We start from the raw sequence: 563,721 nt of genomic DNA on the forward strand, positions 1-563,721 counted from the left end.
TATTTACCAGAGCACTGAGACACTTCTTAGTATTTAGTCCTAATGTACATAGTGCAGAGCCTATCCCTCCGAGTCATTTTTTTCCTCTTTCATTTCCCCAAGGTCTTCATAGATTCACAGAATGGTTTGGGTTGGAGGGGACATCAAAAATCCACTAATTCCATGCCATTAGCAGTGACACCTTCCACTGGACCAGGGTGCTCCAAGCCCTGTCCAGCCTGGCCCTGAACCCTCCCAGGGATAGGGCAGCCACAGCTTCTCTTCAGTCTTGCTATCCCTCTGCACTTTGCACAATCCCATACATGTCCTTTCTCCTGCATTCTTTTTCACATAGCCTGTTTTCCTTGTCTTTTTCTGTTTCGTATAACTCCTCAAGGCTTTTGCCTTTGAAAATCCCAGTGGTGTCTTTAAATTTCCCTTATTGGTGTTATGCCAACCTTCCACACAACGCTCACATACTTGGCCTCCTCGAGCTCCTCCGTGCGCTGAATTGCGTCCGTCTCATATTTGGTTCTCCACTGGGCCACTTCACTGTTGGCCTTGGACAGGGCTCGCTGCAGCTCCCCCTTGGCCTCCTGCTCCTCCTCATATTGTTCCCGGAGCAAGTCACAGTCATGGCGAGCAGACTGCAGGGCGTGGGCCAGGGCACTCTTGGCCTGGTGGTAAAAATATGGCAATAAGGAGTAGGTGTTTCCAAGGAAATTTCTCTTACTGCAACTTATACACTGATATACATCCCAAAGACATGGTGGTTAACTGTACTGATTAAAACATAGGAGTCCTGCACTGGAAGGTCTAGACTGCATGACCTAAAGGGCTGATTTGAACTTCTAATTGGATCACCTTTTGAAGTCTTGAACACTTCACAAAAACCAATATTGTGTCAAATATTTATTTCATATGTAATATGAATATCCTCACCTTTATCTCTTCTTCTAGCTGCCGCTTTAGTTCTTCAATCTGCTGGGTGAAAGCCTGTTTCCCTCTAGACAGCTGAGAAATTAAAGCATCTTTTTCCTCCACCTGGCGTCCATATTCACCTGAAAAAGTTGTCATTTGAGAAAACATTTTAATAGCCTAGAGAGCAATTTATGGGGTTCTCCCTTTTCCAAATTACAGATGGAAGAGCTGTACCAGATTCTGTCTGCAGACGAGCTCTTTGAGCACTAAGATCGCTAATCATGCGCTGATTCTGCTCCTCCTTTGTTTTGTATTCACTCAGCTGGTCTTCCAGAGTGCGGCACATCTTCTCCAGATTTGCCTAGATTTCAATTGCACATAAGAAAATGAATAAATACCTTGGTCCTGCCTTCTTTTAGCGGGAAGATACATCCAGAAGATGAAGTTGATCTATCTTGGGACTGTACATACACCCACACTTCTACACATAAGATTTGGAGAAATAATTTATAATATACCCTGATAAAAATTAAATAATATAAGATTTTTAAAAACCCCACATTTTTATCAAATTCCCAATAAAAATTATTGTGTACCTTGGCTTTGGAGACAGACTCTATGTTACTGGCCAAGTCATCAATCTCCATTTTCATCTCACTCTTCTCCTTCTCCAGCTTCTGCTTCACGCGTTGCAGGTTGTCGATCTGCTCCCCCAGCTCAGCTGTGCTGTCCGCGTGCTTCTTGCGCAGGGCGGCAGCCGTGGCTTCGTGCTGCAGCGTGGCCTCTTCCAGGTCACGCCGCATCTTCTGGAATTCTGCCTCACGCTTCTTGTTCATCTCAACCTGAGCTGCTGTGGCCCCTCCTGCCTCTTCCAGGCGCTCACTGATCTCCTCCAGCTCCCTGGACAGGTCAGCCCGATGCTTCTCTGCTTTAGCACGAGAGGTTCGCTCGGCCTCAATTTCCTCCTCCAGCTCCTCAATGCGGGCCTGCACAACACCAGGGACCCTTCACACCCGTGCCCTCCTCATGCCTGAGCTGAACCTGAACAGGGGAGGGGAGGGAACAGAGACTTGCCTGCAGCTCCTTGATCTTCTTCTGAAGCTGCATGCCTAGAAGTTGCTCATCCTCGATCTTGCTCTGGATCTGGCTGATTTCAAAGTCTTTCCTTTGGGCAAGGTGAACCATGTTAGAGTTCAAAGAAAAAAGACAAGTGCTGCAGCCCAGCACTCAGGTGGCCCAGAGCCACACTTACTTCTTCAGCTTCTCATCCAGCTGCTGCTTATCATTCTCCAAATCCATGATGCTGTCCTGGGCCAGCTTCAGGTCTCCTTCCAGTTTCCTCTTAGCTCTCTCCAGGTCCATGCGCAGTTTCTTCTCTTGCTCCAGGGACCCTTCCAGCTAAACACAAAAAGACCATCAGGGCTCTGCCAGCCAGGCCAGGCTCCATACCTGTCCTGTTCCTGCTCCATGTCTGTGTGCTTACATCATCCACTTGCTGTTCCAGCTTGATCTTGGCTTTGGTCAGAGTGTTGACTTTGTCCTCCTCTGCCTGCAGGTCATCCAGGGTCTGCTGATGGGCCTCTTGGAGGGCTTTCTTCTCTTTTGTCAGTTTCACAATGGTCTCATCCAGGCCTGCCATCTCCTCAGTCAGGTTTTTCACCTTTGAGAAGAAAGGAGCAAGCACAGACAGAAAACGGTGCTTAAAACTTTCTAACAAGACAGGTCTTTTCCAGAGTGCGAGTGACAGGTTCTACCCATACCTTGTTTTCGGTGGCATGTTTTTCCTTCTCCACCTTGGCCAGTGTTAGCTCAAGGTCATCAATATCTTTCTTCAACTCTGAACATTCATCCTCCAGTTTCCTCTTCTTAGCCGTCAATTCAGCATTGATTTCTTCTTCATCCTCAGCCCTTTCAGTCACTTCTTTAACTTTGGCTTCCAGCTGTATTTTGGTTTTGATGAGCTGGTCGCACCTTTCCTCAGCATCGGCCAAAGCATCAGCTTCCTGATGGGGATATGCCATTTTTAGGGATATGCTTTTTGAGGGATTATTGAGATACTTAACCTTCATAGTGCAGGGTCTTGGATAGCAGTTTCGCAGTTTAAAATCTGATTAATGTTCCAATAGAATGACATATAATATAGAATTGATTTTGTATTGTTGGTTTTGAAACAGCCAGATTTAAAAGCTAAAACCACGTAAAATCCTCTTCAATCTACCTGACAACATGAGTATTTATGTATTTGTGTAGGGTATAGAATCCAATATTATCTCATAATATCAAAATTGGGTCAAAGTGCATAATCATATCTCAGCATACACCATAGAAAAGTGTCAGTCAAGTAATATTTTGACTACAGATACCTCACAGTCCTTACAGAAGCTAGTTATGCCTTTGAGAGCACCACTGGAAGAATTACAATTGACCTGAACTAAATCAAATTTTTATATAGTTTGAAAATGTACCTGTATATTTCAACCGGATAGTCACAGTAAAATTATGATAAAGCCCACTGGTGGTACTCACAGCCTGCACTTGGAGCTGCAGGTCATTTTTCTCCTGCACCAGTTTCACCATTTTCTCCTCCAGCTCCTTCCGCTTTGCCTCAGACTTTGCAAGCTCTTCCTTGGTTTTCTCAAACTCTTGTTTCATGTTGGCCATTTCCTTCTCAGACTCTGCACTCTTCAGCAAGGGCTTGATCTTGAAGAACAGCTTCATCCATGGCCAGTGTTTGACATTCATGAATGCACGGATGTTGTACTGGATGCAGAAGATGGACTCCCTGAAAGATAAGTCGAATTAATATTCAATATTTACACCATGATAACAAAATAGGCCAAGTACAGTGAACCTGATTATAAGAAAAATCTACCTCCTCTCCACCATTTTCTGGTACTCCACTCTCATCAGGAAGCCCCTGCACCTGGCCTGGGTGCGGGTGATGAGCTGTGCCAGTTTCTCATCCCTCATCTCTTCCAAGAGGCCCACCAGCCCAGCTTTGAAGAACACCTTAGGTAAGAACATGAAAACAGGTGCAGTGTCTCTACTTGTTTAACATAACCTGATACCTTGTCCTCCATGACAAACACTATGGAAGTTAAGAGCAAAACCACAAAGAATATTTGTAGTGGCAGACATTCTTTTATAACTCCAAAGTTCTGGTTACTTGCAGTTGAGGAACTATAATTGTCAGACATTTTCCTTTTATTTTTGTTCATTCTTGATTCTTTTATTCTACAATTTAGTCGTAAATTAGGAACTTGATTAACCCTTAATTAAATCATCTTATGGAGATGAATTTCAGTTCATTCATTTGTGAGTTATCAAGAAGCTGGTTGATTTATTTTACACTACTTCTTATACCCTATTGGATCATTTCATGTACTGGCTGGAGTATCTGAGTGTCAGTATCAAGCCATGCAAACCAAAACCATGTAGCACTTGAAGCAAACAGATCTTGTACCTTAGTGTGACCAAATTTGTATTGAGTGTGGTCTATATCAATTGATCCAAGAAGTTTCTCACAAGCCTTCTTGCTGTCAATGAACTGTCCTTCTGGAATAGCACTGGCATTTAATACTTTGTATCTGAGGAAGAAAATGGAAGGACTCCTTTGAACTCCAGAATGTTAAGGGTCTTTTCCAACCTAAGTGATTCTATGAATATGAAGAGGTCTGTTGTTAAGACCAACTAGCAGGTACATGGCAAGAAAGTCTTAAGAACTGTTGAGAACAAACAGCACTTGTTAAACTGAAACTTTAGAGAAGGTTTTAGGCACAGGAGGGGAAGGTTAGATTTCAAAAGCTATTTAAGGTGGACAAGGTGATCCAGTGAGAGGATAAAGTCTGACCTCTGTTTAAAATCTGCATACAGGACTCTGTTGGGAAATCCTTTCCTGCAAATCCTGATCCCTTCCAGCACGCCATTACAGCGCAGCTGATGCAGCACCAGCTCGTGCTCCATGGCCCCTGGCAATGCAGAGCACAAATACATGCATTGTTCTGTAACACAGTGGGGAAGAGCTGCACAACACTGAAAACCTTCAATATATATGTAAGTCTCTTACCAGGTGTTTTAGTTTCATTTGGGATGATGCACCGTACAAAATGGGGGTGGGTGCTCCTCAGGTTAGTCATCAGCTTGTTTAAATTCTCCTGGGAGAGTCATTAAGAAAAGCTGATATTAGCAAATGTAATTTCTTCTGTAAGCATCAAGTCCTCTGAAATGAGATACTATACAGAAATTAGCAGAACCCTGAACCCAAGCTCTCTGCCCCAGTTTTTCTGACTTTCCACAGATCTTTGCTATAATTAACTTAGTGTATAAAGTTCTTCTGAACAATGTGAAGGGAAGACTGTACTCTTAAACACACAATTTTAATACATTTCACTGACTCTAGTGGAATGCTTTCATTTGAAAGGATATCCATCTTCCATTGGATGTACCCAGACAGATAAAGTAGTGCTCATATGAGGCAGTGTGAAGCATTCTGCAGTAGGCATTTAGGCTGGGTCATATGGAGCATACTACATAGAACATTTGTGGTTTTCCCTACTGAAAGCAAAAGGGACAAAACCAACAAGCTGAGTTTTAAATGTCTAGATTATACATTTATCTTGTAGGGTAAAGTGAGATGAATCCCAGCCTTAAGCAAATGGAAAAGCTGTGCATTCAGTGAAATTAAGTATGAGTAGATTAATTGGATTTATTCCTAGCAGAATGTGGCCCAAGAACTTCAAAATCTTTTAACAGAACCAGGCCAAAAAAAGACTAGACATAGTAATTGGTGGGGTTAGGTCTTGTCTTAGGAAGAAATAGTGAATTCTCTACTGTACCCGGAAAAGAGCTGAGACAGTCTGGAAAGAAGAACCCTTCTTCTTGGCACCTTTCTTTCCACCACCAGCACTCGCCTCAGCTAAATTGAAAATAAATAAAACAGATTTTAGATTTTTTTTTAACTTCTTTGTTTCCTTTTTGTAAGCTGTACATCAGTGAAAACATGGCATTCAAAGAACCAACCTGCATCTGCTCCACCATAGTTGGCAAAGAGTAAAGCCAGGGTCTTCACAGATGATTTCTGGTACAGCCCAATGACAGTTTCATTCAGAGGGTCCTTGTTCTTCTCCAGCCAGCCAGTGATGTTGTAGTCCACTGTTCCAGCGTAGTGCACCAGGGAGAAGTGGGCCTCAACCTTCCCTTTAGTAGGTTTCGGCTTCTGGAAGTTGCTGGACTTGCCCAGGTGCTGGTCATAGAGCTTGTTCTTGAAAGAGGTGTCAGTTGCCTTGGGGAACATGCACTCCTCTTCCAGGATGGAGAAGATGCCCATGGGCTGGGAGAAATCACAAGGGAGACTGATTGTAATTTATCTTTCAGGGCATTAATGACCTTCACCTAGGCACAGTATTGGAACATAGACTGAGGTGCACGTCAGAAAATATTATTCTTTAATTCCATTTGCTTCTAGCAAGTGGGACCGATCACATTGATACTTACATTTTTTAACACAAAATTACTCATAAAAGAAATAGAAATTAATTTTGTTTATGTTGACAATGTGCTTTGTAAAATCAGAGCACTACTTTCTTATTCAGTGGACCTCAGGGCACACACAGTTGTATCAGGCAAGTTGAACACGAGCCAACAGTACACCACTGCAGCAAAGCCACCAACTCATGCTTGGCTACACTGTGCTGCTAACAGCTCAAGGGAGTTGATCCTTTGTCTCTACTCAGCTCTGAGAAGAAACATCTGGAGTGCTATTTGAGCTCTTGACTTCCCAGCACAAGAGAAACATGAACACGGACAATCCCTTTGGAAAATGAGACCAAATAATTACAGAGATTGCATGCATGTAACTGATTTGAATAGGAAGCTCATACCTTCTCAATGAGCTCAATGCAGGCAGCCAGGTCCATCCCAAAATCAATGAATGTCCATTCAATGCCCTCCTTCTTGTATTCCTCCTGCTCCAGCACGAACATGTGGTGGTTGAAGAACTGTTGCAGTTTCTCATTGGTGAAGTTGATGCACAGCTGCTCAAAGCTGTTAAACTGGAAATAAAATAAGAAAGATGTGCATTTGAAGATGCAGCAATAATTGCAAGGCCTCATCTTATAAAATTAAGTCAGTTAACTTGACTTCCCACGCATTTCTTCAGTCTGTTTTATAACATTATGAAAAAAAGATCAAAATCATTGGCCACAAGGAAATTTTTTCCATTGATAAAATTTAGAGATTAATTATATGTCCTGTTTAAAATGAGACCAAATTAGAGGGAGAATAAACCCAAGCTTAGGACTATCATGATTATGTATTTTTATACTGTCTTGTCCCTGATCATATAAACAATGTACTTTTTTTATTGGGCCATTTTTTACCTTTGATTTTGCACATCTTGAAATAGCACAAGTCCCTTGAAAGGTCATTTTTTTACTTAAAAAACACAAATAGCAATAATCATATGATGATATTATGTTTTCTTTAAAAATGTGTCATCATAGCATTCAGTTGTCACTTCCAAAAAGCTCTTACCAAATCTTACTTACATCAAAGATCTCAAAGCCAGCAATGTCCAGGACACCAATGAAGTACTGCCTGGGCTGCTTCGTGTCCAGCTGCTCGTTGATCCGAACAACCATCCACAGGAACATTCTCTCATAGAGTGCCTTTGCCAGGGCACCTACAGCATTGTGCACCTACAGGAAAAAAGAAAATGCCTGGAGTTACAATACGGGGCAGAGGAGAATCAAAACGATATTCATTCTACACATGGTTACAGGTTATAACATGTTTCTTACCTGCTGTGCTGTTTGGCCCTTGGTCACGTATTCATTCCCCACCTTGACTCGGGGGTAGCAGAGGGCCTTGAGCATGTCAGCTGAGTTCAAACCCATCAGGTAGGCAGCCTTGTCAGCAACTGAAAAGCCAGAGGAAAAAGGAAGAATTTTATGTTCAATAGGCATTGAACCTTGGAGCATTCCCTAAAGGCTGAAGGGTTCAGATTTCTGTTCTTTGAAAACTTTCAATAGACTCTTGTAGAGGGAATCTTTGTAACATCACACTTGCCATTACGCATATTGAGCTTTTGTGAAAGAATTTCTGGTGGAAATTCTTCACTGCAGCGTGCAGAAAGTAATGAAGTTTTCAAAAATCTCCTGGCACAAAACTGAAAACTGAAGCTTGCCAGTATGAATGTGTGCAGTACACACACAGCCCGGAAGCTGCAGTGACAACAGTCAGGTACTGATCTGCATTCAGGTGATCAAAACCCCAAAATAGAGTGGAACACAGAGTCAATGTCTCTGTTCTCCTTCAGATCCACAGCCTACAGCCTTTTCTGAACTTTTGTTTCTGATGTTCAATAAAATTTATTGGGCTTCATCCTATTACCAGTGGTGCTCCCCACCTGAATTGTCCTTTAACAAGAGAAAGCATTGCTCACAAAACTGAAGGCAGGGGTCGTAGGTTCTGTGCCAGCAAAGGAAAAGAATGAAATAACACCTCTCACAGATGACTTCCCTGAGCACCTGATAGGTGAAGGTGCATGGGATCATGGCTCCCTGTCATGTTAGAAGTGATTCACTGGGCTGTTTCATAATTGCAAGCCATATTCAGGCAGAGGTATGACTAAAGGAGCACCCATAACTCCTGGATTCTTGAAAGAGTATGAATATCACTTTAAAGTATTAATTGTTCATAACATAAGTTACATAAATCCTGAGATCAGGGAACTCGATGTACTGAGGACAAGAAAGATTTTTTTTCCTGGATAATTGTTTTCCTTGGGATCTAAAGTCCAACAGTGAACAACTTTTGCTGTCTTCCACATATGCAGTGGCTTACAGAGGGTTAATTATCGAGTTTGATAATACCTTCTGTGCCTTCAGGCTCTGCTTGCTCCTCTCTTGGTTTCTGCTTGAACTTAAGGTTCCCGTAGTGCATGACAGCCCCAGTCAGCTTGTAGATGGCTGTCTTTTCATCAGCAGTGAAGCCCAGGATGTCAATGGCACTCTGATAATACAATAGAGCAAAGTGAAATATTTGCAAGTTATCTGATGTATGACCTCTGCCTGTTGACCTTCTCTGTACATTACTTACATCTGTTGCCATCAACTCCTCCTTGTCATCAATGCTGGGAACTGTGATCTCGCCTTGACTCACAAAAGGGTAGTCAAATGGGTTGGTGGTGATGAGGAGCATTTCTGAAAACAAACGTGTTCATGGGTTAAATTTAATTAATTTTAATATTAAGTAATATGGTTGAACGTTACTCAGAGATTCTCCTCTCAAAAGCTCAGTGATGTCTCCTACCAATTAGCTCTGGCTTCTTGTTGGACATGATCTGATAAAAGATGTGGTAGCTCCTTTCCGCCTTCAGCTGGAAAGTGACTCTGGACTTCTCCAGAAGATCTGATCAGGGAGGTAGAAAGAGTTAGAACTTGTGGGAATGTACATGGAGATGGGAATTTGGGAAGAGATGGGAGCAGTCCAGGAGAATCTCTTACAAGTTTCGATGTCAGCAGAAGCCAGTTTGCCTGTGGCACCAAAGTGGATTCTGATGAATTTGCCCTGTTAAGCAGAAGCAGCAGCAGGTCAGCCTGGATGTGTTGTGCTGACGTGTCCTTTGCATGAAGAACTGCTCAGGCATCCTGTGTGTTGCCATGAGGGGGAGAGATTTTATACAAAGCAAGAACTCACAAAGCGTGAGGAGTTGTCATTCCTCACGGTCTTGGCGTTTCCAAAGGCCTCAAGCAGTGGGTTGGCACTGATGATTTGATCCTCAAGCGTTCCCTACAGGAACATAATTATTCAGTGACTGAGTTGAGTTGACAGGGCAATGACAGGCCATTCAGCCTGTTCTTCCTGACTCACCTGCATTTTGCCTGATGACTTCTCTTCCTTCTTCTTCTCTCCACTGGCTGCAATTGTTGCAAAGTACTGGATGACACGCTTTGTGTTGACAGTCTTCCCGGCCCCGGATTCTCCGCTGCCAAAGCCAAGGGAGAAGCAGAGGGTGCGTGGTCAGGCAGGAGGTCCCCTGGCCCCGGGCAGCCCTGCAGGGACCCGTGCAGGGGGTGTACGTACGTGATCAGGATGGACTGGTTCTCCCGATCTGTGAAAGCAGAACAATGAAAGATGTGTGAGCAGCTGACCTGGGTAATGCTAAGCTGAATGAGAAGTAAAACTGCAAATGTGAGTTGGGGATTCTTCAGAAAGTCCAAGACTACCCAATTGCCTTCTATGCCCTAGCAGTATTATGCATAAGCCCAAATGAATGTATCCAACAGTCAGAGGCACCCAGACCTGAGACTAGCTGTGTATCACTTGGTCTTCATATAGTTTTCCACAAGAAGTGAAACCAAAGTACCTTCCCAAGTTCAAAATACAAAAAAACACCCAACTTTTTCTTTCTTATCAGTGAAAAAAATTAGAAAACTAAGTCAAATACTATTTCTGCAGTAGGAGAGTGTAGAATTTTGTACAAATAATTCACTATGGTAAGTCCATGAATGCTTGAAAGTCAGTTTCACTTGAAATTGTTTGCTATATAAATCGAGCAAGTTCACAGTCATGCTCTCTGGTGGCTCCATCTGGCTTGTCACATGCCCCAGTGAGATCAGCAGGGCCTTTTTGGTTAGATTGCTGTGAGGGAGGTCAAACACTCACCAGTCAGCATGAACTGATAGGCGTTGTCAGAGATGGAGAAGATGTGTGGAGGGGCCTCCTGGCGCTTCTTGCCTCGGTAGGCCAACACCACCTCGGGGTTGTACACCGGCAGCCACTTGTAGGGGTTGACAGTGACGCAGAAGAGACCCGAGTAGGTCTGTGGGGAAGGGACACAGCACGTTGGCTTCCCCTGAGCCTGGCCCAGCAGCTCCCCAGGCTGCCCAAAGGAAGCTGCTGCTGCCACTTACGTAGATCATCCAGGCTGCGTAACGCTCTTTGAGGTTGTACAGCACAGCGGGTTCGTGCAGGTGGGTCATCATGGCCATGTCCTCGATTTTGTCATACTTGGGAGGGTTCATGGAGAAGATTTGATCTTCCTTCACTGTCAGGGTCTGCCAAGAAAACAGGAAGATCCACATGTATCATTGAAAAGCTCAAAATGGGGATCAAATGTTGTCCTTCAGCCTTGTTTCTGACTCACCTCTCCCCCTTCAGTCTTGACAGTGACTTTGCCTGATTCCCTGCTCGTGACTGTCCCTTTCACAAAGGATTCTTTGGGATGAACCACGAAGACAGATGACTTGGCATCAAAAGGTTTGTTCTGGGCTGCAATTCTCTCCTTTTCCGATTTTCGGAGGTAAGGAGCTGCCTCCCCAAAAACAGCCATCTCAGCATCTCCAGAGGCCATGTCTGCACTTTACTGATGATATGTCAGCTGATGACTCTGAGGAGAAAAACATATGGTGCTGATTATTTATTTGGTAAGATTTGGGAATATTTTATCCTCTGCCTTGGCCTCTCTTCATACTCAGGGTATTTTAACATGAGATAACTAGAAACCTAATTTTATGTCAAAATAAGAGGCTTCCATGGATGTAGTCTAGGTCTTCAAATGTTCATTGATGACCTTTTCAGAACTGTGGATTTGGTGGTTTAAGAACACTGTGCCTGTAAGGCAAGAGTGAATTTGTTGAACAAGTTTCACTAAGACATCAGTATTAGGAAAGGAAATAGAAGAAATTGTTAAAAGGATGAACAGTGAAATAAAACTACTGAAAAGCTGTAGCATAAGTGACCTACAGACTTGGAAAACAATCAATCTGTGGGACATTTATCTATTTAATGGTAATGAAAAGGTAGTAAGTAATTAATAAATTTTGCTAATGAAGTTCTCCACTGGGGAAAAAAAATAAAAGAAGGGCAGGCTTTGTGACCTTTTAATATTCTGCCATAACTACTTTGCTCTATGCATTTGACACCCTTCACTACAATACCTAAATAATTTCAGCCCCAAAGTTCTGACTTAGGTGAAATAAAATTCAGTCACTGAAACTGGAATTTTCAAGGCTATAACAAGGCTCAAATAACTACTTACTGAAAAAATCTAGGAACGCACGAGTTCTCAAAAGTCTTTTTTAAAAAGTGTTTCTTCAAGTGTTTTATTAAACATCTAAGTTACCTAAATTTTGCCAACTGCACTTGAAAATCTTCTAGCTACTTTAGTAAAATTTATCACCTCTTTATTCTTTCGGTAATAAATATATTATTTGTCTGGAGTAAGCAAATGTATATCCAAGAAAGCTGAGAATCCTGGCACTCTACAAAGATGGTTAGAAGGTCTGTATGTTCAGATGATTTGATAGTTAATATATTCTTAAGCAGAATACAGGATTTTGCTTTTTTTTTTTCTTGCTGTGCTTACCTAGTCCCATTCTCCTCCTGCCACAGCAAAGATGGGAAGGCAGGACACTTTGATTTATGTAAGGTCAGTTAAGCAGAATTGAAGAATGCCCCCATGGGGATTTTCTGCTCTGTCATCAGTGCTCAGAGGCTTCAAACACAGCATTGGGCACCCTCACCACTTTCTACTGCAATCCCACCAGGTTTGCACATAGGGTGAACCTTCCTGACACCCCACCCCAAAGAATCTGTCTCTCCGCTAAGAATTAGTAAAGCAGCTTCTTACCTCTCGTGACACCAGATGTGTGGCTTGTGGGCTGGCAGCTGGTCGGTACTGTAAAACAGAAATGGCAGTTCCCAAATTGCTGCTGCACAGAAATCAAGAGTGAAAACAGGCAGGTGCCTTGAAAACAGGTTGATAATGGAGTCCCCTCCTGGACAGGAGCACCGGAGGCAGCAGGAATGTGGTGGCATATTAGGCTGCCATCCCCTTCCTGCCAGCCTGCAGACCCCATCCTCTTACCTTGGAGCTTTCTGTGGAGCCAGGGCAGACGTGTTGCAGGGACATTTTATACGATCTCGCCTGCAGATGCTACAGATGCCTACTCTTTCTTCGGTCAAAAATATTTTGGCAAACCCTCTTTGGTAAAGCATTGTCTGGCAAACTGAACTAAGGGCATAATTGTCATTTGACATGACTAGATATAATTAGAAAATTTTGATGTCTTAGTGGCTATATGAATTCATCTCCTATAAACAATCTCCCAAGGGTGTTAAGGAGAGAATCTGGACTAGTCAAAGCACTTAAAGAACTTGGATTCAGGACTTATGGATTTTATTGCTGGCTTTCCCACCGACTCACTGCACGACCTGGGATGGATTGCTTGGTATGTCTGTGCTGTAGCTATCCCAGTAGTACAACAGATAAAGCAGGATGTTAAAAGATAAATTAGCATTACTAAAACCTTCTGGTAGTTTTGTTGGTTTAACCCTGAAAGCAGAAGTGCAGATGCCTAAGAGGTGAGGAGGGTGACAGGCACAGCAGGGTGGTCAGCCAAACACTGCAGCAGGGAGAGGCTGGATTCTACCTGGGCTTTTAAGTTGATGGCTCTGGCAGATGTGAGGCAGCTTTAGGGGTATCAGGAAGAGTGTGCACATTTGCAATCACTTCAGATTGCAAATAAGTGGGAGATTCTCTAAGGACTGTTCATCACTAACTGTGATGGGTTATACCTGCTGAGACTCCTGATCTGCAGGTTAGTGCTGGTAAGCACGATGCTCCCTGCTTTTGCAGGCAACTTAACTTATCCTTAAACAATGCCTGTAACCCTAGGAAGAATAACTGATTTGAAATGCCTTCCAACTGAAACAAGCACACCTACTTACAAATGTAAGTACACCTACTTTTCAGTAATACCCATACAAATAATTGGATGTATGCACTAACACATCATGTCAGCATGCAGTCCCAGATGCTCTCTACCTGATACATCCTCAGTCCAGCACTTTCATTTCATTGCAAATACCTTGCGCACTTAGTCCAAAACACCACGGGTGTACCAGAGCACTGGGGGTGGCAGACATGCCTGGGCAATGCTAATGGAGAGAGAGGAAGGGGATTTACTGATGGTGCTGGAGAGAGACTGATCATGTTTTAGGAATAGAGAACAGTCATGTGAGCTGATTAAAATCCTGTCAGATTTAGGCTGAGGTACTTAACACCTTCTTTGCCTCAGTCATCAACATAAAGAATGGTTATCCTCAGGGCAGCCAACCCCTTAAGCTGTTAGTCAGGGAAGGGGAGCAGAATGGGACTCCCTGCAATCCAGGAGGAATTAGTCAGTGACCTGCTGATTTTAGACATTTAAAAGACACTCAAATTTGTGAGGCCAGACAGGATTCACCTGAGGCCACTGAGGGAACTGTGGGAAGCATTTGCCCAGCCAGTCTCCATCATTTATCTTTGGTTCTGGCTAACCAGGACTTTCCTACAACTAGGTGTGAGAGACTGGAAAGATTGATGTCCTGAGACATGATGGGATGCATGTGTGTGGAGGAAAGGCAGGTCAGGCCCTGCCCTGGTGAGGCAGTGCACTTCCCCACACCCCACCCCACCCAGAGCCATGATTCTATGATTCTATAGCTGAGAGTGCTGGGCTAGATCACCTGCCTTTGGGGACCTTGCCTTTCCAGTGGCCAACAACAAAGCCATTCTACTCAGAGAGCTCTTCTGGGGTTTTGCTGTTGTGCTGAGCAGGATGTGAACCCAGCTGGGCAAGAGGCAGGAGTGAGGCATGCAGCCAGGTAGCCAAGGGAAGGTCTGGTTTGAATGGGAAGCAGTCAGTGAGTTGAGGTGTCTCCAGGTATTGACACTCACCAGTGATTTGGGGATTGAATTTAGTGTCAGTAGGTTCCTGTAGTCCAGTGGTAGAACATAAAACCTTTTTGGAAAATGGTCCAAATCTCAGAAGAGGGTTGTGAAGTAGAACACAGCAATGAAAGAGATTCTTTAATCCAGAAGGCTTTTGAATATCTCCAAGGATGGAGATTTCACAATAGCTCTGGGAAACTTGTGCCAGGGCTCAGTCACCCTTACAGGAAAGAAGTATTCCCAGATTTTCACAGGGTGAAAATCTGTGTCAGATTGTGCCCATTGCCTCTTGTCACTGGGCACCACTAAAAAAGGCCTGGTTCCATCCTTTTTGCATCTCCAGGTATTTATATCCATGGGAACAATGCACCTGATCATTCTCTTCTCCAGGCTGAACAGTCTCTGCTCTTTCAGCCTTCCCTTATGAGAGACATGCTCCAGTCTCTCGTTCATCTTAGTGGCCCTTTTCTGGACCCTCTCCAGTAGCTCTGTATCTCTCTTACACTGGTGACAGCACTGGACATCACTCCATGTGTGCCCTCAGTGCTGAATTAAGGGCAAGGATCACCTCCCTCTACCTGCTGCAACACTCCTGCTAATGAAGACACCCTTAGGCTTCTTCGCAGACAGGACACATTGTTGCCTCACTTTCAGCTTGCTGGTTCTGTTCCCCCAGAACCCCCAGGTCCTTTTTTTGCAAAGCTGCTTTTCACCTGGTCAGCACCCACCATATACAGGTGCCTGGGCTTGTTCCTCTCCAGGTTCTGGGCTTTGCGCTTGCTTTGTGTTATCAGGTCCTTGGATTCACCTCAGGGTTTTACCTCACCACTACTCAGCTGCACACTGTCCTTAACACAGAAAACACTGAATGTTAAATGGGCCTCAGCAATTGTGGAATCACAGAGACCCAAATCTTACCACCATGTTTATCTGCATTGCTAATTAAGTTATAAAAATAAGATAAAATGTTAAAACGTCAACTACTTTCACTTGAAAGCTCTAAATTCATACCCATTTCCTTTTTTCCTCTTTTGCATTAATGAAATAAGACATAGAAAATAAGAACTTTTCTTTCAGTGTTTTGAGTTGTTGTTTTTAAATATCTTTTTGAAGCAAATCAGGGCGAAAGCAATGGCAGCTGTAGGAGCATGCGTTGTGAATAGAGAATATATGAACTCTCAGTCAGTGTCTGCAGGGGAAAGACGCAACATTTGTGGAGGCTGGAAGAGGAGACAGGACCAAAAAAAAAAAGGTTGGGTAAATAACCCAGCATTCCGTGTTGTAGTGTATGACATAAAGCTCATGAAAAGTGAAGTGTTTGGTCGGCTGTCATGAGCATCCCTGGAAAGCAGTCTAAGCTACTGAGCATCTGCTTTGGATTTGGTTTAATTTATACAGCTCTTCTCTTTCACCAAGGTATCATTTTTATGACACTGGTATAGTGGTTTCTTACAAAGAAGTAGTCTCTAATGTGAAATAGATGATTCAGATTTCACTGTAGTTTCACTCTCTAGATCCCAAATAATTACTTTAGGGGAAATTTTGCCATGTTTCCTTAATCCAGGTACAGCAAGGAGAAATCTCTCCAGGAAGGAATCCGTTGAAAGAAGTGCAAGCACCTCAAAAAAAAAAAAAAAAAAAAAAAAAAAAAAAGCAATGTTTCCTGGGAACCATTAATATTCCGTCAATTCTATTTCCATCTCTGCAGGGTGAACTCCACTGGGACCAGAAGCAAACCACGGCAGAGATAAATGGGAAGAGGCAGGCTGGAAGCCATCTCTGGATACAGACTGTGCTGCACAGCAATGCAGTGTCGTCAAGGTGCACATTCCCCACGGAGGAGAAAGGATTCAGTCGTGCTGAAAATAGATCCTTCTTGAGACAGTGATCAGACAGCTGCTCCCTCTTTGCCAGGGCCTAAGATGTGTATTTTGTTCTCCCCATCCCAGCAGTTAACTGAGAGATAAGGAGTGAGAAGGCACTTTTTAGCCAGGCAGCAGCCAGGCTGGGGAGGGCAAGGGGAAGTTCCTGCAGGTGCTGTGTGTTGGCCACTGGGAATCTCCCCCTCCTGCCTGTTCAGACTCATCAAGCTCATCAACTGGAAACACAGGAATGGCCTGTATGGGTGGAGGTTTTGCAGTAGAAAAAGGAATGTTTCTTCGGAGTTTTTACCCCTGGGAGCTACTCTCAGGCTGTATGTTCTGTCATTCCCTGGGACAGACAGCCCTCCAAGGTGTCCCCTCTGGCTGGGGACATGTCCAGGTGTCCCCTCTGGCTGGGGACATGTCCAGGTGTCCCCTCTGGCTGGGGAAGTGTCCAGGTGGCCATTCCTGCACAGCTGAAGTCGTGGCCATCAGTGAAATCTTTGATTTCACTTCATTCAATTAACAGTTAATTCCATGCCACTTGCCAAAGCATATCCCTCCAGAACACCAAACCCATAATACTGCTTCTCATGAGCATCAGATGAAATGTCCTCAGCAGCAGCAGCAGGCTTTGGTTGCTTTCAGTCCTTGAAGAGCAGCATGACCCACAGGCAGAATCAGAGATCTGTGGGGCAGCAAAATGCATCTCATCACATCAGGAAGGAGCTCCACCAGGTGAGGAGCAGCAGGGCAGGCAGAGTACAGGAAATTCTTCTCATTACCACAGGCTGGATGTATTCTCAGTGGTAACTGTGTGCTGGTAAGCATTTCTCCAGGTCCATCACAGGAATTTAGGGGTGTGGCTCAAACTTTTTTTTTTTCATTTTGAGTTGCCAGGCACGATTTTTCAGAAATACGTGTATGATACAGCACCAACATCACCTCCGTGGGTTATTTCTGGCAATAATATCACATTGAAGGAAATAAGATCGCATTGATGTCCCTGCCTGTGTCAGGGAGATTGGATTAGGTGAAATTTAAAGGTCTCTTCAACCCGAACCCTTCTGTGATCTGTGTGACTCTGAATGGCTGTTCTGGGTGAGTCCAAAGGAACAGGCAAACTCTCACACCCAGGACATTTGTCATCATCCCACTTTCCCCAGACACACAGCCTCTGCATGACATTCCACCCAAGTGGTGAAGCCTTCTAGAGAACAAACCACCTCAAGATGGGGAAAAATGTCATGTGAATGGAGCAAAAATCAAGTCACTTACACATGGGAAGCTGTACTGAAAACGACAATGTGTTCTGTGTGTCCCTGCTAGTAAGAGGAGACAGAAGCACAAGCACATTCCTACTATCTCTGTATGAAGCCTAAGAGGCCTTTGGCCTTCTCAGGTCTCAGTGACCTATTTGTACCCCCACATGGAGCCTTGAATGGTCATGGGAGAGAGCAGATATCCTCCTCAACAGGGATCCCCTTCCACACAATTCCTGCTAGTGAGCTCTGGGAGGCTGGAGAGAGCTCAGGGATGCTCAGCTTCTGCTCTAGAAGGAAACCTCCTGCTGTGGGTTGAGGACCTGGAGACCAGGCTCAGGAGCCTACATAGACAGCAGTGTCTCCTTGTGCCTGGGGACAGGTCACTGCAGCTCCTCCTCAGGTAACTGGGGTCCCTGATGCCCTGAAAGGAACTGAGATGTGCTCAGGGCCGTGGGGGGCACCAGGAATGAGCAGATCTATATGGATGTGCTGCTCCTCTGAGCACACATTCCAGCTAAGGTGAAAGGAAGTCAGTCCTGCACGTGGTGGGTCACTACTGGTGATTACTCTGCCCTGCTTCAACCAAACCAGCTTGCTGGGTGACTGATACCCAGACCCTGATAAATTGTGGTGGATATTCCATACTGTACAATCTACATACATCTCTTCATTGTTTACATGCACATTTGATGTGTTATCAACTGCCTCCTAACACGATGTCACACAGGGAACAGGCTTGGTGACAAGCAGCTCTGCTTGGGCAGGCTTCTCAAGTTGGGTTCCTCTCAATGACAGCGGGTGGGACTCAAGAGTGGCACAGCCCAGCTCACAGAGCCCTGGGGAGACAGGTAAAGCAGCAAAGTTTCCTTTGGGGCTGAGCATCAGAGTTGTGCTGTTAATCAGACTCCTCATGTTCCCAGCAAACACCAGCGGAAGAGCTGGCCTAGGAGGTGACATTCAGGATGTCCTTTCTGTCACCCACCACAGCAGCTGAGGAGCTCCTGTTACAGAGCAGGGGAGTGGGGTGGGCAGGCTAAGACGCCTCCGGGTAAGACAAAGTCAAAAGAAGGCAAGTGGCAAAAGGGGGAGGGAAGGAGAACTAGGATTAGGTGCATAATATTAGCACAAGCAGCAACTGTATCCTAAAAAAGACAGCAATGAGGTGGTATCTTCCTTGGTTGGCACTCATTTGGGACAGATGCACAAATCCTACTTCTGGGCAGGTTTCAGTGCTGTAAATGGAAATTAACTGGTATGGAATTTCTGTAAATCTGCTCACTTTAAAAATTACATTTTTCAAGACTAAGACAACCCAGTGGATTACCACAGAATTTTCTGACACTCACTGTAATGAAGTTACACGATTCACAGCAGAATTTTCTAGTGACATTTCTGAACTAACCTGTTTTTGCAGAAAAGTTCCTTTTGCATCCTTAGGAAATTTATCAACTGTTTCATTATTTTATCTTGGAAGACAGATTCCCTTGTGGGTCAGGTTAAACATCTCTAATTTCTCTCTGCATTCATCTCATGTGCCAAGAGAAGAATACAAGTCCCTGCTGCTCCTGAAGGGCAAATCTGTTGTGCAAAGCAGAACAGCTCCAGGTTTTTTTCCTTGGATGATCCTACATAAAACATATGCCACAGGGTGGGCTCAAGAAAGAGTGACAAGCCCTGTGGGGTGGGCCACAGCAGCAGCTGAGATCTTGGACCACTCTGCACTACCCCATCTGCTTTCCCTCTGCCAGAGAGAAAAGCAGCTCCTGAGGCTGCTGGACCCCAGCCCGAGATACCTGCCCTGCCTGGGGAGCTGAGGTCTGGCCATGCTGGGGGCTTCCAGGCTCCACCTGTGAGAAGCCCCTGAATTCTTCAGCCCTCTGGGAAGGTCTGGATTTTCACTCTGCCCTCCCAGTTCAGCTTGTGTTCCCAGGTTTGGGAAATACCCCCTGAGGATTTGTTCTCTGCAGTGCAGAGAGCTCTGCTCAGCACCGTGCCTGGGCATGAGTGACGAGCCTTGGCCCTTCTCAGCAGTAATGAAACAGCAGAATAAATGCAGCAAATGATTTCTTCGAAACTAAAATTAGGCTTTAAAAAGAATTTCAGAGGTGGGGTATGAGTTAGTCGTTTGCAGATTATCATTGCAGTGTTTCCCAGGAGTTCCCCTCAGATTTCTCCTGACCTTTCATCCCCAGACCTGTTCCAAGTTGCCATTTCTTCCACCCCCACATTCTCTACTGTCTTATCACTTATTTCTTTTCCTTGCCCACATCCATCTTGCTTTCCTCTTCCCAGACCCTTTCTGAACTCCCCAGCACTGTTTCAACCCCACCTCAGTTCTGTGGTTACTCTTCCACACTCTCTCTTGCCAATTTTGTTCTGCAACAAGAGTCGCAGTGTATCAAGTTCAGCTGCTCACACCTAATGCTTTGGGGCCCAGCTCGATTTGATCTGAACATGTTCAACAGGCTGCTCCTGCTCCACTTGGCTAGGACAGGGGACAAGACTTTCTGCAATGCTGCTGTTCCTGGAGCAAGCCCTGCCTCTGCTTTCTTCACCAGGGAAGGGATTCATAAACGGTGGCCTCTTGCTGATCTGCAAAGCAAAAGACGGTCTTCTGGGTCCACAGGCATTGCATCAATTCGTTGGTTTTCAAGAGAGGGGTTGCCCCATCCACCCCAAGGAGCCCTGACTGACTGCTGGAAGTACCCGGGCAGCTGCTGTGTTGCCCATGGGACGGCACATCCCAGGAGGGAATGGCCACTGCCACAGGGCTGGGCCCCATTCTGATGTTTAACCTTTCCGCTGGCAATGGAGCTGTGCTGCAGAGAGTCTCCCTGGGGTAAGAATAGCAGCTGCTGCCTTGGGACACAGCACACGTGTCCAGCTCTCCACGGCAGCATGTTGCCCTGCGACATAGAAGGCAGCCTACCCGCCCAGGAATGTCTTCAGGCGCTATTCGTGGAAGCAAATCATCCCCACAAACAGGCACGACCCCGCACAGGAGTCTTAGGAGAGCGGGGCTATTTTGGGCCTTTGACATTGAGGGTGAAAGGAGACACGTGACGGGCCGATCCTCCTGGTAGGGGCCTCCTCCAGAGCTCCGGTCAGCCTTGTCCCCTCCTCCAGCAATGGCTCTTGTGAAGGCTGAGGGGCAGTTTGGTGTGGCCTTGGAGCTCAGGAGGTGAGGGCAGAAGGAGCTGTGAGTTTGCTGGGGTGGGCAGGGCCAGCCCTGAGTGCCATCAGCAGTGCCCGGCTGTGCTCAGGGCAGGGTGTCCCTGAGGGTGTGCACTTGTCCTTGAGCCCAGGGCATGGGGCCGCCTCCTATATTCTGAACCACACCCATGAGAGTGAGAGGAGATGCCAGAGAGTATTGAAAGGCTCCAAACAACTTCCTGAAAACGTGCATTGAAGCACAAATCCTGTGCATCCAGGAGGGCATTTACTTCTTTCCACCTGAAGCTCTCCATTTCTGAGCAGTTCTTCAGCACCAGGAATGTTTGAGAGGCCCATTTTCCTCTTCCCAGCCATCACAAATTCCCTCCCCAACTTATTCCCATCCTTTTAACATTCTCTTTCTGCTGTGTATTTCTCTCATTGCACTTTTTAATGTTTCATTTATCTCTTTTTAATTTACCTTGCTTTGTGAAAAGTTGCCGGTTAAACTGTCAGGGGAAAAATCACCACTTTCCCAGGAGAGTTTTCTGGCTGGATCAGCCAGCTGAGTTGGTCTCCCTTGTGACTCCATACTCAGCTGGACTGATGCACAGTAGCAGTGTTAGCAGGCAGGAACGAGTGGTCAGGGGACTGAGGGGGTATTGGGTAGCTTATAAAGACTCAAACCCTCAATTTTGACTATACTTAGTAACAAAATGAGACTCTCATTTAAAGATTCACACCTGGAACATCTGAACTTGCAGGTATTTATTTTATTGACACTAGTGCAGCAACAGAAAATGCTTGTGTTCATAAACAAAGGGAAAATTACTTCCACAGCTGGAGAAAAACTTTGTGGAAGTTCTAGTCATCCCAGAGGAAGCTCATTTTTCAGTTTCTGACACCACCTAGAAAGGAGAGGCTTTGATTAGTCTACACATGCCAAGATGAGTCTTTGGATCCCTAAAATCATCCATCTCAGTGCACCATCCAGCTAGGATGTGCAAGTGCAGCAGGAGCCAATGCGGGATGTCTGGAACCATTAAAACCACTGTGTGAATTGAATATATGCAGGGGAACACCAGGATGGCCACTATCCCCAGCTGAGGCATGGAGAAAAGATTAATTCCATTATTTCACTGGCAAAACATGCACTGCTAAGCTTATTCCATCTTAAGAGGGGCCTAAGCCTTGCATTACAGACCTGGAGCAGGCACAGTCTGTCACCAGGCTGTGTTTTACAGTCTCTGAACTTATCTTCCTTCCCCCCTTACAATGAGGCCTCAGTCTCGTGGGAAGAAAGCTTTCAAGTCTTTACCAACATCCTGTTACCTGCTTTCAGAAAATTCCATTTCTTCTTTAACAAACAGAAAACAACCCAAGGCAGCATGTGATAAAAACATCCCCCCCCCCAAAAAAAAAAAAATCTTCAAAGGAGAGACTTGGAATTCTCTCCCACTGAGTATTTTCTAACAACTCCCAGGTGCAAGGGAGTATCAGGCATCTCAAAGCAGGATCTAAACCTTCAGGATATTGCAGAGAGTGGCTCACATTCTGTTCAACCAGCCTTCACCTGGGGATATCCACTAGAAGATACCTGAAATCTTACCTCTGTCTGGGCTTCCAATTCAATTAAGATTGAGCATTCCCTCTCTAAGGTTATCTCATGTCTAGAGACTTTGCTCAGGAACCTGGACTCAGCCATCCTAGTGCATCTCCCGGGGTGTTGGCAAGATGGCCTGGCAAGCCCTGAGCCAAAGCCTTTTACTGGTGCTCAGCTTTAGATGAGGGTAGGAGGGCTCTGCAGAGGACCTGGACAGGCTGGATGGATGGGCCAGATCAAACAAGGTGAGGTTCAACGAGACCAAGTGTCAGTGTTGGTCACAACGACCACCTGCAGGGGGGAGCTACAGGCTGGGGACAGGGTGGCTGGACAGCAGCCAGGCAGAAAGGGACCTGCAGGGGCTGGTGGACAGCTGACGGAACGTGAGCCAGCAGTGTGGCCATGTGGCCAAGAAGGCCAAAGGCAGCTGGCCTGGATCAGGAATGGTGTGGCAGGACCAGGGCAGTGATTCCTCCCCTGTACTCAGCACTGGTGAGGGTGCACCTCGAGTGCAGTGTCCAGTTCTGGAGCCCTTAGTTTAGGAAAGACATTGAAGGGTTGGAGAGTGTCCAGAGAAGGGCAACAAGGCTGGTGAAGGGTCTGGAAGAAAAGTCATGTGAGGAGGGGCTGAGGGAGCTGGGCTTGTTTATCCTGGAGAAGAGGAGGCTCAGGGGAGACCTCATCACTCCCTACAACTCCCTGACAGGAGGGTGCAGCCAGCTGGGGTCGGGCTCTTCTCCCAGGGAACAGGGGCAGGACAGGAGGACACAGACTTAAACTGCGCCAGGGGAGGTTTAGGTCGGACATCAGGAATCTCTTCACAGAAAGAGTGATTGGGCATTGGAATGGGCTGCCCAGGGAGGTGGTGGAGTCACTGTGCCTGGAAGGGACCTTCAAAGGTCGTCTAGTCCAAAACCTCTGCCATGGGCAGGGACATCTTTCAGTAGACAAAGTCGCTCAGAGTCCCATCCAACCAGAGCCTCAACATTTCCAATGATGAGGATCCACAGCTTCGCTGGGCAACCTGTGCCAGTGTCTCACCACTTTCAATATATTTCTTCCCTATGGTCATCATAAGGAAGGTCATCATTCCTTTCTTCCAGTATATAATATTTCTTCCTTATGGTCCTCAAAAACATACCCTGTTTCAGTTTAAAACCACCACTCCTTACCCTGTCACTAAAAGTCCTCGCAAGGAGTCTTGCACTGTCTTTCTTACAAGACCCATTTAAGGGGGCCAGAATAAAATCTGCTCAGAGCCTTCTCTTCAAGACTCAGCTTGTCTTTAAAAGCCCCTTCCTTCCAGAGCTGTCCTTTCCATATGATGCCTGTACCACTGGCAAGGCACAAATCTGCTGCTAGACTCATTGGAGCAAAGAGCACACCTGCAGTAAAGCCTTACCTTTGTAGCAAGGCATCCTTGGGCCTTAGCTCTGAGTTTATTTACTTGCCTCTCAGCAGTATCTGCCCTCTCCATGGCCTCACCTATCCCATGCAGCGCAGTTCTCAGTTTGGAGAGATCAGTATTGGCTTGTTCACCCTGAAATTTCACAGCAAAAATTTAAAACTGGTATCTGGTAACATGCTGGGGCACAGAGCCAAACTTGAAACTGACAGTTCTATGAACTGATAAATAAGTATTTGCTTCGGTTTAGTGACTCACAGCTTCCTCAGCTTGTCTTCTGTAGGATTTGATTTTCTTCTGCAGTTCATCCACCAGACTTTGTAAACTAATTATGGTCCTCTTTTGTTCTTCACACTATGGAAAGAGAACGTGCAATTTTATGTCCTTGGGAGACAAAGCATCAGAATTGCTTTCTATTTTATACACACCTGAACAGTGAGCGCTTTCAAGTGCCGTTCAGATTTGTAGATACCTCTCAGAGCCTCTGAGGATTGTTTACGTTCTTCTTCCAGTTCAGCTTCTAATTCTTGGATCTGGTGAATTAATCAACAATTGGCTTAAGCCCTCACACCAGACTTGGAGAAGATGTTTCTGACACCCACGTTCAGTGCTGGTACCCACCTTGGCATCCAGCTTCTGGATCTGCTTCTTCCCTCCCTTCAGTGCCAGCTGTTTAGCCTCATCCAGACGGTGCTGCAGGTCCTTCACTGTCTGTTTCAGGCTCTTCTTTGTCCTCTCCAGGTGGGCACTGGTTTCCTGCTCCTTCTTCAGCTCTTCTGCCATCCTGGCTGCCTTGGAAAGGAGATGACACAAGAAACTGGAAGAATGTGAAAGAACAGCACACACTGTGCACCAGTGGAGGATTAACTCCTGTGTCCTGCTGACCATCCCTTCCACCCCACTCCCTGTTTTTGGGATTTTTTTCCATGACATGATAATGGCCAAAAACATGTCAGGAAATAGTAGTGAAAAGGATGGGAAAAGTCTGCTTTACTGCACACAGAGCTGGAGTGACAGAAAGGGGCAGAATGCTCTGTGCTACTGCACGGTCCCACTGTGACCTTACCAACAGCTGGTGCCAGGGGGAAAACAGCCACAGCAATGGCAGAGCCTGGCAACAGGACATGGAACAGCTGAAAGCCTTCTGTGTCAACACATCTGGGCTGTGCTGAGTGCTGTGCTTTAGGCCTTGCCCTGCTACTGCCACAACCTCCTGGAGGGTAGTGCCACAAAGGCACAAAATAGTTTAAAATCATCTATGTTATTTAAGACAAACTAAGATTTATTTTGCTCTCAAATGTTGGATTCCTATGCAATATAATTAAGCACTTTGGTGAAATACTGAGTGACATTATAATTAATGTAGAATTCAACAAATTGCTTTGGCAGCAAAATATCTGGAAAGGTCTGAATTGAAAAATGTGACCACCAGAAAATTTATATAAATATATATGTATATGTTTGTATAATTAATTGTAATGTTTTCCTTCTCTTTTATTCAAACAGAATAGAAATCACTAAAACACACCAACACCTCAACATGAGGAAGAGCTTCTTTCCATGTAGAGTGGCAGAGAATGCAACAATTGCCTAGGGAGGGCATGGAATTTCCCTCTGGAGGTACTCCTAACCCGTCTGGACGTGTTCTTGTGTCACCTGCTGCAGGTGATCCTTTCTGGACAGAGGGGTTGGAGTAGATAATCTCCAGAGGTCTCTTCCAATCCCTAATGATTTTGAGATTCTATTTAATTATTATTTTTCCTTTTAATGAGCAAGTTCAAAAGTTCTGTTCCTATTTTAATTCCACATGATGTATCTAGGATTTTGGTTTGATCCTGTGTATCAAAAATCATGAGCAGATTGAGTTCCACAACATACAAGTCCTATTATCTGGCTGAGCTTCACAGGTCTTCCATGGGAGGATTTAGCAACAATTTTGAATGGAAATTTACAATTCTCATTTAAATCGTTGTTAAATAGGATTTTGCAAAGATATCTATTCAGATACCTTAACCACTTGGCTGGTTTCAATACTGCAGGATTTCTTTGTGGATTAAGTTTTCATGCAGCACTGAAGAAAGTTATTTTGGTTTCGACTGACTAAAGGTAGGTTTAGTTCTTTATGATGGCAACAGCCCCATCTGCCAGCAGGACACGTTCCCTGTTGCTCTAATCCTCCTCTGACATGAAGCCTTTTCAATCAGGCTCACAGACTTGTTCCTTGTCCAACATGTGACAAGAGTACATTTACATTAACTCCCAGCAGCATTGCCGCTGGAAGCCTTGAAAATTCAAAGCAAAAACCACAGTAACATCCTCACATCTGTCATTGCCTTTTTAGCTCTTTCTTCAGCACTTTTTGCTCCATTAGTAACATCCTCTATCTCTGTTTGAAGTTGTGCCATATCAGTTTCAAGCTTCTTCTTGGTATTAAAAAGACTGGTGTTCTATGAAGGAGAAAGAGAGAGGCTTTGAGTCTTTCACACGTAGAGACCATCAATTACTATTCGTTCTTTCTGCATCAATCTCTGCACCCCAAAATAGATCAGTCTTAGCAAAGCAAACTACCTGGGTATGGAGGAGCTGCACACGTTCAGTGGCATCCAGAAGCTCCTGCTCAGCCAGTTTTCTCGATCTCTCCGCCTGCTCCAGGGCTGCCCGGAGCTCCTCAACTTCAGCCTGCAGCAGGTTTGCCCTGCGCTCCACCATGGCCACCTGCTCCTTCAGGTCATCCTGTGTCCTGAGAGCATCATCCAAGTGCAGCTGAGTGTCCTGTATTTGAAGAGCCAGTGTTGTCCTCATGAATTTCTCGAATACTGTGCTTAGAAAAGAAATCAACCAGAAGGTAAAGCAAGACCTTGAGAGCTCCCTGGATGCTGTGCAGGTGTTTCTGTGCCTCTGCTGCCTGGTGGTTGGCGTGGCTCAGCTGGATCTCCATTTCATTCAGGTCTCCCTCCATCTTCTTCTTCAGCCTCAGGGCTTCATTCCTGCTCCTGATCTCAGCATCCAAAACACCCTGCATTGTCTCCACAATCTTTTCGTGGTTCTTTCCTAGCTGGTTGATCTCCTCATCCTTGTCAGCAATCTTTCTGCTGATTTCTGACTTCATCTGAGTCAGTTCTTGGTTGACACCAAGGATTTTGACTTCTTCGTGCTCAAGAGCTGCCTTAAAACGAAAAGGGGAAAAACGAAGATGTAGGTAACATTTCAAAGAACGTGATTATTGAGGTGGTAGTCAGTGACTTCGCAGAACTTCCTAAATTTTGTGGCAATCAACCTTGCACACAACTATTGCCAGAAAAGGGAACAGAAAGCTGCTCAGCATGCTCTTTACTATTTACAGTAATATTTACACTAACTCACCTCTGCCTCCTCCAGAGCTAATCGCAGACCATTTTTTTCTATTTCAGCTTGCTTTTTGGCTTTCTCGAGGTCTCTGATCATTTTGCCATTTGCAGTAATTTGCTGTGTGAGATCAGCTGCCTCCTCTGTGAGAGAAGAATGGCATTAACCAGATGAGCTGAACTCTCTGCTTGGTTGCTGCATTCAGCACCCCTTTTGCACACATAAATATGTATACACAAATGTACATGTGTACACAATGGTACACATGTCTGTAAGTATGTACAGATAAAACCAGCCACAACCAACTGATGCAGGCCAGGTGGAGTATCAGGTGTGCAAGATGTAGTTTCACAGCCCACCTTACGGAGAGCCTGGAAGAGCCCTGCATGTGTTGCATCTATGGATAGGCCATCAGGATCTAAAGGTACAGGTCCTGTCAGTGCATCTGTAAAACTCACTTTCATGAGCTGCTCAGTCTCCCATGGTCACTACCTTCACCTGGGAATGATACCTCAATGTCTGCAGCAGATGAGAGAGCCGGGACATTTGCTTTACTGACAACTTTTGGTAAGCTGCTGATATTGTGTTAAGATGGAGAGGACAGGAAAGACAGAGTGCTGTCACTTGGTGCCCTCCTGCAGACACGAGTGTGCTCGTGGAGCACACCTTGCTGTGGTTGGTCTGTGAAAGCTAATGGGAAACCAGAGACAAACACCTACGCTGGAGAGCAGAGTTCTCCCGTTTCATTGTTTCAAGCTGGTCTAAGGTTTCCTCGTAGGCATTTTTCACTTTGAAAAGCTCTGTGTTCAGCGAGCCTGTTTCTTTAGAGAGAGCTTCCCGCTCCAGCTGGCTCTCCTCATACTTCCCCTTCCATTCGGCCATGACCTGGAAGACATCACAGAATGCTTTGGGTTGGAAGGGACATCAAAGATCACCTGGTTCCAAATCCTCTGCCATGGGCAGGGACACCTTCCACTATCCCAGGCTGCTCCAAGCCCTGTCCAGCCTGGCCTTGGGACACTTCCAGGGATGAGGCAGCCACAGCTTTTCTGGGCAGCCTGTGCCAGGGTCTCCCCACCCTCACAGGGAAGAATTTCATCCTAATATCCAATCTAAACCTACTCTCTGTCAGTGTGAAGCCATTCCCGACCCCCCCTCCCCCGTCCTGTCACTCCAGACCCCTGTAAACAACTTCTCTCCATCTTTCTTGTAGGTTTTCTGTCCCTTTATGCACTGGAAGGCCACAAGTATATCACCCCGAAGTTTCTCTTCTCTAGGCTGAACAATCCCAATTCTCTCAGCCTTTCCTCGTAGGAGAGGCTATTATGTTTCATTTCCTGCGGGTACTAGAAATGTTATTTTACCTGTGACTACATTTTGTACTAGATAAATAATGCAGTCTCTGAAACCAGGACAAATTCCTGCAGCCATGCCCTAGTGGCTCTAGTTAGATTCACCTTGACTTCAGGATTGACTGATGTACAGAGTGTTAGTTTGGCTCTCTGGAAGGCTACACTTGAAAGATACTGTGCTCATTTATGACCTTATCAAAATTCTGCTGTTTCCTGTCAAGGGCAGCTGCTGATGTGTTTGCTCTTTCTATGTCCAGCATCAGATCCTCCACTTCCCCCTGCAGCTTAAACTTCATCTTCTCCAAGGAGGCACACTTGGAATTCAGCACGTCTGCCTGCTGCCCTGCTTCCTGGAGACGCTGAGAGAGCTTTTTCCTTAAGGCACATAAATAAAACAAGCATATGATTTTAAAAAATCATTGCATTATGTGTCTCATTCTAATTAAGACTATATGCACATGCAAAAAAAATCATTTAGGTCAGGCTACTGAAAGTGGGCCTATGTTCTGCCCAATACACATCTGGACAGCTCATCTCTTTGTACTTGGCCTCCTCGAGCTCCTCCGTGCGCTGAATCGCGTCCGTCTCGTATTTGGTTCTCCACTGGGCCACTTCACTGTTGGCCTTGGACAGGGCTCGCTGCAGCTCCCCCTTGGCCTCCTGCTCCCCCTCATATTGTTCCCGGAGCAAGTCACAGTCGTGGCGAGCGGACTGCAGGGCGTGGGCCAGGGCGTTCTTGGCCTAAAAATTACCCACAATATCATGTATTTCTGTTAGCTGGGACCAGCAGGAGACCTCATGACCTTCTGAAATGTCTGGAATATGAGGACTGCAGCGTGGGCAGAAGACAAAGGGCCGGGGCTTTGTTAGTGTTCAGGAAGCTGCTTTTACCTGTCACCAATTCTACCACTAGAAAAGACCAAAAGTGGTGGATTCACCTTGGAATATGCTGTAACTTGTCTTCCCTGTGGCTACAGAAGCTAAAGAAATCACATAGACCACGGCTTTAAAATTTAAAAACATTAAAATTCACCATGTTAAATCAACTTTCAGCATGCCAGAGTTATCCTTTGTGAAGAACTTACTGTACACAGTGCTTACTGTACACATCCTTCCCCAGACTAATTTTACTGCGTTAGAATATAGGCAATACTTATAAACGCCCAAAAGTGTTTTTCAAATGAACTGAAACCCTGATACGTTTTGAAGCCTTATCAGGTGCTCAGTAGTTCACACTACCTTGATCTCTTCCTCCAGGTGCCTCTTGAGTTCTTCTATTTGCTGTGTAAGTGCCTGCTTGCTTCTGGACAGCTGCAACCTTACAGTTTCTTTTTCTTTGAGTTGACTGCTTAGTTCACCTATGACAAGAGAGGGCAAGTTCTTAATTCCGTCCATATTAAGCATCCTGAAAACAGTCATACAATAATAATAATAAATAAGTGTAATCACACAGCATTGTTTATCTTATCAGTTCCTCCCATCATTTACATACATCTAACATTGCACAATATATTTCAATCCTTCAAAATGTTTTATTGTTGTTCTTTCTTTATCTAAATTCACCTGATTCCCTAATTATAATTATATCCCTTATTACAGTTCTGATCCACTGGATGCTATTTTTTTCCTGAAGAAAAATGCTTTTGAAAATTCGCCTAATTGTTTCTTTTAAAACCCAATTTTCATTTTGAAGCAGTAGGATTTTATGCTGTCACACTGGCTGAACTGACACAAAATGCTGTAGCAGTTTCCCATTAATTGGTCTTGTGATACAAGAGATAAACCCTAAATTTCATTTCATAAGATTTACTGTAACTGGAAAACATTTATTCCATATATACCCTCTGTCCTGGGGGCTGACATACACCTCTCCCCTTTCTTGGAGAAGTGCCTACAGTTTATGCCTTCATCTCTAGAATTCTCAGTACTTCTTGTAGCCCTCCAATTTTGTCTTTTTCAGATTCTTCCTGAGCCACTTTACATTTTTTCTCAAATTTTCAGTTTCGTTCTCAGATTCCCCTTGAGCACTTTGCTCAGTGACCTTGCAACAAACCATTTTACATTTTTTCTCAAATTTTCAGTTTCATTCTAAGATTCCCCTTGAGCATGATGTTCAGTGACCTTACAACAAACTGGTCAGAGAATGGTACACATGAGAGAATCTGTTTGGTACTGAAGGGAAAAAATATCCTCTCAGCACATCTTTGTGCCTTCCTTACCAGACTCTGTCTGGAGCTGGGCTTTTTGCATCACCATCTCATTCACATTCCTCTGGTGCTCCTCAAGTTTGGCTTTCATCTCACTCATCTCATCTTGCAGCATGCGGTACCTTTTTTCCAGAATAGCCTGAAAGAGAACAAGAGAGCAGAATCTGTGTAGGCGTGTTTGTAAAGTTCCCATCAGGCAGAAATATTGGCAATTTGAGTATTCAAGTTATAAAGAAACACCTTGGACTTGGTAACAGTCTCTGTACGGCCAGCCAAGTTGCCAATCTCCATCTTCATCTCACTTTTCTCCTTCTCCAGCTTCTGCTTCACGCGTTGCAGGTTGTCGATCTGCTCCCCCAGCTCAGCTGTGCTGTCCGCGTGCTTCTTGCGCAGGGCGGCAGCCGTGGCTTCGTGCTGCAGCGTGGCCTCTTCCAGGTCACGCCGCATCTTCTGGAATTCTGCCTCACGCTTCTTGGTGAGGTCCCTTTGGGCAGCGGTGGCTCCTCCAGCCTCTGCAAGGCTTCCACGGATTTCCTCAAGCTCCCGAGCCAGCTCAGCACAACGCTTCTCCGCTTTCGCCCGCGTCGCTTTCTCGCTCGTGGTCTCCTCTTCCAGCTCTGCAGCACGGGCCTGTATAACGAGGGAATAGCACATCGGGAATTAAATAGGGAACAGGTCATTCAGTGCTTAACTTACCGCATATTTGTCACAGTAGAACACCAAGAACCTTGTTATGGAGACTGTAAGCCAAACAAAACTTCCTTTGAATGTCACTGTTTTGGCATTGTAGGTAAAGACTTACTGATAGGAAAGGACCTGTGGATCAACTCATTCTAGCTTTAGATCACACCTCTCTGTTGTTCTATTGGTTTTGCATGGCCAGGTTTTGGTAGTGGTGGGGATACATGGGTGGCTTCTGTGAGAAGCTGCTGGAAGCTTCCCCTGTGTCTGACAGAGCCAATGCCAAACTGTGGACAAGCATTACTCGTGGTACTACAGTTCAGAACAAACAAACAATAATGTGGAGGTAGGTATATAAAGTCTCTTGCCTGCAATTCTCTCATCTTCTTCTGCAAATGAATACCTGAATTTCGCTGTTCCACAATTTTATTTTGCATCTGGTTAAAGTCAAAGTCTTTCCTGTGAAGGAGATGTCCTTTTTATTAAAAGAAACTATGCCCAGTTAAAGCCAAATAATACATTTTTCACCAATTTCTTTCTCATACTTCCTTAATTTTTCATCCAAATGTTGTTTATCATTGTCCAGATCTACTATGGTCTCCTGTGCAAGTTTCAAGTCTCCCTCAAGCTTTCTCTTTGCCCGTTGAAGGTCCACACACGCTTTTCTTTCAAGTTCCAAAGATCCTTCAACCTACAACACAAACATATATAAATGTGACCGATGGAACAACTAAAAAACCTGCTCTTTCTCCTTGTGTTGAACGTGCTCACATGGTTCACTTGCTGCTCCAGCTTGATCCTGGCCTTGGTGAGGGTATTAACTTTGTCCTCCTCTATTTGCAGGTCATCCACTGCCTGTTGCTGGGCTTCTTGCAGGGCCTTCTTCTCCTTGACTAACTTTGCAACAGTCTCATTCAAACCTGTCACTACTTCAGTCAGATTTTTGACCTATTGCAAGGCAAAATACTTAAAGGTCACTAATAATTAATGGCCCTCACATAGGCAATGAACAGAGACAATGAACTTGCTGTTAGACTCCCAAAGAGGCTTTGACCATTGCATGGTCACAATTTACAATCTCTCTGTTTATATATCAGATCTTCACAAGTCACAAAGCAATGCTGAACTTTAATTTTAATGTATTTTTGCATGCTTATATGTTGGTTTTCCTGCACAACAGAGATGTCCAGATTCAATACCAGGCCTATAGATCTCCTTGCACAGCAGCACGTAAGCATTCAAGTTTACTGAACCTTTACAGCCTGTACATAGACAGAGCAACTGCTATTAAACATTCCAGAAATAAAAAGCACCTTATTTTCAGTGGCATGCTTTTCCTTTTCAGCCTTGACCAATGTTAACTCCAGGTCATCCATATCTTTCTTCAGCTCAGAGTATTCATCCTCCAGTTTCCTCTTTCTGGCTGCCAAATCAGCATTCATCTCCTCATCATCTTCCAGCTTTTCCATCACCTCCTTTATTCTTGTTTCCAGCTGGAATTTTAGTTTGATCAGCTGGTCACATCTTTCTTCAGCATCGGCCAAACTTTCATTTTCCTTTTTACAGAGAACAGAAATGTGTTTCATTATCACACATTGGCACTGACACTTGCAGAAATCACCTGCTTATTAAGTGGCTGGTGCATGAAATAACATAATTTCCTTTCAGCCCTTTCCTGAACACTCAGACAAAACTGATGTAATCTGAAGAGCCAAAAATTATTTAAATTACTTACAGTTTGTACTTGCAGCTGTAGGTCCTTTTTCTCTTGCACCAGAGCCACCATTTTTTCTTCCAGTTGGCTTCTCCTGGCTTCTGATTTAGCCAGTTCTTCTTTTGTTCTCTCAAACTCTTCCTTCATCATGGCCAGCTCTTTCTCAGTTCCCACACTTTTTAAGAGGGGTTTTAACTTGAAGTACAGCTTCATCCAGGGCCACTGCTTGACTTTCATGAATGCACGGATGTTGTACTGGATGCAGAGGATGGACTCCCTGAAACCAAAGTGATCCATCAGTACTGTGAATACAGCCCATCTTTGAGCAAACAGACCTGGCAGAGGACACGTACCTGTGGTCGAACATTTTTTTCAGCTCAAGTCTCCGGAGGTATCCCCTGCACAAAGCCTGGATCCGTGTGATCAGCTGCCCTAGACAATCATCTCTCATCTCTTCCAGGACACCCAGCAAACCTGCCTTGAAGAACACCTGCAGCCAAAGAACAGACATCACTCGTTGCTGGGTTTACATTTCAATGCAATGAATGTTTGGCAAAATTTAACATTTACCTTTGTGTGTCCAAATTTGTACTGAGTGTGATCTATCTCAATGGAAGACAGCAACTTTTCACACGCCTTCCTGCTATCAATAAACTTTCCTTCTGGAATGACACTGGCATTCAGAAGGTGGTATCTGACAAAATAAAGAAAAAAGCTTACCCATCAGTACCATTTTAGTGCACAGGATGCCACAAGAACAGCTGTCAGTTTGAAGATACAAAGGAAGGCAGAGTCTGGCTCACACCTCCAGCCTCAAATAGCAAAGCAGTAAGAAAAGCAGCAAATAGCAGCAGGTCAGTTCAGAAGGTTCTGAGGAAGTCACTGAGACTGAAGGCATGGACCTGAGAGACTCTGCTTGTGCCACAGTCATTATCACTACTCTAGGGGTCCAGCTCATTGTGTTAGCTGTATGAATTTACAAAATGGATAGATCTTAAGAGTAGATGAACTGCTTTTCTGAACCATATCCAGCTTCTCACATTCCTCCTGAACCATGTAACCCAGAATTAGACTTTGTGTCCAGCAATGGACTTCCTAATCCTACACTGAGAGATTATTCTATACTTATTTTCAGCATCGACACACAATTCTGCCCTCCCACATCAATGGCTGGGCCAATGCCTTCAGCTGGTACCCAAAACACCATTTCAGCCCTTCTCAGTGTCCTCCTCTCCATCACACCCTGCACAGAGTTGTAAGGGGGGAGTGATTGCTTTGTGCTTAGAGATCTGACCCTACATTTGCCTTTGTTCTAACACAATGAGCAGATGACCCCAGCTGGGCTGCCCTGAATTTACCAACCCTTTATAAATGTGTTATTTGCAGCAGTTCCCATAATGAGTTTTTTTGGTTGTAGGGTTTTATCTATAAATTAATCCGCTAATGCTGTAGAAATGTTAGCATGTAGAAGTATTAACCCACTACAAAATGTGAGGGCCATGTGGAACCAACTTGGATTTCCTGTTGGAGTCCCTTTTGTCACTGCAGCTCTTTTTGCCAGTCAAACTTAGCATTTCATCAAGAAGTAGTATTGAATTTAACACAATTTCATCGTTGTAAAACCATTCTAGTTAGAATTATTTAAACCACACTCTTCAAACCTCTACTAGATAGCGGTTAAATACAGGATGTGCACAGACCACCCTCTCTGTTTTTGCTGAAACATGCTTGTGCCCAATTTGATAATTAAAGCAAAGAATATTCAAACATTCAGATGAAGAGGAATGAATTAAAAATAGGTTTTGGCATACAGTATTGAGGAAGGCATCTGGGTGGGCACTGCCCACACAGAGCATGCTATTAGATATGTCTTTTGATTTCCATGCATGTTAAATATTAAAATAGTCATTTCCTAACAACTGTGTCATGGACTGGTTTAGCAAGGCTCTTCTTTCAAATGAATTGGGCTCAATGCAAACACAAGAATGTTATTTACTGACCTTTGTTTGAAATCCCCATAAGGTATCTTGTTAGGAAATCCTTTCCTGCAGATCCTAATGCCTTCCAGAACACCATTACATCGCAGCTGGTGCAGAACCAGCTTGTGATCCATCAGGCCTGTGACAAAGCAGCATGGGGACACACTGATTGCTCTGGCATTGCTCTTTCTGCCCCGTTCTATTCTATGTTTTATGAATTACCTGGGGTCTTTGTTTCATTGGGAATGATGCAACGCACAAAGTGAGGATGAGTAGTTCGTAAGTTAGACATCAACTTATTTAGATTTTCCTGTAAAACAGAGATCATTTCTAATCTCTATATTATCTCAGTTCTCAAAGTGATTTGACTCTGCTGAAAAGCAAAAATTCAGAACTTTCTCCTTACTCTTCTAGTGAATATTCTACACTTCTGTGTAAGTAACAGCAAAGTAAATGGCTACTACTGAAGAATTTCCTCATGTCTTAAAATGAAAATGTGACTGTGGAGCCAGGTGTGACAGTCTCTGCCAGAGAACTTACCCGAAAGAGAACAGAGACAGTTTGGAAGGAAGAGCCCTTCTTCTTGGTTCCTTTCTTCTTCCCACCACCTTCAGCTGGAAAATGAGATGACAGTCCAGCTGAGGAACTGCTGCAGATCCCTTTGGCAGTGTTATAATTGTGCTTCTAACACACAGCACACAACCACTGACTCACACTGATCCATGTCAGGTGAGAGGTACAGTAGGAAATCCCAAACTGGAAACATAATCCTCTGAGCTTACCTTCATCTACAGAAGCAAAATTGGCATAAAGATGGCATAAAATTTTCATGGATGATTTCTGGAACAGCCCAATGACAGTTTCATTCAGAGGGTCCTTGTTCTTCTCCAGCCAGCCAGTGATGTTGTAGTCCACTGTTCCAGCGTAGTGCACCAGGGAGAAGTGGGCCTCAACCTTGCTTTTACCAGGCTTGGGCTTCTGGAAGCTGCTGGACTTGCCCAGGTGCTGGTCATAGAGCTTGTTCTTGAAAGAGGTGTCAGTTGCCTTGGGGAACATGCACTCCTCTTCCAGGATGGAGAAGATGCCCATGGGCTGAATAGAAAAATGGTGTTTTCAAATAGGATGAATTCAAGCTATAATAATACAGAGTGAAAGGCATACTAGAATTGAAACGCTGGAGGTATTTTATAGAGAATTAGCCTGGGAGGAGCAGGTAAGCGAGATTTTTTGTGAACAGCTGGCAAGATACCTAGAAGAACTCATAAGATTTTAATATACAGTTTTGAACTAGACAGTGTGTGGAAAATAAAAGAAGTCAGGCAAAAACTGGGCAGTAACTTCTTAGAATACAGTAGTGACTTCTTACTCAGAAGGAACAAAAAGCAACCAGACATGAGGCTTTCTGGGATTTGATTTTAACTGAGAGAAAACCAGAGGGAGGGAGGGAGGGAGGATGGACGGAAGGATGGATGGAAGGAAGGAGGGAAGTAAGGAGGGAAGGAGAAAAGGAGGGAAGGAGAAATACAATCAGTGTCTTTTTAGAAGACAGGATACATTCCCAGTCAGTGGATAATTAATTAATCACAAGGGTAATATTTAAAGAAACAGAGGAGGTGAAGAGACCTGAAAGCTTCCCAGAGAGATTGTATTGAAGGCACTCAGTGCAAACACTCTCAAGAACTCTTTACAGATCCAATTTGTGTGATTGCACAAGATGCTTAAGAAACTCACCTTTTCTATGAGCTCAATGCAGGCAGCCAGGTCCATGCCAAAGTCAATGAACTCCCATTCAATGCCCTCCTTCTTGTACTCCTCCTGCTCCAGCACGAACATGTGGTGGTTGAAGAACTGTTGCAGTTTCTCATTGGTGAAGTTGATGCACAGCTGCTCAAAGCTGTTAAACTAATGTTTGAGTAAGTGTGTTAATAGTGTTAAACTGCCTCTGATCTTTTTTTTTTTTTTCACAGAGATGTCATGGCAAGGTTAAACAGACTGTCCCAATACGGTTTTGATAACAGTGTAAAGAATACACCACGGGTGTCCAGGTTTACAGAAAAGTTGTGCAATGCAGGGTTGCTACAGCCTGCATTGGCCATGGTTTGGGTGGCCCTAATGTCTCTAAATACAGATTCTGTGGGGAGACAGACAGCAGCTCCATGGCCATGCTTCTGCCCTGTCTTGTGTCTTACACAGTGGGTGATGGATCCACAAAGGCAGAAGCAGCTTCAGACAAATTTGCCCTGTTCTTGAAGGGTGAGAAGTAGGAAAAGTCAGAGAAGACAAACAAAATGAAAAAAAGCATTTGGAGACAGGCAGGAGTCTGAGAGTACTGCAAACCTCAAAGATCTCGAAGCCAGCAATGTCCAAGACGCCAATGAAGTGCTGTCTTGGCAGCTTCGTGTCCAGCTGTTGGTTGATGCGAACAACCATCCACAGGAAGAGTTTCTCATAGACAGACTTGGCAATGGCATTCACTGCCTGGTGCACCTGCAGGGAGATGGTCACACACCTGTGTCAGGGCTCTGCTGGGCACCCCCGGGACAAAACACCCCTCACCATGCCCACACAGAGTGCACTAACCGGCCTTAATGGCCCCGACCATCCTCAGCTGTGACCTGCACCCATTCCTTTTCCTTACGGAGAGGAAGGTCCCTGCTGCTCCTCGACACTCACCTGATCCACTGTTTGGCCCTTCAGGACATATTCATTCCCCACTTTCACCCGGGGATAGCACAAAGCTTTCAGCAAGTCTGCTGAGTTCAGCCCCATCAGATATGCTGCTTTGTCAGCCTCTGGAAAACAAAATAATGGCTTGAAATACTTTCTTCTTAGCTCGGACACACACAGAGCATTGGAACCAGCCAGAGCTCACTCTGCAAACCTGCAACTTGCTTGGCTTTACAACATCCACAAATCTTGACTAATACTCTCATTTACTTTTCTGAACAGCTTTGTAGGACTGACAGAGTCCTCATGACAGAGTGGCTACAACAGCCCCAACAGATGTGGTGAAACCCATGAGTGCACTGTTGATGGGGCTACACAGAGTTTTTCCCATCAAGCCGCTTCTCCACACTGTCACCCAGGCACAACCAGTGTGTATGTGTAACCAGAAACTGGAGAACACTACAGTAACGTGCCCCAGGCACAGGGTCCTCCAGCAGAGTCATCAGGAATAAATTGGAATGCAGAAAGTGCCTCTACTTGAGGTGGTAAGTAGAAAATCAAACCTCCTTTTTTATGTTTATCAAGGAACAACTGCATCTCTCCTGGAATACTCCCTCCATTTCTAGAGAAAAACAGCACGGAAACAGTTGGAAATAGTTCTCTCTTAGCCTCGAAGGTATTACCTTCTGTGCCATCAGGCTCTGCCTGCTCCTCACGTGGTTTCTGCTTGAACTTCATGTTCCCATAGTGCAGGATTGCCCCCATCAACTTGTAAATCCCCATTTTCTCATCGGGGCTGAAGCCCAAAGTGTCAATGGCCACCTGCACACCAGACAGATCAGCTGGTTTTAACCGTGGTGAGAGTAAAAGTGAGACAGTCTCTCCTTGCTAACTCTACTCACATCTGTGGCAACAAGCTCCTCCTGGTCATTGATACTGGCCACAGAGATCTGCCCTTGGCTGATGAAGGGATAGTCACAGGGGTTGGCTGTGACAAGGAGCATCTCTGAAAGGCAAACACAGGAGTGAGAGCCAGAGCCTGGCAGGGAAGGTGGAACAATGGCTCAGCAAGGTTTCACAAGCTCTCCTTCCTTTTGCATCCCAAACTCTTGGTTTTCTATTAAGAGACCAGAAAGACAGAGTAAAGCCTTTCATCTGCCTTCTCCTGGCTGGGCAGTCCTTCTGGTTTACTGTGTTGTGAACTGAGAGCTGAGCACTCAGCACTGGCAGACACAGAACACAGGCCATCCACAGAAACAGCTTTTAAGAAAGAGGCTGTTAGATAAGGCTCGTTTGTGCTTATCCTCATACATGACACACACAGAGTGGGAGGACGGGAGCAGGAGTTCCACCTTGGGAAATGTTCTGTGGAGAGTTGGGAAGGATGGGCAGAGTGGACCAAGGATGAGTGCAGTAGCTGGGTGTGTGGCAAAAGGGACAGATGTGGGGAATGGGTAGGGAGTGGCAGTGGGAAGGGGAAAAAGGTCAGAGGGGCTGCACTGGAAACAGGAAATAACCTTTGCCCATGTGATGAAAAGCTCAGATAAATGGTTCGTAGTTCAGGGTACCTGCCCATCCTGCACCCAGAATTGCTTACCTTTCTACTGAAGATTATTCACAGGATCTGGCCCATCTAAATTGAAATTTTCACACCACAGAGAATAGCAAGGTGTGAGGCAGAGTACATTGGCCACCCCTGCACCTCACCTGCACACAGTTTGTGTTAGAACTTACCCAGGGAGGATGAATGGGGATGAAGTAAAGCCCCAGTGTGACCCTGTTATGCAGAGACACAAGTGCAGCTTGGGGAACCCGGGCAGGGCCGAGGCTGCAATGCTGAGGAGATAAATCCCTGAGGAGATAAATGATCCCTGCTCTGCACAGACTGAGGCACTGCCAAAGGGACACCCGGGGGCATGTGACACAGGGCATTGTGCCTGGTACCACGGGACCCTCTGCCACTGAGCTGGCACACGGAGGGAAACGTTTCCCACAGTGACTTTACTCAATGTCACCAGGTGGTGGCTGTCCTTACCAAGCAGTTCAGGCTTCTTATTGGAGAGGATCTGGTAGAAGATGTGGTAGCTTCTCTCAGCTTTCAGCTGGAAAGTGACTCTTGACTTTTCCAGCAAGTCTGTAACATGTATGCACATTTTAGACATTTTTTCAGGTTCTTTGTGTTCTAGCAAGGCTTTGACTCCACCCCTCAGTTACTCACAGGTCTCAATGTCACCAGAGGCCAGTTTCCCAGAGGTTCCAAAATGGATACGAATGAATTTACCCTGGCAAGCAGACAAAAGCTGGTGGTCAGTGCAGCAATCTCAGAGTGTTTCTATCTCTTCAGTCTTAGTGGCAGCATCACCAAATCAGTCTGATTAGCTTTGATATATAAAGATAGATAAAGGGGAACAATTTGCTGAAGCAATGTGAGCATGAGCAGCTGCTAACACATCAGCATTTCATAAAGAAACAAGCAATTGGTCAGCAAGAACATTTTTCCCAGCCAAGGGGCTTACAGTCACAGCTAACAAACAGGCAAAGAGCCTTAGAAATACAGGAGGGCAGAGGGACAGACTCACAAAGCGTGAGGAATTGTCATTTCTCACAGTCTTGGCATTCCCAAAGGCCTCCAGCAGTGGGTTGGCGCTGAGGATTTGATCCTTGAGCGTACCCTGCAGGAATATTTGAATAATTATTGAAAAACACTATGAGCTGTGTGGTAGGAAGAAGTGACTCTGTGGCATGATAACATGTGCAGCCATGTGCACTTCATTTCAGCTTTTCAGTGCTACTGCAGCACCTTCCCAACTCCAGCACCAAGAACCAGCACTGGGGGTAAACAACAAATAACTCATTTTCCTCTTATTCAGACTTTCTCCCACAGTCAGAGCTCTCAGGCCTCAGCCACAGGGAAAGATTGATCCATGCCAAGAAACTGGAGCCTCTGATTCTTCCTGGGCACCAATCCTGCAGACCTGGTTTCAGTCCAGGTAAAGCTACACCTTGGCAGTGTCATCTCTGGTGGCTTGTATTTGTTGCGGTCCTAACCGCCCATCATCCCCTGGTCCTACCGGCTTTCAAGGAAAGGCTGAAGCTAATAAAAGGTGTTTTGAGGTAAGTGTGTGTCACCAGTGCTGTCCAGAGCCACAAGGGGAAAACCAAGCCCTTCCTCCCCACACCTTCACTGGGGACTCCTTCTTGGGGGCCGGGTCCCCGCTGGCGGCGATTGTCGCGTAGTACTGGATGACGCGCTTGGTGTTCACCGTCTTCCCGGCACCGGATTCCCCGCTGGAGAAAGAAGGCTCAGAGTGAAGGATGATCTCCCCATGTCTTGTTGGAGACAAAGTCCAAAGTGGATGCACTTACGTGATCAGGATGGATTGGTTTTCACGATCTGTCAAAGGGAAAAATTACCGGCAGTCAGAGAAGCCGTGGGGAAAGTGCTGGTTCTCAGGTAATTGGGGCCTGATGTCCGGCAGGGGGAATGGAACCAAACCTCTGCGGGCAAAACTGAAAAGGTGCATGGTCTACTCTCCACCTCTCCTTCCCTCCCTACACTCCACTTTTTGTCTTCTCTCCCCCTCCTTTGCTCATCCTCTGATTGTTTTTGCTCCTGTCTTTTCCATTCTTTACCTTTAATACTATTAAATATGAGACAGGACTTTATTCAAATTAAAACCACATGTTTTGGTGACAATATTTCTTCCAGCTCTGTTCTGGATCTACCTGCTGTCCCTTGAAGCCACATGCAGGTGTGCTGCCCAGGGACTTCCCAGATATTGTGTCCTGTCCAAGTGCAACTGCCCTTTGCAGAGGTCCCTGTTAGAGTTCTCTAACAGAGACTCTTAGCTGCTTAGCTTAGTACTTAGGCCAGAAATATAAATAATGTGCAGCACAACAAGCACAGTGCTTCAAAAATAACAAAAATATTTCAGAAGCTGGGGAAAACTGTCTGGAGCTGATTTTGCATCAGTTAGGCCTGATAATAAAAAACCAAGCAGATGATCTGCAATATTACACAGACCAGGCACTCTGCAAGAGATGGGAAAGGTGCCTAAGCCATGGCAGTATGGAATGGCACTTGGCAGAAGCAGAGGTTCTGCACACATTCTTTTACTCCAAGTCTGGTCAAAAATAGAAAAGCTCACCAGTCAGCATGAACTGATAGGCGTTGTCAGAGATGGAGAAGATGTGTGGAGGGGCCTCCTGGCGCTTCTTGCCTCGGTAGGCCAACACCACCTCGGGGTTGTACACCGGCAGCCACTTGTAGGGGTTGACAGTGACGCAGAAGAGCCCCGAGTAGGTCTGCACGAAGATAATAGAGGTGTCAGTGAAGTCCAGCTCCTGCAGCTGTGTTTTCACCCTTGCCACAAGGAACTTACATAGATCATCCAGGAGCTGTAGCGGTCCTTGAGGTTGTAGAGGACGGCAGGTTCGTGCAGGTGGGTCAGCATGGCCACATCCTCAACTCTGTCAAACTTGGGTGGGTTCATGGCATACACATCATCAGGTTTGACAGCAACTGTCTATAATTCAGAAAGAAAGGACGAACCTTGGTTCAGCAGCTCTTGACAGTCTTTCCACAACCACAGAGAAGTAATAACATCTCTAAGGCTACTCTAATTCCTATTTTTCTTTCTGTTTAACTGTGCTGAGCAAGATAGGGCTATTTCAGGACAAATGCTGCAGCCAGCCAGGAACTCTACAACACTGGTACAATGACAGGACATAAATTTACTGGAATTGTAATGACCACACAGACATGATTTGTGCTGGACCATCCAACACATTATCACTGCTTCTGAACTTTAGGTCTCTGCTGCTCATGGCTGTAAGAGCCTGGGGCATATCTGCTGGCCAGCCAACCTCCCAGCCTCCAGGGTTCCCACGACAGTGCCAGAGAGCCGGGACACAAACAGCACAAGTCTCATCAACAGCAAATCCATCCTTGGGACAGACTTGTTCCATTCCTGCCTGTGGCCATTCCCAATTAAAGAAAGGCTCTGTCTCTCCCAAACAGCACTGTCGTGATGTTGGTCGTGGCTGTGCTTTGAACTGCTGCAGTTACTCTTACTAAAGGAATCAGGACACGAGCTGCTAAGACATTTCAGCGTTTTGGAAGATTAACACCTTGGATGCTCCTTTGGGGAACTGCAGCCAGTGACACTGACAACTTCACATTAAAGGTGCCTTGCAAAGTATCTGTCTGCTCAGCTACCAGCAAAGGAAGGAATTTGTGAGTGGATATGACAGCATTAGCTGAGAAACTGTTAAAAACTAAGTTAAGACTGGCAAGGCTACAATCCAACCTGGTTTAGAGCATTGCCTGATTTTTAGAGCCCAAAACAAGAAAAATTATATAATACATACCTTTATCCCACCATCCAGAGCTAAACTTTCCTGTGGAGGCTGTGCTGGTCCCAGTCAGAGGACAGGGGAGGGCAGGGCAGATTTCTTGCCTGAGCTAGCCTGGTGCTTTCTCAGTTCATCCCCAGTAGATACCCTGGGTCCCTAAGCGGGGCTGGGAGAAGGGCCAGAAGCAATGCACTTACTCTGCCATCCTCTGTCTCAACAGTTATCTTCCCATCCTGTGCAGCCTTAATCCTCCCCCTGGTGTACTCCACCTCGGGGTCAGCCACAAAGCAGTAGGTCTTGGCATCAAATGGCTGGTTCTGGGCTTCTATTCTCTCCTTCTCGGATTTGCGCAGGTACGGCGCAGCCTCACCAAAAATCTCCATGCCAGCGTCTCTGCTCATGGCTCTGAAAGACAGACCCTGCTGGGCTGGTCCCCTGTGTGGTGCCTAGGGCAGAGTGGAGCTGAATATTCACCCCCAGCTGGCTGCTCCAAGCTCATCCCTCCCAGCTCTCAGGTGTGTGTGGCGAGATCTTGAGGGAGTTGTTTGCTTTTCCAAGCTGGAAGGTACAAAGGCAGTGAAGAAGAGCTACCACCCTTCATGGCCCCAAGGGAAGGAGATCCATGTCCAGAGGAGGAGGAGGGCTCCCCAGGAAGCTGGTCAGATCTGGAGGATTTATGTAGTCCTTGGAAAAGGGAAGCCTTGAAGATTATTTTTCTTCTGGTTTTTAATTTAAAAAAAAAAAAAAAAAAAAAAAAAAAAAAAAAAAAAAAAAAAACCACTCTCTATTAACATGGAACCCACTCTAGTCCTCTGGTGAGCAGCCACAGTGGGCAGGAGTGGACGTGTGGTTTGTTAAAGGAGCTCATGGAGGGGCAAAAACAGGGACCTGCCCACAGTGAGCACAGGAGAAAAGCCAGCTCATGCCAGCCTGGGCAAGTTGTTAGTTTTCATGCTTCACATCCTCACCTTAACAATCAATCAACAGAAAGCAGGAAGGAACCGGCTGACATCTCGTATCTCTGAAAGAGAAAGAGTCAAAGGTCAGACTTCAACCAAACTGCAGCCTCTCCAAAGGCCCAACACCTCTCATTGCAAGTAACTGTGCCTTTTGAAGGCCAGCAAAGTTCACCAGGGACCACTCCTTCCCTGCCCAAGGAACGGCCCAGTGGGGAATCTACAGCAGAATTCCCACCACAGTGCTACAACCTTGTGAGGTCCAAGCATGGGGAACAAGACCAGTGGTAGGAGCCCTCTGTCCCTCTGCAGGTCAGTCACAGCATGGCCATGAGCATGGCCAGGCCATCAGGAGCCACCAGCAAGGGCTTTCTCCCTGACAGCTTTTATAGGCTCAGCTTAGTTCCCCTGGTTCAGCCCCTTCCCTATATTTGGAAGGAAGGGATCGACACACCCGCCTGCTCACCAATTCATGTTCATTTTTTGCCATATACAGTGTGTAAAGAAAGGACCCACTCTTCTCTCCCAATTTTAGTCACTCTGGGATCTCTGGACTTTTCTTTGGTGGAAGTTTTCTTTACTGGGAACATGCTCTCCTGCCAGCTACGACCGCGGCCAGCACTTCACTCTCACCAGCATGTCAAACAAATGATAGCACAGAAGGGACCTGCCTCACTGCTCCTGCTCACAGATTGCCTGGGCAGAACAGCACGGTGGTGAAGGAACCCAAACCAGCTCTGCATGGGGTGGAGAGCAAGGCCACGAGAAGGAAAAAGGGGATGAGGATTCATGTAGGATCAGTTTTGGAAATTATTGTGGCTTACACCACTGCATGGGTCAGGGAGGACAGGATGGGAGGCAATGACAAATATGATGTGACAAACACGGCAAATTAGAGACTAATCAGAAAGAACAACACCCAAATCTGGCCAGGGGTGGACAGTTCATGAATGTCAAATCATGAGCACACTACACAAGTTTTGCTTCCAATACATCTTTGGCTGCCCATGACGTTCACTGCCCTTGGTGCCAAAAGGAGCTGCAGAAGCCCCATTACACCATGCTACGGAGGTTCTCAGACATGTGTGACTGCAGTTCCCACATGAGAAGGATACTGGGAAAATGGGCTAGTTTGGTTGGTACAGAGCAGCCAGGCAATGACTGGCAGGGCAGCACTTGGCAGAACAGTGGGAGCCTTCACACACAGCTGGTGCAGGAGAGGAAGGGTCTCCTCCATCCTGAGCCATTCTGGCTGTTCTGGTCATGTGCCACTGTTCAGCAACCCCTGTTTGCTCTCTGCACTCAGGGACACTCACCCAAGGCTGCAGAACCAGCCTTCCCTCAAGCAGAACGAAGACAAGACTTGTGTGAAGCCAGAAGCCCCTCCATCCTCTGCAAAGAGTTCCTGCCAAATCCCACAGCACCACTCTGAGCTGGAGCACCCTGGGACACCTGCAGCTGCTGCTACAGCACAGGGGGTGTCACCCTGCCTTTCGGACAGTGGCTGACCCTGTTTGTGTTGGCCCGATGAGAGCTGAGCCTGTGGGCTTGCAGCAGAGTCACTGTCACTAGTGTTTTGAAAAACATGTTTCATGTTGCCCTTAATTTCATTTAAGGTCACTAAAAATGGACACCACAGCCACATATCTCATGAACCATGAATTCCTAGAATCCCCCTAAGCCCGGAGGATGAGGGAAAAGCTTATTTTAGCATCCCTTGTGATCGGCCCTTTGAACTCAGCACACTGGATGTGCTGAGAGCAAAAAGCTGAGGCACACCAGACCAATGAGCAGTCTGGGGCTTTGTCCTGACACCAAATTGCCACTGTAATTCAGAAAGGACATTTCCTGCTCCCAGGCATGCTCAAGGCAGGAGGGGCTGGACCTCACCCACACAATCACTGCAGTTGGAAGAGACCTCGGAGATCAATCCACTTTTGACTGATGCCCACCTTGTCACCCAGCCCAGAGCACTGGGTGCCACATCTTGTGTCTTTCCTTGGACACCTCCAGGGAAGGGGACTCCACCACCTCTCTGAGCAGTCTGTTCCATTGTTTGACCACCCTTTAGTGAAGAATTTCCTCTTGATGTCCAACCTGAGCCTCCCCCGGCCCAGCCTGAGGCCGTTCCCTCTCCTCCTGTCCCTGTTCCCTGGGAGCAGAGCCCGACCCCCCCCAGCTGCCCCCTCCTGCCAGGGAGATGTGCAGAGCCAGAAGGTCCCCCCTGAGTCTCCTTTTCTCCAGGCTGAGCCCCTTTCCCAGCTCCCTCAGCTGCTCCTGGAGCTCCACACCATTCCCCAGCTCCTTCCCCTTCTCTGGACACACTCCAGCCCCTCAATGTCTTTCTTGTCAGGAGGGGCCCAGAACAGGACAGAGCACTCAAGGTGCCTCAGCAGTGCCCAGCACAGGGCAGGTCACTCTCCTGGTCCTGCTGGCCACACCATGGCTGGTCCAAACCCAGACTCAAATCTGGTTCCTAAAGTCCCCACACCCAGCTGTGGAAGCAGATCAAGGAGAACCCTCAGGCACCAAGAGCCACTGTCCCAGTTTTCTCTTGCTGGTTCAGGTGCCCAGGTGGGAGCAGAGTGCGGGAAAACAAGTGGCACTGAGCAATGGCCCGTGGCAGCTGCAGGTACATCTGTTGCTCTGTGCTGCCAACATCATTGCAGAGCTGTCCTGAGGTGAAGGTCACGAGGGTGCTGTCACCACGAGCCACATTGCCTTGCAAGGCTCTCTCATCCCATCCTGGTGCTGCCAGGGAGCTTTCATTGCTGCCCTTCATTCAGAAAAGGGCACACTCATAGCTCAATATACCCCCACAAATTAAAGGTGGATTTACTGGTTGGTGTCTATCTATTTTTGCACAAAGAACTTCGGGAGAACAAGGAGGTTTTGTAAGCTACAGCTGAGTAAGTTCCCTGGCACGCTGAAGGAACCTGCTTTATTAAACTAGTAATACACAGCTTAAAACATGGAATGAGCTGGCTCTTGCACAGAGACAGGTGCAATCATTCCTCCCAGGTCTCCCCACCACAAATCTTCACGCTCCCAGCAACATGTACAACTGATGTAGAGCTGCTAGAAGTCAGGGCTTAGACACTACCACCAGCAAAACATCCTTTAAAAACCATCCGTTTCCAATTGAACCAAACCAAACTTTAAAATTCTCTTCTAGGACACAAATAGCTTTTTTTGCCTTTCCTTTTAGGCCACCAAACCTAAGAGCAGTCCAGTAAAACTGAAGGGCTTGTCAGTTCACGTCTAAAGTAAGGACTGTGGCCATTCCCCTTGCAGCACAGACCAGCACATCTGGTTCACTGAGTACAGACTCACTGCCCCGAGGCCGGGGAGCTCCTGAACAGTCACAGCACACACTGTGCTGGAGGCACAGCTCCTGGAAGCTCCAGGTGAGTACACTGCTTCAGCAGCAGGGGCTGGAAAGCCTTGGTTGCAACCAGCAACCTCAGTGGGTTGGAAGAGCTTGCTCCCAGCTGTTTTGACTCCTCAGCAGTCTGTGCATCACTTGTTCTACCTGACTGAAAACACACAGTGATTTGCAGAGAAGTGGTCAAGAGCCCAACTCAATGCTCAGCCTCCAGCTCCATCCTGCAGTTCACTGAAGACCACGAGAGCCTTCATTCACCCCAGATCCTGGCTGTGGGCTGATGACAGCACATCTTCGCAATGCTGGGTCGGTGCTGCGACCATGCAAGTCTGATCAAGTGAGAAAAGGCTCAGAAAATGTAGATTTCTTCAAAGGCACTGGAGAAGGGGAGAAAGAGCAACAGCATCTCCAACCACACATGACCTTGACCCAAGACTTGCTGTCTTCCTCAGGCTGTGAGCAAGGATGAAGTGGCTCTGGGTGACTGCAGCAGGAGCTCCCGAGTCCTTCTTATTTGAGTCTGTCCATGATCTGGACTGAAAATGCAACACGGGGCTTTTGCAGCTGTTTAAGGTCACAGTCTCTGCACCTCCTCAGGCCCTGATCCTGCCCATGCTGGTGCTGAGAACATTCTTAAAACAGCCAAGCTTCACTCATGTGGCTTTATCCATTAGTTAAGCTCCTCCATGGGCTGTGCAGGCAGCACAGGAGCAATGTGTTCCCTTCCTTGGGTGGACAAATGGAGCCAATCCTCATTCCTCAGACACCTTGTCACTGGTCCTCAGCCTGGGATGGCAGCACCTCTTCAGCTGGAGTTATGGATGTCAGCCCCTCAGAGGAGATGCTGCTTTCCACTGGGATTTTCCAGGACAAATAGACCAGGGATGGGTGCTGTGGGCACACAGAGCAGAGCTCTGCAGGTTGTCCTCAGCCAGGACTGTGCTCTGTCCTTCTCCTGTCTGTGGGGGTCCCAGGGGTCCCTGCTGGCCTTGGGGAACACAGGCTCACCTTGCCCAGCACCAGACTCCAACAAATCTGGCTCCCAAATGAAATCTGTCATCTGGTAAAGCTTCCAGAGGACACCCACATGGGCAGCCTGGCTCTGCTCAGCCCCACATCAGCACCCAGCACGGCCCCAAGAGAGAAGCCCTGTCACAAACCTTCCCTGCCAGAGCTGAGCTCCCTCCTTGTGAGCTGGGCACTGCAATTGGGGATACAGGGAATTTGGGTACGATGAGTACAGAGGGAGTTTGCTTGATTTTTAATACTGGACTGGAAAAATACTGAATATCTGCTGACAGTGTCTCCCTTCCCCTCCCTGACCAGCTCTGCCTCCTCCCAGTGAGCGCTGAGCACAACCCCTGGGCCTCCTAAACACGCAGGGAACAAATCTGTGCTCCCTGCTGTCACTGAACAAGGCAGGGAAATCCTAACAGTTGCCTAAACAACATTTTTGGGTTTTTAATAAACAAACAAAACTCCAAATAAAGAAAAAAAAAAAGCCAAACAATAACAAAACCCCACAACCAACCACAACAACAAAAATAAAACTCCTTATTTCCAAAGAAAGTCTCCCTCCTGGAAAAGCCCAGGGAAAAGTGATGGGCATGGTCAAATTGGGAGGCTGAAAAAAGCAGGACATCAGTTGCTCCCACTGCCATGAGGCAAGGGACGTGTCACTCCATCTGAAATCCCTCTGGGCCTTTGCCACACTGCCCCCAGTCTGCCAGAAGCTTCCTGGCTCAGCTGGTTCTGCCTTTCAGGGCACAGAAAAACAAGGTAAAGGACACGACACTGCTGCCAAAACATTCGGGAGAAGACAGGAATGCTGTATTTGTCTCTGTAGTACGAGCCAGCTGCAAAAGAGCTTTAGAGAAATCAGTCTAACAGGTGACTCTTCCCAGGCTGCAGCTCACGTGCTGATTTTGCAAAGCCTCGGGACAGAGGTTTGCCTTGTCCAAATTCTGCTTTAACTTGGCTCAGCTCTAACACCAATTCTTTCTTCTGAGCAGGCGCTTCTAAATAATTTATTTTTACTTACCATTGCTTCATACAATCATGATATTCCAGACTGTCTTCTGTGCAAAAAAAGGTATTTGGCCCTAACACATTGCTGCAGTGTTTAAAACACAGGCCTGATGTGACAGCAGAGACCTTGAGAAGGGCAGACAAAGGTTGCTGTGCAGAGCACAGCCACAGGATGGTAAGAGATGGGGCAGAGATGGGCCCTGAGGACTCCACAAACACAAACAAATCACAAGGGGTCAAATAAATACAGGCCTGAAAGTGAAACCCATGGAAGAGAGCAAGTATCCAATATATGAAAAAATGCATAAGAAATGTCATTACTCTGAAACAGGTAAAGTTTATTGTTTTTCACAATTTTGGAAAGACAGAAATTTTCCACAGGCTTTGCACCTTCCCTTGGACGGGAACATTCTCTTCCAACCCCCACACTCAGGAAAACACCAGTGCAACCTGCAGGAACACCAGCCTAAGATTCTCTGGAACTCACAAGAAGAACTGTTCTGATTTGTCCTCTGTGGGCCATTCTCTGAGATTCAGCTTAAAAAACCACATTCACCTCCTGATGTGCATGACTAGAAATAAATACTGCTTTCTAAAAAGCAAAGCGGAGCAAGAATATGAAGTTTAACCAGTATATAAGAATATATATTGCCTATACAAATCAATCTTTATTTTCAAATGCTGCACTGCATAAAATGTATCTGATTGCCAGCCCTGTGATTGAACACAGCCCCCCTCCACCCTCCCCACCTCCCTGCTCAGCACAAGCAAAGCAACTACACACACCATCATTTGTACCAGAAGAAAAAAAAAACCTATTTGCAACCCAATTCTTTTTTCCTTATAAGTGAACAGTGTTCACTGGAAAAATCACCAGAAAAATACATTTCATTTCTGCATTCAGATGAAATGATCAGGCTCCCTACAGGGCTGGTCCCATGTGTGGAAGCTGCTGGTGCTTTCAGTGCTCTTCACCTTCTTAACCTGGATAAAGAAGCACCCTTAAGGCTCCCCTGCTTCTCATAGTGCAGCTGCCTCTCCCAGAAGGCAAAACAGTGCAGAGAAACCAGAGGGCAGAGCTCCTCTGAGAACGCCATGGCCCCATGGTTTTCCTTCAAGTAATTCTCCTGCAGTGGCTGTTGTCCTTGCTGATGTCTTGCCAGATCAGCAGGATTTTTTTACCAGCAATATTTTACCAGCAACACACACGTCCTTCCCAAGTGAAAAGTGCTTTCCATTCTTTGCTCCCAACAATGTTTCAGAGAAGTCCCAAATTTCATTCTGTACCCAAGATCTTGTTGGAAATGACATCCATGGGGAAGGCTCTGTAGAGATTTTTGGTAATGGTAATTTGCAGAAACATGGATGCCTTTCCTATTAGGAAGAAAGGAGACCCGCTTGACAGGATGTTACACTTGTGTGCTTCTGCTTTAACTCCAATGTCCAAACACAGCCAAACCCACAGGCGACATTCACAGCAATCTTTGAAGAACTTCTGTTTTAGGATCTGTGTTTTCTCATGTGTGCAGCAATAGAAGCTGAAATCTCGGCGCTCCTCTTATTCTGGCCATAGTAGTCCACAAAGTCACCGTCAGGGCCGAGGAGGTACATGATTATTGTGTGATCCACCTGCAAGAGGGCACAGCGTGGCTTGGGAAGAGAGACCAAGGAACCACAGAACACCAGCTCAGAAGGGAAATGCAGGATCGGGACCAGCGGTGGGATACAGGGAAATGCGGGATGGGGATCGGGATCAGCAGTGGGATACAGGGAAATGCACGATCGGGACTAGCAGTGGGATACAGGGAAATGCAGGATCGGGACCAGCAGTGGGATACAGGGAAATGCGGGATGGGGATCGGGATCAGCAGGGGGATACAGGGAAATGCGGGATCGGGACTAGCAGTGGGATACAGGGACATGCGGGACAGTGGCGCCCCCTGCCGGCGCACTGAGGCAGCCTCACCCATGCGCATCCCGGATATTCCAATTGGATTTCTATCAAAATTAACTCCACTGCAAATTTATTTAAATAACGCTGCAAGTGCTGTCTGCACCTAACTGTGGCAACATCTTTCTCAGCAAAGACACAGAGTTCTGGCGCTGGAAGCCATGATTGCTCAGGACCGAAATACAGCCGTGCTCTGAGTTCAGCTACATTTGAAATGAGAAATCACAGCGACTTTGGAGCACACAGGAAAAGAGCCAGTCAAATATGTCACAGATCAGAAAGAAATTCGTCTATTTCCAGGCTGGCTAGTTCCTGTGCTACTGTCTGCATTTCCAGGATTGTTTAGAACACACTTTGGTAAGGTTCTGAGATTGTAGGAGGGCATTGTGGTTCTGACAGCTTAACATACCACTGCACATGGAACTTCAGTAAAGATCCAACAGCTGGTTTTAAAATGTACATGCTGCTCTTAGCCACAGTCTTTCAGTAGGCAAAAGCTCCTTTAACTTACTATGTAATCGTTGTCCTCATCCTTGGGCCCTTCGCTGTAGTACACACGGTATGCTTTAGCCACTTGGTCAATCTGTGCCTTGCTACCAGTCAATCCCACCAGCTTTGGAGAAAATTCTAGACAGAAAGAAGACATTTACACATTTTAGTGAAAAGAATCCTTTCAAGAGGCTCTTTTTCAGTGCTCTGTACTGCGTGCTGTGAGATACGGAGGAGGAAAGCAGGAATACCTTTAACATATCTGGCAATGGCTTCTTGGTTGTCCCTCTCAGGATCAATGGTGATGAAGAGTGGGGTCAGGTTAGGCAAAGATGGAATTCGATCTGTGACATTAACAATTGTTATTTATTTCAGAAAACCAGGTATCATCTCTCATCTTCCTTCAAACAAGCTCACAGCCATGTAACATCAATCCAAGCCCACCCCAAGTGACTAAAAAAGACCATTTGGGGCAGCTTTATTTGTGTAATTTGAAGGAAGCAAATGCCGTGAGATGCAACGCTCTGTGTCTGTGCTGAGAGCTTCCAGACCCCCAGCCCGAGGCCCTGCCCTGCTCAGGAGGGAGGACAGACTGGCTCTGCTGCAGAAGATGCTCTGGTGTGATGCATGTGTTGGAGCACTGGCTGACACAAGGAAAGCACACCAGGATGGTGAAGCGGGAGGAAACATGAGAACACAGTCCAGGCTCTTTCCTTCATGTTCCAGCCAAAGCCTTCACTTTGGTCTGATTTCCCCCATGCTGGGTTACTATTACCCTGCTCAGTAATTCTTCAGGGCCTGCAGGCTAAGAAAACACAGCTAACACAGAGCCTTCCTCCTCCCTCCATTCCACAGCACACCTGCTCTGCTTCAGGAGAGAATCTCACAGAGATCAATAAAACAGAGGGAAAAAAATCCTCACATACCTCACAGTCACTTCTTGGCAAAAATACAATGCAACATATTTCCTGTAACCTGCCACCATCTTTTTATTCCCAAGTCCCCTACTGTGGGAAGATCAGTGCTGTCACATCAGACCCTAGTGACACCAGGGATTGATCTTTGTACCCCTTAGCAATTAATTCGATTACTGAATACTAGCCAGCAGCATTTTAAGAAAAATATTACCAGTTATCACCAGCTGTGGTATTTCATCAGAGTAAACCTGACCTACCCAAAAAATCCCTGTTTACGGACCCCTACGCCAACTGAATTCCCATACCAATTTCGTCTACCACTGCAATCATTTTCTCCAGTTCATCAGGACAGATGTCAGGGCAGTGAGTGAAGCCAAAGTAGATCAGCACCCACTGGCCAATGTAGTCCTTGTTGGTCCTGGGCTGTCCCTCATGGCTCACGAGCGAGAAGGGCCCTCCCAGCAGCGGCTTCCCGATGCCTCGGTTTCGTTCCTTCTCCAGTTCTACAAAACACAAGTGGGAATCAAACACCCCCGTGCCGCAATGCTTCCCAGGCAAGCCTTGGGAGCAGCCACTGCTCAGGGTCATGTCAAGATCCACCAACGCCTGCCATGCAGAAACCCAACGTGCACGTGCCTTCCAGAAAGCGTTCCTTTTGAACAAATTCAAATATACCACTAAATTCCTTTGAAACATGCCATTAGCTTTCATCGTTATCCAACCGCATTTTTGTTTTAAAAGGGGGAAATAAAGGCAGGTATCTGGCCTGCCGTGAAACAGCGAAACCAGCATCTGTTGAAAGCTGAACATACCCTAAAAGCTGGAGTATCTCTGTTTTCAACAGGAAATTCGTGACCAGGAAATGTGCGGGCAGTTCCTGCAGGAGAGGGCAAAGCTCACGGGCTGCACGGCAGGAACCCATGGAGCCCACAGCACCCATCTCCGTGTCTGCGCTGCACAGGCTGGCACAGCCTGCGGCCAAACACAACCGTTCCAACCTAGGAACTTTAAAAAGCTGACCCCTGAATCGCTTTTAATTTTTGAAATTTTTCTGCGGCGCTTCCGTAAACGCAGGCGCCAAGTGTCCCTGCGGCAAAGCTGCGCCACGGCGACGATGCCCGAACCAGTCCCGTACATCTGAATGCAAACCCCGCATCACGTAACCACGAGAAACGCTTGGTCGCAACACGGAACGCGCCGCGCCCGGCGCTCCTCCCGCAGCCCGCACTCACCGTCCTCCTTGCGCCGCTTCATCACCTTCATGCCGGCCAGCAGCCCCCCGCCCAGCACCACGGTGGCCGCCAGCGACCGCCACGACAGGAGCTGCGGGGACAAGGGGGTCGGTGACCGCTGAGGGCAGGAGCGGCCCGGCCCGCCGCCCTGCCGCCCTCCTTCCCTCACTCACCCGCCTCTGGGCGCCCGCCCGCGGCCCGCGGCCCGGCGGCAGCTGCGACAGCGGGCGGCTGCGGGGAGCGGGCAGCAGCGCCCAGCGCCTCACGGCCGGGCCCGGCGGCGCCCATAGCCCCGCGCCCGCCCGCAGCCGCCACAGCGCCGCCGCCGCCGCCGCCGCCATGTTCCCGCCGCCCGGCCCGCCCCTTCCGCCCCGCCCGAGGCCGCCATGCAGGCGGCGCCGCGCCTCGCCTTCGGGGTGGTCGCTGACATCCAGTTCGCGGACGCGGAGGACGGCTACGACTTCGGCGGCTGCCGGCGGCGCTACTACCGGGACAGCCTGCGCTTGCTGCGGGAGGCGGTGCGGGCGTGGGCCGGCGAGAGCCCGCCGATAGACTTCGTGCTGCAGCTGGGCGATAGCATCGACGGGCAGAACGCTCGGCGCGGCGAGGCCGAGAGCGCCTTGCAGCGGGTGCTGGAGGTCCTGGGGCAGCTCCCGGTGCCGCTGCACCACGCGTGGGGCAACCACGAGCTTTACAACTTCAGCCGGGCCCGGCTGGTGCACACCGGGCTGTACAGCCGGCCCGCGGGGGGCTCGGACGGGCCCCCGGACAGGGAGTGCCACGCTTATCACTGCAGCCCGGCCCCGCGGCTCCGCCTCGTCGTGCTCGACACCTACGACGTGAGCACCCTGGGCACGGACCCCGGCAGCCCCCGCTACCAGGAGTCCCTGCGCTTGCTGCGGGAGAAGAACTCCAACGACGACCTCAACAGCCCTGAAGGTACCTCCGGTTTGGCCGGGGCACGGGCGGCCGAACCTTCGCTGTCCGGAGCTGCCGGTGCTGATGCAAGGGGCTCCAGTGGATAGTCCAGTGCTGCTCGCCTCCGCCGCCTCCCTGCCGTCAGTGCGGCTCCAGGCGGGCACAGGAGATGCTCCCCGTACACCCGGTGCTGCCGCGGTGCCTCTGGGCTGGGGCTGTGCGGTGCTCTGTGCCCCGCAGTGTCGGAACAGCACGCAGTTGTGCCCACCCCATCCCATGCCCGAGGGGGCACGCAGCAGTGGGAGCCCTGTTTGTGTAGCGTGACCAAAACTGCCGAAAACACTAACAAATAATCTTCTTCTTTGTGCAACGGGGCTGGAGTTTTGATCCAAGAAATGCAAAAAATCCCCCAAAAACCCGAATGTTCTGAGAGTAAACCAACCATCAGCAGATTTCTGTAAGGCAAATAGAGGGGCCACGGAGCGTGTATGAATTTGTGTCTAAACTTCTTCTTCATTGCAGGGCTCAGAGAACCCCATTTTGTAGCATTTAATGGAGGATTCAGCCAAGCCCAGCTGGACTGGTTCGATGAAGTCCTCAAGTTCTCTGATGAAAACCAAGAAAAAGTTATAGTTACGGGTAGGTGGATATGGAGGGAGATAAACAGACAATCAGAATGGATTGTGTTGGAAGGGCCCTTAAAGCTAATCTAATTCCAGCCCCTGTATTTGACGGGGGGTATATGCTCCCATGGAAATACGGGGGAAAAAAAAAATAAGCTAGCTCGTGTCTGTTAGCTGTGGACAACATGTAGTTGATCTGGTGAGGTACAGATGCAGAACAGCAACCATGCCTCCCTCTGGGGGTGAGCTTTCTGCACTCACCTGGACGGCTGAACTCCCCAGCAATGAGGCAGCTTTGTTACACTCTTAACTCTCTATTTCTTTCCCTCTGCACTGCAGCTCACGTGCCCATCCATCCGTGCGCTTCCAACGGGGTTTGCCTGGCCTGGAATTACGAGGCTGCGCTGTCAGTCATACACTCGCACCGGTGCGTGGTCTGTGTCCTCGCGGGGCACCTGCACGACGGCGCCTACTGCCTAGACTCCCACGGAGTTCATCACCTCACCCTGGAGGGCGTCATCGAGACCCCACCGGAGAGCAACGCCTTTGGAACTGTTTATGTCTACGAGGATAAACTGGTCCTAAAGGGAAGGGGCAGGATTCCCGACAGAGTGATGCATTTCTGAAATACCGCGGAAATACAGATTGCTCTTCTTCGGGAAGGACTCGGCTTCAGGAAGGAGACTCAGCTGTTTGCTTTTAGAAAGCTGTGCATGGCTGATTCTTAGTGTTTTAGCTCAGGCGTTTTTGCTCTTGGATACAGAGTTTTAGAAATTATGTTTCTGTCAGAAAGCACCTTATTTCTTTTTGGAGAATAGAGAAGGACAGTAATTAATATATTCAAATGCAGAATGTTCGTTTCAAACACCCAATCCAGACTGGATTGCTACTGTGAAAAGATGCAAACCATGTAATGAATATTGTTCAGAAAAAGCTCCACTGCTGTTCTCTCAGTGAGCTTTAAAGCATGCAGAGTTGTACCTGCCCGGCCACATATCTCTTTATTTATTTTCTGTGAACATGACAGTAAGGTCTCATGTGTGGCAGAATATATCCAGCCTGTAGCCTAATTCAGTTGTCCAACAGTGCTTTAAAAGTCTAAAGTAATCCTCAGAAAAAGCTGAGCCTAAGGAGAATGGAGACCATCTGTGCTGCACCATGGAACGCTGCAGGTACCTTGGCTCTGTGTGCACAGCTGGGATCAGCTGCAGCAGTGCTGAGAGCGTGAGCTCTGACACCCATCTAAATAAAGGTGTTGTGTGTTACACCTGCAGCTGTCCTGGCTCTGTCCCAGCCAGCTCCTGAGTCCAGTGTATCCACCTGTGCTTCCTTCTCCAGGATGAATAGTAGGACACGCTTGCTGCTGCAGGGCTGCTGCATGGGTCCTGCTTTCTAAGAAAAATGAGGTGAGCAGCAGAGTTGTGACAGAGCCCACATCTGCTGCTGACAAGCTTGAATATGCATCTCCCAGAAAATAAAAAGATACAGAGGCTTTCACTGAGTTTTCTTTAAAAAAAATAGTGTTTATTACTCAGTAGAACAGTGACTTTCACTTAAAGACAATAGCAAAAATAATTTTGTATTTTTGATATATTCTACATATGATTTTAGCACAGGACAGAAACACTGACTGGTCAATTTTCCAGTAAGTCTGAAATGGATTATCCAGGCACATTTTTGAAAGTTCTATGGCTGTAAATAGTCATTTATTAAAATAGTACTTGTTTTACTTGTCCCTTATGTTATAGAACAGTAGATTTCCCAAACTACGAGGTGATTGGAGAGTGATCCAGGGATGCAATGGTATCTTGAATATACCATCAGAACAGACATTAGATCAATGGTGCTTGGAAAATGTAAGAAGCAGCAAGGTGAACAGCTTCCATAGAAAAATTCTCCACTCAGATTTGAGAGTGTTCCTCAACATTTCACCAAATCTCAGTTGGCACTGCTGGAAGCAGCCAGGTACTATTGAGTGCTATCAAGCTGACATTCACCTTTTGTTAAGCACCAAAAACACAGGCAAGTAAGGTCAGCACAGTTCCTGTAGACTTTCTCCCACCCAATTAAATCACTGTTTTGCAGTGTGTTGGCCAAGACTCTCGCATGTCTTTGTTCACATAAATGTAGAGCCACGAAACAAAGGGGAAGAGAGCAACAACAACTGCGGCAACCAAGCGAACTCCTCCCAGGGGACTCCTATAACAGAACAAATCCAACAGAGATACTTCAAATCACTGAGTCTTTAAGGTTGAAAAAGACCTCCACGATCATAAAGTCCAACTTTGGACTGCAAACCACCACGCCCACTAGACCCTATGGTGCAGTGCCACATCCAGTCATTTTTTTTTTAACACTTCCAGGAATGGTGACTCCAGCACCTCCCTGGGCAGCCTGTGTCAATGTCTGACCACTCTTTCAGTGAAGGAATTTTCCCTAGGATCGTATCTCAACCTCCCCTGGCACAGCTTGAGGCTGTTTCCTCTGGTCCTGTCCCTTGCTCTCTGGGAGCAGAACCTGACCCTCACCTGGCTGCACTCTCCTGTCAGGGAGTTGGAGAGAGTGAAAAGGTCCCCCTGAGCCTCCTTTTCCTCAGACTGAGCCACTCCAGCTCCCTTGGTGACTCCTGGTGCTCCAGACCCTTCCCCAGCTCTGTTCCCTTCCCTGGACACTCTCCAGCCCCTCAAAGTCACTTTTGAAGTGAGGTATCCAAACCTGACCCCAGGACTGGAGGTCCATCAGCAGTGCCAGCACAGGGGACAGGCACAGTCCTCATCCTGCTGACCACACCACGGCTGGGACAGGCCAGGATGTCCTTGGCCTTCCTGGCCACTGCTACAGCTACCACATAACATTCACCTCTGCCTGCAGCTGGAGAGACAGCAGAGAGCTTTTGGCCACTTTAATGGGGTTCCTGTGGATGCACCACCAGAGCCTTTTATTGCAGAGGCACAAAGAATTTTCTGACAATTCAGGCTACAGAAACTAGTTGGAATTTAAAAAAAAAAAAAAAAAAAAACACCCTCAGCACAGGGAAAATGCCCCTATTATGGCAGGGGGCCAGAAAAAGTGCTTCATGTAGCCTTACATTCCCCCCTGCCCCAACTTTTATCTGTGCAAGATCCTCCAGGCTGTAGCACCAGCTGGGCATCTGGAAGGTTCAGAGGGTGGCATGAAACAGGAAAACAAGCTGCCAAAATCAACTGTGTGTTTTCAAGGAGCTAGTCACTAAATGTGAACATTGGAATGGATTATTTAAAGAAAAGAGAAAATAAAACTTACTTTGCTGAACTGCGACAAAGACTCATCCATATTGTAATAATCACCAGACCAAACAACTCTCTAAAAAGCCAAACAAAAAACAGATCTGAAAATAATACAAACAATACAAATTTTGCCTCCAAAATAGTAGTGGTGGCTCCTTTGGAGAAGTTCAATGTATTTTACTAGGATTATAATTATAAAGGTATTTACAAATCAGGGAAGCAACGACTGTTCACTTCCCTGTGTCCAAGGAATCACTGGTTTGGAGCATGATGGTCCCTCCTCTTTGGCCTGATTCCTCTGGACCAACAGCATTTACTACAACAGCCCAGTAAATAAAGTTTTGGAAGGTGACAACAGGAGATGGTCTGGTGAGCTGGATTTGGTTGGGGGCCAATAAAACCCACTGTTTACCTGCCTTCCTCTTCATGAAAAATGTTTCCTTGAGCATAAGCAAACAAAGAGCAAGCCAAGGCAATGGTCCCAATAACACAGCCAGCAGAGTGAAGGTCACAGAGGCTCCTCCAAACACCATTGTCTGGGGAAAAAAATAGACTGTCAGCCACTATCATGAAGCATGGATAAACCCATCTGGTTCTTCTACAGACCTGAATGGCAAATAACCCTTGGTGAATTTACATAAACCTGCAGTTCTACAAAAGCTGTGCTATTATACTCTTTATTTTCCACAGATCTTGGCACAAGGAAGACCCTAACATGAAGGCTCTCTTGACCAGCCAAATGCCACCTATTACACAGTAAACCTCCCCTGAAATATTCAAAACCACAAGAAACCAACCCTCATGAATTCTGAACTCAGAAATACTGCCACTTTATATGCTTGAGGTATCCAGAATGCCAGGAGACTGCAATGGTGTCATCTATGACAATACCGTGCACTCCTGAAGGTTTTCTTTTTTGAGTGTGATTTTAGTTTATTCAGCGTAAGTATTCACCCAGAACAGATACAGTCACTTTCTGTATATAAAATGGCCTTAAATTATTTCCACTGAATTAAAATACAAAAATCTTAACTATGTTCTGAAGACCTGAAACAAACCAGATCTGAATGATCCTCTGAACTGCCATTAGCTCCCACAGTCAACACCCTTGGCAACACAGCCTCTGAATGTTCCTATTGCTGCCCGTTGCTCTGTGGGGCAGCTGCAATACATGGCACTGAACAAGACCTTTAGCACTTGCATGGGACTGTGCAAAGCTCAGATGCCCTTGCACGAGGTAGAGAAACAAAAACACAGACTTACAACAACGAAACAAAGTGAATTAAAGTGCTAAGGTCAACACAGAGCCAGGTTCAGAGCATGCTCCCAGGCTTCTGCTCCGGAAGGCTTTGAGCTGGAATCGGGGTGCAAAGGCGAGCCCATCCCAGCAGCTGGGCTTTCTGCTGGGCTCCTCTCCTCACCTGCAGCATGTCCAGCCACCAACATTAAAGCAATGATCAGTTTCTGTAGAAATAAGTCCTGCAGCTTTTTGCACCCAGAAGGTAGTAGGATGTGTTTCCACATAGCCTGATTTTAATCTGTGGTTCAACTAAAAAAAATAAAACCGCAAAACAACCACCTTTTGACGGCAAAATCTGAGATTGTTTTGCACACCAGTATCATACCTGTTATTGAAGGGTTGATGCTGACAAGCAGTGTCAGGGCAGCTGGCACTAAGTAGACAACCTGTTAATGACATATAGATCTACTCGGTAGCAAAACTTAGCAAGGTCAGGAAGCGGAAGTTCCCAGTCACAGAAACACTTCTCCCTTTGCAGCAGTTTGTCAGAGGCACAGAGCAGACCCCAGTCCCTCACCCACCGGCATGCCCTGGCACTGCTGGTGCTCATCTTCAGCATCACCACCCAGAATCCCGGGCCAGCAGCCTACTGCCAGCCCTTGTTCCTCTGCTCCTGGGTTACAGAATATTGGCTGCCTCACCAACCACCGCAGAGCCCCTTCCCTGAATCCTGATCCTCCAGGGAAAGCACTGACGGGACAGGGTCCTGCCCGGCCCTGGCCTCCCCAAACCCTCCACCGGCGCTGGGGCGTTTTGTCCCCCTTTGGTGCCGCTGTCAGGGGGGCTCCCGCAGCCCAGGGCACAGCCCCTGCCCAGCCAGCAGCTCCTGTCGCACTGTCCCCGTCCGCCCGCAGCTCCTGTCGCACACACACACTGTCCCCGTCCGCCCGCAGCTCCCAGCGCAGCCCCGGGGCCACGGGCTGCCCAGTGCCCGAGGCAGGACGGGCACAGCAGCGGGGCTCGCTCCCCGCTTCCCGTGGGGACCCAGCGGAGCGGCAGAAGGGGCTCCCGCGCGGGACTCAAGGCGAGCACAGGGCCACGGGCACTGCGGGCCGCCGGGCAGGAGCAGCTCGGGGTGCCCTGCACGGGCAAGGGATGCTCTGCAGCGGCAAGGGTAGATCTGGGGTGAAATAAGGCAGATCCTGGAAGCACGGTCGGGTTCCAGCCGTCGCTGCGGTAGAGACGTCGTTTTCCCGGCGCCTGCCCGCTCTTCAGCTGGAAGCCGGGACGTTTCCTCCGGCGGCCCCGGATCGGACGGGCGTAAGCGGAGCGGGGCCGGGGCGGCCGGGACCTCCGGGGCAGGAGGAGCCGAAAGGGAAGGGAAGGGAAGGGCGGCCCGTACTCACCGTCCACAGCCCCGCGTCGGGGTCGTTCACCTGCAGCGGGAGGCGCGCACTGAGACCCCGCAGCCGCCGGCCCGGCCGGGGCCGCGCTCGGCGGGAGGGGAGCGGAGGGGACGGGAGCGGAGCCCCGGCCTCACCTGCACGGCCGCCGCCAGCCCGAAGAAGGCGGCCATGAGGAGATTGCAGAGCCGCCAGAGCCGCGCCGCCATGGCCGGGCGGGAGGCGGGACAGAGGGACGGGACAGAGGGACGGGACGCGGGCGGGCCCCGGTCCCGATCCCGATCCCGATCCCGATCCCGATCCTGGTCCCGGTCCCCATCTCGGTCGCGGGGCCGCCCGGGACGGGACGGTCAGCACGGCGATATTGCGAGGGAGGTGAGGCCCTGGCACAGGGTGTCCAGAGAAGCTGTGGCTGCCCCTGGATCCCTGGAAGTGTCCAAGGCCAGGTTGGACGGGGCTTGGAGCACCCTGGGACACCTTGGGAGGTGTCCCTGCCCAAGGCAGGGGGCTAAATGAGATGAGTTTTAAGGTCGTTTCCAACCCAAACCATCCCCTGATTTTTGTAATGGTTCAGGATTAGTTTTGTGTTTAAGAGATTCAGTCATTTTCTGTAGACTGGAGAACCAAAAAGGATATTGCTCAGAAGAACAGCATTGAAAAAAATCATCGTTCATTGATCATTTATGACGATAAGTCCTAATAAGTGAGGAATTGAACGTGGGTCCTTTAGAAATGTGATGTTTACCAAAACTGAGCCCCTGTAAGATAATGTCTCCCACCAATTTCAGTGTCAGCATCATACAGTTCCCTCAGCACCCAAGAGAATCAGGTCTTGTTGAATTGTTATGTGAAAGACATGTAAATGTGTCCACATTTGTGGAAAGGATTATTTCTCAGCTTATTTTTAACTGAGTCTTTCCTTGAGCAGGTGACAAGAGATGAAATTACTGCAAATAAAGCCAGAGAGTTGTCTTTGTGAGAGTCCCTACCCCTCACCTCAAAAGAAGCAGAGCTCTAGTAATGAATCACCTTCATGCCTTGTTTCCAGGTCAAGGATAGGTTCTTGAATGCATTTTCTAACAGAGGGGAAGTAATTTTGGGCTAGCAAATGGAAATGCCAAGGATTAAAAAGCAACAGCAGTGATAAAAAGTGTAAGAAGAATGTAAGAGACAGCATGTCTTTCATTAGCATAATAATTATTAGCATAATATGATAGGAAAATAAAAGCAGCCAAGCTTTTCAGGCACACCAGTTCTTCTTTGTGTGGGAAACAAAATTATGAGTCACTGCCCGTTTTTTCCAACCACACTAGCTGATCTTCAAAACGAAAATTAATCTGCGATGAAGTCTTCTGCGCTTTAATTTGTCTGATCACAAGTTATTTTGCAAATCTGCACAGCCCACCTAGTTTCTGTCACAGCTGGGCTGCTCCTTGGGCAGCACAGTCAGGAGGGGAGAGAGAGCAGATGGGAGAAACTGAAAGAGACTGCGAAGGAAGCAAAGAAACAGCTGGACAAACACATCCAGGGCCCTGCCTGGCGTGGGTTAGGACTCTGCTGAGGGGAAGGGAGGGCTGGGCTGGCAGAAAGCAGCTTCTAATGGGGACTTGGGAGGCATGGTATGGAAGGTTTGGCAATCCTGTGAGTGACCAAAGTTCAGTGACGCGAGAGCAAGGGAAGGCAAAAGGCCCCTCTGTCCCTCCTGAGCATGGGGTCAGAAGGAGGGATTAGTTTACCAGCTGTGGCGTTCTTTGCTGCTTTAATTCACAGAATCACAGATTATTCTGAGTTGGAAGGCACCCATGAGGATCATAGAGTCCAACACTTGAGTGGATGGCCTGTACAGGGATCAAACCGACAACCTTCATGTTAGCATCATGCTCTGGCCAACTGAGCTAAATGGAATTCAAAAGCAATCAGGCTGTAACATGCCTTAGAAATAAAAAGGTCTTTCAGTGCTGGGTGTGCTTATTGCAAAGAAAAAGTCGAGGCTGTTCACTTTAAAGCTTTACCAACCATCCTGAGCACTTCCTCCAACCACCGGCTGCAGGGACACAGAAGACTTTGTCGGCAGAAGGCAATACTGACTTCTCCCATGAGAGGGAGGCCAAGAACCTTTAGTATCCTTGAGTAGAACTTTAGCTACTTGTTCCTCGATATTAAGCAAAACATCTTCCCTCCTTATGGCTCTCTGGATCTGCTACTCACCCCATAGCAGTCTGCTGTTATCTTCACTGTGGCAGCTCTGCCTGTAAAGAACAGAGGAAGCAGGGATGGGCTCTGCAGCCAGGCTGTGATATTGAGAGCCAGGACATTTCTAAAGGGCCTCTGCCAGAGATGTTACTGCAACACAGCCACAGTCACCCATCACAGTGACCCATTTCATAATGAGCCTTATCCTTGTGTTATGAATGGTCATAGGTTGGTTTAGATTGGATCAAAAGTGATTAAAAGGCTCTGGGTGGGCAGGCGAAGGGTTCGGGGCCTTTGGTGTGTTCCTGGCCTCAGAACCCTGACTGCAATTCCAATAGGGACATCTGGAGATAAGGTTGCACAGCTGATATTGCCAAAAGGGCTCTGGGTTTAGTTGCCTTGACTGGTGGGTCGGGTGCCAGGAGCAGGGAGGGATAGTGCCCACCTTCCTGAGAATGGGAGCAGCCCTGTATTCCCTGATTGACCAACTTCAGAGGACACATTTCTGACGCAAAGGCAAACCCACCCCTGGGATTGTTTTTGCTCAAGGACCTGGGTGCACGAGGTGAGTAATGCAGAGGGACAGGGGGACATAATACGTACCTCAAGGGAATTTGATTTTTTTTGGTGAGAACAGTCTGTAATGTTGAATTTTATATGTAATATGTATGTTATATGTAATATTGGTTGTTGAATGACAATGCCACTGTATGTCATAGCTGTCATGGACAATGAGTGTGCACTGCTCCAGATACACCAGTTATGAACTAATTGAACTCAACAGACATCTTGGTGGGGGATGGCCAGTGACTACTGAAATAAAAGCTGTGCTCATGTAGAGTTATATGAAAATATATGCATATAACGTAGTTGGAAAGTATAAGATCCAGGCATGATGTAAATGGTACAGAATAAGGGGTGGATGATGTCCTGGCTGCAGAGAGAAGGGCATATCAGGAAAAAATACTGATAAACCACTCTCATGTCCTGGTGTGGCACAATGTTTTAGGAATAAAGTGATAACGAACAGATGTCACAGATGTTGACTTCAGGAAAGTTTAGCATTGGCTGTCCTGAACCCTTCTTAATAATATATAAGGGCATGGTGAGTGCAAAAAAAAAAACAAACTGGTGAGATCATTGTACCTCAAGTGCTAATTACCAGTGTTTGTCAAAATGGAAGGACATATTCGGAGGATTTTTGCAGGGGTCTGTTCTGATGCCAGATCTTTTTAATTACTTCAGTTAACAGCCTGGATGATTAACATCCATGACTGCCTTATTAAACCTGCTAATTACTCCAGGCTGTTGAGGACAGCAAAGACAACAGGATTCTGCACTAGATGGAGAAATGGCCTGCAATCTACAGGGCAATATTCAACAAGTACAACTTCTAGCATTACTTTTATGAGCAGTGAGCAACACAGGTTCAGGTGAGGGAACTCGGTGGATGCAGTTTTCCAAAAAAACCCAAACCAAACCAAAAAACAAGCAAACGAAACCAAATACAAACAAAAAAACCCCATAAAACCAAACAAAAAAACCCCCACATCAACAAAATGAAACAAAACAAATAAAAAAACCAAAACAAAAACCTAACCAAAAAACACTCCCCCCCAAAAAAAATTGTCCACAGTGTAATGGAGAGCAAACTGAACACCAGCAATGGAAGAGGCAAATGCTATCCTGGAGCATGTGAGCTGTAGCCTCCAAGGCAAGCTGGGACAGTATGCCTAGCTAGGGATGCTGTGCTTCAAAAAATGCAGATGGACAGAGAAAACATCAAAGGAGGTCAGTGAGGATGCTGGGAGGCATAGAAAACAGTAAGAAATGCTGAAGGAAATGAATTGATGTAATATGTAGAAGAGAAAGCTGAGGCAAGGGTAAGAAGTGAAACATTGCAGTTCATCATTGCACATCATCAAGTGCCCAAGGGGTCATTTTGAAGAAGGCTTTGGCCATAGTGAACAGGGCAGGATATAAAGGATTTGAAATAATAATAATAAAAAAGAAACCCTGAAGTTAGGCTTTTGGATGACGTTAGGATGTGTGCCACAACAGATTGCTAGGGAATGGCACAATCCCCATCACTGGAGGTCTTTAAGGAAAGGTTTCACAAACATGTCAGAACAGATCCTCCCAGATTTGCAGTGAGGGAAAAGTATGACTTTAGCTAACTGTAAGCAAACCACATGTAGGTTGCACACAGCAGAAGTGGAAGTCAGCTTGTGCCAGTGTTTGCCAGTAGGCACTGGGCTTCTGCATCAAAGCCAAGGTGCCAACCCTGGACCTGCCCTCGGGGGTTATTGCAGAAGAGAAGGCTGAAGCAAAACAGGGAGGAGAAAGGAAAGATGTGGAACTAGGGAAGGGAATGTTCTTTGTGTGAGGACTCAAACTGCATCCTCTGCCCCTGCCTCCCCCAAAATAGTTTAACTCAACATTTAAGACCAGTTTGCTTGTAAGAGCAAGTGGTTTAATTGCCGTCAGGTGGCTTTGGAGCAATTTGAAAAATACGGAAGAAGCCGTGTGTGTATGTACATATGTATGTATGTATATTCATTCATTCACTCATTCATCTGGCAGCTGTTGTTAGCCAAAGCTCTTACTTTGGTTCCCACCTAAGCCACATTACAGCTGTGTTGCTGCTGTGTACAGCTGTGTCCTGGGGCTGTGAGCCAGACCCTGACCTGGGAACTCGAACATCAGCCCTGCCCATTGCAGAAGACTTGTCTGAAGCCCAGACTGAGCCCGGTCACTGCGGTGGGACTGCTCTGCTCACCTGGCTCAGGTCTGGCCTCTGCCTGTGGGGGCCACTGCCCCTCCACCATGTTATGCTGCACTTCTCTCACAGATCAGCCATCCCTGGTGCTCCCCCGTGTTGTGTAGGTGAAGGTATAGGATTGGGATTCTGCTGGTGCTAGGCAATGAGGTGTCCCATACAGGAGCATGGGAGGAGAGGATAAGGACACACCTTCACCTGGTGTGTCCCTGGGCTTTGCTACAGGCTCTTCCAGGAGCTGGCACTGCTGGTTGCCACCCATGTTGCTCACACTACCCACACCCAGGAAGGGTTGTTCCCTGTTGAAGCTCTGGGTACAAGTGACTCTCATTCCTAGCCAAAGTGGTGGAGGGGCCAGGCTGGGAGCAGCTTTGGAAAAGTGAGCAATGTCCCTAGAGAGGGTAGAGGCCAAGATGGGACAGTGAAGAGCAGCAGCCTAAGTTCAAACGCAGCAAAGAGGTTACTGGGATTTTGGCTTGTGTGAGAGGGGTTATGGTGCTCCCCGATGTCATGCGGCAGGCTGGAGAGGGCCCACAGCTCTGGGGCAACAATTTCACTGCTCTAATTCACACTCTGTGCTGCACTTATGACTAGGAGTGTGGGTTTGCTGGAGTTAAGAGGAATGGTCAGAAACCACGAACAGCAGTGGCCAAGAGAAGAAAGAAAAAAGAGGGGGAGACTGATGGTGGCAGGAACAGGCTGATGCCCTGGGTGTCCGGGAAAACACGGCAAGGACTTGTGCCCCGTGGTCTCCAGGGAGTCGGGAGAAGTTTGCAAGGGGCTGCCTGTGTGGGAGAAGCCCTAACCCTAAGGCGAAGATGAGAAATGCGATAAAGCTGCTGGGGCCGACTGCCGGCCCCCGAGGGGCTGTCAGACAGGACAGCAGATGTCCGGGCGCCGCCGGCTGAGGGGCCCGCGGGGCCGAGCGCGGAGCGGGGTCCCCTGACGGGCCGCGGGCGATGCCCCCCGGCCGCAGGCAGCGGGAGCGGAGCCGCAGGACCGCCCGGGGATGCCCCGTTCCCCCCGCGGGAGGCAGCGCCGCCTCCGCCCCGCCGCAGCGGTGCCGCAGGCGCGGGGCCCCGGCGGGGAGGGGTTTCGCGGCCCCAGCCGGGGGCGGACGGGCGGCGGGGCCGTGTGTCCTGCCCTGCCGGGGAGGGCCCTGCGCAGCGCCGCCGCCGCTGCTCCCGCTCCGCGCACAATGGCGACTCCCAGCCCCAGCGGCGGCTCCGGGGGGAGCGGGAGCGGGCCCGGCCCGGGCGCCGCCGGCAGCAGCAGCAGCATGCAGGGTAAGCACCGCCGGCCCGGGCAGCGCCGGGCCTGGCCGGGCCGGAGCCGCCGCAGGGTCTCGCCCTGCCCGGGCCGTGGGGACCCCTGGGCGCTGCCGGCTGGCGGTCCCCGCGCTGGGCCGCGGCTGCGGAGCGGCGCTGCCCGCGGGAAGCCCCGGCTCGGCCCGGCCCCGCTCCGGGCCTGCCCCGCCGGCGGCCTGGCCGCGCCCGGCGCGCTCGGCGGGAGGAAGCGCGGCCCTGGCCCTGCCCGCCGGGGCGCACGGCCTGCCCGGAGCTCGGCGCCGGCCGCCGGGACAAAGGCCGGGCTGGACGCGGCTCCGGCCTCTCCCGGCGGGGAGCGGTTCACCGGGTGAGCGGAGCAGGCCGCGGCTGCTGCAGCATCCCTGGGGGGGCCGGCGGAGCGAAGCGCGCCGGGGGCGGCCCGTGCCCGCAGCGGCCCCGCGGGGCGGCCGGGCCGGGGCTGCGGCACCGCGGCTCTGCCCGGCCCGCCGCGCTCTGCCCCGGCCCGCCGCCTCCGGTGCGGGCTTTTCTCCAGACGAACATTGAAGTCAAATCAGTTCGGCACGAACTTGCGGTTCAGTTTCGTTCCGTTCCGATGGAAATTTACAGTGCTGCAGCGGGTCGTGTTGGTTCCCACCGGCACTTGTTGATGGTTGAGCAGCCTTGCAATAAACGGTGGATGTTTGTTTTTCAGAAAGGCCTCTGCAAACCCTGTCAGTTTCTCCTTGAAAGTTACACTACCGAAAGATACTCTCTGCTTGGAAAACATTTGAGGCCTTATTAGGCTGAGGGGGCACAGTGCTGGTTTGTTTGTTTTAATTAAATACAGGGACGGTAATATTGAAGAGGCAATTGACCCTGTTTTGGGACCAGGAAAAAAGAAAGGTTACTCTGTGACAGAAGTGCAGGTACTGTTTTGAAATAATGTTTGTCACAGTTACTTAGTATATTCTGTATTCCTGATCCTGGAGTTCCAGTCCTCCTGATAGGGACTGTGCTGAGACTGTGGGGACTTGTTTGGGCAGAGAACTGATGGTTAAACTGGAGAGTTTGTTATATTTGGAGTAAAAAGGTGAATTTTGGCTCCTTGTAGCTTCCCCTGCGTGGAGGATTGGGTGCCTTTTGGGCCTTGTCAAGGTAGTATTATTTGTCTTTCAAAAACCAGAATTCCAGACCTTGTGAATTAAACACATGGGTTAAAAACTTGACCATGATATGCCAAAGCAGTTGTGATTTAATAAGAACAAGCCTTGTTGCTGTAGTGCAGTTACAACCCTCAGTGTTGCCCTCTGTATTTCCACCTGACCCGTTTTTCATATTTGAGTCGTTCCTCTGAATCGCCTGTATCTTCCAGGGCTGAGAGTGAGTTTTGCACCGTGCTGCCTGTGATGCCCTGTGAGCCTGTGGTGATGTAGCATCTGCATGCCCTCTCCAGTGGAGGAAGGGCAGTTGCTTCTGCTGTAGCTGGTTTAAAGTGGTTGTTTAAATATGGATTCGGGACCATGGGCCACTGTGATGATGCCCAAGTGCTGGTGGTTTTTCCAAAGGTAACAGGTGAGTGTTTAGGTGTCCCAGGAGGAGTTGTGTGTGGAATTCTGGCTGAGCTCTGGAGCAGCAAGCTGCTGTGACTGTGATGGTTCCTGGAACCTGCAGGAAACTCTGTCCCAGGAGGGACAGAGTGCTGCCACACCACCTGGGTGGGATGGGAATGGGGTGGATGTGGCTGCAGGTGGTGTGCAGGCTGCTGGGGCAGCTCTGGCTGCTCTCCAAGATGCACAGTGGCCTTGCCCACACAACATGTGTTCCTGCTGATGCCAAGGCAGGCTGAGCTGAATAAAGGAAAACCCACAGAAGTGCCGAGTGTTCTGCAGTTGGGACACCCGGCTCGTGCTTGTGTTGGGGCTGGGCAAGCGCTGGAGCAAGGGAGGCGCAGGAATGCATTGCTGGATGGGGAGAAGAGTAGGTAGGGCTGCATCAGTGTTGATTTAATTGGCTTAAACAGCATGACAAGGTGGAGCAGGAAAGTCATTAAGCTAGAAACAAGTAATTATATTAAAAAAAAAAAAGTTTTGCTCAGTTAATTTTCAGCCAGAAATGCTCTGACCTGGCTTGTGCAACTGTTGCTGCGAGGGAGGTTGGGAGTGGGAGAGGGTAGAATTCCCGTGCCTGAGGTCTGTGGCAGTCCACCCCTGGACAGCAGTCTGTTGCTTTTGGGGACCCTGGCCAGAGGCCAGTGTGCTTGGGCAGGCTGTCCTGAGGTGAGAGTTCCTCGCAGGGGGTTTCTGTTCTGGTGTCAAGGCTGGCAGTTTTATAAGGACTGTCAGGGCATTCATCAGCGCCTGCGGGTAGGGAAGGGTGGTGGGGATGCTGGTACAGGGGTGAAGTCTTCAGAGAAATTGAGGCCCATCACATTGATGTCCAGGGCAAGGGCAGCAGATCCAGAAGGTCTCTGCAGGCCACCCAGTTTTGGTTTTAATTCTGTATCCTACGCCATTTTTGATGCACACAGGCTAAAGTCCTCCAGGTGACAATACAGAAGTGAAGGGACACTGCCCTGACTTGTGCTGGGCTCACTGTGCAGCCATGGCCCTCAAGCCTGGTGATCAAGCAAGGCGTTGCTTTCGGCTTTGTTATTATTCACCCTTATTCTGCATGCCCTAGCTTCACTCCCATGTCTTCTCTTGGCTACCTGGATCAGCTGCCCATGCCAAAGGACCTGGAGCTTCCTTCCTGCCCAAAGAATCTCCTGGCCAATGCAGTTCATGGTGCTGTACTCAAGGCACAGCTTGGAGACAGAGGAGAGCTGGAATTCTGAGTATTAAAACAGATCCTATTCCATGTTTTTTTAAATGTCTGTTGTGTGCACACTGAAGTCTGTCTGGATGCTGATGGCTGCTGGTGTGAGGAGCTGTTGTTATTCTTACTCATGTGTAATGTTAAAGTTCAGGAACAGTCCTGAATATTTAGTGTCCTGGATGTTTTGTGGAGGAAACAGATTCTGTGGGTAGTAGGATACCTTTGTCAGTGATTTAAGGAAAAACCAGTACCCAAACTGTAATTGGAGCAATTTTGTGTTTCTCTCATTGCCAAAATTAGTAATAGTCATTACTGCTAACATTACTTAGAAAATGATAATTTGAAGAATGGTGGTCTGAAATGTAGAAATGTGGTTTATTCCAAGGCATGGGGGGAATTTTGATTCTAATTACAACCTGTGGAGTCACTCATCCTAACTACAATGCCAGAGAGGAACTGGAACCACTTATAACTGATGGTTATGGAATCAGCTCGGCTGCACTGGGCACTCAGGAAGACTGGAGGCAGCTGGGACTTCTCCAAATGCTCACTGCCTGGTGTGTTCTGGTGTCTTTAAAAAGCAAAGCAGAGGTACTGTGTATGTCTTCTCAGAGTGTACATCATGGCTCAGATGTGTTGGGTGGGAATTCCTGACTGGTTCAACCAGAATTTGGGATTCTCAGTTCCCTTCACGTGTGTGGTCCTGTTTGCTCCCTCATTGATGTCTTTTCCCTCTTCACCCGACTCCAGCCATTTTAGTAAAAAAAAGAGGAGGTCTGTCTCTGGTGAGCGAATCCTTTGTGGGTATGAGGCAAGGAGCCTGGGCAGGGAGGTTGTTAGGAGGTGTCTGAGTGCATGAGGAGATGAACCGGAGTCCCTCTCTTACCCTTGGGAGCCATTCATGACATCAGTGGCTTACTGAAGTTGGGTGATCAGTTCCTATTTACAAAGAAACTCTGTGCTGTACCTCTCTCTTTCTGGTAGAAAAGAGCTGCTGGGAGGCTTTTTGAGAGGTCAGGAGTTGTTCATGTTTGGCTGGTGACAGAATTGGTGAGAACTGTGATGGACTTTGTCAGTCACTGTGGCCAGGTGAATTTGGTGTGGGTGTGTATTGTACACTGCACACAGCCCTGGCAGGAGCAGAATATTGCTTGAAACCATTCGTGTGGGTTGCTGCAACGGGACTGATCCTCAGTACGGGAATTCTGTAAGGGATGCCATGGTTGTTGTGTCCTCCTCTGTTGCTTGCTGCCTTGGTGAGTGCATGGAGTGACTGGAGCTGCTCTTCTCCCCACTCTTGCCCTCAGTGGAATTATCAAACCTGTGATGTTAGCAGACAGCCCTGATGCAGGCCGACTCTGGCAGATTGACAGGTGTGTGTCCACTTGGACTTATTTGCATTTGTTAAGAACGATAAAAGTTGTGTGGTGAGCAAATCAGTGTATTTTAGTAATCAGTGTATTTTAGTTCATTTGTGCCCCCAGCTTAATCTTGTGTGCGCCTTAGCGCCGTGTCTGCTTTGGTTTTGAGTCTTGGTGTAAGCTTGTTGAGTATGTAGGGTTGTATTGGTACGTGGGCATATGGTTTTGCATTTTGGCTTTCTATTTTGTTTTACTTTTAGTCAGCTGATGTTTTTGCTATGTCTATTTTCCTGGTAAAGGGGCAGCCCAAAAGTACTGTTTAGTCTCCACAGATGCTAGGAGGCCTTTTCAGTTGTTTCATGCTGATTTGAGGAAGCCAGGAGGTGTGGAAGTCACACTGTTGCCCATCAAAATGAAAGTTATCCTGAAAGAGAAAGATGAGCTTTGTGAGGAAGCAGAAGAGGCCAAAATGTGTACTTTCCAAACCTGATGTTGAGGAGTCCCTGAAATTAAATTTGTGTGTATGCAGGGAAGCATTACTTACAGGAATCTTGTGTAACCGCATCAAGCTCTGCATGTGTCAAACACACGTAAAAAGCTTTTTAGCATCATGCAGCTTTGAAGCTGGATGCCTTCTGTTGGATTTGGGCTTGATAAGATTTTATGTGAAAAAAAAAAAAAGTGGAGGTCTGCTTCTCAGTGGAGGAAGCAGGCTACCTGTTGTAGATGCTGGAAAGATGTGTGAAGGGAAGAAGCTGTGCAGGGCGTTTGTGTAGTGCTCTGCCCTGTGGGTAGGTACTGGCAGCAAATATCCATCTCCAGGCTCCACTGAAGTGATGTTTATAAAGAAGGTATAAAAATCTCTGAATGGATGTGGTGCTTCTGGCATCCTCTCAAAGGCTGAAGTGCACTTATATGGACCAGTCTTGGAAAGGTGCTGGTGGTGTTCCCTGCTCTCAGGTACCTCATTTAAAGTGGGCTTCATCGAGTTTAAGTGCCTCCTTTGATGTGCATGTGTGTTTTGCTCTTCTGCCTTGTACTGAGACAGCAGCATCCACTTATGAATATGGGCATTGCTCTGCTGCAGCAGCAGGGTGAGGAAAAACCTGCCTGATACTGGCAGTTGAACCTTTTCACTGTGGTTCAAGAAGTATCACCTTGGGATGTAGGCTTTTTCATGGATATTTTGGTCAGGATGGATTGTTTTTATTATTGTACAGTGTTGTCTGCTGGCTTTGGAGAGATGAACAAATGTTTTGGGCATTCCTTTGTTGGTCCTGGTCGTTTAGGGTTGCTGGGCTGTAACATCTCTTCTGCAATGAGAAACTGAATCCTTCTGCTGACACTTGTTCAAAAGAATCTGTGTCTTTAGGTCTATTTGCCTGGGAGTTACTGCATTTTTAAACTGTTTTTATATCAGTTTGGTTGATTTCTGGTTTTTGGTTCTCCCTGTGCAGTTCTGCTGCTGCTCCCGTGGCCAATGCATTCAGTAATGTGAATCTTCCACCGTGATATTCCAGGCTGCTGGTGTTCCCTGCAAAGGGCTTTTGTCTGTCTTCTGGGTACTCAGGTTTCTTTTCATGTTGTGGATTTGTTTGATTGCAGAAGGGATGTGTGAGCAATGGGTAACTGACAGTGCAGTGCTTGTTGAGCACGGAAAAATGTCTTTCAAAACGGTGTGTTGCTACGGCTGGTTTATTTAATGTGCAGTAGTTACTCATGGTAAATCCCTGGAGAGAGACACTTTACCTGTGTTTCTTCAGTTCAGCTCATCGATAACTTGAATACTAGGCTGAGAATGGAACAGCTATTGCATGTTCATTGTCCCTCTGGTTTGGAGGATGTCTGGAACATGAGTGTGAGGCTCACCCCTCGCAGCTGGCCCTGACTTGGCTGTCAAAATATTGAAATACTTGATTATCAAAATCAATGAGAAGGAAAGTGCTCAGAGTTATCCTGAAGGTGCTGAGAGGTTAAGCCATTGTTCATAAAGTGTGAAATGCAGGGAGGGTGGGTTTCATCTCATTCTCCTGGGACAGGATTGCAGGAGGGATTCGTGCACCCTTGGAGCTTTGGTTTTTACTCGTGGTTATGTTAGTGTCTGAACAAGACAAAACAATTTTTGCTGTGACTCTGCATCCTGTCCTCTACCCCCACCCACCTCTTTGTACTGCTGCTGAGTTGTTGGACAAGTAATCTCTGTTACAGGTCTCTTGCTGAGGTTTGCTGGGTGGATTTGTGTAAACTGTGTATGAGATGCTTGGAAAACTGCCACTGCAGGTGACACCTCATGTGGCAGCCTCTCAAAGAGCTGCTTTTGTGCTACCCGTATTGACTGCAAGAGCTGGTATGGATGTACCTTGACATACAGGTACCTTTAACATACACAGCCCATCTGTTTGTTCACCTTGTAGGCATTTCCCATGTTGGACCATGTTTGTCCCCTTGCCTCATGAGTGGTCTCAGCTCAGGATCTGTCTTCCCTCTTTGGAACTGTGTCTGAGTGGATTGGCTTTTTTCCTGAGAGCCTGAAGCTGAAGGGAAGGGTAGACTGCAGGGAGATTTGCAGTAGGAGAGACTTGAACTAATTCCTGTGATTTAATACAGTAAACTCAGAGCACCCAGAGGACAGCAGGGATGTGTTTTAAACCAAATGATGTAAAAGAAGACTGATAAACCTTGGCAGCCAAATGCATTTGGAAATAATGATAAGGAGGGAAGTGAGAGTTGGAAACTTGCTCTGCCTCAGCAGTTGAGCTGCCACAGCCTCAGCAGTGAAGCTTTGTCAGCCTGAACATTTGCATTTTGGAGCTGGTGTTTTGGACAGGTGGTGGTCTTGACTTTGATTCTGAACTTCTCATTCCTCTTTTGTTTTATGTTACATTAGTCTGGTTCTTATGTTCATCTGCAATCTTACTGGGTTTGCTTTTGTTTGAGGGGAAGCTTTAGGTCTTGAAGCTCCCCATTATGTGCATTTCCTTCTCTGCTTAGGTGGCTGTTTCTTCAATATTAATCCTGCAGTTCGTGCAGGTGTAACACGTCTGTCTCCTCGTGGTTAGGTAGAAAGGTGCAAACGTGATTTTATCAGTTGTCGTAGGTTTGTTTAAGCACGGTCGCAGCGGAGCTCTCTGCAGCCCTGCCTGGTGCCTGCTCCATGCCTGCACAGATCCTTTGCGGGGCATCTGAGGTATCATTGGCCTGGATTTGCATCAGGAGTATCATGTGATGCTGCAGAGCATCTTCCAAAATGTGTGACCTTGACACCTCAGGCTGTACCCTGGGTGGTGAGATCTCTGCTATTGCTGTTAGTGAGGAAACACAACACGATGTTGCCAAGTGTCGCTGCCCATCTCCTCCTGTTTCTCCTCTCAGGTGAGCTGAACTTCGTGCAGTGGATGGTGCAGTGACAGTGTTTAGTGGGTACGGCCCATTAGCTTCCCTATGAGCATCAAGGGAGATGGGAGTATGTGTATTGCACAAATTGTGTATTTATTAGCTGCTAAATTGATTTCCTCTTCTGCAACTCAAAACCTTGATGTTTGCCCTTTACTGGAGGCAGGGCGAGCCCTCCAGGAAGCAGACAGCTCTGCTGGTCCTGGAGCAAACAAAGAGTCCAAGCGCCAGGAATTAGTCTGTGTTTTGAATAATTTATCTGATCTTTCTGAGGTGCTCCAGGAGATGCCCTGTGGCGTAAGGAGGACAGCTGTTGGGAGCAGACAGCTGAGCTGAATGGGAGTTGATCCTTCATCCGTTTTTGTCTAGGCTTATTTTTTTTTTCCTGTGGACCAAAACAGTTGTGTGGTTTGCTTTGGACCTAATTCTCTGGAAGTGGTTATCTGAAGTGAATTAGCTATCTCTTTGCTTTTGGACCAGAAAGCAAAGTGTTTGGACTTTGAAGAGGTTTGTGGATGGAGATAAAACAGTTTCCTTTCAAAACATATGGCTGTGTTGTTTGACCTGGGAGGGGTTGTGGACTAAGATGAAAGCATTGCGTTTGGATATCTCTTCTGGGGAGCAGTGGGACCATGTCCGAGTTTTCCTGTAAAGACCAGTTCCTCTCCTGAACACTGTCAGTTCAGGACTTGGTCTCATGCCAAACTTTGGAAATCTCATCCTACCTTTGCTTTCCTCTAGTCCCACCCAGAAACCTGCATGGGCAGAAAGCAGGAAGCAGGAGGATGCTCAGGCTTTGTTCAATGCTGGCCTTCAAGGTCCTTTTCTGCCTTGGGGTAGGTGGCTGTAACAGTGTGTGTGTGGAAATGGGATATTTGCATGTCAGCTTTTAGAGCTGCTTTGCTTTGTGATTTGGGGAGGAGGTCAGATTTCTGGTGTGATACAGGCCGGCTGTTGTCACTCGAAAGTGTGACATTAAGGTGTGAGTTGAGTTAATATGCAAGTTTACACAAAGGAGTTGTGAATGAGCTCGGACTTCTGTTGGAAGAAGAAAGGGTTGGATGCAAAGGTTTAGATAATGTGCTGCTATAGGCAGCAACTTGGCAGCTGAGTTCTCTCTGCACTCGAGCTGCATGTTATGGAATATCTGAACAAGCCTGCCAGCGTTCTCCTGGAAGTGCAAAATCTATTTGAAAATATGTTTTTAATTAATTGATTTCTTTTTGAGAAGAATTGGAGTAATAGCCTGGAGCTTATCTGCCCAGCCGGTTATGCCAGAGTCATACATATCCAGGTGGGCTTCTTATGGGTTAAGCTTCGCCACTGTATCAGTGCTAGATGTCCATGGGGCTAAAATATAACATTTACTCTCTGGCCTATTTCTGCGATTTCATCCCTGCTGATCCTGCTGATGAGGACTTCAGCTGACAAATGGGAGAAGGATCTTCTGAGCAGGTGTGGAAGTGGCAAAGATTGAGACAGGAGTGGTGGGAGCTGGTGTCCCAGGCCCACGTGTGTCTGTCTGGAGGGTTGTGTGGGAGGCCTGAGCTGGCTTCCCCATCAGGGCCATGATTTGGAATCCTCTGTGAGTTGAAGAAATTCCCAGTCTGATTTGTCAGTGTGGCTGCTTTTTTCCTGCCCTACAAAAATACGGGAAATGAAGAATGTGAACGCACAGTTTATTTCAATGAAGCCCTGCAGTGTTTCTAGGTCTGGTAATTTGCTTTGATATAGACAGGCCTTAGTCAGGGCTGACTTGAATGTGAGCCTGGAACTGACCTGGCAGCAGGAACCCTGAACCCAGACCAGGGCACTGTGCTGCTCTCACGGTACCTGGGACACAGTCCAGGGGCCACTTGTCCACAGTGTTGTTTCCACGTAGTAAATAGCAGCTTTCTGGGAAGTTTTGTGTAGGGTTCCCTTCTCAGAGCTGAGTGATACTCTGACTGCTGAACAGTGTTCTCAGGATAATCCTGTGCTGGCACGTCCTGACTCCTTGAGACCCAAACCAAACACAGATAATGCTCTGTGGCAACGTTCTTCAACAGGCCGATGTCCTTGCTGTTGAACAGTGCAGAAATGGAGGGTGTAATGAGACTGGGCTCATCATCTTCCTGTCCCTTTAGACATGATGCTCGAGAGTTGAGGGTTTAGCAGCCAACACAGGTCGCTCCACGGCAGCTGAGCTGGTGAAGGGGAGGTTTGGGTCATTTTCATCCAAGCTGTCGGGAGCTGCTGCTGCTTTACTGCCCAGCAGGAGCATTGACTTGTGCCAGGAGGAAAGTGACTTGCTCTTCCAACCTTGATCATTCAATCCCAAGTATGGCAGTTGTTTGAGATGGCTGTGGGTTTGATTATGATCTGGTGCATGTTAGGACTCAAAAAATGCAAAAACCTTTGGAAATTTCTTTGAAAAGAGAAGTAAAGTAATGACATATAGCAACACAGTGAAAGAATTGTGTCTGCTCTGCGAGGACACACATTCTGCTGGGACCAGCCAGAGCCCAGCTAATGCCCTTACCCCTGCTAAGGAAATTGGAAGCTGGGTGCCCAGGGATTCCTATGACAAGTTTAATATTTTGTCTCCACTAGTTACCCCTTTCCGCCTCATGCATAAGTGTAGAGCTCCTCTTTAAAAACAGTTAGGACTCTTGGCTTTCAGTGGACTATTTCAGTCATTAGCTGCTATATTCTTTCTGTTGCCACACCTTGGTGGTTTCATGGCACCTGTGTAGCTGTTGATTTGGCATCTTCAGCATGCCTGTTGCTGCTCCCTCTGTAATGCCTGTGTCTCAGAGGTGTTTTAGGGTGTGATGGTATTCCTGCCCTGGTGTGCCTTGGGCTAGGCAAGGAACCAGCCTCCTCTCTGCTTTCCAGTGTGTCGGTGCTGTGTTCCCACTGATGGGATGTTATTTGCAGTATCTTTGGAGTTCACGTTGTCTCTGGAGTTTGCTGATGGTCTTGTGTGGAGCAGAAAACATAGGCAGCAAGGCCAGGTTGATAGACCTCAGCTTCCCCCTTCTCAGATGCCTTCGAGGGCAGCAGCACCAGGAGCAGACCTGAGCTGTACTGGTGCCACGAGCAGAGATGACTCTGGCATCACTGATAAAAGATCATGCAGCTCCCACTTCCTCAGCAAAAACTGGGGAGCCCTGCTGTAGTGGAGAAGTGGCAGCATCATAAACCAAAACACTGTGGGTCAGTTTGCTCATGGGCCAGGCAGGCAGCAGTGCTGGCTCTGGCCACAGGCCACACACGGGTGGCTGCAAAGGTGGAAAACTTCTTTGTGGTGCTGGGACACCTTGTGAGAGCCAGGAGGGCTTTTGTGTGGGATAGTCCATTTGTGTGCAGGTCTGGTGCACACATCCCTTTTCCTGGAAGCTTGGAGGGAGAAGGAGTTAATGGGGACAAGGGCAAGGGAAGAAGATAGCTGGGTCTCAGTTGGGGCTACTGGCTGATATTTTTGCAGCAGTCTTCTGTTACCCAGCGTGAGACCGCGGGGATTAGCTGGGCAGACTCTCAGGCTCCTTCCGGACTCGCCTGCCCTCTGCACACCAGTGGAGCATTTTTACACAGACTTTCAAAATCCAGTGCACTTGGGGAATTTTTATTGAGGGATTTTATGGTGCTTATTTCTTCAGCAGCGAAATTTTGTGTTTGCCCCTAGTTGTTTACCCTAGTAAAGGGGTAAACAGCAAGGTTGCTGCTTCCTGAGAGTGCAGCGGTGCTAAATTCCTCATGGACATTGCTGTAGTGCCTGCATCCCAGAGCCTGCTGGATCACACCTGCCTCTTCCAAGTGTTGGTGGGTCAGGTCCTTGTCACTGCTCAAAGAGTGGGAGCTTTGCCATGACCTGCCCCTTATATCAAGCAATGGATCTGTACCCAGGTCTGTAGTGTGGTTAGCTGGTGTGATCTCTGTGCAACTGGGAAGAAGTTCTTTGCTTGAGAGGAAATTATTCTCTGTGAGGGTGATGAGGCCCTAGCACGGGCTTGCCCAGAGAAGCTGTGGCTGCCCTTGGATCCCTGGAAGTGTCCAAGGCTAGGCTGGATGGAACTTGGAGCAGCCTGTGATAGTGGGAGGTGTCCCTGCCCATGGCAGGGGGTAGAATGAGATGGTCTTCAAAGTCTCTTCTCACCCAAACTGTTTGGGATTCTGTGAGTCTGGCTTGGCTGCTGGCAAGGTGAAGAGGGGGCTGCAGGCAGTGCTGCTTGCCCAGGTTGCTGTTGTACAGGAGAACTGTCATTAGCAGCATCTGTGGGGGAATTTCACAAAAAAACCCACTCTAAGTATCTTCCCCTACTCCGGACAGGTGTCTTTGATGAAAGTGTGGAATGCTGTCCTCAGCCAGGTCTGGTCTTTTGCTGTGGTGGCAGTGCTACAGAGTTGGGCTTCCATAGCCTGGGCACGAGCAGCTGGACCATCTGTTTTAAAATATTTAATATGGGCAGATTTACTCCAGACCTTCAGCTTTCTGGGAACAAAACAATCCCTTCAGTCTTAAAGTTTGTTACTTTTATACAGTACCCTGGTCTGCTCTTTTCCTGCCAGATGCCAGTGTTTGTCCCCTGGATCCGGATGATGGGACTGCTCTGTATTTAAAGCAGTGCAGCCTAAAGTTTGATTGAAAAAATCCATTTTATTTATGATTTTAGAGTAAATGTTGAAAGATAAAAGGAGATTCTTAATGTTGGTGCTCTTCTTTGAGCAAATGAATGAGAAATGATCTCCTACTTTAGGCTTTCAGTAAAACTTCTGTCCAAGAGCACAAAGAGAGAAAGCTATACCTCTTTCTAGCATTATCCTTGCTTTTTTATCAGTATTGGTACTGAGAATTTGCTTTTTCTTGCAACTAATCAGATACACCATTGCTACTCCTGAGACAGCCACTGTTTCTCACAGTGCTGGTGCAGCAAAAACTCTGCCCAGCCCTGTTCGCTGTGTTGGCTACCTGGAAGTGCAGGAAACCAGGGGAACTGCTTTGCTGGTGGCAGGGGACTGCAGAGCACAGCTGCTGGTAGCATGGGGCCAGGCTGCCGCCCAAGGGCTTCCAGAGAGCAGGTGACAAAAATCCCTGCAGCATCACTGTGGCTTTCTGACCTTGGCAGTTTTGGAGTGAAAATGTGTGCTTCCAGCTCTGGAAGCCTGGCCTTGGACACTTCAGGGATGGGGCAGCCACAGCTGCTCTGGGCAGCCTGTGCCAGGGTCTCACCACCCTCCTGGCTAAACATTTCTTGCTCATGTCCAGGCTGACCCTGCACTCTTAGTTTAAAACCTGTGCAGGTAAAGGTGAGACTCCTTGTCAGGAAGTTCAGCCTAATATAAGGTAATGGGAGAGGGAGCAGCTGGAGCCTTGTCCAGCCTGAGGGGTGGGTCTGGGGGGAGCTTTTGATGAGCTGTGAGGGTTGGATCTGGGATTTTCCTGTGAGCCATGGCTGGAGCAGCTGCCTGTGCTGCAGGGTGGGCACCCTGTGTCAGCCCAGAGACCTGCTGAGAGCTGCCCATGCCTTGTTTCCCCTTTAGATTTTAGCCAGGCAGATGAAGAAGTGAGCTGTTAGGAAGGCACTCAAGAAGACTCTTTTGACAGAACAAACCCCATTTGTTCCTGGAAAAAGTGGTTTACAGCAAAGAGAAATTTTGATGTTGAGTATTTTCCATTAAAAATACTGTTAACTGCTAAATAGGGACAGTGTGTTTGCTTTAATTACCCCCAGAGTATATTTTAATTGTAGTTTTCTCTTTAAACCACTTGTTAAAGTGCTGGAAGTGTATTTACTGACTTTGTGCTGTTCCATGCAAATGTCACATGTATTTTGGAGGAAGGGATGACAATAGCATGAATGCATTTATCCATTTAGCTTTCTCTTTCATAGACAATTTCTGTAGGTTGTGTTTACCAGCTGTTGATGAGAATGAGGGGAGCTATTGGATGTTAATTTATTTTTTTCAAGTACTCAGTAATCGTTGATGATGAAACTGGTGGCACTTACAGAGGGCAGGAGGGGTCTGGCCTGGACCTGGCACAGGCTGGCACATACCTGTTGTCCTCTCCCATTAAGTGATGCTTTTTTGCTGTGCCTCCACTTCTTTTCCTCCAGAAGAACACCTGTAATTTGAAGGTGGGGGTTCTTTTGTGCTGAGAAGGAAAAGGCAGTTGCTGTTCTCAGTACTGGAAGATCAAAGGCTTTACTGGAGAGGGAATGCTTTGCAGATCCTCTGCTTGTTGTAAATGAAAGGAATGTAACACAGGTGTCTGAATTTCTCATGTAAGCCATTGAGAAGTGGCAGGATTTAATTCCCAGTGCTCTACAGCCTTTTCATGGGAAAAGAGCAACGAGCCTCAGTTCAGGATGGCAGCTTTGCCTTAGTGAATAATTCCGCAAAACTGTGTGCTGTCAGGTGAGGCACGAGCTGTGTTGGTGTTCTGCTAACCTAGATTTGGGAGACCCTGACAGTAAGCAGTCAGGATATTAATAAATAGTGAAACGAGGGGGGAAATGTGCAATGGAACTGATTTCCTGCTGGCCTAAAGAGAGCAGCTTTTAGTTTGCAGCTTCTGCTGTGCGCCGGGATGCAGCTCTGCAGAGCAGCAGCATGCAGTGCTGAACTAACCGTGGCTGAAGTCCCTGTCCTGTGGCATTCCTTGCCCAGGCTGCAGCCCACGCCATTCTCCATTTCCATGTGTTGGGCTCCTGCCTGTGCCCAGCTCTGCCTTGTCTGTGGGAAGGGCTGTTCCATGGAGTAGTTCCTTCCCATTTACGTTTTGCTGACAAGTTCCTATAAAGAAAATAAAAGGGTCAGGGTCTCTTCTCTTTTTTTCTGTTTCTACCAGGATTGCAAACCTCAAAACTGTTTGAAATTTATTTCCCAGACTTCGATGTGAAGATCCCTTCCCAGTGTTATTTCATTACGGCAAGACCTCAGTCCTATGGACAGAGCCTGTTAATAGTGCTGCAAGATAAATACAAAGTAATATCTTTTTTTCAATTATAAAAGCTGTAGCAATAAAAAGGCAGCAGGAGTTCCTGTGCTGTGGAAATAAAGGGTTTGTGTGGCCTTTGGGGGAGCAGAACCCTTTGAGCTGGGTGGTGGAAGGAGACCAGGGCTCTCCACAGAAGTTTCACCTCCTGACTGTGATCCATGTGCTGGAGCCAAGCTCTGCAGAGGCTTGGGTTTGTCCTGGCTGGAAACACTGGGGTTTTACTCATCTGGAACCACACAGAAAAGGAAAACCGCAAAACCCTCAGCTTCCTGCTCTGCAGGTAACGTGATTGCAGCTCCTCATTTCTCTGCTTTCACTTTCTGCGGTGTTTGCTTGCATTAGGAATGGCTGTATTAAGGTCTTTATTTAAAATATTATTTGTTTTTCTAGATCTGTTCTCTCTTCACTGACAGGATGCAAAGCCTTTGTCCAGGGGTGGTTTTTTTGTTTTTGGCTTTGGTTTTTTTTGTTGGTTTTTTTTGTTTGTTTTTTTTGTAAGAAAAACATCAGCCCAAAAGCTGATGTTCATGGAGCTGTGGTGTGATTAACAAAGCCTCTGAGCGTTCACTAAGTTATTTCGGTGTTGAGAAATAACTGGCCTTTGGGTGTTTCTGCTGGATTTCAGTGTGAGGAAAGGTTTGTACAGAGTGAACCAAAGTTCATTGAAATAAGCTTTTTTAGATTTTTTTTTTTTTCCTTGCTATGTGAATTTTCCTTCATTTTTCCCTCCCTACTTCCTTGGAAATCAGAGTAATTCAGGTGCTGGGAGATGAGCTGTGACCTGGCAGCAGGGCACTCCTGGGCATAGCAGAGGTGTGCCTGGCACACCCTGGTGCTGGGTTGTGCACATCCCTTGTGGCATCGAGGGTCTGCTCTCCTGCAGACAGGGAGTGGATCCAGTGGGAACACCCAGACGTGCTGTGTGGTCGTGGGAGGACTGTGCCGCTGCTGTGCTGGACAGAGTGATGGAAATTCAGCAAGCTCAGGCTGTGTCTCAAAGGCAAGTGTCAGGGCAGGTCCTGAGTGACAAGGGGGGAAAGTGGGTGGTGACAGAGCACCGGGCACAGGTGACAGGTTGTGTCTCTGCTGACAGCCTGCACATAGCTGAGCTGCTCTGTTGGGTTTGTGTTGTTCAACTTGACTTCGAGTCTGCAGGCTTCAATCAGGTGTTGGGTTGAGTTGGGTGAGCTCTTGCCGGCCTGGCACGATGGGCTCTGGTGCTCACAGGGCAATGGGAGGATGGGATCTGACCGTAGAAGTGAAACCCAGCAACAGTCGTGAAATACAGAGATACCATGGCTGACTGAGGCGGGCCTTGAGCTGGAAGTGCTTGGAGGATGAAAGAGTATCCGAAGGAAGGATGTTGTGGCTTTGGTTATCGCTCTTTTCATTGATATCTCAGTGCTGTGGTGGAGGGCAGGGTGATGTGCTAGATGGACTACTGCAGCTGTTCTTATGCTTTTTGTCTTTAGATCTAGCCCTTACCCCTGGAGTTAGAACATCTTTTTCTGAAATCCAGATTGGAGAAGTACAAAAATAGATCAGATTGATCTATCTACAGATACCAGTTCTAAAGCTTAGCACAAAATTGCCTTGGATTTAGTGTCTAAAAGTTCTCCGAGTGCTTTCAAAGACAACTAAAAGCTTTATATGCCCTGTAGACTAGTGATTTAATTTCTTGCTTAAGCAACTCTACACACCTCCATTATAATTCAGCAGAATTAAGCAAAAATGCCCATTGGGACCTTGTTTTCCACGGTGTTCTTAAGATCCAGATCAAAATCTTTCCCAGTGTAACAGTGCAGAAAGAACCTTGCAACTGAGACCAGGTTTTCAGAAGGGCTCAGTTCCTCTCTAAGGCTGTGAAGGCACTGATCAGATGTTTGGGAGAACAGCACATGTGGGCACTCACAAGCAAGAGACCAGTTCATGTGAAGCAGATCCAGACTTGAAAAATTGTCTTGGTGTATTTTTCATTATGCATAGATGTCAGGCTGGTAGTATTTGGGAAAAAAAATACCCCTATATATTACAAAGTTTTGGATCCAGGCGTGAAGACCTGCTGTGCTTGCATTGTGCAAGGGATTATCTCTTGTGGAAGTAGTGGTCAAGGGGAAAAGCAGCCCAGTGCTGGGGTCAGAGCATTATCCCTCCCCAGGAGAGTCTGAAGCCTGTTAAAAGCCCACTCCAGGATGACTCTCCTCACTGTAGTACAGGTTGTTTCCAACATTTTCTTTGTGCACGTTAGTGCAGCATGAACATTTTCACATACACATTCAAGGTTTATTCTTTCTAGTTATTTTAACTAGTCAGTGACAGGCGACATGTAACTATTCTTATTCCCTTGCCTCTGGAGGATTTCTTAGTCTGTGATTCTGTGACTGGAGGATTCAGTCTGGTGCCTGGGTCCAGGGTGGTTGTTGGAGCCAGTGGGATGCAGGCTGTGATTGGCCTTTGTTGCCGCTTTGCTGGCCTAAGGTATCTAGAGGGATGATGGAAACATGCTTGTTGCTTTATCCAAAGAAACTAAATCCTTTCCATTGACCTTGAGCAAAGGCCTCAAGGGCAGATTTCTTTTTTTCCTTGCTTTTAATCTGAGTATAAGCTCCTAAAATTAAAAAAAGTAATAAAATGAACCAAGCCCCCTCCTCAGTCCTCATTCTTGTGGTATATTTTATAACTGTTGCTGTACTGTTTCAGATTGAAAAAGTACCTGGCACGGCCCTTTGCATTATTTACTCCTGTTGTTCAACAGGAGAGGCTCCAGGTGCTGCACAATAAATTTCCCAGGGCAGTGTCACCCTTGGTTTCTGACGCCTGCTCCGTGACAGGCTCAGCTCTGCAGGGTTATGCCGTGGCTGCCTCAGGCACAGGTTGCAGGAATATTTTGGGTGAAGCAAAGTGCTGCTGTGAGAGCAGACACAGACTCCTGGTCTGGCAGCACCTCCTGTGTGGGCAGTTGAACCCTCCAGGTTCTGTGCAGCAGTGTTTCACCAGGCTTGGCACTGGACTGTGACTGTGAGCCGTGTGTTCAGTCCTGCTCTCCAGCTGGGAATTGCCTGAACCCCAGTGTAGGCTGGAAGCTGCTGTCTGACCCGAGTGCTGCCCTCTCCTCTGGGCAGGGAGCTTTAACCCTGTTTATACAACTGGGGTTTCCATGCAGGGTAACATCAGGGATAATATTAAAGGTTTTTGGGTTTTGGAGAGTCTAGAAACTTCATCCTCAGGTTTTGCTTCTGGGAGTTTCCAGTCTAAGGGAGCTAATCTTAATCCGATTGCAATTTCTTGCCCTCTAAGCTTAACCTACTTTACCAGGTGTTGTGGTGGAGGTATTTATAGATGCTGGAAGTGCTGTTGGATGTAGCCTGTATCCTGCATTGCCAGTCACTGAGGTGGGTGTGTGCTGGTGCAGCTGTGAGCAGCCTCCCAGCCCCAAATCATGCAGATGTCTCATTAAAATATTGTCTAGTATGATTGTTTTGCCATGGCGTGTGTTCATGAAGGCAGTGGCCAGGAATCCTCCCAGAGTCCTGGCTGCTCTAGGCTTGGATGTTTGTACTCCCTGGGTGGAAGCACACTTGGGGCTGTGGGTGAATTATGGCTAAATCCTCTTTCTAATGAGGTGACTCCTAAAAACGAGCGTACTTAGTTTACTCCTGCTGTGCAGAATCATCGTTTCAGATTTGAATGCTGACTCTCAGATTCAATATGAAATTGAAGGTTTCTTTGAAGGACTAAAAATATATTTGTGCCCTTTAAAGTGAATTTCCATAGTTGCAGCTCTTAAAACTCGTAAGTCAAACCCCAGGCCTCTTCTTTCATCCAGACTCCTCAAATAGAACTGCATGATATGCTGAAGTTCTTCAGGTTTTGTTTCAAAATCCGACTAGTTTTTTCTTGAAAAACAGTTTATCTTGAGTGTAAGACTGGAAACCTGCTTTAGTCTTAAATTAGTTGTGCTGGTGTTGGAGTGGACCCATGAGCAGGACTGGAAAGGAAGGAAATATAAGTGCAAGATGGTAGGTTGGAGGGGTCTGTGGGAAGGCAGAGCTGTGCTAGCAGCAGCAGGAATTACCAACTGGAAATCCTGGGAGCATTCAGGATGTCAGCAACTACGGGGCTGCAGCTCTGAACGCAGGTAAATGTTCTTTGCTGTCTCTACATCAAAGCAGGCATTTTGTTAGCAGACAAGATACAGCAGTTTGGTTATTTAAAGCTGTTGGAAGAGCAGAGATCTGTGGTGTTTTTGGGTTTTTTTTCCTGTCTCACGTTAGAGTTTGCACTAGCTTTGCTTGAAATTACCTTGGAAGAAACCAGAACTGATAGTTTTCTATTAAGAAAACGACCTCAAGCATTCAGCTGTTTCCAAATGAAAGTAAATAATCCATTTTTCCCCATTTCCTCTGTCGTTTTGTTGATGTGTTTTAATATTACAAGGGAGAGGTAGAAAGATTTCACAGTTCATTACGGATCCATTGACTTTCCTTCCTGCTGTTTGCTGTCACACTTTGTGTATCTGTGGTTGTATCTCTTCTTTTTTCATGGTTTCAGTAAGGAAACAGAGTGCAGATTTGATTCCTGGTGTATCATCAATCCACAAACAGAGTGACTTCAGCATCTGACCAGAGAGACTATTTACCTGTGCACTGTGACTCACCTGAACCTGTGCTCAGGCTGTAGCAGCAAGAGGTTGATCCTGCAGAGTTGAGTTGAGGCAGGGTGGTCTGTAATGAACCTGTGCCTGGCAAAACTCCTGCATCTAAAGGGGCTCTTGTGCTCCAGTTAGAATGATGTGTCTGCAAGGAGCAGAGATGTGGAGTCAAAGGTCTCGTTTAGGATGAAACTCAAGGTTTGGAGTCCACAGCTGAAGCTGTGGAAGGCTGCTGGGGAGCACAGTTTGCTTTGGCTCTCCTCAGACTTCGTTTCATTTGAATCTGTTGTTTCACTTACATTTCCATGTGATCTGTGCTGGATGGAAATTCCTGGCATTTCTCAGGATGTTCGTTTTTCCCGGTCACATTGCTTGTTCATCAGCTGAGCAGAAACAAACCATCCTGTTTGCTTCCCAGGGGCAGCCTAAGCTTCTGTGTTGGTTGGATTTGTAGAAAATCCAGCTTCAGGTGGTGGATTGATTTAATTGAAAAAATCCTTAGAAACCTACTGAGCTTGAAATCAATAGACCAATATTTAACTGTGTTATGAAGTGTTCTGTGCCTGAGTAAGGAGCAAAACTTGGTGTACAAAGTTTACAAATAGAATAGGATGAGGCTGTGAGGAGATTTTCTGATGAGGGTTTGTAGTTAATTGTGTCAATTTTATTCTTGGGCCACTTCAAGTCCCATGTTTGGGACTTTCAAGTCCCAAGGAGGTGCTGTGGGTGCCTTGCTTTGGCAACTGCCTTGGAATGAATGACCTTGGTATGAGAGCCAACTCTGTGTCACCATCCCTGCGTCCTAACACAAGCTGTGATTTGCTAATGTTGGAAAATGTAAAATCCTTTTCTTACAAAATGTTTTTTTTTTTTCTGTTTATTTCCAAATGCTCTCAATATTTTGTGCTGACAAAAAGTTTACTTTGTGTTCGTTGTCTCCCAGGTAAACGCAAAGCGCTGAAGTTAAATTTTGCAAATCCACCTTTCAAGTCCACAGCAAGATTTACTCTAAATACTTCTGGAGTTCCTTTCCAAAATCCACACATGTGAGTATAAAGCCAATGGCACAACTAGTGGAATGACTTTGAAATGAATTAGCCAACACCCAGTGTTAGTTAAATGCAATTTGATTAGTCTAGTTGTTTGTAGGTTGTTTGTTTAAATCTCTCAGTTTGAGTCACTGTAAAAGATTTTTTTTTCCAGAATTAAAGAAAAAGGTTAAATTGGGATCTTCTTGGTTTACACTGGAGCTAATGCCTTCCAGAATTGATTGAATTGAATATTGTAGCTGAGAATGCTAGATACACCTATAATTAATGTCTAGATCGAGTCACTGTTGTTTTCCTATCTCTTTAATCAGTCTGTTACTTTTTGTTAGAGTTTTTTTTTTTTCTGTGTTACTTGTGAAAACCATAACTGATCGAATTGTTTTCAGCACTAAAACAGACAAAGGTTGAGGATTATCATTCTTAGCAACAGGGAGGTGTTAGGGGAGTTATGCAGAAATTAGGTCTCAGTGAGTTTTCTAGCCAGTTTAACCCCAGGATATCCCTGTCCAAAGTCAGAGAGAAAGTGTGGCACAGAGCTGTTCCTGACTCTAGTAAATACCAGGATACATCAGCACCAAAAAGATCAGCTTTGTATCCTCAGATCCACCAATCTAGCTGGACAGTGCTGCTCTGCAGCCAGTCCCTGTGGCAGATGCAGCAAGCATGCAAAAGACATCCCACATTTTTCTTCTCTGAGGTCTCAGGAGTTTTCTCAGTGTCAAGTCTCAGAAGCTGCACCTGCAGCTCCCTGCTGCCTGGGCTCTCTGGAGTGTCCCTGTCACAGACTGCTCCTGCTTGGCTCTGCATGTCACTGCCTCTCTCCTGGAGCTCAGTGCCTTCTGCTTCCAAAGGACATGCCTGCTGGGCTCTGTTCGTGGGAGCTTCTTTATGCTGGGGATTTTCAAACTAGCTTTTATCAAATTAGGAACATGTTTCTGAGGAGTTATTGATGGTAATTACAATATAGAGAAATCTCATAGAGTACTTTAGATGATTCTTAGAATCTTGAGTGACCTGTCCAGCAAGTCCTCCTCTTTCCTTCTCACTTCTTTCTGAAATAGTGTATTACTACTGGTTATAGAGCTCACATTTAGATGTTTACTTTTTGTGTCTCATCGCATCATCAAACTCTTATGAAGATTTTCTGCAGAACCCCTTCTGGGGCTCTTTCATCCCTCTGACCTTCTGAGTCCATTAAATAAAGGACTTAGTCTCAGCCAGTGAGTCCCCACCATCAGCCATCTATAGGGATTTGACTTTTCTGTGTTTATCTGTGCAGATTTCTGTCTCGGATTCACTGGAAGTCACAGTGGCTCCTGTCTAGCACAGAAGAGCTTTTGTTGTTAGTCTGTGACATTTTAAGTTTCATGTTTGTGCAAGTGATTGTCAACGCTGTCCAAGACAGGTGCTGCTCTTTCTCTGTGGGAGTTGCAGTTGTTGGCAGGGGTTGGATCCTGGGCTGGTTAATGGTGTCACTAGCTCTGAGGGCTTGCAGGTGTTTTGGGTTGGATGTGATAGCAGTTCAAGGGCTAGAATTTATGGTGATGTGTCTGCTAAAGCTTTCTTGGGAGGCTGCAAGCTGTCATGTCCATTTCTGTTTGAAAGGGGTGCTGTTAGCTTGGTTGCTTTCTCTGTGGTGAGGCTGGCTGAGCTTGGATGCAGCAAACTGTCCTCTTGTCCTTTATGTGTCCGTAGCAGAGGCAGTTCCTCAAAAGCAGTGTTGACATCTTCTGATTGCACGCTTCTGTCAAGTGTTTGTCTCGCAGCTGGTGTGTCTCCATCTCCTTCCTGCCTTCTTCCCTGAGATGCTGGAATGACTTTTTCCTCAGTAGGCTTAGAAACCTTTCTCTAGCCTTTGGATTTGAACTGGATATTTCAGACCTCCTCGCCCAGACGTGTTCCTGACGCGGAGTGTGTTTCTGTTCACCGAGCCACTTCGCAGCCTGGTGGAGCTGAACAGCCTGGCTTGTCCTCCCGAAATGAGCTCCACACTGCTGGGGATTGTCCTGGACAGGCCCTCTTGGTCCAGATGGGTGGGTCTGAAGATACAGGGAGGTTAATTTTTCACATGAAATTTGGGATTCTGTGGTTTGGATTCCACCCATCCAGGGTGTCCTGTTGCTTCTGCCTGAGATGGTGTGCTGAGCAGCAGAAAGTGAGGCATGGGTTTGGAAGGAAGGTCCATTCAGGTTCTGCAGCTGGGTGTGATGAAGGAAGCGTGTCTTGTTTGGTTCAGCTGGAACTGCTGCCACCAAATCTTCTCAAGAAGTGCAAAGAGATTTTCATCTAGGCATGATATGTTTCCTGCCTGTCTGTGTGTAGGGCATCCAGCACAGTTGTAAACATAATTTTACATGGGACCTGTACAGGGTAGCGCAGAATAGAGCCTGAATTATAGACAGTAGTTGGGGAATATAATTCATGCTTGAAAGGATGCAGTCTAGAGAAGAGGTAAGAGTTTTACTGGTGGCTGATGCCTGGTCAGTCAGTGAGGCTGTGTGTGTACTGTGCAGGCTGGGGAGCAGTCGAGGCTGTGGAGACCTGCCAGGTTAGCCCATGTCTCTTGTGAGTTCAGTCTGACTTTGTCACTTAGACCAGATTAACAGCTGCTAACTTTGTTTTCCCTGCAGCAGACATTGCAGAGGCTGGAGGACACAAGCCATGGTTAGGGTGAGCTCTTCAAATTCTAACCCATTATACCAACTGGAAAGCATCCCACCTTTTACCTCATCTGTCCCGTGTCCAAGTAGGATTTAGGTCACAAACAAAATTAGATTACTCCGTTATCTATGTGGAAGCTTTACAGAGCTGCTTGCAGCTGGTTGCCTTTGCTAAAAGGAGATTCAGATCACACTAACAGGAGTGATGTGATGAGGTGTGACTGTGGTTGTGCATGGTAGGATTTCTGGCTGGGCTGTGCTGCCCATTGCTCTTGAAACCATGATGGAAATGATTTAGCTGTAGATGAGATTTTTTGTTTTCTGGAAACCAACAAGCTTTGTGTTCTTGTGCAGTGATACCTGGATGTAGACTTAGAGGATTTAGACCGACCTCCTAGGAAATGGGCAAGCACAGAGAATGTTGTTTGGCATCTGGTTGACAGCATGCTGCTTCTTGAGTGTCCTGTCTGCTGGCTGGGAAGTCTCTTGACTCTCAGAGTTGCCACCTTTGAGAACCTGGTCACCAAAGCATTGCAGTGTCACCTGGAAAGGTGACAAAATGAACTAATCTCTCTTAGTGTACAAACTTGATGTTTGAAGTGTCTGGTAATTTTTTCGGGAGCATTTTTTTGCAAATTGATGAATTTTACCTTGTATTTAACCTTCTTCTTTCCAAGACTTTACAAGTTCATTTGGCCAGTGATCTCTGCATGACAGAGATTTTGTGGTCTGAAACACACTCAGGTATCTCTGGCGGTGAGTAGGTCACTGCTTCAGAGAAGGTGCTGCCAGAGTCAGTGTGAGATTTTCACTGAGTGTGCTGCTTTAAGATCTGTTTTTTTCTCTTTTTTTAAACTTTCTAAGTTTTGGTATTTCTTAAGTGCAAATCCTCTCTGCGAAGGAGCTTTTTGCTGTCTGCAGCTTCCAAATTAAATTTCTCTAGCTTCCACATCCCTTGGAGCTTCACTGCTCTAGTAGGACTGTTCTCTTCTTTCTGTAAGGGCTTGATATCCCAGCACCCCGCTTCTGACTTTTGGCTTTCTGTGTCTGGAACCAAAATTTGGACCTTGGGTATCTCCATTCAGCTAATCCACATGAATTTTTCAAGGGTGCTAAGCATCTGACTTCTGTCCCCTGCAGGGACCTGGGCTCCTTAGAGCTTCTGGAAAGTAGTGAGCCACCCTTGGGTGTGTGAATCAAATCCAGCGTGGTGTTATGTAATGACCTGACTCCCGTGGGTTCCACGTGCTTCACAGTGTTGAGTGATTGAGCTGTGCAATTATAAATTGTTGCACAAATCTCTGCATTCCCCATCCTGTGGATGGGAAGCTGAGACATGCTGTCTTTTGGAAGAGGCAGAGGTTAGGCCAGAAGCTTGTGATAGAGAGTTCAACAGGGATCTCTGATCTGTGATCCACAGGTCACTCTGTGTTACCTGTCCCCTCTGCACACGGTTGGGAGCTGCTGTCCTGGTCCTTGTGCACACAGCCATGGTCAGAGCTGCTCATTTTGGGGCAGAATTTGGACCTTGCAGCCTTGACCCTCTCGGTGTGATGCATGACAGGACCCCCACCCAGGGCTTGGGGTAAACCTGTCCCCTCCATGGTGGGAACAGCAGTGATGGGTGGGAAGATGGTGATGGTGGCAAGGCACCTTCCAAAGCTCTGAGACCTGGCCTGTCCTGCCCAGACAGGGACAGCAGCTGGGTACAGGGGTGGCACAGGAGCAGTGGTGGCAGAGGCGTTGGGCTGCCAAAGGTGGGAGAGCCTGGAGGCTTCTGTGCCTGTCCCTGTGAGCCCTCACGGCAGCACAGCCATCCTTGGCCACTGAGCTGGGACACAGATGTCTCACACACCGAGGCGTGAATGTCCTGCATTTCCTAATTCAAGGTGGGATGGCTGATGCTTCAGCTGCCTCCTCAGGGCTGTTTTCCATGGCATGTTGGGGAAAAGAAGGTGGGATGGGGTAGTGACAGAGCTGTGTTACCTGTAAAGGTATTTTTAGTTGTGTTGTCCTCACTTTTCTGGGGACACTAAGGTGGTGTCTGGGGTCAGTCACTCAAGAATAGTGGTTTTGAGTTGACTACCAGATTTTTTGTACTGAGCTGAGTGGTGTGGGGCAGGGGTGAAGCATTCTGGGTCAGTGGGAATGAGAAAGGTAGAGCAATGAGCTGGAAATGTTCATTTTCATACTGAACTTGACTCCATTCCACATGAAATCTTCATCAGTGTGGCCTGCTGGAACACAGTGTCTGGACAGCTGGGGATGTCTCCCTTGGGTAGGGACATCTCCCTCTTGAGTTCAAGGTCAGTGCTTTGATAATACCTTGTGTAGTCTGCTGAGGAAGATGATTTAGGGAAGTCTGTCATCCTGGCCATGAAGAATTGGAATTTCCCCCATTCTGCTTGCTGTACACGAGATGAGGGATGGTGCTGCCTTTCTTTGAAAGCATTTCAGGGCTTCAAGCTACGGAAGATTTGGTGTGGTGTAAGAATTTTGGGTTTATGTAATTCCTTTGATTGTGTCCTGATGGTTTTGAGGTAGCGCTGGGTCTGGCAGGAGCAGAACTGTCCCATCAGTGTGCAACAGACCCTGGGAACTCCTGAACTGCAGCCCTCTTCACTCATCCAGGAGACACGTCTGCTCCTGGCACAGCTGCAGAACTCACACCAAGATGTAACTGCTGCAGTGCTTGTTCCAAAGCAGGGAAAGTAACTCCAGGAGTTAGTATCAGCTCTTGCCTTCATGCTGTTGTGTTACCAGAAGCGAATTTTTCTCCCCTTCTTTCCTTCCCTTTATTTTGAGGTGCTGCATCCACCCACAAGGACAGCTGTGTACATGCTCTAGGAAAACTGGTTGTAAGTCTTGGTGTGTGGAGACTTTCAAAGCTTTCAGGACACCAAAATACCTCAGTCTTCTCTGAAGGGCTCATGAGAAAGTAGGAGACCAGATCTACATTCGTGCTGGATTTTTCCATAAGTAGCATCTGGATCTGTTGTATTCTCAGAGTATTGTAAGACTGGTGTGTTTGTCCCTTTGCCATTTTATCTGGAAAATTCTGTAAGCTATTCTAAAACTCACATTTCATACTTTGTAGAGAAGGTGAGATGCCATCTCCAAGCATTCAATTAGGTCTGATCAAAACCCATCAGATGGAACTGATCGCCATTAAAATTTTTCCAGGGAGCAGGAGATGCTTTTGCTCATCTTCATGAACCACCTGAGAGCATGAGATGCCCTCTTGGCTTTCTGTAGTTCCTTTCTTCTAGCCCCATGAATCTGCTTTCTGAGCTTTTTTTGTTTTGTTTTGTTTTTTTGATCCAAGGTCAATGAGGCCATAGTTGTCCAGTCCTCACATCCTGTATGTCTTAGGGGCTGGTGTCCTGGCACATGGGTGGAGTCCTCAGGCTGAAGAGACCCCAGTATTCCCATGTTTCCCCCTCTTCTTTGGGCAAGGGCAGTATCTGCAATATCTACACTGGCTTCCTGTGCAGAACATGCTGGTGTTTGGAGAGGAAGATGGGATGAAGCGGAATGTTACGTGTAACATCTCTGAATACTGTGTATAAATATATTTGTGTGTATACACACGTTTGGTCTCTACCCATTTTTTGGATAAATATCTTGTTCAATAATTATTTGCAAGTAGCAAAGTAGAACATGGCTTATGCATAGAGCTGAGCTTGGTGCCTGTGTGTCTCTGCTGTGTTGAGCAGCTGGTGGAGCTGGGCTCTGACCCTGAGTCAGTGTCACTGTTAATCTGAGAGGATCAGGCATGGACCACCACAGTTTGTATCTGATTGGACTCCAGCCCTCTGACTCCAGATGGAAAACCACATTCCTGCAGGAAGCCCCGTTAAACCAGCTCTTGGAATAAACTCTGCTTATTGCTACTCTGTGTTCTTGGGATCCCACGTTTCGTTAGAGCAGGACAGGCACATCCTTTATCTCTTCAGGCTTTAATCACCACCTCGTAGTAAAATGTCTTTTGTTTTCCCCTGGCTACGGAAGAGTGAGTCAACTCTTCTGCTTTGTGGGTTCAAACTCAAGGAATCAGTCATTGCTTTTATCTTCTGTACACATCGAGGAATGGAGAATAAAGAGAGAAGAGTCTTCAGATTCAGAAACTGCATCAACTCCACGGTTCTTTGTCGACAACTCATTCTTTGCACAAAAATGTGACTTCCAGCGTGTGCCGTGGAGGACGTTGGGTCTGAATGGACAGGATGCACCCAGGAAAATCAGCTGTTGAACAGAGTGGACATGGAAAGGATTTTGTAGTGGACAGGATGGATGTGATGGAGGTGGGGGTTGGCCTGTGGGACTGTAATGGTTTTGCTGTTCTGCTTGTTTGGGGAACAGGCTTCTGAAAGGGACTTAAATTATCTGGGTTGCCTGTGTATTGTGTCTGTGAGAACTACAGACATCCTTGATATCTGGTGGATGCTCTTGCCTCATACCACAAACACCTTTCAGTTTTGGGACACTTCAGTGAAGAGAGAGCAAATCATAAAATCACAGCATAAACTGAGTTGGAAAGGACCCACAAGGATCATTGAGTCTCCTGGGCCTGTACCCTGCAAAGAATCTCACCCTCTGCCTGGGAGTGTTGTCCAAACGTTCCTTGAGCTCTGGCAGCCTTGGGGCTGTCGCCATTCCCTGGGTAGCCTGTTCAGTGCCCCATCACCCTCTGGGAGAAGAAATTTTTCCTGATATCTAGCCTAAATCTAAATGGCCAAGCCATTTCTCCAGTGGATTATGACAACACTGAACGCTCTTCTTTGTTGGGCCCGTTTTAATTCCTTCCTTCCTCAGATAAGCTTGGAATAAATCCATGTGAGCAAATGGTCCTTCATGCCTGGTGTAAGCGGTGCCTTTGCAGAGACAAGTGTGGATCAGTTGGAAGTGATGGTTTCTGATATCTCCTGCTCCAAGCAGTGTGAAGGTGGTTGTCCTCCCTGAGGATCACAGGGGCTTTGGTAGAAGGCAGCTTGTGTTGTTCTTTTCTCTCTGATCTTCTAGGTGGGTATTTCACACCAGTGAAATAGGGGAAAGGTGGTTGTCTAGGAACATTGGTTTAGCTCCTTACAGCAGCTTTAGTTTTCTGTGAGCATCCTTGCAGAGCTTACAGCAAACCAGCTCTTGGCTCTGAAGGGTCAGTGAGAGCACCGTGCCCCAGCAGCCACCACGGAGGAGCCCAGCATGGAAAATCTCACCACACTGCTGGAGCCTGGGAATCTTCACACGGTCTGCACAAATCTTTTGTCTTAGAGAAGGGACATTTTACATAAAAGTCAAATTTGGTCTACTTCGTCTTGTTACAAGCTCTTTTGGTCACTTCTACATTGAAGTAGGTGCATCTCCGAATCAGCAGTCTCTGTCTTGCAGTCAGGTGCTTTCTTTGTCTCCCATCTGTCCTTGTCTGCCACAGAAAGAAATACATGACCAGGTGCATTCTTGGCAGTGAATTTCAGGTTATTTCAGGCTATGATGCAGCCCAAAGTTTGTGGGATGTTGTTTGGTTGTATTTTTTTTTTAAATCCCAAAGCAGAGCCCCTGGTTCCTTTGCTGTCCATGTGTCCCTGACTGCTCTGAGATAACAGGTCCTCATGTAGAGAAAGATTTCTAGAACTGAACAGCTTGAGGGACTCTGAGGTCCAGAATACAAATTTTGTTCCTAGAGAAGTCCCATAATGCAGAGTGGTGATTAGCTCTTGTAGGTTGTAGGGCTCTGGAGGGAATAAATAAGGATGTAGTTGTTCAATTCCTTCAGACTTATTTGGGAGAGGGGATCTGATGAATGGCAAGCCCACCTGGGAGAGACCACCAGTCCTAGATTGGTGGATTCAGGATGGAAGCTCGATTTTTAATTTTTTTAAGGGAAAAAGGGTTGTTAGTAAGATCTGCTTTAGCACAAGAAAAGCAGAGCAGGGATGGTCAATGTGCCTCGAGGGAAGTAGCATGTCACTAACATACCGGTATTTGGCTAATAAGTTAATAATGCATGCTTCTAATTGTAGTCGTAATACAAGTTGGAAATAAGAATTCTCATTGCTGTAAGTAAACAAATTGCTTATGACTTAATATGTTAAAATGAGTTCAAATCATCGGGTGCTGCTTTGCCCCCAAGGAGGGGAGGTTGCTTTGGTGGAAACTGGAAGAAAAAAGGTCTGGCTGTGATTTGTGCCCCTGAGTGCTCAGTGGGCAGCGTGACTTAGCTGAGTATTGTGTTGTACGTTATTGTGTCATGTGATAACAGCACCATGTTTTCCTGTCATTTCCACAACTTTTCCTGGCTGAAGTGACACACAAGCAACCCTGGGTAGTAATCACATTGTCCCGTTCAGTTTCAAAAGGAGAGAAGCGGACCTCATCCAGAAACTTTCCAGCAGGCTACAGTAAGCTTTCCTGTCTGTTAGCCATTGTCAACTCTTCTCCATCCCGCAAAAATGGCATCTCTTAAAGTAATGAAATTGTCTCAGAAATAGTGTCATTCCATCGGGTGATTGCTGTGAAATAATGATTTTGCAAATTTTTTACGGTCTGTATTGAGGTTATTTTGTTGATTCTTATGGCTGTGCTCGTGTCTCTGTTTTCTGTTCTCTCTCAGGGAGCTGCCGGTGACTCAGGAGAGGAAATAAAAAGAATCAGCATTCTCAGAAGGGTTTAAATAATTAGCTCAGGGTTTTCCAGTATTATCCTGAAGTTCTCTTCAGTTTAAGCTTTGAAATCCCAGCAATGGTGGGTTCTGTGAATGTGCTGCAGTCTGCCTCATGGCCGAGTCAGAATGAGTTTGAGATCAATGTGCTCAGTTAAATTCAGCTCAGTGTTGACCATGATGGCTGGAGAGGTTTCCTCCACATCAGGGTATAGGGTTAATTAAAATCCATTGCAACTCAGTATTTTACCAGGAGAGTTTAATACAAAATATTGACATTTTAAAAGCCTCAGCCAAGCCCCATTGAAACCAGGGAGACTCTTAGCAGCCTTGAGCATGTTCTGGGCTGAGACATGGGGGCTGTGGAGGGGCTGTGTCATCTTCCCCTTTTTGTTCTTATCTTTATTTTAATGTTTTGGAGGTGCATAAAGAGCCAGAGCAGTGCTAGGGAGAATTTCAGCCTCTTGGTCACAAGGAAAGGGAGCAAATGTGCTTTGCTTTAGTCTGGGTAGGCCACATTTTCTGTATCTCTTCTTCATGTCTAGGATTCTGTTCCTAAATATAATGAAGCGTCAGGACAGCTTACATGGATCAGAGCAAACCCAAATTAGTTCTGTCCCTCTTGCAAGCATGCTGTTTGCTTATGAAAGACAAAAATTCCTTCTTTTGAGGATCCAAAAACTTTGTGACAGCACCAACATTTCCATTCCTCTAGGCAAAAAACCAGGACATTTCTTCTGGTGACTTTTTCCAGTGAAATTCAAACTAGGGTTGATACGGTATTAGCATTGCCCTGCAGGGTCTGAAAACGGTTTTAGAAATGACACAGACTTTGGGATAGAAGAAACAAAGTTCTCTAAAACCTCTCCAGGCTGTCTGAGAGTCTTGGTAGGAACGTGTCAGCCACAGTCCGCGTTTGTACTCTGAAGTTGCACAGTGTCATTTGAGCCCTGCAGTTTGCCTGGAAGCTTTTTTGTTTGGATTTACACTTTAGCTTTGGCTGATGGACCACAAATCAGTTCTTAGAATGTCAGCCTTTTTTCCAAACCTGTGGAGAAGTAGAATATATTCTCATTAACCCCAGTGAAAATAGGAGCTGTAATGAGAGACTTCTGAGCAGAATCCAGCACCAGGCAGGCTTGGGAAGCACAGCTGGTTCGCTTGGATCTTTTTGCTTCTGCAGGTTTTATTCATGTCAGCTGTACCATGGAATATGTCAACTTTTGGGCTTCTTTGAGTCCTGCAGAGCTTTCAGCAAAGTGAAACAGAGATAGGCAGCTACCTACAGCATCTTTTTTGGCTTTGCTTCATGTCTGTTGACTTTCAATTTTGCTTAAAAAAACCCACCACCTTTTCTCTGCTTCTTTCAACAATCCTTCTTTTTCATGCCAAGGAAACGCTTGCTTTTAAAAGTTGTTGGCCTCCCTGCAGCTGGTTGTTTACAGCAGGGCTCAGGGAACTTTCACAGCCTGTCTGGGAGCTTCCCAAGGTCTCCGTGGGTCCCCACAGGAGATTTTGGGGGTCCTCTGGCCATCACAGACTTTTCCATGCGTGTCCAGCTGTGCAGCTTGTGGCGAGCAGCCTCGTGGCCGTGCCGGGCCCGGCGGTGCCTGGCGCCAGCGCCCGCCCGCCTCCTGCCAAGCTGGACACAGCTCTGACAAAAGGACAACTGTTTGGAGGAGTTGTTGTCTTGCTTGGTGCTCCTAATCCCTGGAATAACTGCTGTGACAAGCATAGTAACCATCTGCAGTGAGACCGACACATTGGTGCCTTTCAAGTGCAAGGATGGCAGCCACCTCCTCAGCCCCTTTTTTCTTTGCTTTTCAAAAGTTTTTTCTTTGCTTTTTCAAAAGCGAGATGGGGAGTTGGAAGCTCAGGCCCTGGTTGAGTTGTCAGGAGCTGTAGTCACTCTAAGGTGCTTTTGGAAATGCTACTTTTAACTGTTTGAAGAGTGTCTAGCTCGCTTCAGCTATTTATATTATATTTTTAAATTGTGTATGATTTAAAGCCCCACAAGTCCATCTTACACATCCTGGGCATTTGGAGAATATATGTCCAATTTTGCCCAGCATTCCCAGCCTTAGAGAAGGTTGGATTGCACACCTTAAAAAGAAAATGGTAAGAGAAGGCACAGATCTGCTGGCTTCTGTGCAAACTCTGAGGTGCACTTATCTCAGGGGCTGGGCACTAACTACTTTTTACCTTCACTAGACCCTGGGCTGTGTGATTTTCCTGCTGTTCTCTGAAGCAGTCTCCTGTAGTATTCAGGGCACCAGGATGTAGTGCAGGGTTTAGGCAGGCTTTTTTGCTTTTGGAGGCATGTCCACCCTATGAACTTCTGTCCTCATACATCTACAGCAGTGCACAGATAGATATCCTGCACTGGTGATGTGAAAGATTTACATCAATAAATTCCCAATTTAGACCAATGCAGAGAGTCTGTGTTCTAGATTTGCATTTTTGAGCTGCTTTCTTAGCATGGGAATCCCTTGGAATTTTGATTTACACTGAAAAAATCCTGATACAAAGCATAGGTTTTTTTTGACATTAAAAGCAATTATTGCATTCCAGTTATGATTCTTGAGGTGGGCCATACTGCTTAAAGGAAAACTGCCCTGCTTGCATATGGCAAATCAGCCAAATGAGCAAAACCTCTTTGGAAGTATCTGTCACTCTGTCAAACTGGCAATTTGGTTATTTGACCATTTCCCCGGGTATTTGAGAAGAGCTGAGCAGGAGCCGTGGTTGCGAGACGAGGCAGATGGCATCATAAATACATAATGGAAATGAAGCCAAGCTCCGAGATGGGAGGGTTTGGGGGTGGGTGGTGATGGTCTGTCTCCATCCAAACCCCTGGAGAGCTGCAGAGCCCTCGGTGCAGCCCTGGGGAGGAGGGGGTGTTCCGCAGCTCCCACCTTGTTCCCGACAGCTCGAGGCACCGTCCTGCAGCTGCGGAACAATGGACCAGATCCGCTTTCACACCACAGCTGGGGACACACAGGCTGCCTGTGTGTGACAGGGGAATAATGAATTCCAATTCGTTTTCGCTTCTGCTGTAGGGTCAGGAAAGCAAAGTTTCCTCGTCTGAAAAACGCAGGGAAGAGAGGAGAAGGGTTTTATTGCTTGTTTGAATAAATTACCTCAATGTTTAAACTTTTTAACTCCGTGAGAATTTTGATATGAAATGGTTTTTTTCAAACAAGAGCTTAAAAAGTAGCTCAGTCAGTGAAAACTCAACATTTCACCTCTCTGCTGTTTTTCTTCTGCTTTTCTCAAGAGGATTTAGCTCTCAAAGATCATGCTCCTTCGTGCCCACCAGCTGGCAGGAGGTGAGGCAGGAAATGCCTGTTTGTCTGTGCTTCCTTGGCATGGTGCTTCTCACCTCCCTTCCTCCCTCAAAACAAGAACTATTTTTGTGGCACTGACAAAACAGGATGGTGGAGCAGTTAGACAGAAACCAGTCCAGGAGCTCCCAACAGAAGCTGTCTGTGAGACGCTTGGCACATGTGGAGGTCATGTTTCTTTTCACTTTTTTTTTTTTCCATTTCTTTTTTCCTATGTTCTTTTCTTTTTTGTCATTTTGCTGCCTTTGTTTTTTTCATTCCTGGCTTTTTAGTACGCAGTTTCCATGGAGAACCCCACTGAAAGCAGGGTTTGTTATGCACAGAGGCTCTGAGATGGCATCCATCCCACCTGTGGTGTGTTGTAGCACTACCAGGTGGTTTCCCAAATCATCCCTAAGTGCAGTGTAGGGTCACTGTAGGGAACAGCAGATGGAAATCTTGAGCTGGGCAGGTTAGAGAGCAGGAAACACCATGGCAGACACAGCCCAGCAGTGGGGAGAGGAGCTGCTCCCAAACTCTTTCATCAAACAGGTCAAGGGTTCAGGACAAGCAGCTGCTCCAAGTGTGGCAGCACTAACCCAGAGTGCAGCAGAGGAAGCCATTTGAACTGTAGCTGCTCCAGTCAATTGGCCTTTTGCCCTCAAAACCTGGGATCCCAATAAAACCCAGTCATGGTTGGGTCCCCAGCTGGGTGGTGTTTGCAGCTGCTGGTGACCAACATGGGATTTATCAGCGTGGAATCAGCTGTGACCTGTTTATTCCTCGGCTGATAAACTCAGTAAGCTCCATGTGTTTGGTCAAATCCTCCATGTGTGTTCTGCTCCTTGGGCCAGAGCCTGGGCAGGCAAGTGGGGGCTGGATCAAATATCCAGTGAGTTTGATAGATCTGTCCTGTACACAGGGTGGTCACAAGTACTTGTGTGCTTTAAAATCCATGTGAGATCAGCGTGCCCTGCAGTGGGAACTGTCTGCATTGCTCTTAATGCATCTTTGAAAGTGGAAAACGTGGGCTTTTGGCTTACTTTATGACTCAAGAAGTGTGAATCAGCTAACTAACTAATGAAAAACTGAAATTTTGCATGGTATTTTAAGATGAAAAGTGTTGCAAATACTTGTGCATTTCCTGCTAATTCGATGGTAGCATTGCTGCATGTGAATGAGCCATTGGGGGCACCTTTGAACTTTCTTGTTCACAAATTTTGGACATTCATCTACTCCTTACCTGGGCAAATCGGGGTGGCTTCAGTAGGGGCAGGGTTTGCCTGAGGAAGTTAATTTAGGTGCTTGGTGAAGACACACCTGAACAGGCAGATTTTGTTTTCATATGTCAGAACGAACTTGTCTTGGTTTTTATAAATTATTTTGGATAAATTAAATGATTATCTAAATGTATTGAGTTTTGGGGGTTTGGGGTTATTTCCTTTTTTAATTGCGGTTTTCCATTAAGGGCAAACTTTTCCTAAAGTCTCACTGGTTCAGCCAGAAGAGCTTTGCCTGTATTGATAGAATCCCAGCTGGAAGGGAGGCAGGTGCTGGGATGTGGTGGTGTAGAGCAGCAGGAGCTTTGGGGAGATGGGGCTGGGAGTGCTCTTCAGGCTCTTGGTGCTGCATGTTACCAGATCCTGCTCACAGCCTGATGTTATTTTGTGCAAAGTAGAAAGAACTGTGTAAATGAGCGCTTAGAATGACTCTATGAGACATATTGAATTTTATGCTGCAGCTGGAGAAACTTATCCTTAATCGAAGCTGTGGGCAAGTGTATGTCATTTTTGATTTAACATTTTCCCTCACCCCTCCACCCCCCACCCCAACCAAAATCCTTCGTGGAGTCAGATTGTTACTGTAGCTTTGTGAACCCCTCTCTTCTAATGTTTAATCAAGTGCTGAAAAGAGACATTTAAAGACTATTTAAAATGTGGAAAAATTGCTTCCCAATATTTTTGACAGAGAGAGACTGAGAACACACAGCATTGAATCATCAGGAAAATTGAAGATTTCCCCTGAGCAACATTGGGATTTTACAGCAGAGGACTTGAAAGACCTTGGAGAAATTGGACGAGGCGCTTATGGTTCTGTCAACAAAATGGTCCACAAACCAAGTGGGCAAATTATGGCAGTTAAAGTAGGTGATGCCCATCCTTACATTTGTACTTCAGTCCGTTGGGATGCAGTGTGATGGAGAATTAAGGTTCTTCCATCTAGCACCCATTTACTGCTCTGTTCTATTTATTTCTGGTGTAAAGGCTGCTGTTTGCTGAAAATACAGTGTATAATGGGCATGTTTTCAGGTGATTTGTGAAGTTCTCCTAATTGCTGTGCCCTTTTCAAAACGTCCATCAGGAACCTGCTGTTCTGAGGGGATCACACATCTCTGGAGACTGATGATGGGGCACGGGCCTTTCACCTCTGGGTCACTGGTTCAGGTACAGCCTAGGCTGGTGGTAGGCACAGCTTGACATCTCATAGCTTCTTGGTGTCTTTTTCGAAATAAGGTAATGGCTTAAAATTAGCTGTTGATGTCAGCATGTGCCATGGTGTGGCCTCGCCAGGAGGAGCTGGAATGGAGTGGATGTCTTCTAGGGAATGTTGTGCTCTTGCTGATGTGTGATGGAGTGTCTGCTTTGTGCTTACCACGTCAGACTGTCCTGGAGGTGGTGAGTGTAGCAGGTTTCTTGACTGTCCATTTTCTACTTTATGCTACCCAAAACCTCACCTTAGAACCAGGAACAGCCTCCTCTCCCAGCTGGGCAATAATTACCTGTCTTGCCACAGCAGTGCTGCTCCCTGGGCATCTTGGAGGAGCTGCTTGTCCACGGACGTGGGCAGCAGCTGTTCTCTGTCTCTCTGGTCCTTTCCTTTGCTCACTGCAGGTTGCTAATGACATCTGCCGTTTAACTCTGTTGATGATACCAACTCTAAGTGCTCTCATGGCTCCCAGGAAAAAGCAGAAGTGAGCTATGCAGGAGTCTGTGTTGCTGTCTTTTCCAACTTTCTGTCTTCAGAATATTCCCTGATCCAGTCTGGAAACACTTGCCCCTGCTGGTCTCACATACCAGGCAGACATATCTCAGCCCTAGCTCCAGCTGCTCTGAATATAATTCCTACCTGTCTCTAGTGTGTCAGGTTACTGGAGTAACCCTCATCCTTTGATCTTCTCCAGTAAATACTGACTTCCTCACAGTGGTGGGATCACTGGTCAGGTCTCTTGAGTGTTTTTGATCACCATACAGTGCTGTTTCAAGCTGGATTTGAATCCCCAAAAGTCTCCAGTGGAGCTGGAGGTTGCCTGTAGCTAAAGGCTGGGTTCTTTCAGTTGCCTTTGGTGGAACTCACTGGTGTAGTTTGCAGGTGACAGGTTGAAAAGCACTGGTGTAGTGAAATGATTCCTGGACACCTGAATCTTCTCAGACTCAGGGTGTGTGACCTGGGTACCTGTAGTTTTGCTAAGGGTGTGAAGGGGACACACCCCCAGAGCTGAGTGGCTGTTTCCTGTAGCTCTGCAGTGGCTACAGCCGTGCGGAGAACAGCACGTTGTTGGTTTAGCTCATGTCGGGGAGAAGATGTGTCAGCTGGCACAGGGGGTCTCTGGTCCCACACTATTTGCACAAGGGCTTTTCAGCACCCTAGGTGAGCTTTGTCACTGTTGAGGGCCTGTGCTGCAGGTACAGCCATGTGGGAGGCAGGAGGCACCAGTCCTGTGTCCTTGAAGCACACGGTTGGAGATGGCATGGTGCAGCATGTTGAGCTGGCTTTCCAAGGGATGAGGTGTGTTCTGAGCCTTGGGGGCTCACTTTGAAACAAGTAAATCCCATTTGTTTACAGTGACTAAACTGTGAAATGTGGAAGTTGTGGGCTGGGCTGGTGCCACCTTCTTTTCTCAGACCCCATTTCTTTTGGGTAAGCATGGCTGGGCCTGCTGGGGAAGAAAAGTTGGAGGGTTTGGGCAACAGCATCATTTCTAAAACAGTAGTGGTAAGCGACTGTTCTGTTTGTCCCAGTGAGGAGGAAAGGCAAAATTGAGCAAAGGAAGAGCTGTGGGTGGAACAGTCAGTGAGGCCTCCAAGGCAGCAGCAGCATTCCTCAGACTGGATGGTGCAGTTCTTTGAGATGAGGTGTCAGGATGGGACTAAGCTTGGGTTAGTTCATCCCACACTCAGATTTTCCTTCCTCAGGCTCCTGATGCTTTTGGGGCAGCCATGGTTGTGCATTAATCTTCTGCTCCTCCGCTATCTTAATCTGTCCATGTTGGGAACTGTTCCCCTCCTGCTCTCTTCCTCTCAAGCTTTGTGGTTTCTTCACCGTGGAACTGTTGCCTTCAGCCATGTGTTCTCCTTCAGCTTAAAGCTCTTCTGTAAGAGGAATTTGAGAAGGGAAATTGTGTCAGTTTAGTGAGGTCTTGGCTATGATCTCCATGGCACCTGCTGCTCTGTGGTGTGGCACTGTGCTGGGGGCAGGTGACAGGATCCCCTCACAGCTGGATTGTGGAGCCAGTGCCTGGTTATTTGGGTGCTTCCCCAAGAGCAGCAGCAGTGCAGCAGGCCAAGCATCCTTGGAAGGACATTCAGCACAAAGAAACAGCTTTATGGAAGCTGCAAGCCAAAAGCTGGCTGTTGTGTACTGCTCACTAGATGCAGAGAAGATTGGTACAGGGGCCTGTCCCGACTGCTCCTCCATCCTCCACCACTCCCCAAACCTCCACTACCATTGCTGCAAATTCCCAGCGCGGTCAGGAAATTCCTACCCCACTTCTGGAAGGGCTTGCAGGTGCCATGACCGGGCTTGTCACCCCATTCTACCACAAGGAGATTCAAATCCTCCTTGTTCTGCAGGTGTGCAACTTGTAACATTGCTCATTTCCCCTTGCTGGAGTCTTCCTCTGGCTGAAGGCAGCTCCTGCTGTGCCAGGCCAGCTGGGCACCTCTGCTCACTCATCCTACTCCCCTCAAAGAGCATATCTTCAAATCCTATTGCCAGCTTCTTTCTCTTGCTTTTTGTAGCCTTTTTTTCCTGTCTTTGCCCTTCAAGGAGCAGTTCCTTGAAGCTTCCCAAGGTTTCCCCTGCTTGGTGTGTGTGGCATCAGTGCCACAGGGCACACGGGCTCCTGTGCCCCCAGGGCTCCCCCAGCACAGCCCTTTTTGCTGCACATTCAGTTTTTCTTACCACCAAAGGAAAATAATTCCTGAGGGCTGAAATATCACCAAAATAACTGGAGATCTGCAGATGGAGACGCTGTTTCCTTTCATTTTTCCCTTTAACTCATTTTGGTCTATCAGCCCATGGGTCCTGGCAGATGCAGTCTTGGCACCTTTAATGAGTCTCCTGGCATGGGCAGGGCTGCCAGGCCCTGGGTGAGTCAGGCTTTTCATCTCTGCTCCAGTCAGTAGAAAAGGAGGAAAATGAGCCTGAAATGAGCCTCGTTCTGTGCCTGGCTAAAACCACTGCAGCAAAGTTTCAGCTGGTGATGCATGGCCGGGTTGATGAGCTCTTGTCCTCAGTCCTGCTCCTCCCTCTCCTTTAGCCTTGGTCATTTTATCTGTGGATACTCCTTGTCAACGACAAAGAATACTCCTTGCAATGACAAAAGGACATTCTGAACCTCTTTGGGAATAGGCTGAAGGCTGGAGTGGGCTGCAGAAGCAGCGACCTGGTCCTCCTGTTGCTGCCACCTGCAGTTGTTCATGCACCCCATATGCTTTCTGCCATAGAGAGCTGCTTCCTAGAGCTATCAGGAGGAGGGGGAGAGGATAAAGATGGATCAAACTCAAGAGGATTTGCCTTTCTCATTCTTGCCCCTAGAAAATGTTGCATTATGTTTTCCTAATTCTCCAAATTTTTATTTACGAATAAAACCCAATCCTTTCATTCTTTAGGTCGCTTCCTTTCCGATCTTCCTGGAGATGCACTTTTTTACTCTGGGTCAACTGCCTTCACAGTCTTCCTGTCACTGAAAATACCCTTTTCATTTTCTGAAGTATTTTTTTGGCACAGGAGGTCAAGACTTTTCCAGGTGTGAAAGAGAACAGCCCAGTTTTGTCCTGTGCCAGATCTGGCTGTACAAACCAATAAATGCAAGGCCAGTTTGTGTGCTGAATCCTCACCTTGTCACGTTTCTCTTCCTGGCTCATTTTCCTGGGAGAAATCTCTTTTCCTGGCTGGTATGTGTCTGCTGCACCAGCTCTTTGTGATCTTGCCTGGTCAGGCTTCCAGTTCTACCCCCACTGTCCTTTGATTTTGCTTCTGGTTTCTTGTTTTTGTGTTAGTCTGGTTTTTCCCAGTCTGTGGCAGTCCGTAAGTGACTTGTGACCATTGTCCTGGGCTTCCCACTGTGCAGAGAGCCCTGGTTCCTCCTCAGGATCTGCTCCACTGCTGTCCTGGTTTTGTCTGAGAGGTTCCACAGTATGTGCAGTTCTCCAGCCCTTCTTGTATTTGCCCTCCAGCATCACCACGTGGTGTTGTCCCAGCTGCTCCAGGGACTGTGCCTCTTGTTCTGTGAGGGTACCACGAATTACAGGCACGTAGAGAAGCCCCATTTATTTGGATGAAATGTTTTTGTGGGAAACTTGCCCAGCTGCTGGGGGTGTGTAATTTCTGTCCTGAGGTTTCCTTCTGGCCCTGGTGGTAGTTCACACAGAAAGGATGGTTTAAAAGATCCCTGGAATATGAATAATAAAAAAAATAGCCCAAACTGGAATGAAAAATGGGGAGCATTCTTCCAGTTGGAGCAGGATGCTCTGCTTTGCACTGAAATACTGTACATGGTGTGGGTTTTATTAGCCAGGGTACTTCACAGTGCCTCTGGAAGGCTGAGAAAGCTGCTTGTTTGAAAAGTTCATAAAATAAATAAGAACATATTTTAAATAGTCAACCTCTGATGTGTTGGGTGGCTCCTGTGCTGGTCAGGAGCCTAAACACAGCAGTGTTGTCCTGAGCATCTGGTGTTCCTGGCAGTGATGTCTGAGCCTCAGGCTCAGGCAGATCTTCACCTGCTTCTCAGCTCTTCTGCCCTGCAGCAGGGAACACCTTGGACATCTGGGGTTCATCAGCAGCAGCTTCTCCCAGTTTTGTTTTAACCAGTTCAGCTGGCTGAGAAATACATCACCAGGAGACGAGTGGAGTGGTTTGGTTGACCTTCAAGCTTCTTATCACGGCCCCATGGAAGCATCTTGCACTTCTTTTTCACTGAATTATTTTTCTGTCAGGAATGGTTACAGTTGGGTAGAGTAATCCGGCTGAGGGAGAGGGAGGTTTTGTCCACAGCGTTCAGTTGTCCCTCACCTCAAAAGAAAGTGATTTTTCAGCTGTAGGCCAGAATTTTCTGTGTCTTCCAATATCCTCAGCCTGGCTGACTTGGTCCCACTGCAGTATTGCCTAGTCCAGCCTCCAGTTACAGCCTCCTCAGCCATTGTGCTGGTTTCCTGTTTTCTCTTTAGTTTAACAATATTTTTGACGTGCTCCACTTGTTCTCTAAACTTGTCCTAAGGAAATCAGAAGCATTTTCAAGATCAGTTGGGTAGTTGGAGGTGTCAAACCCAGGGGCCCATAAGAGATCCCTGTTCTTCCTGGGGAAGCCAGTAAGCCGTGGAGCTGTTTCTTCTTCTGAGCACTGTGTCTCCTGTACATCATTTTTATAGCCAGTGCTTGTTCCCTCACCCACAGCTTCAAACCAGAAGTTCCTGTCTGACTTCCTCAGGTTTCTCCATGGCAGGCTCACAGCTGAAGGAGGTTGCTAAGTATCACATGCCCCTGAGAGCAGAAATTTAATATTTATTTATACCTCCATCCTTTCCTGGATGCCTGATAGCCCATAAGGGTCCATCAGAATAATACATCAGTATATTTAGCTCCATCCAGGGGTAAATTTCTCTGTCCTTCCCATGTCCATGTGACTTCCGAAGAGAAGTCTTGGGATTTTATTGCCAAACCATCATTGTAGTTCTTCACACCGTTGAGTGACACCTTCAGAATTTTTTGTTTAAGCCATTTGTTTAGATCTGCTGGCTGAGAGAAGGGAAACCAGAAGGGAAACCTGGGGAAACCAGTGTTCCCAGTCCTGCTGGTAGGGTAGCTGGGGAGGGAGTGGATGAGTAAGAGCATAAAAGGAACATGAGATAGAGTTAGATCCTCATCACAGGAGGTGGGAAACTAGTTGTGATCTACTTCAGTCAGCAGTGAATGTGTTTTAGATGGGGAGATAGGTATTCCCATCCCCAGCAGAGACTGGGCAAACCCTCTTTTTGCTACCTAAATCCCTCCCATCCCAGGGAAAGGCTGCTTCTCCATGGCACTGCTGTGCTGAGCTTTCTGCTGAGGACACAGGTGAGCCCCGTGCCCAGGACGGTTCTGGATTGTCTCACAGCTCAAGGAGTTCAGTTTCAGTTTGGTGTTTACAGCTTTTTTTTTTTTTTTCTTTTTCTTTTCCTTTTTTTTTTTTTTTTTAAATTTTTTTTTCAACCAGTCACTTCTCACTGCACCTGAATCTTTCTGTGTGCACATTGGGCTGGATAATGTCTCTTCTGTTTTGGGTCGAGTTTCTGGAATCTGCCTGGTTTTAGGGTTCAGTGAGGCACAATCCACAGCACAGACTTTTGCTGTTGATGCTACTCTGAGCATGGCTTCAGAGCTCTTCTTCCTGGTGTTGGAAGGCTTTGTCCTAACCTGTGTTTGAATAAAAAGGCCTGGAGATTTTTCTTCTGGAGGATTTGATAGTTTAAATTGGAGGCCAACAAGGAATTGTTAAAAAGGAGACTCCATAAACTTCTACTACAAATCCCCCTTTCTCCACCTGTGGCTAATTTGGCCATGGGGTCACTTATCAGTGACTGCCTGCAGGAAGGTGACTGGGCTGAGATCTGTAAGGCTTGAAGTGAAGTCAGCCCCTGTCCATCCCTGTCTGAAATGCAGCTAATGCCTTCAAGCAGCTGCCTCACCTTGTGTCTTCCTTCCCTGCCATGTCCCATGTTCCTGGGGAGTGTGTCTGTGGGAGCTGCTGCAGTGCTTTGCACTGTGCCTTGGGTTTAGGTAGCAGGCTGTATCGTGGCTCATGTGCTGTTTGCCTGGTGACTGCTGTTGGCTTTCCTCACCTTCCCCGTTCTGCTGCTGAACTGGGAGTGCTGGGCTGCAGCAGGTTCCCTGGCACCCTGCAGCTGAGCACGGCCACCTGGTGCAGCCTGGGCTGACCCTGTCTGTGTGCTGCACTGCTTGCTGCTCCTCAGAGTTCTCCCTTTCTCTTGACTTGGCCTGTCTCCAGCACTGTTGTGTGAGACCTCCCAATCTTGTATCGTGGCATTCCTTTCGCTGCCTGAAGCAGTATTTGTTGTAGTGTCCACGCTGGCTGCTGAAGCTGTCCTCTGCCCTGTAGCTGACCCACTGTCTGTGCTCTGGGTCCTCTGCCAGCCCTTTCTTCCTGGGCAGCTTGCGTTTGAGGAGAGGAGTGTTTGGGTTCAGTGTTGCTCTGGAGTGCCATTAAAATCACCTCCACCGTACAGCGTCTATTCCACACGGCTTCCAGTGTTGGAGAAGTAACAGCAGAGGAGGAATGTCAGAGGTGTGAGGAGATGCTTTCAGGAGAAGCTGTGGACTTCGAGGAGAATGCTGTGGGGTTGGCTGTGACAGGATTGTGCAGGTGCGAGGGGAATGCAGAGCAGGGCTGGGACAAGGTCATCATTCTCAGATGACCAGTAAAAGAGGCTTTTTAGAGACAGACGTGGAGTGGGCACAGAAGGAGAATACAAGATAGAACATGGAGAAAAGCTCCTTTTGGTCCCTCACCAGAGGTGACCTTTTCAGTGTGGGCCATTTCTCAGTGAGAGGCTGAACTGTTGGTCACAGGTCTCACCATGGTGGCTTTGGCACCCATCACCTTCTGTGGGGGTCGGAGCAGTGGCATTTCCATTTCACACAGTGCTGCTGCTGTGTCACTTGGGGAGAGACATTCACTCTGCTTGGCTTCTGCCTCTCGGCGGGATTTTAGAGCTTTGTACAGTGAGGGCACAAGAGCAGGAAATAGCCAGTGGCTGTCTGAACTTGGGTGACACAGACCTGAACCAGTGACCTGGAGGTGAAGTGTTTTAGTTCCGTTCCTGGCCCGTTGAGCTTCTTCTTGCTCTGATGGTGACACAGAACCCCCCCTGCTCAGCACATCACAGGTATTACAGACTGTGGGTGCTGGGCAAGTCTCCTGACAGATCCCCAAGAACTCTAGAATTCACAGGGTGGGAAAAGGGCAAAATAAACATTATTTACTGCTCTAGGCCAAACTAGAGGTACTAGAACATTAAGAACAAATGGTTAAATACCAAAAAACCAGGATACACTACAGGTAAGGAAAACTACAGCGTTGATACTGTCCTTGTTTTGTATGAGTCGTCACAAAATGAGTCCTAAAGTACATAATGGTGCACTTTTCACATGTGGTGCTATATAAACGGCCAGCCTTGAAAGTACCTTCACTCACCTGGCCTGTGCTGGCTGATTGTGTGGTCCTGATGCCACCAGCAGTTGCCCACAGGGCCACAGTATTCATGAAATGGGTGCTAGTGTACTGCAGATTTTTTCCACAGGCTTGAGTAATTTTTCTTTCTTGGATACCCATGTAGTTTTTGTCCCTGAGGACGGTCCTGGCTGCCTCTGTTGCTTTGGACTTCTTGCCAGATATTTTTTCTTGGGTTTTTTTAATGGTTTTTCAACGTGAGTCACAGCGTCAGGATCACGATTTCTTCACTTGTGATTCAGAGAATGTATTAATTAGTGCAAGACGTTAAATATATCTGTAAAATCGCATGAAGAACTGGATGGTCGTCTCCATCCTTCATTGCCCAGTTCCATGTTTGAAAATGTGCAGTTTTCTGTTTTCAAAAGTTTATTGTTCTTTCAAGCCCAAATGAAACTTTTCATAATACATAGTGTATATATGAAGTGTAGTGTGTGTACACATGTATATCTCTGTGTACACATGGGGTATGTATCTATGTAAAGTATCTTTTATACAGTGTTGATGTTCCCTCAGCCAGTACTGGATAAAGGATTGTTTTGTGAGAAGAGCTCAAAGGACTGCTGCCCATCATTAGCGTTACCAGAGAAATGTGTCCCCTGGGTTATGTGGCAGTCCCTTCTCCCCAGCCATGGTGGAGGCTGTGGAAGGAACCTTTTTGGCTTCTGTGCTTAGAAATTTTAAACATAATGTTCCTTGGTTAAATTTCAAACCAGTCTTCAAGCCCTGTCTGACATGGTTGAGAACTGTGTGGGAATTTGTTTTGAAATGAAAGCCTGGATCTGGTGTTTTGCTGTAGTTTTCAATGAAATTTCAGCTCTTTAATTTCTTCCTGACATTTCCTCTGAAAATGTTGATAGTTACGCGAGGACTGAGGGTTTTATAGTCTGATTAAACAGCTTTAGAAGTGTTCAGTGACATTTAAGAGCATTGCTTGATTCTCTGGAGTGTTTTTGAGCACGTTTGGGGGACTGCCTGCTCTGCTTGGGTTTGGGGTCCTGGTCACTTGTCTCCACCAGCAGGGCTGAGGATGCAGTAATGGCATGGAAGTGATGAAGTCTCTGCCACTCTTCCTCTTTCAGAGAATTCGGTCGACAGTGGATGAAAAGGAACAGAAGCAGCTTCTGATGGACCTTGATGTAGTGATGAGAAGCAGTGACTGCCCGTATATTGTTCAGTTTTATGGCGCACTCTTCAGAGAGGTGGGCACCCCAAACTTGCTTCACTTGTAGCAGAGTTTGGGTTTTACCTTGTTTTTTCTCTTTGTAATTTCAAACTCATGCTAAGGAGGAGAAAATTGGTTCTTGTTAGGGTTTTTGGTTCTCTGGTTTTACTCAAGGGTGTTTAGCCAGGAGACCCAGGTGTCTGGACACTTCTGAGCAAGCAGTTGGTGCCTTTGCAGCAGGAGTTTTGGAGAAGATCAGTGTTGAAACCTGACTCTTGCTTCTCCTTCCTCCTGTAGTTCTTCTGCAGGCTTGGATTATCCCTGCTCCTGTAATTGCTCTGTTGTTGAAACTGCCACAGTGTAAGGGGACAGACATAGAGCCCCTGCCTGTTTTCCACTACTTCAGCACAAATTCAGTACCTCTACTCAAGGGAAGAAGGGCTAGAGACCTCAGGGCTGCTGGTGGTTTTTGGGATTATCAGGCATAGCAGCCTGTGCAGAGTCTTGTGGGGTTTCACTGGAAAACTTTTAGAGAGAGGTCAGTGTTGTTGGTAAAACCCAAAACTGTGTCTGAATATTCAATTCCTGCTTCTAGAGAGTCTGCCTCTGTAATTTTGCCAAGTCACTCCTCTGGCTTTAAGTCTCATTCTCTAAAATAAGCATAATAATACTTCCTTTTCCCATGCTCTGATCTTTTTGAACACAGAGCCATTTTTGGCCAACTGGCATTGTCCATGTTCACACAGTACAAGCTCTGACCATGTCTGGAGCCCCAGCTTGGCTGGAATTTTCCAGCTTTGCTGAGATTAAGGTGACAAGGCTGTCAGCTGGTGTGAGGAAAGGTCTGTGGACAAAACAGTGTCTTGCCAGATGCTGATGAGCAAGATGCTCAAAGCTGTGCAAGCCTCTCACGTCCTTTCGGCTCTGGGTGCATCCCAGGATGTAAATGTAAATACATAAGCAATATAAAAACTTACATTAATCAACACCGAGATGTCAGCTTGGCTGCACTCTTTGTCATGTTCAAAAATCTCATCATCCTGCAGCCAGGCAGGGCTCCCAGGGCTCCTTGCATGCTCTGTCCGGGAAAGGTTTCATTGGATCTGTCTGATCCCCCAGTCTTCATGTCAGATCTGTTCTCAGATAACTGTGAAATATCCAGGTCACTGCTGCACCATCCCCTGGGGTGTAAGAACTCATGGGACATTGCTGAAGACCCAAACTCTCAGGAATTCTGCAGCAAACTATATAAAACAAAGCTCTTTGTTCCAGCATTTCAAGGTGAAAAGTAAGGAAATCCTTCTGGGATTACCCGCTCTGAGCTGGGATTCAGGTTCTCTGGATGGAGTGGCTGATGAGAAATCTTCTTTGCCTGCTCCTAAAAGGTGAAAGGCTTCCACGTGAGCCTCTTTACAGGAGTTTAACACACTGAATAGGCAGTCAGAGAGTTGGCAGGATCCGAGCAGCTCCAGGAGAAGCAGCAGGGCAGCTGGCACCAAGGGAAGGCAGGCAGCCTTCCACAACAGGGACTGTTTGATGTGGAGAGGCAGAGCTAAGCTCTGAGATCCTGACAGTTTGGGAATACTAAACCAAATTGGACAAAATTATGCAAGGTCTTACTTTGTAGCCAGGCAAGTGTCCCAGCTTGCAGTCAGGGAAGTAGCTGTGAACACAAGTTCCTGTGGCAGCCTCTGAATACCAGCAGTTTGATTTAAAAAGGCAGAAAATACTACACAAAAACTGCTGTAGTTGTATTTTCTCTTGCTTGTTCTGCATTTTGTGATAGGGAGAGCCTTCTTTGGGTCCTGCTTGACCTGGTTGAAGAGGATCTGGCTGCTCATGTGTTTCCTCTCAAGGCTGCACTTGATAGATGAGGGAGGAAAAAAAAAGTTGTTTGACAGGGGTTCTGCAAACATTTCCCTTGAGTCTCTCCTTGTGAGAAAAGAGGAGCTGTGGGCTGAGCCCACAGGGCTGCACTGGTACCCCCAAGACTTTGGCCCCAAGCACAGCTGTTTCAAGAGGTTTTTTGGTCTGAGGAAAAAAAGTGGTCTTCTTTTCTTGCCTGTCTGCTAAAAGCTTTACAGCTGCTCTGGTTTGAAACAGGACCTGTAAAGCTGGGAATGTTTGGGTAGTTACCATGACCACACGAGTGGCTCTTCAAAGTACCTGTTCTGATAGTGTTTCTTTTAAAGAGGGGAAGAGGAAAGAAGCCTTGTCTGACTTGGAATCTCAGGAGTGACTCCTGCACACTACAAGTCTAAACCAACACAGCCAAGTTTAAACCAACAAGTTCAATACTTGTTAAGATAATTCAATGAAAAATTCATTGCAAGTTGCAGAACATGCCTAGGAAGCTGGGGAACTTCTGCTGGCAGGGGAGAAGAACTGGGATGGATGTGTTGGTAGCACAGTGCTGGGCTGGTGTGAATTGCTGACACAGCCTTGCTCAGTTGTTTGATCTCTTTGCTGTTGGTGCACCTCTCACTGTTTTCATGGAAATCCTTGACTGTGCTGCCGTTCCTCAGCACATCTGTCCCTGTTGTCAGTCCCTGGTCTGTAGGCAAAGTGTCCTGTGTGCCATGTAAATATATAGTGGTGGTGGTGACATTTGTGAGTCTCTCTCACTGGTGCGGCTGCAACTTGCATAAAGAGCTGACTGCCCCTGCAGAGAGCAGATGTGATAAACCTTCAGCATTTGCATCATGGAGTGGTGGGTGTTGGCAGGGACCTCTGAGGTCACCTCTTCCAAGCCCCATGATCATGTGGGGCCACTTGACCAGGATTGTGTCCAAACAGCTTTTGAATCTCTCCAGGGATAGACTCTCCTGGGGCAACCTGTGCTAGGGATTAGTCCCCCTCACAGAAAGTGCTTCTTCATGTTCAGAGGGAACCTCCTGAGTATCAGGTTTGTGCCCTGCTCGTGTTGCCCAGCACCACTGAGAGAGCCTGGCTCCATCCCCTGTGCAGCTTCCCCTCAGGCTGATGAGATTCCCCTGAAGCATCTCCAGGCTGAACAGTCCTGGCTTTATCAGCCTTTCTCATGGGGGAGAAGATGCTCCTGTTCCTCTGTCATGTTAGTTGCCTTTTGCTGGAGTCTCTCTTGTAGTGCCCAGCACTGATCACAGCACTCCAGGTGCGGCCTCACCATTGCTGGATGGAGGGGAAGGATCACCTCGCTCCACCTGCTGGTGATGCTTTGCCTCATGCTGGGATCCTTCAGCAAAGATGCATTGTTGGCTCATGTTCAGCCTAATGTCCACCTGGACCCACAGGTCCTTTCCTGGTGAGCTGAGCGGCATCTTTGTGATCTTCTCCCCTGTCAATGGGAATTCTCTGCATTGAGAAGCTGATGTGTCTCCATTGATTTGTGCCTGTCCTCGACAGGGATATTTTGGATTTAATGCACAGGGTGTTCCTGGACATTTTTTTTGGAATGTCTACAAGATGTGCATTAGCATCTGGTAATCTAATACCCAGTAAAGACTAAAATACATTCTTTGGAAGAATACCTCTAACAAGAAAGAAAATTAAAGCTCTTGTCATTTTATCATCGGAAATCAACCTGACCTAAGAGGCAGAATTTGAAGGGAAACTTCCATTAGGGTGGTTCTGTCCTCACGGTTCACAGTGGTGTAGGACTTGCCCATGTACATCAGCAGTTCTTGGTATTTGGTCAGGAAGACAGCTGAGTCCTCATTGCCCAGCCAGAAAAAATTCCTTTTTCTTCCCATTAAAATTGACCAGTTTGCCCACAAGTCCCAGGAGGAGTAAGCCTGTAGAGTTTTGGATCTTGCCACCAGCCTTAAGGATGCTGCATAGTAGTAGGAAAGGCCTGTCATCGTTTTCCATTGATGTTGCTGACATGAATTCATGTAGGCCAGGCAGGTTTTTATATTACCAGATCAATAAATGCCCCCATTCAAGAGTTCTGTATGGCATCTACTTCAGGAGACAAGTAAACCAGGTCTTCCCTTGAGTGCTTTTGATCATAAAAGGGGTTTTTTTATGCTTAAAAATCTCCATTGGATAGAAATTTATTGTACTTATTTGGGGTTTCAGTACCATACCCATCCCAGCCTGTGATGCAGAGTACACGTGAAGCATTTATGATGATAATGGCTCTGCCCAAGTGTTGTTCACTTGGTTTGTTTTTCTCTCCAAACACCAGCTGTTGTAACCTGGGCAATGGAAGCCGCTCACAATACTGGTGCAGTTGGACATAAATACAAGGCTGCAGGTGGTCAGTGGTATTCAGGCTCTCTAGAACCAGTCCAGTCCCCCACAGTCTCAGTACAACAGCCCAGGAATATAGCCCTGTCCCAATTTTTTTATAAATCTGATCAAAACAGAAGCAGTTTTTGAATGATGCTGTGGCCAGTAGAACCACTCCATGAGAGAGAGGCTGCTCTCACTACAGACAGCTCTTAAAGCTTTGGTGGCCTTCCAGTCTCACTTGATTTACGCACATCACTGGCTCTGGAGCCACGTTGCTTGCCCTGAGCTACTCTCCATCGTATGGAAGTGCTTCATCTGCACTTTGCCTTTATTGCTAGCATGAAAAAAAAACAACAAATTCTGCATTGCCCAATTTCATTTCTGTAGTTTAAATCTGAACAGTTCCTTAGCCAACTTCCTTCCCAGCCGACCTGCAGTCTGTTGCAGCCCAGGCTCACGTTTTTCCAGGTCTCCTGAAGCTGGTCATGCCCTCATCCTGCTGTGCTGCTCTGGCCTCTTGTGATGTCCCTGCTTTTCTACCTGTCACAGCACTTATTCTGTCTTCTGCTTTTTTTGGGTGAAATGAGAGCTTTCTGGGATGTGGATGACATCAGCTCCTGCTCTGCCTTGAGCTGATGTGAAAGGCCTGATGCCAAATGAGCAGCGTAAGCTGGAGCTGCTGGTGGCTGTATACCAAAGTCTTCTTCCCCAGGCAGACAGCCCTTCCTAGGAAAGCAGCTCCCCTCTTCTGGGTGTTGCACTGTGCCTGCAGCCTTCTGGAGAGCAAAACAGTGTGTGAGGCTTGGATTCTTCTGAGTTCTAGCATCTAAACTGTAATGTCAGGTGTGAGCTGGGCAGGTAAATGCCTCTGCTGTGAAAGGGAGCAAGTCTTTCATTGCTAAAACTAATCAAGCTGAATTCCATCCTTTCTATCAAATGCATGTTGCTGTTAATGTATTTCACAGGATTCAACAGATCTCTGTATGCTCTCTGGATTTGTATTTCTTATTTTTATCTCAACAGTAACACACATTCTTTCTCTTTCCAGGGTGACTGTTGGATCTGTATGGAGCTCATGTCTACCTCGTTTGATAAGTTTTACAAATATGTATATAGTGTATTAGATGATGTTATTCCAGAAGAAATCTTAGGCAAAATCACTTTAGCTGTGAGTATTTTGTTAAACCTTTTTGTTGAAGATAATTGAAAAGTTCAGATCCTTGTTCAGATCACACTCCATGTGAAAAGCTCTTTGGTTTCTGGAGCGGAATTGCTGCTGCTGTTTGCACCACACTGGGCATGGTTCTTCAGGGTGCTCATGACTTCTCTGCAGTATGTTTCATGGTGTAAAAGGAGGTCCTGGGGTCAGTAATCAGCTCATGAACAGACTCCAGGACCAGCTTCCTGCTCAGTCTGCTTGAATGTGAGCATCAGCAGCACAGGCAGCAGCCCAGACCAGAGGAGCTTCTGACAGTCTTGTGCAAAGGCTCCCAAAAGCACTGGAGAACCTGGCTGATGTTTTCTTGATATAACCTGGAAGTTCTGACCTAATGAAAAGTCAGGTCATCGAAACAGTTGTGACCTGCTGAAAAAAACACAGTGTAGGGCTTGAAATAAGTTATTGCTCAGGATAATTAACACCAGAGATTGTTCTGGCTCCACCCCTTGCTCCCCTCTCCCAGAGTGGGATCTTTGCAGGTCACAGGGGATGTGTGTTCACTTCAGCCCATACCCTCTCTTACATCACCTTCTGTTTGCAGAAAAGGTTCAGAGAAAAATGCTTTTATTATGTGGTGTATTATGGCATTGATATCTCCAGGTTATTAAATGCTTTTTACCCCTGTTCTTGGAGTTCCAAACATTTAATAATCACAGGACTCGTATGACATCTGCTTATTTTTCATCTATTTTTCTTTCCTAGACTGTGAAAGCACTAAACCACTTAAAAGAAAACTTGAAAATCATTCACAGAGGTGAGTTCTTCGTGTCTTTTTTTAAGTTCATGTCTCTTCTTCTTGTCTGGTAAAATAATTGCAAGAATTGTTAGTGACCTTTGGGTCACTCCAAGTGGAAGCACAGCACCCGTACCTCCATGAGTCTGAGTGCAGGTTTTGAAAAAGTGCCTGTTCCGTTGCCCCTTCAGCCTGTGCTTTTTCCATGCAAGTGTGATTTCAGGGTGGTTGGGCATCTGCCTCTGCCTTTGGGCACGTGGCATCTCCGGGGCTGGCTCCATCCCCTCGTGCTCCCCGGCAGGATCCAGCGCCAAGGGTGACGGCGACGGCGCGGCACTGCCGGCCTCGATCCTCTGCAGCTGCTCCGCTTGAAATCGAAACCTCCAGCCGTGACTTACTGGTTTGAATTTCTTTCCCCCTGCAGACATCAAACCTTCCAATATTCTTCTGGACAGAAATGGAAATATTAAACTCTGTGACTTTGGCATTAGCGGACAGCTCGTGGACTCCATTGCCAAAACGCGGGATGCAGGGTGCCGGCCGTACATGGCGGTGAGTGGGATGAGCCCTGGCCTCTGTGGGATCTCACCCTCCCTGGTCCCAGCCTGTTTCCTGGGGGATGAACACCCCTTCCCTGAATGAAACTGAGCTCTGAATTGAGCACTGCTGTGGTTATCCAGGCTGTGGCAAAGTGGCCAGATTCCTGGGTTTTTGCTGGGTTCCTCTGCTGCTGCCAGGGCTGTGGTGCTGGCGTGGAGAGGAGCTCTGTGCCTTCCAGCAGCTCCAAAACACCATTTCCCAGAGGAGCAGGGCTGTCAGAGTGTGGGTTTGTCTTGGTCTGCAAGAAATCCATTTGCTCTGGTAAGATTATGTCACAGGAGTTATTGCAGAGCAGAATTACAGTGATTTTTGCAAACCACTTTAATTCCAAAGTGTGCCAGAACTTCATTCCAGGAGAATGTGATTCTGGAGAGCAGCAGTGGCAGAGCAGCTGTGTGGAAATTGCTGGGGCTGAGTCGTGGCTCCTGGGAGTCTGTCCTGCTTGTTTGCTGCCCTCCCCCTCCCAGAGAGAAAAGCTGTAGTGGTGATTTTGGAAGCTGTCTGAGTGTTTTAAACACTTTATTGCTTCAAGGTGCTTTGTAAATGCATCTCTGTTCTCACATGAGCCAAGGGTACCCTGTGCAGGGAGCTGTCTGCCTGCTGCTGTTCATATAACTTCAATTTTAGTGCCTGTCTTTAATTTTTGTTACATATTTATGGCTCCGTATGCTGAAAAATACTGTTTTCTGAACTTTTTTATCTACCACCAAGTAGAAAAAAGGAAGGTCTCTCTCTTTTACATTTTGGTTCCCATTTGGCCCAGGCCATGGCTCTCAGATGGCTTTTCTCTGACAGTGGTATCCAAGGCAAAACCTGTCTTTGAGCCATGGGTAGGTGATTACCTCTGCTCAGGCTGTTGGTGTGGTTGTGCCATGACAGTTCCTGAGATGTCTGTAAGTAGCTGCAGTGCTCCCTTGCCCCTGGGGTGTGGGTGGGTTAGTGCTTCCACAGCCCTTTGGTTTTCCTTTTTCCTGTCTGTCTGTCCGTGTGCACTCTGTGATTCGTGGACTTTTAAGTGAGCAGAAGTGTTGCAGTTCATTTTGTGTTTTTCAGAGCCTTGGCAGGGCACAGGGTCTGTGGGGCAGCCAGCAACTGGCAAGTGATGTGGGAGATGATTGGCATCTTCCCTGCAGCCTCAGTGACTCCTTCCCAAGTACATGAGCATTTCCATGTACCAGGGAGCCTGGGAATGGGGAGATGTCCCCATTGTGCAGGCACATCATCTGTCAGCTGTTTCTCCAAGCCAGCCGAGGCTGTTGTCTGAAGGGACGCTGTGATCGAACTGGGATAGTACCTGGGAAGGAGTCAGGCTGCCACATTCCTCTCAAAAGGCAAATAGTATTTTTTTTTAGTTTAAAATAGGCCAGGAATAGTAGCTTTGTTCAGCCAGGGAGGCTCTGCTTAGGGCTGCTGGATGCTTCTCCCTCATGACAGTGTCTTGTTTTGCAAGGCCACCAACCCCATGGCACTTGCCCCCTGAGGAACCTGATCCCCATGTAGCTGTTGGTAACAGTGGCACTGGATGTCAGCCAGGCTGGCTGTGAGTGCTCTGAGGAGGCAGCAGGAGCCATGTCCAGCTGCCAAGCAAGTGCTGTGTGCTTGAACCAAAATTGTTGGAGCTGTCACAGCGAGCGGCGCCTCAGCCTTGGAGCTGCGGTGCTCAGAGGTTGTTTTGCTTTTGGCTTTCAGTCCCCTGCAATTGTTCCAGTAAGCAAAGGCCTGTAAGTGTTGGTACCTTGTGTTCTCTGAAGGAGAGAAAGGCAGGACTGAGTTCCCAGGCAGCTGCAGTCTCCTGGAGCAGCCTGGGCTGTTCTGAGCCCTCCTCGCCCGTGTCCTGTGCTGGTGCCAGCGCTGGGGTTTGCTCCAGGTGAGCTTCCACAGCCTTCACCCAGCAGTGGGTGCTCCTGGCCAGCCCTGCATCTCCCAGTGCTGCTCCCTGTGGTCCCTGCCTTGCCTCTGCCTGTGTGGATGCTGCTGGGAGTGGACTCTGTGTGCCACGCTGGAGCTGGTGGCCTTTGTGACATTTCTGTTTTCTGAATGCCCCAGTGAACCCAGTGCCTGTGTCAGAGAGGAAGGGTGAGGCTGGAAGTGCTTGGTTTAGGGAGGGGCAGATCCAGTCAGTGTGAGGATGGATGTCCTGCCCTGCCCTGCTTCTTTTAGACCTCCAGGAGTCACCTCCATCCTTGGTCACTCAAGTCCTTTTCCAAGGTCAGCTTGGAGCCTCTGGCTGCAAACTGTGGCTTCTCACTTTTCCCTGGTGAAGGTGGACAGTGGCTGCTGGCACTGCTGTCAGGGCCAGCTGCATGTCTTGTGTCCAGGTGGTTCAGGCAGAGATCAGGCTGTGCATGGCTGTGTTTGTATAGCTGGGGTTTGGAAGAGAGGGAGATCTGTGCTCATTTTTTAGTCAAGATGCTGGTGCTCAGGTGGACACTGAACAGGAGAAGCCCCATGGCAGCCTGGACCCTTCTCTGATGCATCCACGCCCTGTCCCTTCATCCCATCAGCACATCCAGAGATGGGTCTCCACCTCAGCCATTTCCTTTCCTGCTTGCCCTTGGCATCAGAAGGACACCTGGCCTGAGCCAGCCTTTGTCTGCAGCCCTTGCTCCAGGTCCTCAGAGTGTGACATGGTGACTCTTCCTTCCTTGGTGTTAATTGCTCCCATGTGATCTACATGGAAAATTCTCAGCATTCTTCCTGCTCTGTATTTAGATGGGATTTATTTTGGTCCATCCTGCTTTCCCTTTAACTGTGCCGCCGTGGTCTAGGGGCAGATCCCCGTGTCTCTGTTGGGTCACAGGAGCAGGGTGCCCCTCATGGGCACCGGCCAGGCCAGCATCCCCATCATTGGATGTGTTCAGGGCTGGGCCACCTGCTGCTGCACTTCTCAGCTGCATCTGCCATGAAGTTGTATTAAAGTGTAGCTTACAAAGCAACCAGGCCTTTCAGAGTGTTTCCTGTACCCCATAATTTAGAATTTATTGCTATGCAGGTATCTTTACTATTGTTGTAGTCAAAACTGAATGAGAGCCTGTTTCTTTTGACATGTTAATTGTTATATTTTTAACTAAAGAAGGCAGGCTGAGGTTTCTCATAAAGATGACATGCAAGGCATAAAGATGATTTTTGCTGGCTCAGCTCTCTGGGTAACTTTCTCTTAGGTGTGAATCACCCATGTCTGACTCAATATTGCTTTCTATGAAAGACATTTTGGATCTCTTAAAGCCTTGTAACATCATAGTTGCCTTTCAAGGGATTACTGAAACCTTGTTTAGAGAGCTTTCCTTAAAGCACATTGTTTTTAATAATTTCTTAGTAGCTGGCTGGTGAGAACAGTCCTGGTAGATGCTGCTAAGCCTCAGTCCCCAGAGTGGTGGGTGAGATGTTGATTCCAGTTCTTAAGATCCCTTGGGCACAACTTGGCTGTGAAAACAGAGGAAAGTGAGACTTTGTGTTAAAGAGATCCCAAAGTTGAACAAAACAAAATAAATAAGACAGTCATAATTATTCAAGGTGTTTGTGCAAAAGGAAAAAAAACCCCAAAGAGTTGGACTGTGATAAGTTGCCATTTCTGATCACCTTTTACACTACACCTCCGTAAAATCAATGTTTTAAGTGATTCCTTGAGATCTTTTTCTCTGCTGGGCTTGGATGGCTGCCCTGGCCACAGGTTTACCTCTGGAGCTGTGCCAGGCTCAGGGTTTTTTTCTAGGTTTGCAGATGCTTCTTGCTGCTCCCTGGCATGGCACAGAGCTTTGACTGGTCCTTGTTCCATTTCAGCCGGAAAGGATAGATCCCAGCGCGTCCAGGCAAGGCTACGACGTGCGCTCGGATGTCTGGAGCTTGGGGATCACATTGGTAAGTGGGGGGCTCTGCAGCCTGGTGCTCTGTGCTCTGTGCTCTGTGAGGTGGCACACGTGGGCAGCACAGCCCAGCTCCTTGCTGTGTTGTGGTGGATCCTGGCTCAGGAACAACCTGGATATTTTCCACGTGAATGGCTCTCCGGAGCCCCTGCAGCTGTGTTTTGCAGAGAGCAAGATGTGAGCGGGGAGGAGGTGTTGGATTGTGAATGAGTTTTGTGTTCAGAGCCTGAGATGAGGGTGCTGAGTGTGGTGGTGCAGAGCAGAGCACCCAGCCTGTGTGAACAAGCCTCTGACAGCCCTGGCAGCTGCTGTGCTTTGGCTGCACAGACTTTGGTTAATCCTGGATTCTGGGATTCTGATTCTTCACTGCCTTAGCCACACAGCACTGCTAGCTGCACACATTGGCACAGTGAGAAGCTCTTTCTTTCTCCAGGTTGTGAAGCAGAAGAGAAAGCAGATGCAATTAAGTATGAACCAGTAGCTGTTGTTTTCACCACTGATGTTTTAAAAAAACTCATTTTCATTATCCTGAGAGGAGCAGGGAGTTGGATTCAAGGATTCTTATGGGTCCTCTCCAGCTTGAGATGTCATGTGATTGTGTTTTTCTCATTATCTATTTTCTCTAGTGGTTGTTAGGGTGCTTGGGAAGGGACTGGAAGATTTTACTCTCCTACACTGGTTTGTTTTATAGTCAGTGGAGGAGCAGACATGGCCTGGTCGGGGTAAATCTGGCCATGCCCCTCACACAGGCAGTTGAATTTACTGCTGGTAAGGTTTTACAACCTTCCCTCTGTTCAGAATCATACAGGGAATAGGATGAAGAATCTCATCTCAGTCTTCCTTCTGGGGGGGTTCAAGGTTGCTGCAGACATTTTTTCCCCTGACTGAACTTCCCTGATGAAAACATGCCTGGTTCTGTTGCTGTCTCCCTGCAGTACGAGCTGGCCACGGGCCGATTCCCCTACCCCAAGTGGAACAGTGTGTTTGACCAGTTGACACAAGTAGTGAAAGGAGACCCACCACAGCTGAGTAACTCAGAGGAAAGGGAGTTTTCCCCAAGTTTCATCAACTTCGTCAACTTGTGGTGAGTGTGTGCTGCTGAAAGCACTTGGGGTTGGCTCGTTTTGCTGGCTGATATTTGGCAAAGGTCGTGTGTCCAGCACTTCCTGCCTTCTGTTCACATTCCTGCACCAGCATCAGGGCGAGGACCTCTCACATCTTAGTGGTTTGGAGGTGATGGGGGTTTTGTGTGGGTTGGGACTGAAGGGCAGACCTGGGAAACTGCTCTTCAGGAAAGGAATTAGGAGAAAGCCTCTGAGAGGCTGTGCTAGAGAGAGGAGACATGGTAAAGAGGGAAGTTTCCACAGCAGGAAGTTTGTGTCAGGCACAGCCCCAGCCCCTGCACAGCTGGGATGGCTGCAAGGGAGGGAGGGAAGTTACTCCTGTGCTCACTCACTGTGCAAGGATGGGTTTTCCAGAAAACCAAAGGAAGTGAGTCCCACTGCGACAGCATTGTGTCCTGTCAGAGTTTGTATTTGATGCCTGTAACATTTTCCCACATTCTCCTAATTATCTTTATGCTTTCTTTAGCCTTACGAAGGACGAGTCCAAAAGGCCAAAGTACAAAGAGCTTCTGGTGAGTTCTCAGTGCTGCATCTTCCAGTGCCTCCAACACACAGGTCACACGGGGCTGGGCTCAGGCAGAAGGGAGATCTGAAGGAGCAGAGCCCTGGCAGCAGGGCCTGCCTGTGGTGAGGGTGCTAAAGAAGAGAGGGCAGCAATGCTTTTGGCTTGGATCAGTCACATGTGGCAACTGTGCACCTTCAAGGAGCTCTGGGCACCTGGAATGCACCTCTTAAGAGGCCGTGGTTCCATGATCAGTCCTGGGGTTTCACATCACCTGATGTCCTGGCCCAGAACCTCCCTGATGTTATGTCCCAGCTGCTCTGATCTGGGTCTGGCCAGTGCTGCCTGCTGGGGGAAGAGCAGAGGGTCAGGTTCAGGAGAGCAGAGTTTGGGTTTGACCTCTGCAAAGCCACTCCCTGTCACTCCTGTCACCCTCCCCACTGTGACAGTGCTGATGTTGAAACCTCTCCTGAAAGTATTTCAGTAAATGTCAGTGCTACAGAGGAGCTGCTGAGCCTGCACCCTCACTCCCTCCTGCCTGTCATCTCCTGACACTCTGGACTCCTGTTCTGCCTCAGTAACCTCCCACCTTAGCCATGGATTCCCAGCGTGGAAAAGCCATGGACCAGGCTGTGTCCTGGTGTCCTACAGCCACCCCAAAGCGTGCTCTTGCACCAGGCAAATTCACCTGCTCAGTTTTTATCTGAGGGGCACGTGCCAGGAGGGTGACCAGAATAACTTCGTTGTTTTTTTATCTGCTTCCAGAAACATCCCTTCATCCTGATGTATGAGGAACGCACAGTGGATGTTGCATGCTATGTTTGTAAAATCCTGGATCAAATGCCAGCAACTCCCAGCTCTCCAATGTACGTGGATTGATACTGCTGCTACATCAAACTCTAGAAAAAGGGCTGAGAGAAAACAAGCTGTAAAGAATTTTCATCACATATTGCAGTGTTTTTAATGCTCGCCCAGACACCATGTGCAATAATATTGGTGTTATTTCCATCCTGTCTGTATACTGTTGTCACATATAAAGTGCATCCCTGTAATACCTGATCACACAGTGTTAGTGTTGGTCACAGAGAGACCTCATCTTGCTCTTTTGTGGACATATTCATGAAATGTGGAAATAAGTACATTTATTTGTTGACTGTGATTGGATAGCACCTAAAATTCATTTCTAGACTCAAAACTTGGAGACTCCTCAGCAGCTACTGGAACGATCTTTCTCTCAAACTCTTCCAATTGTTGTTTCAAGTAATAATAAAAAGCAAACAAACAAAAGTTAGGCGTTGTCTGTCTGAACATTAAGAGACTTTGCCTGGAGGGAGAAGAACTTGCTTAACCAACGAGATGCTTTGCCTTCTGGAGCTGGAGAGGCAAAGGAGAATTTTATTCTTCACAAAGTGCAATAGATTTACTGCTATGAAATTCTGTTGCTTTACAGTCGCAGTGTACTTTCTGGGGACAGTGTGCTAAGCTGAACTTCCTGTTAAAGAGAGATCATGTTAAATATAGTGAATATGTCTTTACCAAAAATATGTTGCGTTGAAAGAGGCTAACATTAAACTATTGAGATGGGACATAATGTATTCTTCCTCCTTTTACCAAGCCAGCCACTCTTCACTCTTAACTAGGTGTCCTGTAAATTGTTACCTGGTAAGATAAGACCTTTGACCTGAAGAATTATTAAACTACTTGATTGAATTTAACCTGCTTGTTGACCTGGTTTATAGTGCACAGTGCTCACCACCCACTGGCTTTGCTTTGCCTTCACCCGCTGCCATCCACAGAGGCTGCAGCTGCTTGAATGGGCCACCAGCTGATGCCTGTGAGTCCTGGCCAGTGTTTCTCATGTTCCTGCTGTCCCCAGCCCTGCTGCTTGTGCCTGTGGCCCGGCCCAGCCCTCCCAGCCCCATGTCCCTGAGCTCCTGAGTCCCAGTCCAAACCTGAGCTCATCTTTCTGGCCACTGCAGGCAGGATGGAGGGGTGGCCCTGGCTGCCACACCCTCTGAGCTTACTGGAGACAATTCACCACCACCTGCAGCCTGAACCTCCTCTGTGACCTCCACAGCTCCTGGTGCTGCACCCAGAGCAAACCTCTGTGAGACTGTTGGGTGCAGAAGGAGATGAGGTGGAGATGAAGGAGCATCTAACTCCTCTCAGCTGGCCCAGCAAGGCCAGGCGAAGCTGTCGTCTTCTGGTCCATTCCGAAGTGAAACAGCACGTCAGGCTTTTCTCTTTGTTTAACTGACATTTTTCAAAGATTAATTTTTCCCAAAAACTTTGTTTCCCCCAAATATTGCAGTTTTCAGGTGTTTAGCAGCACACCAGGGATAAAACGGAGGCTGCAGGGTCTCTGCTTTCCATTTTGAGCTGATGTAGGTGCCTGGTAGGACTTCATCATTGTTCGAGCAACCTCCCATCAGAGCCCCGTGGGAATGAAAACACCGTGGTGCTGGCAGGACCCCAAGGAAGGGCTCCCCACCTGTGCAGACCAACCCGAAGCAGAGCACTGAAGACAACCAGCACCTCCCAGCTGGGAAGGAGAGCCGAGGCCGTGCCCTGGCACACAGCTGCTGTCTGTTGGCCGTGGAGGTGACATGGTCTGGTGCTCCTGCTGGCACCGAGCCCGTGGGATCCCTTGGTCCTGCCCTTCCTCAGTTGTGTTCCTCTTGGGCTGCTCCTCAGGCAAGGCAGTCGCCAAAGTCTTCCCAAAACAGACAAGGCAGAGGTTTCTGCAGTAACTGCTCCTTCCCGGCGTCTCTGGTGCATCCTGCACAAAGACCAGTCAGACCCACGCGTGTCTAAAGCAGTCATGTGTCCCCACACCCCCCTGAGCCTTTCTCTGGCAAATCCCCGTGGAGCTGTGATTCTCTCTCCAGCCGTCAGCCCCTGGAATGGGATTGCAGGTGCTCTGGGGCTCCAGGGGTGCTGGCTGTGGGGGCTGAAGAGACCCAGACCCAGGAAGGGCAGCCACAGGTGGGGCTTTGCCCCTCCCTTGAGGTGTGAAAGTCTGACTCCCTTCTCCCGGTGTCAGGGAATCCAAAAGCCTTTCAGAGGGCCAGCACTGAGGTGGAACTTCCCAAAACACACGGGACTGCCTTGGAATGGCTGGCTCTGGGCTCTGGTGCCGTCCCATCTCCAGCCCAAGACCAGTTTGCTGGGAATGGAAATGCAAAGCTTTGAGCTGCCAGTGGCAGGAGTGAGGTGCTGCTGCCTGGGTGGCTGTACAGGACAGGTTTAGCCTATTCAACATAGATTATTTTAAATTATTAAGGGTGCACCATTTATTGCAATGTATCTATTAAAAAAAAAAAAAGGAAAAAAAAGGTGTATAGTGTTCAGAAGCTGTGAAAATAGTGTAAGAACTGTACATTGTGAATTCTGGTTATTATTATTTTTTTCTTGTACCATAGGAAAAAAAATGTGTAAAAATATCAAAAAGCTGATGTGCAGGGATGTTGCCTTATTGTCTGTAAAATGAAGCTCAGGAACGTAACTGCTTCAAAGAGCTTCCGAATATTTTATCCGGTATCCTGGTTTGACTTCCTCCTCTATTTAAGCTATTATACATGGATCAGAGTGTTTATGTAATAGTTCTATTCTTTTGCCTGCAGGTCGGTTGTAATAAAACTAAGATGCGACTGTGACCTTGTTATTTTCCTTTTGTAAGGTCAGACACGAACGGGAAGGTTCACTGTGGAATACCTGCCTTCCAGGCCTGTCCTCCAGGTGGAAGAAACCTTCAAGGGAGGAAAGAAAGCAACCTTCAAATCTGCTCGTGCCAAATGAAAGAGGTGTAGGGAGCTCTGGATGTGTTTTCTCTCTCTGGAAGACTGCTGGGGTGTGTTTGGGCACCTCTCAGGCGAGCACTGTTTGCAGCACAGGAAGGTTCTGGTGGACCAGGACCAAGTCTGTGCTTCGTGGCCCAGACTGGCACCTCACACCAGTTCCTCACGCCTTTGTGCCCCACTGGCATGGCCGAGGTCCTTCTTAGATCTTCAACAAGCATCACACAGCATCCAGAAAATCCCACTCTGCTCTGTTGTGGTTAGGATGTGTCTGGGGAGGTCCAAGACCAACTCTGAGGTCTGGATGAGCTCAAACCCACCCGTGCCTGGACCCGAGCAGGCGGAATGCAGATGTGCATCATCACCTGTTCTGTCAGGAGCACTTTGAGTGGCGTGGGCAGTATTTCCATTAATATTCTGGCATGGCTTCCCCTGGCCTTCATCCCAGCCCTGTCTCTCCTTTGGGGGCCAGGTGAGTATGAATGAAGGGCTCAGACCTGTTTTGCTGGGGGTTCCCCCTGTGCTGCCACTGCTGGGGCACCTCCAGGGCTGGGGACAGCTCTGGGCCCCTCAGGACAAGAGGACATTGAGGGGCTGGAGCATGTCCAGGGAAGGGAATGGAGCTGGGGAAGGAGCTGGAGCAGCTGAGGGAGCTGAGAAAGGGGCTCAGTCTGGAGAAATGGAGGCTCAGGGGGGACCTTGTGGCTCTGCACAACTCCCTGACAGGAGGGGACAGCCGGGGGGAATTTGGGATCTTATCCCAGGGGAACAGGGACAGGAGAAGAGGGAACGGCCTCAGGCTGGGCCAGGGGAGGGTCAGGTTGGACAGCAGCAGGAATTTCCCTGTGGAAAGGGTGCTCAGCCCTGGGAAATGTCCAGGTTTGGAGTGCCCATCCCTGGAGGTGTCCAGGGAATTCCTGGATGTGGCACTGAGTGCTCTGGGCTGGGGACAAGGTGGGGATCAGGGTGGACTCAATGGTCTGGGAGGGCTTTTCCAATCTCAGTGATTCCATGGTTCTGTTAGGCGCTGCTTTTTAAAACAACTCCATTTTCCCTTCGACTCCTGATACAAATCCCACGTGGCCATTGCTTTGAGCGTGGTAAGAGACCCAGGGAAAGATGGAGCGACTGCTCTGAGGAACAAGAAAAGGAAACAGCTCCTGCATTTTGCCTTCATGTTTACAGCTGTGCAAGTGCTTGGAGAACGAGATGAAGCACGAACTCCCTCTCCTGGAGACATACAGCACTTTCTGTTGGAAATAGAGCAGCGGGGAAGCGTGGGCTGCTCCGGGGAGAGCCACAAAGCCTTTGCCTTGGCATAAATCCCACGCCTCCCATCAGGAGAACGTGGTCAGCCCAAAGAGCAAACCCCTGCTCAGCTGAGCAGAGGAGCTGGGCGCAGGGATCTCACCCTGCAGGTGTAGCTGTGCCGGCAGCCCCAAAAGCACACACGGGCTTGACAAGACTGGAAGGGTTTGGTGTAGGAACGCAGCTACTCACACTGAGATTCGCTGGCTTGCAGGACACTTGCTGAGAAGGATCCAAGGTCCCCCAGGGAGCGGTCCCAGCCTGCTGTGCCTGTGGGCAGTGGGAGGTTTGGCTGCGGCAGAGCTCTGCCTGTATCCAGCACCCTGTGGCCCCCAGCCCAGCGCTGACAAAATCCCAAGGGGCTCGGGCAGGGGGTCAGCTCTGCCTTTCGAGGGGCACCCAAGGTCTGCAGGAAAACAAAGCAAAGGCAGAGCCAACAGAAGAAAAAGACAGGAGACTCTGGTGGGTGTGTTCAGGAATCTTCCAGGAGAAACTGCTGCGGTGGATGAAATTCATCTGGCCTTGAAGGACTGCAGCTGTCCCAGGGCACGGAGCTGGTACCAGGGATAGCTGTGGCTGTCCCCGTGGTGAAGTCAAACAGCAAACCATGAGCAGACAGAGTGGCAAGACAAGGGTTTTAATAATGAAGGTGTTGCTGGTAACATAGGTAAGGAAATGTGCTTGCTTACAGATTTGAAGCTGACAGCATTCCTTTAAATAAGGAAATACATTTGCTGCGAGGAGAAAGTTACCTGGAAAGCTCTGTACAAGGCCGCAGTGGAGCAGCTAACACTACTCTGCTTCAAGTGCTCTGAATATTCTCCACGGACTGGCTTAAAAAAAAAAAAAAAAAACCAAAAAAAAAACCCACCAAAAAAACTCTCACTTAGAAAAAGAAATTCTTTAAAAAAAAAAAAAAAAAAAAGAAGAATGCAACCTGTGATTGTCTATCCTAGCAGTGCCCTGTGACATTTGTACAATAGAAAAGTGGTGCTTTAAATAGTGACTTGAAAGCTACTGCCACGTGCTTTATACAGCATGCAACAACGGCAGGGACTGGGGACACCGCCCGGGCTGCAGAGCTGCCTCCCACAGCTCCAGCATCCCTGGGGAAGAGCCACGGGAGCCACAGCCAGGCTGGACCTCCTCCCAGCAGCTTCATCTCCGTGTGCTGTCCTTCCAGTAACACAAATATTAAATACACTCAGTCTGTAAATAGTTTAACAATCTTTGTCAGCAACAATATTTACTTTGGCAAAAACCAGAGTTGCGATGAACAGACGTCGTGTCCATCGCACAGTCTGCAGCAAGTTCTTTGGTGGAAGCCAAGAAGTGAAGCAGAGGCTCCTTCTTGCTAGAGCCTGAGGAAGAATATTGCACAGAGACTCATAGGAGAAATGCTGGTGATTCCAAACGGGAGCATCACTGCGGGAGAGCTTCCTTCTCTGCGGGCTTTGGGAGAACGGGCTCCTCCAGGCTCGGTGATTCACAGCTGTTCTCCGGTCGCCTTGCTCGGGGCTGAGGGGGCAGTGACGCTGGATCAACTCGGGGAGGAGGGGAAGACGGCTGGGGATCGAGGAGGGAGGGGCAGAAGGATGGAGGGGAGGGTGGCAGAGGAGCAGGCACTCACACAAAGCCTCAGGCACACGGGGGCTCGCTCAGCTCTGCCCCACGAGCGGTCACTGAGTGTCCCTGCCCGGCTCCCCCTGCTCCCGGGTCATGCAAGGGGTGGAGATCACCCTGGCCTGGCTGTGCAGAGAACAGCCCCTCCAAAGCCTGGCTGGTCCTTTCATTCCACGTGCTCCTACCCTGGCCAAAATACATCACACACCTCTCTGTGCACACCGGGGACACGGCTGCTCCGCTGGGATGCCACATCCCCGCCATTCCTGCGCCTGCATCCTGAACATCTGCCTCCAATGTCCACGGCTCTCTGCTGCAAGGTCACAGGCTGCAGCCTGATTCAGCTCAGAGTGCAGCCAGGACAACTCCTGGGCTTCCAGCCCCGCGGGACGTGCCAAGGTGCCACCGTGAACACGGTGATCTCCATCTCTCATCCACCTGGAGCAGAGCTCTGCAGGGATGGGGCAATGCAGCTTTGGGCAGGAGGGAAGCAAGAGCCTGGCTGTCCAGAGAAGGGTGCTTGGCACCTGGCTGGGCACAGCCCCCTGCTCGTCACCCTGGCATGGGCACGGCCAAGGTGAGCCCAACAGGTCTGCCTGAAGGACTGGATGAGGAGAGGAGAGGAGAGGAGAGGAGAGGAGAGGAGAGGAGAGGAGAGGAGAGGAGAGGAGAGGAGAGGAGAGGAGAGGAGAGGAGAGGAGAGGAGAGGAGAGGAGAGGAGAGGAGAGGAGAGGAGAGGAGAGGAGAGGAGAGGAGAGGAGAGGAGAGGAGAGGAGAGGAGAGGAGGCAACAGTGGGTTTCCCTCTCCATGATTTCCTGTTGCCACCCAGGTGAGGTCACCTCACCACACAGTCTTGTCATGAGCTGCTCCAGTTCTCACGAGAGTGACTGCTAAAACTGTGTGTGTGGGGGAAAGATTAAAGAAAGAAAACGGAAGTTCTTGTCAACCAAAGGAAGTGTTGTTTCAGGCACTGGTGTCCCTCTGTGGGGTTGCGTCAATGGGGGAAAACCAAAGTACCGGAGCTGTGCTGTCAATTTTCAGTGACTGGAAATCCGAACAAGTTTATACGCTGGGAAAATGACTCCAGTTTCCCCTGGACGAGGCACGTTAGCCCCGCATGTTCTCTGGCACGACAGGAACACCGTGCTGCCTGCTGCAGGCTCACGGCATTCTGCCCCAGCACGTCCCTTCACCACTGCTGCAGGTGCAGGTCCATGCTGGTGTTCAGGTTGAGGTCGGCAACATCCAGGAAATCGATGTTGAAGATGCTGGGGCCCGCGGGGGTGAGCGAGCTGAAGCCGGAGGCCGAGCTGGGGGGGGGTGAGGTCCAGCCACTCCATCGTTTCCCACGGAGACTCAGTGAAACTCATTTGTAAACCGGAGCCCTCGGCAGGGGAAGGGGAGAGCTGCGTCTCCATGGGCGACAGGGGAGTCTGTAAAATCTCCTGGGAGTTGAGCAGTTCATCCGCGGCTTTCCCGGAGAACCCCTCCATCATCCCGTCGTAGTGGGGCTCCTCTCCCCCCATCTTCAGCAGGGCCATGTCGCCGACCCTGCCCAGGGGGCTGTGGGCATTGAGCAGCACCTCCAGGTGGGCGTCGCTGCCGCCCGGGCAGTGCTCGAAGGACACGGGCTCGAACGGGGCGGAGGCCTTGGGGACAGAGGCACCGGAGCTGCCCGTGGACACCATTATCTGAGGTACTTTCTGCAGGCAGGAGCGGTCCTCCTTGGCGTTGGCTGGAATTTCTGCAAACAAACGAGAGGGATTTGAGGTGCCCTGGCAGTGCCCACCACTGCTGGGCACAGAGGTGCCACCAGAGCCCTCCAGCTGACCCCTCGGGCATCCCCATGGAGAGCTGCTCCCCACTCAATCCCATCGGCGCTGCTTGCCCACCCTCCCTGCGGGAAGCCTCGCACATTCCTGCTTTGGGACCTCGATCCCCTGGGTTTGGACACGGCCCCGAGGGCACAGGCACTGGCAGCCGTCCCCAGGGGGCTGGGGAAGGGCACAGGCAGCCCTTTGCACAGGGGAGGGCACCAGGAGTGCTCTGTGTGGGAGATGGCACTGGCAGCCCTGGGGGTGGGGGGCACACTGGGGGCTCTGTGCGGGGAGGGGGCTGGCAGTGCTGTGCACAGCGCTCCCACCCTGCTGTCCCTTCTCTCTGCACTGGTGACAGCCGAGCCCAGACCACCCTATGGGGCTGGCACACGCAGGAGCAGGCTCTGGGAGGGCCAATATGATTTTGGGCTCAATCTCGGTGGCTGCTGGCACACGGAGGGGAAGGGGAAAGCTGAACTCGGCTCCGGCAGCTCTGCTGGGGTGCACAGAATGCACTGAGCCCCACAGAAGCCCCAGAGGGGAAGAGCGAAGCAGAGCGTACCTCCACTCTCAATCAGCACATCCAGGAGCTCGTCCATCTGCTGACTTCGTGTCATCTGCTGCAGCAAACGACAAAGAGGAGAGTAGAGGGCATTAGGAGGACAGTTCCTCCAGCCACAAGCCAGGCAGATGGTTCTAGACCCCAAAAAAGGTGGCTCTAGAGCCCACAAATGGCTTCCTCCCACACAGAAGGGAGGCCATACCAACACGGGTCTGGCAGCAGCGATCAGGGCACTGCAGGGATGTGGCACAATCACGGTGGATCCAGGGAGCAAAGCACCCTTCCCTGCTGCCAACCCTCTGCTCAGTGGCCACCACAGCCTGCCCTGTCCCTGGGCCCTCGGGACACGCCAACATTTTGGCCCCAGCACCTCACACTGGGATGTACCTGCCTGCCCCCCCTGCTCCCTGCACTGCCCAGGCTCCCTGTCTCCCTGACTGGAACCTGAAGATCTCCTGCCACACTGGCATAAACCCATTTTCACCCTGCCAACAGCATGACTGCACTTTCCTGAAGGCACCACCAGTCCCAGCACAGAGGCTGCCCCCAGCCTCTGATGGGAAGGAAGGAAAGTGTTCCTGGGCCATGGCCAGTCCTCCCTGCAGGAACAGCGCTCCAGGGTACGGCTCAGGGGGGGCAGACGGCACAGAGCAGGATGAGGTTTCCTGGTGACCTGGGGATGCTCAAACATCTGTCTCGCACAGCACTGAGCACCCTAAGAGAGCACACTGGCACCCCAGGGCACTTGGGGGGTGTCAGGGGTGCACAGGGGACACTATCCTGCCCAGCAGAGTGTCCAACTCCTTTGTGGCAGTAAGTCACCCTTCAGAAGAGCCCATTCCTCAAGGAAACAGGCCTGTCCTACCCAGAGACCCCAGAACGGGCTGGAACTCCTGCAGCTGAGTCCCACTGACTGCAAAAAGCCATCATGGGCAGCCCTGGCCCTGTAGAGAACAAAAACCATGCAGTTACCTGCTTCACTGCATCCTCATAGGGTGGAGGCTGCTTTACCTCTGACAGGGCTGGGCTTGACTTACAAAAACTTGGGGATGAAATAGAAAACTTTTGGCCTGACTGCGCAGCCATCTGCATGGGGAAATACAGGGAAATGGAGTCAATGCACGGCGGGAGGCCCGGCTCTCTCATCCCTGCTGAGCTCCCTATGGTGCCAGGGAAAAGGACAATTTTGTGGGGCAAAATGCCTGGCTTCGAGCAGGATAGAGGCAGGTAAAGCAGCTGCCTGCTCCTAGCTCTGAGACTCAGGGCCAGGCTGGCCTCTCGTCACGGCCAGAGCACAGAGAGAGTGTCACAGGACAGCCTGGTGCTCACTCAGCTGTGGACATGCAGGACAAAGGGAAGACAGGGATGCTGCTGGTGGTCAGCTGTGCTTGGCCACTTCCCCAGCCACCCCCAGGCCCTCCCCATCACCACCTGACTGGGGGCATCTCACACAGCTCAGGCCAGGGAAGGTCACTCAAAAGAGACAAATCTCTGCCTGTGCCAAACACCTGCATATCTCTGCCAACTCTTTGCCAGGCTCCCCTTCCAGGATGGATGGCATTTGAAGCACAGTGCCTGCCAGCTGCTGTCCCCATCACCTCCAGCCCCTTGTGTGTCCTGCCCCACTGCCTGGCCATGGCCTTGTCCCACAAAAACCAGCACCGGGGCATTGTCCCTCCAGGTGGGCTGGATCCAGGAGAGGATCCAGGGCAGCAGCGAGGTCACTCTGCCTGGCCATGCACATCCTGGCCACCTTTCTGTGGAGAGTAGCTGGAAGGAACAGTAGCAGTTCATGGGAAACAGCACTGCAGTGCTGGGCATAAAGGAAGAGTTCCTGCTGAAAAAGGACTTTTGCCCCTGGGAGTCTCTTGCAGGGAGCAGAGGAATGTCCAGGATGGGAGGTGCTGGAGTTGGGATGAGCTGCAGGACACAACGGGACCATCCCGTCTGTGCACCCCCTGCCCTTGGGCAGTGAGGGAGCAGCTGGAGATGCCCCTGTGGTGTCGCTGCTCCCTCTCCCTCCTGAGCCTCACTGAGCACTGCCCTGCTGCCCCTCCTGGATGTCACCTCACAGCACCGTGTCCTGCTGCCCCCACAGCAGTGCCCAGTTCACCTCCACAGCCCCAGTGCCAGGGTCATCCCCTGCATCCCCTGCTCTGGTCCCCACTGCCCAGCTCACCCAAACCAGGGCGCCCTCCTCACCCCTGCAGCAGCCCCACTGCCTGCCTCATCCCAACCCCACTGCCCCCCACGCCCACTCCAGTGCCAGCTCTGTCTCTGCCCCTCCTCACCCTGAACTGCTGCCCTTTCCCACCTCACTGGCAGTTTGCCAGCTATCCATGGCACCTACATCCTCTGGACACAGCCCTGAGCCCCACTTTGTGCCACTGTGCAGGGCTGCATCCCAATGTCTGCTCGGGGTGGGTTGGGAGAGGCTCTGCTCTGCCGTGGGCAGACTGCACACCCAGCCTGCCCCCGCTGTAGCCCTGTGTGCACACCCTGCACCCCTGTGCAGGGCACAGGCCACTGAAAGGAGCTGCTGCCGCCTGGGGAGCCCTGGGAGGGCACTGGATGAACTGGGGATGTGATCAGCAAACCCCTGTGTCTCCCTCCCCAAGTGCTCGTGCCTGCCCAGGGGCTGAGTGAGGAGTGGTGGCTGCTGAGGACAGCTCTCTGCCGGCCTGGTGGGGAGGCACAAGCTCTCTCTGACTGCAGACCTCAACTGCCAGCCCTGCTCCAGCTTCCTGAGAGAAAACCATCCCCGGGGCAACTGCTCTCCTCCAACTCAGTGGTGAAAATCCCTCGCACACAAAGGCTTGGCAAGATGCTGGGAAGCCCTGCAGCAGGGTCTCCCAGGGGTGTAGGAACCGTGCCAGGGCTCTCCCAGGAGCTGAGGGATCCACACTGGTGCCTCCCTGCTGAGCACAGAGCTGTGCCAGGGCTCCATGGGGCACGGGCAGATGTGCCAGGACTCCCCCAAGGGCAGAGCAAGCTGTGCCAGGACTCCCCCTGAGGGAAGAGGCAGCTGGGTTTGGGCTCTTTTAGGGTAGAAGCAGCTGTGCCAGTGCTCCCCCAGGGAAGAGGGAGCTTGCCAGGACTCCTCGAGGGGCAGAGAGGGCTGTGCCAGGGCTCCCCAGGGCAGAGGGAACTGTGCCAGGGCTCCCCAGGGCAGAGGATGCTCTGCCAGGACTCTCCCAGGACACAGGCAGCTTTGCCAGTGCTCACCTAGGGGTAGAGAGAGCTGTGCTGGCATCCCCTGGGGACGAGGGGAGCTGTGCCAGGGCTTCCTCAGGGCAGCAGGAGCCGCGCCAGGGCTCCATGGGGCAGGAGAGCTCTGCTGTGGCCCCTCCAGAACAACTGGCTGCGCTGGGAGGGCTCCCCAGAAGAAACCCTGCAAAGGACCCTGCAGCGCTATCAGCCTCCAACCCACTGTCCATCTGGGACACTCTCTGCCCTCGCAGGCAGCCCCACACGCTGCCAGCAGCCCCGGGCCGAGAGGAAAGGCTCCCCGGTGCGGGTGTGACCCGCGGGGTGCGGCGGGCACTCACCGGCGCCGTGCGGAGGCAGCTGCTGCCCGGCGGGGACCCGCTGCGGCCCTCGGGGGACACCGGCAGCAGGTAGTGGCTGTTGGGGGACGGTGGCAGGCTGATGTGCTGGGGGCTCTTGGCAGCCCCCAGGGGAGAGTGCTGGGGGGAGCACTGCGGGCTCAGGAATGTCGAGGAGGTGACGGTGCTCTGCCCTGCGGGCTCCAAGCAGTGGCTATTTACAATGTGGGGCACCTGCGGCGCCCCACAGTTACTCAGCTTGTCCGAGCTGCCGGCCTGGCCTTTCAGGGCCATTTGCTTGGATGCAAATGGACAGCTGGACACGGCGTTCTCTTGCTTGATGGGCACACCAAAGAAATGCTGAGCAGGCTGCTGCTTCTCCTCAAGGCCGTTGCTTCTCTTTCGCTTCTGGAGCTGCATCCGCAGCTCTTCCACCTGCCTCTGCTCCTGCTGCAGCTTCCACGTCAGTTCGTTGATGACCTTCTGCTTCTCCACCAGCATCTTGTCTTTCTCTGTGTCTATTCCTTCCAGCTCCAGCTGGATGCTGCCTCCATTCATGCTGCTCATGAGGCTTTCCTCAGCGCTGCCGTGGACGGGCGACGGCTGGAGGCCGAACTGTGGAGAGGACATGGGCCCGTCGTTGAAGGTGTCGGGCAAAGAGCCGCTCACAGAGAGGTCAGAGGAGGCGGGCGAGATGGGCGGGGTGGAGCTGGTGCTGCCAAAGTGGTAGAAGCCGTTTGATAACATGCTGGTGGAGGACTGGGACTGATAAGTGGACAGGGTGCTCGTCGGAGTGACAGGGAAGGTGACGGTGGTGATCTCGCTGAAGTTCGGCACGGCGCTGCTGCTGCACTCCTGGAAGGGCCGCAGCCGCTCCATCAGCGCCGTTTTGGTGCCCGACACGGGCAGGCCTCGTATTCGGAGCTGCTGCCTCAGCTCTGACACCTGCAAGGAGACACTCATCATCAGGCTCAGAGGCAGACAAGCCCTTTAGAAACCCAGTGCTTCAACAGGGAGTCTCAGGTCACAAGCTCTGACCTCCCAGGTGCTCCCTGTCTCACCTGCGGTCACCACAGTCAGCGTGCACAGGCCTGACCACTGTACATCCTGCGGAATCTCAACCTTTCCTAATAGGAAAACCTTCCTCCAAGAACTGTGACTCCTCTCCTTGAACAAGCAGTAGTCCTTGGGTCAGGGAAGCAGCTCAGGATTCCCTTCCTAGCAGTAGATTTCTCCATGAGCAGAGGACTTTAACACAGACCAGGAGCCTGCTGACGGCTCGGAGACTGTGACACCTTGGAGCCACATGCTCTGTGCTCAGGCACATGATTCAGTCACCTGAGCTAGGGCAAACTCACGCTGCTTCTACATCTGGGCTGCTCCCAGGTCTCTGCTCCCAGAAGGATTTGGCCTTCCCCATGACTGAGGGGCCATTAGCAAAGTAAAAAAATGAATAGCTGGTATGAGGGATTCTCCCCTATGCCCTTTCTTGCCTACATGAGAGGTGCTCAAACAGTGCATGTAGCAGGAAGTACCTGCTCGGGCAGAGCTGAGCTGGCCTGGCTGAGGAGCTGAGTCACTAAGGGGGGGGCCATGCTGCCCTACCGGCCTCTGGCTGGTCTGTCGGAGCATCCACGATGTCCACCATAAAACCACGAAGGGATGGAGCCAGGAGCTGCAGGAGCAGCAGCTCAGATCATCTTTCAGCCTGACCTGCAGCCAGCTCAGGCTACCCCTCTGATTTTCTGATACACAGGCTAGAGCAGTGCACCCCTCACCACCTACAGAGCAGCAAGGCCTCATGCCCAGAACCTCCCCAGTGACCAAGCCCTGCCCCTGGGTGCTGTGCTGTACTCCTGCGTGGCTCAGAGCACGGGAATTCAGGTGTGCTGATCTGCAGCACAGCCCCTCCCAGCCTGTGGCACTCCCCTGACACTCAGAGGCAGCACAGCACACTCAAGCTGTGACATTCTGCTCCTGCAGTGACAAAGTTTGCACTCACTTTGAGATCATCCAGGTTGGATGGCAGAGGGCCTGGCTTGATAGATGAGACACAAGTCTGGCCTGAAAAGGTGGTTTTCACTGGAGAAAGAGGGGTGTTGTTGCCAGAAGTTGATGAAGAATTTGAACTTTTGACCATTTGCTCATTAGATTGCCTGAAATAACAAAAGAGATTTGGGGTAACTTGTCTGCTCCTCCAGGGTCTTTGTGCCCAGCATCCATCCCATCCCTCTGCTCCCTCGGCTCTGCTGTCTCTTATATGAGACTTCAGGATGGCCAAGGAAAACCAGGCCGGGCTGTAGGAGATTGCTGCTGTCCCACCAGCAGGTCACAGGTGCCCCAGCCAGTATGCAAAGCCAGAATGGTTTGGAAGGAGCCTGTGCTGTTCCCAAGCTTTTCTGTTTCAGTGGCGTGCCTCTATCCCCTTGCTCTGGCACAAATGGATACAGAGGGGAGAGTCTAGACAGAGACAGGACTAAGTCCTGCTGCTGGCACAGTGCCACTCACTTTAGCTGTCCTTGGTGCATCCCAGGGTAGTTGAAGTGCTGCTGCTGCTGTTGCTGCTGCTGCTGCTGCTGGCTGAGGATCTGGAGCTGCAGGAAGAGCTGCTGCTGCTGGAGCAGTCTGGCATATGCAGAATCCATGGGTGGAGGGGACTTCTCTGCTTTCTGGTCTGGGGGGATGTACTGGTGGTACTTGAGCTTCTTCACTTTGGGCTTGGTGTCTTTGGGCTTTTTGTGACGGTTCTTGCTGTCACTGGATGATTTGGACTGTTGGGCCAAGAAGGAAAGGAATTAGGTGTGAGAAGAGCTCTTGTCACCCCCCATGGGATCTCAGAGACCTGGGACAGAACAAAGGCAGCTCCTGCTGGTACCCTGACACTCCAAGAGCTGCTGAGCCTGGATGCGGGGGACTCCCTTGGCACTGTGTCCCTTCTCAGCTGTGCTGGAGAGCACATGAGACAGACAACGACCCTCCCTGCCTGCGAGGTACTCCAGTGTCGCCTTGTATCTCCTCCTGCTCCCAGCCCCAGGGGATAATTTCAGTGCAGGACTCAAGCAATAGCCTCTGGCAAGGTGTATTGCTGTATCTTGTACCATTATGCAATGAATTAAATTAGTTTTTGACACAAGCTTGTCTGCCTGAATTACTCAAAGCCTTTAAGGCCAGACACCCAGAGCTCCCACGTATTTGGGATGCAGCCCAGGGGCACTTCAGGCTTGGATGCCCTGGGCTGGGTCCTGTCCTGGGCAGCCTAGAGGCACCGGCATTACCTTCACAGCAGAGGGCACGGGCAGCGTGGGGCTCTCCTGCCCCGCCGGCTGCTTGGGGCTGTCGCACTGGCTGCCCTGCCCCGGGGCAGTGTCCGGAGCGTGGCCATCGGCACTGGGGGGACGATCCTGCAAGGGAGAGGTGACAGGGGCTGTGGGGCCGGACCCAGGGGCTGTCCAGCCTGGATAGGGGCTCCTGGTACCCTGTTTCCTCACCCCGTGTTGTTCTCAATCCCCCCAGATACCTCAGTCTATCCCAGCCACATCTTCAGGCTATCCCAGTACTTTCCTAGTACTCAGCCTCCAGAGTCCTCCTTGGTTTTCCAGCCCTCCCAGTTTCACCTGAGCCCCGTACCCTTGCTCACTGGTGGCCTCTTAGTGTCCCCCAGAGCAGGCCAGTCTTCCAAGCTGACCCGTGGATGGCCATAATCCCTTTGGTCCTCCCCCACCCCAGTTCCCCCAGTCCCCCCAGTTCCCCCAGTCCCCCCAGTCTCCCCCAGTCCCCCAGTCCCCCCAGTCTCCCCCAGTCCCCCAGTCTCCTCCAGTCCCCCCAGTCCCCCCCCAGTCCCCCCAGTCCCCCCAGTTCCCCCAGTCCCCCCAGTTCCCCCAGTCCCCCAGTCTCCCCCAGTCCCCCCCCAGTCCCTCGCTGCCCCCGGCCCGGCGCTCCCCGCGGCTGCAGTACCCGCGCCGGCCGGCAGTGGGCGCGCCGGCCCCGCGCAGCGCGGTCACCCCGCGGGTCACAGAATTACAGAATAACACAATCACAGAAATATACAGGATCACACAGAATCCCACTGAATCCCAGAAGATCACAGAATCACACAGAATTAACGAGGTTGGAAAAGACCTTGGAGATCGTCGAGTCCAACCTGTGACCCAACACCACCTTGTCAACCAAACCACGGCACTGAGTGCCACATCCAGGCTTTCGTTAAACACCTCCAGGGATGGTGACTCCACCGCCTCCCTGGGCAGCCCATTCCAATGCCCAACCACCTCTTCAGGGAACAATTTCTTCCTAATGTCCAGCCTAAACCTCCCCTGGCGCAGTTTAAGTCTGTGTCCTCCTGTCCTGCCCCTGTTCCCTGGGAGAAGAGCCCGACCCCAGCTGGCTGCACCCTCCTGTCAGGGAGTTGTAGGGAGTGATGAGGTCTCCCCTGAGCCTCCTCTTCTCCAGGATAAACAAGCCCCTCAGCCCCGCCTCACACGACTTGTGCTCCAGACCCTTCACCAGCCTTGTTGCCCTTCTCTGGACACGCCGCAGCATCTCCACATCCGTCCTAAACTGAAGGGGCCAGAACTGGACACAGCACTCGAGATGCGGCACCACCAGTGCCGAGCACATGGGACTGTCCTCGGCAGCGTGTTCCTCGTGTGCTCCCTCCCCTGCGCCATCCCCATCCCCACGAGTCTCCCTTGTCCCCCCGCATCTCCCCCGGCTCCAGGACGGCTCTCCCTACCTGTGGAGCCCCGGCTGGGGCGGCGGGGGGCGGCTCCGGGGCCTTGGAGCCGGGGGGCGGCTCGGCGGGGCCCGGGGAGCCGCGGCTGCGGGGCCGCTCCGGGGACAGCCCGTCGTTGCTGCTGTCCTCCTCGAAGGCGAAGGCGTCGGTCTGCCGGGGAAAGCCGCCCTGGGTGCCTGCGGGGGCAGAGGGGCGATGGTCAGAGCCTGCGGGGAGGGACGGGGTGAGCTTTGTGGGCGCCCAGCGCCCCGGCCCCGGCCGGGGGCACTCGGGGTGCCCGGGGGGCTCGGCCACCTCCGGGGCTGGGGGGCGAGCAGGGGGACCCAGCCATGGACAGGGGCGATTGGGACAGGGACAGAGGAGCGGTCTGAGGAGCCGAGACCATGGCCCGCGTTCCTTGGGACAGGGAGAGAAGGGTTGGAGGAGCCTGGCCCACCAGCACAGCGGGGCAGGTGCAGACAGGTGGGACTGGGCTCTGCCATCCTGCCCCTCCACTGGGCTGGGAGGGGAGAGGGGCACGAGTTGCCCTCGGTCAGCTGAGCACCCCAGCTGAACACCCACACCACGCACGGGACTCTGCCCTCAGCAGAAGGACTGAGGTTGAAATCATGAAATCAGCTCAGAGTGTGATCCACCACCGCACAGCACAAGAACCAACAAGAGTGGATGTGGCTGCAGGTGCACAGAGGCTCCCACATCCTGTCTCTGTCCACAGGTTTCACCCACCGACACGGTTCAAACCACTGCTACTGCCTGCCTGACAGCCCCAGGCTGCTCTGCCTGCACAGCTCCTGCACTGTTATCTGCTAGTCAGATGGGCAAGGGCTCTTGACCCCGAGGTTTGATGATAAATAAAGTGCTGAGAAAAAAAGGTCTCATGTGAGCCTCGGGAGAGCTCCAGGTGGGGGCAGAGGAAGGAGCAGCGTGGCCACACTTGTAATCTCCTCGTGCTCATGTCTGGCATTTGTCAGGCAGCTTGGCACGCTGATAGTGAGGTGACAAATGGGGAAATAGGAAGGGACTGGGGACAAGCTTCCACCTGTCCCTGCTGCTGGTCTAGCAATGTGCACCTTCTCAACGACACGCACCTCCTGCTCTGACCCCTGCCCCTATCTGAGAGATAAGGGTTATCTCCACTCCCTGTGGCTGCTGGTGCCAGGGTGGGTGAGGACAGAGCCCTGGCTCCCTGCCTGAGCTGCTGCCCAGACATGGGCTGGGGAAATGAGATCGGCCGTGTTCAACTTGCTCTCTCCATATGACCCTGGAAAGAGGGTCTGTGTCCTCTCCATCAGAGGCAGCACCAAACAGGCGTTCCCTGAGGAACTGCAGCACTGCATGGGCCACCTCGGCTGCATGGGAGCTGCTTCCCACACCTGCAGGCCAGCGTGGATGTCCTCTCTTGGGAAAAATGACTCCAAGCAAGGTGGACTGGATCTGCAGGGCTCCTGCTGCGCTGGCAGGGCAGCGTGTGTTGGGAAGTGGTGCCAAAGCTGGGAGCACAAGGGACCTTCAGGACACAGTGACAACCCAGAGCACGACAGGAATGTGCTGCATCCTGCTGCTTGATACCACAGGCTTGTGCCGATGGGGAATGCTTCCCTTATCTGTCCCGCTCTCACCCAGCCCGGCCTGGGCGTATTGTTTCTCGATCCTGTGTCCCTGCTGTAATCTCAGGCAGGATGGTGTTTGCTCCGGGCTGTTTCTAATGCACTGGGTATTGTCCTCTTGAGCGAATTGGACAAAGTGATGACAAGGACCCGGTAAAAAAAGTTCCTTGTATCACTGCTCAGCTATGCAGGGCACTGGCGGCCTCCTGTCACTGGGACGTTTGGGCTTTCGGCTGGGGTCTGGCACTTTGTGCTCACCCTGCCGGAGGTGATTAGAGGAACACGTCAGCTGAACTTTCCACTGTATAAACAGTTGAGATTCCAAGGTTAAAGTAAAATGATTTTAAACCCTGTCATCTTTCTGGTATTGCAAAAACAAAAGGCTTAACATTTAGAAGTGCCAGTACTCATCCCTGCTCTGTGTTCAGACCTTTGCCCTGAACTGTGAGTACCACAAGGTGCCTCTGACTCCAAAAATGAGCTGGAGGATCCTTCAACTTGAGGCTCCCTTCTGCAGAAACCTGAGGGCTGGGATGGTGTTGCTGGGGCAGCTGCACCACCTTCTTCTCATGGCACCCTATGGTACCAAGCAACTTCATGCTGGACCCTAATGTGCTGCATGTTTCACCCTAAACGGGATAAAACTGGCTCACAAGGACACGTTTTTCCCCAGCAATGTTGTGATAGAAGAGCATTGTGAAAGGGAGAAATTTAAAACTGAACAAATCATTTTTAAGCCAGGCTTTTTGTTTTCACCAGTTTGGTCCTGTAAATCTCTGTTTACCGTGAGCTCCGGACAAGGCAGCTGGAGAGACGCTCTATTCAAGATTCAAGCTCATTTCCCCAGTCTCCAAACCTCAGCTCCAGGGGATAAAGTCATGCTCACACCACCTCAAATGTTTATAAAGGGGGGGATTTTTTGAAACTTTTTTTTTTCCACTGTTCTCTCCTTTAGTAAGTGGCCAGGGAGATTTCACTTGAACTCTCCTTAAAAATTCCTCTTCAGGCAGAGTCCTGGAACATTTCACCTTCAAAGAGGAGAGCTGCGACACGCTGGGAATGGAGCAGCTCCAAGGCCAGGCTGGAGAAGCTGCTGTACATACACAGCCTGCATTTCACAGCCCCCAAATCAAGAGCAGGAATAGTTATGGGGCAGGACAGAGCAGTATCCAAGCCTGGAATATTTCATGGCATTTAAGATGGTTTCTGAGATGAAATGAAAATCAAAGTGCTTCCTGTTTCAACTCTCATTTCTGGCATCTCTCCTGTCACTCCAAGACAAGTGACAGACACTTTCTTTCCCAAAGCCCTGCCATTGTCCCCAGCTTGCTCTGAGCTCCAGAACAGACCCTTCAAACGGGATTATGCCAATGGAAATGATCCCGTTAACTGAGGAACTGTGAACAACAGAACAAGCAGCTTCCAGGGGTAGAGCAGCTCTCAGTGCCTCGTGGGAGACCTGAGCACCAGTCTGGACATGTGGAGACAGCCCCAGACTTCAAAAATACGGGTTGCTGCCCTGTCACTGCAGGACCCTGCTGGCCTTCCTGCTCCTTTCTCTGCTTTTGGATCTCCCTGTCCTGGCACTGGGCCCTGGTGAAATTTGAGCCACCTTTCTGCTCTGTGTTGGCTCCCACACCAGCTTCCCTGCAGCAGCGTGGGGGAAGTAACTGTGGATGATTCTTCCTCTCTCCTCTGGTGGGAGGAGGTGGTGGAGGAAAACCAAGCTTAGGCATAAGGCAAGTGCTGGGTCCTGGTTGGTGATGGTGTCCCCTGTTTGGGGGTGCAGGCTCCTGCTCAAATTCTTCAGCAATTAACACCCCAAGGATGTTCCACACCCCAGGGATGCAGCATCCTGCTCTGCTGGGCCCTGCATGCCACTAGCAGTGGTAAAAAATAAAAAAGAGAAGCCACAGCCTTACTGAACTGGGGCCACTCCACCCCCGTTTACTGGGATGGGAGAGCTTGGCAGGGCACAGGTGGGAGAAACTGGGCCGCTCTCACAACCAACACCTGTGCCCTCAGGTTCTCTCCCGTGCTGAAGGAAGGAGTGTCCTCTCTCCAACAGTGTCACTTCTGTGCTCAAAGCCTTGGGGAGGGAAGGGGTTCTTTCTGGGGGAATGCGGCTGAGCAAGGGTGTATGTTTCAGTGTCACTGCTCTAAGAGGAGAGCTCTGTGCTCACAGCTCGTGCTGGTTACTGTGAAAATAACGAAATTTAAGCAATAAACGCAGCTCTTACATCCAGGTCAGTCACTTCCTGCAGTCACTGTGGTACCTCCTGGTCCCCTGGGCAGCCCCTGCCCCACTCCATGCTCACACACAACACCCACATTCACTGTCACTACCTTTAATGGCCTCTTTCACAGCCGAGTCCACGGGAATAATATTCTTCTCCACCAGCTCCAAAGGACCGGGCCTGAGCGCGATCTTCTCGTTGAGGTCATCTGCCAGTCGGGCTCTTTTCAGCTTCATTTGAGTAGACTGAATGGACCCCTCTGCAGCCGAGTCTACAAGGCCAAACAGAAGCATCAGGACTGGGGGTTCCTGTGGGCACAGCACCCACTGAGGATGTGGTGCCCTTCAGCGGCCTCTGGCCAACACCTGAGCGTGGCTCAGCACAGCAGGATCTGCTCTGCTAGACTGGGTGGGGCTGCCGGGGTTTGGGACACGGGGCTGAGCCTCAGGATCAGCCTCTCCATGCCCAAACAAGAGCCTCTCTCTGCCATCCTGGGCTTGCAAACCCAGCCTACAGCTGGAGCACCCTCTGCAAGGCCCAGGAGTGATCTGTGATGGAAACTTCATGAGCAAGCTGCCACTAACAAAGACTGAAAGGGTCTCCAGCTCCTGCCTGCCAGGAGCACACTGGCCCCTCGTGGCAGATGGATCCCTGCTTCTGGGAAACAGCTGGAGAACAGAACCACTGGCAGTGCTTGACAGCTGGAGTGAGTGGCTTACACTGGAATTAAAAATGCTGAGTCTTGGGCTGTGGATTTTTGGAGGTGGACATGACTACAGTGCTCCAGGCCTTCAGGGAAAAACAAGCTGGTGAGGAGCAGAGCAAAGGCAGGTGGATCTGGATGCTACAGCCCTATCAAAGCCAGCTGAGAAGACCCCAGTTTTTAAAGGGTGACAAAAGAACAGCAACTTAAAGAGAAAGATTTCCTGAACAAAGCTATCTGGTTCCTCTCTTGGACCAGGCATGAGTAGTGAGGGAGTGGGATTCTAAACCAGAGGACCATTTCTAAACCCTTGAGGGTCTAAAGTAAGAACAGCTGTGTGTAGGTTGTTTTATCTTCAAAGCCTGGACACTCTCTGGAAGAGATACTGTAGGGAGCACGAGCTAAAGGGGTTGATACCATGGAAATTCTCTACAGGAGGTCAGGAGAGCTGGTCTAGGGCCATTCCTGGCCTCAGATTCTACAGACCAGTGAACAAAAATGAGCACCTTGAGGTGAACTGTAACAGAAGGGGTGCCTGTAAAGCACTTGGATGATGCAAACTGCGTCACCTGGCCAGTTCCAACCACCTCTAGGCCCAGTTGTGAACCAAATGGATTTTCAGTCCAATCCACAACATGGACATGCCAAGACACAGCTCTGAAAAGCAGAGCAGGATGGACAGAGGTGAGAGCAGAGGCTGCAGGTAAGGGGGATGTGGGGCAGCAAATGCATCTTGCTGAGTGCACAGCCAGGCGCTCTCTGCTCTCTGCAGTCTCTCTCCCCTGGCTGGCTCTGTCCCTGTCCATGCCCAGGGACTGCAGCTGCCTCCATGTCTGGTGACAGCCCCCAGCTGCAGTCCACATTGCTTCTCTTATTTAACCTAAGGGAAGGACACTCTCCAAATCTCAAACAAGCAATGGCGCTAGCTCATTTTAGGGATGGAAACCCAAGGGAAAAGCAAGGCAGCAACACTGACCCAGCATGGGATCCAGGCTCATCCCTCCTGCCTGCCAGAGGAAGAAAGAAATCCAGATTGCATCCATGCTGAGAGCAGAGGGCAACACTCACAGCTGCCAGAGAGTGATCTGCTTCTTCCAGGCAAGTGACAGGACTCAAGGAGGGAGGGAGGCTGTACATCCTCTCTGTCTCTAAGGATCTTGTTATCTCTGGAGATAACGAGGCACACTGTGGTGTTCTGCTGTCTGTGATGGGATACAGCTCTGGCAGCTCTCTGGCTGAGAGGGAACACCAGGATGGGAGAGGAGAGAGCTGCTGTGGCTCACAGACTGATAGCAGGGCTTTTCATACAGCTCTGCTTGAATCATTGACTGCACGGGCTGTCACACAGAATATCCAGACTTATAGCAGCACAAAAGATGTCCAGCTTTGGGAAGGTGTTACAATAACCTGCTATAGGAATTTCAGTGTCCTGGACAAGCTGCCTGGGTTTACTCTTCATGATCAGACACTGGCATGATCTCTGCCCCCCATGAGCAGCTGGAACAAAGTAATGGCAGTGGGATTCCTGAAGGAACACAAGAAGGGCAGGAGAAACACGAGTCCCAGGGCAGGAGACACAAGGAGCAGGAGGGAGAAGCTCGGGCAGTCTTACCTTGCAGAATGTGCATATTGACCAGGTCTGACCGCTCAGGCCTGCTTCTGATCTTGTGCTTGAGATAATCTTCAGTCTGCAGAACACAAATGCAAAGTTACCTGGCTGGAGCAGCAATAAGGCACTGAGAGCACCTGCCCCTGTGCCATCCCACGACTCCTTTGGGTTTATTACAAGCTGGGTTGAGTGAGCTCCTAAATGACATTTTTCATCACTGAAACGCTGGCTTGTTCTTGGGCAGAAGGTCTTGAGAAAGGGAACAAGGAGCACGTAGCTGCTGACTGATCACTGCACCCACTGCTGTGCCCTTTGCCATCACTACTGGGCTTCTGATGCCTGAAATGCTATGAGAACTCACAGGAAGGGTGAGACCTGCTCCCTGGGCGTGGTGGGTCTGCACACCACGTCACCTCTGAGAGATGCTCCAGAACCTCCTGGTGGCAGCGGCTTCGGTGGGAAGCTCAGCACTCCAGGGTGAGATATCAGGCAGAACAAGTCATGAAGCCACTCAGACTCTCTACCCAGGTCAGCCACGAGGCTGAACCTTCCTGCAGCCTTGCAGCCCCTGTGCTCTGGGGTTCCTCACCCAAGCTATGATATGGGGTTGGGAAAATCTGCTTTGTAGTCACTGCAGCTGGGCTTGTGATGGGCACAGTCCTGGAGCCGTGTGCCAACTCCCTCATGGCTTTAGGAACAGAGAGGCACACAGAGGTACAGGAACACCATCCATAAGGGCCAAGAAAGTCAGCCTTGAGGGCAGATGACCTCAAGAATACGAATATAGGCTTATCCCCTGGTGAAGAAAAGCTAGAGCTCAACTTAGACGAGCCCTTAGCAAAGCTGAGCTGCAAGAAGAAATAGTAGAAAAATTGTACAGAGTTCAAAGCGGTTAAAATCTTAAGGATAAATATAAAAGAATAACACAAGCAGCTGGAGCAAAATTGGAAATCCACAGTACAAACTGTACAGGATCATGAGAAAAAAGATCTTATAAGGACTTCTGTAGCCAGGATCAGGCAATGGAAAGTGCTGTCTGTGTTCCATAAACAGGAGAAATAGTTGTGCACACTGCTGAGATGGCTACGGGATTTAATGCCTTTTAAAAACCATCCTCACTAAAAAGATAAATGGCTCTTTATCAAACAGGTGCCTCAGCCAAGAACCTTCAGCAACAAAAGAGAAGAAACCCCAGTTGTCAGGTTGGACAACAGGTTAAAGGGTACTCAGAGGAGTTAAATGTTCCCAAACAATTTTAAGACACACTTAAAATTGGAGTAATAGCAACTATCTGTGATTCTCCAGGAAACTGGGCAAAGGAGAGTAATTGCTAGCTTTAAAAGAGATGGGAAGAAGAAACCAGGAAATTATAAAGCAGACAGCAAGATACCGTACCAAGTAATCAAACAATCTATACAAATGAATTTTGAAGATAGCAAGGAGGTGAGCAACAGCCAGGACGGATTTATCAAGAACAAATCACATCACACCAGCTGAAATTCCTTCTATGGAGAAATGACAGTTTTCTGTTACAGGAATAAACAATGAGTATCATGCAGCTTGACTCAAAGCATGTTTTGACATTATCTCCCATGGCTTTCTCACATGCAAGCCAGAGAAATTTGGTCTGGATAAGACTAATATAAAAAAAAGGAGCATGGCTGTGGATCACCAGAGGAATTGGAAATGGATCAGAGTCTAAACAGAAGAATAAATCAAATCCTGTTACAAAGCAATTTTTCCTGCTAGTCAATAGATTAATTAATGCCTTGAATGATAGAAGACATACTCCTTAATTCTGAATCATTCAAGGCTAACTGATTACAGTGCACCAGGATTTGGCACAACTGATGATCTGAAATACATGTGCTACAGTTTTTTCAAGAAGGACATTTGGGAAGGGCTGTGTTCAGGTCACAATTAGCCACAGCTAAGCCAGCTGATTAAGCACTGCAGTGGATGAAAACTTAATGCACCAGAGATGCTCCTGCAGTGGTCACTGGACAGGGCCTTAGGCAGAAGTTAGTTACTCCACGCACTGGAAAAGTATAAAAGGCTCTGGAGAATCCAGTGATCAGCAGCTGACCCACAACCCCAAGGAAGACACAGCACAGGGTATCAGCTCGGCCCTGTTCTGTTCCCGCATCTGAAAGGGTCCCTGGAAGGGGCTGGGCAACAGCTGCAGACACCACCACTGAGTCAGAGATGAGATCAGTGAGGGAGGCTGAGGTGGGGGAGGCTGGTCAGTCCAGAGGTGAGATGGATATTGGGACACAGGATGCAAAACAGCTTTTAAAAGTGCTGCAGGAAAAAAAACGAGACCCAGTTCTGAATATACACAACAGCAGTGTGCTCAAACTTCAGCAGCACAGCCTGGGCTGGGGATCAGGGGCCAAGAGCTCAGAGCACAGTTCAGAGAGCAGAGAAGGTCACTGGCAGTGGGTGTCTGTCAGTGCTCACACATTAGTCCGGACCTGCCCAGCGGGGTGTTCTGCTCTGGGGCAGAGGCAGGACAGCCACCCCACAGCCCCTGTGTGCTGGGGTGCTGGGTGAGTGCCCCAGCCCTGCTGAGCCAGACAGCCCCAGGAAAGCCAGCCTGCTCTCTGTCCTCCACCCCAGCAATCTTTTATAGGACATCAACTTCAAAGGCTGCTGCGCTGGCCTGCTGCCAGCCTCTAACAGAGCCAGTGACATGTTTAAACAAATAATAGACATTTTATTTACTAAAGTCTTTACGACGCCTTACCCTTCCCCCATATTTTCCCCAGCTGATTTCCACTAACACAGTCCCGTGCTTGGACCATGTGTAGGTTTGCCTGGTTCCTGTGCCAGGTCAGAGCAAGCTGGTGTCTGCACCTGAGTGAATTTGAACTCACGTAATGCATTTCCAACTAATCCTCAGATCAGGTCCTGACTCGGGCTCAGCTCCAGCTGCTGTCCCACAGCTGTATTTCTGCTGTGACTTCAGTTCCTTTGGACCCTGGCTGTTAACAAGCTGCATTTGTGTCTCCGGGGCGCAAATGATGAAGAATTCAGATGTGAGCTTTCCTAACATCAGCTGAAGCAGAGGAGCTTTCTCAACACATGAACAGTTATCTGCTTTCTGTTTGCACAGCATCAGCTTGGGGGAATATCAGCTAAACAACAAATGCCTTTGAGTAACTGTGGGGAAACAGCTGCTGATCTTCCCCATCCCAGGGCTAAGCAGGGCAGCTTTGCAAGGGAATAATGTTTGTTATGGGCTGTGCTCAGTGTCTTCATTCGCGCTTTCTAAACATGCCCGTGGTTTGGGATAGACGGGACCATCCTTCCCTTTCCCCCAGGCAACCAGCCAGTGAAAGCTTTTGAAGAGAAAGACAAAGAGACACAAATGTATACTCTAACTGTAAAATATATGACACTTCAAGGATACTTTGGATTGCTTGAAATTTTTTAAGCATACTAATCTTTCAGAGTCATAGTGTATTTCTTATGCTCGCCATTTATTACCACAGGAGACTTGGGGCAAGCGATTTGGAGTGTGTTTAAGTTCAGAACAGCACTTCCCTGTATTTCACAATCATTCTTCCTTGCAAAGGTCCTTTCCCATGTGACTGCAAGCACGTTTTGCAGATTAATGGAACAAATTCTTGTGTTCAAGCAAAACCTGCATGATTAATTGCTTCCCTTTCTGGGATCATTCCTCCCGCCTGACCAAGGCTGGATTGTTGGCGACTGGAAAACCAAAGTGATTTCCCAAAAAGCGACCAGATCATGGAGTTTCAATGTGTCCTGGAAATGGCTACTGCCCTTGGCAGTGTTTGGGGAGCCTGGCCCATTTCCCCCTCGGATGTTGTGTCCTAATGGCCAAGTTGCACTGCAGGGATAAAGCCAGAGCTGCTGCCTGGTGACAAGAGTGAGTTTCCCGGGGACTGGCTGCAGGTGGCACCTGCATTCCCCCTGCACACCTGCTGACTGTGTTCCCTCAGGAGCGCAGAGCAGCCAGCACAGGAGGAGCAGGCTGTGGATGTGACCCAGCCTCTTCCACTGGCGGGACATTTACTGCAAGGACCGACAAAGCCACGCTGAACCCTGCCCTGCCCGTGGCCTTTTGTAAAACCCCACAGCTCAGGGCACAGATGCCCCTTTTGCCCTTTTTTTAAAAACCTCCCCTGCTCAGAGAAGGGTGCTCCAGAGCATTTGTGAGCCTGGAAGCATTTCTGGGAGCAGAGCGGATGCCCTGCCCCTCATCCTTGGCCACCAGGCCAGCGTGGAGGGTGCCAGAGGAGGGGACAGTGGTGGAAGGTGCTTTCAAACCCCGTGACTCATGCAAAGCAAGCCCATGTGTTCCCTCACTGGGACGGCTGCAGGAGTTACCTTGGCTCGCTCCAGACTTTTTCGCTGTTCATGGAATGCAGATGGGCTTTTCAGTGCTGCAACAGGAAAGAAAGAGGAGCAGTCAGCACAGGAGCGGAAGCAAGCAGCTACCAGGATATTCAGCAACAGCATTTTAATGAGTGCTATAAAAATAGCAACACAAACTAGCTGCTCTCTTTATTGTGCTGACTAAAAATAACTCAGGAAAGCTCTGGGAAATCCCATGCTCTCAGCCAGTCCAGGGCAAGAGAGCAGGGGGGATGGAGAGCATGGGGAGAGCAGGAGGCACGTGGGCAAGGAAGGGTGCAGGCTTTAAGACACAGTGCTCTGTGGGACATGTCAGAGAGAGCAGATAAATCTTTCCCCTGTCATGTTCCCTGCAGATCTCCAGAAGACAGATCTGGATAGAGCAAACACCTGTGAGGGACCTCACCTGAAAGTAAAACCTGTACGTGATTAAGGCTTGAGGTCAGCAGGAAAATTAATACCTGCCTCAGCTCTTGGGTGCAGCCTGCAGCGAGGGCATTGCCGGGTGGTCCTCTATCCCCCTTCTGTCACTGACCATGGCTGGACATTTGTCCTGTCCCCTGCTCAGAAGCAGCTGTGTCACATGGGACCTCCCTGGGCAGGCAGGGAGCAGACCATGTCCTCAGCATCTCCTGACTCCAAGGAGGATTAACCCAGTGGCGCTCCCTAAAAAAGGCCGATAATCCCTGGCTCTTGGACCAGTGAACACCAGTCCCACGGAGCAGCCTGTGCTGGAGCCAGGGAGAACCTTGCACATTTCCTTGTTTAATCTGGTGCAGTACAAATCGAGGCAGAATTTGCACGGTGAAGGGGTTAATACTTCTCACATCCTCCAAGAATTCTTTTCTGTCTGTGTAAGCAGACAAAACTAACTGTTCCCATTGGGACAAGGAAGGGGAAGGTGTCCTGACCCACAAAAACAGTCTGCTGCAACTCTTTGTCTGGCAGCAGAAATTCTCCTTCCATCCTCTGAATGGGATCCAATAAAGACAGAAACTATTTTCAGGCAGGCCTTGTTATCCTCCATCAGTCTAGGGGAGGATGAAAAGAAGGCTGGGGAGAAACAGGAAAGCTTTGGGGGCCCTCTGGATTGACTTTTGGTAGCCAACACCCAGGCAACCCCTGGAAGATCCAGTGAATCACAGAGAAACACAGAGGGCACATTCCTGCTCCTGCCATTTGGAAAGCAGACAGACAGACAAGCTGGTGTTGCTGTGCCATGCTCCAGTGAGCAGCCACCAGCACTGGTGACAGCTGGTTTAATCAGAAGCAAAATTAAATAGTGCACATGAGAAAATGAAGTTAGCAAGAGAGACGACTTTCCCAGCCCTGCTCGTGTGAGGGACTGATGGTGGCAGCGTGCTACAGGCACTGACCAAGGGCTGTGCTGTTCAAGAGGGAAGTGCTGCAGAGTTTAGTAAGTTACCAAGATTTCTGGAGCAATTATGTGGGTGCTGCAGCTTGTATCAGCCTGCAGAACAAACAAAGACATTGCTAGTTCAGAGAACTTGTCAGGGGATGGCATTTCAGCATGAAATGGGTGAGGGCCTGGGGGCACCGGGGCCCAGGTGCCGCGTGTGGTGCTGATCACCTTGGGACAGTTGTTCTAAGGCTTCAGTGAGGATGAGGCGGTGGCTGTGCACAGCAGGAGGGCCTTCAAGCACAGGTATTTCTGCAGTCCATCTCAGCCAGGGGGACTCACCGGCTGGTCCTCAGAACCAACATGGCATGGGAAGACACGGTTAACAAAGCCTTGCTTTTCGCAAGGAATGTCTGCGCATGCCCAAGCCATGGGGAAGCTGGCTGGGGCTCCCATGTATTAAACGCTAACATCTGACACTTCCTCCTGATGTCAAATCCAGCAGTTAAATTCTGCCTGTTTGTTTTTATAATGGCATAAGTGCCTTTTCTTCTATTACTTTCAGTGAGTGAACCGTGCTCAAGTTTCCCAAAATGGTCTTCTTGGACAGAAACCAGACTGCAAAATGTCAGCCTAGAAGTTGGGAGTGCAAAGAAGCTGTAAGTAACAGGGAAATACCCTTCAGTTGCCATCAAATATATTCTGGCTGAATACTTTGCAATGTGTAAGGTCTGAGAAGTCGGGTGCCACGTGCACAGCCTCACAGAGCAGCCCCAGGTGTACAAACCTCTCAGGGGGCACTGCTGCCCCACGTTCTTGCATTGCTCTAACAAGTACCACAGTATTTTGTCTAAAGCTTCAGCTCCTGGAGTCTTGTGATCAAAGTCCCTGCCCTTTTGTGGCAGGCAGCATCAAATCTGAACGCTTAAAGAAATAAAGAGGCAAAAAAATGGGAAGAGTAGGCATTTATCAGTCTTAAAACAATTGATCATTTTGGCAGTCATGATTTTTGTCATCCTGCTCGTTTTTTTCCTAATGCTTGGTGCTGACAGGAATGTCCTGAGAAGGCTTTTGTTGTTCAGCACAATCCTCCAGGAGGGGCAGGGGAGGGACAGGGTGCAGCAAGCAGTGCTAGAGCCATGCTCTTAGAGAAGTGGTGTTCTGCTGCTTAGGCAAGAGCTCCATCACCGTCTTCAAGGGCAACCAGAAGAGACAGAAGTGACACAGCCTCTGGAAAATTGTGATCTGAGCAGTGAAGCCAAGGGGTCCTTGATGAGACAAAGGATAATCCTCTACCTGGGTCCCAGGTAACCACAGATTTGCACATGGAGCCTGAGCTAGGTCAGGGTGGAGTATTCCACTGAGCAGGGCTGGGCTCCCAACATCCTTTCTCCAGTGGTGCTACAGCTTTCATGATGCACCTGCAGGTGCAGAAGGGGACGGTTTTCATTCACTGACTTTTTGGGCTCTAGCACCTGACTTTGTGGTGCAGAACGACTTCACGATAATGCTGTCCTGGAGTTTGTCCTTCGGGCTGGAATGCCAGGTGAGCAGGGGTGGATGGGGTCAGAGGGGGAACACATTTGTCACTCTGCAGCCCCTGTGGGGGTTCACTGGCCGCAGGTGTGCACTGACAGCTCTGCCCTGTGCGGTCCCGCCTGGGCACATATCTGGGTGTGTCTCAATCCTCCGGGGATTGCCTGGAGCTCCCCAGAGCTGCCTTCCTCCCCAGCCTCCTGGAATGAGCCCTCTCATCCTCTTCCTTGTCCTGTCACAGAGGCTCCTGGCTTTTACAGGAGGACAGGAGATTCTCTGCCCTTGCCTACATCAACAGCTTTGTGGTGAATCCTCTGCTTGAGCTGGAAATGCTTGTCCTGCTGCAGTGGGATGGGGAGCTCTGCAGCTGAAATTTTGGATGGTGTAAGGTAAGCTTCTCTCCTGCCTTCAGTTTGAGCAGGGGCATTACAGTCTGTGTGATAAATGCACTGCACAGCACCAGGGGTCATCGTATTTCCGCAGGGCTGGAAGCAAAGTCCCCCTGGTAGCACTTTGCTCTGAGCTGTGGGGGGCTGAGCAGGCAGCTGGTGCCACACAGTGCCCCAGCAGTGCCCAGGATGAACACAGCCCTCTGAGAGAGGATGGAAAAGGCAGAAGAAGATACTCACGTGGCATGATGCCTTGGTCTGCCAGCTGCTCACGGGTCCTTCTCTGCTGGAGCCGTAGCTGTAAAACTGTGAGAGAGACAGTGTCAGGGAAAGGGGCAGGATTGTCCTGAGGTGCTAACACAGGGACAGAGTGTGTAGGGTCTGTGTGTGTGGCACAGAGGTCTGGCACTGATCCCTGCTGCTGCTGCTGGACCAGCTTGGTGAACGATTTAGCTCATCCCATCACCCAGGTAACCTGTACTTTGAGTTAGTGTCATATTCCACACCTTCGGTTTTGGAAATTTCACTTCAAGAGGACACCCGTATCACAAGGTAAAACACAAAACACAATGCCAAGCTTTCCTGCTGGAAGCTCAGTACAGCTTGCCATGAACACATGAATATTTCAACCCCACCTCAGTCACAGCATAACCACACGTGTTCCTGCCCACCAGCACAGCCCCGGGCTGCTTCTCCTCAGCTGCCCAGAAAGAGCTGGGGCTGGAAGGAAAAGAAAGGCAAGAACAGCATTTATGTCCTTGGGAGCAACCTGCTGAGCTCTGCCAACAGCTCATGTCAGCAACACAGCTTTCCTGGGATGTGGGATGGAGCTGAAAAATAATCCCTTCCAGAGCAGTCCCCGAAGCAGGGGGCTCCCTGAGATGCCATTGCTTGTGACTTTTCCACGTCCTCTGTGCAAACCATGTTTCACATTCAGAGCAAATGTTTAGTGAAGGTTTTGTATGGGACAATGATCTCCTGCCAAATTCCAGCACTTCTTTGGACACCAAAGACAGATTCCTGCTGTGAGGGAAAAATGTAGCCTTCAGTATGCGGTGAATCTGTGTGTGTGTGCTGCTCTTCTTAACCCAGGGTGAAGCTGATGGCTGAAGTCACTGGCAAACCTTGCTGCCAGGGGAGTTTGCAGCCCTCCTCTGCCCCATGGCACCACCCTCAGAAAGTGCTGCTTCTGCCCATGGACACGGATTTAGACCCTCACACTCTGGGTACCTGCATTGCATCCAGTTATCTGCACCCCCTTTGCAGAAGTCATCCCCCTCAGGGACCCTCCAAACCAAATGAGACAGCCCACGCTCTGGGAATGCCCGTGTTTCCTCCTGGGCTATGCAGGCAGGATAAAGGTAACCAGCTTCTGGCTGGGATCTCACACAGGGGGAGCTGTACCCCAGTGTCCCTGTGTAGAACCTTCTTTGTGACTGCTCACAATCCTGAAGAACTGTGCAGATCTTGGACCTTTCCCTGAGGAAGGGTTGGATCTTTATGGAATAGGTGAGCTAAGGGAGGCCCGAAACTGTCCAAGAATAAAAACAATCTGTTGCTCACCCCAAAATGGTTCTCTACTGTCCTGGTCCAGTATCCCAGGCATTAGAGCATCCTGCCTTCGACTCAAGCAATTTACAATATCACATTATTAACAGGAATCAGAGACAGCAAAGCCTTCTCGAGTCACTCACACCACCCTGCCAAGGACACAGCAATGCCCCACCAGGCTGTAAAATATCCTGGATGAGGATCCTCCATCACTTCCCTTCACAGCTCCCACGTGTGCCAAACTATTTGCGCCATTTCACTCCAGCTTCCGACACAGCCAGACCAAGTGATGTACCACATCCAGGCGGGCGAGGGGGATTCTAACAGTCTGTGCATTCAGGGCCCACATTCCCTGCTGCTCCTGCTCATTTCACAGCCCTTCCTAGCAAAGAAACAATTCACCAGCCCCCTGGAGCAGCCAGCTGTCAGCCAGGCTGGTGAGGAGAAACAGGAGAGGACACAAATCCCCTTGGAGCATAGCACAGAAAAGACATGTTCAAATCTTCTCTCCAGCCTGGGAACAGGCAGATCCAACCATCTGCTTCAGCCTGTGAGGACACTTTGAGTCTGGTGCTCGGCAGACAATCAGGATGGGATGGGACTTTTATCACCTGCTTCAGAGGTCCCAGCAGGGCAGGATCAGGGCTGGCACTCTGGCAGGTTCAGTCATGTTGTTCACAGCCCTCTCAGGACCGTGTCTTTTCCTTGCAGCTGCACCAGGAGCAGGAGTCAGTTCTCAAAGCAGCACGTGGGCAGGGCAGTGGGGCTCCTTCCCAGCCGAGCAGCAAACTGGCACCAAACTCCAGCGTGGAGTGATTCTGAGCTGGGTGACAACCAGCCTGTCCTTGGTGCTGACACAGAAGAGTCTCACAGGACTTTTCTGGAGCTGCTGTTTTGCAAAAACACATTGGCCAAACTTTGTCTTGAGCCCCTCCGTGGATCTCAGCCCATCTGCTCTGCCCACAGCCTTACAGACATTTCTCCGTAACATCACATCTCTAGGCCCATGTTATCCTCTGACAGCATGACCTCTGTGGGAGCTGTGTGAGCAGAGATGGAGCTCAGAGATGAGGCTGGAAATGGCACTGCTCAGCCAGGACAGTCCTGGTCAGTCCTTTCCCAGGTGGGCACTGCTTTATCTCTGCCCGTGATGTCACTTCAGAGCTGGGAGCATTTTACTTCTAACAGACAGATGTGGTACAAATGTGTGTGTTACCTGGGAGGCTGCACTGCAAAACCTCTGCATGGGTGAGAACTACATTTCTAACCCCAAGTCCAGGTCTTCAGGTACCTTGGAACAGATACTAGGCTAGCAGAGCTGGCTAGCAAGGAGCCCATTCCACCAAGTGAACACAACCAGCTGTGAAATCCCTCTGAATCCATCATAACGTGCAACCCCAACCTCACCACGGTGCTGAGAACAGGCTCTCCCCTTGGAGGCAGCCCTTCAGCACCCTCATGGGCAGCCCAGACACGTCCCCTGAAGCACAGTGAGGTACATTTCGGTCTGTGCTACAACACGTGCTTGACTGACAAAGAAACATCTGACTGCCCATTAAAACACTGAGGGGTAAGACGCCGGAGAAACGAAACCAAGCACAAACTGATCTACATCAAGTCAGTGTTTTACAAAAGCTTCACAAAACAGTCTCATCAGTTACAGCAAGGCCACGGTTTGAACACACACACACTGACTGTGACCTGCATGAGTTCATGATCTGAGAGGAAACCCAGGCGCATGCTTTATCTTTGGACACCAGGAAAATCAAAATAAAGGTTCTGCCAAAACGCCTGGCCAAACACCCTACCAAGACCTATTCTCTTCTGCCTTTATTGACCTGCTGATTTTGGTCCAAATCACTCTCGCCACCGGAGGCAGACAGAATAAATTCCTCTCCCATCTCAGTTTCATTCAAGCCCTGTGTGTAAGCATGAATACTTTCCTCCACGGAGTCAGGCAAGTCTTCTCTGCAAACCCACACCCATGTGTCCACAATTAGGTCTTGGTACCCCATGCCAAGCCATGCAGAGCCTTGTTTATAGTGTTAAACTTTCACTTCTCACCAATTATCTGAATTACCACTGAAGTTAGGCAGATGTTGGCTTTCTAAGCTCTTTACGTATAGCTGCAAAAACAACCAGGTCAGGGCTAAGGCTGGACTTGCATATGTCAGCTTTGTTTGCTTTGTCTGATGCCAATGCTTCTCCACTGCTGGAGAGCAATTGGTTTGTACTCAGAGCAAGAGATCGCACAAATGATCATCTCTGGGAAGAGTTAAATGTGTTTCTGGAACAGCACTTAGTTGTCTTGTTGATTTAGTGCAACCCCATTGATAGCTGGATTGTATGGAACAGCATGGCAGACTTGAAGAATCATCATTCCTGCAAAATTGGTCAGGATGACCTCAGATCAGAATATTTATCTTTGGCCAAACAGACAAAATAAAGAGGCACACAGAGCCTTGAGGAAGGGAAGCAGGACCCTGCAGGACTGCAGCGTGGTGGTGACTTTCTCTCTCTCCTCTGGAGAGGTTCCTGGTGCCTGGCACTGGGATAGCCACTGTCCCTCCTCGTGGCACAGCTGTGCTAGTCCTTCACTGGGACCACTGGAGAGACAGAACAGGAGAGACCACTGTGGCACTCAAGGGATGACTGAGAAGAGCCACTGTCACCACCACAGCAGCCTCTCCTGGATAAACACACTTTTGCTTGCTACTGATGCTGTCAGATGGAAGTGAGGGACCAGAGAGCCGGCCCTGGAGCCACACCAGTGCCACCATCGTCCAGCTGCCACCTCCTTGCTCCACTTTCTGCCTGGTGCATAGCACAGAGATTAAAGGGATTCAGGGAGGAGGAAACAACAAGCAATGTATCTCCAGCTCCCCTTAAACACACTCACATAGCTCCTTCAGCTGCTCAGCGTGCGCAGGCCAGGGAGAGACAGCGAAAGTTTAGTTATTAAGATTTACTTCAGCCCTCTTTAATATTGGCCTGGAATCCTTCAAAAGGGATTCAGACTCATCATGAGTCACGGAGCACAGCTAATCCTTCCCAAACCTGGGGAGCAAACAGAGCCTCACACCTGCCGGCTCGAGAGCGTTCCCAAAGCGATGGTGCACGGCTCAGGGCGGCTCTTTGGGGTTTGGTATTTTGGGGGCTGATCCCTCCTGCCTCTCCGCAAGCTACACAGCTCTGGAACTGCTGCTGTCCCGTGTCACAGCCCCTGAGCCATGCAGGATGGTGTGGGGCACAGCCATGGGCTGTTTGAGACTTTCAACCCTCCTCCAAGCGAACGGAGGATGGTAAATGAGAGCTCTGCACCTCCTGCCATCCTTGTGGGGCTTTACAGCTGACACAGCCTGCACACGGAGCAGGGATGCCACAGGAAACTGCGCCATGGAGGCTTTGCAAATAAAAGAGATTCCATTAAATGTCAGCTTTTTCTTCTCTATTCCCCATGTCATTAAAAAATCCAGCACAAAAAAAGCTGAAAGCAGCTTTATTGACTTATTTGGGTTTCTCAGAATCCTCATCTCCTCCTGCCTCGCACACTGTGACAAACGAGGGTAGTGCTGTGGCCACGTCCCACGTTAGCAGAGGTCACAGCCAGGGGGACAGCCAGGTGCATCTGGGATGTTGGTGAGGCCAGTTCCAACAAAACCAACAGGCAGAGAACTCGTGTCAGATGGGAAGCCTGCCTTTCACCAGGCCATTGCAAGGGATAGCAGTTGTGGGAATAAATCATGAACCGAAGAATGCCCCACAAATTGACTGTCCTAGAAATGCTGAAAGGCACGAGAATTTACGGACGCCAAGACCCACAAAGTTTACTTTTCCTGGAGAATCATTTGAAAAATATGTTTAGAGAGCCCACTGTTGGTTCCATAATAAAGCCAGCTTACAAATAAACCAGAAATGAGCCTTAAAAACAATCCTGGTTCATTTGAAAAGAATGCAGGGACAATGCTCAGTCCGTCCTCCACTCCTCAGGGAGGTGGCAGTGTTGCTTTGTACATGCTGGAGGAATTGTTACAGACTGAGATTTTTTTCATATGAACAGCAGTGTACCAATATACCAACAAAATTTAAGGAATGACTTAATCTAATGAAATGCAAGATCAGAGCGATATGGAAACCACACCAAAGACCTGGACCCAGGCTTTGTATAATTCAGCCAGACTAGGACACTTGTGTTTGCACACACACTCTGGGGTTTTCAACCAATTGCCAACTTTGTATTTGCTGAGAAAACAAAGTTTAAGTTGACCACCCAGCTATCTAAGAGATCCTGATAACACCACTCATGTCTCCCATCGGTACCATAAATCTCCCATTTCACTATCTACAGTGAGTAAGGAGGCAAAAACACACACGGCGTGGGTGACATGCCAGACCGGGTGCATGTTCCAACGTGACTGCCCCGTCTGGATTTAAAGCATCCCGTACAGCACATGAAGCTGATTTATCTGCACATCCTCACAGGTAATATTTCCAAGGAGAACTTCACCTCTGGGAAGGTCAGAGAAAGCACCTTGAGAACATTTTTTTATCGGCATTACTGTTAGAATTAGCAGTGTGTTACGATCATAAAAAAAAAAAGACAAAAAAACCCCCACTACAAGTCAGGATACCCACTCCCAAAGAGAGAATACTTACTATAGACGCAGCCAGTGACTAAAGGCATGAACATCCAGCAGAGGGGCTGATCTAGAAGCGACCGTCCCATAGTTCACCTTCACTCACCTTCACTCAGTGAACGTCCTCGGAGAAGCCCCTGCCTGGTGCTTCCCCTGACTTACGAGCTGGAGGCATGTTTGACTCGCAAACCCTCCGCGAGCGGCAATCAATTGTGTGCCTCCCGTTTTATTTCTCTGATGATGTCACTTTAAATACTTTTCGTGTTCCATTTGTTATTTTTACTTCTAAAAATGACGCATTTCTTCAAATTCATTTTTCTCCAATTAGTCACAGCTCTAATGGAACAAGCTCGGCTGCCTGCCTGTCAGTGAGTGTCAGGCCCGTCCTCTCTCCGTGGTTATCCCAACACAGACCCGCGAGGGCACCTGGAATACACGGACGGCATTACGCACCTTGTTTATCCCAGATGCCCTTTTGGCTCGCTGCCCAAATCCTTCGCAGCAGGGCCAAGAGCAGGAGGCCCGGGAACTGCAGTTTTACCGAAATAAACCACAGACATAAATCACAGGCAGTGAAAAACCAGGAGGAGAGGGGGAAAAAAATAAATAAAAGAAAGAAAAAAAAAAAAAAAGGCAAGAGAGAGGAAGGAAGATGCGTCTCTCCACTTGTGGAACAGCCCGTGTGAGAGCAAAGCCGTGACAGCTCTACAAACTCTCGGGTCTTTTTGCTCCCATGCTGCTTCCGAACATTTAATGCGAAACAGTCTGTGCCTACGGCTTGACAGAGAGAGAAGCTTTAAAGAGAAATCTCAAGGTTTTCCCTACCTGATCTGAACTTGCTCCGAATCAGCAAGGAGTGCTCAGACCCCAGGAGTGTCATGGTGACTCGGGGACCAGATCCAGACGCCCCTCACTTAAACCATTAACTTCCTCCACAGGGAAAAGCCGACCAAACGGCGCCTGGTGCTCGGGATTCATCCAGCTCTCCTGGACTCTCTGGGCGCTTTTACAGCCGGCCGGCAAGGAGCAGCAAGTGGCTTTGTAAGATTTGGTCCCATCCAGCAGTGACCCTGCACAGACACCGACTGCTCCCCCTGGGCTGTGTTGAACTTATTAACGTGGAGCCAGCGGGAGCCTCCTCCCGCCCGGAGTTTACTACCAGCAGCCGGGTGTCCTGGCTGATGTCATCGTCTAGGGGGGAGCAGCGACTATCGGAAAGGGTCTTAGCAAAGACAGAAGTTTGATATCTGATCCTAATTACTACCGGCCGTACGCAGCCAATCCGGGCTCTCCCCGTCTCCGCCGGCTTTGGGAGCCGCTGGAAATATCAACAGAGCCGCGGCTTAACTCTTTGCGGCGTGGTGGGACACGGGGCCCGCATCCCGGCAGGGCTGCGGCTTCTGCTCCCAAAGGCGAGGGAAGGGCCGACGTGTGGATTTGGCCCAGGGGGATTCCTACTCCAACATAAGAAATGTGAGGATTGAATTGGAACCTTCAGAAAAAAAAAAAACAAAACTGAAACATGTAAATCCACGCAGGCTGGGGTGGGGACATGGGGACATTTGGGAAGGTCGTTCCAGCTGAGCTCTGCTTTGGATGCCATTCCCCATCAGGGGGGCACAGGACGTGGCTGCTGCTGCTGCCCTGTGAGCAGGGGGTGCTCAAGTGTGTCACCTGGGTGTGCCCAGAGCTTTACCCTCACCTTCCCCAGTGTGTGGGGGGATACCCCTGTATCCAAGGTGTTATCCACCTGAGATGCTCCCATGTGCTGCAGGCACCTGGAATGTGTCCTGCCACGGGATTTGTGAGGCTGGGTTAAACCCTGGCTCAAAGTTTCCTGTGCCATCCCAAGCACCCCATCCCAGCGATCCCAAGGAGGCCCAGGACACTGGTGTAACGGAGGATCCCTCCCCTCCTACCAAAGACGCTCTCAGAGAAGAGAAGCTGATTGCAAACACGCAAAATAAAGAGAAACAGACCCTCTGAGGGTCCCCTTCCCCGAGCCCACGTCTGGGTCACCCGAGTGGATGATCTGCTGGCACCTTTTACTGTGTAATGTAAGTGGTACAAGCCAAGCTAAATCAAGGACAGATCTCAGCTTCCCTGACACCTGGATCTCACCTAAGGAAGCTGCCTGAATTCCCTCTAGGTCATTAAAATACTTCAGGACTAGTTTGAAGTTTTGTTGGGATTGTTTTTTGGTTTTTTTTTTTTTTGTTTTTTTTTTTTTTTTGTTTTTGTTTTTGTTTTTGTTTTGGTTGTTTTTTTTTTTTTTGTGTGTTTGGTTTTTTTTTAATCCCGTGGTTTCTGAGAAGTGCTCCTGAACAGTTTGGGCTGGGGACAGGAATTTCAGGGCTTCTACACTCATGGCCCCAGAGGTTCTCATTCATCAGTGCCCCGATACAGCAGAGAACCCCTGGGGTCTCTCACCATCATGTAGTCCATGTGATAGAGCCACAGAAGCACAGAATCATTTGGAGTTGGAAAAGCCCTCTGAGATCATCCAGTCCGGCCCCCAACCCAGCACTTCAAGCCCACCACTGCCCATGTCTCTAAGCAGCTAATCTAGACATTTATTGAACATTTCCAGGGATGGCCATTCCACCACTCCCCTGGGTGGCCTGTTCCAGTGCCTGAACACTCTTGCAGTGAAGAAATTTCTCCTAAATTCTGGTGCAACTTCAGACAATTTCTTCTTGGCCTATTGCTTGTTACCTGACAGCTGAGGTTAATGGGGCTGTCCTGAGCTGAGCTCCCTGCTTACCATGGGCTGGATATGATTTCCTGCTCATGCTACATCAGATAAAGTGGATTTTCCTTAATGACTGGCAAGGGAGAGATGATTTAAATAAATTAATCTCCAAGCACTAAGCTGATAAACAGAGTTCTATTGTATTGTCTAGCAAGGTGGCCAGAGTCTTGTTCCTTTACTAATTTTTCCTGATGTTTAATGCACTGTACTTGAAATGTCCTCTCTAATGAAGTTAACATCACAATCAGAACAACAAGCAAACTCCACCACCATGCAGAACCATGCCATGAACAGCTCAAGGACAAGGCAGGACTCACTGACACCCTGTGACTCAGGCTGCAGGGTTTTGTACTTTTTTTGCTCTGCAAACTCCTGTTTGGTTTACTGCTCCTGCTGGCCAAAGCTCCACTCAGGTAGCCCTGCTCCCATTGGAGTTTCCAGTTCCTTCCTTCCTTCCTTCCTTCCTTCCTTCCTTCCTTCCTTCCTTCCTTCCTTCCTTCCTTCCTTCCTTCCTTCCTTCCTTCCTTCCTTCCTTCCTTCCTTCCTTCCTTCCTTCCTTCCTTCCTTCCTTCCTTCCTTCCTTCCTTCCTTCCTTCCTTCCTTCCTTCCTTCCTTCCTTCCTTCCTTCCTTCCTTCCTTCCTTCCTTCCTTCCTTCCTTCCTTCCTTCCTTCCTTCCTTCCTTCCTTCCTTCCTTCCTTCCTTCCTTCCTCCCTCCCTCCCTCCCTCCCTCCCTCCCTCCCTCCCTCCCTCCCTCTTCCAGGGGATACCAGTGGGGGATGGAGACACATCTTTCTTAGGAGGTGACACAACCTTTAACAAGCTCTAATTCGTTGACTCATCTCAGCAAATTGCTCAACTGCTAAACTCCCAGTGCAGAGCTGATGTTTCCCTGGGATGGCCATTACGTGAGAGTCAGCCCTGACTACGTGTACTCTCGGTGTCCTCAGGAAACAGAGGAAAGTTGTCTCTCATAAACCTCAAGGCGAGGACGGGACTGATCTCACCACAGATACGGAGCCTTTTGCCTGGCTGCCGCCTGCTTTTAGGTGGCCCAGAAATATGTATCCCCCAACAGGGTCCTCCGGAGTTTCCAGAGCTGTCATTGCCCGGCCCTCGTGCCTTGGCTGTGTCTGCACTACGGTCACTGTTGAGCTCTGAAAAGGGCCTCACCACCAGCTGCATCACCACCTTTCTCTGCAAGGTGACACAGGTCCCTGCAGAGACCACAACTGCTTCCCAGTCCCCTGTTCCCAGCCCTGCTATAAGCACCTCTGTTGTAAACTGGGTCGAATTGACTGCAGTGGGTGAAAGAGTGAGCCTTAAATGCCAGAATAAATTAGTCATGGCAGGGAATTCCTTTGAACTGAGAAGTCACACCCCAGAGCCATGAGGATATCAGCTCTGTGCTGCTCACCAGATCCCAGGAAGCCATCCCTTCTAATCTTCCAACACACCCGATTGTTTATGGGACCGATTTATTTTAAAGCAGATTGTTTGTTTGTATGTAGATTTGCAACTATGGGAAAAAGAACCAAATTGAGCTGAAGTTCCAGTGAAACCCTCTGGGGACTTGGAGGGGTCAGTGTGTGACAGTGTCTGTGCCAAAGAAGGGGGGTTTCCCCAAACCTGGTGTTCTGCCAGTCGTGTCTGCTCAGATTGCCCTCTCCTGTGGGAATGGTTTGTCTTTGACTTCTTTTCTCTAGCACCTGGCAGCTCCATGTGGAAAAGACCCTTCCTGCCATGGCCTTGTTTCTTGGATGTTCACAGCATGCTCTGGAAAGACAGATCTGATGGTAGGAACTGCCAGCCCCGACTCCCCCATCCCGTGTGTAGAGTAGTGATAATTTGCTGCAGCTGTGGTGTCCAAGCTCCCATGGGGAGGGACAGCTGTACTGGCACACAGCTCTGGGCTGAATGTCCCCAGACTGGCATAACTCTGAATCCTGAAGGAGTGGGAAGGCTGGAAAAAAAGAGTTGCCTTTAGAAATGCGTTGCTTAGGAGGAGTGCATTCTTCCCAAGACAGAGTATAGAGCAGTGGCCAAGGGCAGGTATCACAGGGAAACCAGTAGCCAAGGCTCACAAGGAACTCTGGACATCCTTTGACGATGCCTGCTGCCAGGATGTCATCACTGTGATAGAGAATGGAAGACAAAATCTTTCCCTGAGAAAGAATTTCCCCTGAACCGCCTGTTAGTGGATCTGAATTCAGGGCAGATATGAACCTCCTGCTCTGAGACTGCACCAGCACAGCTCCAGCCACACTGCTCATCATGGCCTTTAGGAACCTGAAGAGAAATTATCTTCTCTTTGCGTGCCTGAGACCTACCTGGGGGTGAATTGCACAGAAAAGAGCTCCTGTGGCTTTCACATGGCAAACAGTCAGGATGTTCCTCTCCAGGACCTGGGACAAACAGAGGCTGAGCTGGAGCTAGTGAGGCAGCAGTCTCTGCCACAGTGAAGCAGAGGTGGTCTCTGGGGACTGGCTCAGAAAGATCCTGGCTGTGTCCTAGCTCAGGACATGCCCAGAGCATGGGATTTTCTTTGGCCAGGGAGCTGGAAGCAGGGATGGTCCAATCCTTCACTTCTGATAGCACCTGGTGAGCACCATTGCAGCAGCATTCCACTGTCCTGAATTTGCCACTGTCTGCCACACTTTCAAGTGGTCTGTCCCCTCCCTATCTCCTCACAGAGCTGGAGGGCTGGAATTTATGGCAGAGATGTCATGAGCTCTTCCCATTCCTGCAGCCTTGCTTGAATTGGAGTTGTGAACTATTTATCACAGTGCTGCAAGCATCCAAGCAAGGTTCCTCAATTTATGAAGGTCCAGAAAATATTATGCAATTGACAACATGAACACAAAAAATACTTCTGCACTTTGCTAAAGCTACTATTAAGCTGCCTGATGTTTTCATCATAATATTTATTTCTTTGTAAATACACGAAATTCTCCAATCCCGACTCAAAACAGAAAGATCAGAGAATGAAAATAGGGAGATGACATAGCTGTTTAAAGATTATGTAAAATGTTTTTTTGCTAGCATAAATATTTGATTGTAAAACTCTGGCTGTTGTGTTTACCGAGCAGGGATGTGCAGTGGGTGAGGAGAGCTGCCAGAGCCGGGCACTGTGCTGGAGGCTGTCCCATGTCCCATGTCCCGTGTCCCATGTCCCATGTCCCGTGTCCCATGTCCCGTGTCCCATGTCCCTGCCTGTTCCTCCCCGCGTGCTCCAGGCTGCAGGGGCCCTGGATGCACTGGCACTCATCCCTGACTGCCTGGCTCTGGGCAGATTGTCACTCCTGACACTTTTTTTGCTCTACAAACTCCTGTTTGGTTTACTGCTCCTGCTGGCCAAAGCTCCACTCAGGTAGCCCTGCTCCCTTTGGAGTTTCCAATGTCCTTCCTTCCTTCCTTCCTTCCTTCCTTCCTTCCTTCCTTCCTTCCTTCCTTCCTTCCTTCCTTCCTTCCTTCCTTCCTTCCTTCCTTCCTTCCTTCCTTCCTTCCTTCCTTCCTTCCTTCCTTCCTTCCTTCCCTCCTTCCCTCCTTCCCTCCCTCCCTCCCTCCCTCCCTCCTTCCCTCCTTCCCTCCTTCTCTCTCTCCCTCCCTCCCTTTCCTCCTCCAGGCCATACCAGAGGGGGATGGAGATACGTCTTTCTTAGGAGGTGACACAACCTATAACAAGCTCTAATTTGTTGAAGGACAGACTGGTCCTTCAGCAGCAGTGGCTGCAGCCACTCCATCACCTCCAGGAGCCTCAGGGCGGGGGGCAGAAGGGATCAGAGCAGGTGAAGGAAGAGTTAAAGGCTCAGGGTCTGAGGCTGGCTTGAGGGAGGTCGGCGGGAGGGGTGATGCTCTCCATGGGGTCGCTGGCTGGAGCACAGTGCTCAGGTCAAGTGGGCTGTGCTGGCAGCAGCTCAAGGCACTCAGGGACCTCCTGTGTCCCATGCAGAGCAGGGGGAAGGGCCAGGCCAGACGCAGCCCGTGCTGTCCGTGGGATGTGGGATGGGAGATACCAGTAGCTGCCTCTTGACTCATGACTGTGGTGGGACACCAAGGTCAGGGCTCTGGCCTCGGTGGGAGGTCCAGCACAGCAGCAGCACATGCCCTGAGCATGGCCCTGGTATGGACTCACAGGCAGTGCAGGGGCTGGTTCCCCTGTCCCTGTGGGGAGGAGAACTGGGGAAAGGCTGTGAATTCCCTGCGGGCACAACTGAGGGGGCTGTACAGTGAGTGGGACCGTGAATTTCTGTGTTTCACAGCTGGGGCAGGCAGATTTCTGTTTAAATCCACTGGAGATGACATTCTGGGGATGGTTTCCCAATGGAGCTGGTGACTCGCTTGGTGACAAGGGGCTTCTCTCACACCCACGGCTGTTCTGATGCCTCAGGCCACGAGCAGGATGGTCCCAGGTGCTGAGCTCCCCCTGAAGTGGTGCCTGGGGTAAGCCTCAAATGGTGCAGCCCAGCAGGGCAGGAGCTTCCTCTCTGCACCTCGCCACTGCCTCGTACAAGGTGCAAACCAAGCCTAGAGCTGGCTGCCTGTGTCCTTCCTCTTGTAGCCAGCCCCACTGCTCACCCCAGCAAGGGTCCAAGCACGGCTTCCCACCCCCAGGCTGTGCTGCTGGATACCAGTGAGGGCTGTCCAGTGGCTCTCCTGCCTTTACTGCCAGCCAAGTTTGCACCCTCTCCAGGCAACCCTCACCCCCAGGCTCAGAGCCTCTGCCAGAGCATGAGGAAGATGAGGCTGGGGCCAGGGTGGTGTCCCTACAAACAGGAGCTGGACCGGTGAGAGGAGCTGCATGACCAGTGCTGAGGGCAGTGAGGAACATGTGAGGCCAAGCTGGTGTGTTTTGTAGCAGTGAGGAGCCCTTGGCCGCTTTCTGGGTGGCCGGTGCAGGCAGAGGAAGGATTTTGTGCCTGGTCTGGCTGCCCCAAGCACTGGTGACTCGGTGGCTGGCTGGAAATGAGGGGGAGAAGGAGTGACAGTGCCAGTATCACTCCCAGGCCCCCAGATAACCCATTTTGCTGGCCTGTGTCCCCCCTCACCCTTCACCCCGTGGGTGTTTCCAGAGCTCCTGGCAGCTCAGGTGCCAGAGGGGCTGCACGAGTCCCTTTGGTCCATGGAGCAGCTGGATGCCCAGGAAATGCAGACACTGCCAGGCTGTGGAGCCAAGGGGGACGACTCTGCAGCACCCCGAGAGCTGAGGAGGCTCCACAGGGCCTGCCCAGGGGTGACCTGGCTGCTGTTCCCTCCTCAGCGGGACTTTGGGCAAGTCACGTCTCCTTCGGGTTTCCTTATCTCTAACTGGCCGTAATGAGGCTAACCCCTCTGTAAAGCTCTTGGAAATCTCCCACCGAGCAGGGCCAGATAAGGGCTGTGCTGCTCTAAGCCCTGCAGCAGCTCCAGAGCTCGAGGCTTCCCCTCAGAGCAGCCTGCACCGCCCCATCTCTGCTGATGTTCCCATCTGCATCCCTCCCTCCTGCCCACGGAGCCACCCGGGCACTGCCCCTTGGTTGGAGGCTCAGCCCTGAACGAGGAGGGCGTTTTGGGGAGGGGTGTGACCAGCACCAGCCAGGGATCCAAAGCAAAGCTGGGCCCGGGTTAGTGGCGAGCAGAGCTAAAGCCCCAGATATACATCGGATGGGCTGGGAGCATTATGTATTCCTGGAATGCCTTCTGGTCTTTATTAAAATGAAACCACAGCCAGCCCAAGAGAGCTCATCGCCCAGGCACCGGGCCAAGTATAAGTTACTTCTACAAATATTTATTTAACCATATCAATGACAAACTCTTTTGTATAAATGTTTTTATTTAATCATAATTTACCAATTATTTTAAATCAATTGTTTGCCTGGTTTCTAAACACTAATCAAGAGGCTTGCATTAGCATTACTCAGGCGGATTAGATGCATTATTTCGCTGAATCTTATGCCATTGCTTGCCTGCCTTGGCCATGGAAGAGGGTGCAGATGGATCCCAAATTTCATTCAAACTGTCAGATTCCTGGAGGACTGTGCATGCAGCACTGCCAGCCCTCCCCACCCAGGTGACCTCTGGACTCAGCTGAGTGCCTCAGGCACAGAGATGCACAGACACTGATCCCACCTGGTGCTCTCAGGACAGCCTTCCTTGTCTCCCTATTCTTGTGGAGATGCTGGCCCCATCACTGATGCTTTGAGTGCCCTTGCCCCGTTTAACCCTTATACCTGAGCCCAGAACTTTCACCGCTGTTCCTCAGTGTCCCTTCAGCCCAGCTCTGGCAGGAATACATGAGCACAGCCGTGGTGCTTTGGGGCAGAACAGGGGCAGCTCCCTCTCACACATGGACCTGCTCCAGCCCAGTTCTCTCCCCTCTGCTCCTGACTTTAGACAATGCTGAAAACCAGAGAATCTGCACTTCTGCGGGGCTCTGCCTGCTCAGGAGGACGGTGAGCTGTGCTGAGGGCACCCAGCAGAGCGCACAGCACACAGCAGCCTTGGGGAACATCTCATCCTGCACAGCCACGCAGACCTGGGGCAGGAACAGGAATCTGCTTGTTGCCATCTGCAAGCGCTGTTTATTTATAAGATTTCAGGCTGCTACTGTCCTGCACCTTGGCTCGCTGCTCGGCAGCGCCTGCTGCAAGCTCCGCTCACGCACGGGTCTGTTCAGCATCTGCCTTTCCAGCCCGGGAGCTGCCAGCTTCCCCAGGACCCAGTTCCCCCCCACAGCTCTCCACAGGGCACTGGCCTTTTGCTGCCAAAATCCCTCTCACAAGGTTGTTTTTTCTTTTATTTTCTTTTTTTTCTTTTTTCTTTTTTTTTTTTTTCTGTCTTCTTCCACCAGTCGCTGTCTGCTCGGAAATGGGAAAGCTGGTGCTTTATCCCACTGCCAGCAGCCTCCCCAAGCCTCCCCTCGGTCTGTGCTACTCCAGGAGGAGAGAAAGCAGAGACTTTGACATTCTCCCTGATGGGGAGGGGCACGGAGGTGCCAAGCTTTGCAAAAACACAGACTTGGAAGTGAATAACCCCAGCACGGACTTGGTCGCAGCGCTGCAGCAGAGACCCGAAATCACCAGCAAATTTCTTCCAAGATAATTAAACCCCAAACAAACAAGAAGAGGAATTGGGCCAACTTGGATAGAACTACGGGACTTACCTACTATTTTAAAGATGACAAAAATAGAAATCAGTGCTGTATATAACCCTGTAATGTTTATGTTTGGGGTTTTTTTTCCCTGACGGATGAGAAATAGAGGTGCTGCTAGAGCCTGAGCAGTGCAAACACGGGCTGCGTGTGCCTGTGGCCGGAGCTCTGCGACCAGAAAACGCCACAGCACTGGGGACAGCGCTGGGGACAACACTGGGACTGCCTGCTGCTGGCTTGGGAACACACAGGGAAGTTCTTTAGACAGATCTCTGAAATGCTGTGTAAACTCAGACCTGCCACTCTAATGCAGACAAAGGGAAAACTCCTGGAAATAAAATCATCCTGCACACTGCTCTAAAAAGCCTTTCAGTTCTGAGGGAAAATGAGCCAAATGCGCCTTTTTAATGATCTCTAATTTCTTACAAACTTCTTTTTAGAAATTAACTAGGGTTTTTTTCCCTTTTTCTTTTCCTTGAAAGTACTAAGGGATTTTTCAGAGCCTCACATCTCTGGCTGAGAAGGAAGAGACTCCCTGAGGCGGCCACACCTGACCCATGCTGGCTGTGGGATGAAGTTCCTCCCTGTGTAGGTGGGAGTGACAGTGGTGGAACAACAGGGGATGCCTTTAGCCCCTGCTCTGCTGTAATCTCTGTGAGAGCTGCGTTCATCTGCTGACTGGGCTGCCTAAAAATTACATGTGGAGTTCAGCTGCCATCTCATGTCACAGACTGCAAGGTGTGACATTTTTTTCCTGACCAAGATCACGGACAAGATAATGTGAAGATCACTGAGGCCCTCGGTCCACTGCAACATCTGAGTCTGTTCAGTGTGAAGACCACAGGACCAGGTGGTCCAAAGGGATAAAAGAGTTTGAAGCCACAGTAAGAAAAAGAAACTGCCTGGCTATGAACTACAGGACAAAAAAATGCTGGACGAATCCAAATACGGGACAGGCAAAATCCAGTGAAAACCATCTCTGTTGTGAAACAGCAAATACTTGATCAGGACAGGGACAACTGTAGGAAAGTAGATGTGCTCTGTAGGACATTTATTCCGATTTATTGTCTCTGAGGGGTGGGCCCCACGCCGTGCAGCTTCAGACCCCTAATCCCAAACTGGTCATCCAGACACATCTGGAAATGTTAAATATAGTGGGAAGCAAGGAAGGATTCCTGGATTCTGTGTTCATTTTAGGCTGAGTATTTACGTAAGATACTTTTCTTATCTTCCTGGACTATTTATAGTTTTGTTTGTATGTTTGGGACACAGACTATCCTACTATGCTTCAATAAATCTGAAATATCTTTGCTGACAAAAAGAAATGTCATCTGCTGTTCATGGAAAGAGGGAAATCTTTGTATTGAGCTACTTGTACAGTTAATATTTTAGCAAATGCTCTCTGGGTAGATGTTGACTCATACAAATTCTTAATTTTCATTTCTTTTATGGAAAAAAAAAAAGCTTAAAATTATATGTTTGAGTCGAAGGGCATCCATGCCATGAAAACTAGGAATAAACTAGACAAAATAAATGTTCCTTACCAAAGATCTCACGTTGTCACTATCACTCCCCACCACACAGATCAAGACAATGGAAAATGACTTTCAAAGGGCTGCCATCACCAGAAGGGCGCTGGTGATGTTGTGCAAAAATGAGGCTCATTCCCACACAGAATTTCAGGTGTCACCACCGAACAATCCACCTGTAATCCACCTGGGGGTCAGCCCTGACACTGGGTGACCTGGGCAAAGGGGTGACAAAGGGGCAGTGGTGAGTGAGGGGAGCACTAATAAAGAAACACTATTTTTTTTGTCAGAAGAGGAAAGGGGTTTTTTTTTAATTTTTATATGAGGTATGAGATTCTGCAAGGGACAGGGTGCTTTTATTTTGAGCTCAGCACAGGTAAATTTGTCAAGTTGCCAAGCAGGGTGATTTAAATAACTCCTTCCGAGCCTCTTTTAATAAAACCATCTCTGAACACATCCAGTTTCTCCAGACAAAATGCACAGAGGAAGCTTCACAGAGTCCTTGGATTAGCGTAAAATGAGATTTATGGATTCCCTGCGAGTGGCAGCTGGGCTGCCTCCATATCACAGTGGGGATGGCAGGCACAGCCCCAGAACTTCTCTCCTGGAGTGGTTTCAGGGCTGTTGTACAGAGCATGAGGGTGTGGGGTGAGGGAAAGCAAAGGTGTGCTCAGCCCTGACCCATCCCAGGGGCTCACAGGGGCAGCTCCAGAGCTACCCGACCCCCCTGGCACGGCAAACAGACAACCCCTGCTCCTTTAATACGCCTTAAACGTTCTGGAAACGAAAGGAGGCAGGTTAGCTTGATTTCATTTACCCCGAGATTTTATTTTAATGTAGGTTTGATAACTAAATGGAAAACAAATGTGGGATATTAAAAGGAAGGCGGCCCAGCCCAGCGGCGGGAACGGGACCGGTGCAGGAACATTTTTCTAAAGATCCCTTCTGGAATGTTATTTTGAACTCCTTGAAACGCCAAAGGTTTTTAGACATTGTGTGTTTTGTCAAGTGTCCCTCGGGAGCACTGGGTTTAAAATTAGTGAAACTCTTTCACTTTTTTTAAACCCTACCCTAAAATAGTCGATGTAAAATTTGGTGGGAATTCTGCTGAGAGCTTAAATTGGCTGAAACAGACGACCTAATGGAAATGACATTTGGGGAAAAAATGCGAAAAACCTGGTTTTCTTTCTGGCTTCCAATGACATAATCAGGACATGGCAGGACTGCCTGCTCCTCTGAGTATGGCCCTGACCCTGGGGCGCTGGTCACCAGTTTCCCTCGTACAGGAGAAGGAGGGAAGCAGCTGGAGAGAGCTAAAAGTGGGAGATGACTGCTGTGGTACGGTACTGCCCGTCCTCTGTGGTTGGATTCCTCTGTGGGCTGTTCATCACCCTCCAGAGTGCAGGACCTGGCCAGCAGGTCAGCAACACCCACATCTCTGTCCAGAGGTGTGTGGTGGAGCCATTCCCTCTGATGGGACACCTGGCCAGTGCTCGTGCTGGGGACAGGAGGAGCAGAAAGGATTTGACCCAAAAGGAAACACGTGAGGGTTCTCTGGGTGACACCTCCAGGCTCATCTTCCTGACAAACATCTTTGTGGCAGCTTCTGGATGAGCCTGTGTCACCTTGCCCTCCAAACGGTTGCTTTGGCTCAGTGTCCTGGTCCTGCTGTGCTCTGTGGGGTGTGAGGAAGGGTTGCACCGGCAGCCACAGTAAGAAAAAGAAACTGCCTGGTGATGATCTACAGGACAGGCAAAATCCAGTGAAAACCATCTCTCAGGACAGGGACGACTGTAGGAAAGTAGATGTGCTCTGTGGGACATTTATTCCAGTTTATGGTCTCTGAGGAGTGGGCCCCACGCCGTGCATCCCTGCTTGGCAAGCTGACAAAACTACCTGTGCTGAGCCCAAAATAAGAGCACCCTGTCACTTGCAGGATCCCAAACCTTATATAAAAATCAAAAAAACTTCCCTCACTTGGCCCAAAAATGATGTGTTTCTTTTTTAGTGCTCCCCTCACTCACTATTGCCCCTTTGTCACCCCTTTGCCCAGGTCACCCAGTGTCAGCTCCTCCATCAGCCCCTCCCAGCTCAGCACTGATCTGTGGTGGTTCAAAACATGTCCCAGAAACACGTCTGGGACCTTCCCCGGCCCGGTAGCTTATTTATTGGAGTCATTTTGTCACTTTGAGAGATAAAGCTGCCTTCACACACCTCAGGTTCCTCTCAGCAGAGCCGGGAGATAAGGGCTAAAGGGCCGCTGGCTCCTACTTGCCGTGAGCCTCGGAGGATTTTGGAGGACAGGGCTCTTTGGGAAGCCACCTCTGCTATCACTTTGACAGGTGTCAGCTGTGTTCTGAGCAGCCAGCCACAGCCAGAGATTAGCCAAATGTGTCTCCAGCCCAGAGTGCTCAGACTCTCCTGACGTGGCTTCGCAGCCCAGAATGGGAAAGGATTTTGAGTTGAGATAGGGGGCTTTACTCAGAAATGGCCTGACCTGAGGACCTCGCTATCAGCAGCCACCACAGAGGGGGCTCTTCCCAGGGGTGATAAGAGGGACGAGGGGCTGTTTTGCTACCACAGACCCCAGTTTAGTGTCTGGAGTGAAGGGGATGAGAGAGTCCTTTGCTTTCTGCTTTCTGCCCCCTGAGTTGTGCTGGAGACACGCCGGCATCAGGGCAGCCAGCTGGGGAAGGGGTGAATCCTTTGGAGAAGTCGAGTTGGGTGAACTCTTGCTGTGTTGCTGAGAACACACTTGATTTGGGGGGTACCCAGGTGCCTGTGGAAGTTGTATCAGCCAGTCAGACAGGCCCTGGCACTTCACAAACACAGCCAGACCAGCCAGCCGTGCCCTGGGGCCTCCAGCCTGGCCCTACACGAGCAGAGTGTGGGAGCAGGGCTGGTGGGGTTCTGAGGAGCTGGGATGGGGTGTGGGATGGGATGGATCAGTGTGTGGAGAGTAGGTTCAGCCAGCAGTGGTGCAAGGTGCCATGGAGAAGGCCAGGGCTGCTGGAGGGCAGATCAAAAAGCAGCCACGAGCAGCACGTGTCATTGCAGACGTGCCCAGCTTCTGGGGGCGGTGGGGGCACCTCAGGTTGGAGAATACTTTAGGAGAAAGAGCAGTGGCTGGCACAGATGCTCAGGGAACCTGCCTTTGTCACCAGCCAGCTTAGGGAAGTCCCTCCCCAGCAAGTCACTTCTTGGCCTGCTTCCTCTCCGGCACAGGGTTGACTGAGATGTTAAATTCCTCTGGGTGGGGGTGTCCCTCGTCACGGTCTGACTCCTAGTCTTGTTACCTCATTGTAGAAGGCATTTTTTTTCTGGAATTTGTGAACTGTTGCTTGTCCAGTCAGACTGCCTGGATCTCCCTGCAGCCTTCTGCAGACTTTTGCTTCCCAGGCATGCCCAGTGTATAGGTCAGAGTGCACAGCCAGGCACAAGAGAGGCACGTATTCCGGGCAGGACGATTGTATCCATGGCATGCATCTATTGCAGGGCCCCTTCTGGTAGCACTGAAAAATGGCATTCCTCATGGTACCCACATTTTCATGCCAAACTAAACTTTCTTGTCCTTTTTCAGAGGTATTTATAGATGGGAATCTTGACAAGAATGAGTTTCTGTTTTGAAAGGAATAGTTTTATTTATTACTAGCTCCGATTTGAGTGTGTGTTTGTGTGTGTGTGTGCTCAAAGGTGCAAGCAAGTGACAAAAACGCCGCCTAAAGAATGTGCTAAGTGAACCCCTAGGGAGAACGGTGAGGAAAAATGAGACAGTCTTTAAACTGGATGCTGAAAAACTCGACAGAAGCAAACATGCTCCCCCCTGGATGGTGCGTGGGGCCGAGGAGAAGGGCAGTGGAGCTGGCAGGGTCCCAGTCCTGGTGTGTTCTCTGAGCAAACAGAGCTGTGCTCACAGGGGAACCTTTGCTTCTAGACTGCTCCCACCTCACTGCAGCACGGCGGGCTCGGCTCCAGGGCCTTGCAGAAGGGAACTGGTTTTGTCCAGAGGAAAAGCACTAGCTGAGAGGGACTCTGTGGGGTTGCCCTCAATTAGATTCACTAAGGTCTCTGAATTGACATTTGAGCTGTGCTGGGAGCATGGGCTGGCTGGGGGGGACAGGACATTCCAGCTTGGAAAGAGTGCTGTCAGTCAGCAATGGGGACAGTCAGCAGTGGGGTCAGTCAGCAGTGGGGTTGGTCAGCAGTGGGGACCGTCAGCAGTGGGGTCGGTCAGCAGTGGGGTCGGTCAGCAGTGGGGTCGGTCAGCAGTGGGGACCGTCAGCAGTGGGGACAGTCAGCAGTGGGGTCGGTCAGCAGTGGGGACCGTCAGCAGTGGGGACAGTCAGCAGTGGGGTCGGTCAGCAGTGGGGACCGTCAGCAGTGGGGTCAGTCAGCAGTGGGGTTGGTCAGCAGTGGGGACCGTCAGCAGTGGGGTCGGTCAGCAGTGGGGTCGGTCAGCAGTGGGGTCGGTCAGCAGTGGGGACAGTCAGCAGTGGGGACAGTCAGCAGTGGGGTCGATCAGCAGTGGGGTCGGTCAGCAGCGGCGTCAGTCAGCAGTGGGGTCGGTCAGCAGTGGGGTCGGTCAGCAGCGGCGTCAGTCAGCAGTGGGGAAGTCAGCAGTGGGGACAGTCAGCAGCGGGGTCAGTCAGCAGTGGGGACAGTCAGCAGTGGGGACAGTCAGCAATGGGGACAGTCAGCAGTGGGGTCAGTCAGCAGTGGGGACAGTCAGTAATGGGATCAGTCAGCAGTGAGGTCAGACAGCAGTGGGGTCTATCAGCAGATTTAGTGGGTGTTTTCTCCCCTGCCACACCCACCAAGGGGACAACCCCCAGACGTGCTGGGGCCGGCTGCAGGCGCGCTCCTGGCCGCAGGAAACTCCGGGAACACAAGATGTCAGGCATGTCCCACCACCCCTCCCCTCCTGGCTGCCGCCTCAGTCCCACCTCCATGTCCTGGACAGCCAATCCCTTTGGCTTTCCTGTCTCCAGATCCTGGATACATCCACACAATTCTACCTCCCTGTACCTACAGCTTCCATCCCGTGTGCCAGGGCTGGAATATTCTCCAGTCTGTGCAGGCAGAGGTTGTCCAGCAGCCAGCAGTTCTGTGGCTTTGGGAAGGCAGCAGTGAGGTCTGATGAAAAGCTCTTTAAGCCACCTGAACATTACCCAAAACTCGGATTCTCAGCTTGCTGGTGAATACAGTCACTGCCTTCAGCAAGCACAGAACGGCATTCCCACTCTGGGTTGCAGTGGTGGGCAGTTCCCAGCCCTTCTTGGCTGCACACCAAATGACCAAGAAAAAAATCAGGGCTGAAGCCTGGGAGAAAAGGGAGACGTTTGGTTTTGTAGGATTGTGACAGTGTCTGCATCTTGACATGAGCTGGAGTGGAGAGGAATTCAAGGAACTCGCCCCTCCCAAGCCAATCGATTCAGAGTATTTTCATGGCAGATTGTACACGGAGCAATTAAATAAAGAATAATAGTTCAGAAATGAGAGAGATGTGGAACAATGTTTAGAAGTCCAAGGAAAAACCGTGGACATGAAATTTTAGCTAAAACCAGGACTAGTGTTAATGGTTCTCGTAGATCTTCCCATGGTCCTTGTGCAGCTGTGAAAAAGTTGGGAATGTGTTTGCAGAGCACCTGCAGGGCAGCTTCCCAACAGGGCTGTCAGCAACTCCTGGTGCCAGCAGCAGGGACAAGGTGACAATCCGTTCAGAAACCTGGAGCACACCCCTGCCCAGGCCACATGAACAGGTGTGTGGTGGCAGCCCGAAGGGGTGAATGTCATACAGCCATGGAAAGCTTTGGGCTGGAAGGGACCTCAAAGATCGTCTCATTCCAGCCCCTGTCATGGCAGGACAAACACAGGCAAGGTTTGCACGGTGCTGATCCCCTGAGCAGCGTTTGGGCTGTGGGAATGGGCAGTGGGAACCCTGTCAGCCCAGAGTGCCAAGCGAAATGACACAGTGACTCAAGTGGGGACTCACAGCCCCTCTCTCAGCCTCTCTGTGCAGCAGCTGCCTGGGACATCCCACACTGGCAGAGGCAGCCCAGACCCACCTGCTGCTGTAGCTCCTGCTAAAGGGCAGCTTTCCTCTATCCCTCCAGGCCTGGGAAGTTCAGCTGGCACGAGTTTGTACATACTGTCCCCTGTGTGCAGGCAGCCCCACGGACAGGCAGCAAGGTGGACTGGGATGAACCACAGCAGACTCAGCCCACAGTCCTGATCCCCACAGGTGAGATCCTACTGCTGCCAGGCCACCAGGAGGGAAGGGACAAGCAGCTGTCCAGTGCAGTGTCCTTCACACAGCTGCACCCATCCAGGGCTCTGTGCTTACCTGTCCTCCTCACTCTCCATTCTCCCCCAAAGCCTTGTTGACTCAAACCCATCTCAAGGCCAAGTTCTGAATTTGGAGACATCCACCAGTGAAAACCGGTGGCCAGGCTCTCCATCCTGCTCTAGGAAGATCCTGAGATGTGTTTCTTGTCCTTAGGTGTGCTGTTGTTTGGAGGTGTTTGTGCTTTCCTTGCCAGCCCCTGTCTGTCCTGCTGTTTCCCTGACAGCCACGCCACCCCGTGACCAAAACACGTCCTGAGGATGTTCCACAGCAATTCCCAGGAACTCACACGGCACTTCCTTGGAAAGCCAGCATGCCCAAGGCTGGCACTGCTCTGCTTCCTTGCCAGGCGTGGAGAGGAGCTCTGTGTCACTCCTGGTCCATCAGCACACCGCTGACCACCTGCCAGGCAGGATTTATCACCAGTTTGAGTTTATGTGAAGGTGTCTGGCTCGCTGTTCTCCCTGCAAGGACCCAAAGGGCTGTGCAGGGACCAGCTCCTGCTCCCTGGAGGTGCCTGGAGAGACAGACTGGAATGTTTCCACATGAAACACCTTCCACCCACGCCCTTTTTGCTCCCTCCAGCCCGTGAGGAGGATGAGGTGGGGCACTCTGCTCACTGCAGGTGCTGCTGCAGCCAGTGCATTGCATTCCTCCTGTATGCTGTGCACCCTGGGCCCAGAAATCTGACAGTCACGACTGTGAATGCTTTACTAAATCCATGATTTCCACCTCTGCTTGGCAGCCCAGAGGAAAGAGGTGTGGAGGCAGTTCCAGGGGACTTGGGCGGCCTGTGACAATACAGTGACATGAGTTGTCATGACAGCAGCTCCAGCACAAAGCTCACAGCAACACTTCACCCATGGGGGACATGTGCAGAAGAGATCATCACAAAGCTCATAAATAAACCAGGTCAGATTTTGGAGAGTGCTTCACCCCCTGGTGCTCAGAGCAGTTGCTCAGCACCCCCCCCCCCCGCCCCGGGGGCAGTCACACAGTAAAAAGAGGAGCTCTGCCAAGATGTGTGCTCAGCATGGCTTGGTGTCCAGCTAGCTGGGATTTCTGGGAGTGCTGAGGTTCCTGGTGAGCACGTGCACGGCTGCTCCTCGCTGAGGCGAGTGTTCCGCAAGGCAGAAACATGCAAATTGAGCCCCAAGTGAATAATCAGCTGAAAAGCCTCAGCAGAGTGTATTTTTGGGTGTCCTGTTTCGAAGCCATGCAGGCAGGCGGGGAGCAGAAACAATGGCAGATGATTTCAGCTCTCAGTCACACCATGTGAACACGAGCTAACAGCCAAGTTGAGGGATAGTGGTTTGAGCTCTTTGCTCGTGAATAAGGGTGCACTGGCAGAGCTCTGGGGGAGCAGCTTGATTCCTGGCTGTGGGGTCTCTGAGCTCCCCCTTGCCAAGTGCTTGTGTGAGGAGTCTTGCTGGGTCTCACCAGGGGAGGGGGGTTAAAAGCTCCTCAGCATGAGAGAAGCTGTCACTACCCTGCACTGATGTGTCACAAGCACATCCTTCTTTCCCTCCGCTCACATCTCGGCAGGCTCCTGCCTCTTCTCTGCTCCAGATGTGTGATAAGGAGGGTTTACTGGGTTCCCATGGGGCTTGATTCTCCCTCTATCCTTTACTGAGCCTGATGCTGAGCCCTCTGCACACCCTTTTCTCCTCACCTGGAAGTGAAGCTCAGGTTCCCTGGGACTGTGCACAGCTGGATGCCCAGCTGCAGGGGCTGCATGTGGCACAGGTACTCTGTCTGCCCTGAGAAGGACCACTGTGTGACTGTGTGGGACAGAAATGGGTTTGGGGTCACCTCTGAGAGACCATTCGTTGCTTTTGAGGCACAGAGAGCTAGAATGGAAGTATTTAGCAAAGTCTGTCCCTCTGGCTGCATGCCGCCTCTTCTCAGTACCCAGGAACTCCTGGCCTGGAAAAAAAATGGACTTCAGTGTGTGCTGGGAGACCAAAGGCTGAGCAAAACAAACACACCATTTCAGAGGAAGGGCTGATAATCAGAGCCTGTGCTTCAGCTGCCCTCAGATCCATGGCCCTGGTAATCCCCTGTGCCCAGATGAGCCAGACACGGGGCTGCTTCTGCACAGAAGGGATCACCAAGCTGGGCCTGCCCCTACACACAGCACATGCTCTTGTTCTGCAGGCAGTTGTCTCCATTGTGAAGGGGTTTGGTTGGCCTCCACTGTTTGTGATGAAGGCTGTTCCTGTATCTCACTCCTGACCTTCAGACTGCATTTCCTCATTTTCAGATTGAGTTCATGACAACCAGTTTGTACCCATTTGCTCTTCTGCCAGCAAAGATCCTCAGCTTAAAGAGTCAAGAACAGATCTTCTTAATCCCTGGAATTCACCCCAGACTTAATGTGCAGAGAGCAATGAATGTGTCTCTCTTGAAGCAGGCAAGCAGATCTGCATGCACTTTTCCAGGCATGGTCTCCCCAGAGCTCCTGCCATCAGTTTCTCCCTGTCATTCATGCAGGAGCCATCCTGAGACATCCTGGCATTGCATTTGCCCCTTTCTCTGTGGCTTCAGTGCGTTGGACTCGTCTTATGACAAACTCATGCTCTCCAGCCTTCCCTGTGGTTTGCAGCTGCTGAACTCCCAGTCTGGAGCAGAAGCCCACTTTCCCGAGGGCATGATTCATGCTGGGATGTCACAGCCAATTCCCAGCACTCCAAAAATCAGCTAAAACTAAGATGCAATCCCATCCATCTAATCAGCAGTGTGATTTCTGCCAAGGTCTCTCCTGTCGTGGCTGACACCATCACCACAGCAGCACCAGTAGTGCTCCCAGGACCGTTTTGTAAATTGTATTAATTGTTGCTGTGTTGGCTGCATGGGGCAATGTCTTGCAGGGTATTCAGAGCTCCAGGAAGAAGCTGAGGTCCAAATCCTGCTCTATGACTGTTCTCCAATGTGATGTGCTGCTGAACCCATGCAGTGCATAGCTGGGAGACTCTCACTGGTGTGTTTTATGTGGTGCTTATTCTGCTAGGAAACAACCAGAATTATTTGGTCTAGCAAATTTAGTTTCCATTCTCTGCAGGCCCCAAAACTTCCTAGGACTGGAAAAAATTGAAACCACAATGTTCTGTGACAATAATGCAGAGAACTCACCACCTGAGGAGTGAAACCCCCAGTCACTGGCTGTTAAATACACTGCAGCAGACATGAGGTTTGGCATGGACCAGAGGCTTTAGCACAGAAAGTGGCAGAGAGCTTGTGGGAAAAGCAGGCAGGGAAGGGGAGCCAGAAGGCTGCAAAAGGCCAATTGCTGCTCCTGGAGGGCTACAGGTAGAGCAGCTCAGAGTGAACTGGTTTTCTTCCTTTGCCCCCAGAAGAACTCTGTTACTTGTCTGCTTCAGGTGGATGCAAACTGCTTCTAAGGTATCCCTGAAAATCCTGAACACACCTCCTGCTCTATTTCGTCCCTTCTCCTTTCCCCTGAGTGCTTCTGGCGTGGAGGTGAGGTGCTGAGGCTCTCAGGGGTGGTGGGGCTGAGCTTGTGCTGGGGCAGGTTGGGCGGCTGGACTCCTGGCTGCCAGACACATGATGGGACATTGATGGTTCTGGCTTCTTTTCCTCTGCCGAGGTTGGGATTAATACACGGGAGTTGCCATTCGTGTTTGGACTTGGGTGTTTATTGTTCCTTATCTATTTACAGTCTCACAAGCCATGAGCTCTAACTAGCAGGTTAGAGAAAAGAGGTAAAATAGAGCACCTCTAACTCTTCCCTAGGTTATTTAAGTGCTAGTTACCCAATCACGAGGTGACACCTGTATTATTTATATTTCTGAGCCAATAATGACCACCCAAGGCCTGCAATGTGGACCTTTATCACCCAGTTACAGAAAACTGCCCAAACCCATGCAGAAGAAGGAAGAAGGTGAAGAAGAAGGACCCACACAACGCCTTAAATCCTCCATGTTGCCCCGTATATATTACTATATACTAAAACCCCAAATCCTCAGTGTCCAGAATTCCAACAGGACACGACACAGAGAGCGCTGCTGGTGGGTTCAGGTGTTCCCTGGGACTGGCAGCAGGTTCCCAACCACCTCCCTGAGAGCCTGCAGGTTCCTGTGGGGCTGGAGGGAGGCTGGGCTGCTGCTGAGCAAGGCAAGCGCAGGTAAGATCAGTGCCAGAGCCTCCCTGAGCCCAGCCCCACTGAGAGAGCTCTGCCTCGGTACCCAGCGAGCTGCAAGGACCTTGCAGGCTCTGCCAGCTGCAGTGTGTGCTGGTGCAGCCCGTGATGGGGCAGTGACCTCTCGGCGGTGCCACAGGGCTGTGAGAGGAGGTGATGGCTGTCCCTGCTGCTGGGCACCCTGCCCTTGCTGTGGCAGAAATCTCAAAGAAGAGATTTCTCAACGGCAATCCAACAACCCAGAAAACTTTCTCAAGAAACACAGAAGGAAGTGGAAGAAGCTCGAATATACTGTACAGACATCTGCAAAACGCTGCAAAGCTGAATAGCAGTTTGCCAAACTTTGGGTTGTTGTCTTTTTTTTTTTTTCTTTTTTTTTCTTTTTTTTTTTCTTTTTTTTTTTTTCCTGTAGTAAAGCTGCACGTTAAAAGGTCCTGATAAAAGTTGCTGCTATATTTTATTCGACTGTTATAGACCAAGTTTTCATTTTCCACTGCGCTCCGCGATGCCACGGCGAGCCAGAGCTCGGCCGGGGAGCGCAGCTCCGCTCGGGGAGGCTGCTCCTGCCGGAGCCAGGCTGGCATCTCCCTCTGGAGGCTGCTCCCGGAGCGATGTTCCTTCCCTGCGCTCCGCTGCCAGCAGCTCTCCGGCCCCCATCAGCCAAGGCGATCAGCGCCCGAGGGCAGGAAGCGAGCGAAGCGAGGCAGATAAAATCAGTGAGCGCGGAGACCGAGCAATGATTCAGGTGAAGGTGGAGCGCGGTGCGGAGCCAGCCGCCTGTGGGGTTTGGATGGGGACTTCGCCCTTCCTGGGAGCACATGCCATTGTGAGTACACGCACGGCCCTTGCTGGGAAGGGCCCTTTTTCAGCTCGTTCTATTGCACCAGTGCCAGATCTCGGAGGGGGTTCGGGAACCTTCCCCCTCACTGCCTCCAAACCCAGGGAAAATATCCCTGACTGCTGCAGCATGAAATCCCAGAGCTGCCTGCCGGGAATCCTCAGGAGAGTAAACGCCATGGCATGGGCACGTGTGGGGCTTGATGGGAAAAGGCAGGGGCTCCTTTTCCACTTCTGCTGCTCCCTTTACAAATAAAGAATGGAACACAGATCAGATAAATTAAAGCCTTGCTTTTGCCCCTTTGGAGAGCCCAGGAAACTTTGGCAGCTCCGTGCGTCGAGAGCACGTGCAGCTAAAGCCAGATGAACAGGAAAAACTGACCCAGCATCTTCAAAGGATTAAGGCAGCAGGAGTGAGCTATACACCATGTAAGGCTCTGACAGGGGGAAGCAGAGCTTTTTAATGAATCACTGCATGGTCTGCTCTCATATGCCTTTCCCTGTGGGATGAGGCACAGTGATAAGCATTCCCTGTCCTGCCTCGAACACTCAAACAGCGTTTCATCATTCCCCTCCCCACGCTGCAGACAAGCAGGACAGAGACACAAAAGATGAGAGAATGAAGCTCACATCCTCCTCTTGGCCTGTTTCGTCTTCCTTTCCACCAGTAAAGCTGATCCCTCCCTGCCCTTTGCAAAGGCATCTCCTTCTGGGCAGCCTTTGCAGCGTCTCATCCCTGGTCACAGAGCGGGGAGAAGTGACCCTGGCTCCCCAAGCTGGAGATCCCAGATCCTATAGGCCTGAAAGATTCAAGTGATGCTGGAAGAACTGTGTCTACAGGAAAAGGGGTTTAAAAGCAATCAGGGAATTGAATGCAGAGGAGATCTTGTCAACTTTTTGGTTCCATTAGCACTGTCAGGAACACTAAGAATATAGACATTACACGGTTTGAAAGTGTTTCCAAGAGTTCTGTGTATTATTATGTTATCTCTGATCTAAACCCCTGTTAGGGATTTCATGGTCTTAGCTTGTGTTTGAGATTCAGCACATTAATCAGCGAGATCTCTCTGAGATGTGTCAACAAATTCAACCCTCTGTTCTGCGTTAGCTGCTCCGAGTAAATGAGCACCGTGTTTAGGAGCAGCCTGAACCTGCAGGGGCTGAGTCACCGTGCAGGACCTCATGAACGAAGGAGATGTACCAGAGCACCTTTTCAGTGGAGATTGCAAAGAAACAGACCAGGGACACAATCCTTTCTGTCCACGCTGGCTGCTTCCCTCTTCACAGTGCTTCTTCTGAGATGTGGAGTTTCAGAGAAGGGCAGCTAAATGTGAAGAGTTGGTGTAAATGGAGCATTTGGATGGGTCTGTAACCGATGGAGGATGAATCCTCCATGTACCCCCTCACCTGCACACAGTTGCCCTCTGGCAAGTGGGGACCTGTGTCCTGTCTGCTGTGTCCTCTGCGTGGGAGGGAGTGGGAATCTGGCAAAAGGACAGTGGCACTTGGGAGAAGGGAGTGACAGATTTCTGCAGCCCAGTGTCACAAAGCAAATGGGGGTGTAGCCATGCAGCCAGCAGAGGGGAGGATGGAGAATCATGGAATCACAGCATCACAGAAAGGCCTGGTTTGAAAGGGACTTTAAAGATCATCCACTTCCATCTCCCATTGGATGAGGTTGTTCCAAGCCTGTCCAACCTGGCCTTGAACACTTCCAGGGATGGGGCAGCCACAGCTTCTCTGGACACCCTGTGGCAGCACCTTGCCAGCCTCACAGTGAGAACTTTCTTCCTAATACCTAACCGAAATCTACTCTCAGGCAGTGTGAAGCCATTCCCCCTCGTCCTTGTGGGGCCGTGCTGGTGTGAGCTGGGCACGAGCCAGGGGCTCATGGTGTGTGCAGTCCCTCGAACCCCTCAGGGGAACTCCCAGGGTTCTGCCCTGGAAAGACACACCACAGAGTTTCCACCTAGGCTGAAAGAAAAGGCTTCCCCCACGGCGCCTTGCAACACTGTGATCCACCCGTTTGCTTTCCCCGTATATCCCTAACTGTAGTGGTTTCTCCTTTCCCTGTTTCCCCATTGGTTGTGGCACCTCAGATGGGACACGAACCCACAATCCCCGGCTTAGGAAGACAATGCCTTGTCCATTAGGCATTCCATGCTGGAATAACCCCCTGCTGGAACATATCATACAAAAGGCCCTTCCTGTCCTTCCTCTGCTCAGCTCTCTGTGATCTGTGTGTGTGTGTGCATGGACTTGAAATGGCTGCTCTGAGCAGCTTCTGGAGGAGATGCTTGGAGAAGGTGACAGCATTTCACCATCCTGCCTCACTGCTACTGATGGTGCCAGCAGCACCAGGAGCCCCAGTGCCCCCTGAGCACACTCCTGTGTCCCACTGCAGCCCCTGCCATTGTGTAAGGGTGTGAATGTCTGCCTGAGAGCCTTGGCACACGTGCGCTGGTGGTCGTGCAGACGTGCAAGGCAGACATCCCTGCCTTTCCACACGCCATGCCCTCAGATTTCATTTCCTCCCTAATGCATCCCACGCCTGGGAGTCAGCTGGCAGTGTGGTTTGGTGCCATACCCCGATGCACATCAGAAATCCAGTCCAGAATTATTCTCCCCGTTGACCAACATTTTCTGAGACAATAGAGAGATGAAATTAATTGCAGAACTCATGTTTTTTAGAAGTAAATGGAATTAAGCAAAACGCTCTCTGCCAAAATCTGATCTAGTAAGAGTAAGAGTGAAAGGGAAAATAAAGGGAATGTTACTGGAAACGCTACTTTGCAACACTGCATTTCCCAGCAAAGATAACCTTGGGTACAAGCTCTGATCAAATCCACATTGTCCTAACGAGGTACCACTGCACTAATCAGCTGTTTGTAAGGGCTGGAACAATCCTCAGCCGCAGACCTGGCTGAAGCCCCCCTGGAGCAACACTGTCACTCAGGACCCTGTCACTGACTCACGTGCTCTGCAGGGCGCCAGCCCACTTCACCGGCTGCAGCACCAGTAAAACTTTACATTAACACATCACCTGGCTGCTGGGGATGCTCACCACAGGGTGTGCAAGCTCTGTTACCCAGAGACTGTCTGTAAGCAGCTTTTTGCCATGATAACATCATCCACAGTGCTGGTGCAGACCAGCCTGTGCACCCTCCACACAGTAACAGGATTGAATTTCTTACAAATGAGTATAATCAGTTAACAGCTCTGCTTTGGGTGTAAAGAGATCTTTGTAGTTGACTCGATGCTCTGGTTTTGTTACGTCCTCCTCTAAGGTTTTTTGACAAGGTTTTATGCTTCACCTGATCATGACTGGTGGTTCCGGGGTCTCTTGCACTTGACATTATTGAAACTCAAAGGGTGAAATGGTGCCAGTGTTTCCCTGAGAGCTTGCAGGACTGGCATTGACCCTGTGCAGAGAAAGCCAGTGAACCACAGACAGGCAGAGGCAGGATGCTCTGCCTCCCTCTCCTTTGGGATGGAGCAGCTGTCGTGGTCCCTTGTCACTGTCACAGGAAAGCCTCTCTGTTGTCACCCACCCAGCAAGGGCCTCCTGAGAGGAGGAGCTGCAGCCCAGCAGAGTGACCACACCTCAGGGACAGGGACACCCCGGGCTGGCTGCAGGCCAGGGCTCGCCCTGCACGGATCTGGAGTCCCTGATGGCTCAGGAAGGAGCTCTGCTAAGCTCAGCTCCAGGGCTTAGGCCTTTTGGAAACATGAAAGACAGCTCGAACAGCGTCCAAATTGCCTAACTCCACCTCATTTGGGAAGAAGTGAGAAGAGGGGGATATCCGAAATAACGAGTTTTCCGAATATTTATTCAAAACATGACAACAGATAAACTCCGATCACATGTTGCATTCGAATATTGGGATACTTATTCCAAATATGGCCCTGTTGCAATTGTATGATAAACATGAAAGTGAGAGTGCAGTTATTTATGTCCTGCCTTCAGCTCCTCAATAGCATGTTTAAGTTTAGGGTATTTATGCTCTTTCATCCAGCTGTCTGACTTTATCAAGTCCTGCACAACTTGTGAGAGGCAGCCATGCCAGCAGCAGAACAAGCCCCAGCAGACCTTGGTAGAATGGGCTTCCCTCGTGGAAAAGCACATTATGTCCCTCCTGCTTCTCTCCTGGCCCCCATGGAGCAGTTCTGGCACTAAACTGTCCTATTACATAGTCCCCTGGCAAGGAGGGAAAGCCTTGCTCCCTGGCTGGGGCTGGAGGAGCTTCCAATATCATTTAAATGAAACAATAACTTGATGGTAGCGAGCGAGGGTTATTTGGGGTGCTCCAAGGAGGCACATACTGTGCCCAGGAGCAATGGAAATTTAGGCAAAGGGAAGTTTTGACTAAAGAGCCAAAAAAAGATCTTGGCAGGACCTCCTGTACTCTGTGGAGCCACCTCTCGTGTGGCAGGATGGATGCCCTCCTTAACTGCTGATTTGGAACGGGATTCTCACTTACTGCTAGGGTATTGTGTTTACTTTCATGCTCTGCTCTGCTCTGGCCATGGACTGAAACTGTCAAGAGTCCCCTGAAGTGACAGGGCTGGAGCTGTACCCAGCACAGACGTTCTCCTGGGCTTTGATCAGGCTCCAACGCCTCAGAGCCAAGGCCAGGGATTCCACATCTTCCTGGGAGAACAAACCTACGGGCATCCGGGTGGGGCAGTGGGGACTGGACAAGCCATCCCCTGAGGCGGGTGCAATGCCAGGAGAGTAAACACACCCCCCATCCTGGTGTTGGATGGACGAACTCAGAAACCCACTGTTGGCTCTGACTGATCTGAACTATGGGCTCCAACACTGAGATTCTGGACTTAATCAGAGACCCCAGGGCTATTTGCAAGTAGAGGTTTCCTAAGGAAAACTTAGTAGAAGAAGAACAAATAAAGGATGAAGTCACAGGGTTGTCAAGACAAGAGATGTTCTTCCTGACCTGACAAACCATGAAAACAGCCACAGCTGCAAAATATTCCAAGGATAATCCTGCTCCTAACAACAGGACCAGAAGATGTGTGTCCTGCCTCTCCTGGGGATGGGCAACAAAGCCACTGAGTGCCACCAGTAATGGCAAACAAAATCCACCCAGAGTGACTTTGTGCACAGCCATGCACAGACACCCACATGCCCCATGTTCCTCTGAGTTCCAGCTGTCTCCCAAATCTCCCAATTTCGCTGTCCCTCACCCTTAAATTACAGACATATTGTTACATCAGCTCTTCCAAGTGCTTGTCAGGGTCCAAGCTTCCAGGGGGAAATCAAACAAATTCCTCAAGTGCCTACTCTGCACCTGAAAATTAGTGTTGGATAATGCCTCCAAGTCTTAAATTCATACTCTGAAGCTTTGTCACAGGAGATTTCTCATGCACATGGATGTGTAGCACACTCAGGATCCGTGGGATTTCCTCATTTACAGCATCCAGGTTCTCCTGCACTTTTACAGGGTCTAACCCACTGAATGTGTCTTAGCACTTGAATGATGATAACAAAGAGTGAAGAGGGAACCTCAGCATCTTCTGATGTTTCTTTGCTGTCCCTCAGGGTTTGTGTCTCTACGTTATGTCGTGGCAACCTTGTACCTTGTCTCAGATCAGGCTCTCTCTGTCTCTCCATCTCATCTGCTCTTGTTTCCCTCTGTTTTGTCTTAGAATCACTGAATGGTTTGGGTTGGAAGGGACCTTAAAGACCACCCAGTTCCCTGCCTTGGGGCGACAGCTTCCGCTATCCCAGGCTGCTCCAAGCCCTGTCCAACCTGGCCTTGGACACTTCCAGGGGCAGCCACAGCTTCTCTGGGCACCCTGTGCCAGGGCCTGCCCACCCTGCAATCCTCCTCTGAGGCCAGCTGGGTGATGGACACCAGGTGAATGAACATCAGCCTTTTATACAAGTGTACCCCAGGGTAAGAATCTACCCTCGGGAGCACTTTTTTGGTTGCTTTTGACTTCACTTTTGCATGGATCTCCCATTGGGGATCAGCAAACATAATTCCTTGATTGCAAAACTTAGCCAAAACTAGCTCAAAAATTCACTTGTCAGACTGGTCTAAGTTTAGCTGGGTTCCTTCCATTCTTGACTGATGTCATATAATTTTCCAGCACCTACAATACTTTCTACTCCACAGTGTGAAGCCATTAGTGCATTATTGAATATTAATCTCATTAAAGCTGTTTCTCTCTCATATATGTCCATTTATTCTCTGACTTTGTCATCTTTTTTTCAGAAAGACAATAGTGGATGAAGAGATGGCTTTATTATTAGTTTGTGTGTGTAATTCAGAGAACAACAAAGCGAAGAGGCACGTGCTAAGATGCAGGAACAGGGTGCTTGCTCTCCAAAACCACTGAGGGTTGGTGAGATGGTCTGAAAAGGGCAATCAGGCCTCCAGAACCTGAAAATGCCAATCCAGCCATAAAACAGATGTTTGTAGAAACACTTTTCTGGGTGGGCAAGGGGGAAGCATATTCTGGAGGGCACCGATTTTGGGAGGACAGACAGGGACAATCCCAGTTGCAGTTGTTTCTCAGAGCACCCTTTTGTACTCCTCACAAAAGAACGCATGGCACCACCCAGGAATGCTCCACGTGCAGGTGTCAGAGCCGAGCCTGCAGCCCAGAGGGTTTTCTGCATTTTCTGCATTCACCAAACTGAACCTCAACACCTTCCAGAAGCTGCCCTGGGTTGTCCTCCCTGTGACACCCCAAGCTCCTGCCCAGGCATCTCCCGAGTCACAGCGGCAGCAAAGGGACTGTGCTGGCGTCTCCGAGGCTGGGATTTAGCCCAAGCATCACAAAGTCCTGCACAATCTGTTGATCCTGAGGGTGGCATCTCATCTGGAAGGAGCCCAGCATGTTTCTCACAGCCCGGGGAGCAGCAGTGCCAGCGAGAGGAGACGGGGCTGTGTTTGTCAGCTGGGACCATTGGCACCTGCTCCTCCATCCTCTCCTCCTGCAGCTCATCTGGGAGCTCTCTCTCTCTCTCTGGAGCAGTGTTTCCTCAAGCCCTGTGCTGGGAGCAGCAGTGGACAGCCCTCTTTGGCTGAGCTAAAACCAAGGCCGGAGTCAGGGAGATAAAACCAGTTTCTCCCACTGTGCCGTGCTCAGCAGAATTAATTGAGGGGCCAATTAAGAGACAATACACAGCAACATCCACATTATAGAGCCTTTTGTGCAGGACAGAACCACACTTAAAAGCCTCTTCCAGTTCTTTTGCCACCCGTGTTTCATTTCCAATCTAGGAAAACCGAGCAGCAGGGAAGGCTGAGAACTTGCTGATTGCCTCGGATTGCTCAGTGAAGTCTCCCATTATCCACCCTCCATCCCTGCGGTCTCAAGGCATTGCTAACGTGGAGCATAAGGAGAGGGAATACTGCACACAGGGAGGCAACCAGATCGATTTTTCTGACAAGTTTTCTGCTTAGAGGCATTGCTCATGCAGGTTTTTACACTCTGGGTCAAGCAGAGTATTCCAGACTCTTTGAGCACGGTTTATCTGCAGCATTCCTGAACCCTACTGCTTTCAGGAAAATAGCTGACAAGGAGCTTGGGCAGCTTGGAGACAGAATTTGACTTTGACGTATGAGAATTTAGGCTTCAAATTCAATAAAGACGAAGCTGATTCTGGGAGCAACAGCTTGAAGAGGAGGCTGGGGTGTGGTGTCCATTGCAGGCTGCTTGTGGGCTGGAGCTGCCAAGGGGTTCCCAAGGCTGAGCAGGACAAATTCAGGTGAGAGATGGCCAAGTCTCACACGTTGCTGCAGGAAGCAGGATGTTTTGGTATGGGTGTTAGTAGGGCAGGCTGCTGACCCCTCAGCAGCCTGAGGAAGGAGATAGCAGGGCAGAAATGCCTCCTCAGAGCACCTGATGGGAACAGGGAAAGGGAGCAGCAAGAGGGCTTGTGCTCAGACAAGCTGCCAGGGGAACAGAACACATGCAGTCAAGTCATCAGTCTGTGCAGGAGGAACAGCGGGGCTTAGAGATAAGGAAGAGTTATGGATACAGTTACAAATAATGAATGGACTTCACCTAGGAAGGAAAGCAGGCAGAGAATGAAATTAGAGTTTGCAATCATATGACAGCAGATAAAGGAAGTGAGCCCTGAGGCTATTAGGAAGGCTTGTCCTGAGTCCAAGAGAGCCATCGCAGCATCCCAGGAGGCTCCTCCCTGCCTCTCTCAGTCCTGTGTGACTCACTGGTGCAGGGCAGGGCACAGCTGCCCCACTTCCCTGCCGATGGCCCATGAGGAGCCTTGGAGCATCACCCCAGAGGAGCTGGGGCTTTGTGCTGCCTCTCCAGGGCTCCGTGGGTGCTGTGGTGGCACAGCAGCCCAGCAGGGCCAGGGCTCAGCCTGCAGGGGACTGTGGTGTCACCAGCGGGGTGGAAATCACCTCACCTGGAGGGCCCCCAGTGCAGGCTGTGCTGCACTGAGGCATCAGAATTCCTGGGGCACTTTCTAGGGAAGAGAGCACCAGGGTGGGACATCAGGCAGTGAAGCCATGAAAGAGATTAAAAGAGGTAGGAGAGATTGCAGGTACTGGAGGGTGGCAAATTGGAAGAGCAGCTCTGGAGGTCTGAGATGACAAGCTAGAAGCTGACTGAAGAGAGCTGAGGTGAACCCCAACCTGAAATCCAGCATCACCCTAAGGGAATTGCTCTCCATGGGCCAGGAGGGGATGTGGCCTTTCTCGTTTTATTTGCTAGAGCAAGGAGACAAATATTTACTGGGATGTTTATTTGAGAACAAGTTGGTGGGAAGAAGAGCATGGCTGATATCAAAGGAATGCTCATTCGTGTCACAGCCTTTGGAAGCAGTGTTTATGATTAATTCATCTTCCTATGATCAGCACTATCCACAGAGTGTTTGCTATTTATTTATTCATTTATTACCCTTTTCTGTATCCATCAGAGTGATTTATAACATCTAATGAACTGAAGATCATTAGTGCGTGACTGAAGAACTGGTACAAGCTTATCTTCAGGACATTGCTCGGCAAAGCACCAAATTCTCTTCTGAATTTATTTTCCCCCATCAATACATCATCTAAGATGTGGTGTTTTCTTGAGCCTGGCCGTTCCGAAGATGTTATTTCCCTTTGGGAGGCCCTGGTTGTTCAAATGTTCAGCAGTTGACAGCTGCCTGGAACGCACTACAAAAGAATTAAAGCCAACAACATTTCTATCTTTTCATCTTTCTAGCCTTAGACTGAATCAGGCACTGGCTGCTACTTGTTGCTGCTATTCACGACATAGCTGGTGTTGCTGTGACCTTTTCTCTGTTTTGGTCTTATCTGATGTTTGCAGGACTTTGTATAATTGAGGGGTTTATGCGTAGCGATGTTTCTCCGGGTCGTTTTCTCTCTGTTCCTGGAGGAATTTGTCATCGGTGAAAGGTGCTGCAGGAGTGACATCACAGCATGAAATCCCCCAGGAAGTGATGAGGCAGTCACAGGAAGGAGCAGCTCGATGCTGCTCTGAGCAGGTGGCCTCAGCCCTGGGCAGAGGGGCCACCCAAGCCCAGCTGGGCTGTCCCAGGTCACAGGAGGCAGCAGGGGCACCCAGAGCAGCTTCTCCTGCTCCAGAGCTGTTCTCATCCAGCAGAGCCTGGGCCAGTCCAGCAAGCAGAAAGTGAATTCAGCACAAGGCTGGAGGGTGTTTTCAGTCCAAAACACCATTTCTGACAGAGTCCTGCCCTGTTCAGGCTGCACAGTGCACAGAGGACCATCCTCTGCTCTGGCAACATTGGGCCCACATCTATCATCCCTTCCCAGCTTCCAAATTCAGTGGCAATGCTGTACATCCACCCTGGTGTTCTCTCATCATGCTGGGCGTCGCTGCAGTGATGTCACCACGTGGGGTGGCAGGGATGGACATCCCAATGCTGTCATGGCAGGGATGGACATCCCAGTGCTGCCAGCTCCACGTGAGGTGGCAGGGAAGGACATCTCCACCCCTCTCAGTGACATTCTGGGAGGACTGGCACTGGCCAGACAGGATGTGGTCTGTGCCAGAGGGTGAGGGAAGCTGGTTGAAGGCAGAAAGAATGGAAAATGTTCGCTGCTGTTTCTGTTTAGCTTTAGGAACTGATCCAGCTGAGATAATAACAGAAGAGTTCACTTTGCCATGTCAAATATGCAGGTACTTTGCAGTATTAAGATTTGATGTCCTGTTCTTATAAAACTGGCCCCTGCTGACTATGGGAAGAGAAAGTTGCCCATAAACATTGTTTTATTTCTTATTTAACACAAATTCTTGGGCAAAAGGAGTCAATCAATTTTTCATAAAGTATAAAACAGAGATAAGTGCTTGGGATCATGTGTGACTCCCTGTCAAACAGAACCGATAAGTCCATGATGCAGTACAGGGAGTGCTTTGCAAGTATTGTCCAAGTGACCTTTTCATTAGTTTGCCTTAAGCAGTTAATCTCTTTTTTCCAGGATACAGACTATTTTAAGTCCCATTACATCATGCATGTATTTTAAATATTAATTTTCCTCCCATGTCATGCCTAGGAGGATTTGGTTGGTTTTTTTTTTTTTTGTTTTGCCTTGTTTTACTGCAGCCCTCCCCATCTTGCCGAGTTTTCCAGCAGAGTCGGAGTTAAGGAGCTTCCAGGCAAGAACTGAAAGTGCTTGTTTGCAGGGAGTATGTGATGCCTGAGGGGCAGGATGTGAAACCCTGTGATTTAGCAAAGGCTGCCGGGCCAGAAGCAAGGATTGGACCTCTGCAAAGGCAGCCTGTGATGGCAAGGGAAATATAGGGCCAATGAGTGGAGGCATTTACTGCCTGTGTGTGGGGGGTTCCATAAATGGGAGAAATGTAGGGCTGAGCCAGTGCACCTCAGCAGGACTCCAGCTTCTACCGAAAAATACTTGAAAATTTTTTAGAAGGAAAGAAGGGGCCTTAAAAGTGTCACAGGCATGCTGTTGTTCCTGACTTGTAAACCATTTCCAACTCCCTGTGCCACATAGAGAAAGAGCTGCCACCTGCCAAAGGAGCCCAGAGTCTTTAAACAAAGCTGTTCCCTACCCCACGCTGACCCTTGCAGTGTGAAAAACGCCTCGGCAACACCTTTGGTGTGTTCCCACATCCCTGTATTTGGAGTCACTGGTCTCATAACAACAGAGCCCCAGCACAGAGCTCAGCTTTGTGCAGGGATCACACTTTATTATAAGCCACAGTTGAAAGAACAAAAATAAATCAACTTTGTCCTTCGGGGTTGCGGCTAAAGCAGAGATCGCGGTATTTATAAGCGAGGTTGCAAAGGGTAAAAGCAGGACCGTGTTTTGTTGACATCCAGGGGTAACACTCAGCGCTGAGCCCTGTGCTCAGCAAGTGTCTCCTCTCCAAAAGGGGTTGTTTTCCCTGCAGGGGGGAGCTCCTGCCAGGCTGTCCCCGCTCTGCACAGCCACACAGTCACTGCTCTGCTGCTGGAGCAGCTCCACAGGATCCCTGCACTGCTGCCCACTCCTGAGCACCCCGTGGACCCTGGAGAAAGGACAGGGATGTCTTCCAAGTGCTGCTCTCAGGCCTGGAGGCACAGATTGTAGGTGGGAGCCCTTATTTTTGTCGTGGGCACGTTTTCTGCCTCTCTTCAAGCAAACTTGCTGCGAGAGAGAGCATCATGGAAACACCCCACCATCAGATGGATATAGTTTATGTCAGTTAAAAAATGTGTCAGGGTTTTTGAGAGCAGTCCAGGGAAGCCTTGCCTGGACTGATGACTCTTTCTCAAACTTTCTGGAGGGCTGGGACTAGTGGAGCAATCACCTGGCATGGTCCCATCCTAAAAAAGAATGACCAAGCCGTGGTGTCCCAGCCTGCTGAAGCCAAAGTGAAGAGTCAGTGGCCTGAGACCACCACTGTGATACAAGGAAAGCAAGGAGCCAGTGTGGCACATCTGGTTTAGCCCTGTCCCCTGCCCTGCCATCTGTTCTGGTTCCTCTGCCCCACCAGTGGGACTCTTCAGGACTCTTCTCTGGGTCTCAAGTATTTGAGATGGCTCTGAGGAACCTGCCAGCTGGGTCTCCTCCAGGCCTCGACCCCACCATCTCAAGGACCAGAGAAGATCAAATCTGCTCCAAAGAGGTTCTTCATCTCCCCAGAGTTTCCCTCATCTTCTCCAGGGCTGAAGAACCCTGGAGAAACCATTCACTCAATTCCCTCAGTGCATTCCCTCTCAGCAGGAGAGAAAAGGGATTGTCCCAGGTACTCACTGGAGGTGTAGGAGCTGGGGACAATTCCTCTCTGTTGGCCCCTACAAGAGTGGCAGGTGGCTGAGGCAAAGACAGACAAACAGAAGAGGAACCTCCCTGCTCCCATGTAGCCTTGATTAGCTCCTGAGACCCCGTGTCTGACTCAGGAGGAGGGCAAAAGGGGCAGGAGGCCACTCTGGAGAACTGGGCTGAGGAAAAAAACTTCCTTGCAAGGTTTGTGAGTGCTGAAACTTCCCATGTCCCCATTAGTTTTGGCCATGGCCCTGCTACACTATTGCTGCACTCCCTGCAGAGCCAGAGCAATGAATTAAAACATTTAAAGTCATTTCTGTAGTCATGAATTTCTGAGGTTTTTTGTGCAGCACTTCTGTATTCTGCACCTCCTGCTCGTCAGTAACACCCAGGTTCTTCTTTATGTTCAATTTCACAGTTCCAACAGCACTTACTCCGAGTCCACCTCTCATCCCCTCGTTGTATCTCCTGAAGGTTTGACCTATAAAACCCTGGATCATTTTCGGACAGATTTTTTATTCTCAGCTTCTGTTGCAACCTTAATAAAAATATTTCTTTTCCAGCAATGGCTTTTACACTTCTAATTATCCAAAGGGATTACCTTCCCTGCCTCCCTTCCTGTTTCTGAAGGGAGCTTCAGCCTACAGTCACAGTAAAACAGCACAGGTTTAAAAAGTAAAGTGTGGGTGTGGTGTGGGTGAGGTTGAGTGTCCAGAAGTGATGGGCTGGTGGCTACGCTCTGGATCCTGTCCAGTCCAGGGCACCAAACCTCTTCCCCAGCGATTCAGCCAACAGGGGAGAGTTTAACTGAGAGGCACTTCAAAACCCAGAAACACTTTCTGAATATGCAGGAAGTCGGATGAGTGTTATCTCAAACCAAAGAGCTAAACAGTCTTCGGGGCTGCTTGTTGAATTGTTAGCAAAATGACCTTTCTTGACGACTCCAGGGCCAGCTCGCCAGCTCTGGGGTCTGCCCAGCAAGCACCTGGCAGGACCTGAGCCCCGGCGCGTCCCGGGGCAGCAGAGAACTGCCCGGCGGCGTCTCCTGTGCACCGGGAACATACGGACACGATCTCCTGCAGACTGTTGTGGCTGCTCCAACACACCGAATGTAAATCGTGAAAGTGAAATCGCGAGGGGAGCTAATCTCCGCCTTGTATTAGACAAAATACCAGCGTGCGCGGAGATAAGCGCCGAGTGTGAAGTGTCCGGCAGGAGGAGGTTTCGCATTCCGCCTGACTCAATGGAGCCTTAAAATAGCACTTCCCAATGGAATACTTTAAACAAAGGCATCCAAGGGGTTATTAATACCACGAGACAGAAACCGGTTTCGTGTATTCCAGCACAGAAGGGCAGAAAGGGAGCGGTGCGTGCGGAGCCGGGTCCGGGCGCGTGTGCGGGCGGCCACTGCCGGGGGCAGCTCTGCCCTTCCCCGGCTCCGCCTCGGCATGGAGCGGGGATGCGGGTACCCGTGTGATCTGCCAGCCCTTCTGCAGCCCTGCAGGGCAGGAAACACGAGCTCCAGGGGCTGCTTCCAGCCGGCTCATCGGAGACGCGGCTCCCGCACCGCGTCCCGCTCTGTGCCGGCTCTGGGCGCAGCTCGGTGCGATTTAGCCGTGTCCAAAATCCCGTGTGTCCCACAGCCTGGGCGACACACGGGCTTTTGCACCTGGCTAAATCAGACAGGGGCTTGAGATGTGTTCTCGAGATTCCCCCCGCCCCGGTAAAGGTCCTCGGGGAGCGCTGCAGTGAGCAGCAGCCTGTGCGTTCGCCTCTCTCTGGGCGCCGGGCGGGAGCTCTCTGTTCTCCGTCTGCACAGGCTCCCTGCCCGCTCGTAATGCCACCTGCTCTGTGCCCTCCTCCGGCAGCAGGCTGGCATCCTCCGGGACAGCCCTCATCCCTGCAAGCCACCCCGTGCCCTCTGCCCTTCCTCAAAGGGCAGGGGAAGTTTGGCAGCCGAGACCTCTCTAATTTTTTGGCCGTCCCTTTGCTGTGTCTGACCCCATTCCCACCATTCCCTGGAGCCCCGGATTCTCCAGCTGCCATCTGCATGTCGATTTTTCTTCGTGGATTTTTTTTTTTTTTTTAATCCGGGTTCTCGGGAGAGGCAAGGGCAGAGGAGGTGCATGAGCACCACTTCCCGTGCTTGTTTTCCGTGCTGCAGGATGCTGCCCAGAGCTCTCATCGAACCTGAGAAACCTCTCAGCTTTTGGGGGCTCCACCACTGCACTCCTGCACATCACGAGTGTAGCAGTTTGACATGGGGGAGTGATTTTTTAGGAAGTTATAGCTAAACTAATTAGTGATTAGTTTTAAAATTGGTAGCTAATATAGCTACTAGAGAAATTATACACTCCAAGTTTTGTCTTTATACATTATCTATTAAAAAAAAAAAAAGCTAGTAGGGGAGGAGGAGTGTTTTAAAAGTTTCTTTTTAATTCTTCTTTTCTCCTTTTAATATGTGTTAAAAAATCTATCTTTATTCCTTTAAGTCTACTTTACTTTTCCTCTAATCCTATCCCACAATAAAAAAAGACACTCAATCCACTGCACTAAATTTAACAAACAAAACCAGGGCAAATGAAACCATTACAGTGAGCACCCTGGGACGTACATTTGCGACACAGTGAATAAAATTGCCCTGGCACGCTGATGCCCTGCTGCCACCATGGACAGTGACCCTGCAGTGGCTGCTGCAGGACTGTCCCTGTCCCCAAAGGCTCGTGGCTCTGCCAGATGTGGCACATCCTTCTCCCAGGACACCTGCATCTGCCCAGTCCCACTGAATTTTCCCAGTGGGAGCAGCCAGAAACAGAATTGAAATCTCAACAGATAAACGGGACTGTTAAAAAGATGAGAGTGATCAAAAGCTGTGTGAAATGTCCATGTTGTGCTGCCTAGGAAGGGGAAAGGAAACAGAGGGGCTGCACAAAGGAATTGAACTAAATGGGCTGTTTTACCCCCAAAAAACCCCACAAAGGGGTGAATGCAAGAAGCAGGAAGGTTTCCCATTCCTCTGGATTTCCAGTCACTGTGAGCTGACTTTGCCAGAAATAAATAAAATGAAATTTGGTCTTCTTGTTCCATTAGGGGCATTTTCAATAGCAATTTTCAGTTCCTTTTCCTGTCTTTCCCTTTTGTCAGCAGAACCACTGAGGTGAAAACATAGAGGTCAGGGAAATTGTGCAGATTTTAGAAAAAGGTTTTAGTGTGGTTTTTTTGTTTGTTTTTCATATTAATCTCTAAATCTGTGTAAAAATCTAAGACAAGTAGATATTGGAACATGATTTCCTTCAAGCCTGAAGATGAATCCTCCCCATCAGCATTCACAAGTCTTTGGGTTTATCAAACTTTGTACAATTAAACTTCACTGAAAAAAAAAGCACTGCTGAGAGAACTGGGAGAAGACTCAACAGGCAAGAAAGACAGGATAACCCACTCCATAACAATTAATAGCAATTAATACACTTCACAAGATGAAATTAATCGACCCACCCATCTGAATGAGCCCTCCTTAACCAGCTTTTACAAACTCTAGAGATCTGAATGTGATGGGAGAAAACAAACCCAACCTACAACACAGCACTGGCAGGATTGTGGGAGCATCTGGCAAAGTCTGTGATGAACCAAGAATTTATCCTGGCTGGAAGTTTCCTGCAGACTGTTTCATCTCAGTGAGATGTCCTGACAGCTGGCTGGCAGCAGAGCTTCTGCAGGCTCCTCTGATCCTGCTTCTGGTGCCCAGGGCTCTGCAGTGCTGCCTGGCCACTGATGTGCTTTGGGGGGCCCTAAGGATTTGATTCAGTTTGGTTTTAAGTACCGGTTCTTGATGCAGTATCTTGATGGAACGTCAACAAGGACTGTCAAACGTCAATCTGCTACAGGTGCCTCACAGGCAGTCACAGATACACTGGTTACTGTCACAAAAATTAGCAAAGTTTTTGAGAAGTGACTGATTTTTTCCTTGTTCTTCAGTTTTTAATGTTCGGGGTGAGGCGCTTGGCCTCATAGTTCTGGTTCAAATCTCATCCAACAATACGAACAGCAAGGATGTGCGATTATGTTTTCACATAAAAGTATTGTTATCGAGTTAAAGCACAGGGTCTGTTACTACCTCAAAAACATCAAGGAAAGACAGACTATTGTAAACAGACAAGCAGAAGATGATTTATAATGGACGTGTATCAACCCCAAACTTCCTGTCAGCTCGGCTGTGTCTCCCTGCAGCGCTGGGGCAGATTTACCACCCCGGGGCACGGCCCTGGTGTGCTGTGACCTGCCCAGCCCATGGGCACTGCGGGGACGGCCTGCAGTGCCTAATCTTCCAGAATGCACACTTTTTCCAGCTTGAATTCCTGACACCGAGCACACTCCTGGGACCCCGGCCAAGCCCAGGCAGAGCGAAATCCTAAACTGTCCATGAGACAGCATTCGCGGAGCAACAGACTGACAGAAACCCCGGCGAGGAGTTTCCAAAGCAAACATCGTGTGTGCAGTGATAGGATCTGAGAGGGAGGGTGGCTTTTTTTTTTTTTTTTCCTGGAGTCAACCTTTCTTGTTTTCCTTATGGCAAATACTAATGAACTCAATGGTAAAATATGGCATTTCCCAAACAGCAATCTCCTCCCCAAGATGCACCATCTCCGGTACGGGGCTGTCATCAAGCCTTCGCCTTTAATCACTCAACACATGTTTTCAATCCGCATGTTCATATGGTAATAACTTCACTCTATTAGTTTTCATTTGTCAGACCAAAATGCCCTTTAGGTTGGAGCACGCTGTAGGACACTGTCCAGGCAGGTTATTCTTAGCAACAGATGAATTTACAAAGAAAAGGCAGGTCTGCAGCTCAGCATTTGCTTTTATTGCCTGCGCTGCTCCCGTCACACCTGACCCTCAACCTCTCCTCCAGGCCGTCTCCACCCAGCAGCCACCATCAGCTGCCCGCTTTGCTCTGTGCTTTACATCAGTTACTAAAAAATGACAATGAGACCATCAAACCCAGTTTGTTTGGGCCTGGAAATTCCCTTTCTGCCTCTTTCCACTGCACCCGTGGGAAAAAAAAAAAAAAAAAAAGGTCATGTCTCAGCAAGATCCTGACAAATCCAACAGAACTGGACTGGTGTCATTCTTCCCTGTGAGTGTGGGGAGGCCCTGGCTGTGGCTGCCCCATCCCTGGCAGTGTCCAAGGCCAGGTTGGATGGGGCTTGGAGCATCCTGGGATGGTGGAAGGTGTCCCTGTGCATGGCAGGGGGTTAAAACGAGATGAGCTTTGAGGTGCCTTCCAACCCAACCCAGTGTGTGGTCCTGATTCCATGGTGGGTGCAAAGGATGGTCTGCAGTGCTCCATGTCACTGTTGCCTGCCCAATAAGCCCTTTGGCCATTCTCTGTGAATAAAGGCAGCAGGAGCCGGGAGCTGAGCTCTCCTCAGCCACCTCACACACCGCAGAGCAGCAGCTCTGACAGCCCAGCTAGATCCTGTCAGCTCCTACTACTGCAATGCGGGGCACTGCATTCAGTGGTGCTGTTTGTTTCCTGCACGGCAGAAAAAGCAGTTCTTGGGAGGCAACTGGAAAGCAGAGATTGCTCTGTCAAGGAACTCTGAGAAAGCAGCTGCCCTGAGAACCGTATCAACACTGAATCTCTCCTGTCTGCTCTCCTCTGGGACATTGCATTTCCAAGACGTAACTCTGTGCTCAGGTTCATGCTCCGAGCTCTGCACTCTCCCCATCAGATCCTCCATAAAAATTAATTCATGGCCTCTCCTGAGCAGGAGGTGTTCTTGAAGATGACACCCTCCCCACCCAAGGAAACAGTTTGAGGCTGCCCAATAAATTACGGGTGAGATGGTTGTTTCATAATGGCTCCTAATTGCCCTGTGATGATCATAGATATCAACCATATCTTCCAAAAGGCTATTTCAGCCTATATATGGTCAGAAGATCATTGGGCCAGCATATTTGTTTTGTTGTGCTAGAATCAGATAGCCAGGGCCCATCTCTGGCTCCAGTGGGGTGGAGAGAGAACACTGCAGAGGGTGATGCTTCTGGAATTATGGAGCCCATGAACTTGAATACGAGTTATCCAAGTTATTGTGCCTTCACGAAAGAACAAATGCTGGGAAGAAGGAGGAGAGCAAGAAAAGGCAGCAGAAATATTAGGGGTAATAAAAAAGCCAAAGAGTCATTGCACCAGACATCTCTGTTCAGTGTGCACTTGCTCCTTTGGAAGATTTTGCTCACTGCTTGGAGTAAATAGTTGAGGAATAGGATATAATTTTCAAACTATTTCTACCATTTTTTCTTGAATTTCTCCAAGACCTCTGTCAGAGGGCACTGTTGCCATGGCTGTATTTCAAAGTGGCTTCCAGATTTGAGAACAAAACCAGTGTAAAATTGAAAGGGTTGTAACAGGGTTGGATTTCAAGCCTTGCTGCTGATTTACATCAGCAGAAGTACAACTTAAAGAATGAAAGTCTATTTGTGCAGCTTATGCTAATAATTTGCCACAAGTCTCCACTGCTGAATGAAAACCCGGATCAGTCCATCATGGAAACACAGTATGTGCTGTCACAACAAACATTTCTCTTCACCAAAGGGACTCAGTGCACACACTCAAACAGAAGTCTCTGCGGAGTAAATCCATTATTATAAAGCAGAAAGTTACTTCTTGAGAATCTGGCAGGTTTTGTAAGTGGAAGGTCTGGGAAGGCCAGCCCTAACTTCTTAGTGGAATGGAAATTTGAATGTTTTGATGAGGAAAAACTAATTTGGGCTATTTTTTTTAATTTTTTTTTTTTAAATTTCTGGATTAAACTGGAGACACTGAATGTCCTGACATTGCTCATTTTGCCCTCAGCTCTGCAGCACCCTCCTTCACATTGGACCAACATAGAAAATGGACTCTGGAGAGCTCAGACGCTCCAGAAAACTCCAAGAAACCCATGCAGATGTCTCTGAGAAGGAGTAATTTCATTTCATTGCTCCAGGTGAAGACAAAATTCCACCATTCCTCTGCAACATGGGCCCTACAGTCACACACCAGCAACCTGTCCCCAGCAATTCTTATCTTTTGAGATGTAGGAAACTGCGTTTTGCACAGAACCGGAGACATGCAGTGAAACCAGAGCCTCCCTGTGCTGTAACAAATCTTGCTCTGGCAGCAGCCCCAGGAGAGGAATGAGAGGAGGAGATCGCCCCACTGTTGTCAGAGGTTTCACACAGCCAGCGGCGTCCCCAGGCCGTGTAGAAGCCCATGCACAGAACCAAGCCCCCAGCAGGAATGATTCATCTCCAAAAGGGAGTTTATTTCTGTTCCTGTTTCTGTCAAGTGGCTTTTCCACTGCAAAAGCTCCTTTCCAGCAGCTCTTGCACGTCCAGGCCTCGAGGGCCTGCTGGAGACTGTCTTTGCAGAGTTTGCTGCTCCTGCCTATAAATAACATTTCAGATGCCCAGGCCACACAGTCATGCTGCAGGAAAGGTCAGCAGGAATCGTCACTGCCCTGAGAGATCACTCCCCACCACTGCCCCACGGCTGAGGCTGGCCTGGACTGCTGCCAGTGCTCTGGGCCTTATCAGGGCTGGATCTCGCCGGGAATTTTCGGATGAAATGTTTCATTGGAAAACGCTGATTCATAGGCATCGAAATGTTTCGTGGAAATGCACCAGTTTTTGGTTGTTTGTGTTTGTTGGGGGTTTTTTTTTTCCTTTTTTTTTTTTTTCCCTGAATTGACAAGGAAACCCAGACATTATTTGGATGCACTAGTGACTGGTCGGCTGCCAGGGTATGCCATGGCTTCCAGAGTGTGTCTGCCTGCAGGACAGCTCTGTCCTCTGGGCTGCTCCAGGCACAGGAGCCCGAGCTCTGCCAAGGTCTCTGATGGCCTTGCTCTGATCGAGCTCTTGGCAGCCCTTAACCCCCAGCATGAGATGGCCTGGGGGGGTTTTGTGCTCCTGAGGAGTTACCAGGACTGTGGGCTGCCACTGCTTCTGCTTCTTGGAAAGGGGGGCAAAAGGTCTGGTCTCTTTAGGGAAATATAGATGGATTTTTCTTTTTTTAAAATAAATGACAATGATCCAAGTTTCCTGGCACAGGACGGGCAGATGACCCTCAGTTTTCCAGAGCTTCCCTGGAGTGGGACCCTGCTGAGTCCTACCTGGAGCCTTCCTCCACACCTCCTCTGTGCTCCCCTGAACCATGAGCTCAGCGTGGAGTTACTGGCACAACCCTCTGGCTCACTGCCCCACCTCGAGCCCAGCTGGGCACGGGCCATCCACCAGCAAAGGTTATCCAGGATGACTCCAGCTTCCCAAGATCCTGCTCCTTGGCAGCCCTTCCCCACGTGCTGCAGGACCCCAGCCGACCTCTGCAGTGCTGCACTGCCCTCAGCAGCAGAATCCACACTGGGATTTTGCCCCAGCAGAGACCATCTCTGGGAAGTCTTCCTTTAGGCTGCTACGATTAATTGCTGCCTGGAAGAATGTGATCATCATGCTTTAGACCACTCCCATGGCTGCTGTCCAGTGTGGTCTGGGAGATTTTCAAGGACCACAAGACCCACATCTTATCTTCTCCCAGAAGGGAGTTTCATGAACTTCTGAGATGTCCTGGATGCAGAAAACCTCGGGTCTCCAAAGGAAAAATCCAATAAGACTGAATCAATAATAAGAAATCAGAGGGATTTCTTGGCAGGAACGTGGAATGAGGCCAAGTCCAAGCAAATTTGGGCGGTAAATGAGTAGAAATTAACATGGAATTAAGAAAATATTCACTGACTTCAGCCCTACTGTGGGACAGGACACTTTGGTGTGTCTCTGACAAGGCTGATTGAGGCTTCCCCTCTGTTCTCTAAGAGAGGTGCCATGGGGACATTCCACTTTTCCGCCAAGAAATCCCTCTCTCATGCCTGCTCTGAGAGCAGGAAGAAGTCCCTTCTCCCTGAAGAGCAGTGTGAACCTTTGCCACTTGCCAGTCAAAAACGAGGAAGAGGAAACATGAAAAAAAAATTCGGACTTTCCTGAATTCTTCCAGCCAGTGCTATGCCAACAGCTGAGGATGAATGGCCCCTGTTCCCTTCCCTCCTATGCTGAAGGACCTGGAGGGAAGAAGCTCCCCTACAAGTCACTACAAATGCAGCTGCATTTCTCTGGTGATCATTTAATGCTGATGCTTTTCTTGCAGAGCAGACACAGAATTTTATTCAGGAAATAAACCTGCACAAGTCAGAGCAGCTCAGAGCAAGTGAAAAAAGTCGAAGTGTCTGGGGAAGGTGAAAGGTACAGAAAAAGGATTCTCTTATGAAAAGCAAAGCAACCAGACCTCCCAGGGCACTCTGACAGCCAGGAAAAGTGAAGCTGAACAAAGTTTTACCTGGGTGGCTTCTTTGTGGACAAAGGGAAAGGGAAAAATCTTGCAGGACTCAGCTCTTCACAGGTAGTTTGGGGACCAAAATGGGGGAAAGTGTCTAAACAGCATCTGTGATAAGGAGACACAGGAGAGATTACTGCCAAGAGAGCATTCCTGAACTGATGGGAGAGAGAAGCTTTCTAAAACAAAACAAATAAAGAAAAAAATTCAGACCTGACAAGAAGACTTCCTTTGAGCAAGGTAACGTTCATTTGTTTTGCACACATTGCAAAGGATGAACTGTGAAGGGCTGGAAAGACACAAAGAAGCAAGCTTATGTTTTTTGTTTTGTTTTGTTCTTTTGTTTTTGTTTTGTTTTGTTTGTTTTTTTTTTCCTGAGACAAAGCTTAAACTACAGATTTCTTCTTTTTTTTTTACAGAAACGAATCCAAAGTCATTACAACCCTCTCAGTCAGCTGGGTTATGTTATATATGGTTAACAAACTGACCTACATCCACAACTTGGGGAAATCTCTGTTGTCAGATCTGCGTGGGATTACACCTGGTGCTGGGAGTGCAGGCTGTGCAGGTGTGAGCTTTCCCTCTGATCCTGGGTGTGCTGTCTCCAGGATTTTCCCTGTTTTCTCTCCAGCAGGACAGGTGCTGGCAGGGGGCAGCTGCCCGAGGCTGGGTGAAGGGAACCAGAGGCGGTGGAAGGGCTCTCGGTGCTGGGAGTGTTTCTGCTCACAGACTGAAGGGAGCCCAGCCTGGCTCTGACATTGTCAGGGGTCTTGGCAGCCAGCAAGGAGCAGTGCTAGCCTCTATTTTCCACTGCCTTGATCTTTCCCAAAAAAACTATACCATAGCCAAGGCAGGGTCTGAAACATTTTTGTGTTTTTGTGAAGCTTTTGATGCTTCCCAAGATGTAACTCAGCATGAGAGGGAGGGAGAGAGAGAGAAAGAAGAAAAGCTGGGAAGGAAAAGATACCATGACCATGTTCCTGGGTCAGATGGACAAAGAGATGCCGTTCCTGATTCTCATATTTCCTTGAGTCATCAGTGATACTCATGCTCCTCTTGGAGGTGTTTTAGGTACTTGCTCCTTCTCTTCCATTGACATACAACCTGCTCTTTGCCCTGGAGCTCCTCACTTGCTTCTTCCTGGGAGGGGGAAGTGGGACCATGTGGAGTGTGGGTAGGTGAAATCCATGTCCTTCCTTCCTCAGGGGAGACCTTCTCACTCTCCACAACTCCCTGACAGGAGGGTGCAGCCAGCTCCCAGGGAACAGTGGACAGTTGCCATCCCTGGAGGGATTTAAAAGATGCTTGGATGTGATACATGGGGACATGGTTTAATGTCCCAGAGCTGTCCTCTGTCTGCCATCAGTGTGTTTGATTCCAGGATTGTGCAGAAGGTGTCTCTGAGCAGCTGCCATGTGCCCACCAGGCCAACCAACCAGAAAGGAATAAACCTTGGAATAATCAGCCAAGGTACAAGTGAACAGAATTCTGCCTTCTATGCAATAACTGGCAGACATGTATCTGTTGTAAAATTCTAGGAGGTACTGGGCAGCTTAAAACAGATTTTTAAAGACACGAGGTGTAACACAGAGATGCAACATTCCTCATGGCTTTCAAAAATGCTAACCAGAATATCTGGTTTTGAAAAAGGGAAATTGTGGAGCATCCACTTCAACTTCCATTTCCAGAAAAGTACTGGGACAACAAATGGAGCCAACAAACAAATACTGAAACAAATCAGGGAGAAGAAATAAAACCCAGCCATTATGCATGTGTCAAATCTAATCCTTCTGTGACACTTGTGGGTAGGGAATAAGCTGTACATGTCATCTATCTTGTGTTTAATGAGGCTGTTGACACCGCCTGACACGACATTGTCTAAAGATTTTTGGGAAAGCGTGGTGTGCATTGCCCAAGGTGGTGAGAAACACTTAGAAAAGCACACTCAGAGAGAAGCTGTCAGTGGGTCACTGTGTCCCTTTGTCTTCTATGTTTCCTCTACAAAGTGGAGTAGAAAACCATTTTATTTACTGGGAGGTGAAGTTGGAAGAGGGCACATGCATGCAGCAGAGCAGCGTCAGAGCGAGATAATCGTTTTAAAAAGAAGTGATGATGTGAGGACAGTTACAGAAACAAACCCAGTGAGAATGAGGCAGGGATTGCACATGCACAGCGTACAGAGCAGAATGTTCTGCAGCTGCTCCGTGACGGCAGAGCAGGACCATGAGCCAGCTCAGGACCATCAGTGGTGGTGAGGGAGTGTGAGGAGGGGGAGCAGGGGCTCTGCAGTGCAGGCTGCAAAGCACATCCCTTCACCTGCCTGCTCAGTGCAGCATGGGCCCTGCTCTGCTCTGCTCTCCTCTCCTCGAGCATTGCTGACTGCTCTCAGCCACCCCAAGGAAGGTGAGAGGCAACAGAAGAGAGCCCAGAGCGCAGAAAAGAGACACCAGGAGTCTAGAAAATGAGACAGTCAAGGGAAAGCACAAAGACTGAGGGGCATCCCAATGAAAAATTGTCTGAGGGGAATCCTGATCAGTTTTTAAATCAAAGGAAGGCTGCCATGGAAAGAAACAGAGCGTTTTGTTCTCTCTACCCAAACTGAGAAGGATTAGGAGTTACGGATGTGCACTTCAGGAAGGAGCTGGAGTGAAAATGGTTTGGGCAAGAGTTGGAATCTTCTCCAACCAAAGAAGGTTTTTAAGAACAGGGTGCACGAACTTCAGTCAGGAACAAGGGAGGGAAAGGCAATCTTGGCTTTGGGCAGCAGAGGTTTCCCCCACGTGTTCTCAGCATGCCACGTGGTTGTGTGGATTTAGAGGGGTGTGTAATGCTTAGTTCCAGGCCCATGACACACTGTGGTGGTTTTGTCCTCTGCTCTCAGGGGCATGCTTGTTTTCAGCAGCTGAACTCTGCTCCTTGACTGAGAGGAGCCTTTTCCCCCAGCTCTGCTGTGCTCCTGCTGCATCAGCCATTCCTCACCCAGCGACTGTGAAACCCAGGCAGAGGCAACCAAGAGGCACCTCAGGAACTCAGGCACATGAGGAGCCCCATTTCCAGCCCCAAATCACCATCTCTGGAGCCCTTGTGAACAGGAGAAGATGAGAGGGGTCTCTGTTTGCCAAAGGCAGCCGTGGTGCTGTGGGAGGAACTCTGCCTGTTCCTCTGGTTCTGGAAGCAGAGCTGTGATTTACACCCCTCGGGAGGCCACTGAGGAAGCAGCAAATCACCTCTTTAGCACGAGTTCAGGAGGCAATTAGACAAACCCATGTAAGAAATACCCGTTGAGGCCATTAAATCTAAAGCCTTCCTCCCGCTGAAGGAAAGCCCAGTAGCTGGGTGGGAGAATTGCTACTGTGTGATTACCCAGGTTTTCCACATTCTTTTGGTGCTGGAGATGAGGGCATGAGCTGGAGGGAGCTCCTGACCCAGCCAGGACCATCCCTGGGTTCCTCATCCAGGATGGCCACAGCTCCAGGGGGTTGTTAACAAACAATTGCAGCTGGGAATGGGACAGAACCCCGTGCCTCCCGGTCAGGCCGCATCTCAGACTTGCTGCCTCCTGGATGCTGTTCAGGAAAAGCCAGGAGCCCTGTCCTGCTCTGACTCTTCCCTAAGCAAGCCAGGGGTTTCTGCTGTGAGGGGTCAGTACAAGGTTGAGCTCCAAGCTTTTCTCTGCCAAACAGATTCTCCCCTGTGCTGGACAAACAGCAGTAAAACAAACCAGGAAAGCAAATGCCATCCCATGCACAGAACACGCTTTTATTTAGCTAGCACTAAAGTTTTCAGATGCAGATAGCTTATTGAGTTGGACAAAAGTCATGGCAATAAATGCTTCTTTCTAACTTCACCCTACAAAAATATCTCAGAATAATAGGATTGTGTTTTTCCAAAAATATTCTTTATTGATTTACTGCAGTATCACACTCCAGCCCAGCATTAGAGCTCCTTCATTAATGAAATAAGACACAAAAGTCTTGTTATATTAGCGATTTTCACAGAGTAACTCAGTAAGCTATTTTTAATATTCTCATGGAGGCATGCCAGAAGGATAATATTTTTATGTTCTATAACTGAGAAATATACTTTAAGACAGTTTTGATTGACTTCAAAATGTGCTTGAAGGCCCAGGCATGTTTTCCATCCCTACAAAGTGACCAAGGAAAGAGGAACCTTATCTGCAGCACCGAGCAAAACCCCAACAGAACGAAATCCCAGTGCCAGCAGTGTTTCCCACACACCAGCAGAGGCTGAAAATAAAATACAGCCCCTCCTCGCTCTTTGAGGGCATTGGAACGAATCATGTTCATGCCAGGAGCACTGCACTTCACCCAGGTAACCGAAGAAAACCCTCTGGCCTTTCTCTGCAGCTGCAGGGGGTGGGAATCCTGCTTCCTTTACTTTCCAGACAGCACCACTGCACCTTTTCCAGTGCAGTTGTCCCTCCAAAGTCTCTCTGCCCTTTCTGTACTTTCCTTTGGTGTTCCATCTGGGGAAGAGGGAGCACCAGAACTTGGTGAGGCACAGCAGGAGCACAGCAACCCCTCCGAGCAGCCGGTGCACCTGTGGCCGGACCGAAGTGCAACCATGACCTCAGCCTCCTTTCTGCTGTGCTGTGACTGTTGCTCTTCATCTGATACCTGCTCCAGCCAGTCCCACATTGCAAAGGGCTATTTCAGGCCCAACCACGGGCTCTTATCAACTTTCAGGCTCGTTTTCAGCGGAGTAAATCTGTGCGGAGTGAACAGGTTCACACCGCACATGTCAGGGGATGCCTGGGGCTTTTAGGGCAGGTTGACATTTAAAGGCAGCTCCAAGCCCTGGCGCAGTGCTGAGGAAGACAGCCTCCCTCAGGGGATCTTTGGGTGCACAGCACCACTGCTGGTCATCCCCTCCGAGTGCAGAGGCTGCACAATCTCCGGGGTGCAGCCCACGCTGGCACAAACCACACTGCTGGCAGATTCTGTGCCATCCCCTCTGTGCCATCCCCTCTGTGGCTTCAGTGGAAGCATACAAGGGATGGCAAAACTTCCCACCTTCTCTCTGATCTCCTTCCCTTCCTGAAAGAGCCCGTGTCTCCCTCCTTTCCTTGGAGTGCAGGGCTCACCAGGGTGGCAGAACAATTTCAAGGTGATGCCCAAGCCGTATCCCCATCCAACACCCAGCAGGAGCTGTAGGAAGCTGTCATTCTGATACCTGCTGGAGGGAACTTCTCGGTGAGACTGAAGGCACTCTTCCTTCAAAAAGAGTCTCTTGGCAGCTCTCTTCTGCTTCCAAATGGCCTCAATTGCAAACAGATGGTCATAATTCTGAAACCCCAAGAACCCCAAGGTTCTGCAGCATGCTTGAAAGCATCTTCAGGAATCCCTGGCGAGATCTGCGGTGTGACAATGATGTTTATGGACTACGTGCATCCATCAGGAAGGGACCTGTCATGTTTATATTCATGTTACGATTCCTCTTCTGCTCCTCACATCTTTGCTAGCAACCATCCTCCTCCTGAGCACTGCTCTGGTGGTTTGCAAATGCAGTCCCGAGTACAGAACGTGCAGCGCTTCCCCTGCTGGCTCCACGTCAGCCTCTCCTGTGAGCGATTTGGACACCAACACTGTGACAAATCCAGCCCCACCTTGGTCTGCATGCCTGTCACTGAGCAGCAAACCATGGCTGCTCGTAGCTGCAGGCGACAGCAGCGCTGGCAGCCCAGTGCTCCTGCTGCTGGGGCAGAGCTGCTCTGCTTGGGAGCAGCCCAGAGCCTGTTCCAGCCCTGCTCCCTGCTCCTCCAGGACTCCCCGTCCTCTCACCAACAGAGAGAGCCACTGCTCAGCGTGCACAGCCCTCCTGATGCCACCTCATAGTTAACAGTGAGTTTATTTCCCAGCCTTTCTTCTCCTCTTTCCCTCCCCTGGGCGGCTGGGAGCTGTGCTTTGGTCTCAGCAGTGCTGCTCAGGGTTTGTGTCACATTTCTGCACGGTCTCTGACATCCTGACCGGGTCAGCCATCCCTGCCCAAACCGTGTCCCACCAAGGACAATGTCTATTGTCCTGCAGCCTGGCCAGAGCAGCACTCGTGGGGCTGTGGTTTTGGGAGAAGCACCCATAAAAGGAACAAACCAAAATTCAGTGCCCCGAGCTGATTAGTGTTTAACGTTCACTGCTCACAGCAGTGTGTGCTCTACCCCTGAAGCCACCAGCCCCTGCAGCTCTGTGGGTTCTGCTGACCCCCAGGAAGTTTAACAAGTTCTTGGGAGCTCCCCAACATGCCCTGCAGCATCAGAAAGATGCAGACAGTGAACAGAGAGGAGATGGGAGAGCCTGACTTTGTGTTCAGAGGTGCTGGGGCTGCCTGGCCCGTGTGGAACTGCAGCCATGGCCATGGTGGTGGTTAGTCACGAGATGTAGCGTTTGGCAATTTTTCACACCAGGCAAGGAATCACCACCCCGTGCAGGGCTCCTGCCCTGACCACTGGTGCTTAGGACAGCAGTTTTGGTCTCAGTGGGCTTTGTTATCCATGAGCATCTTTCCAAAGTGTGTCCCCACCTGGAAAGCCCAGGAGCTCTCCAGCTGGCGAGATGGGTGAGGGGCACGCTGAGCTGAGCCCCTCCCTGGAGCTCACAGCTGGGGCAGAAGGGTCTGTGGGGCACTTAGCAATAGAGAAGGAAAATACAGGCTCTATCCCAACCCCAGGGGTCTGGAAAACCCAGTGAAGCTGTAACCACATGGATCTCTTGTGTCCCCACTTCTCAGCCTCCAGCACTGCCTGTCCCTGGCCAGTAGGACCTAATGGGAGGGGGGGAATGAGGATGAGGCAGCAGAGCTTTCCTCTATCTTCTGGGAGATGAAATGGAGGGGAAATAAGGGGTGTGCCGACCCAGGGCTGCAGCAGTAGCTCTGCAGAGATGTTGCTGCTGCTCAGCAGTGTCTGAAGGAACAGCCCTCTCCCTGCAGAATTCTCCATGGCCACGCCAGAAACAGGCCCAATTTGGCCCTAAATGCACATACAATAAAGGCACAGCTGCGAATTTCTTCTCTTGGCATTTTAAAATATATGAGCTGGTTTGAACAACCCCAGTAGGATGCAGCTTTTCTCATCCATGGAGCTCTTCTCCACACACCACCCCAGCAAACTACTGGGAAGCAGCCACAGCACCAAACATCTGTGCAGACACGTTGTGCCAGATGTCACCAGAAGGCAGTGCAGCAGTGGGTCTGGAAATGGATTCCTGGAAGTGCCACCCCATTTATCCTGCCCAGAACCAGCCCTGAGAAAGCAGGATCCAAAACAAACACGGGTACAGAGCACAAGGGCTGCCATCACAGCCTGTCTCTCCTTGGGGAGATTTTGTCCCACAAACAGAGCACAGAAGGGAGGGCAGATGGAGCTGCTGGGACTGGAATGTCAAAGGAAGGGAGGAACCAGCCCCAGCCAGCTCCACATCACCAGCAGGTCTCCCACAGGGGTCTTCCTGGCTGCTGGTTACCCCTGGGTGCAGGCTCTTCTCTCCCATTCTCTCTCCCCATGAGGTCAGTGGCTCTGGCTGCACTGTCAGCACACAAGTGTGGGCCCAGCAGTGGTATGGATCATGGGGTCCTGCACTGTCTCCTCCCAGCCCCAGAGCAGTCAGGATCCCGCCCTGACTCCTGAAACTTCTCCTCTGGGCTTTGCCAGTGAGTCAAACACCGCTGTGGAAGGGCACATGAACCACTGGCCCATCCCCTCTGCAGCAAGGTGGAGGCCAGCCCCAGTTCCCCAGGTCCTGGCTCACCATGGAAGGCAGACACAGCTCCTCGAGGAGCCTGGAAACCTGTGCAGTGCCCTCCCAGCTGCCTGACCCAGCCCCACACCCCGAACCTGACCCTGCTCCACATGGGGATCCCCAGCTCCCAGTCCACTCTCCCTCCCCACAGCAGAGGCGCTCCCCAGGCACCTCAGCCCGGGCTGCCTGTACTGATGACAATTTCCACGAAGTTAGCTGAACGAAGAGCTTGGAGGATGTCTTGAGGAGCGTTGTGGTGCCACGTGGTTGATGTGGCAGTGGTGCAGAGCACAGGCAGCCCGGGGCTGTGCCTGCGGGGTCCCCGCTCACAGACCGCGCGCACAGACACGCACGCACATCTTACGTACTTGCTCTCCTCCTCATCCCCTAATTTAAAAAGTCACTCAGAGGGAAAATGTGTTTCCTCTTTGTGAATGGGCAGATCTAACACAGATGGTGCATTAACTGGAAACATCTTGTGTTCCAGTCTGTTCGTGGATTTGCTCTGTTCCAGAACAGACGCCTCCATTTATGATCATCTCTCAATCTTTGCAGCTTGGAGATACCCGGATAAATTCTATATCATCACCTCTTCCCCTCCTCCTAACACTGCCAAAGCAGAGGTTTCAAGGCTATCAGTGTCAGCAGTGTGGCACTGGGTGTAACCTGCTGGTGTGGAGCAAGGCTGCCTTGGCACTGGACTGCAATGGAACCTGCAGTACTTTGTGTCTTCTTTCTGTGAGCCAGCTTCCTGTGACCCCTCTGGGCTTGCTGCTCACACCTGAGAGCACTGAGGCAGCTGAGCATGAACCACGGGCCAGGGAAACTTTCCCAGATGTTTCTGCATAGAGGTGTAATTTTCTTTTATATAAGAAAGCATCTTTTGAAGGAGCAAGTGCATCCCTCCTGAAAGACTTGAAGTGCTGGAGATTGCAGAAAGTCCCCAGATAAGCTAGCCTAAGAGACAAATTACCCTGAAGAACTATTTAAGCCTCATTTCTTAGTCCAATTTTCAATTAGGCTATCTTACCTAGGGAGTTCCTGCAATAGGTGTCTTCCCCTGTTGGAATCTCTGCTTGGATACATGTGTGCTCCCTCATTGTGATGTGGTGGATATTCCCGTTACCCTCCAGAAATAACTTTTTTCCAGAATCCTCCTGATTTTTTGGTGCCAACGAGCCTAACGTGCTCCCAAGTCCTGCAGGTTAAACGCTCACAGAGACAACACGGTGTTATTCTTGCAAGAGGATGTTTTCTTTTTATCATTTCGGGGCTATCAGGTTTCATACCACAGATCACAGTTTCAGCCCCAAGTTTCACATGTCCAGATATCATTCACATGCCGTTCATCAGGCTCAATCATGAATTAAGAACTGTGTCCTGGATTGAACTTTACCCTTCACTAGCTACCTCTCAAAATCAACTGCGAAAGAGAGGGAGAGGCTGAGCACAACCTGACTGCAGGTGCTCTGAGCAAGGGCCTCAAGAATGTGCAAATCATTGAAGCAACACAGAAAAAACCACAAATATAAACAAGATGAAACAAAAGCTCAAACTGTGCACGGAGCTGTGAGCTCCCTTTCCCCAGTGCAGCGGGGAAAGGAAATCCTGTAATCACTGACACACTCTATTTAACCACAGGCATGGTTACCAGGGAAGGACAACAGGCAGAGCCTGGGCATGGAGAGCTAAGGCTGGATGGGCAGTGAGGTGAGGGGGCCCAGGCTGGGGGTTCAGTCCTGCTGGGTGCTGAGCAATGATCTGGAGCAGTGGGGCTCAGCCCCAGCCCAGGAACAAGCCCACAGCAGACAAGGGAACCTCTGTGCTGCTCATTTTGCCGTGCCCAGGCTGCAGCAGGCAGCAGGATGGGGTCACTCGCGGAAGTGTTGTAGGACCTGCTTGAAAGCACGTGGAGATGGAGCAATAAGAAGGATCATGGCAAACAATTATCCCTCTCTCTATCTGATCTTTGAAAGAGGACACTAAACTGCAGCTTAGGCTCATAATGCGATGGGGATTAGTTTTAGAAGCATCTCACAACATAACTGAGAAAGAAATGGGAGTGACTCACACGTGTCCCTCCATGTGAGCAGAGTCAAGGGATGGGGAGAGAGGACCTGACCCAGGTGATGTCCCCATCCAGTGGAGAATGTAGCCCTGCCTGGGGAGTGTGGGCAGGGCCCCACACAGCCATTGGGAGTCTGCGCTGGAAGCTGAGCTTGGGACTTGACACATGAGGGAATTCCTCCCTGGAAGGGTGGGCAGGCCCTGGCACAGATTGCCCAGAGAAGCTGTGGCTGCCCCATCCCTGGAAGAGTCCAAGGTCAGGCTGGACAGGGCTTGGAGCAGCCTGGGACAGTGGGAGGTGTCCCTGCCCATGGCAGAGGGTAGAACTGGATGAACTTTAAGGTCTCTTCCAACCCAAAGCATTCTGTGATTCCATGAAAATGAGATTTCAGGTCAGGCTACTCAGGAGGTGGCTGCAGGAAGAGAAGACCAATCTGTCCATGAGAGGAGTTCTCTGCAGGTTCTCTACCATTTCTGTCTGAGGGCATCCCGGTCTGTCAGAAACTGGGAGAAAACATTCCTGCAGTGTAGCCTCCCCTCGACAAGGCAGTTCCTTTATCCTGCAAACTGCAGCTAGCGAGGGCCAGGAGCCAAGAGCAACGCCGATCATGAGGTGTCAGGAAACGTTTGCCATGACTTCATCCTTAAAATAACCCCTGTAGACATTTTGCTCGGCAGAGGAAGGTCCTACCCAACCTCTGGGTGCACAAAGGAGCTCAGACCCCCGAGGAGGAATGATGGGTCACACAAGGAATTCCTGTGAAATGATAACTAAACTCCAGATGGCCAACAGGGAATGGAGTGGCCCAAGGGAGAGTCTTTGTCCTCTGCCACCACTGCTTTTATTGCTGAGCCAGACTGAAAGCTTGGGAGAGCTTTGGGGCATGCAGGCAAGTGGGGTTCTTCCCTCCAGCTGGTTTAAAGGAAATAATAGATCCTTGGAAACAATTGGACCTCTCGGTGTCTTAATAGGAAAGTGATGTGTGTGGTGCTTGTGCAAGCGAGACACAACTCAGAGCTCTGTTATGGAAATTTTCCTCTGTGACAAATATGTTATGAATGACTTGTCTTGAAAACACGCCAGCATGTAGGTGCTGCTATCACAACATTCGGCGACTTTAACTTACTGTGAGCGTTCCTGTGATAAATCATGGAAAACCTTGCTTGGGCTATCTTTAGTCACTGCACTGTTTCACTCTCACAAGTCACTCACGGCTCTAAAAATACAGTTTATATCACTGGATTCCTGGAATTCCTTCAGTTCTTACATTCTGATTTAAGTGGCATTAAAGCTGGGCTGCGCAGTCCGAGGCTGCAGGGTGATGTTTCACTGGGGGATCAGATATCACCTGGGTTCAATACAGGGTTTGCAATATTTGTTTGATTTGGATCCAAAGGCAATTGGAAAAATCTTCCTGTAGATACACCTCTTACCTGGCTATGTGGAACAAGGGCTAGATTTTGCCTGGGACTAGATACTAATTTAATAACCATTCCAATATAGAATTAAACTAAAACACATGCTCACCACAAGAACTGAGCTGAGGCTGTGGGGTTTTCTCCTCACAACCTGGAGCTATCTGGTGTCTTCTGGCCTCTGCGCTGTGATCTTGTGTTGGCTTCTAGGTGAGACATCTCTCTCTCTTCTTTTGGTTTCACTTACATGACTTTCATAGTAGTTATTGATTCAGAAACACCAAGAACAAGAAAGTCTTGACCTCCCACCAGCCTCTCTGGATTTGATTACCAGCTCACCAGTGATGGATAGCCTGAGCAGAATTTAATGCTTTCTAATTTTCCTTGATAGGGTCTACGAAGCACGTTACTTTTTTTTATATCCCAACTGGCAGCTCAACAAAGCCCAGCAATATAAAGCTCCATTTGTGTAATAAACTGCTGTACAATCTACTACTTATGAACACAGGCCCTGAAAATGTGCAACCTTTCTGCACATTACATTAAACACAAACCAGATGGGCACTGGAAAATCCTCCCCTTTGTTGCAGTGGGCTAAAGGGGCTGGTGGTCAGAAGGTCTGTTTCACTACACAAATAAACAGAGGAGTTTAACTACATTATTCTCCAAAATCAGCAATGGGAAACCTGTGTGGAAACATTATGAGCAGTCTATAAACCCACTACTGGAGTGTTGTAGGCACAGGGGAGCCCTTCATGTCTCCTACCTGCATCTGCCTGGGATCCAGAGCCTTCACCTGCAGCCAGAGCTGACACCCAGGCTTGGAGGCACATGGGTGAAATTCATCTCTTCTGTAAAGGTTGCCTGGGTCAGAGCTGGGCATTTAAACTCTGATAACCACTGTAGAGAAATGGAGCCCTCCAGAGCGGGCTGAGTTCATGCTGAGCAGTTTCCGAGGCAGAGAAACCTCATCAGGTCAGACGGGATGTCTCACACTTCGACAGCTCCATGAGTGAAATCCATCCCAGTCCCAGAGTCCCAGGACAGGGAACAAGGGAATTTGCTGTCTCTGGGCTGTACCAAAGGACACCTCACTCTTCACTTTGAGCATACCCACTGAGACACTTCTGGAGGAGCTGCTTTACAGAGCCCCTGCATGTCCTCTGGCCCCTTTCCTTGTGATTGCAAATGTTATCACAAAATTGTTTCTGAAATCCATCTGGCCAAACTGGCACAGGGAGAGACACACAGAGTCACACACAGAGACTGCACCCTCGCTGCCTTCCCTCTCTGCAGGGAAATCATCATCAGTCGCACTGGGAATGGTGCAAAGACAAAGAAAAGACAGTCTTGATGCAAGACAAATCAAATGTTCTGCTCCTGTTCCCATTGACGCAGGTGAAATACAGGTGTGCAGGGTGCAGCAGCCCATGGATCCACTGCCCAGCCAAGGTCATGCACAATGGGGAGCACGGGGGGTCCAGACCTCACCTCCAAACCCATCAGCACTGTGAATTTAGGAAGACCCAGAACCTCTCCTGAGACAGCAGTTCACAGCTCTGCCAGGGTAGAGCCGAGCTTAGGAGGAGACGATGTCCCTGGGCATAGAAACACTGTGGGATTGGGCACAGTCGTGGTAAGAGGGCAGCCTGGCAGTGTTCCATCCCAGGGCTGGGCCTGGGGGTACACTGGGCAGCAAGAGGTCACAATTCTTGCTTGCTGTAGAGGTAACAGTCCCCATTTTCCAGGACTTCTGCACGCAGTCCCGGGATTTTGTCAGCCCTGCCAAATGGGCTTTCTGCTCGCTCAAAGGTGATTTATTTTTACAAATTTAAATGAAATCCCCTCAGCCATTTTTGAATAATACTAGAGTTAAAAAGACTATTTTCCTATTTAAAAAATATTCTAGCTAGACTGTTTTTATTAAATCAAAGTTAAGTCAAATAAAGACGGCGGTTTGAAAGTTCAGGCTCGGGCAGGAGCTGGTCCTCACTGAGGAGCTGTGCCCTGGACAGATGGGTGTCTGTCTGATGCCCACCCTCTTTCCACGGGTGGAAAGAGCACAGAACAAAGGGAAGACCCTGCCGGGCTGAGGTGTGCACACCTGTACCCTCAAGAGGAGCAGTTGGGGGTGACCTCGCACTTTCTTCTCCTTACGCGCCCTGGAAGATTCCTAAAGACAACAGATGGAAGCTTCTTCCACTTCACCCAAGTCATTCCCAGGCATTGTGTCCTCCAGTGGGACCATCCTGGGTGGGGGGTCCCTGCTGTCCCCTCTGTGTGTGGGATGAAGGTGGGAGTGCTGAACACACCCGTGGGGCTGCCCTTCCTGAGGGTGGGCTATGAGGAGACACTGATGCCTTGTGTTTGTCCCCAAGTCACTCCCAGCTACTGACCCCACACCGAGGGATGGGGTAGGAGTTCCTCGTTGTGACATCCCAACAAATGGCACTGAGGGGGACTGGAAGGCTGTGTCCTTGGCAGGGACAAATCTGCTTTAGGGCTCTGTGGAGGGCAGCCTGTGGGATGTCGCTTTCCAGCTTCATCCCAACTCACCAGGCTGCTCCACCGGCCCTGCAGGAGCTGTCACAGCACGGAATGTGACATCAAAGGCAGGCCCAGGTGCCACATGACGTGTGTGACACTTGGCAGGCCTGCCAGCTCCCGAGATGATGTGAGATGAAGGGAGCCGGCTGTTCCCGAACGGGGCGGGCAGGAAGAGCCCAGCCCCTGTACTGTCCAAACGTGCTAAAGAAAGGGAAACGGAGCAGAGCAAAGGGCTGGAGGGGTGCCCAGGCTGTGGGGGGGCTCTTCTCACTTAGAGAGGGCAAACAGCCCAGCGTGGAGGGGCTGCCAGGGGGGAGACATGTCCTGGTGGGCCACCAACCCCGGGGCCAGGTGCCACGCAGGTGCTGGCACTGCTGCAGGGCTTAGGGCAGTCACTACCTGCACATCTGCAGGTTGTGCTGGCAGCCTGTGGCCACCTGGAGATGTTTCTTTCTTTGCCTCCCCATAACAAAAAAAGATGTGGAAAATGGAGACAAAAAAAGTGAGGATGTGAAAGCTACAGAGAAAATACGATTTTCTGTCACGTCACTGAACATTTTGTCCCTTTAAAAATCCCTGTTGTCGCTGTGTCATCTTAGGTACACTTGGATATCTGGGGCTGCGGGAAAGAGGAGTCCTCTGGTGTGACTGAGTCTGACTCTCTGCTGTTTTACTCCAGCCTGACACCAGCACATTGCCATGATGACATCATTTGGATTATTCCTGATTTATAGCGATTGAGAAAAATTGGGTCCCGTACAATAATGCAAACAATCAAAGACACAAAGCAAAAATAATGCCTTTGGGCTGCACTTTCACATTGCATGATGTTTTGAGGACTTAATGTTGAAAGCCTTAGAGTGCACAAAAGGAATTTTCTTCATTTCATATATTATACAGTTGCCTGAAAGAAATGGCAAACAGCTCCTCAGCCTCAGCATGATTTGCACAAGCTCAGTTGTGGAGTTTTTCTGTCCATCGGCTTTCTACCAACAGATCTCCACTGAAACTCAGAGCAGTATCTGCCAGCAAGAGTAGCTGCTGTGCCCATGACCTCACAAATGACTCTTGCACAGGCCTGGGCCAAATTCTGCTCTCTTTTACATGAATCTGAAGCAATTTTGGTGAAGACCAGGTTTTCTGGAGCACCCAGTACTTGGTGAGAGCAGAGCAGTCTGTTGGGGCCTTGGCAAATCCAATACCCTTCCCATTTCTCCTGCACTGATCAACTTCACATCACCCTAATTCCCCAGGAATTCCTCTGGTGTGATCAGAACACCGTTCTCTTCTGAAGACATGGAAATTCCACATTTCAGCCAAAATCACACCAAACACTTGGATCACAAAGAAAATGTCTCAAAGGTGACAACAGCATTTAGGTCTGTCCCAGAAATACTGAGATCAGGCCCCACTTCCACTGAAACTTAAAATCGTGCCATCTGACGGCGAGACGTCCCATGGCAAACACCCTCAAAAGCACCACACGTAAAAATAGCAGTGAACCAAAAATCCAGCACAAGCCAGAGATGCTGAACCAGCCTGGATCCTTTCTCCATTCTCATTTTTGTCACCACCAGGTGAAGAACTCACCGTTCTTCCTCTCGGCAAAGGGCGGGGGCTGGAGCTTGGTGCCATCCCTCACTTCACTGGCGGGTTTTTCCTTGGGGGCCTTCTCCTCTTCATTCCCGGCTGGTGCACTCTGGTGGTCCTGTTTGGTCACACCATTCATCACCGTGCCTGGAGGGACCCGTCCAGATTCTGGCTGCTCCACTTTGGATGCTCAGGGAGAGGAGCAGGTGCCAAAGTGACCTCTGGAAGAGAAGAGCAACAGGTAAGGACAAATTCCCAAATTCCTGTCTGGGGAGCAGCGAATGAAGACTGGAATTTTGTGAGGTGATCAGAGCACAGACAACTAATAATTGGCAGTCTGCATAGGAAAACCATAGGATTCCCTATTGGCTGCTTGATTCTCCTTGTCTGCTGGACACCTGACTGCCTTTTTGGAGGGGTTTCCACCCATGGGCACAGAATATTTGCAGAAAGTGTGTCTTCAACACACACAGCCCAGGGGAACCCCCACGAGAGAGCTCTTGAACTATTAGAGATCCACGAATGAGAACAGTCTTCCTCTACATGACTCTGGTTTGCTGAGAATACTGGAATAAATGATAGGAATAACTCCACACAAGCCAGAGGAGGTTGCTAATGACGTGATACAGCCAGCAAATGAAAAGAGCAAATGTCAGTCAGCTTTTACACCAGGGAGTGCACAAACACCCTGCAGAGTAAAATATGTGTGCTAAACCTATTCTCTGACATCAAACGTATGATTAGCACCCACCAGGCTTTATGAAGAATTCAAGCACGCAGGGTACAAAATTTTGAGAGTTTTTGGAGGATGGAGGAGTTGGGTTTTTTTACCACACTGTTCTACTCCAAAGGTTCATGTGGGGTTTGCGGTCAAAATACATCACAAAAACTCCTAAAAATTCTGCAAGTTGAGGTTGGGCTTCTACAGATCTTTGGGCAGGTGACAGCCCCATCTCACCAGAAGGATGGATGGGAAGGATTCAGCTTACACCAAACATGTTTGTGGGATGCAGGCAGATGGCCCAGGAGGGGCTGTGATACTGAGCACATCAGGGGAAAGCTGCAGGGACCATTTCAACAGAGCATTGTCTGAAAAATCTCCAGATGCTGAGTGAAAGTGAATGCCTCTAAGAATCAGCACCAGCTCCTAATGAGTCCCATCAGGAAAGAGCTGAGGAGAGCTAAAAAAGGTCATTTGTAGAGAACAAGAATAGAAAAGTGTAAGATTGATTCGGTGATAAAATCTGATTTAATACAAAAAAACTCACCAATTTACTGTATAAGGAAGTAGGAACAGTGCATTGCACATGATACCATCTCCTCCACACTGTGTGAGCCAGGACCCTCACACCCCTCTCCCCACCCTGCACCAGCAGGGATTTTGCCATCTGCTTTCTCATGCACCTCACTGCCAGCCCCACCTGCTCCAGCTTTTCCTGTCCCACCAGCTGCAGCTCAGCCCCTGTGTCCGTCTGTCCTGCCTGGCTCCGAGTTTCCCTGCTGGCACATTTCACACAGGGTGCCCGGGAAGGGGGTCCCAGGGGTGCCTGTGTCACTTTGTCCCTTTGCAGGGGCCACAAAGCTGTGCCCAGCTGCACCACTGGGGCGGGCTGTGTCTGTACCCAGGGCTCAGAATCACGGTGCAGCCCCAGCGCTGCCCTTGTGCTGTGTGCTCCCCGTCACCCTCCTGAGCCCAGTTATTCCTGCCAAAGCCTGGCACGCTGCCACTGCCCCTGCAAACAGCCCTGCAGGCACCCAGACAGGCCAGGCCTGCCCTGTTGCTGCATCTTTGAACAGACAATTCCCTCTGCCATGTCTGCTTCAGCATTTTAGCCCCCTTGAGCAGCTCCAGGTCTCCTTTCCAGTGGTGTGGCTGCTGTGCAATGCCCCGTCCCCAGTGTGATGATCCACCTACTGCTGGCTGTGGGGCTGCAGACCCACTTTGACACAAGCAGCGTGAGCCCCTAAACTCTTTATTTAATTCACGACTGGCGTGGAACGTTCAATAAGTGTTTACATTGCTGTTTTAAAATGAACTTTTTTTTTTTTTAAACTTCTTGAAGTTTGCTGATACGATGCATCTTTTCAGTGGGAACAGAGGGTGATGACAGGACAATCCAGCAAACTGCATCTGCTTACAAAAATGAGACTTTGTTCAACCGAACACTAAATCTTTGATAAATTAGTCAGGGCTTTGGTGACGTACATGTTGAACCAATATGACAGTTTTATATGGATTATGATTATTAATGTTTTTCAAAAATAGAGAGCCTGAGCCAGACATCCAGTGTCGAAGCTGCAGGACCACCAGCCGAGGAGAAAGTCTTTCAGGAAGGCTTCCTGCAGGCTCTGTGTACAATCCCTCTTTACACTCGGAGCATATGCAACATTTTAATTTGCAGTGAGTGTGCCGGGGTCCTCATGTCTGAGCCAGGAGGTCACGCTGTGACCCCACAGACAAAGGCTTCAGAGCACACTCAAGCACCACTGGCTCAGTGGTGGCTTTTTTTTCTTTTTTTTTCTGGAGTGAAATTTGGCCTCAAAACATTCCACATTGTTCCCTCGTTTAGGCTGAACTGATTGTATTTACAAAGCTTAGACACACTTCGAGCCTCAGAGCACATCTCCCATCAAGCACTGCTGCCAACACATCAACTGCAGGGCGAGACACAGCACAGGTCATGTTCCATCTCTCCCTGCCTGGAAATTTTAAATTTGTCAAGTTGGGCTATCATGGTATATCATGGGTGCTGTGGGGCCAGAAACAGATGCCTTGGGAAGGCTGACCTGAAAGAGAGACTGGACAGAGCTAAGAGAATAAAGTAGGTTTTTATTAAAAGGCCTCCAAGATACACCTGGGGCAGGACAAGAGCCTGACCAGGGCTATACCCAAGGTGGACCCACAATGGTCACAAAATGGCTGGCCGGTCAGAAAGTCTTATGTTTTTATAAGTTTTGGTCCATTTGCATATTGGGGTTTAATTGTCCAATTACAGCCTCAGGTTATGAAGTCCCATCCTTCTTGATTTCTCCCTCCAGCCACCCTTGTTTGTGCTTTTGGGCTGAGAGTTGTCCTTGGTGTGCAGCAGGAAAAGGATTTGTTTTGTGTCCCTGCTGTGTGCAGAGCTGAGTGACACTGAATGGGAGCTCAGAGCTGCACCCCTGGGCAGCGCAGAACCTGAAATACATGAAAGCTCAAACTTCAGGCATCATTTCCTTGCAAGACACCGGAGATCCTCTAGAGGACACACCTGGTTTGGAAGAAACACCTCCTTGCTTTCTGCCTGGGAAGCCGTGCTTCCTCTGCTCAGTGCCACTGCTGTCCCCCAAATGCACCTTAACAACCCCTAAAGGAAAGGAAAATAGGAGATGGAGCACCTACAGCAGCTGGACCCGAGGCATCTCTGGAGGACTGGGAGCCCTGGCTCCTGCAGGAGCCTGTGCAGGATTGGACACAACACCTTGAGGTGCACTTGGCTGCTGACATGGAGAAATGTCCTCAGGAACGACACTTTCATGAGGCTGGGTCTTGCTTGGGTTATGGTGATGCAGCTTTGATGGTCTGCACTGTTCTTCCTGATGGCCATCCATCTCACCCTCACCTTCCACCTTCTCACCTCTCCCCTGTGCCACTCCTGCGTGCCCTGAGGTGGGAATGAGCACAGCTTGCGCTTCCTCATATCTGATCCACCAAATCTTCCCCTGTTTTGCTGTTTGCTCTACTGGAGGCTGAAGTGGAAATAAATACATTTGGCTTCCATGCACGTGCAGCTCCTCTTAAGCAATCGTGACCCACCATAAAACTTTAAATACACAAGGAGAAAAACCAGGGGAGAGATGTTCAGAGATGCAGTTCAGCCTTATCAAATTCTTCACGTGTTTGTTGTGGTGTGTTTGTATTCCTGGGCTTCTGCTTGCAGGAATGTTGCTGATAAAACCACCTCACTAAACATGGACTTGGTGTGTTTTAGCTGGTGTTTACAGTGCTCAGGCAGTACGAGCAGCTCTGGATTCCTGGGGGCAAACACCCCGTGAACATTTGCACTGGCTCGTTGCAAATGCTGATCAAGTCCTGCTGTGCACAAGCTCTGCAGGAATCCTGCCTGGTTCCTCCTTAGAGCCGTGGCAGGTTTGGCAAGGCACAAGGCAACTGTGACCACTTGCCCCCACGCCCAGAACAAGAGGTCTTTTCTCCTCTGAGACCTCCCTGGACTCCCAGGGCACGCACCACTGCCATGATCTCACGGTTTGCCTCGCAGACCATGTCCCTGTTGGACAATTCTCCTCACTGAACTCCCTCCTGCCTCCTCAGGGATGCAGAAAACCCCATCCCATGACGGCTCTGAGGGCGATGGAGCCCGCAGGCCGTTTCCCACAGATCTGCACATTCCTCCCATGCCCTGGAGAAGTGACCTGCTCACCACTTCAGCTCCACCAGAGGAGCTGCAGGGCAGGGGGAGCGCCTGGATCCTCTGGATTTTCCTTTTCACTGGGAAAGGCCAATGAATCCACCCCCCCTTCACCAACAACTTATCCCGTGCAGCTTCTTGTGCAACCCCATCCATGGGGGCAGTGCCAAGACCCAGCAAACAGAGCTGTGTGAACCATAAAATCTCCACTTGGGCCAAACCCGCCCAGGATTTGGTCACAGTGTGACCCCCACGCTCTCTTGGCGAGGTTTGCCAGCTGTTTGCACCCCCAGGCGTTTTAGGATAGAATGTCCTTCCCAGCCTCCAAACTCTCAGTGTTGGTGTCTGCTCCAAGCTGCCCACAGGCCTTGGACAGCAGGGAAGAGCCCAGTGATAGGAAGTGGCAGTGTCTTCATCCAGGACAGCTCCTGGCCTCCAGCCTGGGCTGGGTGAGGAGGGACAGGGGCTGTTCTCAGGGGAAAAGCTCAGCTCCGGCCTCAGCCCCCTCCCATTGAGCTGCTTTGAAAAGGAGTGAATTTTCCTTCTTTTTTATTTTTTTTTCTCATAAAAAGAAGTTTTAAGTGGTGGAAAATAGCAGAGGAATAGTGATCAGGAACTTGGTTGTTACTCCAGATCCTCCCAAGGCCTACCTCTCTGCCGGCTGAAAACATCTAGGACGAAATCAGGCTGACAAACTGTGTGGCTCTGAAATAACTGATCTTCAGGAAGACTGCTCAAGAACTGATTCCCTGCTTGTGGATCCATGTCCACGGCACATCTGCTAGCACCCACAGGTCCCTCCCAGCAGAAGGACTCCCTCATGCTGCACCATGAGCATGGGCAGGCTGGTGTGAGCTCTGCAAGGTGATTTATTTTATTCTGGGTGCATTCAGAAGATAAAGTGGGGAATTCCTGCCATGTACAGCCCTACAGGTGTGGTGCATGTGATAGAGAGAGAAGACAAACAGAGAAAACTCTTGGAGAAGAGAGGGCTCTGGGGGTACCTTAGAGCCTCTTCCAGTGCCTAAAGGATCTCCAGGAGAGCTGGAGAGGGATTTGGGACAAGAGCCTGGAGTGACAGGACAAGGGGAAATGGCTTTAAGCTGAAGGAGAGTAAATTTAGATTAGGTATAGGGGCAAATACGTGAGGTGGTGTGAGGGTGGGCAGTCCCTGGCACAGGGTGCCCAGAGAAGCTGTGGCTGCCCCTGGATCGCTGGCAGTGCCCAAGGCCAGGCTGGACATTGGGGTTTGGAGCAGCCTGGGACAGTGGAAGGTGTCCTTGCCCCTGGTGTTCAACCCTGCTCAGCCCCAGCTTTGTTTCAAGTCTCTTCATTCAGAGGAACTTGGGAAAAGAGTATTTCTTTGCTCTAAACAGTATTTAACACAGCCCTGACCACCTTACTTGACAGCAAAGCCCTCCCCACATCACACACTGTAACAGAAGGGGCACATCAGTGTCACTGGCAGGAAAAATCTGAGCTCTTGAACACCGTGTAGCCCAAGAGAGCCGGGAATTTTGGAATTCTGTGCAAACGACTGAGCAGCACCGTACTCAGAGGTCTCACCAGGCTCTGCGGAGAGACAGAGTGAAGAGGGGACCCCCCCTTTTGCACCCACTGCCCTCAAATGCTGGTGCTTTCTCTTGTGGCAGCAGCTGTTCAGCACAGGCTGTGTGCTGGCACAGAGGCGGCCCCAGCTCCTGGCACCCTCCAGGGCTGGCAGGGCCCAGCATGGTGTGAGTGATGGATGGAGGTGTAAGGGATGGATGGCCACGATAATGCTGGGACACTGCCCCGTGCTCCAGACACACAGCAAAGGCTCCACAGGGAAAGGGGGGGGGGGGAAACAGTCTCATCCACAGAGGGGGAAAACGCAATGCATGTGGATTTGGGCTCTGTGGTCACCAGACAGGTTGAGCTGTTGCTGGTCACCCCAAAGGCTCTTCTGGTTGCTCTTGCAGCCCTACCAGCAGCTGCCTCTCCACATTTCTGCAGGAAAACACTGGCTTCTCTTGTAGGTCATGTTCATGTCCTTGGTTATGGCTGCAGCATTAAACTGTGTCCTAATTTTGCAGCGTTTTTGGTTATGTCTGACTTTTGTCTCCCTTATTTTGTCACGTTTTAGAAACTCAATAAACAAGATCTCTCTGAAAGAGAGAAAACATGGCAGCAATTTGAAATGGAAAACGAGCACAAACTGGACCCACACCTCTTCCTTAGGTGCTGAGGAAGGAGGAGGAACAAACTGCTCAGGGACAAACAGTGTTAATAAAGTGCTGAGGGTGGGTCTCAAACGGGAGGCAGGAGCAGCTCTGCAGCCTGGGACGGTCCTGCTGCCCAGCATGGGGGCCTCGCCAGCTTGGGTTGGCAGAGGGAGCATTCAGCGGGTGGGAAAGGCCACAGACTGACCCAGCAGGGCTTTGGGAAAGGTCCCAGAGTGCGGGCAGAGCACTGGGGCCCACGGGGTGTGTTCCTGCTGCAGCAGGGACTAACCTGAGCCAGGCTACGGAGCAGTCCTGAGCGTTGGGTGTGTGGTGACACCGTGACACCTCTCCAGCCCAGTGCCTGTGGCTCTGAACCCTGAATAAAAACAGGTCTGGTGACAGGGGTCATGTCCAAAGCTGCATTTCAGGCTGGTGGCCTAGAGCCTCTCCTCCTCTGGTTACCCCAGGAAAGGAAGAGCAGCTGCAGGTCTTTGTAGAACCCACCACCCCTTTGCTCAGAGTCCAGTGAAACTCTTCATGGCCAGACCTCTGTCTCCTGCCCTCAACTGTTGGCATGGGCAGCAGATGGACAGGGCAAAAAAGCCCAAGTGATAAGTGGGAGAGACCAAGGCAGAGGTTTGGTGTGCATCCTGTGCCATCCAGAATTTCTTCCTAATAGCCAATCTAAACCTCCTCTCTGTCAGTTTAAGGTCATTTCTCCTTGTCCTGTCACTCCAGGCCCTTGTCAATTGTCTCTCTCCCTCTCCCTTGCAGCTCCCTTCAGGCACTGAAAGGCCACAACGAGGTCACCCCAAAGTTTCTCTTCTCCAGGCTGAGCAACCCCAATTGTCTCAGTCTTTTCTCTCTGACACCAAAATAATTAAATATCCACTTGTTCTCCCCATACCCACAGGACTGTTACAAGTGAAACTCCTGGGTGAACCCAGGTGAACACCCACTTCATCCCATAAAAGAAAAAAAAAAAAGGCACGTGGTCCTGACAGTCCAGACAAGAGCAAAAGGCTCCAAGCCCAAAAAACATCTTGGTGTGGGCAAAGTGCCTCACGCAGGAGTACTCTGACATGAGAGCAGAATGCAGCAGATCCAGCTCCCACCTCCAGCCAAAAGGCTGTGAAAGAGGGCAAGCTCCTCTCTCCATCCCAAAAGCCAAGGCTGCACCAGGAAGAAGGAAAGCGTGTGGTTCCTTTAGGCAGCTCAGAGCTTGGGATGATGAACCATAGTGCAACACAGAATATCAAGAACTAAAGAACCGCTTTTTTAAAGCGTGCTCCCAGAGATACAAACAGATGAAACATTCAAGGCCCATTATCCCACGACTTAATTTTTCACTCTAGGATCATTTCTGTCATGTCATGAAATCCCTTCCATTAACTTATCAAATTCCATCTCCAAACAGCCCAGGCTCCTTGCCCCTACTTTCCGGTTTGGAAGGCTGTTCAAGAATGTTGCTCTCCTACTGGCTGGAGATTTTAATAAATCCTGCAGTCTAAATTTATCTGCAAAATCACCCAGACTCAAAGCACCAGGCCTGTGACCAAAACGGGCCATGTGTAGGTAAGTACAGGTGGGGTTATTGCAAGAGGCAAGGCTTGGCATTAACTGGGACTCCAGGTCCAGTTGCAAATCTCATGACTGGTCCTTCTTGTTTCACTGACCATGAGCCACAACTTTCTGAAACATCCAAGAAAACAGGAAAATGTGCCAGGGCTTGTGCTGGCTAACATGATGTTTGAGATCGAGAGACAGAGAAATTTTCCTACTAATGCCCAATTACTCAGTGCCAGGTTGGACAGGGCTTGGAGCAATTTGGTGTAGTGGAAGTGGGGTGGAATGAGATGGTCTTTAAGGTTCCTACCAACCCAAACCACTCTGTGATTCTATGATTCCACGGCAAAAATTCCTCCCGTGGAAAGCTACAGGAGGGTTTTCTGATACTGAGTGGCTGAGTGATAAAAATGCAAATGAAAAGAAATGTCCACGGGGAAAAACCAGTCCACACAGATCAACAATGATGACCAAAAGAGAGGTGAAATGGGCTGAGACCCTCAGTTTGGAAGGAGAAGGTTCTGGGGCAGGAAACCTCAGTCTAAGGGACTGCCTGGTCAGGAATGGTCCAAACAGCATCAATGAGAAATTATTGCACACTGCAGGAGCTAGGGAGAACCAAGGAAGTGCTTAAGCAAGAGACTTAATGAAAACAAACAAACCAAAACCAACAAAACAAACCCCAAAACAAACAAACAAACAAAAAACCCCTAAAAACAAAAGCAGATTTTTTCTATTCTTGCCTTGAGTTTCTCTCTCCCACAGTTTTCACTGTACCAGGGCCAAAAGGTCTGCAGTGTTACCCAGTTCAGCTTCTGTAGCTGCCTGGTCTTCCACACTCAGCCCCTTCCTGGTTACCCTGTGGAGGTCTCTGCTCCAGGATGAGACCAAAAGCTTGGATGGTTCCAAAAGAATACAATTTAGGGAAAAAATGCAAGGTATTGAACGTGGAGATGCTCAGCCTGGACCAAGGAAACTGAAGGTTAGAAACAGACTTCTGGTGAGAAGGGTCCCTGAGCGTCCCATGCCCTCCTCCAGCCGTGTCCCTGTGGTTGGGACCTGCTGCTCAATCGGGCTGAACTGAGTTTGTCCCCAGTGGAGCCACAAGTCCACGTGCTGCAGTGCCAGCCTCTCAATCTGGCGTGTGGCACGGTGCAGAGCAGGCAGGGAGGAGGAACACGGATCAGGGAAGGATGGAGATTGGTGGCAAGGGCTCTTGAGGCCTGGCTGAGACACAAGGTGCCCACCAAATGCTCCAGGGCTGCACTGCGGAGCTCTGTGGCCCCACTGCAGGTCCCTGCTGCCAAAGGACATTCCTCAGAGCTACTTGCTGAATAACGGAATCTAAATTTCCGCCTTCTTGTGGCAGAGTTAAAAAAAAAAAACAGTAACATTAACCAAATTATACCCTGGTCTAAACAAAGGAGGGCCAGGGCTGCCAATTTCACAATTACCCCAAATGGGTCTTAATATGACACAGATAAATACTTTCCAATTATCCAATGGAACAGGGCTGCCCTGGGGGAAATGGAGAACAATATACTACGGGGGCCACAGACCCAAGGGATTCGGAATTCACACTCCACCACTCCTGCTGCAGTCCACACACGGCGGGGGAGGGAAGCAGCAGGGGGAGAGCCCATCCTCACCCGTCCCCACGTGCTGCTGGGGGCACTGGTTTTCTGGCAATGGGACAAGAGGGTCAGTGAGGGTGTCGAATCTTCTGCTGACAAGGAAGCTGAGGGTGGGCTCAGGGCCAGGGGGTGGCTGCAGGGTGTCAGGAGTGGCCCTGCTGTCCCCCCCAGCACGGCTGCAGGGACAGGGTGATTTCTGTCCCAGTGCACACAGACCTCAGCCAGCCTCCTGGGGCCACGGCAGGTGCTGCTGCTGCTGCTGGTGCTCCAGGTGTGATGCTCATCCAGGTGTGACGCTCACCTTGCTGCCCACAGCTGCCAGGCCGTGTGAAAGCACAGCTTTGGGTCAGGGTGGGGACACACCAGGAGGGGATAGAGGTGCTCTTTGTGCCCAGGCTTCTCTGTGCTGAGCAGAGTCCGTGGATGGCTCTCAGCAAGGTGTGCTTTGCTCTGCTTTGGCCCTCACTGATGCAGCATCACTTTGCAGCATTTTGTCTTCAAGGATGCTGTAGATCAGGCTAGCTGAGCTCCAAAATCTGAACTGGTCTGTGAGGGAGCTGTGGGTTTCTGTGCTCTGCACAGCCAGGGTGCACATCATGTGATGCCTGGGAGCACAAAGCTGAGCTGCTTCCCAGGAAGTTGTGTCCCTGCCGTGGGCAGGCTGATCCCTGGGGAGGGGAGCAAAGCCCACACTGAGCTCCCTGCCCTGTGCTGCTCCAGGGGTGCTGAGGCCCTTCCCCTCCCTGCCATCCCTTTGCCCATCCCAAAGGGCTCAAGGACCTTCCTGCAGCCTCAAGCTCCAGGTTTGTCTACCCCTAAACGTCCCATCTCACCTTCCAGGGAGTCGAGGTGCCACGTGCTGTAACCATTGGTAGGATGGCAGAGGGGAGGATGTGGACACTGGTCACCTCAGAGACTCTCAGAGGGGTGATTTTCTGATTCATATCAGAGCCAGAACCAATGCTTTAGGATTGCACACAGGCTTGTTGTTTTGACAGAGTAACCAGAAGCAGATGCTGGCTGGAGCAGCCAGCGAGAAGCGTCAGGACTGCCCGTAGGTGCTCACAGCCCAGCCACACAAACAGCTGGCCTGAGGAGGGATTTCCTTCCTCCCTAAAGCGCCCTGCAGCCTGGCCCTCTCCTGTCCCCTCTTTCAGGGTCCGTTTATCCCTTTGTTCTGACCCAGTGACAGCACACCCTGCATCCTCCCTGGTGCTCTGCAGGCGTTTCCTCCCCTGCCTGTGGTGGGCTCGGTGCAGATGAATTTGGGGGAACACTGGTGCTCCACAGCCAGGGGCTCCCAGGGACAAGCTCAGAGGGGGACTCAATTGTTATTTGCTGCCAAACCACCCATTTTCTCCCCCAGGCCCCTGTCTCCTCCCTGCCTCTCACAGGTGAGCTGAGCCCAGCCCTGTCCCACGATCATTTTCGCAAACCCCACAGTCTGTCCGCAAGGGGAAGCCCTGCAAAGCAGCTCCACGTCCTCTTTTGCTGCCATCAGCTCCAGGGGTGTGCACGTGGCTCATCCCACTCCCTGTGCAGCAGAACCCCCTAAACCTGCTGAAAACCTCCACAGGAAAATCTGCCATCCCAAATCCTCAGTGCCAGTCCTGCACTAGCTTGGAGCACCCATGGCCTCTTCTGAGCACATGGACAGCTGGTGAGTTAGGGACAGGGAGGCATAACCTTCCCAAATATCCCTGTCCTCTTCCCGTACAGCCTTCCCTTCCCTGGGACAATCTGCATGTCACTGCAGGGCAAAACCAGACTGGTGCAGGTGGGCTTTTCCCGTGTCCTAATCTCACCCCAGCTCCTGTCTGCAGAGGTTTTGGCTGCTCTTCTGGGGCCCAGGGTCCTGGGAGAGGTCTGAGAAGTGCTGAGGGCAAAGCTGGGATTGGTGGGCACCGTCCGGGGAGACTCTCTTGCATTATTTAGTCCCTCCCAAGAATCACGCATGTCCTGCTCAGGGCGAGTTTCTCCCCATCCAGAAGTGGAACTAGGGTTAAATGCAGAGAACTGAAGTGTGAGCAGGGCTGAGAGGACCACATGATCCTCTGCGACATCCCAAATCCTTCTGAGCCAGAACCTGTGATGGGCCTTTGAAGTCCCCAGCCTCAGGTTCATGTTGGCATGGATTTCTGTTATCTTTGGTCGTAGGTAAGATCCACACCTGGGTCCTGACCCCAAGGAACTCAGCAACGTGCTGCAGAGCGAAGCAGAGGGTGGTGTACACCAGGAGAGGATGAAGGCAATAAATAGATGAATTCATCCCTCTGGTCACCACCTCCCACAGTCCCTGAGCTGGAGAAGAAGCCAGACCCCCTTCCCTGATGCAGGCTGAACCTCTGCCTCCAAAGATGCTGCTCTGTGTGGCTGCCGCCTGCACCTGGCCCCAGGTGTGTCAGAGCAACCTGTGCTGGAGCAGGAGCTGCTGAGCAACCTCTGTGCCACCCCAAGGTGGTTTTCAAGCAGAACTGGGGACAGATATTGAGGGATGAGCTGGGGGCTGCTCAGTGGAAACTCCATTGATTACTCTGTGTGGTACCTTCCCGACATCATGAACACCTCAGCCCCCGGGGAAAATCTGGGTTCTATCAGCTCTTATAAGCAAGTGTTTCGAAAGGTTTACAGAAAAGTAAAGTAAACAGAGCTCTGAGTAACAAAAGAGCCCCGTTTATGCATTCTTTGATTCACTGTAAAGGATGGTGTAAACTGACTTTTTAACCAAGCATTAGGCAAGATTTGGGCCCCCGCCATTATATAATAAACAGTGACATGGCTATATTAAAATATTTACTTAATGCACTGAAGTGACTTATAGTATGAGTGGCTACTCAATAGGATGGCCTAAGTGTTAAGGCGTCAGGTGCCATCGCCTGTATAAATATTCTGTGTGCACTTGTTTATAGGAAAACCCCATCTGGATTTGGCTAAAACAGCAGACACCCTGCTGACCCCAGTTTTTGCTATTGGAAAATATAACACAAGTGTTCACTCATCTAGAATAACAGCGGTGGTTAAGTGCCATCTGACAGACAGAAGGGTATTGGCTTTTCTCAATAGACAGCGGGCTGGGTGCTCTGAAGGGCTTCACAGCAGCAGCTCCCCGAGATTTACAGCATCCTGTGGACCAGCAGCAGAAGGCTCTGCCTCTCTGCTCACAGCCCTGGGCAGACAGGGGACATCAGGATGCCTGCATGTGCACAAAAAAAGGCTCAGCGCCTCCTGATTCTCCTCTGAAAGGCTCCTGTCACTGGGCTTTCCTCCTGCAGGCAGAGGTGAAGGTGCCAGACAGATGGCATTTCGGATTGCCCAACAAAAATCTACTGAGCTGGTAAAACAAGGGGTTTTTTTCCACTGGAAAGTGATTCTGGAGGAAAATTTATGACTGCCAGCAGAGCAGTGTGTGTGCCCCAGAGGCTTGGCTGGCCGAGGGCAGCGATCTGGGAGCTCTGCAGGGACAGTCCCCAGAGCTCTCCTCCCCTTGGCCGGTCTGCAGGAGGCAGCAGCTGGCTGGGGAAAGCAGCTCCCTCCCAGCAGGGCTTGGCACACTCAGGAATGCCCATCCCGGGGTTCCCTGAGGCAAGGACAGGTGTGTCCCACCTGTGCCAGGGGGAACCACTGATGCCTTAAGCTTTATCTTTCATGTATTTCAGGTTCTGTGCTGCCCAGGGGTGCAGTTCTGAGCTCACATTCAGTGTCACTCAGCACTGCACAGAGCAGGGACACAAAATAAGTCCTTGTCTTGCTGAAGACCAAGGACAACTTTCAGGCCCAAAGGCACAAAAAACGGTGGCTGAAGGGAGGAACAAGAAGGATGGGACCTCATAGCCTGGAGATGGAATTGGACAATTAAACAACCAAAACTTATAAAAGTGTGAGACCTGGTGACTGTTTGTCCATTTTGTGACCATTCTGGGTCCATTTTGTGCCCATTTTGTGCCCATTTTGTGCCCATTTTGGGTCCACCCTGAGTGTAGCCCTGGCCGGGCTCTTGTCCTGCCCAAGGTGTGACCTTCAAAGTCTTTTAATAAATCTCTACTTTATTCTCTGAGCTCTGTGTAGTCTCTGTTCCAGCTCAGCCTTCCCAAGGCATCACCACCACCAGCACAGGGCTGGATCCCTCTTCTCTCACGCTTCTCCCATTGCTCTGAACCAGTCTGGACACCAATCCTGTCCTGCTGAGAATGTCCTCTTTTCCCAGGCTGTGGTCATGAGCCCCTGCAGCAGTGGACACCCCCTGCTAGACCATGGAAGATTCTGGGGTACCCAGACAGAGCCTGGCTGTGTCCTCCTTCCCCACCACCATCCAGACAGACACTGAATGGGAACGACCACTCCATATCCTTGCTCCCTCCCTTTGTACCAGCCTTTGGCAATCCCACCCAGACCTCCTCCTGTCAGCATGGCCACAGGGATCTCAGCATTTCTGCACGTCCAGTTGTTTGAGAGCTTTTGCTTTGCCTTGCCTCTAATGCTCACGTTAGCACAAAGGGAAGGAGACACTTGAACACGGCATTTTTCTTGACAAATCCATGTCAGCTGGCTGCTCCACCTCATCGTGGCCTGCTCTAGGTGCCTGCAAGTAGCACATTTGGTTCCCTGCTCCAGTATCTCACTGTGTTATTGCCGTGGTGTGGATTGTCCCTTATATCTGGATCCTTTCGTCTCCCTGCCTGAGGACAGACAAAACCTTGTCCCAGCCCCTGTTCTCAGGGAGAGCTGCCAGGAGCTGTGAGATGGCATCAGTTCCTTAAGTGATCTAGACAAAATCAGCAGAATTTCAGCAGACCCAGCTGAGGTGAAAATAAGTGGATTTCATTTATGTAAGCACCCTCAAACTGATTCTTCTCTTATTCGATCCACATTTCTCCCCCTTTGTAGTCAGCTAATTGCATTAATCACTTCATTAAAGTTAATCACTCTCGGAGCAGTTGAAGCAGAGAAAGCACCGAATTCTTCAGCCCCACCATTCCCTCTGTTGTTGGTTTTCCTTCTGGACTGAACAGACTTTGCTTTTGTTGACCTGCCCAGCATCTCTTTTTTTTTTTTTTAACTAGGAGGAAACTGCAGCTGGGCAACCTTGCATCTGACCTGAAGAAAGCAGGGAAAAGCCCTGGCCAAGTGCAGTGGGTGCCCGAGGTGAGGGAGGGACCGTGGTGATGGGCAGGATCCCCTCACCCACCTCTCCCCATGGTGGTCCCACACTGCCCCAAGGTCTGGGTGCTGCTCCTGCGTCTCTGCTCACCCTCACTGGCTTGAAGAGGGCTGGAAGTTGTAAAAGGCTCCCAGAATCTGAGCCTGCAGCTCTTCCAGGTTTGTTTTTCCCCTCCGTGCCCACATCACTGCCTCTTCCCCCTGACTCCCAGCCTGTCACCACAAAACAACCTGGGCAGTGTGAGCACAGCCCCACCCTCACATCCTGTCCAGAGGCTTTGCAGAGCCAGCCTGTCCTTGGGGCGGCTGCACACACACACTGTGCCCTGCACTATGTTTATGAGGAGCAGTTTAGTCTTGAGCCCTTTCTGTTCAATAACACAACCCAAACAAGGCCAGCAGGGATGGGGAAAATGATGTTCCCTTTTCCCAGGAGCTTCCCTCCATCTGAGGTAGATGTGAAACTGCTCCTCAGGGGGCTCCTCACAACTCCCGACCCTCCTGCCTTCTCCCAGGACCCCCTGCTGCCCAAAGCCTTGGGGTGGGAAGTGTTCCCTGCTGGCTCCCTCACGGTGAAATGCTCTCGGGTCCTGCAGCTGGGGAGGGTTTGTGGAGGCAGGGTGTTGTCAGGCTCTCCCACTCTGTGGCTGTGTGGGTACAGCCAGGCTGTCACCCCAGGCAGGCTGTGACATCCTGGTGTCCAGAGGGCTCTCCCATCCCTTGGGGACAACAGGAATCAGGAGCATCTGCTCCCTGCTCCGACACCCACTGGAGATGGAGCACACCCAGCACTCAGACAAGATGAGTGTCAGGAGGCTGGGAAACAGAGACCTTGTGCAATATTTCGGTGCAGAACTCCAGCGTTTCCATCACTCCAGGCATCGTCACACAGGACTATCCAAGCTGGCCTTGAGGGGAAGGCTGAAGATCATGGAAGTGGTGGGAAAGGTTGAGGCTCTGGGAAGACTGACATATAAGGGAAGATTCAGCGTGACTGCCGTGGGCAGTGGAGCACAGCGAGCCCCTCATTAGTGCTGCCCTGTGCCTCCCGTGAGAGCCCTCCCTGGGAAGGGAGCACTGGAGCAACGATAGCACTGGCTGAAAAGCTAAAGAAAATATCCTAACGAGATTTTCTGCAAATATTTTCGTGGAAATAAAAAAAAAACCCAAAACCAGAAGCAGAAAACAAACATCTGCTAATAGCGCAGTTTCGGTGTTTAGAAGCAAATAAGATTTTTTTATTATTATTATTATTAGTGTTGGATCTTTTTAGCAAGCTGTCAGCTTAGCCAGGAATCAAATGTCAGGGTTAAGTTTTCCTAGAATTGCTAATATCTCAGCAAAATCAGCTCAGCTTCTTCTAAACACAGGGAGAGAACAGCTGACACCTGTCACCTGTTCACCTCTAGAAGCTGGAAGAGCAAACTGGCATTTGTCTGTGAGCCTGGGGGGACAAAGGGCCTCTTGCAGGTCACCTCAATGCCACCCACATCTGGATGAGCTGCAAGCCGAGAATCGCCAAGCACGTGGAAACCTTTGTGCTGAAGCTGCTGTGGCAAGAACTGGGGATGTGCTGCTGTTTGCTGGTCTGAGCAAAGCGCAACCTGTGCTGCCCTGTCCTGCCAGCATCACTGGGACTGTCCCAGACGTGAGCTGTGGGGACAGAGCAGGTCCTTCTCCCCTCTGCCACTGCCCTCAGAGCTGACCTTGTGGGCAGCTGGTGGCACAGGAGAGCCCTGTCTGTGCCAGGGAGCTCTGGAGATGCCAAGGGGCAGCATTTTCTCTTCCCATCCTTTCCCGAGGGGACAGCCACCCTCCTGCAGCCACACCCCAGCCCTTCATGGCTGTGCCTGTTTGACCTGACTGCTGTTTGGGAGGGCTCCTGCCTCTCCCACCTCTCCTGTCAGGGTGGTGTGGAGAGGCAGAGCCCTGACAGGTCCAGGGAAGGCCCTGAAGATGGCACAGCTGTGTGCTGGCTGACACCTCAGCCCCTCTCCTGCTGTCTGGGCAGGCAGGCTGCCAGCTCCTGGGGACAGATCTCCGCAGATGGCTCAAAAACAGGGAGGGGAAGGGAAGGGAAGGGAAGGGAAGGGAAGGGAAGGGAAGGGAAGGGAAGGGAAGGGAAGGGAAGGGAAGGGAAGGGAAGGGAAGGGAAGGGAAGGGAAGGGAAGGGAAGGGAAGGGAAGGGAAGGGAAGGGAAGGGAAGGGAAGGGAAGGGAAGGGAAGGGAAGGGAAGGGAAGGGAAGGGAAGGGAAGGGAAGGGAAGGGAAGGGAAGGGAAGGGAAGGGACACACTCTCCTGTCCCTTCCCTTGTCCCACCTATTGACACAATCCTGTGAGTCCCACTCTGTGATCAGGGCATAGGTGAGACCACCTGGAGCAGACTCTTCCAGCCTCCAGTGCATTCAGTGTGTTCCAGACCTAATTCTTCCCTTCTTCCTCTGCTCTGTGCTGAGAGTGGTGAGTGTCACACTCCCCTGCCCCAGCCCCTCTGCCATGGCAGGGCCCCTGTGCCTGCAGCAGCTCCCCCTGCATCACACAGAGTTTCTTTTGAGTCCCAGCAGCTGTGCCAGGAGCTGTCCCCGGGCTGAGCTCTTGCAGAGGCTGCAGGGTGTGCAGGGCTGCAGCACAGCATGGCCAGGCATGTTCCCAGTGCAATCTGCTGCTCAGCACAGGGCTGGAGCTGCCTTTCCTAGAAATGACAACCCCACGCACTAGTCAGGAGCCTGCTGGGTTTTTTCACTGCCTCTGTGCCTGTGCAGAGAGGTGTTCCAGAGCTGCAGGCATGGAGCAGTTGCTGCCTGCTTGTGTTTGAAGAGCATCACCCTGGCAGGGCTCCTGGCTGGCTCACAGGGGAGGCAGTGGCTCAGAAGCAGCAGCCCTTAGAAGTGACTTTGAAGCCCTTTATGAAGTGACTTCATAAAGCCGTTGCACAGACCCTGATTCCCGTGGTGCCACTGAGATTGGTCATGCAGCTGCTAAAGGACTGGTGCCTTTTGAGGAATGAGAATATGGACAAGTGGGGGTTTTGTTTCTTCTCAAACACAGAAAAAGCCAGCGAGGTACAGCCTCTCTGGTGGAAACTTGCACAGACAGGAGTGCTTCCCCCTCTCCATGTTATTCTGACTTCCTTCACAGCACTCCAGGGCACAAAACTGTCCTCTCAGGCCTGACACACTGAGGCCACCCTGGCAGGGGGGCAAAGCCAACTCGGAGGCCTCCTTGGCTGCTGCCTGGACTGTTCTGGGGGCTGGTGGGGGTCTCGGTGGACAGGGAGGGAGGGAGGCTCCAAACTTCAAGTGAAACCTCCTTCTGTGTGTGCTGGGACGCAGAGGTGCAAGGGAGATTGTGGGTGATGGCCCAGAAAAAGTGAGCTCCAGAACTTATCTGTGGCCTTCTTGTCTTTTTCTTCCTCTGATATTCTGCACTGGTGGTGAAGCACGAGATCCCAGGGCCCCTGTCTCTGCTGTGAAGCTGTCAGTTTTATTGTGAATTTTCAGCTTTTGGGGCCACTTTTATCTCGTGGGGTACAGAGATCATGTCAGTGAATAGAGAGAGCCAGCTGCTCTTAAGCTTCCTAATTCCCCTCCTGTAATTTTGGGAACAAGTCTGCAGCCAGCCAAGCAGCAGCCAACGTATTGGCTACATCCAAGGGGCCCAGCAGGAGATCTATTCCATGACAGGGAACTAAGTGTGTGCCTTGTGTGCCTTGAGCACAGAGCCAGAGCATCGGGCACGACCTGACACACTGGACATCATCCCCCAGACTGCCCATCCACAGTCACCCCCAACGCTCTGTTAGTTATTGACCTATTGCCCTTTTTCTGGGCGGTTTTTCACTCATCCTCCAGCTCTGAGGTCTCAAGTGGCCTCATGTCACCTTGTTCCCTTTCTCCCTCTTCACCAGCATCACTTGTTCTCAGACCAATCCTGCCTGTTCCCCCACCTGGATCCCCATATTGTTTGACTGTTGTCCCCAGCTGGGCTCCTGAGCCCATTTCCACCCCAGGATCCTTCTGGTGCGTTCTTCCTCCACCCTCCAGAATCTGGGTTGTTTTCCAGGACTTCCACATCCACATTCTGGTCCTCCCCCAAGCCTGTCCCCAGCAGGGCTCACAGAGAACTCCCCGGAGAGCAGAGCTGCAGCATGGCCTGTGCGGACAAATGCTTGCAAGGTTTTAGGTGCTAAACTCCAGCTAGTTCCCATTGAGTCCGTGTGAACCAGGGCTTTTCAAACACTTTTAATGTTCCCAAATTTGGGCATCTTTTTCTCTAGGATAGCAGGAGGCACATCTTGACATACACACCACCACCTCTGCCAAATGTCGTGTGCTGCTCCACAGCCTGCATCTGCTGGAGCTTCTCAAAATGAAAGTCGTAAGAATTTTTGGGGGGGAAAAAAAAAAAGGGAAAAGTCAACTGGTTTTCTCTAATCTCCTTCTCTGATGCAACTTCAGTGATTTCAGCGTGATGTTATAAACAAACCCAGGACAAGACAGATACATGGCATGAGGACTCCTGGTCCTGGGCATTCATCAAAGTTATTGACAAATGGAAAAGAGGCCCTTGAGATGAGAAGTGTTGAGTGACCTGAACCACAGAAGATTATTTCTCACTTGCTTGTCATTCACAAGAAGCCCCACTTCAATCCTGAATGTTAAATTTAAGCTGTAATTGCCCTAGACTCACATTTGGTTTACTTCAGAGGTACCAGTCATTCTGAAAAGGGTGATGCCGATGCCAAAACCCAGGACATTTTATGTAAGATGAGATCAGAGGAATTAAAGCTGTCAAAACACAGTTCTCTAAAGTGCCATTGAGAGCACACTTGGTCTGCCCAGATGAGCCCAGGGAGGCCTGCACCCAGAGCTGTACTTGCCAGCCCTTTGCCCATCCTGTGATGATCTTTCTTTCCTGGAAAGCTCTTCCATCTTCCAGCTGGAGTTTATCCTGATAGTCAGAATAACAAACACATGTGATTTTGACCAGGAACACCACCAGTGCTTGGACTGTTCTTGGCACATGAAGGTTCTTCTAAGCACTCCCTGATGCCCACTGAGATGTTCAAGCAGATCCACGTCCACCCCAGTCCCCTACTCCTTCCCATTTCTCACTTGGTTTCCTTCAATGAGCCAGAACAGGGACACCACTAACAGGAATAATTGAGAAAGGTGATCTCTGAGCTTAAACATCCACAACTGCAGCTGGTGCACTGAACTATAATATTTAAAATTCACTCTGCGAGGGTATATCACACACATCCTGTCTGAGACCTGAAATCCTCCACTTCCCTCCCAGCCTGTGAGACCAGACACAGTGCAAGGACCTACCTGGAGCTCTGTCAGAGGGCACAGGCTTGGATTTCTCATACATTTACAGCACGAAAACGTTTCAAGGGTCAAGAATTACTCAGTGACAGACACTAACTGCAGATCACAGACAGATTCAAGACAGTCACCACCTGGCCACAGTCAAATTATAGGAAGATGCAGGCAAAACTGTCCCATCTGTTCAATAATTAATTATTGACCTTTCCTGTGCCTGAAGGCCCGGAGCAATCCCTCTGCCTGCAGCACGTAAACACCCTGATGGTCTGTGTAGACTGGGAGTGCTGCACCTTTCAGTGCTGTTTAGCTCAGCCCGACATGCCATGTTTCAAAACGCTCCAGTTTCTGCCCCAATCTAAACTTGCTGGAGTACAAACTCAGCTTTTCCTGCCGCACTCAGTCTGCCCCGCGGTCCCAGGCACTGCTGAGCTCTGCCCAGCCACCCTGTTGTTCAGCTCAATTAATTCCCAGTGGCAGGGATTGCCACTTTGGAGCCACCTCGTTCACAGCTAGGACAGGAGGGTGATTTTTCAGCCAAGGACAGCACACGCAGCATTGCCAAGATCCGTATCACACAACCGAGGAAACTTAAGATATATTTTGTACTTACTGAAGTTTGTTGCTTCCCTCCTCCTTTTCTCCTGTTTTCTTTCCCACCCTTAGGTACTTTCACAGAGATCTTACATTTTCCTGCCTAAATTTCTTCTCTCCAGCCCTTCCAGTAGTCTCACCTTGCTGTGCTGTTAGCACCAGGCTGCTCCAGCTGGTTCTTGCACCATGTCCCCCAGCAGGACCTCCGAGCACTCTGGTTGGTGTTGCAGGAGTGGGGAAAGAGCAGCCTGGGGGTGGGCTCCCCCCAGCAAGCAGAGCTGGCCCCTGGGCCAGTGCAAGTGCCTGCACCAGATCACCTCCAGCCTCCTGCCCAGAGGGTCAAAACGTGCTCTTCACCCTGAGGGGAAGGCTCGGAGCTGGGCAGGAGCAGCACAGCAGCTTCCCCAGCGAACAGGGAAGAGCTGTGAAGGGGTCAGAGGGTGAAGATCACCCCCAAATCTGGTCCTACTGAGATAGAGGATTCCCTTAATCTGTTAATCCCTTCTCCAGTTCTGTGGTACCGTGGGGTCAATGCACACTCAACATGATAAAAGTACTGCAGGAACGAAACGCCAATAAATAACTTTTATATTCTTCATTTCTTCAGTTGTGACATATATAAAAGAGATAAAACGGGCCCTCTGAGAATCCAGCCTTAGCTCTTATCTTCTGTTTGAACCGTTAAGTGCCAGCTTGGTTATTACTCATGCTCTTGACATTGAAGTTTTTCCTTCAGCAGTAACTCTTGTGCTGAGGTTGCTGTGAGTAATCTCTGGGATTTAGGCAGCTGCATGCTCAGGCAGACACTCACCAACACAGCTGAGCCTTGATGCCTGCTCCCTTCTCCCTCTGCTAAGCCCCAGCAGAGCTGACTTTGACCATTCCCTCTTCCTGCACTCGGGGATGGGGAGCACAGATGGAGACCCTGTGTTCAGGGAGAGATCACCAGCCTGTCTTGCCTGCATACAAACACACTCTCCTGAGCTGAGATCACCCAGTGCAGCTCCTGGCCCTGCACAGACCCCACAACAATCCCACCCTGGGCATCCCTGGCAGTGCTGTCCAAGCTCTCCTGGAGCTCTGGGGCTGTGTCCATTCCCTGGGGAGCCTGGGCAGTGCCAGCACCCTCTGGGGGAAGAACCTTTCCCTAAAATCCACCCTAACACCCTGACACAGCTCCAGCCGTTCCCTGGGTGCTGTCACTGGCCAGGACAGGGAGGACAGCAGTTCACACACAGGATGGTTCTGCTGGCCAGGGGACAACTGCATCCATCCACAGAGCCACAGCCTGTGCCCTGACCCCACGGACCAGCAGAGCTCACCAGCCTGGCCCAGAAGCCCATGGGGACACAGGGGACACAGCTGTCCTCTCCAGCTGACTGGGGCATGGGGAGGCTCACATGGCTTTCAGGTTGGCAGCAGCAAGTTCAGCGGCAGGTTGTCCTGACAGTGGTGTCACAGGAGTCCGGCTGGTGCCATCAGTGTGGGGTTCTCACACACCAGTCAGGGTGTCACCAGGATCCGAGGTCATGCAACAAAAGTGAGATGACTTTAGCTCATTTCCCAAGACTTGACACAGAGTCCGAGTTGTTCAGGTTGCATGGGGACAACAGAACTGACTGCAAGGGTCTGGCCTGTGGCTTTAGGACAGCTCCTCTGACGTTGGCCTACAAGGGGGGGCAGCAGCATTGTATCCCCAGTGTAACTCAGTCCACAGAGATTCATCTTTGCTACATATTTCCCAGAGCAGTTTCCCAGAATAATTCTCTCTTTCAGTTTTTTAAAATGTATCTCCTTGCTAACAAGAAAAGCAGTTTATAAGACACCTGGCTACTGCTAAAAACCTTTCTGAGGATGTGGCTGTCCCTGGCCAGCCATCACAGCCTGCTCAGCCTCTCGTCACGGGAAACCTGTGGATCTGCTGCCACTGTCAGGTGCGGATCTGCTACAGCCCGTCCTGGGAAAGCGAGCCCACACTGCCTCCTGAGGGGACACCACTCAGCTGTAGTGATGCTCCAGGACGTGAAACCTGCTGGCTAGGAGCGTGTCCCAATCGCCCAGTGTCCAGCTGCAGGCCTTACCTCACCAGAGGGGAAGTCTTTGGCCAGAATTTTAGTGGACATTAGTGATGGTTTGGCTGTTTCTGCTGGAGATGTAGGCAGCCAGACCTGAGCCCGGTCAAAGAGATGATGTGCTCACCTTGGGGTGGGACCCTGCCCCAGTGCTGCTGCTCGGGGCACAGAGCACCTGGGGGCACTGACTGTGAGGTCTGAGACCTATGGACAATGATATCCATGAATTTTTGGGAATGTCCATGATATCCATGCCTGAGGTCTCTGCCTGCAGTTACCAGCTAAGGTTATGAGCACCCAGAGCCAGTCTGACCCAAAAACCAGGCCACTCCTCAGAGAGGCAATTCACCAGTGCCTCAAAGTCTGAAACCCAGCTGAGCACGCAGCTCTCTTCCAGTGTCCAACCTGATCAGAGCAAACATTAAACCAGACCAAAGATCCCTCCCTCCTCCAGACTATGCCTTGTTTCCTCTGCAAACCTTCTGTGTCTCCTGTCCCACCCAGTGCTGTTGCAATCACAAAAGGAGCTGCTGTGGAGAGGGCTTCAGTGCCCTCCAAGCTGAGACCCTTCACTGCCTGAGCATCTCTCTGTGGTGAGGAGAGGACAGCCAGAGAGGCAGGACACAGCATTCCAACAGAGCAGGAACGTTCTCAGAACCTGCTGTGGAACCATGGCAGCGAAGAGATCTGCCTGTCCTGGCAGCTGTACCTGCCTCTAGAGTAAAATCTCACTCAGGAATGCATGTGAGTTTAATACAGAGTATTAGAAATTAATATTCAGCTGCTTCCTCCCCTCCAGGGAGCGAGGCCAGGTGTTTCTTTCTGAAAAGGGTTCAGAACCAGACACGTGTTTTTCCAGCCAGAAAATTCCAGCATGAAAAATCTTACGCTAAGGAGCTGCAATCAAATTGATCTTTCATCCAGAATAGACAAAGCCTGTCTTACTCTGCTGCCTTCCCCCTCTTATCACCCCTGGCAGGAGGTGGTGGGTCCTGCTGACCTCGTGTTTCAGGGACGGAACAAACGGCTCCTCCAGCAGCTCTCTGCTGGCAGGTCTCCTCCTGGCCCTGTGCTGGGAGATCGGTCCTTGCAGACCCTGTGAGTACTGTCCACAGCAAAACGAACTGCCTTCCCTGCAGACTTTTCACCCAGCCATTGTAAATCCTGCTGGCCTGGTGCCAAGCGCTACGCTAGACACAACCATAATACAGTCATTTTTCTTCTGCACGTTGGGGAAGGAAACAGCAGAGATGCTGTTCTTTCAAATAATTTAACGAAATACAGATCCCAGCTCAAGGTAACTCTTTAACCTCTTCAGTGAGAGTCTTCGGGGCTGTGCTGTCCTGCAGCCTGTCTGACCACAGCCTCGTGCAGGGGATTTTCAGGGGCAGGAGCTCTGTGCTGGCCTCAGAAAGCAGATCCACTCACAGGGGTGCTGGTAGGGAGCAGCCTGGATAAGTGCAGTGATAGCAGCTGACCCTCCAGGGGATTTTGTGCAGTGATAGCTTAGATGAATGATTTGCTTCTGGGAAGAGTCATGCCTGGTGACTGGAGGAAATCAATAAGAGGAAATGCTGCTTCAGAAAATGTTTGTGTCTCTCAGACCTTCTGGTCTGCAGCAGCGCCCGCAGTGTCCCAGGCAGGCTCTGATTTGCTCCAGAACCTTGAATTGCTGGCCCCTCCTGCTCCTCCCCACAGATGCTGAGCCCAGGGGACACAGTGATGCCACACAACTGAGCCAGAGGAGCTCCAGACACACAGTCAGATCAGGGGGACCATGGAAACATCTCTTTCTTCCAGATAAGAAGGCAAGTCATGTTTTGCTATTTGCATTAGGAAAGAAATTCTCTAGAAGATGAGTTTAAACATTAGGCCTAAAGCCCTGGTATGATGGCCAAGCTCTGAATTTCCAGGCCATCCCTCTGCAGCATGCCAGGAGAACATTCCCAGCTACATTTCAATACACACCAGGTGTGGGGACATCCCAGGATGAGCTCAAGCACCGAGCCAAGCAGCTTTAGGCACTGGGCTGCTGTGGTGGACACACACCTTGGAGCCACCTCTTGGGCTCAAAGAGGAGCTCAGGGGATGGGTGACAGCTTCCCTGTCCCACATCTGCACTCCAGGTGGTCAGTCAGGGCGAGCTGCCCTCCTGGACAGGTCACACACCACGAGCAGGTGGCTTTGCCAGCAGCCCCTGGAACTCCTGTGCAGGGCCAAGGTGCCACCACAGACATCCAGGCAACAGGGAAGGGCTTCACACAGCCCAGAGATCCTGCCTGGGCCCTGCAGACAGAAAAGGGCTTTTCCAAGGGAAAAAACAGGACAGGAAAGACCCAGTAATCCCCCGAAAGAAACACCAGCACATTCCTCCAGGCAGGCAGTTACGTGACGGGCGGCAGAGACGCTCCCCAAGGCCGACAAGTACCATGTGTGGAAATTCCAGCTCCAGCTCTGCAGCGGGGCTGTGAGCATGGAGGAGGTGGAAGCCTCCAAGAATTTGGGGCTCTGCTCCACGGCCCTGTCTGCACGTGCTGTGCCCTCTGCCAGAGCTCAGGGGAGCACCCTGAGGGTCCCCACGGGTGCTCCTGATGCACTGATGTGCTCACTGCATGTCCTGCTCTGGTCCAGGGCACTGGGGAGATGGAACTGGGTGGAGGACGTGGTCTCTAGTTCTTTGAAAATGTGAATCCAGCATCCCAAGTGCCCTGAACGGGTTCTCAACATCGTGTGCTTCATCTCCAACAGCAGAGGGGTAAACATGACCAGGAGTTGGGGTTGGAGCACAGCTATGTCAAGAAAAGAGCCACTGCTTTGTTTTTTATTTTGGGATGATAATCTGACACCAGATTTCTCCCACTCCCTTTTCCCCCTACATGCCCTGCCAGCCACCCTGGTACTTTCTGGGGAAAAATATGGAAATCTGAAGCAACCTCCCACTCGGCTATGTTCTCTGCGGCAGCAGATGGAAAACCAGTGAAAAGACCTCAGTGTCACAGCAGCTGAGTTCAGCTTCTAGAAAAATGCCACCAGCTGTACTGCTTTCCTCAGTGCATTCACTACAGCTCTCTGTGTCTCATGACTTGCCTTCTGCAGAGGTGTCACCAGGAAATCTGTCACCACCTGATGTCAGAGAAGGCAAAGGAGAGGGGAAGGAGGTCCCTGGGGCTGGCTGCGATGGGACAGCGACAGGACTCAGTGTCATGGGCCAGGCCCAGCTGCTGGAGGAGCATTTCTCTGCTTCTGTAGAAGCATATCTGTGCTTCTGGAAGAGCATTTCTGTGCTTCTGGGAGAGGATTTCTGTGTTGCTGCTGCTGCACATCTCGTGTGGGAGTCCCGGGGTAGCGGCGCTGACGGGAAGCAGCACCCAAGGCAGGCAAGCAGACAGACAATAAAGAGGCTCCTTTTCCTTTCATGAGCTCTCATCCTCTGTGGCAGGTTTATAACAGTTGACTCCAGCGGTGCTGGGCCTGTGGAGCTGGGAAGTCGTTACCCGTCTGGGAGCTGGCAGGGAATGGGAACATTCACCTGGGACGGGGCCCAAAGCGTCACCTTTCCAGAGCCTTGAACTTTCTGGGTGAATGACTTAGTTTAGATTAAAGAAATCAACAAAACCAAGTGTAAGGCATTCTCTGCTGGTAAAATGGGTTCAGCACTGCCTGCACTGCCAAAAGGCTCCTGAGAATTTAAAGGAGAAGCAGACAGAAAGCGAATGCTTGGAAAGGCAGAAATCTCAATTACTGGCTGATGTGCTGGGGCCAGGAGGATGCACAGTCAGAGAGGAGCTTTTTTGGTTTCAAAGACACACTCGTGTTTTGATAGCTCAGTTACTTTTTTTTTTTCTTTTCCCAATAACTTCCAAGGAAAAAGAAACTGTCTGCTCAGAGATTATCTCTGCAGTGATATGTGGAAAGCAAAGCAGAGCTGTAAAATATCTCCAGTTAGGGATCACAATCTGGAAGAAGAAAACAGGAAACATGAACCCAGTGGAAACCCAAAGATAAATGATCATCCAGCTAAAGAGATTTGGAGACAGGGAGAGATTTCCTGCTAAAGAAAGGAGGGTTTGTGGAAGTTACACCTCATCCTATACATCAGGAGAAGACTTTCCATCCAGGGATGAGGCAAAGAAATTATTGCCTACCTTGGGGAAAGGGATAAATAGGATAGGGGGAGCATTTCAGCCCTGCAGACAGCGCTGTGATGCATGTGACACGGAGAGCTGTGACACGGGGAGCAGACCCGTGACAGAGCTGGCAGGGAGCGCTCGGGTCCTGTGGCAGAGTTATTTTTCTCTGCAGTGAGCTGAGGTCAGGGAGGGGACACCACTGCCCATCCCCTTCTGAGAGCTGTGCTCTGTGGTGGGTTTAACTGCTGCAGGGAGCCGTGGAGGGGCACCCACCCCTGCCGTGGCCACACCATCCCCGGCACCAGGAGCACACGGCTGTGTCTGCAGCAGTGAGCACCACAGGGAATTGCAGCTGCTGGCCAGCCTGAGAGGCAGTGATTTCTCATCCTGCCCCCCAAGACCTTCTGGACTGGCTTCTGCAGTGGCCATGGGAGCTGTCCCACCATCGGTGCCTTGGGAGACGCACCCTGGCATTTCCCAGCCCTGCCCCCTGCACCATTCCCTCTTGGTTCTGGAAGGGAGGATTTGGAGAGTGGCTGCGGGCAGTTTTTCCATCCAGTCTCACCTCTGTGGGGTCTGCCTGCACCCCAAATTACTGTGTACCCAAAGGGTTGGCACCGTTCCGTGCCCACTGACACCACAGCCAGGGGGGCAGTGGGGCAGGCTGGGGGAAACCCTCGCCCCACTGGGAGGCAGAAACCCCACCGGCCTCAAGGGACCGACGGCTTCACTTTGCACTTTTGGGTTGCACTTTGTCACGAATCCGCCCGGGAGCTTTTTCAAAACAACATCCCAGGGAGCTGCCGTGACCCAGGGGACTGGAATGTGTCCCTGGGAAAGCCCTGCCAGGCCCAGAGCACATCCCTGCTGAGGGATGGACCTGCCACCGTGTGCTGTCCTGCCTCTGAGGGAACGTGACCGCAGTCCCACGCGGGCCGGCCACAACGACTGCCCTCGTGCCCAGCGTGTTTGCTGCCCTGCTCTCCCATCTGCCTCCTGCTGAAAACGTGCCGGCCCTGGATGTGGATCACACACCCCGAGGATGGATCCAGCTGTCCCAGATTTATGACACAGGCTGCGTGGCCCGTGCCTTGCAGTGCCAAGGGTGGGGGGCTGTTGACACCTCAGACATCCCATAAATCCTCCCCAGAAGGAGCTGTCCCTCGCAGCAGCTCTGCCCCCATGGCAGTGGGTGTCTGGCTCACAGCCTCTGAGCACTCTCAGGGCAAGCAGCAGCCTCGTCTTGGGATGTCTCAGAGCCGTGACAACGAGTGGGATGACTGACTGTGCAGGGCACCAAAACTCAGCTCTGCCTGAAACGTCCCCTTCCTCAGTGTCTGGGGCTGTGCTTGGTCCCCTCCTCTCCTCCAAGCCCAGCTGCCTGCCTGCATTCCTGCCCACACCTGGAAAACCTGCGTGGTTTTATGCCTGCATCTGGCTCTGAACATGTTAAAGCCAGAGCAGGGCTGCATGAAACCCCTGGGGAGCTGCAGCTGAGGAGGGTTCCCCCATCGAGCTTCTTTTGGACGATTTAGAGCCAAGGATGCTCGTTCTCTCCATGTGTTTTGCTTTGGTATCTCGCTGGTCATTTTTTTTCTTTACTTGAGTGTGTTATTTTAACCTCATGCCGCTTAATAATGCCAGAAACATAATGAATAATAGTGCCAGGCTCTTCAGCTATTTGCTCAGTGTTTCCCTGGGGTTTAGAGCATGCCTGCCTTCCTATCCTCATTCCCTGTCAGTCTTTTCCAGGCAGGCAGAGCCTGTGTTCTGTGCCTGGGGAGGAAGGACATCCCCAGCTGCAGCACAGTGCTCACATTCACCCTACGTGGCCCCGGCAAGGCCAGAGGTGCCAGACACAGAGATGAGGCCAGAAGATGCAGTGGTGGCTCTCTCAGGTTTGCTCTGCAGTGAAAGCCAAGAAAGAAGAGGAACCTCCCATATCCCAGCCAGTCCCTTGCTGGAAAAACTCAGTTTTACAGAGGCAGGGCAACGGAAAGGCATTTTTAAAGATTTTATTCCATTATCAGTCTCGTCGAAGGGTGAGACACAGGAGACCTGAAACTCAACGCCATTCTACTTGACAGGCCAGAGCTCTCACAACCTCAACCCCATCCCTGGTGATGTTTCTCCTGCCCTGTCTGCATTCTGGCCAACCTCCAGGGGGTTCCCACCTATCCTCTCCCTTGTCTGATGCTGACCCAGGCTGCAGCTCGGCTCTTGGCAGTCTCTTCGTGGAAACTGAGCCTTGAAAAGTAACCTGGGGGTGTGCAGAGATCTCCTGGGTCAGGATTCTCAGCTGCAGCAGAGGTTCATGTCCTCACTGCTGCCCACACCCCGAGGTGGCATCTGCACGCTGAAAACAGCAGCCACTCATGCAAACACTGTCCCATGTCACAGGCTGGGCAGCTGAGACGTGGAGAGCCTCCCTTACAAATGGCTGGGAGCTGAAAATCAGCACAGGAGAGTTTGTAAAGAATTGGTCCTTGAGCTCCGCCCCGTTCATGTTTATTTTTAACAAAAGTTGGAATATTGTTCCAAAGGACTGGAAGAGGCCAACAGTGTACAAATATTTACAGAGCATAGAATAAACTGTCAGCCTCTTAACTTGACATCAGTCCCAGCCGAAATTGTGGCAAGCTGGTACGAGACTAGTCAGACAATCAAAAGCTGTTTCTGCTCTTAAAGCATGAATTCAATAGATAATTTTTATGGAGTTTGGTCTGTAAACACCCTGGCCTTCCCTAAAGGCTGAAACTTTGTTCTTGAAAGTCTCACTGACCAAAAATGATGTTTGCACAGTCAGACCCTGAAATGTGTCTGCTAATAGCCATCCTCAGATGCTGCTGCAGGAGTTTCTGGGGAGAGGAACATTTCTGTCCTGCTCTAAACCCCACACAACACGAGCTCTTTAATGCTGATCAGGGGAAAATTATTCTTGTTGGGGAAAAATATTTGCTGCTGTGCTTTTCAAAGCTGAAGAAATGTTTTGCAGTAGCAAAGCATCAGTATTTAATGCTCACAGCATTTGAGAGGTGGAGGTAATTGAGGGTTTGGTTAGCTGGGCGTTACAGAGAGTGCATTTGGATACAGAATCATGGAATCACTGAGGTTGGAAAAGCCCTCCAAGACCACGGAGTGCAACCTGTGCCCAATCCCCACCTTGTCCCCAGTCCAGAGCTCTGAGTGCCACCTCCAGCCCTTCCTTGGCCACCTCCAGGGATGGGCACTCCAAACCTCCCTGGGCAGCCCCTGTCGATGTTTAATCACCTTTTCAGCCTAAAAATTCCTGCTGATGTCCACCCTGAGCCTCCCCTGGCCCAGCCTGAGGCCGTTCCCTCTCCTCCTGTCCCTGTTTCCCGGCTGTCCCCTTCTGTCAGGGATTGTGCAGAGCCACAAGGTCCCCCTGAGTCTCCTTTTCTCCAGGCTGAGCCCCTTTCCCAGCTCCCTCAGCTGCTCCAGCCCCTTCTCCAGCTCCATTCCCTTCCCTGCACTGAAGCCAGGCAAATTTTATACTTTCAAGAAGGAAGATGACAATGTCATGGGCAGGACAATGCATTGTACCCTAGAAAACCATGACCTTAGAAGTGACTTTGGGGTCACTGCTGACAACATCAGCAAATATTGCCCGAGCAATCTCTGTCCCCATGTGGGAACGCACTCCTGCCTGCAGAGACTGGGTGACAGAGAACGGCTCTGAGAATGGTGTCAAAGTTATCTGTTTATGACATTGATAAGACTGCACTGGAAGAGCCTTCCCATTTTTAGCCTTATGAGTTTCTTTTAAGACATCGAAAAATGAAAAAAATGAAAGGGTTTTGAAACGAGCTCCAGAAAAACATCGTGTCTAAAGGGCATGCTTTAGTGAGAGATTAAAGTGGGTCAATTAATTTAACTTCTCCAAGAAAACATGATGAAGTGACTGAACACTGTTTATAAGGCCGCATTTCTACAAGCAGAATCTTTGATTTAGGGGAAAACTAAGGAGCAGGGCTTATGGCTGCTGGTGGAAGTGAGAGGATGCCAGCTGTAACAGAGGTGTCCAGCTCACAAAACCAGCACCTCAGCCCAGGGATGTGGTGGCTGCTCCTTTTCCCCAGGGAGTGTGGCTGGACCCCATTTTCCACCTGGAGAGCGGCACAGGGACATCCCCGGGCATGATCCCTGCCCCTGGCTGCCCCTGCCTTGCAGGCAGGGATTGGCGAACCTGGCCTGAAAAGCGAAGTCTTGTCATGTTGCCTGTTCCCTGGAATTGTGCTGTGATGCTGGAAAGCATCTGGAGGAGTCATAACCCTGACGCATTAGTCCCCAGCAGTGATGGCTGGGTTTGCAGGCTGTGGGAAGCACTGGCTGCTCTCAGTCCAGGTATGTGACAGCAACTTAAATTAAGACTGTGGATTCATCTTTTGCTGCAATATAAGGCAGCAACCGACTTCACTGGCAAGAGGATTTTGTCTCAGCTCACAATAAATAAGAGTTACTTCCATGCCAACAGCTGCTTACAGGTCGTACCTAAGCATGGAAACCAGCACAGATTGTCAAAAATAATAGGGATCCACCCTCACTGCTGCAGCTTGACAGCTTTTGAGCGATGTGGAAATACACAGGGTAGGAAAGCAGCTGGATTTTCCTGGCTGGGCATTCCTAGGGAATGACAGGAGCTGGCATTGCGCAGAGGAGCAAACACGGTGCCCCTGGCAGACCCAAGATGCTTCTGAGCTCTGGCTGGCCAGAAGCAGAGAGCTGGGTATGATCTTGGAGGCCCTTCCTTTGCATGTCACTGGCTGCTCGGAGTAAACGTGCTGGGTGATTTGTTATCTTGACCTCAAACAGCAGAAAGATTGCTGGCACGCCGTCAGCTCCAAGCAGGCAGGATAAATGCTTTCAAACTGCAAGGTCTCTCCCTTTGGTGGGAACTCAGGATCTGCCTCTCAGGTTTCTCTGGGGTGAGGCACAGGTGATTTTCAGGCACTGCAGCTCTCCCTGGGGGTGTGCAGCGCTCCCAGGTCCTTCACACAGATCCCTCCACGGCCCTTCCAGCAACTTATGCACAACAGCACTACATGACAGGATACAAAATGAGCTCAGTCCCTTTGCTTGGTGGCCAGAGCAGATGGTAGGAATCTTCTAGAGGCCGACACATGAGGCATTTGGACTCTGAATCCTATTTTCTTCTCACTCTCTTGAGCACCAGGGATTATAGGCTTAGGCAAGTCAGCTGGGGATAACAGAGCTGTGTCCAAGGGCACGGGGAGAAAATGGGGAGGAAAATCTCTCCAAAACCTATTCCTCAACTCCAAAGAAAACATGAAGCAGCAGCATATAGCATCAGTTAATTCTCCTGCCACTGTTTTGGAGCCTGCTGTTTACATTCATGTGCTGGCTCACAGAACACAATGTATAGCTCTTGACTCCAGCCCTGAGGACAGGACCCGAGCTCAGCTGGGCCCTGTTTACCCCGGGGAAGAGTTCCATAAAAAAAAACCAACGGTGTTTGGGCTGCCCTGTGGCTGCAGCTCCACCTGGCAGGGCACTTCCTCAGGAGTTTGGTAACAGAGGAGGTGCCCACACTGGCCCCTGTTTGAGGGCGCTGGATGGAGCAGGACCTCCTCTTCCATGGCACTGACCTTCCTCCAGGTCTTCACCTCCTGGCTGGGATGAAGCCCCAAGACAAGGGCTGAGCCAGCTCTGTGCCAGACTGCTGAGCACCCACCACTGCCTGGAGGGCAAGGACGTGCTCTCCCTCCCTGAGGGGAAGGAGGGGGTTTGTGTACAGTCCTCGCTGAAGGCTCTGTTGTCACCACGGTGGAATCACCTCCACGGGACCCAAAGCAGGTGCCAGTTATTAGAGCCTTTGAATGCAAGAAAATACCTCCCAGCCAAACCTAACTGGGCTCTCTCAAACCTCTGGGCTCACTCCAGTAGCTCCATGTCTCTCCCACACTGGGAGTCCAGAGGTGGCCTCTGTGGTGCTGAAGGAAAGGTGAACCTTGCTCTGCCTGTTAGAAACATTCCTCCTCAGGATACCTTTGCTGTAGTGTTCAACGTCCACCAGGTCTTTCAGGTCCTTTTTTTGCCAAGGTGATTTACAGTGATCAGGCCCTCAAAGATATAGTTATTAAATATTATTTTTCTCTCCCACTTGAAGAATTCAGAAATGCAAAAAAGTTTGTTGTCACATAAAAAATATTATATATATATACATATATATAAAAGGAATAGTGTCCCATGGCCCATCAGCCCATGGCAGGACACCAGGGCTGCCTGGCCCAGCACCACCCTGCTCATCGCTCCAGGGAAGGGGCACCAAGCATCACCATCCAAAACAGCCATCTCTTCACCTGGGTTTACAACTCTGATCCCCTCCTCACGAGTACCCCTGTTTACTCCAAAAGCTCTTATCTAGGCTCAATGGCACAAAGCATCCACTGTTTTGAAAACAAAGAGTGATCCTCCGCAGGATTCTAATGGGTTTGCTGTGATAAGAGAGGAAAATTTGCTCAGAAGGTGATGTCAACTGCCTGCTCAAAGCACACAAATGCAACCCTGGTGCCCTTCTCACCACTGGAAATCAGTTATTCTGAAATTGAAGCATTTTACAGAGCTGAGAGTGGCCCCTAAGCACATGTGGCATGGAATAGCAAATAGTGGGGGATCCTATTCCTGGCTTTTCACATCGGCAGGGCAACAGGTGGAAACATCTGTGAGAGCTGTGCAGTGCTCTGAGAGACAAACCTCCAGGGAATATGGAACTCCTGTCTTCCCAAAGGCTGATGGGACGTGGGTGTGCTCAGCTGTCCAGTGCCAAAGCTATTGGCTGGTTCTCAGTTATTCCAAAATCTGTCGTGCCAGGCAGGAGCACTGCCACAGGAGGCCTCAGGGGATACAGATGATAAATTTCCCCACACGCCCTGGCTGTGGCAACCATGTGGTTGTGGCCCTAGATCCTGCTGGGAGCAGTAGGAAACCTGTGCACAGGAAATCCAAGCCCAGGGGATCCCTGGAACTAAATCCAGACCTGTGTCAGTTTAATGCTGATCTCAGTGAGACTGGGATAAGGCACGGACAAATCTGTGGGGGTGAGGATCCATCCAGACTGATCCATGGAGGGACCACACTGCTGCTCCAGCAGCAGGATCACCACCCTTCCGTGGTGCTGGGCTGGGCTTTGGTGAGTTCATGCACAGAGGAGAGGCACACCTCACCTGGGACCCACAGCAGCTCCCCTGGCCCACTCCTGCCCTGCGGGGAATTTGGAGGCAGCCGTGAGCTGCACCTATTGCACCTACAGTGGTTACTGCACATGGTCCAGCTGCCCCTGAGGCAACATCCACCACACGACACCCCCGGTCTGTGCAATCACCCCAGTCCTGGGCCTTCAACACACCCAGAACCACGCCCTGATCCCAGCAGATGTTCTGAGAAAAACACACTTCAATAAAAGAAGGCTCTGCTCCCCGTCTCCTTTCCAGCCCGTGGTCCTGCAGAATCACTGTCACCATCCTACCACAGAGGGGACACTGGAGTGGGATGTGCAGGGCAGGAATGAGGGCAGATGTGCAGAGAACACAGGGGCTCCAAGCAGGGGCTGAAATTGCCTTGGGCTCACACTTATTTAACCTGGGAGAGCAGTGTCTGTATCAGGTGGATTTAGTCTGAATGAAGATCAGGATCCAGGAATTCTTAGAAGGATTAAGTTTTGGATTTGGGATGCTGTGGGCATCACAGCATGTATGTAATGGACAGTACCAGGAATGAGGATCTGAGAGCACACCCAGCAACATTCCCAGCACTGCTATGGACTCTGTCTTGATGTGAAGCTCAAGTCCTGCCCATTTTCCTTGCATGCTGTCTTTCTCTGCTTGTTTTCCTGCCGTGCAGCAATTCTGTTTGGTTTCCCTCTCCAGAATCCACATTAACTGCTGTCCCTCCTCTGCTGCCTGTGGCCATGGTGTCTCCAGAACAGACCTTCCCAATTCCCTGGCCCTGAGACCCCTTTCATGCTCCCACGTCCCTGTTCCAAGATGAAAAAAAGGCCAAGAGTTTTCTCTCAAGACGGAATCAAATATCACAAAAAGCTTCTTAAAATATCATCTCTCACTGGAAAAGGGTGAGTTTTCTAATTAGAAAAGACACATCAGGGCCTCATGGTTGTTTGAGACAGGCTGGGCTGCAGCCAAGGGCTTTCACCACGCATCAGCCCAGCTCCCAGGGAAGACCTCACGGAGCATCCTGGGTGATGTAGTCCAAGCACTCACCCGGACAGGATGAGTGACAGGAGTTCCCCAAACTGCAAAGTTCAGTGAGTCACCTCAGTGGCATCCCTGGGTCACAGTGCCTGGATTTCAGCCAGCCTTCCCTGGAATAACGTGGGGCTGTGGGTTTTCACTACAAAGCAAACATTTTTTCCAGAGGAGTGCGAAGCCTTCTCTGAGCACTGCAATAATCCCAGTGCTGCTCCTGGGGCTGCCCAGCCCTGAGGGATACCCCGCTGCCCTTGGCTCTGCATCCCTGCTCCCAGCAGCTCTCAGATGGAGGGCTGGGGGTTTGCTGGCGTGCAGCTCTGTCTCTGCTCTCCCACAGCCCCTGTTTTACACACGAGCAGCTTTGCCCCATGGAAAGCAGGCTGGGAGGGTTTCCCTTTGCCCTCCTGGCAAAATCCAGGCTCTTAAAGGTCATCATTGCTAATAATGGCTATTACCACCACAATTCCTAATTGCTGTCACCGTTCCCCATTCATAAATGCTCAGCTTTGCAGAAAACCAGGAAAAAGCTCTTACCCACAGTGCTAATTCCTTTGATGATAAAGTCCTGGGTGTGCCATATCAGCCCTTAACCTGCCTGTGCCAGGGAGCCTTTATTTAGCATCAGCATTTATCACTGCTAAATGTATAAATAATACCATTAGCCACTCCGAGCAGCGATAAAATTAGCAGCGTAAACAGAGAAAGTGAGTGACCTTAGTGGAGAACCATTGTTGATTTTGACCCAACACCTACCAGCACGATTAGTCACAGCAGAGCAGCTCAGGGAAAGGGGCCATTGGGGCTTGTTTGGAAATTAGAGACTCGGGCTGTTTATTTTATGGGACAGATCTAATTCCTGCTGCCTTTCTCCATGAGCACCGGGTCACGGCCCCACCTCCGTCCCTCCGGACGCCGCCGTTCCCCGGGGACTCATCAGGCTGGGGTGAGGAACTCCTGAAATCTGCACTGTTTGTTTTCCACAGCAGCTCCCCAGCCCTGCCTCCTGCCTGGGGTGGGCTGGGGCTGGAGGTGTCAGGCCAAAAATTGCCACGAGAAACCAGGGCTCTTCTAGTGACTTCTTCCTCTTCAAACCCTGGCGATTTTCCACACTGTGAGATGTGGGGTGTCCCTTCTCTTTTCTGTCCACTCAGAGCAGCAGGATTTCCAATCCTTCTCTGGCTAAAGTCTCAGCAGACACCTGGCTCAGGGATGAGGAGGAGAGGAACCAGCACAAGGATGAGGAGAACAGGAACCAGCACAACCCCTGGCTGCTCAGGCAGCCACTCTGTGAGAGGTGCTGGGAAGATGTGTGTGCTGAGGGGCAGAAAAACCTCTCAAACCTGCAGCAGGGACAGCGATTCCAGCTGAACAGGCTGCCCTGGGAGCTGCTGGAGGTGGAGATCCGAGCCATCAGGGTTCAGTGGATGCTACCTGTGGGTTCACACGCTGCTTGTGCATGAGCTGAGCTGCCAAAGCACAGAACAAACAGGGAACCCTCAGGACCTGGGACGCAGTAAGTGTGTTGCTTTGAAAAAGTTTCCCAGGTGTGGCTGTGAAAAGTTGAGAGGAAATCAGAAAATGACACAAATTTTGCATGTCTTAATCGTCTTTTGAAAGTGGCTCATAAAGGTGGCTGAGAGCCCCATTTCCTGAAAGGTCTCAATAGTGGGAAGGAATTGTTCCCTGTGAGGCTGGTGAGGCCCTGGCACAGGTGTCCAGAGAAGCTGTGGCTGCCTCTGGATCCCTGGCAGTGTCCAAAGCCAGGTTGGACGGGGCTTGGAGCAGCCTGGTCCAATGGAAGGTGTCCCTGCCCATGGCAGGGCTTGGAACAAGATGGGCTTTAAGGTCCTTTCCAACCCAAACCACTTTGTCATTGTATGATGAATTACAGCCCTCTGCACTGGGAATATTTTTGGATCCAAGGACCAGAATCAGAATTCAACCTTCAGGATCACACTTCTTTTCCTATCATCCACTCCCTATCATCCAACAGCATTGCCTCAACCTTACCCCTTGCCCAGTAGCCTGGCCAGCTGGGACTAAGCTGGAACTTAGTGAGCTTTGCCCTCTGAAACAAATCCTCCCTCTCTGCTTTTCTGTCTCCCTCACATAGACAGTAGCTAAAATTAATACATTTCATGTATATAAGATAAGAAACAATTTTTCACACAGGTCTGTCGTTGGACTGCGTGAAGTCTGACACCCTCTGCTCTTTGGGGTTGGTGGAGTTGGTGTGCACAGTTGTGGGTTTAAGGGAGCAGCTGGACTATTCCATCCTGGGTGCTGCTCTGGCACCACAGGGGTCCCCAGAAAAGCTGAAGCCCACGCAAAGGGTTGACTCTCCTAGGACAAGCTATAAATAGAAAATAAGAAATATTGGTTGGAGGGACTTCAGCAGGATGTCTAGCCCCAAATCCCCATTGGACTGGAAGAGACACAGCTAGTCAAATGTAGAGCTGATTTGGGAGGTTCAGAGCTGAACGAGACTGATGTCTCTCCAGAAAGATGACATGGGTATGTTGCTTGATTTACCATAATTTAATCAAGCTGATCATTAGGTTAATTTGAAGCTCTGATGTAGAATGAAATGCACTGGAACAACTCAAACATGGGAGGAGCTCCTCCTATTGCCAACTCAAAAATCAATACAAAGCAATCACCAAAAATCGTGCTCTGCAAGTACTCGCTGGGGGAAAGCCTCTGGCCTGCTCTGAGCAGGAAGACAAGCCAGATGACATCCCTCTTGGACTAACCAGCAGCGAATCTCTGAGCCCCCTCCCCAGCCATCCCTCTGGCTTGACTTCACCACCTATTTCAGTTCTTAATTTGCATTATATGGGCACTGGCGAGGTTTGATGGTTCCCTGCCTCACTGTGAGGGTTTAGATGTATCCCACAGTAGTAAATGACAAACTGATCTTGGAAACTTTGGCTGTGGTCCTACCATTGTCCTACCTTGGGAAGAGGAGCATGGTTGTTTTTGGAGGAAAACTGGATTCTGTGCAGAAATTCTCTTCCCAAGAGCAAGGTGAGTACCCAGACCTCAGGGAGAGAGGGCACAGATTTTACCCGGATCTCAAAGAACAACAGAATCTCACTAATTGTGAGACACTCAGGAGAAACAAGAAGGATAACACACCCTGACACACCTCAGGGTACCCAGAGAAATTGTTCTGCTGTTGTTTCTTCATCTCACTCCCCTGAAACCCTCCTGCCCTTCACCCTGCAAGACGCCCCTTACCCTCAGCCTGCGTGTTCTCCTTCCAGGAGAAAGTGCTTCTCTGCTCCTCTCACCATTCCTGGGCAGACCCTAACCGGACCCCTCTGTTCATCCCAGGTTTTTCTAACGGGCTGGTCTTTCTCCTGCTCCTGTGGCCGACTGCAGACAGGCACTGGGGAGGGCGTGTGCCCTAATGAAAAGCAGGTGCTGGCCAGCCCTGCTGGGCAGAGCTGTGTCAGGAAACGTGAGCGAGCTCTGACACGTGCGTGTGTCACATTTGCTTTCCTGTTGTGCTGCTGATGGGCGTGCATGACCCAAAGCAAACAGTACCTGTGCCATGCACCCCGCAGCTGCCAGGGGCTGGCCAGGGCAGCAGGGGAGGTGCCAGGGCTGCCAACAGCCCGTGGGTTTTGGCTTGCAGTGAGCGGCAGCATCCTCAGGAGGGAGAGCAAACCGCTTTCCCACCCTGCTTCCCTATTTCCCATTTGCTCCCTGCCTGAGTTCCCATCACAGCTCTGGCCCCAGCCCGCGTGCTATCCATTTCTCAAGGGCCTTCCCTGGGTTTGGATCTCCTCCTGAAGCCTTGCAAGCTGGGATGAGCATTCCTGCAATCCCACGCTGGCCATGGACTCCCACACTCAGTGCCACCCGTGGTTTCCTTTTCTTCGTTCACTGGCTGCTTGTCCCAGCCGGGTGTTCTGTGTGTCACCTCTACCATGGGACAGGCAATGGGGCTCTCTGAGGCCATTGCATTTGCTGAGCCAAGTCAGTAATGGTTTAGCAAAAGCCCCTTTGGCGTGAAAATGAGCCTGGGTGAGCTCGGGCTGACAAAAGGAGAAATTTTGCAGGGAAAGCAGAAGCAGGAAAGAGAGATGCACCCCCTGGATGGATCCTCTACAGCTGAAGTGAGCAGGAAAAATGACACAGGCACCCCTCTGCAGGAGACAAGGCTGGCATGAACACAGAGCCACTGTGCTGCAGGAGGGACCCAGCTGCGAGGTTTTGCTGGCATTTGTTACCACGGCACTGGGATGGAGGAGAGGCTCCAGTCACAGAGCAGAGAGGATTGATGAACCCAGAACACGCAGGGTGCAAGGATCAACACGAGTGAAGTCTGTCTTCTGGGCTTCTCCTTCTGAATCTGATATTGGGCGACACTTCCCACCCGTCAACCCCTTTGCTGTGGCTCAGGACGTTGCCCAGCACGCTGTCCACCACACCTACATCCCACCAGGGCTCACCCACCCAGCCAGGCTGTGGCCATGGGCTCGTGCCTGCCCAGAGACACAGCTCCGCTGTGCGTTAACAAGCCCCGCTGTGCTGATGGGGATCTTGCAGAGCTGCCAGTTGCATTCCAGCTCGTTATGTTTTAATTTATTCAATCCATAGGCTGCCTATTGTGAGGATATCAGCGTTGAGAAGCAAGATCCAAATCCAGAACATTGCAGAAGAACCAAACTGCCAAAATGCAGAGACAAAGTAAATCTGTCATGAGGCGGTCCTGACAGACCTCCCACCCCGAGAGGAGCCAGTTCCCAATTAGCGCAAAGAACTTGGGCAAAGAGGAGGAACAGATTCAAAAACAAATGGAAGGGACCAAAAATGGTCAAGAAAAGGCCAGTGGAAATACTCAGGTCAGCGCTGTGCCATGTGCCACAGGGGGTGTCCCTCCGTGCCTTGGAGCCCTCCCCTGGCACAGACCTGTCCCAAAAAAGGTCCCTGCAAGTTTTCCAATGGTTTCAGGACTGAAGGTCTGTCCAAGAGCAGCTCCTGTCCCTGCTGGGCACTCAGGATGCTGATCTCAGCCACGATGGCAGCTGGAGATGAGGGGAGTGGATGGGTACAAGGGAGGCTGTGTGGGCTGTGGGGTGTCAGGGGTGTCACAGGAGCCTGTGGGGCAATGAGAACATCCATCTCTCATGGGGAGACGGATGGGAATTCTGGGAGGATGGACAGGAAGGGCACTGACAGGAGCCAAAACCCACTCCCAAGATCACTCCATGCCCAAGAGAGTGGCCAAGGGGCTCTGAAGACATGGCCAGCAAATGGCAGGTGACGAACCAAACTGCTGCGTTGGTGCCTGCAAGGGGGCAGCAGGGCCGTGGTGTCCCATGAGGTGCCATTCCCCGTGACAAATCTGAGCTGGGGCATCGCTCTGGGTGGGGCCCTCCAGCTGCCTGTCAGTGCTGCTGGATAAGGAAGGACTCCAGGGCACCGGGGGAGGAAGAAAGGAAACAAAAACCTCTTCCAGCGGTGTAAATCACTCAGGCTCCCTGGCTATAACACCGTTCCAGCTGAGCATCTGCCTGGAGGGCCTCAGGGATGGCGGCTGTGACCTCCTGCATAGCTCAGTGCTCCTCAGGCCTGGCTCCCCGTGCCAGGCTCGCGCCCAGACAGCACAGCAAGAGTCGCTTCCCGTAACAGAGCTCCGCAGCCCCACTGGCTTCCAGCACCGCAGCCTGCACTGATCTCGTCATGATAAAATAGTTTCCGACTCACTTTGAAGCTCTCGGGCTCCAAGTTCAGGCCACGCTCGCTGGCTATCTCGGAAGGGATGCTTGGGATGCTGCAGGGGAAGGAGCTGACATCCGCATGCTGCGGCCCCTCCTGGTGAGGGTCCCTGTGAGGATGTGGCACCCCCACATCAATGCTGAGCCTGGCCCTGACTCCTGGCTCGCTGTCAGGTTGGTTTGTGCAAACAGCAAACCAGTTCTCCGGTGTCTGGGCATGTATGAGTGGCCAAAGGAGAAGGTCTGGGGGGAAAGGGGGTCACCAGCTGCTGTCAGATAAATCCATCAAACTTCCAAAACCAGCCAGACACCGAGCATCACCCCTCCCCAACATCATTCCAGTCTGGCTCATCTGAGTCTTCCTCCTGGTGGGCTCCTTTCCCTGCTCCTGCCCTCCCACTGCCTGCCCCTTTCCCTGGGCGCCCTTTGGCTTTCTGCACTCCCTGCAGTGCTCTCTGTTCCTGACTAACCTAAACAACTCCGTGGACTTTATGAATTTTTTCCCCTTGCTGCTCATCCTGGTTTCCAGAGCATTGCAGACTATGCAGATCATAACAGCTATATTTAAGGTTGCCTGACAGTTTCCATGATATGACCCATTGTTCGGTCGCTTGCAGCACTGCCAAACTTTAACCCTTTGAGCTGAACAACTCGGGATATCTTCAGCAAGTCCAGTCCTTTCGAAAAGAAAAACGAGGAGGGGAAACACTTGATTTCTTGTTGAGGCTTTGCTGGGAAGCCTCTCCTTCAGAGCTTTGCAGGACAAAGGAGAGGGGTTGCTCTTTGGGCAGGGGTCTGTGGTGTCAGGTTGATGTCTCTACTCTTGTGTGTCTCGTGACAAATCCACCCGTGTACTGAAGGGTCTCAAAAGCAGGTTTTTCTTGAGCCCCCCCCCGATGCTGAGCTGTGTCAGGGCTGTCCCCTGTGACTGCTTGGACTGCAGCCAGTGACTGCTCCTCTCCCTCAGCCCAGACCCACCCCAGTGGGGCTAGCCTGCAGCCGCAGCCCCTGGCATTCCCCCACTGCCCACATGGCAGATGTCACCTGTCCCCTGAGCCGCTGCGCCAGGGTGTCACTTTGTCCCTGGATAGCAGGGACACTGTCCCTCCTGGCTGTCGGTGCTGGGATGCTGCACTGCCTGGCTCACAGCTCTCCTCTGCTGCCAGCAAGTGGCCAAGGTGGCAGCAGGGGATGCCCTTGCCCACACCGTGTTTGGGACACTGACTCTGTAGTGACCAGTTGTGCAGCACTCTAAGGCAGATCTGCTGCTTTTACAGTCTTTTTTGGAAAAAAAAAAAATTGCATTTAGTTACTGAATTTTTTCCTCCTCACTTTTAAACATATTGAACATGTTGTTGCAGTGTCTACGTGATTGTGTGTGCAACGTCACCACAGCTTTGCCTTATCTAACCACAGGATCTCAGCGAACAAAGCAAGATTGTGCAATTAGTAAAGCTGGTTCCTATAGAAAAAACAAATAAATTGTGTCTCCATATGCCCAAAGCTCTCTCACGGAGCACACACATGTCAGACTAAGCCAAACCACACACGCATGTTCAAATGGCGTTTTTGCACTGCACCTCCATAGCATCTCCCTCATTTTTGTACAAAGTCCGTGAAGAGAGCTGACAGCGCAGAACCCAGCAGCTGGCAGCCCTGTTGTAGGTCTGCAGCAGGACACGGAGGTCTGATTTTCCGTCCTGCCTCGAGGTTTTTTGAACCCTGGCCGTGCTGTGGATGATCCAGCTACTCCAGCCACCTCTGATGAGGAAATTCTGAAAGCCCACGCAAGCTCTGCCAGTGATCCCTCTTTGCCCACTGTTTTGAAATGCTCAGAGAACACCAACACAAGCTCTGTGCAAGCGGTGCCAGGCACACGCTGTCCTACCACCCTGTCCTTGGTGCCAGCACATGTGGAGCTCCTTGATCTCTGCGGAATTTGTTGCTCACAAACCCCACACAAGCACCAAAGGCCCATCCTGGATGGGGCCCTGAGGTTTTTGCCAATGCCAGTTATGCCCTGTTCATCTCAACGTAGTTTAAAAAACCCCAAAGTCACACCCTCAGGCACTAAAACAAGGACTGAAACACTGGCTGTAACTGATGGGCCCCTGCACAAAGTGCGTGCTTGTCCCATGTGCTGCAGGAACTGTCTGGATTGCTGGGGGGAGCCTATGGCGAACAGAAATACTCAGAATTCAAGAGAGATTTCCATGCAATTCCCTGGCCAAGAAGCTGACACTACTGATATTTCCAGATTCCACTCGAGTCCCTTCCTCAGCAACGAAACACCCTTGAAGAAGACAGGCAAAAGGGGAGGAAAAGGAAGAAAGTTCTTTTGTGCCTCCAAATTTTCCCTTTAATTGGTGGAGAGCTCTCCCACATCACCCACCCACTGGTGCAGATGACATTTTTTATGGCCCCCCTCCACATGTGCCACAACGGACACCACCGTGGACTTCTGCCCCCCAGGTGTCCCTTATAATTCCTTGGAGAACACAGAACCAGCCCTGGCTCTTCCTGTCCTCTCAGGAATAATATTACACAACCCACTTCTAAAGAATAATGGGTTTTCTCGCAGTCATTCTGAAACTTGAATATTTTATAACGACTGAAATGATCACAGCAAATTCCAAGGACGGCCAAGGAGCTCAAAATGATCCGATCGTGTTTCCAGCCATGAGACCTTTGGAAAGAGCCCCAGGAAGAGGGGGAAACGCATTAATTTTATGTTTTAATATTCAACAAACAGAGCAGCCTCTGCAGAGCAGCAGCGTCCAGTTGAAAGTGTTGAGGAGTTTATTTTTCTTCAAACCTGCGATGGGGCCGAGTTTGGGACTCTCTGTTTAGCTTTTCAGCCTCTAGTTACATTGTGTAAACAGTTTATTTAACATCATTTTTGGCACTTCTTCAGTAAACCCACCATAATAATCCTACTGGCAGACCAAACAGATCACAGATTAGCAGACAAAGCTGCTGTAAAACACCAAATTACCCATCCCCTGCTTTCCTGTTTTCAGGAGATGTGAAGTCCTGTACTTAGTTGTGTTTATGCCTCATTCCGTGGCTGCACCACCGGGTCATGGAGCTGCTCCAATTAATGCTCCACCTCAGCCTCCAGCGGCACTGAAACAGGGAAGCGCCGTGGGGGAAGGATTTTTCGGCTCTTTTAGAAGCTCATAAAACGTGCTGGGGTGCTGGCTGTTGCTTAACAGGGAAGGTATGCTGGCTTGATCCAGATTGGAAAGGACTCTAGACTAATGCTAAAGTCACCTATTGCTTACATTTCATTTTAATGTGCTTGAGTTCAATAAAAGTTTATCATCTCCATTAAAACGGTGCCTATTGAAACCGATTTAATCTCGTTAGCACAGAAAACCACATGAAAGGAATCAAATCCACAGACAAGATTGAGCACAGTTACTTTCGGGGCATAAATTACATAAAAGCTGAGGGATAATCAGCCAGAGCCACAGAGCCTGTCACCTGCATTACTCACATATTTATGCCAACACACACTTTGCTGGGGAAGGTGCTGGGCACGAGCCATATCTCAGCAGGGCTGAGCTCCTGCCAAGCACAGGAGTGATCGGCTGCTTAATGTCACAGCATCAGCACGCTCCCCAAGAGCCCGTGAATCGTGCTACATTTGAACAAACAAATGTCATGTGTAGGGGTGCTGCTCAAACGTCTGCTGGCAAGGAGGCAGCTCCAAGCCTCGCTTCGGCGCCCCGCTCGGAGCAGAGAAGCTCTGCCTTCCTCCAAAAACACCAGCTCCACCACAGGAGCGGTGCCCAGGAGTGCCCTCCGTGCAGGTGTGGGGCAGGAACGGGATCTTGGGGTGGGCATGAGCGCAGGGAGATGCAGGAGTGTGTTGGAATTCTGGGAGCTGAGGGTCTCGGGCTTTCTGTGCTAAAAGGAACTGACCCTCAAGGAAGCACTGCATCTGACTTGAGGGCGTGGAACAGGCTGCCAAAATTGATAGCACTGGGGTTGTGGGTGTGTGGTTTGAATAGGATTGTGTGATGTCACAGGGTGAAAAACTTAGAATTTGGGGTTTTAGTATGTAGCAATATCTATGGGGCAATATGGAGGGTTTAAGGCACTGTCTAAGTCCTTCTTCTTCACCTACTTTTTCTTGGTTTCGGGTCTTTTTTCCTAACTGGGTGAAAAAGGTCCGCATTGTGGACCTTGCGTGTTCAGTTATTGGGTTAAAAGTATAAATAATCTAAGTGTCATCTCATTATTGGGTAATTAGCGCTTAAGAGACCTTGTAAAGAGTTAGAGACTGTCAGGAGAGGTTTAGGCTGGAGATCAGGGCAAGGTTCTTCCCCCAGAGGGTGCTGGGCACTGCCCAGGCTCCCCAGGGAACGGGCAACAGCCCCAGAGCTCCAGGAGCATTTGGACAGCACTGCCAGGGATGCTCAGGGCGGGGTTGTGGAGGGTCTGTGCAGGGCCAGGAGTGGACTGGGGATCCCTGTGTGTCCCTTCCAGCCCAGGACATTCTGTGATTGCAGACAGGCTGATGGTCTCTCCTTGCACACCTCCTTCCAACTCACAATATTGGTTCTGTGAAAGCATTTCAGGTCATTTGGATACAAGGATTGTCCTCAGAAGCATTTATGAAACAAAGCTTTTTCTCATTAACGTCCCATGGTCAAAGGGGTCTGAACAGGATTTACCCATTATTGAGAACCTCACTGAATGCAGGAAAGTTCACAGAGGGTTTGAACAAGATTTTACCCCTTTCAAGTGACTGCCTGTGTACACCACTTCAGAGGGAATGAACGAGCATGAAATTCAATTATACAGGCACTCAAACACTTGAACCAGAATTTCTTCCCTTAATCTTTATGTTGAGGACAGGGTAAGACTGTGAAGCCATTCTCAGCATGACAGCACTTTATTTCATCTGCAGTCCTGGTAAGATACACAATTCACTTAACTGAAGAGCAGGGATTTTGAGCTGTGCGCTCTGTAAGCAACGCAGCCTGGATGTGCTGCCCATCACTGTCAGACTGCCCCTTGGAGAGTCGGCTGAGAGGGAAAATAGCCCTGAGCTAGTGAGACAGGAGCCTTGTAAAGGCTCCTACAAACATCCAGGGATCCTGCAGACATCCAGGAGCACTGGGGTGGTCTGGTGAAAAGGCAGAGCCCGGAGCAGCCCACGTTCCAATGCAACACACACCTGGTTCCATAGGAAACTTTTGCTTCCACCCTGTCCTGCAAACGTCTTGGAGCTACAGAAAGTCATTGTTCGCCTGGCTGACAATTTGATTTCTTCTGGACTAGAGTTTCATTTGTACAAGAAAAAAGCAGAGCTGTGTCAGCCTGGATTTATCAGGGACACCAACTCACTGCCCCAGTTCCCAGTTCTGCAGCATTGAAGGAAGTGCCTGTGTGTCCCTGAAAACTCCAAAAAACGCGAGGTGCACTGACATGCTGGATATTGAAACAGTGTTTTATAGAATAACAGAATCATGGAATGGTTTGGGTTGGAAGAGACCTTAAAGATCATCTCATTCATCCCCCCTCCAGGAGCAGGGACACCTCCCACTGCCCCAGGCTGCTCCAAGCCCCGTCCAACCTGGCCTGGGACACTTCCAGGGATCCAGGGGCAGCCACAGCTGCTCTGCACCCTGTGCCAGGGCGTCCCCACCCTCACAGGGAACAATTCCTTCCCAATATGTCATTTACACCACTTTGTGTCAGTTTGTCCTGTCACTTCATGCTCTTGTAAACACCCTTTCAGTTTCTCAGTTTCTGGAAGGATGCAAGTGTAAAGTACTCTGCTGTGATCAGCTGGAATTTGCAAACCCCTGGAGATGACAGATGTGTTTGAAGCTGCTCAGAACGGGTTTCCTGACGTGATTTACCAGGTCACAGCACTCACGGCAGCGAAGTGCCCTCAGAACAATGTGTTATCCTCCAGGCTGCTCTCAGCAGCAATGCACAGAGCTCTAATTTGATTAAAATAATGGTCTTTTCCTTTCACATCTGCTCAGATTGCAAATCAGTGGGGCAGGTCCCAAGCTCTGTGCCAGCACAAGGTAAACGACACCGTGGCCAGGGTCCCCTTTGGCTGAACTCCTGCCAGAGCAGAGCATGTCCCACGGTCTGTGCTGGCTGGATCACATCCTGATCTCACCTGAGCCTATGAAGTCTAACTCCACACTGGTGAGTGGCACTAAGTCAGAGTAAAATGGGTGTAAGATTAGACCTGAATCCACTTTGTTAGTGTTTGAAAACAAGAGAAGTCTTGTTTTAGAAATTTTTGCACTCCGGAACAGGACGCCCCCCTTTTTAAGGGACCTAAAAGCTCATTTCATTTCACCCCTGCCATGGGCAGGGACACCTTCCATTATCCCAGGTTGCTCCAAGCCCCATCCAGCCTGGCCTTGGACACTTCCAGGGATCCAGGGGCAGCCACAGCTTCTCTGGGCACCCTGTGCCAGGGCCTGCCCACCCTCACAGGGAGGAATTTCTTCCTGATATCCCTCTAACCTTCCTCTGTAGGAAGCCAGAGCTCCTTGTCCTGTCTCTCCATCCCTTATCCCAGTCCCTCTCCGGCTCTCCTGGAAGTGGACAATTAAACCCCAATACGCAAACGGACCAAAACTTATAAAAATGTAAGACCTTGTAACCGCTCAGGCATTTTGTGACTATTCTCAGTCCACCCTGGGTGCAGCCTTGGTCAGGCTCCTGTCCTGCCCAAGGTGGATCCTGGAGGCCTTTCAATAAATACCTACTTTATTCTCTTAGCTCTGTCCAGTCTCAGGTCAGCCTTCCCAAGGCACCATTTTCAAAGATGGTAAAGCACATTTTTGCTGGTGGGGTGGCTGGGCACAGCCCCGTGGCCGTGCAGGTTAGCTGAGACCCACAGATCTGGCTAAACCCATGAGAAAATCAAGGTACCGTCAAACCTGGTTTCTGTGGGGGAGAATTAAAGCAGAAATAGAGTTTCCTGCGCAGAACTGGCTGTTCCTGTAAGCAGACAGTACAACTGACCCCAAACTGAGCCCTGCAGCCCCTCAGTGAAGGTCCAGTACGTGTAAAAGAAATATCTCCTAGGCAGAATTTTGTAAGATGTTTTCCTAAGAAGAGAGCACAAAGTATTCAGAGCTGGGTGTGCAGAGACAGAAGAATTTAGTCACTCCAGCTTTCTGACCGTGGCTTTGAAACATCAGAATTTTTTAGAAAGGGCAATAAATGTGTTTCCTCTGTTTGCATTAAACACTGTGCAGATTTCTGTCATGAGGAATGAAAACAGGAGTTGGGTCAGCAAATGATAATGAGCCTCCATGTGCCTTTCGGGGGGTCAATGCCAGATCACAGAGCCCAGGCCCGCGCCAGGAATCCGAGGGAGGTTTCCTGGAGCGGCTCAGAACACGAACAACCTCGACATGCTGGTCCCAGTGCTCCAACCTGGGAATTGTGGCTCATTTGCAAATGCCTGCAGGTCCTCTGGGCACTGGAGAGATCCGTCACGCGGCACCGATCCCCAGCTCCGAGCATTTATTTTCTTCCTTTACTGGGGGAGGTGTTTTTGCCAAAGTAGAAATCTTAATGAAAAAACAAACACCTCATCTCTCTTCCCTTGACCTCTTGGGAGGATTTTCAGGGGAAGAAAACCCAGGAGAACGCTTTAGAAGTAAACAGTTCTCAGTTATTAAAAGCAAATAAATAAACAGCCCTTGCTGCATTCCCATGCAAACAGGAACACTTTATTATAAAGATGAAAACACTATGTTTTTTTTGTGAAAGAAAAAATTCATTCCACACAACTTCCCCACAGCCCCGGAGGCTTTTGGCCTTGACTGGATGTGCCTCCCTGCTCCAGTGTTGGAAGCTGTATTGCCACCACGTCCTGTGGACACACGTGGGACTCTGGGGTCCCCAGGAGCCACCCTGGGCAGGGGATTTATGGAAATCACGGGCTGTGTGTGCACAAAAAGAGCTCCAGCTGCCTCGTGTGCCATGGGGGCGTGGTGACCTGCGCCCCTCACTGCTGCCCACTGCCTTTGCTAAAGGAGGAATGGCCTCCTGGGGACATGTCCCCAAGACATCAGATGGGACATCACTGGTCAGGCACAGCTTGTCCCCCGGTGTGGGAAGGGAAAGGGCAGTGGCTACGACTTTGGCAGCACAGACTGGTCACTTCTGAGGGACTCTGTGGTGCTGTTCTGCACCCCAAACTTTTTGGGATGCGGAATGTGGAGTGTCCCTATCGAGCTTCACGGATGTTGGGATGGGGATAGGAGCCACCTTGCTGGGAGGCCTTACCTCTGCTCCCAGGGGAGATTATGCCATTTCTTTTTTTGAGAAGACAAGTCCCAGAGAGGAGACCCTCCATCCACTAGATATTCCTGCTACTCAGCCCTGGGGGCACCTCTGGGGTGATCCTGCCCCTCAGAGCCTAGAGAGGGCTGAAGTGTCCTCCCTGGGGATATTCCAGAGCTGCCTGGCCACAATCCTGTGCCCTGAGCTCTGGGATGGCCCTGCTGGACCAGGGAGGTGACAGCAGATGGGACCCACTGAGGTCCCTTCCAGCCTGATCCATCTGGGGACTGTGATTCCGTGACCCTTCTCTCCTCCAGCTGTGGATCCCACTATCCTGGCACAGTGCCTGGCTGTCCCCTGGTCAGACTGGTGCTACTGGGGACACAAAATTCTTTTCCTAACATTTTTGCCCTGTGAGCTTGCAGGGCAGCTTAGCAAGGTGAGCTCAGCAATCTTCACACCTTGCAGAAGAACTGCTGCTCCTGACAGGAAAGCAAGGTCGTGACATGCACAGATGTGACACCGCCAGCTCCCTCTCCCCCAGACAGCTCAACCCCAGAAGTGTCCAAGGCACTTTCACTGTGGGCTGGGCCATGTGGGTGACTTGGGAACACTGACCTCTTCCTTGCTCACCCCTGGAGAGGAACACGAGATCATTGCTTGTCCTGCAGAGGAATTCCGGCCAAGCTTGTTACTCATTTTGGTGTTTAACATTCCCGTAGATTATCCAGCTCTGCCTGAGAAAAATGTGCTTGGAATCAGTGGAGTATTGTGTCTGGGGGGAGCAGTGGCTGCCCCCGGGGAGCTCTCCTCCTGCAGACCTTTCCTGCCAAGTCTCAGCTCTGATTTTATTGCTCCTGCCAGCTCCCAAAGCCTTGGAGGCCCCATCTCTGCAGGAGGCTGAGATGGGCATGTCCCCAACCTCCGTGTCCCCACAGCACCAGGGGACCATGCCACCCCACTGCAGGGGCACAGGGGATGGCCCTGTCACCCTGCCCTGCCAGTTGTGGGCATTTGGAGGGCGTTATTTGGGCTTTGGCTGGGGTTTGGCTGTAAATTTTTGTCATTCAGGAGTCAGCTCAGCGCCGAGGCCTGCCAGAGCTCCGGGCTCTGCTCCAGCCCACGGCCCCAGGCTGGGGAGGACACGCCAGGCAGCCTCTCCTGGCACAGCCAAGGCTCTGGTCCTGCTGCTACCAACAAACGTGGTGTGTGGAGTCCCTCGTGCCATGAAAGGAATTTCCAACTGCCCTTCCCTGGAAAAGTGAAGATCAGAGATACCCCAGGTGTAAAGGAAAGCTTCTCCCCCATGGCTCCTTGCAGACATTGTGCAGTCTCTCTCTGGTTTTCACAAGTCCATCACCCACCCCATGGCATCCCCTTGCCCTGTTTCCCCATTGATTACGGGTCTTGATGTCCTCTCTTCACTGTGGTCACCTGCCCCCTGCCCTGCCCCTGGGACCACCCACAAACCTGAGACCCTGTAGAACTAAGAAAAACCACGTTCCCCCTCTCTGGCTCTGGATTCACCTTCAGCACACTGGAATAAATGCTTGCTGGGAATTGATTTGGGCTGGGAACCTTCTGCCTCTCTTGCTGAGCTAGCCTGTAACATGCGTGGTTCTGTGAGCTTGAATCGCTGCCTGAGCAGCTCTCAAGCAGTTTCTCCACTGGAGAGGCTGACTGGGACCTAGAAGAGCTGTGGCTGCACCCCGAAAAGACACAATCTTACAGTGGTGTTTGCAAGGGTGGATTATTCCCTGGCAAGGTGTGGGATCAACCAGCAAGCACGGGGCTGGTGGGAGATGTCTCTTCTGGGGTTGTGTAGGAAAGACACAGCAACAGCCCCTCAGCAGCAGGAGGAGGCCCACGATGTTCCTCTGGATCTTCCCAGCCACATTCCCTGTCCTGGCCATGCCCAACATGGCCTTGACTCCTGCAAAACCTCTTGAAATCAGGCAGGATTTCAGATGGACCCTCCTCCCTTCCCTGTCAGTACCTCCTTACTGTCCAAGTCACCGTGTGCTCTGCGTGTCTCCCCCTGCTCGGGCAGGAAGATGGGAAAAAAAAAAAGCTACTGTGCTGATTTCTTATTTCCATCCTGAAATTCAGAAGCGTTACCAAAAAAATGTGGGAAATAAGGTCTGTGATTAACACAGACAGGTAATGTCGGTCAATTCTCTGCCCAAAGCCTTCGTGGCTTAGAGATTGCCAAACCCCAGGTTTGGCTGCCAGGATGTCTGCTTCCACTCGAGGATTTTGCAAGGACTTGGCTTAAATAGGTCACTAATTCCTTGAAACAGACTTTGGGAAAAGTATTTTTCTATATCCATGATGAAAAGCTCCTCAAAGCCACCATTCAGAAGTTCAAACCACTTCATTTCGGAGCAAGAGCTCCCAACTAGTTATCTCTGAGAAAATCCACTGACATTTGATCAAATTATATCACCAGAATTCTGGGTTTACATCACATCCCATGGAAAAATAACATCTGTTCATGTAATCCCACATAATATCAGAGTGCAGGCAAATGAAATTGCCCAGGCAATCAGAAAAGTTTGGGAATTAATCCACAAAGTTCGAGTGAAATATTTTGGCTTTGGAAAACACAAATCTGTTAAAATTTAAACTTGCAAGAACACAAACCTGTTATTTTTGGGTGTTATTTTGCTGGCTAAAAACCGAGAAAGGTACAAATTTGAAGATGTTGAAAGGACTCCCATGTGCACAACTGTGCAAAACCTCCCTAGGTTTTCTTCCCACAATGGCACACTGTTTAAAGGTTCAACTGGCTGCATTATGAGGGGGACTTTTTAATGATTAAAAAAGCCCCAAACTCATGTTAAGCATTTCAGATTTCCTGTACAAGCAGCGTGCAGGGCTGGTGGCCCTTCCTGAACGAGCAGGGGCTTTGGGGGTCACAGCAGGAGCCTGTGGGAGGGTTGGGCTGGGACCCCTCTCAGACTGGTTTGACATCAGCCAGGCAGGTGTTTTGGGGGCCACCACCCCCACCAGCTCTGTGCAGGGGGAGAAACCCCCTCGTGTTGGTTCCTTGGGATTTTAGCTTTTATATTTTTTATAGATTTGCAATCCTGTAATTCTTTAGAGTACAACTCTAAACTCCACACACAGCGCGAGCTGTGGCTTCCCCATTTTGGTCAGACACAACAATTCCTCTCCAGGCCTGGGGATCAGGGACACCTCACAGCCTCAGGCCCTGAGGGCTGATGTAAAAAAAGTGAGTTTGGGGCAGCAAACTTGGGGTAAACAACTTCATTACCTGAAGCTGTAACTGAAACCTTAACCCCCCATATACAGATGGCACAAACTTATCAAAGTGTGAAAACTTGTGACCTTTTGTCCATTTTGTGTGTAGCCCTCGGGCAGGACCTAAAGTCACTAGGAATGGTGACTGCATTTATCAGTGCCAGAAGAGGCTCCCTGTCTCCAAAGTGGGCAGAGAGGCTGGGCAGTGACAGGCACTGCAGCACAGCTGGGCACAGGCTGGTGAACCCCAGCTCACCCTGCCCAAGGCCGTGGCAGGAAATCTCTTGGCTCACCTGGACACAGCCAGCAGCTCCCAGACCCACAGCTATGACCATAAAGTGGAGAGTGAAGAGAAGATCTCCAGGTGGGGTTATTGCCTCCCATCCCACCTGCACAAAGTATTTATTCCCGAGGGGCTGGGATACGGACAGCAGCGTGCCTGATCCCGGGGAGAGCGCTGCACCAGCCTGGGATCCAACAGAGAGGAAAGCAGCAGCTCAGCCCAGCTCCAAGCCTGAACCTTCAGGAAACAGTCCTGTCCACAAGCTTAGCAGCAAACCCTGGCTGCCGTGTTCTCATCCTGGTCCAAATCCTCACAGCGTGGGTGGGTGGGAAGCTCCCTGAATTGCTTCCCCGCTTGCTGAAATGGGCTGAAATTCAGAGCTGATCACATTTTCCCCTGTGCCTGTCAGAGCCCAAACGGGAAGCCCAGTAACCGACACATAAAGCTACTACTGATAGCTGCACACTTGTTCCAGACAAAAGATCAGGAGATGCATGTCATAAAAAGGCAGAGATGTCTTCCAGATGTTTTTGTGTGTTGGGTCTGCACAGATGTTTTCGATGTCTGCCCATAAATGTAAGAAATGTAAAACATTTGTGTCCCACAGATGTAGAGATTAAATTATGCAAGAGATGTGATAAATCTCTGGGTAATGCGAGAAGACCATGAACTATTCACATTCATTGTTTTTAGTAAAATCAGCCCCATTTTCCAGAATGCAGCTGCGAAGGAGAATTTTATTGTTATTAAATGTGACTAAACATTACGTAGGAGGTTGAAAGGCAGCACACAGGGAGCTGTGTGGACCCATACATCGCAAACAGCCTGCAGCGTGGGACAGCTGGTGAGGCACGAGGGGACGGCTGGTGCAGCTCGGGGGCTCAGGTGGGACGCAGGGTTGAGGTGTCAGAGCCGTCTCAGCCACGCTGAGGGCACCACAGACGGCTCACAGCTCACAGGCATAGCCTCTCAACCACTTCTGCACATGGCAGAGAGCTCAGCCAGAGCGGGGTGGGATGGGCAGGAGAGCTGGGAATGACCCCAGTGCCCAGCTCTGCCAGGGCAGAAATGGCATTAATACATAGATGTCGTTTAAACAGCACTGTTTATTTCTTGTGATAGTCACAAGTCAAGCACTTCACCCTAAACCCCAGCTGACCTTTGTGCTGCCTTCAGGATGCTCAGGTCCCCACCACATTTTCATACCACGCTAAGTCCCAGGGTGGGCTCTGCCCAGGAGTTGAAGAATAGTGCAGCAAAATCCTGTGGTACCTCTCTGACCCCAATCCCACAGCCATCCTTGCCCACTGACAGCCCAGCCCACATCCCACCGGCCTCACTCACTGCCTGGAACAAGGGACACAGCCCCGGGCAGCTCAGGAGGGCTCGTGCCCCACAGGCTGCCGTGTTTGTGCAGCCCAGCTCTGCCCCTGTTACATCAGAGAAGTCTGAGCTCTGTCTGTGTTTGTCAGGCATGCTGAGAGAAGCCGTGCCCAGATTTCACAGCTTCCATGTGATGCCTTTCGCCTGGGGAATTTATTGCTCTGCTCCCTGCATGGCAGCCCCAAGGGAAAGAAAGGCCCCTATTTTGGGCTGGGTGGAAATTCAGCCATCTCTGTCCCAGCCTGGCCCGCGCTGACCCCGCGGCTGTGCCTGGCTGAAGGGCTGAGCAAATGAGCACACAGCCCTTCCCTGCCCTGCACCTCTCCCTGCCCAGTGCTCCATCACACCTGGGGGGATCTGCAATCACAGAATCACAGATTCACAGAATCACAGAATCTCAGAATCTCAGAATCACAGAATCACCAGGTTGGAAGAGACCTCCAAGATCATCGAGTCCCATCCAGCTCTGACACTTCAACTAAACCCCAGCACCCAGTGCCACATCCAGTCTGCTTTAAACACACCCAGGGACGGTGACTCCACCACCTCCCTGGGCAGACCATTCCAGCCCTTTATAATTCTTTCTGTGAAAAACTCTTTCCTAATATCCAACCTGTATTTCCCTTGGCGCAGCCTGAGGCTGTGTCCTCTCGTTCTGTCATTGCTGCCTGGAGAAAGAGACCAACCCCACCTGAGCACAGCCACCTTTCAGGGAGTTGTGGAGAGTGATCAGGTCACCCCTGAGTCTCCTTTTCTCCAGCTGAACAACGCCAGCTCCCTCAGCCGCTCAGTGATGTGCTGCAGGCTGGCAGTGTTGCCACACCAGAGGACACTGGCTGCTGCCCAGCTAAATCTGGGTCTTGGCTCTGCCTGCAGCCCTCAGCTGCTCCATGGGGGAAGTTCCCAAAGTCCCCAAGACACCACTGATGCCAGGTAGGAGCAACAGTTGCTGGGACCAGATCCCCAGATTCCCTCCAGCTCCAGCAGATCTAAAGTTGAGCACTGGTTAGCTGGGAGATGTCCATCACCATCTGCACCCCTTTTAATTTCACCAGTGGGGAGAAGAGGAGAGCTGAGCAAACCTTCCCAAACCCTCTCCCCCTCCCTGAGCAGGCTGGGAAGTGTCAGAGGCTCTGGCTCTCCTGTGCCTAGGAAGACCTCAGTGCTTCCCCATGCCACTGCACTAAATCCTTGCTTGCATCAAGTAGACATGGCATTTTCTTGGGAATCCTCTCTGCTAAGAATATCCTCTATTTACATATTCACCCATGTGGGGGCGGATGGGAAACAGGGCAGTGAACTGAATGTCCTTGGAAGACGTGTGTGTTGGTTTCCATGGAGCTGGGTGCCTGGCCCTGTCTCTGTTTGCACTGATCACATGTGGTTACAGCACTGGTGACAGCCCCGGGGCTGGGCTGCCCTGTCACCTGCCACCCCACGGGACTCGCTGCTTCTTCAGAGGGCCTGGAGCAGGTGAGGGTGTTTCTGGGTGTTCCTGGGTGTTTCTGGGTGTTCCTGGGTGTTCCTGGGTGTTCCTGGGTGTGTGAGGCTTGCCATGGTTCCCCTGGTGTCTTGTAGTCACCAACACACACATGAGAACAATAACAGAGTCACAGAATCCCAGAATCACGGAGGTTGGAAAACAGCTCCAAGGCTGTCAAGTCCAACCTGTGCCTGATCCCCACCCTGTCCCCAGCCCAGAGCACTCAGTGCCACCTCCAGGAATTCCCTGGACACCTCCAGGGATGTGCACTCCCAACCTCCCTGGACATTTCCAAGCCCTGAGCACCCTTTCCATGGGGAAATTCCTGCTGCTGTCCAACCTGAGCCTCCCCTGGCCCAGCCTGAGGCCGTTCCCTCTCCTCCTGTCCCTGTTCCCTGGGAGCAGATCCCAAATTCCCCCCGGCTGTCCCCTCCTGTCAGGGATCGTGCAGAGCCACAAGGTCCCCCCTGAGCCTCCTTTTGTCCAGGCTGAGCCCCTTTCCCAGCTCCCTCAGCCCCTCCTGGTGCTCCAGACCCTTCTCTGGATGTATTCCACAACCTCAATGTCTTCCTTGCCATGAGGGGCCCAGAACTGGGCACCAGACTCGAGGTGTGGCCTCACCAGGACAGTCCCCGTGTGCCCATCACACACATTTCCATGTGCCCAAGCCATGGCAGCACAAGTGTCCTGTGTCAGGAAATGTCATTTGCCCCAGTGGAAGGGCACCAGATGCCCGCTTGGATTTTGGACTTGATGATCTCCAAGGTCTTTTCCAGCCTGAATTCCATTGCTCTCTGCAGTCTGAGCTGGTCAGAGGCATCATGAGCAATGCCATGGCAGGGAGGTGCCAGGTGTGCTCCTGCAGAGAGACTCCTCTCACCTGAAGGCCATGGCAGGTAAAAAAGATCCTTCTGGGAATTAATTTCGCTTTCTACATCAACCCCAGAGGGAAGATCCTAAGACAAGCTCCTAATGTGTGCTCATGAGCTCCCAGCACGTGGATGGACCTTTGTTTTGGCCTCACAGATGTGTTGCTAAGGAGAGAGGATGACTCCTGTGCACCTAATGGACATTCAGGGCCCGAGGAGATCCTGTTTGTGCAGAACAAAAGGTCAGGCAGAACCTTGGCAAGATGAGGTTTTCCAGCTCCTGTGCAGAGGTCTGGAGCGTGGGCATGTGTCCACCCAGTCACAGGAATCCTGCACTGCAGAGGCTCGTTTCTCTCTGATGGGCATGGCTGTCTTTGGGATGTTTAAAGACCAGAACTGAAGGAGCAGATGGAAATTAATTCTCCTCAAGCTGAGAGTTAGGCAGGAAAGGACAGCTCAGAATAGGTGAGGATGTAAAACAGCTATGCTGTGTCAGCCCTACACCCCCAGTGCCAGCCTGTCCTCCCCATTGCTGCTCAGTTATGGATGCTGGATCTCTGCTCTGATGCTTGGCTATGCAATTCCCAGCCCTGGGATCTGGGGAGCAGGAGGCTATCACCAGGCCCTTGTGTTTAATAGTCTCAACGATTAAATCAATATAATTCCTGTGTTTCCTTCCTGAATGTAATTGCTTTTTGAGACCTGTTACAGTTTTGGCCTTACACTGTCCCACGGAAATGAGTTTTATGAAGAATTCCAAGTTGTGTGAGGAGGTGCTTCCTCTTGTCTGTTTTAAATCTGCTACCTGACAATCCCATGGCCTGCATCTTTGCTCCTGAACAGAGAGAAGCAGAAACTCATCAAGCCCAACCACTCCCAGAGGGCTCCAGGCTGTGCTACCCTGCCCCATCACCCCACTGAGATGTCTCCTGCTGAAGCCCAAAAAGCCCATGTCTGTTTTATGGTTCCTGTGGGCACGCCTGTGCTCAGTCCTATTCTGGTTTTCTGAACTCTCCTGGGGATGAGGAGACAGGGATGGATGTACCAGCCAGCTCAGGGTGTGGGGATGCTGTGGACGTACCACAGCAGAACTGCATTTTCTGGTCTGTTCCCAGTTCCTCTCCTCATCATTCCCAAAACCTGATTCCATTTCTTGCCCCCTGCTGGGCCGATGTTTTCCATGATCTCGCCCAAGAACCCCGGATTTCTTTCCCCAGCGGTAATGGCTAATTCAGAGCCCAGGGCTCAGTTAGCAGGGAGTCCAACCACTGCATGTTTTTCATTCTGTTCCAGTTTGGGCTTGGCTGGGACAGAGGATATTCCAGCTCCAGGGCAGGCTAACACCAGTTCATTACCTGTTTATGTGCAAAGCCAGCCTGGGGTCACACGAGGTGCCCACAGCACGAGCCCTCCACTTTCCCCCTTCTCCCTGGCACTTCTCTGATCCCACACAGCTTTCCTTGTGTCCCTGCCAAGGGGCTGCCTGGCTGGGCTCTGCCATGCCACGCCAGTGCCACTGACAGCAGGCCTGGGGACAGGAGCTAAGGGACACGCACTGAGAGCAAGCAGAGGAGCGTGGCAGGGAAAGGGGGGGACCCACGGGGTTTGCTGGGAACAGAATGAAAGTCCTCCACTATGGAAATAAGGGGAACCACACCGTGCCTGGCTGTTCCACACTGGCCAAAGGCAGAACCAGAGGTCCCCAAGGAGGGGCAGGAAGCTCCCACAGCAGGTGGAGCCCGTGGTGGTGTCACAGGAGCGGTGGCATTAAGGTGGGGAGATGCACAGGGGTGGGGAAGGGTGGGAGCTGACGATCCCTGGGGATGTGAGTGCCACTCCCTCACTGTGGGATGTTGTGTTTCAGGCCCACCATCTCCCCAAACGGTCCGTTATCCAGCTCAGGGTGGTGCTCAGGAGCATCTCCAGGTCAGACATCTCTGTCAGAAGCAGTCACTGATCCTGCTGACTGCTCGGCTGTGGGATTTGTGTGCACCACGGGCACAGTGTGGGACACTCCCTTCCTTCTCCCACCAGGCAGCAGTTTGCCTCTTGGGCTCTTGCACTGCAACATTCACCTTCTTCTCTCTTTCCCTACACAGATCTGAGCCAGGGGCAATTTCTGATGAGCTTCCTATTTATCCTTTGAGAAATGTTTTAATATTGGCTTTTATGCTTTTAGCAAGTTTTTCCCTAAAAATATTTTTGGCCTGTCCTTACGGGTATTACATCTCACAGACATACTTTGTACTCCATTCTATCTTCCTTCTTTGGAAATTATTTCAATTTTGATGAATCTCTCATTCTTCTTGTAACTTCTTTCACTGCTAAAGTATGGCAGATTTTTTTTTTTCTGGGTATTTTAGCACATTCTAGATTAGTTGTATATATTTATTCCGAGCCTCTAATACTTTGTCTTTAAACAGTTTTTATGCCTTCTGTAAATATTTTACCCTTTTAGCTTTTCTTTTGAATTCCTTTTCAACGACTTTTGTATTTTTATCTTTTTGTTCCCATTCTTAAAATTAGAACTTTGGGTTAGATTTTGTTTCTTTTTCTTTTTCTCTTTCTGTCCTAAAAGGACTTGGCTCTTTGGGTGAAGTTCTCTTTGGTCACGGGCCCAGCAAGGTCCAACAGAGAGCGACTGAAGTCGTAGAGAAGAAGTCAGAGAGATTCTATGGTTCAGCAAATTCATCACCATGAGAGATGCAGCCAGAAAGTCCCTGCAAAACTTCTCTGGCAAGACCTCAAAGAACACACATGAGAGGGAGAAGAAATTTATGTCTTAGAAACTCCCAGCCTTCCTTAAGGAGTAGCACCTTTTGCACACCTGGAGTAAGTGGGACAACGAGTAAGCCCAGCCCCGGCACTCAGAGAAAGGCTGCACACGCTGCCAGGGGAGCCTTGCTGGCCCACACTGAGCCCAGGACACGGCTTCCACAGCTGGCAGGGGATGTCCAGCCAGGCAGGAGGACAGCAGAGCCTGAGCCTGCTCTCCAGAGCAAACAGCATCTCCCCCATCACTGACCACGGCCACTCAACCTGGGAGGAGCAGGTCCCCAGGGGCCGCCGGCAGCACGAGAGGCAGCCTGGCAGCCCATTCCCAGAGTCTGCGACAGCAAACCTTAGAATAGATACCCTGGAGGATCCCGGGGAGACAGAACAGCCTTATCCACCCCCTCAGGCAGCTCTGCTCAGTGCAGCTCTGAGAAACATCGGGCTGCCGAGTCCCAGAGCTGCTCCGTGGGAATGAGGAGCCCGGCAGGGCTGGGCTGGACATCACACCGTTGTTATTTATTCCTCCCAGGGATTGGAGAGAAGCCCAGCCACTGCCAGGTTCTGCTCCAGCTGCCTGTCTGTCCACGTGTCCCCTGAGGATGAGGCTGGTGAGATGCCTGGACAGGTGGTTGCATTTTCTGGACAGGATAAATAGTAAATAAAAGTTCCTGGGCTGTACTTTGACCACTGCAGTGACGTGGTTTGTGTCTACACATGAAAGCTTCAACACTCAGAACACAGGGTCTCTTCTGTCCCACACACTGGGAAGTGTCCCTCACCTGTGCTTCGGCGACCCTGGCAGGGACAGGCACCTCTCTTCCTCCAGCCCAGCCACACCCTGCACACGCCAGGACACCTGGGAGCAGGGGAACCACCTCCCACCTCACCATGCGCAGGCTGCTAAAAGCCAGGATGTCCTGCTCTTCTGTTTGCTAGAAACAGTGTCACCAAGCTGGCAGCTCCCGGGAGCTTTAACCAGAACAAAGCAAAATAACTTCAGGGCTTTGCAGCTCTGAGTTATGGACACAAGCTTTTGGAAGTGGGCCTAGATCTTGTCCCCTTGGCTTAAAGGCTGGAAAGTCTCAGCTACAAGAGCCTAATCTCCCTGACACATCCCATCTGCATTTCCTACTCAGGTACCACAGGCTGGGAGAGCTGGGGGTGTCCAGCCTGGAGAAGAAAAGGCTCCAGGGAGATCTCAGAGCCCCTGCCAGGGCCTGAATGGGCTCCAGGAGAGCTGGAGAGGGACTTGGGATGAGGGACCGAAGGACAAGACGTGGGGAAATGGCTTCCCACTGCCAGAGGGCAGGGTTAGATGGGATATGGGGCAGGAATTGTTCCCTGTGAGGGTGGGCAGGCCCTGGCACAGGGTTCCCAGAGAAGCTGTGGCTGCCCTTGGGTCCCTGGAAGGGTCCAAGGCCAGGTTGGACAGAGCTTGGAACAGCCTGGGACAGTGGGTGGTGTCCCTGCCTGTGGGAATGAGAAAAGTCCCTTCCAACCCAACCCATTCTGTGATTCCATGATCCATGATCAGTATTCCACGGGGCTCCTCTGCAGCTCTGGGGTCAGGCTGTGCTCCCTGCCACCCCTGGGACACTCTCCTGCTGCTGATGTTTCCATTTTCTCGAAATTTTATGTTTTTTGTAGAAGGTTTGCCCTTTTTTTTTTTTTTTTTTTTTTAATTTGCTCAGGTATTTGCTTTTGAATATTTCTGACGCTTTTTCTCACAGCTCTTAGGGGAACAACACTGATGTTTAGTCTTGGTGCACAGGGTGAACATGAGAGTTCCAAAACACATGCAGTCAAAATCTATTTCACCCTTATTTATAATAACAATAACAATAACAACAATTAGCAATATAAAGGACTGGCAGTGCTGTCTCAGTATAAAATACAGGCAGGCACCTCTCCTCGTGTTTGCTATTTGCTGCATATTTGCAATTAGTTCTTGCCTGCAGGAGGCCAAGTGCACTGTTTATGGTTTTACTGCGGCATCCAAGTACTTTAGATGCTTATTTTTCGTAACAAAATCACTTTGTCCATAAATCAGGCCAAACTCACAGGCAGCTTTGACCCCTCGCCTCAACCTTTTTCGCTGTAGATCAGCTGTTCATAAACTGTGTGCCCGGATTCCGTGTCCAGGGCTGCACTAGGAATAAAATATTTGGGAAACGCAATTCGCATCACAGCTCTCTAAAGTAAGTCTTTGGCTTCCTGGAAATGATGACTCATGGTTGGGATGTGCAGAAATGTACCAATAACATAACCTCTCGATCCTCTGATGCCAGACAGATCCGTGCAAAGCCGGGCTCTGCGCTGCCCAGATGGCTGGCACGGCAGCCCGTATATATAGCATCACTTCGGACTCGGCCTTTCTGCAATGTGTGGGAAAGATAAAAAAGGGCAGAAGGCGACACCGGGGTCAGGCAGCTCCCAGAGCCACACTCGATCTGATCAGCCTCTTCCTCTGCCACCCGGATGGTTTAATAAGCAACGGTTTCTGGAATGAGCCCCTGCGTCCTGGCTTATTTTATAGGATCTTTCCAGCGTAGCTGTATTAGGCATGAAGAGCTTTACGAAGAAACCTTTGCAGTGTGGGTCTAGTCCCTGGCAAGGTGAAGCAGCTGCACTGTTATTGCTCACAAATGTATATAGAATTGTCACCGGAGAAGCCTCATTTATTCCCTGACACGGGCAGTTACGAGCAAACGGTGAGGTTTCCAAACGGCCCCTGGCAAGTGTCACCAGCCAGGAGGGGATCCTGCCAAGCTCTGCCAGGCACCAGACGTGTGAGGCCACCCTGCTCAAAGCCAACTCGGTGCCCTCCGCCCGGGGTCTGCACCCTGGGCACAAACTAAACCAGAGCATGCTCCATTCCTCCACAGGACGCGTGAGCTCAGCCTTCTGCCACAGTCATCCTCTTTCTGCAGGAAACCCCTGCTCTGCAAAACCAAAATCACAGTTTTCCAAGGGGAATTTTTCTGTTCTTTCCCGGCAATTCTGTTTGGGATTAACCTTGCATCTGTCTCAGGTGCTGCATTGATTCCTTGGTGTTCCAGTGAGCCAGGCTCATTGCCTGTGGTGGGCTTGAGCCACTGAGCAGATGGCAGGAGCCTCAGGGGAGCCATGTGGCCACTGAGCAGAGCCCTCTGGCCAGCGAGCCCTGGACTCTTTCAGAACCACCCCGATTTCTCAGACTGAGGCAGAACAAAGGGGAGGGATAAGAGTTTCCTTCAGACCAGCAGCCTTCTACCCAGCTCCAGCTGCCCCCTCCTCATCACCACAGGGAGAGCAACAGCCCTGTACTCCTCGAGGGAGTTTGGGATAACCCTGGCTCATGCACACTTTCTGTTTGGCTCTCTCTGGATGTCTGCAAGCCTCAGGTGATGTCCAGTGCAAGCATCTGCCCCAGGCTGTGTTACCTTAAACAACCCCAGCCCAACTGATAAAACACGGAGCACAGAGCAGTCCAGTGGGAATCACAGAATCTCTGAGGTTGGAAAAATCCTCCAAGACCATCGAGTCCAACCTTCTCCTGATCCCCACCTTGTCACCAGCCCAGAGCACTGAGTGCCACCTTGGACACCTCCAGGGATGGGAACTCCACCACCTCCCTGGGCAGCCCCCTGTAATGCCTGACCATCTTTCCAGGAAGAAATTCTTCCTGAACTGAAAGACGCTGTGAGAAGCAGAGCACCGCTAGCTAAATTTTTGGAATTCATCTAGATGCCAAATGCGGCCAGGCTTTGCACCTTGTCCCTGCAGACCTCTCTGCTCCAAACCTCAGGCACCTTGCACAGCTGGCACAGAGGCCAGGAATGCACGGGGGGATCTGCAGAGCTCACAGCCCCGGGGGCACACCCTGCCCAGCCCGAGGCCACGGCAAAGCCCTCCTGCCTGCTGTCCCTGTCCCATTGCAGGTGTTGGGCTTTGTCCCAGCTGCGGGGGCACGGGGGAGGCTGCCGTGCACGGCCCTGCCCCGCCGAGCTGCGGCCGGCACAGCCCGCGGCGTGTGCTGCAGATGGATTGCACAGCTGTGGGGATGTGGGAAGCAGCTGCTGCCTCGCGCTTGTCAGCAAGGAGAGCTGAGCAGGGATCTCCTCTGCTCCAAGGGCCCCGGAGCAGCTGCCTGCCCCAGCACCCTGCAGGGTCCTCGAGATGATGCTCCCTCTGCTCCGTTAGGGGATGCAGGGCAGTGTGAATCTGCCCAAGTTTCTGTGCCCGCAGTGCCACACAGGGATGTCACCTCCTCTCTGTGAGAAGGAGGGGAGACGAACAAACACGGACATCTGGGGTTCGGGGGGATTCCTGCAGGGTGTTTACTGGGAAGACTGAGCCCATCCAGCATCCCTGATGATCCCATGTGCTGGCAGCCACGAACACAAGCCCCGTGTCCTGGCAGGGCAATTTCTAAGCAGGACAACTCCAGCAATGGCAGGAGCTTCTCCTGGCTCCCTCCTGTCCTGCCAGCAGACCCTGCTGAGGAGGGCGAGGGTCCCTTTGCCAGCCTTCCTCCTGCCTGGCCCAGCCTGTCCCTCTCGGCAGGCAGGGAGCCAGAGCACCATCACCTCCAGCAGGCAGCTTTACTGGCTGACACTATAAATGTTCTGTGCTCTCATGGATTTGATGCTGTTTTTATGAACTTGGAGCTCAGTGTGGCTGTTTAGTTTGAGATGAGCGAGGAATGTATTAATAGTTGGGTAAAGCGCACTCCGAGCTTCTAATCTGACCGGGCTGTTTGCTTTAGGGAAAAAACACTTCACTTTTTCCATTCATTACTATTCCTTGTTCGTGGCTGCAGCACCCGCCCCCAGCACACCGGAGGCTGCTTTAACCCCTCTCCCACTGCACCCCAGCCACCCACGCTGTCACACTGAGAGGAGGGCGCTTGGCACAGCCACACAAAGGATTTTTTCCCCGCAGACGACGCTAAAACCCAGGGGCACAAATCCTAGTGCCAGGCTCAGCCAGCCCTGAGGAGTGGCGATGCCACCTGGCAAAGGTCTGGCTGTGAGCCCAGCGGCAGCAGAGTGTCACCCACAGCCCACCCAGGGACCCTGTGACAGGAGGAGCGCTGCTCCAGCCGTGTCCACCCACTGTGGCCATCCCACCACAGCCTGTCACGGCCTGGCAGCTGCCCCAGCCTCCCAGTGATGATGAGGAGCAGTCACCAAAGAGTCCCGTTGGAATCTGAGGGGACACCTCGTGTGCCGGGGGCTTGTCCTGCTCCTGCCCCACCGGCCCTGCCTGGAGCGCAGTGACTGATTTACATTCGGGTGAGGATCCCGGCGGCGTCCTGCTAAGTCTCTTATCCAACATGAACTTTCCATAAGCAAGGCTCTATTTTTAACTCTGCTAGGCCTGGCAGAGGGGGTGTCTTGCAGGGAGAGGGGGCGAGGGTGCAGGGAGAGCCCAGGGAGATCTGAGTTTGTCAGGGGACACCAGGGCCGTGCCCTGTCCCGTCTGCTGCCACCAGCTCCCCCAGCTTTGCCCTGGCAGACACTAGAAGACCTTTTGGGTTTGGATGCTGGGGTAGATGTGGGCACGGGCAGTGTGGTGCTCTCCTGCTGACCACCGCAGAGGGGACATGCCAGGGCAGGGTTTTGTGTCCAGCCCAGAGCAAGCAGGGCAGGGCCATGAGGGCTCTCACCTCCATGGCACAGGGTGCCCGTCCCCACCTGGGTGAGACATGCAATGGCTTGAACCCACCACTGATGACCCAGGGGGTGCCAGTCTGGGGTACAGAGCCCACATCAAGCCTGGATTCAGCTGCAAAGACACAGCCCTGCCAGGGGTAGAGGCCATGGGAAGGTGTCTGCATCTTCCAGCTCACGCTGTGACAAGGCCCCAGGCAGGGCCAGAGCTCAGCCGCCACCAGCACCCACCACTGCAGCTCCTCAGCCCCTCTGTTTGTTCTGGGGCTTGGAAAGAGAAGTGCAGGGGTCCGAGGAGCCAGGCAGGGCGCTGTAAATCATGACAGAGGGACACGGAGCCTCTTCCAGAGGAGAGCAGCCCACCCCAGGCAGGAAAGCAGAGCGGCCATCCCCCTGTCCCTCATCTGCCAGGGCGGGGTGGAGGCTGAGCTCTGCACAGATATCACACCTTCTCCCTGGGTAATGAAACCCCTCCAAGCTCCTCCCTGGCACAGAAACGCCCAAACCCCACCAGGAGGGGAATGGAGGGACTGCAAAGACCCTCTCTGCAGGGTAGCAGGAGTAGTGGAGCCCCTTGTCTCCTCCCCAGACCAGGCTCTCAGTGATCCTGGGGCTCGGCAGGGACCACCACCCCGTGCAGCTCATCTCCCCCAGACCCAAATCCTCTCCCCTGCTCTGTATACTCTGATCCCTGTAGCATTGGCTGATCAACAGACAGATCCCTCTGCAGCAAACTTTTATTTTCCGTTCGTGCCAGATTTTCGCACAGCCCGAGCCCACAATTAGCCTCTGCAGCCTGTTCCCAAGCACTCTGTCCCATCCAATTTTAAATTACTCCAGCAATAGAGCGCCTGCTCTGTCCCCTGGGAAACCACTCTGCTCCCATGGATCTCGCTGCCCGGAAGACAGGATTGTGCTGATATCCAGCCCACATTTTCCTCCAGTTAAATTCACTGTGGGGCTCTCAGCTGTGCTGCCGCAGGCAGTTACATCTCCTCCACTTCCCTGGTTCTCCAAGCAGTTGCCTGTTTGCAGTGACCTTTCTGGTCAGCTGGTTTTTCCCCCCACTTTAAGCTCTTGTGCCCTTCAGGCTTGTCAGCCCCTTATCATTTTGTTTGGCTTTCAGAAGAGATGGGATCTCAGCCGGGTTCTTGCAGAGGATTCCTACAAACACTTTCCAAATTCCTGTCAGGGCTTTTCTTCTCCAGCTTTTGATTAGGGAGTGCTGGTCCCTCCTTCTGAGGGGACCTAATGGCGATGTTCTCCCATCTGTAAGGAGGAGGTTTGCACCTTCCCATCCCCTGCTCCGGGCTGAGTGTTCAGCGTTTTCCCTTGCAAAAGGAGCCTTGCCTTATTGTGGAGACGGGGAGAAATGAAGAGTTAATAGTGGGTTTAGCACAACAGGAATTTGGAAGAGACACTGGTTTACAAACGTGCGCAGGTCAATTCAAACTTCCCCTACCCTAATTTACAGTGGGGATTAATGACTTATATGCTGGCAAAGCAGAGCACCAGTAAATCAGGCTGCGAGAAGGCAAGCACAAGAGCACCATCAGAAATGTCAGCACTGAGGAGTTTCTTCTGATTCTCATTAAATTGATGTCTCAAAGTCTCAACAGTTACTCGACACGGGTAAAAAGGAGGAACAGTAACTTCTGTGTTGCCTGATTACTGTATGAAAGGTAACAATGTGATGCCTTGTGTACAGTGATACCTAATAAAAGAAAGTAACAAAACCAAAACCAAAACAAACCCAAAACAAGATTACAGCAAATCAATGAAACAGCACTTTCGCATTGAAGTGCCTCTGACATTTTATTTGTGCGTGTAAAGCATGCAAACTTCAATTATTCATTTAGACGTTTTCACAACAATAATGAGCGTGGAAACCCAGCCAGTTGTGTGTGCTCTCCACGGCAGCATCCAAGGGAGAATGCTCAACCCAAAACTCAGGCCCTACGATGAGACCAAGGGCCCTCTGAGCACCCAGCTGTCCTCCTGGGCCACATGGTCCCAAAGCACAGACCTTTCCTTGCCTCAGACATTTCATGGGAGGGAAAAATACACCTTGAAGGGAGAAGAATTAAGGTGACACTGAAAATCTCAGACTCATTTCCCCATATATTTAACTAGAAAAAAAAAAATTTAACTTTTCTTGGTTGGATCCCTCGACTCCCCTCATTTTCCTTGTGAACACGCAACCATGTCTTGGGAAAGGTGAGGAAGCCAAACACCCTTCCTCAGCACCCACTCTGATGTGCTGGGGGTGTTTGGGATCCTGAGGGCAGGGCAGGTGTGGAGGGTTTGGCAGGTGCCAGAGCAGGTGCGGGGCCAGAAGCGAGGTGCTGGCTGAGGTGTCAGCAGCTCCCTGCTCCCCTGGAATGATGGATATTGCCCTGATAAGCACTTTGCCAGCGCCCTGCCTGTCAGGAGGCAGAGAGCCTGGCTCTCGCTGCGTTTCTACTGGCACATTTCACCTCTAATTTGGGAAAAAAATCTGGCATCCCACCCGTGCAGGGCTGCCAAAGGGCTGCTCCAGATAATCTCTGCAAATAGAACGATGAGAAGTCTCCACTGCGCTGATGTCATGGGCAAAATTCCTGCCAGATTCAGTGAGACCCTGCTCTGCCTGCGGCCATCCCAGCACCAAGGGGACGAGCCTGGGCCGTGGGCCTGCAAGGGTGGGTGGGGACAGTGGTGGCAGCTCTGTTCCCGCGGTGCCTGGGCTGTGCCCGGGTGTGTGCGGCAGCGGCTGCTGGTGCTGGGTGGAATTTCACCTCAGCTGAACCTTCCAGCTCTCTGAGATCATGGCCACGCTGACAAACAGCCTGTGGTGAACGACACTGGTGCCACCACCCTGCTTTCCGTCCTCCCCGTGCCTCACAGTGACACCAGAGACAGACAACAACGTGTCCCCGCAGTGCTCGTGCCAAGATGTCCCCAAGCTGCGGGCACAGGGAGCTGGTGGGGGACCCCAGGAGCAGCTGGTGCCATCCCTCCAAGCACAAAGGGATGTCCCTTGGGCACGTGGTCACTCTCCAGCCAGCCAAGCAGGGCCTGCACAGTCAGAAGGAAAAGAACCAGGGCCATTCTCAGGTCTGGCAGCAGCAGCCAGAGCTCCCTGCCTGTTTGGAACACTTGGGGAGGGAGGAATAATCTCATAACCCTGCAGGAGTTCAGTGCCCACAGCTGCAGCAGACATCAAACAACCTCTTTAACAGCCCTGTCCTGCTCCACCTGAGCCTTGGCCCCAGCCTCAACCTTTTCCCAAACTCCCTGACTTGTCTCCCGTGGTGGAGCAGCTCTGAGCCCTGTCAGCCCATCCTGTGGGAGCTGGCCTTGCCCTGAGGAACACGCCCTGAAACTGTTCTGAAGCCTTTTCTTCATTCTCACAGGAAGTTCTGATTCCCAGGAAGGGATTGATGACCAAAACCTCGAGCTGCTGTGCTGCCCTTGGCCAGCGAGCCTGGTGGGTGAGGCTGGCCAGGGGGACAGCCCTTGGAGGAGGACGGGGATGGGGACAGGGAAGTCCAAGCAGTTGATCTGCCAGGAGATGCACTGTGAGGGGCCAAACTTCAGCTCCAGCCCATTCACACTTTGATCAGAAATTGGCAAGATTTAATGGAAAAACAATTATTTCTCTCAGAGCATGTTTTCTTTACATACAGAGGGTTTGTTTGGGTTTTTTTTTTCCTTGATTTCCTTCAGCTCCCTCCTAAGAAATGAGGTAAGAGCCACGGTCCTGTCTGTCCAGCCTGTTTGTGTGGGACACAATCCAGAGCAGGGCCCGTCTCTCTCTGGGGCTGGTTCACAGGGCTCAGCATGGCTCTGGCTGCGCTCACACAGCGTCAGCAGGAGCAGAATTCCCTCGGGCAGCTCCTGGATTCAACACGGCCAGCGCAGGAATAAACTCTACAGGTGCCTCCAGAACTGACAAACACAATTTCACCAGAAAGACACTGCCAGTGCACAAAGTGATACTGAACCCAGGAATCGCTGGCTGGGGGATAAAAGCCTTACTCCAAAAGGGATGGACATGCTGCCTCTGATCCCACACTAAAGAGAGGCGGCAGTGCAAGGAATCAGTGCCTGTGGTGCACAGAGTGGGGAACCCTTGGCAGAACGGCACAGAATCACGGTGAACCCCAGGGATTTCCAGGCCTTTCTCTGAGCTGGGGTGGCACACAGCAGGACAGGGGGCTCCTCGTTGTGCTAACGAGAAAATTACCCCCAGACCTGCTCTGCTACTTCCAACGAGAAGACAACTCCGAGCAAAAGGGGTTTTTGGCAGACACGGAAATGCTGGAGGATGGCTGGTGTGTGGTCTCTGCTTCTGTAACCCCAGGGGCTCCCCAGTAAAGACTTCTCAGATAAAACCGAGTCGTTCTGCATGGGGTGGTTGGCTGCTGGGAGGTTCCTGTGCCCCCAGGGCAGTGGAGATGTCCCCTTTGTGGGTGTGGGAAGGACATACACCTCCTGCAGCAATGCCACAAGCACCGAGCTCCTCGTTTCCTCTCTGCACTCCCTGGGGGTGGGCTCAGGCCCCTCCAGGCTCTGCCCTTGGCTGGTCTGTGCTGAGGGGGAGAACAGCAGTTGCTGTTTCTTTTCCTGAACCCGTCCTGCCTTGCAGGGACCAGGAGCTGGACTGTGTCACTCTGCTTTCCCGTGGGCTGTTCTCAGTCTCTCAGTCTCTCAGCAATGCCTGGGCAGCACCAGACCCCGAGGATTGTGTCACATCTCAGTGTCCACCCAGCTGCGAGGGCTGGGCTGGGCCAGGATGCTCCTTGCAGGAAGGTGAACCCGAGAGGAAAAGACTGGCAGATGCCAGGAGGAGTCTCCAGTGCATCCTGGCATAGAGAGATACTTCCAAATGAGCCAAGACTCCTTGGGAAACCTTCCTTGGAAGAATCTGGGGCTGCTTCCTGGGACCTCAGCTTCCTCTAGGAGGTGTGAAGATTCTGGGACGCACCTGGGAGGAGTCTCAGGTGGATTCCAGAGGGGAAAAAAAAATGTAACTCCAAAGGAGAAAAAAAACATGTTGGAAACCTTCCCTGGAAGATGTGGGCCTGTGGTTATCAGCGAAAAGAGAGATGAAAAGACCTGCTCCTTGAAGGCGCAGCTGGGGCAGAGAGCATCCCAGGATGGGGCTGGGTGGGCACTGAGCTGTCGGTGGGAGCGGCTGGAGCAGGGATGAATTTCCCAGGCTGACTGTAGGGGTCATCAGCCCTCAGCTTTTCCGTGCAGGGCTTGTCAGCTCCCGCAGTGCAGCCCTCTGGAAGCAGCTGTCCCCACGGGCCACCAAGGACCCCGGCAGGCGGCGGATAAACAAACCCAGCGCTCTGCTGAAGGACACAAACCCAATTCCAAGCCTTCCAGGCTGGAAGGATTTCCCCCCAGAGCTGCGTGGTGCAGGCTGGGGCAGGAGGCCGGGCTGGGAGGAAACCACACAGGACTTCTGCTCGGTGGGCAGAAAGCAGCTCTGAGAGGGGTCAGTGGGACAGGTTTGAGACCGCAGCCTGTCTCTGGGTGATGGTGACCCCGCCCTGGGAGCTGGAAGGGATGGATGGTCACGTGCAAACCCTCCTCAGCCAGGTTAGAATCTCAGAATCCTAAAATCACTGCGGTTGGAAAAGACCTCCAGGATCATCCAGTCCCAGCTGTGCCCCATCCCCACCCTGTCACCTGCCCAGAGCACTGAGTGCCACTTCCAGGAATTCCTTGGGCACCTTCAGAGATGGGCACTCCAAACCTCCCTGAGCAGCCCCTTTCAATGCCTGAGCACCCTTTCAGGGAGGAAACTCTCCCTGACATCTAACCTGACCCTTCTCTGGCACAATGGAGCCGACAATTTATTCTGCCCCCAGGGTTGTTGCTTCGGCAGGGGATGGGGGATTGCTGAGAGCATCAGCACTGACCCATGGGGACCCCACTGCCCCAGCTCAGCTCCGGGGCCACAGCACGAGGTGCACACACCTGCACCTTGAGCTGGCAGCATCGTAATCCCAGTCCGAAGAAAACGACGCCCTTTGGAGGTTGGGTTTTGTCTCTAATCAGGATGAAAACAACAAGTTTTCAACCGGCCAGTCTCGTGTAATTTGAAGAATGCCACTAGAGCCAACTGAAGTAATTCAGTTTGAATTTTTTGTTGTTGTTGTTTTACTTCTTATTTTTATGAGGGATACTGGAATAATAAAGTCAGTAGGATACAGAAACAAAAAGTCAAAACAAAAAAATCAGGGCATTTCACCAGCTAATGCAAAAGCCAAATATCTTGACATCAGCAGAATGTTTCATTTCAGTGTTTTTTCTAAACAAATTTCGACTATGGAAAGTTTCCATTGAGATGAATTGGCAGAAAGGTGTGGCCAGCTCTCCTGGCAGGGCACAGGCTGGCTGTGCACAGAGGAGTGGTGCCCAACCCACCTCGGGGCACACACGGGCACCCACCTGCCTTCTCCAGGGTCTTCCTCAGGTTCAGCTCCTGCAAATCCCTGCGTGCCTGTGATGGAGCTGAACTTGAGCTCTCCGTGCAGCTCCGTGCCTGGCCCTGGGTACAGAGTGCTGGATGTGGAGCCACCAAACCATCAAACACCTGCAACAGGATCGCTCAGGGCTGGAGATCATCTCAGGGAGGTCATTCCTGCCCTGTGCCCAGCGCTGGTGGGGCCACACCTCGAGCACTGTGTCCAGTTCTCGGTGTCTCAGTTTAGGAAGGACATTGAGACCCATGAGTGCATCCAGAGGAGGGAATGAGGCTGGTGAGGGGCTGGGAACACAAACCCTGTGAGGAATGACTGAGGGAGCCGGGGTTGTTCAGCCTGGAGAAGTTTCAAGGTGACCCAACTGTGGCCTTCCAGTGCCTGAAAGGGCTACAAGAAATATGGGGAGACAGTACTGGTGAGGGATGGAGTGACAGGACACAGGGAATGGCTTCCCACTGACAGAAGGAAGGGTTAGGTGGGATGTTGGGAAGAAATTGTTCTCTGAGAGGGTGGGCAGGCCCTGGCACAGGGTGCCCAGAAAAACTGTGGCTGCCCCTGGATCCCTGGAATGTCCCAAGGCCAGGTTGGACGGGACATGGAGCAACCTGGGATGGTGGAAGTTGTCCCTGCCCATGGCAGGGGCTGGGATTGGATGATCTTTAAGGTCCCCTTCAACCCAAACTGTTCTATGATCTGCCTGCCAACCCAGGTGACCCCAACCCTGCAGTGCCAGCCCCCCTGAGCTCAGCGGAGCTCCCCAGCTGGGAACAGCAGTCCCCAGGAAGGGATGAGCCTCCCCACAGTGTCAGGCGTTGCTGCGAGGCTGTGGCATTGCTTGTCACAAACGTCACACGAGGAGCTGAGGTCTCTGAGCACTGCCTCGGCTGCCAAGCCAGCAGCAGCCTGCCCTGGCCGCAGTGCTGGGCAGGCAGATCCTCACCATTCCAATAAAACCTCTAAAAGCATCCGAAAATGTTCCCACCCCACACCAGGATCAACCCAAACACTCGAGAAATTTCCGTGAAAAACCAAAGACGTTCCCGGATGGATTGCCATGGCACAAGACCAGCTGGGGTGTGGGAAGGAGGACCAAGGTCTTCTCCAGTGCTGGCAGAGGGGGGACTTGGCTGGAAGTGTCCCAGACCCCAGCTGAGCTCTAGACCAGCGTGTTTGTACGGCCTGTCCCACTGCAACTTTGCACAGCATAAATAAAGGAATAATCACTTGAACTTGAGCCCGGGTCAGTACCTTAACGAGCAGACTGCAATCCAACTTTCCCTTTGGCTTAATGAACATTAATTAACCAGACACAATTGAGCAGCCCCAGCAGGACAGGAAAGGCATGTGCACCGAGTGCTGGGCTCCCCTGGCTCACAGCACCGGGCTGGATTTGGGGCTCTGCTTTGCTGTCCCCCCCCAGCTGTGACCCGACCGGTAGGTGACGGGCCACTGCAGGGTGGTCTGCCCCTGCCTCCAGGAGACAATCCCTCCCCAGCACCCCTGGCCTTCTCAGATAAGACTTGAACTCAAACTAGTGCATTCCTGTGTGATATTTTCCTCCTGATGAACCAACGAGTTCATTTTTTTTCCTTCAATGAAACTCCGCTGTGATGGAAAATTCTGACGCGGAGGTGAAGCTGCTGCTGGCCTCAGCGCCGTGGCTGTCGGCTGCTGCTCTGCTGAATCCCCAGGGTGGGTGGGCACAACAGCCTTGCCTGGCTTTGGCACGCGTGGACAGAGAGGTGTTTATCTCCTGCATCGGCCAGGCTGATTCCGGGAGAGTCAGACATCAGAGACGTTGTTCTGCTGTGAAGCAGAACAGGTGAATTCCCCTGGCCCAGGGCAGGGGAAGTGACTCTCCGTGGTGGTTGCAGCCTGGCAGTGCCCTGGCACAGCTGGGAGCAGAGGGATGTGCTCAGGCATCACCCCGTCCAAGGATGGGACGGGGTTTGGGGAGTGGGGACGGGCTGCTGCTCTCACGCTGGGGAGAGCTCAGCCTCCCAGGAACACCCATGCCAAGAGTGCATGATGCTCTCCAGATGCTCCCTCCTCTGCTCACAAAGGCAGAGATTGACACAATAAACAAACGATTTTTAAAATTCTTTAGCGAGGGCAAAAAAAAAACCCAACAAACCCACATTAACTGAAAACATGGATACCCCCTGAAAGAGTGCAGGAGGGGGGAGCATTCCCAGGACCTGATGTTATAGCAGCGGGTAGAGAAATGGAAACAGGCACAGGGCTGGATCTTCAGGCAGGGCAATTCACCAGAGGATAGGAAGCTGCCAGTGCCCAGTCCCCAGACAATATTTTGCCTCGTTCAGCTTCGTGTCTGCACGTGGCTGAGGAGCTGGGGGGTCTGTGCAGGGGGGCACTGATGCCCTCCTCAGCCAGCACCCCACACTGCTGGGCTGGGCTTCTCCTCATGGACTCCTCTCCTGCCCCAAGCAGCACCAGCTGGTGTGGGCACCATCACCACCTCTTGAGAAGGTTCTGATCACCCAGTTTGGTCTTGGCTGACTTTATTTAGAGCCCTGAGTGGCAAAGATCCGTGAGTAAGAAAGAAGCTTCTCTAAAACTCGGTAAGTTTCTCGGTTTCTGAATTTCAAAGAATGGCTCAAAATCACACCTATTAGGGCTCCTTTGGGAGATGTGTGCCATGACACCTGGAGTGACAGACTCTTCCTCCCTCACCTCCTGGGAGGTGATGCTCCCCTTGAGCTTTGACTGTACTTTTTAGCCTTTATTTCCATTTTCACTCGGCGCACACTTCTCCAGCATGATCCCTCTTTGGGTGGCAAAACCATGACTTTAAGCAATTTACAAGTATTCCATCTCAACGCTTCCTTGAGGAATGCCACCAATTACTTCTCTAAAAAACCAAACTCCTCTTTTCAGCACCACGACCTCCTCGTCTCTTCCATCCAGACCCATTAACAACTGCCCTGTCCACGCTCCCTTCAGCAGATGGAAGAGTAGATGAGGTAGATTCCAGCCCTTACTCAGCTCCTGCCCAATGCAAGCCTCTGCTGTGAGTGTCCAGTGTTGCCCTGGAGCATCTCCTGTCACTGCAGTGACCAGTGAGCCAGAACCCCCCCCATGGAGAAGCAGAGAGGGAATTTCATTCTCCAGACCTCAGGGCTGTCACCCCCTTCCCGTGGCTCCATCCTGGTCCCTCTCCTGAGGCCTGAGAGGGGCATTTCAGAGCTTCTCCAGCTGCCTGGCACTGGGTGTCCTGTTCACCTGTAGCTGCCACCTCTGGAACCAAATCACCTGGATTTGGATGCAAATCAGACACCTGGTTTCCCATTTCCTCCGGAATGACGGAGAGGGAAATGCCTTTGGTTGCCTTCTCTGGGCACAAAGTGTCCCCAGGGGCAGGACGCCTTTCTCCAACCACCCAGTGCTGGTTCAGGGCTGGGGGAGCCCCTCGGGGTGACCCTGTCCCCGTGCTGGGATGGATGGCAGCGCCCTGGCTGCAGCACTGCTGCTGAGCCCAGCCTGCAGCTCGGGGCTGCTGGGGGCCAGGGCAGCCTCAGAGCGAGTGTGGCCCGCTCAGGAACAGCTCCAGGGATGATTCAGAAGCGGAGCCTGCGTGGTGCTGCCCCCCCAGATCCCCAGTTTTCACACGACTTAGGTGGGCTGTCCCTGCCAGGCGCATCCAGCAGCTGCTCCACTTCTCCTATCGGATAAAGCGCCGAGGTCTCGTGTCAGGGACTCTCTAACGAGCAAAACGCGGAGCGGGAAAGGGGAGAAAGGCTTTGGGCTTGCTGCAAATTCCAACGGGCTTTGCAGAGGGCAGGAAAGTCTTTCCCGGAGTTATTTCTGTCTTTCCGTTCATGGTGAGGGGGGAAATGGCATTGTAATTCCTAACCAAGATTTCACTGCGCTGTTGCCTCTCGCTGAATTACCATCCTCAAATCCCTGTGGAAGTGCCTCAGCTGGTCCGGGCCAACTTTTACTTTGGCAGTTCAGGAGGAAAAATCACAAATGTCTGTGAAAGTCACCAAAATATTCCCGAAGTTTTCATCACTTGAATGAATAAAAAGAATAAAAAGCAGAGCGGGGGGGGGGGGGGGGGGGAGGGCTGGCTAGGGTGCAGAGAGCAAACAAGCATCGTTTAGAAAAGCATGCTGTTATTCCTGGAAGTTGGTTTGTGGAAAGACAATTTACAACGCCTGTGAAAAGTCTGGCTATTCATCCCGTTCCCGTTCGGGGCTGGTAACCACAAGGGCGGGCTCCCCTCTGCCATGCAATTACATAGCGTGAGCTCCGAACCCAAACAGCTTCACCCAGCCCCGAGTGCTGCTTCCCAGCTCTGCTCCTGGGGTGCACGAGCCGCATTTGACACAAAGCTCGGCGCTGCGAGTGAGGCCAGGGCAGAAAACCACATTTAACTTTTTGTTCGCCCTTCCCCCTTTTTTTTCCCCCGCGAAGGGAAAATATTTTGTCGCTTGTTTTTGCAGTTTGTGCTCTACAAACCCAAAAGGAATTCCTGCTGGTGACACTGAGATTTGAAGGGGGAAGGGTGAATCAGAGAGCAGCCACTGAGAAATAGATTTTAAAGGTCTCATTTTAAAAACTGGATTCCTCACCAAAAAAACAAACAAACAAAAAAAGTAATACTGGGGAGACATGGGAAAAAAAAATCCTGCTGATTGGTTGTAGGATTGTTGTTCCTTCTCAGCACAGCACTGCCTTTCCTGTGCCCCAAGGCAGGCAGGAGAGCTTGGGTGAAGTCCAAAGCTCTGTGCTGGAAGCCTCAGCACTGGCACGGGGGCTCCCTCTGGCTCTGTCCCACCTCCAGCCAAGTGCCCGGCACTGCTGACCAGACCTGGTCCCTCCACTGGAAATCCCTCTGGCCTGGCATCCACAGCCAGCACGGAGAAGCAGACAGGGAATTTCATTCTCCAGACCTCAGGGTTGTCACCTGAGAGGGACATTTCAGAGCTTCTCCAGCTGCCTGGCACGGGATGTCCTGTTCACCTGTAGCTGCCACCTCTGGAACCGAATCACCTGGATTTGGATGCAAATCAGACACCTGGTTTCCCATTTCCTCCGGAATAACCGAGAGGGAAATGCCCTTGGCTGCCTTCTCTGGGCACAAAATGCAGTGGGGCTGCTCTGGGGCAGGAATTCGGCTTTGCCTCCTCACACAGCCTGATGGTTTATGGAACTATTCAGAAGAGTTTGGGCTCTAAGGTGCCTGCTTTTCCCATCCTCTGTGGCCCTTTCCTGTTCACTGGAGGAGGAAAAATCTACCTGGAGAACTTTTCTTTGCCGGTTATACAGCACAGAGACACCAGCTCTGCTCCTGCCTTCCCCTGTGGGTGAGGGGAGATGGTTTTGTGGGGAGGGGGCTGCTCTGGGGCCCTGCAGGGCATCAGGGACCTCAGCTGGGCAGTGGACACGGTGGGCAGGGGACATCTCCTGGCACAATGTTTGCTAAATAAAGAGCTCTTTAAAATAAATGCCGGGACATGCATGTTCCTGATCTCGGGCTCATACCATTTAGGGACCCTGCAAAGCAAACAAAACGCCTTATTACAAAATAACTATTTGGAGAAAACGCTGCAGAAAGATCTAGAGAGAACTCCGTGTTTTAGCATGGTCTGTTTACAGTGCATCGCTGCTGGTCTGTGGAGAGCTGTGCTGTAACCCAGCAAAAATGCATCTGCATTCCTTCCCCACAAAAATACTCATGCACAGACATCACAACAGCGTGGCAGCTCTTTGCCTTTCCTCCTGGCTTTTTTTTTTGTTGTGCTGTTGTTGTTTTGGTTTTGTTTGCTCTCTGGTGCTTTCCCAGCTCCTACAGGATTGACCTAATACATCCTTGGCGCAGGCTGTGCTGTCAGAGGAACTCCTGGTGCTGCTCAAGTGCCGTGGGCTCGTGGCTGGGGGCGGCAGTGCCGTGGCAGTGCTGGGGCCTGGGGACACTGGCACAGGGGCTGGGTGGCACTGAACTCTGCCCTGGGGGGTCTGCTCCGATGAGATGAATGGAGGCAAACACTTGCCAGCAGGTGTAAGTTCATGGAATCAGCCAGAATGTGGAAAAACCTCTACAAGGGAGTAAAGCAGGTGGTGACAGTAGCAGGGGAAGCTTGCCAGAATGACCTGGATAAACTGGTTTTCCAACCACAGGTGTCTCCATCCCCCATCTCCATCTCCATCTCCATCTCCATCTCCATCTCCATCTCCATCTCCATCTCATCTCATCTCATCTCATTTCCATCTCCCTCTCCCTCTCCCTCTCCCTCTCCCTCTCCCTCTCCCTCTCCCTCTCCCTCTCCCTCTCCATCTCCCTCTCCCTCTCCCTCTCCCTCTCCCTCTCCCTCTCCCTCTCCCTCTCCCTCTCCCTCTCCACAGAGCTGTGCAGCTGGGCAGGCAGGTTGGCCCTGGCTCCTGATTTCAGACATCCTGGTAGCCTGGAGAACCAAAGGCTTCTCCTGCTCTTTTCTGTCCCGCTGGGACAGGGGGCATTGAGGAAGGCAGCAGAGTGCTGAGTTTCCTCCCCAGCAGCCTGCAGGGACACCTGAGCTCCCCTCCTGCCAAACCCTGCCTGCCACCGGCCCCGGTGTCCCAGGCTGCCACAGGCGGTGTCACCAGGCACAGCCCACTGCTGCCAGCCCCTCTCTGGAGCCGCCTCTGCCCACCCTGCCCGGGCCCCGGGCTGAAAGCTCTGCCCTGCCGGGAGGGTGGCCGTGCCTGCCAACAGAAGCTCACAGGAAGTGCAGCTGCATCATCCCGTGCTTTCCCACTTCTCATTCCTCCTAAAATCCAGACTAGTTTTTTTTTTTTCTTTCCCCATTCCCTTTTGCTGGTTTATTGCTCCCCAACCCGCTCTGGGTGAGCAGAGCGCTTCTGGGACAGATTATTTACTAGAAGGTATTTGGGACATTGCTTTAACATCGCTTTAATAATGAGAACAATTTTTTTTTTTTTTGGTCAAAGCCTCACAAATATGTTTAAAATCTAAAAACAATGAGGCAATGCAACATCATTTAATAGCTCCAATAATATGGCAAGCCTGGGAAATGACAAAAGCTGCCAGCAGGGTGCTACAAAGCAGGGTTCAGAACCCCACTGCTTCCCAGCTAAGCAGAAACACATTTCCAGCAGTAAGACATTTGTTAACCATTGTGGAGGCTGCAGGACGGGGCGTGGAACCAGCCCGCCCGCCTCCGTGTCCCTGCCTCGCAAAATCCTTGGCACAGGCACGCACCAGCGTCCTTGGAATTAAGGCCCTTGTGAAGACTTAAAGGCTTAGCGGGCTAATGTACTTAAGATGGATTTTTCCAAATATTATTCTAAGTCATTGAGAAACACCGTGTCCTGGTGCTGGTGTGAATGGAGCGAGCTGCAGGAGCGGCAGGGCTGGGCTGGGCAGGGGGAGAGGAGGAGGGCAGGGACACCCGGCCCCGGGAGCCTGGGAAGTCATGGAATTGTCATGGAATCACACAACGGGCTGTGTTGGAAGGAACTTCAAAGCTCATCTCATTCCACCCCTCCCTGCCATGGGCAGGGACACCTTCCGCTATCCCAGGGGTGGTGCTGAAGTCTGAATTCTGCCCCGTCCAACCTGGCCTTGGACACTGCAAAAGATCATACGGGTTGTGGCACGTGTCATCCCACACCTGTGGCGTGGGACACAGGTGCTGTCCCAGCAGGGCACCCAGGGGTGGGGCTCCTTCCTCTGCACCCACAGGTGAAAATCCACTGATGAGCGCCTGCGGGAGAACCAGAGTGGTTTAGGCTGGAAGGGACCTCAAAGTCCATCCAGTGCCACCCCCTGCCATGGCAGGGACACCTCCCACTATCCCAGGGTGCTCCAAGCCCTGTCCAGCCTGGCCTTGGGCACTGCCAGGGATCTCCTCATCATCTTCTCATCACAGCTTTGCTGGGAATTCCATCCCAGCCCCTCCCCACCTTCACAGGGGACGATTCCTTCCCAATATCCCATCCCTGTCAGTCTGACTCTTTCTGTCCTCGGGGAAGGTGCTGCACCTGCCCCTCCAGCAGAGGGTCCTGCAAGCATGGAGGTGTCAGAGCATCCCTTGGGCCCCCTGAGCTGTGGGGACGCTGCCCCAGGACACCTCAGCTGTGACACACCCTGGCTCAGGGAGGTGACACAGCCTGGGCTGGGCTCACCAGCTCTGGGAGGGCTCAGGTTGAGGGTTTGGGGAGCACAAGCCCAGCTCCCTGTGCACCCCCATCCCCACCAAAGGCAGAGTTGGAGCCAGCAGAGTCCCACAGGGGCTGCAGGACTCCAATCCTGCTCCAAGCTGGGGACTGAGCCTCATTTCCCAGGAGAAAAAGGCTGAGGAGATCCAACTGAGGATGGAAGCTGCAGCCATCGAACCCGGGCACAGCCCTGGCCCCGCACACACCCAAAGCCCTAATGAACCGTTAATGGGAAAAGAGATCATGTTCATTACAGGAAAACAAGCTTGTGGTGATTACAGAAATGACATCATAACCCCCCTACCCCGTGCCAGTTTAAACAATATTTGGGGAATTCATTTGTTTTGTGCTATTTAAAATTACAGTGTGGGAGCCTATTTAAAGTGCACTTGTGAGAGTGGGAGAGTGTGTCTGTGTGTGTGTGTATTGATGTAGCCATGCTAATGTTTATTTAAGTCTTTTTTTTATTTATAAAATTGATGTTCCTACGCCAAAAATGGAAATTTTTTCTGCCCTAAAACATCTCTTAATTGTGGAAAACTATTGTATACATTTACATTTTCCCTCACATTCACGTCTGTATGTTTATCATCGGGCACGTGCACGCACGGATCTTCAGGGCAGCACCCAAAGGTGCTGCCACCTGTGACAAACACCCTGAAAAACGGCAAAAAATGGCAAAAAATGGCCAAAAAAAGGGCAAAAAATGGCAAAGAAAGGCAAGAAAAGGCAAAAATGAGGAAGTGAACTGCAAAGGTGCATCACTGCCCACCCCAAACAGCGACCCTGGTGCTCCTGCATGTCACCAGCCCAGTGGGCAGGGGACAGCCTGGCTGCATCATGGCCTGTCCCTGCTTGTCCCAGCACATTGTGCAGCTGCCAGCGGCGTGAGGAGGTCTGCTGGCACCCAGACTTTTGACTCCCACCTCCCACGTGGGGCACAAGTGCCCCTGGGCCTCTGCCACCACTCCCAGCACTGCTGAGCACCACAGCTGGGCGTCCCTGTGCCCCCAGAGTCAGCTGCCTTCCTTTCCCCAGGGTAGATTTGCAGGGAGTCCCTCCCTGGTGGTTTCATGTTCCCATTGCAGCCCGGGGGTTTTTCTGGCTCCAGCCCTTCCACACCACTGCCCATCCCTGAGGCCCCCAGCGAGGATGGGGCAGCATCAGGATCACGGAATCACACACTGAACCAGGCTGGAAAACACCTTTGAGATCATCAAGTCCGACCTATGACCCCTCACCAGCTAAACCATGCACTGAGTGCCACCTCCAGGCTTTTATAAACACCTCCAGGGATGGTGACTCCACCCTGGGCAGGTGATTCCAGACCCATTCCCAGGGCCAGGATCCCACCCCAGGCACATCCCTGTGCTGCAGAGGGGGAAGATTCAGCAGGGGGTGGCCCCCACTGTCCCCAGCAGGGTGATGGACAAACCCCCACGTCCCAGGGGGATGCTGCAGCCTGCTTTTGGCAAATTCCCTCTGCTTGGCTCTAAGATGAGGGGCCAGAAGGCCTCCTGCCTTTCTCCAGGGTGTACCTGTCCTCCCAGGCAGGGCAGAGCTGGTCTAGACACCGAGGCCATAAATCTGCTGGCTGCTGCTCTGTGCAGCACTCCCACCACCCCTGGGACAGAGGGAGGCAACCCTGGCACGGCCTGATGGGGAGCTCAGTATCCGAAAAGGACAGACTGTCTGGAAACATTGGCAGGATCCTACAGGGATAAATCCCAAAGGCACCCCTCCTGGGCACCTGGGAAGCTTCAGCAGCACCTTGGGGCCTCGGGAGAAGGGCTCACGTGCAGCCCTGATGGTGTGGGCACTCAGCATGCTTCCCTGAAGCTTTCAGAGCCCTCCTCCTCCTTTGTTAGTGGGCAGTGAGGCACAGCCCAGGCCAGTTTCTTCCTCTGGACCTTGACAGACTTTGAGTCACAGCCTGGCCCTGACTCCTCCTTGTGTCACGGACCAAAGCGGGGTCAGGGTGGACCCCAGTGCCCGGGGGACATGGAGCAACCCCTGAGAGCTCAGGACCTGCAGCCTGGTGGGTTGAGGACAGCTCTGTCCCCCCCTGGTCCCCTCTCAGCAGGGCAGCCCCCAGCCTTGCCAGGCACGGCGAGCAGGACTGAAATAAAGGGTCTGGATGGGCTGAGGAGGAGCCTCTGTGGAAAGCCCAGGACAAGCTGGTCAGGTCAGCCCTCTCTCTCTGGGGGGCGTCAGCGGTGGGAGAGCTGGGCCAAAGCCCCCAACAGCTCCCTGGAGCTGCAAACCCCATCCCGGGCCAAGCCCTGTGGGATCAGCGTCCCCCGGGCGGCTCGGTGGGTAGCGGTCGCACACGCTGCAGCTGAACGTTCTCCTGGCACAGGCACGGCTTGGAGCGTTGAGCAACAGTGAGTGAACTTTGTTTAAAGGAGACAGCTGTGCAACTGGAATGAGCTACAAATGAGTGAGATTCCCAGTGACGTGTGTCTGCAGCTCTGCTGGAGTCTCCCACCGCCCACGGCGCAGCGCTCCGAGGGCTCTGTCCCCCGGGAGCAGCACAACTCTGCTCGGGGTTTTGGCAGGACGCTTGAGCTCACAGAGTCTCCTCTGCTCCTCAGCAGAGGGTGCCCAGGGTTCAGAGCTCTGTGCCTAAGGCTCCCTTGGGATGCTGCACCCATGCAGGAAGCATCCTGCAGGGAATTGTGCTTCCAGAGAGTCAGGGTGGGACATGAGCTGCAGCTGCAGCCCACTGCAGGGGAGGGACAGACAGACAGGCAGGGGCAGGTGAAGCTTTAAATACTGGTAGAAGGCACCTTCCTTTGAAATAGTCCTGAAAAGAAGTTACAACTCTCCCTTTGGGGTCGTTCTCCCACTTTTCAGATTTTAAAAATTCCAGGTCTTTCCCAGGGTTTGGAGGACATGCCTGGATGCTGCTCCCACCTCCAGCAGCTGGGAAGAGGTGGCAGATCATCTGCAGCAGTCCGGAGCTGGGGCACACCTGGGCAGCTGGACCCAGAGAGAAAGCTGAGCTTGGAGCCTGAGGTGAGCTCCATGCCCAAACTGCTCCAGGATGGGATTCTCCACTGAACCTCATGGCCAGTGCTGCTGCAGGAACAGAGCATCTCCCTTCCTGGGAGAAGGCCAGGAAAGGAATCCTCTGACCACAGAAAATCATAAAAAGTCACTTGTTGATTCTTCACAGCAAGGCCAGAACAGGAAGAGGATGGAAAAGGAGGGACCCCTGCACTGTGCAAGGACGTGGTATAGCTGAAGGGACTGAGAAGCCTGGGGAGTAACACCAGGACTAGAGACCTAGGAGGTGAAAAAACCCTCTCTGATAGACAGAAGTCATGGAAAACCACAAAATATTGCTTGTGCTAAGAGTGACTGAGAGGCTGAGGAGAGTCTGTGGCAGAAAAATGCCCAATATTTGGCTCCTCGGAGCTCTGTTGAGCAGCCAAGGGAATGGGAAAGCCCTGGCAGGTCTGCCAGGAGCCCCAGCAGAGGAGCTGCTCCTGAAATCCTGGAGTTTCAGGGAAGAGTAGGCAGAGTGTCCCTGAAGCTCAGAGGCTCCTGCCACCTCCTTGAGCTTCCAGGAGAGGAGATCAGCGTGTTGGGGAGCAGGAGAGCCTGGGGGAGCACAGTCTGCCTGTGGGGGTGTTTAGATGAGTTCAGCTCAAGAGATTCCTTAGATTTGTGGTGTTATCTCTCACGGCAAGGGATGGGGACTGGACCCAGAGCAGAGGCAGAGGAAGAATCAGGCTCTGATTCTCGAGTGGGCGCCAAGGAGAGGCACCAGCCCCGGGTCCAGTGCCCATTCCAGCCTATAAAAGGCTCTTTGCGTGTCAGAAACAGAATCGACTTCCACTCCTGACAGCTCCTAAGCTCCAATGTCTCCTAATAAACTCCATATCTTTATGCAAAGGAGTTGCTTCATATACACAAGATACGCAGAGCGATGGGGCTCGGAGCCAGGCTGAACCTCCGGGACAAGGAGTGTCTTTGTGTTCCTTGGGAAACATCTCCACCCTGGTGGCAGGGAGCCCCGGCAAAGGACAGCTTTTCCCCTGGGGAAGGAGTTTCCAGAGGGTCTGGGCACGGCAGGGTGAGTGCCCACTCCAGCAGCAGGTGGGTTGGGAATAACTTGTTGCCTCCAGATGGACATTGCATGGCCAGAGTTCCTGCAGAGCTACTGAGAAGTGACCTGGGGGAACTTGGCCTCAGTGAGGGGTGGCAGAAGGCAACGGTGACCCCAAAGTGCCACCAGCAGTGGCTGTGCTGGCAGAGGGGGCTGGGCAGCCCAGAAGAGCTCAGTCTCACCTCGGAGCTCACAGAGCTGCTCTTCCCCACAGCATTGGTGCTCCCCTGGCACACCTGGCATTTGTGCAGCTTTCCTCTCAACTGTCCTGGCTTTATGTGCCACAGGGACAGGACTTCTCCTGATGGCTGGGTACCAGCACAAAAAATAAAAATAGCTGCTGTCCCCCCTTCCCTTAGATTCCCTTCCAAAAATGAAAAGTGGTACGCCAAAGCAGGAAAGCATGAAAGAAAAGGGAAGATGAACTCTGGACACCCGGGATTCCTGTAGCTGCAGCCTGTTTTAGTTTCCATTTTCACAGCTCTGAGAGGAAGCAGTGATGTTTTTCTGCTCTGGATGCTCACAGCCCTGGGCAGAGCTGAGCAGGGCAGAGATGGAGGCTGGTGGCATCTCCAGGGGATTCTGGCTCTTTGCCTGCCCCTGCTGCCTGTCTCCTCTTCCTCCTGCCAGGCTGAGCTGCCTTTGTCCTGGGGTTTATTGAGGCCACCAGCTCCCCAGCCCAGCCACAGTTCCTCACTCCCCATGCTCCTAAAATGGCACCCAGCAGCTGGCAGTGGACAGATGTGCTGGTGTTCAGTGCCACGGACCCTCTTTTCAACTGCTGCCAGCCCCCGGGGTCACCACAGGAGCTCAGCCTGGCTGTCCCTGCCCCACCCTGCTGGGCTGGCCCCTGGAGAGGGCAGCTGGGGCCAGGGCTGTGACATGTGCAGCCAGCAGACAAGATGTCCTTAAATCTGAAGTCCCCCAGGGAAAAATAAATGCTCTCCATGTGCTGGGACGGCCGGGGTCTGCCGCGCCAACCCACACTGACCTCTGCCCATGGCCTTGGCCCAAGGTTTCTTGACACTGAGAGGCAACGAGCAGAACCCAGTGTGGAAGAGTAAACACAGCCTGTGATACCCAATTTGGGCTGGGAAGGGCCGGGACACTTTGGGTGGATTTCACAAGGCTTTAGATAATTTATCCCGGGGCACTGGGGTCGGGGCTCTGGGCACTGTCCCAGGCGCCAGGGTGAGCTGGGCCTGCTGCTGTCCCAGGCACGGAGGTTACACAGCTCCTCCCCAGCTGAGAAGGTGACCCAGCAGGACAGGCCAAGGGCACCCTGGAGTTGCAGGGGCTGGCTGTGGGCAGGAGAGCCACAGGAGCAGCAGGCACACACGCTGACATCCCAGGAATCGGGGCTTGGGAGCTCTTCCCCCACTGCCGGGCATGGGGCAGGTGGCTGAGCCCAGCCCCAGCTGCCCCGTGTTTGGGCAAGGAGCTGATGCTCTGGGTTCCTTTTTGGGAACCCGACCTGATAAGGCTCTGGGTTCATTTTTGGGAACCCGACCTGATAAGGCTCTGGGTTCATTTTTGGGAACCCGACCTGATAAGGCTCTGGGTTCATTTTTGGGGAGGAACTGTTGGCCTTGGTGGCCCCCCATCCCTGTGTCACCATCCTTGGCAGACCGAGGGCAGCCCCCGTGACCTCCCCATGTCACAGCACCACCTGTAAAAATGCATTCCTCCTGAGCGCCCCGAGAGCCTTTCTTCTGCAAAGCCTTCCAGACAAACCCGACTTATTTAGCTGGTAAAACATAAACAGTTTATCGGCTTTGCGCATTTGCAGTGCAGCGGGATGGATGTTGTTCTTGGAATTCTGTTTGGTCATAATATTTAGAAGAGGGCTCTGATAGCAAAGATAAGCAGCTCGCCCACAGCAGATGGCTCGTGAGACGCTCGGCGGAGCCAACATTCTGCGGGGAACGAATAAACTTGTAATGCAAGTTGTTTGTAAGTGGTTTTAGCTAAATGTCACATGTAAGACTGCACAGACATGCTCTGTCCAAGGTGTTTGAATTTATAGGAGCGAGGATTCAAAGGCAGGGGCCAAATTTGCTTTTAAACTTCCTTAAACAAATGTACAGAGGATAAAATACCTCTGGATCTGCTCTTGGAGAAAGGGTGTGAGCGTGCAAAGACACAGCCCGTCCCTCCCAGCATGTCCTGCCCAAGGGGCTGTGCCTGCCACCGTGCCCAGCCTGGCCTGGGGTCAGACAGGGCACCCTGACCCCATCAGGTGTCCCTGGCCCACATCCACGTTATGAATGGCCTCTGCTGTGGCTGCCTCATTCCCTTTCCCCAGAAGGGAAGCAGGGAAACGCTCTCCTCTCCAGCAAGTGCCCACTGAGCTTTTTCTTCCTCCTCTGCTTGCATGGTGAGGCTGGGAATGGGGAAGCTCTGGGCGTTCACACACACCCAGAGCAGCCCAGAGTTGAGCTCCTCCGGCGGTCAGGGCAGTGTCTGGCCCTCGCTGGGGAGGTTCTCAGCGAAGGAGATGCCAGGAGAAGCGAGCTGACAGAGGCAGGAGGAGGTGGCAAAGCCATCCTCACTGACAGGGGTCAGTGCTGGGCCTGCTGTGGGTGCTGTCGGTGCCGCAGGGCAGAACTCGGGCTCTGCGTGGAGTCCCTGCCCTGCCAGCCCTCTCCGGGAGCTCTGCGGGCTGCTCTGCCCCTTCCACCCAGTGACCCTGCAGGAGCCAGCAAAGGGCACGACTCACCCCCTTCTCCTGGTCACTGGGAGCGGTGGTGCTGTCCAGGGACTGCCCACCCCACGTTACCCCCAAAACAGAGCTGTCCATGGCGCCAGCCCGAGCACCTCGGTGTGCAGAGCCTCCCCTTGCCCACAGCCTTCCTGCCCTGCCCAGAGTCCTGGGGCAGCGATGCTCTGAGCTGTGGGAAGTGTCAAACCCTCTCCTCCGGGCGAGGGGACACCATGGGCAGCGCTGCCTTCGTGCTGGACGAGGCTGGGAGGGGACGTGGGGGCAAAGCACGGCACTCCCGGGGTGGGGCAGGGCAGCCCCACACCTGCCCCGAGGCTGTGCTCCCCTCCCTGGGGCAGGGGCAGGGTCAGCCCCCCCCCCCAGCACTGGTGTCCCACACAGAGCACCCTGTCCCGGAGCCACCACACCCAGGAAAACCACAGGAAAACCCTCCCTGCCCCAGCCAGCTCCTCGTGGTGACCCGCTGCCACGGGGCCACATCTCACCTCAGTGCTCTGACACACTGAAAGGGCTCTTTGTGCTGCAGTCTGGGGGGGAAAGTGCTCAGAAATGGGTGTTAAAGTGTGTTTCTTCTAGTTCTTTTTTGCTTTAAAGACTCCTGCACAACGGGGCAAGGCAGGCAGGCACCGCTCCCTCCTGTAGAGCCCGTGCAGTGTGGTGGGAAATCAACCAAAAAAAAATCAATCAGCACCAAGAGCAGGAGCTCAGCTGCCTGCAGGGCCCTGAGCCTCCTCTCACAAGTCACCTCAACACCCATCAGGGACTCCAGGACTGGCTACTCGGGGTTCAGAGCATCCAAAAAAGGAAAGAGGCTGAAGCCAAGGATCATTTGTCTTGTCCTGCGTTGCAGGAGTTAACGGACGTGGCGTTTCCAGCCCGCTCCATTCATCCAGCCTGCTCCTTCCAGGTACTAAAGAGTCACCCAGGTCACGTCGCTCTGGGCTGTCCTCATGCCAGAGCTCCTTGGAAACTCGTTGTTCCCAAAGAGTCGCCCTCCTGCCCCAACAGAATAGTGTTGGGCTTCTCTAAGTGCATCTCATAATTGTCTGGGATTTATGAGGCCCCTACTGAAATGTTGAAGACAGCATTTAGAGTCCCTCAGTTCTTGTTCTGTTTAATCCATTCCCTTTCTCCCTGGGCTGCGATTCCAGCTCAGCATGTGAAGCCCTGCCATTGCCAACAGGCGCTTTCATTTCCAAAATGAGGCAGTTCAGCGTCTCTGTGATTCTGTTCCTTTCCCTCTTGTGGTCTCTCTTCACCTTTTTTTTACAAGTGGGTTCATTGGCAAATTAACTGCAGGCTGGGCCCGGATCACCAGGCACAGTGAGCAGTGGGATTTAAATTCCTTTGGCCAGCAAGAGTGAATTTCAGAAAATGTCACCTTCTCTGAGGGCTTCTCAGTAGCTTCAGTCCCACCACCTTTATCTCCACTCCAGGCCACTCTCTGGAGGACACATTCAGGCTGCAGGTCACAAATGTATTGGTTTTGGTGAAAGACTTGAACTTTGTCTATCCAGCCAAAGAAACACCAAAGGCAACAACCTGTGGGCACCCCAAGATTGGAATTTTCACCCTGAGGCTCCCACGGAGCATTTTCCCTTGGCACAGTCTGACGGTTGCGTTCATTCAGGGCGTGGGTGATCCAAGATCCTTCTCCAGAAAATGTTTAATTGCATTTATAAGAACAATTTAACTGCAGCCATGGGATGGGTTCACCTCTGAAATGAGAACTGACAAAGGGTGGTCCCATACACGATTCCTGCTTGTTTCCTCTGCACTTTGCCAGCCCTGCTGCTGCAGTGCCCCTCTCTAGGGCAGAGGGATCTGCCCACCCCTCTCCGGCCCCTCAGCCACACCAGAACCCTCCCCAGGTGCAGCAAACATGGGTGGGCAGAGGCACAAGCTCTTTTGAGACCTGGGGGTGAAGGACACTACAGCCTCTAGGGTTAGGGCTGGTGAGGGGCTGGGAACACAAACCCTTGTGAGGAACAACTGAGGGAGCTGGCGTTGTTCAGCCTGGAGAAAAGGAGACTCAGGGGTGACCTGATCACTCTCCACAACTCCCTGAAAGGTGGCTGTGCTCAGGTGGGGTTGGTCTCTTTCTCCAGGCAGCACTGACAGAACGAGAGGACACAGCCTCAGGCTGCACCAAGGGAAATATAGGTTGGATATTAGGGAAAAGCTTTTCACAGAAAGAATTATAAAGGACTGGAATGGTCTGCCCAGGGAGGTGGTGGAGTCACCGTCCCTGGGTGTGTTTAAAGCAGACTGGATGTGGCACTGGGTGCCAGGGTTTAGTTGAGGTGTCAGGGCTGGGTTGGACTCGATGATCTCGAAGGTCTCTTCCAACCTGGTGATTCTGTGATTCTGTGAATTCCAGGCTGAGTGCCTCTAGAGGACACTGCCCCAGGACACCACAGTAACATTCAGTGAGCCCAGTCCAGGCAGAGGGATGGTGACCTCAGAGCAGCAGAAGCTGAAGCAGCCGCAGAGCAGAGCTCAGCTGTCCCCTCCCCTGTCCCAGGAGGGTCCCTGCACAGATGGGGTCCTCCAGAGCCCTGCCAGCAGCTCTTGCTCTCCACTGAGACGCAGCCATCGAACAATCCCTCTCTAATTGGCATTGTTTGCTAAAATTAAACCCCTACTCAATGAAACACAGCCAGGAAGACACAGCTCCCCCAGGGCTTGGGCCCTCCCCGTCCCTCAGACCGCTGCCCTGGTGCTTGGCCGTGGTCCCACCGCAGGAATGCCCGGGCTGGTGGTGGTAGCTTGAGCAGGGACAGTCCCTCATTAGCGGGATGAACCCTTGGGGACTGTGGCTGCAGGTCCCCCAGGTGCCCACACGTGGCACAGCTGTCCTGGCAGGAGGCTGTGAGCACAGAGCAGCTCCTCCCTGCCCAAGGAGCATCCCGGAGGTTTTTTGGGTCCATCCATCACATTCCCCCACATCCCCAGCAGTAAGAGCAGGGTCCCAGGCAAACAGCTCAGAGACACTCCTCTCCAAACCAGGGGAGGAAGGCAGATAGCAAACTTTGCATGCTGAATTTTCTGAAACTAACTATAAATGGTAAAAAACCTCAAACTCTTGCTTTCTCTGGAGGTTTTCAAGCAAAATAGCCCCAAGAACGGCAGCTCCGACTTTTATTCGGATGAGAAAACATTCTTTCATTTTGACATCATCTTTGTCCGTTTTTATCATAGGGACAAAGTATCTTTTATCTGGACACAATGCATCAAGTTGCAGGGTGAGTCATGAAGCGGATCCATACAATTGAGCCAAGGTGCTGCTCTGGGGCGAGGCCTGGCAACGTCCAAATGTCACACTCAAGGTACAAGGCAATAAACAGCCATCCCTGCTCTCCAAGGAGCGGGGTCTGCTTTAGGGGAAGTGTCACTTCCATCCCCATGAGCTGGGCATGGAGCTGAGCACGTGAGTGAACCTTTCTCACACCTACTCAATCCAGCAGGGACGTGGGGTTTGTGGATTCCCTTCCAGGGACGTGGGGTTTGTGGATTCCCTTACGCGCCCTGGCACGTCGGCAGGTGTGGGAGCTGCTGCGGGGTGACGCTCTGTCAGCCAGGGCTGAGCAGAGTTTCCATGTGAAGCACACCCTGTGCTCAGTGTCAGACTCTCAGAGGATTAACTTGGGGGCTGGAAGGCCTCTGGACGTGTCTGTGCTGCTTGTGAGAGAAGGCAGCCCTTGCAGACACTGCAGAGAGGTGCCAGGGATGGCAGAGAGCAGGAAACTGCCTCGTTCCTTCCTGGGTTGCTTCAGACTCGTGGGCCAGAGCCACTCTTAGTGACAGGAAACTGCCTCATTCCTTCCTGGGCTGTTTCAGGCTCCTGGGCCAGAGCCACCCTCAGTGACAATCGTGTCCCACATCTGTTCACCTTTTTTAGGGAGGGAGAGGGACGTGTGTGAATCACTTTGGCTGTGGAGTCCTGTCATGGAGAGCCTGTCTGACCTTCCTGTAGGCAGCAGCACACCTCACCTCCTCCTGGCCCGGGAAGGGCTGCTGAGCCAGCTGAGGGTGAGGAGGGAGAGGCTCCCAAGGCATTACAGTGCTTTGTGTCCCTGGGCTCTCTGCACCCATCCTTTGCCACCGTGCAGGCTCCACAGCCCCCACAGGCAGGACCACCTCACGCTGCTGCTCCAGGGGAAGTGTCCCCAGCACAAGGCTGTCCTTTAGCACCCCCAAAGCTCTCGTACCAGGCAGAGCAATAAGAACAAAGAGCTGATCTGACCAGGTTGTTCTGGTAAAGGACTGGATTGGGCTGCCCAGGGAGGTGGTGGTGTCACCGTCCCTGGGTGTGGGACTGGATGTGGCACTGGGTGACAGGGTTTAGTTGAAGTGTTGGGGCTGGGTTGGACTCGATGATCTCGAAGGTCTCTTCCAACCCAGTGATTCTGTGATTCCCCCAGGGCAGGCAGGTGCCTCAAACCCGTGCCATGGGCAAGCCTGCAGACAAGCCAGGGCTGCCTTTGCAAGGCTCAGGGCTGGGAGAGGCAGCACAGGCTCCCCAGAGCAGAGGAGGCTTTGTGCAGGGCACCAGCCACCCATCCAAACACCACAGGGGACAGTGGTGGGAGAGCCCTACATCCTCTCCTGGCCAGCCAGACCAGTGCAGGAGGGCAGGTGGGCACTTTCCTGCTCTGGGGATGGCAGGAGGACCTGGCTGCTGGTGGCTGAGTGCAGCTGGTGCAGAACTGAAACTGTGTTCTCCACCCTCGTACCCACCCTGTGAAAATCCATCCTGCTTCCCTTCCCCTCCCACACACCAGCAGGACAAGGCACCTTTTCAAGGGACAGGATGGGAAATCTCTGCTCTGCTCAAGTCTCCCTGCCCAGATCTTTCCCGAAAAATGAGCTGTCCCAGGAGGAAGGAGATGGGCAAGAGGTGCCCATGGTGGGAGGAGGGCACCTCACCACCTCCCCCAAGCACTGACAGGTTGGATCCTACAAGCCCGGGCCAGGAAGGAACAAGGTCTGCTCTTTGTCTCCATGTACTGCTGTTTCCCTGGAAAACCCAACCATCAGTCACACAGCAGAGGAGCCCAGGAGAAAACAAAATCGCTTCTTTTGAACTACAAGCTGATCCACCCAGCTGTGCCTGGGCTGGGGGCTCACAGGGCAGGAGGGGTTCAGGAACGTGGAATGTGTTGCGATCTAAAAGCTGGTTTGGGGGGCACCTCTCCAGAGATGCTTCTGGCTGCTGAATGAGAGGAGGGTCACAGGGAACACGGGGAGCAGAGCTGAGGGTGCTCCCCAAAGAACCAGGGGGAGCAGCAACATCTGCACTGACTGCACCCACAGCCCAGCTCACCCCAGGGGGGTGATTTCCTCCTGTCAGGGACACCAAACCAGTGATCTCCTGCACCTCTGGAGGACACGGCGTGACTCAGCTTTTACCCACTCTCTCCTCAGCACAAGGGGTCTTCTGCTGCCTTGCCCAGCCCCTCTCCCCACTCCTCCAAAGCCGTCGGATTAAGATTCAAAGGTGAAAGCACAGCAGGAAACGCTTTGATACCAGGACCGGCCGAGGAATGTTACAGGATTTTTCCGTGGCTGTTTCTTCTCAAGCTTGTACACAAGCAGCAGCACTGGGTTATGCAACTCTGCCTCGGTGCCTTTGGCTGCTCCAGGCAGGGAGAAGTGGGTGTTATTTAGAATACCCCCTCCCTAAATCAAGCAGAGAAATGGGGACTGGCACGAGCAGCAGGACTCGCAAACCACGCCGATTCCAAATGTTCCCACTAATTAGTACAGCACAGCATCTTTCCAGGAACAGGGGAAACTCTGAAAGCCCGTGGCAGCGTAACAGCGCTGCAGCCTGATGGAAGTGTGTGTCCTGAGGGTGGGTGGCCAAGCCCTTGTGGATGTGGCCTGGCTTGGCTCACAGCACAGCCTGACCACAGGGCTGGAAAACCACTCTGAGAAATGCACCCTTCAGTAGCCTGAAACGTTTGGATTTGCTTTCCCTGGGGAGGCAACTCCTCTAAAGCTTCCCATGGATGGTCTCCTTCCAGCCCTGTGCTCCAGGAGCACCCACTGCCCTCAGGACCCTCAACAGCTGCAGGACACAGTCGTGGTGCCACACCAACTGCAGGACACCTCAGCCTGAGGCTGCAGTAGAAGGGCACGGAGGGAAAGGCTCCTCACAGCTCCTTCCCACGTACCTGATGTTCAGAACCAGCTAAAGTGTGTCCTGCAGCTTTGGAGATCTCAGCTTTCCTGCCTGGCCCTCTCCCTGAGGGTTGTGGGAGGCAGGAGCCTACCTGGATCTCTCAGTTCTGGTGTTGGCGATGTGCCCAAACTCTGTGAGAGCCCCATGACATTTGTGAGCTCAGAGATCACCTCAGCTGGATGCCCCCTTCCAGTCAGGAGGGGGAGGAAGCTGCTGAGTGTACCCAACACCTCCTCTCTGCAAACTCGGAGTCTGCAGAGGGTGCAGCCCAGCGTGGGTGCTCGGTGGAAGAGCTGTGCCTGCAGCGCTCTTCACTCTGCTCTGCAGCACTGACACCCCTCATCCTGGAAACCATCACGAGCCACCACGCCTGCAAACCTCCCGAGGGAAGGCTGCCCACGCCTGCTGCAGCTCCAGGAGCCCCAGGCAGCAGTGGGGCCGTGGCTCCCTGGGGTTCCTGATGGGGCAGATGAGTGCCAGCAGCTCCTGGCCCCGGGGGCAGAGCTCTGCCAGCGCTCCTGCACGAGCTGTGCCCCAGCACGGAGCCGTGCCGAGCCCCTCGGGGTGACACCAGCCACCAGGGTGAGGCAGGAGGGCTGGGCAGCTCAGTGCCCGCTTTGCTGCTTCCACCAGCCTCCTCCAGCAATTCCCCAGATCCTGCAGCTCACACGGCCCTAAATACAGGTTGGGCTCAGTGATCGTGAAGGTCTCTTCCAACCTGATCATTCTGGGATTCTGTGATTCCAGTCCTGGCTCTGGACCACCTGCCTCAGCTGAATCGTTGGAGAAAGGACTCAGAAACAAGCCAGGGAGAAAACGTGGAGAGAGGTGAAACACCCCTGGGCATGTGGCAGGAAGCCCATGGCTGAGATCACGTTCTCAGGAGGGCACTGTTCACCCTAAATGGTGAAAATTACACCTAAAAATGGTGTGGCAAAGTCTATCCCCAGCAGAGGGGAGGTCACCCAGCACACACCACACCCCCAGCCACGAGTGAGGGCTTCTCCCTGGCACAAGGAAGAGAAAGGGCATTCCCACATCTCACACCAGGCAGCTCAGAAAGATCTGGGATCTCCAGCAGGACCTCGATGGGACGTGCCAAGCAAGAGTGAACAGCACTTGCTGGGATCCAGGGGGGTTTTCTCACAGGGAAAATTTGCTCTGCCACTCCCAAATCCTGCAGCCTGTCCAGAGGGCAGGGGCAGAAGGTGGTCGAAAAAATTAGGAAGGAGAAGCAGCACGGTGATCCAGGGTGCTGTAAAGCCCCAGAGCACTCTGCAGACACAGCACTGATGCTCTGCCAGGCACCAAGTGGTGTTGGCCAGGAGCTTGGAGGAAGAGAGGTGGGATGGAAAAAAGACATTTCAGGGAGGCTCAGGTAGCTTCTGCATCACCTCCTAGACGTGATGGCCCTTGGAAAAAGTCATCTCCTCTTCCCAACACACCCCGTGCTGGGCCAGCCTGAGGGAGGAACAGAGAAAGCTGAAACCCCAGTGAAGTCGCAGGAGGTCCCTTGTGGTTCCTGGCTCGAGCCGATGCGGATCCATTTCGGCTGAGCACAGGATTATCTTGACAGCTTGAGAGCTCTTCCCAACCACAGCTCGTGGCCGGCGCCCCCCACGGCCGGGGGAGGCCCTGTAAATCAGCGCCGGGTGGACACGGGAAACCAAATAAGTGAGAGGAGATAAGGGACCGTGCCCGAGGGGTGACGGGCTCTGACAAACGCCCCCGGGAGGGCGAGTCCAGACCTCGGAGCTGCAGCCACGTCAGTCGGGGGAGAAGGAAAAGGTCTGGGTTAATGGATGGCTCAGTGGGCTCGGCCCTGCTGCCGCATCCTGCGGCACCTCACAATTCCTGCTGGACTTGCTGCAGTGCCAGCACCACAGAGGCTGCTGGGGCCAGGGACAATTTGTCCTAGACTGAGAAGAAACAGCTCCAAGGAACGAGGCAGAAGAGCTCCAAGCAGAGTTCAGGTTATTCCCAAGGCAGCGATGGGAATCTCAGGGTAGACACCAAACCCTCCTGATGGTCTGCACTACCCAGAGGTGCCAAACCTACATCAGCTCAGGGGCAGGCAAGTCCCTCGCTCCATTCCTTGTTTCAGCCTGGCTCTTCCTGACATGCAGCTTTCCCGTGGCCCCCTCCCTGAGGCAAAGGCAAAATGCTGCTGATCATGCAGGAGCAGCAATGGCTCTGCTCTCCAGGGACTGAGAGGCAGGAGAGGAGGAGGAAACAGGCAAACTCCGACCCCTCACAGCATGTTTGACCCTATCTTCTCTCCTGCTCCTCTGCTCAGCCACCAGGATTCCCTTCCCCTTTCCACCTCTGCAACTCTGGGCACAGAAAAAAACTGGTGAGGAAGCAGAGTAGGTGCAGCATTCTGATGGAAAACTGACCGGGATGTGGGCTTGGGGAGCAACTGGAAACTTGGAACCCTCAGGGAACCACTGCAAACCCTGCAGAGACACCTCACGTCCCTCAGGAATTAAGGATGTACCTTGTGTGGGGAGCCCAGATGCATCCTGGCCCCCACTGTGGGATCTATAAACCTACAGAGCTCCCAGTGTGACATTTCTGGAGGCAAAAAAGTGTTTATGTCCCCAGGGCTGCCCATGCCATGACCTGCAGGATTTTCCTGTGGGGTGTGGACACCAGATCAGGTTTCTGTTTTCTCACCTCACTGAAAGCAGCCCTGTCAGCACTGCTGGGCTGGAGACAGCTCTGATGGTCACTGGTGACAACAGCCAGGAAGTCCCAGCCTTGGCAGGGCCAGTCCTCCCTCAGGCCAGCTTTGGACCAGCCCTGCAGACCAGGCCTTTAAATGGTGACTTTTGAAGGTGCCAGCACTTAACTCCTCGGCTCCTCCTAATTTTTGCCTTCTTGCCAGTCATCTTGCTTTACAGACAGGACATATCACTTCTTCTAACTGCTGAAGGACTCCCTGGCCAGGACCCGTGTGAGGGTCTGGCCATCAATAACAGACACGGTTCCGTATCTCAACCAGTGTCCACCTCCCTCCCTCACAGCCCCCTCCCCTTCAGGTGAGCCTCTGCCAGAAAAGATTCGGGATCTGTGGCAAACTCCAAGGCTCTGGAGAGTCTTTGGCCTCCTCCACTGATCTCCAGCCCCAGCAGTGACTATTTGCTCGCTCGGTGTGAGTTTATCCTGGAAGCCCTCACCGATACTCAGCCACATTCGTCACTTGAGTCTCTGCAGACCCTCTGCCAGTTCAGGTGGGGTTTCTCCCTTCGCCCTTTCCCCCAGCTCAGCTCGGGCCAGCCCTGAGAGATGCCTGGCTCCGAGCCACACATCAAGGGCTGGTATCAGATCTGGAGCACGGAGTCTCTTTTTTTATGGGGAGAAGTTTGGCAGCGACGGGTCCACTGGAGCTGACTGCTGAAACCTCTCCTCCCGTCTGCTTTTCCCAGCCATTCATTGCACCAGGATGCCAAACCCGGCCAGAGGCTCCTCCTGGGGACGTTTCACTCCAGGCCATGCTCTTTGACCCCACAAACAGCCCGCCACATCCTGCACCAGCAGAACACATCCTCCTGCAAACTCCAGGTCCTGCCCATGCCCTTCTCCTCCTCGCTGCCCTTCAGGCTGTGTGGGAGCTGCCCAGTTTTGGACATCAATGAAATCGGCATATTCACTCTTTTTTTTGGAATTTCAAGCTTGGTACTCATAGCTTCAGAGAGTTAGATCAGCACATGGAGATGTCCTGCTGGAGGAACGTTCCCTTCACCTTCCTTTTTTTAATGTTCCCAGGAGATTTTTTTTATTATTATTATTTTTAATCAGTACAAAAATCAGACAAAAGCCACACTGTGCTGCAGCACTGAAAGTACATCCCAATAATTCAGAGTAAAATACAAGACAGGAGTACTCACTCCCCAAAGAGCCGTTCAAGCAAAAAAAATTCCTGGTTAAACTCCTAAAAAGACCTGGCCAATGCTGAGGATACACTCAGCTCCAAATGAGTCTGGTGGTACCTTAACACACTCCTGAATAGGTGGCTGAGAAAACATTTTTAATTAGTGGCATCTTTCTGATCCTTTATCCACTGCCTGTGCTGGGGGGTTGCAACTAGAGGACAATACAGATGGCCCAAGGGTGGCCATCACTGGATTTCCAGATGGACCAAGGGTGGCCATCACTGGATTTCCAGATGGACCAAGGGTGGCCATCACTGGATTTCCAGATGGACCAAGGGTGGCCATCACTGGATTTCCAGATGGCCCAAGGGTGGCCATCACTGGATTTCCAGATGGCCAAGGGTGGCCATCACTGGATTTCCAGATGGACCAAGGGTGGTCATCACTTCCTCCTGCCAGGACTGCACTGAGCTGTCCCCAGGAGCCAGGGATGGACTGGGAAGCTCATTCCCAGCTCTGTGCACCAAGCAGGATGTGCTGGACCTTGGGAAGGACTGACCCAGGGGAAGGGCTGACCCATGGCAACGACTGACCAGGGGAAGGACTGACCAGGGGAAGGGCTGGCCCACATGTGATGCCGCTGCTGTTTTGTCTCCCGAGGGGTCAGGCAGTCCCAGGAGGAGCTGTCAGGAGCTCCCCGTGCCAGCAGGCTCCGTGTGAGGCCGCAGCGTGCTTGCACAACACAACAGAAAGTGATTCCTACACTTGACAACAATGAGGAGTTCTTGTGCCTAACAACAAGCACGCTCTCTCCAGGCTGGCTGCCTTCTGGAAAAGCCCTTAAATCCATCGGTGCCGTCCCACCCTCCACGGAGGGGGGACAGTGACAATCTGCCTGTGCTCTGCTGCTGCCTGGGGGGGATGTTCTGGGGACAGCTGCTCACGTCCCGGGGGACAGCGGACACCCCAGGCTGCAGGGGAGGAAGGAGGGTGGGAACGCAAGCCAAGAGCTGTGCCTTCAGCTCGCTGATGGGGAGAGAGGCGGAGAGGGCTGTGGCTGCAGCAAGGCAAGCCCTGCACTCAGCCAGGCAGATCCTCAGGGATCTCCAGCCAGGTCAGGGTGCAGGGAAGGGTCTCGGGGCTGTCCCAGGTGCAGCCTGGCAGCCTGTCCCTCACCCCCAGAGCAGCCCGAGGCCGGGATGGGGCTCCTGGTGCTGCTGGGGCTCCTTCCCTGCAGCCAGCCTGGGACACGCCCTAAAGCAGCGCCCCGGGCTCTGTCCCAGCCCATCCCGGGAGAGCTGCGAGTTGGGAGTGCAAACCACACCGTGCTGACTTTCTAAGAGAGTTGGGAATGTTTTGTTCTCTCTCCCCTTCCCAGTGTGAGCACAGAGCTCCACAGACCTCCTGAACGAGGAGCTGGCTGTGTTTGCTGTCCTTCAAACCAATCCCTACCACTGGAAACACCACTGGAAAGCTGATTCGGCAGCATTTCATCGTGAGCCACCACTGTGGAAGTGACAGGTGTGTTTGGCAACGTCTCGTGCAGCCGCGCATGGTTCCCACCTTCCAGGAAACACACTCTGGGGAACATTGGTGAGAGAGCCAGGCACCACCAGAAACTCATCCAGAACAAAAGCTCAACGCAACCTGAGAGCCATTCCAAATATTTGTTAAAAAGAAAATAAAGCGAGAAGAAATTACACACGAGGAATTTCAGTCTGAATCAAACTGTACATCATCATTCCTCGCCATCCTTTTAGAGGTCTCTTGGTTTCCAGATGAAAAATGCCACTGATAAACCACTTGCACTCAAAGAAAGGCACCTGGCTTCGATCCTGACACTTGCATTCACTTGACTGGTTTTTTCCCCTTTTTCTGTACAGAACAGCCATTTCAGTGAAACCCTCCCATTCAGCAGAAAAGCTCCTGGACTGAGAGGCAGAGGAAGAAGAGGAGGTTGAGGATCAAACCCTGAAGCCCAGGAGGAGAGGATCTCTCAGCTGGTGCCCTGGCTGTGCCAGGCTGGATGTGGCAGGACTCTGTTCCCCTGTCCAGCCCAGCCAGGGTTGGGCTGTGCCCTCCCAGGGCTGCTGTGACCCTGGGGGAGAGCTGAGTGCCAGCAGAGGGTCCTGGGGGCTCCAGACATCTCTCCCATGGCACAGGGCGGCGTTATGGACATCTCACTCTATCCCCAGGAAATGAACCCCATGACACACCGTGCTGCTGGACATGGAGAAAGGCTGAGGGAGACCTGTCCTGGGGGACGCCACACTCTCCCTGCCAGGGTCCCAGGGCTCCTGTCATGTGTGAAACCTGGTGACTGTCCTGCACTGCCCCGTCACAGGCGATGCCATGGCTGGAGCCACGTTCCTGGGGACAGAGCCCGTCCCAGGACACCCCTCCATCCTCATGCTCCAACTCCTGCTCTGCTCAGGCATTTACCAAAGGCAAAGGAGCTCAGGAAGGGTTTGGACAAGGCTCTCAGGCACCCAGTGGGACTCCTGTGACTGTCCTGTGTGGGGTCAGAAGTTGGGCACCAGTGACCCCTGTGGGTCCCTTCCAGCTCGGGATATTCTGCAGTTCTGCAGCTCCGTGAAAGGCTTGTCGGTGGTGTTTGCACTCCGTGCGCTCTGTGGAGGTCTGTGTGTGTCAGAGCGGCCCAGCAGAATGAGGGATGAGCTCCTGGGATCTGCCATGACATCACAGGGCACGGCACCCCAGCGCCCTGGTGCTGCACGTGGGCTGGAAACGTCTGGCCCGTACACGACAGACCCTTCCTGCACGGGACTGAAAACATTTATTCTGGAAAGGGTCTGGATGCTCGTGGCTAAAAGCAATAAATACGGATTTAATTTCATAGTTAATACCCCTGTCCGGGGTGAAGTGCTCATTTTTAATATCGTTGCCTGCGATCTGACATTACCAACGAGATGTTGCAATGCAATCTCTGAGTCATTGCGCGGCAGATAATGGTATTTTCTTGAGTTCAATCTGGAGGAGTTGGCCCCATTTATCAAGCTCGGAAAAAAAAAAAAACGATGCCAGAGAGTCTGCCAGAGAGTCTGTCTGGCCTGTGCTGCGCACGAGTTACGTGACCCGGGGCTGCAGGGAGAGGGGGAGAGAGGGAGCAGACCTGGATGTCGCCATGGGGGATCTCCTGGGAGTGTGTCTCACACTCTCCTTCCTCAGGGTCAGCCAAGAGACTCCTGAGTTTGGGGTGTGAGGGAGTCAGGAGTGACCACGTCGCTCCAGCTCTGCCTTTGCTTTTAGTCTGCCCCAAGGGAGCTGCTGTCCCGCAGCATCACCAGGCACAGCTGGAATTTGGGGTCTGGGGACTCCCTGTGGCATGGAGGCGATGCCTTGGGAAAGCTGATCTGGAAGAGAGACTGCACAGAGCTAAGAAAAAAACGTAGAGATTTTTGAAAGGCCTTTAAGGACACACCTTGGGCAGGACAAGAGCCTGGCCAGGGCTACACTCAAGGTGGACCCAAAATGGGCACAAAATGGACAAACGGTCACCAGGTCTCACACTTTGATAAGTTTTGGTCCATTTGCATATTGGGGTTTAATTGTCCAATTCCAGCTCCAGGCTGTGAGGTCCCATCCTTCTTGTTCCTCCCTCCAGCCACCCTTGTTTGTGCTTTTGGGCCTGAACACTTGTCCCAGCTGTCCTTGGTGTGCAGCAGGAGAAGGATTTGTTTTGTGTCCCTGCTCTGTGCAGAGCTGAGTGACACTGACTGTGAGCTCAGAGCTGCACCCCTGGGCAGCACAGAACCTGAAATACAGGGAGGATAAAACTTGAGGCATCAGAGGAAGAGGCCAATGTGAGAGGATCCCTCAAGTCTGTCCACCCCCAGGGGAGCCCCATTGCTGCTGAGCTCAGGGACAATGGTGGGGACAACAACTCTTGGCAAGGTGGCTGAGGGAGGAATGTCCATTATGGACAAGCTAATAAAGTCTCCCAGGCAGGGAAGCCACGAGGAAACATCCTCAAAGAAATCCTGCCCTTAGAAGTGTGTGTACATCTTGAAGGTCTCTCAGGGGAGGAAGCAGAAGAAGAGAAGGAGCTGGAGGACAAGCCTGCTCTGGAGAAAACCAGAAGCAATCCTAGGAACACTGGGCTTTATTTTCTGCAGAGAAGCAGAAGAATCTCCAGTGATGCAGCCCCGGCAGTGTGGGAGGGAGCCCTCCCTGGCAGAGTGCTGCTTCCTCTGGCAGGCAGAGCCCAGGTCCTGCACAGAAATACGCACTGCACTTTTAACACCCAGCACCACCGACCCAGCTTGGCTGGGGATGCAGCGGATTTGCTCTCAGCACAAAGGCTTTAACTCAAGGCTGGGCACCTCATTGTAAAAGAAATGCTTTTTGTTGACCAGACGTGGCAGACGGGATGCAAGAACCAGCAGATGCCAGTCCCTGGCCTGCTGTGCAGAGGTTAACGGTGATCCATTCTGTCCTTGAAAGCCAGTAAATGGTTCTGCTGATCCTGAATGTGTGAATGAAGAGGTGACTCATGAGAACAAGGCACGTTAACTCCTGCAATCCTCGCCCAGAGGCAGGGCCAGGAGAAAAGTGAGCAGCTCACAAAGGCTCCCACAGGCACAGGCTCCTGCCCAGGGGCTGCACAGGCAGGGCTGGTGCTGGGATCTCCTCCTCTGCTCACCTGGAAATCTGGGCAGCAGCAGAGATCCAACCCTCGGTGTCAGTGGCCAGTCCTCTCTCCTGGTCCTCAAAGTTTTCTGTGGGTTTTGGGTAGGGAAATGCCTGTCCAGATGTAACTGCAGCCACCTGCCTTGTCATGTCTTTGCCTGCACTGGCATTCCTTCTCCTTCCTTCCTTCCTTCCTTCCTTCCTTCCTTCCTTCCTTCCTTCCTTCCTTCCTTCCTTCCTTCCTTCCTTCCTTCCTTCCTTCCTTCCTTCCTTCCTTCCTTCCTTCCTTCCTTCCTTCCTTCCTTCCTTCCTTCCTTCCTTCCTTCCTTCCTTCCTTCCTTCCTTCCTTCCTTCCTTCCTTCCTTCCTTCCTTCCTTCCTTCCCTTCACTTCCCAACAGGATCTCCCCATCTTTCTGTGGATAAAACCTCCAGTCATCCCCTGCTCGGGATTGGGAGTGAGGGGTGGGGGCTCTGTGTGGTTCAGAGGAGTCCAGTCACCAGCTGGGTGACCCACAGGAGACATTCCAGCTGTGGGCATCGCCCCCACCCCTGCTCGCTCAAATACTTCTCAATGAAATGTGGTATTTTGGACATCAAAGTCATCATTTCAAAGAGAAACTTAAATTTTCTACAGAAACAAAAAACAAAACAAAACCCAAAAAACCCAAACAAACAAAAACCCCAAAACAAAACAAACCCAAAACAAAAACAAAACAACAACAACAACAAACCCAAAGCAACAACAACAAAAAAAAACAAAAACAAAAAGAAAAGAAAATTTTTTTTCCAACGAAATCTGAAAAACCTCAAAGTGATTGAAGAATTTCTAATTTTAACTGCCAGATGCGAAATGTTGGGGAAACTTGGAGAATCAAAAAGAAAAAAGAGAAAAAAAAAAAAAAGAAAAAAAAAAAGTTTTGGACCTGATGTCTCAATTTTCAGTTGCCAAAGGAGGGATGATGCCATTTAAAGCTGTCGGATTTCAGACAAGCCTCGGTTTATTTGAATTAATGTATATGTTGACAAAAAGCATTTCATGAAAACAACTTTTCTCAGGAACCATTTCCATTTCCCAGTTCTGTGACCCTAAAATGCACGCCAAAAGTCTCTGAGAGTGCTTTAGTTTATTTAACCGAAAAGCAAAATGACAATAAAGCGAATATTTAAAGTGAAGCTCTGTTCTGAAAATACATCCACTTAATGCTAAAACGCTTCAGTTTCACGGAGCTGGAAACAATTATGACCCAAATCAATTGGGAGAAGGAATCTAATCAGAAAAATGTGAATGCTAAGTGGGAATTGTTGAAAAACATTTTACGCGTCGCCCCAAAACCACAATCCCACAATTGAGAAAGAAGGCAACGTTGGTTAAAAAAAAATAGACAGCCCTGGCTCGTGAGGGAAGTGAAGACAACATTGAAAAATAAGAAAATCATATATAACTTAAGAAAGTGGAAACTGATAAAAATGAATGAGGAGTGAGAAGGTGTGGAAAGCTGATAAGGAAAGCCAAGAGCTGAGGACAAACTCTGGGCTGCAAATCTGAGCGAAGGAGCAGCAACTTCTGTCAGTGTAAAGGGAATAATTCTGGCTCTGGTGGGACTGTGGGTCGTGTCAGGCTTGGGATGGATGCACCAGAGCAGCCAGCAGCTACAGAAGAAATCTGTATTATTTGGCTGAATCGGGTGCTGCAGGGGCTGGGCATCATCTCTGGGCTGACAAATTTAGGTGAGAGGAATGTGATTAAAGCTAACTCACACAGACCTGCAGAAAACAGGACGTGTCAAACTAAGGCTCTCACCTTTTCCCTGAAATTCTTATTTTGGTTGATAAAACAGTACTGGTGTTATAACACACTCAGACTCCTGCAGGGTGATCTCCGTGGTGCTGCTGCTGCATTTTGGTGAAGAAAACAATAGCAAATCAACACAGGACATATTTAATAGATTAAAATCTGGCTGTGGGGTGTCCCAGCTGCAGTTGTCAGTGGGAACTCCACATCCAGAGGGGGGGAACAGAGCTCCCCAGGGCTCAGGGCTGGGCCCTGGGCTATTCAATTGCCTTATCAATGATCTGGAAATGTAGTAAATCATCTGTGCTGGCACTGAGGTGGTGAGACCAACAAACGGAGAGGCCAGATGGCTGCTGCAGAGTGGGCTGGGTCAATGTGCACCGGCAGTTAATGCAGCCACACGTCCAGGGACAGATTATCAGCCACAGAGATGACAATGGGGGTGCTCGGGGTGCTCTGTCCTGGGGAGAGGGGCTGGGAATTTGATTACAGAGAACCAACCCTGCAGTGAGAGCCCTTCAGAACACACCCGATACACAGTGACCCCAAGCAGCTGTTAACCTCATGGAACAGCAGAATTACAGAATGGTTTGGGTTTGGAAGGAACCTTAGAACCCATCTCGTTCCACCCCTGCCATGGCAGGGACAACTCCCATTGTCCCAGGCTGCTCCAAGCCCAATGTCCAGCCTGACCTTGGACACTGCCAGGGATCCAGGGGCAGCCACAGCTGTGCCAGGGCCTCACCACCCTCACAGGGAGGAATTTATTCTGTATATCCAATCTAAACCTGCTCTCTGCCAGTGGGAAGCCATTCCCCCTTGTCACAGAATCACAGAATCACCAGGTTGGAAGAGATCTCCAAGATCATCAAGTCAAACCCAACTCCAACATGTCAACTAAACCCTGGCACCCAGTGCCACATCCAGGCTTTTTAAAACACACCCAGGGATGGTGACTCCCTGGGAAGATTGTTCCAGTACTTTATTATTCTTTCCATGAAAAACTTTTCCCTAATACCCAGCTCATAGGAAGTCCCGTCACTCCAAGCCCTTGTAGGTTCCCTTCAGGTCCTGGAAGGCCACAGTGAGGTCACCTCAAAGCTTCCCTTCTCCAGGCTGGACAATCCCAGCTCTCCCAGCCTTTCCTCCCAGCAGAGCTGCTCCATCCCTCTGCTCATCCTGGAGCCAAGGGCTTCCTGCTCCAGCCCATCGGGGCTCTGCAAACACTGCTGAGTGCCGGAGGAGGTGATTTGCAGAAAAGCTACGCCGTGGAGACGGTTGGAGGAGGAGCAGGAGCTCCTGGGGCCCTGCACGCAGCTCTGACCCTCACCTGGCTCCCACGGGGCCCCTGTTCCCCCTGCCCCACCTGCCTGCAGCCGCAGGCAGGAGCTGGGCAGGGGCTGCAGGGACCAGCCCAGCCCGCAGCTACCCGCCGGCATTCCCGGCTGGAAAGAGTGCCTCGGGCTGGCTCCGGGTGCCAACACCCGGCATGTTTTACAGCTGACCTGCAAGGAATGTGTGTCACCGAGGAGGATATGTAGCCCTGGAGAACATAAACCACAGCTGCATTGTTTAAAAGTACCTCATGCACCGGGCTGGAGGGGCGGGCGAGGATGATCTCAGGGAGATAACTCCAGGAGCGTGTGAGCGGGAACGGCCCCGCTACCTCCGCCAGTGGAAGATTCTTATAAATTCACTCCTCCTGCCATCCTCTTGCAAAGGGTCAGGAGATGTACTGACAATAGCAGCATGCAAATATTTCAGGACTTGGCCACACGCTGAGCAAACACTCTGGATAGTTTCACGAGTAGATTAAAATGCCAGATCAGCGAGCAGCGCTGCACTTTAAATATGCTGGCTAATTTATTAAGTTTATTCTTAGCAAGCTCGCAGGCTTCAGAAAGTTAAATTTCTTGGTGACAAATGGAGCTGGGCGGGCAGGGCATGCGTGGCCCCAGGGGCAGCACAGGGGAGCGGGTCCCACCGAGCCCTGCACGGGCCACAGTCCCCAGGGGAAGAGCCAGCACGGGCTCGGTGTCAAGACTCTAGTGCAGCAACAGAGCACAAAACCAGGGCTCTTGGCACATCCCACGCTCCTCCAAGGAGCTGCTGCCTCCCGCTCCGGGCTTAGACATCCCTTGTCTGTTCCCCCTGTGTGCTGTGGGTTAACTGCTCTGAGCACCACTCCTCAGAGCACTCCGTCAGTCCCCTGTGCTCCAGCAGCAGCAGCAGGTCACCTCCCACAGCCAGGGCTGAGCCAAGCACACCTCCCCTACAAGGACAACATCTGCCATGCTCCCAAATGACAGCCCTGTCCCGTTCTTTCGGGTGTCCTGGCAATGTTGTGCCCAGGACCTCTCACCTCCCTGCGCTCAGCCCAGGTGAGGCAGAGCTTGGACTCAGGAGCTCACGGATGCCTTACCCGAGTCCAGACTGGTGGGAGGTGTCTCAGGTGGGACACAGCAGTTACCAGACACATCCTCAGGCAGCTCTGAGGGCCCCCACTGCCCCTCAGCCTCTGCCTCTGCTCTTCTCCACGGCCCTGAAGACCTGGAGCAGGGTCTGGAGTAGCAGGGTTTTCTCAGGAGGAAACCAATGCTGGCACTGCTTCTACAGATATATATATATATGTATGTATATATTCGTTTCCTTCTGGCCCAAGCCCCTGTGGCACAGGGATGCAGAGAGGGCGAATCCTGAGTGGCACAGGGCTGCAGAAAAAAAGAAGCCCTGTGGCACAGGGATGCAGAAAGGAGGAAGCCTGAGTGGCACAGGGATGCAGAGAAGGGAAGCCCCTGTGGCACAGGGATGCAGATAAAGGAAGCCCCTGTGGCACAGGGATGCAGGGAAGCCCGTGCTGTCCAGGGACGCACCGAGGGGCGATGCCCGGGCCGGGAGCCGCCTGTCAGCCCCGGGGCCAGGGCTGGGCGCTGCGTGCCGGGACAGCTCCTCGGCAGGGCGATGACAGCCACCGTGGCGATGCCAACGTGCCGTTTGCGGGGCAGAAATAGGGCCCCGCGAGCCTTCCAGGGCCAGAAATCAGCGGGATCCTCTGGGCTGGGGCTGGCAGCCGTGCGGGGCTGTGCCGCAGCGTTTGCCGCATCTCTGGGGAGCTGTTGTTCACCGAGCCGCTGCAGAGAGGACTCACGCCTCTCCTGCGAACGCTGGGAGGGAAAAAACTTTCCCAGGAACGTTTCCTGAGCCGGGAGCAAATCCCACACGGCATCACAACCCTCCGTCAACAGCGCAGGCATGTTATTGTTTGTTACTCTAGGCGCAAATGAGCTGTCGGAGCCGCGGCAGCGTGTGCCTCTGCTGGTGGTTAAACATCAGGCAAACTCCCTGTGCCCCGTCCAGCACTGGCTGGGCCGTGTCAGAGCCCTGCAGGATGACCTGCTGTGACAGCCCTTCTCCCCTGATGCGGGATTTAGCGCCCAGCCCGCCGTGCAGACAGCGAGCAGCACTCAGGGCCGTGTGCTGGGCTGGACCCGAGAGCTCCCCGTGCTCTCACCAGCTCTTCATCCTCGGCGTTTCAGCCAGTCCCTGCCTCAATGCCAGCTCCGTGCAGGAGCAGGGGAACAGGCTGGCAGAGGAGCCTGGAGCCTCCTGCCGCTGCAGGGGTCTGAGCTGCATCACCCACCCTCCGTGGGGCTGTGCTGGTGGGCCCACAGCTGAGCTGGCACCGTGAGTCATTGTTGGATCTAATCTCCAATAACGGGGTGACCCAGAGGTGTGCCACGAGTTTTTTATTTCATTGTCAGCCTCAGTGAAGGCGGAGACATAAGAGATGGTAAAACTCACACTGTAACAACAGAAGCCAAAGTTCTCTTTGTTCCAAGGCCTTTTAAAAGTTTTTTAGTCAATAGACTGATGCTAAAAGCTTACAAGCATCTACTTAAGGCAATAAACACTGCACCTATGCCTTACAGCATGCAATAGTTGCTCATTTTATATTTTTTTACACCTCAGAAACTTCCTATGCTCCAAAACCTCTGTCTGTGTAAACTTACTGCAACGCTGCTGAAAATCCTTTCTCAGTTCCCACAAGTGATGTCCCCATCACGCACAGCGGGATGTCACTGAGCTCCCCCCAGAGCAGGGGACACCTGCAGACTGTGCCCAACAGCCAGCCTCTGATGGGGGACACACACAGCCATCCTCCTGGGGGCTCAGAGGTGGGGAGGTGACAATAGCCCTGCCACAAATGTGTCACATCTGGCAGAACAACATCCCGGCAGGTCCCTGCCCTCCAGCTCACGGGTGCAAGGAGGTTTTGTCCAGGTGCAGGGCCCCCCCTGGGCCTGAGAGCAGGGCTGGATCTTTGTCATCTAAACCCCAGTGCAGCAGCGGAGCTTCTCTCCAGTAACAGGCAAGAAGGCCAAGAAATAAAGCAGGTACATTCCGGGAATGCTGCAGCAGCAAACACTGCATGAATCACCTCGGGCCGCGGCTTCTTCCCAAAAAAACCACACTTGGGGTGGGCACCAACACCTTTGGAGCTCGGCCTTTCCAGCACAGACAGGTCCTGCACACCAGGGGTGGTGGAGGAGTGGGATAACCACCAGGCAGAGGGAGGTTTGATGAAGCCATGAGGGATGGGAGAGCCACACAATGTCCCCTGGCTTGAGTCTCTCACCCATCTGCACCCTCAGCTGCTCACTGGCATCAAACCAACTCCACCAGGCTGGCACAGGACACTGCTCCTGCCTCAAACAACACCCAAACCTCTCCTGCTCCTCTGGAATGCCTCTTCCTGGATTCCAGTGGGCACACAAAAAAAATGGAGTGACCCTGGAGAAAAGCAGCAAGGGGACAAAGCTGCAGGAAGGCACAGAGTGAAAACTGATGGGGTTGGAGCTCTGGGCCTGGCATGGTCTTGGAGGGCAAAAACAGCATCAGAATGAGGGAAATCATTGCCTACACAACAAGAGGGATGCTGGAAAATGGGAATGGGTTCAGAGAAGAGCTACAGGAATGATTGTGAGGCAGAAAACCTGGGGAACTCCAGTACCATGGAAGGCAGGAGATGCCCAACCACGCTTCCCAGTGCGGAGCACAAGTGAAACAAGACTTGGTCCCACTCGGCCAGTACCTACTTGGGAGCTGTGCAGCCCTAACCAAAGGGAGCTCCAGCTGATCCAGACCAGGAAAACCAAGTGCCTGATGCAAACTCTGTGCCTGATCAGACCAGCCCTGACATGCAAAGAGGGGCTCCCTCAGCTGGGTCACCCAGCTCTGCTCTGCCCAGGGGGGCCTGTCACCCAGGGAGCAGGCTGGCCTCCACACACAGAATCCATGGAATGGTTCTCCTGCCTTCCTGAGCCTTTCTGGGAGCAGGTTCCAGCTTTGGAGCTGGGAAAAAAGCCACCATGCACTCGGGCAGAGCAGTGTGGAGGGTGAGATTCTCTGTGGGGATGGGGATGTGAGCAGGAGAGTCCATCTCCTTCCCCTGCACGGAGCCCGTGCCAGCTCGGTGAGGTCTCTGCCGGTTTCCTCTTGGCCGTCAGGCTCCTCACAACACACCAGCACTGCGCCTGCACAGCGGGACGGGGCCAGCCTGGCCAGCCTCCAGCCCTGGCTGCCATCAGACGGGAAATAAGGGAATTGGAGCGAGACCACAGCGACCACCAAGCAGCCAGCTCTGGCAGCAGCGCGGCAATCGCCCTCTGCCAGGCACCTCACCCCGTGCCCTAAACTCTCTGGCAGCTGGGGAGCAGCTGGAGCATGCCCAGAGGAGGATGAGGGTGGGAGGAAGCCCCGTGTGCCCGGCCCTCCCTCGGATGCTCCCGGAGAGGGAGGCAGCCAGGAGTCCCGGGATGCTGCACGGCAGACAAGCGCGGTACGGAGGTTTCTGCTGGTTACATGTTTTATGAAAAGCTGCTGGCAAAAACGTGCGTTTTCTTTGGCTGCGTTTTTGCGTGGATCTGGCAAAAAATGTAACGTTAGTGTCTCCCCTTGAGAGAACTTTATTGAGTGGAACAAAGTCGGATATTTTTAGCTACCCATTGTTAGCTGGAGAACAAAGCCATAACTAAGATATTTTGTCTCTTACACTGAAACGGGACTATGAGACAAATCCATGTACAGTCATATGTGGCTGCCCATTCAGATGGAGCACGAGAGGGAAACTATTTTTAGCCTGAACGCTCCACACAACAACCGCATTTCCCTTCCCCTCCAAGCTGGACCACCAGAATAACACGGGCAGCACCAGAGAGAGCAGCACTGGGCAGGGGGACCTGGGGTCACTGCCTGCTGCTGTCCCTGGGGCCGTCTGACAAACGACATTTACAGGAGAGATCGGCCCGTGCGATCCTAAAAAAGGATCATTTTTGTGCCTTTTGGGGTGTTTCCCCCGCGGCCCCGCTCAGAGCTGAAATGATGAGAGGCAGCACGAAAAAAGCGGGATAAGGACGGCTCTCAGCTCTTGTAGAGCTGAACCCTCCCCTTTTCCCAAAACACTTGTGCACGCCCCGAGGGCCGCTCGGACGAGGAGAGAGGATGCCCAGAAGGCAGCACCGGAGCCGCCACAGCCCTGGCAGCGCTGCCGCCCTTCCCCAGCCCTCCGCGCTGGAAATGTCCCGGCTGCGGCTGCCAAAGGCGGTGCTTTCGAAAGCTTTAACCCCGAGACATGGGAGAGCCCAGCACGAGGCTGACAAACCTCCCCCGAGCGCTCCGGCGCTCAGCAAAATGACATCAGTGCCTTCTGACTGGCAGCGGCAAAGTATTCGTGTAACAGAAACAAAGCGGTCCGTAAATGCCCCGGATTTCTGCGTGCGAGAGATGCCGGCAGCTTCTTCTAAAGAGATTTTTTTTTTTTTTTTGTGGGTTGCAGCGGTGAGTCACGGAGAAGTTGCATTAAACGCTGAGCGTTTGGTGCAAGCAGAGTGACCCTCCGCAGTTCAGGCAGCCGCGACACGCTGGTGGCAAAGCACACCAGGAATAAAAGCAGGGTGCCGCCGCACGGCTGAGCTGCTGGGGAGGGACCCGGCGCGTCAGTCGGGCTGGGGGCACCACAGAAACCACCAGAGCAGCCCCCGAATGGCTGCGGCACAGAGAGAGGCTTGAGGGAGCTCAGTTGGCCCATCAGCACAGGCGGCCGCTGCCCCCGCAGCACCTCTCCCTGCCAGCCCCCGGCTCCTGAGAGCCAAATACACCTTGTGCCCGCTGCCGGAGAAGTGTCCCGCTCCTCAGACATCCCTCGGTAGTCCAGGACCTGCCAGGTGCCGCTGAAATCCCACAAAACCCCCGGAGCAGCAGCAGCAGCAGCAGCAGGCGGCGGCGATGCCCGGCCGTGCTGGTCTCCCTAAAAATCTGTCACCACGCACAGCGTGTCACCGTCACCAACACGGCCAGAGGACAGAACAACACGCAGTAGGAAGGATTAATTAATTAATTAATTAATTACCTGTGGGCTTTTCGGCCGGGCTAGAGCGTCCTGGAGGAGATGCTGCTCTGCCACTCCTCGCCTGCTCCGCGGGTTAGGGCTGCTTTGACCAGGGAGCACTGATTGTGTTTTATAAACTTGAAGCACAGTAAGAACTGGTTTAAAATAGAGTGAACGGAGCTGGTGCGGGTGGAATTAGACAAACTCTGCGAGCTGCTTTTCCAAAAATAAATTAACTTCTTGCAGCCCGCGGAGCAGAGGCGGGGGACGGGGCCTCCCGGGAGAGCTGCCCGAGTGCCGCTGCTGTCCCTCTCCTGGCACAGCCCCGGGGCTGGAGCTGCCCCAGCCGGGCCACACTCAGTCCCGGCGCTGTGTGGGGAGGGGGCAGCACGACCCCATCCCCTCCAGTCTCCCTGCACTCCAGTAAAGTGTCTGTGCGCTGGCAGAGGGGAGCAGAGGCACCTGAGGCAGTCGTGCCCTGGTAGGGAGGAGTGGGGCAGGATCTCAGCTAAAGGTGGGAGTTTTGGGGCAGTCCCTGCCAGAGTCGCTGCCTCAGCGTGTGCTGGGCATTTCTTTCAGCCCAGGGAGGCCAGTCTGGGTGAGCAGGAACAGGTCTCTTTGCCCCTGCAAAGTGCTTGAGCTTGGATGAAACTGGGAGTGCTGGCTATGGTGAGCTGGAGGAGAGGGCACAGAGAACCACAGGAAAGTTTGGAAGCGTTGGAAAGGACCTCAAAGCCCATCCCATCCCATCCCACCCCTGCCATGGGCAGGGACATCGCCCACAGTCCCAGGCTGCTCCAAGCCCTGTCCAGCCTGGCCTTGGGCACTGCCAGGGATCCAGGGGCAGCCACAGCTGCTCTGGGCACCCTGTGCCAGGGCCTCACCAGCCTCACAGCCATGAATTCCTGCCCAATATCCCATCTATCTCTGCTCTTTGGCAGTGGGAAGCCATTCCTTCTGTCCCGTCCCTCCTTCCCTTATCCCAAATCCCTCTCCAGCTCTGCTGGAGCCCCTTTAGGTGCTGGAAGGGGCTTTAAGGTCTCCCTGGAGCCTTTTGCTCCCAACCTCTCTCAGCCCGTGGCAGGGGTTGATCTCACACAGTGGCTGGGGGAGGTGGCATTTCTTCCATCCTGCTCTCCTGAGTGTGGACTCAGGGAGCACACGGTCTGTCCCCACGTACCCAGCTCTGGGGGATAACTGAGCTCTGCCCAGCCTTCCCAGAGGTGCTGTCACCTTGAGCACAGCAGTCCCCTCTTGCAGGCTGACCACCAAAGCAGGTGTGGCATGACCTGCCCATCAACCCCTGCACATCCCCAGTGCTTTCTCCTCACTGAGGACAAGCAGAACCATGTCCACTCCCCTGTGCTCTCAGTGCCACTGTGGTGCTGGGGACAGCGCTGGTGGCAGTCTCCTGCTTTCACCCTGCCCCATCCCAACTCCCCCCAGCCAAAAAAAAACAAAACAAAACAAAACAAAAAAATCCCTGTAGGTTTTTTGACACCAGCAGGGAGGTCCCTGGAAGCAAATCCCTCTTCTGAGCAGCCTCCAGGCCAAGGGCAGCCCTCCCTGGGCGGGCAGGATGCCACTCCCCGGGCAGGGAAAGTCCTTTTCCCTTCTATTTATTTATATCCATCTCGCTGTAAACTCACCCGCCGGCGAACCTGCTGTTCACACTAACAAACACGTCCCTTTGGTCTGTGCAGCAGGCAGTGGCCAGGCAGACGCAGGGAGCTGGGGGATCTCCCCCAGCCCTTCTCCAGCTCTCCCATAAATCCCCGGCTCCCACCGGCTTTGTTTACACAGCAGCTTGTGAGTGAAGCCCTTTTGGCAAAGCGGCTCCTGGTGTAGGACAGACCTGAGGCAGAGCCCCAAAAGGGCCCACGGCAATAATGAGACAGGCATGATGGTGTCATTATTGAAGGTTCTTCAGTGTCACATGCAGACACTGCCCAGGAGAGGTCTGCTCGTGGTGTGTTTGCACAGGGCAGAGCTGCAGTCCGTACAAAATGTCCTTTGGAAGCAGGAGGGTTTTAGGACAGAACTGTGACATCTCTGGGGTGGACAAGCGAGAGTTTCTGTATTAATAAGTTTCTGTGCCAATTCAGCACCTGTGCTGCTGCTTAGACTGCCATCCTTAGAGCTCAGAGTTAAAAATCCTCAGTGGGCAGTGAACAACTCACTCTTCCCTCAGGTTCCTTCCAAGCCATCTTCTGCCTTGCATTTCCAAGCCCTTCCACTGCCCCAGCCCATGGGAGGACACTGGAATTTTTGCCAGCAGCTCCTGCCAGAGGAAGATCTCCAGGTCAGTTTTGCCACGGGATCTCAGGTGGGGCATACATAAAGGACAATAAATAAAAACCTTCCCGCAGCAACATCAGAGCTGGCAGCCGAGCCAGGGCGAGGAGGAGAGGGAGCTCTGCAGGGTGGGCTCAGGGGCAGCTTCCAGAGCAAGCCCTGTGTGCTGACAGCAGTGAAACACCACGGGCCAGAGGGGCATCTCCTCCCTGCCAGCCCCACGCCTGGCGAGTTTATCCCAGCAAAACTGCGAGCTGGAATGGTGCGCAGCAGAGGGGCTCAGCTCTGCCCTGCAGGCTCTGCAGCCCAGGACCGGTGTGTCGATGGCTTCGGGCCACCAGTGGGTGGCACGGAGGTGGCAGGCACAGACTGGGCTGGTACACGGGGTCACTTGCTGCCCGTGGGTGCCGCAGTGCTCCAGGGGAGGTGGCAGCGTGGCAGCGGCTGTGTCACCCTGCACGCTCGGCACGGGGACCCTAGGGGTGTCCCGGGGTGTTGACGGGGGGGAAGGATGCGGGGTTTGGATGTGGCAGCACCCCGGATCCAAGCAGGTGCTGACACTGCCGGGGCTTTCCGGCACCGCTGTGCAGGGCTGGACTCAGCCGCGAGCAGCGCAGTGCCGGCTGTGCACCAGACAGTTTGTTTAGCCATCGAGGCAGGAGACGGCTGCAGCATCCGCGGCTCGGCTCAGGCTGTGTGGGCGGGCGGGGGCCGGCAGCCCGTGCCTCCAGCGCGTGTGACACGCGTTTGGTGTCACCCGAGTGGGAGACCTGCTGGCGGGGTGAAATATGAGCTGCGGGTTCCCGGCTGCAGCTGGAGGAGCTCGTCCTGCAGCCTGGCTCTGTTCCCTCTCCGGGGCAGGAGGGGCAGGGCAGCGGGAGCCGCTGCGGAGCCCGGTGGCCGCAGCCACTGTCCCCGAGCGGGGAGGGATGGACAGCGGGCAGGGGGATGGACAGCGGGCAGGGGGATGGACACCGGGCAGGAGGATGGACAGCGGGCAGGGGGATGGACAGCGGGCAGGGGGATGGACAGCGGGCAGGGGGATGGACAGCGAGCAGGGGGATGGACAGCGAGCAGGAGGATGGACAGCGGGCAGGAGGATGGACAGCGGGCAGGAGGATGGACAGCGGGCAGGGGGATGGACAGCGGGCAGGGGGATGGACAGCGGGCGGGGGGATGGACAGCGGGCAGGGGGATGGACAGCGAGCAGGAGGATGGACAGCGGGCGGGGGGATGGACAGCGGGCAGGGGGATGGACAGCGGGCGGGGGGATGGACAGCGAGCAGGAGGATGGACAGCGGGCAGGAGGATGGACAGCGGGCAGGGGGATGGACAGCGGGCAGGGGGATGGACAGCGGGCGGGGGGATGGACAGCGGGCAGGGGGATGGACAGAACAGACACCGGGCAGTGGGACAGACACCGGGCAGTGGGACAGCCCCACGGCCGCAGGGCTCAGCCCCAGCCCGCTCAGTGCCAGCACAGCTCTGGGGGAAGCCCACCCTGAGGAGCTCCTGCCTGGTTCAGGATGAGGTCAGCAGCTGTGCAGGGTGATTTTCCCTCACAGCCCTCACATCTCTGCTGCTCCTGAGGTGCTGGAAGGGCCAAACGTCCCCTGCGCAGCACCTTGCCTGACTCTGTGCCCCGAGCCCAGGTAGATTCTCCTGGTTTATTGATCATCTCAGCACATCCTCACTGCCCACCTCAGCCCAGGCCAGCAGCCGGGATCTCTGCGGGCTCAGGAGCCCACAAAGGGCCATGGTGTGACCCCCCTGACAGAGCACAGGGCCTGCCGAAGCTGTGGCACTGCCCAAAGCCACCAGGTCACCAGGGTGAGGCCAGGAAAGTGCCAAGCTGGCAGCGCTGGGATCCTGCACGGGGATTTCCCTTCCTGTGTGCAAGGAGGGAGCTTCAGGGAGGGCTCAGGGAGCTCTCAGGATGACACTGACTATGACACTGAATATGCAACACCACCGAAGGGGATGGGTTGGTCTGCACCAAGTGCAGGGGTCTGGGGCTGGGTGGGGGGTGTGCAGGCCAGCACTCAGGGCCAGCAGTGAGGACAGTGGGCTCTGCAGCAGCCCCGAGAGCAGCACGCCGGCCCACACAGCCCCCGAGGACCACAGCCTATCCTGCTTCAGCCTGTCCATCCCCTGAACATCACCTGGCAGCCTAAAGTCTGTGTTCAGGCTGCTCCTCCTGCAGTGTCATCCCCAGTCCCCCAGGAAAGCTCCTTCCCTGCCTGTGATCTGGAGGGATGGGGAAGAACAGGCTGAAGCCTTCCCCCAGGATACTCCAAACAGAAACAAAACACGCATGAAGGAATAAAAATGCCCTTTCAGAGTCTGTGAAGCCCCAAGCTGCCATCCAAGGGAAGACACAGAAGCCTCGTGTCCCTGCTGTGTGCAGCCTGAGCAGCTCCACCACGATGCAAAGTCCCAGGGCTCTGATGTTTGGGGTGTGCATGAAGCAGAGCTTACAGCCCCATCCCACAGCAGCAGTGGCAGGGTTGGATGGGGCAGCCATGCCCTAAAACATGAAATAAATAACTTCTTCAGCCCACACACTGCATGTCTGGGGTACAAATACTTCCCTTAGGCACCCAGGCAGCCCTAGGGATGTTTTCCTGCACCAGGATGCTCTGCCCTGTGGATAACTCTCACTTGGCAAAGGGAATCGGGCACTTCCCTTGGTGGTGGCACCTGCCTGTGTGGGGACAACAGGACAGCACTTGCTGAGGGACACCCTGCTCCTGTGCTGTGAGATGGGGCTGTCAGCAGCCCTGCTCCCTCCTGGCCCCACTGCTGCCCACACCGGGCTGGGGATGGGGGCACGGGCACCGTGTATGGGGCCCGCAACGCTCTCCCCACGCTATTCTTAGGAAGGGTAAAGTTTATACAAGAAATTTAAGCTTTAAGCCCAGGCACCATAAATAGTCTATTTTTCAAGGGCTCCAAGTCAGTTTTAGGCTCAAAGCCAGAGCCGAAATTTGGCAGCTGTCTTTGTTTAGTGATTAATTAAAATGAGGTAACAAAACGAGACATATCTATTAACGAGGGTATTTGCAGCGTCAGTAGAGGATTCCAAATGGCTGATTTCCCCCCCCCCCCCCCACCCCCCACTTTTAATCTTCAAACTTCTCGTTAGGAAAACAAGCTCTTCCTCGGGCTGCAGGCGGGTTGGGAGGGAAGGGCTGAGCCACGGGCCCGAGCCCGGGCAGCGGGAGGGGAGCGGCGGGCAGGCGAGCCTTTATCTTTATGGTTCTCTTCCTTTAAACAAAGCAAACCTCTGCATGAAGATTTTTTATTTTTTTTCCAGTTTGGAAATTTTATTAGACCTTCAAGTAAACTTCAATGGAGAGACCCTTGGCTGTGACACAGGCAGGAGGGGGGGAGCTTTGCACGTTGCCGGTCTTTCCCCAGCGGGTGCCACCCAGTGGGACTTAGACGGGAGTGATGGAGGCACAGGGGCATTTTCCAGGCTTTTTTTCCACATTTGCCAGATAAAAAGGGCCAAGTCCACATTCCCTCCTCGTCTTGGGGCAGCATTCTGGGCACCCTGAGGAGGTGTGACCAGACAAGGTGACAAGGAGGAGGGTGAGGATGGAGCCTGGGAGGCTCGTTCCCATCCTCAGTTCATCCCTGACACTGGATGCATTTCCCAGCTTGGAAAACTGAGTGGAGCGTGAAGCTGCCCTGTGTGGGAGGTGCCTGTGGCCAGAGGAGGGGGTTATAGTGTGTGCAGGGGTCAGAGGCAGCTCTCGGGGGTGTGTGAAACAGGTTCACCCTCCCCAAGGCTCCAAAGACTTAGCCACATGGGAAAGCACCCAAGTATGAGGAAAAGGGAAAAACATCCCAAAATAGTTTAGTCTTGTTTTCTGCACTGAGACGCCCAGACAGGGTGGGAGTTCTGGTTGTGTCTGAGCTAAAAATTACAGTAAATAGAGAAGTGACTGCAAAGCCCCATGTTCTGGACGAGAGGAACATGTGCAAACGCCGTCCATCAGGGCGAAGCCACGCTGCCATGAAGGACCATAAATAAATGAGGAGGGGGATGGAGGGAAACGAGCTCCGTGTCAAGGGTGAGCTGTCAGGCACCCACTGAACCATGTGCTCTCTCCACGTTTCATGGGATGACTGGGAGTGAGGGGAAGCAGCTTTGCACCTCGGGGCCACTCTGAGCAAAGGTGGGATCTCTCTGCGTGGGGGTCTGGCATCACCGAGCCCACCTGGGGCCGAAAGGGGCTCTGGGCTGTGCCACTCACCCTGCACCACTCTCCAGCCCATCTCAGCTGCTGGGCAAACCCCAGCACAAATCCCGAACTCTGGCTTCTGGAGGAGATGGTAGAGTGGGTCATCCCTTGAACAACCAGAGAGGTCCGGGGCGGTGGCTGCTGAAGGGATCTGCTCTTGTGGCTCACAACAGAGAGGAGATGGATGGGGAGAGGGCTGGAGCTCCGAGTGGAGGAAAGCCCACTGCTCCTCCTTGGGGGATCGCTCTCCCGGGGACGAATGGGGAGACACATCCCATGAATGCTCCGTGGCCCTCTTTAATTGCCAGGACTTGCCCACATCAAGCACCACCTCAGGGTCCTGTGATCCGAGGATGGGTGAGCTGGTGAAAACCCAGCAGCAGCCTGGGCTCCTGGGCTGTCCCAGCTGTGTCTGAGCTGGTGCCACCCTCAGTGGGGCAGGGTCCCAGACTGCTGCACCGGAGGGGGACAGGGCACCCGTGCCACTGCAGGAGGTGGCTCTGCTCCCCGGGCAGGGGGTCCCTGGCAGCCTGGCCTCGCTGCAGGTTTTGTGCCGGGGCTGCTAAAGGTGTCACCGAGGGCAGGTGACGGCAGTCAGGGGGCGGCAGCTCCTGCGCCGTGGGATGGAGGGAGCGTCCAGGCTCTCCGCATAGCGCTGAGCAAGTGCTGGGCACGGCCCAGGGGCAGCGCGGAGGGGATGGGGCAGCGCCGGGGCAGCCGGGGGGCGCAGGGCGGCCCGAGGGACAGCCGGACAGCTCGGGAGGTGGCGGTGGGGTAGCCCGGGGACAGCCGGGGGGCAGCGGGACGTCAGGGGCTGGCTGGAGGGACGCGGAGGGGCTCGGGCGGCTGCGGGGACTGGCCGGGGCTGCCCCGTCCTCACGGGACGCGGCGGCGGCGGAGCCGCGGTGCCATCTAGGGCCGGGCCCGGGCCGCTGCAGCGCCGGCGGCTGCGGGGCCGGGACGGGGAACGGGATGGGAGTGGGGAATGGGATGGGAATGGGATGGGGAATGGGGAATGGGATGGGAATGGGATGGGGAATGGGATGGGGAATGGGATGGGGAATGGGGAATGGGATGGGAATGGGATGGGGAATGGGATGGGGAATGGGATGAGGAATGAGATGGGAATGGGATGGGGAATGGGATGAGGAATGGGATGGGAATGAGGAATGGGATGGGGAATGGGATGGGAATGGGGAATGGAATGGGGAATGGGATGGGGAATGGGATGGGGAATGGGATGGGGAATGGGATGGGGAATGAGATGGGAATGGGATGGGGAATGGGAATGGGATGGGGAATGGGATGGGGAATGGGATGGGGAATGGGATGGGGAATGAGCTGGGCTTGCCTCTGAGGGGCTGGAGGGTGGCCAGGAGCATGAGTGGCCCTAAAGCTAGGGGAAAAGGGGGCTCTGGGAGTATCCATGCCTCTGGGAGTGCCCATGCCCCAAGGCCATGCTGTGCCTGCAGGGGTGTCCTCGCTGTGTTGAGGTGATGCTGACCATCACTTTCACTGCTCAGAGGCAGGGTCCTGTCCAGTGGTGGGTCAGGCCTTGGGGCACCTTCAGGGAGAGGCTGTGAGCTGCCCACGCCCTGCAGCTATCCCGATTCTGTATGGAGCGAGTGTGCACTGAGCTCCAGCTGCATGCCCTCCTGGCTCACGGTGATGTCCCCGTCTCTGGGAAGCCACGAGCAGCCTTTGCAGGCTCCCAGACCTGTCCCTCAGAGCGTCCTCTCTTGATCCCTGCTGTCTTTGGGGGATTCTCTATGCCTGGGACCAGCATCTTGTTGTTATTGCTTCACCCTCAAGATCTACTTTCCACTAATTTTGCTTCTTATGTTGACCAGACTGGTTACCTCTGTGAGCCACTGACACACCAAACTCTTCATATTGTCCCGTGCTCTCTTTAATCTACGTGTAAATTCTAATAAACCCCAGACTCCGGGGGATGATGGCAATCAGTGGAATACACAGCAAACAAAGGGAGGCATGGTATATCACCTTGGGAAAATCCCAGAGATAAGGATCCTGAGGGGCCTGTCGGGATATTGCTTTTAAATCTCTCCTGTGGCATGGCTGATGCTATCGCTGCAGCTGGGTTAGTTACCCAAACTCTGCACTGCTGTGTGTTATTAGAGCATTACTGGGCAGGATGTTCTTGCAGTCTCCCTGCAGCCCCGGGGCACAGCTGGGATTGTGAGGGACTCTCCAGGTTAGGGGTGGTTATTGTGCGTGACTGAGGCTTTTGGGGGAAATCAAACTGTAATTTAGCATTTCATATCAAAGAGTCAGCAGACCTGCTCCAGGAGATGTGTGTGCTCCTGGAGCAGTGTCACAGAAACCCAGAATGGTTTGGGTTGGAAGGGATCCTAAAGTTCAACTCATTCCACCCCCTGCCATGGGCAGGGGACACCCCCCACTGTCCCAGGCTGCTCCAAGCCCTGTCCAGCCTGGCCTAGGGCACTGCCAGGGATCCAGGGGCAGCCACAGCTGCTCTGGGCACCTGTGCCAGGGCCTGCCCACCCTCACCGGAAACAATTTCTTCTAACATCCAATCTAAACCTACTGTATTTTACGTGTGAAGTCATCCCCCCCTGTCCTGTCACTCCAGGCCCCTGTAAACCATCCCTGTCCATCTCTCTCGTAGGGTCCCTTCAGGCACTGAAAGGCCACAATTAGGTCACCCCTAAGCTTCTCAGGCTGAGCAATCACAGTTCTCTCAGCTTTTCGTCATGCCAGACGTGCTCCATCCCTTGGATCATCTTGGTGGCCCAGGAAGGGACGAGCCACCTGCGTGAGCCACCCTCAGTCATTGCCTTTGCAGGAACTACAGGGACTGAACTCTGGGCCAAAACTGCAAAACAAACGGCATTTCCTCCTCAGACCTCTTTGAAATTCCTGCCCCTCTGTGAGATCCTAGAGCACGCTGCAGCCCAAACAGGAAAGGACACTTGTGTGCTGCTGTTGTGAGCCTCTGAACAGGTTCAGGGATTTTTTTTGCACTTCCAGTGAAACCTTCATGAGGCTGATGAGGCATCGCAGGCGGTTCTGTCACTCTGCAGAAGTGACAGCTCCCCATTCTCTCCTGTGAACACACACCCTCAAGCCAGCAAGGCTGGACAGAACTGTCAGGGTTCATTTGATGAGAAATACCACACACCTTCTTAGTTACTCTACCCACTAAAGAAACATAGGCTGGGACACCCATGCCAGCTGGTCAGAGCCCTAAGAAAACTCTTGTGCTTCCAAAGGTATTTAAAAAATGTATTAAGCACCAGAAAAAAAAAAAAAAAAGTATTTTCATGCTTCCCCATTCATCTGAACGGAAAAGCAATGCCAGGGAAGGGATTGATGGACCTGTGGGGCAGATGAGCAGAGAGCACTGGCCTTTGGAAACTCCAGCTTTTATTTGGGAGCAATTAAAAAAAATCACAGAATCGTGGTCTCTTGAGTGGGAGAGGACCCACAAGGATCATCCAGTCCAGCTCTTGGCCCTGCACAGACAGCCCAACAATCCCACCCTGGGCATCCCTAGGAGTGGTGTCCAAACACTCCTGGAGCTCTGGGAACGTGCCCATCCCCTGGGCAGCCTGGGAATCCATCCTGCCAAGGCTCCTCACCAGCTCTGTGTCCTTCCTCCTGACCTTCCCTAAGAGCTTTAGCTCTGTCTTATGTTGTGGCTTCCGAAACTGCCCCCGAGACTCGAGGTGAGGCAGAGTTTAGGGTCTAAACCAGTGTTCCCCTGCTCACATGGGGCCGGGCAGAGAGCCAGGGGAGTGACCGGACAGATCCCCGGCAGTGACCGGACACAGAACCGCCCGGACCGGACAGACATCCCTGACAGTGACCGGACACAGAACCGCCCGGACCGGACAGATATCCCTGACAGTGACCGGACACAGAACCGCCCGGACCGGACAGACATCCCTGACAGTGACCGGACACAGAACCGCCCGGACCGGACAGACATCCCTGACAGTGACCGGACACAGAACCGCCCGGACCGGACAGACATCCCTGACAGTGACCGGACACAGAACCGCCCGGACCGGACAGACATCCCTGACAGTGACCGGACACAGAATCGCCCGGACCGGACAGATATCCCCGACAGTGACCGGACACAGAACCGCCCGGACCGGACAGATATCCCTGACAGTGACCGGACACAGAACCGCCCGGACCGGACAGATATCCCTGACAGTGACCGGACACAGAACCGCCCGGACCGGACAGATATCCCTGACAGTGACCGGACACAGAACCGCCCGGACCGGACAGATATCCCTGACAGTGACCGGACACAGAACCGCCCGGACCGGCAGCCCCCGAACACCGACCGGCAGAAGCCGATCACGTGAAAGCGACAGGGCAGGACTGAGGGGCGGGACTTCTCCCTCCGCATTGGTCCGTCTGCATCACGTGACAAAGGGGGCCCGGCCCACCGCGGGCATTTCTCGCCTGCCATTGGCTGCGGCGCGCGGTGACGCGATCGGCGGCGGGGCGGGCGCGCGGATGTGGGCGCTGCTGCGGGCGCTGCCGGCGGGCCGCGGGCTGTGGCGGCGGGCGGGCACCGGCACGGCGGGCACCGGCACGGCGGGCACCGGCACCGCGCCCGGGGCCGCCTCCCGCCGCTGCGCCATGGCCGACGGCCCCTCAGCCCCGCGCCCGCCGCGGCGGCCCAAGGACGTGCCCCGGCACGTGTGGGCCCGCGAGCGGCGGCGGAACGCGGGCACGGGCCTGGCGGGGCCCAACACCGTGTACGTGCAGGTGGTGGCGGCCGGGAGCCGCGACGCCGGGGCCGCCGTGTACGTGTTCTCCGAGTTCAACCGGTGAGTGCGGGGCCGGCGGCGGGGCTCCGCTCCCCGGCCTGCCCTGACGCCGCTTTCCCCGCAGGTATCTGTTCAACTGCGGCGAGGGCACGCAGCGCGCCATGCAGGAGCACAAGTGAGTGGGGCAGCGCGGGGGGGACAGCCCGGGGATACCCCGGGCCCTGCTCACCCCCCGTGTGCCCCGCAGGCTGAAGATCTCGCACCTGGACAGCATCTTCCTGAGCCGCGTCTCCTGGGCCAACGTCGGCGGGCTGCCCGGTGAGCCCCGTGCGGTTTGCCGGGGGTGTTTTAGGCAGAGGTGGGCACGGAGACCTCGCTGTCACAGGGCTGCGCTGTGCTGGGGATCTGCGGCAGTGCACACACGTGGTGGGACAGGTCCTGCCAGTCCGGCGTGCCTGGCTGCAGCTTCCCAAGATCTCCTGGAGCAGACGGTGTTAGCAGGGTTGCCAGCAGGGGTTGGGCTGGTTTGAATCCAGAGGAGCACGCATGTGGGCACCATTGTGCTCAGCGCAGGATGAGGGTAGGACAGATGGCTGTGGATTTTGTCCATTGAAACTATGGAAATCTCCAAGAAAAGGAGGAGGTTAACAATCTGTTCAGATGCCTCGCTCTAGGTTAATTTTATCAAGATGCGTAGATAGTTTCTTTTCCTGTAGAGGCAAGTGAATTGTTGAAACTGGCACAAAGCTGAGGCAAAACTGAATTCAGCTCCAGGTTCAGTTCTGGCTTTCGTGGAGAGACCAAGGACTCCTGAACAGAGAGGGATCTTTGGGATCTCCCAGTGGTCACTGGAGCTGTGATAAAGCTGTTTTCTCTGTCTGCTCTTAGGTATGATTCTCACCCTGAAGGCTATAGGGCTGCAGAGGTGTGTGTTCCTGGGGCCACCAAAGCTGGTGAGTATGGCCAGGTGCAGAAGGGAGAGCAAACCCTCCAGGTGTTAAAGCTCAGCCTGGAACTGGGTGAGCTGGTGGCAAAGGGAATATTTGTGCAGGTGTGAAATGCTGGTCTGAATTAGTGTCAGCCCAAAATCCAAATCTCTTCAGTGACAAGACAGCAGAGGTCTGTTCCTGACTTGTATCCTGATAAATCAGCTTTTGGGAGAAAGAGGAGGACCTTTGTTCCCTTGTCTGCTCCCTCCCCATTTTATATTAATAGAAGCTCAGTCTCTGCTCTGCTGTTTGATGTGGTCCTTGCCAGCCTAATGCCTCATCTGGACCAGAAATTTGCAATCCTCAGCATTGTTGTAGTGCTTTTATTTCCTTGCAGTTTCTGCTGACTAACTGCACGGCAGGAGTGGGTGGGGACAGTGGCTCTTCCTCTTTCTGAATGCGCAGTGCCTGCCTGAGGTGGGACACCTGCCCAGAGCCGTGTGAGCTGCTCACATTTGTCAGTCTGTAGCTGCTGGGAGGGTGTTTGTCACTTGTGCCCCCACCTGATCCCCTGTCTCTTTTCCAGCAAAACTACCTGAAAGCCATTCGCCTCTTTCCCGGGCCCCTCAAAAGGATGGATTTAGGTAGGTGGCTCAGGGGTTTGTAGGAAAAGAACTTGGAACTTTTGGTTTCATCTCTAGCCAAGGTTGCCCTGCTGAGTTACAGCCTCAGCCTCTGGTTTCGGTCCACTCAGAGGAGGTTTATACAGTGGTTTTGCTCTGATACATTGTTCAAACCCCTCACAATAGTGTTTCCAGCTTTGTTTCTACTCAGGGGCTGCCAGGCTGGCTGATACACACAGCATTTGGTTTTGAAACACTGAAGGCAATTTGCTTCCAGAGTCTGCCAGTGAATTTGCTCCCCTTGGTATCCTGGGCTGCTCCCCAAGGATGATGGACTTTTAAAACTTTAATTATTCATTGGGGTTTGCAGTTGGGCAGAGAAAGGGATCGTTCATCAGGTTGTGATTAAGAAAGACAAAACCACTTTTCTGATTTATATTCTTGGGGAGAGTGAATCTCTGCCTGTGCACTTGTTGATGGTGGGTTTTGATCTCTTTCCAGCTGTGCAGTTGCACACGGAGCCTGAGTACAAGGATGAGACAATGACTGTCTACCAGATCCCTCTGACAGGTGAGCCCTGGTGCTGCAGAGAGACAGGGGGCAGCACAGTGGAGGTTCAAGGAGCAGCTTCTGCTTGCCAGCCTGAGTAAGCAGAGCTCCATTGATTTGCTTTTCTCAGGAGAAAGGATCTCATTTAAATAACAAGACCTGCTGAGTCAGGGCCTTGGCTCGTTCCTTTAGGTGTGGGTGGATGGAATGATGTGTGAAACATCCCTGGATTTGGCTTTGTCACAGCCAGCTGTGTCCTTTCTTCTGGAACCTGTGATGCTGAGGGTGCAGCACAGACTTGACAGAGTTAAACAGTTTGGGGAGAAGGGCTTGGATGAGGGATGGCTCCTGAAATAAGTCTGGAGGATGCAAGTGCAGGCTAGGCTGGGGGGAAGAGCTCTGTATCCTGGTAGTTTAAACCTGACTGTCATGGAAGAGGGAATGCTGCTCCTGCTTTTCTTTCATGTTGCTTTGGATTGAGTGGCCTTTGTCTGCTTTTATTGGATTTGGGACAGGAAAACCACTGGCTGCTGAAAGTTCACCCCCTCAGAGTCCTGGAGCATCTCCCCAAGGTGGAAACAGCCCTAAAGGGCCTGGATCCCCCAGAGCTGCACAGCAAAGCTTGGAGGAAGGAAAAGGGAGCCCAAAGAAAACAGGTGAAGCACATGGAGTGGCCTTTTTAACTTCAAAGAGAGGAAGCCAAAGTAAGGATAGGAATTTGTCCTCTGAGCCATAAAGTGAGGTCTGTAGAGAAGCTCAGCTGGAAGATTCCATGGAGCAGAAAGTGTTCTGGTGCTTTGGAATTTGACAGAGAACTTAAAAGGGCTAGAAATGGGACATGATTGGTGCTTGGGTGTGATTAGTCCTTGTAATAGTTTCCTTCTGGCGGGGGTGGATGCTCCAGCCTTTGTAATTGAATTACAGGTTCATGCTGGGCTGATTATTTTTCAGTCTTGGGCTTTAGTTTGGCTTCCTGTGTCTGAAGTCTTGGGCTCTCTGGCCTTGGGTGTTCATAATGTTTGGCTGCTGGGCTCCAAGTTAAGTGCATAATATTCCTGTTAAAGCTTTAGCAGATTTAGGCATGTTTTAATTTTAAGAAAAGTGATAGTGAGTGATGATTTTTAGTAATTTTGCTTTGTTTTCCAGGTGATGGGCAGAAGTCTGCTAGGAGACACCCTGATCTGGTGACAGCTTTTCTTTGTAAAGTAAGTTTGGGCACAGAGTCTCTAAACCAGCACAGAGCTGGAGACAGTGTTCTCAAGCTGGGCTTTAAAGCTCAAATGAGTTTCTGCTTTTCGAGTGTCAGACTTGCTGTAGCATGAGTTGGAATGAGTAAAGCTGGAGGTGATTTTTAGAATCCAGCAGCGGTTATGAGTGTACAGGTTCCATTCCTGTTTAACCCTCAGAGGAGGGCAGGCTGTTGTGCTTGCTTGGCTAAAGAGGGCAGCAAGAAGCAGCAGCATGATGCTGGAAAGCAGAGAGTCCAGAAAAACCTTTTTGGGGTAAATTGGAGCAATGGCTGTGGAACTGAGAAAGGAGCAAATATTCCCTTGGATGTTGTTTCCTGGCCCTCTTTCTCTGGGTGATAATTGTGTTTAACTCTTTGCAGGTTCACCCCAGGAAGGGGAAGTTCCTTGCAGCTAAAGCCCAGGAGCTGGGCCTGCCAGTGTGAGTATGAGAGCCCAGCCTGGGGCACGGGGCAGCAGCAGGCACGTGGGTGTTGGCAATGCTAAATCTTTCTGTGGCCTTGCTCTCAGGGGAACTCCAGCCATCCTTCCCATCATCACAGCGCTCAAAAATGGGGAGAGCATCACTTTTGAAGGCAAAGAGGTAAGATGTGTCTGTGCTTCCCTTGTGGCTTTGCCACTCTCCCTCCTTCCCTGGGCTCCCAGGGGGACAGGCTTTTGTGCAGAGTGCTTTTTGCCTTCCAGTACATCCTGGGACTGTTCCAGCTGATGTTGTTGCTGAGTGTGACATGCCTGGGGCTGTTGGGGTGGTGATCTGGGAGATGAACTCCCGTGTGGGTATGGCTGGGTGTTTGCTGCTTGGCAGAGCTGCTTCATCTCCCCCTCCTAAAGCTGGTGCAGCTCTAGGAGTGAGCTGGTGGAGTTAATCCCTGCATTGTTTAGCTCTGGAGATTGAATGCCTGAGTAGCCATCACTCCCTCCTTACCCTGTTTGCACCTCTGGCACCAAAAGAGACTCCGTAGTTCTGGGGTACAGGGTCCGGATCTCTCCAGAGCCAGCTCTGGCCATGGCCCAGGTGACCTGCAAGTGAAGATCCTGACCTGGGAGCCAGGATCAGCACATCTTTGTGTCACAAGAATTTTATAAAGCCTTTTTTTTTCCTTACACATGCTTTTGCTGCCATCTGAGTCTGTCATGGGAACCTAGGAACTGCTGAAATTCCTCTCCTCGGGTTAGGATGGGGTGTTCTCTGAGGCCAGGGTTGGGATTTACTGTTACACATTTGCATTTTGCTGTGTAATGAGAGCAGAAAGGGCCCAAGAGCTGCCCTGGCAGGGTGTCCTGAGCATTGGGAGTGGCTGTGGGCTCTGTCTGACCCAAGGACTCACAGAGGTGCAGGAAGGGCTGTGTGTCCAGGCTGGTTGTGGTGTGACCGCTGTGTATCTGCCTGCAGCTCTTTCCTGAGGAGCTGTGCACCCCCACTGACCCTGGCCCAGTGTTCCTGGTGCTGGAGTGTCCTCACGAGGGCTTTGTGGACGCTGTCTGCCAAAACGAGACCTTCCAAAGGTAGGCCTGGGCCACCTGCAGTGTCTGGGGAGGGACACCTGTGCTGAGTTCTGCTCTGGTTCTAGCCTAGATGTGCTGTTCCTCATGGCTGATGGCTGAGCCCTTTGGCACTGCTAAGGAGTTTTTGATGCAAGAAAGGATTGGAGGTGCATTTTGGGGCTTTTAGGAGAGGCAGGACCTGTGGGGTCCTGTGACTGTGGCTGTTTTCCCTGAGGGACCTCCAGAGCAGGAACGTGCCCTGGTGTCTGCCTGGGGAGCAGTGGAGCCTGCTGCTTCCCTGGCTGCTGGAAGCCTGGGCTGCACATAGCAGCTCTGCAGGGCTCGTGCAGAAGCATTTGGGCTCCTGGAGGCTCTGCAGACGTTGCTGCTGATGGAGGAGAGGAGCTGTCCTGTGGGGGACAGTGGAGGTGCCAGCAGATGGTGGCCTGAGCCTCGGGTGATGCAGGGCCATGCTCTGAAAATCCCGCTCTGCCAGCCTCAGGGGCCATCTCTGGCAGCACCAAAGTGGGAGAGAGGAGGGGATGCCGAGGACAGGGACTGGAGCATGGATGTTCTCTCTGTTTGAATGTGTCCCAGGTACCAGGAGGGGGTTCCTGAGCACCAGGTGGCCTTGGTTATCCACATGACCCCCGAGGCCGTGCTCCGAGACAGCCGCTACCAGCACTGGATGGAGAGGTGCGTGCTCCTGGCCTCCTGTCCCTGAGGCAGCAGCCTCTTCTGGTGGTGCACAAAGTAAAAAGAGCTCTAAAAACAGGGCTCTGCTGGCTCACGTGCTGCACACGTGCCCAGTTGTGAGGCTGGAGCTGTTGAGTGTTACTGTCCTCCTGACAGATTTGGGCCTGGGACTCAGCACTTGGTGCTCAATGAAAACTCCTCTGCTGTGCACAACCCACGCAGCTACAAGATCCAAACTCAGCTCAACCTCATCCACCCAGAGATCTTCCCTCTGCTCACCACCTACCAGAGCAAGGTAATCACCCCTTGCCCCTGTGCCTGCTGCCCTCAGCAAGGGCTGTGTCTCACATCACCCTCCTCCCACAGGAGGCAGAGGCTGCGTGCCCTGTGCCCATCGTGCGAGGGGAGTGCCTCCTGAAATACCACCTGAGGCCACAGCAGGAGTGGCAGAGGTCAGTGGGAATCTTTTTTTTCTTCCCAGGATTTGGGTGTTGGCTCGAAGCAGCTTTTTGGTGAGGGAGGGAACTCTGTCAGCATCCCCTGCAGATCCTTTCTGGTGGCTGTGCTGGGGGAACTTCTCAGGGCTGTGTCCCTGCCCCTGAAAGTCTCAGACAAGGTGGAGTGAACCACTGAAAACAGCACCTGGCCAGTGCTTTGGAGTGTTATTTCTGTCCCTTGCTGAAAGCTTCAGGTGGTTAAACAAACCAATGGGCAAATGGGTGAAGCTGCTCAGTGGGAGGGCCAGGGACCACAGGGGGCAAGATTTCAGCCACCAGGGCTCAGATTTCTGCCTTTGTTGGGCACAACAGGAGGACGCAGGTGCCGAGAAGAGTTTCTCTGTTAAGGTATCTGAAGGCCTGCAGTGCTGCACATGTTCTGAAGCAGGCCCAGGACACAGGTTTCTTACACTTTTAGCCATGCCTGGGTCCCTTTAGGTGGCTGCTCCTCTTCCAGGACCATTGTGCTGCCTTGCAGTGCCCTCTAGTGCCTGGCAGCTCTGGATGGGATGAGGTGCTACTGCAGCAGCTTCTCCACTTTGGTGGAGTGATCATTTCTGTGCCTGGCTCAGCCCAACCAGGCCTTTCTGGCACACACCACACTGGTGGATGTGTCTTCTCCAACCCCTTGAAATAAAGAAAACAAGATGGTTTGTCCCCTTGTGAGGCTGTTTTGTCACAGGAATTTGGCACTTTGGAAAGGGCTGTTTGAGTTCCTGCCTTGCCCCATCCTGATTGTGGCCTGTTCTTGCAGAGATGCTGTGACTGTCTGTGATCCTGACATGTTTGTCAGTGAAGCCTTGGACCTCCCTGACTTCCAGACCCGTGTGAAGGAGTGCAAAGAGAGCCTGTCTGCTGTACCAGGTAGGGATCAGCAGCTTAGCTTGGATCAGTGTGGTGGGAAATAGGAGCTCTTGGTGGCTTCAGAGCCCAGGTGAAGCTGTGGAGTGCTGGGCCTTGTTCTGCCTTCCCTTGTAAACCTGCAAAAATGACTGTGCTGGCCCTGTTGCCTCTGCAGTTACTGGGCTGGTGAATTGGATGGTGTCTGACTGGGCAGGGCGTGGAGAACATCTGCCTACAAATCCTCATTGTCTGTTTTCCCTAGGAAACATGTCTGCTTATCCTGAAATTGTGTTCTTGGGAACAGGATCTGCAATTCCAATGAAAATCCGCAACGTCAGTTCCACGCTGGTGAATACCAGGTAAAATCCCCCCCCCCCCCCCAAAAAAAAACCCAAAAGATCCTCCTGGCTGCTCAGAGCTCTCAGAGTGACTGCTCAGTGTCTCTGTCACCTCTCACCAGCGCTACCCGGTCCCTGCTCCTGGACTGTGGGGAAGGAACCTTTGGGCAGCTGTGCCGCCACTATGGAGAGCAGGTTGACCAAGTGCTGTGTAACCTGGTGGCTGTGTTTGTGTCCCACATGCACACGGATCATCACTCGGTGGGTCCAGGCTATGGGGAGGGGAAGGGGCTCTGTGCAACTCTGCTCGGAGCCTTGGGGCTCCAGCTGGTGAATGTGGGCTGCCCTGCTCTGCATTCCTCTCTGTGTTCATTCCCCAGGCACTGCTGGATCTGTGTTTCTGATCCCCTCTCCCTTCTTTGCTCTGGCTCTGTTGCCAATGACTCCCCAGACACTTCTGACTGCCTTTGCTGTCTCCTGTGTTCCCTTTGCAGGGGCTGGTGAACATCCTGATGGAGCGGCGCAGAGCTTTTGTAAGTCATTCCTCTGCTCCTGTACGTGGCTTGGGGTGAGGGGAGGGGGATTCAGAGCAGTGGAGAAGCACCAGCCTTTCCCTAGCATTTCTCCTCTCTGATCTGGTGTACACCTAGTACTGATTTTTTTTTTCCCTCTACCTTTGCTTTTGCAGGCAGCCCTCGGTCAGGCTTTCAGCCCTCTGTTTCTGGTAGCACCCGAGCAGATCATGCCTTGGCTGCACGAGTACCACAACCACTGTGAGGAGATTCTTGGAGACATCCAGTGAGTGTTCTGTGTGGAGAAATGTCTTTACTCAAGGCAAACCCCTGTCGTCCATTCCCCCATCCCTGCGTTGGAGGTGACTCTGGCTCCTTCCACTGGCTGTAGAACAAGGATGATATGCAGTTTGCAGAGGACAGGACAGGGTTTGTTACTCAGCTGTGCTGCTTAGTAGAGGCTTCCCTTTGCTCTAGGAAAAGGGAGTTGGACAAGGAGAAGAAAGGGTACTTGAGAGGAGGGTAGAAGTGACTGGATGAGTTACTGGGACACCAATAAAAGCAAGAGGTAATGCAGGTCACCAAGGCACTGAACTGAGACTGAGAACCAGAAGAAATCGGCTGCTTGAAGAGAAGATCAGGTTTCATTTTGTACCTGTCCTTAATTATCTCTTCTTCCCTCCCTCACAGAATGATTCCTTCTCAGTGTCTTGTGAAAGGCTGTGAGAACATCAGACCCAAAGCCAAGGAGTTTGTGAGCTCTCTGTTAGAGAGCTACGACCTGGCTGAGGTGAGTTCCTGAGCTGGGGGCTCCGTGGCTGGAGGGGACCTGGAGTCTAACGCTTGTATCCTTGTTCAGTTTCAGACCTGTGAAGTCCAACACTGTAAAAATGCTTTTGCATGTTCAGTGATCCATAAGTCTGGCTGGAAAGTCGTTTATTCTGGTGATACAATGCCCTGCATGGCCTTAGTGCAAATGGGTAGGTAACAAAACCCTCTGCTTGAAGAATCTCTTGGAGAAAGGTCTCCATCTGTCAGTATCCAAAGTGGGCACTCCCAAACCTTTGGTGCTGTGTCTCCCACACAGCCAGGGGCTGAGGAGGGACAGCAGGGCTCCTGTGGGCAGTTGGGCTGGTCAGCCTTCAGCTGAAGATTGGATGTGTGATTGTTTGCACAGGTAAAAATGCCAACCTGCTGATCCACGAAGCCACGCTGGAAGATGGCATGGAAAAAGAAGCTGTAGAGAAGACCCACAGGTGGGGTGTGTGCTGCTGGCTGTGTTAGGAAGGGAAAGGTGCTCACACCTTGGAGCTGGTGGGGAAGGGTCCAAGTCCTGTCAAAGGTTCTGGTGTGCACAGAGCTCTTCCACACTAAAGGTGGGGTGTTGGTCATTGCAGCAGCTCTGAAACCACCACAGCTCCTCTCAACGACCCCAAAAGAAACGGGGAAAGCTTTCAAGCAGACACTGGTACCTCTACAAATAGACCAGCCCAGGGGAAAGCCCCTCTGCATGGTTACATCTTGGGACTAAGCTCAGGGGGTGGAAGAGTCATCTTATCCCCACAGCTCACTGAGAGCACTGCAGCCAGGGATTCCCTGTGCTGCCCCAGCAAACATGGGAGACTGAGAGCAGCTGTTCAGAATTCCCTGTGAGTCACAGTGCAAGAGCTGGGCCTGTTGGCACCCCTCATTGTCCCCAGGTTGTGGAGCTCTTAAGTGCAAGGCCCCAACTATTACAGCTGCATTCCTGCACTCGGGGTTGTGTGGAAGTCACAGAACTGCCAGCAGTGCAGGCTGCAGGCTGCCCGAGGGAGAGGGGCCTGTGAGGTCACTTGGTGTGGTGTGACCCTGGGTGCAGAGCAGCAGTACCTGCCAGCCTGGCTGTGACCAGGGCGTGTTCCTCTTGCAGCACGACCTCCCAGGCCATCCAGACTGGGATGAAGATGAATGCAGAGTTCATCATGCTCAATCACTTCAGCCAGAGGTACGCCAAGATCCCGCTGTTCAGCGAGGACTTCAGCGAGAAGGTCGGCATTGCCTTCGACCACATGAGGGTAAGCTGGGATTTGGGGCCTGGGAATGGTGTTGGGGTTATTTTGGGATGGCTGCTCATGAATTAAGTGCTCCTCTTGTGCTGTATCACTATCTCCTGAAGAGCAGTCTCTGAAACAGCTGCTTTAACTGCTGCCGGCAGATGCCCTGTGCCACCCTTTCCCCACAGCGGTGTGAGACAGGTGCTGATGGCCCTCGAGCCCAACTCTTAACACACTGGGTACTTGCCTCATGTCACCTCAAGTCTGTGCTTGCTACTCCAGCCAAAAAACCCAATTTTGCATCCATTCCCATTCCAACTGATGAGCTGCTCCAATGGCTCTCTGTAGCAGCCCTCTGGGAGACAAAAGCTGGCCGAGGGTGGCAGTGAGGGCAGCTCACTGTCAGTCAGAATTTGGTCTGGCCCCACAGCATTTCTGTGAAGGAAACATCAATAACTCGCAGAGGTCAGGGCTGCTGGGTGCACGTGCTGCACGCAGGAAGAGGCAGTGCCAAAAGCAAGGGGGAGCAAGGAAATCAAACGGTTCTCACACAGGAGCTCCTGTGCTTGTGTTCCAGGTACGTTTTGGTGACTTCCCAGCCATCCCGAAGCTGATCCCAGCCCTGAAGGCTTTGTTTGCAGACGACATCGTGGAGATGGAGGAGAGGAAGGAGAAGCGGGAGCTGCGGCTGCTGAAGGAGACTGCCCTGGTCCTGGACAAGCTGACCAGGGGGGACGGCACGGAGGCAGCGTGCCAGAAACGGAAACAAGCCAAGAACCATCAGGAAGTGCCAGACAAGAAGCTTAAAACAGTCAACTGAGAGGGAGGGAGGGACAAAGCTGGGAGTGCTCTGCTCTGAGAGGGAAGCCTGGCTCTCGGCAGGCCTGGGGAGCGCACGGCGCTGCCAGCACCACGGGAAAGGGGCTGGCCTGGGCACCTGGGCTGGCTTGGTCATCGTGGATCTCCCTGGGCTGCAGCTCCAGTGGCTTGTCAGCAGCACTGGTCCTCGTGGAGACAGGATCTGCCCACACAGCTCCTGTTCTGGGGGCTCACCAGTCCATGGGGCGTTTTTTCTTTTAACCAAAAAATTCTTCTCTCGGAACTGTTTTAACTTGGGGTTTATACTACAAGATACTGATAATGTAACAGCAGCAGGTGTGACCTTTGCAAGAGAATCAGGTGTGAGAGGCCCTGGAAGGGGCCGTGGGTTTGCCAGAAGAAGGTGAGTTGGTCTCAGTGAAGGGGGCCATAACCAGCGATCAGAACCCAGGTGATAGGAAGAAGATTAAAAGTAAAATGGGACCCAGTTTTAGGGTTTTAGGTTAAATTAGCAGTGAGAATACATCTGTACATCGGTGTTCCCATTTTATTTTGGTTTTCTCTGCTGTTTTTTTTTTTTGTTTCAAAAGGTCAGTTTTCCAAACCCTTTGTTTAGAATCTGAATAAACCACTCGCCATCTTCCAGAAAGCTGTGTCTGGATCACTAGTGGGGAAACAAAACCCTGGATTTCTCTGGTGAACAGCCTTGGCTGGCTGGTTCGGCAGTGGGGTAGGGACCAAGATCTTGCCCATGGGATCTGGATCATGCTGGAGCCTCATGGCCTGGCGTGTCCTTGAGCAGATTCTAGTTCTGGATGCAGGGGACAGGAAAGCTGCACAGCAGGCAGAGAGGGGGGAGTTCTGTGGTTAAAAGGAGTTTTTCTGAGACTTTTTGTGGGTCAGCTTTGCTTCTTCCCTTGCCACTGCTGTCACTGCCTGTGTTTGGAAGTAGGAGGGGAGTTCTGTGCTGTTTCAATTAAGGAGTTCATTTTTGGAGGCAACTTGAAGACACCCAGGCCCTGCTCAGGAGATGATACTTGCAGACAAGTCTTAAGACTTTATGGGAAATTAGGGGACCAACTTTCAGCAAAGCATCTTTTGTTGATGAGCTACACTTTAGTGTTATACTTGCCTAAAGCAGAGCATTGACACATCTGCGTCCTGAAGAAAAGCTCTGCTGGGCTTTTATAAATAGCAGGGGACTGGGGAAAAACAAAATGTTCCTGTTACTGGACAGGTGGAGGTGGGAGAGCGGGCTGGGGTGCCCAGGGGAGGACCTGGTTACTGCTGGGGTGACTGCGACTGCACAGGATCCTGTCCTGCTTTTCATGGAATCAAAGAAGGATCTTTTATCTGGAAAACACTGAACTGCTTCTCACAGAGGGTGTTAATAGAATGGAAATTCAGAGGCGGTAGCAGCCCACAGCAGCCAAGTTCCAGCTTCGGGTGGTTGAGGCGGGTACGCCGGTGTCGGGAAGGGAGTGAGGGTTCCACGTGGGGGCTGCCTGTGCCCCACGTGGAAAAATTCCCGCGCAGCGAGCCGGGCTGGGGGAATTGCTTCTGGGGCTGCACAGCGCTGCCGGGATGAGAGAAACGAGCAGGAGCAACAGCAGGGAGGCGGCAGCGCTGGGACCGCCCTCGCATCCCGGCGGGACACGGGAGCGGCTCCCGGGAGTCCCCCGGGCAACGGCGGCTGCTGCGGCAAACACTGAGCGCCGGCGGGCGGATGGAGGGCCGGGGGGATGCCGGGCCGGAGCCCCCGGAGGAGCCCGGGGAGCGGGAGCGGGGCGCGGCGCGGCTGGCGCGGGGCGCGGCGCGGGCCCTGGCCGTGCCCCCGGAGCGCTGGCGGCGCTGGGCGGCCGGAGCGGCCGAGCCGGCGCTCGGCGATTTCGTGCGGGGAGCGGCGGGGCCGGCGCTGCTCGCCTGGAGGGGCCCGGCCGGGGAGCTGGGGCTGCGCCCCGGGCCGCCCCCGCCGCCCCCCAGCGCTACCAAAGCGCTTTTCTTCCTCCGGCGGCCCGGAGCCGGCGCCGGCGAGCTGCTGTGCGGGGATCTGCCCGCCGAGCCACTGCCGCACTTCGCCGCGCTGGTGGAGGAGGTAAGCGGGGAAAGGCGGCGCTGCGTCTGCAGAGCCCAGGGAAACCTGAATCCTGAGCCGCGTGGGTTCGGGGCGTCTCACGGTGGGCTCCGGGGGGGATGATCCACCTCACACAGTCACAGGATGTGTTCCCGAGAAGGAGAAGTTGTGCTCGTCCCGTCCTTGGAAGTGTCCAAGGCCAGGCTGGACGGAGCTTGGAGCAACCCTGGGATAGTGGAAGGTGTCCCTGCCCGTGGCAGGGCGTGGGATGAGATGAACTTCCAGGTTCCTTCCAATCCAAACCATTCTGTGGTTCTAGGATAGCTGGTGCTGCATGGCACATCTCAGGCACGTCTGGTCCAAGCCCCCGCTCAACCAGGCCACCCACAGCAGTTGCCCAGGACCACGTCCAGGTGACTTTTCAGTCTCCCTGCAGACTGAGACTCCACAGCCTCCCTGGGCTGCCTGTGCTCAGTCACCCCCACCAGCAAAGGGTTTTTCCTGATGTTCAGGAGAGCCTCCTGTATTGGAGTGCCCAGTTACCTCAGCTGGGCTGATGTTTTCCCAAAGGGATCTTCAAGAAGTTCCATCTGGGGCCCAGTTGTGATTTGAACAATCCCAAAAAAATACAGATAGCTGATGTGTCTGGTTATGGCATTTCTCTCATTAGCAGTCCGTGTGATTTCAGTAATGGAGACAAAGCCTGCTACTAACGCAGATGAAGCTGTTGAAGGTGAACTCTGTGTGCCCTGGGGTTGTTCCCCCTTCCCGTGGCTCCCAGGACATGGTGGTTGTTGCTGCTGGTCCTCTTTGGTCGTGGTGCAGAGTTTTCAGCACCCTGGAGTGGCACCCTGGTTGTTCCTTTTCGATGCTGTGTCTGTTTGTAGCTGGTTTTATACCTTTATCCTCCCCCAAGTCTGGCCACATTAAGGTTGCTCATCACCAGGGGCAACCTGGCTCTGGTCCCAGAGGAGGGTGACAGACACAGCCAGAAGCAGCTCAGGCCCAGAGTCCCCGGCTGCTGGGTCAGTGCAGACCCTGGAACTTCCTTTGATAAAGACAGGAGCCATATTTAGAGGTGAAATAGCCCAGGCCGTGGCTATGCTGGAGGTGCCGGAGGTACCAGAGGACCTTCCCTCTGCCTGTGGAGGGTGGCTGTGCAGGGACAGCCCCTCTGGCCTGTTCAGCATCACCTGCAGGGAACTGCCTGGGACAGGTGTGATGAGGGGCTCCAGGCTTGCCCAAGCCTGGTGGCCAGTCCATCCACAGGACTTTTTGTCACAGAATCATCAGGCCACAGCATGTTTTGTGTTGGAATGGACCTAAACCCATCCCACCCTCTGCCACGGGCAGGGACAACTTCCACTATCCCAGGTTGCTCCAAGCCGCGGTGTCCAACCTGGCCTTGGACACTTCCAGCCCCACCCTCACAGGGAACAAGTTCTTCCTAAATCAAACCTGAATCTACCCTCCTTCAGCTCCTCTCCATTGCTCTCCCCCGACTCCTGCTGTAGGTGCTCTTGCCCATCCTCACCAACAGGAAGAACCATCAGGGCTGGCCGCGAGTGGTGTCACAAGACATCATCCGTCACGTCCACAGCCTCAAAAGTGCTGTCTTCAAGGTTGTTGGCCAAGTGAAGGGCAAGACCTTGCTGCCTCTTCCAGCTGGCTCGGAGGGAATCGAGAACATTGATCCTAAGAGTGAGAAATTGTGAGTGCCAGCCCTTGCTCTCCACTGGGTTTTCTGCTGCTGCTGCGTGTGCTGCAGCTTTTGGGGATCCTCCCTGTCAGGCATTCTTGCTCCCTGTCCTCTGCTGCTCATCAGACTGCCAAGGAGGGGCGTTTTGCTCTCTCTAGTTCATGGGCTCTGTCTTTGGGGTCTGTGCAATGATACAAGCAGGAAAAGCTCAGGAAGTGGGAGGGGATGTGGGCGTGCAGAGGAGCAATGGACTGCTTGGGTCACTGAGGGAAAGCTCCAGATTCTGCAGTCAGCTTGCTCCAAGCCCTGTCCAGCCTGGCCTTGGACACTTCCAGGGATTCAGGGGCAGCCACAGCTTCTCAGGGCACCCTGTGCCGGGGGCTAACCACCCTCAGAGGGAGCAATTCCTTCCTAATATCTAATTTACACCTACTCTCTTTCAGTTTAAAACCGTTCCTCCTTATCTTGTCTCTAACTACCCTTGGAAATAGTCTCCCGTATGGATTTGATTGTTTTGTGGTTTTGAAACATGAACCTGGGCTGTAAAATCCAGCTGCCCATCGAGGTAGATCCAGCTGAGCAACACACAAGGACAGGTGGGAAGCCAAGTGACCCTGGTGCTCTGTTTCCTGCAGCTCGGGGCTGATCAGTAAATCCCTTGTGCATGCCACCGAGTCAGCCATCATTGACTGGAGCCGGCAGATCCAGAGGGTGCTGAAGAAAGAGTCCTCAGAGCCTCTCCTGCAGGGCGCCAACCCCAGCCCGAAGGTGGAACTGGAGTTCTGGAAGAGCAGGTGCTGGGGGAAGCTGCTGCTGCTGGTTTGGGTGGACGGGGGGAGCCAAGAGCAGCTGCCAGAGGTCGTGTAGAGACCTGAACCCAAAAACGTTGCTCCCAGACGTAAAATAATGATGATCTCTGAGTGGCTGCAGGTGGCTGGGCAGTTGGCTCGCTTTGGCTTGGCCCCACCACAGTTCAGGGCTACACCTGGAGGGAATTTTGTTGGAAATTCTGTTTCCATCGCTGTTCACAAGGAGCCAGCCCCAGAGCAGAGCCGATGGGCACCCTCCACGCTGTCAGCTGGCTGCTGGTGGTGCCAGAGGGGGGTTAGATGAGCCAGGGAGTGGAATTTCACCTGCCCTTTGTGCTGTGTTGGCTCCGGGTGACTGGAGACAGAGCCCTGGCCCTGCAGAGCTGTCAGCACTGCTGCAGAAACACCCCCTGGCTCCTTTGGGCACAGCAGAGCTGCTCTCACCTGAACCTGGCACCAGCTGTGCCCTGTAGGGCTGCTCCCATTTCCTACCACCACTGGGCTCAGACCTTGTGTAACTGCAGAAAATCCTGAGTTGTGAGGTTTTTTTTATTTTCTTTTCTTTGTGTTAGAGCCGAGATTAACACACAGGAGTCGCAGTTTCGTGTTTGGACTCAGTGTTTGTTAATTCTTATCCATAGCACAGTCTCATGGGTCGTGAGCTCTAAATAACAAAGTAGAAAATTGAGGTGTCTCTAACTTTTTCTAAGGTTATTTAAGCATAAACTATCCAATAGTGAGCTGACACCTCTATTATTTATACTTTTAACCCAATGATTGACCACACAAGGTCCACAGTGTGGACCTCTTTCACCCAATTAGAAAAAACCACCCAAAACCAAGAAGAAGGTGTAAAAGAAGGACTTAGACAGCGCCTTAAATCCTCCATATTGCCCCATATATATTGCTATATACTAAAACCCCAAATTCTAAGTGTTTCACCCTGTGAGACCTCACAATCCTATTCAAACTCCACACCCACAACCCCAGTGCTGTCACTCAATTTTCGCAGCCTGTTCCACGGCCTCAGGACAAACGTAGTGTTTGCTTGAGGGTCAGTGTCTTTTAGCACAGACAGCCCGACGTTCTCAGCCTGCAGGGTTCCAGCACTGAGTCACGCCCAGGGCACAGAGGGGTTTGGGGCACGGCTGGTGCTGCCCCGGCTGGGCTGGTAACGTGTCCTGGCTGCTGCAGGTGTGCTGACCTGGAGGGAATTCACAGCCAGCTGACATCCAGGAGGGTCAGCAACATGCTGGAGGTGCTGGAGAGAGCGCAGAGCATCTACGTCCCAGCCTTCCAAAACCTGCTCGTGGATGTGGAGGCAGGTGAGACACTGGGGCAGCTTTAGCCTGGTGCTGACTTCTGTCCTCTCTTCACAGCCTGGGGTGCCAGTGTCCTGTGCTGTCCCTGCTGGGGGGACAGGGTGGCTCTGTGGGAGGGAGATGCTGACAGTGGGAGTTTCTTCTCCCTTAGCCTCGAGCTTTGGAGCTGGGGCTGCCCCTGGATCCCTGGAAGTGTCCAAGGTCAGGTTGGACAGGGCTTGGAGCACCCTGGGACAGTGGAAAGTGTGACAAGATGTGCTTTAAGGCCTCTTCTAGCCCAAACCATTCCATGGTTCTATGATTAGATGCTGACTCTCTTAATGTCGGTCCACAGGTTTAGTTGCACACTGGTGTCCTGGCTTTATTAAAATTAATTAATTAAATTAGAATTAGTTCATTATTAACTCAGAGGTAGTTGTTCAAGGTCCAACCACACAGCTGCACAAAGCTAAGCTGAAGATTTCACCCAGATTTCACTCATTTCTGGTCTGCTGCAGCCAGGGCAGGTGGGGCTGTGCTGCCCTCTGCCCATGGGGCTGCCAGAGCCAAAGCCTGGCTCAGCTGAGCTCAGGCCCAGCCTGAGGGGATCCTGCAGCCCGTGCAGAGCTGTGGTTTTGGTGCTGCCAGGCACTGCTTGGCTGTCGTGGCCTCAGCCTCTGCCCAGAGCCCTGTCCCCACTCCCTGTCCCCACTCCCTGTCCCTCGCCATCGGGTCAGGCCATTTGCTGTGCTGGTTAAGCTGTAGGTGAGCAGGGGTCAGGGTGATTTCTGTCCAGCACACGCAGGGGAGCAGGGGTCAGGGTGATTTCTGTCCAGCACACGCAGGGGAGCAGGGGTCAGGGTGATTTCTGTCCAGCACACACAGGGGAGCAGGGGTCAGGGTGATTTCTGTCCAGCACACGCAGGGGAGCAGGGGTCAGGGTGATTTCTGTCCAGCACACGCAGGGGAGCAGGGGTCAGGGTGATTTCTGTCCAGCACACACAGGGGAGCAGGGGTCAGGGTGATTTCTGTCCAGCACACGTGGGTGAGCAGGGGTCAGGGTGATTTCTGTCCAGCACACGTGGGGGAGCAGGGGTCAGGGTGATTTCTGTCCAGCACACATGGGGGAGCAGGGGTCAGGGTGATTTCTGTCCAGCACACGCAGGGGAGCAGGGGTCAGGGTGATTTCTGTCCAGCACATGCAGGGGAGCAGGGGTCAGGGTGATTTCTGTCCAGCACACGTGGGTGAGCAGGGGTCAGGGTGATTTCTGTCCAGCACACGCAGGGGAGCAGGGGTCAGGGTGATTTCTGTCCAGCACACGCAGGGGAGCAGGGGTCAGGGTGATTTCTGTCCAGCACACGTGGGGGAGCAGGGGTCAGGGTGATTTCTGTCCAGCACACGTGGGTGAGCAGGGGTCAGGGTGATTTCTGTCCAGCACACGTGGGTGAGCAGGGGTCAGGGTGATTTCTGTCCAGCACACGTGGGGGAGCAGGGGTCAGGGTGTTTTCTGTCCAGCACACGTGGGGGAGCAGGGGTCAGGGTGATTTCTGTCCAGCACATGCAGGGGAGCAGGGGTCAGGGTGATTTCTGTCCAGCACATGTATGTGAGTGCACTGAGCTCACCAGGACTGTCTGTTCCCCTTGGTGCCAGCACCCAGCTCGTGACCGCTCCAGCCCAATGGATCTCACCCCTTCTCCTCCCACAGCTCTGAGTGAAGCTCAGGACATTGACCTGCACCTGACCCCCCTCCAGCAGCCCCTGAAGGACATAGAGGCTGTTGAGTTCAGCCAGGTGAAGCCTCTCCTGGTCCCTCTGCTGCACGTGGTCTGCTGGATCTGGGTCACCTCCAGGCACTACAGCGTGCCCCTGCGGATCGTGGTGCTGCTCCAGGAAATCTGCAACCTTCTCATTCAGCAGGTGTGTTTCTGTGTCTGCCACAGGAAGGGTTTTATCAAAACCTCTTCTCCCTTTCTTTCCCCTGTCCTTCCTTGGCAGAGGGATTCTGAACTCGAGAGGAAGGGTCGGAGCTGTTCCGTGCAGGGAGTCACCCGTGCTGTGACAGCAGAAATGACACCTCTGGTGTGATTTGGCTCTTCCAGGCCACGGTGTACCTATCCCCCGAAGACCTTCTGAAAGGAGAGATGGAGGAGAGCCTGGGCAAGGTGCAGACAGTGTTTGACATCCTGAATTCCTTCAAAGGGGCGTTTGAGGAGAGACGGGAAAACCTGCACGTGTACTACGGGCCCGGCCAGGAAGTGAGGAGGTGGGAGTTCCACAGCAGGCTGGTGTTTGCACGGCTGGACAGCTTCCTGCACAGGCTGCAGGTGGTGAAGGTGAGACTCTGGAGCTGGCAGGTGTTGCAGCCATCGAGGAACTCCATAGCCATGAACTCCCTTGCTGGAATCTTCCCTCCTCGGTGTCAGGGGATGGGGCCACTCTCTGTGCTGGGGCCTGTTCCCAGCTCTGGGGTCAGGTGGGCACTGTACAAGCTGCTTTTGCCTGTCCAAGGCAAGGTCTGGGTTTCTTTTCTCCTTTTCTCGTTCTCTGCACTGGAACAGAAGTTTTAGTGGTTTAACCACACCGTGTAACTCTGCTCATTCCTTAGGGAGCTGTGTTGAAAGCCACAGTGGATGGCATCTGTTTTAAAACTACCCGTAATCATAGAATCACTGAATGGTTTGGCTTGGAAGGAACCTTAAATATCATCTTGACGCCAGCCTGAGCGTCCTCGCTGCGCCTGGGAGGTCCTTTGGCCCAGGAGCAAACCCGGCTCTGTGCTGTGCTGGCTGTTGTCACCTGCTGGTGGCTGAAGCTGTGTGCGCCTCCTCTGGCTCTGCAGGGTCTCCTGACCACGGCCCTGGACCTGACAGAGCTGGAGAAGATCGAGCTTGGGGGCATGAGAGGGAAGGCCCTGGGCCAGCAGGTGCTGCAGATGTTTGAGGAGTTCCAGGAGGCGTTCCAGGTGTTCTCAGAGCGAACCTACGACTGCCTGGACCTGGCCAACGTGGTAGGTGGGACCAGCCTGGGGGAATGCCAGCAGCACATTCCCGGTTTCCAGAGAGCAGCAGAGCCCTGGCTCCTCCTTCCCAGCTCCTTCCTCCCTCTGCTGTGGTCTGATGGTCCCTGGAGGGAGCAGGGAGCTGCTGGCCTTTTCTGCAGACACTTGGGAGCTCTTGCAGCTCCTTATCTCAGAATCACACAACGAACCAGGCTGGAAAAGACCTCTGAGATTATCAAGTCCAGGCTGTGACCTAACACCGTATCAACTAAACCACGGCACTGAGTGCCACCTCCTTTTTTTGTAAACACGTCCAGGGACAGTGACTCCAGCACCTCCCTGAGCAGATGATTCCAGTGCCCAATCGCTCAGTGAAGAATTTTTTCCAGATGTCTAACCTAAAATTCCCCTGGCACAGCTTAAGTCTAGCATCCCTTGCTGGTTCAGTGAGTGCTTCTGTGGGTTTTTGGGGTGGTGGTGTGGTCTTCAGGGCAGGAGGGTGTGGAAATATCCTGTCCTGCCTCCAGGCTCAAGTTAGCACTTGTTGGACTGTGGGTCCATCCTTGGGGGCCATGAGCTCAGCCATGGGGTGGGACAGAAATGCCCTTGACTCTGTGGAGGGTGGCCAGAGGAGAGTTTCAATTCCTGGTGAAGAAGAGGAAATACCTCTGGGCTGGGAGGTGACAGGCCACCTCCCCCAGTGCCTTCTCACAGCTCGGGACTTGCTGCTCCCCTTCCCACAGGAGTTTGAGCAGGACGCCTTGGACTTCCAGCAGAAGGTGGAGGACATTGAGCGCCGGCTGGGCACGGTGTTCAGCCAGGCCTTCAGCGACGCCCCGGGCCTGGAGCACATCTTCAAGGTTTGTCTGTCCCCTGCCTTCCCTCTCCCTGAGCCCCACAGAGAGGCCGGGCAGTGCTGGAGCTGCAGGCAGTGGGGCTGGGACGGTGGGGCAGTGGCACTGTTGCGTTGAGCCCTGGAGCCGGGAGCGTCCCTGCTCCGCAGCTCACGGCGCAAACACAAGAGGCCTTTGCTCAGTTTGGGGGAGAGCAGCCAAAGAAATGACTCAAATCAGGCTCTTGGATGGCAGGAGTTTCACTGGGTGCCCTGGGAGGTGGAGGGAAGGCTGCTCTGAGTTCCAAAGCCAGGCTGGACAGGGCTTGGAGCATCCTGCTCTAGTGGGAGGTGTTCCTGCCCGTGGCAGGGGGTGGGATGAGCTGGCCTTTAAGGTCCCTTCCAACCCAAAACCATCCTGTGGCTCTCTGGTTTCCCGGTGAGAAATGCTGTTAGAACCAGGTTATCGTTGTTAATGTCAATTTGTTAACACGTGGATGAATTTCAACTCTGAAAGTGGAGGTTTTCTAGAAATGAGGTGGCTTTGTTTACCAGTGAATCCATCCTGCGGAGAAAGTAAATGGTATTTTCTGAAAAAAGAAAATCAGTATAATTGTAAAAAAGACGGTAGAAAATGCTAAGGGATAGCATTTATCTTTGAGTTGTTGTGGTGGGTTTTTTTTTTTTTTAAATAGCAAATTGAAGAATGACAGTTAGAATATAGTGCACCCACAGAGAAGGTCTGAGCATTTCTGCAACAAAGACATTCTCTGTGATACGGTTCAGTGGTGGGATTCAGTCAAAGGTGACCTTGGAGCTCTTTTCAAACCTTAATGATTCCACGAAAGGCAGGAATTACTTGGGAAAACAGGGGGAAAACGTTCCCTTTGACAAAGTGCCCATCAGTGCAGACCTTTGAGCTCCTGAGGAAGACAAAGCCCCTGCATCAGCGAGAAAACTCCCAGTGGGATTTAGTGCACGAGTGTGACTTTTTTTTTCCCCCTCCCATTTCTTCCCCTGCACAGCTGCTGGCCATGTTCCAGAACCTTCTGCAGCGCCCTGTGCTGGCTGCAGTTGCTGCTGACAAGGTCCCCGTGCTGCTCAGCATGTTCAGCTCTGCCCTGGACCAGGCCAGGCTCACCTACAGCAGGCACACCCAGCCGGGGCTGCAGCTCGGTGCGTGCCACGTCAGGAGGAAAACTGATTTTCACCAGGAAACTGGATTTGGGCTGATTTAAGGGGGAAATCAATTTGCTTTTGCTGAGCAAACCAGAACTTGCCAGATTGCAAAGGCTTTCAGCTTCTGTAGTTCCCAGTGGAAAGGGAAGTGCCTGGGAATGCTCATTAAATCAATGTCCTTGTTTTAAATGTGCATGAGCTGTGGCTGGGATTGAAGGCACGGGCTGAGCTCTTCCCTTGGAATGCTGTAAATGCAAGGGGGAGGTGGGAATTCAGGCTTCCATCAGCCTTTTCCAGGTTTATTACTTCCTGGGAATGCTGGCACAGAAAGGAATAGGTGAACTCCTGTCAGGTTATGAGGATTAGTGTGTCTTCTTAGCCTCAGGAAGAATGTTCTGGAGCCAGGCGAGTTCCAGGAGAGGCCAGTGCAGGTTAACAGGGGGAATGGGGAGGTTCATGGAGCATCTGCTGTGACTTTGGGGAGTGTTGTTCTTGTGCCTCTGAGATGGGATGGTCACCACCAGCTCCCAGCCAGAAATCCCTTCCTCAGTGTCCGTGGGAAGCAGAGAATTCCCCCCAGTCTGCTCCCAGCACGTGCCAGGCTTCTCCTCCGGTCCCTTATTCCAGATCCCGAGGGGGATTTGTAGGTCCCAGCCCCACACGGTGTGACAAAGGTGGGATTTCAGGGAAGAAGCCTGGAAAGCAGGGCAGCTCTGTGGGGCTGAGCTGCTGTGGGGTGGCAGGGCCGATGAAATGCTGCTCCCTGTGCCCTGCCAGGGTTCCCTCCCCTGCACAAGAACGTCCCTCCCGTGGCCGGAGCGCTGGGCTGGGCACAGGAGCTGAGGGCCAGGATCCAGCGGCCCTTGGAGCACTTGAGGCACATCCCGTGGCTGTGAGTGTCTGCTCCAGATAAGTTGCTTCGTGACCATCTCTAGTCAATCTTTAGATGTTCTTGCTGTGTTGAACGCTATCCAGCGGCTGAAGCAGCCCTTAGTGAACGGGTGAGAAGTGAGTGCCCTGGAGCATTTCACTCCCCTGCCCTCTTTATTTTTTTATGGAAGCTCTTTGATTGGGTTGGTTGTGGGGTGATTGAGAGGCACAGTGGGATGGGAGATAGGCTGGTCAGCTTTTAACATAGCCCTAGGTTGCAGTTTAAATAGGTATGGCAACCTTTCCCACTCAGCAGGGTCTCCAGGACCTCCCTGGGAGCAGCCCAGCTCTTGGGTATTGGCAGAAGAAAACTTTCTCAGCGTTAAACAAAGGAACAATCACCCAGGAGCAAGAAGACAAACTTTTACCCCTCTGTTTAGAGCAGTTAAGGACAAGTCCTTCAGCAGGGGGGTGTGAGGCTCTTTCCCATGTGCAGCTCCAGAGGGAGAAAGGATTGGAAAGGAAAAAGGAAGATATGTATGTATATAGATATATATAATGTATTATATATTGTTATCTACACAATATGTTATTGCATAATTTTTTTCTATGCATTATATAAACAGTCATACACAGAGCTGTGACCTGCACTGAGTGAGGCACAACTGTGACAGAAAACCCTTTAAGGGTAAAATATTTTAAAATGATGTTTGGTGACTGATTTTCCCAGCAGCCCTGGGCCCTTCTCCTATCCCAGCTGCCAATCCCCATTTTACAGCATGGAAACACCAGAGAGGGAGCACAGGGAGCTTTGTGAGAGGATCTGGGGTGGAATCCAAGCAGGCTGTGCCTCTGCAGACTGTGGGGGACCTTGGGAAGGGGGAAATGCAGACCTCAGCCCCCAGGACCGAGGGTGACCCCTGTCTGTTGTGCTGCCAGGAGCTTGGACTCTGCCCGTGGAAGAAGGGTGATGCAGAAATATGAAGAGATGATCCAGCTGCTCGACAGGTACAGGGGGCTCAGGCAGGGAAACGTTCTCCTCCCCTAAGGCACCCTCCAGAACATTTGGCAGCCCAGGCCTTGGGAATGTCCCTTTCTAAGCCCGAGGGAATTTCCTGCTGGGAGAGGAGGGGGGTGCCTGTCCCTGGGCACCAGAGGTTTGCTGGGATGGCTTCAGATGAGGATCCTGCAGGGGAGGAACAGGGGCTCTGAACCTGGCAGGAACATCAGAACGAGCTGCTGCAGGATGGAGGAGCTGCTCTGCTGGAAAGGCTGGGCTGGGAGAAGTCTCTGTTCTCCTGTGCCTGCTCACTGGCTGTGTCTGCAGTGGCTGAGAGAGCTGTGCCCTCCTGGCTTGAAGCTGCCACTGTGTTTTGGGTGTTTACCTTGGAAGCGCTGTTGTTTGTGCAGAGGGCATGGGTGGGTTTTGAATGTTCCTTCGCGTCCTTCAGTCCTCAGAGTGGACTTGGCTTCCACTCAGTGACAGCTGCATTCTCTGTGCATGTTTCTCTTTCCTGGCAGGTATCAGGAAAAGCTGTATTCAGACTGGTCCCAGACAGTCTCAGAGAAATCCCAGTACAACCTCACTCAGCCTCTCCTCCGGCGAGACCCACAGACCAAACTGATCACGGTCAATTTTGATCCCCAGGTAAGAGCGATGCCTTGGGGAGGCTGAGCTGGAACAGAGACTGCACAGAGCTAAGAGAATAGAGATTTATTAAAAGGTCTTTAGGACACACCTTGGGCAGGACAAGAGCCTGGCCAGGGCTACACCCGAGGTGGACCCAAAACGGTCACAAAATGGACAAACGGTCACCAGGTCTCACACTTTGATTAGTTTTGGTCCATTTGCGTATTGGGGTTCTTGCAGGAGCAGTATTGCTGAGCCTGGTGATGTGGCTTCATCTGAGAGGGATGGCTCAGAGGACCAGAGGTGATGGTGGCCTTTAGAGGCTGGTTGGTACTTAACAGAGCTGGGAAGAAATCCAGAGTCAGAGACCAACGGGACACAGGTGGAACGGACCAGGAGCTGTCCGGGCCCTTCCCAGCTTGCTGCTCCGGGAACAAACCAGCAGGAAGCCCCTGTGGTGCTCAGGATGGATTGGAGGGAAGGCCAGGAGCTGGGGGGGCTGTGCTGTGCTGTGCTCAGCTCTGTGCCTTCCTTCCCCAGCTGGTGTCGGTGCTGAGGGAGGTGAGCTACCTGCAGGGCAGCGGGGCAGGAGCCATCCCCCCGGCGGCAGCTGAGCTCTATTCCTGCAAGGAACCCTTCCAGCAGCTGGTGGCCAGCCTGGAGCTGATGGGGAGCAGCTACAACAAGGTCCTGAGGACGGTGCTGGAGGTGGAATATCCTCTGGTGCGGGGGCAGCTGCAGGACATCGACTTGAAGCTGAGGGAGGCCGAAGAAACGCTGACCTGGAAGATGGAGGGTGAGCTGTGTGACACTGGGTCTCCTCAGTCTCTGCTCCCAGTGGCAGTTCCCAGCAGGACAGGGCACCCTCTGGCATGTCCAGCACTGGGGAGGTGAGGAGCAGCTCCTGGCTTGCCTGCTCCTTTCCTCATCCCCTTGATCTGCTGGGGCTGGGGACGGGATCCTGCTCCCCTCAGGTGTAGCCCAGGCTCTGGGGAGGAGAGGCTCTGGGGGTCCCTGCTGTGGCTTGTTGGGGTAGGAGGGAGGTAGAGGTGGCTCTGCTGCTCGAGGAGAGAATCTCTTACCTTAAGGATGAGAAAGAAATCCATGAGACCATGGGGAAAAGGTCTGAAGGAGGGAACACCAGAGCCTGGCCCAGCAGCTCTGATGATCAATCACCTCGTTTTGCCCAGGAGTCTGGGATCGCATCTCCGGGGTGATGGGCGACGTCTGTGACCTGGAGCAGAGGGTGCAGAAAGCCAAGGACAACGTCGAGGAGATCCAGAACATCGTGCACTCCTGGGGGTCGCCCATATTCGAGAGGAGGGATTCCAAGAGGGACTCAGTGCTGAGCCTGGAGGAGTGCCAGGAGCGCCTGGAACGGCGCTACGGCCTCGTCAGGGACTCTGGGCAGAGGATCCACTCTCTGGTGAAGGTGAGCGGGCACCGTCAGGGCTGGGAGGCTCCTCAGAGGCTCCGTGGTGTCCCTGCAGCACTGAAAACGTCCAGAGCTGCTTCGCCTTAAATGAACTCCCCGAACCCATTTGAAAAGCTGACCCGGTGTTAATTGGTGTTGTCTCTGAGGGGTGAGCTGGGGTAGGGGTGTGGGGCTGGCTCCCAGCCCGGGGCAGCACCGGCAGCAGCTGCAGCCCAGGGAAGGGTCTGGCTCCAACCCCGGCTGCTGGAGAGCCACTAGAGGGGAGTGGTGCATCGGGTTTGGGATCCTGCTCCGAGGAAAAATCCCCTGCGAGGTGTTTCCCTGAGAACAGAGGCTGGGGCTGACCCTTTGGTTTCAGGCTTGATGTCCCTCTGTGGAGCAGGAGGTGATGCTGACCGCCCAGGGAGAAGCTGAGCGACAGGAGGAAAACTGCTGTCCCAAACCTTGGTGTTTCCCAGCAGTTTTGCCAGAGCTCAGAGTCCCCTGCAGGCCGGGAGAATCCCCAGAGCTCTGCTCCTCACCTGCCTGGAGCCAGGTGTTGTGCGTGTCAGGGACAGCCCCTGGCCCGGAGGGACAAGGGTTATAGACCCAGCCCTCTCCTGAGGGTCACTGCCTGGCCTTGGACTCTGAAGACGACCAGATGGGTTCATCAGGATGGGCCTTGGAGACCCCCAGTTCTCCCTGCCCCAGGGGTGCAGAGCAGCCCCAAGCCCCGTGGCCTCAGAGAAGAGGGAGGAGAACACGTGGAACACTTTCTAAGGCTCTTCTGCACTCCATTTTCACCTTCAAGTGTTCCTGTAGTCCAAGCAGCCCTTGACAGGAGCAAATCGTGGCCCCAGCAGGAAGATCCTCCTCCACAAGGCTGACACTCCTGTGCTGCCCAGCTTCAGCCCGTGGGGGTGGGCAGCTCTCTTTAGGACAGACTCAGCCCTCTCATGTGTGAAGGCATCTTCTTTGTCTTCCAGGAAAACCAGAGCCTCCTCCTTGCAGACCCAGCATGTGATGCCTGGAAGGTGTATTTGGATTACGTGGATGAGATAGTCCTGGATGGATTCTTCACTGCCATCGAGTGCTCGCTCGAGAACCTGCTGGAGAACACAGGTGACGCCTGGTCCCTGTCCCCTGGCTGCCTCTGCAAGGGGACATCTCTGGTTGTGCCCCCTCGTACTCAGTGGTTGTTGTCTTCCCCCTGGCTTCCCTCTGGCACCGCAGGAAGGGGAGGGTGACTCCATCACTGGTCACTGGCTTGCTCAGGGGAGGGATGGAGGTGACTGTGCTCTGTTTGCAAGGGTTAAGGGACAGAGGCAACTGGGGCTTCCTCCCGCCGCTGTGCTTGGACATCAGTCACCTCCCGCCCTCCCACGCCCAAACCATCAGGGTGGCACCATCCTTCCTCTGTGGGGAGTCTCAGGAGCCAGTTCTGCTCCTGAAAGGCACAAAATGAAACCCTCAGCCCCTGAGCATTAGTCCTGGGCAGAGCTGGGCTCAGGAGGCACCAGCCCAGCCCTCCTTGCTCTGCTGAGAGCAGCCTGTGTGCAGCTAAAGCACATCTCCAGGAACGCCTCCCTTCTGGATGTGGTGGCACAATGAGCTGGGGAATTGCATGCAGTTCTTCACCATCTTGTTAAAAACTTGCATATGTTGTCACATTTGCATCTGGCTTCAGTTTCTGGTTCCTGGGTTTTTTTGTGTTTTTGGTTTTTTTTCATGCCTTTCACCACTAAATTAAAGAACCACTTGGTTCCTGTTGTTTTTCTCCTCTGCAAGTGCTTCCATGCTGGCATTGTTCAGCTCTCAGACTCCCTCTGCATTAGCTGAAGAGCCTGGTCTCTTCAAGCCTTTCCTCCTCGAGGTGTTTTCTGCTCCTTAAATCACTTGAGTCTCATCTGTTCCCCACTGCCTTTGGTGGGTACCACAGCACAGCTGGTTTGCCAACACCTCTGTGGGCTGTGCAGACACCAGTGAGTGTCTGCCACCCTCCTGCTGTCCCTGCGGGGCATCTGGCATCCTTTGATAGGATGTTAGTGGTGGCTCAAGATTCCTTGAAAAAGATCCTGACGTCTCTGTGCTTCCCTACCAGATCCCAAGGCAGGGCTCGCTCCCCTGTTTGAGGTGCAGCTGGATTTGGTGATCCCAGATTTGGTGTTTCACCCTCCCTTGGACCCTGGCACCAACGATGGCTTCTGTGACATGGTGGAAGGTCTTCTCCAGGGCATCTACCACATCTCCTCGTTGGTGCCCCGGCTGGCCACGCACAGCGGCTTCTGCCACTACCAGGTCTGTGCTCCGGGGCTTCCCCAGCCTGGGTGGCCGTGAGGAGGTGCCACGTGCTCCCACGTCACTGTGCTCTCCTCTCTCCTCTCTCCCTTCTCCTCTCTCTCCTTGCTCCTTCCTCTCCTCTTTCCCCTCTCCCCTCTCCCTTCTCCCATTTTCTCTTCCCTCCTTTCCCTCTTTTTTCTACTCTCCTCTTTTCTCTCTCCATTCTCCTATTTTCTCTTCCCTCCTTTTCCTCTTTCCCTCTTCTTTCTACTCTTTCCTCTCTTCCTTTCCCATTTTCTCTTTCCTCCTCTCCCTCCCTCCTCCTTTCCCTCTTTCCTCCTTTCCCTCTTTCCTCATCTCTTTCTCCTCTCTCCTTTACCTCTTTTCTTTCCCTCTCTCCTGTCCCACCTCACCTTTTTTTCCCCTGTTCCCCCCATCCAGGCCGACCTGGAGGCCATGCCCGACCTCGGCGCGCGGCGCCAGGAGCTGCTGAGCCGCGTCCAGTCAGCGGCGGCCGCGTGCCGCGAGCACCGCGCGGGGCTGGAGCGCTTCTCGCACCTCTGCGGGGAGGACAGGAGGGAGCTGTGCCGCCAGCTCCTGCTGCACGGCCGCGCCCTCACGCCCGCCGAGCTCGAGGCCCAGGGCCGGGACGGCGTCCCCGCGGCATCGCCGCCCGCGCTGCGGCGGTTCGGGGAGCACCTCGGCTCCTACGAGCGGCTCTACCAGGAGGTGGCTGCCATGCCGCCCACCAGCACCTTCCTGGGCTGGCTCAGGCTGGACGCGCGGCCCTTCAAGGCGGCCCTGCTCAACGAGATCAAGAGGTGGAGCTTGGTGTTCAAGCAGCACCTCCTGGATCACGTCACGCACAGGTGAGGGCTGTGCCTCCGCTGGGGTTTCTCCTGGCTTGGCTTGTTCTGCCCACACCCGTGAGGACAGGAGATGGTTGTGATGGGTTGGCGTGGAAGAAAAGCAGGCAACGGGTCTTTGGTGGAAAATCCGAGGGTCTTTTATTCTTCTTTTTCATTCTTTATTATTATTATTACCACCTCTTCAAGTCCAAGGTTGGGCATGTCCTCCAGGTCAGGCTGGATAGGGGACAGAGGGACAGGAGAGGAGAGAGGGAGGGAGGAGGGAAAGGAGAGAGAAGGGAAAGGAGAGAAAAGGAAGAGGGAAAGGAGCAAAGAGGAATAACAGGAGCGCTCCCAAATACAGCCAAGCGCTAAGACTTTGAGCAAAGGGCGATCCCAATTTACAGACACTAACCTGAAACATTCTAGCAACATTCTAACCAATCACGAGGGGCAACCTAACCCATATCAGCATGGTAACTCCCATGATCCCCTTGGAGCAAACTCTGACTCTCTCTAACTTGAAACAATGTCCCTGAGCTTGAGGCATTGCGTTCCCTTGCATTGATCCTGACTGTGGCTGGCTTTGTGGGCAGGCCCCTGTACCTCCACATTGGCTGGGCTGTATTGTGTCACACTGATGGCCAGGTCAGGTGGAGAATCATGGAATACCCTGGGTGGGGAGGGATCCACAAGGACCATGCAGTCCAGCTCCTGGCCCTGCACAGACACCCCAGAAATCCCACCCTGTGCACCCCTGGGAGCATTGTCCAAACACTCCTGGAGCTGTGACAGCCTCCAGAGCTAATACAGGAGCCAGAGAAGGGGCCATGCTGCACAGCAGCTCCATCCCATCCCATCCCATCCCATCCCATCCCATCCCATCCCATCCCATCCCATCCCATCCCATCCCATCCCATCCCATCCCATCCCATCCCATCCCATCCCATCCCTCTGTCTTCCATGCCCTGGTCTCTGCTGGTGTGTGAGCTGGGAACGGTGACATCACTTGAGACATCCCTGAGCCGCTGCCCTGGGACCCGATGTAGGGCGTTAGACCAGGTGTGTGTTCGCCCACTCCTCCTGAACCAAACAATCCCATCTCTGCCCGGGCTCCAGGCTCTCTTTGCTGGGTTTGATGGTGGCCATCAGTAAATCTGCATCAATGTGAGGAGGTTATGGATCTGATGATGGCCATTAGTAAATCTGCATTAATGTTAGGAGCTTTCTAAAAGCCCATGATTCAGATAGCCTGGCATGAGCAGTGATGGGGAGGTTTCTTCAGGCTACCAAAAAAGGAGCAGTCTGGGCTCCAACTTTTGCATTAAGACGTTTTCCTTGCTCTGAGGAGCTGCTCAGATCCGTGCAGGACAATGCCTTGGGTGATTTATTGGTCGCAGCTTAGTCACGACTGAAGGGTGTCTTAGGTTGTGGATGCTCCCAGGGGAGCTCACAGACATCTGAAGAGGAGGCTGCTGCGTGGGGTGGTGATGTGATCTCTTGTGTGCTTTTCAGCGCCATAAATCTGCCTGATAATTTCTTTGCAAAGAGGTTTTGTGTGGCAGAGAACGAGCGTTTAGGGGCTGTTATTGAGAGTCCCTGACTCAGCAGTTCAGTCTTTATGAGGTGAAGTATTTAAGGATACTTTTAGGCCCAGCAGCATCTAGAGAATTTAAGCAGGCACTTAAAAAGCATTTTGAGACCCCGGAGCCCACTGTTCCTCTGCTGAAAGTGCCCAGTTGCTGGTGAGGTTAAGAACAGGATAAGCAGGTGAGGAAATGTGACCCAAACATTCTCCTTATCTGTGATGGTTTAAGGCTCGAGGGCTTTGAGAGACAAAGATCTTTAAAATAAAGTCCTGGAGGGATTTTTTTCCCCTCCCACAAATGTCCAGTTGCTTTCCTAAACTGCTGTGAATTTGCATCAGCTGCAGGGGGGAGCTGCGCTGTGAAGAGAGGCAGAGCATGAAGGACAATCCCTGTTTGTTACGGGTTTGAAATGTGTCAGGTTCACCTGGGGAACTCGGATTCTTGTAGTGGAAGAGATGGGCTAAAAACTGCCACAGAATCCTGGAATGATTTGGGTTGGAAGGGATCTTAGAGCTCATCCAGTGCCACCCCTGCCATGGCAGGGACACCTCCCACTGTCCCAGGCTGCTCCAAGCCCTGTCCAGCCTGGCCTTGGGCACTGCCAGGGATCCAGGGGCAGCCCCAGCTGGTCTGGGCACCTGTGCCAGGGCCTGCCCACCCTCCCAGTAAAAACTGGACACCCCTCCAGAACCCTCCTGAGCTCCCTGCCTCTCTTCAGGCACCCTGTCTCCAACCTGAGAAGCCCCAACGTGTCTTCCTGTTCCTGGAAGGGAGCTGTACCACACCCAGGGATACCTTTGGGCAGGAATTCCAGTTCTGAGGCTGGACATCAATTCCAGAGGAACTGCCCTCATCCTGTTCTTCCTTCCCTGCCTTGTGCTCTACAGCTTGGCCGACCTGGATGAGTTCATCCGAACCGCCGAGGAAGGTTTGAGCAGAAAGGTGGAGAAGGGTGACTACGGTGGCTTGGTGGAGGTCATGGGTCACCTGCTGGCTGTGAAGGAACGTCACGGTGCCACTGATGCCATGTTTGAGCCCCTGAAGGAAACCATTGAGCTGCTGAGGGCCTACGAGCAGCAGCTGCCCGAGGAGGTCCACCAGCAGCTGGAGGTGGGTGAGGGTTGTGGTGGGCACGGCAGTTTGCCCAGGAGCAGAAATAAAGGGAGCAGGAGCATCCCAGGGATATTCAAGGCCCTGCTCCCTGTCATTAGAGGGCCTCAGTGGGCAGTGTTTTGATGGGCCTTAATAGCTCTAAATCTTGGAGTTACACTGAGATTTTTTTTTTCTTTTAAAGCAGAGATTAAGCCTTTTGTTATGTGTGGAAAAAAACATGGAATTGCCTGCTCCGACTCCCAGCGATCACTCTTGGAAAAAAAAAAAATAATGCACTTTCAAATCCATCTGTTAATTAGGTTGAATTATAATTATTTTTAAATAAGCTGGTTCTTGGCAGCTATGGAGATGGGAAGGATAATGTTGGCAGAGGAGCTGCCTTCTCACAGGACTTCAGCCCTCCTCTGGGTCAGGACCACCAGATCTGCTTCACCCAGAGGACATCCCTGGGAGCAGGTTATGGAAATGTTTTGGCACCATTCCACATCCGTCTCTCACGAGTCGGTTTTTTGGGAATTCCTTTAGTTTCTGCAAAAGGGACCGTGAGCTGAAGGTTGTAAGAGATGGTGAGGTGCCCAGCCAGTGGTGGGGGCCAGAGACAAGCCCTGCCAGCAGTGTCTCCATCCGCCATAAAGCCCAGCCCTGTGGGGACCCCAGCTCCACTAAATCCCCCTGCCTGGGAGCTGCTGGTGCAAATGACTGATTTACTTCCCTGAGGGAAGAGATGAGGAGCAGCCACCCAGATGCAGGAGACAGCAAAGGAATTGTTCTTCCTGGCGAGTGACAGCAACACTTGTGTGTGAATGATTCATTCCCTCCTGCATGGAGTGGGAAAAGCAGAAGTTCCTCTCGGCTCCTCTCCCTCCGTGGCTGGGGAGATGGATGGGCTGGAGCTTCTGCTTGGGAGGAAAAGGAGGAAGCAGCTCTGTGTGTGGCCATGGATAATGATTTCTACCGAGACCGTAATGAAAAATGCCAGGAGGAGCCCCCTGAGGAGGGGCTGGCCCTGCCCTGGCCATCTCTGCTGCCTCAGAGCTGCTTGCAGCTGTTCCCCTTCTTCCCGTGGTGGGCCTCCGTTAATCTCCTCGAGAGTGTGAGCTGGCACGGAGAGAAACCCAAAGTCTTTCCTGTGGGCTTGCGCAGCACAGGGAGAAGAGGGAACCTGGGGACAGCACAGCCGTTGGCAATCGTGGGATTGTCAAGGTTGGAAAAGACCTTTGAGATGGTAAAACCTCACCACCCACCCAGCATCACCAGTAACCGTATCCCCAGGTGGCACATCCACACGTTTTTTGAACACTTCTAGGGATGGTGACTCCACCACTGCCCTGGGCAGCCTGTCCTGATGCTTTACAACCCTCCCTGTGAATATTTTTCCTCATTTCCAACCTAAACCTCCCCAGGCACAACTTGGGCCACCCCAACCGACCTCCCTCCCCGTTCCAGCCGCGGGATCTGTCTCTTTTCCCGTCCTGTGGTTATCCACGGGCAGATCTCGCCCCGCAGAGCCAATCCTGCCTCCCCAGCAGTGCCGTTGTGCCCGCAGGAGCTGCCAGAGAAGTGGGGCCAGGTGAAGAAGCTGGCCGAGGCCGTGAAGCAGCAGGTGGCCCCGCTGCAGGCCGGCGAGGTGACGGCCCTGCGGCAGAGCTGCGCCGCCTTCGACGCCCAGCAGCTGCAGCTGCGCGAGCGCTTCGGCAGGGAAGCTCCCTTCAGGTGCGGATGTGTGGGGTCCCTGGTGCCCTGAAAGGAATTTCCGACTGCCTTGCCCTGGAAAAGCAAAGATCTATCCCTTCCCATGTGTAACAAAGGCTTTCTCCCCCATGGTTCCTTACAAACATTGCACAATCTGTTCCCTGAGTTTCGCAAGTCCCTCACTTCCCCATGGTATCCGCTTTCCCTGTTCCCCATTAGCTATGGGGCCTGGTGTGCGATTTCTGACTCACCTATGGCCACTCACCCCCTGCCCTGCCCCCCGGTACCACCCACGGACCTGAGACCCTATATAACTGAGGAAATCCACGTGGTCCCCCTCTTTGGCTCCGGATTTCACCTTCAGCACGTGGAATAAACACCTGCTGGAATTAACCTGGGGCTGGGAGCCTTCTGCCTCTCTGCTGAGCTAGCCTGTAACGTGTGTGGATGTGTAAGCTTCATTGCTGCCTGAATTCTTCTCAAGCAGTTTCCCCATTGGAGAGGCTGACCGGGATCTATCAGGCTGTAGCTGCACCCCAAAAAGACACACGCTTACACAGGTGGTCCGGCATCACACCAGCCTGGAGAGAAAAAAGCTCATCCCTGTGGTGCCTTGTAGGGGCTCCCTAGAACAGAGGCCAGACAGAGTTAGAGAATAAAGTGGGTTTTTATTGACGGCCTTCAATAGATGCACCTTGGGCAGCCAAAAGCCTCCCAGAGGCTACACTCAAGATGGATGATGGCCACGAGTTTTTCAGCCAGTTATAAGCTGGGTCTATTTGCATATCAGGGGTTAATTGTCCAATTACAGCTTCAGGTAATGAGGTAATTTACCCCCGGTTTGATCCCCCCCAATTCACTTTTGTTTGTACTTTTCGGGGCCTGAGGCTGCGGTGTGTCCTTGCATCACAGGCACAGAGGGATTATTTTGTCTGACCAAAATGTGAAGACAGTTAAACTAACACTTTATATGGAGTTTGGAGCAATGCATGAATGCACTGTAGGATTTGAAAAACATGAAAGCTAAAATGTTAAGGCATCACCTGCATGTCCTGGTGATCCAGAGACCTCCTCGCTGCTCACAGCCCGCTGTGCCTGTGGTGGTGTGTCCCTGGGAAGAGGTTGGGTTTGGGTGGTGCCAGCAGTGCCACGTGGCTCAGCCATCAGGCTGTAGTAGAGACCTTTCATCTCTCCCCTGGCTCTCGGAGGCTCTGTTTGTTTCACGGGTTCTTTAGAAGTCGTTACAATATCACTCACGAAGAATAAATGTTTATTTCTAGGTTTGACACCAAAAAGCCTTATCAACTGCTGGATGCAAAGCACATGGAGATTAAACAGATGGAGTCAGCCATGACCTCAATTTATGAGTCAGCTGGTCTGTTTGAAGTCACGGTGCCAGAGTATAAACAACTGAAGCAGTGCAGGAAGGAGCTGTGTCTTCTCAAAGAGCTCTGGGACATGATCTCCCTGGTGAACACCAGCCTCGATGACTGGCAGACCACCAGATGGGTGGATATTAACGTGGAGAACATGGACCTGGAGTGCAAGAAGTTTGCAAGAGAGATCCGGAATTTGGACAAGGAGATGAGGGCGTGGGATGCTTTCAGTGGGCTGGACAGCAAGGTGAAGAACATGCTGACAGCCCTGAGGGCCGTGGCAGAGCTGCAAAACCCCGCCATCAGGGAGAGGCACTGGAACCAGCTGATGCAGGTGACGGGCGTCAGGTTTGTGATGGACTCGGACACCACGCTGGCTGACCTCCTCAAGCTCAACCTGCACGAATTTGAGGGGGAGGTCCACGGCATCGTGGACAAAGCAGTGCGAGAAATGAGCACGGAGAAGGTGCTGAAGGAGCTGAGGGCGACCTGGGGCTCCAGGGAGTTTCAGTACGAGCCTCACGCCCGCACCCACGTCCCCTTGCTGAAGTCAGATGAGGAGCTCATTGAAACCCTAGAAGACAACCAGGTGCAGCTGCAGAATCTGATGTCGTCCAAACACATTGCTTTCTTCCTGGAGGAGGTGTCTGCCTGGCAGAGGAAGCTCTCCACCGCTGACTCTGTCATCTCCCTCTGGTTCGAGGTGCAGCGCACGTGGGCTCACCTGGAGAGCATTTTCATCGGCTCAGAGGACATCCGGGCACAGCTGCCCCAGGTAGGAGCCCTCAAATCCCACATTTCCTGTTGGGAAAGTGTTGAAGAAGAGGCTCCATTATTAAACGGTGCCCAAATCCCCAAAGCAGGGCTGTCCTCCTGCTGCCTCTCCCCTCTGGAGGCTCCCTCAGTGCTGTGGTTGTTCCCCCAGGATGTTTTTGCTCCCCAGGCTGTGTTTGAGCCGTGCTGATCTGCTCCCTTGTACCGCTGCATTGCAAACACAGAGTTCCTGGGTGCTGAGTGAGAGCTGCTGCCTTCCCTCAGCGCTGCAGGCGCGTTCCCTCTTCCTTCAGAGGGGAGAGGACCGAGATCATCACTGAGACACTGCAAATCATCAAACAGAGCTGGCCCAGGCAGCTTTCCCTCCCTGTCCTTCCACGCCGGTGCTGGGGGAGAGCAGCTTTTCTCCTTCTCCTGCTCTGGGGGCCTCCTCAGGCTGCCTCCAGCTCCCAGTGTTATTCCAGGCTCACAGCCATGCTGAGGAGGAACATGCCTTCCACTGGTGAAGGAGGAACTCTCCCCTCACCCCAAAGACAGCCCTCAGAGGATGGGATCTCTCAGCACACCTTGCTGTGACCTTTGTGTCCCTTTGTGTCCCTTTGTAGGACTCCAAACGTTTTGAAGGCATTGATGCGGATTTTAAAGAGCTGGCCTATGAAGTTCAGAAAACCCCAAATGTCGTTGAAGCCACCAATAAACCAGGCCTGTCCCAACAGCTGGAGGACATCCAGAGTAGGTGGGTAGAGCCTCAGTCCCAGGATTTTGTCAGAGGCTGGAATCAGCCATAAGAAGTTGGTTGAACCTGTGCTCCAAGGCGTTTCCTGAGGCTCTGTCACAAATCTCCCGCTTTTCTGACCTTCCTCAAGTTTTTCTATTTGTGACCCATCATCCTGTGAGGTGGGCAGGCCCTGGCACAGGGTGTCCAGAGCAGCTGTGGCTGCCCCTGGATCCCTGGCAGTGCCCAAGGTCGGGTTGGATGGCTCCCCCTGGGACAGCGGGAGGTGTCTCTGCCCATGGCAGGGGTGGCACTGGGTGAGCTTTAATGTCCCTCCCAACCCAAACCCTTCTGTGACTCTGTGATGTTTGCAGCAGAGCTGAGCCCGTTTAATTTACAGAATTATCCCTGAGGAATAACACAGCTCCCTGAGACAGACCTGAGTGCCCTGAGGTGGAGACACTTCTCACTTAACATATGAATCTGCCTGAAAAACACTTCAAAGTCCGTGCTAAGCTGTTGTGTCAGTAGCAGCTCTCCATTTCGAATAAAGATTTGATTTTATTTTCAATCGAACAAGGCCAATGTTCCTCACAGAGAATGTTATTTAGGAACTTTGTAAGCTCAGCAGCAGTTTAGCATGTGAACACTGCAAGATTCATTTTAGATCGGAGCAAACAACTTTCCTTTCATGCTTTGCAAACACAAAAAGCTGAGCTGGTTGGAATCAGACTTTAAAATGTGGCTCATTAGAATAAAAGCGGTTCTGGAAATGTTCATCCCAGTGGATGCCACCACCTGTGGCAAAGCTACGAGCTTGTCTAGAGCAGCGGGTCGGACTGCAAACCTTTCCAACCTCTTCTTCCACTTGTGCTTCTGCTTTTTTATGAGGCTGCCCCGACTCTTGGGTGTTTGACCCCTGGAGTAGAGAGTGAGCTGTGAGTTCCCCTGTGCTTTGTGGATCTGTTCAGGGCTGTGGGAAGGAGCAGCCTGCAGGCTCAGCTCGTGCCTGAAAAGCCAAAGGGCAGCAGGAAGTGTATCAGGTATTTACCCACCTGTCCTGGGCTCTGCTTTTTGTCTCCCCAGGTTGTCTCTGTGTGAGAAGGCTTTGGCTGAATATTTGGACATGAAAAGGTTGGCCTTTCCCAGATTTTACTTCATTTCTTCTGCAGATTTACTGGACATTCTTTCCAACGGCACCAACCCACATCTGGTAAGGCGTGTACTGCGTCACCTTTGCATTTTCCTGCTCTCAGGAGCGTCACAGTGGAAGGTGGTATCCTGGAACTCTCCCTATTGTCCTTTCTGGAGTGATTTTCTCCCACCTCATGTGGATGGACAGCTCCTTCCCGGCTGATCTCCCTCTGTCATCGCTGACAGGCAGCCCTGCCCTGGGTGTTGTCTGCTCTAACCCTGGTGAAGCTTGTGGCAGGTTCAGGGAGATCCTCCGTGGGTTTTGTGCCACAGGAACAGTGGCTGTGTCTCTGCTGGGGCACAGTGAGCCTGCAGGAAAACGACTTTGTTGAGGATCTCGTGCAGAGCTTGTTGCTGACCTTGGATCCCAGCCTGGGATGGCACCAAACAAAGAGCCCCAGGCTGGTCATTCTAGTGTGGGAGTGCTGCCCGCTGGGGGCTTGCAGAGGGCTGGTTTTTTAGGCAGGAGAGGCAATTTCCAGTAAATGCCTCTTCCTTTCCCCCTGCAAAGCCTTTGGGATGTCCTGGTGGCAGGGCAGGGCAGGGAGGAGCACAGCCAGGAGCAGCTGAGCAGCTGCTGGTCAGGCAGCGCCTGTGGCTCAGGGCCAGGTGGTGTCTGACCCTGCACTGGGTTTTGGGATGGGGTCTGAATGCCAGGTGTGGGGAATCCCCCCAGATATACCATTCCTCCTCCTGGCTGGGCAGGATTGCTGGATCGTCCCGAGGAGAACTGGCAGGAACCTTCCTGTTTTGAGAAATGGCTTCACAGCCCCCTTCCCCCATCCCCAAGGGTCAGAGCCCTCTGTCCCCCGTGGGCAGAGTTCAGAGGATTCAGTCCAGGTTAGAGGATTCAGTGCTGCAGGTGCTTTTCCATGTGGAGCTGCTGTCAGGAAACTTCAGCCCCTCAGCCTGGCAGTGCCATGCCCTGACCAGCCTGGTTTGGTTGGTGTGTAAACCAAATCAACTTGTTCACAGCAAATGGAGGCTGTTGGGTAGGGAATCAACTCCTTTTTTCACCTTTTAGTAGCCAGCAGTCTCAGCCTCCGTAAGCTTTTCCTCATTTTAAGCGTTTGTGTCAGCACGTGAACGGAGCAGGCTTGGCAATGCTGTTGTTGCCACTCACCTTTAACTCTGCTTGGATCTGTTTGCTGCTGCTGGGTGATTTCAGCCCACAGAGTGTCATAAATACACAGCTGATTGATGCTGAAAATGGAGAGAGAGAGAGAGAGAGAGAAAACACAGGAAGCAGAGAAAAGCTGCTGTGTTGAAATGCTCCACGGAGTAAGGAGAAATTCCTGGTGCTTGCTGTTATTCCAAACCATTTGCAGTAAAATCAAAGTAAATGTCAGGCAGGCTCACACACGGATACGCTCTCAGCCTTTCCACTGTAGTTTCAAGGCCTGATAATTCCTAAAGGAGGATTAAATAGACAATGATATTATCCACTTGAACTGGATATTGAGCTGGTGCAGATTCAGGTGCATTCCAGGCTCTGGTGGCAGAATTGTATCGAGTGCTGGAGCACAGCCAAGGCCCTGCAGAGTGGCCAGGGGCTGGCAGTGGGCAGTGGGGATTGCTGAGCCTGCCCACTCACAGGTGTAAAACAGGATTCCGTGGTTTGTGTAAGATGTGAAGGGATGTTTGCTTGTCCTGGTGGGGAAGCTGAGAGTCCTTTGCTCTTTGATCCACTTGGCACCGCCTGGGATGTGGCCAGTTAAAAAACTGATGGGCTGTGGCCACCTGTGGGGCAGCTCCTGAGGAGGGCTTGGAATCCTCTGTGGGAGTGAGGACTGGACAGACAAGCCATAGGATGGATCACAGGATAGCCTGAGCTGGAGGGGACCCACCAGGATCACCAAATCCAGCTCCTGGCCATGCACAGACCCCCCCAACAATCCCACCCTGGGCATCCCTGGAGTGGTGTCCAAACACTCCTGGAGCTCTGGGGCAGTGCCAGCACCCTCTGGGGGAAGATCCTTTTCCTAAATCCAACATAACCCTCCCCTGGCACAGCTCCAGGCTCGAGTTCTGTCCCTGTCCCGGGGGCAGAGATGAGAGCTGCCCCCCAGGAGGGGCTGCAGCCCCGGGGAGCTCTGCCCTCAGTCTCCTTTTCTCCTCTGAACGGCCCCAGCGCCCTCAGCTGCTCCTCACGTGGCCCCTCCAGACCCTTCCCCACCTTCACGTCCCTCCACTCTACACCCTCTAATGCCTTTTTTAAATTGTGGTGCCCAAAGTGCCTCCAGGACTGGAGGTGAGGCTGCCCCGGCCCAGAACAGTGGGACACCCCTCCCACCCCTGGCTGGCCATGCTGGCCCTGATCCCCCCAGGACACAGATGTCCCTCCTGGCTCAGACCCTGCTGGCCATGGACCTGCTGGACCACCTGTCTCAGCTGTCACAGAGAGGGGCAGCACCTGGCTGGGACAGCTCTGGCTGCCCATTCCCGGGGGATTATCGCTCTGTGGGACACAGAGGGATGTGGCTGGCTGTGATGCAGGGCTCCAGAAGCTCTGGTCACCTCTCAGCTCCCCCAGGTGGGTGCTGGTGTTGGGAGGAGCTCAGGGACAGCGCTGGTGTCTCCCCTTTGGCCTTGCAAACCCAGCCAGGTGTGAGCAGGACAGGGCTGAAACATTCTGCTCCTTCTGGAAAGGTACTTTTGGTTGGGATGGGGGTTTTGTCTGAAATAAAGGTCTGGCTTCTCCATGGAGGAAAACTCAGGACTTTTCTTTGGCACAAAAATTGATTTCTAGGAGGGGGGAAAACCAGAAAGTTTCCCAGTGAGGAAAATTGCCCAGTGCTGAGAACAGGACAAAGGGGAGCAGCACCATGTGCAGGGGGACTGGGACTCGGGGGTCATGCCGTGTTTGGATGGTTTCTGTGCTTTTGCCCTCTCTGGGAGCTCTCAGGATTTATTAGGGCCTGCCTGGGTTCCAAATGAGGTACAAGGAGGTGGAAATGCTGAGAAGGACAGCAAGAGGCTCGTGCTGGCAGCATCCTGGCCGAGAGTGAAGAGATGTGGTGCTGCCCAGATGTCCAAGTCCTGCTTTGTGAGCAGGACGGTGGCTGTCACACCTCTGCTGCTCTCTGCTCTGCCTGTCCCGCCTCCCTCACTTTGTTTACACAACCCCTTTGGCAGGTGCAGCGCCACCTTTCCAAACTCTTCGACAACTTGGCCAGGCTGAAATTCCAGGTGGACTCTGAGCAGAAACCAACCAAGGTTGGCCTGGGGATGTACAGCAGAGAGGAGGAGTACGTCCAGTTCAGCGAAGCCTGCGACTGCAGTGGGCAGGTGAGAGGGGGCACCTTGTCTGTCCAAACTGCCTGGTGGGACCTGCTCCCACACCCCTGGGTGGGCATCCCTGGACAAGGTCTTGTAGAGCTTCGCTGCATTGCCTCTGTGAGAAAAGCTGGAGGAGGTGGTGAGGAGCTTAATCCTTGCTTACACCGCAGCTCTAGCCCTGCTCTGGATGGGTCCTCGCAGCCCAGGGTGTGAGGAAGGGCTGTGGCCTGTTTTTCTCTGGGCTTTTTAATTTTAACTACTGAAAGACATTTTGAAGGTTACTCTTACCCACCCAGAGAGGAGGGGGTGCAGACTGGAAACAGATTAAATTATTCCATAGAACTTCTGCAGGGATACCTTTGGAAAGAAAAGGGGTTTTCCCCGTTTTCCGAATCTTCCTTATTTCAAAGGACGAGTCGAAGTACGGAATTTAAGAATCAAATTATTGCTCAGCTTTTCTGTCCCTGTGGCTGCACTTTTCTCCACGGACTATTACAGGAAGCTAAAGTAGGTAATACCAGCTCTGAGCTCCCTGGTGATGGCACTCGGCATTTAAATTCTCCTCTCGGTGAGGACTTTGCCTGTGAAACACTAAATTCAGCAGGAATTGTGTTTCCCAGCTTTCTCTTGCTGCTGGCAGATTGTGCTCCAGTCCCACAGGTGACTCTGTCATGGCCTGGAGCTGGAAAACGCTGAGCTAAATTGCTCCTCAGTGGAGTTCAGTTTGGTTCCTCCTGTAGCTGGATTTCCACAAAAAAACCCTCCCTGTGTGTCTGGATGGAGATGCTGATCCTGCAGGACCAGAAATGGCTGAGTCCCTCAGTTTGGAGGAGGCCTGAGGCTTGTTTGACTGGAGAGCTGAGCTGCTCATCCCACCTGAGTTTTCCTGGGATTTAACCCCTTCCGCAGGTGGAGGTGTGGCTCAGGGGGCTGCTGGACACCATGAGGGCCACGGTGAGGGATGGGATGAGCGCGGCCGTGGCGGCGTACGAGGACAAGCCGAGGGACCAGTGGCTCTTCGACCACCCTGCCCAGGTACTGCCCCTGCTCCTGCCCTCCCCTGCCTCCAGTGGGGTCTGTGGGTCGGGAATGTTTCTGCCTCTGCTGTCCAGGGCAGAGGAAGGCTGAGTTCTCCTTTCTCCTGGTCATTGATGGATTCCCAGGTTGAGCTCCATGCTCTGACCGGAGCTCCAGGCAGGATGCAGCTCGGGCACTTGGCTGCTGCAGCCCAGGGGTCACAGGAATCCCTCACCCACAGTGAGGTGAGAGGACAAATTGATGGGGCCTGATGAGAGGGAGGAGCCCCTTGGATGCCCCTCTGGCAGCCTCGTGGTCTCCAGCTCAGCCTCCCGTGTGTTCAGACCTGAGCAAGGGGCTCCTTTACTGAGCAAGGGGCTCCTTTACTGCTGAGCAGCTGCTGGACGTCCCCAGGATGGGATTTCAGTGGATGTAAAATGGATCCCTGCTCTCCTGCCTGCTCTGATCTCCTATAACAAAACTTGATTTCACGTCAGGGGTGCTTCATCCTTGATGTCCCCATGGATCAGACACTCTCAGACGTAAGGACGCCCCGGTGTTGCCCTGCTGTTCCCCCAGGTGGCTCTTTGCTGCACCCAGATCTGGTGGACAGCTGAGGTGGGCATGGCCTTCTCCAGGATGAAGGAAGGCTACGAGAAGGCCATGAAGGAGTACCACAAGAAGCAGGTGGCCCAGCTGAACACGCTGGTGACGATGCTGCTGGGGCAGCTGTCCCAGGGCGACAGGCAGAAGGTCATGACCGTCTGCACCATCGACGTGCACGCGCGGGACGTGGTGGCGAAGATGATAGCGCAGAAGGTTGGTGTTCCAGGCCCATAAGAAAAAGCATTTGGGATTTTCTTCTCTGTAGCTTCCTTGCTCTGGTGTGGGCCCACAGGGAATCCCTCGGGATTTGTCCTCCGCTCCCACACCACTGCCCTGCCGTCACATACTGCCAGAATGGTTTTGGGTTGGAAAGGACCTTAAAGGTCTTCTCATTCCAACCCCCTGCCATGGGCACGGACACCTTCTGCTAGACCAGGGTGCTCCAAGCCCCATCCAGCCTGGCTTTGGACACTTCCAGGGATCCAGGGGCAGCCACAGCTGCTCTGGGCACGCTGTGCCAGGGCCTGCCCACCCTCACAGGGAACAATTCCTTCCCAATATCCCATCTGCCCCTGCCCTCTGGCAGTGGGAAGCCGTTCCCCCTTGTCCTGGCACTCCATCCCTTGTCCCAAGTCCCTTTCAAGTTCTCTTGGAGCCTCTTTAGGCCCTGGAAGAGACTCTAAGGTCTCCCTGGGGGGAAGATGGGTCCTGGAAGAGATAAAGAACACTGCCCCAGCTGGATTCGACAGCTGGTGATAGAACACATAATTTTGGTTGCATCCTGCATTGCAGCCTAGGACAGCCTGTCACCCTGGCCCTGCTGTGACACTCTGCTGGTGGCACTTTCCAGGTGGACAGCGCCCAGGCGTTCCTGTGGCTGTCGCAGCTGCGGCACCGCTGGGCGGACGAGGAGCGGCACTGCTGGGCCGACATCTGCGACGCGCACTTCCCCTACTCCTACGAGTACCTGGGCAACACCCCCCGCCTCGTCATCACGCCCCTGACCGACAGGTGAGGCCCTGGGCGCCTTCTGGGATGCCTGGAACCAGAGGCCAGACAGGTTTAAGGGAATGAGAAGCAGTTGTGTTTATTGAAGGGCCTCCAGGTACATTTCGGGCAGACAGAGTCCCCCCAGGGGTTGCACCCAAAATGGACCATGGCTCACGGGTTTTCACATTTCTTCCCCTTCCTTCTTCCTCCTTCCTTCTTCCCCTTTTCTTTGTCCCCTTCTTCTTTCTTCTCCTTCTTTCTTCCCCTTCTTCTTTCTTCTTCCCCTTCTTTCTTCTTCCCCTTCTTTTTCCTTCCCCTTCTTCCCCTTCCCTGCCCAGGTGTTACATCACCCTGACCCAGTCCCTGCACCTGACCATGAGCGGGGCCCCCGCTGGCCCTGCGGGCACGGGCAAGACGGAGACCACCAAGGACTTGGGCCGTGCCCTGGGCATCATGGTGTACGTGTTCAACTGCTCCGAGCAGATGGACTACAAGGTACTGCTCCCCCCAGACTGCTCGGGGCCTGCTGGATCCTGCAGGGTGGGAGTTGTTAGCCAGCTGGGCTTGCTCTGGTCCATCCCTTCTCCTCACATCTCTGCTGCCTCCCTTCCTGCTGGGCGCCTTTTTCTCTTCCTGCTTTTGGTCTCCAAGACTTGAGCAAGGCTCCTGAGGAGGAAAAGAGCTGAGCTGCGCTCTCTCTGCCCTGCTCCACCTTTCCCTTCCCCTCTGGGGTTAGGTTCCGCATGAAATTCTTCACAAGTTCTGGCCTGTTCAGTCGAGACCAGGGCTGTGCTGATCCATCCCCTCTCTCCAGACCCACCTGCTGCCTGTGCCAGGCACGGAGAGACCTGTCCTGGTTTCTCAGGATGCTCTCCTGGGATAAGGCCAGCGCTGGGTCGTGGGGCTGATCCCTTTGCTCTCCACGGGGCAGCGGGTTTGGTGGCTTTGGATCATATTTTATCCAGCTGAGGTCTCTCATGGACGTGGGGCCATCAGTAACTCAGCCCAGGTGACCTTTGGATGGAACCAGAGTGCAGAGATGTCGAGAGAGTGCAATTAGCAAATCAAGTGGCAAGCTGTGCAGAGCTATAAATATTATAATTGAGTTGTGCCTGCTGCTCCCGTGCACTTTTCTAAATACCCACAATAGACTGTAAATCGCTATAAATAAACAGGCAGGGAAATCAAATCCGTTTTTTGCTGGAGTTGATTCCGTTTGTGATTTCACTCTTGCAATTTCATTTTATTTTTTTCTTTTCAGTCTTGTGGGAATATTTACAAAGGCCTTTCCCAGACAGGAGCCTGGGGCTGTTTTGATGAATTTAACAGGATCTCAGTTGAGGTCCTTTCTGTGGTTGCTGTACAGGTAAGTGGAGAAAAGCTTGTGGATAAATACAAGCTTCCCTTTTCCCCTTTTCCCCTTTTCCCCTTTTCCCCTTTCCCCCTTTTCCCCTTTCCTCCCACAGGGTCAGAACAGAAGGGTTTGAGTCTTTGGGGATTTCAGTGCTGAAAATTGAGTTGCCAAAACATCAAAGTTCTTCTGGTCCCAAATGTCAGCTGTGAGTTCAGGTTTTGGGGTTTTGGGATCTCAGTGTTTGACTGAGGTGCTAAATTCTTCCTAGACCCACTTTGGGGCTTGACATTGCAAAAATCAAGGTCTAGAGCCCAGAAGTTTCTACATTTCTCTAAAAGTTTTGGTCAAAGGAATTGTTCTGAACCCCTCCACGAACTCCTCACTCTCATCTCTCTCTCTCTCATCATCGTACCTCGTGTGATGTCCCAAAGAAATCCCAGGCAGGTACAGGTGTTTGTGCGTTCCCCGACCATTTCCCTTCCATCAGCTTCTAGTTTAGAGCTGTCATTGAAAAACGCCTTTGAGGATCTTAAAATAAAAGGGGGAGCCGAACTAAAGGAGCCCAGATATGAGTCAGCTGCTAATGATTGCCTGGCTCCTGGCTGGAGCGTGGCGTCTGAGCCAGGCAGGGCTGTCACTCCATCACCGCCGCTGTTAGAGGGTAACCATGGCGATGGTTAATTGGCTGCCTCAGTCACGCAGCTCCTGTCGAGGTGGGTCCTTACACTGAGAAACTCCCTTCATTGCTTTGCTTTAGGGTGGCAAACAGGGGTGAGTTTAGGGCAGCCGGCGGAGAGATTCCTCCCCTCGGTGAAGAGGTGTTCTCAAGGAGGTGAGCTGCCTGCAAGGAGCTGCTCCCTTGGGAAGGAGGGTGGACTCCAGAATGGAAGTGAAAGCAGTGAGGTGGTCTGGCTGTGTTTCCTGTTTAGGAAAACGGTTTTTTTTAATGGGAAGAGTGATAAAGTAGTGGAGTTGTCTGCCCGGGGAGGTGGTGGAGTCACCATCCCTGGATATGTTTAAAAAAAGACTGGATGTGGCACCGGGTGCCATGGTTTAGTTGAGGTGTCAGGGCTGGGTTGGGCTCAGTCTTAAAGGTCTCTTCCAACCTGGTGATTCTGTGATTCTGTGGCTCACTCCCTGGGAATGGAGACTGGGGAATAAGGTGGTCTGGCTGTGCTGGGCTCACTCCAAGGGGATGGAAAATGGGGAATAAGGTGGTCTGGCTGTGTTGGACTCGCTCTCTTTGAAAGTGAGGCATGAGAAGAACAAAGCTGCAGTCAGGCAAGTAGGAAAGACCAGCCAAGTGTCTTCTGGAGCAAACTCTTACAACTCTTTTCAGCTGGACTGTCCAGCCTCCTCAGCTCTTTGCTGCTTTGTCAGAGTTGGATTGTGATGGGAGACACACAGATTTACCCCAAACAGTGTAAAAAGCTTTATGTGGTCAGTAAAAACCCGAACCAGAGCAGTGATAAGCCCCAGTCATCGTGGGCCAAGTGTAGGGAGGGCAGCATCTGGAGTTTTCCATACCTGAACACCAGCACTAAGCACTGCCTTGGTTCCCAGGTGAAGAGTGTGCAGGATGCAATCCGGGAGAAGAAGAAATCCTTCAATTTTCTTGGAGAAGACATTAACTTGGTCCCCTCAGTGGGGATTTTCATCACCATGAACCCCGGTTATGCAGGGCGAACCGAGCTACCTGAGAATTTAAAAGCTCTCTTCAGGTGAGTCGAGGTCCAATTTTGTGACCCGTGTAATAAAACTGGCAGAAATTCTCTTTTGGAACATCCAGGCTTCACTTTCTTGGGAAATTCACTCGCATTGGGGTTTCACAGATGGTTTCTGCACCAAGCCTGGATCAGGGAATGCACAGGGAGGACGAGGGAGCTCTGTCCTGTGCCGTGGGAAAGGCAGTGTGGGCAGACTGGGAGAGTCTCTGGTGCCTCACTGGAGAGGACCTGGAGGATAAACTACAAACCCACTGCCCTCGAGCTCTGTAGTCAACACCTGCTCTGCAATCCTTTCCTGCCTGTCTCCCCAGGCCCTGTGCAATGGTTGTGCCAGACTTTGAGCTGATCTGTGAGATCATGTTGGTGGCCGAGGGCTTCCTCGAGGCCCGGGCCTTAGCTAGGAAGTTCATCACGCTCTACCAACTCTGCAAGGAGCTCCTGTCCAAGCAGGTGAGCCCTCTGCTGTGCTCTGGGTCCCCCAAAATCAGGGATGTGATGCTCTGTCATGCACCTCCTCTGCTTGGTGCACTGTCCCCAGGACTAAATGTCCCTGGTAACCTGGTGATGGAGAAATTTGGGTGTCTGAGGCCTCAGAATGGACTAACAAGACTTCCACCTCAGTAGCTCCTGCAGATCCAGGGCTCTGGCAGGCCTTGCTTAACCTGCACAAAGGCCAAGCAAACTGCTTTAGGGTTTAGGGGGAAAAATTGCTTAGGCCTCCGGAGTGCAAGTCCTACTGCTGACTTAGTGCCAGCTCAGAGCCTGTGTTGTGGCATGAACAGCTGAATTATTGAATGAACTACTCGTTAGTACTCTCCCTGGTGGGAGCTCACCTTCTGAAATGGACACCAGCTGACTCAGGCTGGTGGAGGTCTCTGGCCACGACACCAATAATGAATCTGGCTGCATTTCCACTGCTGACTGCTCTGGCAGCTGGGACTGCTGGTTCTTACCCCTGCCTGGCCCTGTCCAGCCAGAAACTCACCCCTATTTCTATTTCTTCCTTCCCCGCTGGTGCAGGACCACTATGACTGGGGTCTGAGGGCCATCAAGTCGGTGCTGGTGGTGGCCGGCTCCCTGAAGCGCGCGGACCCCGAGCGGCCCGAGGAGCAGGTCCTGATGCGCTCCCTCCGCGACTTCAACGTCCCCAAGATGGTGACAGATGACGTGCCAGTGTTCCTGGGGCTGATTGGGGACCTGTTCCCTGCGCTGGATGTGCCTCGGAAGCGTGACCTGGATTTTGAGGCTGTGGTGAAGGAGGCTGTGCTGGAGCTGCGGCTGCAGCCCGAGGACAACTTTGTGCTCAAAGTGAGAGCAAGGGATGTTCTGCTCTGCCTGCACCATCCAGCTCAGATGGGGTTTTTCGACCATCTTTGCTGCTTCAAAGAGGGCTCTGCACAGTCACAGAATTGTGGAATGGTTTGGGTTGGGAGGGACCTGAAAGCTCAGCTCGTTCCACCCTCTGCCATGGGCAGGGACACCTCCCACTATCCCAGGTTGTTCCCAAGCCTTTTCTACCTCCTCTTGGACACTTCCAGGGATGGAGCAGCCACGATATTCCCCTTGCAGTACATGTCAGTAGTCATGTCACATGTCATGTAGTAGTCGTGTGCATGTCACATGTCAGTGGTGCTGGAGGTTTGTCTGCCTGCTCAGGATTTCACGCATCACGGTTAGACCTAACTCAGGGTCAAATCCCTTTGTGTTGTCTGGGTCACAAATTTCTCTACCAGAGGCCCAATGAGAGCTAATTCCACAGAATGGTTTGGGTTGGAAGGGACCTTAAAGGACACTTCATTCCAACCCCCCTGCCATGGGCAGGGCCTCTTTCCCCTAGACCAGATTTTGCACGTTTGAACTTCAGTTTGTCACGTGTGTCTGAGCTCTGGGGGTGTTTCCCCAGGTGGTGCAGCTGGAGGAGCTGCTGAGTGTCCGGCACTCCGTGTTCGTGGTGGGAGCTGCAGGCACAGGCAAGTCCCAGGTGCTGAGGTCCCTGCACAAAACCTACCAGAGGATGAGGCGCCGTCCCGTCTGGACAGACCTCAACCCCAAGGCGGTCACCAACGACGAGCTTTTCGGCATCATCAACCCAGCCACCAGAGAGTGGAAAGATGGTAAATGTCTTTTCGTGGCTGAATTTGGAGATCAAATGATGTTTTTAATGAAGCTCCTGAGTGGCAGCAGGGTGATGGGTCTCTGTGTGCAGGTCTCACAGCCCGGGAGCTGCTCCCAGCCCTGGGAAGGTTTGCTGTTGGAAGGACATGTAGGGTGGCACAGCTTGTTTGGGAATTAATCCTTTTGCCATAAGGGTAATTATCATGTCCATTAACACTGACACTTCCCGACTCCTACCTGGGGCAGGTTGTTTTTTGGGGCTGGGCTGCTGATGGAAGAGAATTCCCTCCTGCCCTGTGCTGTGCACTGGGACCCCCCAAAAGTGCCATCACCAGGTTTCTGTGGCTGGACGCTCCCAGCAGCCTTTGAGAGGTGTTTTTTCCACTAAATATCCCTGCCTGATCTCTAGCACACGGCGTTTGCCAGGCTGTTGATCCTGATTGCTCCTGAGGAGGATGAGATGAGCATTTAAAACCTGCTGAAAGATTACAGAGATGCGGAGTGAAAAGGTTGGGCTGTGACTAATCCAGAAAGGCAGCTTTGATTCCCTGTGTGGCTCTTCTGGGAGCTGAGGGGGAGGTGAGGGAGGACGGCTCCATAAATCATCCTCGGCCAGAGCTCTCCAGGAGAGGAGCTGCTGCCACCTCCCCTGCCCCCCTGCCACCACCCCTCCTGCCCCCTGCTCTGCTCTAGTGCCAGGGTTAATTTCTTTTTAATTGTGATTGGAGGCTCTAAATCAAAGTGACAGAGGGAAGTGTGGGATGTAGCCGGCACCCTGCAGAGAGAGCTGCACACTGGGGATTGTGGATCAGGGAGTGTGGGTGGCACTGGACAGCAGGAGGGACGTTGGCAGGCGGCTGTCCAGGGTTCTCAATCCTCAGTGTTTCAAGAGAACTTACAGGACTCCTCTCTGATGGCTCAGGGCAGATATTTTCCACATTAACCAGTCCTGAAAATGTTGTTTCTTCATGCCAAAGAGCAGCCAGGCCATTTTCAGCACAGCCTGACAAGAGAGGATGTGTCCCCTCATGGATCAGCTCCTCCTTTTCCCGAGTTCATCCTGTCACTCCCTGCACGGTCAGCAGCTGGAAAGTTTGTACATGTTAGGTGGAAAGAGGTCCCACGAGGGGAATCCTAAAAGTGTTATTTGCAGAACCAACCTCTTCTTTCAAATGCCAGGACCCCTCTGTGGTGTGGATGCCCGAGGTTGGGAGCGGGGCACTTCCCTGCAGCTGCTGCCGTGGCGTGTGATGCTCTCAGGCAGGAGCTGACACTGGCACTGCTGGAGTGGTTGCCAGGCTGTGTCCAGAATGAGGGATGGAGTCCAGGCAGAGGCAGGGAGGTGTCGTCCCTGACCCCACCTCGCAGCTGAGTCAGCCGAGCTGTTCTGCATTTGCTGTGCACAAGCTTGGTTCGGGTCATGCCGTGCCACCGGCGGTTCCTGACCTGGATCACGGGGGAATAGCTGGTCCTGGAGAAACAGAAAAGCTTGCCTGTCACAACCCACCAGGAGAGAGGCTGTTTTTAATGTTTGCCTGATGTTCCTTCATGCAGACCAGCCTTTCCCTAGGTATTTCCTCGTGTGGAGGAGAGTGATGGTTTTGTGGAGCTCTCATTTGCCCTGCAGTACTTCTGCTCTGTTCCCAGCTTCTCGCTCTTCTTAGCATTCATTATTTACTCCCCTTGAGACTCTGTATATTCTGTCTCCTTGATTTCACTGACATTTTGTTCTGTCACTCAATGTCAGTCTGGACTTGTTCTTCCTTCAGTCTCGCTAAAGCCACGACCCAGTGTTTAAAGCATCTTGATTTTCCTGGTATACTTCAAGCCACAGTAAAAAAAAAGAAAAAATAACCCCACAAATAAAAGATTTTCCAAGGCACATTCAGATGGTTCTCTCTGCGTTGTGTAGTTTATGGGTTTGGATTTTTTCCTCTGAGTATCTGCTCTTCATTTTTCCTATGCCTTATGGTTTTCAGTGGGAATGAAGCTCATGTAGGCCCACAGTCATTCTCAGTGATAAGAACTCTGATAATATTTATTTTTTTCTTCAAAGCAGATATCATCACATAGTATCATTTACGTCCAGATGCAAAGAGTTATGAATGTTTAAGGGGCAAGCATAATTTTTAGGAAGTTGCTGGAAAAATCTGTTAGAGCAGGTGACAACCTCGATGTTCATCAACGTATTTGTGTCACCCTCCCAGGACTGTTTTCATCAATCATGCGAGAGCTGGCCAACATCTCCCATGATGGTCCCAAGTGGATGGTGCTAGATGGAGATATTGATCCGATGTGGATTGAATCTCTCAACACCGTGATGGATGATAATAAGGTAATGGCTGTAAGGTAAAGAGGCAGGTATTCCTTGTCAAGTGTGATTCAGCCTGGGGGAAATGCAGATTGTAATAACATCTCCTGGAATAATGCAGCTGTGTCTCTTCAGACACACCAAACAATATTGCATGAAGGCGATGGTGCATGAGGGAAATAACTCAGGGCTCGGTTTTCTTTGGAATTTCCCTTTTCTGGAGAGCCGTGCTCGTGAGTAATCGCAAATGTCCTGATCATAACTTTGGGCCCTTAATTCTCTTTAAAAGCAGTGTTTAATGAGGTTCTAAAAGTTTGCATCAATTGGCTGTTCGGGTAAAGTAACTCAAGTTGCCAAGAACGCAGTAAAACTCGTCAGGCTTCCTTTGTTCTAACTATGCTTGTCAGTGTTTCATCAGGTGAGTGTGAAACACGTCCCAACCCTTAAGTTCATGTAACTAGACGTAACTTACGTAACCAAAGCTTTTACCAGGTTTGTGGATTGCGCTGTTGATTTTCCTGTAGCCCTTGGAGCTCGGCATTTCAATGATTTGTGTCCTGGTACGTTGGATCGTTTCATGGAACAGGTGCTGTGATCCACACAGGGTTGAATGCCTTGGATGTGTTGCTGTGTATTAGGTGGCAGATGATGGGTAGTACCAGGTCACAAGCTTAAAGAAAGTGGCAGACAGTGTTGCCATAGCAACCCAAGGCAAACAGTGAAGGGAGGTCATTAAATCGCAGCATTCAGCAAATTAATTTTTCCTTCCCCTGTTTAGATCTTCTGTTGATGTTGGATAGAGGCTGGAATTATGTCAAGGAGACTAGAAATGCATTAGCACACGTATTCTAGGCCATCATAACATTGGTTTTACACTCTCGTGGTCTGTATGCAGGAGGTATCAAAATGTGTTTCTATCTAAGCTACAAATCCACATTCTTGCTCATGGTCTCTAAAGCTGACAGTCTTTTCCAAGGCCTCAAGTTGAATCCTGTGTTCTCTGCTGTGTTTGGGCCTACATGCATGACGTTTTGAGAGTTTTCTGGGCCTGGAATTCCCACAGGCAGGGACACCTTCCACTATCCCAGGCTGCTCTAAGGACTGACCCTTGGACACTTCCAGGGATCCAGGGACAGCCACAGCTGCTCTGAGCACCCTGTGCCAGGGCCTCCCCACCCTCCTTCCCAATATCCCATCCCTCCCTGCCCTCTGGCAGTGGGAAGCCATTCCCTGTGTCCTCCCACTCCAGATCTTTGTCCAAAGTCTCTCTCCAGCTCTCTTGGAGCCCCTTCAGGTACCAAAAGGCCACAATGAGGTCACCCCAGATCCTTCTTCAGGCTGAACCATCCCAGTTTTCTCAGCCTGTCTGAGAGCCAACAGAGCTGCTCCATCCCTCTGACCATCCTGGTGCCTCCTCTGGACCCTCTCCAGCAGCTCCAGGTCCTCCCTGTGCTGGGCGCCAGGGCTGGGGCAGCTCTGCAGGTGGGGTCTGACCCGGATGGGGCAGAGGGGCAGAATCCCCCCTTGTCCTGCTGGGGCTGCAGCCCTTTCCTGCTGTGCCCCAAGGAGCTGGGCTGGGCAGCCAAGTTCAGCAGAGCCAAGTGCTAAACACTCTTCATTCCTGTTCCTGGCAGAGCTTTAGGCTGTCTGTCTGTCTGTCTGTCTGCACGTGCAGGTGCTGACCCTGGCCAGCAATGAGAGGATCCCTCTGAACCCCACGATGAGGCTGCTGTTTGAGATCAGCCACCTGCGCACGGCCACGCCGGCCACCGTGTCCCGGGCAGGTGAGCCCTGCCTGAGCTGCACCTGGGGCTGTTGTCAGTCTTTTCTTGGCCAGCTTGGTGCCTGTGAAAGCTGCCAGGCTGGGAGCGCAGCTGCCTGGGGTGTGCAGGGTGTGCTCCTGGAGCTCACGGACACACGGAGGATCCTGATCCCAGCCCCACAGTGGGGTCTGTCGTCATCCTGGGGGTGTAGTCGGGGTGTTCCTGCTGCTGCTGCGGGGTCATGGCTGCAGCACTGCTGGGAGGACACTCCTGCACAGCTCTGTGTGGGCCTGATGAGGAGAGAGCAGTGTCTATCCCAGAGAACTCCTGGTCTTTTGGAGCAGTGCATGGGAACGGGGAATGAAGGTGTCCCCTGGTGTCTGGGGCCCAGAGCAATAACATGACTTAGGCAAGTCTTTTATTAAGTCTAAAAACTTAGACTTAACAGTAGGAAGATGTTCTAAATTTGGGGCAGGGCCATGAGAGGTGTCCTGGTTTCCTGGGCTGCCTCTCTTCACTGTTAATGTTTCTCCTCTGCAGCGGGGCAGGAGGAGGGGGCAGGCAATGAGGGACCAGGTGTGTTTCACGGGGTTTCAGTTGTTTGAGAGTAGCCGAAAGGTTCTGGTGGGAAAAAGGAGAGCCTCTGCTGTGTCCTTACTCTTCTCCCTTCTCCTGCACCTCAAGGGATCCTGTACATCAACCCCTCGGACCTGGGCTGGAATGCCCCTGTGAGCAGCTGGATTGACGGACGAGAGGTGCAGTCCGAGAGGGCCAACCTGACCATTCTGTTTGACAAGTACCTGCCCGTCTGCCTGGACGCCCTCAGGACCAGGTACCACTGCAGGTGGCTCCCCTGGCGAGGGCAGGGGGTCACTCACCCCTTTTCCAGCTGTGCTCCAGGGCTGGCCATTGTCCTCCTTGTCCCCAGGAACCCTGAGGGTCACTGGCTTCAGCTCCAGGAAACTGTGGGGTGAAGGGGCAGCTGACACTCCTGCCCATCCTTGGTCTGATCTGGTTCTCCTTGGATGATTTGATGGTTCCTGTGCTTGTATCAGTTCTGTATCTCTTTGAAATTAAATCCAGGGGATCCTAAAGGGAAAATCTTCCCAGTCTCCTGATGTGTCAGGCCAGACCTGAGCTCACTGCACAAGTTTTGGGTCAGTAGAGCAGATTTCAGACCACTGCTGAAAGAAAGTGTGGAAGATGCAGAGCAGATCCTCTTTTATCCTCTCCCCACATTTTTTCCTGCCCCCTGGGGATAAGGAGGAAGCTGGTGTTTGTGTGAGAGGGTAGGATTGCTCCAGAGGCAGTCCTCTCATAGAGTTCTTTCCTGAAGCATCTGAGCACAGCTGAGTCCCTCTGTGTGAGCCTGGGTGTGTTCCACAGCTGGACACTGATCCCTGAATGTGAAAAACAGGACAAGGAGTGGTGGTTTTAAACTGAGCAAGGGGAAATTTAGATTAGGTATTTGGAAGAAACTTTTGGCTGTGAGGGTGAGGAGGCTCTGGCACAGCTGTGGCTGCCCCTGGATCCCTGGAAGTGTCCAAGGCCGGGCTGGATGGGACTTGGAGCACCCTGGGATAGTGGGAGGTGTCCCTGCCCGTGACAGGGGTTTGGAATAGCTGACTTTTAAAAAAGTTCCCTTCCAACCCAAACTATGATTGTGTGATTCTCCATCATCTGCCTGCTCCCCATACCTGCAGGTTCATTAAAAAAAAAAAAGAAAAGGAAAAAGAAGAAAAGTCAGTGAACAACCGAACCCGGTCACCATCAGCCCCAACAAGGAGGTGTCAGGAGGAGCTGCTTGAGTGCAAGTCTCGGGACTGGGAGTTGGGAATCTTGCTGGGGAGCTGCTCTCTGGGTGCCCAAACTTTAGGGCTGTTGGCAGCAAAACCCATTGAGCACCTCCAGCTCTCTCTGCTGAACAACTGTCAGACCATGAAATCCCCGGGATTAGCTGCACCAGCCCCGAGCTGAGTATTTTGGTAGCTTGCTTAATTCAGAAATTGTAGAACCAACCTTTCAAATAGCTCTAATTACTTTATGGAGGACTTCAGTGCTGCTACAATATTAGTTTGGAATTCTGTAAGTGTAGCTTAAACGAATGTAAAATGGCAAGATGAAAGGTTTTATTTTATTACTCCTCCATTTGACCGCTTTTGAACTCCTTGTGCTCCCAGGAAATCATCGCCTTTAGCAACTCCTCCATTTTACTTCTTTCAAGAGGATCAAAGTTTTTAAAATGCCTGAAACTTCTGATGACTGTTATTATGTGTGTGTGTGTGTGTGCCAGTGCCAGCGGGGCCAGGCAGAGGTGGGGTGTTCTCCTCAGCGCTTTTCCAGGGAATAAGACACCCACTGCTGACCAGGAAAATTCTGATATTCTGGCAAAGCATTCCTGCCTTGCTTTCCTGGACTGGGAGCAGCCCTGGTGCTTCACCCAGTTATATTTCCCGATTACGTTTTCCATTCCCATCCCTCAGATTTAAGAAGATTATTCCCATTCCTGAGCAGAGCATGGTTCAGATGCTGTGCTACCTCCTGGAGTGCCTCCTGACGGAGGACAACACACCTCCCGACTGTCCCAAGGAGCTTTATGAACTCTACTTTGTCTTTGCTGCCGTCTGGGCCTTTGGTGGCTCCATGTTCCAGGACCAGGTAAGAAGGGAAGTGCCACATCAGCATCTTTCAAGAGAACTTTTATTGCGGATTTTTTTTTCTCCTACCTTTTTTCTACTTTCTCAGACCTAAAGCTGTGTCAGCGATGCTGTTTGACCTGGAAACCTGAACTAAGCAATCCCTGTCATGAGAGGCCTCATTATCCAGGGGGTGACACTGGAGAATGGCCAAGCTCAGCGTGGCCACCACCTCGAGGCCGTGGAGAGCCAGACCAGCTTTTGTGGTCCTTGGGGAGGATTTAACCCTCCAGCTGGCAAAACCAGACAGAACCTCGGTTCTGTCAGTGCAGGGTGACTTTTAAGCCAAGCCTGGGGAACAGCTCGCCCTTGCCTCAGCAGAGGAACTTGCTCTGGCTGGAGCACGGTTGGTGGCACTTGGACACGGCATTCCCCTGCCATAGCAGTTAATCCTGGAGTTCCCATGCCATGGCATGTTAATCCTGGGCCTTGGCACAGCTGGGTGTGTGGCAGGAGGAGCTGGGAGCAGGCTCAGCATCCCACTGGGAGGATTCTGGGCGTCGCTGCCTGTGCTGCTCTGTAAATGTCAGGGAGGAGAGCGTGAGCACACAGCGTCCGAGCGAGGGGGAGCCTGATGAAAAATGATCCAATATAAAAAAACTGTTTATTGCTGCCTGCTGAAGGTTCCCTTCCCGGTGACCTTTTGCTGCCAAAATGTCAGGAGAAGCAGGCTGGAAGGTTTCCCACTGCTCAGCGTTTGTTGGCGGGGAGCAAGGCCCCTCTGTAAAAACAGACGATAGATTTGCCATTTCCAGGCTCTGAAATCAGCAGAAATCCATATGGGGTTTTTGTTAGAGAAGCAATTTGAGCTCGACACCATTCTGGCAATGGGGCTGGGGCTGCTCCACTTAAGGGCTGAGCCCCTCCCAGCACTGCGAGCGGGGCGAGGAGGCACCACGGTGGGAAAGCTTTTAGCAGCGCTGCACATCGCTTTTCTGCTGCCGGGCTGAGGAGCTGCGACAACAGGAGGAAGGAGATTACAGTCATCCTGCATCTCTGGGTAGCACGAGACTGCAAAATCGTGGATGCTAATAATGTGGTTTTCAAATCCTCTGGTCTTTTGATGTGTGGTGGCTCGGGGAGCTTTGCAGAGGACGCTCAGTTCAGAGCCGGGTTTCCTGAGCAGTCCGTGGTCCCACCCGGTCCCAAAAGCCCGTGGGGTGGCTACGGGGAGGAGAGACCTAATAGAGATGCCCCAGGAACAAACTGTGCTGCTAAAACTGGCTCAGTGATGCATCTGCTCTCTCCCAGACATCTTTTTAGCAGCACTTTCCCCCTCCTTCCTCCCCCGTTTCTCCCCAGGGCTGAGGGCTGCAGTCCCTGTGCTCTGCGTGGGAAGGGTTCAGACAGTGCCTGGCCCCGTTTCACAGAGGAGACCTGAGGCAGGGAAGGGGACTGAGCACATTTTGCAAACCCTGACTCAGTGACGAAAGCAAAAACTGTCACTCCAGCTCCCAAAAAATAAAAGTTCAGATGTTTGAAAATCTTCAAGCGTGGAGAAGTAGAAGGGGGAAAAGCAGGAGCTTGCTGGGCTCTGTGGCAGCAGCCCCTCTCCCGTCCTTTGCTGAACTGGGGTCGGCAGTCCTGCTGCTCCTGCTTGAAAAGAGGCCGGAAAGCAACAACTGAGTGTGTGCAGGGCGGTGTGATTTATGAGGAAGAGATTTGGTATGCATGCTCTGACTACCCATGGCCACGGATGGAGATGGATGCGGTGTCCTTGTCTGTTGGAAGAAGTAGGCACCAAAAAATCAATCAAGTGTCTGTTTAGTCATAGGCACGTATTTCTCTTTTTCGAATTGATCCATCTGTCTAATCGCAGACATACTAGGAGTGATCAACACAGAGGATGAATTATTTAGGGGAATGAATAGGAGTGATGAGGAAAAATGAAGAAAATGAAAAATTAGACTTAATAATAGGAAAAAGGATAAGATTGTTATGCTGTGGAATATTTTTTTAAGGACTAATCCCACTCTTGTGGACTGGGATAAATAACATTCTCCATCTCTAATGAATTTCTCCAGATTTGCCTGTTTTCTCCTCTTTTTGTCCTGCAGCTCGTGGACTACAGAGTGGAGTTCAGCAAGTGGTGGGTGGCAGAATTCAAGACGATCAAGTTTCCTTCTCAGGGCACAGTCTTTGACTTTTACGTCGATCCGGAAACAAAGAAGTTTGAGCCTTGGTCTAAACTCATTCCCCAGTTTGAATTTGATCCAGAGGTGCCACTGCAGGTAGGTGACCCCGGCAGGCTGCTGGGCTGGAGGAGTTCCTGTGTTTTTACTGGCTGAACCTGGGTGTTTCCGCGAAGCCTGGTGAAAGGTCGGGCACTGATGGAATTCTTCACGGGACACAACTAAATTACCCATCTCTTTTTTCGCTGTGCTTTGCCTGGAACAGCACAAGCTCCATCCATCTTCCAAGCAGGAGTGATGTACGGCAGGGGCAGGGAGCTGCTGTGCCCAGGGTGCAGAGAGAATTGGTGAGACAGAGCAGGGACAAAGCCCCTGAGACACCAGGACCTGTTGTCGTTTTCTGTGGCTGCAGATAGGCATGGGTTCACGTTTGGGCCAAGAAAAGAGCTCCTCAGGTAGTGAACTGTGGTTGCCAGTTGCACTTCTCTGTTCTTTGAGAAGTGCCGGAGTGAGCAGATGGCAGTACACATCCCAAACCCTCTCTTGCTCAGGTGCCAGACCTCTCTGCCGAGCTCCGTGACCTTCCAGGGCGCCCAAAGGGATTCCCTGGACTCCCACGCGGTGGCAGGGCTGGGGGACACTGAGGTGACTGCTGTGTCCCCTCCCCAGGCCTGCCTGGTGCCCACGGCCGAGACGGTTCGCCTGCGGTTCCTGGCGGGCCGGCTGCTGCAGCGCCGGCGCCCCGTGCTGCTGGTGGGCGCCGCTGGCACGGGCAAGTCCGTGCTGCTGGGGGACACGCTCTGCTCGCTGGACACCGACCTCTTCCTGGTGAAGAAGGTGCCCTTCAACTACTACACCACCTCCGCCGTGCTGCAAGGTAAGCCCTGGGGAAGGTGAGACAGGGAAAGCTTATGGATGTGATCGCTTGGCAAGAGATTCTGGAAACATAAAGCCTGAGAGTGAGATGGAGATGAAGGCGAGCTCTGAGATGTGGGCATGGCAGGCAGGAAGACGGCGATTAGCTGGAGGTGGGTTGAGTGAGAGCAAACAAAGGGACACCAAGGGGCTCGAGGGAGTAGCCCCGCCAAGGTGTGAGGGAAAAGGTAGATTAGAAAGTAGCCTTTAGGGTTTGGAATACAGAGTGATATGGTAATACAGCAGTTCTCATAGGCTGTGTGTAAAGTCTGTAGGATGCGTATCTTGCACCGGTTGGTTACCGTAAATTAGAATCTTCGACACAAAAAGAGATATAATGTATTGTAACGAGGACCCAGCTCTCTCTCCCTCTCTCTCGGGGACACCCCTTCAGCCCAGGCTGGTGGCTGAAGGCAAGGCTCTCTCACCCACGACCCGGGCAATAAAACCACGTGTTCCAAGAGCCTCCCTGGTCTCCAGAGATCCCTCTCCCGGCCATCGAAGGATGTTCCTACAGTAAACTCTTAGGCCAAGCCAGGGGAGGTTCAGGTTGGACATCGGGAAGAAATTGTTCACTGGAAAAGTGGTTGGGCGTTGGAATGGGCTGCCCGGAGAGGCGGTGGAGTCACCATCCCTGGAGGTGTTTGAGGAAAGCCTGGATGTGGCACTCAGTGCCGTGGTTTGGTTGACAGGGTCACTGATTGGACTCCATGATCTCAAAGGTCTTTTCCAGCCGGGTTAATTCTGTGATTCTCTGACATTCCTGGGGCATCCATTGGGGTTTGGAGCGGGGTGTGCACTGGGAAGACCCATGGGGGAATTGCTGGGGTTGTTGTGGGCACACTCAGAATCCCCACAGTGAAACTCTCCGCTCAGCAGAGCCCTGGTTTGTGTGCGGATGATGTTTTCCAGCCTGAGAATTTGCATCCTTAAACCCCACCACGCTGGTTCAGGGCTGTGCCAAAGCCCAGGCTTCAATCGGCTGCGCTTTTCGTGGCTCGTATTTGACTTGAACATGCTGGAATTGGAGAATAAGATGGGTTTCTTGGAGAGGATCCAGGCTGTCCTCGGGGTGCAGCGATGGGAATTGCATCCCGATTAGCAACGGGGAGGATGGTGCTCATGGATCTGTGCAGGCTGGGAGCCAGGGCTGGCTCCTGGAGCTGTGCTCCCGTCCTGCCACAGCCCAACGCGTCCCATGGGGCAGGTCCCACTCCCCTCCCCAGGGGCGCAGAGCCTGCTCACCTGGGGGGCTCAGACCCCCAAGGAATTTCTGGCCCCAGGGAAGTCCATGAGAATATTGCTGATGCGGATTTTGAAACATCAGTGAAAAATTTAGTTTGAGGCTGAGGTGGAGTCAGTTTTGCTGTGTAGTCTCTTCAGAGGTGAAGAAAAAGCTGGAAATTCTTGAAAGGTATCTCATTTTGGAACGGTGTCCAATGAGAGATAAAATAATTTGACAAATATTTGTTCACCGGTAACAAAGCAGCCTGGTTTGAGTTAAAGCCATGAGTCACTGTAAACCACACCTTTAAAATGGAAAATATAAACCTCCTCCTTCCAAATTATTATGATTTTGTAGTTTAAAATTGCTCTCTGGGGCTGATCTGCTCCCAGAGAGGTGACAGCAGAGGCCCAGCCCATGCTCTGGGGCCACATCTGCTCCCTGGGGCTGGCTTGGAGGGTTTCTGGGCTTGCTGGTGCCTTAGCACACAGCAAATTATTTGGGCTACTTGTCCTTCAAGAAAAAAAACAACTGGGTAAAACCTCCCCTTCTGGCCAGTCTCACCAGCATGGTGGTTGCAACCTCCCTTTTTCCCTTTTCCTCCTGGAGCTGGAAGCGCCCTGGGTTGGGGAGGGGGCTGAGCTGAGTGTGCCTGGGGGGCCCTGGTGTTCCCCACCTGCCCAGGTGAGTGTGTGCAGGTGTGGGGCAGGTTCAGGGTGTCCCTGTTGCTCTGAGCTCGGGGCTGAACCCTTCCCTTCCTTTCCTCTGCAGAGCCCAGCACGTCTTCATCACAGGCAAGTGTGATTTATGCTGCTTGGCACCCTTCCCCACTGCCCATTTTTGAGTTAATTTGTCCCTTTTTGTGGAGTTTGTCAGTCGGGCTGCTTTTTTTTTTTTTTCTTCCCCAGCAGGTGCCTCTTTAGATTTGTAAAATGTGAAACCAAAGCAGTTTTATTAGGTTTTTATTTCCTTTAGAAAGAGCCGACCTGAAAGCCAGGAGTTCTGCTGGGACAGAGATTTTTAAGGTGCAGAGCTGCACTCTTCAGGGGAAGCGCAGGGACGTGGTTCAAACAATCTTTGTGGGCCTGCAGCTTACAGATTTCTGTGTGCAGAGGGGTTAAAAGGAGCCAGACTCTCTCTGTGCTCAAACCTGAGCACAGTTTGGGGATTTTTTTTTTTTTTGGTGTATTGTGCCCAAATCCCACTTCCCATGGAGCCTGGAACCTCCGGTGTGCTGCTCCCTGCCCCGTTGGAGCTCTGCTGCTCCATCAGCTCCTCCTCCTTCCCCACCTTCCCACTCCAGATCTGCCTTGAGAAAATGACAATAAATATTGTTTTTTGGGGGTTGGGTATCTTTCCCCCCCTTGGCCATCAGGGTGAGAGGAGCCACTCTTGCCAAGTCTGGTGTGCAGCGAGTGTTTGAGGGGCTGGTGGGGATGTGTCAGGAGCCCAGGGCAGGAACCAGTCAGGATTATTGTGGGATAGGCTTTGAATTAAAATGCAACTTCCACAAACATGTCACTTCATCCCCAGTAATTGCATTTCACTATGATGAATCTCCTGCATCCTTGTTTAACCTCGAAAAGGGCTGATTTTATATGTTAATTAAGGCCTAATTAAATTTAAATTAAATGCTTATTTGAAACACTTAATTTGACTAGCTACCAGAAATTTCAAATATTGTGGTTTTATTGAAGGGGGAAGAGAGGCTCCACTGAGGAAAAATCTATCATTTCTCTAAGCACAATTCATGGCTTTGTGCAGAAGTGTCTGTGACAAGAAAACAGCTGAATTCTTAGTGGGTAACCAGGCTGTCTGCAGGGCACCCAAGCAGGAAACAAATGGGGTTTTAAAAGATTCGTGGTCTGAAAAAAACCCACCCGGAATATAAATTTTCCCCTAATAACTTTTGCCCTTGATAAGGAATGGCTGAAGTGTGCATTTGCACAATTTTTAATCAAAACTCCCAGTTGTCCCTAATTACGAAGGACTGCTCCTTGCCATGCTGCTGCTTGCAGGGCTGGTGATAACCCCAAACTGTGGCAGTGAAACAAATTCTGCCTCCATCTCCAGCAGGGCTGGGAGCACCTGGGAGAGTGAGGATGGGCTCCAAGAAAGCCCCTGGCAGGAAAATCATCCCAGGCCCCAGAAAAGCTGCTGCTGTTCGCTTTGCCCCTTCCTGAGGCAGGAAAGGTCACTCAGGCCGCAGCGAAAGAAATCAATAACCTATAAAAACATTTTGGGCAGCAGTGTGGGGTGATTTGCATCAAATATCACTCCAGCGTTGTAAATATTCCAAATGTGCTGCAGTCTGGAGCAGCACACAACCTCAGCCCTCTGCAGAAACAAATGGGATTTTCCCAGAGCTTCCAAATGAGAGGTTTTCTCTCCATGATGTCCCTTACTCCCTAATCCTTAAGGATTCTGCTTAAAGCTGAGTGGGAATGGGACAGCTCGTGTTGGAATTGAGTTTTGTTGGGTTGTCTGGAGGTTTGGGTGATGCTGGGGAGGGGATCAGGGAACTTGGAGGTGTTTGGGGCTGTTCAGTGGGGTGAAGAGAATCACAGAATAATGCCTGAGGCTGGAAAAGACCTCCAGGATCATCCAGTCCCAGCTGTGCCCCGTCCCCACCCTGTCCCCAGCCCAGGGCACTCAGTGCCACCCCCAGGAATTCCTTGGGCACCTCCAGGGATGGGCACTCCAAACCTCCCTGGACATTTCCAAGGCCTGAGCACCCTTTCCATGGGGAAATTCCTGCTGCTGTTCAGCCTGAGCCTCCCCTGGCCCAGCCTGAGGCCGTTCCCTCTTCTCCTGTCCCTGTTCCCTAGCAGCACATCCCAAATCCCCCCCGGCTGTCCCCTCCTGTCAGGGATTGTGCAGAGCCACAAGGTCCCCCTGAGCCTCCTTTTCTCCCGGCTGAGCCCCTTTCCCAGCTCCCTCAAGTGCTCCTTGCTCAGTTTCATTGCTCTTCTCTGGACTCAGAAGCTCCAGGGAGAGCTCAGAGCCCCTGCCAGAGCCTAAAGGGGCTCCAGGAGAGCTGGAGAGGGCCTGGGGACAAGGGATGGACAGAGAGGACACAGGGAATGGCTTCCCACTGCCAGAGGGCAGGGATGGATGAGATCTTGGGCAGGAATTGTTTCCTGGGAGGGTGGGCAGGCACAGGGTGCCAGAGCAGCTGTGGCTGCCCCTGGATCCCTGGCAGTGCCCAAGGTCAGGCTGGATGGGGTTTGGAGCAGTCTGGGACAGTGGGAGGTGTCCCTGCCCATGGCAGAGGTGGGATGGGCTTTAAGGTCCCTTCCAACCCAAACCATTCCGTGATTCCATGATTCTCTCGGGTGCATTCGAATATGTAATGTTATTCTGATTGTTCGAAAATCTTCCCAGCCCTAAAACCACCCTTTTCCCTTATCTAAAAGATATAAAAAATACATTTTCCTTCACAAAATCAGTGGGCTTTGTGCTCCAGCACCTCCTTGGCTCCATCCCAGAGCCAAACCACGGCTGTCCCTGCCTGGGGACACAGGCAGCGGAGGGGACTCACTGTGCTGTGCCTGGGATCAGGATAATCTCAGCCAGGAGGACTGAGTGAAAACAAATACACAGGAGGGATGCAAAAGGCTTTATCTAGCATGACAAGCCTGTGTTCGCTCTGAAGCAGACCTGGCTTGGAGCAGACGCAGTTTCCTGCGCTTTGTTTGAGAGGAGGCATTGAAAACTTTGTGATTTGGGTGGAGTCGGACCCAAAATCTGCCCAAGGTGCCGTGCAGGGCTCTCAGCCACAGCCTGGGGACATCCAGACCCGACCCCTGCCCTGGGAACAGCCGCTGTCCTGTGCCAAGCCTGGCTCTTCCTTCCTAAAAAGCCCCAAACATGCCAGGTGGAGCTGGAGCTGCTCCCCGCAGGCAGAGAGCCGGGCTGAGCAACCATCCCCACCCACTCCTGCCCTTACAGCTGTGCTGGAGAAGCCTCTGGAGAAAAAGGCAGGCAGGAACCACGGCCCCCCGGGCACCAAGAGGCTGGTGTACTTCATCGACGACCTGAACATGCCCCAGGTGGACGCGTACGGGACCGTGCAGCCCCACACCCTGCTCAGGCAGCACCTGGACTACGGCCACTGGTACGAGGCTGTCTTTTTTGGAGTGCAGCTTTTAAATCCTTTCTAAATCCCAGTCAGCCTTTCCGTAGAGGAACTGCTTGAGAAGAATTCAGGCAGCAATTCAAGCTCACGCAACCACACAGGTTATCGGGCTGGCTCAGCAAGAGAGGCCGAGGGCTCCCAGCCCCAGGCTGGCCCAAACCGGGCTCACTGCTGTCATTTCCCACAATTTCAGGTGCTGGGTCTGACCCGAGGGCTTTGCTCAGCGCTTGTTACCAGCAGGTGGAAATGTCAGCTGCAGGATTTGCCCCAGGAGCAGGGCCCTGTGTGCCGGGCCATGTGCAGACACGCAGCAGGCTCTGCCCGCTGGAGAGGGGCACAGTGTGACCCCCCTGAAGCCACAAGGCAGCCCACAGACACGCCCAAGGGACAGCAGAGCTGGCTGCCCTGGCTGTGGTCACCGTCTGTGGCTTTTGCTGTGCCCCAAGGTACGACAGGAGCAGGCTGTCCCTGAAGGAGATCAGCAACGTGCAGTACGTGTCCTGCATGAACCCCACGGCAGGGAGCTTCACCATCAACCCCCGGCTCCAGGTAAGGCCCTGCTCCATAACCGTGGTTTTTGGGTGGATTGTTCAGGCTCAAGGCTTCAGGAGAACCTGTGGCAGATCCACCAGTCGTTCAATCAGTGGGAACAGCATGGATCTGTGAAGTGACTGTAATTCCTTCTTTCTTTGTGTTTCCTCTTGTTTTCCTGCTCAGTGGGAGGAAGGAGTCACAGGTTCCCAGCCAGTTGGATCCCCACTCTCAGGAAAACTTCTGGTCCAGACAGGCAGATTTTACCTTCCTCCAGCTGATATTTACCGCTGGACCATGGTTCTTGAAAGTTTTTTGGTGGTCAGGCACTGGAACTTGCAGCCCAGGGAAGTGGTGGAGTCACCAGGTCTGGATGTGTTCAAACATGAGTGGATGTGGCACTCCACAGTGTGGTCTGGGATTTGTTCAAAGGTTGTACTTGGTGACCTCAGAGGTCTTTTCTAACCTTAACCATTCTCAACCTTAACTTCTCTTCCTCTGCAAGTTCCTAATCAACAAAGGGTCTTCTGGGAGGTGGCGCCTTCCAGGGGCTGCTCCTACCAGAGACAGGCCTGGGCTTCACCAGGGGTCAGTGGGACCTTCAGGCCTTCCAGCTCTTCAATGAGCTGAGCTTCCCTTGTGAAATGCCACTGAAAATCCTTGAAAAGGTGTCACCTGCCAGCTGTCCTCTGCTGGGAAACTGGGAGGGGGACACAGTTCCGGTGGACTTCAAGTTCTGGGATCTCAGAGCATCCCAGGCTGGAAGGAACCTCGAAGGATCATCTGGGCCAACCTTTCCTGGGAAGTGGAGCCCAGAGGAGATTGTTGAGTGCCGTGTCCAAGCACAGAAAGGACACTGACCTGGGAGGTGGTTTCCCATCTCTCTGACCTTTCCGCATCTTCCTTTCTCTCCCTCAGCGCCACTTCTGTGTCTTGGCTCTCTCCAACCCTGCCCAGGACGCCTTGGCCAGGATCTACAGCACCATCCTAGTGCAGCACCTGGCCACTGGGGATTTCTCAGAGGCTGTGCAGAAATCAGCCCAGCAGCTCATTGCCCTGGCCCTGGGGCTGCATCGGAAGGTGGCTGCCACTTTCCTGCCAACAGCTGTCAAGTTCCACTACGTTTTCAACCTCAGAGACTTCTCCAATATCTTCCAAGTAAGTGCAGCTCCTGTCCTGTGGCAGGAACAGGCGTTTGTCCTGGTTTGGTGGTTTGGAGATTTGGAGTTGGGAGTTTGTAGATTTGGAGTTTGTCCCAATGTGACAGGCAGCTGAAGTGAGATTTCGTTTTCCTGTTTTCCCCAGCAGTCTTGTGCTTTGAAGCAACTGGTGTTAGTGCTCAAAGAGCCTTTCAGAGTTTCAGGCTGATTAATAAAATTTGATAAATTCCTCAGCAGCCAAGCCGAGGGTCAGCACCATAGCCTGTTCTAAACCCCCAGCTGGTAATTTGTCACTGTCCTTGTTAACATCTGTTGCACAAAGTGGGAGCGTGGAAGTTCAGTGCCTTGTACCTGCCCATCAGACAGGAGCTGAAGGAGTGACAGGCAGGGAAATCTGGGACCAGGACCTTGCACAAGTGAATAACTCCATTGTGTCAGGAAGGAGTCAGGCCTGTCATTGTGCTCAGCTGAACGTCAGCAGCTCTGACAGGAGATGTGGGTCATGTTCAATCCCGACTTCCAGTTAATCTGGGCTTTGAGAGGCGCAGGGAGGGAACAGAGCGTTTCAGTGGGAGGCTTTGATTTCATCTGCTGAATGTGCCAGGGTTGGGGACAGAAAACATCCTGCCAGATCCCAGCTCTGGGCCAGAGGGTGGTGACAGGAATGCTCCTCATCCTCCTTTCAAGGGATTCTCCATCCTCTTTTTCAGGTTGTTTCTTTTTCATGTTGGCCCCAGCTCCATCCCAGATGCACTGACCCACAGCTGTGTGTCCCTTGTGCTTTTGGGGTGTGGGGGTCTTTAGATCCATTCCCTTTAGAGGGATTGAATGATTTTGAATTCTGTTTTAATCAGTTTAGAATCTGACGTGCTTCTCCTTCCTCTCTTTGAGTTGTCAGCTTTTCTCACCAATTTTATTTTCTTTCTCTGGAATAAATAAAATAATTTGACAGCTGTAATGACAGATGTGAAACCCAAACAATCTGAGCCATGGACCAGCGAGCTGAGAGGGCCTGCTTTACATTGCTTTCAATGCATTTAATATTTAATGTATAAATAATTAGATGTTAGGAATAAAAGCTGTCTGTTTAATTCATACCATTGAAAACCCTGTGTGCTGTTAATAGGCTTAGTATAGGCGACACCTCTTTGAAATATAATTCTTTTATGCATTTTAATATGAGTTCATGGTAAACATACTGTGCTAAGCAGACAGCAACTGATATTTCCTGCAGGCAGAATGCACCTAATTAGAATTAATTGATTAAAAGAAAAAATAGCCAGCAGTAACGTCTCCAAACCCTTTTTCCTTCTTGACAAAGCACCCATGGCACGGGGTTGGGATGGGAGAACCACGTGTCTGGGCTGTGCCTGGCTCTGCAGGGCCCCAGCTGCAGGGAGCAGGACCCCAGCCCGGCCAGGGGAGGCTGGGTGGGGGATCAAAGTGGGTGCAATGAACGTAAAAACCTTCAAAAGAACGTGGGGAACAGCCATTCCCAGGGCTGTGGGCAGCGGGTTGGGGGAGGTGATTCTACCCCTCTGTGCTGCTTTGTCAAACCTCACCTGAAGCGCCTGGGGGTTCCAGCACCAGGGGACCTCAAAGGGAGGAGCTGGAGCTGCTGGAGAGAGCCCAGAGGGACACCAGGATGATCAGAGGGATGGGGCAGCTCTGCTGGGAGAAAAGGCTGGAAGAATTGGGGTTGTTCAGCCTGAGGATTGCTCTGAAGTGACCTCACTGTGGCCTTCCAGTGCCTGAAGGGCTCTGAGAGAGCTGGAGAGGGACTTTGGACAAGGGAGGGAGGGACAGGACACAGGGAATGGCTTCCCAGTGACAGAGAGTGGGTTTAGATTGGATATTGGGCAGGAATTGTTCCCTGTGAGGGTGGGCAGGCCCTGGCACAGGGTGCCCAGGGCAGCTGTGGCTGCCCCTGGATCCCTGGCAGTGCCCAAGGCCAGGCTGGATGGGGCTTGGAGCAGCCTGGGACAGTGGAAGGACAGTGGAAGGGGGTGGGTGGGATGTCTTTTAGGTCCCTTCCAACTCAAACCCTACTGGGTTGAGAAGCAGCTTTGGGAGTTTTGGATGAACAGAGGACACGTTCCCTGGGCTGTTTGGTGTGGGGTTGCTCAGGTTCAGGTTGCTGTAAGGGGACTCAGCAGGGTGGCTGCTGGGGTTGGAGTCCCTCAGGGTCAAACCTGGCTTCCCTGTCTGCCTTTGCTCTCCACAGGGCCTTCTGTTCTCCACCCCCGAATGTCTGAAGCAGCCCCAAGACCTGGTGAGGCTCTACCTGCACGAGTCAAACCGGGTGTACCGGGACAGGATGGCTGAGGAAACGGACTGTGAGACTTTTGATAAAATCCAGCGGGAGATGGTGAAGAAATGCTACGACGTAAGCGTCGAGGTCTGATGAGGTCTAATACTGTTGGCAACAGAACAGAACGGGTTTATTGGAAAGGAAACCAGTACTGGGGATTTTCCTTTCCCACTCTTTCACTCCTATGCCTCTTTCCCCTTTTCCAACATGCAGGTGCAACTGTGTGGACATAAAAAGGCTGGAACGCCGTAGTTCCCTTGGAAGGCGGCTCAGAGCTGCGGCGTGTTTTCCTGCATTTGTCCCATACTATTTCCTTCTCCTTTACAGGACATCGAGGACACTTTAGAGCGGGCCAAACACATGAATATTTATTGCCATTTCGCCAAAGGCCTCGGGGAACCTGGCTATAGGCCAGTTCCGAGCTGGGAGGAGCTCAACCAGATCCTCGTGGAAGCCTTGGACAGCTACAACGAAGTCAACGCTGCCATGAACCTGGTGCTGTTTGAGGATGCCATGTGCCACGTGTAAGGGCCTGTTCTGCCTTTATTCCCCCATCATTTGTCTGTGCAGATGCTTTGGTGGAGTCTCCTGGAGGATGTGGCAATATGGATCCACGGGCTGAGGCAGATAATTTGTGGATCTACGGGGCCAAGTGGCAGGCCCTGCACTTGGGGCACAACAACCCCATGGAATGCTCCAGGCTGGGGCAGAGGGGATGGAAAGCTGCTTGGGAAAAGGCCCTGGGGGTGCTGGTGACAGTGAGTGGACACGAGCCCGGGTGTGACCAGGTGGGCAAGAGGCCGAGCCCACCTGGGCTGTCCCAGCTCTGGGGTGCCTGTCCCCTGTGCTGGCGTTGATTGTTGCCACATCTCCGAGACTGACGTTCCCCATCCCCGCTCAGAACACGATTTCTTGGCGAATAAAATATGTATTGAAAAGCAGCGGGCAGAGAAATAGGAAAAACACTCTTATTAACGAGAGGCTTTGTCTGCTCGGATTCAGCTGCCGCATCAGCCGCATCCTGGAGGCGCCGCGCGGGAACGCGCTCCTGGTCAGCGTGGGAGGCAGCGGGAAGCAGAGCCTGACCCGCCTGGCAGCCTTCCTCAGCTCCCTCGAGGTCTTCCAGATCACCCTGAGGAAAGGCTACGGCGTCCCTGACCTCAAGGTGGGGCATTTGAGAGGCTGAGGTGGAGGGGAAGGAAGTACAGAGCAGAGCTTGCCCTGGAGGCTGGTTGCGTGTTGAGAAGCGGAATCGAGGAGGGTGACCTGAGCCTGGGTGTGACCAGATGGCCAAGAGGACAAGGCCACCAGGGCTGTCCCAGCTCTGGGCTGTGGCAGCAGGGCCAGGGTAGTGCCTGTCCCCTGTGCTGGCACTGCTGGGGCACCTCCACTGCTGGGGGCAGCTCTGGGACACTCAGGACAGGAAGGACATTGAGGAGCTGGAGCGTGTCCAGGGAAGGGAATGGAGCTGGGGAAGGAGCTGGAGCAGCTGAGGGAGCTGGGGAAGGGGCTCAGCCTGGAGAAATGGAGGCTCAGGGGGAACTTGTGGCTCTGCACAACTCCCTGACAGGAGGGGACAGCCAGGGAACAGGGACAGGAGGAGAGGGAACAGCCTCAGACTGGGCCAGGGGAGGCTCAGGGTGGATATTGGGGAGTATTTCCTCACTGAAATGCATGTTTCACAGTTCTAATTCTCCACAATATCTGCTGTTTGCAAGGCCATCGTTTGAAACTTGTTTCCAGTTCCATTTCTCTCTCAACAACGTCTGTCCCATCCCATGGCCTTTCTAAGCCAGCACACCTTATCTCAGAGTTTGCGCACAGATGGACAAGACTGTGTGAGCTTTCAGCCAGGCTTTGGGAACCCTCTACAGACCCATTTCTCACATTCCCACCTGCAGGCAGACCTGGCAAACCTGTACCTGAAGGCCGGGCTGAAGGGCGTGGGCTCCGTGTTCCTGCTCAGCGACGCGCAGGTGGCGGACGAGCAGTTCCTGGTGCTGGTGAACGACTTCTTGGCATCAGGTACAGCCCTCGTGCTCTGCTTTCCACTGTCCCCCTTCTCCAGTGGAGCTTTGCTCCTGGCAGCACCTGGACTTCTGGAATAGACAAAGGGGCAATGGTAAAATGAGCTGGAGGTTGCACGGGTTGAACTCTGGAGTAAAAGCCGTGCCGGGGCCTCCCTGGGGAGGTGATGCCTAAAGAGGCTCCCTGGGACAGAGGCTGCACAGAGTTAAAGGAATAAAGTATTTTACATTAAAAGGCCTTCAGAGGATACACCTTGGGCAGTACAGGAGCCTGGCTGAGGCTACACCCAGGATGGACTGAAGGGGAACCTCAGGAGAGAACTGAGATTCTTTAGCCGGGAGAAGAGAAGCTCTGGGGAGACCTTAGAGATTCTTCCAATGCCTGAAGGGGCTCCAAGAGAGCTGGAGAGGGACAAGGGATGACAATCATTCCCTGTGAGGTGGGCAGGCCCTGGCACAGGGTGCCCAGAGCAGCTGTGGCTGCCCCTGGATCCTTGGAAACATCCCAGGCCAGGTTGGATGGGGTTTGGAGCAACCTGGGATAGTGGAAAGTGTCTTTCTTACTCGTTTCATTTGTTGTCATCCTCTAGAACGAAATACACCTTTTAATCTTTTTGATAAATGAGCGGGTTTCTGATTAGTGTATTTCCCTAAGTGATTAGTGCTTGTATTGAGTGTCTGGCTCAATAATGATGATTTTAATCAAATCAGAAGCCAGAAAGGAAGTGAAGTGAATAAGTGAATATGTGATAAATTAAGGAAGCACTAAAAAAAAAAAATATTTGGTTGGGTGCATTTTTGGCAATCAGCTGCTTAACTATTAACTTTTAAAAGTTTTTACAATATTTTTAACTTCTAAAATGTTTGGATGGTCTGGGAGTTATTTGGCCAGTGCTGGAAATGTCCCTGAACAGTTGCAACAATTTTACGTGTAATTAATGCATTTGCAAAACTACAATGATTTTATAATATGTATGGCATATTGGGGATTTGAATATTTCTTTTGTAATCTAATTAGACTGTAGAGCTAAAAAAAAAAAAAAGGATTTTCTGTACTTTGACTCTATTCTGTGTTCCTTTCCCTTGTGTTTTATAAGGAAGCTTGGTCTCACAGATATTTATTTTTCAGCAGCATGACTTTCTGTACCCCTTTGCTGCTTTTGGGACCCAGGGGCACCTGGTGCAGGTTGTCCCCTGAGGAGGGGACATCCCTGAGCCCCTGCAGGGCGAGGCAGCAGCTTCCCTTTACTCTAAGACTGCCACAACATCCAGACCTGTAAACCCAAACGTGCCCTCTTCTCCTAGGGGAAATCCCGGATCTCTTCCCTGATGATGAAGTGGAAAACATCATCAGCAGTGTGAGGAATGAAGTCAGAGGCCGGGGGCTGGTGGATTCCAGGGAGAATTGCTGGACGTTTTTCATCGAGCGAGTTCGACGGCAGCTGAAGGTGAGATGGAGCACGAGGGGTGGGTGCTGAATGAGTTTTTTTCCTTTTTCCTTTTATGTATTCTCTGTGTTCTTTACAAATGTATTTGTAGCCTATTATTGTGTTTGTAGCTAGTTCCAGTACTTCTCCCTCCCCTTTCCCTAGCCAGAAAGAAAAAATTCCAGAGCTCCAAGCCCCGGGGGGTACGAGGCCTCTATCCTATCTTGTTTTTTTCTGGGAACCAAGGCCAAAAAACAAGACCTATTTTCATAAACAAAGTTTAGTTTTAGAATTGAGGAGAGCAAAACTGGGAGGGCAGAACTTCATAACCTGAAGCTGTAATTGGACAATTAACCCAAATATGTAAATGGACCAAAACCTATAAAGGTATGAGGACTCGTGACCCATTGTCCATCTTGGGTGCAGCCATGGCCAGGCTTTTTTACTGCCCAAGGTGTATCCTTTGAAGGCTTTTTAATAAATACCTACTGTCTTGGTTTGGAAAGACAGGTGTCTGCTAAGCAAGGCAGGAGCTTCCCTTGGAATGGAGGATGTAAACTCCCTCCCTCGGAATTATTATCATTTTGAATTTAAGGGGCTTTCAGGTAAAGATATGGGAATAGGAATAACAGTTCTTTACTAGGGAAATTAAAAATGAAAAATGTAGTCGTACAAAAAAAAGCAAACAAACAAAAAGAAAACACTGACAGAGTCAGAACACAACCTGACACCCTGTTGTTGGTCAGGGTGTTGGTGTCAGCCCAATCCAGTCCTCCTGCAGTGACAGATGTGGTTCTGTCAGAGCAATGATCCTGTTGAGGGGTGGAGTTTTCCCTGAAGGTCCAGTGGTGCTGAGATGGGTCCGCTCTCCCTCTGGGAATCCAGTGCACACAGGCTGTGCTGGTGTTCTGAATGACAGGTTTGATCCAGACCGGAATGCTGAGCTCCTCCCCCTGGGTGGAGCATCTCCCAATGGGATGATGGAATTGGCTCCTCCCCCTGGGTGGAGCATCTCCCAATGGGATGATGGAATTGGCTCCTCCCCCTGGGTGGAGCATCTCCCCATGGGAGGATGGAATTGGCTCCTCCCCCTGGGTGGAGCCTCTCCATATGGGATGATGGAATTACATCAGCCCTGCAGTGAGCCTGGATGGCCCATGAACAGCAGATATCCTCTGGAGGGAGGATGGGTCCTGGAATGGATAAAGAACATGGCCACACCTGGTTTAACAGATGATAATAGAATACATATTTTTGGCTACAACCTGCATTGCAATCCAAGACACCGACTTTATTCCTTTAACTCTGTAGCCTCTGTTCTAGGCAGCCACTCCAGGCATCAGGTGGGGTGGGATCCTCCCTGGGAAGGGGCTGCAGGGGCAGCTCCTGGTCTCCCTGCCCCAGCCCTGCCCCTCAGTGCCCTCCCGTGCTCCGCAGGTCGCGCTGTGCCTGTCCCCCGTGGGCCCCAGGCTGCGGCTCCGCAGCCGCCGCTTCCCGGCCCTGGTCAGCTGCACCACCATCGACTGCTTCCAGCCGTGGCCCCGGGAGGCCCTGGAGTCCGTCAGCCTCTGCTTCCTGCGGGACATGGACACCCTGCAGGTGAGCAGCCAGCACAGCTCCCGCTGGGGCACCCTGGGGACAGGAGTGGCCCTGTGTGTCTCACACCGTTGCAGGCAGGGTTGGGTTGTTCCTGCAGCATCCAGAGCAGCTGGCGGCTGTCCAGGTGGGCATCACTGCTGGCACTGAGGTGCATTAAACTCGACCAAACCATCACTGAGGCACATTCCGTGGGGTTTTTTTTTGAGGGCCATGGATCTTGGCATTAGAGCCACAGGAACCATGCTCCTGTGTGCTGGGAGCTGATGGTGTCACTGGGAGCTGGTGAGGTGTCACTGGGAGCTGATGGCACTGCCAGGGAAAGGACGGCTCTGCCAGCACAAGGGCTGCCCCAAACCTGCACAGAAAATAACCTGCTGCTCTTCCCACTTGTGTCTGAGCCTCTGGAGTTCTCAAGGGCAAAAATAGGTCAGATTCTCAGTGATGACAATCTGCTACTAGAATAGAGATTCGTTTCTGTTTATTTCGTTTTTCCAGGCAGGCTTTAGGAAGAATAAAGCCTACAATGTTTCTTTTTAGGAGTGTGCACTTTTCCCATTTGTACAGCAGAAAAGCCCAAATTTATACTTAAAAGAGCTGTTATTTTGTAGAGAAATTGCTTGGAATTAGATAATGTGCGAGATAAAAAGGTATAAAAAGAGGTATAAAGTACATGAGCAACAAAGTTATTTTTGAGATAACAGTGAAAAGGGATCAGCTTAGGTGTCACACCCTGGATTGTGCTGCAGCAGAATGAAAAGTTACCAAATTCCTTTATATTCAGCGCAGATCCCGTGTTATATATAGTTTTCTATTTAAAACAGTTTCTCCTCAATCTTCCCATCTTCCCTTCAGGATTCAGTCAAGGATTCAATAAGCAAATTCATGGCCCACGTCCACATCAGTGTCAACGAGGTGTCCCGGCTGTACCTGAGCAACGAGCGCCGCTACAACTACACCACCCCCAAATCCTTCCTGGAGCAAATCAAACTCTACCAGAGCCTGCTGCTGCAAAAGGACAAGGATTTAAAGGCCAAAATGGAGCGGCTGGAGAACGGCCTGGAGAAGCTCAAGAGCACTTCTGCGCAGGTAGGGGCTCCTTGGGGTTGGTTTTCCTTGTTGTTCGTGTCTGGTTTGAGGGAGAACTTTACTGGGAAGAAATTTGTGCTGGATCCTGGCTCTAGTCCGGCTTGGACTGGGTTTCTGGAGGAGCAGAAGTGATGCTCTGCACTGGAGAGGAGAATGGAGAGGTGTGAGTCCATTCTCTACTGTTTGGGAGGTAACTGAAGGATTTCAGTAAATGAAATGAGATTGGGAATCCAGCTGACTCTGCCATCCTCCTTTAATGGTTACACTTCAGCTGCAGTGACAAAACAGCTTAGAAAATACAGGACGCTCGGTGATTTTTGGAGCTGCATCCAGGAAATCCACACTAACTTCAGCAAGACTCTTAGAAACTAAATAGTGCATGCTGTTAAAATGAGGCTGATGTTCGTTCTTCCTTCCATTGTGCTATCCATCTTTAAGGGAAGCTAATACACGTCTGAAATGCACATCAGCCATCCCAAAATCCCCCTGCTAAAGACCCCCACTGGCACTCTCCTCTGGCAGTGACCAGAGCTTGTTCTGGGTGTTTCCCAAACCTCCCAGCAGTGACACCAGCATCTCCGCTCCCATTTTGCTCTCTGTTTCATATTCTATTGACTCTTACAAATGTTTGCTTACAAAGCTTCCCCAGTGGCAAACGAGGCTGTCCCGAAGCTGCTCCGGAGGAATGCAGGAGGTTGATGAGAAGGAAGGACTGGCAGGTCCATCCCCTTCCACACACCGGGGGCATCAATCACGTCTGTCACGCCTGAGGGGACACACGCCTGCCTGGAGGTGATGGATGGGCTGGGCTGGTGCCTCTCAGCTCTGGTATCTTCATCTCCCTTCAAACAGCCCCTGCTCAGGGAGCAGGACACAGCAGGGGTGGGCACTGCCACGTCCCCTGTGCAGGTTTGAGCATCTCCTTTGTAGGGAAGGGGTAGCAGAGAGCACTGGTGGCACCCACCAGAGCCACGAGGCTGTGCCCTCACTGCCCACCTCACCTCACCTCACCTCACCTCACCTCACCTCACCTCACCGAAATTGTGGGAAAAAACAAAACCCCCCCAACAAGCTTTTTAGTGTTAGAGAAACAAGGTGTTATTATATTCTGGCCTGGATGCGCAACAGAAATCATTTCGTCCACACACAGCCTGGGCATGCGAAGAAAATCATTCCATGACGTGTGAATTTTACTGGATTTTTTTCACAAAGTTTATACAGTCAAAACCCACAGAGATTCATTGGTTCAGTGTCCATTTGTTCCAAGTTAGGGAGTTCTCAGTGTCTGGTTTCCTGTTGGTTACAGATCTCTTCCGCTCCGATGTTAATTAGGTTCTCATTCCTCTCTTTCCCCAGACCAGGTGTCTCTGACCATGCCAGGGGTGATGCTTGGAGCTGATGGTCCTTGATGGTCATTACCTTTTGTGTATCTCCTGTGCTATTCCCAGTCTGTTGAGACGTTAAATTCATCAGGCCTTGCCTGGTGGAACAATGCCCCGGAAAGAAACTTAAATTCCCTTCCCTGGGGACAAAGGTGAACAAACCTGACTGATGTTATGAAACTAAAAATTTTAAATTTGGTATATTCTCCAACAACCTCGCCTCACCCATGCAGGAAATACTTCTGAGGGACCTGTGGCGTGCTGCTGTGTTTTCAGGATTCCCCAGTGGTGGATAAGATGGATTAGGTTTAATTTTTTTGGGGGGAGCAGCTAATATGAAATGAATCTTTTGAGAACAGGTCCCTGGGTCCGTTGTGACACGTGGGAAGCCTCCTGTATCCTTCAGGCTTCTCTTCAGTGGGTGCTGTGTGGGCAGAGTTCTCTGATGAGCCACAGAGGAGTGGTGGAGGACTCGGAGGCAACGGGAAGGATGGGAAAATCAAATCACCAGGAGGATGGAAGAGCAAAATGTTGGTGTCTGGTTGCAGTGAGGCCGGGCTGAGAATTGCCTCCTTGTGCAGGTAATTAAAATGCAGAGCAGTGAGGACAAATATGTCAAATTCAAGGCTAAAATTAGCGCTGGGGGCCTAAAATTAAACACCTAAATTACCAGATGTGCGCAATAGTCGAAACTGCTGTTGATTTGAAACCGGAGTGTAGGTATTTGTCAGCGCTGGAAATCACACCAGCATGTTCAATCTTGAACAGGGATTTACAGGGCTGAACTTTGCGTTCACCCGTGGAAATGAATGAGTGGAGATGCTTGGCCTTGGGGCTGAGGAAGTGGAGAGTCCTCCCTCCCTCCCACTCAGGTGTGGTCTGCAGGTTGTGCCTGGGAGTGATGTGCTGGGGGGGATTTTCAGAGTAAAGGTGGAGGATTTTGGTCCCTGGGTGTCACCTGGCTGTGCCTTAGCTCTGGGGACTGGTGCTCGTCACTGGCATCCTCCAGGGCCCACGACAAGGTAACGATGAGGTTTGTGTGTTTCTGTAGGCTCAGAGTGGCCTCAGCTGTTGTATCAGGAGCTGCCGAGTAAAAAAGTATTTTCCACTTTGCTGTTCCCGTTTCAAAATAACCTCTCTGGCTCCTTTCACTGTGGTCCCTTCTACCTCTACCCCTTTTATTTCTTTCTTTCCCTTGGAGATTTGGACACCTTGATGCTGTTGCCCAACTTTCCTCCTCCAGCGAGGTTTTACAACCGTCCCTCCCTGCGGACAGCGGCATCCTCAGCACTCAGGGAAGCTGAAGCCTCCTTCCTGTTAGGAGATAATGGATTGGGAAGATGTGTGGGATGAGTCATTTGTTTTTCAGAGTGCCGTGCGCCACCGGGAGGTCAGCGCCCATTGCTGAGTAATTCTGAGCATGGCTGTGGTTAATATTGCATCACTGGATTCCAGATTCGAGCCTGGCTGCCGCTATCAATTAATCGCTGACCTTTTGATGTGTTTTGTGTTCTTGAAACAAGGCAGGGACAATCAGATAAAATGAGTCTTCTGGGAGGCTGCCCTCCAGGTTTTCTTCTCTTTGATAATTTTTCTCATGCTGTTCTGGTGGTAGGCAAGGGCTTCTCCCTTCCTTTCCCTGATGAAGTCACAGCACATTACCCTTGAATTTCTCATTTGCTTTGCTCTTTCCCTTTCCACCTCACATTACTAATTGCTCGTCAGATTGCTCTGCACTCAGGAAGCTGCTCACAGGTTTCTCATAGAATCACAGAATTCTCTGGGTTGGAAAGGATGTTAGAGAGAATCAATTTCCACCCCCTGTCATGGGACACTTTCCACTGTCCCAGGCTGCTCCAAGCCCTGTCCAACCTGGCCTTGGACCCCTCCAGGAATCTAGGGGCAGCCACAGCTTCTCTGGGCACCCTGTGCCAGGGCCTGCCCACCCTCCCAGGGCAGGATTTCTCCCTGATATCCCTGCCCTCCTTCAGTCTGAAGTCATTTCCCTTTGTCCTGTCACTGCAGGACCTCACAAACAGTCCATCTCCAGCATTTATTTTTTTTGCTTTTTTTCAAATCCCGACAAAGCCATTTCCCCTTCCATTGCTGCTTGTGCTTTGGCAGGGCATTGTCTGCTCCCCGGGGCTGAGCTTACACCTGCTCTTTGTGCTGCTGTCGAGTGCCCCGTGGATTTTAATCCCCTGCTTGTTTTGTCCCCGGCCCTGTAAAGCCCCGGAGCCGCGTGCGTGTATCCAGCACACAAAGTCTGATTTCTGGGCAGAGGGTCACAGCCGTATCAGCCATCAGCCTCTTCAATTTCCTGCAGCCCCCAGAGGCCTGGAGCTGAGCAAGGAGGTGCTGCTGGGTCTGTCACACGAAGGGATTATGTGCTGGTGTGAGCCCGGGTTTGCAGCCCTGCCTTTGTGCTGGCGAGAGCAGCCCCACGGGGGCAGGCAGCAGGGGATGCTGATGGATGGAGGGCGTGCGGAGAGTCCTGAAAAGCGGCTCTCCTCGTGAGGCCAGTGCCAAATGTCAACAGCTTCAGTGTATGGATTGTAAACTGCGCTCTCCCTTCTGGTGTCAAAATGGGTATCGCCAAGAGCAGTGCCTGGCTTCCCTTCCTGTATTTTTGTGTGGATAGAGATGTACCCCAGGAGCTCTAAGTGAACCTTTATGAGGCAGTGAAAGCCTCTGTGGTGTGCCCAGAGTCTAAATAAATTCACTGAAATGGGGATTTTAGCAGGAGGTTTTCCGTCTGCAAGTGAGAGCCTGTGTGAGCTTCCCCCCCTGCAGATGCTGCTGAGGACTCATGGGTGTGAGCAGGGTGTGAGGAGTTGCCACCACGGCCGTGCTGGTGGCCTCCTGCTGCCACCTCAAGGGGATGTCCCTTCTCAGGCTCATCCGACGTCACATTAAAAGCCCCTTGATCCCAGCTGCAATCCTCAGTCCTGCTCCCTCGAACCTCTGCCCTGCAGGTGGATGAGCTGAAGGCCAAGCTGGCGGCCCAGGAGGTGGAGCTGAAGCAGAAGAACGAGGACGCTGACAAGCTGATCCAGGTGGTGGGCGTGGAGACGGAGAAGGTGAGCAGGAAGAAGGCGGTGGCCGACGAGGAAGAGAGGAAGGTGGCCCTCATCGCCCAGGAGGTCCAGCAGAAGCAGAAGGACTGTGAGGAGGACCTGGCCAAGGCTGAGCCTGCCCTGGCAGCTGCCCAGGCTGCTCTCAACACCCTCAACAAGGTGAGGATTCCCAGTGTTTTTCCTCTGCTGTGTCATCTGGTGACCCAAGTTCTGGGCGTCGTATTGTCCCTCCTCCAGCTTCCTCCCTGCTGGTGCTTAAGTGTGTAAAGAAAAGATTGGCTGTGGCACTGAGTGCCGTGGTTTAGTTGACAAGGTGGTGTTTGGTCACAGGTTGGACACGATGATCTCAGAGGTCTCTTCCAGCCTGGTTCATTCTGTGGTTCTGTGATGTGCCTGAGGGATGGACCTACAATTTGCTTTGGTCTGCAGTTCATGCAGTGTCCTGGGGCAGCAGCCTCCCACGGCACACAGCTGGAAAACCACAGCTGGAAAACCCCCAGTGCCAGCAAGGCCTCAAACCATGGCTCCGTCCTGGCCCTGCTGGGGGACAGGAGAGCACCTTGGAGCCAGCCAGGACGGGGATTCTGTTGGATTAGCTTCTGGGGAGGAGGTACCTTTGCTGCAGACAGCTGTGCTCTAGATCGAGGGGAAGGACTGCGCAAAAGGAAAACGTTTGTCTCTCCATTTTGTTCTCCAGGTTTGTGCTGGAGCTGCAGAATCTCTCATTAGGCAAAGATGGGGGGAAATGCTGACATTTTCTCCAGGGAACTGTAAAGCAGCAGTGGCAGAGCAGTGGAAGCCATGGTCTCCTTTACCTGCTGACTGCAGACGTATCAGAGAGCCCATCCTGCTCGCTGACATGAATAATCAACAATGTTTATGTGTGTTTGCACAGTTTCTGTCCAATTATCTCAGGCACCTTCCTCGGGCTGCAGGGTTATGTGCAGCACTAACAAGGAGCACAGTGAGAAAAGCTGTTGAGTAGAATCCAGTAATAACTCCATGCAGTCACAGAGGATGTGGGTACGTGGACATTTCTGTGGCAGTGTCACCTGCCAGTGCAAAAGAGCAGCCACGGCCACTGGGACACGGCCAGGCTCTTTCCTCCTCTTCAGCTGCACTTTGAACCCACCTTGGTTTCTGTGTTTGTGCTGGGAGGATTACTCTGATGATGATGCTTTAAATAAAAACCTCCCAGTGCCTCCAGAACCCTCCGCGGCCACACTGCTCTCAGGAGAGCTGGCCCTGCTCAGCCTTGCCAGGGTTAATTCTCTCTGTGTTCCTGACAGGTTAAACTTTCCTTTTCCTTTTTTTTTTTTTTTTATGTGACCGTGGGCTGGCTCAGCCTGGCTTTGGCTGTGTGGGTGGGACCTGCTGCGGCCCCTCTGTCCCCTGCTGTAATGCTGGTATTTTGCAGGGGCTGGTGGCAGTGAGAGTGACTGAGGCAAACTGAGAAGCTCTTTAAAGTGTTGTGGACAGATAAGTCTATACATATGTGAGATAATGACATGTATGTGGATGATAATTAAGGTAATTGTCTTATGGGCAATGATTAATTGGGCATGTGGGTTGTGATAGACCCAGTGCAGAGCACCTGCAAAATAAAAAAACTGCAAAGCCAGGTGTGATAGCGAGTTTGAAAACTTGGGAAGTCAGGAGTTAGAGACAGAAATGCCCTTTTGGCTCCCCCAGTGCAGTTTGGCTGCTCCCCTGCGAGGGTGCCTGGGCTTTTCTCAGCAGCTGCATTCCCTGAGCCCTGAGGGCTGCAGGACTTGGGAATCACAGGAGGGCTTTGGCATTGCCATCTCAGCTTGGCTAGGAGGGAGCATGAAGGGAAGCTCTGAAGGTTGTTTTAGAGGGGCCTGAGTGTTATTTCTATACGTTTCATTCTTATTTATCCCCATCTTCTGAGAGGGCATACAACCTCCAGCTCCCCCAGGAGCGTGGGGAGGAGCAGCATGCTGTGCTGGCCCCAGGTGGGATGTCAGGGGCAGGGGATGGAGCAGGTGTGCCGCAAACACGCAGAGCAGCGATCTGAGGGCAGCACCGCCGGGGCTGAGAGGAGCCCAATTTATCAGATTGATAGCCCGGGAGCCTGACTCTATTAGTGGCAGAGTGAAAAGAAAGCCCATTCATTTTTTATCTAACAACCTTGTTTTTTTCCCCCTTTTCAGACCAATCTGACGGAGCTGAGGTCCTTTGGGTCACCTCCTGCTGCTGTCAGCAACGTCACCGCGGCCGTGATGGTGCTGACGGCCCCGGCAGGGAGGATCCCCAAGGACAGGAGCTGGAAAGCAGCCAAAGTGGCCATGGCGAGGGTGGACGCCTTCCTGGACTCCTTGGTCAAGTTCAACAAGGAGAACATCCACGAGAACTGCCTCAAAGCCCTCCAGCCCTACTTGCAGGACCCGCAGTTCAACCCCGAGTTCGTGGCCACCAAGTCCTCGGCGGCGGCCGGGCTGTGCTCGTGGGTGCTGAACATCGCGCGCTTCCACCGCGTCTTCTGCGAGGTGCAGCCCAAGAGGCAGGCTCTGCACAGGGCCAACGCCGAGCTGGCGGCAGCCCAGGACAAGCTGGCCACTGTCAAGGCCAAAATCGCCGTGAGTGCCCCCGGGGGAACCCGTCCTGCTCCTCTCCTTTGGGCAGAGCTGCTGCTCTCAGCGCTTGTGTTCCGGAGCAGGGGGCGGGGGTACAAAGGTTTGGGGGTTGCGGGGTTTTCTCTGCTCCCTGATGCACTGGCAGCCCCGAAATCCAGCCCAGGGCTGGGCTGAGCCCCCACTGTGGGCAGCAGGGAGGGGAGGGGGATTCTGCCCCTCTGCCCCTGTGCTCAGGTGAGACCCCACCTGCAGAACTGCCCCAAACCAGCACAGAAAGGAGCTGGAGCTGATGGAGAGAGCTCAGAGGAGGCCACAGAGATGCTCCAAGGGCTGGAGCCCCTCTGGAGCTGGGGGTGCTCACCTGGAGAGGAGAAGGCTCCAGGGAGAGCTCAGAGCCCTTTCCAGGGCTTAAAGGGGCTCCAGGAGAGCTGGAGAGGGACTGGGGGCAAGGGATGGAGGGACAGGACAAGGAAAAATGAGTTCCCACTGAAAGAGATGAACTTTAGGTTAGTCAAAGGGAAGGGATTCCTGGCTGTGAGGGTGGGCAGGCCCTGGCACAGGGCACAGAGCAGCTGTGGCTGCCCCTGGATCCCTGGCAGTGCCCAAGGCCAGGTTGGACATTGGGGTTGGAGCAGCCTGGGACAGTGGGAAGTGTCCCTGCCCATGGCAGGCAGTGGGATGGGGTGGTCCTTAAGATCTCTTCCAGCCCAAACCATTCTGTGGTTCTGTGACAGAACAATGCCGCTTTCTAAATTCCCTCTGTTCTTCTCCAGCCTTGCTTGCACCCAAAGAGGAAGGTTAAATACGAATCCACGTTATTCCCACCTACTTTTTAAAGTGTGATTTACCTCTTCCCCTGGGTGCTCAGCAAACCCCTTATCTCAAAGCAGTGTGTTCCCAGCGTGCTGCGCAGGGCAGGGGATGGGAGCTGGAGGCTGATTCAGTGCTGGGCTGGCTGCACACTCAGTCCCCGCTTTTGCAGGATGACGACTGCTCTTGCAGGAGTCTCATTTGTCACGGCACAGCTCCCTGGCAGCACATCTTGGATGTTATTTGGGTATTTTGCTACTTAAAAGAGAAAAAAAAAAATTAAAAAAAAAATCCCTGAATAGAAGAAATTGCAGCGTGATTAAAAGTGCATTTCCACAGAGCGTAGAGTGAGGCCTTTATCATTTTTCCTTCAGAAAATTATCTCTGTGTAAAAAACACATCCTGCTTTATCCTGCCTTTCTCCCTGCTCCCTCCCAGCACGGTACCTGCTAGGAACAGGGAGTGGGGAGCAGCTGCTCCAGAACCTGCCTGGTTTTAGGGTGTTTTGGGGTCTCTTTGGGAGTGGGATCCCCTCTGTGGCTGGACAGGCTCCCAGTGAGTGAGATCCTTCTGCTCCCCTCACCCCTTCCACCAGCACCTCACCCTGCTGGAAAACACATCACTCTTTGGATGTTTTCAAGGGTTTATCGTTCTTAAAATGCTTACTACACTTTTTAAACAAAAAATACAAGAAAACTGCGCTGAACTCTCCGGTCACCCCTTCCTGCAGCAGATGAAAGGAGGCACCTGAAGCTGGGTTGGATTTAGAGGGCTTTGGTGTCTAATTCTCCCACTTCAGATGTGCCATACAGTGCTGGGGAACTTTTTTTTCATCCCTTTAACGCTGCTCTTTTCCAAAGCTTTTTACGCCTGGCCTTTTTTTTTTTTTTTTTTTTTCCTTTTTTTTTTCAAAGGAGTGGGATTTTGTTAAAGAAAATTGCAATCTTTGGGGAGATTACTGGCACTCCTCTGGCATGCTCTGACAAAACTGCCAGGTTTAGGGGGCCTTCTCCTCCCTGCAGACGGGGAGTGATGCAGGGTGGCGTGGGATGGACGTGGAGGTATATCCTCACTTATCTGGGATATCTCGGGTAGCTGCGCTGCTGTGTGCTGATTCATACCCGCTCACAGCTGGGCCCCAGGCTGCCTCATACTCCTTTTTATTAAAAAATGAGAAAATCCCCGTTGTCCAAAACATGAAGGACTTTCTGGGTTTGGTTTGGGTTTTTTGCCTGCCTGGGAATTGGGTGCTCTGCCCCTGGGGCTGGTGGAGGTAGGAGTGAGAGGCGTGTCCACAGCTGCACACAGCTGTATCTGTGTGCCCCTGGTGGGGCCCTGCAGGCCTGCTCTGTCCTGCGCACCAGATTGATGCAGATATTCTGTAGAAACTGAATTATCAGACTGTGATTTATAGTGGGGTATGATTTGTATGAGCCTTTGTGGATAGATCCACGTGCACACAGGGACAGAAACTTCTCGTGGTTTTGTCCCAAGGCAGGTCAAGGAGAGGCTGTTTCGTGTGATGCCAGTTATCCGGGAGAGCTGCAGAGATCTCTCATATAATCCTTTTTCATTTTCGGGTTTGTTTCGAGTGCGTAGCTCAGTGTTAAAGTGATTTACAAGCAGTTTAGCCTTAAGCAGTCTGCATTGGGTGCAGATAAAATCAATTATTACTTCTCTTATCAGAAGTGAAATGCTCCAAGTGCTTGTGGGAGCTGTTGGTTTGGTTTAGATCCGAGTGGGAACAGCTCTGTCCAAGCAAAGGGCTCTCCAGTTTTACTTTCTGCAGGTGCTTTGTCCTCTCCCTGCCCCTGCCAGCCCTGTGACCTGCAGGGGACACGGCCCCACCTCACTGGGGGCTCCTGGCACACTCTGGGGCAGCTCTCAGAGCAGAACCATCCAACTCACTTGTTGGATTCCTGCTGGAAACAGTGTGAGGGCATGGTTTGGAGACGGTTCAGGAGAGCTCCAGGAGCCCCTTGGGGGTTTGAGCACAACTGGGGGAATCAGCAGAGCCTCAGGGACTGGCTGGAGACAAGGGGCTGTAGCATCAGGAAATACCAGGTTTGGGTTCCTCAGCTGCTCTGGGCGCCCTGTGCCGGGGCCTGCCCACCCTCCAGTGAACAATTCCTTCCCAATATCCCACCTAACCCACCCTCTGGCAGTGGGAAACCATTTCCTGTGTCCTGTCCCTCCAGCCCTTGTCCCCAGTCCCTCTCCAGCTCTTCTGGAGCCCCTTCAGGCCCTGGCAGGGGCTCTGAGCTCTCCCTGGAGCCTTCTCTTCTCCAGGCTGGACATCTCCATCTCTCTCAGTCTCCAGAGCAGAGGGATCCAGCCCTTGAAGTTTCTTCACGGCCTTTTAGGCCCCTCCAACAGCTCCAGCTCCTTCCTGAGCTGTTAAAACCCTGCTGCTCCTGACTTCCTCCCGTTCTTCACCCGCAGCGCCTCAACGAGAACCTGGGCAAGCTCACGGCCAGGTTTGAGAAGGCCACGTCGGACAAACTCCAGTGTCAGCAGGAAGCTGAGGCCACAGCCTGCACCATCGCCCTCGCCAACCGCCTGGTGAGTGCCAGCGAGGGCTGCGAGGCGTCCCTGCGCATGGCGGGGGTGGCACTGGATGGGGTTTGAGGTCCCTTCCACCCCATCCGTTCCGTGGCTCTGGGATTCCGTGCCGCCACAGCCCAGGCCGTGCTGCTTCCATCTCTCCCCCACGCCATGAGGTGGGAGCAGCTCCCGGTCTCGGCAGTTCCGTGACTTTATACAGTCAACAGTTCATCATTTCTGCAGCGTAGGCAAGGAACGCCTTGCATCCCAGCTCCCTGCTGTGCCCCGCACACCATCTCCTGTGTCCTCCTGGCTTTGATCTAGGGGTAGCACCTGACAGAGCCCGCGCTGATGTGCAGCTCATTTGACATTCCAGGCGTGTCACCGGTGTGGCTGTGGGTGAAAATGAGCTCCCAGACTTCGAAACAAACACCTCTGAGGTTGTGTAAAGAATGCAACTGAGCGTGGAGAGCGATGCTTGGGATTGACAAATGAACCTGGGGCATTGAGGCGAGCCCGGCTCTCACACTGGCATCTCCTGAACTTCAGGTGGCCCGAGGAAGGTGCTCCAGGATCCAAGGGACAGGATCCGAGCGCCACAGAGGGAGGCTGGCTGGTGAATGGTGTTTGTGAGTGGGCGTGTGCTAATGCAGAGGAGGAAATTTGGTGATGACAAATGCTAAATAACGTGTGCAGGGAAAACAAACTGTAATCATGCAGTTACATGGATAGGGCCTAATTGCACTATTATCACTCACAGAAGAGCTCTTGGAGTTGTTGCAGAGAGTTCTCAGGAACAGCAGCGTGGCACTTGACAGGAGGGGGAAAAGACAAATTGAATATTGCTAATTGGTAGAAAAAAACCCCTCAGGAAACAGAAGTTAAAGCATCATTGTGTTGGGTCTGTCAGTGCCCACGTCCCACACGTGCTCACCCTGTCTGGGCAGGCTTTGGGCAGCCTAGAAATGCTACAACGAAGTATGGAACCACTTCCATAGGAGAGGAGAGGGAATGGATGAGGGCTCTTCTTCTTGGAAAAGGTGTGGAGGGCATGGATGTGACAGAAGCCTCGAAAATCACGACTGGTGTGCAGAAGGTGGGTGAGGAATGGTTCTTCACTCTTTGTGCACAGCAGCTCAGCTGGGGCAGATTCACGGACAGCTCTGAGGGCAGGTGGGGCAAAGAAAACCTGAGGCTTCTCCTTCTGCTCCTGGCAGGGGTCAGACTTCCCAGAGGCAGTTTTCCCTGATCCAAAGGGGCACTTTTGGCAGGGCAGAAAGGCCACCAGAGGTATTTTTGCAGGTGTCTGTTAGTTCTGGTGCTCATCAGAATAAACTGCCCAGAGCAGCTGTGGAAGTGTCCAAGGCCAGGCTGGACAGGGCTTGGAGCAGCCTGGGACAGTGGGAGGTGGCCCTGCCCGTGGCAGGAGGTGGCACTGGGTGACCTTTAAGGTCTCTGCCCACCCAAAACAGAAGGTTTGGGTGATTCTGTGATTCCATGAATCAGGAATGAGCTGGTGTGTAGGAGGTCGCACGGCTCCGCAGCGATGATGTCAACTGTCTGTAAAGAACTGTGAAAACGATCCCAGGTGATGGAGGGATGAAACACCGGGCAGATAAATGTAATGTAAAGCACACTGGAGAAATGAGGTTTCACTTCACACGCCCTGTAAGTGACGCTGAGCTGATCGTTATCACTCAGGAATGAAAGGACGGAGTTAAGAGTGCCCTGAGCTCTGCGCTCCCAGAAGCAAAAAGCCCTCACCAAACCCAAAGCCCCTCTGAAACCGGATATTAGGGTTTATTAGGAAGAGAAGGGAGAACAAAACAGAAAAATCCCCATCTTGCTCGATGAATACCTTCTAAATAAATCTTGAATGTGCAGCGTTACCGCCGCCCCCTCTGCTGCACCTCAAAGGCTGGAGGAGAATGGGAAATGGTGCAGAGACAGCAACAATAAAGGAAACCGGATAATAAAGATTGCATCGCTGGGTGCAGATAAAGATTGCAAGGAAAATCAAAAGGCTGCTTCTGTGTGAGGAATTATTGAAGAGGCTAAAGCTCTTCAACCTGAAAAGGAGACAGCAGAGGGGCACTGAGGGCTTGGAGTGGTGCAGAGAGGAGCTGGTGCCAGCAGGATTGTTCCCTGGTTTTGCACCGGACGGATGTTTCAGCAGTTAAAAAGTTCAGGCAGCACATCAAAGGATGTACTTTTCTACAGAAAGCTCAGCTGAACTGTGGATCTGCTGCCCACGGGATGCTGCAGGTGCCAAAAGTTGGCTTGATCCCCACAGCAGCTTAGGCTTGGTCCTGAAGTCAAAACTCATCAGTGGCTGTTGAGCACACGGATGTGAGCTCTGGGTCAGAAGGTCCCGAAGCCTGCAGCTGTGGGAAGCTGGAAGCCGTGTCCGGAGCTGGGCTGGTGTGTGCAGCATTCCCAGGACTTGTATTCCCTTCCTATTTCCAATGGTACTCCAAAAAGTACCAGTGGTCAAATAAGTGATCTGTGTGTGTAAAGTTAATTTATTTTATGAGGAGACACTGAACCCTCTTCAAAGCCCCAGCTGCACTGTCTGGACATTGGATGCTGATGAAAAATGGGTAGGAGGGAGCTTTTTTTTTTTTTTTTTTTTTTTTGACAGAATCTGAAGGGAATTGTGATCAAAATCCCACGTACCTGGTGTGATAATAAATTGTGTGAAATACAGAAGGCTGTGGAGAGGAGTGCTCTGTGTGGGAGAGGGTGTAAGGAGGTGGGAATCTGTGGTGTTAAGGCAATTAACAGCTGATGGGTGTGAATACCTCCATAATCTTTCCCTGTGAGGGTGGGCAGGCCCTGGCACAGGGTGTCCAGAGAAGCTGTGGCTGCCCCTGGATCCCTGGAAGTTTCCAAGGCCAGGTTGGATGGAGCTTGGAGCAACCTGGGACAATGGAAGGTGTCCCTGCCTGTGGCAGGGGTGGAATGAGATGAACTTTAAGGTCCCTTCCATTAAAGGGATCTATGGGTGATCAGTTTGACTTCCAATTTGCAGGTTGGGGGCCTCGCCTCTGAAAATGTGAGATGGGCCGAGGCCGTGAAGGACTTCAGACAGCAGCAGAGCACCTTGTGTGGAGACGTCCTGCTGGTCACGGCCTTTGTCTCCTACCTGGGCTACTTCACCAGGAAATACCGCCAGGACCTCCTGGATGGCATCTGGAGGCCTTATCTGCACCAGCTGAAGGTAAGTCCTGACTCCTCTGAGAAGCCACTGGTGCTGGGATTAACCATAAATCCTGGTGCCCACGGGGCACCTCTCGCGTGAGGGACGTCACTGTGTCCTCACCGAGCTGGGGTGAGGATCAGAGCGTGGCCATTTGCTCCTCCCTGGGGAAAATGTGCTGTCCTTGCTCCATGTACACAGGAAAATCCCAAACACAGAGCCCGGCCCCGCAGTGTTGTCCACGGCCACAGAGGAAGGGGGAACATGGAGAAGGAATTGGAGCAGGCAGAGCTCGCTGCCAGCTCTCCAGTAGGCTTGGAAAAGCTCCAGGTGTTCTTTCATTCTGGACACGAGCTCTGGTCGTGCTGGCCGTGCCTCTCAGCTGGTTTTACCCATGTCTTGCTGTTAGGACCAGATGGAGATCATTGTGCTTGAAACTTGTTTAATATTTCACTAATTTTAACAGGTTCCTCATGCAAATGGTGCCAAGAAGCTTTGAAATGAGGCCCCAGAGATGCCCAAATCAAATTGCTGACCAAAGCAGACAGTTGCTTAGGCAGAGAGAGGAAAACTTCATTCTGCATTCCTTAACGCTAAGCCAGAAACTTAGTCTGAGTGGTTTCAAAAATAACTTTCTGTGCTTAGAAATGTCAAGGAAGTGTCTGTAATTCCAACGGAAATGAAAGGCCAGTTCTGCTCAGGCACCTGGCACAGGTGACTCTGGTTGTCACACCCAGAAATGGCCTCCCCTGCCAGAGGAGTGTTTCTGGAGCTGCTGGTGCTGGTTTGTAAGACAGCAACAGCCTTAGGAGGGGATTAATTCTGTCCTTCCAAGGTGTCTCAGCGAGCTGAACAGGGCAGGGAGCGACTCCAGCCAGTGGGACTGGGCTCTGTGGGAGGCAAAACCCCTGAGATTGTTCGTACAGGTCGAGTTTGTTCACTCAAACTGAGCACTGGGAAACAAAACCAGATTGGAAATACCCCACAGAACAGGAAACCACTGATAAATCACAAAATCACGGAATGCTTTGTGCTGGAAGGCACCTTAAAATCATCTCATTCCAACCCCCTTGCCTTGGGCAGGGACACCTTCCACTAGACCCTGTCCACCTTCCACTAGACCCCGTCCAACCTGGCCTTGAACACTGTGAGCACCCTTTATGATCCCTGAACATCCCCTTCCAGGGGTCCAGGGACAGCCACAGCTGCTCTGGGCACCTGTGCCAGGGCCTGCCCACCCTCACAGGGAACAATTCCTGCCCAATCTCCCATCCAGCCCTGCCCTCTGGCAGTGGGAAGCCATTCCCTGTGTCGTGTCCCTCCATCTCTTGTCCTAAATCCCACTCCAGTTCTCCTGAAGCTCCTTTAGGCCCTGGAAGGGGCTCTGAGCTCTCCCTGGAGCCTTCTCCAGGTGAACACTCCCAGCCTGGCTCCAGAGCAGAGGGGCTCCAGCCCTCAGAGCACCTCCACGGCCTCCTCTGGACTTGCTCCAGCAGCTCCACACCCTGCTGACACTGAGCACCAGGGCTGGGGCAGCTCTGCAGGTGCGCTCTCACCTGAGCGGGGCGGAGCGGCAAAACCCAAAACCTCCAGCTCACGGGAGGATCAGGCGCAGACAAACACAGCTCACCCATTTTTAGCGGAGCCAGCTTTCCTGGGAGTCACCAGGGATCCTTTCTGTTTGCCTCCAGGTGCCCATCCCCGTGACGCCAGGCCTGGAGCCGCTGTCGGTGCTGGCGGACGAGGCGGCGCTGGCGGCGTGGCAGAACCAGGGGCTGCCGGCCGACCGCGCCTCCGCCGAGAGCGCCGCCATCCTCAGCAGCTGCCAGCGCTGGCCCCTCGTGGTGGACCCCCAGCTGCAGGGCAGCCGATGGATCAAAGCCACCCACGGCCAAGGGCTGCGGGTGATCCGGGCGGGGCAGAAGGGGTAAAGTCATCCTTCTCGTGCTAAAATCAGTAAGATCGCGGGTAAAGTCATCCTTCTCGTGATAAAATCGATAAGATCGTGGAAAAAAAGGTTCTCTGATGAGTTAAAGTTAGGAAGTTTTATTCAGTGTGGGGTTGATGCCTTGGGAAGGCTGAGCTGGAACAGAGACGACACAGAGCTAAGAGAATAAACAGATGTTCATTAAAATGCCTTTAAAGACACACCTTGGGCAGGACAAGAGCAGGAGAAGGATTTGTTTTGTGTCCCTGCTCTGTGCAGGGCTGAGTGACACTGACTGTGAGCTCAGAGCTGCACCCCTGGGCAGCACAGAAAAACATGAAAGCTCAAACTTAAAGCATCAGGGTGGCACAAGAGTCGCCTGCTAAAGGCGTGTGCACACATCACAAAGCTCTAGTCCTCTCTTTATTTATATAAGTCTTACAGACTCAAAAATGCTTATGCATTTGCACAGTCTTAGCACCGCCTATCCCTGCTTCATATTGTAATGAGGTGAGTCCTTCACACCTGTGCAATTCTTCTCTTAAATTGGGTCAGTGGTCTTTGAAATGGGTCAGTTATCTTGAAGGATGAAGTCAGAGACATCAGTGACCTTTTTACCTTCATCTTGTTGGCAGTCTATGTGACCTCTTGGGCATAGTCCAGGCTCTCCTGCTTGGTTCCAATCAGTTTCTGTGTCCAGGTGCAGTCATGGTTTCTTCCATTATCACAATGGTCCATCAATCTCATTTCCCTCTATGAGCACAACTAAAATGAGCAAGTAATATATTACCTACGCTCTAGCTTAGGCATCTAATAATTATTAACTCTTCCACTTCATCTCTACTCTTCTAATTTAAATCCTAATCAATATAAATTGCTTCTATCCCTTAGCTAAAATCTTAACTCTTTAAATTTTATCTCTCTCGTGTGGTGGCCACGGGATGTGCCTGCCCGGAGCGTTGGGTGAGCAGGGGACACTCAGGTGCAGACGCCTGAGCCAGTCACATTGAGGGAAACCTGCTCGTGTTATCTGCTTGTTCATTACCAAAATGACAGAGATTTCTCATTAAATCGAGGGTCTGTTTAGTGCTGGGCTCAGTTACCATAGAAACTCCTCTGAGGCTGGTGATGGAGTGAGCAGTGAGCTGAGGCTGAGTTGGAGTATCACTGAATCCCAGAGTGGCTTGGGCTGGAAGGGACCTTAAAGATCATCCAGTCCCAGCCCTGCCATGGCAGGGACACCTTCTACTGTCCCAGGCTGCTCCAAGCCCCATCCAACCTGGCCTGGGACACTTCCAGGGATCCAGGGGCAGCCACAGCTTTTCTGGACAGCAGGCCAGTGTAGAGCTGTGGTGTCCTCCCTGGGGCTCGTTCCAGGTGTCATGTGCTGGTTTAGTTTCATCCAGGAGGACGAGGAGGGCTTCAGACCTCTTGGAGAAAGAGATGCCTTGGGTATGGAAAGGTCACTGTGTCCTGCAGACCAGCTGGGCTGAGGCTGCTCCCACCAGCTGGACGTTCTCATTGCAGCACCCCTGCATGGGTCTGGATCAGTTTTTCATGGGAAAGCCTTTCCACCCCTGGGCCTCATCTCCAGTCAGACAGATGTTTTTTCTGCTGTGTCACAGATTGGTTTCTAGGGTGAAGCAGCCCGAGTGGGATCCCTGTGGAGATCTGGGAGCACTGGGGTTGTTTCCCAAATACAGAGAAACAGGCAAGAGTGACCCAGGCCTGGTGCCTCCAAACTCCCGTAGATTTGGAGATGCCTTGGGGTTGCCCAGGTGTCCTTCTCCGAGGTTACCCAGGTTGTTTTGCTGGTGCCTCCTCAGAGAAAACAACGGGCAGTGTCACATCCTGCCCTGCTGCAGGAGGCACCAGAGCTGTTTCTCACAGGTATCTGGACACACTGGAACAAGCCCTGGCTGCTGGGGACCTGGTTTTGATTGAGAACCTGGAGGAATCCGTGGATCCAGTGCTGGGGCCGTTGCTGGGGCGAGAAACCATCAAGAAAGGCAGGTGAGCCTGGGGGGGTTTGGGGACACCTGGGGGCTTTGTGCTCTCTGCTCCTGCCCTCAGAATGTGGGTGCTCACGCTCAGCAGCATTAACACCCTGCCCTCAGCAGCCAGGGCGTTTTAAATCAGGCAATCACAGGTAATTCAGCCATAGGGTGGCTTTGGAAACCGACCTGAGTTTCTCATTTCATTTCACAGCGTCATTCAAACCTCGTGCAAAAGAGAGACCTGTAATTCTCCCATTGTACCCTGACCTTGGGGTCTGCAATTGGCTGTTCTGACACGGAATTATTACCAAAATAGCTGCTGCTGTTGTGAAGTAAAAGTAGCCTTGGATTTTAGCAAACACCGCGCCGCGTTTAGAAATGCAGCTACAGGTTTCAGCATCGAGGGTATCAAGTGTTTCTTAATGAGGTCAAGTTCTCATGGCAGCTGCTGGTCACCTCCAGCAAGAGAGGCAGCCAGGGAGCTCTTTTCCCTGAAGTTCTTGGAGGATTATTTCCCTGCTTGCCTAAAGCATCCCAGGGTGTTGTAAACCGGCAGGCAAGGCGAGCTGTCTGTGAAATTTAACGGGGAAAACATCCTGGGAAGGGGTTTGGCTGCAGGATGGAGGGGCAGGATTGAAGTGTTTGGGGGATGTTGAGCGGGGTGGTGCAGCAGGGAGGGCGGCAAATCCCTCCCGTGGAACACTCAGACATCCCCTTTTGTGCATCTCTGCTGCCAAAGCTCCCTGTGAAATCATGTCTTTGCTAACAAAGGGGAAATAAGTCGTAAATCACAAAGAAAGTCCCTGGGTTTTGTGTTTCCAGGCCCAAAATTCAGGGGAGACTCTGTGGGGTTTTTGCCTTAAATCAGAAGTGATTTAAGTGTGTCCAGTCTGAGAGGCTTTGCTTAAATAATGATTTTTGTGACGGAGACCCCCCCGTGCCCTGTGGTGACAGCCCCTGGCTGATGCTCCTTGTGCCCAAATTCCAGGTACATCAGGATTGGGGACAAGGAGTGTGCCCTGCACCCTGCCTTCCGTCTGATCCTGCACACCAAGCTGGCAAACCCCCACTTCCAGCCCGAGCTGCAGGCACAGTGCACCCTCATCAACTTCTCCGTCACCCGCCACGGCCTCGAGGAGCAGCTGCTGGCGGCCGTGGTGCGCCTGGAGAGGCCAGACCTGGAGGAGCTCAAGGTCAGCACCTGGGAACACCTGGCAGCAAGCAGAAATCATCAGTAGCATCGTTATTATACTTAAAATTTATCATAACTATAATTATTAATGCTGTTGTTATTATTGTTGTTATTATTATTGGTGGTGGTCTATGCTGAGAGGCCAGACCTGGAGGAGCTGAAGGGCAGCACCTGGGAATTGTCACTGGCAGCAAGCAGAAATCATCAGTAGCATCGTTATTATACTTAAAATTTAATTATAATTATCATATTTATTAATATTGATATCATTATTGTTGTTGTTATTGTTGTTGGTCTGTGCTGAGAGGCATCCCAACCAGAGCTTTCCCCCAGGGAATTTTCTGTGAGAACTCTAACAATAGGTGTTTCCAGCAGGGACATGGTGTGGGATGCCACAACAAAGCCCAGAGGCAGGAGTTTTCCCCGAGCAAACACAGAACGGGGCAGTCACACCCCTGTCACTAGATGGACATGAAAAGAACCACACTCACCCGTCAGGATGGGAGATGAGAAAGAAGGAACTTTAGTTTTGAGTTCAGGGTTTAAATAGGGTTTGGGGGGCAAGGTTGACACCTCTCTGACCCCACTGGCCAAACCACAAGTCCATCAATTTGTCCTTCTCGCTGGAAAGGAATGTATTATTTACCAAACATCAGTCCTTGTTTATGAGAACTCCAGTACCGAAATGTAAAAACACTGGAAAGCTAAAAAATCAAGGCGACACACCCCGGGGGAGAAAGCGTGTCCTGGAGGAGTTCAGCTGAGAGTCTTTGTTCCCACCATGGGCAGTGTTAGTGGCTGGTGTTTGGGATGGGGAAAGAAACACCAGGGAGGGGGGACCAGCACCTGCAGAGGATGCAGAGGGCGCTTAGAGACACGGGAAGGATTTTCTCTGTCATTCAGAAATCTGCCCGTGCCACAGGAGACTTGTGCTGGCCTCAGTCTGCCTGCCCAGCTTTGTCAGGTCCGGCTTTAGCCCAGGAAGCCGCTGGGGCCAGGGGGCACGACTGGGAGCAGGAGAGCAGAGTCCGTGGCTTTGCCCTCAGTTTTGAGCCTGAGCTCTCCCTGTACTCACGTTGGTGCCCAAGGGAGTTTATGAGGTTCTAACCCCGTGTTCCCCATTGCTGGTGAGGCTGGGGTGGGGTGTGGTGGTGAGAGCAGAGGTCCAGCAGGAGAGGTGAGGAGCACCAGGGACTCTCCAGGCTGACTCGACCCCAAGAAATGAGGCACGGAGACACAGGATGTGTGTTTGCGATGGGGATAAAGGTGATTTCTTCCTGAGTCATTTCCAGCATTTTCCTACATTTCTAGCCTCAGCTCTCCTGGTGCTTTCTGTGCTGTCCCAGTTTGTTGGATAAGGAGTGATCCCAGAACTCTGTCCATTCCCCGGGCTTGCAGAGAGCAGGAATAAGCACTGCTGGACTCTGGCAATTCTCAGCGGGAAGCCCGTTCCCATGTGAAGGTGATTAATCCTTACTTTACCACATCCTTTACGGCTAAAACTCCCTGGATTTATTATTTGCAGTCAGATCTCACGAAGCAACAGAACGGATTCAAGATCACCTTGAAAACGTTGGAGGACGACTTGCTCTCCCGGCTGTCGTCAGCATCTGGGAATTTCCTGGGGGACACAGCGTTGGTGGAGAACCTGGAGACCACGAAAAGGACGGCTGCAGAGATTGTGGAGAAGGTACAAAGACGCTGATAGCCTGGAGAAAAGCATGTCCGTGGTCCTTTAAGGATTTCTGGGTGGAATGTGACCTCTGCCCTGCCCGTCTCCGCTCCGTCTGCTGAGCAGGGAATAGAAATTGGTATAAATTGGAAATGCTCTCCATTCTGGAGAGCTCCAGGCCATTTAGTTCTTTGGAGCTTTTTTTTCCCTTTTTTTTTTTTTTTTTTTTTTTGTGTGTTAAATGACCTATTTAAGACCAAGAGAAAACATTGGTGCCTGATGTAAAGACAATAAAATTTACACACTGTATCAAAGCAGCTTTAAAATGTTCCAGCATAATCCTGGCTACATCACACTGCCTCTGTTAGGCTGGGTTTTAGTACTGGCCAGGGACTGGAGTCTGGGGAGTTTGTGATCTCGAGTAAATCTGAAAGAACTCAGGTATTTCATACCCCTCCACTCCTCAGAGTGTAAATCAGCATTTGTGTGAGCCGTGTGAGCACTGCCGCCTGCACAGCTGCCCTTGCTGGCTGTGTGGGCTCAGGTAAATGCCCAGAGGTTTTCCTTACCGCTGAGGGAACTTGGGAAGTGTGGTCCCCATGCCAGGATTGTCCCAGGACTCTGGTGGGGACATTCAGCTGCTTCCCTCTGCATTGTCCCCATCCCCAGAGCCTGGAGCCCCAGCCCCATGTCCTGCCTGGCCAGGGCTGGAACTGCCTCTCTCCTCCCAGCCAGCGACCGAGTCATCCTCCCTCCATGGTAAAAGTCAGAATTATTTGCCATTCGTGGCCCATCAGGTGCATTCACCTCCCCTTGGGCTGAACCCCCAAAGGGGGTGTTGGAGGGATTTTTTGGCATGGAAAGCCTGGCATCTCCCCCTCAGAGTAGGTGTTTTGGAAGTGGGAAGTGCTTCGCCTTCTAAACCAGCTGTGCTGTGCAGCTGCTCACTGCCAGCAGTGCCAACAAAGCATGAATTGGAGAGTTTGCACCTGGATTGTGTGAGTTTGTCCCCACCTGGACTGCTGTGGGAGGGCCCAGTTAGAGGTTCTAGTCAAGCCTCACTCTCCCTTTGGTCTGTCTACCCAAAGAAAGGTGTTCAGCCAACATTCTCCTTGCCATGGAAGCCCTCCCTGCTCTACAGATGAAGAGCCAGCTCTGGCTCTGAGTTTGCCAGAGCTGTTCCTGAGCCCAGCACTGCCCATCCCACAGCAGATTCAGGCTCATCCTGGGCTTCCTTGGGGTGCCCCAGCCAGGTGTGCTCGCAGCAGCTCACCTGACAGCACAGAGGAAACGCCCTGTGGTGTTTCAGCAGGGGCTGTGTGATGCTGTGCCGGCTTGTTCTGCCACAGGAAGGAACTGGGTGGAAAATGCACTTTAAAGGAAGGTTCCAGAGGGGGAGGATGCTGCAGCTCCAGCCTGGCAGGGGCTGGTCCCGTGCTGGTCACTAGTGATGACTCTGTGGCCAGTGTCCACCCCCCAGGGCTGCAGCCACGGCCCAGGGGTGCTGTGACAGGAGCTGTGCTGTGTTTCCCCGCAGGTGCAGCAGTTCAAGGTGACAGAGGGCAGGATTAACGAGGCCAGGGAGCACTACAGGCCCGCGGCCGCCCGCGCCGCCCTGCTCTACTTCACCATGGAGCAGCTCCACGCCGTGCACCCCATGTACCAGTTCTCCCTGAAGGTACCTGTCGGATTTTGCCTTGCTCTGACCCAGACACGGGGCTCCTCAGAGGTGTTTTAAAGACTTTTATTCCGTTTTCAGTCTCACGTGAAGAGTGAGACAATACAGATGTTGCAATTCACGCCATCACAATCAGAACCCAACTATTTCCTAATTGAAATTCATTATAAGTGTTCCTTGGCCTATCAGCTTTTGCCACACAATGCTGTAAATTCTTTGAAGTTAATAATCTAAATTACCCCTCGTGGGTCCTACCACAATGCACCTTCCATAGTTCTGTTTCTCCAAAGTATCTGGTTTTATTTGCAAGGCCATCGTTTGAACCTTGTTTCCAGCTCCATTTCTCTCTCAGCAATGTCTGTCCCATCCCACGGCATTTCTAAGTCACCATTTCTTATCTCAAAGTTTGCACACAGATCCAGACGACCTGAGCCTTCTGTCAGGCTTTGGGAATTCTCCACAAACCCATTTCCCACAGTGCCTGCCCTCCAGGGGGGCACATTCCCTGGATTTATCTCTGAGCTGGTGCTCTGTGGTCTTTTGAACCCTGAGGGTTCATTCTTCCCCTGTTGAGCTGTTCTTGGTCACCCCCAGGGCAAGGACAGGCAGCTCCTGTCGTGGGCTCTTCTCTGAGCTTGGAATTGAAGTGATCTCGTTTGGTTTTAGGGTTGCTTGGTCTTTCAGGTTGCAGCCAGATTAACCAGAAATTCCTGCTGCTGTCCAGCCTGACCCTTCCCTGCCCTCTCTTTGTGGGGCTCATGAAATTGGAACGGCAGTGTCACGGAATGACACCAGGTTTGAGCCCATCCAGTCCCACCCTGTCCACAGGCAGGGGACACCTTCCACCATCCCAGGTTGCTCCAAACCCCGTCTAGAAAAAGTTACAGCTTTAATATTCCATGAAATGGAAAAACTTTTTTTTTTTTTTTTTTTTGTCATATGAGAAAGGTATTTTTGGAGGGAGAAGGGTTAAATGAGCATCCTGGTCTATCTACAGCCTCTTCCAAACAGTTCCTTACCTTGACAAGTGACCCGGAAAAAGGAATTGAGGAGAGGCTACGAAACGTTGAGCCTCATCCACAAAGGAGCTTTTCCTTTTGATAGCTGCGACTCGTTTGTTGAAGTAATTTTATCAGGAAAAAAAAAAAGGACAGAATATCTTTTGTGCCTCTTGAAAGATTCATCCCTGGCATCATCCATAATAGATGCAGGGGTTCCTGAGGTTTCACCTTTAATCCGTGTCTCCCAGAGTTGGTTTATGTTTCCCACCAAACATCAGCAGCGTGTAGGGATACATGGGAAATTATTGGGTGAAATGTTGGGGTTTTTTTATCTAATAAATTTTGACGACAGATCGTAAAGCATCGTGTAAAGATGCACAGGGATGATTTTAGAATACTTGCCACACAGCTGGGAGCCCATTACAAATTAGAACACAAAGATTTATGTGCCGCTCTGCAGCGCGCTTTAACGCTATTTAAAGAAACGTTAGGCAGGAAAATGCATTCTGCAATTATTTAATAATGCATTCGGTATCAGCGTTACTTTAATTTGTTGAGGCATCATTTTTCCTGTTTGGAACCCTAAAAATAAGGCTGCCAGCACGGTCATGCCTTGGCCAGTTGGTGCCATCGATGTGTATTGGCCTGGTTCTTTCCTTTAGCTGGGCCCAGCACACGGAGCCTGTGCATTGCTAAGCAGGGCTTGGGCTTTGTGCTCTTGTTAATTCTCTTTTTCCAGCTGTATTTTAGGATTTGCTCGTGCTTTTGCTTTGGGCGGCTCTGAAGGTTTTTTTGTCTTTGCTCATTTAGGTCAGAAGTGTTGTTGCAGTGATCCTTAACCTCTTGTAGGAGAGGGTTGTTCTCCATGCAGACACCCACCCCTGAGGGCACTTCAGTGACTGCTTCAGCTCCCTGCCCCCTGCCCTCCTCAGCCAGGCCTTTGCTGGATCCAGACAGCAAAACACTCATGGGACTTTAAAAAAATTAATTTTCTTTTTTTACTTTTTATTAATTTTTTAATTTTTTGTTTTGTTTTTGTTTGTTTTTGGTTTTTTGGGGTTTTTTTGGGTTTGTGTTTTTGTTTTTTTTTTTTTTTGTTTTTTTTTTTTTTTTGTTTTTTTTTGTTTTGTTTTGTTTTGTTTTGTTTTCTTGGAGGAATTGCTCTTCTCTGAGTTGAAATATTTGTGCAATGGGAGATGTGTTTTCCTCCTCTGCTCCACTCTGGTTAGACCCCACCTGGAGCAGCGTCCAGGTTTGGGGTCCTCAGCACAGGAAAGGTGTGGGCATGAGTGAGCAGGTCCAGAAGAGGCCACGGATATGATCCATGAGCTGGAGCCCCTCTATGGAGCCAGGCTGGGAGAAGTGGAGAAGAGAAAACTCCAGGGAGAGCTCAGAGCCCCTTCCAGGGCCTAAAGGGGCTCCAGGAGAGCTGGAGAAGGGACAGGACACAGGGATGGGGCGAGAGGACACAGGGAATGGCTTCAGACTGGCACAGGGCAGGATTAAAAATGGGATACTGGGCAGGAATTGTTCCCTGTGAGAGTGGTGAGGGGCTGGGATGGAATTCCCAGAGCAGCTGTGGCTGCCCCTGGATCCCTGGCGGTGTCCCAGGCGAGGTTGGACGGGGCTTGGAGCAGCCTGGGACAGTGGGAGGTGTCCCTGCCGTGACAAGGAGCTGGAATTGGATGGGCTTGTGCTGGAGTTTTATCCCATGGAAACCACCCTGGAGTCTCTTTCCTCTGGCAGCTCCACTCCCTGCAGAGACAGTGGCTGTGTCACCCCGGCAGGAGCACACTGGGCACAGAAACATCCCCTGCACCCTCGTGCCAGAGTTCCCTGCGCCCTCTCTGTGTCCCTGGTTGGTGTCTGCGTGTTCCCTGCCGCGCAGGACCTGGGCTGGCATCACTGGGACACCTCAGGGCTGTGCCAAGGGCATCTCCCACTCCCCCCTCCCGCTGTGTCTCCTCTCCCAGGCGTTCCACATGGTGTTCCAGAAGGCCATGGAGAGGGCAGCCCCTGCTGAGAGCCTGGAGGGGCGTGTGCTGAGCCTCATGGACAGCATCACCTTCTCCGTGTTCCAGTACACGGCCCGGGGGCTCTTCGAGAGGGACAAGCTGACCTTCAGTGCCCAGCTCACCTTCCAGGTAACAGCACCACCCCCCCCGGGTGTGCCAGGGCTCAGGGCTCAGGGCTGGGGGGTTCCTTGTCTTCTCTTGGAATCACAGAATCGTCCAGGCTGGGAAAGCCCTCCCAGAATGCCTGATCCAGCCTGATCCCCACCCTGTCCCCAGCCCAGAGCACTCAGTGCCACCTCCAGGAATTCCCTGGGCACCTCCAGGGATGGGCACTCCAGACCTCTCTGGCAGTTCCAAGGCCTGAGCACCCTTTCCATGGGGAAATTCCTGCTGCTGTCCAGCCTGAGCCTCCCCTGGCCCAGCCTGAGGCCGTTCCCTCTCCTCCTGTCCCTGTTCCCTGGGAGCAGATCCCAAATTCCCCCCGGCTGTCCCCTCCTGTCAGGGATCGTGCAGAGCCACAAGGTCCCCCCTGAGGCTCCTTTTCTCCGGGCTGAGCCCCTTTCCCAGCCCCCTCAGCTGCTCCTCACAGGATTTAGTCCTGCCAGTAACAGGCACAGATTCTGTGTTGCATTTGAATTACGCTGTCAAAGGTTCTTGGAGAGAGCAATTCCTGCCTGCAGGACCTGCAAAAAAAGGCAAAGCAAACTGGCCTGGAGGGCCTCTTGCCCTGAACCTAAACAAGTGTTTGCTGCAGAGCTGCTGTCCCATATCCACGGTGTTTGTATAATTTTAATGTCCAACCTGCCCCTGCTGCCAGAGCCTTCACCTCAGGGTGCTCTCCACCCACCTGAAAGTCTTTTCCACACGGTTTTCCCAACTTTTTTTCTTCCACACTCATTCCTGATCCTCTTTTGAGACACTCAGAGCACCTACCTGGTGTGTCTCTCCGACACGTGACACTCTGCATATTTTAGCCACCCGTTTTTCAAGCACGTTAATTGAATAATTAATCTGCTGGGGTTTGTTGCTGCTCTGGATCCTGGCCACTCTAGGATATCGGGTTTGTTTGGAATTACAGATTCTTCTGATGAATAAAGAAATCGACTCAGCAGAGCTGGATTTCCTGCTCAGATACCCAGCAGAGCCCGGAGTCACGAGCCCTGTGGAGTTCCTGTCTGACCATTCCTGGGGAGGGATCAAGGTACCTGATCCACGGGAAACCAGCTCCCCTCATCTCCCCTAAAAACACCTCAGAGGGTCCTTGTGGCATTGGGTGAACAAAGCCCTGCCTTTGAGGGGCAGCACAGAAAGGCCACAGACAGGGAGAGTTCTGCAGCTCCAACACTGGTTTTGAGTTCTGCCCCCTGAGATTTGGGCTTCTCCCTGTTAGACCAGACTGAGAATACCCTCGTGGGTTTGTGGTTTGGAAAGGACAGGGAGATGCCCCTCTGTTTGGGAAGGATTTCTGCAGGGATGTGCTGGGGGTGGAGCTGTGACGGCTGCCAGGCCTGCAGGGAAATTCTGCCGTGGAAATGGGCAGATCTGACACCTGCCACGTGTTTGGAGTCAGAGGGGAGGAAAAGCATCCCCCCCAAAAAAAGAGAATTATCTCATACTTGCTCCTATTTGTCAACAAATGTACCTGATTCAGCAGGGTGGGGTTTGTTTTCTGAAAAGGGCCCAAATATTCTCCACCTCGGGCCTGTCCATTCCCACCTTGCTGGAGCTGGGATTGTGTCTCTTTGACTGTGCTGCTGATCAGCCCCCGGCGCCACTGGCGACGTGAGAATCAATTTTATTCACGGCATGTTTTCCCTGTGGGACTTGAGGACACGGCTTGGTGCTGGCTTGATGGTTGGACGTGGTGATCTCAGAGGTCTTTTTCCAACCTTTATCATTCTGTGAGTCTCTATTACTCCTGCGGGGCCCAAGGATGATTTTGCCACCTGCCTGCAGGTGGTCCATCCTCCAGACAAACAGCTGCTGGGTTTGCAGTGAGTTTTCTTGGTGAGGTCACCCGTCCTGTGCTGCCAGCCCCACTCCAGGTGGCTGGAATGGCTTTTCCTGTTCCCTGTGTGCTTCCCTTCCAGACGAGCCCTTCCCTCAGTGTCCTCTTCCCTGTGAGTTAAGATGGAGGATTTTGGGTGTTGTCTAAGTCCTCCTTCATCTTCTTCCTTCTTCTTCTTCATGGGTTGGGGTGGTTTTCTGTAATTGGTGATAAAGGTCCACATTGCAGGCCTTGGGTGGTCATTATTGGCTCAGAAATATAAATAATACAGGTGTCACCTCGTGATTGGGCAATTATCTCTTAAATAACCTTGGAAAGAGTTAGAGGTGCTCCACTTTACCTCCTTTCTCTGACTTGTTAGAGAAATAACAAGTTATTTCTTGTAAATAGATCAGAAATAATCTGTGAATAGATCAGAAATAATAAACATCCAAATCTGGACTCGAAAACCTCCATTTCCCACGTTATTCATCCTGACCTTGGCAGAGGAAAAGGCACAAGAGTAACTCTTCCCCACTGAAGAAGGTTTGTGGCTGAGGTGGGAATTGTGATGCTGCCCTGCATGGGAAGGTTTCCAGGTGTGCTGCACACCTCAGGTGACCTCAGCCTGCCTCCGATGGCCCCAGGAGCTGCCCATCCCCAGGAGTCTCTGCCCAGTAATCTGCACTAATTTTATGAATTTCAGCACTTTCTGGTAGTGAATTCTGCGTCATCAGACACCAAATACCCTTCAGATTGTCTTTTGTGAAGACTGTAGCATTGATTTTACTGTAAATGATATGGTTGGTGTCAGCTTTTATTAGTGTTTGTGTTGATGTCCGTTGGTTTATTAGCCTTTGAGGTTCTGGCAATTCTAGTTACTTGAGGCATGGGTTTAGTGAAATCATATTTTGTCACAGGCTGCTATAATTAGGTTAATTAGTCATGGCTTCCACACAGCTTATTAACAGGCTAAAAAATCTCCTTTTCTTATATCAGGAAGATTAAATGCTATAATAAATTGTTTCTTCAACAAAGCTTGAGCGAAGTAACACTTCAGATTTATATTTCGAATTCAAAGTGAAATTTAGCATTCTGCCGATTTTTTTTTTCCCACAGAAACACTGCAAACGCTCCAGCCCAAAGGGCTCCTTTTGCCAGGGGGTTCTGGCCAAGATAGTGCCACAAGAAATCAATATTGATATTTGCGGCCCGTTCTGAGCCTCCCACTTTGGGCACATTAACTTCCAAGGAAACCTCATTAAATGTTGAGGGCTCTGGGCACGCAACCGCCCTTGTGTGCCTTGACTTATTATTTATTGTTGGGGGTTGATTAATAATATATAAAGGCCAATAATCCTTTGCAGTTGTGTGGTTGTTTGCAGCTCGTGGTGCTGGAGCATCTCATTTAGGAAGCACTCATTTAGGATTTAGTTCTCCAGCCTCTTTCAAGCTCAGCGCAAAGTTCCACAGAGCCTTTTGCTGTAACCTGTGTGCCAGGGGAGGTTGGTATTCACCCCTGGATGAAGAAACCCACAGCCCTGGCCAGAAGGATGTGGTTTGTAGGGGGAGGTAATAGCTTTTGTTATATCTGCTGGTAGATGTGGGGAAACGGGCACATTTCAGCCTCTTTGGTGCTTCTCTAAAGCTGGAACAGGAATTGAATTCAAGCTGAAGGCCGGGAAAAGCTGCTCTGAGCTCGGCTTGATTCTGTTCATCAGTCAGACGTGTGGGAGGGAACGGCACCTGTGGAGCCCCTGTGGAGGAGCTTTGCTGGCTCTGGAGCAGGGGAGGCGTTAGCAAAGGGCACACTCATTGCCTCGGTGCCGGCCCTGCCTCTGGGTTCCCGGCGGTTAGCTGACAGCAGGAAGGGGACACAATTTTGCCATCTAATTAAAGCAGTGCCTTTGCTGAGCCCCTGCCTTTGGTGCGCAGTGGAACTGGTCATTTCAGTCCTAAGGCCTCTCATTTGCAGGGGCTTAGCAGTGATCCCTCGAGAAGGCAAAAGCGTTCTTTTGCTCCTATAATGAGGTTTTCTGTCTCTTTTCAATTTCCTTTATTGCAGCCTGTTGTACTGTTCTCCCCCTCTGTGTTCCCAGCGTCTGCCTCGAAAGTTTTTTATTTCTGTTGGTACTTCTGAAAACATTTTCCGTGTCCATGTGCAGCTGGCACATTTCCCCCAGCTTGGCTGGTGCTTTCCTCACCAGTGAATGTGTGGACACACCTCAGAGCACAGTGCTGCTGCTGCTGGAGCTGTGGCCACAGCCAGGTGCAAATGCCTGTCGGGAATTCTCGTCGTGTGATTGAATTAAGACAGAATCCACGCAGAGATTGTCCTCTGGAGGGTGAGGATTCTCTGAATTCATCTCTGTGGTCCTGTGAACCCTGTGGGTTCTGCCCTGTTGAGCCGTTCTTGGTCATCCTCAGGGCGAGGACAGGCAGCTCCTGTCGTGGCTCTTCTCTGAGGATGGAATTGAAATGATCTCATTTGGTTTTCGGGTTACTTGGTCTTTCAGGCTGTACCCAGATTAACCAGTGAGATGAGCCAGCAGTTGTTTGCTGCCCTGGCAGCTCCTGAGTGCACACAGTGAAGCTCCCCTGACCTCAGCTCCCGTGGGCAGCCCTGCAGGGTCCTGCCCTGGGTCGTGCCCAGCCTTTTCCTGACAGCAGGAGAGTTCACCAGAGCCAAAGCTGAGCCAGCAGGACACTGGAAAATGGTGTGGCTCACCCTGAGCTGTGCCTGGCCACCTTCTGGAGGCACAGAGAGAGGAACAGAGCAGCAGGGAGGGAGCAGCACCTTCCTCCTGCCCGTGGTCTGAGCCGGCCTCACCCTGGGGCAGCCCTGTGGGTTTAGGCCTGAGTTTAGCCCCTGTGCCCACCAGTGGCTCAGGCACAGCCTCACACGTGGCAGGGTCACACTTTCTGCCCAGACCAGGCTGGTGCTGCCGGGGCTGCAGCAGAGCACCGGGTGTGTGCCTGGCAAGGACCACCTGAACGTGGAGGAGGGGCGTTTTGAGAGTTTCCCTTTTGATTTTCACCCTCTTCTTTTAACGTGTGTTAATAAATCTATCTTTGCACCTTTTAAGATTTGGGCCTGCTTTGCTTTTCTCCTAATCCCATCTCACAGCAGAGTTCTGGTGGACCCCCAAAACCAACTGCACTAAATTTGGCAAACGGAGAGAGGTGAACACGAAACAATCACAGCATCCCCTGGGCGAGCTGGGCTCTTCTCCAGCTTCACCACTGCTGCTGGAGCCAGCGGCTGTGCCCTCCTGGCCTTCACTGGCAGCCTTGCCTTGGCCAAAACCAAAACCAGGAGAAGGTGAGGGCTGTTCTGGAGGGGTCAGGGGACCCCAGCCATGCCAGCTGCCCAGTCCTGCCAGCTCCGGCTCCTCTGTGTCACCCCGCGGTCCCGTGGTGCACGTGGTTGTCCCCGTGTCCAGCTGTGCCCAGCAGCCTCTCCGGGACGAGCATTTCCCCAGCCTGATTTCCTTTGTGATGTTTCCTGCAGCTCCTCTTCAGTGCTGAATGCAGATGTGTCCCACGGGATAAGTGCAGCGAGTTAATGCACAGCAGGAGTACACCTGGCCAGCCTGGATTGCTTCTTATCCCAATCACTTCCCTCGTCTTTTTCTGAAGAGGAAGAATTTTCATTATGCAGATATGAAAACGCCACTGAAAGGGCATTGTTTAATAAATGTGGCGTTGAATAATGAGCTCTAAATACCGAATTCAGCTTTCGAGGAGGAGAACAGCCCTAGACAAAGTCGTATATTAACTCCATATTTATAATTTTGCAGAATGCAGATGATAAGATTGCGTATGTGGCTTAGGAGATAAAATACCGAATCGTACATTTTGCATTTAAGAAAACTGGATTTTTTTTTTTTTTTTTTGTTGTGGTGGGTTTTTGGGTTTTTTTGGACAAAAGAACAAAAATCTCTCTTCCAGCTTTCACTTCTTGCACTTTTTAGATGAGGAAAGTTTTCATTCTTCTCCGAGATTCATTGTGACACAATCTGCTGCATACACTGTGCTCTCTGTGCATATGCAATGTCCTTTGATCAGGCTGGCCAGACAGGAAAGGCTCGCAGCTCACAGCTTCCCGCCTACATTCAGAATTATTATTATGCCAGAAAATCCTAGTCTTAATTAAATATCTTCCATTAACTCACTTCTTCAGCTGTACAGCCTTTTAGAGCATCTTTGATAGAAAACATTGATTGTGACACTTCAATGGGCATTTATCTGCTCTCATCTAGAAGTTTCCTGAGGACATTCTTCTGTCCTCTGTATCAAGTCTCAGAGAAATATCCCCAATGTCTCACAGAAATGCTACTTGAGAAGGTTTTACCTTTTTTTTCTCCCCCCTTTTCTTTGCTAACCTGCTGGCGAACGATCTGATGCTTATCTGAAATACGGCAGAGATTGCCATCGCATCAAATATTTAAGGACGCACTTTGTCGGGTTGATTGGGGAGTGGAAATTGAGGTGGTTTTTTTTTTTTCTGGATGCTTTACAGCCTCTGTCTTTCCCTCTCAATCCGCCCTGACACAAAGCCTGCTGTCAGCTGAGCGTTTGGAGTGTAAAAGCCTCTTCACCCTCTAAATGGAGGGAAAGGGAAGAAATGGCTTTGTCCTGCCCTTGGGTCACACCAACCCCACCCAGGCTGGGGCAGAGGGGCTGGAAAACTGGGAAAGGCCCTGGGGGTGCTGGAGACAGAGGCTGGATGTGAATCCAGGTGTGCCCAGGTGAGCAGGAGGCCAGTGGCACCTGGGCTGTGACATCAGAGCCAGGGCAGTGCCTGTCCCCTGTGCTGGCACTGCTGGGGCACCTCCAGGGCTGGGGGCAGCTCTGGGACACTCAGGACAGGAAGGACATTGAGGAGCTGGAGCGTGTCCAGGGAAGGGAACAGAGATGAGAAAGGGGCTGGAGCAGCTGAGGGAGCTGGGGAAGGGGCTCAGCCTGGAGAAATGGAGGCTCAGGGGGGACCTTGTGGCTCTGCACAACTCCCTGCCAGGAGGGGACAGCCGGGGAACAGGGACAGGAGGAGAGGGAACAGCCGTGTGGATGAGGCATTTGAGGACCTGATCTCCGAGGTCCTTTCTGGCCTAAACAGTTCTCTGATTCAGTGATAAAGGGCCTGTTGGAGCTCCTCTCTGTGTGACAGAGCCCTCTCCCCGTGTCCTTCCCCTGGCTGTGCTGGCTCACACGAGGAGCTGTGGAGATTGCAGACCCAGAGCTCAGCTCGACTCAGGTCTCACCTCAGGTGAGACCATCACAGTGAAGAGCTGGGAGGAATCTCATCAGGGGACAGTCCACAGATCTGTGTCCATGTATCAGGACAGAACCAGGGACCTCAAGAGCTTCCCAGCAGGGGACACCTGGGACAGCTGAATTCTTGCAGACAATGGGACGTATTTTCCCTTTCAGTTTTGCAAAACTTCTCCAGTTTTTGGCCCATCTGGGATTTATAACAACCAAATGCAGGAAGGTTTTCAGAAATCCACAAGTACCACCTTTTCCAGCTGCCCTCGGGGACCCACGGCCAGCTCCTGGCTGTGTGTCCCTGATTTGCTGAGAGGCATCCAAGAGTGAAGAGGGAAGATGGAAAGCCTGGCTTGGGAGAACAGCCTGACTTTGCAAGGCCCGTTCCCAAACCCACTTGAACAACCTTTTGAGAGAATGCAGAGAAAATGTCAACGTGAACCCATCTGGGGAACATCTCAGGCTAAATGAGGAGAACGTGGTGGGTGGCTGTAAGCAATGAGAATGCAAAGACCGTGATTAAGTCTCATTTCTGTTGCTGACCTTTCCCATCAAGTGGAGCTGGAAGGAGACGAGTGCTGAAGCCATTGTTGCCTAATTTATGATATTTCACTGGAAACTTCCCGAGGGAAGGTGGTGAGATCCCGCCCATCACTCTTCAGAATGCTTGTGGTGTCCACCCTGCGTGTAGTGATGCCCCGGGACCCTGCAGATAAACAGGGAGGGTTTGCTCAGTGAGTGTTGAGGCTCTGCACACCTTCTGTCCCCATTAAAATGTAGAAGCAGCAAGGAGGAGTTTGAAGGGAGGCAGGGGCATACGGTGCCTTGAGCTTGTCAGTCAGCTTTTAGGAAAGAAATAAGGAGGGTTAAAATAACATTTTTGTGTTGAAAGGTGATTGAAGCTTGGCAAACCCCGTCAAATCTTTATTTTCACCTCTGGGAGAGATTTCTTCTTATGAGTTAAATTATTCAGGTAGGGAGGCTAAACAGAAAATAACACCTTCAGTGTGTGAATAATACAACCCAAAAGCTGGGATGGGAGGGATTGTAAATAATCCATCATCTGCTACGTTAATTCCTCTAGTTAACAGTAGTATTTAAATGGAGCAATTCATCTGCCTGCATGTCTTTTTCCTGAGCGATCCAATCTATCAATGGAAGCCAGGTGCAGGTGTGGCTTTGCCGTTCTCCCAGGAGCTGTCATTCTCCAGCTGTGGGGATGCTGGTTTTTCCTAAAGGCTCCTGGGCCAGCTGCAGGAAACGAAAGGAAGGAATTATGAATGTTTGCTGAAACTCATGTAAGTGTAAGGCCTTTACAAAGTGCTTGGGGGATCACAGAATTGTTGAGTCTTTAAGGTTGGAAAAGATCTTCAAGATCTTCGAGTCCTAAATCCCACCTTGGTCACCGAACCCCACAAAATTCACCCACGAGCCGCTCCAAACCCCTCAAACCCACGGACAGGCACCGGAGACCTCTGTGGTTCTCTGCTTAAAAACTGTGTAACTCGATTCATAAATTCCACAGCTCCTTAATTCTGCGAGTGAAATCGTGACTAATCACCAGGATTTAATCATCTCACAGACTATTACAACCGGGAGAATATTAAATATCATTTCTTGCCAGTGTTGTCAGGTTGTGTGATTTTTACAGAGAGATGTTTGATGTTCGGTGTGCTCCCTACAGAAAGTAATTTTTTAAAGCAGAGAAGCACTACTTTTTTTTTTTTTTTCTTTTTCTTTAAAAGAGCAAGATATGTAAGTAGAAATTGTAAGTAAAAACCAGATATAACCTGAAGCCTCCAAAGATAATGATAGCTTTTACAAAAGCCCTCAAATTCCTTTATTTTGATTTCCTTCTGCCTTTTAAAACGCAGTCTCATGGCTGCTGGGGAGGTGGGTAACTGGGTGTTGGGAGTGTTCTGGCAGCTCTGCCTTGTCTGGCTCTGTTTTATTTTAATCCTGTTTGTGCAGCAATGAGGTGATTTTGTCCTGCCTTGCCCCAGAGCTGTTTTCTGGCCAGGTGACTCTGAGGAGGGGTGTTTGAAATCATGGAAATACTTTAAAATGCAAAACAATCTCTTTTTTTTTTTTTTTTTTTTTTTTAGGATAATTCCTTTTGGAACTGAGGGGAAGAAAACATGGTGTTAGTATATGTGTTTGGGGTTTTTTAGGGTTTAATAATACCTTGTGAAGCAACGCCTAAGCTTGAGGGGAGTTTGGGCAGATGGTTTCCTTAGAACAGTTGCCTTTAGTGATCAGAGCAAGTGTTCCCTCTAATAAACATCCAGAACTTGCAGTGCTCTGTCTGGCACCAGGAGATAACTGGTGTGCAGCAGCAGTGCTGCAGCCCTCTGGAGCTCTTCTCTTCTCCAAAGGCTCCTCTGGATTCCGAGGGTTTCCTCTCCTCCCTGGGTGTCCCCACAGACGTTGTCCCCACAAAGGTCCCCCCATTCCCTCAGATCCTTGGCCGTGTGTGGAGAACACTCCCCGGCTCGGTGGTGGCATCCAGGATTCCTGTCCCACAGGGAGTGCCTGGTCCTTGCTGTGATTCCTGCAGCTGCGGGGGAAAGGGAGAGCTCTGTGCTGGACAAACCCTTTTCCTGACCCAGACACGGGGCTCCTGTTTTAAAGACTTTTATTCCATTCTCAGTCTCACGTGAAGGGTGAGACAATACAGATGTTACGATTCACACCATCACAATCAGAAGCCAAACTATCTTCTAATTACAATTCAGTATAAGCATTTCTTGGCCTATCAGCTTTTGCCACACAATGCTGTTAATGCCTTAAAGCCAATCATCTAAAAATACCCCTCGTGGGTCTTGTTACAATGCATCTTTCACAGTTCTATTCCTCCAAAATATCTGCTCTATTTGCAAGGCCGTCATTTGAACCTTGTTTCCAGTTCCATTTCTCTCTCAGCAAGGTCTGTCCCATCCCATGGCCTTTCTAAGCCAGCACACCTTATCTCAGAGTTTGCACACAGATGGACAAGACTGTGTGAGCTTTCAGCCAGGCTTTGGGAACCCTCAACAGACCCGTTTCTCACAGCTCTGCATCTGGGAACGTGTGAACCCCCCCGGAGCTGCTGACGCTCCAGCTCCACAGCAACACTGAGACAAGGAGCTGTCAGAGAAACCTGGACTGATAAAGCGACTTGTCTGTGACTCAGGGAAGGCAAAACCACTTTCTCTGAGAAGATGGTGGATCCTCTCCCTGACATGGAATGAAGTTTTGCTGAAAAAGTCTCATTTTGGGCTATAAACTCAAGCCCCTCCTCTTCCCAGCCAGCAGAAGTGATCGCAGTGTGGGCTGCAAAGAGAAGAGCTCGAGTCCTCCAGCCCTTTGGATCGTTTTCTATTCTGACCAATATTTTTTTTTTTGTCTCTCTCAATTTCCATGACAACTCTAAGTGACAAAAGTACTTTCCATTATGTGGACAAAAATAGATCCCCTGCACAGGTTGATGTGCAGTTCCCATCTGCCTCCCCAATGTACCACTCCTGCCTGGGAACGGGGATCTGTTAGTGCTGGACTAAGTTTCCTGGAAAAATTCACAACAGGGGTATCGAAAAACAATTAAAATTAAGAAAAAAAAATATTACTGATTGAGAGAGCTTTCACTCCACTGGCTTTTAAACAGGAGCACCTCCCATTAATACCATCACTCCTAAGAAATGCCATTAACATTGTTGACTAATGAAAATCTTGGTGTTAATTCATATAATACAGTGTTTTTATTTGAGTTGAGAGCTTTCTGGATTCTGGAATACGCTGTTCAGGGAGAGAGGGAGACCATCATTCCTGATTACTCGTCTGTCATTGAGTCAGAAAAAAGCAATTTTTCAGAGCCTCCCTCGTTAACATCAGCCAAGAGACTTCTCGAAGCAGCAGCAGCCAAAGTTCTGAAGTGGTAATTGAAGTAAATCACGTCAAAAGTCAACAGTGAGAGGATGTTTTATGTAAGCACTTGCACTGAGAATTCCCCGAATTCAACATTTGCCATTGTGTTACGCTCAGCCATGAGAGGTGCACTGAGTACGTTCATTGCTGCAGGAACCACGGCTTGGCAGGTCAGGATTCGTGGCATCGTTCCTGGGAATTGCAGTTTCTCACGTTGGGTTTTCTCAGTTTCTCATGTTCCTGCTCTGGTTTTTCACAGAAATCGGGATTACGGCGCTGAGTTTGGAGCAAGCCCTTCTGTGGCTGACATTTCTCCTTGTCAGTGCAAATCCACACATGCAAACAGCAGCTGTTGAGTCACTCCTTTGCTCACAGCCCCCGTGGAATTCTCTGGATCCCTGGGAATTTGGCACGGGGATGGTCAGCGGGGAGCTGAGCCCGTTCCTGCTGTGGCACTGCAAACACTCTGCTCTTCTTTCCCCGTGCCGTGGGTGGAGCTGTTGATGGAACTCTGCCTTTGGGCAAGGCTGGGGCTGCTGCAGAGGAATTTTTGGGGGTATCTGAAAGTTCTCCTCTGCCCAGAGCTCTGGTTCTGACCCTCACAGCCTGTGAGGGAAAGTGGGGATTTGTCCAACCACGAGAGGACAGAGCCATGTTCTCCATCCTGGCAGTGGGTAATAAATTCTCCACCGTGACAAACTGCAGCTTGGGAGGTTCTGCTTGAACACGTTCTTTACAAAAATCATCTCCTTTAGTGTAAGGACAGCACAGTCTGACAGCAGGGCACCCAGAGGGGCTGAGAGCTCAGGGTTTTGGTGGACACAGCCATGGCCAGACCCAGCCTGGGAAGGAGCTTGGCCTGGGCCCCTCCAGAGGGTTTTTCCAAGCATTGCTCCAGTGAAGCTGTGAGGGGACGCCCAGCAAAGGTCCTGGGTCATGGCCCACTCTGGGAAGAGCTCCACAACCTCCTTCCCTCTGCCATCCACAGGCTTTCCACCTGGGAACAGGCTGCCCAGAGCAGCTGTGGCTGCCCCTGCATCCCTGGAAGTGTCCAAAGTCAGGCTGGACGGGGCTTGGAGCAGCCTGGGACAGTGGAAAGTGTCTCTGTCCATGGCAGGGATTTGAAATGAGATGATCTTTGAGATCCCTTGCAATCCAAACCGTTCTGTGATCCTGTAATTCCCTCTGCCAAAAAAGTGAAAACATTTAATACCAGAACCCCCTTTTCTGACATCTCCCTCCCCTCCCTTCACTCTCTGGGGCTGAATTCAGTCTGTTAGGAAGACCAAATTTTACACTGCTCTTGCCTTCCCACTGGGAAACCTTCCAGAGGGAAAGTGGATTTTTTTTTAAAAACAGTTTCATCCTCAATGTCTTCTGCCTCGTTTGCAACAGCAGCATATCCCAGGCAATCCCTCACCCCTCTGCCAGGGCCCTTCTGTGAGTTTCCAAGCCCTGCGCAAGGCTGGATCTTCCCAGTCCACCTGAACAAGGTGCGAAAGCAGCTTTTCCCAAAGGTGCTTCCCACAGTGAGGCTGTGTGGGGTCCTGTGGGAAATGGATTTGTGGAGGATTCCCAAAGCCTGACAGAAGGCTCACATAGTTTGCGCAATACACAATGTCCTAGTACAATACACCTTTCACACACATCGTATTTATCCACAATATCTGGTCTATTTACAAGGTCATCATTTGAAACTTGTTCCTGGTTCCGTTTCTCTCTCAGCAATGTCTCTCCTGTCCCATGGCCATTCTAAGTCGGCATATTTTATCCCAGAGTTTGCACACAGATTCATACTGTGTGAGCTTTCAGTCAGGCTTTGGGAATCCTCCACAAATCCCTTTCCCACAGGGTGGGAGCAGGAGCACTGGTGTGGGGAACCCCTCTGCGCACCAAGCAGCTCCCGCTTGGCTCTGGAGCCCTTCTCTCTCTGTAGAAAGCAGTTCACTGACTGTTATCCTTCACTTGTCTTTTCCATTTCATGTTCAGCTGCTCACAGCTCCAGATTATGCAAAATGGAGATGTTTGTTTCAGTGAGAATTTCACTCGGATCCAGAGGAACCTTACGAGCTCTGCAATGTGTTCTGCCTCCAGTTGTCTGAAAGAGAATTTGGATTCTTCACTTGTCTGCATAACATTTATAGTTGCCACTTTCTAGCTACAAGATCCAACTACATTTTCATTGTAATTTTAATTTATTTAATGCCATGCTGGGCTGGTTTTTTTCTGGGGCATTCTTCAGCTGCCTGTTCCTGCTACAGACTCATAGCACCATGAGGTTCATCTTCATGTGCATTTGGCAAATAGAAACCAAATTATTTGATTTTTATCACGATTCTGGATGGGCTGATTGCTTGAACAGAGGCAGCACTACATTTGCCCTGTGCTTGTGGAGGTTCCTGGCTCCGTGGTCACCATGAAATGAGTGGGAAGGTTCAGTGCTGTGGTGTCACCGAGGGATGTGACTGGGGGAACAGGGACAGAAAAGCAACTGTGTGTGTGTGACCCAGCTAATGGTGGAGGGCTTCAAGGTCCATTCCAAAATGGACAAACGCTCACGAGGTCTCACACTTTGATAAGTTTTGATCCATTTGCACATTGGGGTTTAATTGTCCAATCCCAGTTCCAGCCTGTGAGGTCCCATCCTTCTTGTTCCTCCCTTCAGCCACCCTTGTTTGTGCTTTTGGGCCTGAACACTTGTCCCAGCTGTCCTTGGTGTGCAGCAGGAGAAGGATTTGTTTTGTGTCCCTGCTGTGTGCAGAGCTGAGTGACACTGACTGTGAGCTCAGAGCTGCACCCCTGGGCACCACAGAACCTGAAATACAGGAAAGATAAAACTTAAGCCATCACCTTGAATTTTTCCAGGCTCTCTCATCCATGGAGGAATTCAGAAACCTGGACCGGGACATTGAGGGCTCTGCAAAGCGGTGGAAGAAGTTTGTGGAGTCTGAGTGTCCCGAGAAGGAGAGGTTCCCCCAGGACTGGAAGAACAAGTCGTCCCTGCAGCGCCTGTGCATCATGAGAGCCCTGCGGCCGGACCGCGTCCCCTGCGCCATCAGGTGGGGCCCGGGGGCAGCTCTGGGGCTCTGGGGGGGGCAGGAGGAGTTCAGGGATGTGCTGGGATTTGTGGGTGTCAGAGAGTTTGGAGGGTGTGAGTTCTGCAGTGTGGTTTCCTATCGAGGGGTCTTGGATGAACCGTGAGGGTGGGGAGGCCCTGGAATGGAATTCCCAGAGCAGCTGTGGCTGCCCCTGGATCCCTGGAAGTGTCCAAGGCCTGGGACTCAACCCAGGGATAGTGGAAAGTGTCTCTGTCCATGGCAGGGATTTGAAATGAGATGATCTTTGAGATCCCTTGCAATCCAAACCGTTCTGTGATCCTGTAATTCCCTCTGCCAAAAACGTGACGACATTTGTTATCAGAATCCCCTTTTCTGACATCTTCCTCCCCTCCCTTCACTCTCTGGGACTGGATTCACTCCATTAGGAAGACCAAGTTTTACACTGCTCTTGTCTTCTCCAAGGCCAGGCTGGACAGGGCTGGGAGCAGCCTGGGACAGTGGGAGGTGTCCCTGCCGTGGCAGGGGTAGAACGGGATGATCTTTAAGGTCCCTTCAGCCCCAAGCACTGCGTGGTTCATTGGTCTCTGAACTCTGCGAGGCAATCAACACATCGGATTGAAGTGGAATTTCTTGCTTGGTGGGACCAGAGCTCAGTGTCACCTCGAGGGATGAGAGGCAGACCTGCCAAGTCAGAAATGAGCGTCACCACACAGGTGTCACACATCTGCTGCAGGCTGAGTTCAGCAACATCCATTTCAGTTACTACATCTACTTTTTAGACATCAGAATAAAGAGTAGATGTAAAGGAAAGTCTTATAGAGGTTTCCTCTCTCTCTCTTTTTTTTTTTTCTTTTTTTTTTTTTTTTCCCTGTAAAATGTAAAATTCATGTGCTGCTGGTTCTGAAAGTTGTAGCTGTAAATTATGCAGTGCGGGTAACTGGGCGAGGCTAAACTTCCTGAAGTTTTGCAAAAGCAACCTCCTCGTTCCAGGACAACCTAAAGGTCTTTCACTCCATGAGGACTTGTTTTTTTCCCTTCTGTGGCCAACGTTCTGACATTTCTGTGGTGTCTCTCATGCTCCTGTTTCTCCAGCAGTTTATACTCCTGCACACAGCAGAGTGTTTTACTCAGTGTATGAACTACATCTGTTTGTGCTCCAAGGTTCACAGGAAAACCCAGACAAGACTGAGTCAAGTCTCCCCGTGGTCACTGCTATTATTTTTTATTAGAATAAACACTATAGTTTATCATGTTACTGGTGCTAATCCATCTTTTTTTCATTTCTTACTCTCATGGCTGGATTCTCCATGTGCTTCTCAGCTGAAAACATTGGTTTTCCTGTTGTTGTTTAGCTTGAGTAAAATCAGCTCCTGAAATTTTAGGTGCATATTTCATTTATGCTGCTATAGTTCATTTCTTTCTCACTCAGACAGCTCAGAAATAACTGGAACATCAAATCTCAGCCCCTTTCCTGCCTCTCTTTTATGAAAAGGGAATCCAAGTTCAAAAGCTTGGCTGGATGTTTTAAGGTGTGGGCACGTCAAGCTTTTCTGTTTGCACAGGGGCACTTAAATCGGGTTTTGTTTTGTTCTGTTTCTTATCTCGAAGTGCAAACAGCAGCAGCTCACTGAGCCTTTCCCAGGACTTTGGGGACTCTTCTTGAAAAACAACTGAGTTATCAATATCTCAGCGTGCCAACATTACAAACACCTCACCGGTGATCGTGGCCATCGTGACCAGTCCAGACCTTCCCCGGGGGCCCTGACCAGTCCATGGCTGCATTTTAGGGGCAATGTTTTAGCCCAGCCACAGGTGGGCAGGGGGATTTTGGATGCCCTGGGATGTCCCAGCCTCATTCCCAGCTGCTGTTCAGAAAGCTGTAAGGCCCTTTGTGTCCCACCTGCTCCACAATGATGCTGTAGGAATTCTTTGGGATTTAAGATGATCCAAGCTATGGGAAGTTGGGTGTTCCAGCCACTCTTCCTAGCAGATCCCTGGGGATGTTTGCCCAGTCTGGTTCACTCCCCAGGTCTAAGGAGTCATCAGGAGGAGCCCCTCTTTCCCTGACTCACTCCTTAGAGCTTCAGGGCCAGCAGCGCACCAACAGCTGTGATTTCCTGCCGAAGGATTTTCCCCTGTAAATATCCATTTCATCCTTCAATCTTATTGAAGAACGTCAGCAAAAAGCTTCTTGTAGCACCTCGTGTTTCCGGGTCTCCAAGGCCCTGTTTGAGAGAGCTGAGATGTGAGGTGGAACAAGAGTGTCGTGACCTTGGATCTGATGGACTCGGTTAAACTTCATGGCCTGAGCCTTTCCAGCAGCAATTTAGCAAATCTTAACTCTGAACAGAAAAATCTACTTGAAAGAGGTACCCAAAATGTGGAAGCTTTTCTTTTTTTTTTTTTTTTTTTTTTGCAATCCCTTAGGCATTTCTATTCCAGCTGCCTTTCACCAGTCCTTGAAGGAGGTTCTCAGCTCTCTTAGAAAGAATTTGGCTGCCTTCAAAAGGCCTGAGTAATCCATCTGAGCTCCAGCAGCATTCCTGGCGTTTGAACATAACGTTCCTACCTTTGAATCAGTGTTCAGTGTCCCTCTCTCTGTGAAGCAGTGATGTCAGGAGCTCACCCTGGGGGAATCCAGCCAGAACATTCGCCACGCACCGCGCTCCGTTCCAGCAGCTGCCATGGAGCTGAGCTTCTCCCTCCTCACTCCTTTGTGGTTTTCCTTGTCACTCTCATGCTGAGGCTCCGTGCTCCAGACATTCTTAGAGCTCTTCCCTTTCAGCTTCCCAGATCAAAGCAGTCGTGTAAATCATCTGGACTTTCTGTGGATCGCTGCTTCCTCGCCGGGGCTGCTCGGATTGCAGAACACGCGGCCGGCTCTTGTAGCTTTTACCTCGGCTTATTTCTTTCCCCCTGAGATTCCTGAGTCAGAACCAAGGCAGTGCTTGTGTTTTACTTCTGAACGCAGCCTTGGGCTGGCAGCTCCCACTGCTCTCCCTTCCTGCTTCCCTTTGTTTGTGAGGAGCTGGTGTCTCCTGTGGCATCCCAGCCCTGTACGGAGGGGCAGGCGTTCAGCCTACACATCCCATCCACAATTATTTCCTGCTCATTTTCCTAAATTCAGTTTCTAAACCATTCGAACCACCAAAATGAAAATTAATTGCGGGACAGGTGGTATGAGGAGAGGCTGAGGGAGCTGGGAAAGGGGCTCAGCCTGGGGAAAAGGAGGCTCAGGGGGGACCTGGTGGCTCTGCACAACTCCCTGACAGGAGGGGACACCCAGGGAAAGAAGGACAGGACCAGAGGAAACGGCCTCAAATTGCACCAGGAGAGGTTTAGAATGAAAATTAGGCAAAACTTTTCCAGTTGAAGGGTTATCAAACCCTGGCACCACCCCTGGAAGTGCTCAGAAATCCTGTGGATGGGGCACTCGAGGACGTGGTTTAATGGTGAACACGGTGGTGGCTTCATATTGCTCACACTTCACAACCTTCTCAAACCTTAACAATTCTGGGATTCCATCACAATTAACTGATTATTTGCAAGGGAATCTGCATTTTCTGAACCAACTGGTGAAAGCCTTTTTTTGTCTCTGGCAGGGATTTTGTAGAAGAAAAGCTGGGCAGCAAATACGTGGTGGGGAGATCCCTGGATTTTGCGACCACCTTTGAGGAATCAGGGCCTGCAACCCCGATGTTTTTTATCCTGTCCCCAGGAGTGGACCCACTGAAGGATGTGGAGAAACACGGTAAATAAATCCTGTCTCTAGGCACGCCACAGCCTGGCTATTTATCTGCTGCATTATTATCTCAGCACAACATGCCTGTTTCATTTGTTTTTTTGTTTTTTTTTTTCTCATCTCTTTGTAGATAATGAAGTAATATGTTAAAAATAGACAATTGTGAGAGGATGCGATGGGATTTTGGTTTGGTTTTATTGTTTTTTCTCGAAGTTTGGTTTGGTTTTTTTTTTTTTGGGATTTTCATCTTAAGTTTAAATTAAACTTGTCTCTTTCCTGCACTGCCTGGATTCCCAGCGTGGTTCACACTGCAACGATCTCCGAGCTGGGTTTGTGCACAACCTGTAATTTACGTCAGAGATCTCTCACATGCTGTCAGATGCTTGTTGCCAAGAAAGGGTGAACCAGAGGACCCTTGAGGTCCCTCCCAACCTGCTCTTCTATGGTTCTATGATAACTAAAAATAAGCAGCAGCTCCCTGTAACAGATTGCTGCTTTATGGCAAAGTTTCCAGCTTCCTTTCCCATCCTTCCTGAGCTGATTTCCACGTGGATGGTCAGCTGGCCCCAGAGCCAAAGGGCCTTCTGTGAGATGCCTCCCCTGAGAGGGCACTGATGCCCCTGTGCACCGATGGCTGCAGCCCCTGCTGTGCTCCAAACCTGCCCCTGTGGAGAATTTACTCTGGGTCTTGGCTCCACTGTGGAAAAAAATTTCTCATTTTCAAGCTGGATGTCCCTCTGGAGCAGAGGAGTCCGATGCCCTCGGGGCTGGACAGGACAAAACACCATCCAGGCTGGCACGGACCAGGGCAGCAGAACAATGACTCGTGCTTTCTTTCTCCTCTCCACAGTGCACCCAAAATAATGTTGGAGTGAGCCTTTACCAACACTGCCAGGAGCAGCTGTCAGAGCTGTTAAACTCTGTGCAGCCTCAGCCACAGACAGCTCCTTCTGGGGAATTCTTGGGCCTGGCTTTGCATTTCAGGCTCTTTCTGCCCCCCAGACCAGGTGTCATTGCTGGAAATCGAAGGGGCACCCCCAAAGGAAGCTCCTGTGATGTCCCTGCCCTCCCTTTGGAGCCACACTGGTGATCCTGTCTCACTCCCTGTTATTTTTTTTTTTTTGTATGGGAAATGAAGCACTAAAATCACACCCTGAGTGGTTTAATTGGAATTGTAAAGATGAGCGTAGCTGAGCACCTGGGGTTGGCCAGCCAGAGAAGTTACAGCAGGGAAAAGCAAAGAGGGAGGCAATGAAATAAAATCATTGCCACAGAGCAGCTGCACTGGCCTTCCAGCTGCCTCACCCACGGGCCTGAGCTTGGCTCCTCGTTGATATTTTCTCTGTCCTTCATTAGGTTTTATTAAAGTGCCGGATAATTCCTGTGAATGGAAGTCAGCTCCTTGCAGATGCTGCCCACCCACGGGACCTTTCCTTGGCGTCACGGGGAGGGCGAACACTGGTGGGCTGGAAGGGCTCTGTGCCCTCCCCGAGTGCACATCCCCTTCCTCCTGCAGCCAGCCAGGAGGGAGCAGGCTCACTGATACCCCCTGCAGTGGAAATGATAATGATATCCATTTATTATTAATTATCTGGCCTGGGGCAGCGCCCTGGCTCTGTGATCTGCCCCATCCCCTCTCGAGGCGGTGGATCTTGGAGGCAGAGGAGAGGATCAGCAGCTTTCAAAGCCGGCAGCAGCCAGAGATGGTGGGAAAGAGAAGTGGAGACTCTAAAATGTGTGGAGGGCTGTATCCCAGGGGAAGCTGTGGTGAGGCTCAGCAGAGAGCTGGAGTTTGAGGTTTGCTCTCCTTCTGGCCATCTGTTTCCAGCCTTGTACCACGAGATGGTTCCTGAGCCGTGCGAGACAAATCTTTTCCTTGTTCCTCTCTAAAACTTGCCTGCTTTCAGCAGGAATTGGGAATTCAGGGTGCACCATCTGCAGGGAGGCAAACCTGCGTGCAGAGATAAGTGTGGGCAGTCCCCAGGGATGAGCCCTGACTCCCTGGCTGAGCCAAATCCATCCTGGAGATGTTTGTGGGGCTGTTCCCTCCCGCAGCACAAATTGGGATTTTTCTTCTGAGGAGCACACAGCAGGGAGAGCTCTGAGGAGAGGAACAGCAGGGTGTGCTCTGCCGTGGGTGACGGATTCCAAACCTGCCCAGGAAGTCTGCAGCCAGGAGCCCAGGAATGATCTGAGCCACTGGGATGCTCCAGAGAGACCAGGGCAGGCTGCAGGGACCACGTGGAGGGACACAAAGAGCTGCCACGCAGTGAGTGCAGGGCTTTGGGGTTCCCTGCACCTGCCTCGAGAGGGGATGGGGCAAATCACAGAGCCAGGGCACTGCCCCAGGCCAGGGGGTTAATAATAAACGATTACTAGTTGTTATTTCCACTTCCCAGCACTCCAGGGGGGTATCAGTGAGCCCTGGAGGGACACTGGGATCCCAAACCTCCCCTTCCCCCGGGCTTTGCTGACTGCACTGGGACCTGCCCCCAGGAAGGCAAATCCAGAGATGCTCCACGAGAAACCTGGAGGAGTCACTGCTCCCCAGACACCTGGGAGGCCTTGCCTGGGGAAGGGATTTCACTCCAGCTGCCCTCTCCAAACCAAGCTGCTGCACCCAGCCTGCACCACAGGGGCTTTTCCCCACCCACTGTGGGTGTTCAGAGCCTGGTTAATCAGCAGGAGAAGATTTCAATTTCTTATCGCTGTAAAATGTGTTTTTACACCGGGTTGCAGGAGAATACTGTTCTTTAAACAAGAGGCACTTTGTAATCTGGCACCTTTGTGTGGATGCTGCAGTGTAATTAAAAGAGTTTGGGAGAAGCTGCTGCTGTTTGAGCACTCGGGCAAGGAGTGGGTGAGAGCCAAGAGGATGAGAGCAGAGAAATGATCATGTCTTGGGAAGGCTGAGCTGGAACAGGGACTTCACAGAGCCAGGGAATGAAGAAGATATTTATTAAAAGGCCTTTAAGGTACACCTTGGGCAGGACAAGAGCCTGGCCAGGGCTGCACCCAAAGTGGACCCAAAATGGTCACAAAATGGACAAACGGTCACCAGGTCTCACACTTTGATAAGTTTTGGTCCATTTGCATCTTGGGGTTTAATTGTCCAATCCCAGCTCCAGCCTGTGAGGTCCCATCCTTCTTGTTCCTCCCTCCAGCCACCCTTGTTTGTGCTTTTGGGCTGAAAGTTGTCCTTGGTGTGCAGCAGGAGAAGGATTTGTTTTGTGTCCCTGCTCTGTGCAGAGCTGAGTGACACTGACTGTGAGCTCAGAGCTGCACCCCTGGGCAGCGCAGAACCTGAAATACAGGGAAGGTAAAACTTCAGGCATCGCTGCTATCAGGAGTATGATCGCTCACGTGTGAGGGTTTGGTGGAGGGAGCTCTGCCCGTGCTGGCCCAGCCCTGCCAGGGTGCTGAACTCCCTCCTTGTTTCCCCCCAGGGAAGAAGCTGGGCTTCACCTTCAACCACAGGAACCTCCACAACATTTCCCTGGGACAAGGCCAAGAGGTGGTGGCGGAGCAAGCTCTGGACCTGGCTGCCAAGGAGGGGCACTGGGTCATCCTTCAGGTACGGGTCCCTTCTCCCAGCTTGGTGTCCCCTCCATGGGGACAGGCTGCCCAGCCTGCCAGGGGACACGGTGTCACCTATGTATCCCAAGCAGCCACCTCTGCCCGTGATCAGGCTCTGTCAGTTTGGGTTTCTCCTGCTGGAGCTGTCTGTGGGGTGTGCAGGGACTTCGGAGAGGAGGTGGTTCTGCACCTCTCAGTGCCTTAATTGGCTCCATGAATGAAGGAAGAGTCTTGAGTCTCATGATCTGAAGGTGGTGGGTTTGATCTTCACATGGGGCACCCCAGTGTTGCATTTTATCTTCTTTTTGCCAGGGTTGGGATTAAATGCCTGAGACGGTATTTCTTGTTCGGACTCAGATGTTTATTAATTCTTATTTATATCACAGTCTCACAAACCGTGAGTTCTGCAGCACTTCTGGCTAACAAACTAAAAATGGAGCCCCATCTCTCTCTCTCTGCAAGGCCTTTTAAGGATAAACTGTCCAATTAAGAAATGGCACCTAAATTATTTTTACTTTTAACCCAATAACCAACCACCCATGGCCCACAATGGGGATTTTTCTATCCAATTACCAGACGCCACCCAGACCGTGAAGGAGAAGGTGAAAAAGAAGGACTCAGCCTCTGCCCTAAATCCTCCATCTTGCTTTATATCTATATTACTGTATTCTAAACCCTTGAACTCTGAGTTTTCCACCCTGTGATATGACACACTTGTATTCAAACCCCACACCCACAATCCCAGCGCTGTCACCCAATTTTGGGAGCCTTTTCCACACCCTCAGGTCCAATGCAGTGTTTGCCTGGGGGTCAGTGCCTGTGAGCACAGAAAATCTGAAATTCTCAGTGCCCAGAAGAGCTCTGCTCCGAGAGCCCCTGGACTCATTTTCTGCCCAAAACTCCCCCTGCACCTCCAAGAGCACAGAGGGGCCGCTCAGGGAGGAAACTCTGCAGTGGGGCTGGTTCCTCTGGGCACCCCAAACCAGGGAAATGCTGCCAGCTCTCATCACCGCCCCACAGAACGCCTCAGAGCCTGCTGGGGCGTGCAGGGAGCTCTGCCTCTGCCAAGGGCTCTCTGGAGCCACTCATTCAGTGGGGCTCTGGCTTTGCTGATGTGCTCACTCGGTGATGTCAGCTCTCATTACAGGTTTTGGGAACCCCTCTGATTTCCTTGATGTGGATTATATAAACCTCTATTATCGCCGGATTGTTTGCATAAAATTAGATTAAGACAAAGCTCTGAGTCCTGATGTGAGCCCGCAGGCCTGGTTATGAATTGAAATTAAATAGCCCTGATATTTTGATCTTAATTTTTGCCTCTTTTTTTTTTTTTTTTTTTTTTTTTTTGGTGCAAGCTCCCTCTGAGGTAAACAATGCTGAGCTTCTCTAGAGCTTTTACCATGCGGAGGGCTGCAATCCTGGCATCAGCCTTTGAGGTGGTGCAGAAGGAAACGCTCAGCTTTTTGAGCCATTCTGCCAGTAATGCAGAGTGAAAAGTTCTTTTCTGCAGCGCTGGTGTGCTGCTGTAAAGGATCTGTCAGCAGTGCCAGTCTCCATGGGCTGTTTCAGTGCTCACTGACAAGCGCTGGGGGCCTGAAGGGTTTTTATTACATCCGTTCCCATCTTCTCCGGTGGTCAGAGCAATCAAGTAAGAGGTTAGACAGACACTGAAGGCTAAATCAGAAGAAATCCTCCTTGTGAGGGAGGTGGGGCGCTGTGAGGGGGGCAAGAGGGGCTCAACATAACTCTCAGAGCTCTTTCCGCTTTTGTTTCTAACCCTGAGCAAGGCCCCAGGAGGAGCTGGAGGTGCCCTGGTGGCACTTGGCCCTCTGGGCACGTCCAGCAGGGGTTTGGGGCAGGCAGCTCCAGTTCCAGCATTTGGTGGAGTGACAAAAAACAAGGGACTGCATTGTCACCCAGACTGGCCAGGCTGCCCAGCTCCAGAGCCTGGCTCTGCACCTCTCTTCGGAATTCCCAAATCCTCCCAGGGGCTGGAGCTCCTGGAACATGAGGAGGAGCAACCTGAGGGGCTAAAGGTGTGTCCCTGCATTAACAGGCAAGAACTCGTGGTCTAACAAAACTCCCTGAGGGTCAGCATGAGAGCACCTCAGGACGAACTGGGCTTGGGAAGGTTGGACAAAGAACCTTCTCAAGCCTGAAAAACTTTGGCCAAACCAGCCCCCAGTGGGAGTCAGCGAGGAGGAGCCCCACAGAGGACTCTGCCCTGGCAGCCAGGGGTGGATCAGAGCAATGTTTGCCATGTGCTTTATCTGGCAAAACCTTTCCTGCGAGGTTTTGGTGACAAATGCCTCACAAGCAGCTCCAGGAGCGTTTGTGCGAGATCTGGAGCGACACAGATGACTCAACTGACGAACGTGGCACAGGATTTGTGGATCATTGCATTAATAACGGAGGACAGAGCAGATCTCAGGGTAATTCTACCCAGATTAATTAAGCTCATTATTTGAAGGCTGTGTCCCACCCACAGCACAGTTATACCCAGGCGTCCCATTTGTTTTTGAGCGGACAAAAAGCAGCTGTTAGCTTTGCTCCTGCATTTTGCCACCCCCTGACCAACAGCTCAGCTCATGTGCAGCAGAGCTTCTCACACAGAGGTTCTCCAGGGCAAACACTTGAGGGGCTGATCTGGGGGGCTTTTCCAACGTGGCTCATTCCTGGCCCTTGACTGGGGGCAGACATAATGAGAGTCAAGTACTGGGAGCACTAAGGAGTCGGGGGATTGGGTTTGGGGGAGTTACAGGGTATGGAGGCAGCTGGGAGGTTTTTACTGGATTGCAGGAGCAGGATCTCTGCTGTGCTGGGGAGGGCCGTCCTAGGGCCATTTCCTCTCAGCCCTGTTGCCTTCTGAAAAGGCAAAATAAAGACAAAAGCATCCGTGTCTGTCCTGGGAAAAGTTTCTCGGCTCGCTCTGGAAATGGAGATTTTCAGAAATGACTCATTTTATGAGAGAGAAGAGCAAAAAACCACCCAATCCTTCATTTCCACGAGAAGATAATCCCTGTCCCCCTGGCAGAGCCTGGCCAGCAGCTGCCTGCCCCTTCAGCCCCACTCTCGTCCCTTTCTGGTGGCTTCAGCTCTGCTGAGCTCTGGCACAGGGCGGTGACAGGTGAGGAGAGAGCGGAGCCCGCAGCTCAAATCATTCTCCACAAACTCGAATGGTCCAGCTGCAAAATGGGAGCCCCTGAGGCAAAAGCGCAGCTCTTTAAAGGAGGCTTTGCTACCTGAGGGCTGCAGGAAGAGCCCAGCTCCAGCCCAGCAGCTGCTCTGGTCCTGTTGCTGGCACTGAAGAGCTGAGCTTGATCTTTGAGCTCCACAAAACCCCGTTTGATGGCGGGTTCAGCCTCTGGGGCTCCTTAGCAACACTTCAGGGGTCTGGGGGGGCTTTGGATTAAGGGGCTCACTGTGGCTCTGGGGGGCAGGAACAGCTGGGCCCCACAGCTGGAGAGGCTCTGGTGAGGCTCTGTGCAGTGCTGGGGGTTCTTCAGCCTCGAGGAGAGATGATTCCGTCACCCTGGCTGGCGGTTTGGTAAGGGAGTGACTTTCTGAGGAAGTTGTAGTAAAACAAATCAGTGACTAGGCAGGAAAAAACTGGCAGTTGATACAGCCATTAGAATGGTGAAACAGAAATTAGAAATGGAAATTTTTCTAATTTCAGGAATCAGAAAGGTGAAACAGAAATTAGAAACAGATTTTTTTTTCCTGATTTTTCTAATTTAGCAAACATGAAACGACTACATGAATAAAGCCCAGGCACTCCCAGTGGTGTCTGGTGACAGATCAAGGAGCGGGATGGGGACAACTTGAAATGCAGGAAATTCCATTTAAATGTAAATACATTTTTTTTTTTTTTTTTTCCCCACGTGAATGGCCAAACACTGGGTGAAGTTTCCTGGAGAGTTTGTGGTGTTTTCATCCTTGGACACATCCAAAGGACACCTGGGCGTGTTCCTGGGTGTCGCCCTTTGAGCAGAGGGTGGGACTGGGGGATGCCAGAGGTGTCTCCAGCCCCAGTTGTTGCCTGACGGACACAGAAAGAAGGACACTCACGCCATCCAGTTGTGAGAACGAGAAAGAAGGAAGTTTATTTCGGGATCAGGGTTTATATAGCTTTGGGGGTTTGATCAGGGGTTAGGGGACGAGGTTGACACCTCTCTGACCCCACTGGTCAAACCAGAAGTCCATCAGTTTGTCCTTCCCCCAGGAAGGAATGCGTAATTTACAAATCATCCCCCTTTGTTTATGTTACGCTGCCCGAGAACTCCAGTACGGAAATGTAAAACATCAGAAGGCTGAAAACATCAGGGCAACACTCAGTGGCTCTGTGGTCTCTGCCTTCCCATGCCCGCTTCTCCGTGGATGGGGTTTCCCTGGCGCCTGCAGTGTGCTCGGAGCAGGGAGGAAGGAGCTCTGCACTGAGCTGTGAGTTGGCACAGCTGTGTCTGTTTCCCTCTCAGAAGCCTTTTGCTGATCCAGTGGCCATCGCAGTCACCAAATGGGGTTGATGAGCTTAATAGCAAAGACACGGAGAGATTTGTTTGTGTTTGTTGAGATGCATGTTTGAATGCACTGGCGCAGGGAAGAGTTCAGACGTTAGATATTCCCAATTTAATTGTAGTCCTCATCCATTAGCCAAAATGTCACTTCCCTCTCTTTGTGATCAAGTTAATTTAATTCTTGAGCATCTTTCCATTTTTCTAGGTTGCTGCTTCACTGAGTCAGGTTCCTGTATTAAATTGAATACTAGTGAGCTCCTGGAGCAAAACTGTGGGAGATTCATCCCTGTATCACAAATCACAGAACCCCGGCATGGCTGGGGCTGGAAGGACCTCTGGAGATGACCTGGCCCAACCCCTCTGCTCCAGCAGGGTCACCTGGAGCCAGCCCAGAGGGGCACCAGGATGATCAGAGGGATGGGACAGCTCTGCTGGGAGGAAAGGCTGAGAGAATTGGGGTTGTTCAGCCTGAGGATTGCTCTGAAGTGACCTCACTGTGGCCTTCCAGTGCCTGAAGGGCTCTGAGAGAGCTGGAGAGGGACTTTGGACAGGGGAGGGAGGGACAGGACAAGGGGGAATGACTTCCCAGTGACAGAGAGTGGGTTTGGATGGGATATTGGGCAGGAATGTTCCCTGGGAGGGTGGGGAGGCCCTGGCCCAGATCAGCTGCGGCTGCCCCTGGATCCCTGGCAGTGTCCCAGGCCAGGTTGGATGGGGCTTGGAGCAGCCTGGGACAGCGGGAGGTGTCCCTGCCCATGGCAAGGAGCTGGAATTGGATGAGCTTTGAGGTCCCTTCCTACCCCAGACCTTTCCATGGTTCTGTGAATGTGTGACACCACATCCCAGGCCAGGCTGGTCACATCTGCTCCCCACGCCATGGCCTGGGCACCGCAGTGTCCTTCCCTGTCCCCTGGGGTCCCCCAGCACCAGGCACTGCTGCCACAGGGATGGGAAAACAGGGAATGTTTTCCGAGAAGTCTCACCAGAGAAGGAGACTTTGTACCAACAAGCCGTTCCCTTATTTCCAGGAGGCGATTTCTGAGGGAAGGAGAGGGGCACTTTCAGACAGGGGCAGGGTCCCCAGGCCCTGCCAGCACAGGGAGGGGAGCCTGTGCTGCTTTAGGCACATGTGGTGCCGTTCCTGATGGTTGCCAGGGCAACGCTCACGTCCTGTGATATATGTTCTGCCTCGTACAAACACACAGGGGCTGAAGTCCCAAAGAAAAGCCCCCGATGCTCCCGTGTTCCTGCGTGGGCAGCCCAGCCCAGCCCTTCCCACAGCCCCTCAGCCTGCAGCACCTGCTCTGAGGGGGGAAACGGCACAGGAGGGGCTGGGCCGTGGGCGGTGGGGATGGGCAGTGTGGAGGGGAAGGTCAGTGGGGATGGTCGGAAAGGATGGTCAGTGTGCAGGGGATGGCCAGTGTGCAGGGTCAGTGTAGATGGTCAGTGTGCAGGAGATGGTCAGTGTGCAGGGTCAGTGTGCAGGGAATGGTCAGTGTGCAGGGAATGGTCAGTGTGCAGGGGATGGTCAGTGTGCAGGGGATGGTCAGTGGGGATGGTCAGTGTGCAGGGAATGGTCAGTGTGCAGGGTCAGTACACAAGGTCAGTGTGCAGGGGATGGTCAGTGTGCAGGGTCAGTGTGCAGGGGATGGCCAGTGTGCAGGGTCAGTGTGCAGGGGATGGTCAGTGGGGATGGTCAGTGTGCAGGGGATGGTCAGTGTGCTGGGTCAGTGTGCAGGAGATGGTCAGTGTGCAGGGTCAGTGTGCAGGGTCAGTGTGCAGGGAATGGTCAGTGGGGATGGTCAGTGGGGATGGTCAGTGTGCAGGGGATGGTCAGTGTGCTGGGTCAGTGTGGATGGTCAGTGTGCAAGGGATGGTCCGTGGGGATGGTCAGTTTGCAGGGAGGTATTTCACATTGCCCACGTTGACTCGTTATTGATAACTGACACATCTCTCCATTACTCTGACCACGTGCTCTCATTAGATGTGTTCTTTCTGGTTTTGTTACCTGACTGCTGAGAGTTAATTTGCAAAGTTTCTTTCCAAACTGTGAATCCCTTCTGCAGCCTCTCTGTCTGGCCTGGGCAGATATATTCATTTGAATTATGAATTCTTAGTACCAGCCCATGTTTGGCTGCATCTATTCCTCTTTTTCATCCCTTCTATCACAAAAGGACAGGATATAAATGCACTCAATTATCACTGGACTGGAAATATTCCCTAAGTTGGCTGTTAGCAGGCAGTGATACCCACAAATAATGATCACTGGTGTCATGTCAACACAAGCAAAAGCAATTATTTTTGAGCCGTCCAACGCCACAAAAGCAGATGTGGGAAGAAACTACCAATTAGAGATGAAAACACTTAAGGTCAGATATGCAGACTATGATTAAACTGATACTTAATGCACGATTTTCCTTTTGATATTTTATTGAGCTCTTCCCCCGTTTTATTAAATCTCTGCGGTGTTGGCACCACTTTGGTCACAAGTTTCAGTCCACTCCTATCTGATTGTTTGATTTGTGTTTGTAGAGTGAGCTGGTTGGCTGGAGCCTGGGGACGATCCTGAAAACCTGAAATCCTGAAATCCTGGTGTTGGAACCGGGGAGCAGTGGAGTCACCATCCCTGGGAGTGTTCCAAACCCATGTGGGTGTGGCACCTGGGGACAGGGGTTAATGGTGAGGGTGGTGGTGCTGGGGGGTGATGGCTGCATTTGGTGATTTTAAAGCTTTTTTTTCCCCCCCAGCATTAACGATTCTGTGTTTCTCTCGGTGACTTCCAGCTCAGCTCTGTGATCGTCTCAACTCCCCAAACACCCTGAAGCAGTAAATTGGCAGTTTTAGTTGTGTGCCCCGTGAAAGTGCAGTTTTAGTTTTGGTTCTGTGTCGTAGGAAAATGCACTTCTGCTCTCCTTGCAGCCTGCTCTGCTCACGCTGCCCTCCCTCCCCTCCACCCCAGCGTCTGCTCTCTCCACATGGACGAGCCTCTGTTGATGGAGCGTCTCCTTCTGTGGGAGTGAAATCCTTTTGGATTTCAGGGGAGTGGGAGCTGGGTGCTGCTGACAAGACGAAGGCCCACCACGGATTTATGGAGTGGCAAAACAACGTCGGCAGCTTTCTTCTCTATTCCTTTGCTGGCGTTTGATTGCTGTTGCATTGTTAAAGCATTGAACTGTTATCTGCAGGAAATAACTGTGAGGGCTCTCAGATCCCTTCCCTGAGTGATAATAGTTAATTCTGAACCCATCAGTGTGTGTATCTGTAGCTGGGGCTGTTTTCCTGAGTGCATCACTTTGCATCTATCACCACTGAATTCCTTCTGCAGTGTCATTGCCAGTCACTGAGAATGATGGCATCCTCCCGCAGTTCTTCACTACCAGGCTTTATTTTCAGGACTTGAAATGGCTTTGTCTTATGAGTAATTTTGTCAGCTCACCAATCATTTGCTCCTTCGGATGGTTTTTGATATGGTGAGGAGTTAAAACTCCATCAGCAGTCTCCTTACTCCTGTCAGCTGTGTTTTAACTGCTTGGTAGCCTCTGAGACCTTTCCCTTTGCCTGCAGCAATAGTGGTTTTGGGAAGATAGAAGAGCTGCTGTTGATGAAAATCCACCCCTGGGACCCCACAGAGGCAATTCCTGCTCCATCCAGGGCCGTGCCTGATGCTGGTGTGGGGGTGCCTGGGGAAATCCCCTCTCCAGCCCCCAAAAAGGAGTCCAGGGGGTTGAGATGCTGAGTTTAACCCCAGCTGGAAACTGAGCCCCACCTGCTGCTCCAGGGGTGGGATGGGGCACAATGTGGGGTTAAAAGTGAGAAAACTCACGGGTTGAGAGTTTAATAGGGAAAGCCAAAGCTGGCCAGGCAAGGAAGCAAAGTTAGGAATTCATTCCCCGTTTCCCGGGCGGGCAGGGGCTCAGCCATCCGCAGCCAGCCGGGCTCTGTCACCCCCCTGGTGACCGGGGAAGGCAAACACCGTCCCTCCCGACATCCCTGCCTTCTCCTGCTCCGTGCTGAGCAGCATTCCAGAGGCTGGGACATCCCTGGGGACAGCTGGGACAGCTCCTTGTCCCCCCAGCCTGGTCCTTGGCCGTGTCCACCCTGGCCAGACTGACCCCTCCAGTGACCAGCACTGCTCCAGCCCAGCCTGGGGCAGCTCCTGGGGACAGCAGCTCCACCCCAGCTCAGCCTGTGCTATGCTCAGTTTAGCTCCCTAAAATGCATTGGAACTTTGAGATTGCTGGGTTTTTTCCTGACTGATGCTGTTGGGGAGTGGCTCCTGTCCTGCTGGAGGCCCTGCCAGGCTGGCTGCTGCCTCCTGAGCTCTGCTGCAGATCCTCCACATGTGGGGTCCTTTTGGGATGAGTCCACCTGCTCCCAGAGGCTTCTTATTATTTATTGCCTCATGGACTCCTCCAAACAGCTCTTCATCTGCTGTCTCAGCTTAACAACAATAAAGAGCTTGAAGCATCTCTTATATGAGGAGAGGCTGGGGTTATTCAACCTCCCAAAACTGGCCTTCCGTGGGCACTCCCTGCAGACCTGGATCATGTTAGAGTTTTTTAGACTCTCTGGTAGGTTCTTGGTTTCTGGAAAAGGCTTTATCATTAGCTTTTATGGTTTTCATAAAAATTGCTTCTTGTGGTACTTTCTGACTTTTCCCTGCCTGGATTTTGTGCTCTTTTCTGTTTTTCTCATTTGGACAAAACTTCTACTTTCTGAAGAATGTGATTTTGCTCCTAATAATCTCCATTACTCTGCTATTTAACCATGAGAGCTCCTTTCTGTGGCCCCATTTATAGGTGATATATATATTTATTCTCAGCCTCTAATATGGTTCCTTTATGTAATTTCTTTGCCACCTCCGAGCAGTTTATCTTTCTGGCGGCTGCTTTTAGTTTAGGTTTTACAAGTTCCTTGTCCTTTCTTGGGGTGGGATAAATCACCATCCCAAGTGCCCGTGAACACAGCCAGTTTGGATTGCACACCTGCCTTTAAAACACGGGTAGTTTGGCCCACAAATCCCATTCCTAATATGACAAAAAGCTGTTTTCTTGCCTGGAAACTATAATGCTGTATAGGGCTCTAGGGGGAAAAACTGAGTCTTGGCTTCATCCATTTCACCATCTCCCCACAATTCTGTTTGATCTCCTGAGGGATGTGTCCAACTGGTTGCATGAATAAATAAATAAATAAATCCTTTTGTGTTAAAGGACTTTGTGAGATCACCTGCTTGGCTCGTTTGCCCAGGAACTGCTATAGAGGGTCCTCACTGTAATTCTGATAAAAATGAACAAATGTTTTTATCTGAGCTCGGTGGGGCTGGGGGGAGGAACAGGAACTCTGCTCCCCAGGAATTACAACTTTACTCCCCAGGAATAACAGTTTTTCTCCCCAGGAATAACCTCAGCTGGTATGGCTGAAATGAGGAGAATTCCAGCACTGAGAGCCCAACCAGCCCAGCTGTGACTCGCTGCTCTGCTGCTGATTTACACCGATTATTTTGAATTTTCCAATGTTCTCGGTGCACGTGGATCTTTGGGGCTGGGAGCTGCACACAGGCACTCCTGGGACGAGTCCCAGATTCCAGAGGGCATCCATCAGTGGGATGGATTTGGTGCCTGCTCAGCGCAAGTGAATAATTCCAGTGGGCACTCAAACCGCTGCGTTAATCGGTGACTCGGATACAGAAATTGAACTGAAACCACCGCAGGGTTTAACGGGGGCACTGACCCAGCCTTGTCCCTTTGTCCCTGCCAGAACATCCACCTGGTGGCCAAGTGGCTGAGCCGTCTGGAGAAGAAGCTGGAGCAGCTCGGCGAGGGCAGCCACCGGGATTTCCGCGTGTTCGTCAGCGCGGAGCCGGCGCCGTGCCCCGAGAGCCACGTCATCCCGCAGGGCATCCTGGAGAACTCCATCAAAATCACCAGCGAGGCCCCCACCGGCATGCACGCCAACCTGCACAAGGCCCTGGACAACTTCAGCCAGGTAGGAGCGTGGTTGGGCACGTGGTGGGGCTGCTGGAGGTGCTGGAGCCTCCACGGAGCAGGATGGACGTCACCTCCGCAGTCCCTGCTGGGGTTTTAAGAGAGATGCGACCACTGGGAGACGTCTTAACACCTGATTTATTGCCTCAGTCTCAAGGAGGGTGAGAACGTCTTCACTGCATTCGCCAGGAGTTCGTGGCCAGTGGTCCCAAGGTCTCTTAAAGGTTAATTAGCCAACAAACTACTGCCACACGTATTGTTTTAACTTTCACACCGATCCCTGATTAATTCGTATCACCCATCTCGTTGCAATGCAGACCTTTTTATCCGACCACATAATGACACACAAACTTACAGAACTATGCCTTAAAACTTGTTATTACCTTTATAACTACTTCTATATCTTCAACTTTAAAACTTTCCGCTGCTTAGCTTAATGTGTCTCTGCTTAAACTACAAACTCACATTCTTACTCATGGTCTCTAAATTTGGAAGCCTTTTCCGAGGTCTCAGGTCGAACCCTGTATTCTTTTTTGTATTTGGGTCTGCATGCATGAGGTTTTGAGAATTTTCCGTGCCTTGATTCCCCACGAGTCCCCTTTGCATCACGGAGCCTCTGGGTCCAGCACCCACCTCTGCTCTTCCCCACGGGCTGGGCACAGATGTTTTTCCAAGCACTGGTTTTCCCAGGAAAGGATTCAGGTGATCCTGAGAAGCCTTTTTCCTTCGGCAGGGCACAGGACACCAGCCTTCTGTGCAGTTTAATCATTTTCTCTCCCACTGTGTGATCACAGAATCACAGGATTAACCAGGCTGGAAAACACCTTGGAGATCATCAGGTCCAACCTAGGACCTAACCTAACACCTCCTCATCAACTAAACTATGGCACTGAGTGCCACATCCAGTCTTTTTTTAAACACATCCAGGGGCAGTGGCTCCAGCACCTCAGAAAGGCTCTTTCAGCACAAATCAGAGCTCTGACTGCAGCATCGGGAGTCTTTGCCATGTTTCAGCTGATTTCTCCTTCTGGGTCCCTCCGTTTTGGGCTGCTGAGTGACAGCTGCCATCCAACCCCCACAGCCGGGGGAGGTGAGCAGGTTAAACCTCACTTTTCTGCTGCTGTTTAACCAGGGTTAGAGGTGCAGAACTGCTGATCCCACATCCCTCTCCAGAGCAGCACACGGAGATTGCTGTTGCGTGCCCAAAGGCCATTCAGCTCCAGACCTTGCTGACATCAGGAGTGTTGCAAATCAGAGCTGGAAGCTGCCTGCAGGCAGGAGTTGCTTTGCCAGGATTTAAATTAGGCCGTGTGAGAGTGGCTGGCCCACGGGAGCAGCCCGTGGCAGGGTGTTTGTTGTGTTTATTGCTCAAAAACCCCTCCTGTCACAGCACTGACCCCTGTCCCTGCTGGGCAGGGGAACAGCCCCGTGTGGGGAAGTGATGGAAATATTCCTGGTGGCCCAGGGTGGGCAGACCCTGGCACAGGGTGCCCAGAGCAGTTGTGGCTGCCCCTGGATCCCTGGCAGTGCCCAAGGCCAGGTTGGACAGGGCTTGGAGCAGCCTGGGACAGTGGGAGGTGGCCCTGCCCATGGCAGGAGTGGGACTGGTGGGGGTTTAAGGTCCCATCCAGCCCAAACCCTTCTGTGAGTCCCTCCATAAAGCTTCTTGTCATTTGGGATGAGGCAAGAGCAGCCCCAAACCATTGTGGACCCCAGGCCCTGGGTCATGGGGCAGCTCACAGCTGGTTTTGCACCCAGGTGTTGGTGTGGAGAGAATCCCAGGAGCAGGAGGGAACAATCCTGAGCAGGTGTGGGGGAGGCACCACGCAAGGATTAATGCCAGTGGTCAGGGAAGATTATTCCCTACTTAACCTGCTGTCATTCATCATCTTGAACTCCACAAAATATCCTGGAGAGCAAGGGAGGGGAGAACCTTCACCCCAAGTAACATTTTCATCCTGCCTCTGCTCGTTTCAATCAATAGTAATTAGCATTTTCTAAATTGCTGGAGGATTATGAAACATCTCTTATCAGAAATGCTGAAGCGAGTGGGTGGGGTCCCTTTTACACCTCATTTCCCTGCTTTATACAGAAGAGATGTTCAAATTTAGCTTTCAGCTGAAGGCTACAAAGAAGGCCCTTTATTCTGTGCAGGGGATATTGTTCTGCTTTGTAGCTGAGGAAGAATTGGCAACTGAAGAGAGGCCGAATGAGAGTGAACTGGGTCGTTCTGGGGATGTTTCCTAAAATGAGAAAGGTGTTCTGCACGTATGGGAAGCAGTTCTGCATCACAATGCAGATGAAGGCACCTCAGAGTGCTGCCTAATCCAGGGCAAAACAGGTTTTGGGATGTTCTTGATTGTCACATGCACTTGGTTAACGTCTCGCACCCTTTAGAGTAATGGATTCCCCCTTTCTGCACAGACCCTGAGCTCTGTCGTGCTCTGGGAGGATTAAAGGACTAACGTGGCATTTTTTTTTAAGATAAAGGTTGGATGGGATTTGGAGCAACCTGGGGCAGTGGAAAGTCAGAGGGAGACTTTGGGACAAGGGCTGGAGGGACAGGACGAGGGGGAATGGCTTCAAATTCCAAGAGGGCAGGGTTGGATGGGATTTTGGGAAGGAATTGTTGGCTGTGAGGGTGGGCAGGCCCTGGCACAGCTGTGGCTGCCCCTGGATCCCTGGCAGTGCCCAAGGCCAGGTTGGACATTGGGGCTTGGAGCACCCTGGGACAGTGGAAGGTGTCCCTGCCATGGCAGAGGGGCTGGAAAAACATGAATTTTAAGGTCCCTTCCAACAGAGAATCCTGTGGTTCTGTGGCCCCCTCCCCACCTTTCTGGTGAGGCACGTTGAGCACATGCAGGTGACGGGGCGTTGAGTGGGCGCAGGTGTCCCTCCTTCCCTGTGTGCGCTCCTGTGCAGAGCCACTCGGAGCTGGCAACAGTAAATGTTAAGTCAGAAAATATTTGCTAGAATTTGCCAATAAATCTGCAATGCAAAGTCACTGACTTTGAAAACTGGCACGTGTGTGTGTGTGTGTGTGATGGAAAAAGGAACTGGAGGACAATTTGATTGGTAACAACGGGGCAATGACAAGTGTCAGCAGGGGAGGTTCAGGTTGGATGTTTGGAAAAGTTTCTAAACTGGAAGCTTGGTTAAGCTCTGGAACACCACCCGGGGAAATGATGGAGACACATCCCTGGAATTGTTCAAAAAATATGGGTCACAATTAATTGGCCAGGAGGGCATTGGGTTGAAGGTTGAACTTGATGATTTGGGGGTGTGGTAGTTTGATGTTGGGGAAGCTTTTTTTTTTTTTAAGTTATGGCTTAATTAGTGACTGGTTTTGAAATTGATAGGTACTATAATTAATAGAAGAGTTATATATGTTTGTGAACACACACGGTTAAATATTAGAGGATTTTGGGAAACTGTCTTTTTTTTTTTTCTTGTTTTAGAAGCGGTAACAAAGCTGGTCTTGCTCTTGCCGGGCCAGAGCGTTTTAAAAGTTTCATTTTAATTCTCATTTTCTTCTTTTAGTGTACATTAATAAATCTATCTTTGTACCCATTAAGATTAAAACCTGCTTTACTTCTCCCCTAATCCTATCTCACAGCAAAGTTCTAGTAGACCCTCAAACCACTACACTAAATTTGGCGAACAGAAAATTTAACGAGCACAAAACCATGACAGGGGATGTTTCCCAGCCTTGGTCTCTGATTCTGCAATTCACCTCTGTCCAAATTCCGGCGTGTTTGGGTTCCCCTGGGGGGTCGCTGAGGCTGAGGGCAGCTGTCCTGTGTTGCAGGACACCCTGGAGATGTGCAGCCAGGAGAAGGAGTTCCGGAGCATCCTCTTTGCCCTCTGCTATTTCCACGCCGTGGTGGCGGAGCGGCGCAAGTTCAGCGCCCAGGGCTGGAACCGCCCGTACCCCTTCAGCACCGGGGACCTCACCATCTCTGTCAGCGTGCTCCACAACTACCTGGAGGCCAGCTCCAAGGTGGGGCACCACAGGGGGGCCTGTCTGGTGGCTCAAAGCCACCAGGGTGGCCTGAAGCTGTCCTGAAATGCCATTTCCTTGGGTGTTTTTGGGTTTAGAACTTCACGGTTCGGGGCGCTTTTGGGAGGAGGTGGGAGACCTCAGTGCACACACCTGCACTGTGCTGTGCTCCAGGTGTCCTGGGGCAGGATTCAGCTGCTGCCCCATGTTTGTTTGCTAAAGTGGGAGCCCTGAGGGTGCGGGGCAGTGCTTGGGTTCAGCCCACCCTGCCGCACGGCCCAGGTCCCCTACGATGACCTGCGCTACCTGGTGGGTGAGATCATGTACGGAGGTCACATCACGGATGACTGGGACAGGCGGCTCTGCAGGACCTACCTGGAAGAGTTCATCAAGCCAGAAATGCTGGAGGGAGAGCTCTGCCTCGCTCCTGGATTTCCCCTCCCGGGGAACATGGATTATAATGGCTACCACCAGGTGAGCTCTTTGCTTGCTGGCATTATTTATACATGTAAATGGAATGCCTTCCTTAACCGCCCCATAATCCGCCTTGGGAGGCAGGGACAGGCCTGCAGTGCTGCTGCACTCTTCCTCTTATTTCCCATTATGCTGTGCTCCCGTGGATGTGTCAGCATTCCCCTGGATGAACCAAGTCTAATGGTAATTTGCTACTTCATCATGGGCTCATTCTGTTCATGCATGAATAGAGCAACTGTATTGGTGCTTGAGACTTAAGTGGGGCTCCTGGAAAATTACATCCACATACTGTTTGCTAAAATGGCCCCTTCAAGCTCCTTTTATCATCAGTTTTGATGAGAATCACTGAAGGGTCTTGTTGATCTACTTACTGATCTCATCTGTTCTTTGTACACAAATGCAGTAGCAGAGAGGGGCGCATCAGGCTGGTTTTGTTCATAAAACTTAACTACTGGAAGCTCAATTCCCACAAGAGATTTCAGGATGCTGACGCTGAAATGCACAGCAGATAATTGCTAGAGAAGGTCCAGCCTGAGACACGGAGCCAAGCCAAACTCCAGCAGTTACAGAATTTTCCCAGCAGGAGCCGAAGCAGCTCTGTAAACATTTGTACTCTCCTTCCTCCATCACTTCCCCGCAGTTTCAGCCACGGGCAGAGCTGGGTCAGCCCGGGCTGACCTGTTGGGGGGACGGTTCCAGCACTAAAGCTCTGCAGGTAAAGCACCCTGGGCCGCTCCTGACGTGCTCCTGAATGTCTCTGCGCAGTACATAGACGATGCCCTGCCTCCAGAGTCTCCCCACCTGTACGGCCTCCACCCCAACGCCGAGATCGGCTTCCTGACGCAGCGCTCGGAGCGGCTCCTGCGCACCGTGCTGGAGCTGCAGCCCCGCGACAGCAGCACGGCACCGGGAGCTGTGGGCACCCAGGAGGAGATGGTGAGAGGGCTGAGGAGGAGCTGGGACACAGGAGGAGATGGTGACAGTGCTCAGGGGCAGTGGGGGCCCAGGAGGAGATGGTGACAGTGCTCAGGGGCAGTGGGGACACAGGAGGAGATGGTGACAGTGCTCAGGGGCAGTGGGGACACAGGAGGAGATGGTGACAGTGCTCAGGGGCAGTGGGGGCCCAGGAGGAGATGGTGACAGTGCTCAGGGGCAGTGGGGACACAGGAGGAGATGGTGACAGTGCTCAGGGGCAGTGGGGACACAGGAGGAGATGGTGACAGTGCTCAGGGGCAGTGGGGACACAGGAGGAGATGGTGACAGTGCTCAGGGGCAGTGGGGACACAGGAGGAGATGCTGAGAGTGCAGAGGAGGAATGGGGACACAGGAGGAGATGGTGAGAGTGCTCAGGGGGAGTAGGGAGACAGGAGGAGATGGTGAGAGTGCTGAGGAGGAATGGGGACACAGGAGGAGATGGTGAGAGTGCTCAGGGGGAGTAGGGACCCAGGAGGAGATGGTGAGAGTGCTCAGGGGCAGCTGCTGGGGTTTGATGCCTGTCTCAGCTATCAGTCCTGTCTAGCTCAGGCTTGTCCGTTGCTCTGTGTTCTGTCTAAAGCCTGGTTTATGCAGAACATCTCCCTGGTGGGATGTCACTGAGTGCTGGCAGTAACAGGACAGTGCCTCTTAATTACCCCAAGCACTGCAGAGCCTTCGTTATCATTCTCTGGAGGTGTTGCAAATAAACCTTCCCCGAGCAGCAGTCCCTGTGAGTGGCACAGCAAGTCAGAGCCTCCCAGAGCTCAGCCCTCCTCTCGCTGCTGCCGCCGTGTCCCAACAGCTCCCAGGGGCCTTGTAATTCCTCATTTCCAGCTGAACTCCTTTGCTACACCTGTGTCCTGGGCTGATCTCAGCCCTCCCTGTGGAAACTCGCAGCTCGTTAAAACGTGGCCCAAAGATCCCTGACAAGATCTGGGATCAGCCAGCTCTCGCTGAGGTTTTCACTCCCGCAGTCTTAAGGTGCCAGCTCAGTGTTTGAAGATTTGCAATGTAATGAATGGCTAATGGGCAGCTCGTGCAAAGCTGTGGTTTCACACGAGCTTCCTCTGGCTTGGTGTGGAGCTGGGGAAGTGACTGCCTTCCCCTGAGAGGCTCCTACAAGTGCCCAGCGCGGTGGGTTTTCAGTTCGTACTCCAATTCGAGGTGAGAGGAATAATCCAGAGGTAGCAAAGCCAAACAAGATGTTCAGAGGTAGCAAATGCGAGTGGCTCTTCTCCCCTCCCACTCCTTCTGTTGCTGAAACACAAATAAACCGCTCAACCAGAGAAGCAAAACGATGAGTGAGTGCCCCAGCAGCGGTGTCACAGGTCATGGCCACCCTGCGGACTCCTGGTGGCAGTCCAGAAGGCTCTCACAGGAGCACAGAAGTGTTCATGACTCTGTCTGGGAATAAAATCTGCCCAAGGGCAAGCAGAGTGTGACCTCAGCGCCCTGCCTTGTGCCCGGGGACAGCTCCCACAGCTCATCTCCTTCCTGAAGCAATCCCTGTCATTATCCAGGCTGTCCCTTCCACTTGGTCCTTGCATGGGAGCGAGCAAAGCCTTGTCCCCACTCCCCCACTGAAGGATATCCAGCCCCTGGTTCGGCTGAGGTGATTTTAGGGAGCTTCCAGGGAAAAATGTGAGCCTGTCATTTTCCCGAGGCTCTGACAAGTCCAGTTCCTCCCACAGATTTCTGAGGTCACATTGCAGCAAACGAGCCGTAATTGCTGTGAAGGACTCGGAGCCAAAGGGACTTGCAGGGGAATTTCAAATGAGCAGAGATTTCTGTGCTGGCCCCGAGGTGCAGCTGAGGAGCTTTTCCAGCCGTAGCCACCTGTGTGGCTGCAATGACAGCCCCCACATTGTCACTGCTGACGGGAGCCCAGGGCTGGGAAGAGCAGCAACAGGAGGGAATTGGAGTGCAGAGTCCAAAATACGAATATTGGCTGTAAAATTACCCTGCCCTAGCTGGCGCTGGCCCTGCATGCCGGGTTTGGCACTTTGGATCACAGAATTTTAACTGTGTTTTGTGTTCCCCTGAAAGGTCCCCAGCAAGCAGAAGTCTTGCTCAGGTTCCAGCTCAGCAGTAAAGCAAAGCTTTGAGTGAGACCTTCCAGAGTAAACCTGGGGGATGCAGCTGATCCCATGGAAAACGGGGGCTTCGTGCCTCGTTGTCAGAAAGGGGTTTGGCTATTTAATTTGATTTTTTAGACACTACAAAGATCCTCTTGCATTGGAGCTTTCCCTGTTTAGTATTTACTGAAAAAGCTGTGCTGGTGACCAGGAAATAATTTTGTTTCGTTACGCTTTTCTCCCACGGCTCCATTAGCCCGGAATGCCAAATTCAGCTTAAAATTCAATTTTATACAATCACCTCTCTCCATCAATACACCAGAGAAAACTAGCTCATAAGCTGCCTTGTCCTGAGGCTCAGCTGAGTCTGCAGCCACATCCATCTCCTTGCGAGTGTGACCTCGGGAGAAATGAGAGAGCCAAGAAGAGAGGAGGCTGCCTGGTGTCACGGGGATGTTTTAAAGCCATCACTTTGCAAGCTGCTCATCTGCCAGCGTTTGGAGTTTAACAGGATGGGGCAAGCTCTTTGGGAGCTGACAGGAATGGTTTTGGAGATGGGGCAGAGGGAGTTCTCAGGCTCCTGTCAGCCCGGGGCTCACTCACCAGCATCCCCCTCTCTCCTCCCTTTCCCGCAGGTGCAAGCCTTCCTGGAGGAGATGCTGGAGAAGCTCACGGACGAGTTCAACATGTCAGAGCTGGTGGCCAGGGTGGAGGAGAGGACTCCCTACGCCGTGGTTGCCCTGCAGGAGTGCGAGCGCATGAACGTCCTGACGGCCGAGATCCGCCGCTCGCTCACCGAGCTGGAGCTGGGCCTGAAGGTACTGCTGCCCTGGGGGGGCTGCCCAGAGCTCAGCCTGGACAGTGTCCTGCTTCAGGGCAAATCTGGGGGGAAAACCTCCCAGTGGGGTCCCTCCAGAATGGCAAACCCCAGCTGGTTCGGGATAAAGATTTCCTTGGAGAAAAGTGGAGAAAAAACCCTATTTGTTTAACAAGCCAAGTATCCACAAGCATAAAAAATGAATAATGTGAAACAATGAAACCTCTGGCTGTTTGAAGAGATGGAAAATTCAGAAAGTCCTTGCCGTGGGTGGCAGCTCAGCTCTCCCAGTCTCTTCTCAGTCCCTCCGGTGCTGGAAAATGCCATCCTGCGCCCCAGTGGGACACAGGTGTGACCTCCCAGTGCTCTTCTGGGTTTTCAGTCCAGAGCAGGTTTAAAGTTCCAACAAAAAAACAAACAAACAAAAAAAGCCCACCAGTCTAGGGAACTTCTCTGCCTCAGCTAGCTAAAAACCAAGTCAAAGCACAGGTGATCTCTGTCCTGCTGTCTGTCCGTGCTGCAGACAGCACAGTCCAGGAGCAGAATGAGGAGTGAGGGCAGTTTCTGAAAACAAACCCCACGCTTCTTCTTTCCCCCGCTTCACTCTCAGAACCAGTCTGAAAGGTGTAGAACTTCATATCCAACACAAAGAGATCAGACAACTGGGGATATAAGCATCATGAAGTCACCCCGGGACAGAGAGTTGGAGAATAAAGTGGGGTTTTATTAGATGCCTTCGATAGATGCACCTTGGGCAGCCAAAAGCCTCCCAGAGGCTACACCCAAAATGGATGATGCTCATGAGTTCTTCCGATAGATAAAATTTGCATATCAGGGGTTAATTGTCCAATTACAGCTTCAAGTAGTGAGGTAATTTACCCCCAGTTTGCTCCCCCTCAATTCACTTTTGTTTGTACTTTTTGGGGCCTGAGGCTGCGGTGTGTCCTTGGATCACAGGCACAGAGGGATTGTTTTGCCTGCGCAAAATGTGAAGACAGTTAAACTAACATTTTATATGGAGTTTCGAGCTATGCACCAATGCAGTGCAGGATCTGAAAAACATAAAAGCTAAAACCTTAAGGCACCATCAGTAGGAGAGCTGGCAAATCCTGCAGGGTGCTGCTCAGGGAATAACAGGGGTCACAGGGAGAATGTTCTGCTGGCTCCACGGGGCTCGCAGATGGCTTTGCAGTGACACGGTGTCCCCAGGCACACACAGCAGTGCTCGGCTTTTGGGAACAGGGCACAAGCACTTCTGGCCACCCCAGATTGTGCCACAGCAGCAGCAGGTCACTCACAAATTGAGACGTGGCCTACTTAGAGGGGAGCCAAAAATCACACCTTTTCATAAAACCTCCGTGAGCGGGGGGAGCTCGGAGCAGAGTGTCTCAGAGGCACAGGCTGAGCTGAAATCAAAGACTGGTTTTATGTGAAGGCACAAAATGTCCAGAACTGTAAGAGAAAAAGGCTAAAATCACCAGGGTTTGGGGAGAGGGACAATTGCCCTGGCTGGGTGTGAGCCGCGTGCTGGGGAGTTCCATGGAGACTCTGCCCCAGGAGGGGATGTCTGTGTCCCCTGGGTGTCCCCTGGGTGTCCCCTGGGTGTCCCCTGGGTGCTGGCTTTGCCACACCAGTTAGGATGCAGATTTCTGGGAGTGAGGGAGGGCTGTGGTTGATGCTGCATCCTCTGGTAGGAGAAGTCACCTCCTGCATCCCCCCCAGGCACTCAGTGGGACAGAATATAAAAGGCTCTGACTGCTCCTTAGGGGATGAACCAGAAAATTCTCAAAACCTCGTGCCTACAGGCCCAGATTTAGAAATGAACGCAGGGTTTGATCTGAGACCTTGGACAAGGCTTCCAGATCTGGAGGCTAGAAACAGGAATGTGGATTTGTAGTTTAAGCAGAAACATGTTAAGCTAGGTAGAGGAAAGTTTTAGGGTTTAAAGTTTAAGATACAGAAGTAGTTACAAAGGCAGTAAGAAGTTTTAAGGTGTAGTTCTGTATGTTTGTGTGTTATATGACTGGTTAGGAAAGTCCTCGCTGCAGCAAAAATGTCTAAAACAAAATAATTGGGTTAAAGACACGAACATTCTTTGTGGCAGTACTTTATTGGCCAATAAGTCTTTAAAAGGCATTGTAACTAGAGATGTTGTGGCCTCTGACTTAGGCAAAGACGTTCTCACCCCTCACGAGGCTGTAGAAGATCAATTATGCCTTAACACATCTCTCACTGGTTCCACCTCTCTTGCCCAATCCCCATGGCCCTGAGGTGGAATCACATCTCAAACCTCTCATCTCAAACCTCTCCCAGGGGCAGCTTGGACAAGAAACCCTCAGCTGCCCGCCCTGCAGGAGGAGGGGCAGGCTGGGCTGGGGGTTTGGGCACCAAGCTGCTCCCAAACCCCAGCCGCACCCTGGAGCCAGCAGCTGCAGATGTGTCTGCACTGCAAGTGCTGCTGGCGCTCGTTAAATCGAGACATCCTGAACACTCGTGGTGGGTCAGTGTGTGCAGCCCGTTTGGAAAGAAGCTGATATTTATGTAGTCAATTATCATAAACAGATTTCTCTTATTTTCTAGCATAAGGCAGTGGAATTGAAAATTCCGTTTCCTGAGACAGGTAAACAGAAGTGATTTAATGTTTCAATCCCAGAGCCTCCAACAAGATATAATTGTGGCTTGGACAATGTGTGGCAATTAGATTTAATGTGGGGAAGAATATGCTGCTTAATATTGGTAGGGGAGCGAGGGGGTGCATGGGCTTAAATAAGCCACAAACGAAATTACCCACAGGAATCTGTAACACGGGGTGCCAACCTCTCCCCAAACAACCCTGCCACAAATCACGGCAGGGAGGGAGGTGGGATCTGCAGAAAAGGCTCCTCAAAAGGGCTGCAGCAGCCTCAGCCCCTGAGCTGGGATTCAGAGACACCCTGGGGCCGGGACTGGAGGAAAACTGCAGAACAGCAGCATTTGGCCTTTCTTCACCTGGTGTTCGCTGCAGGGACACATCTGAAGGGTCTGAGAGGCCACCAGAGGGCAATTCACAGAGCCATGGAGTCTGGAAAAGACCTTGGAGGTCACCAAGCCCAACCATCACCCCAGCAGCACCACCACAGCCTCAGGTGCCACATCCAAATGGGTTTTTGCGCACTTCCAGGAATGGTGACTCCCTCCAAACGTGCCCTTGGCAGCCTGTGCTGATGCTTGACAATCCTTAACGCGAAGAGATTTTTCCTAATAGCCAATCTAAACTCTAAATGTGCCTTGGTGCAACTTTAGGCTGTTCCCTCTTGTCCTGTCCCTCGTTACCTGGGAGAAGAAACGCCTGGAGAGGTGCTCACCATGGCCAAAACAATGGCCCCGGCTGTCACATCCACATGGGGGTTTTTGGGTGTTTTCAGGGTACTTTGGCTCAGTTGGTGCTGATGGAACCGCGCCGAGGCTGTGGGTTCAATCCCTGGACAGGCCGTTTGCTTGAGAGTTGGACTGGATGATCCTTGAGGGCTCCTTCCAGCCTGGAATGTTCTGCCAGCCTGTGGCTGGTGACCCCACCCCTGCTCTGGGCAGCCTGCGCCAGCGCTGTACCAGCCACTGCCTGAAGAAACCTTTCCTGATCTCTAAACCAGCTCTCTTCTCGCACAACCTGAGCCCAGCTCTTGTGACTGCAGCCAAAGGTCACATGTGGGTCCCTGCAGAGCTGAGTTAGGACCCAAAACCCTGCTGGGCATCCCTCAAATCACCTCCCACACTTTGGGGACCACGGAACAGCCAGAGGGGGCTGGTGGCTCCTTCTGATGCTGCCCTGCCTTGACTTCTGGGCCTCACACTGAAGAAATCCTGCTTTAATTGCCCTTCCTGACAATTAAAGAGCTGTTAAGGCTCCTTGCTCTCTGGGGCTGGGGGCCTCAGAGCACTGACAGCACTCAGAGGAGGAGAGTTTACAAGCCAAAGCCCCACGGAGCTGAGCAGAGGATAAATCAAGCCCGGAGAAAACGAGGGTTATTGTTTTTAACTGACTGAAGGATCTGCCAAAAAGAAGGCGATTTGGAAATGTCACGCCTAATTTGAATGTTTGAATAATTCATGGTGTCGTCCTAGCTGGAAAGTGATTGTTTGGTCCAAAAATAGGAGACATCCCATTAGGAGGAAGAGAAATTGCAATAGACTGGTAGCCATCAGAAATAACTGGCATGTTGCATTTCAAAGCCCTTTGTTCTGGCTGGCTTGGGTGGAACCAGAGGCTGGGCTGAAGCACTTGCATGTTAATGTTGTACCAGCCTCGTTTTTTTTGGTTTTTCGGGGTTTTTGGGGGGTTTTTTTGCAAGCAGATCCTCTGGTTTGCAATTTGGGTGAAGGATGAGCCTCCAAAATGAGGATAATGTATATTGTAAAATAACAAAGAGCAAATTTTGATCGGCAAGCTGGGGCATCAAGTGAAAATAACCTGAACTGAGGAAACAGTTTGTGCCTATAGTGTGCTCGTCTTGGGGGAATGGCTGCAGGCTGATTAGGATTTCCTTCAAGGGTGTCTTTAAATGGAAATTACTCCCAGCGTTTGGGGGGAAAAAAAAAAAAATTAAAAAGTAACTTGAATAATTTCTGATGCACTTTAGTATTCAGCATCTGAAATGCAAATTTATGTATAATTGTGTTTGGACAACTCTATGAGATTGCTGCTGGAGATGCTTTGAACCCTCACAGGAGACTCGAAGCATGCTTGAGTGCACAGGCTTTAAAAATTGCTTTTCTTCAAGCCTTGCTGAGAATTACATTTGCTAATTCATTTGTTTCCTGAAAGTAAAACTAGACATGATATATGATCGAGGGGGGGGTGGTCTTTAAATCAATTTGGCTGGTTGCACACATTCTGCCATGTCCTTACCCACGTCTAAACACTTCCAGGAGCACAAACTCCTCCTGTTTCAGAGTCCTGCTGTGGCCAGTGCAGGACTTTCTGTTCTTCCTGCGTGGTCTTGCCATGGTTTTAGCCCAGCCCACTGATAATTCCTCTTTGTGTCCAGTTTTTCCTGAGGATGGAGATCACGGGAGGTTGTTCCTCATGTTTTAGCGTCAATTGCAAGTGCTGCTTCTTGCAGCTTTTTATTTAACCTCATTTGCTGTTTGAGCTTCAAAACCCATCCTAAACCTTTTGTACTCAGGATTTTCTCTGTCCACCAGAAATCTGCTCTCTGTGGGGAAACCCAGCAGGTTTTTTGTGCACATCCCATCTCCTCCCCTGCCACGATTTTGCAGCAGGGTTTGGGGAGAGGTTTGAATCCTGTGTTAGAGATTCCTGTGGTTAATTTTGTGGTTTATTTGCATCGCCTCCGATATTAAACAGCACGTTCTTCCCCACGTTAAATCCGACTGCCGCACCCTGTGCAAGTCACAGTTATGGAGCTGGGCTTGGTGACATTGAAGGTCTTTTTCAGCTGTCACTGTGACCCACAGGGCATGGTCAGCACGGGAACAAACTGCAGAGATCTTTAACTGCTGGCCTCTGACAGGCATGGCCAAACAGCTCTGGGGGCTGCTTTAAGAAGATTTCAACATTTGCTAAAGCTTCCTGGATTTTTGTGGCCCCAGCAAAGGGCACCTCTGCTGACCTCACGGCTGGAGGCACTGAAGCCCTGGGATAGAGCAGTTGGAATCTTTTAACGTGAATAGACTGACCCAATTCCCTCCCCCTTGTTCTCAGCAATGGCTCAACTGATTTCAGTTAATCTTTCCAAAAACACTTAGCCCGAGGCGAGGAGAAATTGTGAATCAGATGAATTTCGGCCAGATGATAAGGGAACAAAAGGAAGTGTTTACAATGGAGAGCAGTGATGGACATTATCTGAGGTGTTGTACCCCTCCAGCTGAGCACAGAGCGTGCAGAGATTTCAGTTGTGGAGATCATTCCATAGCAGGGAAGCTGAGCTGGCATTTGCAGGTTTTCTCTTTGTGTCCTACTTGGCTTGAGAGAGCCAGAACCACAGAGGAGTTGGTCAGGACATTGCCTGGTCCAAGCCGATCCCGAGGGACAGTTCTGGACCATGCCCTGGTGGGTTTTGAACATTTCCAGGAATGGAAACTCCACAGCCTCTGTGGACAACCTGCTCCAGTGCTCAGCCACCCTCACGTTGTCTCCCAGTGGAATATCCTGGAATTCAGCTCTCCTGGCAGAGCTGATACAGGTTTCTAAAAGCTTTAAAACTAATTAATTGCTGCACAAAGGAAAAGTCAAAGCTCTCTCTTTATCTCACTTGGCTGAATCATATCTTACTTTGTTGTGCTCTTTCCCTGCTGTGGAAGGAGCTGTGATTACATTTGCAGACAACACGTGAAGTCAAAAGGAAAATCTTGAGCTGCAGAGAGGTAAATGAGGGGAGGAGTGAGAGGAAGTGGTGGAGAGGAAGGGAATAAAACTTGACATAACAATTATTTGGACAGTTTCAGAGTAGATCATCAGAAACTCCCGTGTCCTGCCCTGGCAGTGAGTGAGCCAGGGGTTCCTGGAACCTTTATTGTGGCATCAGCCTCCTAACAGGGTTTTACAGAGCTAAAGGATGGCAGCAGCTCACGTCTGCCAGCAGCAGCCAAAGATCTCTTTGTTACAGAGCATCTTGAAAGTTGTCCAGCCAATAACATATTGTTAAAGCTTACAGACAATTATTTCACCAACCACTGAAAGCACAGGTACACCTGCTGCAAACAATGCTTGCTTGTGTGCTGTTAACAATAAACATTATTAAGTTTAAAAGTTTCTACTGTGCTGCTAAGCATTTTTTTTCTGCAGCCATAAAATCTATCCTAGCCAAACTCAAGGCTCAGATTATTGCTTCATGTCCTTGCTCGCTGTACTGTTGTAACTTTTCCTACTTTCAAGCATTGCAGTTACAGCTGATTCTAAATTCTTCAGCTCTTTCTGTTTCTGGGGCCTGCTTCCACAGATTTCTAAAAGCCTTATAACCTTTAATCTTCCCCACATTTGTCACCAGGGGGAACTGACCATGACCAGCGACATGGAGACCTTGCACAACTCCCTCTTCCTGGACACGGTGCCCGAGTCCTGGGCGAGGAGATCTTACCCTTCCACGGCCAGCCTGGGCTCGTGGTTTGCCGACCTCCTGGCTCGCATCAGCGAGCTGGAAGCCTGGACCAGGGACTTCTCCTTGCCCTCCACGCTGTGGCTTGGCGGGCTCTTCAACCCCCAGTCCATGCTGACGGCCGTCATGCAGACCGCGGCGCGGAGGAACAAGTGGCCCCTGGACAGGATGACGCTGCAGTGCGAGGTGACCAAGAAGAGCAGAGAGGATTTTGCCAGTGCTCCTCGTGAGGGGGCCTATGTCCACGGGCTGTTCATGGAGGGAGCGCGCTGGGACACCCAGGTGAGCTCTGCAAGGCTCTGGGGTTGAGGGAGAAGCTGCAGGGGTGGCCTCGCAGCTCTGATCTGACACTCGGCACTTATTTCACAGGATTACAGAATCACACAATCACATGCAATCACAGAGTCACACAATCACACACAATCACACACAATCAGAATCACAAAATCACAGAATCATCAGGCTGGAAAAGACCTCTAAGATCATCGAGTCCGACCCAGCCCTGACACCTCAACTAAACCCTGGCACCCAGTGCCACATCCTGTCTGCTTTAAACACACCCAGGGATTGTGACTCCACCACCTCCCTGGGCAGATCATTCCAGTTCTTTATTATTCTTTCCATAGAAAACTTTTTCCTAATATCCAACCTATTTGTCACCTCCCTCTCTGCCATGGTTTTCCATGAAGGATAGGAAATGAGGGAAAGCTGTGAGTTCCCTGGTGGATGCCATTCCATCAGATATCCTTGGGGAGTTCAAAGCTCCAGGCTGTTTTTTGCTCTGGAAATGACCTGAATTGGGTCTGGGAAGCCACGGGGAGCGTTGGCAAAGGCTCTGCTGGGAGATGGCCGTGAGGATTTCACATGGGTCAGGTCGCATCTCTGCCCTCCTGCGCTGGGCTCTGCTCACAGCAGCAGAACAGGGACCAGCCCTGTCCAGCTGCCAGCCCTGGCCCCACAGCTCCCTGGCTGTCCCCTTCTCCAAGCCCCACACAGCCCTTGGCAGATCACAACCCCTACCACTGGATTTCTGCTGCCCTAAAAACCTGACAGAAATCAGCTGGACACACCGGGGCAGAGAGTGTTTTTAAGAATTCCCGATCCCGAATAACAAATTCTCCATTTAAGAACATTCCGGTGCCTGCTGTTGTGTTTTCTTTGCCACTGTTACTAGAAAATGAGTTCTCTCTGGGGTTTACCCACCTCCAGGCAATGCTGGAAGCGAAGAGTGAGAGGTTTTGGTGGTGCAAAGCCAGAAATCTTTGGGAAATACTTGGCCTCTCCCCTCTGCCTTCCTCCAATAATAACTGGCATGGGTGATTGCATCCAGCAACGGGATTTGTCTTCAGAGACCATCCCAACTCCAGTAAACGTGTTTTGCTGATTACATTTTCCTTGTGATTGAAGGATACTGAGCAATTATGTTCATGGAGCCATTCATAATCTCTGGGTATCATGCTTCAATTTATTTCAGAAAGGAAAAGGATGTTTTTATGGGTTGCTGCTCGCACTGAAATATCATTTCTACCTAGCGGAGCTATTCATTTTACCTATAATCCAGTGAGTACCAGTGTGCATTAATGGATGCAGGACTTTTAAAACAGGTGCACAGCTCTTCTGGGTTGTACTCCTTCCGAATTAATCCTCTGATAAAAATGGCAGGCCACGTTTAGAAGAATTCCTCTGGGGAACACCTCCACTTTGAAAAGAATATTTCACATTTAGGTTGTTCCTCAAAACAAAAAAAAAAAAAGGGAAAGAGTCCTTCTGTGTTCTGCTACTCACATTTTTCTATTTATTTAAACATTTATGTTTGCCCTTGGGTGTCTTAAATTTATAAAACATTCATTACAAAACAGCAGGCAGCTATTAGATGAAATGAAACTAAGCAGATTATTTTGGGTGCAAACGATCTCTTGCAGCAGCCCTGTTGAAGTCACTGGGACTCAGTGGCAGTCAGAAGGATGCTGTGGCTGGGGACACTTGGAGACAATTTATCTCAAGCTGCTGACTGATTCTTGGCTTTCCTGCTCTCTGCAATAGAGGGTTTGATGCCAGGAGTGTGCCCTGCCCCTCTCCAAGGGGGTTGGAGCGTGGTGGGAGGAGGGCAGGGGTGGGTTTTACACCACGTGTGCTCCGCGGAGCTTTGGCAGCTGTGGACAGCACGGCCCCTGCCGTGGAACCACAGGATCCCAGACTGGCTGGGCTGGAAGGGACATCTGAGATCATCTCATGCCACCCCTGCCATGGCAGGGACACCTCCCACTGTCCCAGGCTGCTCCAAGCCCCAGTGTCCAACCTGGCCTGGGACACCTCCAGGGATGGGACAGCCACAGGGCAGGGCCTCACCACCCTCACAGGGAAGAGTTTTTTCATTCCCCTTGTCCAGCTGAAGCCACTGACCCCATCCATCACTTGGGGGGCAGCTTGGAGTGCTCCCTGCTGGCTCCAGGTCCCCCTTCCTTCCCTGCTGGCTCCAGGTCCCCCTTCCTTCCCTGCTGGCTCCGTGTCCCCTTCCCTGCTGGTGACCACCACCAGGTGACTCCATCCCAGAGGCAGCCGGGCCGTGCCGGGGGTCCCTGGGCTGACTCCAAAGGGACTGTGGTGTGAGGAACCCTCCCCGTGCAGGGATTGCAGGGCTGTGGGTCACAGGCTCTGGGTTTGGCCCCACCTGTCACCAGCCCCGGTTTGTGACAGCCCTGTGTGCCCTCAGCCCCGCTGGCACGTGGCACTGCCACTCGCAGGTGCCTGCTGGCAGTCTGGGACAAGCAGAAGGGAAGGATCCTTTCGGATCTGAGCTCTCCAGGCACAGAACGGTGGGTTTGTGCCACGAGAGCTGTGCTGCTCGTCAGGAGGAATTGCTTTCGGAGCAGAATTAATTTCTGACGGTGAGAGCGATAAAAAGATGCAAATGAGAATCAGCCCAGACAAAACAAAATGATATCTTACACGGAGGTACCTCGGGAAGATTTCAGCTCTTGTTAACCCAGAAACAGGTAGAATATCTCCTGGAAATTTCATTTGAAGTATTCTCAGCAGTAAAGAGAAAGAAAAAATAAAAGAGAAAGACCTGATCAAAACCCAGCCTCAGAAATGAAAGGTGTGGATTTAAGAAGAGTGCATTAAATGTTTCATAAATAGCTACTTTGCAAGGTATTATACAAATTATTTAATGTTTGTTCAGCACGTTGGAAGTATAAAATCCTAAATGAGAGTTGGATTTATCTTAGCTGAGCAGAGCACATGGCATTAGTACAATTAAACCGAGGTGTGTGGCGACAGGGATGATTTTTCTTCGCTCATTTGCAGAGCTAAATAAACTACTGGAGAGGCTGAATCTCACCCCACAAGTCTGAAGCGAGAGCATTTGGGATAATGATGATATGTGAAGCTCAGCTGCAGTGAGAGGCAGTTTCTTTAGTGCTTGCTGAAAAGTTTCGTCTCCATTTCCCTATTTGTTTTCATTTGGTCCCTCTAGCCTCCATTAGGCAGTTTTCCCTGGAAATGGATTGATGTGCAGGGTATTTTATTGTCAGGAAGAGAGAGAGAAGATGCCAGAGAGACCCAAATTAGAGAAACAAACTTGATTTCTTGTCCTGGCAGGGTTCTCTCCCTCTCCTGGGTTGGGCAGCCTGCTGGGCAGGGCATTGCTTGGAGGAGAATAATGGGACTTGATATTTAACGGTGCAATTCCCTCACAAAAGTCATTTTGAATTCTCTTGGTTGCATCCCTGAGAGTGGGAACAAGCCCGTGGTGCTTTTTGGGGCTGTTCTCCATTCACCCTCGCTCCCACCACGAGCAGCACCTCCCACCAGGTGATTCTGGTCTGGCAATACTCAGAGAAAGAGATGCATGAGAATAATCCCGGGATCACTGAGGCTGGAAAAGACCCCCCAGACCATCCTGTGCCCCGTCCCCACCTTGTCCCCAGCCCAGAGCACTGAGTGCCACCTCCAGCCCTTCCTCGGGCACCACCTCCAGGGATGGACACTCCAAACATCCCTGGGCAGCCCCTGCCAATGTTTAATTGCCTTTTCACTCTAGAAATTCCTGCTGCTGTCCAGCCTGAGCCTGCCCTGGCACTGCTTGGGGCAGTCCTGTCCCTGTTCCCTGGCAATAGGACAAGAGGAAATGGCCTCGGGCTGGGCCTCAGTAGAAACCAGGACGAGAGAGGCGAAACTTTGTTCATGCCGTGTCCGGACAGGGCCAGGGACGCTGTTCCCACACCAATCCAGCTCGGGTGTGAGGGTTTGAGCACCTGGGGAGAGTGCAGGCAGCTGGACCCTTGGGATGATCCCTGTTGAGGAGAGCTGTGGTGAGACACGGGGCTGTCGGATCCAGACCCTCCTTCCCCAGGGAGACTCACTCCTGATCCTGGGGAAGCTGTTTGCACCTCCCCAGCAGAAGCTGCCTGGAAATAGATCGCGGGGGCTCAGGTACATCAGAGAGCAGCTGATGGACACCTCGGAGATGTGAGCAGCTTTGTGTCCTTCTCCCCGCAGGCCGGGACGATCACGGACGCCAGGCTGAAGGAGCTCACCCCGGCCATGCCCGTCGTGTTCATCAGGGCCACTCCTGACGACAAGCAGGACCCCCGGGGCCTGTACCCGTGTCCTCTGTACAAAACACGCAGGAGAGGGCCGACCTACGTCTGGACTTTCAACCTCAAAACCAAGGAAAACCCTTCCAAGTGGGTGCTGGCTGGTGTGGCCTTGCTGCTGCAGGCCTGAGGCACCAGCAGAGCCTTGTGAGGTCTGCACATCCTTCAAAATGCCTCGGTCGCACAATTTAAACAGTTAAATGCTGGGATTAACCCAAACTCTGCCTGTCTGATGGACTCCCCAGTGAGGTCCGCACACCCCTCACCGTGCCTTTGTCCCAAAATTTAAACAGCTAAACTCTGGGATTAAGCCCAGTTGTGTCTCTCGGATGCACTCCCAAGTTATGTCCCCAGGGCTGTGTCTGTGTCCTGGGGATGTGACCCAGACAGGGCCTGTGAGGAGGTGACAGAGGTGCAGAGTGACACGGCCCAGGCTTGTGGCTGCTGTAAATCCATATCCTGTAATTCCTATGTTGCTGCACTGGAAGATCCCAGCCCAGACCCTGATGTACCACACCCAGGGAGCGCTAAACTTAAATCTGATTTTTCTTTCTCTTCCTGATCCAAAGTAGTTTTAAAATCAGTAGCCTTCTCCAAAGCGCTTAAATAGTGCAGCGACTCGGGAAATTCTCCAGGATTTATTCTTTTCCCTCCGTGAGTGTTGCTTTTTTCGTGTGGGTGATGTTGAAAGCTGGGAGGCGAGCAGATGTTGTGGTGATAAGCTGTGCCTTTGCTAACACCCCTGTAAATCTTGGAAACATTGAAAATGGTCTTAATATCCAATGTGCTTAATGGAACCCGCAGCGAAAGTACAGCACAGGGATTATTTAGGAGGAATGTGTCATGGTGATAGATACTTGCTAATAAAAGTAATTGTTCCTGGAATGGTCTCTGGGAGCTGCAGGTTTACTCACGGTGAGGAGAGCACGGGGGTCAGGTGGGAGGTGTTGGATTATGGGGGTTTTTTACATTTAGAGATGGGGCATTTGAGAGGTGTTTTAAAAACTTTACATACAGGTGCATGCTGTGTAAACCTTCTCTCGAGCTTTAAAAATTCTCCACAAATCCATTTCCCACAGGAGGAGCACACCCGTGTGGGTCACAGGGAGCTTAATTCCAGCTGGAATGGGAGAGCAGTGAGAAGTGAAGGGTTCCCGGTGCAGGGGGCACGGAGGGGTGGCTGGGTGGGCACTGTGACAGGGACACAGGGGAGCCCACTGAGCAGCACAGCAGGAATGAGAACATCCCAAATCCTTGTCCTTGCAGTCCCGGAGAACAACAAACTTCTGGACGAAGGTAAGGAGGGAAAAGTCGCTGATGAGAACTTGGTTTAATTGCCAGGCGCTGTCCCCTAGGCACAGCCCCCAAAAAATTAATGATGAAAGAGCTAGTTATGGCTTAGCAAAAGCCATCTGCAAATATCTAATGGAAGGGAGAGTGCTGTCTGAAGCTGGCTTTTTAAAATTGCCTCTAACCCATAAATGAGAAAACAGGGTCTGTAGAGTATCCCACATAATGAGCACCTGCTAGAAGAGGTCTGTTAGCTGGGGAGAGCTTTGCTATTAAATAAAATCCCTCCCAATTTAAATTAAACCCTGCCAATTAGATGTGAAATGTAAACTGGTCACTTCCCACGGCTTTGCCAAGTTGGGCACATTAAATTCTCTGTGCATTTCACCATGCAGGAGGTTCAGATGCATAAACAGAGCTCTGCTGAATTAAACACAAAAGAGAAGGACCAGAAGGAAGTTCGCTGTGCTCCAGATAATCCATCATGCTGGATTAGTCCTTCACTGGGATGTTTTCAAGGTTTCTTTCACCAGAGGGGACCTTGTGGCTCTGCACAAGTCCCTGACAGGAGGGGACAGCCGGGGGAAATTTGGGATCTGCTCCCAGGGAGCAGGGACAGGAGGAGAGGGAACGGCCTCAGGCTGGGCCAGGGCAGGCTCAGGGTGGACAGCAGCAGGAATTTCCCCATGGAAAGGGTGCTCAGGCCTTGGAAATGTCCAGGGAGGTTTGGAGTGCCCATCCCCGGAGGTGCCCGGGGAATTCCTGGAGGTGGCACTCGCCTGGGCTGGGGATGAGGTGAGGATTTAGAACAGGTTGGACTCAATGGACTTTGAGATCTTTTCCAACCTCAGTGAAGCTGTTTGTGATTCCACGTGATCCTCAGTGCTCTGGATGTGGTATTTCCGGCCATTCTGGAGACTTTTACTGTCCTAAACTTCATTCTTCTTCTCTTTTAAAACCTTTCCTCCTTTTCCCAGCACAGCAGGGCCTCCCTCTGCTCAGTGCTGCCCTCCAAGACGCCCCTGCAGATCCAGGAAAGGAGCAGCTCCGTAACTCCCCAGGCACTGCCTGCTCTTTCCAGAGCCACTGCCTGAGCCGTTCTTCTCTTGTCAGCTGAAGAAGAATGGTCTGTTGACAACAAAATGGATCCGATTGTTTTATTATATATATCTCCCTGCATAATTCACCCGTTGGGCAGGCAGGGTAGTGGGGAGATATTTATAGATACTAGAAATGTCACCAGGGTGCTCATTCTTCATCCTTTGAAAATCATCACAGGAAAGAGTTGGCTGCAAAATGCTGCGAGAGGACGGTGAATAATTTGATGCTTTAGGGGGTGGGGGAAAAAAAAAACCTGACAGGCGTGAGATTTTCCAGCCATATCTGCCCAAACCAGGCAATTAAATCCAGCTGGACAGGCTTTTCATTAGCAGTGATTCATTAGTCAAAGGTCAACTTTTTCTGTCCATGAGCTCTTGGAGACATCTGCCCACTTGGCAGTGCCTTGTGCACCTTCCTCTGCTCTCCTGGGCTGGGGTGGAGGCTCCCAGCACGGGCAGCACCCAGAGCTGCTGGAGAGCCCAGAGGAGGCTCCAGGATGATCCCAGGGATGGAGCAGCTCTGCTGGGAGGAAAGGCTGGCACAGCTGGGATTGTTCACCCGGACAGGAGAAGCTTTGGGCTGAGCTCAGTGTGACCTTCCAGGACCTGAAAGGAGCTGCAGGAAAGATGGAGAGAGACAATTGACAAGGGCTGGGGGGACAGGACACAGGGAATGGCTTCAGACTGACACAGGGCAGGGCTGGATGGGAAATTGGGCAGGAATTCTTCCCTGGGAGGGTGGGGAGAGGCTGGGATGGAATTCCCAGAGCAGCTGTGGCTGCCCCTGGATCCCTGGCAGTGCCCAAGGCCAGGTTGGACATTGGGGCTTGGAGCAGCCTGGGACAGTGGGAGGTGTCCCTGCCATGGCAGAGGTGGGATGGGTTGAACTTAAAGATCCCTCCCAACCCAAACCATCCTGGGATTCTGTGATTTTCGGGCAGTTTGACATCAGAGAACCTGTGGCTGCTCACTTTACACAAATCTGGAGACCCTGGGAAGGGACTTTGCCATCACTGGAACAAGTCTCATTGTCCAGGCCCATCCCTGAGGGTGCCCTACAGCCCCTCCAACCCAACCCCACTCCTTCACCCAACTCCCCCACTGAGCCCCCCAGGCCTGCTGCACCCCAACCCTTCGTTTACCACCCCCAGCACTGGCCCAGCTGAGCAAACAAGGCTTGAAAGCACCAGGTTGGTGTTTCTGGGTGCCCAGGGGATCCCAGCCTGGCTCTCTGCCTTTCTCTGCCTCCGTGGGGCTGCTTTGGGCCTGACTCCTCAAAAGGTCTGTGGTCAATTGGTTAATTCCAGTTTGGTGACATTTTCCAAAGAGATGAAAGCCGGAGAAGGGAAATTGTGCTATTGAACACTTAATGTCAGGTAAAATTGACTGAACTCTCCCAGGACGGAGAAAATGACTTTTCCACAGCCTGGGAATGTTGTACCTGCTGCAAATTATAATTGGCAGAAGAGCACAGCTCAAAGCAGAGTCTTCACAAATGCTTTGAAGCCGTGTCCCGTATTTTGGGGTTAAGCAGCTCCATTTTACTTCCACTGTTGCTCACAGAGCAAAGGAAAACCAGGAGCAGGCACATAAAGGTGGCTGGGCAGGAGGTTGGCTCCACTGGGGCAAATTAATTGCAGCTATTCCTGGGCACTGGCAATGCCCAGGGATGCAAATTCTGCCCCTGTCACTGCTCGAGTGTTTACAGCACAAAAGTAGCTGTAACGTCTCAGCAAGATGCATTCGTTTCATAACGTGCCATTAATACATTTAATTAGCAATGGCTTATTAGATTCATGTCTGTTATTATGCATTGTTTTTTAAATGACTGTAATTGCCCAAACAAATCTACAAATGTATTTACCTTGTTCAGGGCCGTGAGCCTCATTTTAAAAGCTTTTAGGCTGTACAAGACGTTCGTAGAGTTATAAGCAGCCCCTCTAATTGCGGTGCTGGTGTTCCTCTTAGTGGAGAGGGTGATTTGAGGCTGGAAATTCCTTGTCCAAAATCCTTGAAACCCACTTATATGTGCAAACTTGTGGGTCCACTTCTCAGAAACTCCTGAAGCATTCATTTTGATCAGTGCCAGAAGGCATGAGGTGAAACCCTGAGCCTGAATTTGGTATTTTGGTTCAATGTTCCTGAGAATCCAGAGCCTGAATCCCTCTGGTTCGTGGTGCAGTGCTCCAGCCTCACTGTGGAAAATGCTCCTTTGGAAAAACCAGAATATTTGGGGTCCTGTGGGAGGTTTGATGAAAGGCACATGAGGAAAACTGGCTCATGTCCATGAGGGAAGTTTTGTCCGGGTCAGCAACCCTAGAGACCCTGGCACATTCAGGGCATTTTCAGGATAATCACAGAGGACCACAGAATTACAGAATGCCTGAGGCTGGAAAAGATCTCAAAGGCCATCCAGTCCAGGCTGCGCTTGATCCCCACCTTGTCCCCAGAGCACTGAGTGCCAGGGAATTCCCTGGACACCCTCTGCTGCCCCCCAATCTCACATTGTGCTCCTCCCTGGGAGAGGAGAGGAGAGGAGAGGAGAGGAGAGGAGAGGAGAGGAGAGGAGAGGAGAGGAGAGGAGAGGAGAGGAGAGGAGAGGAGAGGAGAGGAGAGGAGAGGAGAGGAGAGGAGAGGAGAGGAGAGGAGAGGAGAGGAGAGGAGAGGAGAAGAGAGGAGAGGAGAGGAGAGGAGAGGAGAGGAGAGGAGAGGAGAGGAGAGGAGAGGAGAGGAGAGGAGAGGAGAGGAGAGGAGAGGAGAGGAGAGGAGAGGAGAGGAGAGGAGAGGAGAGGAGAGGAGAGGAGAGGAGAGGAGAGGAGAGGAGAGGAGAGGAGAGGAGAGGAGAGGAGAGGAGAGGAGAGGAGAGGAGAGGAGAGGAGAGGAGAGGAGAGGAGAGGAGAGGAGAGGAGAGGAGAGGAGAGGAGAGGAGAGGAGAGGAGAGGAGAGGAGAGGAGAGGAGAGGAGAGGAGAGGAGAGGAGAGGAGAGGAGAGGAGAGGAGAGGAGAGGAGAGGAGAGGAGAGGAGAGGAGAGGAGAGGAGAGGAGCTGGCACAGCATCAGTGCCAGGAGACGTGCTGGGGGCCACAGGCTGAGAGCTGAGAGCCTCCTGAGATCAGCCCTCACTTCCCAGCACAAAAAGGCAGCACACAGGGCACCAGGGAATGAGGATGTGGATCTGATTGCAGTGGAGAAAGATGTCAGCCCTGGAAATTAATTATCTGCTCTTCAAAAGGAGCAAGTTCTCCGAGTTAATGATAATTAGGGATGGAAAATTGCAGAGGGGGGGAAACGAGAATGAACAAAAGTGAAACGTTCTTTAAAGAAAGGTATTGGGAGGTAAAAAAGCCACAAGCAGAGAGGCAGTTCTGACTAAAAGCCTGGAGGGTGGATGGTGTTAGCAACTGCAAATAAAATTGAATGGAGAACAACTGCAGAGGGAAAAAAAGAGAATTCTTCACAAAGCAGAGCTGCAAGATGTGGGAAATTGCTGAGGGAAGCTGAGAACAGTGGGAGAGAGCCTGTAACAGGCAAAATTGCAGTCCTGGGGTTCCTTCCCAGTGGGTCAGGTCCCACCATGGCATGTGCTCAGTTCTGATCACTGCTTCAGACAGATGGACAACAGAGCCTGGTGGTTCTGAGGGAACCAGTCGTGGCTGCACTCAGAGGTCACAGGGCAGCCAGCTTGGCCTGGTGCTCAGCACACCCAGCTGCCAGCTGTGCCTGCCCACAGCTCCGGGCTCCTGTCCCTGTGTGCAGCATCCAGGCCACTTCCCTCACTGTCCCTGCTGGACAAACCCTTTTCCTGACCCAGACACGGGGCTCCTGAGAGGCGTTTAAAAGACTTTTATTCCATTCTCAGTCTCACGTGAAGGGTGAGATAGTACAGATTTTACAATTCACGCCATCACAATCAGAAGCCAAACTATTTCCTAATTACAATCCATTAAAAGTGTTCCTTGGCCTATCAGCTTTTGCCACACAATGCTGCTAATGCCTTAAAGCCAATCATCTAACAATACCTCATGTGGGTCCTCCTACAATACACCTTTCACAGTTCTATTTCTCCAAAATATCGAGTTTATCTGCAAGGTCATCGTTTGAACCTTGTTTCCAGTTCCATTTCTCTCTCAGCAATGTCTGTCCCATCCCATGGCATTTCTACGTCAGCATATTTTATCTCAGGGTTTGCAGAGAGATGCACAAGACTGTGTGAGCCTTCTGTCAGGCTTTGGGAATCCTCTACAAACCCATTTCTCACATATCCCCTCTTGGGAGTGGCTTGTCCCCAGCTTGTTTGGTGTAGGAACATCTGGGCTGAGTCAGGGCCAGCGTCTGCTGGGCAGGTGGGACAGGAGGGACAGGGACCCGTGGCACGTGACAGAGTGTCCAGAGCCAAGGGTCACTGTGGGGGGAACAACAAGAGGCATCTCTGCAAATTAATGAGACATTTGAGCGCCAGCTGGGATCTCCTCGGCTTCAGGTGACCTCTGCAGATCCGGGAGCAGCGCCAGGAGGCAGGAGGACGGAGCAACTGATGCAGATAAACAATAAAACACCTCTATTAACACTGACAGGGGATGAGAGTGAAGGAGTGCTTTGTCAGGAGCCATCCCTTCCCAGCACACAGTGCCTTGTCTGGTTTAATGTTAAGCTGTGCCTAGAGAATAGGCTGAGATTGCTGTGGGTGAGAGCTTGCCCCCATCACTTTTGCTGGCTCATCCACGGCCTTGTGATGAGCTGATCACGGCGTGACGACCACGAGCCTTCCTCCAAACGGTCCTTGTGGCCCTCAAATCCAGGCTGAACCCTCCCAGCTCCCCGTTGCGTTACGCACGGCACACGCACGAGAAATATTCATAATTGTTTGAATAATGCATGATCTCCAAGGCATCATGGCAGCCAAAAGGGCTGCACTGGGAAATCCAGAGGCACCCGGTTCTTCCCTGGAAAAGAGAACAGCCCGAGGCGTTCCATTGCCCACATCCATCTTCAAACAAGCCAGCAAGCAAATGCTTTCAGTCCTGCTGGAAAAAAAAAAAAATTGTTCTGTTGTTGGTGAATCCTGCAGCAGAAGAGCCTGGATTTCAGGGAGGGGGATCAGCAAGGCACGAGGAAAGGGACAGCCCACGGGGAGATCTTCCAGAGGCCCTTTGTGCTGGGAAGGAGCGGGATGAGTGCTGGCTGGCAGCTCCAGAGGACGGCCCGGCTCACTGGGAGCTGCAGAGCTGCCAGGAAATGGGGGCAGACCACGTGTAAATGGGGAAAAGAAGATCAAGATCCCTAGAGAGGATTTTGGGGGTTCTCCAGGGCGTTGCTCCACTTGGTTACACAATATTTAGATCCCATGGGAAATCAACCTCGACCTCTGGAAAGAGTGGCCAGAACAAAGTGTGAGGGGACCCCTGGAGCATGTGGGGCTCAGCTGGAGCTGAAGAATGAACATCTCCCTCTGCAGGACTTGCTGGGGAGCTGAGGATGCTCCGGCAGTGCTCCGGAGCTGCCCCAGGGAGCAGAGTGGTGGGTGAAACCATGCTGGGCCAAAGACAAAACTTGTACGAAAGAGATACTGCAGCTTTGGTCTCATGCCTGAAATGTTTTTAATTTTTTGAAATTCTTTTCATTCTTTTTCTTAGGAGGGATTTCTCCTTGATGTCCCTCTGCTCTGACCAATGTGAATGAAGAGGTTTGTCTTTTTGTTCACCAATCAGATTGGTCTGTGTAAAAGGGTATAAAAGGGAGACACATCCCAAAACCAGAGGAGTCATTTTCAGCCTCCTGAAGTTCGGAGTCTGTGTCGTTGTGGTATAAAAAAACCCTTCAGAGATACCTCTAAATAATTGAGAGTGGGAGAGTTTATTAGTTCCATGGGTGCTTGTTCCTGTGTCATCCTCTCTGGGAAAGATCTGCATATTTTCTCCCACTCTGAATATGCCTGGCTTCAGCTCCCAGGCCCTGCTCCTGTTGCTTCCCCCAGTTTATTGAGGAGCCTTTCAGCACTTGGTGTTTTTCCACATTGAGCCTCTCCGTGTTGTGAGCACATTGTCTTTCAAGTGTCTCCTCAATTAGCTAAACAGGTTGAGGTTTTAAATCCTTCACTTCAGAGTGTTCCCTTCCACCCTCAAATCATTTTTATGGCTCTTTTTTCGCACTGGCTCCCTTTTTATCATCGCTCTGATGTGTGTGGACAGCCTCAGCCTGTCATCCCCAGGGGCTGGAGTCACCTCCCTGCCCTGGGAGCACCTCCCTGCTCTTGGAACACCTCAGAGCACCCTTGGCTTCCTCACTGCTGACTCATGTTGAGTTACGGCGCTTCTCCGGCCCCTAAATCCAGAATTCTCCTTGTGCCTAAATCGAGGTCACTGCTGGCGCTTTGGGGATCAGCTTTGCTCAGCTGCAAAGCCCTGCCAGACCTCTCTGCAAGAGCACCAGGGAGCACAAAAAACTGGAAAAAAACCCCAAAACAAACCTGTGTGAGATGTGAATTGGACCTGCTCACCACCTTTAAGAGCAGCTGCTTTGCAGTCCTGTTCCCACATCATCACCACTGCCTGAGCCTCCCCTGCCAAAACCCTCCCTCAGCTGGGATAGGGCTGCTCGGCTCCAAACAGCCCTTCTGTGGGGGCAGTGCCTGCTCTGAGACCCAAAAAACCGGCCCACACCCGTGGCTGATGGGGAGATGCAGCCCCCGTGTCCTGGAGAGCAGGGCAGGCTTGGGGACACATCTGGATGTGGGGACACATCTGGATGTTTTGCCCGTGTGGGTTTTTTGGGGGGGTTTTTTTGGTTTTGGTTTTGTTTTTTTTTTTAATTACAAAGCAAGGAGGTGGCTGCCAGCTGAGACAATGAGAAATTGTCCTGTTTTACATGGAGAGCCTTTGGATTCCAGCGCAAAAAAACCTTTGAATTCCAATGTACCAGAGCCCAGACTGTGAGTAATGGGCTCTTCAACAGGTGCTAACTCGAATTTACCTTGGGAAAAATACGTGCAGTGGGAGGCAATTAATCAGATAATCCAACATTTGACTAAATCCGTTCCTTGAACCCTTTGATCTCCTCAATTAGCTGCTGCCAGGCTACCTTGGGAAAACACCTTCCAACATAACAGGGGTGGGTGAAAACCAGGAGTGAGCAGCCCCGGTGCTCAGAGCTGGGCCAGGAACTGGGGCAGCAGGTCAGGCACAGCCCGGCCCGGCTGGGGGAGATGGAGACATTGCTGCTGCCGCTGCTGGAGGTTCTCCCTCTTCACCCAGAGCCGGGATTTGCTGTTTTCCTGCCGCCAGGCTTGGGCACAAAGATGTTCCGGAAAGCAGCCCATCCTGCAGGGACAGGGAGAGATGATGGTGGTGACCTCGCTGCGGTGAACAGCCTCAGGGGGCTGTGCTGGTGCAGACTGAACCCAAATCCAAGCCAGATTCCTTTGGTGGCAAAGCTCATCCATCACGGTTGGCTGGCTGTATTTAAAGCCAGCTCTGCGTGTCCCTCAAACACGGGCAGGGATACCACCCCATGGCCATCCCCATTCCCAGGGGCTCCTCATTTTCCCGCTCCATCCCCTGCTAAAAGAGCCTCTGCTGACAGCAGCTCTTCAGCCCCACGGAGGGGATGTTTCTGTGCAAACACGACCTCTAAGAAAGGCCGGGTAAATGCCTCTTTATTTCGCTCACAGCAGGCAGTGCCATTTGTCTCTAATGAGCACTAACACGCTCTCCGCTGTCCCCGGGAGTGTTTATTCCAGACTCACTGGTGGCATCAGAGCTGGAATATCCAGCCCGTGCCAAGCCCTGCCTCGGCGGCAGCTCCTGCTGGACGCTGGGACCGGCTCACCCTGCAGGAAGAGTCGGCGGCTCAGCCCTGGGGGAAATGGATTTGTGGAGGATCCCCAAAGCCTGGCAGAAGGCTCACGTAGTCTGGATCCGTGTCCTTGCAGAGGACTGAGCAGAACTGAGCGCACAGGAATTGGAACAGAGTGGTGGCTCCTGGACAGGAGTGAGCAGTGTGAGGGTTTTGTCACTTTGGGGTTTATAGCAGTGATAACCCAGGGTTTAAAGCTCCCTCCACTTCTTTCTGTGCTGCTTTGCCTTTGTGTTGATCTCAGGTGGTGCCAGGGCTGGGGCAGGTGTGGCATCCTGGCATTCCTGAACGCAGAGATTCTCTCCGGTGTGTTTCCCAGACTTCACTCAGTGACAGTTTTCGGGAAAGATTCTGCACCAAACTGAAAAACTTGGGAGCTGCCGTGAGAAAAAAAAAAAAAGAAACACAACAAAAAAAACAGGGGAGGATTGGAAGCTGAAGCTGGAACTGCACTAAAGGAGTGTTTATTAAAAAGATGATTTATCAAAACTGATTTCCTGTGATTGCACATAACTGCAAAACATTTCAGGAGCACCCAACACGGGAGCAGAGTTGTTGCTCCACCCAGGACTGCAGCTCACAGCTGTTGCGGCCCCATCTCATTCACTGCACACCCAGCCCTCCTCCAGGGCAGCCCTGGGCTGGATGCTGAAGGGATTCTGCAGCCCGGAGAGCCCTGCCCCGAATTCAGGAGCAGTTTTGGGCATGGAGGAGGGCAGAGCTGCTGGCTGATGTTGGACGGGGGCCCAGGATGCTGGTGTTGATTCAGCCCCATTCTCTGCTGAAGGTAATTCCCAGCAGCGCTCCTAATTCAGAGCTGCAGCCGAGGCTTTTCCTGTGAGCCCAAAGGTGCTGTGTGATGGTAAATCTCCTAAAAACCTGTTCCTTTCATAAAGCCAGCCCTCAGGAAGCACCAACACATTCACTCTTGCCTCCCCGAGCCTCAGTTTTTCCTTTGTACAACGAGGATGACACAAACCCTTCATCTGGGTGTCTGGAGATAAACCTGCCTTCGCACAGCCCCATCCCTGCCCGTGATGAATGGCACAGCCGACACTGGAAATGAGTCACCCCCGAGATGTGGACAGCTGGAAAGGCATCGTCCCTCGGCACCGGGCCTGGGGATTTGCCTCTCATCTGGCTGACCAGCCCGTGAATACCGGTCAGCCAGGGGGGACAGCAATGGATGGGATTTGCTCCCCCAGAGAGCCCTGAGGGGCAGTGACAGAGTGACACGCAGTGACACACAGTGACACGCAGTGACACGCAGTGACACACGGTGACACGCAGTGACACGCAGTGACACGCAGTGACACGCAGTGACACACGGTGACACGCAGGGACACGCAGTGACACACGGTGACACACGGTGACACACGGTGACTGGCACTGCTGAGGTGCCTCCAGTACCGGGGACAGCTCTGGGACACTCGGGACAGGAAGGACATTGAGGGGCTGGAGTGTGTCCTGCTGGGGAAGGGGCTGAGCCTGGAGAAAAGGAGCCTCAGGGGGGACCTGGTGGCTCTGCACAAGTCCCTGCCAGGAGGGGACAGCCGGGGGGTCGGGCTCTGCTCCCAGGGAACAGGGACAGGAGGAGAGGGAACGGCCTCAGGCTGCATTAGGTTTAGGTTGGATATTAGGAAGAAATTCCTCATGGAATGAGTGGTCAGCTCCTGGGCTTTGTTTTGATTACCACATAACCCTGCACAGTCCCTGAGCAGATCCAGCTCCTCAGGAGCTCTGAGGCAGAGGTGTGACCCTAAATCACCTGAAGACAGCCCTGAGCTGATTTGTGACCTGCTGGAGCCTTGTGCCAAGCAAGGAGAGGCAGCCAGGTGAGCAGAGAAGCCTTCCTGGCCGTGTTTGGGTGACAGGGACACACACTGCAGGTCACCTGTGAGGTTTGTCCCCTGTGCCCCAGCAGCGCCGAGGTCTCTGCGGAGCCGAAGCTCTCCTGGCAGCGGCCGAGCTCTGTCGGCAGCGCTGAAGTTCGAATTTAAAATGAATAAAAAAGTGCTTCCCGAAGCTGCAGGCAGAACAGAAGAGCTGCTACCTGGCGTTTGGACAAGGGAAGAGGATGGGGAATGCATCGTATTCCCCCAGTGTGCTCCTGACTCACTCTGAGTCACTTCCGAAGGTCTCTCCTTCCAACGTCCTCTCTGCTCTGCAGGGAATGGAAATGCTCCTGAAAGCTCTTCCAAGCCCCATTCATTATTAAATGCCTTCAAGTGTGTGACTGCCGGGGGACAAACACCTTGTGGGCACGGAGATCTCTGCTCCGTGGGCAGGAAACGCTCCCAGGTCTGAAGGGAGCCTCAAATCACACAAGGACTGGCTGAGCTGTGGGTTCTGACCGGGAAAACAGCTGAGGGAAAGGTGGTCTCTGGTTCCGAGGATTCCTGTGGCAATCGGGCAGTGCTGGCAGCCACCCAGCGTTTATGGAATGGGACACATTCCCCCATCCTGTGTCTCCTTGACAGATTTTTCCGTGGCAGTGGATCTGGCCCCGGCTTTCAGCAGCTGCTCCCTCTGAGCCTGGATTAAAGAGCTGTTTAACACCCTACACTTCTCACCCCCTAAAAGTGCTTATGTGCAGTGACCTTGTCACCTCAGCATCTCACTTTGAATTAAAATGCTGAGCTTTGTAAAAACCTCCCTGAAAATCATTTCCCCAACTCCGTTTTGAGCTGGAATGCTTTTGGACATTGACTCCGGCAGCCCTGCTCTGGTTCCTGCGGGTCTGAGGGAATTGGTGGCATTAGGACACCTCCTCTTCAAAGGACCCAGCCCACCCCTGACTCAGAATTTCCCCCTTTTGTTCCTCTTTGCATCCCAAACTCTCTGCATCTCCTGAAACTTTTAGCAGGGCCGATTCCACTCTTACTTCTGGATCGCTGAGCTCGGTGTTGTAAAGTGTGTGTGGCCCTGGGCTCTGCCAAACTCCACCTGAGGTGGCACTTCAGGGGGTGAAACCCCTCTCTGAGCCCCTCCAGGTCCTCCCTGCTGCAGCCCTTGGACACCAGTTCCCTCAAGGGTGTGCAGGGATAAAATTCTCCCTCCGATTATCCAGCAGCACAGTGCTGTGGGAAAGGTGAAACTTCCCACCATCCTGCCAGCCCCGGCTGTAAGAACGTTGGAGAACTGACTGGAGTCTGTTTGACGAGATCTGCTTTTTTTAAACCCACGCTGGCAGGTGTTAATTATCCTGCAGTCCTTAATTTCCTCATCATTTCCAGCACCTTTCCAAGGCGTTTGGGAACAGAGTTAATCCAGAGGTTTGGGAAACATTCCCGTGTGTTTTGCTGGGGCCCGGGGAGAGTGGGAGAGCTGCTGGGAAGGTGTGACTGACGGAGCGGCCACTCTCACTTCCACAGCACCCCTGGGGCCTCCCAGCAGCTTTCCTGGATTCCGTCAAGGAATGGGCACAATCCTGTCTTTTTTTTTTTTCATGTGTGAGCATCCCAAGCCTTCCCAGGTGGAGGAATTGCTGCTCTGCCAATGGAATGGCTCCGTGCCAGCACTGGTGTGACGAGGTGACACCGGGCCCCTGCTGTAGGAGTGACCTGTGCCTGAGGAAAACAGACAAAAATCCAGAATTTTGATAGAATTGAAAATGCAGTTCGAGCCCTCTGGGGTGGCTCAGTCACACCCACCCCGAGCTCCTGGGCACTTCCACATCCTGGAAGGTGATGGGGAAACTCCTGTGTGTGGAACTCACTGCCAAGGGCAAAAGCAAAGCCCCTGTGGAAGCCCCACCACCGTGGGACACTCCACGAGTTCCGGCTTTGCAGTTCAAGGCTTTCTACATGGAGACAATATCATGGGTTGTGGAGGCAAACTTAAGGAAGGGCAACTTTAAAAAAAACCCTTCTAGGCTGGTGAGACAAAACTTTACAGCGAATGGTAACGTCTCTCTCTGCTCCCCCTGATTTTTCCTGGCAAGATGATGAAAAGCAGTAAATAAATACATAAAAATAATGAGTCTTCCAGACCTTGCAGCATTCATTTTAATAGGTGCTATTTAACTACACACAGAATCACAGATATCTACCTTTCAAACGCTGGTTACAAAGATTGGGAAGGCTGCCAAGAAAATGGCTTTTATTTCCCCCCAATAGATATCAAAAAAGAAACAATTTATATGTTGAAATTGCCTTTATTTTTTTTTTTAATCCATAAATAGTTGTTACTGACAAAAGTGGAAAAAATCCTTAAGACTCTAAATTTTACTAAACTGATAATATTTTTTTTTGTTTACAGTACATACAGAATGTGCTTTTACAGGTAAGTATAACAACAAGAATAATACAGAGAAAAAACAGTCAAATACTGCTCATCTTGAAGCTTGTTTAATGGTTAACCAAGAGTTTGTGCAAAGGTACAGATACAAATGTACTTCCTCTTCAGTACTACTGTATAATAAACATGGAATCCATAAACTGGGCTAAAGCACAAAAATATCCACTTAATCAACCCCTCTTTAGGAAATATTGTTCCCCCAAACTAAAAATAGTACAGTAAGAAGTGTCTTTCTCAGAGCCAAGAAATTCTTGCTACAAAAATGTCTCAGGGGTTTGCGGGCGAGCGGGGGCGGCGGCGGGACAGGGGGGCAACGGGAGCGGCTCCTCCCAGCAGAGGGGTGGGATGGAGACATCCAGGGGGGAAGAGGAACCTCCAGGGGTGGAGAGAGAGCTCCCGGGATGGAGAGAAACCTCCTGGGATGGTGAGAGAGCTCCTGGGATGGACAGAGAGCTCCTGGGATGGAAAGAGATCTCTGGGAATGGAGAGAGATCTCCTGGGATGGAGAGGGACCTCCCGGGATGGAGGGAGATCTCTTGGGATGGAGAGGGACCTCATGGGGTGGAGAGAGAGCTCCTGGGATGGAGAGAGATCTGGGATGGAGAGAGACCTCCTGGGATGGAGAGAGACCTCCTGGGATGGAGAGAAATCTCCAGGGATGGAGAGAGATCTCCTGGGATGGAGAGAAATCTCCTGGGATGGAGAGAGATAATTGGGAATGGAGACTTTCTGGGATGGAGAGAGACCTCTTGGAATGGAGACCTCCTGGCCATGGTGTGGCCACAGTGGAGACCCGGGGTGCTGGGAGAAGAGATCTCTTTCAGATTAACACCGACGCCCTCGGGCAGCCCCGTCCAACTCTGCCCTCACGTGTTTGGCTTTTCCCAGCTGGGATTTGGGCTCGGGGAGGGCACCTCCGACCACTGGGAGAGCTGGGGGTGATCCCTTCTCCCACCTGCCTGTGGACACACAGCACAGGCGTGGCTGTTCCCCAGGGAGCAGCCCCAACACGGGCATATTGCTAACAACACTCACTAGGAAAATATCTAAGCCCCCTTCTCACACATTTCACTCGGCTGAAATGCACCTGAACACAAAACCTGTTTGTGCTAAAGGTATTCCAGCAGAGCTCCTCCTTCCAGATCAAGCAGTAAATCTGAAACTAAACTAAGACAAGCTGTTTCTCCATGAGCTGAGGGTGGCAGCTTGAACACAAACAGAACACGTATTTCAAACACAAATAAGTCACCCTTTGATTCCGCCTTTTCGTGGCGATTTTGTCTGTGGTGGTGGAAGAAGATGAGGATGTCTTCCCAGCCACCAGGAACTGAACTTCTCTTCCAAAAACCTGCTGCCAAGCTCCTGCAGGTTCCTGGTGGGAATGCTTCTGACAGGACAGAAATGTGCATGCGGGAAGCTCGGGTTCCTGGGAGCGGCTTTGCAGCCAGCCAGGCTCAGCAGACAGAAATTAAATGCAGGCCAGGGAAGGAGGGCTTAACTCCTGGACAGCTCACTGTGTCTCTTCCCACCCACCCCCATCCCCGAGTAACAGATCATCGTTTATAAAAGGAACATTAAAACATCGAAAAATATTTCTTCTCTTTTTTTTTCTCTTTTTTTTTTTTTCTTTTCCTTAAAACACGATTCACTGGCCTCAGAAGGCTTTTTATGACAAAGTTTCTGTTCCGTGTGGTGCTGTGTGTGGTTCATTAAAAATAGGGGTTTTTTTTCCCACGTTTCAAAGAATGATTCAACACAGTTTGGAAGCTTCGATTGGTACAGGGTCAGGCAGAACGTGTTGATTGCATTTTACAATATGTATGTATATATATATATATTTGTATCTATATACACATACACAGAGAATTGTATAAAACCCGGCGCAGCCGTCCAGGACGTGGTGCTGCTGAGGGAAAGCAAATAATTATCAGCTCGTAGGAAATAATATAAACTTTCCTACATCCCCCTCCCCCAGTCCCTGCACATGCACTCTAGGAACTGGACACCCCCCCCCCCAGGTGTCTGTTTGCACCTGTGGGTGGAGAAAATACAGATCAATTCTTCAGAGTCTAGGAGATTAATCAAGGCAGGTTATATTTTACCGTACAGAGGAATGTGGCTGCTTCCCACTTTTCTCCTGAGCGCAGGGTGTTGTGGTGACTCGGACATGAGGAGAGGGAAGCAGGAAGGTCCCAGTGCAGGGAACAGCATCCCTTGGAGCTGCTGCCTGCCAGGACCCTGAGCAGGAGGAGAGCAGTGGGATTTGGGCAATCCCAGCCCAGCACCCTCGTTCTGGGCAGAGCAGATTGGGACACATCACGCTGACGGCGTGTCAGGACAATGACAAACGAGAACAACAAAAAACACTTTGCTGCTCTGCAGTTTCTGTTGAGGGAGGGTCTCAAAGCACGTCACAGGCGTTGTGGTCTGATCCCTCCACAGAATCGGAAATTCCCTTTCTCATCACGTGTGGGCCACGGGGAACTGAAGTGCTGGACACCAGGCTGGGGGTCATGACACTGGGTCCCACACCAAGTGTCCCTTCAGTGACAAATCCTCAGAAGGAGGAATAAGGGAAAAAAAATGACCTAAGGACACTCTGTGTGTTCTGAAATGCCACTGCCCCATGCACCAACCCATTCCAGCACACAGAGTGAGCTGTGGGAACACACGGCGGTATCCAGGGCACTGCTCCTTCCCAAGGAAATTTGCTGAAAATTTTCTGAGGTGGTGGCAGAGTCCCTGAAGAGATTTGGCCTAAAAAGGCTCCTTGTGGGACACATCTGCTTGAAACAGTTGAGTGGGTGGAAAAAAAAAAGACAAGGAAATGAGGCTAAGAATTCTCTGGAGGATTCTTGCCCAGGTAAGACACGGCAGCAGAGGGCCTGTGATATTTATTTGTTAGCCAGAACAGGAGAGGACACAAAAGTCAAACGGCCCAGGCACAGCTCAGCATCAGCAAGGGCTACTTGAAGGGAAATTTTCCAAATTTGCATCTGGTCCAGCAACTTCTTAGTTCACAAATGGAACATTGAGATGAGGACTAGAGCTTGAGACACACAGCTACGGACACGGAAAGAGAGCAGTGTTCACCTACCCACGGCCTCCCACCGTCACCTCTTCTCCAGCTCTGCCACCACACCTCCTGGAGACTCTACAGTGCACTCTGCTCTCCCACAGTGTTCAGATCTCCCTGGCTTTGCCCGGGCCAGGAGAGAACGGATGAGCCCCAGGACCTCAGCAGGGGCTGCCTCCCCATCGGCCGTGAGAGTTTCTCTTCTCTTCACACGAGTCCCACACTTCAGCCACTGGGAAGGTCAGCAAGGGCAATGTTTTCACAGGGATTGTCTTCTGGGAGGAAAAATCCAGGGGCTGAGCCGAGGAGCTTGGAGGTAGTCAGGGGAGAGTAGTGTCCATCAAGGGAGGGGGGCAGGAGATGAGGTGTGAGCCTGTTCTCTCTCATCCCCCCCGTGCCATGAACTGCCACCCTGATCCACAGACACTTCTGGTTGTTGGCCAGAGTGATTTTGCCCAAGGCTGCAGGCTCTGACCCTGGGGGCTGTTGTTTGTTCACTCCCTCCCAGCTCAGTTTCCGTCAAACAAAGTCCCAGTAACCTCTCACTGATGGAGTCCTTCTGAACACAGTCTCCATCAGACGGGGCAGGATAAAGCTCTGGGAACAGGACCAGCTCCAGGACAGTCTGGGAAGGAGAAAGGCCACCTGGACACCCCACTGAGGCCCACCTGAAAGTCCCACTGGGGTAGGGACACGTGCTCCTCCTGCCTACCCTGCACCAGAGGAACCTGGTGCTGCACCAAAGCCTCCACAGGAGACTCAGGCTCACACCCTACCATGGTTGTTTGCTACAGGACTTGACACAGTTGGGCTGGGAATGTCATTAAGGCCAGGAGGTGGGAGGTATTTGAGGGGAGGGAGGAGGGCAGAGCAAAGTTCAGTGAAGCCAAGTGAAGAGCCATGTGGGAGAAGAGTCACTGTGGGAGCGTGGGACACGAAGAGAAGGGCACAGGGGTGTGCTCACAGCCTGAAGTCAGTCGTCATCGCACCCCGAGGAGGGAGCGTGCCTGCCTGGGTGTGCGAGTGTGCTGGGACCTCGAGGGCACACCCGGGACAGTGTCCAGCACCCACAGCTCCAACACCAGGTCTGGCTGGCCTTCAAACCCTCTGAGACCCTTTCCTGGCCGCAGAAGTGTGTTCCGGTGGGAGTCGGTTCTACAGAATTTGGTAGGAACGCAAATCAAAAGGGGGAAAAAAAAAAAAAAAAGAAAAAGAACCAAACCCAAATCCAACAAAAAACCAAAGCAAAGCCCAATCTGTCTGGAAAGCCAAAGGTAAAACCCTCGCAAATTCTGGACCCACGAGTCTATGCTTTAAAGATTTTACAAATATACAGTATCTAATTAGCGTTATATCAGATATACAACATGCCCATTAATTATAATTATGCTGGATATATAATTTATATGCATGAAATGTAACTGTCTTCGTGGTTAGGATTGGGACTCGGTGGAATTGGAATTTGGAAGGTTTTCTTGGGAGGCCATTGCGGGGAGAGAAAACCACGGAAAGTTACCGACCTGCTTTTCGGTAAACAGACACCCTCAGCTTTGTGCCTCTGCTGAGGGCTGGAAAAAGATTTGCTACATATGGAGTCCTAGGCTGTAAATGGGGAGGAGAAAACGTTCAGAAACAGGGGAACTGGGCCATGGAAAATGCTGTCAGGGAAAGAAACTTCCGGGGAGGAATCGTGGCAGGCGTGGCAGCCTTGCCTGGCGCGGTCTCGGTGGGGTCAGGACCTCCCCCAGCACAGGGCAGCAGGGTGGAGCTGAACGGGCTCTGGTGCTTTAGGATCAGCAGTGGCAAAGAAGCTGGAGGAAGAGAAACCCTCTTCCCCCTTCCTATTTACATGTTGGAGACACCAAGATAACTAGAATGAATGGAGAAAAGGGTCTAACAAGCATTTCAGCGTATTTGTGCTTATTGAACACATCAACCCCACTACTTCCTACACTGAGAGAGCAGGCGATTTGTAGGCACTAGTATGTTTTTTTTTTTAATCTTATGAGTATATTTAGTAGAAACTAAAACTTTATTTCTCAGCCAGGCTATTCTCGTCCCTAGATCTGCCAGTCCCGTAGGAAATCTGCCCTTGAATTTGCTCCAAGGGTGACGGAGGAGAGATGTGTGGGTGCTGACGGGTGTGGAGCAGCCTGGGGCTGACCCTAGAAGCCAGAACTTCCCTACTCGCTACAGAAAGGCCAAACACGAGGACCAAGAGAACGAGGCCCCTTCCTGCCAGGATTGGGGGGGGGGGGGGGGCGGCTGAATTTCCTCCTCCCTGCCTCAGGCTGCTTCTCCTTGGAGCAACAGAAAAGTCCTGAATTCATGGGAACTACGGGGTAATGCAGGTGAGCCCTTGGAAGGAGCCATCGATTACTATGGCTTTCTTTGACAGAAACTGATGCCCATCAGGAAATTCCCTCTGTTACCCCTCACTAGCGTCTGACTGCTGCTTCAGCTCTTCCTGTGTCGCTGATGGAAAAGGGGGGCGGCTCTAAAAACGACGCGGCTGGGACTGTCAGAGAAGTCTCTTCGCAGACACTGAGTTAGTAGAGGTTACCTTGGCCTATAAGGCCACTGCAGAACGGGGTGCCGTGGCCACCCCGGTCCCGAAGGAGTATCTACAATGCACTGGGTCATGTCAAACAGTCACCTCTGTTTTGCTGGCGGTGCGGTAGTGGTGGTGGTGGCCGGGGATGTAATGCAGCTGTTCCACCGTGTTGTGCCGGCGCGAGGCGAACGCTTGGCGCTTGGCCGAGGTCGGGTTCATACCCAAGGTATTGTACAAGTTATTTGAGGCACTGGGATGGGAGTGCATTTTTGACATCCTGTAGCGATCCAAGACCGGTGTTGACACAAAGACATCCGTGTGTGACAATGCCCTGGACATGGACTGCTCGGGGTAGCCCGAGCGCTCCGGGGACAGCAGCGGGTCCTGGGAGTGCAGGCGCTCCGCCGACAGGAGCTGCTCGTCGGAGAGAATCCGTTCGTAGGACATGCTGAACTCCTCGGGCATGATCCTCTCTGGGGACAGCACTCTGTCCTGGGACATGGCCCTGATGGGACGGCGGGGCCTGTCCCGGTGGTTGCTCTGCTGGGACATTTTGATGACGTTGATGGGCAGCGTGCCCCGGGCCGCCAGGTCGGGCAGGTGTCTCCTCCTCATGTAGTACTCGTCAGCCTCTTTGTCAGCTGTGGGGAGGCAAAGGGAGAGGTTAGAAATGTCACAGCGCTGACCCAGGGGTGCAGAGGGGCTGTGCCACAGGCATGGGCAGCCCTGTGTGGGTGGTGACAGACGGAGCGGTGTGAAATGCATGGGGACAGTGGAATTCCCTGGAAGATGCATCCCACACTCCTCCGTGTGCTGTGGGGGCCAGACCCTGGTACCACAGGATTTACATGGGAGGTGAGGTATGGGGAAATTCCCAAATGTCACCTTCACGGGAAAGAACAGGGCAGGTGACACGGGCAGGCGAGGTCCCTGTTTGGGGACATGCACATCTCACCTCAGACGTGGCTATTCCCTGGAGCCCATGAGTGACCTCATCACATTTTAATTACCACATTTAAATATTCATAATTGTGATCAGAAACAGGTTTGGCGGCCATGAGGTGGTCTCTGAGACACTGAATCCCCTGCCTAAGGTTTCGTTTCCCATTTTTATAATCAGCCTTGGTTGATACAATAGAATTTCTCCTGTGGAACATTTTTGCTCAGTTTGCTGCTCCTGCATCTTAAGTGATCTCTCTGTTGCTGAAATGGAGCACACACCCCCCCACACACTCTCACCTTCCTTTTTCTGGCTTCGAGAGAAACGCTGCAGTCTCAGAGAGGATGTGGGCTACTGTGGCCTACAACATCCCAGAGCTTTGCTCACCAAACACCAACTCAGCCCAACCCTGCAGGGCTGTCACCGCCCTGTGCTGGGCCACATCCCTCACTCACATCCTCATCCCCTCTCCCACACCTTCCCTGCACTGCTCCCGGATCCCTGAGGGGTTGGTTGCCTGCCTCACATCCAGGAGGAGGAGCTGAGAACATCTGTGCCACCAGGGCTGCTGCCAGCCCCTTCCTCACACACCCCCAGGCTGTGAGGTCACCCCCGGCTCCCCTGTGCCCGCTTCCTGCTCGTGGGATTTGCTCTCCTGGGCACACACTACGGGGATGAGTCTTTGTTGGTTTTGGTTCGGTTTTTTTTTTTTTTTTTTTGCCATCCAACAGTTCTTGGAAGGATGTCTCACTGCAAATGTCAGGCAGCGGCTCTGCCAGCCTCGAGCTCTTTAAAATCACCTTCTAGGAAGCCTGAGGGCGAGGGAAATTCCATATGGCCCCAGGAACTGGAGGCATTTCTATTCTATATTTTGGCCACGGTTGGAAATGCCGGGCTGGGTGTGCACAGGCTCAGCAGCCAGGCTGGAGGCTGGCTGCAGGATGGGAATGAGGCAATTAGCACCCTGGCACTCGGCCTCTGCTCTGGATGAGAGGAGTTCCACCGGATTTGCCCAAGTGACTCTAAATAGATGTAATTAAAGCACAGAACATCCCAAATGGAGATGTGCTTGGATGCTCACACCTGGCTCTGGTAATTGCCAGCAGGAGCTAAACCAGCTTATGTGAGGTTTACAGCTCTGAGGCTGCTGGAGAGGTGGCAAAATCGGCTGATAGGAGGAGGTTTGAAGTTGTTCCTTAGATTAAAGATGGACCACGCTCTACACTTTAAAATGTTTCGTCCATTAGGAGCATTAAAAAAAAAAACCCTTTTCCTCCCCTCTCCCACCCTGTGAGCCTTGTACAGGTCTGTGCAAGCCTTTTGCTGGCCATGGCTAAACCTGATTTAATTTCAAGGATGCTTTTAAGCTCACTCAGGCCGTGCTCCCCGTGATGCTGAGGAGGAGGAGGAGGAGGAGGAACGTTTCCAGGTGTGGAAAAGCTTCTCATCTCCACCTCAGCGGAGTCAGGAGAGGCGGAACAGCCGTGTGTCACACCCAACAAGCTGCTCCAGGCAGCAGCAGACAGACATTTTCCAGGCTGTTGGCTCTGAGGGGGTGTCAGCCTGAGCCAGGGATGGGCAATGGAGCCTGACAGGAATGTGCTGCATCATCCACGTGCCTCGTGCCAAGGGAGAGCTCAGCACAGGGCTGGAACAGCACAATTCCTGCGCCCAGGGACAGCAGGGAAACAAATCCAGCTCCAGGCTTGGGGGAGCGCAGCTCCAGGAGCTTTGCCCACCGGGTGGGGCTGGGAAATGCCAAGGGCTGGTGGCACAGTTGGCCAAAACCAAAGGGAGTGAAACCTTGGGATCATTAAAATGGTTTGGGTTGGAAGGAATCTTGAAGATGATCCAGTTCCTGCCCCCTGCCATGGGCAGGGAAACCTTCCAGGCTGATTCATGTCACCCTCATCACACCAGCAGAGTCCCTGGATCAGCTGGGGTCTGATAACCCAGCCCCTTCTCTCACAGGAGAATGGACATCCACAGTTTTAACCAAAACAGAACTCCAGTCCAGTGGGTTTCTCCATCAAGGACATGCCTAAAAATTCAAAAAAAAACCCCATGTCCTGAGAGGATTCCAAAAGAGCAGAAATTGTGAGCAGACACAAAAGAGACACTGGTGTAATGTTTGACAGGATTTTTTCTGGTTTTGAATCAGTCCCACACTTCTGGGTTTTTCCTTGTGTTTTTTCAAATATTTGGAACTGGATTTACTGGGAATTATGTTTTCTGCACACTTTCTGGGCTTTTTTCCATTGGTTTGGGTGGGGATTTTTTCTGCCCCTTCTTTCCTCCTTTGGCAGTTTCTCGAACATTAGTCAGGGTTGGTCTCACCAAACTTGAGGAATGTTTGAGTGCTTCAACTGCCTTGGCTTCAGACAACTTTTTTCTTTTTCTTTTTCTTTTTCTTTTTTTTTCCCTCAGACAGCTGGTTTTTTTTTTTGGTGTTTTTTGTTGGTTTGGGTTTTTTTCCTCTCTTTTGGAGGGAGATCCCCAAATAAATGCTCTTACCCATTCCACCTCAACTCCAGGTGCCCCTGCAGGAAGGCAGAGCACAGCTCCTCTGGCACTGGAATTACAGAAACGAGGCACGTTTCTGGTGCTCTGGGATGGAAACGTGGAGCAGAACAGGCAAGGATAGTTTCGTTTTCCTTCCTGTTCCTCTACATTATCATGGTGAGGAATAGATGCACGTGTGCTCGCACGTGAGGCCACCACAATAATCCCTCTCCTTTTCCTAAAGGTAATTTTCCCGGCTTTCTTCCTCTGCAGCTCCAGCAGGTTTTTCCTCTCTGGGCTTGTCTCTGCTCGTTTTAATTGGCTTTAACATTTTCCAAGCTGCCCAGTCACGTGTGGTGATTCTCCAGCCAGCACAAAGTGGTTTAATATGCCTGAAAACTGGAGCTTCCTCCCTGACTGACCTTTCTCACTCAGCTGGGAAGTGCAATTCCCCGGAGCACCGGGCAGGATGGAATTAATCCGGCTGCTCTTGCTCAGCCACAGTCTCACACCCTCCCATCACTGCTCTTCCCACCTGCCAGGGGCACAGGGGGTGCCCAGACCCCTCAGAGACCCTCCAAAAACAGCCCAGGTGGGTTCCTGTTGTCCTGTCCTGAAGGAAAGGCCAGGGAGATAAAGAGCCTTGGTCTTTCACCATCTGTCTTTCTTAACTGCAGGAAAATAAGTAACTTTTCCCTGCCTGGAAAGCCTGAGGAAACCCAGACAAGCACCTGAAACACAGATATTAAAAAAAAATATCTAATGCTTTTTATCTTGTACAAATAAAAGTGTTTGTTAATGATCCCTTCATGCCTTTTTTATTTTTTTTTCTAACCATGACATGGAGTTCATTGGAAAGCAGTAATTTTAAATACGAAAAATGAATGCCCAGTAAGTAATTTTTGAACTCCAGCTTTTAGATTTCACACTTTTTTGTGTGTGTTGCCTTCATCTCCTTCATAGGGAATAAGAAAATTATCTTGCTGGCACTTTGCAAAGGTAGGTTTGGGAGCTGGGAGCCTCTTTCCCTTTGGCTCTGGAGCAGAGCAGCTGCAAGAAAGTGATTCAGTGATTCCGGAGGTGCTGAGTGTATTCAGTCCCAGTGGGAGCAGGGAGGGCTTGGCACTCCCGGAGCTGAAACTCCTCGGCTGCTCAAACACACAGTGGGGCAGTGGGTTTGGAATTTGCCAGGAGCTGTGCAAGGGGCTGGGCTGGTCCTGCAGAGAGCACTGGAGTCTGCCAGGACCTGCCCTGGCTGGGATTTGCCCTGCACTGAGCAGGGATGCCCTGCTGGGATTGCTGGGGAGGGTATTTAAGGTTTTGACTGAACCCCTCTCCAGCCAAGGGACGAGCTCAGTGTCTGTGGTGACTGCCAGGTGTCCCCTGAGTGGGACAGGGAGCGCCCAGAGGGGCAGGCAGGGCTCCAGGAGCACTGACTGCACTCAGAACATTTAACCTTGGCACTTTAACACAGACCTGTTCTTGTCACTTTAGACAAAGGTTTAGGAAATCCTAAGATCACACTGCTTTCTAGGGAGAGCCCATTCGGAGGTTTCCTCCCGAATTTGCCCCAAATCGGGAGAAGGGGGAACAAAAGGAGCTGACACCTACTGAGCCTCTTGAGAGATGAATATTTACTCGGGTTGGTCTTGACGGCGGACTCGTAGGACGGCGGGAGGTGGGAGAGGTTCTGGAAGGAGCGGGAGAAGGACAGGTCGTAGGGCTCGGTGGCTGAGGTGAGGATGTTGTTCATCCGCGGCTTGTCTGCAAGAGAACAGCGGAGAGAGGCGGGTCTGCAGCGTGTCCCCAGGGCACGGAGACGGGGAACCCATCCCCACAGCCCCGGCAGGGAGCACAGCTGCACCCCAGCCCACGTCCATGGACACGACTGTAACTGGCAGCAGCAGATCCAGTGAGAAATGGATCTCCCCAGCAGCGAGAAATGGATCCTGTGGTGTGTCGCGCTGATGTTTTCAGCCTTCTGATGTTTTCCATTTCTGCGCTGGAGTTCTCACCCTTGTAACATAAACAAAGAGTGATGTTTGGTAAATTACGCATTCCTTCCAGGGGGAAGGACAAATTGATGGATTTCTGATTTGACCAGTGGGGTCAGAGAGGTGTCAGCCTCGTTCCCCAATCCCTGATCAAACCCCAAAAGATGTTTCAACCCTGATCCCAAAAACCACCTTCCCTCTTTCTTGTCCTCACAACCTGATGGGTGAGTGTGGTTTTCTCTTGTCCGTCTGGTGACAGTGGTGCTGTTTCCTTGGCCACAGAGAAGCAAAGTGCTCCCTCAGCGCCCCGGAGCTGTCCCAGAGGGACGGGGCCGCACTGGCACTCAGCCCCGGGCCGTGCCAGATTCTGCCCAAAAGCAGCAGAGCAGCGGGGGAATTTCACTTGGAAAACTGCTGGCTTCGTGCAGTGTCCGTACACTTGCTACCTTCTCCCGTTTCCCAGGGGAAAAAAAATATTTCAAACCAAAATCCACCCAAGTAGAGCGCAGACATTTCACAGACATTTTTCTAGACCTGAGTCATAAGTGAATCTGTTTCCTCCAGATAAACTTCTGTAAGAGTGAGGCCATCTCCTCCCCTGCTGCCTGTGTGCCGTGTGGAGCTCTGCTTGTTGGACAGCAGAACGTTTTCCTCCTCTCTGCATTTTTCATTTCCTCTGCTGCCTGGAAATGAACCCAGCAGCTCATCTGTGTGTCCGTGCACGGGGATCCAGAGCTGCTGCCACAACTTTTCTCCCACTGTGGCTTCCCCTGGATGTTTTAAAGCTCCTGCCACCCACCCTCGGCGCTGCACAGTGTCACAGACAGGCTGAGGCAGTCCTGACTTCCTTTCAGAGCTCAGCACTGGTGAAAAATTCCTCCCAACAATGCAATGACCACCTTTGGCTCACGAATCTCCTCTCCAGTTCCTTCTGCTCCTCTCTGCTCTCCTGGAGCAGGGTTCTGGTGTGGCAGAAAGGGCACATGCTGCACTGCACCCCCACACCACCAGATAAATGTTTTCTGTATAAGGAAAAGGGTTCCAGTTTCACCTGAGGACTTTTAAGGGAAAAACACCAGAAGTTTCTTTGCTGTCCTGACTGTAACTGGCTCGGTGACAAGGCAAAAACACTGATAGGTCCCTTTAGCTGTTCCTCAGAATTTTTTTGAGCTATTTTCTATTGGGCTGATCACCAAAAAACCCACCTGAATCGTTCAATACTTAAGGAAGAGCACGAAGCTTCTCAGTTCATTTTCAGGGTGTTGTAGCAGGTGTGTGGGACCTGTCCCTACACTGTGAGTGGCTTTTGTTCTTTTAGTTTTGTATCATTTTCTCCTTTAATAAAAACCTTTTTTGCTTTTTCAAGACACACCCGACCATGCTGCCTCACTAATTATTTTAAGCCATTTTCTGTGAGGTGCTGGACGCCCTCAGAGCGTGTTGGACCCTCGTGGAGCTAAAAACACCTGGCGAGAATTCCAACAGGCACAGAGCTGAGGGGGCTGGAGTCACCTCTCCGAGAACACCATTGCCTTGCTGACGGCTTCCAGCCATGTCTAATGGACTGACTGCGGGATCCTGGGATTCATCAGGGGGCTGGGAACAATTGATTCCATGTCATGCAGCAAACACAGACTGTATCAGCACTGAAAGCGTGTTCCCCACTCCTACTCGCGCTTGTGTGGCAAGGACCCCGGGGTAACATCTCTTTGCAAATCCCTCAGCCAGAACCTGTAGCTAATCTCCATTTTCATGGAGGTTTGGACATGCTGCAGTGAGCCCAGAGCACGCCCAGAGCTTGTGCTCCGTGCCAGAGCAGGAGCATTAATTGACTGTTTGCATGAGGACTGTGAAATTGTGACTGCCACGCCTGGATCCGAGGGGGCTGCTGCAGGATCAGCTCATTTCTCGTTCCTTTCCCCACCCAGGCAGTCAGGAGCAGACCAGAATGATTCTGGCAAACGAGGAGTCACCTTGAGATCCGCTGCCCATCACTCAGCAGAATCGGGGATAAACCGAAATGACCAAAGCTAATTTCAGATGTCTTTTGCATAATGTGGTTTGAGGGGGAGATCAGAGAACTGAGGCGCTCTAGGAAGGAGAAATATCTCGTGCAATTTATATTCCGAGGCCAGTTCGGCACCAGTTTCTCAGCAGCTTTTCACTCCTGCAATATATCTGAGCCGTGCTCGTCTCTGGTCTCTCTCCTCCCTTGTTTGTGGTGTTTGTGGGCTCCTGTGGAAGCTGCAGATCTTAATCAATAATCAGGATGCAAACAGAAAGGTCTCCCACTCCCTGCAAGGCAGCTGAGGTCGTACACTGTGTTCCCCAGCATTCCCACTCATCCCAGTCCAGCTCTGCACCCTGGGCAGCTGGAGGTGACCATAGGAAAACCAGCTCTGTCCCGTGGCTGTCGAAAGTCAGGTTCAATCCCCGTTTCCCTCAGCACCATCCTGCATCTCTGTGCCGTTTTGTGCCCTTTTTCTGGCACACCACCCATCCTGGCACAGGAAGAGGCAGGAGGTGAAGCTCACCCAGCACAGAGGGCGCCCAGCAGCCACAGGCACCTCGCCCAGCCGCTCCTCTGGGGTTCTAAACTCCCTTTGCTGCAGCCTGGGAGCAGCCCCACCTCAGCACAGGCAACGCAAGGCTTTAACATTCTGCCAATGTCCCTGATTAATTCGGCAGGAATTCAGCTCTGCAGCATTTCCTCACGCTCCAGGCAGCTGTGGTTGCACAGTGCCCTGAGCTGGGATGCTCCAGCCCTGGCACTCTGCACAGCCCGGCCCAGAGCTCAGCAGGCTGGCACAGGGAGCTCAGGAAGGGAGCAGGGAGCTCTGTGGAGCTCCAATCTCTCCTCCTGGAGCCCTACCGAGCAAGGTGGGGGCATTTCTCCTGCTTCGCCAGCCGGAACTGCCAGGCCAGTCTGAGCCCTGCTGTGTTTTTACGGGAACCAGATCACCCCTGGGCCAGGCTCCGATGGTGCTCACAGGGCTGGGGAAGGGGCTGCCCTGGAGGGACTGCCCGTGCTCCTACTACATCCTGATGATGCCTTAGGATTTTAGCTTTTCTATTTTTCAGATCCCGCACTGCATTAACGCAGAGCTGTAAACTCCATGTAAAGTGTTAGTTAACCTTTCACATTTTGGGCAGACACAACAATCCCCCTGTGCCTGTGATCCAAGGACACACCACAGCCTCAGGCCCCGAAAAGTACAAACAAAAGTGAATCGGGGGGGAGCAAACTGGGGGTAAATTACCTCATTACCTGAAGCTGTAATTGGACAATTAACTTCTGATATGCAAATTGACCAAACTTTTATCTGTCTGAAAAACTCATGAGCATCATCCATTTTGGGTGTAGCCTCTGGGAGGCTTTTGACTGCCCAAGGTGCATCTGTTGAAAGCTTTTAATAAAAACCCACTTTATTCTCTAACTCTGTCCAGCCTCTGTTCTAGGGAGCCCCTACAAGGCATCGCTGATCCAAACAGGAAAATGTCCTGGCGCTGGCGTGGCCCCACTGCTGTGCCTGACGGTTACAGGGAAGGTGGGAAAACAAATTCCCTGCTCTGCTGGACTTTGTCATCCCAGAGGGAAACAAAGCCCCTCTCTGAGCCTCATTCCTCTGCCAGTGCTTTGCAGCCTCTCCCCAAGCTCGAGCCTCAGAGAAGTTTCAGGATTTCCAGAGCTGTGCAGATCAGACCTGAAGTCTTCTTGTCACATCCTGCTCTGCCCCTCCTGTTGGAAGACACTTTCAAAGCGTGTTTACATGAGGCACAAAACCTTTCATGTTCAAGGACGGGAGCAGATGATCCCCAAAACAAAACAAAACAAGAAAACCAAACCAAAACAAAAAGTGAATCGATGGCAAAGTTTTAAACAAAGCTCAAGTGGCAAAAGGGATGTGCTGCGGATTTGCATTTGAGTCTGCACATATGTTGTGCGAATCCTGCAAGACATTTGAACAGATGCCTTTTAAAACATTCACCCAGAGAAAGCAAACAATGTCACCTAGGAGAAGCTGCTACAAGCCAGCCTTCTGCTGCTCAGCTCCAGCTCAGCACAGCTCCAGCCCTCCGCCACAGCCCTCCCTGCTCCCCCAGCAGTGCCGCCTGCTCGGCCCTTTGAAGGCTCCGACGCAAAGCCTGCGATGCTGACGCAGGTTCTCACAAAGGGCCCCGCTCCTCAGGAAAAATCTGGGAGCTCTGATGATGTTCTGGAGCCTTCTGTGGCAGGGCTCAGAGCTCCCAGGCCGTGCTGAAGTGACACTGCTGTCAGAGCAGGCAAACAAACCCTCGTTCGCAGGCTCCGGATTTCTAACGTTGGTCTTCGGCGTTTGTGTTTTCACACTTCTGCTCTCTCGTGTTACAAACACTGTTATTAATAGTGCTTTGCATTTCTCATGACTAATCTCCAGGAGGTTTCTACATTTCCAGGTCAGATCCGCTGTGGTGTAAATCAGAGCTCTCCAGCGAGTAGCTGCCCTCGTTTATGTGAGCTGGAGATGGAGGATTTTAAATTCAGCCGGTGTTAGAAATGCTGTGTCTATCAGGATGGCTCTGGGATTGGGTCTTGCAGGGCTCCTGGCTGAGAACTGAGCAGCAGCCTGAAGGAGGAAGGTGCAGAGGGAATGGGCTGCAGGGTGATGTCCCTGGATGTGACAGTGACATCCCTGAGTGCTGTCACCCAGGGGCATCAGCATGGAAAGGCCCCCGAGCCCATGGAGTGCTCCACTGGATATTGCACCCCACAACTGGGCTGAGGGGAGCAATGCTGACCTTCAGAATGAAAGGGAGAGCTGCAGAAATTACAACGGCACGGAGCAGTCAGAGCAAAGGATCTGCTCATTCTGGAGTTTGAAACACCTGAGCGGTCAGCACCCAGGGCTGTGAGAGCTGGGGCTGGGGCTCGTTCTTGCTGGGCTTGGGACCATTGCAAACTGGTATTTTCCTTCAGCTCTGCAAAGGCCTCGTGCCCAGAGCTCCTGAGGGCAGGGAGAGGGAGCTGATTCCAAAAGGGAAGTCATCCCAGCAGGCATGGAATGGTTTGGTTAGGTTTGGTTCATAAACACCACTCAATTCCACTCCTGCCATGGGCAGGGGCACTTTCCCCTGTCCCAGGCTGCTCCAAGCCCCATCCAGCCTGTCCGTGGACACTTCCAGGGATCCAGGGGCACCCACAGCTTGTGCTCTGCCTGGCGCTGGATGACTCTGAGGTCCCTTGCAGCCCACAGCACTGCAGGTTTCCGTGGTTGTGACCAAGGAAGGGCAGCACACAGCCCACACACCCCTGGGAGCATCCCTGACATCGTCCAGCTGAGGAATGCGGAGGGTGGCCAACACCTCTTCCCACAGCAGATGGAAGCTCTCCACCTCCTTCAGCCACCACAAACCTGACTCAGGGGTGAGTCCAGCCTCCCCCAGCCCAACCACGTCCCCGAAAAGCAGCAGAGCCCAGCACAGAGGGTGGCTCTGCACCGAGGGACACGGCAGCAGCTCTCGGGGCACGGCAGGGGGATGTGGCCCTGGCTCTCCAGTGAGCTCTAAGGGCAGAATTGAGGCTGTGCTGCACCACAGCAGTTTTTGTGTGCTGCTGTTGCTCCTGAGCAGAGCAGGAGCCAGCACCTGGCACCCCAAAGGGCAGCGGGGATGCAGCAGGAGCTGGGGCTGTGCTCCCGCCCTGGATCCTCCCTCCCTCTGCCATTCCTGCACAAGGGCAGGACATCAGGGGCGCTCTGTTCTGTGGGTGATGCGCTGCACATCTGATTGAGCTCCTCATTTTCCCCCCATATGTTTCTGCTGGGGATAAAGCTAATTTAAACAGCCCTAATTGTTATGATTTTGTAAACAGTGTCTTAAACACAATAGACACAAAACTCTCAACAAATTGCTGGAGGAGATGTGACAGAATAAGGGAATCATTTTCATATCTTCTGGGATTGCCCCAAATTGAAGCTTCTGGTCTGATGTTAGAAAATTGATGCAAGGATTTTTTTTTTTTTCAGCAATATATCCCCCAAAGCCCTATTAGTGTGTGGGAAGGAAGATGCCCTGGATTTTTGAAATGAAGAAAAGAGAAAGGAGGAGGAAAAGAAGGAAGGAAAAGAAAGAAAAGAGAGAAGAGGAAAAAAAAAGAGGAGATAAAGAGAAGGAAAAGGAAGGAGGGAAGGAGGGAAGGAGGGAAGGAGGGAAGGAGGGAAGGAGGGAAGGAGGGAAGGAAGGAAGGAAGGAAGGAAGGAAGGAAGGAAGGAAGGAAGGAAGGAAGGAAGGAAGGAAGGAAGGAAGGAAGGAAGGAAGGAAGGAAGGAAGGAAGGAAGGAAGGAAGGAAGGAAGGAAGGAAGGAAGGAAGGAAGGAAGGAAGGAAGGAAGGAAGGAAGGAAGGAAGGAAGGAAGGAAGGAAGGAAGGAAGGAAGGAAGGAAGGAAGGAAGGAAGGAAGGAAGGAAGGAAGGAAGGAAGGAAGGAAGGAAGGAAGGAAAACTCAACACACTCAGACATGAGTACACATAGAGGAAACTGATAAAAGCCCACACAAGTACAGCTATAAAATAAAATTTTGCCTCCATCAGAGCAATCCCAGGCATCATCCATGGAGAAAACACTTGGCCAAATTAAAACCTTGGAGTAATTGGCTGCTCATGGTGGTTTACCAAGTAGTTTCTGAGATGATTGTCAAATGCAATTAACTGACATAAAAGTCGTGATATGAACTTCCTTCCAACCATATTATTTGGAAATGCGCTTGGTATTTATAAAGATGGGGGGGGGGGAATGTTTATTAGGTGCTCTTTAGGTTAGGATAATTATATATGCAGTAAATATAATGAGATGAAACTTCAGTCTCAGTAGCAGTAAAAAAATAAAGCAATGAGCTGCACAGAAACCGAGCCCAGGCAGTCAATGTGTATTTCTGCTCCTGATGCTCAGTTCTCTTTTGTGGCCCCCAGCTCCATTTTTTTTTTCCTTCGTATTTTAATGTTTTTTATGGGGAAAATCATTTTATGTGCTTATTTTGTGTGAAGGCTGAATATCTAAGCGAGATAAATTAATGTATCAAAAGATTTAGCTGCATTTCATATGTAAAACTTGGTTGTGCTTAGAGCCTAATGCTTGCTCCCTCCCACTCACATTTTACATACAAATCACTACATTTCCTAAAACTGCTGTAGAGTTCTTCATTTGCAGCTCAAATCCGCAGCTGAGGTAGAAATAAAGTCTAGAGTCAAGGAAAACCACGTGAAAATTCAGATTTCAGTGGAATTGGGGTCTAAAGTCTGTCGCTGAAAGCAGAATTTCGGCTGAGGTTTCTAAAGGGCTGTAGGTACCTCTGGAATGGGACATTTGGTGTCCTGGGAGGGAATTTGGGGCAGGAATAGCCCAGCAGCAGAAAAAAAAAAAAGGGATTTCTGGGAGATGTGGGATGCTCAGAGTCACTGTGGTTAATTCAGAGCCCTCAACAGCAGCAGAAATGAAATCCTGGGATTGCAGCCCCTGGGTTGGGAGAGTCCTGGAACTGCAGAGTCCCAGGATGGGCTGGGTTGGAACGGACCTTAAAGCCGATCCTTCCATGGGCAGGGACACCTCCCAGGGGCTCCAAGCCCCATCCAACCTGGCCTTGGACACCTCCTGTGACTCATCTGCCCGAGGTCACTTCTCCTGATCCCCCTGGGAATTGTCTTCCCCAAGAAATTACGTTTTCCAGCAGTTCCAGACCTCTGTGCCAGCCGGGCAGGAGGGAAAGGAGATTTCCCCTCTCTGCTCTGTGCTAAGGAGGTGAGAGCAGCCTGAGAGAACAGATTAACTGGGCCCCCACCGTTAATTAGTGGTCATTCCTTCTAATCCCAACTCTGTGGGGAGCAGCCCCTTTGCACTGAGAAGTTGTGCCCCAAAAGTGGCACCTCCTGCCAGGTTAAACCAGAGCCCTCGGGGGTTTAACCCTGGGGTCCTGCAGCTGGAGCAGAGCAGCTCCAAGAGCTAAAAATTTTAAAAAAATAAAGTAAAAAAGCAGGTCAAACCTGCTTTTTCCTGGTTCTCCTCATTCCTTGTGAGCACGGAGTGTGTCCTCTCGTTCTGTCAGCACTGCCTGGAGAAAGAGACCAGCCCCACCTGAGCACAGCCACCTTTCAGGAGCTGTGGAGAGTGATCAGGTCACCTCTGAGTGTCCTTTTCTCCAGGCTGAACAACCCCAGCTCCCTCAGTTGTTCCTCACAGGGTTTGTGTTCCCAGCCCCTCACCAGCCTCGGTGCCTCCTCTGGATGTGCTCAAGTGTCTCAACGTCCTTCCTAAACTGAGACACCAGAACTGGACACAGCACTCGAGGTGTGGCCCCACAGTCCTGAGCACAGGGGAAGAACAGTTCAGGCTGTCACTGCACGGAGGGTGCCAGGGACAGGCTGAGGGACACAGGACAGCTCCTGTCCACCTCCAAACCTGCACGACCACACAGAAAATGTGCCCCGTGCCAGGCAGGGAATGAAATGAAACCTTGGCCACAATCTCAGCAGTTATTCTGAATCCTGCAAGCTCTTCTGATGTCGCACTCGAAAAGTCCAAACAGCTTCAGACTCGCCAAGCAATGGCTCACCAGCAACAGCACACACGAATGTGAGGAACAAAAGCACCCGTGGCCATCTGGATAACTCAGAGGGAAGATGCACCTCTGAATCACACCCTTGTTTGTAGTCAGCTCATCCAGGGACAACCAGATTATTAAAATACAGGAAGCACAAGGAGTCCAAGACCGTGAGTGGATCTGTCTTTGTTTTTTGGGGTGGGGTTTTTTTTAGTTTTTTTTTGGGGGGGGTTGTTTGTTTGTTTGTTTGTTTGTTTGGGTTGGGGTTTTTTGTGATTTTTTGTTGGTTTTTTTTGTTGTTTTTTCTTTTTTTGTCTCTTAAGTACATAGAAAAGCAAAGCATCTGTTCGGAGCAGAGGGAAGTTGAATTGTTTTAGCACATTCCCTGGAGTTCATGGATGCAGTTCCTGATGCTGGAGCTGCACTAAAGCTCCTGGGCATACACAGGTTAAGGGCAGCTCAGAACCCAGCAGGGGCTGGATTTTAAGAACGAGTACCCAAGACCAAAGAGAAGACGACACAATTTCAACCCTATTTCTCCATTTTCTTCTTCGTTTTTTTCCCCCTCAGGAAAGTAAAAAAGTAAACAGAATGAGTAGTCAGGAACACTGGAGGCTGTCAGTTCAGGCTCAATAAATACTGCTGTGGCACTGATGAGTTTAAAGCTGACACTCTTCCTCCTGGAGTGTTTGGAAGACAGAAAATGAAGCCCTAATAGCACAGTCTTACCGTGGAAGCTATTTCCAGGCTGAAGAGATGCCTGCCTCCTCTGGGAAGGAGGAACCCCCAAGGTTTTGGGTGATCTTTCCAAGGGGATTTGTTCTCCCACCCTCCTTAGCAGCAGGGAGATTTCTATAGGTGAGCACAGCTTGCAATAAATGAGCTCCAGAACAGTCAGGATGGGGTTTCAGAATTCAAGACAAACAAAAAAGGAGTAACAAACACAGAGATCCAGAGCTGCCAGAAGTGATTGAGATGAGATTTACTGAGTGCTTCCAGCAGGAGGAATGGATCACATTCCAAAGGCAAAGGGCAGGGAGGGACACAGACAGGACCAAGACAAGGCAGCAGCAGAAGAGGGAAGGAAGCAGAGGCATCAACCAGAAACTGGTCTGACGGCACAGAGACTGGGCAATGGGGATTTTGGGGAACTGGGGACTGGCCTGGGGCTGGATGGAGCCAGGAGCTGCCAGGGCTTGGCTGGTCCTAGGGTGGGGGGACACAGCCCAGGCTCCACTGCTGCTCTGGGAAACCCACAGGAGGGGACAGCAGGGCTGGGGGACAGGGCTGAGCAGAGAGAGAGAGAGGAGTTCTGGCCACGGAGGAAGCAAAGAAACATCTCCAAGGCTGGGACGAGGTGGAGGAAACCAAGTGGGGAAAGAAAGGAAGATCTTGGAATCAGACACAAGGCTGATCAGCACGGGCAGAAAGGACTGGGCCATATTTCCCTGTGCACACTACTGAAAATATGGTCCTGTGTTTGATGGCAATGGGAACCATCAGCCATGCAGCACTGCCAGAGGAATATTTCCATCAATATTTCCATCGCCATTAAACACACTTGGGTGCCAGTAAGCGTTACTGGCTGGCAGAGGAAAGTTACAACGTGTGTAATTTTGCTCTTTGCTTTCTCTTACCATGTGTAGGTGTCTGGGTGGCACTGTTTAGTATCAGGTGATTATAATTTTGTTCTTGGTCATCTGAAATTCACAGAAAAGAAAGAAAGAAAAAAAATCCCTTTAAGAACCGTCTTAGCATTGCCACTGATCTGCAGATGATAATTACAGCTCACAGTATCACAGGAAATCTCAGCATGATTAAAGAAAGGAGAAGGAAATGCTTAAGAAAGCAGAAGATTCTGTTAGGCAGTTCACTTAAAATTCCAGATGCAAGGAGAACACGGTAATGGGAATCTGCTCCCCTTCTGCTGAGCCTGCAGATGAGGAACACATCCAGACAGGAGCACACGCGGGGTGGGGGTGTTCCTGGGGCCCCATCCCACTGCTCCAGCTCCATCCAGCACGGGGCTTTGGAGGTTTTCAGGATGTGAACCCCAACCACCCAAACCCCAGACTTGTCCCACTGGGAGCTCAAACATGGGATGGGTTTGAGAGAGAGCCCCTAACCAGGACAGGGTGGGGTGCCTGGATTGCCCCAGGTCAGCTTCTCTTGAGATAAAGTATCTCAAACATGTGATATTTTCCTGGTTCGTGTAAAGTCTGTGATCCTTTATGGTTCCTGATTGCTTTTCCAAGGAACTCTCCAATTGTTCTCCAACACAGAAAAGGCTTTTTAGCATTCCTGCTTCAGCCCAAGGCATCTCATTTTTCTCCATTTAATCAATTTATTTTCGGGCTATTTATCCAATTTGTCAAGAGCATTTTAAATTCTAATCCTGTTCTCTAATAGACTTACGGTCATCCAAGCTTCATATCACCTGCAAATTTAATAAGCAAATTCCTTTTCCACCAGGAACAAAGAAACCAAATCCAGAACCACGTCAGGCCATCCCTCCCCTGATATTTGGTCCCTGCGTGGTCTCCACCCCAGACAGGTTCATTAACGACCTACTTCTCTAATTAATCTCACACTGCTTTGCTGGAAACTGCTGGCAACCTTGCTAAGGTCACGATCCTTGATATGAGTTATTCCTCCCTGGTCATAAAACACAGGAAAGAAAAAAAAAAAAAAATAAGGTTAAGTTGCCATGATTTGTTTCTGAGTGTTGGCTGCTTGTTTACCTCTCTCATCTACTACAGGGAGTGTCTGGGTGCAACCAGGATTAAAATCAGGGTTTATTTATGCCGATGACAACAGCCTGGGCATCTTGACCTGCTTCCTGCTCCATGCAGAATCCAGGCACTCCTTATACCCCAGAGAGATGGAGAACTGGGCGGGTTTTGGCCTGGCTGCCAGCCCGGGATGAGCAAACCTCGAGAGGAGCCCAGGCTGCAGTCACGCTGAGGAGGGGCAGGGACTTCCAGCAAAGCTCATTTACAGACCAAGGAGCAGAAAACAGCCAGACCCCGAATTCTGTGCGTGCTGTTCCCTGCTGGTGCTGCTCACACGCTGCAGGGGTGAGAGGGGACACAGCGATGGGGACACTGGAGGTGTGAAATGCTGGATTTTAGGACAGGGACAGACACAGCCTGAACACACCAATTGTTCCAGGAGGGAACCTGCGGAGGTTTCTCTCTCCTCTCACGGGTCTCTTACTCCCACAGCCTCACTCCTGGGGGAAATCGGCTCTTCACTGAGGACAGTTGTCCATCAATAGGAACCATCGTCTTCTGATTCTGAACAACTTTTCATTTCAGCTCAAATCCTTTCCTTTCCTTTCCTTTCCTTTCCTTTCCTTTCCTTTCCTTTCCTTTCCTTTCCTTTCCTTTCCTTTCCTTTCCTTTCCTTTCCTTTCCTTTCCTTTCCTTTCCTTTCCTTTCCTTTCCTTTCCTTTCCTTTCCTTTCCTTTCCTTTCCTTTCCTTTCCTTTCCTTTCCTTTCCTTTCCTTTTTCCCATTTCCCATTTTCCCTTCTTATTTCCTCTCTAAAAACCTCAGGTGTTTTGAGGCCACTGCCTCAGCAATGCCATCCAGCCCCCGTCAGAACCCGAGTTATTGGCATTTTGATGTAGCTGAGCTAATCAAGCATCTGAATGCAGCACTGGGCTTCATTTACCACTCCTTTAGGCCTTTGTAAACAATTTCTAAGCAATAAAACACTTCAGAATGATGGCTGAGCCTTCCTACACCTCTTCAGGTTTAACAAGATAATGCCGTTAATTGTGAAGTGCCGGTTAGGCAGGAGCTTATCTATTGTTGAGACAAGGATCTGAGTTCAAAGCTATTTACCAGGAAACTCCATTAGGGGAAGAAAGGAGCCACAGGGCTCTGAATTGCCAGGCCACAATGGGAAATGTCTGCGCGCAGCTGGAGGAGCCATCAGATAAAATAACCGGCAGAAGGAGTGAGATATTTCACAGGAAAAAAGGGGAAAGCGGTGCTCCCGCTCCTTTGCAAACACACGTGCGCAGGAGACACGTTCCTTTTCGTTTGCAATTTGCTGTTTTATTTCTTTTATTGAGCTGCCTCTATCCGCGAGTGTTCTCACGTTTTATCCTTCCAGTTCTCCCCTGCATCCTGCTGGCTGCGCGGGGCTGAGCTCCCGGCTGGGGTTAAACCACAATCACCACCTGAATTATCGGCACCAAGGCCCAAAACTCTGTCAAAGAACACTCTGAATAGCCCCCAAAGAATTCCCACTGCACTTCCTACCCGGGAAATCCTCCTTTTCTTTTTCACAGATTTAACCTTTCCTTTGGTTCTTGGTTTTAGTCTTCTCCAGAGCCCTTTTTTTTTTTTTCAGTCTCTGGGATTTCATATGGGAATATCGCTAATAAAAACTTGATTTATTGTGTTCTGTAATGGGGGAAAAAAAATCAAGTGTCAGAATATGAAAAGTAAAAGCCGTATTTTCCAGCCTGTCTTCCCTAATAAAATTCCTTATGAAAACTGCAAAGCAAGGATATTTTTAATATATGCTGAGTGTATTACAGATATCTCTGTAACTGTAACACAGATATATGATCGTTCTGACAGTCATGCCGTACTTGGCATTCGTTTCAGAGAATTTATTAAAGTGGGGGAACTGCTCTGGAATCTGCAGTTAACAGGACAAAAGGAATGGCCCCAAGAGGATCCATCAGCCTATGAGGGGACCCGGGGCAGGGGTGGAATCCTAATTCCTGAAGGGATTTAAAAGATGGGTGGGTGTGGCCAGGAGTCAATGATTGAACACTTAGAAACCTTTTCCCAACCCAAATGATTCCATGAAAAACAATTCTTCGCCTTCCGCCCCACTGGTCGTGTCACCAACACTGCTGAGACTTCCAGAGCCGGATGGAACCAGCGGTTGTTGTGCTGATGACAAGAAATCTCCTCGATTTCCTCACTGATGAAGGGAAGGTTCCTTTCCGGGGCTGACCTTCCCCAGCACTCCAGGCCTGAGGAGCTGAGGGGGATGCGGAGCCCCGGGGCAGGGAGGAAAGCAGCCCAAAAGCCGCTGGGGAGAAGGGAAATTCTTCCAGCGCAAAGCTCCTCCTTCATCCCCACCGGCCCCTCCGGCATTTTCTGTTCACGATTTGTATTCCAGAGAAGAAACTTTGAGCAAATGTCCTTCAGCTGCTCCGTGGTCAAGCACAGCTGGGAAGGGGAGCAGGCACCAACCCTTTTTCCAGGGATTTTGGGCAGTGAGAGTGGGAAAGTTCAGCCCAGGAACGGGGGGGCAAAGCCCAAACCCCCTCCTGAGCCAGCTGTGCCCAGGCAGGGCTCGGAGGTGATGAGCACAGGGATATTTTGCCCTGTTAGAATATCAGATCGTTAAACCCCAGCTGCCTTTCGTGCACACGAGCCAATAGCTCATCCATTTCTGCTCCTGTGCTGTGACTATCCTGCTCGCAGAGTGTTTCTGCACCTGCCTGGCACTCCCCGAGCACGCCGACCCCTAAAAATGAGCTGTGGCAAGGAAAAATAAAACGGAGACAAACCCAAGAGTCAAGCTGCTGGTAGAGTCAGCGTGGCAGTCATTAGAGGGGCTGGAAATGCCAAAGGAAAGGTTGTCCCCCACCCCTCCGTTTGATCTTCATTATGTCAGGTTTTTGTTCTCCCCTTCCAACCCATTTCTCAACAGTAATCCTGTGAGTCATTCATTGAACAGGATGCTCAGGGAATAAGGCAGCTATTCAGGAGTTATTTTAATCCTCATTAAGCGGTGAATGGCCCTGTTCTTTAGTGTCCCACGCTATCCAAATCCTGCGCCGCTCGTGGAACTGTTATTTTCCATGTCGGCTTTTCCTCCCCACCCGTGCGAGCCCCACAAACAGCTCCCGTGGCGGGCAGGGCGCGGGCTGCCAGCCCGGGTTGTACCTGAGCCCAGAACAGGTGTGCTCACACCTGCCAGCCTCTATTCCTTTTGAGGAACAGCCCTGGAAAACTCGGGAGGGAAAAAAAATTATTTTTCATATCACACAGGGGATTTTTAATAGGATTTTGCAAGCACAAATCAGCTGCTAATTAATCATGTCCCTTTTGTGAGGGAGGAAAGGCAGCTGGAACAGCTCCTGGTTTACCTGGGGGGTGAGATAATGAGGGCAGGTGGAATCACTGGCCACAGAAAAAAAAGAGGAGGAGGACTGGAAATGCTCCCCCGACCCAGTTCAAGCCCAGGTTTGTCTCTCTCCATCCCAGCCAAGGTAGTGAGGGGCATCTGAAGGGACTGAGGGGGCTCAGCCTGGAGAAAAGGAGGCTCAGGGGGGAACTTCTGGCTCTGCACAACTCCCTGACAGGAGGGGACAGGGACAGGAGGAGAGGGAACGGCCTCAGGCTGGGCCAGGGAGGCTCAGGGTGGATATTTGGGAAATCATACGGGAGGTGAATCCTAGAATCACAGAATGTCCTGAGCTGGAAGGGACCCACCAGGATTATCCAGTCGCAGCCCAGTCCCTGCACAGACCCCCCAATAATCCCACCCTGAGCATTCCTGGCAGTGCTGTCCAAACACTCCTGGAGCTCTGGCAGAGTTGGGAATGTTCCATTCCCTGCAAACCCTCTGGGGGAAGAACCCTTCCCTAAAATCCACCCTAACCCTGCCCTGCCACAGCTCCACAATGTGCAGCTGCAGGTGGGACACACTTGGCTGCAACGGGCACTGCAGTTCTGCAGGTCGTGCCTGAGAAAAATAAAGGAAAAAAAATTAAAACTCAGCAAGTCCCAGCGAGCTGCGAGGCGGAAAACAACCCTTCTCCCTGAAATATCTGAGTAAAAGCAGGAGCGTGAGGAGGATGTTCTCGTACAACAGGGCTTGGGGTTCAGTGACAAAAATCTGTCTGCTGCGCCGAAAGGCTGCACAAATCACACACTCATTCATGTGGATTCTCCTCCTCCCACGCAGCCCTGGTATCCACGGCGGAACATGGAAACCAGGCCCACTCAGCAGCTCCTGCACACCGACATATGCCTCCCTCCCTCCCAGCACATCCCTGCGCCTCCTCCCGGGGGCCAAACTGCCAAAGCAAACTGCAGGGCACAGCCTGGGGTGGGGGAAAGGCGAAGAATTCTGTGTTCGGGCAGCTACGGCGAAAAAGGGCGTTTGCAGGGAAAAACAAAGCCGTGAGGAGAAATATTTCCTGCTCTTGGGTGTGATATTTAAAGTGAAAAAAAATTATTGTTTGTAAACAATATATATTATAAATTAACTATATATATAATAGGTAATAAATATAAAATATATTATCTCTCTATATAATATGTATTATATAGACTATATCGATATATAATATGTATTATATATATCTCTATATTTGGATGATACTTTAAAGTGATATTTTTAAAATATTTAAATATATATTAAATGTTTGTAATATTTAATATTAATATTTATAAATATTTAACAGTCAATATAATGTAAATATTTTTTATATAAAAAATATTTTATATTTAATATTTTAAATATATTTAAATATTTTAAAATATTTCCCACTCTTGGAAGTGATATTTAAAATGAAAAAATTTATATATTTATTATTTATATCCAATATATATTATATATTAATAATAAATATAATAGTTTTATTTATATTTTTATATATGTATAAGATATTTTACAGTGATATTTTTAAAAGCAGCAGCACTGGGGTGAAGGTAAAGCTCACTGAGAGCTCCAAACCTCCAAGGAAGCTGATTCCTTCTGGAGCATCTTTGGACAGGCTGTTGGCTTGAGAAAGGAATGTTTTTTCCTCCTCGTGGACAGTGAGTGTGAGGCGTGTCCAAGGGCAGCTTTTCCTGCTCTGCCCAGAGCCTGGCTGGCTCAGCAGCTGGAGCCTCTGGCAAAGGGACACTTCCTCCATGGGGATCCCCCCAGCAAAGCCTCTGCTCCATGGAGGTCCCACCTCAGCCAGGTGCGGATGTCTGAGCTCACCTGCAGCAGGAGCTCAGCATCCCTCCGTGGCACTTCCTGCCTTATCTGCTCTGTTTTCCATTGATTTCACCCTTGCTGCCCTTTCTCACATGTCCCAGAATAAATCGGGGGAGAAAAAAGCAGAGAAAGGACGAGAAGAAATCCTGATGAGGAGAAAGAACAAGAACTTTCTGTCTGGCAGAGAAAGTCCTGCAGAGCCCAGGGCACAAACCTGGCTGGTGCTGACAACGAGTGCCTGGGATCCCCTCTGTGAGAGCTCCACACTGCCCTGGGAACACAAATGGGCTAAACACGGCTGGTTTCCTCAGAAACCCAACAGCTGAGCGGGCTGCACGGCCAACATCAGCCAGCAGCGCTCACCAGCAGCTGGGGGAGCAGCCCTGCGTGGAAACCTTTGGAAACAACGTCCAGAAGGTGCCAAAACATATGGGCAGGAGAGAACAAAACGCGTCCTTTAAAGGGCATTGCCGGAGATGGAGCTGATTCCAGAAGGTATAAATAGTGCGGGTGTCTCAAGCAGGATTAGTTAAATGCAGTCTTCGGTGGAACGCAGCCAGCTCTTGCACGTTCCCGGCGCTGAGATAATTATGTAAATACCTTTGGAAGTAACACACGGTCCCTTTGAACCCCGTGGGATTGGCAGAAAGGAGAAGGGAAGGGAACACAAAGTCCTGCTCTGTTGGGTGGTTTGTTTTGGTTTTTTTCTTCCCTCTTCCACAAAGTAGAAAGAGAAAAAGTTGAGGATGAGATCCCCTGTGAGAAAGGCTCTCCAGCAAATCCAGGAGTGCAGGACCTCAAATTCCCTTGGAGAGCAGAAATCCAACCCTGGTCACTGCTTTCCCTCAGGAAACACCAGGGCCTGGCTGTCCCTGGCTACTCTTTAGACTGAAGAGAACCAGGAATCTGCAGGGAGGTAAACCCCTTGCCTGCTACCCTCCAAGCTTAATCACAGGTAAAAACCAATCTTATTTGTTTCCCCATGGAACCCAAAGGCTTTGGATCATTCCCTGTCACCAGGTGCTCACAGGAGGATGCGGAGAGTGGAGAGCAGGGTGGGATCCAGAGCCCAGCAGGGCTTTCCGGCCTCAGGAGTGATAATTGAGCGGCGCTGTGAGCAACACGACAGTGCAGATAAATAGACTGAGCTCCTTAACTGGTTTTAAATCACTCTGAAGCCACAGAAATTCACTTGCTCCTCATCTGTCACTACGGCACGGCCAGCCCGGAGGTGTCTGGGCAGAGGAGCAAAGACTTTCCCTTTGCGTGGCACAGCAACGAGTGGCTGTGAGGGGCCAGGAACACGAGGACACGTCTGTTGCGAGGGTTTGGAATTAATTCCACCGTTTTGCTGGCGTTTTGTTTTCCCTGGATGGAGGCTCATTTGCATGCCTGTCAACTGCTAAACGTGGCTTTGGGCCAGGGCTTTCAGGACAATTAAGATCCAGATGCGATCTAACACTGATCCGAGTCTTATCTTCAAGCAGATAAAGAAGTCACCAGCACTAATCAAGCCCTCAGAACGAACCGTGGCCCTAAGTGCTTTATTAAGGCACAAAGAAAGTGGCTCCGCGTTAGGGAAGAAGGGAGAGCTCTATTTAAATCCTAATCCTATCAGCAATTAAGCAGATGGTTAACTTTAAGCATCTGCTTTAGTCTAACTGAAGTCACGTTAAGGAGTGGCTTTCAAAATAGCGATTCTATAGAAAGATCCGAGTGTGACAGTGTCAAAAATCTTGTTTTTTACTGAGAATTCCCTGCTCGGTTCTGGCAGAGCTTCAATTCCGGCAGAGGGAGAAGGTGGCACAGACTCTTTGCAGGAGCTGAGGACAGATCAGGGAATCCTGGAATGGTTTGGGTTGGGAGGGACCTTAAATCCCACCCAGTGCCACCCTTGCATGGCAGGGACACCTCCCACTGTCCCAGGCTGCTCCAAGCCCAATGTCCAGCCTGGCCTTGGGCACTGCCAGGGATCCAGGGGCAGCCACAGCTGCTCTGGGAAACCTGTGCCAGGGTCTCCCCACCCTCCCAGGGAACAATTTCTTCCCAAAATCCCATCCAGCCCTGCCCTCTTGGAGTCTGAAGCCATTCCCTGTGTCCTGTTCCTCCATCCCTTGTCCAAAGTCTCTCTCTGAAGCCTTGGGGAAGCTGAGATGGAACAGAGACTGCACAGAGCTAAGAGAATAAAGTAGAGATTTATTTATTTAGGACACACCTTGGGCAGGACAAGAGCCTGGCCAGGGCTGCACCCAAGGTGGACCCAAAATGGGCACAAAATGGACAAACGGTCACCAGGTCTCACACTTTGATAAGTTTTGGTCCATTTGCACATTGGGGTTTAATTCTCCAATTCCAGCTCCAGGTTAGCAAGTCCCATCCTTCTTGTTTTATCCTAGATACTGGGAATATTGGATTACTGCTAAAGGGAAAAAATACAGTTTAACGTCCAGCTATTGCAGGAAAGCTGCCTTGATTCCAGTGTCCCCAATTGCTTGGCACAGTCAACATCACTGAACGATGGGTCTGTGTCTAGTGACAAGAAGTTACAGTATTTGTCACTATTTAGGGCTGCTCAAGCAGATCTTATTTGGGAAAATTCTGTAAAAAAAACCTACTGAAGTGACACCTTTAAAAACAGCAGTAGTGCTTGTGGGATGCTGGTGTCCCTTTCCATGGAAAATGAGCATCCCCTGGATGTCCAGTTGTCCCTGTTTCAGAGGTGAAGGATAAATATGATTTATGAGTTCATCAGAAATCTTTCAAGCCCCAGCTTCCGGAATTCTTTGATTAGGTGGGAATTGATCATTATCATTGATTTTTAATTGAAGGAGATCACTGCCTCCCTTTTGTACACGCACAGCTCTTGGCAGCTCCAAGGCCCTCAAGGAAAAGGGAAACAGAAAACATCAACAGTTGTTTATTTTGAACCCCTGGGTTTGGGTTCAACCTCAGATTTTTTTTTTTCCAGACCTCAGTTGTGGTTTCTTTCCCACTTTGAAAACTCCTGGAATATCTACTGCTTCCCTGTTCGGAAAGGGGGATCTGGCAGAGGGCAGGATTTACAGCAGAGTGAGCTCTCTCCTGTAGGCAAAGCAATTCCCATTTATTTACTCACTCCCTGCCTTCCATGGGAATAGTTACGCCGGCAGATTTGATTCTCAGCTCTGCTTGCTGGAACACAGCTTTTATTGGGTTTTATCGGGGTTTATTTCATTTTATTTCTGTGCCAAACTCACCAAGGGCGAGCAAAGCAGTTCTGTGGTCAGATTAACGGGGTGCCAGGGGTGGTGGCACTGGAGGAGCGGCTCCTGCTCCCTCCTCAGCCCTCAGGGAAATGATCTTCATCCCTCCCTCCTGCCTGTTTCTATAGGATCTGGCAGGAAATTCCCTCTGCTTTTCCATTTGCCTGCTTTTGCCGTCGAGTTTCAGCCAGATTGGGTCCCTGCTCTCTCTTTTGTACAAAGGTGGGAGGCAGGGAGAGGGGATGGGATCCATGGGATGGGATGGGATCCATGGGATGGGATGGGTTGGGATGGATGGGATGGGGATAGAGATGAGGATGAGGACGAGGACAAGGATGAGGACGAGGATGAACATGGGGATAATGACACCCTGCAGTGCCCTCAGTTCAGATGCAAACCTTTCCCCTGAGGAAAGTTCTCGTATATAATATGGTAATATAATAAATAATATAATAATAAAACAGATATAAAATAATATAAATGTGCCATTTATCCTGTGAATCCTGTGGGGAACCGAACTGAACTGGAGCACTGACCAGCCAAAGCTCTTCCCACAGCAGATCCTTCCCACATTTTGGCTGCCACAGGACTGCTCCAGCCTGGTGCCAAGGGGGCGGAAGGCAGTGCTGAGGCTGCACGTGCCGCTGAAGCACTGAAAGGCCCCAGGCTTAGAAAAACGAGGCTGCACAGATGGCTGGGAGCTGAAATCAGCTCACCAAGAGCTCAACGCATACACCTGGTGTCATTTGCTGTCATAAAAACCATCTTTCAGCTGCGATGGTGTTCCGTGGCTCTCCACAGAGCAGGTGGTTGGTTTGTGGTGTAAAAACCCTCCCAGTCCAGCTGCGGGTGCAGAGCAAAGCCCTGTCCCTGCCCGACCCCGCAGCAGCAGGTGTGGCGTGGACAGAAAAACCCTTCCAGGGATTGCACAGCAGAGAACATTGGGACAGAACTGTAAAATCAGCACCCTTGGAGGGAAGGGGCTGCCCAGACCTGAGCCAACATCTGTGGCAGGGAGGGGATCTGGGCTCTGGGAGCCGCTCCCCGTCTGCTCGGTGGTTCCTGTGCTCGGATCTGGGGCAGGATTCAGCTGAGAGCAGCTCCTGTGCAACCCACGGTTCCCCCAGAGCTTCCTGCCGCTTCCCAGGAGCACCTCGGTGATTCCCAGGAATACCACAGTGATTCCCAGAGCTTCTCACTTCTTCCCAGGAACACCACTGGGACAACTGGACATCCAGGGGATGCTCATTTTCCATGGAAAGGGACACCGCCATCCCACAAGCACTACTGCTGTTTTTAAAGGTGTCACTTCAGTAGGTTTTTTTTACAGAATTTTCCCAAATAAGATCTGCTTGAGCAGACCTAAATAGTGACAAATACTGTAACTTCTTGTCACTAGACACAGACCCATCGTTCAGTGATGTTGACTGTGCCAAGCAATTGGGGACACTGGAATCAAGGCAGCTTTCCTGCAATAGCTGGACGTTAAACTGTATTTTTTCCCTTTAGCAGTAATCCAATATTCCCAGTATCTAGGATAAAACAAGAAGGATGGGACTTGCTAACCTGGAGCTGGAATTGGAGAATTAAACCCCAGTGTGCAAATGGACCAAAACTTATCAAAGTGTGAGACCTGGTGACCGTTTGTCCATTTGGTGCCCATTTTGGGTCCACCTTGGGTGTAGCCCTGGCCAGGCTCTTGTCCTGCCCAAGGTGTGTCCTAAATAAATAAATCTCTACTTTATTCTCTTAGCTCTGCGCAGTCTCTGTTCCATCTCAGCCTCCCCAAGGCATCACACCCTTCCCTGAGAATTGCAGGGCTGACTGTGGGAGGGCGATCCCAGCACTGTGCCCCAGCCCAGCCGGGCTGCAACCAGCACCAGCAATCCAGAACCTCCTTCCCTGAGGACGACAAGCCTCGGAGGCATCATCCCGTGCTCCCGCTGTCAGCTGCCTTGCACAATTTATCTTCTCATTACCTCTTTAACAGCGCCGCTGCTCGCCGGCTGATCGAGGGAAATAACTCTTGTGGTGGAGACGTTGGCTTTGGGTATAAAGCAGTGATGTTATTATGCAGCAATATAAATGCTAAATTCCTGCAGCCTGGGCCCGGAAGAGCATGGGGAAGGTGGAGAACACCTGGGCTGCTGGAATCCAAATCCTCTCTGGCTTGGATAAAGTCACCTTAGGGCAGATGGTGTTGTTGTGGGAGAAGAAGGTGGTGAGAAAAGAGAAAATTTAAAAAAAAGGAGAGAAGAGAGCAAAGAGAGAGGAGAGGGGAGAGAGGAGAGGGGAGAGAGGAGAGGGGAGAGAGGAGAGAGGAGAGAGGAGAGAGGAGAGAGGAGAGAGAAGAGAGAAGAGAGAAGAGAGAAGAGAGAAGAGAGAAGAGAGAAGAGAGAAGAGAGAAGAGAGAAGAGAGAAGAGAGAAGAGAGAAGAGAGAAGAGAGAAGAGCTCCTCTGAAATCAAAGTCACTCAGCCCTGACATATTTCAGACTGCCAGGTTGTAGCAGATAATCTTTAGGGTATTCTTGTCTTTTGGGCGCTCCCTGTGTGCCCTGCTGCCCTCTAAGTGGAGCTGGAGGCCCCACTGTGGAGTCCAAGGAAGAAGGGAGAAGAAACAGCCCCAAGGAGGAACACTGGATACGGATGACCCGGCAAAAGAAGCCATCAAAGGCAGCTTGGGCTGTGTGCAACATTTCCCCACACCCACCCAGGGCCACGGAATTCAGCTGCCAACCTGCAGGGACGGGGAGAGCTCCCTGTGCTGCTCCCTCGGGGGATTTTCCCCACTCTCCAAGTCCCTCCCCAGCCTGGCAGTTTCTTGCCTGCAGGACCCCCCAGCTGTCCTGGCAGTGGGGTGCACAGCTCAGCTCTGGGGCTGTGTGAGGGTTTTCTGCCTGGGCTCCTCGCTGCTCTCCCTCTCACCCGGCAGGAGTGCCTAGCACAGGAGGCCGTGGCTGTGTGGTTTGGCAAGGCACCAGGAATTCCTCATTCCAGAGGCACTGTGCTTCCAGCAGGAGCCTCAGCACTTTCCCTGGGCAGTGTCAGACGCTTTCCACGGTAAATTTCCTTTTGCTGGGAATTCAGCTTCCAACAAAAACTGTGTTAGGAATTCTTTTACCAGCTTAGTGCTCATCCAAGGCACAGGGACTGGAAAGAGTCACCTGTTTCCAGGTGTGGAGTATGTTTCCAGCTCTTGGAGCTGCTGATCTCTCTCCAAGGGCACAACCTCTGTCAGCACAGCTAACCCAGCTGCTGGTAGACAGGAATTAAAAAAACCCAGCCTATATCTTATTTATGTGTTTCCAGCTCAGTCACCACTGCTTTATCTCCGATATTTAAGGCTGAAATTGAAGTTCTTCACCTTCTCTGCTGATTGTCCTGGAGGACTTGTCAGGAAGTCAGACCCAGTGGTGTGATACTGAGTTGTCAGCTCCCGATCAGGGGGAAACCCGTGCTGCAAACGGGATGCAGGGAAAAGGGAAAAGGGTCGGGAACAGGCCCTGCCAGGTCCTCACAGCCCAGGGGCAGCTGTGGGTTGGTCTCTGACCCTACTCAGTGGTCACCTGTGTCACCAGAGCTGGACCTTTCTGCCAGCAGCACTTTCCATCACTGAAAGGAGCCGTGTCCAGGGGAGTGGAGCTGTGTGGGATGTGCCCCTCACTGCTCCGTGAAAGGAACACGGATTGCTCACAACCTCAGCCCAAAACCACACCAGCCGCTGCCAGAACAACCCTGCAGCCTGAGCTGATGCTGGGGAGCTGAGCAATGAGCGCGTGAGCAGGCCAGAAAAGCTCTGGGGGTCCTGAGGGCGGCAGCTGCTTTTGCTGGGTCACCAGCCAGCACTGCCCTGCCGGCAGGGATGAGCCCAGACGTTTCATTGCCGCGTCTCCACAAAGGGCATTGTCTCAGTGCCTCCAGCTCTCTCCTTTTCGGAGGAAAAAGCATATTGAACCAACGGTGGCCACGTCAGCAGGGCTGCTGCGGGCACAGGAGTTCCCTGAGCTCCGCTGGCTCTCCCAGCCCCGCTCACTGAGTGTCACAGCCCGGGGACAGACAGGAGCTGTCACAAACCATTACTGCTCTGCCCTCTCCAGACCTGCCCGCGTCCCTGGCAGGGCTCTGGGCTGTGCTGCTCACCGGGCAGGAGCTGGCCATGCCCCTGTGGGTTTCCTGCAGCTGCCGAGGGCACGGCGTGGGCTGGGGCGTTTGCTGGGCTGGAAAGGCTGGAGCTGTGAGAAACACCTCACCTTCTCACCAGATGCTGTGACAACGCTCATCCCTCACTGGTTTTGCTCTCAGCTCTGCACAGAAGCCTGCAGGAAAAGAGGGCTTTGCCACAAAGAGGGCTTTAGCACCTTGGCACGGTGCCTGCCTCTGGCGGGGTTGGAAGCAGTCTGGGTAAAGGTCTCCTCCCTCCATTCTGTCAGCACTTATCTCAAACTCAATCCCCCCCAGCTGAGGGGTGGGATGCCCCCAGCGAGGTGGTCAGGAGTGCCCCATGCCCACCCCAGAGCACAGACAGAGCCCCGTGTCTGGCTCAGGACAGCAGGAGGCCAAGCAAGGCTGTCGGCTAGACCGTCACTACTCTGCTCCTTGCCTCAGTGACCCTGGAATAAAACCCCTCAGGGCTCGGGAGGTTGTCCTGGAGGGTCTGGGATCCCTTCCCAAGGCTGGTGACCCAGTTCAGCGTGGTGCCAAAGCACTGGTGCAGCTCCCCATCCTTGGCCAGCACCTCCAGCATGATCTTGCCCATTAACTCTGCGTAAACAAACAATCACTTACAACGTCAGGGAAAATAACCTCACCCGTAATCACTGATTAGAAATGTTTGCTTATGGCTGGGTATTTATAGCCTTCAAGAGGTAAATGTCACCCTCATTGCCTGCGTTCATGGGAGATGTTGTTTAATTAGCAGCCTCTGGGCTGCCGCTCTTCGGAATGGGAGATGAGTTCTGCTGTGCTGTGTTTACCCTTCCCTCTGCTTTCCCTGCTCCTGTGCACGAGTGGGATGCTGCAGAGGAGTTGGATTTTACCTGAGATCATTCAGAGATCTTGCAGGGCGCTGCCCTGGGCTGCCCTGCCCCAGGATGTCTCTCACACAGCAGCCACGGCCGTCCCTCCCTCCCTGCTGTGATTTACTCTGCATCTCATCAGCCCTGTGCTGGAACCCCCGAGCTGCTCAGCCACAACACTCCCACCATGTTGTCCTCCCAAAGGCAGGCAGGAGGGTGGAGGAGATAAAAAGAAGTATTCATCCCGATAGAAATGTCTCAAACTTCCCAAATCCGTGGTAGGCTAAAAGGGACGTCGTTCCTCAAGAAAAGTCCAGCCTAAGACATCTGAGATTAGTGGTTAGAGCAGATGACAGAGGAGAATGAGCTGCAGCAACCCCTGCTCACAGGAGAGCAGCTGTGAGCTGTGCTCTGCAAGCCCAGGTCAGTGCAGGGATGAAGGGGACTGAGGGAGCTTGGCTTAAAGCCAGAGACAGAAATCACCAGGTACCTGGACTCCTCACACTCCCCGGGTGTGACAGGACCTACAGGAGTGGGATGAAGGGCCGCTGAAGTCTCAGGGCAATCTCAGTTTGATAAGGGGTCAGGCAGGGCCTGCCCTTTGCACTCCACCCTCGAGTGGGATCAGCAGCGAACAGGATATGCTGATGAGCCTTTTTCTCCAGCATCCCAGATTTGCTGCCCTTGATGTTTGTTGAACATACTCGGAGCTACTCAAATCCCCCAGCAGCCTGTGATTATCTCATCTCTGCAGACAGGGAGTTTGTACATGCTCTGACAAACCAAACACGGGAGCGGCAATCTGTCAGGAGGAGTCTGCTTCACTCTCCCTGCGCCGTGGCAGGGCTCTGTTGGTGCTGCTGGGATGTGTTGTACAAAAAGCACAAAAGACATCCAGGAGCTGCTAAACCCCCTCTGCTATTCCCTCTGTGTGTCTGGAGCAGCCAAACACGTTGTCCCCACGCTGCTGCTGCCAAGCCAGACGCGTCCTCACAGCATCCTTGTCACTGGGGCACTATCTGCAGACCCTGAGAGGCCACAGTGTGTGACAGTGACTAACGAGAGGTTTGTGGCACTCTGTCAGGCACCAGGACAGGAGAGATCTGAGCTGGGCACGGGGGACACCGTCCCTGCTGCTCTGCTGCTCTGGGCCGGATCGCAGCATGCCGGATTGCTTCATGCAGCCATGAAGAGGAATAAACCAGGACCCTTTTTATGCTGTGTTTAACCAGGAGTCTGCACCTCAGCGCATTTTTACTCTCTAATAAGAGGGCTCCTGCAACAAAGCACCACACAGGTTACAGCTCAAAACCACAGGGAGCCCTCGAGGGCTCTGGCCCTGAGCACCAGGATGCCACTTCTCTCCCTTTCCGAGTGCATTTGCGTGTCTCCTGGTAGACAACACTTGCCTTGTGTCTTTTAAACATGCTCTATTAACTGCCATCACATTTTATCACTCCTCTGGCAACATCCAGCAACACCTCCATAATTTATTGTCATTAGTTTTATTCTCAGCCGTCACAGAGGTCACAGCATGGGGGGGAGAAGAGAACTTCATCCATTCCAGCACTGAACGTGCTGCAATAATAGCTTTTCAAACAGTTGATGGTAGAAGGATATGAAAAGATAATGAATAATGAGGAAAAAAGGAACTGACCTTTTTTCCAACAAGAGGCTCTTTCAGCATCCTGACACGCGGAATTTGGGTGAAATGAACCCTGACTCCCGAGGCTGTGCTTTCTGACACCTCTGATGCACACATCTCCCTGGGAGCTGGGCTGCTCAGGCTCCCTTCGCAGGCAGGGAAGCTTTTCTGGCAGAGGCGTGTGGTGAATTGTGCCTTGAAAACGCCCGTTTCATCCTGGTGGTGCTGAGGGGAGCCTCAGGGATTGTCCTGGGTGGAGATATCTGCAGGTGGCCCCGTGCTCAGTGTCCTGATCACCTGCTCCTAGAGGCTCCTGAGCTCAGAGATGCAGGTCCTGCCCCTGGGGAGGAACAACCCCGGTCGTGGGGGGTGGCCATTTATTGTTGGCTTCCCAGCTCTGGTGTGGATCTCCTCAGACAAACAGCTTTCCAACCCATAAATTTGGTCTCATCTGAGCAGAAGTAGGGACAGGGAGGTCCCCTCAGCCAGACCTGTTCATCCCAGGTGCCTGAGAGAAGTGGCAGCTTCAGCGTCCCTTAAGGGATCCTAAAACTCCTGTTGTGGGGCCACAGCTGAGGTGACTGTGAGCCTGTTTCCAGCAGTCCAGCTGCCCAGTTTGTCAGAAAATCCCCCCGGGAGGAGTTTCTTACCCTGCGGGAGGTTGGATCTCCCCTCCATAGCCCAGAAGGAAGCACACCCCACTGGGCCCTTCCCTTGCTGGGACAAAACCTCTGCCCCAGCCCAAGGGCCCTGACGTGGAAAGGAACACACAGTGGGGTTTGGAGCCTGGAAGAGGAGCTCAGCTTGATGCAAGCTTTGCCATAGATTTTGAAGGCAGAAGTAATTAAAGCCGCGGCTCTAAGCGGGGAGGAAATAGGCTGGGATGAAGCAAGGCGTTCTCCAAGGGAGACTGTGGCAGGCTAATCTGATATCTCTCTCTGATAAGGTAATGGAGTTTTTAGACAAAGGGAACATGCTCGATACCATCTCTGGGGGCTGTGAGGGAGCATTCGATACGGTGTCACATCAGGAGCTCATTAGTGATGCCGAGGAAAACGAGGATTACAGGGGAATTAAAAGGGGAGGGAGGAACCAAATAAAGCCAAGACAGAAAAGATCTTGTGGTAAAGGGAAGAGTCAGGCTGGGAGGAGTTGCCAGAACTCCTAAAAGGCTACCCCTAAGGCCAAGATCGTTCGGTGTTTCCATGGAAAATCTTAATAAAAGTACATCAAGTGCTAATAACTCGCGGCTGGGGAGCACTGTAAGGAAATACAGCCCAGACCTGGCTCTTGGAGGAAATAGCAGGCAACCTTGAGGACTAGAGAAATTCAAACTGGAAGAAACTTTCTTCCAAAGCAAATCGGAGCAGACCCTGGTCGCAGAGGTGTCCTGGTGACCCAGGGGTCTCTCTGTGCCCAGCTCCTTCCTTGCGTGTAATTACTCGTGCCTGCTTTGGAGTTTTCCTGAGTTTGGCTCATTGTTTCTCACCTCGGGGTTAAGCTTTGTGAACTCCACCATTCATGAGATTTTTTTTTCCCCTCTTAATGAGCTCCCTGTAGATGTTTTCAAATTTATCAGCAAGTTAATTAGTTTTGTAAACCAGGATACCCCACAGTTTTCATTTCCGTGCAGCAAACACTGCAAAACTCCTGGACTTTTACTCAGCATTGACAAGCACGAGACATTGACTCCAGGTTTAGCACAAACAGCTCCAGATCCAAAGTTTGGAGCGGGGAATTTTGTGGCTGTGTTTGGCCATGGCCCCTGGGGCTGAGTGGCTCTGACACAACCCTTTGCCTGCAGCACCGTCAGCTTTTTGAAGGAGGAAGTTTCATGGAGCTTCACAAACCTCAGGAATATCAACTGCATGATCAAGAGTGTCAGAAACACTTTATTCCCTTTTTCTTATGTTCTGTAGAAAAAGTTTTTCACGTTGGTCTAAATTCCTGCAGTTCTGGGATTGGGTAAAAACCAAACCACTTGGAGGTTGTTCAGTCTGCCCTCCCCATTCCTGCCTCTCAGTTTCAGGGACAGACAGACAGATTTCCAGGAGGGAAAAACTCCTGAAGATGTATCAGAACAATCAGATTTTTCCTTTACCAAACTGCCAGACTCTACTTTTGCCCTGGTGGATGGGAGTGCTGGATTTTGGGATGCCAGCCACTACAGGAATTACCCGAGGCACTTCTTTTCCCTGGAAATACAAAAGTGTGATGGCTCCCTGCAGCAACAGCTTGTTTGCCCCCTTCCTCCCTCCCTCCCTCCCTCCTTCCTGTTGTTCACATGGAAACAAACACAGACGTGTTGAAAGCATTTCATCTTAAGTATCTCTTGAAATCTGTATGATTGGGTGCCCTGCACCTCCCTCCCTCATACAGGCTTTATACAAAACAACAACAAAAGTCGTTATCTGGAATCCTGCACGTGGTGGAAATTGCATTTTTTTTTTTTGTCACGTGGGGCAGGTTTAGGATTTTCAGTCTGGCCTGGGCCACCTGGGAATCATTTCAGCACTGAGTCCTGGACAGATGCATCCTGACTGCACCTCCAGGGGATATTCAGAATCCCTGGAGCCTGGAGTGCTGCTGCTGGTCCCAGACCCGCAGACCTGGGGTTGTGCATCAGCTCCTGGAGTATCGCTCAGTCTCTGTCCTTCTGGTGCCCTGGTCATCATCCACATCATTAAAAATGGGAGACAAGTCCTGCCTTTATTTTGGAGTCCTACTGAGGATGGCTGTAATTTCACTTCCCCCTCATTCTGCAGTAGTCTCACTCGCTCTTTTCTCCTCCTCGTTCCATTTACATAACCAAAGAGCTTTTTTTTTCTCTTGGCTTTAACGTGTAACTCACTGTGACACTTGACAGTTCTCCCTTCATCACTGCACTTCTTGACCTCTAAGTTGTACTCCTTTGCTGATCAATCCCCTTCAGCTTAGTTTCCCAAGGGGGAAAAAAACCCCCAACAAACCAACCACTTTTTAATTCCTTCTCTTCTTCTCCATCAATAACTTTAAAACCCAATGGCCAATTCCAACCCCACCTGAAGGAATGGCAGAGGCACCTGTGATAATTAAGATTCTGCAAGGTGGTTTTTTTTTTTTTTTAAGAAAAAGCTGACAGATTTGTAGATGAGAGAGATTCAAATTAGTGGCTGCACGGAGGGAAAAGGAAGCATCTCCAAACCATTATAGATTCCTCCTGGCAGCTGCCTCCTTGTCAGTCAGCACCAGCCTGCAGGAGCCTGAGAGAGCCCACAGGCTCCCCCAGCTCGCCTGGGATCAGGGAAATGCTGGGTGAGACTGAAGGGTTTGAGGTTGGGGTCTCTGCCACTGTTTTGGGCAGATTTTGGGGTAAGTGGAGCGCAGGACACACAACCCAGCCCTAGGCAGCCCCACATTCCTGGTTGCACAGCCTAAGGAAGAAGTTGCTCTCTTTCCTTCCAGGCTCTGCTTATTCCCGAGAAGCCTTTTCTAAATTCAGCCCACTGTGGTTCCCCCTCTCCTGAAAATCCTGAAAATCCTGATCCAAATAGTTTTACACCTGGAATTTGGGATGCTGCTGCTGAACCGAAGTCCTTGAGCTTGTCAGGCTTTGCTAAACCCTTTGGTGAGTTTGTAAGGAGCTGTCCTTTGGGAACTGAAGAGCTTTACCCCCAGATCCATCCTCTGTCCTGGGATTTCATTTCACCTTTTGTGCTCATCCCACCCGAGGTCATCGTGTGCCCCGAGCATTTTGTGAGGCCTCACAGCTCCTCAGTGTGAGAGGTGCCTCTGCTTTACGGGCAAAGAAACTCATGAGGTGTCCAAGGCACCAGAGGGAACTGGGAATCGTTCTGTAAACTGTTATTCTCTAGGGCATTAAAATCCCTCTGATGACAAAATTCCCCCCCTAACACGAATTTTGGGGCGTTTGCCCATTTCCAGCTCCAGCCCTGCAAATCTTCAGCTCATCATAAACATTCCTCCAACAGAATGCCATTCTGCCATTCTTTTGCCATTCTGTCCCAGACTGGGAACAGCCATGACATATTTTCATTGCCACAGTTTCCTTGATTTTCTGCTCTTTCCATCACCTTCCCACCTCCCCTGCACAGGTGTGCACACCCCAGGACCAGCCTCAGCCACTCCCTGTCCCTTAACTCTCTCAGCCCCTTCATATCTCCGCTATTTTTTGTTGCTGCTGTTCAGACACTGGTGCCCCAGCGCTTTCACACTGACCCATTTAGGTGCTCTGACGTGTTTTTACTCCTCTTCACACCCCTGCTGGCTCACATTTGTCCTTTCCTTTCTTCACTGCACCTCCTTTCCCTGACAAGAAATTCTTAACCGAGACTGTCTGACCACAGGGACCTTTCTGCTGTTCTTTTCTCCAGTTTTTTTTCCCCTTTGTATCCTACCTGAGGACAGTCTCCTTTCTTCTCTCCTGTTTAATTTTCCTTGTACTCTGCCCTGTTTCGCTTGGACTTTCTCCTCTTACTTTTACTCCTCACCAGCTCCTCTTACTTTTCCTGTCCCCCTTTATTCTGGAGAATGGAGCGCCCCTCCCTGCTCCACCTCATCTCCATCTGTGCTGATTTCTTTTGCATATTCATTGCTGCAGCAATCCAGCTCCTTAGATCTCTTTGCCAGCACCTGGCCTCTTCCTCTTCTATGTGTCCTCCAAATCCCCCTGATCTTACCTCATTTCTGCAAACCTGGGCTTTCCTGGGCAGTCATTTCTAACCTGTCATTTCCATTTCAACTGTATTCATTTTTTTAAATTTCCCTGTCTGTTTTGGGGTGTGTTTTTTTCTTCCCTTGTCTTTCACCAGCTCAGTGTGAGTTTGACCTTGGGTAGATGTCCCTCCAGAGCAAGACGTGTCCAGTGTCTCCTTTCTGGGACTACAATTCTTCTGGACCCTCATTTGGCTTTAATCCATCACCTCTGCCTTCCTTTTTTTGCTTTAACCCGTGGGATAGAGAATTCCTGATTTACACCCACTCTGGGTTTTCAGCCCGGGATCTTGTGGGCAGAGTCCTTGGCCTTTGCAGGATGTGAAGAGGATTGGAAGGCCTGTGGGGATCCTTTCAGAACGAGCTTTCTTTGGAGGTGTAAAATATCATTGCCATCCACGATGATTATTAGAATAATAAAGATCTCATTAGAGAAGCAGCAGGACTGTTCTCAGGTGCTGCACAGGGAAAGGCAGCACTCTGAGATATGCTGATGCTGCCTTCCAGCAGACACATTTGAACAACTTGTGCTAATTACCATTAATAAATATCTGCTAAAAGCATGACTGGGAACCAGGCACACGCACCACTTCGGCTGCTGATTGAAAATTGTACCACCGGGTTGTATTTTCTGCTCACTTCCATGATAAATCTCCGGGGAAATTTTATTTTTTTTTATGTCTGCAATCGACAAAACGTTTGGGCTCTGCCTGGGCCGTATCCCCCAGCCCATGCAGGGGTTGGGATGCACTGGGGCACCCCCAGGTGTGTGTTTAACACCCACCACAGCCCCAGGCTGCTTTTCTGATGGACACAGAGCCCTAAATTCCTGTTTGGTGGCCCTACCTCACTGGTGCCAGTGGCTGTGGCCACTGCCCACGCTCTGCTGACCTTGCCTGTTCCCTGGTTCCTGGCTCTGCTCTCCCACCCCCCAGGACACAGCAGAATTACTTGAATTTCCAGAATTTCCAGAGCCACCAAACCCGTGGGAATGATGCCTTGGGAAGGTTGAGCTGGAACAGAGACTGGACAGAGCTCAGAGAATAAAGTAAAGATTTATTGAAAGGCCTTTAGGACACACCCTGGGCAGGACAAGAGCCTGGCCAGGGCTGCACCCAAGGTGGACCCAAAATGGTCACAAAATGGACAAACGGTCACCAGGTCTCACACTTTGATAAGTTTTGGTCCATTTGCACATTGGGGTTTAATTGTCCAATCCCAGCTCCAGCCTGTGAGGTCCCATCCTTCTTGTTCCCATCTGGGGTGGCCACTGAGAGGAGAAAGATTCTCTGAGTTCTTGCCACAGAATCCTCCATTCCTTCTCTTTCTCTGCAGCCCAGGAGCTGCAGATCTCCCTGTGCTGGCCACTCAGGATTCCTGGAACCACTGGGCTCCTGCCAAAGCTCGCTCTGCTCCACAGTGTCGGCTGAAATGCTGGTGGATCAGTTAATTATCTGATTCCTCCTGCAAGGCTTTGTTTTCCCGGGACATTTACAGCAGGGACTGAGATACCCAGTTCCAATTCAAATCAGCTCTCTGGGCTGCTCCCTGTGTTCCCTGAAATCCTTTGATGACTCAGAGGAACAGTTGCTATCATTACCTTTTTATTTCACTTCTTTTTTAATGCTTGAGAGTAGAGATCAGAGCTCACAGCTCACCAATATTCTGCTATTCCTGCAGCCACATCTGTCCCCAAATCTGCCTTTCCTCCCTCTCTGCTGACTCTGCACTCAGGCTGGCACCAAAGGGAAGGGCTTAGACCCAGCTCAACCCAGTCACAATCTTCTGGTCAGGGGGAATCATCAATCACAGAATTTTTAAGGTCAGGAAATACACCCAGGGTCATCAAGTCCAAATCTCAACCCCAAAGAGTGGTGTTAAATACAGCACCTCAGTGGGAATCTGTTAGTTCCCGTTATCCTTTGCATCTGGTAGAGATGGAGCCCTGGTGGCTCTGGAGCTGAACCCCCAGGTTCTAGCTTTCTCCCAGGTTTATGGATGTTTTCTCATTTTTCTTTAAAATCCTTCTTTGCCCTAATCTGAGAGAATGGTGTCAGATTGAATGGTCTCAGAATGAATCCCGCTCCTCCAGAGACTGATGTCTCTGGAGCTGAACCCCCAGGCTCTCACTTTCTCACAGGTTTGTGGATATTTTCTCACTTTTCTCACCATTTTCTCACCATTCTCTCTTTTCTGAGAGAATGGTCCCTTCTGCAGCAGAACAGGGATGTGCTGGCCAGCTCAGGGCAGGACGGGCAGAGGGATCTCACCTGTGCTGGTACATCATACCTATTTCTTCCCTCGTGGCAGCCTCTTTGGTGAAATCGCCTCCTTATGACATTGTCATTCTCCCCAGTCTAAAATTCTCTATGTTTCCCAGCAGCTCTATTTATTCCAAGATGGTTTTCTGTCAATCTCTATTTACACTGCATTAGTGGTTTTTTTTTTTCCCAAACATCTGATTAAGTTTGCAATAAAGTTTGGGCAGAAAAAGAGCACCAAAAGAGGCCAATACAATTTCCAGCAGCACAGGCAGAGCCCTCAGCTGGTTTTGGTGCTCCTCTCAGGGCTGTGTTTCTCCCAAAGAGCCACAAAAATAACTGTATTTACTTTGACATGAGCTTACAGTGGAAAGAGTAAGTGAAACAGGAATAAATTTGGTAGGTTAGGTGATGGGAGCTGCACGGACTGAGGGAAAGCAGCACACCCCAAACAAGGGCAGGGACACAAAGGTCACCTAGCTCACCATAAGTCGATATAAAAATATTCCAATGAAGAAAATAGGAAAACAAACATTAATAGTTAGGCTTAAATCCGGATCCACCTGGACTTGTGTAAACACAGAAATGAATTAGTGCCCGGTGTGGCAGTGAACAACTGCTCCAAAAGCTGGACACCGCTTTGTCCAGCCCCCAAAATCCTGATTTTACAAAGATTTAGGCACTGGAGGCAGAACAACAGGTCTCTGCTCGGATTTGCCCTCCTGGAAGTCCCCATTCAGGATCCCCATAACCCTCCTGACCACACAGTTTGGGGTTTCCAGGCTCTCTGCAGAGCTGTCCCCTCCTCTGCCTGTGCCCCAGACAAGATTCAGTTTTATACCCCAGAGTTGCACAAGAGGGATAATAACTGTCCTGTTGCAAGGTGGGAAAGTCCGGCGAGGGCATGACATGATCAGGTTTTGGTAGTACCTAAACGTACCCCAGAGGTTTGAGAGGGTCTTTAAAAGCCGCCTGGACTAGCTCAGAGTTACCTGAACTCTTTCAGACAGCTCAGGTGGAATCAGGTTCCTCGGCTGGCAGGAGAACCAGGCTCCCACACGCACCTCAGGGTGCCCCGAGGGCAGGGCCGGGCCTGCGGGACAAGGGACGGGACGTTCAGGACCTCGGACAGAGCCCCAGAGAGGGACCGGCCCAGGGCCGAGACCTCCCCGAGGAAAACGCTGGGAAGGCGCCTCAGACCATCGCTCTCCTCGGGAGGCAAAGGCTGAGGACATTCGTTTATAGAGAAAACAGCATTGAGTGACCTGAAAATGAGGTTGAAAATGAGGCTGAAAAGGAGGTTCAAGCCCTGTCTGAGTTCAGACACTGCTCTCCAAGCATCAGCTCTCAAATCAAGGTCTCTGCTCTCCGCTGCTGGTGGAATCACACATGGCTGCCAAAGGCACTAAGGTGAGGATCACTTGTATCTTTTGGGACCAAAATAAGGTTCTACTCACATCGTCCTCCTGCTGCCAACCACAGGAGTCAAGTTCACCTCAGCTTTCTCCCAGTCTCGTATAAGAAACATTTAGCTGGTTTAACTTTGATAAAATCTACGTCTAAATAAGAGTCCCCCCTCTGAAGGATGAAGACTTGTACTGATGTGTGGAGCTGAAGTAAGATTGACATTTGGAGGACGTGAAGTCTTTTGGGAGGCCCTAAAATATCCCCTAAGTAGGTCAGCTCGGTGACCTGGATCTGTACTTTTAATACAAGAGTAGCCTACATTTGCTGTGTTTGCTGAGGAACGAAGGGTTTTTGGGCTGTGGGTTTATTTTTAGTAGTTAAATGTGACCTTTGTAGGAGATCCTATAATAAGAACGACACCAGAGTCGGCCAGGGGTGAGTCACACCACATGCTTTGATTTAGGGATGATGAACACACATCATTTATCCTCTGGTCATTTCTGGGAGAAACTCTCACACAGGCAATTTTCACTGGAGGAATCAAGTCAATGCTCTCAAATACGAGGGATTTCTTGATGGCAAAAAAAAAAATAAATAAATCCATGTCTTACAAGGTAATTAATCATAATTTCCATCAATGGAGAACAGATTCTTTAGGATCTAAAATGAAAGAAGAAACCCCGGCAAAGCCAGAGGTTCCCCACTCCAATTTCAGCAGCCACCATCCTGGAGTTTTTCTAATCAATCCCATAATAAGCTCCCTTATTTTCCATTTTCCCCACTCTAAAACAGTCTGAACAAAGAAGTGCAGAAAGAGTTGAGCTTCCTTCTTCCTTTGGGGTGCTCCTCACCCTGAGCAAACCTGCCTGGATCAGCACTTCAAATCCCAGCCACGGGAGAAGCTGCAGCCTGGGCTGGGAAAAGGAAGCTTTTATTCCTGTCTGAGCACATCAATAACTCCCAGCCTTCCCTGGGAATAAGTCTGAGTTACCATATGCATCACCCCGCTGATCTAAATCCATGTGGGGTTCATGGAAAACCAATATTTGTGCGAATATTCTTCAGGCGAGGGATGAAATTAGTCACAAGATATTAAGTGCAAGATACATGAGACGATAAACGGAGTGGCTTCCCAAAGGACATTTTCCCTTCAGGCCCTCTGTGAGGATCTCACTGGCTCGGATTAAACATTTCAGCTCATCCAGGGACCACGGAGCTCTGGATCATGGGGGTCTCCACGCCCCTCCAGCCCACAGGAGCTGCACAGGAATTCTGCACTCCACAGGGCTGCAGGGAGCACATTTCACCCCCTCTGACGGAACCATGGAGTGGTTTGGGTTGGAAGGGAGCACATTTCACCCTCTCTGACGGAACCATGGAGTGGTTTGGGTTCATCCACTCCCTGCCACAAAGCTGCTCAGGGCCACATGAAAGCTCCAGGGAGACTTTTCACTGAACCATCCAACATTCACGGCAGCTTCCACTGCTCCCACCTCCTCTGCTCTGGAGATGCAATCTGGCTGTGGTTGTCCCTCTGCTAGGACACAAACACCTTGAAAGGGGATCAGATCCATCAGAACTGGTTATCCCTCTGCCCAGCCCTGGAGGCTAAAACTTTATATTATATTATGTTATGTTATGTTATGTTATATTTACACAACATATAAAATATAAATTATAAAATATAAAATATAAAATATACATTATATTTCATATTTTATATATAAATAATTATTTTATATTTTATATTAGTATATAGCATATAGTGTGTATATGTGTGTATATATATATATATATATGTATATATATGTATATATATATATAAAATTAAATATGATGACACTGTAATAAATGTCCCCCATTTAACTTCCATATCTCTGTGTCTGAGAAATCACGGAATAACACTGTGGCTTTGAGCTGAGCCCGAGGTGAGGCACAACCCACCTGATCAGAAACTGCCTCTGCCGTGGTCTGCTCTTGTTCTTGGGTCCTCCTAGACCTAAGAACATGTAAGGGCTTCATCCCTGTCTTTTGTCATCCAAAAGTGAGGTGTCCCAGGGTGGTTTTTTGGGTTCCTCTCACCAGGAAAAGCAGAGCCATCTGCAGGGGGAAGCCTTGGGAGGTGGTGCATCAGCCCCTGGAGGCGTCCAGCTCCTGATCACAGCAGGGGTAGCTGAAATCTTGGATCCTGCCGTCGGAGTGACAGCTCAAGCCTGGAGTTGGGCCAGCATTTCCTCACACATGTGGGAAATCATTCATTTATTATCTCGTTTCTCAATGAAACGCTGCGACCTCTGGGTAGGTGACGTGAAGTCAGCAGACTTTGATTCCGTGGAGTGGAGAGGCCACAAGGGAGTTGTGACAGTGTCTGAGGACCTGAATGTGTTTGATTGCTGCATTTCTGGGGCTCAGCACAAACCTCTGTGTGGGAATTAAGAGACAAATTACATCTCTCTGCTGCGTCTCCATGACAAACAGAATTTGCGCACTGATTGCACCTTGATTTTGTTTGATTCCCAGAGTTTCAGGTAAATGGGATCTGTTTATTTAAGTAACCTATAAATTTTGGGGAACGAGCTCAGTTTAAAAAGGCAGCTAAATTTAGTGCAGTAGTAAGTACTTCTAATAATGCCCCAAGAGCAACAATTTTCTTCCGTATCCCCAAACTCTGAGTTAACTGCTTCAGAAGCTCTTTGGATGGCCAATTTCTCCTGGAGTTAAGGTTGTGACAGCCTCATAACTGTGTTGATAGCTATCACAATTACTGATTAGCCTTCAAAGTGGTGAGCAATTCCAGCGGTAAACAGCAAATCTCTCCCAATAATCTGCTGATTTTCCCCTCTGCCACGGCTGGGGGACCTAAAGCTGAATTTCAAAGCCACGCCATTCACTGAGGCAAATGTGGCTTTGAGCTGGTTGGACTCAGGCTCTGGAGCTGCTGATAGGGAGGGAATTAATGGGAATTAATTAATGGGGAGCTAAAGAGGGTGATAACAGCTGAAGTGGGATTAGTGGTGTGGGCTTTCACCCTTAGTTCTCTGTGGTCATCCCGGAGAAATAATCCATTATTGGGAGCAAAAGGCAGGATACAGGCATTCCATTCCATTGGAATGATCGGGTTTGGAGTCTGCCATAAAGAAACATCTGAAGGGAAACTGTCAAAACTCCTGGGAAAATGACTGCCCAACGATATTGAGCATCCCAGGAGCTCCAGGACGTTCTCAGCTTCTAAATGACGAGGTGTTTTCTCCCAGAGAGGTGGTTGGGAATCTTTGAATTGCAATGAGGGGGAATAAAACCCTTTATGGAGTCATAAAGCTGCAGATGGAGCAGCTGGCACAGCAGGGACAGGGACATCAGGCACAGCGTGACACTCCCCAGTGTCCTGTGTGTTCCTGTGGGGACAGGAGGCGCCAGCCCTGCAGCCACAGCCCTTGAAGGACTGTTGTTAGAGGACACGGAAGAACTACACTCACTCTTTAAGTCGAGAAGTGAGGAGAGGAAAATGAAGTTTATTATAATTTGGGGTTTTTATAGGGTTTGGAATTTGTTCAGGGATTGGGGGCTGAGAGTAACACCTCTCTGACTGCAGTGGTCAATTTAAAAGTTTATTTTTTTTCTTGGAAGGAATGTGTGTTTACAAAACATCAGTTTTTGTTTTTTGTTACAAGTGTGAAAATGGTTAGAATGTTTAAGTTTAAGAATGAAAACACATCAGAAGGCTGAAAAATCAGGGTGACAAAGGACCTCCAGTGCCTGAGCTCATTTTAACTCCCCTCACACCCCGCATAGACACACTAGGCTCCGGACTAGAGAATTCAATGACTTTCTGTTTTTACTGGTTGTGGCTTTACAGACGGATTTTATAAACCCATCAACCCTTCAAAGCCGATGTCCTGCAGTGGGCAGTGTCCAGAAGAAGCCCTTGCTGTGACCACGTGGTGGCAGGAGGGAAATGACCCCAAAATGCTGCACTCAAACCTTTCTGAAAGCCCAATGCCCGTGCTCCCTCTGGGAAGGAGGAAAAGAATTAAACCCATTTCACTGTTTCTTGCCCAGGTTCTGCTGGGAGAAGCTCCATGGGAAGGAGGGAGCAGAGGGCTGGTGATCAGCCTGGCTTCAGACACCTCCACACGTCCTTGAGGACACGAAGGGACACTCCTGATTATTCCGGATAAATCTGAATAAATCGATACCGAGCAGCACAGGCTGACCCCGGGCTGTGTCAGGAGGAGGATTAGCAGGAGCCAGGCTCATCTTTGCTCTTTGCTCCTGACAAATCTCTGGCAGCAGGCACCGTGTCCTGCCTGTGCCTCGAGGGGAGGGCACTGACAGGAGGATCTGCCTGTTGCTCGACCTTCTGCCGAGGCAATGAGAGGAAGGATCAGCTCATTTCCCTCAGCCCTGCCCCTGTCTGGGAGCTGAACATTTGTTTTGCTTGTAGGCAGCACAAGCATGAGGTGGCTCCCAGGCTCCCTGCCACTGCTGGGCTTTATTAACGGTATCTATTCACTGTCACCAATCCTTCCCTCCCCTTATCCCGGATTTTGAAAAAGCCAAGCTCAGTGGGGGTCTTTGGGCTCCTCTCTGAGCCTGCAGCCTGCTGTCCCCCCCCGGAGCCTGGGGACGGCCCGTGTGACACTGCCACCACAGCTCCTGTCACTGCAGAACTCCCCTTTCCCTTCTCCTGAGCACAGTTTTGATCCCACTGGACAGCCCTGCCAGGAGAGCCTCCCACCCTGGGTCCTGGAAATCCCCAGCCAGGCTGTTCTGGGGAGCAAACCCCTCACTTCTCTTTCCCTATTGCCTCTTTTCCCAGCTTGGGACTCAGCCCCACGCAGCCAACAGGATGCAGGAGAGAATTGGAAGGGTAAAAGTGGAAAAAAAAACCTTGTGGATAGAGACAATCAATGAAAGAAATTAGATAATAAATTGTAATGAAAAGGGAAATAATGAAGAGAGGGAAATAAAACCCAAATGAAAACAGTTGCTCATCACCAACCAACAGATGCCCAGCCAGCCTCGAGCAGAGCCTCCCCTCCAGCTCCTCCTCGGTTTTGTTCCTCATGACCTCACATTGCCAAGCATTGGAAGGGGTTTGGTGGGGTCCCCATCCCTGGAAGTGTCCAAAAAATGTGTGGATGTGGCCCCTGGGGACACGGTTCAGTGGTGAAGAGGGTGCTGGGGCTGGGCTGGGCTTGATGATCCTGAAGGTCTTTTACAACCTCAACATTTGTGTGATTCCTTGGGGTCAGCTGGGACAGCTGGGACAGTTGGGGCAGCTCCTTGTCCCCCCAACCTGGTCCTTGGCTGTGTCCATCCTGGCCAGACTGACCCCTCCAGTGACCAGCACTGCTCCAGCCCAGCCTGGGGCAGCTCCTGGGGACAGCAGCTGCACCTCACACCCATCTGCCCCCTGAGACACTCTGCCCTCAGCCCAGGAGCTGTCCCCAGCTGCCATTTGGGAACGAAGGACTCAGGGTTTGAGGGATCCTCCCGGATCCTCCAGCTGCAGCATCCACACCTGGAGTTACAGGGACCAAGATAAATGAATTGGCTGGAGCCAGGGCCCTCCCAGGGCTGTTTCCTGTGGTTCGGTCAGATTTTGTGCGGCAGGAGCTCACACCTCTCACCCATTCAGTGTGAACCTGATGCCTGTGGGAGAATCTCTTTTCTTGCAGACACAACTCCCATCCAGGAGAGGTGGCGGAACAGATTTTCCTTCTGAACTAGTCCAAGTCTCATGAAAATCCCATGGAAAAACAATGAAATTAGCAAGGAATGATATCCAATTTCCAGGAATCAAGTCCTTGCCCAAGAGGACAGAGCCAGAGCACAGTGTCTGACTGACTTCGTGCCTTAAACTCAGAGCACCGCATAAAAATAATAATAAAAATAATAATGCCAACACCCTCTGCCTGCCTTATTCTGTCTCAGCTGTTCTATACACTAATGAGGACTTCCACTTGTGCAAATGCAACGTGTTCCCTCCTAAGCATATTATTTGTAGGTCCTCTAATAAATCAATGTTTTATGCAAGCAAAACCCTTAAAGTTAATGTGAGCAAAAAGTGCGCTCTCATCCCCAGCAGCTCCCAAACCCCTGCAATGCAGCCTTTTATTATTTCTGTAAAAGGGAAAAAAAAATAAAAAGGGGAAATCAATAGAGATTCCTCGTGCGTAATCCTCAGCAAGATTAGCACTTTGTCAAGCTCTGGTGTAATCTCCTGGAAAGCAGAAAGGAGAAGGGTGAGAGGGTGAGGAGGAGGAGGGGAAAAAAAGGACAGAAGTCACAGGGAAAACTGGAGCTGGGGATTAGTCGGGGGTGTTCACCGCGCTTCTTCAAAAGAATATTTCAGAGGTGACTCTGGCCTGCTCCCCTTGGTGCCCAGAAGTTCCTGGGGGTGCCTCACTCACTCAGCTGTTGGAATATTTAGATGGGAGGAGAAACCTCTAATAGAAATATCTAATCTCCAGTATTGAAACTGGAGATTTACAATCGGAGGAGAAATCTCCCAATTCAGCAGTGAAGCAGCAAAGTTCCCTGTTTTAAAGGGGGATTTAGGACCTAAATGCACGGGAAATCCACCAGTGATGCTCAGGCTGTGAGTGATGGGCCAAGGGAAGGGCAGGGAGGGGCAGGAGTGCACCAAACTCTGTGTGAGGGGCAGGAGCTGGGGGGTCACATCGAGTCTGATGTTCCCCACTGAGGGAAAACAGATGAGAGATAGAACAGAAACTGTGGGAAATATTAAAGGAGGCTTTTAGGAATCTGTGGAAGCAGGCCCCAGAAAGAGAAAGAGCTGAATTCATTTTGACCGACCCAAGGATTTCCAGTTCCTGAGGTTCAAAAGGAGCCACAGGAAGGGACTTGGTCCGAACACCCCATTGACCCACTGGATTTAAAATGAACTTTGAAATTGTCGGAGGGATGTTTTCTGGAATCGGCCATCCGCTCACTGGCAGCCCCACTAAACAAGTCAAAAAGGGCCTCCCTGGTCCTGAGTGTGTCAAACAGAAGGTGTCCAACCTTGATGCACTGGCCAGAGTTTCCCAAACATTCTCTTTTTGGCTGAGCCACGAGCAAAACTGCCGCAAGGAAAGAGCTGGAATCACTGACGGGCACCACGGGCATCTCGCAGAGCTCAGCAGCAGCAGCTCCTGGCGTGCAGGTGCCCACAGCAGGGCTCTGCTGCCAAGGACATTCCCTCTCCCAAACTGCAGTTCCTGGAAAGCAGAGGAAGGGCAGGAGCAGAGCTCCAAGCTGCAGTTTGAGCAAACAGCCCAGCAGCTGCAAATGAAAGATCCTCGAGAGGCCCCGCTGCCTTTTCGCCCTGTCTTCCTGCTGGGGCCGTCCCTGGCTCCTGCTCCGCCCCACCTGACAGCACAGAGCCAGGAGTCGGAGCGCAATTCCCGCTTTTCGTGCATAATTTATTGGGGGAAATGGAAATGAACCTTCGGATTTTTTCCCTCGTGGTCCCTCTCACACGAGCGTCCTTCGCTGGCTGCCGTGGGAATGGCCTCCCAACAAACCCCAGGGATCCGTGGATAAACAGGCATTGACAGTGACTCCTGAATTCCCGAGGCTGCTTTTCATGCAGTTCCCATTTCACCAGGCAGGACAAGGGGGAATTGCCTTAACCTGGGGGAGGGCAGGGCTGGGTGGGATCTCGGGCAGGAATTGTCCCCTGGCAGGGTGGGCAGGCCCTGGCACAGGGTGCCCAGAGCTGCTGTGGCTGCCCCTGGATCCCTGGCAGTGCCCAAGGCCAGGTTGGGATGGTGGGAGGTGTCCCTGCCCATGGGGATGGGATGAACTTTAAAATCCTTTCCCAGTCTGGGATTCTGTGTTTCTTTCCTGAACTGATTTCTCTCTGTCTGCCTGGGCTCAGCTATTAAAGAAACTCTTTATTAGATCTGTCATCTCAGCTCAGCTCATCTGATGTGTGTGTGTGCTCTCTTTATATTCAGTGTATCCTGTGCTGCCTGAATCCCTGATTTCTTTGTGGAACAAAAGCAAATTTTCTCAAATCAAGAAATTATTCAGCTCTCATATTCAGAATTTTCTCTTCCTCCGTGCCTGGTCGGTTTAGATTCCGAGCAGGGCTGTGCTATCTCATTGGGGTTGTTTGCACACCACTTCAAACTGCAAATGAAAGACGTTTGTGTCAGCATTGGGGTACCTCGAGCTCAGCCATGAATTTTGATCTCTGTTCAAACAACTGCTCCTTGTTTAGTCTCCTGTCCAATAGTCAAAAAACAAATTCTTAAAATTTCTCTGCTGTAACTCAGGTGATAAAAGGCAGGTAACAAGAACACCTGGAAAACCGAGGAGAGGTGCTGTCACGGGTACAGCCCAAGAATTTTAATCCAACGGTTCAAATAAATACCTGCAGGCACTTCGCTGTCGTCTGTCATTGCTCCCTGCGCTCAGGGCCACCCTGGCTTTCATCCTCCTGCTCTGGGTTTTCTCCTGGGAGCTGTGGTCACACTTCCCGAACGTGCAAACTTTTTCCACAAAGTTCAAGTTAGCTTGGACAACTTTTGGAGCTTACGTAAGGGAAAAAACCAAACCCACAAAAACTTTGGTGTCTTTTTTTTCTTGTTTTTAGCTCCTGCACGACATAAATCACGTCAACAACAGGATTCCAGCAGCTATTGTCTTGTTGGTAGGATAAAGCGCTGTTTGGAAAGAAATCTTAAACCCTTCAGATAATCCCCAAACCTTTCTGATGGAGGACTGATACAGAAATGAGCCCTGGGCTTTGCAGCGTGTCCTGGGTTTTTTATGGGATCACACCAAAGTCGCCGTGAGTCCCCTCAGTGACCACAGGGACACGGGAGGCTGCAGCAGGGTGGGGAATAATCCGAGGATTTTATTAAAAGAGACATGAAAGGGGATGTTTGTGGCTTTTTCCAGTGGAGGCGGGGGACCAGAATAGAGATATTTGTTGGGATAACCTGGAAGGGATCTCCTCAAACCCCTCCTCCTTGGTGGATCCCCCACTGAACCTCTCATTGTGGCTGCTCCTGGGTCATTTTCTGCCATGCCAAAGAAAGCACAAAGTGGATGCCAGCCTCAGCAGGTTCAGCTAAAACCTTCCTTAATTCTCGTGCTTGGCCTGAAGCCCCAGCGGAGAAAACTCCAAAGGTTTCTTAAAACTCTTGGTGGGAAGGAGGTTAAGGTTTTCAGGTGTTTAT

General features: G+C 51.4%; 10 protein-coding genes across 11 annotated transcripts in view; 4 read left to right on the forward strand and 6 right to left on the reverse strand.

Moving 5' to 3' along the window:
* LOC136299142 (myosin heavy chain, skeletal muscle, adult-like) overlaps positions 1-11,254 on the reverse strand; it is a 14,932-nt gene extending 3,678 nt beyond the window's left edge. Inside the window, exons 1-28 of the mRNA XM_066200493.1 lie at positions 11,048-11,254; positions 10,815-10,958; positions 10,567-10,723; positions 9,985-10,012; positions 9,772-9,886; positions 9,598-9,690; positions 9,405-9,468; positions 9,211-9,309; positions 8,998-9,101; positions 8,772-8,910; positions 7,698-7,816; positions 7,446-7,595; positions 6,780-6,950; positions 5,920-6,229; positions 5,736-5,815; positions 4,967-5,054; positions 4,751-4,868; positions 4,364-4,487; positions 3,773-3,909; positions 3,427-3,682; positions 2,661-2,903; positions 2,384-2,560; positions 2,153-2,298; positions 1,975-2,065; positions 1,497-1,886; positions 1,135-1,261; positions 922-1,040; positions 460-656 (exon numbers count right to left, since the gene is read on the reverse strand). Of these exons, the coding sequence (XP_066056590.1) occupies positions 460-656; positions 922-1,040; positions 1,135-1,261; positions 1,497-1,886; positions 1,975-2,065; positions 2,153-2,298; positions 2,384-2,560; positions 2,661-2,903; positions 3,427-3,682; positions 3,773-3,909; positions 4,364-4,487; positions 4,751-4,868; positions 4,967-5,054; positions 5,736-5,815; positions 5,920-6,229; positions 6,780-6,950; positions 7,446-7,595; positions 7,698-7,816; positions 8,772-8,910; positions 8,998-9,101; positions 9,211-9,309; positions 9,405-9,468; positions 9,598-9,690; positions 9,772-9,886; positions 9,985-10,012; positions 10,567-10,723; positions 10,815-10,958; positions 11,048-11,254 (4,193 nt within the window). The remainder of the gene's footprint in view (positions 1-459; positions 657-921; positions 1,041-1,134; positions 1,262-1,496; positions 1,887-1,974; positions 2,066-2,152; positions 2,299-2,383; positions 2,561-2,660; positions 2,904-3,426; positions 3,683-3,772; positions 3,910-4,363; positions 4,488-4,750; positions 4,869-4,966; positions 5,055-5,735; positions 5,816-5,919; positions 6,230-6,779; positions 6,951-7,445; positions 7,596-7,697; positions 7,817-8,771; positions 8,911-8,997; positions 9,102-9,210; positions 9,310-9,404; positions 9,469-9,597; positions 9,691-9,771; positions 9,887-9,984; positions 10,013-10,566; positions 10,724-10,814; positions 10,959-11,047) is intronic.
* A 10,401-nt stretch (positions 11,255-21,655) lies between these two features.
* LOC136299139 (myosin-3-like) lies at positions 21,656-43,776 on the reverse strand. 2 transcript variants are annotated; one of them, XM_066200488.1, is made up of 39 exons: positions 43,403-43,773; positions 42,233-42,376; positions 41,999-42,155; positions 41,217-41,244; positions 41,030-41,138; positions 40,430-40,522; positions 40,069-40,132; positions 39,886-39,984; positions 38,753-38,856; positions 38,534-38,672; positions 37,857-37,975; positions 37,521-37,670; positions 36,915-37,085; positions 35,966-36,275; positions 35,724-35,797; positions 35,406-35,493; positions 35,205-35,322; positions 33,775-33,898; positions 33,558-33,694; positions 33,226-33,481; positions 32,804-33,046; positions 32,262-32,438; positions 32,036-32,181; positions 31,859-31,949; positions 31,050-31,439; positions 30,822-30,948; positions 29,842-29,960; positions 29,147-29,343; positions 28,794-28,977; positions 27,970-28,135; positions 27,269-27,393; positions 26,763-27,071; positions 26,474-26,677; positions 26,227-26,352; positions 24,527-24,697; positions 24,334-24,438; positions 24,164-24,259; positions 23,903-24,040; positions 21,656-21,805 (listed from the first exon to the last, which is right to left on the reverse strand). In XM_066200488.1, the coding sequence occupies exons 1-39, from the start codon at positions 43,604-43,606 to the stop codon at positions 21,782-21,784; spliced, it is 5,826 nt and encodes a 1,941-aa protein (XP_066056585.1). In that variant the 5' UTR covers positions 43,607-43,773; the 3' UTR covers positions 21,656-21,781. The 2 variants fall into 2 exon arrangements, with proteins under 2 accessions (XP_066056585.1, XP_066056586.1); XM_066200489.1 differs by lacking the exons at positions 21,656-21,805; positions 23,903-24,040; positions 24,164-24,259; positions 24,334-24,438 and having other exon boundaries at positions 24,587-24,693; positions 43,403-43,776.
* A 6,125-nt stretch (positions 43,777-49,901) lies between these two features.
* SCO1 (synthesis of cytochrome C oxidase 1) lies at positions 49,902-54,649 on the reverse strand. The gene is given in 7 exon segments (XM_066200375.1): positions 49,902-51,203; positions 52,037-52,152; positions 52,266-52,358; positions 53,237-53,434; positions 54,164-54,254; positions 54,337-54,539; positions 54,542-54,649. Coding segments are annotated over 7 exon segments (882 nt in total). The 5' UTR covers positions 54,594-54,649; the 3' UTR covers positions 49,902-51,074.
* Positions 54,550-59,005, forward strand: ADPRM (ADP-ribose/CDP-alcohol diphosphatase, manganese dependent). The gene is made up of 3 exons (XM_066200377.1): positions 54,550-55,102; positions 55,604-55,720; positions 56,044-59,005. Exons 1-3 carry the CDS (start codon positions 54,550-54,552, stop codon positions 56,328-56,330), a joined length of 957 nt encoding a protein of 318 aa, XP_066056474.1. The 3' UTR covers positions 56,331-59,005.
* TMEM220 (transmembrane protein 220) lies at positions 57,207-61,822 on the reverse strand. The gene is made up of 6 exons (XM_066200376.1): positions 61,751-61,822; positions 61,617-61,646; positions 60,596-60,656; positions 59,383-59,506; positions 58,987-59,046; positions 57,207-57,903 (listed from the first exon to the last, which is right to left on the reverse strand). The coding sequence occupies exons 1-6, from the start codon at positions 61,820-61,822 to the stop codon at positions 57,771-57,773; spliced, it is 480 nt and encodes a 159-aa protein (XP_066056473.1). The 3' UTR covers positions 57,207-57,770.
* Positions 61,823-67,718: 5,896 nt separating this feature from the next.
* On the forward strand, positions 67,719-126,390 carry MAP2K4 (mitogen-activated protein kinase kinase 4). Its single transcript, XM_066200479.1, has 11 exons — positions 67,719-67,871; positions 87,998-88,100; positions 102,713-102,887; positions 112,337-112,456; positions 117,683-117,802; positions 118,556-118,607; positions 119,011-119,138; positions 122,967-123,044; positions 123,985-124,133; positions 124,640-124,685; positions 125,441-126,390. Exons 1-11 carry the CDS (start codon positions 67,784-67,786, stop codon positions 125,552-125,554), a joined length of 1,173 nt encoding a protein of 390 aa, XP_066056576.1. The 5' UTR covers positions 67,719-67,783; the 3' UTR covers positions 125,555-126,390.
* A 6,142-nt stretch (positions 126,391-132,532) lies between these two features.
* MYOCD (myocardin) lies at positions 132,533-332,412 on the reverse strand. Its single transcript, XM_066200701.1, is given in 15 exon segments — positions 132,533-132,722; positions 132,724-133,148; positions 133,784-133,841; positions 134,756-134,869; positions 137,332-138,273; positions 139,331-139,484; positions 139,837-140,099; positions 140,604-140,729; positions 142,061-142,236; positions 146,014-146,175; positions 148,220-148,295; positions 152,573-152,628; positions 156,125-156,190; positions 221,800-222,020; positions 332,271-332,412. Coding segments are annotated over 14 exon segments (2,886 nt in total). The 5' UTR covers positions 221,939-222,020; positions 332,271-332,412; the 3' UTR covers positions 132,533-132,593.
* A 10,900-nt stretch (positions 332,413-343,312) lies between these two features.
* ELAC2 (elaC ribonuclease Z 2) lies at positions 343,313-354,789 on the forward strand. The gene is made up of 24 exons (XM_066200535.1): positions 343,313-343,629; positions 343,694-343,744; positions 343,817-343,887; positions 344,458-344,522; positions 345,085-345,142; positions 345,623-345,691; positions 346,186-346,326; positions 346,817-346,875; positions 347,280-347,338; positions 347,428-347,500; positions 348,311-348,423; positions 349,000-349,098; positions 349,255-349,393; positions 349,465-349,550; positions 350,350-350,459; positions 350,701-350,797; positions 350,899-351,037; positions 351,271-351,309; positions 351,465-351,574; positions 351,979-352,078; positions 352,148-352,268; positions 352,466-352,544; positions 353,198-353,342; positions 353,899-354,789. The coding sequence occupies exons 1-24, from the start codon at positions 343,313-343,315 to the stop codon at positions 354,139-354,141; spliced, it is 2,583 nt and encodes an 860-aa protein (XP_066056632.1). The 3' UTR covers positions 354,142-354,789.
* Positions 354,790-357,866: 3,077 nt separating this feature from the next.
* On the forward strand, positions 357,867-494,972 carry DNAH9 (dynein axonemal heavy chain 9). The gene is made up of 68 exons (XM_066200303.1): positions 357,867-357,925; positions 358,549-358,707; positions 359,917-360,047; positions 361,731-361,942; positions 362,125-362,358; positions 362,865-363,032; positions 363,767-363,883; positions 364,881-365,031; positions 365,812-365,926; positions 366,844-366,912; positions 367,426-367,552; positions 368,075-368,330; positions 368,725-368,966; positions 369,935-370,070; positions 371,050-371,246; positions 371,670-372,097; positions 374,553-374,775; positions 376,325-376,491; positions 377,751-378,621; positions 379,226-379,356; positions 380,422-380,548; positions 383,665-383,817; positions 384,718-384,843; positions 385,405-385,644; positions 386,282-386,442; positions 386,760-386,916; positions 387,683-387,787; positions 389,339-389,496; positions 389,814-389,952; positions 390,523-390,810; positions 391,406-391,616; positions 393,825-393,952; positions 395,604-395,712; positions 396,376-396,523; positions 398,175-398,349; positions 400,445-400,618; positions 401,189-401,396; positions 406,611-406,776; positions 407,244-407,346; positions 408,247-408,486; positions 410,713-410,874; positions 411,127-411,323; positions 411,802-411,964; positions 412,701-412,824; positions 414,132-414,274; positions 415,691-415,852; positions 416,705-416,938; positions 421,296-421,556; positions 423,572-423,997; positions 427,247-427,366; positions 430,380-430,568; positions 432,239-432,474; positions 434,365-434,487; positions 435,460-435,664; positions 437,189-437,353; positions 438,873-439,013; positions 441,988-442,158; positions 443,108-443,230; positions 456,053-456,246; positions 459,849-459,997; positions 463,435-463,562; positions 473,836-474,063; positions 477,871-478,062; positions 478,345-478,536; positions 479,302-479,472; positions 482,222-482,404; positions 489,390-489,779; positions 494,001-494,972. Exons 3-68 carry the CDS (start codon positions 359,972-359,974, stop codon positions 494,226-494,228), a joined length of 12,636 nt encoding a protein of 4,211 aa, XP_066056400.1. The 5' UTR covers positions 357,867-357,925; positions 358,549-358,707; positions 359,917-359,971; the 3' UTR covers positions 494,229-494,972.
* A 19,373-nt stretch (positions 494,973-514,345) lies between these two features.
* The window catches only part of SHISA6 (shisa family member 6), a 136,658-nt gene continuing 87,282 nt past the window's right edge, over positions 514,346-563,721 (reverse strand). Inside the window, exons 4-6 of the mRNA XM_066200369.1 lie at positions 529,911-529,973; positions 519,321-519,473; positions 514,346-514,908 (exon numbers count right to left, since the gene is read on the reverse strand). Coding sequence (XP_066056466.1) covers positions 514,358-514,908; positions 519,321-519,473; positions 529,911-529,973 — 767 coding nt within the window. The 3' untranslated portion in view covers positions 514,346-514,357. The remainder of the gene's footprint in view (positions 514,909-519,320; positions 519,474-529,910; positions 529,974-563,721) is intronic.

This window comes from Chamaea fasciata, unplaced genomic scaffold (genome assembly GCF_029207755.1).
Source record: "Chamaea fasciata isolate MVZ Bird 193981 ecotype frontalis unplaced genomic scaffold, bChaFas1.0.hap1 SCAF_19, whole genome shotgun sequence".
Classification (NCBI taxonomy): Eukaryota; Metazoa; Chordata; class Aves; order Passeriformes; family Sylviidae; genus Chamaea; species Chamaea fasciata.

Coding starts and splice junctions, on each gene's coding strand:
- LOC136299139 (XM_066200488.1), bottom strand. CDS start 43,606: ATGAGCAGAGACGCTGGCATGGAGATTTTTGGTGAGGCTGCGCCGTAC. Junction 39,985..40,068: donor CTCTGGTGACATTGAGACCT/GTGAGTAACTGA, acceptor TACATGTTACAG/ACTTGCTGGAAAAGTCAAGA. Junction 33,047..33,225: donor TACAGCTGCAAGTACAAACT/GTAAGTAATTTA, acceptor CTCTGTAAAAAG/GAAAATGAAAGTTTGGCCGA.
- ADPRM (XM_066200377.1), top strand. CDS start 54,550: ATGCAGGCGGCGCCGCGCCTCGCCTTCGGGGTGGTCGCTGACATCCAG. Junction 55,103..55,603: donor CGACCTCAACAGCCCTGAAG/GTACCTCCGGTT, acceptor TCTTCATTGCAG/GGCTCAGAGAACCCCATTTT. Junction 55,721..56,043: donor AGAAAAAGTTATAGTTACGG/GTAGGTGGATAT, acceptor TCTGCACTGCAG/CTCACGTGCCCATCCATCCG.
- TMEM220 (XM_066200376.1), bottom strand. CDS start 61,822: ATGGCGGCGCGGCTCTGGCGGCTCTGCAATCTCCTCATGGCCGCCTTC. Junction 61,647..61,750: donor GGCTGGCGGCGGCCGTGCAG/GTGAGGCCGGGG, acceptor CTCCCGCTGCAG/GTGAACGACCCCGACGCGGG. Junction 59,047..59,382: donor TTTCATGAAGAGGAAGGCAG/GTAAACAGTGGG, acceptor TTGGCTTTTTAG/AGAGTTGTTTGGTCTGGTGA.
- MAP2K4 (XM_066200479.1), top strand. CDS start 67,784: ATGGCGACTCCCAGCCCCAGCGGCGGCTCCGGGGGGAGCGGGAGCGGG. Junction 88,101..102,712: donor CCTTTCCAAAATCCACACAT/GTGAGTATAAAG, acceptor TATTTTTGACAG/AGAGAGACTGAGAACACACA. Junction 112,457..117,682: donor ATGGCGCACTCTTCAGAGAG/GTGGGCACCCCA, acceptor TTCTCTTTCCAG/GGTGACTGTTGGATCTGTAT.
- ELAC2 (XM_066200535.1), top strand. CDS start 343,313: ATGTGGGCGCTGCTGCGGGCGCTGCCGGCGGGCCGCGGGCTGTGGCGG. Junction 349,099..349,254: donor TACCAGCACTGGATGGAGAG/GTGCGTGCTCCT, acceptor TCCTCCTGACAG/ATTTGGGCCTGGGACTCAGC. Junction 351,575..351,978: donor GAGATTCTTGGAGACATCCA/GTGAGTGTTCTG, acceptor CCTCCCTCACAG/AATGATTCCTTCTCAGTGTC.
- DNAH9 (XM_066200303.1), top strand. CDS start 359,972: ATGCTGGAGGTGCTGGAGAGAGCGCAGAGCATCTACGTCCCAGCCTTC. Junction 361,943..362,124: donor GCAACCTTCTCATTCAGCAG/GTGTGTTTCTGT, acceptor TGGCTCTTCCAG/GCCACGGTGTACCTATCCCC. Junction 365,927..366,843: donor TTGAGGCACATCCCGTGGCT/GTGAGTGTCTGC, acceptor TTGTGCTGCCAG/GAGCTTGGACTCTGCCCGTG.